This window comes from Pseudoliparis swirei, chromosome 17 (assembly GCF_029220125.1).
Source record: "Pseudoliparis swirei isolate HS2019 ecotype Mariana Trench chromosome 17, NWPU_hadal_v1, whole genome shotgun sequence".
Classification (NCBI taxonomy): Eukaryota; Metazoa; Chordata; class Actinopteri; order Perciformes; family Liparidae; genus Pseudoliparis; species Pseudoliparis swirei.
In genome coordinates, this window is record NC_079404.1 from 22,036,516 (window position 1) to 22,612,122 (window position 575,607).

The 575,607-nt window shown below is 42.1% G+C and overlaps 5 protein-coding genes and 2 long non-coding RNA genes across 17 annotated transcripts in view; 3 read left to right on the forward strand and 4 right to left on the reverse strand.

The window, feature by feature from the left end:
• The first annotated feature begins 132,755 nt into the window (after positions 1 to 132,755).
• LOC130207267 (pro-neuregulin-3, membrane-bound isoform) lies at positions 132,756 to 487,244 on the forward strand. Its single transcript, XM_056435790.1, has 10 exons — positions 132,756 to 133,464; positions 346,578 to 346,707; positions 409,833 to 409,906; positions 411,794 to 411,796; positions 446,274 to 446,297; positions 466,515 to 466,617; positions 469,874 to 470,000; positions 477,266 to 477,375; positions 480,179 to 480,343; positions 484,977 to 487,244. Exons 1-10 carry the CDS (start codon positions 132,756 to 132,758, stop codon positions 485,518 to 485,520), a joined length of 1,989 nt encoding a protein of 662 aa, XP_056291765.1. The 3' UTR covers positions 485,521 to 487,244.
• On the reverse strand, positions 265,090 to 266,014 carry LOC130207270 (uncharacterized). Its single transcript, XR_008834264.1, has 3 exons — positions 265,840 to 266,014; positions 265,353 to 265,514; positions 265,090 to 265,166 (listed from the first exon to the last, which is right to left on the reverse strand). It is a non-coding gene; the product is annotated as an uncharacterized LOC130207270 (long non-coding RNA).
• LOC130207269 (uncharacterized) lies at positions 266,022 to 267,887 on the reverse strand. The gene is made up of 3 exons (XR_008834263.1): positions 267,767 to 267,887; positions 267,222 to 267,258; positions 266,022 to 266,306 (listed from the first exon to the last, which is right to left on the reverse strand). It is a non-coding gene; the product is annotated as an uncharacterized LOC130207269 (long non-coding RNA).
• A 45,403-nt stretch (positions 487,245 to 532,647) lies between the features above and the next one.
• Positions 532,648 to 538,974, reverse strand: cbr1 (carbonyl reductase 1). Its single transcript, XM_056435193.1, has 7 exons — positions 538,869 to 538,974; positions 537,540 to 537,657; positions 536,215 to 536,384; positions 535,755 to 535,862; positions 535,064 to 535,272; positions 533,201 to 533,254; positions 532,648 to 533,102 (listed from the first exon to the last, which is right to left on the reverse strand). Exons 2-7 carry the CDS (start codon positions 537,653 to 537,655, stop codon positions 532,929 to 532,931), a joined length of 831 nt encoding a protein of 276 aa, XP_056291168.1. The 5' UTR covers positions 537,656 to 537,657; positions 538,869 to 538,974; the 3' UTR covers positions 532,648 to 532,928.
• Positions 538,975 to 539,008: 34 nt separating this feature from the next.
• On the forward strand, positions 539,009 to 547,667 carry setd4 (SET domain containing 4). Of its 7 annotated transcripts, none has more exons than XM_056435186.1 (14): positions 539,009 to 539,079; positions 540,560 to 540,624; positions 540,739 to 540,822; positions 540,909 to 541,004; positions 541,699 to 541,736; positions 541,974 to 542,062; positions 543,837 to 544,073; positions 544,326 to 544,385; positions 545,379 to 545,508; positions 545,608 to 545,782; positions 545,901 to 545,979; positions 546,172 to 546,252; positions 547,063 to 547,186; positions 547,261 to 547,667. In XM_056435186.1, the coding sequence occupies exons 2-14, from the start codon at positions 540,600 to 540,602 to the stop codon at positions 547,405 to 547,407; spliced, it is 1,365 nt and encodes a 454-aa protein (XP_056291161.1). In that variant the 5' UTR covers positions 539,009 to 539,079; positions 540,560 to 540,599; the 3' UTR covers positions 547,408 to 547,667. The 7 variants fall into 7 exon arrangements, with proteins under 7 accessions (XP_056291161.1, XP_056291165.1, XP_056291162.1 ...); XM_056435190.1 differs by having other exon boundaries at positions 539,010 to 539,079; positions 540,729 to 540,822; XM_056435187.1 differs by having other exon boundaries at positions 539,035 to 539,079; positions 540,564 to 540,624.
• A 424-nt stretch (positions 547,668 to 548,091) lies between these two features.
• On the reverse strand, positions 548,092 to 555,632 carry cryzl1 (crystallin, zeta (quinone reductase)-like 1). Its single transcript, XM_056435192.1, has 13 exons — positions 555,375 to 555,632; positions 554,237 to 554,314; positions 553,710 to 553,782; positions 553,568 to 553,612; positions 553,194 to 553,229; positions 552,814 to 552,947; positions 551,834 to 551,945; positions 551,694 to 551,714; positions 550,435 to 550,536; positions 550,243 to 550,355; positions 549,694 to 549,799; positions 549,493 to 549,538; positions 548,092 to 548,315 (listed from the first exon to the last, which is right to left on the reverse strand). Exons 1-13 carry the CDS (start codon positions 555,438 to 555,440, stop codon positions 548,219 to 548,221), a joined length of 1,029 nt encoding a protein of 342 aa, XP_056291167.1. The 5' UTR covers positions 555,441 to 555,632; the 3' UTR covers positions 548,092 to 548,218.
• Positions 555,633 to 556,526: 894 nt separating this feature from the next.
• Positions 556,527 to 575,607, forward strand: part of itsn1 (intersectin 1 (SH3 domain protein)) — a 42,755-nt gene continuing 23,674 nt past the window's right edge. For 2 of the 5 annotated variants that reach the window (XM_056435145.1, XM_056435148.1), the window contains exons 1-20: positions 556,528 to 556,699; positions 563,469 to 563,521; positions 564,204 to 564,290; positions 564,513 to 564,576; positions 565,813 to 565,973; positions 566,094 to 566,252; positions 567,047 to 567,122; positions 567,229 to 567,329; positions 569,079 to 569,142; positions 569,230 to 569,367; positions 569,484 to 569,572; positions 570,045 to 570,184; positions 570,306 to 570,428; positions 570,568 to 570,717; positions 570,892 to 571,032; positions 571,140 to 571,227; positions 571,347 to 571,486; positions 574,925 to 575,049; positions 575,155 to 575,468; positions 575,573 to 575,607. The exon at positions 575,573 to 575,607 is cut by the window's right edge and continues 543 nt beyond it. In XM_056435145.1, the coding sequence (XP_056291120.1) occupies positions 563,494 to 563,521; positions 564,204 to 564,290; positions 564,513 to 564,576; positions 565,813 to 565,973; positions 566,094 to 566,252; positions 567,047 to 567,122; positions 567,229 to 567,329; positions 569,079 to 569,142; positions 569,230 to 569,367; positions 569,484 to 569,572; positions 570,045 to 570,184; positions 570,306 to 570,428; positions 570,568 to 570,717; positions 570,892 to 571,032; positions 571,140 to 571,227; positions 571,347 to 571,486; positions 574,925 to 575,049; positions 575,155 to 575,468; positions 575,573 to 575,607 (2,223 nt within the window). In that variant the 5' untranslated portion in view covers positions 556,528 to 556,699; positions 563,469 to 563,493. Of the gene's footprint in view, positions 556,700 to 563,468; positions 563,522 to 564,203; positions 564,291 to 564,512; positions 564,577 to 565,812; positions 565,974 to 566,093; positions 566,253 to 567,046; positions 567,123 to 567,228; positions 567,330 to 569,078; positions 569,143 to 569,229; positions 569,368 to 569,483; positions 569,573 to 570,044; positions 570,185 to 570,305; positions 570,429 to 570,567; positions 570,718 to 570,891; positions 571,033 to 571,139; positions 571,228 to 571,346; positions 571,487 to 573,132; positions 573,217 to 574,924; positions 575,050 to 575,154; positions 575,469 to 575,572 lie in introns of all 5 variants that reach the window. The other 3 variants (XM_056435142.1, XM_056435144.1, XM_056435143.1) reach the window with 3 other exon arrangements.

The window sequence follows — 575,607 nt, forward strand, 5'->3', positions numbered from 1 at the left end:
CCTTCTGACCACGTGGTGCGGAGTCAACAACCTCCTGCTCAACAACAGCAAGACCAAGGAGATCGTTGTTGACTTCCGGAAAGGCCACACCCATCACCCACCACTGACCGTCAACGGTGCGGACATTGAGCAGGTCAGCAGCACCAAATTCCTGGGGGTGGACATCAGTGAGGACCTCTCGTGGACAGCCAACACTACATCGCTGGCAACGAAAGCACAGAGGCGCCTCTACTTCCTCTGGAAACTGAGGAAAGCAGGGAGCCCCCCATCCATCATGTGCACCTTCTACCGCGGCACCATCGAGAGCATCCTGACCAACTGCATCACTGTGTGGGGCGGAAGCTGCACATACCACAGCAGGAAGCCCTGCAGCGCATAGTGAAGGCAGCTGGAAGGATCATGGGTGCCTCACTCCCCCCCCTCCCATCCCTGCAGGACATATACAACACCCGCCTCACCCGCAAAGCGACCTCGATTGTGAGTGACCCCTGCCACCCCTCACACGGTCTCTTCAGCCTCCTGCCCTCTGGGAGGAGATACCGGAGCCTCCGGGCTCACACCGCCAGGCTGTCCAACAGCTTCATCCACCAGGCTGTCAGGAAGCTGAACTCTCTCCCCATCCTCCCACTCCGTCCTCTTTCAGACTCACATGTCTGAATGCTGCTAGTTCAATTTATGTTGTCGATATGTTTACATGTTCTTTTACTATTTTTGCACTTTATGTTGTCTATATGTTGCACAATTCACTTTATGTTGCACAATTCAATTCACTTTATGTTGGACAGAAGAGAAACGTAATTTCAATCTTCTGTATGTTTGCACATATGAAAAAGTGACAAATAAAACTGACTTTGACTTTGACTTAAAGATCTGTTCAGTAATTGTTTGCCTATAAAGTAGGAAACTATAGCTGTGCTTTTATTTACCTATTTTTTTCTGTGCAAAACAAATCAATTTGATAAAACTACCTAAATCGGTGAAATTGAAACCTCTATGTCTTATACTAACTTTCTTCATGTTCTGCCTCAAGATGAAGTGTAATCACTTCATAAATCATCCACGGTCGTGCGCACGCTAGAGATGAGCTGCGTGATAATCCCCTTTTTTTTGTTTTTACTCTACTCTGCACGGTGGTGTAGTGGCTAGCACTGTCGCCTCACAGCAAGAGGGCCGTGGGTTCAATTCCCGGTCGAGGCGGTCCTTCTGTGTGGAGTTTGCCTGTTCTCCCCGTGGCAGCGTGGGTTCCCTCCGGGTTCTCCGGCTTCCTCCCACAGTCCAAAGACATGCCGTCAGGTTAATTGATCTCTAAATTGCCCATAGGTGTGAATGTGAGAGTGAATGGTTGTATGTCTCTATATGTGCCCTCGATGGACTGGCGGCCTGTCCAGGGTGTCCCCTGCCTTCGCCCTATGTCAGCTGGGATCGGCTCCAGCGCCCCCGCGACCCTAATGAGGATAAGCGGTATTGATAATGGATGGATGGATGGATGGTTATGTTTATGGCCTCAGGCAGAAAGGTCTGGACCACGGAGCTGAAGTCGGTCCTTCAGGTGCCAAAACTAATATAACGAAGGTAGAATATATATACTCTCATACAGGAGGGACACGGCTGAACTGGAAAACAAGTAACCTTTGTATCTTTTAGTTATTACATTAGAGGTTCTGCTCCGATCAGTCCCTATAAATATAAGGACGGGGCATCGTTTCGCTATGTGCGGCTAACGGGAATTTAAACTTTAAACGAGTATAAATATTTATATTAGAAACGTTTCAAAACTTTTAAGCTCTGTTCATGTTAGATGAAAATTAAAAAAGTAATGTGTTACATAACAGTGCTATTATAAACACCATTTAAACCAGCAGGTCACCACGGAACTTATTTAGAAACGCAGTGCAGCAAAAATTACGTTAGCCGTGTAATTGGGGAAGATAAAAATAAATAAAAATTCATATTATATTTGTTGGATGCGTACTAAAAAAGTAATCTGCGATAATGAGAGGGAGCTTTAACACTCGGGCATATTGGAATACTACATTTGGCCATAATTACTTGCTGAAAACAACAAAGAGGTTTTTAAACTAAGGGTCATTGTAAGCGAAGCAGGTCAGGCAACGGCCTGTAAAGGAAATACAAATAAAATTGGTTTGCTTTTGATTTGGACCAACTCTGGTTCTCATTAATTTAAGATGTTTTTTGTAAAGGCGCAGAGAACAATAAGTTTGGACCCATGAAGCACGACTCGGAGTTGGGTAAAAAAACGTGGTCACGTGCAATCAAAAAAAAGGGCACGTCTCAAGTTAAGCTAACGAAACAAAAAGGCAGAAAATCTATGGCAGAGGAATAGCCATTTCCATTGAGTGGTTGTTATACTGCAGGGCCCGAAATGGGAAACGAGTGAGGATTAAAAGAAGATCCAGGATAGAAATGCCTCTCAGGTGTTGGAGGGAGTGGCTGGCTCGGAGAAAAATAGTACCAACCATAGAAATAATGCTCTTAGTGGGCTATAGGATTGTGATCCTTTTGATTCATGGACATATTTGTGCTTATGCTCACTGAATAATAGAATAAAACTAAAATCAACCTCAGTTGTCCCCACTGGAATGAATGTGTATTACAACAAACGTCGTAGTAGAAACTTCGAGAAAACAGAAGTACAGAAGTCACGCAATAATGGAAAAACCCCAAACCGGATCTCATCCACCCGTATTCCGTAGATCATCATCTCGACATTTTCCAATGTCTTCAGCTTCTCTACTAGGAAATCCTCCTCACACACTCACACATCTATTCATAACCGACAACGCTTTTTTTCCAGCGCAAACGCCATTTCCGAACTATAGTGTTGCCTCTCCTGATTGCACACGTCCATTGCTGTCTTGTTTCCCTGAACTGCGCCCGCTCGTCCTCACTTCACTACACACACTCTCGGTTGTTCTTCATCCCTTGGGCTAAATACACAGCATCTGACAAGAGCTTCAACAAAGAGACAGCGCAACGTAATATATAATATAATGGACGCTGACAAGGTTGCTATGCCTTTGGAGAGGTGTGAGAATTCTCCCATAGATGATTTGATACCTTTCCTCACTGTAAATTAACATTTCTGTTTTGATACCGTCAAGAGACATTTCTGCGGTATTGCCCGTTCAAGCCTTTTTTCGTTCACGACATCGGTTTGACTCTGGTAACCTTTTTCGACCGTAAATCACCTGAATCCGAAAACTCATTCCACAATCGGACGATAAATACGCCGAGCGACGAACGTGGCGGTCCGCCCGGGCGTCTCTTTGAAATGCAACATCTTCACCTTTTGGCTCAGCTGGTCTGATTTGGGTTGAGTTTCCCTTCAGGGCAAACGGGGTAAGAAGAAGGAAGGTGAGATAAACGACGTGTGTATTTCACCGCTTTTCGTCCGCCATGTCAAGACGGCCGCCATCCGTCACTTTGCCACAATGACAATTTAAATTGGTTACGTCAAATTAACCTGATATATCATGGCCCCCATGCAGGGGGGGTTTCAAATTGGTTTTGTGGCCCGCTATGAGCAATGGTGTAGGCATTCATCAAGGATGGCTTTTACTTGTCGCCAGGCAGGTTCTGGCACTTTCTTCTTTGTCACCCCCCCCCCCCCCCCCCCCCCCCCCGACCTGTGAGGTGCTACAGGCTTGAACCATCATGACTATATCAAGCCGAGTCTCGTAAATTAAGACACTCGGCGGATGCATGCGGGTTGACTTTGATAGTTGGGAGTCACGGGAATGTCGACGCCGAGATTTATAGACGGCATTCAGGCAAACGTTTCTCTATCACCCTTTTGGCAACCAAATACACAGCACCATGGCGTTCGGTACTGTACATGCCGTGGGAGAACCATAGCCATGACCCTTTTGTACTGCGCTGACACGTTTCCTGTCAATATCGTAACGTTACACCAAAGCCTTCAACCCATCTTCAGATTAAAGGCCATTCGTGGCAAGACAACTACATGTACATCGTAATGGGATGGAACAAAAACCAAAAAACTGCCTGCCTTTTGCCACCATAGGAACATCATTTTATGAAAATGCCAAAAATTAACTACAATGGGCATATTCAATTCAGTTTATTTGTATAGCCCAATTTCACAAATTACAAATGTGTCTCTGAGTGCTTTACAATCTGTACACATAGACATCCCTGCCCCAAAACCTCACATCGGATCAGGAAAAACTCCCAAATAACCCTTCAGGGGGAAAAAAGGGAAGACACCTTCAGGAGAGCAACAGAGGAGGATCCCTCTCCAGGATGGACAGGACAATAGATGTCATGTGACAATATGAACAATAGATGTCATGTGACCAGAAGGACAGATTTAGCGTTAAAACACATTCAATGAATATGACAGAGCGTATGAATAGTTCATATCTGTGCGATGCAGCCTTTCTACTTGGAACAACCCCAAAAGGACAAGGTCATTTATAGTCGTGATGGAAATTAACCTTTTCAATGTCCCTTAGAGAAAACAAGTGTAATGTGGAAATATTTGGACCTGTTTTTGGGGCCCTTAGCTCAGAGCTATCGGTCCAAAACTCTAGGGTATTCATATTCAGATGCCCTTCTTTGAATCTGAAAAAAATCCAGATCTTTAAGTTGATTGAAAGTATGAAACATTTACTAAGACTGGATTTAAGGATCGTACAAGGGTTATTGGCACGGTGACAATTTTCTCTTGTGAAATTTTTGGAGGGGATTCCCCTCATGACCTCAAAGTCTTATATTTAGGTAAATATAATATATTAAATATAAAGCAGTCGGGATATATCTGAGAGACAATTGGGAGGTCAAGGGTCAGTCTGCAGAGTATGTGTGTGTGTGCATGTGTATTTGTGTGTGTGATTCTGCCTGTGTTTGTATGTATGTGAGTGTCTGAGTGTGTGTCTGTGTGTGTGTGCGTGTATGTCATTCTGTGTGTCTGTGTGTGAGTGTGTGTCTGTCTGTGTGTGTATTTGTAATTATAATACGTCAAATACAAACGTAATCTGGAGAGAAATACGTTTCAGTCAAACGTAACTGCAAATTGCATTTTAGGTCTGGGGGAACGTATTTTTTGTGATACAGGGTTGCGCACTGAGGACGTCACAACGAGACGCACACACACACTCATGCTGCGTGAACGCTGACCAGAAGTGACACGGCTCAATGAACCCCATCCACACCTCTACTTATGTGAAAGCTGCAGCCACAATGTGTGTGTGTGTGTGTTAACACATTTAAACAGTTCTTGGCACTCGGTGCAGATAGGTTTCTCCATGACGGTACAACTGGGGAATAGCAGGACGCATCGCGACTGCTCAGCTGGAGACGGTTGTCAGACTGCATTAAATAGCAGTCCAGTTTTTCAGATCAATCATGTCAGTGTCACATTTCTTTGTTTTTTATTCCCACTTTATTTTTCCTGAAGAGCACTGGTGCTTCAAACGCAGTTTAAAAACAACGTTGAACAATGAATATCATTTAATTCTTTGATAAATACAAAAAATATGTGAAAAATGTCAAAAGGACGGAGAGCAAAGACAAACTCAGGAGGTAAAAACATAAATATATATTAAATTTATTAAACAAAATAAATACAAGAAGGGAAGCAAACCATTGTTCATCTGCACTTACGACACAGTTTGCAATAGAATTAAGCAAATGTTCCTTTTTTCTTAATTACAGAGTCAATTGGTGGATAATTAACAGAAAGCCAAATCCTCTCCTGGAGTCTGTTTTCTCTCCACTCATATAATAATTATATATATATTTATATATATATATATACACATATATTTATATTTACACATACATATATATATATACATAAGTATGTACATATACATTTATATATATATATATATAATACGGGTAGATAAAATCAAGCATTCTGATTGGTTGAGAGTGAGGTGTACTTTATTCAGCCATCATGTCCGACGGCTGTTTACATTTATCTGAGCGTTCCACATCAGTGCGAACTCAAAATAACAAACGGTAGATTTTGTACGACCGTTAGTTGTTAGTTTAAGCTTGACAGTTACCAAACATGTACTTACTATTCATAATGTACTCAAGGCAGTCCTGTATCGTCAATAATGTCCTGTTCAAGGTTTTGCAACACCCTTGAAGCGGTCATTATTGATGATACAGTACTGCCTCGAGTACCTTATTGCTTAAATATATCTATCCAATAGATAAAGGGTGAAGCCCCTCCGTGGGAAAGAGCTTGTTGACAGCAAGGTGACTCCCAACATTCAGTAAGGTCTGTATGAGTCGATAATGACACGGTAATATCGGCACGTGTTACTTTTGCAATTATATTCATGCTGACGGCTTTTGTGGGGACATTTAAAAGTCTTAAAATCCTGGTGACAAACAAGCCAGGTGGTGGAAAACGATGCATAAAGCCGTCAACGTTCATCAATGTTCCGGAGCTGCGTGGAGCGCAGCGTAATCACCGTGATGTCAACAGTTCAGTCTGTTTGTCTGGCACGCCATTTTCGTTTTTATTCATCCAATTTTTCCAGGAAGTACTCCATCATGATGCACTGTAATTGCGATAACCAAGAAAGCAAGAAACGGGGATATGACTCGCCAATGTGGAGGCATTAGTGTCCAAAAAATAAGATTTTTTTTGATGAAGCACTCTGCTAAAGCGTCCTTCATTTTGAAGACAGTTCCTCAGTCAGTGATCTTTATTCTCAGGCTGCTCATTGCACTAATAGTCTTAAAGTCACCAGTGGATGTATTTTATTTTGAAGGGAAAAAAAACTCACAAGGGCCTATTAACCTGCTTGATTTTACAGCAATTACTTCAGACGAGAGCCCTCTGCCCCTGGAGAAATTAACCCAAATCCCCGAAAAAAGGTATTAATAGCAAACTCTGTGTATATTTTTTCCTGAGCCGTTTTTTCGTTGTTTTTGTTTAGCAATGTGAATAATTTATTGCTCCCATCATGTCGGTAAAGGAAATACTCTGTTGTTGTATTTCACTTGCTGTCAAATCTGAAATGATCTCGTAGGAAAGCTTTGACATCGGAACATATTATAAAAGGATATTTTGGGTGTCATGGAACAGATTTTATTTGTCACCGTAAAATTCAACATCATTAGCTTTTAGTTTATTAACTGGATCCTCGTTAGCTGACGCCTTAGCGTCCGCTAATCTTCCTGGGGTCCACATCGAGGACGACTTGTAACACCGTCTTCGCTCTGTGACACATGCACAAGGCCTCGTCTCGCTCTCCGTCCCTCACGTCCGTCTAGAAATGGGAAAAAGAGGTTTCCGGTTTAGGTTAATTTGCTGCAGACTGATCTGGGTCTCCGGGAACCGGTGTTTTTAAAAGTAGATTTAAAGAGTTGGAGGAAGGTTCATCTGGTTGTAGATGTAGAGGTGTGTGCTCCTGTGTGAACTGGGTTATGATGACTTGGTTTTGGTTTTTCTTCATGATGTGATTAGCTTTCTTTTTTTTAATACTGTTTGTCACAGTTTCATGTTGTATTGTCTGAAACTTTGTGTAATGAACTACTGCCGCTGTCTGGGCCAGGACTCTCTTGTAAAGGAGATTTGTAATCTCAATGAGGCATTTCCTGGTTAAATACATAATAAAATTAAAAAAAATGAATTAAATAAATAAATAAATACATACAATAAATAAAATAAATGAAGTAAAAAATGAAATAAAAATAAAATAAATGAATACAATTAAAATAAATTTAAAAATGTAAAAAACGCATACACACATGCAAAACATGACGTGAAACAAACAGCACAACAATAGTGCAAACAGAATAATAAAAAATAAATAAAGTGCAGTTGAGGACTAGGATGAATATATTGTGCAGGACATCAGTAATTCATACAAAGAATGACCAGATGGATACAAAAGAGACATGTCAAGGAGTTAATATCAAGTGGTTATTAAACACAATTAGGTTTGAGACATATTAGATTTGAGCTAAGAACTAAATACAATTGAACTCATTATGTGACCCGTATCAATACCACAACCAGTGAGTTTTAAATAAGTACGTGTCGCTTTGAGGAATTAAAAAGTCTGCTTGCGGGCGACTAACACGCCCCACAAACTTTTCAGAGAAACTTCCCAGGCAGAGACTCATTAACGGAGGCTTAAATGAGGACGGATACACGCTATCGGCTTCAACTGTCAATATGTGTTGATGTAGAAGAGGAAGAGGAAGAGGGTTCGACGAAAAACTGGAAAACGGAGACAGGCGGAAGATAACATCACACACACACACACAAGGGAAGTACAGGAGAACTTGAGTTATCAAAATGCTAATGCAATACAATAGACAACTCTGGCTATGTTTATTAATATACACACACACTACCTTAGTTGTGGTGTGTGTGTGTGTGTATTTGTTCAAGACTAGAGGCATGGGAGTCGAGGGGGTTGGGGGAATTGAGCGATAATGCACTCGGCTGACCTTTTCTCTCTCTGGCTGACGAGCAGCAGCAGTCTGTCAGGAGGAATTGAGTCAAAAGGATCAGCCTAATGATGACATCATCCGGTAGAAAAGACCGGCACAGAAGACGACGCTCTGTGTGTGTCTGTGTGTGTGTGTCGATGACAGATTGGTGAATTGTGATCAAACGTACTGATTTGTGAGCGTGACGTGATTTTCCCGTGCGACTGTACACAGACACACACACACGTTATCGTCCGCCTCCAGCTCCGGCCGGTCCTCCTCCATCATGCAAAGTACCGGCTTGAGCCCTTTAGGGGGTGGCACGCGGCGTCTGTCATTGTCTCGCATCTTTGGCCACGAGAGAAAAGCAAAGCCCCCCCGAGCCGCCGCCACCCTTGCGTTGACTCGTCGAGGTGTTTTAGAAACAGCCTCTTCAATCTCTCCGGGAGGAGAGGATAATAAAAAATGACGAAAAAAACCATTAACAAACCGTCTACGTTCCTTTCCCAACGGTCCGTTTATGGAAAGATAATGTTGTGTGTGCTCTCCTTTTGTTAAGGTGATACCAGGGTCTGTTCTTTCACCTGCTGTGACCAATTAGGGAGGCATGAACACACTTGAGATGTAGTTTTGAGTTTGAGATGTTGGAGCTGGATTTCTGTTTAAAGAATATTTTTTTTACTTGCAGGTACATTTTTATTTATTTTTTTCGGTATTTTTTTATTCCAAAATATTGACAGGTACACAACACAGTTAACATGTACTTTAACTGATATTCCCATTGTTTTTCATATTTTATTTTACATATACAGAGAACAAACCCAACCCCACCCATAATAAAATTATTAAGATTAATTAACTCATCAATAAGATGAGTGGTGTCATGTTTGGCTTTTTAAAGATTGTTCCATCTCTATTTTTACAATTTTTGTTGCAATCAGAGCACAAAGTGATGACACGTCATAAAATTCCTCGCTCCAAAAATAGTGACACACACACATATATATATATATACATACAATATATATATATATAGTGTGTATATATATATATTGTGTGTGGATATATATATATAGTGTATATATTGTATATAAATATTGTGTGTATATATATACAATATATATATACAATATATATATTGTGTATGTATATATATATATATATATACATAGTGTATATATACAATATATATATATATTGTGTGTATATATATATATACAATATATATATATTGTGTATGTATATATATATAGTGAGTTCATCCTGGTATTATGGTATTAACAGGCCCAGTGTGAATGGATCAGGCTCGTGTCTCTCTGAGAACAAGCTGTTATAAATGTATCTGTGGTGGAAATGCAATGAAAACAAATTGATATGTCGTCAAGGCCCCCCCGCTCATCTGCTTGGGACCTGTTTGCTCTTCTCTGCCGACTGGTATCTGATGTATTTTTTTGTGTGCAATTGAATTCATGTTTTTGCAAAGAAAATCAATACATTTAAGTGCATTGTTGGTGTCTCTCTCTTCATGTGCCACACGAAGCTTTCAGCCAGTCCTGGTAGTTTGAAGAAGGGAAGATCGTATTTAAAAAAAGGGACAATGTCACAAAGCAGCTGTTACATTTATGTCTGCCAAGGCTTGACACGCATGTGAACTGCGTATTAAATGCATTGCATAGATGTTTGCAGCTTTGATTAAAAATGTATGCGCGTTAAAGCAAGCCTAAGACCTCTTGGAAATTTGGCCGGGGTCCGGCAGAGAGCAGGTTAGGTAAGATACATCTTTAAACCTTCATTGATCCCAAGAGCCACAGGACAGATAGACATAAATAGAAAAAGTAAAATAAATACAGAATAAAATGGAAATGAAAAGCTAAGAATGCAATACAAAAAGGGGATATATATATATATATGCAATAAAAAATGTTTTTTATCGAATTCTTGGCTTACATTCTTCATATACATCTTATTATGTATTTATTTAACTTTATTTAGGTCTATCTAAATTTAGCTTTATCTAAATACCTATATATATATATATATATAAGGAGGACGTTTATTGTGATATATATATGTATATATATAGGTCTATTTAGATAGACCTAAAACATTTTTTAATGAATACATAATAATAATAAACACATTCAAGAAAAACATTTTGTTTGCATATACAGGACTGTCTCAGAAAATTAGAATATTGTGATAAAGTTCTTTATTTTCTGTAATGCAATTAAAAAAACAAATGTCATGCATTCTGGATTCATTACAAATCAACTGAAATATTGCAAGCCTTTTATTCTTTTAATATTGCTGATTATGGCTTACAGCTTAAGAAAACTCTAAAATCCTATCTCATAAAATTTTAATATTTCCTCAGACCAAGTAAAAAAAAAGATTTATAACAGCTGAGTGTTTGTCAAGGCTCAGGAAACCCTTGCAGGTGTTTCGAGTTAATTAGACAATTCAAGTGATTTGTTTAATACCCTACTAGTATACTTTTTCATGATATTCTAATATTTAGAAATAGGATATTTGAGTTTTCTTAAGCTGTAAGCCATAATCAGCAATATTAAAAGAATAAAAGGCTTGCAATATTTCAGTTGATTTGTAATGAATCCAGAATGCATGACATTTTTGTTTTTTTAATTGCATTACAGAAAATAAAGAACTTCATCACAATATTCTAATTTTCTGAGACAGTCCTGTATATATATATATTTATATAAACTTCCTCTTTATACATATATACATATTTATATATAAATATTTAGGGTAATATATATATATATTACCCTAAATATATATATATATATATATATATTGGTGCATTGCACCTGGAACCGAGTTGAGTTAAAACACTACAGACCACTAATTGTCACTAGTCATCACTTCCGTGTCACGGAACATCCCGCTGCCCTTTGCATTGGGATACCAATGCATGGAGGCTCCATATGAGACACGCCAAGCGTTTAACCCGCAGCCTTATTATAGTATAATTATATAGAGTATAAAAGAGCAGCCGCTTCCTCCAGAGAGCGATGTAAAGGTGTTGCCATGTCACAGCGGCCATGTCAGATGTTAGTCAGGTGAGTTATTACTGTCTCTTACGATACGCCAGTGAGTCGCTTCTCATTCGAGTCGAGTCAGTCGAGATAACATCAACCACACTCCCTTTTTCCTAAATCGAATTATGCGGTTACATTACCTCAATCCAACCTCCTGTGAAGGAGGATGTTTATTGTGATAAGAAATGAGGCGTGTAACACCCGTCTCCGCCGCGTTAAAAATGTACACATTATGGTAGCCTTTAGTGCACAACCACCGTGCTCTGAACCATAGTTTGACCTCGTGAACTCATATCTGCAGGAGGAAATGCAACACAAACGTAGTAACATTTGCAATCCGGCTAATGGAGAGACAATAGTGATATAAGGAATATGAGAAATAATATAATAGCTGGTCCTTTTAGCTCTTTAAATCGGCATTTATACTCAAATAGATTGGATTTTCCAATGATTTCACCGAAATTTCTTTCTTCAGACGTCCATATTGCAGCTGAATATTAACAGCAGTGAGTATTCCCAGCACACGAGCCACGTATGACCCTTCATTGACAGTTGAGCTGCCCCGTAGCCAGAGAACTAATTCTCCAGTTCACCATTCTTATTACCATAACAGTGTATTCAGCGTTATCTCTCCGCTGGTGCAGAGACAGAGAATTAAAAAAAGGAGTGCTACATAAACGATTTCACCCCACAGTTCAAGCCATTTAGGAATAAATTGAGTAAATTCCAGATAAAAGCGGTCATGTTTAAATTTCAATTGTGCAATTCGATCGATACAAAATTATGTTTTGGTTTATTATTAAATCTATTTATTTTCTAAGCCTTGAAGGCAAAGAATGTTATATAGAAAGCATTGGATCAATAGCGTGTGCTTCTGTAGAGAAGTGCATGCTCTGCTCATTGGCAGCCACCAAACGACATTGACCAGTTGCCAGATAATAATATGAAGAAAATTGCGACATGGATCATTTATTCAATGTGCATATTGACCTGTTGTCAGCTTACAGTTCTCCTCCATTTTTAGCAGCTTCTGTCAAACATTGAAAAGAAATATTCATAACCTGAGCATTTCTTTGGGTTCCGTCTAGTTTCAATGTAGAACAAAACAAATGTAATTGTCATTTTTCATTTGCACACACCCCATGAAGCTTTATCTGCAGTATGAAGTAATTTCTTCGTTCCCATTTTTATCATTTTAGTGAACGGTGACAGACCACATAATTTCTACTCATAAAACCATAATACAACATTTGGTTTTAGACATTTATTTTCATGTATCTAGTCTTATATTCATATATTTCACTATTTTTATGAACTTGGGATCTTTGATAAACCAATTTCAAACACCAAAACAGTTCGTCCACATGAGTAAAGATGTGGTTTCACAAGAGATATGAAAAAAAAAAAAAAAATCTAGCTTCAATTTCTTAGCTTTGGCCCAATTTTCTCTTTCCACTTGTGCCTGAGGACAATTGTGCCTCATTATATAGAGAGCTGAGATTGCTCTGAAATTTTTTATGAAAAACATATGGGTATGTGTCATATGCAAGGGCCTTAAAAGGTGAATTTAAGAAATTGTGTAAAATGGGGGAAATCACTCCAGAGGGTTAAAAGCATTTTTTAGATGCTACTGGCTCTCTGGATATGAAGGTTTTTACTCACACGCTGGCCGTTCAGTAGCTGTGGTGGTTTCTGTGTATCTGTGAACTTGACTATTAAATAATGCAGCTCCTCACAAAAAAGTGTAAATGGCACATAAAAAAACACTCTATGCTTTTACAGGTCCCCTGCTGCATTTATTACACCAACTGGGAAGGCAACTGCAGGTCCGTCTTTCAGTCGGGGGGGTTGGCGGTTCAATCCTCGCCCTAGTTGATGTGTCCTTGAGCAAGACACTTAACCCTGACTTGCTCCCTGTAGCTGTGTCTACGATGTATGAATGTAACGTGATTGTAAGCCACCTTTTTGGAGAGTTGCCAGGTAAAGAATATACCTTATATTCTGCTGGTATTGAACTCTGATTTATGGATGGGTAAATAACTCAATCCCACTAAAAACTGATTGAATTGTTATTAATGACATTGGTGATGAGGTACAAACTATAGTTATTAGGATTTTTGGGGTTTCTGACCACTTTTGGGTGATTCAACATTAACCGGGTGAAATTGACCCGGGAACATCACGGCTGTACGTAAGAAACGAACATAACAGGAGGGTTAAAAAGACACGAGAACATAATGTTATGTAGTTTACCTCAAATATCCCTCAAAACGGCTAAAGAAAGAAACTATTCATTGTAATGGCGCATGTACAAACACCCACAGCCAGATGCCCCGCATGCCGCTGACAGATTGCTTCTTGTGAGGCATTTAATGAACGCGTTGTTCTATGAGACGCGATGTAATAACTTCCACGATGTCTTTAGAAGCAATGTCTTACGAAGAAATACAGTCGGTGTGAGAGACAAGATGGAGGGTGATGGATGTGACAGTGAGTGTTGGAGATATAAAACATGTTTTTTTTTTTCGAGCGTTGATAACTCAGAAGCACAAACACAAGCTCGTGGACCATTGTTTCCGGGAGTCGGCGTTTTTTTGCCCTCTTGTTCCGACAGATGCGTGGCACGCCCACATGCTCGACACCGTGAACGCAAAAGAGAACTAGCTAGGCAAACAAGTTAACCTTGGGGTGGAATGACGTCTGGTAAGTGGGCAGAATGTGGGAAGAAATATACAGAAGAATGAGAGAAATGAAAACAGAAATGATGAACGGATATAGAACGTGTGGCTAACGGGTGAATAATACCGAAGCTTAGTAAATATGACTATTTACTAGGGCTGTCAGCGTTAACGCGTTAATCTATGCGATTAATTTGGCCACGTTAACGCACTAAAATATTTTAACGCAATTAACGCAAGTTTTTTTTTTTTTACCGCAGCAGTACGGTTTGACACTGTTTCCGTTTTTAAAACAATCATTTCTCCGCGAAAATAAGGAGCAGAAATCAGTTTAAACTCGTGGATGAATCAGTCGGGTTTCCTCCTGCTCCTCCTTCCTCCCGTCTCCCCCTCTGATACACAGAGGAACGGAGGGCGACGTGTCGGGACACGCGGCGCGGAAAGAACTCGTCACACGAAACCTTCACCGTGATTGGTCAATCCGTTTGTCTGTCAACATTTCGGGGGAAAAAAAACCAATGAACACTCAGTAAATCACAAAGGCCCTCCCACCTCACAGGTTAGGCTCATTTAGCAGCCTTTCAGTCAGAGAACCAGAGAACACGGCGCGAGGACAATGAGGCTCATTTCAGAGCTGAGATTGTTCTGGAATGTTTGATGTATAACACGTGGGGATGTGTCACATGCAATAGACTTTAAACGGTGAATTTAATTTATTTTGTAAAATGTATAAAATGCCCCCAGCCTCCAGAGGGTGAACAGGACATATGTGAATGTCATATTAAATACCTCGCTGGCACTGTATATGTAAGCCTCTTTGTGTTTAAAAGAAAAGAAACACTTTAACCCCTTGTTGCCTTGGGTCATTTTTGACATTAAATATTTAACCCCGTCTTTGGGTCATTTTTTTTTTTGACATTCATCTCAGAAAAGAAACACTTTTAACCCTGTTTTGTCTTTTTTTTTTTTTTTAAATTAATTAACTCCTCTCTTGGGTCATTTCATTTTTCAATCCTCCTGTTACAATTTGACGCCAGTAATTAAAACCTCAGAAAATTATTAGAATTAATATTGTTTTCCAAGTTTAAGTGTGAGGCACTTTGTTTTGTTTGTGACTACCCGAAAGAACACCACATTAAACATTGAATGGGGTCAAATTAACCCGAAGGCGGCAGGAGGGTGTAATATTGATTGTGAAAATGACCCAATAAAGCGGTTAATTTTGTTTGTTTGTAAAATGTATAAAATGAGCCCAGCCTCCAGAGGGTGAACAGGACATATGTGAATGTCAGTCAGTTTCCAAGGCCACTGGTTCTGCTGTGTTCAATGTTAAAGATGACAGGACCAATGGGGTCTCAATATACTTTTTTTTTTTTTACTAATCTGATGTTTCACTGAAGAAACAATTTATCATCCACGATATTAAATACCTCGCTGGCACTGTATATGTAGGAGCCCCTTTGAAAACACAGCTCTGTGTGAAGTTTTGTCTTTAAAAAGAATGAACTTTTAACTTTTAACTTGTAATTGCGATTAATCGCGATTAATCGCGATTAATCGCGATTAATTAATCGCAATTTCAAACTGTGCGATTAATTAGTTAATTTTTTTTAATCGATTGACAGCCCTACTATTTACACATAAATGTGCTCTGAATATATTAAAACGTGCTTTTATATGTTAATTGACAGGATGAGGCGCTTCTGTTGGAATAAGATAAACACTTGAGTTATCAACTTAATTTATGCCCATGTTTTTCAAACCATTTTTAGATATTTATGTAAAATACTCATTTTAATAATTGAGTTTAAAAAAGTGTTTTTTCGGAGGTCACATTGAAGTTTACGTTAGACAAGCTAATTTCAATCAGTTCACCCTTGAGTTGCAACATTTTAGGGAAATTCTGAGATGGACTGGATGGATGGATATCATCCCCCCCCCCCCCCCCCCCACAGCTGTAGCCTTCATGTACTAACAGCAACATGCAATTTCCAAAATATATATATATTTTGAAATGAACCAACATAATACGATGTCTTACTTGAAATGAGGCATTTTAATAGCTAAACTAATCAGGGAAATCTCAGTTAACATGTACGTTGTCAATCTGAAGATATTACAATTTGGTGCTGGCAAGAAAAATTGTCAGAGGTGTGACATTTGAACACTGATAGATAATAAACACTTCAATGCTGTAGATGAGTGTAGATCACATGAGACCCTGAGAGGTTTTCGCATTGATTGAACAAAGGATGGTCAATCACTTGCTTACTACCAATTGCGTTGTCCTGGCAACTGCACATGAAGTGTTCGGAAAAAATATGGAATTTCCCATATTATGTGCATTTACAACCTGCAGAGGATTCAGATTGCATCCTTATAACACAGGTCTATAAGAAAAATAATGAATCCAACATTTCTATAATTTGAAAGTAAGTTATGCATCATGTAAATTTTTTAATGCATTTGATAAGTCGCATGTGACTCGACTTATGGCCAATGCAATTATCATGAGTTATATAACCTCCGTAGTGTATCAGCAATGCAGATAATATTTAAAGTGCCACGAAAGTCAGACAGGAGTTTGAGTGTTTGGACATTTTAAGATCACATCAACATCCATAAGTAAGCAAAGGGGGTAAAAAGAAATCCCTTATCTAACACCACACCTCTACTGTGACACATTGTGATGGCGGCATTAAACCGTTTTCAGCAGGAGGGAATGGGGAATTTGTAAAAGGCTGAGGAATGTTATTGCCATTGAGGAGAACCTGCTTCAAGTGCGAAACAAGAACAATTAGAGTGATTTCAGTTGGACAGTAGCCTGACGGCGCGAGCCAAATCGATAAAATTGCTTCAACGGGAAACTAAAAGTCAACTGCCCAGACTTTAAAACCATTAGAAATCTGTGGAATACCTGTCGAGACGTTCCCAGACCAATTTCAGTCAGCAAGACTGAGAAAAAGGTAGAAATCTGAATTGTACTGTGGAGACTTTACCACCGGGAAGGATGCAGGTGAATTTATAAAGGTGCATTTTTAAAAGGACCCCAAAAAAGATCCTCTAAGCGGGTTACAATCATGGTTTTGTAGAGTTGTAAAAGGTTATTTTGATTTATATATATATTTAAACCATACACTGCCAATTAACCCAGACCAATCATCCCGAGGTGAGTCTGTGTAACACCAAATGTGTATCCTAACTATTTACCTAATCCGACTAAACCGCAAACTATTCATACCAATCTACCATCACATGTGTCCATCCTATTAATAACTTAAACAGCAACACACATCCTTACTTCCCCCCCTACCCGCTTTCTCCCGTTGGTCTATCCCGGAACTATACCTGGGTGTTTCGGGTCCCGGAGAAGTCTTTTGCCCGAACACCCTAGGGAGGAGGAAACAGGTAGAGGTAAGTTGCTCACTATATAGATACACCCACAATATTCTTGTAACGGCGACGCGTCGTTGCATACATAAAAGAAGTCTTATGTTTTAAATTAATACATATAGAAAGACATGATAATTAAGAGGGAATATAATGAAGGATATTAAGATAAATGTGTTGTAAAGCATAAGAGGAAGACACTGTTTTTATTATAACCGTATGTAATTACAAATGTAACAATTATCTGTATGATGCACGGGAATGAATGTTAGTTTTTTTAATTGTTTCATATTGTTGAGTTGATGGATGAAATGGAATGCCGGTTGAAATCCGAGACGTTACCTTTATTCTGAAGGCAACATAATAATTTTTATTCTGAAGGAACTTCCTGTCTAAATGACCGGAAGTGTGACGTTTTACCTTTTTGAGAATAGGCCTTAAGCCAATCAAAGTATTGCATTGTTTAAACCAGCGAATGACTAACTTTTTGAGGTGTTAGAGGAGTGACCGCCTACTAAATAAAGAGGTGTTATGGGGACAGACAAATCGTTCTTTTTCAGATTGAGCTGGCTAGAGAGGAACTATTAAACACAAAGCTTTATTTAGACCGTGGACGTTGGTCTTATTCCGGACCCACGATCGTGAACGATAATTGTCTATAAACCTTTGCCATTTAAATCATCGAATCCTGAGTTTCCTTGAGCCCGAGAAGTTCCGGTAGACGAATCTTTCCAGTTTCTTGTGTTCTACACAGCAGACACATGCCGCCTCCGCCAGCATGAGGGTGACAAAATAAGACAATTCCCCAAATGTGAGCTGCAAAAGGCTCAAGCTACACATGTTCTCGTTCCAAATCAAGTTCTCAGGTAAGTCAAGCATATTGACGAGCACACGTTTTTCCATTTTCTTTCCATTCGCGTTGCGAGATCAGATGGCAGCTGTCACTTGTAACCACGGGGACACGTCACGAGAGCAGCTTTGATGTCGAAATGCAAGCAACGATTATTTAAATCAAAAGTTCTGGCTGTCGACAGATGGATGTGGAGAAGAAAAACAAACAGTTTAGATTTCTTTAGAATAGATTTTATTCAGTGGGTTTTTGAGTTTCTGACGGGACATTTCCAACAGGATGAGATCAATCCATAGTTCCTAGAGTACAATGTTCCGGTTTCCCCCACCATCATAAAGACATGCACCGCAGCCTCACCCCGGTTCGTATGGATGTGAATGAATGTTGGTGGTGGTCGGAGGGGCCGGAGGCGCTGATTGGCTGCCACGCTTCCGTCAGTCTGCCCCAGGGCAGCTGTGGCTACTGATGTAGCTTACCACCACCGGTATGACTGTGTGTGTGTATGACTACTGCACTCTGTAAAAGTGACTTCGGGTGACTTGAGAAGCGCTATAAAAAATAAATGATTATTATTATTATTAATGTACAAAGCCAATAGGTGCTAGCTAAATAAAACCTATAGGTACTAGCTAAATAAAGCCTATAGGTACTAGCTAAATAAAGCCTATAGGTACTAGCTAAATAAAGCCTATAGGTACTAGCTAAATAAAACCTATATGTGCTAGCTAAATAAAGCCTATAGGTGCTAGCTAGATAAAGCCTATGGGTACTAGTTAAATAAAACCTATTGGTACTAGCTAGATAAAGCCTCTAGGTGCTAGCTATATAAAGCCTATGGGTACTAGCTAAATAAAACCTATATGTGCTAGCTAAATAAAGCCTATAGGTACAAGCTAAATAAAACTGACATGAAAGACAAAGCATTATTTTTTGATATTTCTTCATCAGAGCACTTTAGTAATTCCTCGACATCAGCCGTGGAGAGATATAATCAGCTGTTTATGCAAGTTTGCAACTGGGGCTATAATCGTGACTCCTACAAAAGAACCCTCTAATATAGTCATACTCATTTCACAACACAAACTGTGGGGCTTCCAGTATTCATATGCCGACATTTTTGGACACCACAAAGTAATTATTCAGTCGCCATCATACAGAGAGCACTATTGAAATATATGGGGCTAAACAGTTATTGACAGATCACTATTACAGATTTACAGAATTTTATGGCGACTAATAAAGTGCAGACAGATTATGAGCGATAAATGTGTTTTTATTGGGCCCGTTGCGCGTTTATAGTCCCAATGCTATTTGGAAACTGTCTATTGCGGCGGGTTGGGACACAAACAGATTGAGCAACACTGGTTTAGTCAATAAAATGGGACAAAAGAAAATGCTTGGCACGGTTTCCGAGAACCCGATACCGGCGTCATCAAATAGCTTGTCTCTTAAAACTTAAAAAAAATTACATTTCCATCGAAATAAAACAGGTTGAGAGGCTGTCTTCGACAACTCTGACAGCGAGGAGTTGGCCTTGCTGAGATAACACACGGTGAAAAGGAAGAAAAATAGACAGCCAGAATAGAAAGGCCATGTTTTACACCGAGTATGAATAGAGCACCCAACAGGAAAATGTTGAATCAAGAGAATCACCTTGTTTCTGAATAGCAGGGGGAATCGCATTCAGCAGGGTTACAAGGAAGTGGAGACAACTATACAGAGGAGAGGGAGGACAAATGAACAGGTAAGTAAAGATGGATGGAGAGAGAGCCAGGACCCAATACCCCTATCGCTCTTTCAACATCTGTCTCCTTGCTCCTAAAACCAGGCAAGCAGCTGTGACTAGTCTGTTGATTACGGCTGTAATCAATCATTCATCACATTGTGTGTATCTGTGTGCGAGCAGTAGACGTGCAGTTAGAGCGGAAATCAGGTTGGGTTTGTTTCCCCCCACAGTGGAAGGGTTAGCCAACCCACTCTTGACATATGGTGCTAACGTGCTAACGGAAGTGCGCGCGGTCACAAACTACATGCTGGTTCGTCTGCAGCCCTTTTCCCTACAAAGTTACGTTCCCACGCAACTTAATTGTGGTCTCATTGCTTTAAGAGGGGAACGTATTCGCTCCCCGATTGCGGTTTGAAACGCACGGTTCACGTTGTACGTGTGGACCAAACAACAAAAAGGCTATCAAACTTATTTGTTAGGTTTAGGCAACAAAAATACGTAATGAAGTTTGGAAAAATAATTTTAAACCCATTTTTTTTTACTTGATACGTCGATGGTAAATGGAATCCACGACCAAATGCGCTCCCCTCAAAATGTAATTCACGATGTAGTTCCCTTTTAGACATGATTTACTCTGATATACCAAATAAAAATCGTCTCAACAAATTGCGGAGCATACGTCCTCGGTGAGACCTTTTACTTTCATGAAAAGCTAATGAAGCTCTCTTTACATGGTGATAAATACATTGCCCATTGCTCTAACTTCTCCACAATGGGAGCATTGAGACAGAAATATTTCAATGTGAACAGTGGAAAGGTTCGGATTACTCCGCAAGTCACAAGCGGATATGTTTGCATCATCAGCGAGTCTCAATTTCACTTTTGACAAGTCTGAATGAAAAAAAAACACATCTCTCACTGCAGGCACGTGCACAGATAGAGCCCGAGTGGTGCTCAAGCACCAGCCCTTATGTTTAGAGAATAGAGAGAGGGAGAGAGAGAGAAGAGAGAGAGTGCATTCTTATTCCGTTCTATTTAACAGGGGCTAGTCTCGGATTTGCGTGGCCAGACTAAAAAAAAAGCATCAGGCCTCTGGTATTCAGAGGTATGTCTGTTGATGTCTATCAATATCGCTCATTTTAAAAATGACGTAAGAGGGCAATACGGATCCGTATCAGACCAGCGAGGAGGGCAATACGTGGCTGGCATGACGACCCATTAGCCAATCAGAACGCTTGTACTGTTGTTGCTATATAATAATTCATCTTTATTCATAAAGAAAATGTAAGCTAGTGGTCTGATGCTGCCAGAGGAAATGCAGGTCGAGGATGTATTGCATCATCAGTGTATTGCTGCTTATGCTTCAACTCTGTCAGAATTTTTTTTTGGCATTGGGTGCCCTTTTTTTTGGTTTGAGCACCTGCCCCCCAAAATGTCTGTGCACGTGCCTGTCTCACTGCATAGCATGCATCTCATCACGAGCACAAAGCCCTCGCTGCTACCAAACATCACTGACAGTTTGTTCGCCTCACGTGGCAAAGCTCGGGATTCAGTCGATCGAAATTGCATCCATCGTTATTACATTTTTTTTTCACGACGGCACAGCTTTTCTCTTATTTCATTAGTAAATTCACAGATGCTTGAAGTCTAATCTGACACTGGCCAAGCAATTTTTTTTCTCATTTCATTCTCATCACAGTAAAGTGGGGGAAGACGCTTCCCAGACGTGTTTACAAAAGAACATCGGAACGCCTCCCATACGAGCATTTCAAGAGATTTCTTCTTCATGCGTGAAAAAAGAAAATTATCTCCTTTGATTGAGCCTTTCAGTCAAATCCCTGCACTTGACGTCACATTATCTCCAAATAAACTGCTCTGGAAAAGAGGTCTGCTCTGAATTCAGGAACAGTTATTGGGACATAATGTGTTTACAGTAGTACGAGTAACTCATGCATTATAGGTTTGTGTTTTTTAGTGAGATTATTTAGGTTGACAATGATGTCTAGTGAATTTGTTCTCATGGTGGACCATGTTGAAATACTTTTTGGAAAATGTTAAACGCAGCTCTTGTTTTTAGTTTCATTTGACCACATTTAATTAATATTCTTTGAGAATAAATGACATACGAATACATGATTGCACCTTGTGCAACTCCAGAAACTAGCTGGTACACAGTGCCACATGTCAACATCTCTTTTGTTGTGTCAGGGAATTTAAAAATAGGACATAGCACAATCTCAACAGGAGATTAGCAACATAACCTCGCATCTGCGTCACCAAAACAACACCTTGGGTTTAACTTGTTTGCCAAAGCATTTCTGAATGAATCCAATTGCTTTAAAATAACTTTCACGAGACAAAGATTGGAAAATCTTCTCAACCAACCGCAGCAACGTATAGATTAGCATAACACATTCGAATATGATCATATAAGTAAATATGCTCTGTATTTGAGATGTTTTTGTCCGTTCACTCCAAACAGTTTCACACATCTAGTCACTTATCTTCCTTAAAGTACCTTGTATACCTTTATATGTATTTAAATTATACAATGATACGTTATTCACTTAGAATTAGCAGCAATACCATTTCATAATACTTTCAAACATGCTAGCTACATCTTGTTACAGCTTGTAAAGCCGTCTGAGATGCAATTGATGATATTGGGCTATATAAAATAAATTTAATTTAATTGAAAATCGAGGGGATTACAGCCTGTGCCTTTGTGAGTAGCAGTTGTATAATCACAATATGGAGACGCAGAATGGTAATATTGCATGGTGTTTCTTTAGAGATGTAGCGGGTTCATTTTAATTTCAGAAAGTCCATTTTCCTTCTGTGTCCCCGTCACCGTTGCCCTGGTTTTCACCGTTAGCAAGGTTAGCGCCTTTAGCCTCTAGCTGCTGACTCAGCTGCCGCCATGTTGAGAGTCGTGTGGAGTCGACACACGAGCTCTGAATTCTAAAATGCGTGGCCTGAAATGATTTGATTTCCTTTTTGTTTGAAGTAGAGTTTATGCATATTAACACACTTTGTCACCCCGAGTTTTATATTATTAAAACTGTCATTCAGCAAACAGAGGAAAAGGCACCGGAGCATGACCCCCGCTGTAAAGTGTGAGTGTAATCGAGTTCTCTTGAACAAACACTGTATATAAGTGGAAAGATTACAAAAAGCTACTGAATCAGCCCAAAAACAAATGGATGATGTCTGTTTCGATGGGTGTTGCATTGTCAGCTTTAATGCCCCATTTAACTGCTTGTTCACACGACGGAGGCATTTAAATACAACGTTTTTTTATTATAAAAGTGCAGTTGAAATCGTGTGAATGCCGAGCTGAATATTTCAAAGCAAATCTTGAAGTATTCTCCACGGAAGAGATGAACAAGATGAAGGAAGGTCACACTTCCTGAAGATTGAGCTACTAAAATTTGACGTTTACGGCTGCCAGAAGTTTTCTGTATGACTTGTGTGTGTGTGTGTGTGGACTCATGTAGGTGCATCACGTGTAGATGTGTGTGCGTGAGTGTTCACGTCCTGCTTTGTAATCCCTTGCCCAATGAGACGAACAAACAGCTCACACTGTGCCCACATGGTAACCAGGGAACAGTAAAAATAATTATAACAATGAAGAAAGAAAAAAGCCGATAGAGACAGGAAGCTGAGATGCAAACAGATGCTCAGGGATGAAGGAAGAAAGGGAGCGAGAAAACAAGGCCACATACGCTTGTCGATTTAGATTTCGACGCATCCAGTGAATAGCTCGAGCTCCATAATGTCCCCTCGCATGTCTACAACAGGAAGCCCAACCCACGAGACTTTTATTAGTTTAACACGGGGAAAATCCTGCAAAATAACACCTCTATATTTCAACATGGAAAATGATCTTCGGTGTATTTAAATTGTGACATCGATGTTTTTTTTACCACCAGCAGTAGTATTCTTGGGACATATTTGACATCCCTTTTAATTCAGTTTATTTTATATCGCACAATATCACAAATTATAAATGTGCCTCAGAGGGCTTTACAGTCTGTACACATACAATATCCCTGACCTTTGACCTCACATCGGATCAGGATACACTCATTAAATAGAAAAAAACCTCCTTTAGAACAGAGGAGGATCCTTCTCCAAGATGGACAGAAGAATAAATGTCATGTGACCAGATGAACAATAGATGTCATGTGACTAGAAGGAACCATAACAGTTACATAAACACATTCAATGAATATGACAAAGTGTATGAATAGTTGGAAGTAGGCATGGACCACGATCCAGACCTCCACAATCCATCAGGCAGATGGAGGTAGAGGGGCGTAGGCACCAGAACCAGTCGGGTCCAATGGACTCTATGAGATGTGAATTCACAAAGCAGAGTTAGTACTGTGTGTTGAAGAGATGAAAAGTCATCCATAAGTAGAGGGAGAAGAAGAGATAGGTGCTCAGTGTATCCTAAAACGTCCTTAAGGAGAGAGGAGAGGAGTGTATCCTAAATCGTCCTTAAGGAGAGAGAGAAGAGGAGATAGGTGCTCAGTGTATCCTAAAACGTCCTTAAGGAGAGAGGAGAGGAGATAGGTGCTCAGTGTATCCTAAAATGTCCTTAAGGAGAGAGAGAAGAGGAGATAGGTGCTCAGTGTATCCTAAATCGTCCTTAAGGAGAGAGAGAAGAGGAGATAGGTGCTCAGTGTATCCTAAAACGTCCTTAAGGAGAGAGGAGAGGAGTGTATCCTAAAACATCCTTAAGGAGAGAGAGAAGAGGAGATAGGTGCTCAGTGTGTCCTAAAACGTCCTTAAGGAGAGAGAGAAGAGGAGATAGGTGCTCAGTGTATCCTAAAACGTCCTTAAGGAGAGAGGAGAGGAGAGAGGTGCTCAGTGTGTCCTAAAACATCCCCCAGCAGCCTATAAGCCTATAGCAGCGTCTCTAGAGGCTCCCTTGACATGGTCAACATCATTAAAAAAAAAGCATGTTTGGCCTTTTTGAGTCCGTTGTTTTGATCTTTTGATCATTTCTAGCTATTAAATTACGACTTGAACATATCAAGAATGTTTCTCTGGACTTGGTGGACAAAGCTCTATGAACGCAGCTTAAATGTGAGGCGTCATTAATGCAGAACAAGTTTTATCGTCTTCTTTAGTTCCCTTAAACACGACACATGAGGAGTTAGTTCAGCGTCCCGGAAAAGTTACAGCTATTAATATTGCATCGTTGTTTTTCAGCAGAGTGTTCCAGACAGCCATCTGTCCTGTCTGTCTGACTCTGTACTGCAGCTGTGCCATTCACTCCCGAGGCCTCACATGTGTGTGTGCGTTGGAAAAGTCGTGTTCCAAAATTCACGATGTTTAATTGGTTGTCGTGACGAGCCTTTAATCCGGCGTCGTCCTTTTGATTCTGGCGCCTAATGACGGCGTTGTCTCACAGAAACGCGCTCAAACCAACCACCACACCGCTGGGTCGAGTCCACCTCTATTTAAACGCCACCGTTACAAACTACCGAGCACGCACACACACACATACACACACAGTGCATTACTGACATTAGGAAGACGATCCACTGAGTTTATACAACAGACAAATCCAGAACCACATGGCCGTGGTCATATCGATTTTAGCTCTGCACTTAAAGATGTTTAAGTTAACTTCACTCGTATCTTTTAAGTTGTCTGAACTGACATTTTATGAGATGACTTAGCTAATGTTTACTCCAATTACATCCGTTGCCGAAACTCCTTTTTTGTTTGTTTTAAGAACTTTAAATGATTGAGCTACTTTCTTAGAAATGTTGAGGCAATCGGTTTCCTCACCTTTTTTAAGTAAAGTCAACTTATTACATTTTACAGTGTGCGTTATAATACAAAAATACTTTTGCGTCCACTTTTGCAACAACAACATATTACACAAGAGCGATCCGGATGCAAAACCTGAATCCATTGTTGCTGCAATACAAAGGGAGATCAACTGTGGTGCACATCCCTACATTACATAACTGTTATAACCTGTAGTGTGATGTAAACAATGCTCTTCTGTTTACATTATTGTTGTCAAGGCTGAGACTTTATTTATAACTTCCCTGAGCTGTATAATTATTATCATACTATCTGGGGCTATTTTGGCATCTGATAAACAATTAATAATAATAATTATCCTCCAAATCAAACCACCATTGGCTACTTTTTTAATTAAGAACTTAGAAGAGAAAAACTATAAATTCAGAATTACGTTATTAGAAACTGGATTTTTTGAAGATTGTGAATTTAGATGTGACATTGGAATATAAACCATGTGTTTATAGTACACTGTAAGGTTCTGTGTGTACTCTGTCTTCTCTGTCTACTGTGTCTTCTCTGTGTCTCCTTGATTGTGTCATTCCCTGCACCTGCCCTCAGCCACTCTCGTCTCGTTAAGGTCTCATGTCATACACCTGTTTCCCTGTCGTACACCTGTTTTCCCCCCTATATATTGTGCCACTCTTTCCCTTGTCTTTTGCTGGATTGTTGTCTTTTTTCTGTCGTCCTGTGTTTACCTGATCCTGCCTGTTTCGACCCTGCCTGCCTGCCCTGACCCTGGACTCCTTTGCCTGCCCCTTTTTGGACTTTGTTGGTTTTCATGTGGGAGTTTTTGCCTCATTAAAGAGCGCCTTTTGTTAAATCTACACGGACTCCTCAAATTCCTCTGCGCATGAGCTCCTGCACCTCGCTACCTGTGACGTAGCCGTGACATACACGTGTTTCCTCGTACAACTACATGGCTATCTGTGTGTTCTACGAACTGGGGATTGCGTCACATTCTATATGTTAGAGAGCATTTCAGCTTTTTGATTGGTTTGTACAGTCACGTGTGCATTCATGCTCATTACCTTCGCATTGAAAATGCGGAAGGTTATGTTTTGATCGCCGTGTATTTATTTATTTGTATGCGTGTTACTCGCATAACTAAAAAAGTATTAAACCGAATCGCATGCAATTTGGTGGGATGATTGGTTATTATCCTGGGACCATTTGATTAGATTTTTGGATCGATCGGATCAAAGGTCAAGGTCATGGAAAGGTCAACATCTTCTTTTTATCCAATTGGCATGCAACTAATGCCAAAATGTTCATAATTCAATGCCCAATCTTGTGATATGCGAAGGTATGCCCTCTACCGAGTGCCCGTTCTAGTTACTTAAGTCTTTATACTGGTCGTAGTTAGAATTTAAATGTAATTGAATGCATTGATAATTCATTATCTTTAATGATAAAAGCACTTTGCTTAGTGAGGGGATTGATCGTCTGTGGAAAAGATGAACGTTACTGAGCATTTCTATTTCATTTATTGACTTGTACACAGACACAAGTACCATAAATAGCCGCCAGCAGGTGTGTGTGTGTGGTCAGTGGCCATCCTCCAGTCAGCTCAGGCACAGAACACAACGCACATAAAGGAAAACGTACATATTCAGCTCATGATATAAGTTTATACATCTCATTATTAGTGTTTCTGTAGCATCTTGTAATCACTCCGGCTCATATCATAATGTATAAGAGTGCAGTGTTTACAGACTCGTCTCGTATCTGTATCCACGGAAATAGATTGACTGTAAATACATAAATATCCGACACAATTATTTATTTATTATTTAAGATCGTTAGAAGTGACAAAGGCCGGCGGTCAGCGTGGGATCAGAAACACTGAACTTCCACCCACGAGGCGGCTAGTCGCATCCCTCGAAAAAAACAAAAAGTCGACATTGATTTATTTTTTCCATAATTTCTGTACTTCCTGGCATTGACTTATTTGCCCGCTAGCTTTCGTCCCGAAGTTATTTGAACCCAAACAAGTTGTTCTCTTGACCTCGAGGAAGAAAGTTTATCGACGCGTAAAAGATATGAACCAATCACCTCGTGTTCAGAAGAATCCTCCTATCATAAATTATGATATTTTATGACAAGATTATAATGTGAAGGAAAAAAAAATCTTCAACACCTTTAATGCAAGATAAAATAATCCTTTATAAATCCCTCAGTGGGGAAATTGCAGGATTACAGCAGCAGGTGCACAGAAGTGAGAGAAATAATAAAAAGGATTTAAAATACAATAGCAAAATTCAAAATAGAGATGGAATAAAAGTAGATACAGATAATAATTAAGTGTATTTGCATTGGAGAAAGATTCAATAAATTAAAGTGATAAAGTGAGTTTTAGTGTTAACCCAACATAAATAAGGAGCTATGTTAGCGTCACCTTAGGGTTTACACAACACACACACACACACACACACACACAGACACAGAGGTAAAGAAAGGTCCGGGGTGACTCAGACTTCAGGATCCCGGCTCCAGCTCATGTCTGGCATAATGTTCCTCTCAATCATGTCCTCTTTTCCTCCTCTTCCCTGTCACTCTGCTCTCCTCCACAGTTGCTGCACACACACACAAACGCACACCGTTCACTCTTTCCCCCCCCCCCTCCTTTCTAATTTCCCTTTTCTTAAAAAAAAAACGCAAAGAAAACGTGGATCCAAATATGACCGTTTTGTTCCACACACACACGTCTTATGCATCTTCAACCTGAGCTGTGCGTGTGTGTGTGTGTGTGTAGAGAAAGGGCAGAAAATGCTTTCATGTGTGTGTGTGTGTGCCTCTAGAGAGAGGGAATGAGTTGTAATTCTTTGCCTCTTATCATAGTTTTAGTTGTGCAAAGTGTCCTGAGTGTTTAGAAACGGAGGTGAAATGCACCGAGAGCTCTTTCTTTTGATGTTATTTGACGATAAGAATGGGAACCGTTGTTTTCCGTCTTCATTACGGGGAAAAATGCCCCGAGACGTAATGAAATTCTCCTCTCATTACCTCCCGCTATCTCGCTTTTATCAAGTCACTGGCAGTGTTTTATGTTCACTCCTTTGGCTGCCATTGCCCATATCTGCACTCAGAATCAGATCTGCATGAGGGGGGGGGGGGGGATATTAAAAGAGCCAGTTTATTACATTAAAAAAAAAAAATCCTGCTTTTATTGGACTGCTCGTGGAAAACAGCCTGCTATAGGAGGGTTAAAAATGTTTTAATAAAAATAGGTTACAGAAGCTGACATGACATTTTAAAAATCTTTTTGGGGGTTTATTCTGAGGTAGACGCACGCCGCAGTTGCTTATATTCAGAGTGGGAATTAAATTGTATGAGGTAAAAGCCCAAAAATAGTCTCCGAGATGTCCTCGGGGGTTGTTTATTGCCGCCTCACGCTGCGCTAATCCTCGGATCGGAAGTTATGCGCATTCACCGTAATCGCGTGGAAATGGCATTTTGGCCTTGAACTTGCGCGCTAAAACTTTATCGGTGTCTAATAATCCTGATATCTGAGCAGGCAGCTATCAAAATATGTACAAGAGCAAACAACGAGACATCGAAACAACATGTTCGCGTCAAGCTATTACTTTTATAGGAGAGTATTCACAGAGTAACCGTTATTAAGTCATTAGTAGCTTGAACTATCGTCAGTAATGATACCCGCGTTAGCTATTTTACACGACTAGCCTTTATGGGCCGATATGGATGCAATCGATTTAGAGTCCACCATTTATTGGATTACAATCCTTAAATGTTATTTATTGCTTTCATTTTATGTTAATTTTAGTTACTTTTATAGATTTTAGGATGTTTTGATAATGTGATGCACCTTGAAAAGCGCTTTATAAATTGAATGCATTATTATTATTAAAGTTAAAAGAGAAAAAAATCAACGATTTCTTTCCACACGTTAAAACACGTTATAAGAGGAGTGATAGCACTCCCACTTCTGTCAGGTAAATATGAAGGTAGCATGAGCAGTTGGTTAGCTTAGCATAACTAAACCCTTGGTAAGAGTAAAAAGTCCAACATAAATTTCAGTGAAAATAAAAATCGAAGAATTCACTGCAGGGATGACTTTAAATATTGTGACATTGATATTGGACTCCTATAATTATATCTATGTCACTGAATCCACTGTTTTTTTGTCGTCTTCTATTCAATTAACTGCATTATTTCAGAGTTATAATCTTATTTCCTCCAGATAAAAACGACTGTTAGATCTGCCTCTTCTTAAAACAGAATCCCGGCACTCAGAAAACACAGAAATATTGTCTCCGCTGTTTATTTTTCTTCCATTTCCTCCCGAGTAATAAGGTTTCGGGGGGAGTTTACCTCGTTTTCCCAGAGATTAGCCTGCTTTTAAATCCACTGGGGTTGAGATATTATATGTGATCCTGAACTGGTTTGACTAGAAACGCTTGAGTTTATGGATCAACACAAGTAACAGAGCAGAACAATCTTCAGATTTCAAGAGTTTCCAGACCTCCATGGAAGGCAAGACCTCTACAGACGATGGCAATGGAGGCCGTGGTTAACTCCAGTCTCTGCTGTTTGCGAAATTATGCATTTCATGTTATCCAGTGAAACTTCGTAAAGGTCTCGAGTCACATAAATCGGTCATATTTTCTTCACCTCGATGGAACAAAGACGTGCAGATCCCGTTTATCCTGAGCGCTAAAGTCACATTAAAGGTGACTGTGACTTGGTGTCAGATTGGTTCAGTTATAAAGAATTCACTGTGATGAGCGTCTCGACTGGATGCTTCATCGAGCAAATAGGTTTCACATTGACGACGTGAAGTGGGCTCAGCTGAAAATAAAACAACACAAATTAGGGTTCCTTGTTATTTCTGAGACTCTTGATCTTTAATATGTCTTTTGTCTTCTCGGAGAGAGCGAATGCATTGTTCCTGAACTGGAATCGCCCAATTCTTCACTTTGATTGGTTTTCAATGCTCCGATAAGTGCACTCTGAAAGCTGATTGGTTAGTTTCCGTCCTACGAACACATTAAGTCTCATCTTCTGTTTTTATTTGCATGCCAATGTCATGTGATCGGATGCGCATGGTTAATGAAGGTGATCACAGATGTAATCGAAGAGCAAAGATTACAAAAGGGCAGTGAGTAACAGTGAGGGGATAATGAGTACAATCATGAAAGCTTCACCAAAATTATTTATTTGTGTTTGCTATGCATTTTGAAGCGCAAAGCCAACACACAGTAAAAATATGGATATCATGCTAGATTATGCAAATTGACACTTAAATACAGAGCCTGGCACGGATGATATTTCAGATGTCGGCATTAAGAATAATTCCCCACAACTATACCTTGCTGAAAATCACATTTTGAGCGTAAATAATGCAATATACTGTCATAGATCGCACTGGCTGTGACATCACCCATTGGTTTGTGGACTACGGTTCAGAAGACTCGAATTTGGCATTTTGGTGGTTGCCGTATTGGTTGCCGTCGAACCACAAGTGGGTCGCACAATCGACGGCTGAAGAAAACATGACAAATGTTATGATGACCTTGCATGACCCTAAAACTGTGTGGTAGCAAACTATCAATAACAAGGTAACCACGCCCTAAATGTTACCCGGCTTTATTGTTAGTTTTAATCTAATTGGAATCAAAAATGAACCTTTAATGTGGTATTGAGGAGGATTTTAAAACTACAACTAGACACGAATCAGACCAGTCGCTCCCTGATGGCAGTTTGAAAGAATGCAAGTTTAAGTTTCTTCCATCGGGTTGACTTTACAGGCAAAAGGTGGTCAGACGTTTTCCTTTACGATTACTAATTACTATTAAACTAGTACGTTTGCTTGTGTTGGTTGCAAGTGACATAACCAAATTAAAAGCTGCTCGCAATATTCTGGCATAATAGTGTGGAAAGTGTCTGGAATATACGCCAACAAGTGAATTATGCAAATCTTTTTTGACTCCTATTTTGCTGTTATTTTACCAGGACTCTGGACATTAGACTTTCAAAATTGCTTCAAGTTTCTGTTGTAACTGCTGTCAAAGCTCCTCCATATAGAAGCGAGTAATATACTTATAAAACCCACAGTTCCATAATCAAAACACTGAAACTAGAGAAGACGCCTTGGAATCAGATCTGGGATTTATTAACATCGAACATGCACACGAGACTAAAAGGAATCAGATCTGGGATTTATTAACATCAAACATGCACACGAGACTAAATTAAATCATAAGCTAAGTCGAACCAGAAGTCCCAACATCTGCTGCTGGCACAGGAGCACTTCCTTTCCAATTCAGGTGCGCCTTGTTTTAGCAATGCGGTCCACCTGGGCCGAGCTCAAAGACAACCACACAGGGAACAGATACTGTACATCCGTAAACTGTGGACGACTCATTTTAAAAGGTTTTCAGTGCCTTTGCAGACCAGCATGCACAATCTAAAAAAAAAAGAAGAACGCTGACAATAATACTTCAGCTCCCCGGAGAACACGGTTGGTTCGAGGAAAAAGTCATCAGAGAACGACCCACGGATGTTCATTAGCCGCTCGAGCGCGACTGTCTAATGGGCAAGAATGGACATCTCATGACCATTACCTGAAATTAGATAAGAACTCGATTGATCCCGAACCCTCTTCACTTTGAAAATCGACACCATAATCGCCCCTCGGCCATATTTGATCACGCGAAACGAGCATAAATATGCATTACCACCACAGCCAAATGCATTGTTACACACACACACACACAAACACAAACACACACTCTTTAAAGCTTGTGTCTTATAATCCAATACATTTATACATATTTTTATTCTCCTTTACCTTTTGATTTCATGTCATCCGTCCACTTCCTGTGATTCTATCCTACGAATAACTCCAGACTCTCCTCTCACCTTTTTGAGATGTAAAGTCGTGGGTAGGTGTAGTCGACAGCGTCTTATTCGGATGAAAAAAATGCAGACAAGAAATGGCGGAGCAGGAGCAGACGGCATCCTTGATTCTGGCCACATCTCCGTTTTAAAAAGCCGGTGTGAAGACGAGGGAGACACGGTGTCATGACTAGCTGGTTTACCTTGAGGTTAGGTGCAGTCCACTATAAATCCAAAAGCCCGCTCTCACCTTGGCCAGGTGCTACAAAGCTACTCCTAAAAGTGGTGGCAGGCAATCGTTCATCTCGTGAAATGTTTGTGGGAGCCGAGTTCGAGTTTCGCCGAGTGGCTCGCCGTGAGTTATTACGGCGGTATTGTAGCCTATAAGTGTTTCTCGTGTATCTCGTGTCTCGGTGGTTGTTTAGAAAAGACAAACGGGGTTACACGGAACTGCCAGAGAAATGCACAAAAAAACATCCAAACATCTACTAATATATATATACATATATATGAATATGTATATATGTATATATACAGTATGTGTATATATATATATATATAGGACTGTCTTCGACATTGACTTCTCGATGACTTCTCACTGAAGACAACAATTTGATGACAACATTTTATCCATAAAACTTTTATTTCAGACTCAAGGTCAATAGAATAAAACACCTAGGCTTATGAATGCCTTTATAAATAGACAGCTGTACCAATGTCTCCAAGGCTGGGACTGGTGGTCGCGTAGAACTCGATCTGTTTGATAAAACCATAATTATTTCATTTTCCGAGTCAATAACCCGGCAGATAAATTTATATACATAAGATTTCTCAAAACGGCTTGGAAAGTATTAACTCCTGCAGCCACAAACATTTCTCTGGCACTACTCCATCTCGGGTCTCTTCGGTAATATTTTCATGACATCACAATAAAGCTACTTGAAGTCTCTGTAAGTTTGCTTTATTGTAATAAGAGAGGTGTGCAATATCAAGGTGTTAGTTAGACTTTTAAGAACACATGCTGCTGACTAGATGGACACATGGGATACATTTCTATCCTCAGACTGTGGGGTCGCAGTGAGGAAAGCTACCAGCCTTTTTTTCTTGGCGGCAGCGTGGTGATTATCGCGCCGCCGGGTAATCGATTCACGAACGGCGAGCCAAGAAGCCGTTACTCTGGACCGAGAGGTCCCGTCCATACTTAATCGTCTCATACCACCTTGAGGATTTGGAAATAAAGTCATCAATTCCGCTGCAAAAGGTGGAAGAAGTGGAGAGTTATGTGGTCTGGATCCACGTTGTGCGATCATAAAAAGGATCTGCTTGTAGTCGGGATGCTGAGCGTCTAATAGAAGAAAAAAGAAAGAGAAACGGAGACGTGCAATATAAGCAGTAGTTCAATGAGCAAGTATTTTAAGTCGCGTTTTTCTCTTAAAAATCAAGCAAATAACAATAACAGTAAAAGAAGACATTGTGTTAGCATCCCTGATCTCCGTCTTGCAGATCAATCCACAACTTAGGGCCCGACATCCAATCACTGATCTCCATACAACGGAAATTTGGAGGTAGCTTACCTAAGAACTGTCATTAATGTCAGAGAAAATATTTAATTATGTATCATCGGCATATAATTGGGGATCGATAATGTGTTTGACCCCGTGGTAGCATGTAAACTGAATAGCAAGGGCTCAATGACTGATCCCTGTGGAACTCCATGTGTTGGTGGTACTGAAGCTAATAATTCCTAATTATTAAAACATCCTAAAATCAAACCGGAGACGCCGATGCAATTGTTAAGAAGCTTCATTCTGATGCAATAATCACAGTAAAAGTCAGCAGACAGTGAGCTACTGTGAGAGCTTTTTAATGATTTCCTTAGCTATACATTTCCCTAAAACTTCACTGTAATCTCACAGACCATTCCCATGAATTCTAATGTTATGTTTCAGCACTTCCATCACTTGGCTAAAAACAAGGGAAACATCTTGGCCTGGAATAACAGAATTAAAAAAATTAAAAAAGTCTCCAGTGCCTCAAGATATAACTTTTCCGCTTCCATAAATGCAGCAAATAATTCACGGCATAAAAGAGCAAAAACAAACCGGCGGTATGCAAAACCTAATTTGCATGTGATGAAAAGAACGAGTTGCCCAGTTGCTCATCGGCGTACCTGAATCCGTCTGATTAGGAGAGGAAGTGTTGGTTGAGAATCTATATGACGAATAAATATATTCATAACAAGGCAAATGATCCACTTTGAGTCCCCCGACAGAAATACCGCTAATTTCCCATCTGCCAGCCGGCGCCTTGACACGCTGCCTTTTTTTATTTAACTTCTCTTTTATTTAAAAGGGCTTTTTACAGATAAACCCCCCCGAACCCTTCAGGTCGAGGCTGCGCTGCGTTGACAGACGGACGCTCTTTTAAAGGAAGCGAGGAGAACGGCATTTTGCGCATTAATTAGTTGAGATGGCATAATGCCTAATGCAGAAAGATATGTCAGCGCGCTTCTACCGCACTTCACACTGAAGCAAAAAGATACACAAACCACACACACACCCACGTGTTCACACATGACCGAGCGCTCTTGAACCCTGCAGGTGGCGAACCCTCTCAAAGACTTTTAATAACTACGTCCTCGAGGCAACATGGATATTTAAATATTTACATTCTTAAGACTCTTTTTCCTCATTCATCCAAATTTGACAATGAATATTGCTAATTTGACTGAATCCTTCTTTTTGGTCCTTTAAAAATCATTTCACTCTATAGAATATGGGGGGGGTGGGCAGTCAACGTAAAAGAGCGTAGTAATAATAACATTTGTCTGTGGTTGTTGGAAATATAAAGTGAGTTTCTTTTGCTGTTTATTTATTGAGTGAAACATAGTCTGAGTATTTGTTCTTATTATTTAATTTTTGACATCACACGCTCTGTAATCTTTTTTTTTTATGGTCATATATCTTTATTTAAAAGGGACCATTTACATTTAAAACAGAAATGTCACCATTTGATGCATCAATGTGCATCTGACAACAAAACATAAAACAGTAGCAAACAGTAACAGGATAAGACACAAGACAACATTATATGTGGTATTGTATGAGAAGACCACAAAATACACAAAATGTGAAGCTACAGCACATTAACAGTAAGCCATTAAAACCATTAAAAGTAAGTTATGAAAAACGTTAAAAGTAAGTAATTAAAAACATTAAAAGTAAGTAATAAAAACCATGTTGTCCTCACATATTTGCTGTTGATACTCAACTGAGCTTTGTTACTTCGCTCAACCAAAAACAAAATTAATTCACAAATTCTTACACTTTTTACAGGATACATCTAATAGGAGTTCGTACATGTGCCGGTCTGAAAATGCAACACAACACCAGAACATTGAGCTTCTATAACCAGAGCTGTTTTAATATAGCCTACTCGTCTTTCTATGAATTATGGTCACGTTGAACCAGTCTGCAGCTTTCTCCTACAAAATTACATTGACATTTAATTAAACTGCCCTCTCATTATGAATCGAATTATGAACATATTTTTTACTCATATTAAAGGTTGTGATTTTAAACAATACGGTAGCTGATGCTACCAAACTACTTCATTGGTTTGAGGTAACGGAACTATTTGATTAGGTTTAGTATAATATCCGATATCTGCTTAATTAAAACAACACAAAAAAATGAAAAACGTGCGAACACGATTGTGTTCGGAGCGACTCGTGCAGACTCATTTGAAAATGATTTGTGAGACGTCAAAAGCCAAACGTAATCCACAACAAAATGCGTTTGCCTCGAGGCATAATTCACAACGCTGTTTTTGTTGTGCGGTATTGTCATTTTTGTGGGAGCCGCTGCAGCACATGATTTAAAACCCCAGTGCCAACCCGGAGTGCTGTTGTGCAAAATATAGTCTTTGTGCTTTTGACGAGGTGAAACGTGAAAAGGTGGAGGTGATGGATGGATGTCTCCGACTTTCATCTGAGGCTGGATTTCGTGTCCCGTCGCTTTCATCTTATCACGATCGTGACGTCTTCCTGACCTAATTCAATAATAATATGCAAAATATACGTATGTACATACTTTATTTTGAATAAAAATACATTGTGAGCCGCAATTTAAACAATTCATTGATACTGAACGTCTCAGTTTGTCAGGTTTGAGTCGCCTTCACAGCAAAAACGTGAGACTGGATTTCGTGTCCCGTTGTTTTTCTTTTTATCACGTGACCGAATTCAATCATAATATACAAAATGTACGTAATTACATATATTACTTTGAAAAAAAATACATTGTGAGCAGCAATTTAAACAATTTACTGATAATGCACGTCTCAGTTTGTCAGGTTTGAGGTGCCTTCACAGCAAAAACGTGATACTTTTTTATTCAAGTATTTTCCAATTTATTGTCGGTATATATTATTTTATATATATTTATTTTAAACAAGAATATGTCTCCTCAGCCACAAGACAAGGTCAGCACCGGGATGTTCAGTAGGTAGTGCTGTTGTGCAAAGTATGTTTTTATACTTTTGCGGGTCTGACTTTCATCCGAGACTGGATTTCGTGTTCCGTTGTTTTTCTTTTCATCACGTGACCTAATTCAATCATAATATACTAAATATGTATTGGTATATATTTTTACTTTTAATAAAAATACATTGACAGGAGCAATTTAAACAATTTACTTATACTGCACGTCTCAGTTTGTCAGGTTTGAGTTGCCTTCACAGCAAAAAAATTATACCTTTTTTCCACTTTATTGTCGCGATATATACATTTTTATAACAGATATAGTCTATATTGTCTCCGTGAGGCTGTATGGTCGGCACGGTGGGGCTGAACTAAAGGCTGAGGTCAGCACCTGGATGTTCAGTAGGTATACTGTTGCTCATGTTCATCATCTCTTTATCATTTGCTAATAAGCACCGAACGCAAAAGAAACGGCTCGAGCTTATGGATTTCATTATTTGCAGCTTTCAACTACAAACAAAAGTAATTAGGATTCAGCGTGCGGACGGGTATCTGCTCCACATGGCAATCTATCCAAAGGTCGTCGAGGTCAAAGCAGGGAACTTGGGATTTGAATCTCCGTCGAGGTGAAATTATACGACAAGTGATTTACTGTATGTCGCTTCATTTCCGAGGCACAGATTGATGAAATATGGGTTTCGCCGTTGCCCTTTTTTCACGTGGATTCTAATAACTTTGAGCTTGACATTGTTGGAGTGTATTACCTTTTTTTTATGCGTTGAAAAGTAATTTAATTGCAGGAAAAGTGGAGTGATGCGCATTCCGTGTCACGTATCTTGTAAAATTCCAAAACTCCCAACAGGGAAGGTCGCTGGCTGCTGCCTGCAGAGTGAACATGAATGATGGGATTGACGAGGTGGGTCAGGGTCCTCTGAGGGCGCACACACACACACATACACAACCAACCACAGACCAACACAAGCAGACAAGCAGGGAGACGACGTTAGAATTGTAATTAGCACCAAAAAAAACACATCTAAAGAGTCCAAAAAGCCTCTGAGGCATTCAAAGCGGAAGAAGAACGTCCGCCGATTCGGTTGAACGCTGGACTCTGGGGCTACAAAACAAACACCGGGCATCATTAACAACTTCCACACACGTGGTTACGGAGGATGGGAATGGACGCCAGCAAAGCCTGCAGCTGAGACCCGTCAGAATGTGATTTGAATTATCACTTTCCAAATGAATATTTCTTCTTTAATTCTTCTCTCGGAATGAGGTCCATTTAACAAGCTGAAAGCTTTTTAAAAGTTTTCGGTCAGTGGACCTTGGGGTAAGAATTTTAGTATGTCCAAAAGTCTATAATTAACCTTCACTTTGCATTAGCGAGCCTCAACGCTACATGTAATAATTTGGTTAAAAAAAAGAATGATTTTCCTATTCCAGGCATATTTTCATAGATGTTATATGTGTGTGTGCATGCTATTTTCAAGCCAGCATCAGAAATACACGAGAACAAAGGGCAAAACTGCCCCTAACAAATATAATTTTGCCTCTGATATCACGAGGAGAGGGGCAACAAATGCCCCCATAATTTCCTCTAATAATTATAATGTAATAGTGTTTGTTATCTGTATTGCCTGTACTATAGACAAAAAAAATAAAAAATCTATAATTAAAAAAAGTTATAATTGTTAATAGTTGTTTAAAAAATGTAATAACAAGAAATAACCACAAAGAAATGAGAATGATATTGAATATGATTGTCTGATTTCTGTTTGTTTTTTTGTTCAAAAAATCTAAGAAAACACTTTGAATCTGCCCAATAGTCTTATTATTGCCATTTTTATGACAATTGATAATATACTGTAAGCAGATTCAAAATTTAACAAGTTTCAAAAAGCGTCCCCAATTTGTTTTTAAATGGAGAAAAAAAATGTCCCCCTCATAAAGATGTGCATTTCCTACCCCGTTTTAAGCAGAGATGTGCGAACTGAAAGCGTCAACGTGAAGCTTTTCTAATGCAGCTCGACCACGTCGTGCAATCGGGAAGTAATATAACTTTAATTAGTAATCATTAGTCAAATTCATCTGGGAAAAAAACACCTCCAGCTGAAGGTAAAGACTCCGAGAGTTGACTTGAATTAGTGAGGAGTGAGGATTAATGGTTTCTGTCAAAGGAAAATCCTCCTGGGTGCTGGAAATGTGTTTCCTAGAGGTCACTAGGTGTGATCGGTGAGATGGAGGGAAGGGGCAACTAGATAAGTGCTGAGTTAAGTAAAACTGATTTTACGTTATTCTCCTATTTGTCAAAAAAAAAAGATGGACTTCCCGCCCATATGTGGTCATTTTCAGCACCTAGGACAATGGCCGCCGCAGTAATCTTCTCCACAGGAATCACGTTTCCCTTCCTATTATTCGATTTTTGTCCTCTACCCACTGCCTTGCTCCACCTCATACCCACTGACATGTTGGCGTGCTCATGCTCGGTGCCCCGGTGCTCTGCAGGTAGGTCTATTAAAAGCTGGCAGGAAGGACCATTAGTGCCACGCTTCATTTACTACCGCCGGGCCTCCAAGTCAACTGACAGACACATCCAGCCATTAGACAGACTCCCAGTGCCAGCCATTAGACAGGTCTACAGCCTGTTCACTCCAAACCCTTCTATCCTTTTCTTAAATTAGTCCCTTCTGTTTTCTTTGCATGGGTTGTTTCATCCAACCCGGCTCCTAGCACTCTTCCAAAGTGAACTTCCAACGTAGGGTTTGCTTCGGTTCTAACTCGACTCGCGTAATATAAAAGTATTTGATTGGGTTTAAGAAAAGGTTGTGGTTTGGGGTTAAGTTAAGTATGTATATATTACGTAAAATAACTAATATCTGCCTTGCGTCAAATAAATCTGTACTTCTTGTCTTGAGTGCTGAACATTATGTTAAAAAAATGTGGTTGATTGACACTTATTTCTGCATGTTGGGCATGACGGGTGATAATTGTCAGGAGGACTCAAAAAAATCATTTAACATGTGTGAAATACAGCATTCGTACACTCATGGAAAACCTGAAAAAGTAATGGAATTCTAAAATGGTTATTTCCAAGCATGGAAAAGTTCTCAAAAAAAAAAATCCCAAAGGTTTTGTAAAAGTCATAGAAACGTGTTATATTCGTACGTTAATTAACGCTGAGTTTAAAAGAATACGCGTTTGTTCTTTTAATCAAACTATTGTCTCATTAATTTGTGTCATTCAAGGTTATATACTGTATGCTTTGGAATTCTCATTGTTAGTTTAAATACGACATTTTCTCACTTTTACATGTATACACTGAGATTTCACATGTTTGGTCATGGAAATTTGGTTTAAAGTCCTGGAACCCCATTGGTCAAAATGTATATGAACCCTTGAAATAAGTTTGACCAGAAAAGTCAATAATTGCATCATTTTAGACCGGATTAACTGACATGTTAATAAGATCACAACTTAACAAGAAATTAAGAAAAATTGCAACTAAAACTGGGCAGAAACGTTTTGAGCTGTCATGGATAACAAAGACTAATCGAAGCTAGCGGCAAACAATGGACAGTTTCACAAGGGACAGTAACGCAGATCTCCTGAGTGAAAGTCGCAACACAGAAATCACATTTTACACACCAAGCATTCAGCAAGTCGACTCTCTTACGCCCTCAGTCACCACCGTGGCACAACATGTTGTATCGGAGGTATTTACCTTCGCATTGAAAATGCGGAAGGTTATGTTTTGATCGCCGTGTATTTATTTATATATTTATTTATTTGTATGCGTGTTCCTCGCATAACACAACAAGTTTTAAACCGAATCGCATGAAATTTGGTGGGATGATTGGTTATTATCCGGGGACCATTTGATTAGATTTTGGGATCAATCGGGTCAAAGGTCAAGGTCATGGAAAGGTAAAAATCTTATTTTTACCATAGCACGGTCAATTTGTATCCAATTGGCATGCAACTAATGCCAACATGTTCATAATTCAATGCCCAATATTGTGATATGCGAAGGTATGCGCTATACCGAGTGCCCATTCTCGTTGTTTTATGTTTTACTGGTGAACAAAATGCACGTTAGTGTTTTATTCAGTGGAAATAAAGCCGACCTCGGCTCTTTTCTGACGACTCGAACACCCTTCAGGACAGAGGACGGCCATCTGTCTCCGCAGCTGACACCAGATCAGCCCCTCCCACACACACACACACATGTAAGGAGCATCGCAGCTGCGACTGCAGATGAACGATCAATACGGGTGACATTTCGTTGTGACTTTTTTTTTTCACGTGACATTTGATACTTCCGTAGGTTGCGCATGATGCGACTCGCTCGGTGTTGCCCGTAAAGGAGGACGGTGGCTCAGCTGTGGCTATCGACTGGGAGCCGCCCGGGGTGGTGGGGGGGGGGGCACGCACGCCGACGTCTCAGGGACTCCTCTGGCTCGTGATATAAAAATGTCATGAAAAATATTGGTATTTTTTGGGGGGATAGGAGTCGAGTCTCAACTGAAACTAAAAAAATGTGACTCAATTTTCCTCAAAATACAAAAAAAAGTAATTGCACGGACTGTAGCGGACCCCAGCCGGACCAGAGTGAAGCGTACTGATGTTTCCAGAATTCCCTTTATTGATGTTCAACCATGAGCCTTGTTGACAAATGACGAACATATATATATATTATATAAGAGTTTCTTTTCCTGGTTTATTCTAGCTTTACTTCTGACCTTATTTCTGTCTAGCTATCGTGGCTTTAAATACTAAAATACCTGTCCTCATGGGGAGCATGCTCTATAAATGCCCCATGCTGCAGGAATGACATCCATTTGTAGACCAACTCAGACCTTATTTAAGGCATTTTATCGAAATATATATTTTTTAAATAAACAATTGACTTCAGAACGATGGAACCGGAAGTGAAAGAAACGCAAACTCATTTTGGGATTCCAGGACTACTTTCCTGCAGCTCTCTTTCGGTGAAGATCTCAGCCAAAGGTGTGACAGCTGGAGCAAATGTATAATTTATAATGTTTCATCGTGGCATTTCGAAGCGGCACACTGCACCGTGGTTAGCAGAAGTCTGAATTGTAAGCTGCCGGATGATTATATAAATCTTAAAATCTCACTGCTATACAACGGAAAAGTGAAGCTCGGATATTTCTTTCATATAGGCTTCCTTTTTAGGGGACTTTTTTTTTATTGGAACAGGCTTGTACCGCTTGACTTCCTTATCTTCCCATACAATTGGCCCTATATTGTGCCAGTGATTCAGGAGAATTTACTCTTTCAAGCTCTGCTCACTGTGCGATATCTATAATATCTACAATGCAATGTATAAATGACACCTCCCTTGCAAATTCGATTAAAATAAACAGCGACTTGTGAATTAATATCATGAAAAGACGGCCTCAACTGTGTTTTGTCGTACGCTGTAGTGGATTTTATATGTAAATATGTTTTAAATTAATACATAAGAAAGATAAGATAATTAATAAGGGATATTATGAATATTGTAATGAGAATAACATATGGGAAAAGTGTGATCACTTATTATTGTAACTGTAATGTTGATTGTCAGATGTTTCATGTTATCCTCATAATAAGATGATTCAGGTATTAATGAGATGTATTGATTCTGGGATGTAATTGGTTTCTCTTAAGAGATTGTAAAAAAAACAGCTGTTTCCATGCAGAAGAAGCTTTTATTTTGAAGCCGACGTCTTATTTTGAAGAGTTCGGAATTGAGAATGGTTCCGATTAAAACTCTTCGGTCTCTTGTGCTGCGTTCACACCAAAAGCGTTGCGAATTTTTCGTGTGAGTAAATCCCAGAAGCAAAGTCAACGCACAGACGCGAATGGTTGCGATGTTCGGCGGGAAAATTTGCCCGAAGCCGAATTGCGAAAGCCAATCAGCATTGAGATGCTCCGCCGTTGGTGAATCTAACTGGCTGCTGCTACTCTAATATATATATATATAATATTAATGATATGAACCCAGACACGAGGGCATTAGATGTTCCGATGTTTGTGGGATGTCCTCAACAAGTATGAAGCAGAACTAGTGTTTAGTTCTTCCGTGGTGGATGATGGAAATGATAACTGTTTCCACGGAGTAAAGCCACAGAGATAAGCCCCGCCCCCTCTCAGGCGCAAGTGTAGCGAAAAGCCACAAACAGTCAAGCGAGTAAACTCAGTCGAGTAAAGCGTTGCGAATATTCTTCGTTAAATTAAATACTGGTTATTATATATCTCTGGCTCCGGGACTTCTTCCTCCAAGCACCAAGCCGCTCGAGATTCGTACGAACTTTTACGATGTCCGAATCTCTAAAGCTATCTTTCAGGAAGCTGCCCTCGTTAGAAGCTCGAGGTTCGACTGCGATAATGTTCCGTGCGGAAAAAGAAACGTGGTTCTATTGGGTATTATTAGCCATAATGGTAGGTATTTGGTTTCCATGGTTGCCTTTCAGCATGCTGGTGTGTTTGTGAGTCATTTGACCTTGAAAAAAAGAAAGTCTCACACAAAAGGTGAGTGGGCTACATTACGGTAACGCTGGCTCGCTGTTCCTTGATGAGCCTTCACTGGAACAGGTTTGCCGATGAGAGGCGAGGAAGAAGGGTCAAGGGAAGGAAAGGAGTGCGGCGGAGGAGGCCAGCCGCAAATGGAAATGCATCGTGCCAGTAGAGTAATTTGATTTCTAGATGACAATTAGAGATTCGTACAGATTCCATCAGTGTTTATGAGCGTCTGCGGGTTGCAGCTGGAGTCAGTGAGTGTAAGAGAGTACATATGACAGATGGAGGAGAGGAGACTCTTAGCCTTCATTATCATTTCACTCAGCGGCCGATGCGGCTCTTCACCCAGGCAGGTGAGTGACACAGATGCAGAGAAGAGGGGGGGGTGCGCAGCAAAAATATTGTATCAGAGGCTGGGTTGTCACGACGACGGACACTTCGGAACCTCACAGGTTTTATAGAGCGAGACGAGACGTCTCTGCAGTGCATCATGTAAATTACTCCCGGTGAATGAGCCTAAACAACCCGGTTTCACCAGCGAGAAAAGGCCGCTTTATTTTGCCTGATAATTATACTTTGGACTATTATTACTGAATAATCACGCCGCTTTGTCCGGGCCGGTGTTTGAATTAAAACATGCATAATTTAACAGTCGTTGACATCTGCCATTTTGCACACATGAATATTAACGTGACACATAATTGTTTGCAATTACAAATTTGGACTGCCACACACATCACGTCAGTATACGAGGCGTGAGTCAAAAGCAATGTATAATTTTCTCTCTTCTCTTTAGACTACAGTGACCCGAATCTGTGTCATTTAATTATTAGCTTGCTAGCTATCGTGCTAACACAATATATCATGCTAATGCTACTCTGAGATTCTTGGATGAAGAGTGCCTTACAAATGGAATCTATTATTATTCTTATTATTATTATTATCCTGCTAACGCTAGCTATGCTATTAATGCTAGCTTCCTAAAAGTAGTTTAATGCTTCAAACTGCACACGGCCATCTCCCCTACAGAAAGCTTTTTGCCATGTCATTTGAAACGTTTTAAATGGCGGGACTTGAACGTACAGCCCGCATGGATATCTGGATACCAAAGAAATAAATCTAGGACTAAACCATCTCTGTTCAGAATGCCCAATACTCTACGACATCTTTACATAGCACATAGTTCAAGATCTAACATGTTGAACCTTCATTTTGTATTCATATTCAGATTGTAAAGCACTCCGAGACAATTTTGTGAAATTGGGCTATACAAATAAACTGAATTGAAAAATTGAATTGAGAATGATTTTTTTTTCCAGTCCCAAGAAAGTCAATTAAGTAGATAAGTAGGGATGATCTGGATTTCAGGCCACTCGCCAAGCCAGGATACCGTAAAGGTGAACTGTGAATGCTGTGTCCTGCCCACAGCCCCATGGTTGTGGAAATTCAGCCCCCATTCGTGATCTGATTATAAATGCACAATGCATATCATTCAGCATTTTTTTGAAATGCTAACAAGGCAATGATCAGTCGTCTGCATTCACATTAAAACCACTTGAATGCTAACTATATACAAATTACAACCTCATGAGCTCAATTTAAAGGCAGCATGTGTCTGAAGTCACACGATGATTCTCCTCAGAGCTAAGAAGGCATAAATTAAGACTTTTTTTTACACATCTGAGTCATTATGTTGTTACGTCAGCCTACTTTTTACCCGTTCATTGTAATTAAATCACATTATATTTATGTGGGGTTCATACAGCTTGCTAGATATTGGGAATGCAGCTCGGTGCAGCCTCAGGATGATGTTATGAACGGGATTTTTGGCACTTCCACAACATGTAAAAAGCAGTAATATTGCTTATTCCAGCCACGATTGATGAAACACACGCAACAAGAATTGCTTTCCATTCGGTGTGAAGACGGCATAAGGAAGGAGCATAAGTACTCTACTGGACTGTGTTTACATCACTAATGCTTGGTGCTCAAACATGGTCACTGATGTGTACTATTTTATGTTAGGATGTCTGCCAAATTGCCCAGAGAATTGTTTTGCTGCTGCTGTTTGCATTCCTCCTGATGTAAGTACAAAATAAATGTCCATCGGGAATGCTCCACTGCTTTGTATTGACTGGCATGTCATTCTTGACTTCTTCGTTTTCTTGCGCAACCCCGTGTTGCATAACGACGACGATCCCCCTCGAATACTTGACCTGGCGAGCAACAACAATGCATCATTAAATTTTCTGGTTAACTTGCATTGTTCTAGATGTGAATAGGCCTGTCGCGCCTGATTCATTGAACTATGCAGGATCCTATTATAAGCCCATCAGGACAACATTTCACACGCAGCAGTCAAGATGACAAATGTCCGGTCAACGTAAAGCCTACAAATGATGACGAATGGCCATTCGATGACTGGGAGAGTTAGAGCAGTTTGAAAAGGTTTCTGTCTTCTCTGCCTCAAGAACAAGCCTTTTCAGGTCCTTTTATGGTGGATTGCATAGGTCACCTTGATTATAAATTTGAATACCAATGCTTTCCAATGTTGGCATCGCTTTTAAAAACCCCTCTTCAGCCTTTCAGCGGTATAATGGATAGCAACAGCCCGTGGGAGAAGAAGCTATTATCGAGGGTGAGGTAAAGCAGTGGCGTGCGGCACGTTTGGTGAAGTGTGCGATGGGTTTCTCAGAATATGTTTGGTTGAAACATGGATGGAAATTTAGAAGCAAAACTGAACTATACCAACATGTTTGTGGAAATAAGAAGCTAAGATGCCTTTCAGAGCTGTAGAGTTGGACAGTATTAAGCGTGATCATAATACTCGTGCTCGGTGGAAATGAGGATCAGGGCAATAAAAAGAGCCGAAATAGCATGACCCCGCGACCAACATTACTTCCGGTCAGTTCTGTGAAAAAGGCCCTTTCACAATAAAAGTCCCACATGTTACTTTCCGGATTCAAGCAACGTTACGGACTTCAACCGGCTCCGAATTAATGCGACAACATTGAAACAATAAACTAACTTTCATTCTCATGCGGCCTACATATAAACACGACTTCTGCCATTTACATTAATCATCTAAGTCAACACAGTGTCCTTCTCCTACGCTTCATAATACATTCATAATACATATTAATATCCTCCCTTATATTTCCTAGTTATAATATCTTGCTATATGTATTAATTTAAAGCATAAACTTTCCCTATGTACTGTACATGTGCAAAGTTAAAATAACTTATTGCAACCTAACAACAGTAATTATTGTTGGCAATAAATACTATTCTGATTCTGATAGCTTTTTCACTGTGAACCACCATTTTCCGCTATATTTAACCATCTCATTCATTGTTAATGCTAAAATATTGATAAGTTGGGTATTAACCTTCAATCAACACAAACACACATACACACAGATACAACGTTGATCCATTGCCAGAGGACATTAGGCTGAACTCGTCCTTCCAATGTAACTAAAGGGTCAAAGAGGACAGGAAACACTCTGTGTTTGCATCCGTTAGGAAGGAAATCCACCGGACACTGAGGGCTGACTAATTATCTCTGAGTCAGAAATGAGAGGAAGCGCTGTGAGCTCCAAGAGAAAGTGAATCACAGTGTGCGCCACAACACATCCATGCGTATCTTTGTTCGGGAGCATGTGATGTGTGTAAAGAGCCCGCGGCTGGTAGGGTGGAAAAAAAGAGGTGTGCATGTGTTCTGATGATTTATAAAAAAAGAATAGCCACAGTGTCACACATGAGGAGATGTCCATGCTGGTCAGTGGTCATTCATTTGGGATGCATCTTTATCCTCAAAAGCCTGCTTTTTTTTTCAGCTGTATACCGGGCCACATTTACAACAGTACTGTTCGCTTCTATGAAATCCTGGGCCCCATTGCTTTAAAGAAGAATCCCAAATGATTTATAATATAAAGTATTCAACAATAAGAGATCAAGGATCATAAGCATGTATGTTCTCGGCCGAGGGCGTCCCCTGGTTTCAATCGCCATAGCCTCCGAGCTAACGGGTACTGTCTCACTGAAGCAACGAGAGAACGATTCGCCCTGCACTCAAAAAAACGATTCAAGCCCTTCTTAGAGGTGACACATTTAAATATTGTTTGATACATTTAAATAAATCAATTACAAAAATAGATATTTATATTTAATGGGTAACACAAAATGTATGAATACTTTCATTTATTAGATTTATTTAGGTTAGATGGTGTGCATATCAACTCAAAATAAATGTGTTTCATTGAGGACTACCCTTTGCGTATGCGCCTTCTGAAAATCAGTTGTTTGCATGAGGTGAAGACATTTACATGGCTGTACGGAGGTGTAGTGGCTAGCACTGTCGCCTCACAGCCACAGGGTCGGGGGTTCAATTCCCAGTAGGGGTGATCCTTCTGTGTGGAGTTTGCATTGTTAGTTAGTTTATATTTTGAGTTGGACAAACACAAATTAATTTAATTTAATGAATATCGTTATTTTATTTTAGATGTATTTGATACAAATGAATTGGACTAACTTAATTACATTGTATTGCACTGATGTGCTATATTTGAGTTGGAGTTGCATATAATTATTGGATGGAAAACCTGCCAACAATTTAATTGAGTTCATCCAATGAGTCATTTCTTTGAGTGTGTACAAATGTCCCACTTTGGTTAAATATTCCCTTCCGATTGACTTAAGGCCAATCCCAGTGGTTTAGTATAGGCAACATGCAAATACCTTTCAATGACACAGCATGCTATTAGCTAACCGCTACGAGGGGGTGATGCTCCTCCGAAAAAGGTCACCGGCTGTTTCTCGCTTCCCGTTTTCGGAACTCTTCAAACTCGGATGGCTTCAAAATAAAAGCTTTTTCCTGGAAACAGTTGTTTTTATGATCTCTTCAAGGAAACCCACGTCCCAAAATCAATACATTTATTGTGAGTCATCCCATCGTTAGGATAACCATAAAACATCCTCAAATCAGTCTTACAGTGACAAGAATAATACTCATACAAGGATCCTAATACATTCTCCATAATATCTCTTATTAATTATCAGTATTCATTTAAAACAGACTTTCTTATTTCCATGTGCAAGTATATATAAAGGAACCATTACAACTCTCGAGTACACTAACTTTTTATGTTATATAGGACGGATCTCTTCCTTTGCGACTGTAAATTTATAACCGCTGCTGAACAGCACAACTGGGATCATTTGTGACATCACCCTTCTATTATTTTATTATCTTTTTTTCACTCTTTTTAAAAAATACATTGTCCCCAGCACAACGTCCAATCGGGTGCCAGGGCTGCAGGAAGTCTGACCGACACTAACCGCCAGAGAAGCTATCGACTGTCCTGCCTTCTGTAAAATCAATCCCATTAGGAGCTTGTGGGGTGAACCAGGTGAATGGCAAACGTTTCAAATTGAGACGCTTGTGTTACGCCCCAAGGCGTCTGGACGAGACGCCCAGGGCTTTCAAGGAAACCCACGCCTTGATCTTTGTGTACATGTGTGTATCTACTGTATGTGTCACTGTGTGTGTGATCATGTGAGACTACATACTGTAGTAATTTGATCTAAATCAAGCAACTGACTGTGATGGTTTTTATACATACTTGCACATGTACATGAGAGTCTACAGGACTGTCTCAGAAAATTAGAATATTGTGATGAAGTTCATTATTTTCTGAAATGCAATTAAAAAAACAAAAATGTCATGCATTCTGGATTCATTACAAATCAACTGAAATATTGCAAGCCTTTTATTCTTTTAATATTGCTGATTATGGCTTACAGTTTAAGAAAACTCAAATATCCTATCTCTAAATATTAGAATATCATGAAAAAGTATACTAGTAGGGTATTAAACAAATCACTTGAATTGTCTAATTAACTCGAAACACCTGCAAGGGTTTCCTGAGCCTTGACAAACACTCAGCTGTTATAAATCTTTTTTTTACTTGGTCTGAGGAAATATTAAAATTTTATGAGATAGGATTTTAGAGTTTTCTTAAGCTGTAAGCCATAATCAGCAATATTAAAAGAATAAAAGGCTTGCAATATTTCAGTTGATTTGTAATGAATCCAGAATGCATGACATTTTTGTTTTTTTAATTGCATTACAGAAAATAAAGAACTTCATCACAATATTCTAATTTTCTGAGACAGTCCTGTATGTCTTAAATCAGTGGTCACCAACCTTTTTGAGCCCAAGATCCCCGACCTCCGCCTTCATGACCGGCAAGATCTACCTATTGAGGCGTTGAGAGAAAACGACTGTCCAGACTGGACTTATGACTTTTTATTTGGCCTAATTGTCATTTTGGTCCAGCGTTCAAATTGATCTGACCAGGAACACAGAATTTAAGTGTAATATAACAAGTAAGATATTTGTTAACCGCACACAATATGAACAAGAAAAAACACATTTGCAATGAGCAGCTGGATGAACTACCAATATAAATGTTGTATTTATTTACATGTTGTTGCCTCTGTACCTGTACTCTAGCAATGACAATAAATTGAATCCAATCCAATTACAACACAACACTGACAACATGATCAGTCAGTGGAACTCATGTAAATTCAGCTCTCATCACAATGCCATCAAGCCATGTGACTCCAGTCAGTGCATGGCTGTGACTGAACTCTGAGCTTGTAGTTAGTTCATAATCACAGACAGCCAGTCTGAGGCAGTATGTGAGCTGTCTGTCAGTCATCCAGCTCCTGGTCTTTGATTTGGTGATTTTCTCAACTCCACTGACGAGTTTTTCGGGGCCAAATTTTTCTCATCTGGGATTGGTTCTGAACTCAGACTGTTGGTGATTACGTTCACATCAGCTCTACAGACATCCTCAGATTTAAATAATTTCCATAATAATAAATATGAGAATCACCATTTGTGACTCCTGCATCTGTCCCTTTTCAAATAATAGAATAAATACAATTGCAATCACTTTCAAGTAAACCAGATTGCTCTATCAGACAAGAAAAAAAAGCTCAATATTGAGCTTTTGTTTTGAAGGACAACAGAAAAGCCCAACTCACGGAGGTAAGACCTGGCAAGTCGCCAAGAATCTCGGCTGTCGCGCATGCGCAGGCGTAACCTATTAATGCCGCAACGTAAACATGTACACGAAGGTACAGGCATTTCAACATTTATTTATTGATGACTTAGTTTTATGTCGGTGTACTTTGAGCTTGTGTAATATGTGAAGTTATCAATAAAGGTATTTCTGCATTTCCCCCTGCGCCCCACCTGTAGTGGTACGTTCCCCTCTTTCGGGGCGCACAGCTGACAACACGGCTGTGTAAGCGAACCCATTTTCAGGCGTTCATGAATCAGGCAGAGATCTTTTCTGACGTCAATCTTCCAGTCAGAAAGAAAACATTTCAGAAGACACTTCAGAAATTGTTCGAAAACAAGGAACAATGTGTTTCTGAATTTATTTTCATTTTATTTTGGAGATCGACAGGGAACGTCTCCGAGATCGACCGGTCGATCGCGATCGACGGGTTGGCGACCACTGTCTTAAATGAATACATAAGAATGATTATCATTAATAAGGGATATTCTGAAGAATGTATTAGAAAAACAGGAGAATGATCACTAGCTAGGTATTATTATTGCAACTGTTATGCTGATTGTAAGGTGTTTTATTGGGTAGTATAGCTGTAGGATGACTCAGGTATGAATGAAATGTATTGATTATGGGAGACATAGAGGTTTCCCTTAAGAGATCAGAAAAAGGAAGACACTTTTATTTTGAAGCCATCTTATTTTGAAAAAGCCGTCAAGTAGTTTTACGAAAGCCAGGAGTTGGAGAAGCTAGCAGTCATTTGCGGAAGCCTCTCGACCTTGTAGCCGGTTAGCGAATAGCATGATGTCATTGAAAGCTATCTGCACACTGCCTAAACTAACCAATTGGAGTCTAGATCAGTAGCTAGTGATGGACTCCTTTTTGTTATATAATTAAATATGGTTTAATATAGATATCTCTGGATTTGGGAGTTCTTCTTTCAAGCATGGCTAGCTAGCGAGGGGAAAACCGTTAGATGGGACCGTCCCATTGCAGCCTGGACTCACTCCCCGGGCTTCAAGTACCGATGCTTAAGGCGGTATTTAATAGTGAGGACTCGGGGAACTGGAACGTGTGTCCCGTTTGATACCAAACGTCGAGTGATTTCTACTGATGTCACGTCACATGGCGCTGCGGCCTGAAACCCACGATGTCTTCACCAACCGTCTCAAAGTGTCCGCAGCATTAACCTCACGCAAAAAGCCATCGGCGTCCAAGTCACATTCATTAAAGTGGAGCTTCTGCCCAAGAGATGAAATGCAACGAGTAGGGTTGAGATTATGTTCCATCTTCTTCACCGAGTCATAAATAGCTCTTATACCCGTTGCTTCCCATGACGCAGTATCTTATGCGGTAGGATTCATTTAACAGGCAATCAAGCGAGGTGCAAAAAAAGTCTAAAGTGATAACGCTAATCTATTTATAACTTCACAAATCACCATAGTCACACACGTGTGGTTCTGAAATGAGACGTGTCGTGGCTGCGCTGTAAGATGACTTCGGCTGTATCGCAAAAAACAAAGACGTTTGATTAAAATTGTGTTCCAATATTCCAAAACGATCCGAAAATAAACAATGCAAATGCAAAAATGTGCACACACACATCCAATTTCACTCCCTGGCTCCCAAATGCCAGAAACTCTTGCGTCTCTAAGTGACTGTCAGCAGCACTTTGAGCGACATAATTAGATGAGATTTCATTCATGCTTTCAAAAATTTATATATTTAAACTAAGTTTCGACTACAGGTGACCTCACAGGTACGTAGCAGGAGGAATATTTATTAGGGTTTGGATGGTGATAATTAATTCAACCTCGCGGGTTCTTGATTGATGCCAATAAATTGTTCTTTTCAGAGGAGATTTACATTGAGAGAGATCACATTTGCGCCGTTGACAAGAAGCACAAATTACAATGATTACAACTATGAATATGAATAGAACTCCTTAATGATGCCCCACCCCCCCCCCCCCCACCCCCAGAAGAAAACGTTTGTTAAATTAGCAGCACATTTGCCGTATTTCACAATGATTAAACATGGACTTACCTGAAAGTGATGCACGGGCATCATCTCGTAGTTTCTTTCGTTTCCTTTTGTCTGCCCCTGACTCCATTTTCGAAAAGTTGAAGCTTACTGTCAAAGTTCGTCAGGCCACTGAGATAGGAAAGGGTACCCACGGCGAGCTTGGGAAGTTGAATGTATTTGTGGGGGGTTGGGCACCATCGTAACTTTTTTTTAGTGTTAATAAAATGTGTCTAAAATGCTTACATTTTGCTTATGGTTGCAATAAGGTGTTCACACATTGTAGGTGTGAAAAGAGGGCCTCTTCTGAGAAAGAAGGACGTGAAAGGAAAGAGGGCCTCTTCTGAGAAAGAAGGAAGAAGGACGTAAGTGTCTGACAGGTCCATACATGGAGAGTACATCCTCTTCTGAGGAAGACGGACGTAAGTGTCTGACAGGTCCATACATGGAGAGTACATCCTCTTCTGAGAAAGAAGGAAGACGGACGTAAGTGTCTGACAGGTCCATACATGGAGAGTACATAGGGGCTAAGATCTGACAGGTCCATATATGGAAAGTACCGAGGGGCTAGTTGAGTAAGATAAGGGTGCATTCTCTGCATTAGAGGAACATCAGCCAGAAAAGGGGAACAATAATGTAACCTCATAGTTCCTGATTATCAGCTGCATGATACGAACTAGCCCTAACGGTAGCTATCGCTTGCGCGTGTAAAGAATATATATTCTAGTTTAGCATAGCCTAGTATTGTTTGCATAAATGTTATGTGGAAAAACACTGGACGAGAGTTAGAAACATCAGCAGGGCATTCCGGCGCCTGAACTGATCAAAGAAGATAACAGTGACACACGAAAGAACTTTATGCACCAACGCTCACCCTAGATTTGAATAGAACAAAGCAACACTCATGCTCACATGAACAGGAGAGCCACAGAGACAACTACTGAGCGCAGATAAGATAAGGAAAGGTCCAGCTTTGACAATTAATATCCGGATTCAACCACAGCCCTCTCTCACACACACACACACACACACACACACACACACACACACACACACACACACACCTACACCTACACTGGCCCTTTGTAAATATCCTGGGAACGACCTTCTCGCCACAGCGCATCCCACCTAGGAAGAGATAAGACTATCTTAGAAAACTCCCCAGCTCAGTCAAGGAAGCTACATGTGAATTCCATTTTCTTCCCACACTCTTTTACACAACATATGCACTCATTGGCTGGCCACAAGAACCAATGAAGGAGCGACAACGGCGGAAGCAGAGGACCAAGGGCCAATGAGAAAACCCCACCCCTTATCTCCTGACCAATCAAAACTGGTCCGATCGGTTATTTAAAATGGCCGAACACTCCGAACCGGCATCCTTTCTCCAGCGCTGAAGCCATTGGTGACAGGTCTGGTGTTGGGTCCATGTACATGATTGTCTATTTTGTATCTTGATTTTGAATAAACGCTTTATAGAGTTAAAGTAAAAGTCTACCGCTATTTCTTCCAGTGAGTACCGTCCAGGTGGTGTGATCCTGTCCAACTCCAACAAATGGTAGCAGAGGATGGTTGTGAAAACCGGTCCAGAGACCTGAGGAGGACAGCCCCCGAGACCCCCGGACGGACCACTGCTTTCAAAGCCCGCTCCAAGAAACTGATCAAACCTGCAGGTGTCGAAATAAGGTAAGACTGAACCAGTTTATTTCAAATCAGTCAAATTGAACACTCTAAATTTGATCAGGAGTATTGGAAGTGAGTATTGAAACTGCAAAATTTTTGACTTGATTTAAATAATAAAATAAAGCGTAAAAAGGGAAATCACGATACAGTTTGACAGAAAGACGAGTCGGAGCTCGCACGTATAAGACCTCGCAGGAGGCCGGTTCGGAACCGAAGACGAGTCGGAGCTCGCACGTATAAGACCTCGCAGGAGGCCGGTTCGGAACCGAAGACGAGTCGGAGCTCGCACGTATAAGACTCCAGAGGGAGCCGGTTCGGAACCGAAGACGAGTCGGAGCTCGCACGTATAAGACTCCAGAGGGAGCCGGTTCGGAACCAAAGACGAGTCGGAGCTCGCACGTAGAAGACTCTACAGAGAGCCGGTTAGGAACCGAAGCCGGGCGGACCCGCATCAGAACACGTGTATGCATAAACTGTGAATGAATGTTGAATACCGGTGGTGAATAAAAGTTGTCAAAGTGGAATCAACAGAGGAGAGTCGAAACCTCACGGTGTCAACGCAAGCTCTGGTCTGTTGAATTGCACGAGTGATAAATGAGGATTTATTGTTCTGAAAGGCACGCTGCCGAGTAAAGAACACATTGTATGGCGATTATGTACTATGTTTAAAAGCAGTTACGAGTTTGAGATTGAGGAGGATACTGAGAAACAAAGAGGTAACTCCGCTTAACATGCAAAAATACAAGAGCAGGAAGGAGGGGGGACAAGCAGAAAGCTGCTGCGCGTCCCCGCGGAGGGCACGCGCCTTTCACACAACAGAGCAGCCCCTCCCCTACCCACTTAGCTGCGCGCGCCGTTCTCCACTGCAGGCACCCAGAGCGAGCCAAGATGAGAGCAGAACAGAGCAAGAACAGTGATGGAAGAATTCCTTTTGAAGATAACTATTAATTAGTAAAGTGTGCGACCATCTTTTACTTTTTGGAATGATGTTTTAAAGAAATGCATTGTTTTGCCACATTTTTTATTTTTCTTTAAATTAACTGATCAATTGCCTGGCTAGCTCAGTCGGTAGAGAATGAGACTTCTAATTCAAAGGTTGTAGGTTATTCAGTTTTAAATTGATCCCCTTTATTATTTTATATAGTCATCTATTTTATATTTTTATTATAATTTCTCCTCAGTCTCTCTTAAAGATTTGACCCCTTTCAAGCATAACTGCAGTTTTTTCAGCCACAAGGCACCTCTCTTAGCAGTTAAGATAAAATATAAAAGAACACAACAACAACAATTAGCCCCCTTCCTCCTTTCTACCCTCCTCAACCCACATGGTCCCCACAGATGATTCCCCAGCTGTTGAATAACGGGTGGTACGGACAGACTGATGACACACGACACCATGACGACTCCAACTATATACCTGGTAGAGGAGACAGGACAACAGGCCCATACAATTGTTTCATATGTGAGGAGCCAGGGCACTTTGCCAGAGACTGTAAGAGGCCTAGAGGTAACTATTACGGAAGAGGTGGCAGAGGAAGAGGAAGAAGAGGAAGATACAGAGGAGGAAGTTATGGAGGACCTGGAGGTTATAATGGACCCCAGGGAAACCCTGTTCAACAACAGCAGCAGACTTCCCCACAAGAGCCCCCCCCTCTGCAGCAGCCACAGCAGACAGCAGCACAACCTGGACCTTAAGTCCCGTATCCAGCTCCTCCTCCAAATCCATAAGCACTGATCTATCAACAGCCACAGCAAGCCACGTTTGCACCGCTTCAAGCTTAGTTCCCTCAAACCTTATGTCCCGCAACAGGTGGGTCAGCAGCCCATAAATGGGGCCCAACAACAGAGAGATAATATGCATAAAAGAAGCCTGTTCAGGAGTAAGAGGAGTAACAACTGGGGCAACGGAGGCTTTAGACGATTATTAATACATTTTTAATTATAGTCAGACTGGACATTGGGCTAATTTTTGTCCTTATCCACCACAGGGTTAGCAGTCTCAGTCAGGACCGCTTCAGTAGTCCCATAATGTCTAAACCCCGCCATAACAAGCACCCAACACATAGCCACAGCCACAAGGCAACAGTGATCCACGGCACCAGGCCCGGACAAGAGACACACAATTAGGCGTGCCCAGATCCAACAGCTGACAGCGAACTGTACTCACTGAACAAATGTGCCACGCCCACTAGTCACCCAATGATTCAACTGGAGACTAAAGAGACACTGAACAGGAAGCAAAGGGTCCGGTGGAACAGAGTAGATGATGATGACATCACACCTCTGCATGACAACATCCAGCAGTGGAGACTTTGGTTCAAAGTCCTGCATCCCTACTCGCCACCAGGGGACCAAAGACATTGTGCCCTTAACTCCTCCTTGATACAAGATGAGATCTGAATTCCTGAGGGACTGCCTGCAACACGAGATTGAGGTTCGTGAAGACCCAGCTGAGGAGGCTTGGAGATCGATGCAGAGAAGCAAGGAGTAGCAGCGGCTCGTGAATGAACACCAGAGTTGCAGATTGTATGCAGTCGTTGACACCGCAGCTCCACATCACAGTGTTGGTCCAGAGTGGAGGCACATAGAAGAACAATGGTGAAAGCAGAGGTTGAGGCTACGGACTGGGTGCAGACACAAGATTAACACTTGCATTGCTCCACATTTGAGAACATGTAAAGAACTGCACACTGTTCAGAGAGACGACGTACGTGAACCGAATTCTGTCGCCTCGGGTGAGAGACGGAAAGAAAGGGCACGCAGCAGTCTTCTCTGTGTAGGGAAACCGGGGAGGAGGAGAGGGGGGAGGGAAACGGGAACGAGACGGGAGAGGAGAGATGGAGAGGAGGGGGGGAAAGGTTTGAGGTGCGAGCCGGCTCACACCGGGTACTTTATTGAGGGGAAATAATCGTGCTCTAATGACAGACCTGTAGATAACTGTCGTAAGAGCCCGTCGGCGGCGCCCAGGCGCGACACACCGCTGGACTAACCTGTCGCACTGGAGAGGACACGGGTCCACACGGGTCACGATGCCCTGTCCCTCTCTTCTGACGAACGGCCCCGGTCACGGTCTCCGCGCCTTCGCCGAGGGGAGAGGGAAACTCGAGGGGAAGACCGAGTTAAGGGAGAGGAGGCGGAGATCAGTAACTCCTCTATATGATTCCGCGATCGTTCGGCCTGATGAATGACGCGCGTGCACATAGACAGTGGTAGCTGTTATTCTCGGCACGCGGCACCCCGGATGATGTCAGATCGATCTCCGCGGAGAGAAATGCTGGGTATTCAATTATCTAGTCTCCTCCCAAACACGCTCGAGGTTACAAGGCTCTTAGAGCGGCTGGCGGGACACTTATTAATATTCTTATTCTTAGGACAAACTCCGCGACGAGGACTCGGTGTTACGAGTCTCTCTCTTGGTCTTCTCGAACCAACCACGGCTCGGAAGAGAGACGGAGGTCTACCGGCTGCAGCGATATCTCTCTTTAGTATAAAATGTCAGTTACCAGTGTGTGAGGAATCAGTATGTGTCCTGGGTGACAGAGATCAGTGGGTGTAGCCGTGCAGATGTCGCTCAGACTCACCTCGGGGGCGGCGGGGGGGGTTCCGCTCTCGGGTCCTTTGGTCTTCTCGGGTGGGTCGACAGGTGAAGAAATAGGACTCACAAAAAAGTAGGTCCACGAACCGAATGTAAAGTTTAAGACTGCAAGGCAGCCAAGTATTTTATTCAAAAAAGGAAGAAAGAAATCAACAAAGTATAATTATAAGTCAGTTCCCTCTCAGGAGCCTGACGAAAGTCACAAGAAGTCAAAAAACTCTTTTTCTTCAACCTTTCAGAAAAGGAAGAAGAAAATAGATTAACGCAGTAAAATGCCCGTGAGTTCTTCACGGACGCCTGACGCAAACCACAACCTATGAAAAAACCTCTTTTCTTTTCAAAACCTCATTTTCCAAAAAAGCCTCCCTTGTTTCCTCTGTTCGTCACCTTTATACCCTCGGCTCCTCCCACTTTTACCGGATATCCGTCCCCCTCTTTTGGGTGTTGATGGGGTTTCATCCCCCCCCCCCCCTCTCTTCCTGAGAGGTTCTGGGGAGACTCTCTGTCCCACATCAAAGAGGGGGACTGTTGTCTTAGCTGGTTTAGATGAGCTCGGTCACCTCCGTGTCTCCTCTCTCTCAGGCATTTAGGGTCAGACCTGGTGAGACTTCCCGATGCCAGTGACATCAAACACACTCTAACCGGGGGTTAGGATACCGAACATATTGGGAGACATATATCACATTATCATATCAATGACCATTGATCTACAGGCAGGTTAACACACATGAATCCAGGCTTGTGTTTATCCACTCGTAGTAACATCCTCTCTGGCCCATTTGGTCAGGATTTGGGCTCCTGAACACACAATCAACCAGGTCTTCATCTGAATATCACAAGAGGTGCCATGGTCCTGTCGTGTCGAGCCGGTTGTAAACGCCTCCGCTGACCTCTCAGGACCCCTGTTCTGTCACACCTGGCCCTCTGCTTTTCGTCCCAGCGATGGCCTCGATGCTTTCATCTGATTTTACAGCCACTCTCCTTGTCGGCCGGCATGATGGATTCCTTGTTGCTTTCCTATTGTCGTAGTCTAATGGAACTGGGGTCCCCTTTGATCTGGTTTATTACCCACATTCCGCATTTACTTTTCCCGGCCTGGTCTATTCTCGCTAATCCCAGAAAAATTCGCATTTATTTGTCCCACTTCTAACAACACACATCGGAGGTCCAGTTAATATTAGAGACACATGCTGAGACACATGCTTAGACACACACATAGTAGAGAGAACACTGATCATGGGGACACTGACAACATGCTTAACTTATTCCAGACACTTTTAGGACTGAAGGGTGAACTGATGTGTGACTGATTCCGATAGCTCCCGTAGAGATAGAGTTAAAACCGCGTACGATTCCAATTTAATCGTCACCAGCATCCCTTAAGGATGGAACAGACTGTAGATATATTTTTTAAATCATAGAATGGTTGTTATAGGCAGGTGTACTGGAGAGGACGAGGGCGCCCTGGAATACATTAATTAATTAATTTCCTAAACCTGGAAAATGGACCTTGATTTGGGGCCAATAAATAAATTTGTAATCCGCTCTTTAATAATTATGCCGACTTATTATGACATTCCTTACCCAAGCACAATGATGACGCTGTGAGTTCAGACAAGACATGGTTCTCCTGCATTGATTTGACAGACGCATGCATTTTTTATTTTATTTCTCTCTTTTCTTCGAGAGGTTGACTGTTTATTAAGATTATTATTATTGAAAAGGACGGATTTAGGAATTCCATCCTATTTCAAAAGAGGGATAGAAGCACACAACAATCTATGTTGAGGACAGACTATTAAGAGGAGGGCCAGAACAAGTACAGACTAATAGATCAGATATCAGTAGGTTTAGAATCAGTGACCCCAGAGAACCATAAAAATAATTTTTGAAATCATAATATGCTTGATAAATGAAAAGATGTAATCTTATTTGTGTTCCTTCCATAGTTGTGGTGATAGTAGATGGGGTTCAACGTCGACGGATTCGAAGAAGAGCCGCCACTCCTGTACACATAACTTGCGAGTGTTTGATCACATCCCATATAGTGCACACAGGCACACACTTAAGGTATAGAGTTACAAGACGCATCAGGTCCGACAACGGAACACATTATAACAACAAACTGCTGGGGAAAGTTGATATGCACTGGGCATAACCTACAAGTTTGGGCCTGTATATCACCCTCAGTCTCAAGGATTGGTCGAGAGAGCCAATCAACTTATTAAAAGGATAATGTGCGAAGGCGCTCCCACAGGTACTGATGACCACGAGATCATTACCAGGGGGGAAGACATCACCAAGTGAGTAGTTAACAGGAAGAAGTATGTCAGAGCCACCCAGAGATGGAGGTCATATGCCACCTCTGGATGTCTGTAAAATTGAAATGTCAGAATACATAAAAGCTCTAATTTCTCTCACCAAAGCTCTCTCAAACCAGGTTGTTCGAGCCCAGACGATCGATCAGGAGGCAGCAGAGCAACCAAAGTAAAAGTTGGTGACTGGGTCAGGGTCAGGGTTCACAAGAGGAAGTGGACTGAGCCTAGGTGGACTGGTCTGTACGAAGTGAAGGAGGTTACTTCACACATGGTCCAGGTCAAGGGTAAGGCAGAGGCACCTTGACACCACCTGACACATTGTGCCCCAGCTACCTGTCCAACAAGGACATTGACAGAAACACAATCAGATCGAAAAATGTTGATGCCACAGAGGTCGTTCCGTAGGTGTTTCGGGGAGCCTGATAGCCCAGCTAGAAGGTCCCCCCGCAAACCACTATAGGAATAGTTGTGAATGAGCCAAAATGTTCTAATAGTCATGGGACGAACCCTTGCCATTATCGTAGGATTAGTCATGTGAGGTTTAGAGAAGAACCGGCCAAAAATACACCTAATCCATTAGCTTTCGGGACTGGAAATCTCTTTTAGTCCTGGGGGACTGACAATAGGAGAGAGGAGAGACGGCATTCATCCCACGTTGGACGGAGCGCGTCTCATTTCTGCGAATATGACCAAGTTGATCACCGGACTTAATCTATGACAACCCAGGGTTCAGATCAGGAACCGGGAGCAGAGTTGTAGTTTAACACCCTTCTCTGCTCTTCCATTCGAGCAGTTACCCACCCTTGACTTTAGAGTAGAGACTGTGTCTGTCCCACGGCCACTTCAATTAAATAAATCAAAAGTAAGCAGAAGAGGAGTCGTACACAATAACCTTATACAAGTTAACACAATTATTTCAGCAGTGCAACAAAATAGGTCTATTAAATGTGGTCTCCTAAATATTCGATCTCTGTCATCTAAAGCTGTGTTACTGAATGATTTAATATCAGATAATCACATTGATTTATGTTGCCTAACTGAAACCTGGCTGAGCCATGAAGAATATGTCTGCCTGAATGAATCGACTCCTCCAAGTCATATTAATACTCACATTCCTCGAGGCACCGGTCGAGGAGGTGGAGTAGCAGCCATCTTTGAATCGAGCCTATTAATTAATCCTCAACCAAAATTACACTACACCTCATTTGAAAGCCTTGTTCTTAGTCTTTCACATCCAACCTGGAAAACACTACAGCCAATTCGATTTGTGATTCTGTACCGGCCACCAGGTCCATATTCAGAGTTTATATCTGAATTCTCAGAATTTATATCAAGTTTGGTTCTTAAAACCGATAAAGTTATTATTGTTGGAGATTTTAATATCCATGTGGATGTTGATAATGATTGCCTTAGTGCTGCATTCATCTCCTTGTTGGACTCGATTGGCTTCTGTCAGAGAGTACAGAAACCCACTCACAGCTTTGGCCACACGATTGATCTTGTTCTTACTTATGGCGTTGACATTGAGCATTTGAACGTCTTCCCACAGAATCCTCTTCTGTCAGACCACAACCTCATAACTTTTGAATTTATACTAGCGGAGTGTACTCCGTTAGTCAAAAGTTTCTACACTAGATGTCTAACTGATAGTGCTGTAGCTAAATTTAAAGAAGCGATTCCTTCTGTATTTGATTCGATACCACGTCTCAATATAACAGAGGACTCCTGGTCTAACTTTAGTCCGTCCCAGATTGATCATCTTGTTGACAGTGCCATAGGCTCTCTGAGAATGACACTGGACTCGATAGCCCTCTGAAGAAGAAGACAGTGAGGAAGAGGAGGCTTGCCCACTGGTATAACCCTCAGACCCGCAAACTGAAGCTAACGTCACGAAAGCTTGAACGCATATGGCGTTCAACTAATCTCGAAGAATCCCGCTTAGTTTGGCGAGATAGTCTTAAAACATATAAGAAGGCCCTCCGTAATGCCAGAGCAGCCTATTACTCATCAATAATAGAAAAATAAACACAACCCCAGGTTTCTCTTCAGCACTGTAGCCAGGCTGACAGAGAGTCACAGCTCTGTGGAGCCGAGCATTCCTATAAACCTTAGTGGTAATGACTTTATGAACTTCTTTAATGAAAAGATTTTAACTATTAGGACAAGATTAATAATCTCTTGCCCATAACCAGTGCCAATCTGTTCTCAAGTGGAATGGCCTTGGAAACCGCTGTATGCCCTGGTGTATATTTGGAGGATTTTCTCCTATCAACCGTGACCAATTATTTTCAACGGTTTCTACTTGAACACGTCTACCTGTCTCTTGGACCCCATCCCGACGAGGCTGCTTAAAGACGTTTTGCCTTTAATTGGCGGCTCTCTATTAGATATTATCAATGTGTCTCTGCTAACAGGCCACGTACCACACTCCTTCAAGGTGGCTGTTATTAAACCTCTCCTGAAGAAGCCCACTCTGGATCCAGAGGTATTGGCTAACTACAGACCAATCTCTAACCTCCCCTTCCTCTCCAAGATCCTTGAGAAAGTGGTCGCAAATCAGTTGTGCGACTTTCTACATCATAATAGTTTATTTGAGAAATTTCAATCAGGATTTAGAAAACACCACAGCACCGAGACGGCACTGGTGAAAATTACAAATGACCTCTTAATGGCAGCAGATAAAGGACTCCTCTCTGTCCTGGTCTTGTTAGACCTTAGTGCTGCATTCGACACCATTGACCATGACATCCTGTTACAGAGACTGGAGCAGTCGATTGGCATTTCAGGCACGGCACTAATTTGGTTTAAATCCTATTTATCAGATCGATCTCAGTTTGTATTTGTAAACGATGACGCCGATAACCACCAACGTTAATCACGGAGTTCCACAAGGTTCTGTGCTTGGACCAATTTTATTTACCTTATACATGCTTCCTTTGGGCAATATTATCAGGAAACACTCCATAAACTTTCATTGTTATGCAGATGACACTCAACTATATTTATCGATAAAACCAGAGGAGAGCAACCAACTCTGTAAAATTCAAGCATGTCTTAAAGACATAAAACATGGATGACCTGCAACTTCTTGATGTTAAACTCAGACAAAACCAAGTAATTTTAATCGCCTGAGCACCTCAGAGATCAATTATCTGGTGATGTGGATTCTGTAGACGGCATTGCCCTGGCATCCAACACCACTGTAAAGAATCTTGGCGTTATCTTTGATCGGGACTTGTCCTTTAACTCCCACGTAAAGCAAATCTCAAGGACTGCATTCTTTCATCTACGTAATATTTCAAAAATCAGGCACATCTTGTCTCAAAAGATGCAGAAAATTGGTTCACGTTTGTTACTTCGAGACTGGATTACTGCAACTCCTTATTAGCAGGCTGCTCTAATAAATCTCTTAGGTCCCTCCAGTTGATCCAGAATGCTGCAGCTCGTGTTCTCACTAAAACTAAGAAAAGAGATCACATCACTCCTGCACTAGCTGCTCTGCACTGGCTCCCAGTAAAATCAAGAATCACTTTTAAAATTCTTCTCTTAACCTACAAAGCCTTGATTGGTGATGCTCCATCATATCTTAAGGAGCTTGTCGTACCATATTGCCCCACTAGAGAGCTACGCTCACTAAATGCGGACTACTTGTAGTTCCTAGAGTCTTAAAAAGTAGAATGGGAGCCAGAGCCTTTAGTTATCAAGCTCCTCTTTATGGAACCAGCTTCCAATTTCAGTCCGGGAGGCAGACACAGTCACCTCGTTTAAGAGTAGACTTAAGACCTTCCTCTTTGACAGAGCTTATAGTTAGGGCTGAATCAGGTTTGCCCTGGTCCAGCCCCTTGATATGCTGCTATAGGCTTATAGCTGCGGGGACGTTTAGGATGCACTGAGTACCTATCTCCTCTTTTTCTCTCTTAAGGATGAATTTTCATCTCTCAATCACACGTTACTAACTCTGCTTTCTCCCGAAGTCCTTTTGACTTTCGTCTCATGGGGTCATCGGACCCTATGAGACGGCATAGATCCTATCTGCCTGATGGATCGTCTGGGTGGAATTCCTGCTCATGACTACGCCACTGTCCTGTTGAGACTCCGCCCACTCCTCCTCCCCACCGCCATCTGCCTGATGGATCGTGGAGGTCTCCATCGTGGAATATGCCTACTATGAACTATTCATACACTCTGTCATATTCATTGAATGTATTTTAACTCTAAATCTGTCCTTCTGTACACATTACATCTATTGCATCTGTCCATCCTAGGAGAGGGATCCTCCTCTGTTGCTCTCCTGCAGGTTTCTTCCTTTTTCCCTGAAGGGTTATTTGGGAGTTTTTCCTGGTCCGATGTGAGGTTTTGGGGCAGGGATGTCTATGTGTACAGATTGTAAAGCACTCCGAGACAAATTTGTAATTTGTGAAATTGGGCTATACAAATAAACTGAATTGAATTGAATTGAATTGAATAGATAAACCAAAACCGTCCGATTAATAGTTCATTTTGATAACATCTGCGGAGGTCTTGTGTTAATAATTAATACAGATAGAAAGACATTATAATAGAAAAGATTAGGGAGAATATTGTTTTTAATGTATGTTGCATGAGAGCGACTGTATGTTAATATTATAGATTGAAGCCAGTTGAATTACGTGAAGTGACTTAGAATAGGAAAGACAGGAAAAGAAAGTAGGAAAGACAGGAAAAGAAAGGTTGGAAAGACAGGCAAAGAAAGGAGACAAGAAGGAGACAGAGAGAGAGCCAAATGAGAGAAGAACTAGACAGAAAAGAGAGAGAAATCGCAAGAAAAGAAGACTCTTATTTTGAAAATACTTGGTCAGCAACTTGACCAGAAGTGACGTTTTGACCGTGGGTTAGTGACATTTGACCCCTCCATTGTTCTAGCAGAACTTTGAACTAATCACTAGGTGTTAAAGGCTGGACTCACCTTTGAGTGAGGATTGGCAGATTTTGAGTCTAAGACTCTGGGGATTAGAGATAGCGGGGTCTCATCAACAGATATCTCGATGCTGGAAGGCTGAGGAAGCATTGGAGCCGGGAGCCAATGAAGAGCACGATCTACCACCCACGATGCTGCCCATGGGAGTCATGTCGAATCCAGGGCCCATGCGACACCAGTGGAAGAAGAACAACAAGCCTGGCCAGGACGATCCAGACGAAATCAAGTTCAAGACCACCGGATAAAGACCCCATCGACAGCCGGAGGAGACGCTGACGCGGACCAGAAGGACCAGAAGGACCAGAAGGACCAGAAGGACTTCCAGGACCCAGACCAGGATGAAGCAGATGACGCAGACCAGACAGGATGAAGCAGATGGATTGCAGCGGGGACCGGATCGTCAACTGGTTATCAGGATGCCAACCTGCTACTCACCAGCCGCTAGGATGCAAGACCCCTCCCCCCTGCCTAACCACTCTCAATTTCACCGCTTTCCTTTTACACCTGCACATTACAGACTTAACGCACACACACCTACTGACTTCCCTAGGATGGAAGATCTAAGAGGGTGGATCGGGGTACCACATGACAGAAACCACGCCCCTATTCCCATCCCTAACAGAGAGAGATTCTCTCCCCGAGAAATAGGTATCTGCCTAAAGCCACCGTTCATAGCAAGGCATAAAAGTTTTCACTACGAGTTTACAGGTCTTATGGGACCTTAATCTAGGCAACGAGAGATCATATTTCAGGAGACGCATTCACGTCAAGTGGCAGAGCTAAGACAGGACGAGGAGACAAGGACACATAACCACTTAGGGAGGCCAGGCCATGACAAGATCTGGCATAAAGAGGGAAATAAATATTCCCGGAGTAAGGGTTCACATCCAGCGGATGTGAAAAGAGGGATTTGTAAAGAATATATATTCTAGCTTAGCATAGCCTAGTATTGTTTGCATAAATGTTATGTGGAAAAACACTGGACGAGAGTTAGAAACATCAGCAGGGCATTCCGGCGCCTGAACTGATCAAAGAAGATAACAGTGACACACGAAAGAACTTTATGCACCAACGCTCACCCTAGATTTGAATAGAACAAAGCAACACTCATGCTCACATGAACAGGAGAGCCACAGAGACAACTACTGAGCGCAGATAAGATAAGGAAAGGTCCAGCTTTGACAATTAATATCCGGATTCAACCACAGCCCTCTCTCACACACACACAGACACACACAGACACACACACACACACACACACACACACACACACACACACACACACACACACACACACACACCTACACCTACACTGGCCCTTTGTAAATATCCTGGGAACGACCTTCTCGCCACAGCGCATCCCACCTAGGAAGAGATAAGACTATCTTAGAAAACTCCCCAGCTCAGTCAAGGAAGCTACATGTGAATTCCATTTTCTTCCCACACTCTTTTACACAACATATGCACTCATTGGCTGGCCACAAGAACCAATGAAGGAGCGACAACGGCGGAAGCAGAGGACCAAGGGCCAATGAGAAAACCCCACCCCTTATCTCCTGACCAATCAAAACTGGTCCGATCGGTTATTTAAAATGGCCGAACACTCCGAACCGGCATCCTTTCTCCAGCGCTGAAGCCATTGGTGACAGGTCTGGTGTTGGGTCCATGTACATGATTGTTTATTTTGTATCTTGATTTTGAATAAACGCTTTATAGAGTTAAAGTAAAAGTCTACCGCTATTTCTTCCAGTGAGTACCGTCCAGGTGGTGTGATCCTGTCCAACTCCAACACGCGCACATATCGCCCACGCTGAAGGACGGACGAGAGGAGGATCCCGTGAACCATAAGAGGGAAGGACTTCCGAGTGCTCCAATGAGGCTCGCACAAAGTCTAAACCTTTTCGGCTCCGACTCCCTAAGAGTACCGAGCGTTGAGGTCCAAGCATGATCAGCTTGTAATAGCTTGTTTTACTATATTCTGTTTGCTGTTGAATACACGTAGTGTGTTTAAACTTAGAAGCTCCTCTCATCGTCTGATTCTGCCGTACTCCTGGGTGAATCCTTGACCTCGACATTAGCAATTAAATATATCTCTTGTTCTGCCTGTTTCTATACTGAAATAATATCGGCATTATAATTATTATAACTATGCTGATTTTTTAGTTGCCTATTTTTTGGTGCCCCCTCAGGACTCGGTGCCCTACGCTCAGCGCGTAGTGGGCGTTATGGGAGCGGCGGCGCTGGTTACAACGGACACAGGTTACACACACACGCTTAAGGGCGCAGACGATCCCCTCAACACCCATATCTGACCGTGCGGCTGTTTGTTGTCGGAGTAAACAAACACTGGATGAAACCCATATAAACTTCACGTACCAAAAAATGTCACATTAATTTAAAAAAACCCGGAGAGTGAAAAAATGAGCTTGTGAAAAATGTGATTACTGTTCAAAGGCTTTGAATGTTGTCACGGTGAGCTGTTGAAAATAGCTTTAGACTACGTATTTTAAATTGCTAAGAGACGGTGTTCTCGATTAGTCTTTAATATACATGAAAACAATGTTGTTGGTTATTTGTGTACTGCAACTGAGGAAAGTGTAGAGACGTAAAAATAACAGCTAACGGCAGCAGACCGAAGCGTTTCACCATCCGAGCTGTCACTGCAGCCAAATAACCATCAATGCTTCCTTTTAAAAATACAGTTATAAGACAATAATATACAGAAAACTATATTTCTATTGAGAAATTAATCCCTTACCTTTCTTGTCACGGCAGCTCGATTCTCGCAGTGTAACGAGAAGATACCCCATTTTTCGGAATCACGTATACCGTGAAAATTGGTTTCATCAGGCTTCAACTTTATTTATGCGTCACCTTTTAAAATGAATTCAAGCCAACAAGAAACACAATCAAACAGTGAAGATGTAATAATAAGCCACCTGGTAAAAGCAGAGAGATTTAAAAGAGGATACTGAATTAGAATTACCACCTTTAGGGACCAGTCGGGATTTTGGGAGTGTTATAAAGTCCTCGCCAAAAGATGTCGGGCAGCGGTCCGGCTCGTAAGGAATCGGCAGATCACGGATATCGGAAGAAGCCAAGTTGTTCAAGGCTTTAAAAGCAAGAGCATTAACATCTTGAAATCAATTCGAAGACTCGCAGGTGACCAGTGAAGGGCTGCCAGGGTAAATTGGTGCGATGTGCTCGCCTGGCAGCAGCGTGCGGTGTCAATTGTAGTCTTTAAATGTTACGCCTGCTGATACCAGAATAAAATGAATGACGGTAGTCGAGTTTAAAGGAGAGAAAAAAGCAGGATTACTCTCTCCAGGTCTGTAGGCGATGACCTGATTTTGCGAAGCGGTCTCCATTGAGCGAAGCGGATCTGGATCTGCTCCACTTTTGGTCACCTGAGCATCAAGAGTCAAAAATAACACCTGGGTTGCCGGGCTATATGCCGAATATTATTAGATATAGTGCTTCAGGAGAGATTAATGCTGCTCTAGTGCCGGGGCCAGAAGGATAACTATGACTACTTCAGATTAGGAGTCAGTTCCAGGAAATGTGATCTTAAAAAGGGACGTACAAATAGGTGTCATCTGCGTGGCGATGTAAATCCGTATTATGTTGATGTATGATGTCCTCGTGGTCACGTGTATATGGAAAACAGGATGGCAGCCTGGAGATGGGTGTAACAATACTTCAAACCGAGGGATGTAAACAGTAGTTTACCAGTAGAGGAGAGAAGACCAGTTGACATAAAATATCTAAAATACAGCTTTTAAAAAACAAGTTTGAATGCAAATGACTTTGAAAGAGCAACAACAGTGCTTTCCAAGAATAAAAGGGGAGTTTTGCGGAAGTTAAACAAAATTTAGCTAATGTGTCAACGTCAGGCTCAACAAGTTTGAAAATGCAGCCGAATTTCATGGATTTTTATTTTTAAAAGGAATTTGAAAACATCTCGTATCTCTATGACGTTGAATTAACTGGTTAGCTAACGTATTTGTGTCCGCTAGTTCAATTCAATTCAATATATTTTGTAAAGCACAATATCACAAATTACAAATTTGCCTCAGAGGGCTTTAGCCAGCGCACGGACCAATCAGCTTCCAGCGAGGAGCTACGGGCGTGGCTAATGTGTGTGAGATGGTGTAGATCAGTGGGTGTCAAACTCATTTTCACCGTGGGCCACATCAGCATCATGGCCACCTCTTAAAGGGCCGGTGTAACTGAAGCACTGTATAAACTACTCCCGAACATATTGTTAAATAACTCTCTTTGCATTTGATTATTGTTTATTCGAGAGTAGAAATATTGTACACAAGAATATTTCTTTATTATAACACAAATCTATTTAATTTGTAACCTTACTTGAATGCGCGGGATATATAGGTGATCATGTGTCTTTCAAGCCGTCAGGGGCCGCATAAAACTACATGGTGTGCCGCATTCGGCCCGCGGGCCTTGTGTTTGACACCTGTGGTGTAGATGGTGCAACGGCATCCATTGTACCGGAGACGGACGAGAATATCGTGTCGCTAGTGGTTCATCCAATCACCTGCCAAGTATATTTTTTTCTCCAAACACATCCTAATGACGGCTTCTCAAATAATTCGATGTAACAAACCACCTGTCAGGTTATTAAGTCGATCCCATCCCATTTCTCAAATTGGAGGGAACATCGGAGCCATGCAATTCTTTCCGTGTCGACCTCAGATTGAAGTTGCGAACTTGGAAGCGAACGCGTCTCGCTCCGTTCCACAAAGACATGAATGGGAAGTGACTTGGAGCAGGTATCAAACTGATTAGGCTTTAAGTCTGAAGTAGTCCTGTCATTAGAGAAACGTGATGAATCCTATTAGTGAGTGCATTTCGCTAAAGGCATCCAATTTCAAATGAATTCCATTTTACTGAAAAAATGGGAAATTCACAAGAGACGAAATACAACCCTCTTATTAGTTATAATTGGACAGCCTACAGTGACTTTTTTTCCCCTCTTCTGGCCCAGATACCAGACTCCATGGATTTGTTCACCTAGTCAAGTGTGAAGGTCTCAGACGGCTCACTGGGAGTTGCAGGTAGCAGATCCCCACTGAGTCTCTCTGTTAGTCAAATATGCAGGAAGAGTCGGACGGAGAGGAGAAATGCCTTTTCACCTCAAGTCAAATTGTCTTTTAGATTTAGATTTCTTTTTTTGTAAAGATAGAAATCTCATGGTTCCGCTCAGGGGAGACACTACGGTATCTTTTACTTAGAGATGTCATCATGAAACTTGCCTAATTTATGGATTACATTAAAGCAATATTTCTTAGCTTTTTTGTTTTAAATATGCAATGAGGCAATATTTTAGTAAATATTAATATGCATACATTTTAAGACTTAAAGCCAGGTTAAAATGCATTTATATATTTTATATTTTGATATATACAGAGAGATAACATGTCTTTGTATCACTCCATGAATCAGAAAACACTGTCAAGAACCATAAATAAGTGTTTTTAAGAATACAATGTTCCATAAATCACAAACCCCTCTGTAAAATCTTTCAGAATGTAAATAAGAAGTAAACCGTGAAGTTCAGTAAGCAGAAGATTTCTGGCTCAGAGCCTGAGAAAAAAAGTCCTTTTGAGAATACAGACTTTAAAGATATGTATATTTTCCACTGCAGGTGAAGAGGGTACAAACAAAATGCAAAATAGGCGTTTAATGGTATTTTATTGTGAATAAATCTCAAATAAACACCCACATCTGTCTGTTTTAGTTTCACTTATATTATGGAAGCAAAAAAAATATTGCTTCAGATCCATGAGCATGAGAAAAAAAGTACTGGACGTAATAAGCCCTATTAAGAATCCTGGCGTCCCTTTTCCTCAAATCGATTCATACATTATGCAGAGTAATGGTGTTGGGGCATGTGTATGCAGAAAACACATTTTAAAAAATGTGTTTGCGCATGTGTAAGTACACCCCCTCCCCCCCCCTGTGTGCATGTTTTATATCGCTTGTAATGGTACAGATATTTTTGATGCCTCCTCTCCTCGGCCCCGGCTGGATGTTTCAGTCAGCAGGTTCGGAGGAGGAGGGAATATTAGCGTCCGTGGAGGGAGGACCGAGCCGACCTCTTCCTGTGCACCGTCTTGCACAATCCTTATCTGCTCGGTGCAGGGTCTGATCCGTGGAACGGAGCCCTCCAAACTATGCTAATGCCACCAGGCCGGGTGTTCTTTGGGTATATTGTTACCGCCTGTGTGTTCGGGGACCAAGACTCAAATGGACTTAATTGATGATATCGCCATCCAACTGTTGGTCTGTCTCTGTGTAAATGAGCCCCCATGGACACACACACACACACACACACACACGCATGTGCTTTACAGAAGGCCATTTCTTGCTAAAACATCTTTATCTCTCTTAATCCCTCACTCAAATTCAAAACTCATTTATGAGCACGCCGTGTTATATATCTGAGCAGGGCTTCCTCCTTAAAAGTACAATCAATACAACAAAACTGCATTGTGAGTTTGGAGTGGAAACATCTTTTGTGGTCGATTACATTTGCTTTTCATGCATCACAAAAATGTCTTTGTGGAATTCAGGGTGTTGAATGAGGAGACGAGGCGTCCGCTCAGGAGACCGCCGTTTGTGGACCAAGTAAGTTTGTATGCCTTAAAACATAAAAAGAGCATTTGTTGGGTGTTTTTTGTTTTGTTTAAAACTGAAACTGTAATCTGAAAGAAAATATGTTTCCTTTGAAAATAGTTGAGAATGCAGTTTAGATATATAGGAATAACATATTGAAAAAGGGTTATGTTGAAATAAATCGAACAAAGTAAAAACATTCTGGAATGTGGGGGGAAAGAAACTATTAGAGAAAAATAAAACAATATTTTATGCATGAGATCTATTTAGGTTTTTTTTTTAAATAAATAATTAAGTAGATCTCATGTATAAAATACTATTTTATTTTTCTCTAATAATTTATTTTTTAATAATATATAGACAATTAAATACATCTTTGGAATATATCAGTGTTTTTTTAAATAAATAATGTATATATTCCAAAGATGTAATTAATTGTCTATGTATATATGAGTAAATTGCACAGCTTGTGATAATAATTCAGTGTGCAATCAGACTAGTTAGTTACAATCTATAGAACAGCCCACATAAGTAGGCATGATAATCATGACTTGTCTAGTTTAATCAGGAGAGACAAGTCCGATGAAGAGAAGATAACTTTATTATTAATGGATGACATATGATGATAAAGTCTTTACAGAGTCAGCAGCAGGATGATCAGCTAACGATGTGATTGTGTCAAGAATATAATCTCCATGACTAATTTAATGCATTAGCATCATGTGCCATACATACAGTTGTGCTTGCGTATTTATATTCACTGCCGACACCCTTCACACTGGAGCAGGTTGATGAGCCTCCAGCTACTAATGCGTAGGCGTCACTCCAGAAACAGAGAAAGATCGTATAGCTGTTGACGTTTGACTTTCGTGAGTTAAAGCACAATTCAAAGCAGAGGGCACGTCCACTTGTAAAAAATAAATAAAAAATATTACCCGGCTAAATGCAGCTTCACAAAGTCTTTTGAAGGTTTAGCAGCAAATCAACCTTCGCACCTGCGACATCCAGCCATGATCCGAACGCACGTCGTCGCGCTACTTCAATCGTACCCGTCGGGCTACACCTGCGCCGTGCGTCCATTTAACATCATTAAATACTGTTCAGGGTCTCATCACAGTGTAATCCCGCGGCGTCACGCTGTCAAGAGAGTCGGGGATACACGGAATCTGGCAAACTCACTTTAAAACGCGAGACATGTGCAGAGGCCGATTACGGCACCGATTCAAGAAGATTCCCGCTGATCAAATTGCAATTAGCAGGATTCACAAGCTGTTCCTGCCTGTTTGTCAGGAAGCACTTTGTTGTGTTGCTCCGGTGGCTGCGATGTTTCTGCAAACCAAATCCTCCTCCGTCATGTGTGACCGCAGCTGGCTTGCTATTTTTCCTTTCTGGTGCAGTTAAAAAAAAGGTGCAAAATTCCGAGGACTAGTGTAGTCACGAAGAAACTACTCGGTATGTAAAAGTGAATCGGAATTGAAAGATTAGAAAATCGTGTTTTCACATACAAGGGACAACAAACATGATTGAGAAATAATTATGTAAAATACTCAATAGAATATGCCAAATAACGTAAGTGTTTAAATATGTCTGTCTGTATTTGTTGTAAATTGAGCTTCTCCTTACTTTACAGTGCATGCGAGCCTACCTTGCGTTAGCTTGCGTCTGACACGCCGTCAGCAGTTTTGCGGTTGTTAGCGCTGTTAGCTTCGTCAGCTGGAAGCCAGAAGCTGATGCCAAGTCCAATATTTCTCTCTTCAGGGGTCCTCATTAGTCAGAGAAAGAATGATATATCTGGTCCAAACTGACGCAGCATAGACCAACATATCCTGTTGTTTGTTAGAACATGCTGAATCCTTCGAAGGAGTCTCGTGTTTGACCCTTTCTCCGCCCGGTAAACATAACGCATCCAGATTCACTTTTAAAAGCCAAAAATCACACACGACATCTGGCATTTCTGGCTTTTCACCGATAGAAGAACACAACACTGAACTGAAATCAGCAGAGTGCCCCTTTTTAAACTTTTAGGCTCAAGAAAAACAAATCTGCATTAATTCCTCAAATTAAAGCAGCTTCTTTCACACCGTTGTTAAAAATCCCTTTTCTGTTTAATTTACCTATAAATTGGACGTAAGCTGTTTTTTTGGTTTGCTTTCAGCTCAGGTTTACAGAAAAATACAAATAAAAAAAAGATACTCGTTCGGGATTCATGAAAAAATGTGAAGCACGGGGCCGAGGAAGACCACATTTTAGAATTGGTATCGCGGTATATGACACACTAATTATTTGTTCCCTTTTAATAACATTGCAAGACAGGGCATGGCTTTAGAGGAGGTCTCATTTTCTGTGGAACTTGTGAAATTGAAGCAGGGCAGCTCAACATGCGACAGACATGGATGTGTGAAGTGAGACGGCCGCCGACGACAGCGAGCGAGAAGAGAGTACAGAGTGACTAACAATGTGTCTCTTCGCCCTGCGTGATGGAGGCTTTCTTTGTTTCTTTGGTTACCGAAAAACCGGGACGGAGAGCCTGCAAAGGGTCCGTCGCATCCGCCGAACGGCGTCGAGAAAGACTTCCAGGAAACGAGAACGCTGCCTCCGGAGCAGCTGCCGAATTTGATTTCTCTCATTTTTGGTTTCCACATCTGCCGTTTTTTTATTTAATTAATTTGCGGTTCACCCAGCACAGCTTGCTGCTGATTTCAACTCACCCCGACAATTAGAACCAGAGTTCGACTGAGAGAGAGATTCTTCTCCCTCAGACCAATTATGCGAACTGCTGTAATTTAGTAGATTTGACAGCCTGTTTCCATGTCTTCAACATTACACTTTCTTTGACTTCTGCATCCATCTTTTTAAATCTTAACAATACTATTGCAGGGAAAAGACAAATTAAAAATTAATAGAGTTCTCAGTTCACACGACGAGGCTAATTGACCTCTGGAGACGTTTCTCTCCTCAATCTGTTGGATTTTCCCAGCTGCCTGCTCCTGATCATCATCTTCTCACTCGGTAAAGGTTGTTGGCTGCTCAGCTAGCGAGCATGACTTCTTCTTCTCCTCCCCTCCCTCTTGCTCAGTGTGTCTCATGTATAGTTATCCCCTGCTCCTTTGATGCATAACGATACATGCAACAAGTGCGTTTATTTGCTATTGTTTGCAGGGAGGTCTATTAGTTAGATGGCCCGCTATCGAGCTCGAGGCAGCTATAGGTATTAGCCCGCCTCCGCCGTCTCCGTGTCTGAGCTACAGTCACATTAGCTCTGCCGTGCCTAACAGCAGCGGACGATTTGCCGGACGTTTGGTTAACTTTATGTAAGTCTCGTAAGAAGCTACAGAGCCACCTGTCACGCTTCGCCGAACCAGTTTTCCAGTCAGCCTCACACCCGCTGAGGAACACACCCCGGTTATCGGGAGCCTATAGTCAGGAACGTAGAAAAGAGCGGCCACGGACCAGAGTCGGTGCCTCAGCGTGAGCGGGGCGGGGGCGGGGCTTGCCGAGGCTTGCTGGCTGAGGATAAGCGGAGAGAATACAGTGGATTAATACACGCCGGTGGTAGTGTGACGCGCGGTAAACGCGCCTCGGAACAATTAAAATGGAATATGCCAAGACGCTGCTGGAATCCCATGGCAAGGCCCTGGTCTCGATTTGTAGATGAGACCTCCCAAATTTGCAGACAGGCAGATTGTATAGCCGTATGTCGGTGTGGTCGGTTCATGCTGTCTACGTGGGCTGGAAGACTCCCGGGGGAAAACGAAACCGTGAGGAGAGAGGGAAGACTTCCCATGATCTGAGGGAGCGCTGATTCATTTCCATTCATCCGCGTTGATCACCACGATAAATACCAAGCAAACCCAGGGACTTAATCTACTGACAATAGATGACAACAGATCAAACACCAGAACAGGGGAGCAAGTTGACCTTTACTCTCTCAACACCCTCTTCCACCAACATGTCTTGACTTTAGACCCATGTTAACACAATCCCACGGCCTTCAATTAAATAAATCAAAAGTAAGCATCAAGGAGTTAAGACAACATTTCACATAATAACCTTATACAAGTTATTTCAATTATTTCAGCAATGCAACTAAATAGGTACCTTAAATGGTTGTTCACGATTTTCCGTCATGTCGTCTAAAGAAGCGATTTAGTGAGCAGCCATAATATCCAGCCTGCACTATGACTTAAAACCCTGCACCCATTAGAATCGAGCCACCTGGGAAATGGCCTCACCCAGCAAGTGTCACTAACACTCACCTCGTCCACAGGCACCGCCTTAGGTCGACCTCCATCCCCATGCTTGAATTTCAATTTGAATTTCTATTAATTTTACCTCACGCAAACACATTCCACACTCATCTGAAAGCACTGTTCCTGGTCTCACACAGTATTGAATTGATTCTGTGCCAATTCATTTTGTGATTCTGGCCGTTCACCAGGTTATATCTCGTTTGAATCTCTGAATTCTCAAATTTTATCAAGGACTTTTCTAAAAGATATAAAGTTTTTGTGTGTTGGAACATTTGAATCATCCTTCTTGTTGCAGCCATCATTTTGTTGAGTGTCAATTCATCTCCAGAGAGTCATCGATTGGCAGAGTACAGAGAGTACAGATCTTTTGGCTCCACTTGAGACGCCACCGCTTGATCAGCCGAGACAGAGGCCAGGTTGTTGTTGAGAATCACCAGCTGTTCCCACCGGAATCACCGGTCCGTCAGACCACAACCTCACTTCAGTTTGAACATATACTAGTTTGTGCGTGCCGTTGCAAACCGGCTCCGCACTGAATGAATTAACTGATGAATTCCTCCGCCTAACAAAATTCCAAAGAAGTCCCGGTCTCTGGTCTCCTAAGTCCGACACAGCCAATTCATCTCCTGAATGACTTGTTGATTCTTCGGACCAGATTAGTTCTCTAGACCCTCTGAAGAAGAGCTCTCTGAGAATGACACTTCACCCGTGAAGAGATCAGAGAAAGAAGACCCATCAATTGTCAAGGAAGCTTCCCTGCGATCACCAAATTGGCAGGAAGCGCCAGTAGTCTTAAAATAGGCGAGCGACATTCGGCCCACTGGCTAGGTCCCAGAGCGTCATCAGGTCATCAAAAAAAAAAAAAATTGTTCCCCCCGTGCCTCACCAACCCTGTACTCTCACATAATAGAAACCTGCGCATCGCGAGAGGTTTCTCCAATAAACTTTAGGCGACTTCTTTAAGAAAGACGAAAAGATTTTAACTATTAGCGACATGTATACCGACCTCAACCCCTTGCAGTGCAAATTCTTTAATGAAAGATCGACCTTCAACCGATGGGAATTAATTGTATGATTTTCTGCCAGAGCTGGAGTGTCTGACAACAGTGAACGGCCTTAATTCTGCTTCATGCCCTGGTGTATATTTGGAGGACGTTCTCTATCAACCATTCACAGTATTTGATGGTAATTGCCTTGGGACCACGTCTACTGTCTCCCAACACGTCAGCGACACCACTAATAAAGACGTACCATGGCATTAACCTCATAAAAACGCCCACTGACTCTGATGAGGCTCTGCTAACTAACAGAAAACCCTAACCTCCTTCCTGACTCTCGTTCCGAGGAAGGTCCTGCAAAAGCCCACGCTGGATTAGACATCATAATAGTTATATTGATCATCTCTATTCAATATTCTCAAAACAAACAAATCAGTGACGCGCACTGAGTTGCGACAATCACTCGTTAAATAAGGCAGTATTTGAAATTTCAATCAAATCTTTCGTGGCCTTAGTACACGAGCCTGCTTTAACAAGGTCCGTACAATGACATCCTGTTACAGACTGACCAGAGGTTGTCGCATCAAGATAGTGGGCATGGCATTTCCTCTGCAATCTCACATTCTCATTGCGATACCCACATTACGAGAGACTGGTTCTCATAACACCAATCACGGACGCAGCTCACCCTCCGCCACTAAAGCCCAGGTCGATCTACAACCCCTTTTATAGCCCACCTTCCCAGAGGCTGCAACGTTAATCACACAATGAGCCATCAAGGTTCTGTGCTATGACCAATTTTATTTACCTTATACATCAGTTCTGTGGGCAGCAAAACAGTTCAAAAATAAGCTTTCACCTGTACATAGATGAAACTCCCTTGACTTTATCGACGAAACCAAAGGAGAGCAAAAAACTATGATGGCCCAATGTACTGAGCACCTCAGAATCACATGGATTCTTCGCAACCCGGAGCCCTAGAATCCACAGCCCTGTGAGGTCTCGGCCCTGAGCATTTGAAGAATGTCCTTCTGATGGACGTGGATTCTAACTTCACCATTTGCCTGTCAAAATCCCACTCTCCAATCTTGAATGGCGAATGTTTTTCAAAGGACTTTAAAATTATGAGACACGTGAACCAATTCCAAAGGACCCTCATCTTACATCTCTGTGAATTGTTGCAACTCTGCAACTCTTGTCTCAAAAGGCTGAGAGATGGGTTCAGCGTTAACCCTTTGAGACAAGATGCTGCAGAAACCTTGTTGTGAGCATTGAAAATAATCCCTGCACTGGCATCCCAGTTCATCCAGAATGCTGCAGACGATGTTCTCACTAAATGACATCTCAGGCAGATATGGGAGCAGGAGAATAGTACTCTCTCCCAAAGTTCCACAGAGGGATACTAACACTCCATCTCACCCATGGGATCCACTTGGACTTCAGAGCGTTCTCTCAACAAAAGGAGGATAGGAGAGGAATGTACTTTATCAAGAGCTCGGCTCACTAAATGCGGACTACTATGAGAGCCTAGGTCTTAAAAAGTACCTTGAAGACAGAAGTTTTAGTTACTTCCATCTCTTTTATGAGTAGCCCACGCAGAATCAGTCCGGGAGGAGCGAACACAGATAGAGATGTTTGATTAGTACTGGCTAATACCTGCCTACTGAAGAGAGTACCTGACAAGGCTTGATAAAGGTTTTGACTCACTCCAGCCTTGATAACTCAGCTTGCCCCATCAGCCATTCTCCCGAGAGCTTTCACTGAGTACTCTTTATGGGTCACTCTCTCTGTAAAAGTAATTTGTCTAGGGGAACCTTACAGTACTAACGAGATGCTCTCCCGAGTGCTGTCCTGTCATGTCTCAATAAAAACCTTACCTCAGCCCCTCATGAATCTATCCGCCTTTAGCCTCGTGACCAAGAAGGTGGAGATAACAAATAGATTCTCAGATAAAATCTGATTCATTTCCGTGCATCAAGCTGTCTATACAGAGGTCACAAATTGGTAGAGGGTCTGGAAAAATCTGTATTCAATTCGGACTTAAAGAGATTTATTTGTATGGCCAATTTCAAAAAAGTTGGATTGAAAAGGTGAGTTGAGGGGAACACACAGGACTATCCCTCCTAAATCTTTTACATGGACAATGAAATAATGTGTATATTATTAGGGGAAAAAGGAAAAGTCCTGAGATTGACAATAGGGGAGTCTCCTAGGATGGACGATCAAAGATAGAAGTATGATTCGAGAGAGACGAATTGGGATTAAAGGCGAGAGAATATGAGAGTGACAGACTCTGAACTATCAAAGCGATGGGCATGGCAGCGATGGAAAATTCAGGCGGATCAGGCAGGCCAGATAACATCAGGAGGATGGAGGTGCCGTGAGGCCAGGACAAGACCCGTGGTCATTTAATAAATTGAGCGAGGTTCTGGTTTCCATGAAGCAGATGGAATTTTGTGTCTCTCATATAAAAAAAAAACCCAGCAGGGTGTAAAGTCATTGCCTTCCTCGGCAACCAGAGTTAGTGTCAGACAACTGTCAAACAAAGTTTCACAGAACTTTCTGGGCAGAGAATGGAAAGCAGAGGCAAGGTAACAGCCGCGTGGGAGCATCACCAATCATATGACTGTGATTAACGGTGGAGCCGTATGTGGATATTTATGCCGCGGGAAGCTGAACAGGTCTTAAACAGGATCTTAAGGTCAATGTCTGTCTGTGGCCGGCCGGAGAGTTTGGCTGGTGAGATAACAAGGAAGCATGGTGCTCTGAACTGGTGCAGCAGTAATTTGAGGGAAAAGAAGGTTTGGCTTGTGGGCCTTTCTAAATCCTGAAAGTACAAAGTGAAATTTTGACTGCGGATGTAGTGGTCAGACGGGTTGATTGTGAGGTACTTGGCGCGATCGTCGCTGCAGAGTAAGGGGAAACGAAGATCGCAGCTGAGGTTGCGGCTGGTCAAAGAGTGGAGTTCAGGAGAGTCCAGACGGTGTGAAAGGTGTCTGTGAGTGATGTCACTGCATGTCATCAGAATCTTTATCTAAGTCTTTACAATGAGGGCGGATAAATTCAGTCTGAAAACCTCAATCTGGTGCTCTGGTCGAACATTTGAAATGTTTTTTCTGAGGTTCCAGACAGCCTTTGCAGACCGTCATGCGTTGGTGTGTTGGGTGTGGTCGACCAAATATACACCGAGATATAGGTGTCTGACTGTGAGGTTCTGTGCCCAAGAAAGGTAAACAAGGGTTATGTGTGTCAGGCGAATTAATCTTGTCCCAGAGGCGTCTGGGTTACAAGATTAACTCAATCGATCCCTAAGGTAGCAAACGGTAATATAGTGCTGCCTGGAAGTCGATCAATCAACAGAGAGTAAAGTAATTCTGGTGCATGGTCAAAGAGCTCCATCGGCCCGCCGTTCTCGTTTTATTGATGAGTGTCTGCTGCCTCTAACAGCACTACGTATTTGTTTCATGCAGGCTGCTGCCAACTACTCAAACTTCTCTTATTAGTTCGCACAACCATAAGGCCATTCGTCTTGAAGAAAGATTAGATGAAGATATCGATGCCGTGTTTTTTCGGATGAGTTGCCTTCGGGGGGGGCTCTGCGGCCAGGCGGCCCAGCGGGGACTCAGTGTCTGGAGCGTGAGCCCATGGCAGGCCGTGGTGGAGCTGTCATGGGCAGCGGGATGATGCCGTTGGTAGCAGGCAACAGTCTGTTATTAACGGTTCGAGGACAATGAATGAATGGATTGACTGATTCTTTAAATTGTTGTTCTGGTTAAGATCTTATCGTTATCTATTGTGACAGTCGTTAAGATGATGGTTGTGGAGGCTCACGGGGTCTGAAAAGTTGTGAGGATTTTGCTGAGTATGGAGGTTTCGGTGGAACAGCGGAGGACTTGTCTGAAAATTGGTTGGGCTCATGAGTCAAGCCGCAAAACCAGAACTGTGCGGGGGAGTCTGACCTCTGTGAGAGTGTCTTCGTGGTTCAACTAGGAGAATCGAGTCCACAAGCCTCTTCCAAAGGTTCTTCGTATGGGGTATCGGGGGCCATTAATAATAAGCCTGAATCAGCTAAGGTGATCAGTGATCGTTTTGAAACAGGTTCTGGTCTATCGCAGCAAGGATTTGTCAATTCAAGCCTGAAGGGCAAATGCGGTCGGCAGTGGGCAGACAATTCAATTGTCAATGTGAAGGCACAGGCTGGCGATGAGCTCGTGTCTAATGGAAGTGTTATGAAGGTGACTGTGCTGACGCGACTAGTTCTAAATGTCAGGTCGGGGACTCTGCGCCTCGAGGTTAAACTATTATCATTCTGCCTGGAGGAAAAATAGCATTACTACAGAACCTGCGCGCTGGGCAGTCGCGAAGAAAATATAAATGCTATGAATCATCGGTATTAAATCATTCTCTGGAGTCGGCTTTATCGGGTATAAAAAGATTCAGATGTCTTAGAGACCACACTTATCGAAAAGGCTTTCAGGCACGGTTGAATGAGTTGTGTTATGTATATGTTTACTACAATGGGAGATTGTCGGTCTAAGGGAGGCTCATTCGTTTAATTACAACTTTGGTGACACAAGGACAGTCTGGGAAGACTAATCAATGCTCACGTAAAGTTCACTTAACGAGCTCCTATCGGGCATTGGGCACAACTGACCTGACCGCTGGTTGTGACTGACCAGCATATTCATTGTCATGCACTCCTCTTCTGCTGCTGTACACATTACTGAAATTGGGACCACATGGTTCAGGTGACCTCTCCGATGAAGTTTCCCTAGATGCTGAAAAGGTATGAGTGTATATTAATATATTTTTGTAAACTAAACTAACATTTTGGACCAAACTATTGGCATTTGTTACAGAAACAAGTTGTTTTCTTTAATTCACAGTATTAAATATGTTTTTTTTAACTGTAACTGTGTGTTCATGTGTTAGCCTTTACTTTAACTAGGTAACATATACTACCGTTCAAAAGTTTGGGGTCATCCAGACAATTTCGTGTCTTCCATGAAAACTCACTTTTATTTATCAAATGAATTGAAAATTGAATAGAAAATATAGTCAAGACATTGACAAGGTTAGAAATAATGATTAATATTTGAAATTAATTTTGTTCTTCAAACTTCAAGCTCAAAGGAAGGCCAGTTGTATAGCTTATATCACCAGCATAACTGTTTTCAGCTGTGCTAACATAATTGCACAAGGGTTTTCGAATCAGATATTAGTCTTCTAGAATAGAATAGAATATACACTTTTATTTATCCCCAAGGGGAAATTAGTTCTCTCTCTAACCCCATCATAGTTATTAAGGTTATGATGGAGGCTGCGATGATGCCAGTTCAGTGGGGGTGGGGTTGCCTTGCCTTGCTCAAGGACACTTAACAGGGATAATGGGGAGGCGGGATCGACCCCAAACCTGCAGGGTTGCAGACAGCCTCTTACCCCCACTGAGCGCCTAAGGCGATTAGCAAACACAATGTACCATTAGAACACTGGAGTGATAGTTGATGGAAATGGGCCTCTATACACCTATGGAGATATTTCATTAGAAACCAGACGTTTCCACCTAGAATAGTCATTTACCACATTAACAATGTAGTGTGTATTTTTGATTAATGTTATCTTTATTGAAAAAACAGTGCTTTTCTTTGAAAAATAAAGACATTTCTAAGTGACCCCAAACTTTTGAACGGTAGTGTAGGTACCTATCTTAATTCATACAACAACCCAACTCCGATGTGTTCCGAAACCTGACATAAATGATGATACAACCAAGTAGTTTTGATATAGGAGACTATTTCATATGCCATGAGGTCCGTCAACAGAATTGAGCCGAATCGATTATTCCAGTTACGATATAAAGATTTATATAAAAAGTACAGCTTACACAATTACAGAATTTAATCACACTAATAATTACACAAAATAAACCCATTGGAACAGAGAGCCAGAGACCGGCGTGGATCGGTTATCTACCCGGCAGTCGGCACAAAGAGCTCTCTCTCTTTACACCATGTCCACCTTGTAAGCTTAAAGTCCAATCCCCCTTCATCCTCTTCCAGTCCATCGATTGGACAAGAGTCACAAGACCTTCGTTCTGTTGTTCCTTATCACGTTCTCCGTGTTAGGTGTCGGTCAACCCCCCTGCTTCCTCTCCTCCGCCTCACTCTCCAGGCTGTGTCCTTGATTTATTCACATGCATTAACTTATTTGGTGAGGGCTTGGATGTTCTCTGGATTCCTCCGACAATCTCCTAATAGATCCCATTCTGATTGACACATTTGCATCTTACATACAGTGTCCAATATTATTTATTTGTCTTGACCCTCCAACATGTAAACTCATTATAATACACAATCGCTAGGAGCGCTATCAATTCAGTTTATTTGTATAGCCCATTTTCACAAATTACAAATTTGTCTCATAGTGTTTTCCAATCTGTACACATAGACATCCCTGACCTTTGACCTCACATCAGATCAGGAACAACTCCCAAACAACCCTTCACAGGGAAGAAAAGGGACGAAACCTTCAGGAGAGCAAGGACAGAACAATAGATGTAATGTGACCAGAAGGAATCATTACACACACATTAAAACACAGTAACAACACAATCAATGAATATGACAGAGTGTATGTATATTTGGTAGTAGGCATATTCCACGATCCATCAGGCAGATGGAGGTAGAGAGGAGTGGGCGGAGTCTCAACAGGGCCATGGCATATTTGGTAGTAGGCATATTCCACGATCCATCAGGCAGATGGAGGTAGAGAGGAGTGGGCGGGGCATCAACAGGGCCATGGCATAGTTGGTTGTAGGCATATTCCACGATCCAGACCTCGATGATCCATCAGGCAGATGGAGGTAGAGAGGAGGAGTGGGCGGAGTCTCAACAGGGACAAGACGTTCACCGTGATCATCTGGTAGACTGTGGAAACGGTGGAAATAAAAGAATTACAAAGAGCTTATGAATGACTCTACTTTGTTGAGAGCATGCTTGGATGGTTCCTAACACCTCATTTAACCGCGACTCCATGAACAAGCACTCAGTCGTGATTTCCAGGAGCCACTGTCTTTATTACAATATGATAATTCACTGGGATGACTTGATCCAGGATCTAAAAAAACAATCATCAAACTGCTTTTTAAAGACCTAAATTAAGTAGAAGAGGATAATGAAGCTCCATTTAAAGAGGAGAGAGGCGGGTAATCACTGTTGGGGAATGACAGGGTTCTGCTGCTGAAGGGGCAGGACCGTGACGTCACGGCAGATGAGATCCATGAGTCATTTTTTATAACACTCCCATGGCTCCTTCTAAAAAATGAATTCACATCCTTAAATAGCTACTCCCATTTGAAAATGATGCTATACAGATATGAAAAATGGAATGAGTAAACTCTAATGTTCTTTGTAAAAAAAAAAATCGGCTTTCAGAAGTGATTTTCCAATCATATGCTCTCCAGGAAGGGAATTTCAAAAAATAGCCAATTGGAATATTTGAACATCCACTTCAAGAGCAACAGGGGAACATATTTCAAACACGGTATTCTATCATCCTACATATTTACGTAATCAACATAGTGCATCCGGAAATATATATGTCTGCAGACTCGAGAAAGGGAGAAAGGAATAAAGAGAATGTGAGAGTGGCAGAGAGACAAGAAAGTGTCAAAAAGAATTGGTTTTGGGATGCTCCATCTCGCAGCGTTTTTTTATTCCAACAACACAAACGTAATGAAATACACGAGCCACCGGTGACAGAGCACTGACACAATAGATTCAAGCAGAACAACCATTCCAGAAGCAGAAACCACGAGCCAGTCTGTAAACATTGTGCGGGCGATGTTACTCGGAAGTGTAGTTTACGGTGGTGCGATGGCGATATACGCCTCCTTCGAAATGTGTCCACACGTCAGGGCGATAAAGACGCTACGGGACGGTGATTGAAAACGTAACTCTGAAGACCTCTTGAGTTCAGCGATGCACATCCAACAAAGACGTCTGTTCTGTAGCGCGGGCAGGGGGAACAGTCAGCGCTTTCTACTTCCCAAGGTTCCCAACGCCTCGTCACGATCGCTCGGCGTCCTTTCAGGGTTCGTACGGTCATGGAAAACCTGGAAAAGTCATGGAATTTTAAAATGGTAATTTCCAGGCCTGGAAAAGTCCTGGAAAAAACTTAAATGACAAAAGTTTTGGAAAAGTCCTGGAAATTTGTTATATTCACATGTTTATTTAGGCCGAGTTTGAAATGATGAATATGTTTTAGAACGAAAGACGCTCACAATTTAAGCCGGCATACGCGCTCACACTGGCGGCGCAATTCTTTTTTTCCGCGTTGCAAGTGAACGCACCTGAACTGGAAAGTTCGCTGGTCATCTGTTTCATTTAATGTATGCGATACGCTTTGGAATTCACATTGTTTAAATAATAAATGTTCTCACTGTTTCATGTATAAACAGAGATTTCAGTTTGGTCATGGAAATTTGGTTTAAAGTCCTGGAAAAGTCCTGGAAATCCCCTCGAGTGTCTGAGGAAGGCAAAGGAAAAACATGTAACACACACACAAAATGTCACGCCCGACGTCACGGGTAGCGGGGTGCAGGAGCTCATGCGCAGAGAAACAGGCAGGGCTCAATGTGAGTAACAAAAGGCGCTCTTTAATGAGGCAAAAGTAATAAAAAAAAAATGTAAAAAATGTCCAAAAAGGGGCAGGCAGAGAATGAGGGTTCAGGGCAGGCAGACAGGGTCGAAACAGGCAGGATCAGGAATACGCACGAAAGACAGGACGACGGAAAAAAGACAACAATCAACAGACACGGGAAAGAGTGGCACAAAATATAGGGGAGAAAACAGGTGTACGACATGGAAACAGGTGCACGACATGGAAACAGGTGCACGACATGGAAACAGGTGCACGACATGGAAACAGGTGCACGACATGGAAACAGGTGCACGACATGGAAACAGGTGTACGACATGAGACAGTAAGGAGACGAGAGTGGCTGAGGACAGGTGCAGGGAATGAAACAATCAAGGATACAGAGAAGACACAGAGGAGACACAGAACAGGACCGTACACATGGCGTGTTCTTCACATGCCGTCTACATGCCTCTCAACCCGCCAGGCAAAATATGGGAAGAGATAAATAAATAAATATATATATCTTCCCATATTTTGCCCATACATATATATATGTGTATGTGTGTATATATTTATATATATATATATGTGTGTATGTATATATACATATTTATATATATGTATGTATATATATGTATATATATGTGTACATATGTATATATGTTTATGTATATATTTATATGTATATATATGTATGTATATATGTATATATATGTATATATGTATATATATGTATATATATACGAAAGAATGTGAGAGTGAAAACTGAATTAAAGACGACGGTAAATACGAGATATAAAAAACCCGGTACGTTTCAGTTGTCCAGAGGGCGAAGAAAACAGGAAGTGAAAAGACTAGGCACAGTTAGTTTCTGCATCATTGAATAGGTCTGCTCATTCACAGAACTATTTCATATATACAGGACTGTCTCAGAAAATTAGAATATTGTGATAAAGTTCTTTATTTTCTGTAATGCAATTAAAAAATTATTAAATATTAAAAGAATAAAAGGCTTGCAATATTTCAGTTGATTTGTAATGAATCCAGAATGCATGACATTTTTGTTTTTTTAATTGCATTACAGAAAATAAAGAACTTTATCACAATATTCTAATTTTCTGAGACAGTCCTGTATATAGATATATAAATATACTGTATACATTTTTGAAATTATATTGTATCTAATTACACTCGAACATTTTCGGACCAACGCTAAACAACCAATTAGGGAAAACAGCTTTGAATTCTGGCACAGTAAAAACATTTATGGTGCTAATTTGTTGATAATGCATTTGGCAATGGTAGCAATGCTGTTATATATAATATGAATATTATATATTATTATCCCTAGCCGCACACGGCTTCTTCAGGAACTGCGTCTGGATGACCCTATGTTATTAACCTTTTGTTAACCAAGCTTTTTTTAGGCCTCTGCTCCGAAAAGTTCATCCCCAAACTAAAAAGCCTGTATCTCTGCAACCACTAGGGCTACTTTAATCATTTTTTTATTTTTAGCTTTTTTTCTTTTGTTCAGATGTGTACATATCAGTCTATATGTTACTGAGTAAGAGTAAATGAAGATGGCACACAGAAAAAATATTAAAATGTCAGGTCCGAATTGAAAAAAAGCACTTCCAGGATGATTACATGTTTGGAATGAGGCAGTTGAAATGTTTAAAACTCTCACAAATCATATTAAAATATTTTAACAATCTCTCTGCAAAGTTTGACTTTGAAAAAAGTGAAGCAGAACAAAGTTCGAGGTTTTAGTAAAAAAAAAAAAGGGTCAAAGCGGCCATTTTGTCGGCCATTTTGGCAAATTTGTATTTTAATTTTCTCATCTAACAAACCATATATTTTCACTCCTACGTTACTCATGATGTTCGATATTTCCAAATACAGCATTTTACAAAACTTCTGAAAAAAAGTGTTGTTGATCCTATATGTGCTTTGTGGTAGCTGTAAACCTCGTCACAGACTTCCCATTTCAAAAGCTTTGGACTTTTCATTATTATGAAGCAGGAGAAAAAGAGACAAAAAAACCAGCAAGAAAGAACAAACATTCCAAGTCCCCCCAACCCCCCCACCCCCACCCCCGTACAGACAGCTTTAACTTTTTTGACAGGACCATTTGAGGTCATCTCTGATTCATGGGTCTGAGGACAGGCGACGCGTCCATCCATCTTCACAGGGCTGCGCTCGGTGGGTGTTCATTTCGGATGCTACGATAGCCGTGTCAATCTTTTCACTGCTACCAGTGTCGAGTTGTGTGTGTGTGTGTGTGTGTGTGAAGCAGAAGCTGGTAGGAAAGACCTGTCCTGAATGGTCCTGAGGGAAGTGTGTGATTTTTGAGTATGTGTGTTTGTCTTTCTTTTTGTGTCTTTTTCCTTTTTAATAATGACGGCGGTGTGTATTCATAAAAAAAAATACAAATTTGGAGTAAGAGTGTCACATTGAATGTGTCGCTGAATATGTCGGCACTGCTGCTGCTGTGTGTGTGTGTGTGTGTGTGTGTGTGTGTGTCACCAGTATGCTTAATCAGCAGTCCTGCTGCTATCCCATTAACTCTGCTGCAGCAAGGTGTGCTGGTGAGGACCCACAGGAGCCCCGGTAACAGCGGGGCCCCGCGAGGTCATTTTCTTCCATTCAAACGCCTCGCTCCACCTGGCCCTCCCTGTGTGTGTGTGTGTGTGTGTGCGTGTGTGTGCGTGTGTGTGCGTGTGTGTGAGTAAGAGAGAGAGGGCGATTGGATGGACATTGCTAATAAACTGAGCAATAAAAACACACAAATCGCAGCGTTACAGAATTCTGAATATACATTCAGAATCAGCCATATACATCATTGATTGATTGATTGATTATTAAGGAAAGCAAAGGCAATGCTGACCTCCAAAAAAGTGAAATATATCAATGATATCACTGTTGCATCTGGACATATATTCTCTTGCCTTATGTGACCAGATTGGAAGAAAAAATAATATTTTTATATATTTTGTATATATATATTTTTTAAATATTATATTTTTTGATATTTTAGAGCAATTCTGTGTCCTTGTTGAAGAAAGTACAATTTATATTCACAATGTGTGTTTGATTTTATGAAAATATGCATGCCTTTACACATGATCTATTTCTTAATGTTACTGTCTCCATCTCTCTGATTGACTTGTTTTTTAATGTATTTAATCCGGTTAACCTGCCTTTCTTTTATGTATTTGTAAGCATTTATGCAAATGAGGAGTATTATTAACATGCATAGAGTACGTCTCCAGAGTACAGTAATGCATTCAAAACCTTTTGCACATATTCATGAGGAAAATAAAGGTTGATTTAAGCCACATGAGAGTAAATATGGAGAGAAGTTCTACATACAGAACACACACACACACACACACACACTGTAGCCAGAGTACAAAAATATCATGTTCATTATTAAAAGGCAGTGGGGGTCTGCACACTACACACCTCATGGGTTCCTTTGGGACTCAACTTTCTCGAGAGCAACTTTAAAGGCAAGCTGATCGAATCATTAATTAGATTAATTTGCGCCAAATTGGTCCACGTGAGAACACGTTGGCAAGAGGCTCCATTTCCTGAGATACACACTCCTGAACATGTTGCAGTCGTATTCCATCCATCCATGATCCAAACCGCTTATCCTTCTTCAGGGTGCACTCGTATTCCCTTTTTATTTCAAGAATAATGTCTACGGTGGAGAATTTCGCAAGTGAAAATGAAATTGTATTCTTTTAATGCAAAGAGAGGGAACCTTTCCTTGAGGACCAGCGGCCCACTCACTGGTGTGAAGGATGAAGGATTACATAATAATGACAAGAACCATTTCCTTTAAGAGTTCTTCAAAAAACCTATAATGGTATATCAAAGAACCTCTAAAAAATTGTTCTTTAAGGCACCATTTCGGGCTCCACAAAGAACCTTTTCAAATCAGGGTTCTTTAAAGAAGCATTTCCTTTGAGAGTTATTGAAAGAACCTATAAAGGTGTCTCAAACTAAAAAAAAGGTTCTTCAGTAGGTGATGGTTCTCCATAGAACCACAAAGCCTTTAAAGAACCATTTAAGACCCCTTATTGTTCTGTGTTAGAACTCTAAGCGGACGCATCAGTGAGGGTTCTGTTGATAATAAACTTACACATCAGTGAGGGTTCTGTTGATAATAAACTTACACATCAGTGAGGGTTCTGTTGATAATAAACTTAAACATCAGCCTAATCGGCCTCAGCTGTCCGGCTCGAGTATTTCATTTTATCTTCACTCTGTTTTGAACTTTTTAATAACGTTTTCTGAACTTCGACATCTCTGTTTTCTGATATCCTCACTTTCCTTCTGAAGTGGCACTTTCTTTCGTTCTTTGTTTTCCTCTTTGGTTGTCGTGGTCGTCGGCTTATTGCACACCGGTGTGCGATAGCGTCGGCTCTCGGCTCCACGAGACGGCCTTGTCTGATCTGGTTGTCAGGCCAGGTCTGCTGCAGGACCTTTTTATTCAGACCCGCTGTCGTGATGCTGTCTGATAATGGAAGCCTCAGCGCTCCAAGGTAATCTAAAGTCTTCCAGGCGACATCTCTGTAGCCGTCTTTCATGCCTCAAGGTAATAACAGCTGGCCTTTCTTTTTGCTTCTTTTTTTCTTTCCTGTAATGAGATGACATTTGTCATTTTGCATTTCTTGAATCCTGCTGGGAATTCCGGCAAAGACTGAACATTTGATTTCCAGGTGGATTTGTAGCTCTCATCAAGCATCAGTCGATATACCGATGAGAAGTTACGCGGCGTTATTCAAAGATATTCCACAGATCTTTCTTTGTTTGTTATCCACGTAATCTTGACCCAAAGATGTATGAAGGCTGCTAAAATCAGACAGGAGGTGCATGTTCCCCACGTGAAACATATACAGTATACATACATACACACATATATACACACATGTATATATGTATGTTTCTCGTGGGGAACATATATATATATATATATGTTCCCCACGTGAAACATATATACAGGACTGTCTCAGAAAATTAGAATATTGTGATGAAGTTCTTTATTTTCTGCAATGCAATTAAAAAAACAAAAATGTCATGCATTCTGGATTCATTACAAATCAACTGAAATATTGCAAGCCTTTTATTCTTTTAATATTGCTGATTATGGCTTACAGCTTAAGAAAACTCAAATATCCTATCTCTAAATATTAGAATATCATGAAAAAGTATACTAGTAGGGTATTAAACAAATCACTTGAATTGTCTAATTAACTCGAAACACCTGCAAGGGTTTCCTGAGCCTTGACAAACACTCAGCTGTTATAAATCTTTTTTTAACTTGGTCTGAGGAAATATTAAAATTTTATGAGATAGGATTTTAGAGTAGAGTTTTCTTAAGCTGTAATCAGCAATATTAAAAGAATAAAAGGCTTGCAATATTTCAGTTGATTTGTAATGAATCCAGAATGCATGACATTTTTGTTTTTTTAATTGCATTACAGAAAATAAAGAACTTCATCACAATATTCTAATTTTCTGAGACAGTCCTGTATATACACACACATATATATGCACAGATACACACATGTATACATATATGTATGTTTCTTGTGGGGAACATATATATATATATACACACACATATATATATACACATATATATATAAAAATATATGTATATTTATATATATACATATGTTCCGCACGTGAAACATATATAATACATGCACATACATATACACACATATATATACATATATCTATATATATATACATATCTATATATATTTCCCACATGACACATATGTATATATGTGTATATATACATAAGTAAATATGTATGTATATACGTATACAGTACATATATATATATACATATATATGTATATATACTGTATTTTGTAAAATAAAGTGGAGATATATACATACATATGTGTATATGTATGTATATATATATATATAAATACATATATACAGGACTGTCTCAGAAAATTAGAATATTGTGATGAAGTTCTTTATTTTCTGTCATGCATTCTGGATTCATTACAAATCAACTGAAATATTGCAAGCCTTTTATTCTTTTAATATTGCTGATTATGGCTTACAGCTTAAGAAAACTCTAAAATCCTATCTCATAAAATTTTAATATTTCCTCAGACCAAGTAAAAAAGATTTATAACAGCTGAGTGTTTGTCAAGGCTCAGGAAACCCTTGCAGGTGTTTCGAGTTAATTAGACAATTCAAGTGATTTGTTTAATACCCTACTAGTATACTTTTTCATGATATTCTAATATTTAGAGATAGGATATTTGAGTTTTCTTAAGCTGTAAGCCATAATCAGCAATATTAAAAGAATAAAAGACTTGCAATATTTCAGTTGATTTGTAATGAATCCAGAATGCATGACATTTTTGTTTTTTTAATTGCATTGCAGAAAATAAAGAACTTCATCACAATATTCTAATTTTCTGAGACAGTCCTGTATGTGTGTCTTTGTTAGGGATATGGTCTTGACTAAAAAATAATTAAACTCTGAGGATTACTTAATTGAATTCCCTATTGTGGGATTAAACTAATGTTCTCATTGATAATCTCATTCAGTCATCATTGTGGTATAATAATACTCATAATTTACTGATGACGGGTGGTGCTGGTTGCCCAGCAGCAGGTCGAGCTTTAAATCATCATAATCTCTCATTACAGCTTCATTTATCTCTCTCCTTCACAACAGTTTGCTGTAATTGGGTCAGACCTAATAGCTCGACCGTCCTTTGGCTCAGGTTAAAATGGATGCAATTAGCCCGGGGTCACTTTCAGAATGAGTCTTTTATTAGTTTATGTACACCAGATGCGGTGATTCGGAGGCACGGGTCCACCTCGGAGCGGTCCAAACCCGGGACCTTTGTTTAGAGACACCGAATGTGTCACCATCATCATCCTGCAATTCAAAGACAGTTCTCTCATTTATCGAGCACCCATTTACTTGCATTCGTCATATGGGGGGGTCATGTGACATGGATGATTACAGGACAGAACACCTATAATTTGATCAACACGGCATTCAAGCACCGGCGTGCCCAATGCTCACTGATCACATTGGATTATTATTATTATTATTATTATGATGTGAAGTGATTGGGAAAAATGTCAGACTCCCGTTTTAAGATTTTTAAAACTAGTGCGTGATGTCTGAGAATAACTTTGAGGTCAATTAGGAAATAACTGTCATTCAGATAATTTTAGTAATGGTTAAGAAAATCAAAAATGGAGGTTGCACCACCATGTTCAGTTCAGCAAATGTTTAAATATACATGCTCCTTCCCTGCTTAATGAACTTTTCAACAGTCTGCAGTTATTGATTTGAATACATTTACATGATTTTTCACTGTTTTTTAAATTTTTCACCACAACTGTCAAAATCATGCATTTCAATCAGAAGTATCTTTGCCTGAATCATTTTTTTTCTCTTTTTGTTGTCGACATTATGCAACAAAGGGAAACATCAGGTTTAGGAACACACACAACAACAAAAAACACTCGGATGCACTGAAAATAAGTAAGTAAATTGTAGGTTGAGGCAACAAAGGCACTTAGTGAGCTCTGGGACAAACTGCCACCAACAGCATCACAACAACACTTTCCCGTGGTTGAAAGTAATATATTTATTGGACCTATCTACCCACCCACCCGCCCACCATAAGTGGTCTCTCTCAATATTTCGCTTCCTCGCACCATCATGTGGATGCGTTTAACTTGCTCTCAGGCTTTCTTTGTATGTTTTTGTAAATGGATTAATTTTTTTAGCGGTTATTTTTCTGATGTATTTACTTATCTTCTCTCCTTTTCTAATACCTAAGTGGCACGTTGGGTAATTTTAGATGTCAAAACCAAAATGGCCTGCTGAGAAAATAACTGAGTAGCATCATGACGGTAAAAAATTGGATTTGGACATCTAAAAGGACTTGATCAAGGTTAGAGAAAGATTGCTGTCACATTTAAAAGATAAAAAACAAAACATTATAGGAGACTGATGGTGAATCATAGCTTTCATGTCAAAGCCACAGGCTTGTATGTCAACAATCAACATCCTCAAGATACTTGGCAGAATTATAACATTACATTATATGGTATTAAAACAGGGCTGGTAATAGCGCCAATGTAATTCTATTGATTGGCTCACTAGAAGTCACCGTACAAAAGAGGACAAAAACACCAAGCTAAAAACAATAATTTATTTTGAAGGCCATCCATTACACCGAGTTTTTAATTAACTCCGAAGTTCATTCAGTGAGCAACTTAGGATGCCTCGGTGTTCTATTGAAAGACTGAAAAGGTCTTTAGTGAGACTCAGGATGCCTCGGTATTCTACTGAACGACTGAAAGGGTCTTTAGTGAGACTTAGGATGCCTCTGTGTTCTACTGAGCGACTGAAACGGTCTTTAGTGAGACTTAGGATGCCTCTGTGTTCTACTGAACGACTGAAAAGGTCTTTAGTGAGACTTAGGATGCCTCGGTGTTCTACTGAACGACTAAGAAGGTCTTTAGCGAGACTTAGGATGCCTCAGTGTTCCACTGAGCGACTCAAAAGGTCTTTCGTGAGACTCAGGATGCCTCGGTGTTCCACTGAACGACTGAAAAGCTCTTTAGTGAGACTTAGGATGCCTCGGTGTACCTTAGGATGTCTCGGCGTTCTACTGAACAACTTAGAAGGTCTTATATTCAAGCAGTGTTTTTCTAAATGAACAGCTTTAGTTTTTTTTTGATTTATCATCTTTCAGATGCTCACTTTTCATGGGGCATCTTCTGGTTTAGTTTGTTCCTTGACTTTTGTTTCTTGTCTGTTTTCTATTTTTTGTCTGTATGACTGGGAATTTACAATTTTTTTGTAATCTACACGTGTTGCCTTTTTCTTTTGTTGTTATAGTCATACATCGCATGTCAGTAGCAAAGTCAAGGGAGTCATTTAAAAAGCCGTGCTCCCCGGTCTTCGTCCTTTCTCTCTAAAACGCTCGCCGTGACGTCAACACCGAAACCAATTCTTTTGGGTTCAGGGCCATGTTTTAAATCCATTCGAAGCTGTGATTGATTTTAAAAAATGAAAAAGATGAAATGTCTTGCAGTTTGTGAGAGTAGCTGCCGGCCAAGATAAAAGCATGTCCCCGTTTCTTCAACGGCGGTATCGGAGAAGTCTTCAGGGGGAAAAGGTTATCGACAAATCCTCCCACAGCAATGGAAGATGAAGTCTAATGTTCCTATTTATAACCAGCTAATACCTGATAATACCCCATCCTTTTTAAAAAAATAGGGACTGGTATTGGAAGTACTTCAGGGTGTTTCTTTATTGAAACACAATGCTGGATGAAGCAGTCAAAGTGAATGCAAAAGCCTCTAAAGACATCTAAAATGGAGTTCATACATATATATTTAAATAAACTAACCCTTGAGGTTGGGATTACTTCCAGATGACAAATAATCTCTTTAAAAAAAACACCATGAACAGTAAGTAATGACCTTAAAATTATTCTCTGGTTTATAATGTTGTCCTTCAAAGTGTTTCCACTTTTTTATTTGACAGCTGGGGGAAAAGAAAGAAGAAAAGGAAAGGTCAGGAAGAAGATAAAAGCAGATCAGGGTAGTGCACAAAGAGAAACAAACCCTTTCAGGAGAGACAGGAAGCATTTATGACAGGATGCCAAGAAGAAGAAAACTATTACGTGTTCGGAAATGTAATCGGCTACAGCAGCTAACATAAAAAAAAAGATTACATACCATTAGTTAATTTGCCATAATCACGTCAGTTAATTATATTTTATAGACTGCAAAAAGTCAGCTCTCAGGAACAAGAGAAAAAAAGCAATAAAATCTGGAAATATTACTTAAATTGGGGAACATTTCTATCAACAGAATAGGACATTTTAACTTTAAAAAAAAATACATTTCTGATCTCAAAATAACTGACAGATGTCTTAAAGCAAGTACATTTTCTACAACCTTTTTCTTGCATGCATACATTTGTACTTGCACAGTTTTAGTGTAGCTATAACATATAATTCCTAAACATATACCTTGATTTTAAAACAATAATATTGAGCAAACAGATCTGAAATCGTCTCTAGTATGTACATGTTCTTGTTTTTAAATGATCAAACATTCTTAATGAGCTTGGAGGGACTTACATGGTCCATCCTCGGCCCTGATTGGTCGGTTGTAGCAGAACTTGAACCCACCAGCGAGACTGAAGATGGTGCCGGTTAGATAAGAAAGCTGGGAGATAATGACAGACAAGTACTCCGGGACAAAAAAAACTAAAAAATGTGCCACACACACACATTACTTAGGGTTTCTTGACATGTCAACTCAAAAAGACCAGAGGCCAATCCCATCCCTGAAGAGTTATGTCATGTCGGATAGCAGATCAGTCAAAGGTCACAAGTCTACAGGCAGCCGGTGACACGAGGCACCGTGACTGAATTTAAAAAAGGCCAGGCCTTTGTTACGACCCGGTTCTAACCTTTCTCCGTTCTGTCAGACCTTCAATTTGTATTTCACTTCGGTTTCACTGCTGCATCGGGTTGAACCGAGGGACATGACAAATTAAATTTACGGTATATTAATTGAATACGATTAAAGTGCACGAGAGCAGGTGTGTGTGCGAGGACCTAGGTCAGCGATGGTGTCGCCGCTTGATAATCGCATCATTGGATATTTGGTTCTCATCACTGACACCAGACCAGCCTGGTGGCTTAGTAGGTGACAGCGGGAAATATTGCCCGATGATGGTCTAGTATTACACAAAGCTCCTTTCCCCAGTGATGTTTGGAAACTCAACTTTTTAAACCACCGCTGCATATAAAATGGCCTTAATATTGCATGAAACAGGAACAAAACTGTACAACAGTATAGTTGTTTATATAGGAAGTAAACTAACCAAAAATTGCCTTTTTATTGTTGTTTTGTCCGAGGCTAAAATAATGTCTTCTCAGGAAACATGTTGTCCAAAGTTATATTAAAAAGTGTTTTTGTTCGTCCAACTGACTGGTTGTAGTCCTCCGTCATCTACTCACCTTTCCAGTGATGAAAATGGAGACTATTGTCTTGCATCTGTTCTGACGCCATTTTCATTTTTCACACTTTTTGGGGGGATTTCCTACACAGATGGAAGAGATATACAGAAATGAAAAAAAAGTACAAATAACAACGACTAAAGAAATAATAAAAAAAAGAGGTCTGGTTTGCTCTGTCCTCTCAAAAGTCTGATAAATCCTGAGAAACATTCAACAGGTTCTTATCTCGTGTTATCGTTGACGTGTATTTTGTGTTTCAATCTCGATTGTGGATGCACAATGTCAGCCGTGTCGTTGTATCTGTGTACGAGTATGATGTGTGTACATGTGCATTTGTTTTTCGATTTTATTTTTTGCATCTCAATGTCTCCACATCCCGTTAGCTTAATTGGTAACTCCCAAGAAGAGGGTTGCGGACTGTCAGTCAGCCGTCAGTCACAGTTAGAACGAGAGAGGAAGATGCTCCGGAATAAGAAATAAAAAGAGATTGATCCAAAGATGGTTGGTTTTCCTATTGGGGGCAAACAAGGGTCAGGAAGACGGGTAAGGTTGTTGGAAAAAAAGGATTAATAAAAAGCAATTATGTTGTCTTTATCAACAAAGGAATGGGTCTGAAACACTTTTAATTGTCATTTCTCATAGAAAATAATATTATTTGTAAAATGAATGCACAGGTTAAGAGCCAATGAAGCTCCATGAGAGAGACCAGAGGATCAATGAATGAATACATTCAGGGGAATTAATTTGGAGTTTGTTTTTACACCATTATCTTATACAAATGAAAGAAGCCGACTTGTATTGGAGAGATGGCTTGGTTGGATTGATGGGTGGCGTCTGCCGCAGACTTCCCTTTGAAGGACACTGTGACATTAATTGATAGATTGGAGTAATGGAGAGAGAGAAAAAAGGAGGAGGGTGCAGTGGAATGAATTGAGTTGAAAGAATAAAGTGTATCTTCGCCATTTAAATTTTCACCTTCTGGCTCCAGGCGTTCAATAACACACAGGTTCAGAATCTGGTGGTGGTTGTGGTGGGTGGGGGGGGAGGGGGGATTATGACACGTTGGAGAAATTAAGGTGTTAAAGAGGTGACGAAAAGAAAAAACACTATGATAAAAGAACAATGAAAGTAGCCAGATGGCATTTGTAAAAGTTCAAAGGTGCCCCCTCGAACTGGGGTTCCATAGGTCAGTGGTTCTCAAATGGGGCTATGTGTAACCCTGGGGCTACATGAAGTCACTGCGTACATGAGATTTGTAAAAAAAAGATATAAAATTAGCATCTATTTCAGAAATAATTAAAAAATAGAATATAAGTGTACATTTGTGAACAGAAATGTATATTTTTTATATTAAATCAAGCACTGTGTATTTAACCAAAAATAAATACGGGGTACTGTGGGTCAGTGGTTAGCAGGTCTGTCTTCCAATCAGGGGGTTGATGGTTCAATTGCCCTAGTCAATCTGTCCTTGAGCAAGACACCCTGAATTGCTCCCAGTAGCTGTGTAAGAATGAAAAGTGTCTTTGAGTATCTTCAAAAGCACGATATATATATTAAGTGTATTATTATTACTTGGCTGAAACAATATTTCACAGGGGGTTAGATCCCTGAAAAAAGGTTGAGAACCACTGCCATAGGATGAAGAGTTAACGGTGACCGTAGATTTTGTAAATAGCAGATGTTCCTGACGAAAGGAGGTCCAGGCAAGTCTTTTTTTTGGGAAGAGAGGTCGGTCGGCATCACTCGCGCATTGTTGAAATCTTCTTTTCTGGAGTCATCGTTTGACACGAGTGGTAGGAAACATCGACAGCCGCTCCACGCCAACAAAGCCCGTATGCATATTCACCCCATTTAAAAAATAAATTGGATGCCGATGCTGCTGAATCCATTCCGCCTACGATGTTCACACCTTGAAGAACCTTCTTGAAGCATTTAGGCGTTAGCTGTGATCAATGCGAGGCGTCGACATCGCTTTTGGGGATTAATGTCTTTTAAAACCCGTCTCGCCAAACCCGATGTGCGTCCCCCCCGTGGAATGGTTGCACCGTGGTAGGTTCGCCCTCTGATGTCAACGGCGTCGACGTCTACGGGTAATCCTTAGAAACTGTCGACATCATTCCATCCAGTGTTTTCTCCAACTGTCGAGCTAAACCTCGGCTGCAGATTAACTGAAGCATTTTGGGACTGACTCATAGAGTTAGACTCTTTTTTTATGGCTGTCTTAGAAGCTCTGCTACTTTATTCCAGTTATTAATTCAGAGAAGGTTACGAGCTGTTTAACCTTTTAAAAACCAACTTTTTTTTTTTAGGTTTCTGCTCGAAATAACATACCCAAACTAAAAAGAGTGTATTTTTTACGGTTTGCCTAGGGAAAAAAAGCACTTTCAGGATGATTTTGAGGCAAATCTGCATTTCATAGAATGCTCGCTTATTGTTATCGCTTTATATAAGAGTATTAACGGGAAAAGTTAAGTGCACAAGAAAAAGTAAAATACAGTCAAAATGAACAGATGTTTGTTGTTTTTTAATCTATTGGTAAAAACACTATTCGTCTTTCTAACTTGACAAGTTCATTTTTTGTTTATAACTCTGTGTGCTTGTGTTAGTCTGCAATGGGGGAGAGAGTGGGAAGAAGAAGGCTTTTGTATTTGTGTGTGTGTGTTGTTGTTAAAGATGCGTGTGATCCTTCTGGCTGTGACTACGTGTCTCTCCATTGTTTTCCAGTATCCTCAACAAATTGATCCTCCTGAATGTTTGCGGTGCTCAACGTCGTCTTTCCCCCTGAGGAGAGCTGACAATGTTCTCATTCTTCTCCTCTTCATCAGTCTTAACTCTCGCCTGCGGGACTCCCCGTGGACCAAAACAAATAAGAAAGAGAAAATGGTGGATATGCGCGTGTCGAGATTGGCATCGTGACATTTGCTGTTGCGTTTGTCAGCCGTCATATGAACTGAATATTGACAAGGAGGACCAAGGATGAACTCACACAATCAGCAACTGGTGTGGAAACCTCTTCCACTCCATAAAATCCACGTTAACCTCGCAGACAACTGTCCCTGAAGACACCCTTGAAAATATGTTCTATTATTGCTAGATGAATGAAACAATGTTTTTCTTATTTTCTTTTAAACCTTGTAGTTGTGTGCTGATCCCAAAATAATTGATGTAATGTGTCAATTAATAAGCGTTTGTGGTGCTAGTAGAGATATTTCTTTGAAGAAATTACTGACATTGAAGTCATCGTTGACTTGTTTTGTCACTGTTTTCCATTACAAACATTAATCAGATCCTTCAGTCATACTCAACAAGAGCTACAGAGGAAAGACGATCATCAACATCCAAAAAACAAAGATGGCGTAAACGTTTGCTGAATATATGCGACACACGGTAACTAACCATCTTCTGTTTACTTCGTCTTTTATTGTTTTCCATTACAAACTTTAATCAGGTCCTTCAGTCATACTCAACAAGAGCTACAGAGGAAAGACGATCATCAACATCCAAAAAACAAAGATGGCGTAAACGTTAGCCGATAAAATGCGACACTCGGTAACTTACCGTCTTCTGTTGACTCTTACTCTGATGTGACTCAGCCTCACCTCCTAACATAAAGTTAACAGACTTATTTGATTCCATGCACATGGAAAGAGAAACATGATTCTTGGCCTTGCGTATAGAATTCAGGTTCTGATGTGCTGTCACCAAAATAATGTATTTCAAGATATCTGCTGGACAGAGATGATAAGTGATCCGGCCATGCTGACACAGGGCGCTTTTAGGCACCATTAATTACGTTGCTTGCCATTGTGGTCGGGTTCATTATTTTTCTTTCGGAGCTCTCTTACCTTCTGATCCAGTTTCCATTATTATAACAAAACACAGAAGGCCTCCGACTCGTATTTTTCGCTTGTCATCTCTTGAATCTACTCCTTTGCGTCTCTCCATGGGATGGATTCAAACGTGAGCTTAAAAGTGATGAAACCTCCGAGTCAAACTCAAGAGATGATAGAGGTAAAATAGAGGTGAGTACATTTGTACTCACATAGCCTAAAGGTTTTATATTCTACACAAATACTGCATGCGTCTGTTTCAGTTTGACAAAAAACAATGGCTTTGAAAAGCGAAAAAAAAGAAGGTTTTTAGCCTTCACCTTTGTAGTTTTTGTCAGGAAGACACTGAATATAAGTTTTGGACCAAACCAAAACAATTCCACACCACTTTAAAATATTTCCTGAGATCTATAGATGTACTTCAGGAGTGTTTTCAGTTTGCAATGGAGTTGTGAGGGAAGGCTGTAAAACAATGCCACTCTGCCTGAAGTTAAGTCCATACCTTCATTCTACCTATAGACACGACTGCATTAGTTTCATTAGAACTGGCCCCCATATCCTCCATATTTTGTCTGATAAAAAGAAAAAGATTTTAAAAAGGATTTCATGATGCCACCATTTAAATCACTTATTAAAATGTGAAGTGACTGAAAGTAAAAGAAGAAGTCTTTCTTATCTCATGACAGCCTTCCGAGAAACTGATGACATTTCCATGCAAGCTGCTTTTGTATCGTTAAAGTAGCGAGGCCGTTGAATTGGATTAACCATTTAATATGAGGAGGACAATCCCTTTGAAGTTTCGGTGAGATTGGGCATATGTCTTTGTTCTTGTCTGGGTGAAATATCGATGCAGGTTCATCTCAGTAGGTGTAAATTATTCTTGTCATATTATGATAATTTGCCGGTAAGAGTGTTGGATAATGCTACTTGGGCTAAATTGTGTCGAGGGAAAACTGACTCCCGAGTCGACATGCCCACTTTAAACTAATGCAGTCGTTTGAATGCAGTACAGATGTGTTATTTTTCATGTTTTAAAAAAAACCAAATGGTGACTTTCAATATTACTGCATTTATGTTCCCGATACATTCTTGCATAAATTGGATAGGATTCAATTTTAAGATTAGACAACGTCTTATGAGCCCTCGGACAATGCCGCAAGGGTAAAGAGCAAGCGGTTCCCCCGACCCAGGGCGGAATCCGGATCTGAGGTTCAACATCAGGTCGGAGGCTTACTAGCACCCTGGAATGAGCTTTCCACGGGGAGGCTGAGCACCCCTGATAATTGTAGCTACACCCTAGTGTCCTATTTTCGTAAATAGGGACCACCACCTCCACAGACACGGTCCCAAACCTCCACAAGACACTGTGTCACGCCAACACAGCCCGACAATGTCTAAAGCTTTAGGCGAATCTCATCCCACCCTTGTCGCCATGTCGTAGAGAAGCTTTTTGATTACGTCAGCAACTTCCGCCAGGGTTATGGATAGGACTTCCTCTTAAGACTTCAAACTCTCCCTCATCCGCGGAAAATGTCTTGGTTGAGTTTCGGGACTTCCTCGAGGTACTCTATCCACCACTCGGAAATACTGTATATGCCCACTCCCTCTGCCAACCGAGTTTATTCATTATTGAGAGTGGGAGAAGAAGTACTGACCTCAGAAACCACTTTGACATCATCAACGAGCTAAGCCACTTCCCTCCAGTGGGCAATTGTCAGACTCTTTAATCCTTCTGCCCTGTGATAACTGATCAAAATCCCCCACTCCTTACGACTGGCTATTAACTGCCTTGCAGCATGATGGGATGGGGGGGGTGGGGGGGAAGAGAGATAGATAGAAATAAATACTTTAACCATTATGAAATAAAATAAAGTGTGTTGGAGTCAGTAGTGATAGAGCAACTGGTCCAGTGAGGTTCAGTGTATTTTAAAAGAGAGGGAAGAAGACGAATTGCATTTATTAGGGCACGGGGTTCAAATATATTTTAAAATGAAGCAGTAACAACTCGAGAGATCTTCCAGTTTGTTTGTGTCAGCAAATCAAACCAAAGAAGGAGATTTCTTTTTTCCGACATTGTTTAATTTGAAGTTCTTTTACAGAGGGGAAGGGGTAACAGTACCCATTATTTTACAAGATAAAATGCCAAAAATAGAGCACAGCAAGGACCATATTTTCCATCACAGCCTTTTATCGTCTTGCGATTCCTTTGGATTTGTCTTGAAGCCTCTGACCTCGGCTTTTCCCTGCGATAAACTTTCATTTGCAGTCAAGATTGTTTGATGCTTTCATGAAAGTAACATAAAGTATTGTATTATTTGATGTTTTTTGGTGTATCTCCACTGAAGTTTGTGAAGCCATCAGCTGTATGTGTATAATATAATTTGTTTTAAGCAATTAATCATTTTTTTTCTTCTTTTGCGCCTGCATGAAAACCCTTTGACCTTGCAGCGGTTATGACTACTTTTACAAATTAAACATTACACTCGTTTGCACACATTTTGGGTCACCGCCTCCTTCCGGAGGAAAATAAATCAAAATAATGAATCTCAATATCTTAATAGCAAGTTCTGAGTTCATTGATCTTTAGTTTCTTGCTTTGAAATAATATGAGCGATATGAGTAATTTATTTATCATAAAATGAAATGAAAGAATAAATTAAACAAGGATACCAATTAATGCATAAGATCATTTTTTCAAATTGCAAATGAGAATGATTTTGGATAGCGAAGAAAGGATATGATTTCCTTAAGGATACCGACACTACTCTAACCTAAAAATGTAAATATTAATATTTCAGAGTGCTATCCATCACCAACTTTTGATCATATTAGAAGACGTAAGTTTCCTACTGTGTGCATCGTAGTTCTAGATGACCTCGCAATGAACTCAAGGCTCTCCAGTGGATGAAGCGATGGCTGCTGCTTGAAGGAGTCAGGAAAAGGAAACAGTGGTCCTCAAGTGGCTTCAGATGCCCATCAAGTGGAAAGTGGTGATGGGCACGATATCTGTGTGAGCTTCAGGTCTTGATGGCCGTGGTCGAAGAGGCGTTGAGATGGATTTGAAAAATAATCGTGTTTATTTGGACAACACGACTCAAAGTTGATATAACACAAGGTTCACAGAAATGCAAACTGGAAATGAGTAAGACAGAAATGCAGACTAAAAATGAGTACGGCTTGCCTCAAAGGGAGTATATTAATACTGTATATTAATTTTGTTATGCTTTTTATCCAAAGCGACATACAAATTAGCTCTTTGCATTTAACCCATCCTTAGTAATTCAGGATCATTGGGCTATTGTGAGGTTCTTTCATCATAACTACTTACTCTCCTTCAGTATTAGAAGACAATATCTTCCAAAAGAAGAATAAATAAAATTGGAGTGTGCATGTGTAAAATAAATGGAACTTCGGGGTTATCATCGTCTCGCGATTTATTTCTAAACCACTATTCAAATATTGACGAACTCCTGCTTTATGAATTTAATTAACTTGCGTTCATAAGTCACAAACATTCTACCACGACCAGCAACCTTACACAAGCATACATTTGAATACATAGTATTTATCGAACTATTATTATTTCTAATACAACAGTTTTAAGAATATAGAGAGCGAACCATTGATGGTCGCTGGGTGGGAATGTGGCTACATTGTTGTCTCTTAAAGGGACAGTCACACATTTTGTCCAGTTCTCCTCTCACAAACTAAGGAAACAGATCTACTCCTTTGGAGTCATCTTTTAGGTAACTTTAGTGTGCTTATTAAATAATTAACAGTTATTCATCCAGCGTCTTCACGTCCTGCTGTAAACTTTGTTATCTTGTTTTGAGATATTTCTCCTCGGGCCAGGTAACCTTAAAGGTGTGACCTTTACTGGCTTTAAGTATGACAGTGCTGTCTGGTCTATGGGAAGAGAAAGTCTCTGAGGACGTTTATTAAAGAAAAATATATAGATATATACACTACCGTTCAAAAGTTTGGGGTCACTTATAAATGTCTTTATTTTTCAAAGAAAAGCACTGTTTTTTCAATAAAGATAACATTAATGAAAAATACACACTATACATTGTTAATGTGGTAAATGACTATTCTAGGTGGAAACGTCTGGTTTCTAATGAAATATCTCCATAGGTGTATAGAGGCCCATTTCCATCAACTATCACTCCAGTATTCTAATGGTACATTGTGTTTGCTAATCGCCTTAGAAGACTAATATCTGATTAGAAAACCCTTGTGCAATTATGTTAGCACAGCTGAAAACAGTTATGCTGGTGATATAAGCTATACAACTGGCCTTCCTTTGAGCTTGAAGTTTGAAGAACAAAATTAATACTTCAGATATTAATCATTATTTCTAACCTTGTCAATGTCTTGACTATATTTTCTATTCAATTTTCAATTCATTTGAGAAATAAAAGTGAGTCTTCATGGAAGACACGAAATTGTCTGGATGACCCCAAACTTTTGAACGGTAGTGTATGTGTTGCCATGATGAAGGGATAGTTATGAGACCAGAATGGTCTCTGCAGCACTCAAAGGGTTAACACCCAGTCGGGTCGCTTTGATCTCGCATCTCACAAACATATCGTGTGTGTAATGACAAGCAATTACGGTAAATTGCAGCTAAATATTTCAATGAGGCTTGGGAACGGTTAAATGTTGAAAACTATAGTAATGAAAAAAGATACCGCGCAGCTGTATAATGATCCTCAAGTGTGTCAATACATCCACGTTGTTTAGGTTAGAACACAACTGTGCGTGAAGAGAAGCCACTTCCTCCTCCCACTCGGTGACAATAAACAGATTTACTTCGACAAAAGAAAATCTTTCCACAGAAACTCCCCTCACGTTCACCCGGCAGTCGTCTGGAAATGAGTGTGATTCATTTACTCGCCGAAAATGTCAATTTGTTTTGAAAAGGTTGTGTTTACTCTCGAGCTGATTATATCACGTGTGTGTGTGTGTGTGTGAGTACTAGTTGAATGAGTTTCGTTAACATGCAGCATCATATGAGCATCATGAATGGTGGAAGCTGGAGACGAGACGCAGTCTGAGAAGCAGGTGCGTGAAGATCACGTCGTAATCACCGTCTATTTAGAGGAAAATGTCATATTTAATATACAAAATAGGCCAATTTGTTTTGAGACAGGAGGTCTTAAAAATATTCACTTGAATATTAAATATTAATATTAAATATTTTGCAGTCAAATTACTTTTATTCTTTATAATGTACAGTACATTAGTAATACTCAACATCTTTCTTTACAGGGCTTGTATGAAGACAATATAAATAGTCCATGATTAGGACATATATATATACATATATATATACTGTATATGTATACATGTATGTATTTATATATATATATGTATATATATATGTATTTATATGTATATATATGTAATTTGATATATATATATGTATATATATGTATTTATATATATATGTATATTTGTATTTATGTATTTATATGTATATATATTTATATATATAAATACATATATATATACAGTATATTTATATATATAAATATATAAGTTGCTTTATGGATGTTTACAGTCCATATACGGGCATATCTCTGGACCTTTACCTTATTACTTGTAGTGCAACTTTTACACCTCATTATTTACCGCCGTTACTAAGACAATCTTCAGCTCCAATAATGATTGTCAACAGAAGGGATGCTACAGTAGCTGAATCCAGACTTTCGAATTGTGAATTCACGGTTTAACGAACAAAGAGTCTTAAGACCTATGACAGCATAATGTCCAATCCCTTTGGAAAGTTCTTTACCCAGTGGTAATGTAATCAGTTTTTAAAATGGGGGTCATAACTAAAAGTATGGTGCAAAGTCGGAGGTAATTCTCGTCTTTTTTTTTACCCTTTCAGTTCAGATTTGGAATATATTAGGTCATTAGCATGACTTTAGATTCATGCAAGAAATGTAGGTAACCTGTTGTGTGCTCCTAACACAAAGTTAGAGCGTGTGCATCATGTTCATATATTGAACATGACATACAAAGCCATTTCCTTTCATCGGTTCAATTAAAGAGGTTGTATCACGTCAACGCAGGTGTCAAAAATAACAGTAATGTTCTTGTTATCGCAAAGTACGTATACAACCTCCACGAAGCGGCGACACGCCGACCGGTTACCGGGGGAATGGATCCATCTGCCCGCCATCTGCCGCTGATCAGGTAATTTGTCCACTCACACACTGGTTGGTGGCGCCGGGTATGAAATGCGCTGCGGGGAGAAATAATGTCAACGAATGCATCGAGAGCGTGTGAAACAGTGATCGCTGGATATGGATGAGCGATCTGTATCTGGAGAGTCAAAGATTGATCCAATACTTGCAGGTTGACGATATGTTTTGGTGAAAGGAAGTTTTATTTTTCGTCTCAGATTTGTAATTAAGCAGAAAATAGACGCCGTTGTTTAAGTTACAAAGAACACGTATCAAGTATTACCGCACATATACATATATATTTACTAGGGCTGTCAATCGATTAAAAAAAATTAACGAATTAATCGCACATTTTGAAATTCATTAATCGCGATTAATTAAAAGTTAAAAGTTCATTCCTTTTAAAGACCAAACTTCACACAGATCTGTGTTTTCAAAGAGGCTCCTACCTATAAAGTGCCAGCGAGGTATTTAATATTGTGGATGATAAATTGTTTCTTCAGTGAAACATCAGATTAGTAAAAAAAAAGAAGTATATTGAGACCCCATTGGTCCTGTCATCTTTACCACTGAACAACAGCAATTCACCTTTTAAAGGCGTTTTCATATGACACATACCCACGTGTTATACATCAAACATTCCAGAACAATCTCAGCTCTATTCAATGAGGCTCAGTTGTCCTGTTGCCGTGTTCTCTGCTCTCTGACTGACAGGCTGCTATAGAGCCTCACCTGTGAGGTGGGAGGTCCTTTGTGATTTACTGAGTGTTCATTGGTTGTTTTTTCGCAAAATGTTGACAGACAAACGGATTGACCAATCACGGTGAAGGTTTCGTGTGTCGCGTTCTTTCCGCGCCGCGTCACCCGACACGTCCCCTCCGTTCCTCTGTGTATCAGAGGGGGAGACGGGAGGAAGGAGGAGCAGGAGGAAACCCGACTGATTCATCCACGAGTTTAAACTGATTTCTGCTCCTTATTTTCGCGGAGAAATAATTGTTTTAAAAACGGAAACAGTGTTAAACCGTACTGCCGCGGTTTGACACTCGGTTTGAGTGTAAAAACTTCAACGAACACCGGAAGTAAACAAAGTTGCGTTAATTGTGTTGAAATATTTTAGTGTGTTAACGCGGCCAAATTAATCGCATAGATTAACGCGTTAACGCTGACAGCCCTAATATATACATACACATATACACATACATACATATACTGTATATATATATACAAATATATACATACATATACACACATATTTATATATATACATACACATATATATACATACATACACATATATACACATGTATTCATACATATACGCACATATTTATATACATACACATATATATACATACATATATATACACATATATTCATACATATATACACATACATATACAGGACTGTCTCAGAAAATTAGAATATTGTGATGAAGTTCTTTATTTTCTGTAATGCAATTAAAAAAACAAAAATGTCATGCATTCTGGATTCATTACAAATCAACTGAAATATTGCAAGCCTTTTATTCTGATTTATTGCTGATTATGGCTTACAGCTTAAGAAAACTCAAATATCCTATCTCTAAATATTAGAATATCATGAAAAAGTATACTAGTAGGGTATTAAACAAATCACTTGAATTGTCTAATTAACTCGAAACACCTGCAAGGGTTTCCTGAGCCTTGACAAACACTCAGCTGTTATAAATCTTTTTTACTTGGTCTGAGGAAATATAAAAATTTTATGAGATAGGATTTTAGAGTTTTCTTAAGCTGTAAGCCATAATCAGCAATATTAAAAGAATAAAAGGCTTGCAATATTTCAGTTGATTTGTAATGAATCCAGAATGCATGACATTTTTGTTTTTTTAATTGCATTACAGAAAATAAAGAACTTTATCACAATATTCTAATTTTCTGAGACAGTCCTGTATATGTATATATATACATATATATGAATATATCATCGCACCCCTCTAACCTTCTCTCAACGAGTCCTTCAACACTCGTTCCTTCCCCCCTATACCCTTCCTTCCTTTACCCTGCATCCCTTGACCCCCATCTCTTGCTCCCTTAACCCCTTTCCGCCTCCTTGATCTAACCTTCTTATCAGTCTTGCAATGAACCTTTTGCAGGACTACCTTGCACCCTTGAGTCAATGCCACATAAATAGCTCCAGAACTAGGATGTCGAGCACATACCATCGAATTGGCAATTTGGTGTGAACACCACACGCTTAACAGGATGCAACCCACTTACATAAAAAAAAAATGAATCAACACCTATGGATGTGTTAATTTCTAACGTCCTCGCACACATCCGGGAGCAGCCGCATGCAAAGCCCCCGTACGTATGGAAAGAGAACTCGCGGCCACGTAAACTGGACGGATGATGGTGATTTGAAAAGAAAAAGAATGATGAGGGATCATCGGGGATCCACTTATGCAAAAAAAAGCGGCACAGCAGAAAATAACGAAACTATTTGTAAGACTCGGCACGGAAATCAACACAGATGTGCAAAATCCGAATTGCTGTTGCGAGAGAGGGAGCCGATGTAGAGCTTAACTGCATATGGGATCCGATTGTTTGGGCCCTACTGAGAGCCTTTCATGCAAAACAACAGCAGTGTGGACGTGTTGCACAACAACACATGTAGGGAGTGAAGATATTTATTGGAAATCACACTCCAATACAAATCCATAGGTGTAATTAAAGTCAATTACTTTAAGGCTATTGTCCCTCGTGATGATAAAGTATGAAAAAGTATCATTTCCGATCTGTTTTTTTGGCCCGATCGCTTATTTCCCTCCGCAAATAAAATATGGTCTGCGTTGTCCTCCTCTCGCAATGCATCATCCGATTGACTTTAACTGTGCTCGCATTGCAAAACAAGAGAAAACCTATTAAATTTGTATCGCCGTTATCAGAACCAATTCAGCTCGGCGACGGCTTTCATGAGCTTCCTGCGAACATCTGATGGGTATCGCAAAACACGGCTAAACTGCAATTTAGAAGGAATGCGAAACGGAAAAGGTAATTCATCACGGTGCTACGGGACATTCCACACAAACAGTTATTTTTCCCCCAAAACACACATTTTGAGTTTTATTTACAGTGGATTAAAGATAGGGGAGAAAATGACTACAATTTGTTTTTATTCTCTTCTATTAAGGAAAGGAAGGAAGATATCCAGCACCGTTTAAACGAGTCCACTGAAAATCATGAAGTACGATGAAATAGAGATTACCTGTTTAATGTAGAAGTGCACCGCACTCAAACAGGGACAGCAAATGTACTCGGACTGTCGTATAATAATGAATATGCTGAACACCGAGAAAAAGCCGTCTGCATTTGTCTGAAGCTCTTCATCTTCTTCATCGCCAAACCTCCGCCTAAAGTAACCAGCAACATCAACTCCTACAGCTACTTTAGTAAGACGGAGCATGTTATTAAGAATCCATGAACTCAGTTATCAGATAAACATGTTGTAATTACGAGATGTCAAGTCATAATCATGAGTTTTAAGGGTATGCGTTTCCTCTTCTTGGAAGTCAGTGTTCTCCTGGCGTTGTCGGATTATCAGTTGAATTATTTACGTGACTATCGAGGTAATTTATCAAGTTTCAAAATCAACTGTGAATCTTTAGAAGCCACAAAGCGGCTCAACTTATTAACCTGGGTTGCTTTCTTTCAGTTTATTTTTCAATCGACTGTTCCAGTCTCTGTAATAGGATGTCATGGTCAATGGTGTCGAAAGCACCACTAAGGTCTAACAAGACCAGTACAGAGATGAGTCCTTTATCAGCACTACGGTCTAACAAGACCAGTACAGAGATGAGTCCTTTATCAGCACTACGGTCTAACAAGACCAGTACAGAGATGAGTCCTCTATCAGCACTACGGTCTAATATGACCAGTACAGAAATGAGTCCGTTATCAGCACTAAGGTCTAACAAGACCAGTACAAAGATGAGTCCTATATCTGCACTAAGGTCTAACAAGACCAGTACAAAGATGAGTCCTATATCTGCACTAAGGTCTAACAAGACCAGTACAGAGATGAGTCCTTTATCAGCACTACGGTCTAACAAGACCAGTTCAGAGATGAGTCCTTTATCTGATGCCATTAAGAGGTCATTAGTAATTTTCACCAGTGCTGTCTCGGTGCTGTGGTGTTTTCTAAATCCTGACTGAAACTCCTCAAATAAACTATTATGATGTAGAAAGTCACACAACTGGTTTGCGACCACTTTCTCAAGGATCTTGGAGAGGAAGGGGAGGTTAGAGATCGGTCTGTAGTTAGCCAACACCTCTGGATCCAGAGTGGGCTTCTTCAGGAGAGGTTTAATGACAGCTACTTTGAAGGAGTGTGGTACGTGGCCTGTTAACAAAGACACATTGATAATATCTAATAGAGAGCTGCCAATTAAAGGCAGAACGTCTTTAAGCAGCCTCGTCGGGATGGAGTCCAGGAGACGCTTTAGAAGTAGAAACCGTTGAAGACAGTTGGTCAAGGTTGATGGAGAAAAGCCATCCAACTATACTCCAGGGTATACAGCGGTTTCCAAGGCCATTCCACTTGAGAACCGATGGGCACTGGCTGAAGGTAAGAGAACATCAATCTTGCCTCTAAGAGCTAGAATCTTTTCATTGAAGAGGTTCATGAAGTCATTACCACTGAGGTCTATAGGAATACTCGGCTCCACCGAGCTGTGACTCTCTGTCAGCCTGGCTACAGTGCTAAAGAGAAACTTCTTTGGGATTGCCCAACACGTTCACAATCAATCACTTTGTCGGTATGCTTGGCGTCACACACAGTAGCCCTAACATTTTGCATCAAGCACAAGCCTTTGGACGCCACTCTTCTGGTCCAACGTCTTGTGTTTGTTTGACGCCCCCACCGCCCTCTGTGTGTTTTTTTGTTTTGTTCATCAAACTACGTCAACACACCCCTGGAGCATTTTCCCTGAGCTGTCTAATAATGGTGTGGATGGGATGGCATTGCAGTGCTTTGAGAGCCCATTATGTTTGCTTACGGATGCTAGGGAGTGCTTTGTGCTGCGGTATCGGGCGCCGAGGGGCGTGACAAAGTGCCGGTATTTTCGACGCCCTGGGAGTGAGAAAGCTGGATGCATGGGTGCATGGGAAAGATCAGAAGCTCGACCCCCCCCCCCCCTTCATTACCACCACTGAAATGCCCTTGAGCAAATACCGCTCGCAACGGCTTAATGACATATTGCTCCTAGAAAGGACGAATCGTGGCGAGAACCAGTTGGCGATAAAAAAAGAAGAAAAAACCCATGCACCTTCTTTATGATGCGTTCGTGGACCTGCATATATGCAGTTGCAATGTGCACCATCCTTTCATGTTCGATGCCTTTTTTCAGTTTTTTTCGTTCCTGTTTTTTTTAAAAGCAAGGATTGGCCGACGGGATGTTAAAAGCAGCTGAGCTTTTCAAACACTGCAGATGAATGGGCTGAAGGTGGGGGGCACTTAGCCACACATTAATACATGAAAAGAATCTCTTCATCTTCCGGCAAACAACCAGGAGGAGAAGGCGGAGATAACTGTCCAGCGAAGAGCACAAAGGCATCGAGCTAGGATGACACGGAATTGTAAACGCACTGCGTATTTGTATCGGAACTATCTTTTGCAAAAGCGAGGCCGCACTCTCTCTTCTCTTGTGCTTTAAAAAAAAAAGAAGGAGATTTCCATCCTGAACAGCACTCACTCGTGTTCGTTTGAGCAGGGGAAGGCATTGAAAAGAAAAGACGCAAACGGAGCAAGACGATTTCAAGCCATCGAGAAAAAGAAGGAAATAAACCAGGAAGAATGAATAAATGTGAATTAATTCACAAAACACAAAGCATTGAGATAAAGGCAGTGGCAAAACCAAGCCAGAACTGTTGTTGTAGTCATGGACTTGGACCTGAATCTCGACAGCCACATTAAGACGCCTCCAAAGTCTTCCCAATATCGGCGTAAGAATACACCGAGGATTACAGGATTTATGTCTCCTGGAGGATTTTGGAAAAACGTGTATTTATTTTCAGCAGACTCGACTCCCGCAACGATGTCTGAACCTGAGTCTCCATGATGAGATTTCTAATCTCCCGCTACAGCATGAACCATACAGACCTCCCAGGTGGTAAAGGATTGCTTTTTGCTCCTCGTCATTTTATGATTAATATATTCGGAAAACAAAAATCTCAGATAACCGAGCGGCAGGACCAAAGACTTTTTATTAAAAACAAATTTAAACTAACTTTTATTTTTGTGTTATACTTGTCTAAGTGTATTTTTGGCTTTTTTCTCTACCTTTTGTCTTTTGGCCTCGGATGTTTCATGTGAAACGCTTCGGATCGCCTCGTTTCTGAAACATCCACTAAACCGTCCTGAATCGGAACTTTTAGTAAAAGGCGACGTTTCCGATTGTGGGAAATCAATGTCAGCCCAGAAACAGCATATTTAAGTGTACACAGAGATTACTGGTAGGTAACTGGTAAATAACAACAAGAGGCTTTTTGAGGCGTTTGGGGCGACGCGATGTGGGCGGCGTGTTTCCAGCGGCGCAATTTTCGCCCCGAGTTGAAATATTTCAACTTTGACGCGGTCATCTCGCAACTCGGGCCAATCGCTCTCGTAGCGCTGGAAGCGGAAGTCTTCCAGACGTAACAGTAACTTCATCGGTGAAAGTGACCGAGCTGAGTGAGCCTACGGGTGATGTCATGAACCCAAACACGAGGGCGTTAGTGTGTGGGATATCCTCAACAACTATAAAGCAGAACTAGTGGTTAGTTATTCTGGTGGATGAAGGAGATGATAACGGTCTTTACGGAGACGAGACACGGAGATAAGCCCCGCCCCTCGCGGAGCGTCTCGACGCTCATGGCCTGAACACGGTGAACGGTCGAGCGAGTAAACTCACGCGTTTTGGGCGACGCGAAAAATAGTTTCGCTTTTGGTGTGAACGCACCTTAAGTGGTTACAGATAAAGAATAGATGGGTAGATGGATGTAAATAATGTAACATGAAAACACAAAGATCTCTTTAAAATAACTCAACAACACATCGGTGCATGAATACTTTCATCTCCACCTCCATTCGTCATAATTAATTTTTCTTATGACGAGCATTTTTCTCCGGGCGTCTTATAATGAGTGGAATGGATTACACTGTCGTTACTTGACAGCGCTGCGCGTCCCCCACAGCGTCATACACGGGTTGGCATTCGATGCCCCGAGAATAATAACCGGCTGGGATATAGAGTTAAATCACACAAATGCCTTTTCCTATGATTACGTTTGCAGCCGAGCAAACCCACTTGCCTTTTTTTCTTCTTCAAACATTACACCTCAGGAGCGACAAGCCCGACGGCCGTATCCCCATATTACCACAGACTGTGCAGGTGAATGTGTCCCTTTCAATTCTGTCGCCACCTTTAAAACACAATGTTCGAAGGGCCCGAAAGTGTGGACAGGCTATTTCCAGCACCCGTATTGCAGCGCTGCCCTGTTTCCAATTTGATTGACAGCTCAGTTTGAGAGGTGAAATAAAGGCTTTACATCGCCTCTGGATGATCTGCCAATCACAACTGGACCAACTGCTGTTGTTAAGCGGTGAGCGTGTGTGTGCGTGTGTGCGTGTGTGTGTGTGCACAGACTTCTGAGGCTACAGCGGCTAGAGTCACGATTGTCGTGGGTGGTGATGTTTAGAAGACGGGTGGGAAGCTCGTCCGCTTTGTGTTGTTTTCATTTTGTGGAGTGCACTTGTCAAACATAATTGCCACAACTTCATTAGCAATATTATTTTTGGTTTCGTTGTTTTGAATCCATTATATTAAATGATATTGTGTTATTTGAAATAGAAGGTAAGGGAGGTCGGGCCGCAGTGTCTTGCGCCCATTGCCGCAGGCTTATGGGATTTTAGAAGTTATTTGAGGTGAGGATAGGGACGTTTGTGGTCTTCCCAGTGCAAACTTTTTTAAAGCAATTTGCAAGCTTTTTGAGTTTTACAGTGTTCGTACGGTCATGGAAATCCTGGAAAAGTCGTGGAATTTCCAGGACTGGAAAAATTCTTGAAAAAAATTTAATCTCAAAAGTTTTGGAAAAGTCATGGAAATATGTTCATTTACGCAGTTTGATTAAAAGAATAAACATTTATAGAAAAATTTATTCTTTAAATCAAACTATTGTCTCATTTAAGGTGTACTCGTGTATACACAGAGATTTCACAAAATGTTCGGTCGTGGAAATTTGGTTTGAAGTCCTGGAAAAGTCCTGGAAATCCAGTGGTCAACATGTATATGAACCCTGCTTTTAGTTTCCCCGGATAAAGCTCGAGAGTTGATTTTGAGTTTTATTTTGTCTGACTTGTTTTACTGTCTATGGTGTATTGTTTATTCTTCTTTTTCCCCTTTTATTTATCTAACTTAGTGAACCAGTAACATTTCATTTTCTCTGCTGACAGATTCGATGTTCCATCACAACCCAAACAGAGTTTCAATCTGTTACTTGTGCTTAACAGTCATGTCCTGTCCATGGAGAACACACCAGATGGTACCCATGTGCCCTGTGACGACTATCTGAGCTTCCCCTCCACAAACAGTCTTGAAGAGATTCCCCACAGCAAGTATTTAATGAATAATATCTTCTAATTATATGTTTTATTTCCTCCTTGTCTACCGATTATTAAAAAGAGGTCATTGTAGTTTAATTGTATTCACACTAATTGCATGTTTTTTTTAATGTTGCCCCTCTGAGATGAATTGCATCTCTAACAACAAGTTCCACTGTCTGATAGATTAAACAAATAGATTTCATATATTAATTTTTGTTTTTTTACGTTTTCTTATCATTCACAATAATTGAATTTAAAAGTGGGTATACAAACCAAAACTGCTGCATTTAATTATTCATGGGAGACTTCCAAAAGGATAACGTTCACAAGCACAGTCTATACTGTGACCCAATACCTCAGACCACACATGTTTATAAAGTGAATGACCATACTCCTAAAAAATACACATCACAAGAAGAAAAATATAGAAATCAGCCCGAAAACACGACAACGAATGTAAATGCTGTTTTTTCTCCCTCCATTTTGCCTGTTTTAATGCCTCCATGTTGCATGGTATGGCTGTTATTTATTTGGATTATTTGGGCCCTCGCACCGACGTAGATGAGTCCTTGAAAACTTTCAGTTCACTTTTTCCGACACACGTCTCTGTCCAAATATCGGTAAGGAATCTTTGCGCCATAACAATTCCACGCCACATATAAGGACCGTTCAGCTCATATTTCCCGTTGTGGCGTTGCTGGTTTTCTTTTCGTGTCCCCTCGAAGGGCCCTGCCACAGTCGGTGCCATTACATTTTCACGAGGTGCAACATCTACGGATAAATGCTCGATATCTCTTTCACTGCATAACGGTCATAAGGCATGGAGTGTGGTCATAACACTTTATGCAAGTGTAAATGTCATAATTGCAAAGCAGTGTTACCCATTGTATATGAAAGGTCATGAATTGTTTAGAACATTATACTGCTCTCTGTCACTAGACGGGGTCTATGATTTATGTTAAGTCCTAAATAAAAGCTTATCTGCTTCGTTTTATCGGTTCTCCGGAATGTTATTATTTTATTAGACCATTTATATAAGAATTTTCTTTTTTATATTTCTTCGGGCTGAGCAGAAAATACATACTCAAGTTTTAAATCTGCTTTGGGTCTGTTGCAAAACAATGTTCAACTTTAGTTTTACACTGAAACCTCCAGAATATGCCTTCCCAATGAATCTGGCAACGCATAATCTCTGAGAAGGATATCGCTGATCTCTGTGTCCATATTACGGATTTCTCTCGTTGACAGAACCGATGTCGTAGAGACGTGAGGAATGATTCGTTGACGTACACCCAAAGCTAACACTCTTCCAATATTCTCAAACCATATCCAGTATGTTTGGGGACCCCAAGAGGTTAATCTAAAAAAGAACAACAATATGACAGAGTATGCCGAGTAATTCTATATGATTTCCATCTCAGTGTGGGAGTTCAAGAGCTAATTTGCAGAAGAACAACATCTAAGAGACTTGAAGCGTGTGATATGAACGGCACCTTTGTTTTTAATTGTCTTTAATGGATTGCGCAAGTGAATAGTCACTAGCACATATTTCAGGAACAATTAATTAAAACCACGTCAACTCGACTATGCACAGAAATATGAAATACACGTCCTCCTTATCGCTTAGATATATCTATCCTATCTGGAAATGTACTTGTTTTTTATGTAGAAGAGGACACGCTACATTTAATTTACAGATCACATCAGTATGCCGTCGCAGAAAAAACATGGACTTTAATTTAATATTCTCGCTTGCCCCCAGGTTTCCAAATCACTAGGTGGCATAGGGCCAAAATAAGTATTTGATATGCTGAAAGAATATGAAACCAGAAGGCCCCTCAAATCTTCAAGAGCTGACAGCTAGCCGTTACCCGTGGACTGGAAAACCAACACAGTGATGCTGCATTAAGATGGAACCAAGTTCCTGATGATATTAAATATGTATTGACTTAAGCATTCTTATTTAAAACTCACAGTGCTAACTTTTTACTACTTTGTCAGAACTGTTGTCTTAAACAGCGTTATTCTTTGTCTTAGTTTGGAGGTGTGTGTACTTCTGCTAATGCATGATAGTGTATGCTTATTGTTTACCATGCAGCCTTGTTAAGTATAAAAAATTTAAAAAACACGTTCTTTAAAGCTGCATAGCTGCTCGAGTGTGTTTTACAGCCGTGACGTCATACTTGAAGAAATCTGTACGTCTTGTCTCAGTCAAATAAAGGAAAAGCTCAAACGTGAAGATGTCATTCTTATCTCTGAGTTGCATATTTATGCATCCAATCGGAACTGGGCTAAAAATATATCGGCTCAAGAGAACAGCGGGACAATGACATGAAAAGTCAAAATGTAGGAGTGGGGTGTATGTTGTATCAAATCAAATATCTTTACGGGTACCGTCAATATTCTTTCAATCTAGATACTATTTTACCGTTGTTTATTTGTGTCTAATATCCACTAAAAGTATTCAGTCAACATAATGGAAAAATCAACCAATTTAAAAAGGCATTGCAGAAATTCATTTAGGGAATGCAATTCATCTTGACACTGTTTTTAGGGAGTATTTCCGACAGGACTCGTTCAACCTGAGGGGGCAGCAGAGCTCTCCCTTTTCCGTCATCTGTGGTCCTCTTCTTGAAGCCTCTCTTTGGCCTCATTCCCACTAGAATGAAATCAAAGGTGTCACTTAACAACTTCAAATTGGCCACAATGGAGGAAAAACAACAAACATTTGTTTATATTAACAGTATGCTATCATGCAAGGTTGGTTTAATGCAGAGTGCCCATGCAGAATGTCTCAGGACAGGTGACAGGCTCCCTCCTCCTGTGCAGTTCACATTTTGGCCCATCTCCGACTGTCCCTTCATGTTACTGCCAACACTTTCTAGAGAGGGCACCTCATTAAAGATTTACACTGCTCACCGCTTAATGAACCAGAGGGAGACAGCCGGGAGAGGAGATGAAGGAGAGAGGCCAGCGGGAGGGGAGACGATGGAGGTGTGGAAAAGGTGTCCCGGGTCTGAGGGTTCAGAGAACGAAGAAAAAATGAAATAATGTAGAAAGTAATGTCCACAGTTGTTCCATGTTGCGCAGTAAACTCCTGTTGTTAATCTTCTCTGAATACATCCTCGCCATCTTGGCTTCACTCACTCACACACACACACACACACACACACACACCCCAGACACAGCCCCACTATATATTACTCTGCTTCCAAAAGCTGTCAGGAAGATCAAAGTGGGTGAATGTGTCTGATGGAACACTCCACTTTCTTCATTTACCACACGGGCGGGGCTCGGACTTGAAAGAGTTCTCATCGAAATGAACTTGATTCTCTCGACTCTCACCGACAGGAAGCGGATGCTGGCCGGTGGTAAAAGATGGCCGAACGGTGTGTTCAGAGCTCATGCGTCACATGTATGTAGCAATCCGGGACGAGACTCGTGGGTCAGCGGCTAGCAGGTCCGTCTTTCAATCAGGGGGTTGGTGGTTTAATCCCCACCCTAGTCAATGCGTCCTTGAGCAAGACACTGAACCCTGGAGTGCTCCCTGTAGCTGTGACTGAAAGTAACATGATAGACCATGAAAGACCATTTTAAAATTCCAAGACTTTTGCAGGTTTTCCATGGCCGTACGAACCCTGATAGATAAACTTCTACATTGTAAAGAAACATCTCTATTCTACTGGAACATCAAGAGGCAACACAGTCTTGTTGAGGTGCAGTGAATGTGATCAGTGAGGCATCAGGTTGCTTTTGCTTTCTTTCCGTTGACTTTTTTTTCTTTCCTCATACGTATAGACATTTTCTCTTATTCCGTTTTCTTTCATTCACACCTCCTTCTATTGCCTTTTATCTTCTTCCCCCACCTCTACTAACATCCCATCTCGTCGTCTTCCCTCCCTTCATGCCTGGGAACACATCTCCACCGCCTCCTCCTCCTCCTCCTCCTCAGTTTGCTAACCACCATCTCCTTGTTTAACCTTTTTATTTATTTAAGAAAGCCCGTTTGGTCATCCCTGAGGGTAATTAAGTAGGCGGGCTCCCCGTGTCGATGAACAAACCCCGACTGTTCCTTCCCTGCATTAGTAAAACCGTGACATGAGACGAAACCATGGTAACCACCACAGAACATCCACGGCGGCTGTGTGACATGAGCGAGAAAAGAGAAGGATCCCCAGTGTTCGACGTCTGTGTGTGTGTGTACATCTGTAAGTGTGTGTGTGTGTGTGTGTGTGTGTGAGGGCGGTTATCTCCTGTTAATCAGCCCACACATCGTATACCGTCGTATAGATCATCAGCTTTGATGGCTGTTAATAGGGAGTCAGGAGTCTCAGTGCTTTATTGTTAAGCTAATTGGGAAAAGAGGACAAATGGAATATTGTAGACGTACGTATAGTTCATTTAATCGTAATGAGCGATGAAGAGAGTGAGAGTCTCAAAAACCTCGACACACCTGTGACAGTCCTGGACCGTCGTGGTGTGTCCGTTAATAGTCATGAAAACTTGTGTTTAAATTCAAAAGTTGCTAAAAATCCTAAATGTACTAAGAGGCCAAATAGTGGATGTAAATGTGAAAATGAGATAACGTTAACAAGACTTGAACTTCTGACGCAACTTATGCTACGTTCACACCGAAAGCGACGCGATTTGTCACGCGGAGCAACTCAAAAGCTGATTGGCCCGAGTTGCGAAATTATCGCCTCAAAGTTTAAATATTTTAACGAGAAGTGAAAATCGTGCCGTTCAAACCGTGCTGTCGCAAACGCGACGCCCTAAACGCGACGCCCTAAACGCGCTGCCCGGAATTTTTGCGTTTATCGCAACCACACAGTTCTGTACGTTGACTTTGCATGTGATCTCGTTACGTGGAAAAATCTCGTCGCTTTCGGTGTGAACACGGCATTACAGTTGAAAATCGATGCTAATTTTTTTACATGAACGACTTGGTTTAGAATTGGTTTTGCTTCTATGAATGTCTCGTTGCCTTCGTTGGCTTTCCTCCTATTGGATGATGGTCGGGTTACATTACAGACTTCAACTTCCCAACCCACTTTAAAAATATTATTTTCTACCCTTAAAGAACCTTTACATATCTTCAGTTCAAGGCCATAACCCTCAGTGGAAGTTTGCCATTATCCATTGTCCCAGATTATTACCCCAACGCTCCAGAGCTGCAATGTTTGAGGATGCCACAGTTTTTTAACATTTTTTTTACAATGGATTTTGGATTATTGCAGAAAATAATCTCTTTGGCCAACATGTATAATGCTTGTGTTTTGTCAGGCTAAAAATTACACCGTGGTCGCACAAAGAGACTGTAAAAGCGGGAGTGCAGCTCATTTCTGCAGCAGTTGAACTTGTAAACCGCCTCCAGTGTTCAAAGCTCTGATTTATTTTTAAATTGTAATATATCTACCAATTAAAACAAATAAAACAACTTATCAGCAGTTTGAGAAGTTACTTTTCTCATAGCCTGCTACCTTTGAAGTACCTTTTGCGGTACATTGTACTTGGCCATGAAATACACCCGATTGCAGCCGCTGCTTTCTGAAGAGGGCAAATATTCAATTCAGTTTATTTGTAAAGCCCATTTCCACAAATTACAAATTTGTCTCAGAGTGCTTTACAATCTGTACGTTAAAATACATTCAATGAATATGAAAGACTGTATGAATAGTTTGCCCCACCTCTCAGGACCACAGGGGCTTATTTATCGGTTAATGGCTCTGTTGAGCAATGTTGAATGGCAGCTATGTGTTATTGGTGGATAACCAGCAGTGGCCACTGTAGAAGTGATTCACAGCTTTTGCTAGACTACATGTCAAGACCATGTTTTACTTCATTTAAGTGCACGTTAAAGCATTGCTTAAAAATAGGTAATTGTCCATCTTGCATCATGTGATTTTGGTCTTTAAAGACAAAATTCATTGTGAGTTTAGTGAAGCTTACGAAGGACTCAAAATGAGAAGAATTTTTGTATTTAATGTTTTTATTTTAAAGCAAGTTAACATGTCTTACTAGAAAATCAAAACACCTGAAAATTAGCATGATGTGTCCCCTAAAAGACTTAATAGGTATTTTTTACTTGACATTTCTATCACAGTTGCAAATTGAAGGAAATATTACAGTTCTGGTTAAATATTTTAAAAAGCAAACATGACCTGCATTGTGTCACTGTTGACTTTGTCAATATTTAACCAAAACCACCATCCTGGCCCAATCTTAACCTTGTCATTTCCTTACAACCGTTGCAAACTCTGCATGACCTGGTTCTTTTCATCTCCACCCACACCCCTGCAGCTTTTTGCCCTCCCCTTAATGCAACCGTGTCATTTCAATCATGCTATATTGTCTGAGTTTGACGTTGGAGCCACAGCGGTGAATGACGTAGTTATGATTGACACACTGGATTCACACACGTGCATATGTTCATATTCCAGTTCTGTATCGTCGTCGTGGATACAGCTTCTTACAGCGTCGTTAAAGGGTTATTATGAAAATCAGTCCAAAATAGTTCGATGCCGTCGCAGTTAGTGATGACTCACCAGCCCAACCTAGAGAGGACAACTGGATGAACAGCTTTTAGTTGCAAATAGTTTCATTCAGTTAAGAACAAAAATCTATATTTACAATCTATATGTGATTTGGACAAATTCTTATAGAAAAAAGAAAAAAAATACGCCGACAACAAGGACCCCCCCAGACCTCATTTACTTTTTTAATAGAATCCTTAATCAGAGATAACAAGAATAATGGAGGCTTCAGGCAGTTGGAGTATTTGGAGGGCTTAATGATATAACAGAGGATCTATGCACAAACAACAGCAATTTTCAGAGGAGAGGAAACAACTGAGATGGAGAGCAAAAACAAACAAATAAAATGAGGGCAAGGGAAATTCATTCAGCGGTTGATTTGTTTGCATAATCAACAATAAGCCAGCTTTCAGGATGCATGTTGGCCCTGACACGTTCTGAATTCAGAAATGTATTTATGAATCATCCCCTATATGTAGATTAGTCTTAACCCTTTCCCTTGAGATGGAAGTAACCTAACACACCTACCATATGAGAAGAAAAATTTGCATTTGTATCCTACGTTATCTTGAATGCTTGAAGAAAATGGTTTTCTTTGAATGCGTCGACGGTGGCTATTTTCTTAAATGGCCAAAGGTTGTCGGGAAAATTCACGCGTTTGAGAAGTTGTGAGCGTACGACTAAATAAATGAGACGAGGGTGGTGTGACAGTTTGCAAACGGACGTTTTGGTTTTCTTGAAAGTCGTCATTTAAGATTTCTCTCCGTTTCTTAGGTCACACGAAGGCCGCATTCCAACATGCGTTACTCCACCGCCACTAAAACGTCTTAATCACATTAATTACTTGCAAAACACTATGAAAATTACCAACACATCAAAAAAACAAAAAGCTGCTCTATGGGGTAATATCAATCTAATAGTACATCTGTCTGACCTAAACATTATCAGCCAGTTGAGGGTTTATTTTTAGTTATTCGGTCTTTCAGCTCATTAATTGGTTTTACAACCTGAAACTTTACCGTATGTTTAAGCTTCACGGCTGTCATCAAGCGGCACATTTTCACATTTCCAGCGTTACTTGGCAAAACAAGCAAAGTGATGAAAACAGTTGCACTAAAGTGACAGATATTCTCCAAAATAACTGAAGTGCGGAGGGAATGTTGGACTTACACTAGTAAATTGGCCAGAAAACACAACTCAAAATACTGTGTCTTCCAAACTAGCAAAAACGTAATATTTGTACGCAGCTTTATTTCCTTAAAATAACAAGAAGAAGAAGAAGAAGATTATACATTTGTTTATGTGTTTGTTCAGAGACTGAGCTCAGAATTAAACATTTTGTCTTTTTGGAACATATCCTGAGCATTGTGATCTTCACATCTGAGAGAGGGAGTGACGCATCGCCCGATGCAACATGAAGAGATTACATTGAACCCCCCCCTGTTTGAGCTTCATCTGAGGAGACTGTTTCCCAGTCAGTTAAGTGGGATGTCCAGAGGCATTTGTCCTTTGGCGGACGGCCACAGTGACAGTCGGCTCCTTCGATCGCTCACACTACAACACTGCCGGGGCAGAAAAAAAACCGATTGAACATGTTTTTGATAATGATCAGGACCTCGCAGACACACTGCTAAAACCACTGGAGGGCAATTAAGCCGACTTTACAAGAACACAGGGAAGTCAAGACAATCACGCCCCGCTGATGTCTCAGAGCTGTCTCCTTCTAATTGGCCAGAGTCCTCGGCTCACTTCCTAATGCCAGGACGGGCCAGCGCTCGGTCACCCAGGTGGTTTAAGTCGCAGCACCACTTTGTTTGATCCTTCATTTATCTTTGGTTTACTGGTGTAAAGTCACAGACTGATGTATTTGGATGTATTGAACACCATAAGTAATATACAAGTGAAATATATGGTTTGGTAGATAAGAAAGTCAAATGGCCCAAATGCACATTTTGGAGACCTAACTCTTTTTGGGACATTTTTTCAAAGTCAAACTTTGCAGAGAGACTGGTCACATATTATGCTATTATCTGAGTTAGTTTAGACTTTTTATGTGCATCCTTCCAAAAGATAATCATCCTGAAAGGGCTGTTTTTGTCTAGGCGAACCTGAAACTTCTATTTTTGCTGTGTTTCATCGTTATTTATTCTCAACCAGTAGCATATTTACTCATATTTACACATCTCAACAAAAGCTCACATGTGTTGCCTTTATTATAACACCAACATTATTCAAATAACTTCTGTTGTTGCAGAGATACACCCTTTTTTGTTTGGGTATGTTATTTCGAGCGGAAACCTAAGAAATAGGTCGTTTTTTAAAAGGTAAAGGTGCTTAAAATATTTTGGAGCAGCAAGAAACATCAATCACACAAACTCCGACTTGTTTGTCCCACTTACCTCCTTTCCCTCTCTGACTGTTTTTTTTTCATTCTTCATACTACATCTTCACTCCCAGCAGTATTTTCTCTGAGTTACTGATAATGACGGCAATAGCGGCTCATGCACGCCGCTAAAAAAGGGGGCATGACAAAGCACCTGCATTTTGTCACCGAGGGAATGAGAATGGACTCCATGTCCAGACCTTGAAAAGCTCTACCTTGGTCAAAACAAATCAGCAGATATGTCTGGAGATCCGCTGACCTGTGTATCAATGATCGCTAATACTGCGATTGGGCGGGAGGGTTGCACCTCATCATTCAAGTGTTCATTGATTTCATGCGTGACATCCGACCGCTGCGACTGGATTTTGAATAGAAATGTTTTAAACTCAGCTCTCCTTTCCAAGAGATGCGTTTCTTTGGTCTCCCAGGCAAATTTTCCAACGCAATCTCACTCCCAACTCGTCAAAACGATACCAACGGCATTGGAAACCCCTTCCCTGTTATGAGAATTTATGAACAACGGATTTGGTGTAAACTGTACGATATCAGATGTCTAGTCAATGGTGCAGTCACGGGACTCAATGGTGTTGTCGCGAGACTCAATGGTGCAGTCACGGGACTCAATGGTGCAGTCACGTGACCCAATGGTGTAGTCACGAGACTCAATGGTGCAGTCACGGGACTCAATGGTGCAGTCACGTGACTCAATGGTGCAGTCACGTGACTCAATGGTGTAGTTCCATTCGTATGGTCAGGAAAAGGGTTATTTCCAGGCCTGGAAAAGTCCCTGAAAAAAATTAAATTCCAAAACTCATGGAAATTTGTTATATTCATATGTTTATTTACACAGTTTTAAAAAAATACACATTTATATAAATATATATATTATTTTATCAAACTATTGTCTCTCATTCATTTCGGTCATTAAAGGTATTTACTCATGTATACACCAATATTTCACATAATGTTTGGTTATGGAAATGTAGTTTAAAGTCATGGAAAAGTCATGGAAATCCACTGGTCAACATGTGTATGAACCCTCACAAGGCACAAACGCACGGCTAAGTGGTCGAGTGAGATGTAGTGACCTCTGACCCTACAGTGGTCCCTCTTGGAATCAATCCATGAGTCACCGTGACTCGTTAGTCACTCGGTCACGGGAGTCAGTCGAGGGACCGTTGACCTCTTTCTTATAACGGATTGTCACACTGAACCATCTACTATGGCCATCCATGGTTTGGTAGTTATTGATATAAGAGACAACACGCTTAGGGCAAAAAGACACAAACTGTTAGGCAAGTTAGACAAATTTGTAACGATTAATCGGTCAATGGTCGAGATGTAGTGACCTCTGACCCTACAGTTGTCCATCTTGGAATCAATATGCGTAAGCCGCCCTTGGTGGCTCATCATTAGGTCTCCAGCATGTGAGCTCAAGACAAAACCACTGGGGCTGCATTTGCATCGATTCAGCAGAAATTCCCAGTTGGTAATATCGGGAAAACTGCCGTCTCCAGTAGTTTTAAGTGGGGGGAAAAGGGGAAACATTGCTTTTGTAATTATAAACCTGTCATACCACCAGTGAATATTTACAGTTGCTCGCAGACATAATTTTCTCGATCTACCACATTTGTTTCGTTGGGTGAGAAATGCGTCACTCGAAGCCGATTTGTTGTAAATGAAGAGGAAGATACCCGAATCTCTACATTTTGTCAGCATACTAACAGTAAACAATGTTTCTGCATTATGGATGGAGACAGACTGCAGCTCGAGGGGAGCGGTGAGTATAAATCCACGTCATGCAAGACATCAACGTGAAATATCCGAGTGCAGGTGTGTGAATGTGACCAACAGGTCACCTGCCCCGGGGCCGGCCTTACCCAGCAGACACCACGGCCATTGCAACGTAAGATGGACGACATTCAGACGTTGGATTAGCCCATATAAAAGATATACTCTTTTTAGTTTGGGTATGCAGTTTTTAAGCTAACGTCATATTAAGAACCCCAGAATGTGATTCTTCATCGGATCCCATTGACCTCCACTAGAACAGAAGCTACTCTTTCAGTGGCCCTTGATTAAAACACGGATTACCTAATCTGGACATTGATCAAAACAAATTGGAAAAAGATAAACATAAGGAATATGAAGAACAGCAACAATTAGGATTGGGTCTGAACGGGTTTATTGCATCACGGCCACGATGTCCAAGGATTCTACCAATTTCAGCCATTTTGAGAGAACAATTCTTGTTCTTGTAGATATTACCACCTTCTATAAAGGGTTTTCTTTTATATTTTTTATTTTTTAATAGTGTTATCACTAAACTGCTCAGAGAGCCCTACACTAGATTTCCAATGGGTCTGGATCGTTGGTCAAGGCACAACTGGCAAATAAAACCGTGACACTTTGAAACCTTGAATGAATGGCAGCTAGCTTCGGCAAATAATACCGGTTATCGATTGGCTTTCTTATCATTACGTTTGCGATCGAACAATTATTCTGCCGCTCTTCCTTCACACTATTCCCTGAGACAAATTACTACTGTACGGCTTTGACCTTTTTGGAACGGGACTGATTTGCTGTTTGTTGTAGTCTTGTGATTGGAAGACAATACACTTGTCTGCCCTTTAATTAAAGAGCAGGTTGCGGCGTGGGAGGCTAGATGATGGCGACATGCAAGATAATCAGAACAAATATCATCAAAAGCTGTGCAGGCATCAGCAGACTTTGCTTTTCTCCATGCATATATATATGTATATATATATATACATATATATTACAAATATATATGTATATATATGAAATACATGTACATTTATATATATATATATATATATAAATAAATATATACATATATAATTATATATATATAAATATATTTATATAATTATATATATATAAATATATATAGATATATAGATTTATAAATGTAATACATGTAAATATATATACATATATATTACAAATATATATTTATACATATGAAATACATGTAAATATATATATATATAAATAAATATATACATATATTATGATATATATATATAAATATATTTATATAATTATATAAATATATATAGATATATATATTTATAAATATAATACATGTCAATATATATATAAATAAATATATATACATATATATAAATAAATATGTGAACATATATATATACACATATATATTACAAATATGTATATATATGAAATACATGTAAATATATATATATATATATAAATATATACATATATAATGGTTAAATATTGAAGCTGCAACCTTCTCCAAATTGAGTGATTTACTGCTGCCAAATAGAGTGGCGTCATGAAAATATGCACGCTTGCCTAAAAAGAAGGGGGAAAAAAAGATGAGTAACATTAGTGGACCAGCAGGTGATGAGAGGGCGCCCCAACACTCGCAGTAAGACGCATTGCTTCCTCGGTGATGGCTGCTCACATGCAATGGCATGTGGCATCTGTTTTTTTTCATTTTTCATACCATGGTTAGCAATATGCTCGACAAAGCACTTGATATGCTCTATAAACACAAGAGCTATTTGATGGTATATAATAGGATTATATTGCTTGATGGTAAACAACAGATGGCGTGGGGATGTAGCGACCATCAGAACCGAGAGTAAGTATTTACTGCAATGAGTCACAGGCCTACAAATAAAACAGTCTAAATATTTTAAAAGCAAATTGTATCAGACGGTTCGCGCTCCCAGGGGGATTATCAATCAAATGGGAAACATAATCATACATGTTGAGAATGTTACAAAAGAAGAAAAGGAAACAAAAGCTTCATTGTTAAACCTTCTCTGGTTTCATTTTCATATTTCCTCTGTGCTATTTGACTTTTAATGGAATATCTTTGAGTTTTTTCCGGCTGTCGGTTGAACAACAAAGAACATTTGACACATTGATGTCACATTGGGCTCTGATTTCGATTGGATTTTTCAAACTCGTTGGCGGATTGCTTGGCTCCAGACGTGCAGCTGGGAAGTGAAGAAGAGTTTCGGTTCTGGCGTTGGTATCTCCAGCAGCCCATGAACTCTGGGCTGTGACCCCCCCACCCCCCCTGACACCCTGAAGCTCCGCCCCCTCTAGCCTCTTTTGCTAAATCATAAATGAGTTGCTGTCTTTTTTAAATTCACACACACTATGTTTGATAATTTATCATCGCACTTTTATTCTACAGTTTGCTCCATGTAATCAATGGGTGAAAACTGCTATACTACACACACATATAAACACACACACACACACACACACACACAGATCTTCTTCACCACAATAACAACAATTACCTTTTTTCTTTGTTGGGGCTCCACAGAGACTGAAATCAGAAGTGAGTTGGCGTCTTGTTTAAATTCACACACACTATAATTAATAAATCATCTCACTTTTATTTAACAGTTTGCTCGATGTAATCAATGGGTGAAAACTGACACACACACACACACAGATCTTCTCCACCACATGACTCCACTGTGCAGACACTTCTCTCACTGTAGGTAGACATGTGTAGTTCTAATAATCCAGCACAGGCCACATGATATATTCTAATTAAGCTCAGTTAAATTTCGGCTCGTCAGCAGATTTTTTCTTCTTCTCTCTCGTCGATTTCAAATTGTTTTACTTGAGAGGTAAAGCAGTTTATTTTGCAACTCCAAGTGTCTGAAAAAGACCTTTTTTCAATACTTAGACATAATAATACACAGGCCTGTTTTAAAAATCCACGTTTGACTGGATATTATCTGTCTGATTAAAATGAAACAAAAGACTTTCAATGTGATCATTGATGATCGTTCACAGCGCCGCAGAGCGCCGCGACGGCTACTTATTTTTAACAAACTTGTGCTGCTAGATAATTGAATGCCAGGAGACAGCAAGAGGTGTTAAAACCCACAAGGACACGCCGTGAGTACCCCCCCCCCCCCCCTCCACCCCCCACGGGACCAGTTGAAGGATTCTCCTACAGGCAGATGGCTATCTGCATGACTTTATGTGTGTGTGTGTGTGTGTGGCTTGTGACGCTATCACATCCCAGGAGACACACTTTCATGCACACAGAGATAAAGTCACAGCGCTTGTACAACAAACCGTCTTTTTAAGGTTGCTTAACGGACCCGGGATGGATTTAGTGAGGCTCATAAAGAGACTCGGAAAATATATATATATATATATATTTATTATTAGTCTACCCTATTTCTTATTGATTTATGGGTATTTCTATGTTTTAGTATTATTATTATAGTTAATTTTTTTTATTTTATTTGACCCTCGCTTCACCACGATCACTTAATGCATTAATCTGCCTTTTTTAATTTATGATTAGAGCGTAGAATATGAGATGAATATACGAGGGGTGAAAGGCGGATGCAATATCCACTGGAGAGCTTAAATAAAAGATCCTCGCTGGCTGCAGCAGACGTACATGTAAAATACACAGATTTATTTACAAGGTATCTCGCAAAATAAATAAATAAATAACCATCCCACTGAATACAATAAATGAGTGGGATTGTCGACACACACCAATTACTGAGCTCCGGACCGAGATAAAGCTTCTTGGTGGTATTTTTAAAATTGTTTCTCTACGAGTTAAGTGTGCTCGCAACGGGGTTCACACACTTTGGAGAAAAAAAAAATCACAGGGGAGGATTTCACACAACGTGTTGTCGGAAAATAAATAAAAATCACATTATATACGAAGTCTGAGGGATAAAAAAATGCTCTAATTCCCCACATGAAAAGAAGTAAAAACACATAGATCCAACACATCCCTGAACCACAGGCATACTGATGTACAGTATACATGAGTCAACTGAACGTATTCATACATCCAGAGCTTTCGTTTTAAACACTCCTTCAGGTTTCAACGCCGCTTTTTAAAAAAACGACACCGTTTTATTTGATCCATCTCCGCATCCACATTGATACAAAAATCGCGACATTAAACACGTTAAAGTGTCTTTTCTTCGTTTCACAATCCATCTTTTTTTCTACGTGTCACGGTCTCTCGTCTGATGCTGTGCAGTGGGCGGGGCTCGAGGAGAGGGGGGGGGGGGGGTGACGGCTCCTGCATTATGCCGGTGCTCTGATCCCTCTGGGACTCTGGCGTGCTGTGTCTGCCGCTGCAGAGCTCTCCACCCCTCCACCCCTCCCACTCTCACTATCTTAATCTGTACACACACCTCCAATCCCTCTTCTTTCTCTTTTCCCCCCTCCCTCTCTCTCTCTCTCTCTCTCTCTCTAGTTTTCTGTATGCATTCTGCATCTTTACCCGCTCCCTCTCCTGCTAACGGAGGTGGGCACGCTTCCCAGTGCTGGTGCATCTAGCAGGTGCAGACTCTTTCCCTCCCTCCTCCGCCTCCCTCCCTGTCTCTCTCTCTCTCTCCCTCTCTCTTCCGTCGCTCTACCAGTGTGCACACTCCACTCTGTCGGTGCCTGCATTTTCTCTCTCTCTCTCTCTTCATCTCATTCGTTCCCCCGTCTCTCTCGGCAGCGGCGGCAGCTCGGGGGAGGCAGCTGCGTTGTGCGCGTTCTGAACAAACCAAACCGAAAAAATTCAATCGCCTCCAGGTGAAGACGGGCCGCGTTATCGGATGTTGCCGACAGCCTCCGGGGCGGCGAGGGAGCCTTCGCTGCTGATGCCGCGGCCGCAAGTTCTCATCGGAGCGCGAGGACCACATTTCTAATCCTCTCCCTGAGAAGAAGCATCCTGCAAGGGGGGGGAGGAAGAGGAGGAGGAGGAGGGAGGGCGAGAGCATCCCAGCAACCCCGACCAACAAATCACGAGCTGACTCGGAGGAGATTGAAGAAGAAAAAGAAGAACGCCACTCAGTGGGATATTTTTGACCTCCTGTTTTGCTGTACTTGCTCTTCTCTCCATCTCTTCTTTTTTTGGTCACTATTCTCATCCCTCCCTCCATCCCACTGTGGCGGAATGTTCTCCGCAAATTAGATGAGGAGAGGCTCTCGGAGCGCCGGGCAGCACTGCAGTGTTAGCGGGAGACGGCAGGGCGCCGAGCGGACGGCCGGGGGGGGGGGGGGGAATCAGACCCGCCGCCAGCCGGCCGGGGGAAGGAGCGGGATCACGCGTTGCAGCTTCGTCCGCCCGGTGATACCACCCCGCGCGCGACTACACCCCTAATTCTTCTTTTTTTGTCCCCCCCCCCTTCACACTCTCTTTCTGTCCTCCGTCTAAAGAGTGGCTTTTTTTGAATGGAGCAGGAGCATAAATTGGATTCGTATCGCTTTATGTATTAGAGCTCCCATAAAGGAAGCAAAGCGATACAGAAGAAGAAGAAGGAAACAGGCGGATTGAGAAGCGACAGATATAGAGAATAATCCGAGGAGAGACGAGCGACCGACGGATCCCGACGGTCTCTTTCCGATCTCGTGGAGCTGAGGGACGCCGACTCTGCTGAAGCTGCATTGGACAACGTCTTTCTTTTTTCTCCGGTGTGTGGTTGGGGAGGGAGGGGGGTAAGAGACTCTGCACGGGGTGGGGAGGCGACAAGACCCACCCTCTGCAAGTTTCACTCCCTTCCTGTAGACGACACCGTCCCGTCGCGGGTCGCGCTCGGCGAGGATCGCGGTCTGCTCGTCGACAAGAGATCGCCGTGGATGTGTGGTTTTTTATTTTTCTACTGCAGTGACATCTGAACATTGGTGCCACGGATGTAAGGCTGTTCTTTTCTCCTCCCTCCTCGAGGAATCACTCCTTCTCGGTTTACCCTGCTGTGAACATTCTTGAAGTTCACCCTTGGACATCGGGAGTTGGGGCAGGACTAAACGCGGACTAACCGGGCGATCATCATTCGACGTCAAGCCCTCCCGATCCTCTCCGGTGTCTCCTGAGTGTGAGTGTGCGTGCTTGTGTGTTTTCGTGAAAGTGTGGCTGCATGTACCTCCCGCACCCCTCCCTTTCAATTCATCCTCGGATTACATATTTTTCGACGCGTTAAAGAAGAGTCCGATTCCCCGCCAGGTCCTATTTGGTGTCCGTTCGGTCGTCTTTTCTGGGGGACCTTTTTTTTCTTCTTCTTCTTCTTCCTCGCCATGTGCTGCCGACGCTCATCACAGGGTTAATTAACCCCTCCGATGAGCCATAAAGGACGGCAGGGGAGGATGAGCGAGTGTTCCGGGGCGGCGGTTTCCGGGGCGGTGATCCTGGAGGAGCCGGAGGCTTCGGGGGCTTCTGGGGGTCGCGCAGAGGACCAGGCCCAGGATCAGGGGCCCCTTCGCTGTCCCGTCTGGCCCCGCCAGCAGACGTGGCTGTGTGTGGTCCCGTTGCTTATCGGATTCATCGGCCTGGGATTGAGCCTGATGCTGCTGAAGTGGATCGTCGTCGGCACCGTGCGGGATTACGTACCGACGGACCTGGTGGATGTGAACCGGATAGGCCAGGATCCGATCTTCCTCTCCAAGCCCAGCGGGGTTCCCAAAAGTCCCGATACCACGACCACAACGACTACCCCTGCAGTTGATGGCGGGAACCCCACACCGAGAACCGTAGCCATTGCGAAGGGCAGAACCCGCGCCACCACCACGACTCTAAACCCTCGAGGCGGCGGCGCCTCGGGGAGCCAAGTCACCCCGCGGAATCCTGCCAATCGGAACGGACGCGGACCGTCTGGGTTTACGACGACCGCCGCGGCGCCGCAGACGACCTTCGGAATTGGAACGTCGACGTCGAACCCGTCGCCGTCGAACCCGACCGTGCTCCACGACTCCACGCAGACGTGGAGCCCGGAGCACACGACCACCGAGGCGGCCGCCACCACGCGGACGCACGGACACCGCAAAACACGTGAGTCGCTTGCGTTGGTAGAAAGGCTCGCCACTTCCTGTTTTACGTTCAGAGCATTGGTAAAAGGCTTGCCACTTCCTGTTTTACGTTCAGAGCATTGGTAAAAGACTTGTCACTTCCTGTTTTACATTCAGAGCATTGGTAAAAAGGCTCGCCACTTCCTGTCGTATGTTCAGACTATCGCTAAAAGACTTGCCACTTCCTGTTTTATGTTTAGAGCATTGGTAAAAGACTTGCCACTTCCTGTTGTACGTTCAGAGCATTGTTAAAAAGGCTTGCCACTTCCTGTCGTATGTTCAGACTATCGCTAAAAGGCTTGCCACTTCCTGTTGTATGTTCAGACTATCGCTAAAAAGCTTGCCAGTTCCTGTTATACATTCAGAGCATTGGTAAAAAAGCTTGCCACTTCCTGTTATACATTCAGAACATTGGTAAAAAGGCTTGCCACTTCCTGTTGTATGTTCAAACTATCGCTAAAAGGCTTGCCACTTCCTGTTATACATTCAGACCATGAGTGGGCGGACGGTCTTTTGGATTGAGTTGGCTTGAGTTCTTCGTGGTTGAATGGATTGCCGGACAAACTCACAAATGGCATCCCAGTTGTGTGTGTGTGTCTGTGTGTGCATGTGTGTGGGTCATATCTTCGGCCATTGGTTGGCTCTTTATGGTCAAAACAGATATTTGAACTTACAGTTTCCGTTGAGGCTTTTTGGGCTTGCAATTCAGATCGGACCACCATCCTGTCTGTGATGACGTGTTGGTGCGATGACACGATCAGAACTGAAGCTGCTGACGTTGGGGTGTGTTGTTGTGTTGGTCACGTGACCCAAATGAGCCGTCGGAGGCCCAGATGAGATGATTACTGCACCTGCAATGATCTCCTGCTAATGCACGCCGATGATCTTCTGCCTTCTCGCTCCGTCTCTCCGTCCTTGACTCGAGTCATGGCAACGCATAGAACGCTATCGATTGCTGCTGCTGCGGGGATTTTCTCGCAACGATCAATGAGACACACACACACACACACACACACACACACACACACACACACACACACACACACACACAGCTTTCTCCATGATAAATATGTCTGCTCTCAAAATGGTGTCACATTATGTGCTGGACTTCCCCTCTGCTTGTGATGTTGGTGGCAGCCGGCTTGGCCCACGCTCCGTCCCGTATCTTTAAAAAAAAAATGCTTTTCTTTTAAACTTTGTGCGTCGTCGAGCATTCTGACGCAAACAGCTGGTGCGGGCGCCCGGCGACCTCCTCGTTGATTTTCATTCGACATACAGTTACATTCACGCTCAACGTCGGCGTCTGGACCGATTCGATCACATGCATGCATTCGCTCGTGTGTTATGAAATATGCATGTGCTGTATCGCCGCTGACCTAAATGGCTCCGTCGCGGGACGATGACCCGAGTATTGTTGCATCACATCGAGGGGTTTTCGCAAAAAAAATGTCCCGCCACTTGTAATCGCTGATAAACTACAAAGAGCCCATTCCACCTGCTGTCTGCTTCTTTGGTGTTCTTAATGTGAGTGCCCCCCCCACCCCCACCCCGATTACAGCAGAGACCCGGGAACGTTGATTTTTGTTTTAATTTAGATCACCAAACAATACAACCACCATTAATTCCAAAAAAAAGAAGAAAGTTACATGTGGCTGACCCAAAGGTTTAAGGCTGAAGCTATCTAGCTTATAAGTGCCCTAACCTATGATTGCTTAACCCTCCTGTTACCCTAGGGTCAATTTGACCCCATTCAATGTTTAACCCTCCTGTTACCTTTATATTTACTGACATATTTTACCCTCGGGGTCAATTTGACCCCAGCAATTAAAACCTCCAGAACATTATTAGAATTAATATTGTTTTCCAAGTTTAAGTGTGAGGTACTTTATGTTTGTTTGTTGACTACCTAAATAGCCCTTTAAATATATAAAAAAGTTGATATTTCTTATATGTTTGACACAGTGAAAAACAGCCTGGGGTCAAATTGACCCCAAAAACACCGACATTAAACATTGAATGGGGTCAAATTGACCCTAAGGTAACAGGAGGGTTAAAAAACGTCTCCCAAAGAACCTTATAGATATTTTACAAAATTACAAATCAAGCATTTGTACCCATAATCCGTTACTTCTTATGCTTTATCAATATCTACACTTCTCCAGAGTCATGTTTTGAAACTTTTTTTTCAACTGCACCAGATTCGTACGTTCTCTGATGTCATCACTTAAGTCCTTCCACCGCTTCGCCCCACAGACAGACGTGCTCACGCTTCTCAGAGTTGTAGAGCGATCGGTTATTTCCCATCTCCCTCTGACAGCACACTCCCCTTCTCTACCTCTAAACACCTGATAATTAGGAAACACATGGGGGAGAGTTGCGTATCATTTCATAACCACGATGGGGAAATGGGCGGCCGTCCATCATCATCCATTCGTTTATTAATTAACCGTGGAAAAAAGAATGTAATATCTCCCAGCAGCGAAAACCATTAAGCTGATAGATCTCCGATGGGGGAATGTCACTCTCCCAAAAGTTCCGTTACTACAGAGAAGCCGACTCGTTCGATAATCCTAAACCCCCCCCCCCTCTCTTATTATACCACCCCTTGCTGCTTTTATTCTGAAAACTCCATCGTTTTCCACACAAAAAGAACACACTCTCCATTCGGTGTGAATGTGTTCGGGTTCGCCTGCGTTGGCTCGCGTTCACAAAAAACAGGGAGAACATTTGTATGAATGTAAGTACGGCGGGCCATCTGCGAGCCCTTTCTTTGTGGATCGCCAAACAGAGATGGGCACAGATTTTTTATTTCGCTCTTACTGTCGAAAAGCTGGTTCCATAATGTCTCGTTTTTCGTGTGAAAATAATACATATTCCTCAACAGTGCGATGACACAACCTCTCCGCAGACATCGGAGCTTTTTTTCGGCTGCGCTGGTTATTCAAGTCTGGTATTCTGGATGAAGACGGTGAACGCCACTCCCCCACCCCCCCCACCCCCAAGTGCCGCTGGTATTTGGTGACATTCCAGTTCGTCTCGCTGTCAAAATAAAAGTCAGGATACAGGAAGAGATCTCCGTGGAGACGTCGTCACTCCTGGATCATGACATATCTAAATCATTCAGACTCCAGTCAGCTATGACCTGCGAGGTGAAAAAAGGGGAGGAGCTGTGGGAGCGTTGATAGCATCATCAGCAGCCGGGTGACCTCTGCTAGGGGTCATGTGATGACTCAGCGATAACTCCGGATGCATCAAGGGAAATCGAAAATATGACGGCGGCCCTTATTCTTCACTCCATTTTTGAAAGATTGCAGGTTATGATGGGTTACGCACACATTTAAACTTGAAATGGGATTAAAAAATATATATAAATATAATTACGAGACATTGAATAAGAGGACTAACTACCGGAATAACTTATTTTAAATCCTATACTAGTGTTTTATAGAGAGAATATGAACGACACAGCATGTTCACACAATGGGATGGACTCTTAAAAATTAAAACTGGTAATGAAATAGGTCATAAACGTGCAGAGGCGTCATAAAAAGAGGCGTATTAAATGTTAGTAAACCAGACCAGATGAGTCCTACACGGCTTATTCCGGCATAAAAAGGCAGTGGGACTGGTTGTTGTGCATGTCCCCAATAGAAATACAAAAATCTGATGAACTGATATTGTCATTGTGCGATTGTAGAGTATTATGATCACGACTCAGACGTCGCTCCGGAGGTCTGGAGGTCTTTGTCTCCATCCTGAGCCACTCAGTGGGATTAGGTTTCAGTCAGACAGTGGCCCTGAAACCTAAATCCAGATTAACAGCCCATCACTGTGACGGCGGAAGCAACAGAATCACATTAGCCCACCCATCAGTCACACACACACACACACACACACACTCTACATGGCGCTCACGAGCTGGAGGATGAGTTTGATAGGATCCTTCAAACAAACTTTACATTAACATTATAAATAAACATAACTAAAGTTTACTTTCAATACAGATCCTCATGACTAATTTGTCTATTTCTTGGGAGTTTTTCCTGATCCGATGTGAGGTCAAAGGTCAGGGGTGTCGTATGTGCACAGATAAAAAATTCGTAACTTTTGATATTGAGCTGTATAAAATGAACTGAATTGCCTAGAGGAGAGATTACAGGTTAAATAAGATCGTAGAGTTCCCGTTCTCTGCACTTGGATTATAGTTCTCTGTGAGCTGTTTAACAGGTTCCCAATGGGGTGTGTGTGTGTGACGGTGCAATGTGCCCATGCTTACACACACACACACACACACACCACAGCAGCATGTGCCTCCGGTTGACCTCCTTGTGTGAAGGAGAACTGAAATGGTCCCAGTCCGCCCAGTCCCATTGCTTCCTTCAAACTCAAAGATATTTTTAGGATGCAATTAGAGCTTTTTTTGTGGGGGGGGGCAATGTGTGAAAGGAAGGGGGGCGGGGTGGAATATCACACATTTTAATAATACCCTTAGTGTGAATAATGTTTTATATGTAGCCTGTATACATGTGTGGTATTTCTTGAAGATTGGTTATGGGATTGTGTCTCTGTAGGGAGGAGGGGGGGTGGGGGCACTGAACCAGAGGAAAGTATTTAACTCCATGGTTATTCCATGCACATTAACCCTGATCGTACACACTGGGGTCCCAGCTGAACCCCGAGGCGAAGGCTTTGTCACATCTCACAGGTGCGTTGGTTGTTAATCAGCTGATTGGTCTTTGCAGTAGCTGGAGGGGCCAAGATCCCCGTGGGCCCTAAATGTCAGAGCCATCTGTTGGTCATTTTGTTTTTGCAAATGACCCGACAACAAGTACAGGATCACTCAAGGTGGATCCTGCATTATTATCCAACAGTAAAGCCATATTATTAAATATATATATATATATATACATACATATATTTAAATATTTAAAAACAAATATATAAATATATATCTTTTTTATATATGTATAAATATATATATATATATTAAAAACAAATATATATATATATATAAATCCAAAAATCTTTTTATATATATATATATACACACATATAATTTTTGATATATTTATAGATATATATTAAAAATATATATACATTTTATTTTTATAAAACGAAATATATAAATATAAAAAAGTTATGAAAAGATATATATATATATGATTTTATTTGTATATATATATAAATATATTTTTTATTTTTATAAAACGAAAAATGTAAAATAAACTGTCACTCCTTCCTGATGAGAATGTACATTTCCGTGAGATTGCCGTGAAAATAAAGCTTTACGTCACTTTGATTCATTCTGATGAAATGGCTTGCGGCGGGAAGAGGGATGAAATAGTAATGACGCAAAAGAGAAACATGTTCAATATGTAGTGGAAAAGTATAAATAATTGAGATGGGGCTCCTTTGACAAATTATCCCACGCTGAGCAATTCCTCCCGTCGCTCCACGCTGTACTTCACTGAAGGAGGTGTTCAGGGAGGAAAGAAAAGTCCCCAAAAAGGTGTAATCATCTTAAAGAGTCTCCTCTCTCCCCGCCGAGCGTCTCCTCTGAGGTGTTTGTTTCTGGTGGCTCATGGGAAATGAAGTTCTTGATGAGAGAGACGATAAAGGCCGCTTTTGGCTAAACGTTCGGACCTTTTTATTAGAAAATAATAGGAGAAGCATGAAAAAATCTGATGGCTTTTATTACAATAGGATAATTTTGCCTTGTTTTATTATTATTTTTTGTTATGTTTATGTCTGAATTTTTAAAATTTGTTTTCATGTCAATATATCTAAACGAATACAAAAAAGAAAAGAAAACATAGGAGAAAGAAAACAGGGTCAACCCCCCCCCCCCACCCCCCTCCCCATGCCCGACTCATGATGTCAACAACGGGTTATATTTACGACAAACCTTTAATGTCTGCCCCCCGCCCCTCCCCCGGTCATAACCTTTGAACAGATGTTCATCATTTCACGGGGTGAAAAGAGGTTTTATGAATAAAGCAGTCAAACTTCATACATTGCCAACATGCTATGACATTTTTCATTTTTTTCATTTTACACAACAACAAAAACTCAACGTATCCACAAATGTATTATTATTATTTGTTGTTCTTGCATCTTCCCTCCGTAACACAGGATGTAGACGGTTGTTTCCGAATGTAATGATACATCCCGGAGCGTATAAATATATATATATATAAGAAACACATATTGATTTCTGCCGGGTTATTAAATAAAAAAGGAGGCAATAATCCGCCCAGCCCTCTCATTGGAGCTGTCAGCTGGCCGACGGCAGCAAACCGTTTAACGCGAGTAAGCAAATAAACATCAGGCTCCTCTGAGATCAGGCGCTTGTGTTGCAGCTCGCTTCGCCGCCGCCGTTTCAGAGGAGTGGCGGGCCGTGACTAATATGGGGGGGGGTTGCTGACCTGTGGTTGCACCCGAAAGAAAGGGTCATTTAACCAAGTGCCTAAAATGACACACGTTTACCTTTTCTGAGGCGCAGCGTTCAATGTCGAGGGAAATTGCGAAAGGTAGTAAGTTTATGACGATGAAACCGGAGATGTATGTGATACCGCAATATTTGATATGTATCTATATATACCGAGGGGGGGGGGGGGGGGGTTGGGGGGCAGAATTGCTGGTACAGATTCTTTTAATAATTAATAGCAGCTTGTTCATTTCCTTTATCACCTGCATATTAAGCTTTTTTAAAAGGGCAATTAACAATGTTCTTTTGAATTTGAGATAAACTTAGCACAAACCACCCTGAACCACCATTAATAACTTACAAAATATCTCCAAAAAGTACAACAGAACTTAATTTGCAAAGTTCTTCTGAAATCTGAATGTAAAAATAGTTATAGGAGAGACAAACGGACACTGACCCTAACCATAACCCTATTTTTGGTGGATTTAATCTTCAAAAACAAGATGCATGTATCTGCAGTAGTGATGCTCCGTAGTGATGTATCTGGAGTAGTGATGCTCCGTAGTAATGTATCTGTAGTAGTGATGCTCCGTAATAATGTATCTGTAGTAGTGATGCTCCGTAATAATGTATCTGTAGTAGTGATGCTCCGTAATAATGTATCTGGAGTAGTGATGCTCCGTAATAATGTATCTGGAGTAGTGATGCTCCGTAGTGATGTATCCATAGTAGTGATGCTCCGTAATAATGTATCTGTAGTAGTGATGCTCCGTAATAATGTATCTGTAGTAGTGATGCTCCGTAATAATGTATCTGGAGTAGTGATGCTCCGTAGTGATGTATCCATAGTAGTGATGCTCCGTAATAATGTATCTGGAGTAGTGATGCTCCGTAGTGATGTATCCATAGTAGTGATGCTCCGTAATAATGTATCTGTAGTAGTGATGCTCCGTAATAATGTATCTGTAGTAGTGATGCTCCGTAGTAATGTATCTGTAGTAGTGATGCTCCGTAATAATGTATCTGTAGTAGTGATGCTCCGTAATAATGTATCTGGAGTAGTGATGCTCCGTAATAATGTATCCATAGTAGTGATGCTCCGTAATAATGTATCTGGAGTAGTGATGCTCCGTAGTGATGTATCTGTAGTAGTGATGTACCTGTAGTAGTGATGTATCGGTAGTGATGTATCGGTAGGAGTGATGTATCTGTAGTAGTGATGCTCCGGCATAGATCCGCCTACCCCTAATTTCCGCCTCCAAGTAAGCTTAGCCTACACCTCCCAGAACTGGCCGTTATTCCGTGTCTGATAGTTACCGTACTTCATCGTGTTTCGTTTAAAAATCCCTCGTATGCCTTTTTTTGATGCGCTACAGAAACCCCGACAGCTTTCACAATACGTTGCGATATGTCAGCCTTCTGCTTGTTGTGCTGCCGGCACCGGGCAGTAAACTATGCCGTTAGCCGAGAAGAAGAAAAATGCTTAGACAGCGATTGTTTAACCTCCGTGGACACGGAAGCCCGACCATATCTTAGATTTTACCACCGCCATCTCTCACACACATCATGTCTCTCTAGGTCAGGTGCTCTGACTCATATTAAACTCGGCGCTTCGGCTGCTGACCGGACCGGACCGTCATCAAGACGGGTCGGGAACTCTTAAAGATGTTTTATCAATTAAAGTAATGAATAAAAAAAGGTTCAAATGAACAATCCCAACTGCCATTTTTTAAGTTGGAATACAGGTGGAAGGTTAGTACACTGAAGTACTTCATTCATATCAATAAATCCTATGTGTGTGACGTCAGAAGGACCTCTACTCATTTAAACCTCACAGATGTTTTTCAATTCTACATCCTTTAAAAACATTATGATGAGCTTATGAGTTGTTAAACATTTTTACTCCATCAGAACCAGGTAGAGAAACATAATGTGGTTAATTTAAATAATGATAATAATAACCCAACACTCTGAAAAGGATTTAATTACACACACAATTACTTTCAAGCTATAATACTATAAAAATATTACCTGGTTGATTTGTTAACATAGATGGTTGCTGGTGGTTATGGCAGGTGTAAATCAATAATGCAGGGGACCCGAGTTTTATTTAAAATTACCACTGGTGCCGTATTTATAATATAATGTTAAAGGTTCTTTATATGCGTTCTTGAGGCAATAGAGAAGCTCTGAATTTTTAATTCTGCACCTTTTTTTAAAGTAAAGGATTTTTAAATCTTCTCCACTATTGTTTCTGTAAATTATTTGTTTTAAATAAATCGACAGCAAACCTCCCAGCTAATCTAACACCTATCAGACTTTTATTTTGAAGGAGAGATCCTCCCTCTCGCCAACTCAATAAGTTCCATGCATTTCGTGATCCTCCGCCCTCCTCCGCCACCCTCCGCCCTGCAGGAGATGTACGACTCGCCGACTCCAACGTGATTGTGTCCCCGGGTCGTTTTATATATATTTTTTAAGCCACTCAGCAGTTTAGCGGGGCCGAGGCGTTCGGAGGCGTAGAGGGAAGGTTTCCGATTATCCCGAGCTCGCCGCATTTTTTTTTGTTGCCGCGTGGCTATTTTTAGCTTCAAATGAAGGAACGGTCGCCAGCTTGCTCTCCGGGAGGCGGCGTGGAGCCGGCTGTTCGGGTGGAGGCCTCGCGGCTGACGGAGCTGGGGGTTTATTTTTGGGAGTAGGACAGTTTGGGAGGATATTTTTATGTTAAGCTCAGTGAAGAAATGGTTTCCCCGTGGTGTGTTTGGTTTGGAGACGCTGCATCTCATTATATGTTGTTACGTAACAGCAGACGGAGGCCGATAATGAGTGAGGGTGAAAGATGAAGGGAATCTTTCTCTCCAGGAAAATCAAAGAGTTGTTTAAACCGCACGTCGCTTATTATGTTACCACACGGGGAGGTTTTCCTTCCAGGAGGTCACTTTCACCTTGGTTGAAAACACACACACACACACACACACACACAGCTCCGTCCTTGGGGCAGATGGTTACATCACGTCTCTCGTTGTGTCGGTGTGAGTTTGTCTAGACGGGGTCAACTAGATGATTATCAAACTGTCGATTCATCTTTAGTTCTAAAATATATATATATATTATTTGAAAAATATATATAAACTGTATATATATAATTAAAATATATATATATTGTATATATATATATATTATTAAAGAAAATATATATATATATACTGTATATATTTTATATATAATTTTTTAAAAATATATATTGTATATATATTATATATATATGTTGCTAAAGAAAATATATATATACTGTATATAATTTATAAAAAAAATATATATAAATATTGTATATATAATATTAAAATATATATATTATTCAAATGAAAAAGTTCACAAATCACCTCTAGGGAGGTATTAAAGTAACACATTTTCGTATTTGACGTGTGTACTGACAGTTAATTGTCCAAGTGAAACACTTGATACCACACACAGAACCATGAAGGTGACATCTGGAACCGAACATGGTTCTTCAGAGTGATGCCATAGAAGAACCATTTCTGGTTCCACAAAGAACCTCTTAAACCAGGGTTCTTTGGAGAACCATTTCCTTAAATAGTTCTTCAAAGAACCTATGAAGGTGCCTCAAACGAAAAAAATGGTTCTCCAGAAGGTGATGGTTTCACGCTCTAGTAACTCGTCTTGTTGACGTCACAACAGCTACCTCAACAGGAAGTAGTCAAGATACCACGAGTCTCTCTCTCTCTCTCTCTTCAGAGGCACTCAATGGAGATGAAAGAAAGAGAGACAAATAAAAAGCAATTGTACGATCCGCCCTGAAAGCGCGAGGCGTAGAGACGCAGACGAACTGCAAAATGCGAAGAGGGAAATGAGCGGCCACACAAACAGAGGAGGAAGAGGAGGAAGAGGAGGAGGGATAAGCGCATCGAGGGGGAAATGAGAAGACATTTTTTTCTTCTTACCACGGGGCGAGATGAAGGCGAGAGGAAGCGAGCATCTCTCATCCATCTCCCACTGCCTCTCTCCCTTCGCTCGTCTCCTTCCTTCCCGCCCACTCGCTTCATTTACATTTACATTACGCCCAACTGGAGTTGATTTGGCGGTGGGTGATGGATGGCGAGGGTTCTAATGCCGTTTGTAGAATTGGGCTCAGGGGGTTGGCGCTGTCAGCGCTTTATTTTATTTTGAAGGTGGCAGTTCTCAGAGCCGCTTGTTAGCGACTGAACTGGCGGGGGCATTTATGTCATAAATAGTCGGCCGTTTGTGTAGAAGAAGAATTAAATGAAGGAGAACGAGGTCCTCTTATCTTTATAATAACCACTCGAATGCCATTCAAATGAAATAATTCCCAAAATGACCCACTCTGTTTATTCGCTCAGTTTCGTCTGTGAAAGCGAGAGGAAGGATTAGTTTTCACACACACACACACACACACACATGACCCCGCCTACCCCCGGTGAAAGCGATGCTGTCAGAACAGGGCTTTGTGTGTAAGCCAGATGGCCGTTCATGCTTTAAAATATAAAAATAAATAAAAAATAAAAATACAGAAAACCTCCGTGATCTCCCCGAAAGGTCAGCGCTGCACACGGTTACTGGACATGGCTACTTTCCTGCTCGGCCAATCAGAACGTTTTCTGCTTTTTTGCCTCCAAAATATGAAAGCTGCTCTGTGCACCTGGCTGAATGTGATTGGACGTCGCCAGTCAGCTGACGACACACACACACACACACACACACACACACACACACAGACTTAATGCAAAACTCTATCTTCTATTTTGTGGGTGTTGTCGTGTGAAGATGTTAGTTTTAGTTTTTTTTCCGGAGGCGCCCGGTTCAGACGTCACTTCAACCCCGACAGGAGATGAACACGTCAGAGTCGTGAGCTGTCAACACTCCAAGCCGCCACTTGTCGGCAGTGACTGATGGTCCACACACACACACACACACACACACACACACACACACACACACACACACAGACAGACAGCCTCTCCCGGGCTCGGCCGCCCCCAGAGGGCCGCTGATGGATGCCGCTGAAGGACGCCGAGTCACCGCTTCACACTTCCTTTTAAAAAATGTTTTATAACGAACCGACGTGCGAAGCGTCAAGTCGGCTGCGATGAGATCCGATGGTAATTATCGGAGCGAGTCACTCGTCCCCGTCGGGGAGATGAGGAGAGGAAGAGGAAGAGAGAGAGAGAGATGGTTGGAGGAAGTGTTTAGTCTCCGCCTACTTTCCCACTGTTTCTCTCCTCCTTTGTTATTGTATACAAAAAAATGTAAAAAAATCCAGCGGTGGGTTGAAAATGAAGCGTTTTATTTTTGTGGGATCATCAAAAATAACTTGCGGTTTTAACCTAAAAACACGAATTAAGTACATTTTTCAGTTGATTGTCAAAACGCAGACGTGTGAAGAAGCATCGGGATATAATAACGATAAAGTTTATAACACAACCGTCTCTTCATCGAGCCACTGTGTTTCCCTTTGTGCCTTTTGCCTCTTTCATTTTTAATTGGTCCTCTTTTTTATATACAAGGCGACAAAAATGTTGCGGCCGGTTTCATAAATTCACTTTTTTTTTTTCAACACAACTAAACCCACGGCCACGCCCCCTTTCCAGGTTATGAACATGCAATGAATAAAGCGCATCACTTCAGTTCACATCCGTCGCTCCGTCTCCTTTAAGTGCACGAGGAGGCGTGGCCTCTGAAGCGTGACCCACCCCACCCCACCCCACCCCCCCGTTGTGAGGCGTTTGTGTAACACACATCAGATAGAAGCACTTTTTTTGCAATGTACATATTTCCGTATTTTTGTCTCTTCAGAGGCGGTTGGAAAGGAAACTTCCAAAATACACATTTAGGTGATGAGTTTACTACTTAATTTAAACTTAAATACTTAAATGCGTGTATTTTGATTTGTTCCTTAATCGACCAAAAATTATCACCAGAAAACGTCTCAATTCCATATTTAAAACACAGAGTTGCTGAATTTTTTGGGCGGGATTTTATTTTATTGTATTTTAATGTTTTGCTGCTGCTTCAAGAAATGTCCTCCTGGGGATGAATAAAGTAAATTATAATCTAATCTTATCTAATATTCACTCATTCACCTGTAGTGTCTCGTATGGAAAGTCCGAAATCTCACCTGCTCTCGTCACATTTTCCAGTTTAAAGTTTTCTCGAGTTTTTATAATCCATACCTCATTCACAGCCTGATTCATGTCACGCGTTGTTCCTGAATCCTCTAAAGCACCGGTGTCAAACACAAGGCCCGCGGACCGAATCCGGCCCGCCACGTCATGTCACGTGGCCCCCCGACGGCTTGAAAGACACATGATCCCCTCTTCTTCAAGAAATTTAAGAAAAATATCCCGTGCTTTTATTTTGAAGGTTTCAAATTAAATGGATTCATGTTATTATATTCGAGGCATTTTTTCATGTACAATATTTCTACACTCAAATAAACAATAAATAAATGACAAGAGAGTTATTTAACGATACGTTGGGGAGTTTATGCGTTTATATACTTCTATTACAACCGCCCCTTTAAGAGGCGGCCATTTTGCGGATTTGGCCCACGGTGAACATGAGTTTGACGCCCCTGCTCTAAAGTACCGGAGTATTGTCTGATTTCAGTTGTCATTCTCTCTGCCCTCTTGAATTCAAGTTCAGAAAATGCAAAACGTGGATAAACCCGAGATATGACGCTGAAATTTCCATGTCTATCCACGTTTTCTCTCCCGCGGTGTCGGAGAACCGAATTCGACGCAGTGGCGATGTGAGGGATTGCGGCCATTTGACATTCCGTCCTGAATAATCGTGACGCGTAAAACTAAACGTCATCCGGTCGGATCCGCCGTTAACTTCTGATCTCGGAACGCCGGCTCACGTTTACCGACGTCAGCGTGCAGAGCGACCATTAAACTCTTCACTGGGATTAATGCGGCTTCACTTCTGACCCTTTCTGCCTCTCCCTCCCTCATCCCTCCATCCCTCCATCCCTCATTTCCTCAGTTACAACAACACAAGTGAGTCCTCCAGCGAGAGAAGAGAGGGCAAGCTAGGAGTTGAGGGAAGAGAACGTCTGCAGCCAATCGGTGAGCGGTGTCCTGAGATATCGACCGATGATACAAAAAATGGACCTCCGCCATGAACTAGCTTTCCGTTACCCGGTACATTATCTGAGCATCTCCCGTGTGTTGACCCCCGGTGAGCTGGCTGTGGAGGAGGGTATCTGTGTTCGATGATAAGTATATGGTATCGATTCTGAACCTTCTCAGTGAAACGTCAGAGGTACAGCGTGGTGCGTTGCTCGTGTTGCGTTCAGGACCTCTTTGTCTATGAGAGATGTCAAATGTGAAACCGGACTTGGAAATGTTCTGCTTGTTTTTTTTCACTCCCTCTTGCCTGCTCATGGTGTGTAGTGTGTGGTTTCTTTAGGAGCTCTCGTAAAGAACAGTGCTTCCTGTGAGGCGTTCAGTGTTCCAGGACGGCAATGTGTTAATGCTGAAGACAATGACGAATCAATGAGAGGCAGTATACATAAATATATAATATAAATATATAATATATATATATATATATATAATATAAATATATATATAATATAAATATATCATACAAATATAGAATATATATATATATAACATGTTATATATATATATAAATATATATATATATATAAATATATATATATATATATATATATATATATATATATGAATATATAAATATATAATTTATAAATATATGTATAATATGTATAATATATAAATATATATAATACGTACGGCTGCCAAAAAAAACCGTAAATTTAGCTGCACGCAGTGCATGTCTTAGCACTTCCCGAAAACATGTGATGAATCAAAAAAAAGAGAAAAAGTGATTCACAACAATGGGCACGCTCAGATGAAACAAAAAAAGAAGCTGCACGAAGTGACCGCTGCACTAATTTGCAGCGCTTTTCTGTACCGTGTTGTGTCGTCTTTTTTTGCATTTTTTTTTCAGGGCTACCGTGAACTCAAAAAGAAAGGGAGAAAAGGCACCTTTGGCACGGTTAAAGCCTCGTCTCTTGATAAAAAAACAAGCTTTACACTGCTCAGGGTCAATGCTGTGTGCAGTACGGTTTCGAAAACAAAAAGCTAACGTTACCTGAAGCTAGTTTACTTTTAGCTAACCAAAGTCTTTTCTTTCTCCGTGACATCCCACAGTTAAAATACATGCATATGTAAATACTCAGGTAATAATGCAGGGGTCAACAGCAGACACTAGCAGACCTGCCTCCCGCCTGCCCCGCCGGCCTTCCTGCGGCTTCCCAAAACAGGACAAATTTCAAAATCGGTTCTCCCAAATATTTGTAAAAGTTTTAGTGCCATTCCCTGCATAATAACAAATGAGGACTGATGACGGCAATTGAGATGGAGCGATCAACAAAATCACCACCAAAATGCCAACTGTGCAAACAAACAATGTCATTTTCCCGAACTGTCCATTGCGGACCCATTTCCCCTTTTCTGTCTTTTATTCTTCTGCTAGCAAATCCAGCAGAGATCCAAGTTGTTGGCCAAGTAGTTCCACCAAGCCATAATTGGCTGAGTATAACTTCGGGATCTCTGCCATTTTTAAAAAAATGAAAAGGCTGATTTAACCCGTAAATACCATACATTTTTTGGGCACATTCAGACTACTTGAGCTCTGCGTCCCAATTCCCCGGCTAAATGCAGTCTTTGGCTGAACTCATGCCAAATGCCCATGCACTGCAGCACTGCAGCAGCACATTTCTTTCTTAGGGCTAAACTCCCTCTTTCACCGTGGATGGTTACTGTCTTTTGCCGGCTAAGGGCCAAAAGCAGCACAAACAATGGCAGGAATCGGGGCCTCCGTCGTGGGCAATACAACCATAAATACCGACCACCTAACCCAAATACCACAATTCTCCCAGAGAATGAGTCGCCTTCAGTGTGGGGGATGTCGACAGTAGCGCCTCCTGGAGCTACCCGGTTTGCTGCCAAATGTTGACGGGATCTTTGAGCGTTGTCAAAAAAAGGTCTTCTCCCATTGTGGGTACACGGAACGGGAACCGGGTCTCTCACCTCTGTAATTGTCTCCAGCAGAATTTAGAGGAACTGGAACAAAAATATAAAAAAGTTAAAAAAAAAGTTAAAAAAAATATTAAATTTAAGAGATTTAAATATAAATTTTACAGTGTATATATATTATAAATGAACATACATAATATATATATTATATATGAACATATATAATATATATAACATATATATATACATATATAATATATATATATATTTATGAATCAAATAAATACCTCAAAAGCTGTATGAAAATCTCCCCGTCTTTCTTTCTCTGTCCATCCATCGCCATTCCTTCATTTCCAACGGGCCTCCTTCTCTCCTCCAGCATTATAAAAAAGGGCAAATGCCTTCTTGCCTTTGGAACTTCTCTCTCACACTCATTAGTGCCCGATGTCCTCTGGCAACCAACATCCAAACACACATTAACCTTTACAGAAAGGATTTTTTCCCCCTCCTCCTCCTCCTCCGCTCATTCTCCTCTTGCTGAGACTTTAATTTGCTAGATTCCCCTCCCCCCCTCCCCCCCTCCATCCCTCCTCCACACCAGAGAGGATCATTCGGTGTATTTGTGGTATTTACCGCTCCTTCTGCGACCAAAGAGCGATGCGTTGCAGCCGAGGCCTCTCGCGGCTCGGCGTGAATAAACAGCGGCGGCGATGCGCAGGGTCTCTTTTCTGTGAGGGGGAATTAACGGAGGGGGAAATTAAAGAGGCAATCTGTGCATCCCCACTGCGTGGTGTTCTCATATTTGTTCTCTCCGTCTCCGTCCTTACTGTTTTTTTTGGGGGGGGGGGGGCACACAGATTGCGGAGGCCGTGTGGAGAGGCACAGCTCATATTTGTTTTTCATCCCCGCGGGATGCGCCGGAACCTTATTGGTTGTTAGTTTTAGCCGTTTCGACAAGTCCGAAAAAACACTGCAGCTCGGTTTTTTTGCGTCCAAAGTTGCGCAGGCGGTTGCGCTCGACGCAAATTGCGCGGCGCGAAGAATTTGCCTCAAATTGAAATATTTAAACTTTGGCGAAAAATTCTCCCGACGTCGAGTTTGAAAGGGTTCTTTGTGGAACCAGAAATAATGCCTTAAAGAACCATTTTTTAAGGTTCTGTGAGACACCTTAATAGGTTCTTTAAACAACTCTTTTAAGAAATGGATCTTTAAGGATCCCTGGTTTGAAAGGTTCTCTGTGGAACCAGAAATGGTTCTTCCATGGCATCGCTCTGAAGAACCATTTTGGGTTCCAGATGGAACCTTCATGGTTCTGTGTGCATGCTGCGTTGGTCCAATGACTCATTTCCATATGAAGGTAGTTATGATCTTTTGTGTTTTACGTCCTGGCGTTGCACCGACAACCTCCCACACGCTCTGTGTTCTCGAGATGAAGCGGTCGCTCTCACGACATCAAATCCACAACTAAACCCACGGCCACGCCCCCTTTCCAGGTTATGAACATGCAATGAATAAAGCGCATCACTTCAGTTCACATCCGTCGCTCCGTCTCCTTTAAGTGCACGAGGAGGCGTGGCCTCTGAAGCGTGACCCACCCCACCCCACCCCACCCCCCCGTTGTGAGGCGTTTGTGTAACACACATCAGATAGAAGCACTTTTTTTGCAATGTACATATTTCCGTATTTTTGTCTCTTCAGAGGCGGTTGGAAAGGAAACTTCCAAAATACACATTTAGGTGATGAGTTTACTACTTAATTTAAACTTAAATACTTAAATGCGTGTATTTTGATTTGTTCCTTAATCGACCAAAAATTATCACCAGAAAACGTCTCAATTCCATATTTAAAACACAGAGTTGCTGAATTTTTTGGGCGGGATTTTATTTTATTGTATTTTAATGTTTTGCTGCTGCTTCAAGAAATGTCCTCCTGGGGATGAATAAAGTAAATTATAATCTAATCTTATCTAATATTCACTCATTCACCTGTAGTGTCTCGTATGGAAAGTCCGAAATCTCACCTGCTCTCGTCACATTTTCCAGTTTAAAGTTTTCTCGAGTTTTTATAATCCATACCTCATTCACAGCCTGATTCATGTCACGCGTTGTTCCTGAATCCTCTAAAGCACCGGTGTCAAACACAAGGCCCGCGGACCGAATCCGGCCCGCCACGTCATGTCACGTGGCCCCCCGACGGCTTGAAAGACACATGATCCCCTCTTCTTCAAGAAATTTAAGAAAAATATCCCGTGCTTTTATTTTGAAGGTTTCAAATTAAATGGATTCATGTTATTATATTCGAGGCATTTTTTCATGTACAATATTTCTACACTCAAATAAACAATAAATAAATGACAAGAGAGTTATTTAACGATACGTTGGGGAGTTTATGCGTTTATATACTTCTATTACAACCGCCCCTTTAAGAGGCGGCCATTTTGCGGATTTGGCCCACGGTGAACATGAGTTTGACGCCCCTGCTCTAAAGTACCGGAGTATAGACTGGTCCCTCTCCCTCTCTCCCTCTTCTCATCCCTCCATCCCCCTGTCTGCTCCACTTGGGCGTGGCAGGCTGCTGTGTCCATCCCGGCCGGCCTCGTTGGCGAGTGTTTCAGTGGAGTGGCAGCGGGGGAAGGGGGGGGGGGGGGGGTGATGGATTGCCGCTCCTCCGGCTCTCTCCCTCTCTCTCTCTCTCTCTCCTTTCCACTCCAGGACTGCTCTCTCCTCTCATTGCCTTCCCGGGGCTCGGCTTTTTTTGCCGGTAATGTCTTGAAACACGATACCCCGGTTGTTTGCCGAGGGAGACGGAAAGGAGTCCCCCCCCGAGAGAGAGAGAGAGAGAGAGCTGATTCACAATGTGGACGACAAGGACAGAGGGGGAGGGAGGGAGGGGGGGGGGGGGTAGACACTGCACCAAGAATCTTTCAGACGGAGAAGGATGACAACAAGGGAGGGGAAACTGAGTAAGTCACTGTCTTCCCCGCATTATTATTTTTTTTAGGTTTTTATTATTCTTAAAAGAAGATTAAAAAAAGGTGATAAATATTTGTACACAGCAATCCGGCGTTTACGTGTTCTTCTGCGTTTCCCCGACAAAGCGCCCGCAGAAAGAAGCCTTTAGTCTGGAGACGTGATCCACGGTCGTGAACGCCGGCCGCGTGGAGGAGATGTGTAACGTTTCAGTCGAGCGAAGTCGCCACGCCGTACGACGTTAGGAATGTGAGGAATGTTTGGAATGTTCCCCGTCGCGCTCCAGCTGCCAGAGGCTGCAGGGGAAAAAACTAAAGCAGCCAGACGACCTCCAGAAGCCAGAGGACGTGTCACATCTCCAGGGTTTCTTCCTGAAGGGATCCAATAATCTTGTGGGAAAACATCCATTTCCGGGGGCGGGGAGGGGGGGTGTCCAGACCGGGCTCGATGGACATCTTCCTCAGTCTCGTTCCTTTCGTGACCTCAGAATAGACTTCTCCTTCTCCCTGAGCCGACGTCTCGATAGCAACACAGAGATCAGGGTGTAAAACATCTGGAGATACATGAAGAGGTACAGGAAATGTGCCAGATTTAAACGTGTTATTTAAACGTGTTATTTAAACGTATTATTTAAACGTGTTAATCAAACGTGTTATTTCACGTATTATTTAAACCTGTTATTTAAACGTGTTATTTAAACGTGTTATTTAACGTATTATTTAAACGTGTTATTTAAACGTGTTATTTAATGTATTATTTAAATGTGTTATTTAACGTATTATTTAAATGTGTCATTTAACGTATTATTTAAACGTGTTATTTAACGTGTTATTTAACGTATAATTTAAACGTGTTATTTAACGCATTATTTAAACGTGTTATTTAACGTGTTATTTAACGTATTATTTAAACGTGTTATTTTACGTATTATTTAAACGTGTTATTTAACGTATTATTTTACATATTATTTAAACGTGTTATTTAAACGTGTTATTTAAACGTGTTATTTAACGGTAGCAGGAGCAGTGGTGTTTCTCAACTCGGTAACGTTTTGCAATTATTGATTAAGACAACACCGTGAGCTTTTGTAAAATTTGTGATTGGCACTATTTTCTCGTGGCGGCGACCTCCTCTGACCAGCAGGGGGCGACGCCTTCGGGTTGCAAAAAGAAGTCCGTGACAAAATGACTCTAATCTATATCTGTAAACATCGTACACATGAGTTAATGGTCTGTAAAAAAAGCAAAATGGCCGAACTCAAGGCTTCAGATCGGAAGTCCGCATGTGATGTCACGATGCCGACGCCCACTTCGTGCGTCTAGCCCGTGATTTGTCGACTCCTCAGACAAACAGAATTGATAACGATCGTCCTCCGACGCGTGCGCTCCTCCTCGTTATTCGTCACATTGTCGGGTCGGAAGACGCGCGGCTGGCGGCGGCGCCGACCGCCCGCCGTGCGCGGGGATACACAGACGGGTGAATGGTTTGTTAAGAAGAGCGGGGAGTACGAGTGTCCCTGAAGGGGGCTCAGCTGGAGTGTCTGTATGAACAATACCACGCTGACAAAGAGAAGTAAATTGGCGACTGAAAAGCCTTGAATCAAACACACCGACTTTTCCCTCGCGCCGGGAACTCGCGTTAGCTTGTCTGAGTGTGTGTGTGTGTGTGTGTGTGTAACTCACCTAGTGTACGAGTGACCGGAAGAGCATCAATTTATTGGATTACGGTCAGCAAATATTCACAATCAATTGCAGGAACCAGTTTTAAGACTCAATATTCTCCAACCCATTTTTTTCTACAAGTTACACATTACCAGACAACAACAAATAAATAAAAAATGACATAACATCATAACAACCAACTATGAGAACAATCAGACAAGGACAGAAAAACACTCCAACTCATTTTGATAAACCTTATTAAACATGTATTTATTTTTTCAAACGTTTTCAGGCGGTCGCCTACATCGCACATCCCACGGACACATTAGTGTCTTTTGGAAAACAATTTTTTGCTGATGAAATATAACGGTCCGGTTATGTAACGACATGATCTTACAGTTGGAGAGCAGCAGCTCCGACGCCTTGAATTAGACACGGCTTACATAACCGCCACGTCTCCGTCTCCGTTCGCTCTCCGGCTGATAATCCATATTAAAAACACACAGCGGCTGATGCATCGCAACCGATCACCTCTGTTTGCAGGATAGTGCGTTGACGTACAGTTACGAACAGTCACGATCATTCACGTACAGTCACGAACATTCACGTACAGTCACGAACAATCACGTACAGTCACGATCATTCACGTACAATCACGAACATTCACGTACAATCACAAACAGTCATGAAAAGTCACGTAAAGTCACGTACAGTCACGAACAGTCACGTAAGTACACGTAAAGTCACGTACAGTCACGTAAGTACACGTAAAGTCACGAACAGTCACAAACAATCACGTACAGTCACGATCATTCACGTACAGTCACGAACATTCACGTACAATCATGTACAATCACAAACAGTCACGAAAAGTCACGTAAAGTCACGTACAGTCACGAACAGTCACGAACAATCACCGACAGTCACGATCATTCACGTAAAGTCACGAACAGTCACGAACAATCACGTACAGTCACGATCATTCACGTACAGTCACGAACATTCACGTACAATCACGAACATTCACGTACAATCACAAACAGTCATGAAAAGTCACGTAAAGTCACGTACAGTCACGAATAGTCACGAACAATCACATACAGTCACGATCATTCACGTACAGTCACGAACATTCACGTACAATCACGTATAATCACAAACAGTCATGAAAAGTCACGTAAAGTCACGTACAGTCACGAACAGTCACGAACAATCACCGACAGTCACGATCATTCACGTACAGTCATGATCATTCACGTACAGTCACGAACATTCACGTACAATCACGAACATTCACGTACAATCACAAACAGTCATGAAAAGTCACGTAAAGTCACGTACAGTCGCGAATAGTCACGAACAATCACGTACAGTCACGTACAGTCACGAACATTCACGTACAATCACGTACAATCACAAACAGTCATGAAAAGTCATGTAAAGTCACGTACAGTCACGAACAGTCACGAACAATCACCGACAGTCACGATCATTCACGTACAGTCACGATCATTCACGTACAGTCACGTACAGTCACGAACATTCACGTACAATCACGTACAATCACAAACAGTCATGAAAAGTCATGTAAAGTCACGTACAGTCACGAACAGTCACGAACAATCACCGACAGTCACGATCATTCACGTACAGTCACGATCATTCACGTACAGTCACGTACAGTCACGAACATTCACGTACAATCACGTATAATCACAAACAGTCATGAAAAGTCATGTAAAGTCACGTACAGTCACGAACAGTCACGAACAATCACCGACAGTCACGATCATTCACGTACAGTCGCGAACATTCACGTACAATCACGAACATTCACGTACAATCACAAACAGTCATGAAAAGTCACGAAAAGTCACGTACAGTCACGTACACATAAAGTCACGTACAGTCACGTACAGTTTACGTATATTTCTGAACAGTCACGTACGTTCACGGCCTGGGATGCAAAAAAATATGACGAAAAAATATAAAACATGCACATGCATTACTTAACCGGTGGCCATTTTCCATTGCGTCATTGCTTCAGCGGGCATGTACAGCTCAGTAGATCCTGATGCACACACACACACATCCACACACACACACGCACATCTCTGTGTGACACGGGGCAGAAGCTCTCGGCCCGGGGTCATGTGAATCGGCACTAAGAGGCTTAACACGAGCGCCACTTCCCTCAGCGGGCTCCGATCAGTCTGAGCGGAGGAGGAGGGCCCCACATCTGTTCTCACTCCCCCCCCCCCCCTCCCCACCACACACAGCTGTACTGTGGTACTCTGGGGCGGCCGACACACACACACACACACATATATACGTTCATGTCCCGTATGCACCGGAGAAGAAAATAACTCGGTCACACATTGATTGCATGTTCTAAAACCTCCGCTTGTGGATGGTGGTCACGGCTAACCCATATATGGTCATATATTTATCATATGTGGTTATATATCATATGTGGTCATATATTTATCATATGTGGTCATATATGTATCATATGTGGTCATATATGAATCATATGTGGTCATATATTTATCATATGTGGTTATATATGTATCATATGTGGTCATATATAATCATATGTGATCATATATTTATCATATGTGGTAATATATTTATCATATGTGGTCATATATGTATCATATGTGGTCATATATTTATCATATGTGGCAATATATTTATCATATGTGGCAATATATTTATCATATGTGGTAATATATTTATCATATGTGGTCATATATTTATCATATGTGGTCATATATTTATTTATCATATGTGGTCATATATTTATCATATGTGGTCATATATTTATCATATGTGGCAATATATTTATCATATGTGGCAATATATTTATCATATGTGGTAATATATTTATCATATGTGGTCATATATTTATCATAAGTGGTCATATATTTATTTATCATATGTGGTAATATATTTATCATATGTGGTCATATATTTATCATTGTGGTCATATATTTATCATACGTGGTAATATATGTATCATACGTGGTAATATATGTATCATACGTGGTAATATATTTATCATATGTGGTCATATATTTATCATTGTGGTCATATGACACACTGTGGTTAACAGATGGCACGTTTAAAGTCGGCATTACCCACAATTCACTGCGGTCACGCATGCGATCACCCATCACTTAGAGCAGGGGCGTCACACTCATCTTCACCGAGGGCCGCATCAGCATCATGGCCGCCTCTTAAAGGGCCGGTGTCACTGAAACTACTCCCGAACATATTGTTAAATAACTCTCTTTGAATTTGATTATTGTTCATTCAGGTGTAGAGATATTGTACGCGAGGACATTTCTCTAATATCATAAACACAAATCCATTTCATTTGAAACCTTCAAAATAAAAGCACAGGATATAAAACGCGATCGCGTGTCTTTCAAGCCGTCAGGGGCCGCATAAAATGACGCGGCGGGCCGCATTCGGCCCACGGGCCTCGTGCTTGACGCCAAATGACGCTCCACATGTGCGTCTCCACAGAACACAGCGTGTGTTTTACGGCGTGGGTGAGCGGACTCTCTAAACACAGACTAAATGTAGTTTTTTCCCGTCTCACTTAAGACTTTTCCGTGCGGCCGCTGACGTCTCAACGACTCTCGGCCGTGGAGATTGATCGTAATCTGGACGAGTGAGCGGCGGCGGCGGCGGCGGCGGCGGCGGCAGCTGTGGGTTCATCCGTCACGAGAGTGTTGAGAGACGCGTCTCGTCAGCCAAATGGCTGCTTCTGTTGACGAAGCCAGACGAGCGGCTCGGTTTCATCAGTCACACCGGAGCGCGTCAATCAGAAGCAGCTCCGCCAGCGGGAGAGTGACGGAACCTAGAGTCCTACGCAGAACAATAAAGGGTCTCAAACGGTTCTTTAGAAGGCTTCGTGGTTCTATGAAGAACCGTCACCTGCTGGAGAAACTTTTTTTTTCATTTGAGCCATCATTACAGGATCTTTGAGGAACTCTTTAAGGAAATGGATCTTTAAAGAACCCTGGTTTGAAAGGTTTTTTGTGGAACCAGAAATGGTGCCTTAAATAACCATATTTTGAAGGTTCTTTGAGATACCTTCATAGGTTCTTTGAAGAACTATTTCCAGAAATGGTTCTTTAAAGAACCCTGGTTTGAAAGGTTTTATGTGGAACCGGAAATGGCGCCTTAAAGAACCGTATTTTTAAGGTTCTTTGAGACACCTTCATAGGTTCTTTGAAGAACTCTTTAGGGAAATGGTTCTTTAAGGAACCCTGGTTTGAAAAGTTCTCTGTGGAACCAGAATGTAAGCCTTAAAGAACCATTTGTTTAAAGTTCTTTGAGACACCTTTTATAGGTTCTTTGAAGAACTATTTCCGGAAATGGTTCTTTAAAGAACCCTGGTTTGAAAGGTTTTTTGTGGAACCAGAAATGGTGCCTTAAAGAACCGTATTTTGAAGGTTCTTTGAGACAACTTTCTTGAAAGAACTATTTAAGGAAATGGTTCTTTAAGGAACCCTGGTTTGAAAGGTTCTTTGTGGAACCAGAAATGGTGCCTTAAGGAACCATTTTAAGGTTTCTTTGGATACTATTATGAGTTCTTTGAGGAACTATTTCCGGAAATGGTTCTTTAAAGAACCCTGGTTTTAAAGGTTCTCTGTGGAACCAGAAATGGTGCCTTAAAGAACCATATTTTGATGGTTCTTTGAGACACCTTAATAGGTTCTTTGAAGAACTCTTTAAGGAAATTTTAAAGGTTATTTATGTAACCAGAAATTGTGCCTTAAAGAACCATTTTTGAAAGTTCTTTTAAATAGTAGTATAGGTTCTTTGAAGAACTATTCAAGGGAAAGGTTCTTTATGGAACCAAAAATGGTGCCTTAAGGAACCATTTTTTAAAGGTTCTTTGAGACAACATTATAGGTTCTTTGAAGAACTCTTTAAGGAAATGGTTCTTTAATGAACCCTGGTTTGAAATGTCCATTCTAGAACCAGAAATAGTTCTTCTCTGGCATCACTCTGAAGAACCTTTTTCGGTTCCAGATAGCACCTTCATTTTTTCTTTGTGTACATAGCCGAGTGTGTGTGTGTGTGTGTGTTGGGGTTAATATCGGTCTGTATGCACGTGACCCTGGAGCCTTGTGATGTATTTGGACACGGCTCGTTCTCGCGGGACCATCCATCACGTCTCCTGGCTCCAGAGTGAGGAAACACACAAATCTCCCCCACGCACGCCTGCAGGACGCAGCACTGGGCAAACTGCCCGCGGCTCAGGATTTATGGGGTGGAACAACATCTCGTGGGCGCATCCCTTCGGCCAGTAAGGAAGGTAGAGGCACTTGAGAAAGTGGCATTTCTAAAGTGTTTCTGGAAGTGGGATTTGAACCCGAGACACTGTTCATAACCGTAGAAGTCCGGGACGTAACGGCAACAGAGAAACCCTCAGGGGGGAGGAGACACTCGGTGGAGTCCATTTCTCCCAAGAGTCACGTTCCCGGAGCGACGGGTTGAGAATGTGTTCAGGCGGTTTTTGAGCACGACGGTCGTGAGCTGCAGAGAGGACTGTGGAGCTGATTTTGCGCGAGGTTTTGCTGGATTTGGAAGTTTCTGGTGCGGCTTAGTTGGTCAGACAGGAAGAGAGTTAAACAGGTGGTCACAGTCGACCCAGAAGTTTGACTTTTACTCTTCAGTCAGGATGGCTGGAGTAGAGGAAGATAGTGATAGCATGGAGCTAAGTGGTAGAGAGGCAAGAGGCAGGAGGGAGAATGAGTGGGAAAAGACAAGGAAGAAGAAAAAGAGGGGGAAAGAGAATTTGGGTGAAACCGAGAGTGAAGAAGAGGAAGTTGGAGAACCAAAGGCAGAACTACTGAATGTAGTGATACGATTTGAAGGAGAAGGAAGAGTTAAGAAAATTGATCCATTAAAGCTGACCAAAGTAATTAGAGCACAATTGGGAGAAGTGAAGTATGCAAGGGTCTTGGGAGATGGCAATCTCTTAATTGGGTGCAACAGTAAGGAACAAGTTGATAAGGCAAAAACACTTGCCATGGTTGGACAGATAAAAGTGCTTAAAGTGGTGAAAGTGGGAGAACAGAGGCCAAATGACGCTAGGGGAGTGATATCTGGAGTACCCTTGAGTATGAATATGAAAGATCTGGTGGCGAGTTTAATAGTACGTTGCGGAGCAGTTAAGAGTGCGAAAAGAATGACAAGAGGAATAGAGAAAAAGGAAACGGAAACCATTTTGGTAGAGTTTGATGGAAAAGACATTCCTGCGGAACTGTATTGTGGATTTGTGAAATACAGAGTAAGGGAGTTTACACCAAAACCAGTGAGGTGTTTCAAATGTCAGGAACTTGGGCATGTGGCAAAAGTGTGCAGAGGAAAGATAAGGTGTGCCAGGTGTGCCAGGTGTGGAGGAGAACATGAATATGGAAAGTGTGGAGAAGGAGTTCAGCCAAAGTGCTGCAACTGCGGTGGGAGACATAGTGTTGCGTATTGGGGATGTGAAGCAATGAAGCGAGAGGTGGAAGTCCAACAAAAAAGAAGGAAAGGAAATGTAACTTATGCAGAAGCAGTTAAGTTGGTGAGGCAGGAGAAGAAGCCAGAGGAGGGTATCAATAAAGTCCAAATGGCAGTGGAAGCAGAAAGAAATGATAAAGTCAGGGTACGGGCAGAGAAGGAGAAGCTGGTGACTTTCATAGCAGGGGTGATAAATGCAACTGCTGAGATTAAGTCAAAAACTGAAAGGATTCAAATAATTGTTAAAGCAGCAGTTCATCATCTTGATATGATAGGTTTAAAATGGGAGGAAGTGAGAGACCGTCTTAGTGTACAGGCAAGCCAGCATGCATGTATTGGGTGATAATCATGTTAATACTTCAATGGAATGCAAGAAGTTTAATTTCCAATGGGCAGGAGCTTAAGAAATTTATAGATAGCAGAAGGGAGAAACCAGATGTCCTGTGCATACAAGAATCGTGGCTAAAGCCAAGATTGGACTTTGTAATAAAAGGGTATGTATCAATTCGAAGAGATAGGAAAGAAGGGCAAGGAGGAGGCTGTGTTACTTTTATAAAAGAAGGGATTCCCCATAGGGTACTGGGTGTAGGGCAAGAAAGGGAGTATGTGGTAGTTGAAGTTTGGAGTGATAGGAAGAAATTTGTGGTAGTGAATTATTATAATCCATGTGTAAAACTAGAATTGGAAGAAATAGAAGGACAAGATCGGACAAGTATAGTATGGTGTGGGGACTTCAACGCACATAACACATTATGGGGGAGTGGAAGTACGGATGGCAATGGACAAACTATAGAAGAACTATTAGATGTTAGGAATTTAGTCTGCATAAATGATGGGAGTAAAACCAGGATTAATGTCAGCACAGGAAAGGAGTCTGTGCTGGACCTAACACTAGTGTCAAGTAACATTGCGGCAGTGTGTGATTGGAAAGCATATCATGAGGGAACTATAGGCAGTGATCACTACCCGATATTTTGTAAAATAAATATTCGTATGTCAGTAGTGGAAGAAGCCAGGGGTGAAAAATGGGTCTTTGGGAAGGCCAACTGGAAGAGATTTAAGGAAAAGAGTGATGGGCATCTGAGTAAGATTGATGGTGATATGCCTATAGAAAGCCTAAATGATATGATAGTAGAAGGCATTAGGGCAGCTGCTCTAGAGTCCATCCCAAAAAGTAAAGGAAAAGCAAGTAGAAAAGCAGTACCATGGTGGACCAATACTTGTAAAGAGGCGGTTAGAAATAGAAACAGGGCATTCAAGTTAATGAAAAGAACCCATAACTATCAGTATATGATACAGTTCAAGAAAGCTCAGGCATTAGTGAGAAAGACAATAAGGCAGGCAAAGAGGACATACTGGAGGAAGTTTTGTGAGACAGTTGGAAATACAACACCAGTAGGAGAAATATGGGGAATGATTAGAAAGATGGGAGGGGACAGAAGAGAGTGGAGTTATCCTGTACTAAAAGCTGGAGAAGAGGTCGCAGTGAAAGCTGTTATGTTGGCTAGTACATTTGTAAAGATACACAGCAATAACAATCTGTCTGAGGAAGGGAAGCGAACTAGAGAGGAAACAAGATGTACACATAGGGAGGCCTTGAGGAAGAAGGAGGATACTGAAGACGAACTAAGTGTACCATTTACAATAGGGGAGCTAACAAGAGCAGTTGCTAAAGCTGGAATGACTGCCCCAGGAAATGATGACATATGTTACATTATGGTAAAACAATTAAGTGGAGATGGGCTGAATAAACTGTTAACATTGTATAATAAAGTGTGGGAGGAAGGTAGCATACCAGCAAGGTGGAAGGAGGCTGTGATTGTCCCTATAAGGAAGCCAGGGAAAGATGCCAGTAACCCATCAAATTATAGGCCAATTGCGCTAACGTCGAATATATGCAAACTTATGGAACGGATGGTAAATGAGAGATTAATGTACTATGTAGAGAAGCATCGGATACTAGTAGGGTGCCAGAGTGGATTTAGGAAAGGTAGGGGAACCTTGGATTCAATCCTATGTTTAGAAGACGAGGTAAAAAAGGCACAGGCAGCAGTGTTCTTTGATGTAGAAAAGGCGTATGATATGCTATGGAGGGGAGGGCTATTGATTAAAATGCATTCCATAGGAATTAGGGGGAAACTGTTTAATTGGGTTAGGGAATTTCTAGATAAAAGAAGTATCCAGGTAAAAGTAGGGACTGAAAGGTCAAGAACATTTGAGGTAGAAAATGGGACACCACAAGGGCGTGTGGTAAGTCCTATTTTATTTTCCATTGCAATAAATGACATCTTTGGAAAGGTCTCACCAGATGTGGGAAGGTCACTATTTGCAGATGATGGGGCTCTATGGAAAAAAGGTAGAAACTTGGAACATATTGTTAAAAAATTGCAAGAAGGGATGCAAGAGAGATAAAGATGAAAGGAACAATGGGATTCAGATTTTCAGCAGAAAACAATCAGAAAGAAACGAAAGTAATGCTATTTACAAGACGGAGAACCAGGGGAAACTGTCAGCTGAAGCTGTATGGGAGCAATTTAGAAATAGTAGAGACGTTTCGTTTCTTAGGAGTACACTTTGACAGCAGATTAACATGGAATACCACATTAAAAACGTTAGCGATAAGTGTAAAAAAGTAATTAATGTATTGAGATGTCTGGTAGGGTTGGACTGGGGAGCAGAGGTTGCATCTCTACTGCACATGTACAAAGCTTTAATTAAATCCAGATTAGATTATGGTTGTGTAGCATATGGGTCAGCTTCAGAAACCTCACTTTAGCAGCTAGATGTTATCCAGGCCAGGGCCCTGAGAATCTGTATAGGGGCAGTAAGAACATCACCTGTGTGCGCCATCCAAGTAGAGACCGGGGAAATGCCACTGGGTCTTCGCAGAAAGCAACTGCTGGTTAATTATTGGGTAAATTTGAGAGGTCATGAGGGTAGTCATCTAACTAAAAAAGTACTGCAGGCATGTTGGGAAAGGCACAAAGTGCCAAAGACGAGTTTTGGCTGGATAGGAGAAGCAGCAGCAAGAAGCCTAGGAGTCTCTGAGATAGAGCTTATCCCTACTGTCATTTGGCCAATAACTCCTGTGTGGTTGCTGAAGGAACCAGAGGTAGACATGGAGTTGCTGCAGATCAAGGTAAAACAAAAGAATCCTGATCTAGTGAGTGAGTTCTATGAGTACACAGCTGGAAAATACGTAGAGCATGTGCAGGTTTTCACTGATGGATCTAAAGATCCAGTTGCAGGCAGTACAGGGTCTGCTGTTTCAGTCCCGAGCAAAAATTACGAAATATACAAGCGCACTTCGGATTTTCTGGCTGTGTATTCAGTTGAATTGTATGCACTTGTCTTGGCATTAGAGTGGATTGAGAAACAAAGACCAGGCAAAGTCCTTGTGTGCAGTGACTCCATGTCGGCACTCGCCAGTCTGAAGTCGGGTCTGTCCAAAACACGACAAGATCTACTGTTTAAAATATTGACAATGAGCTCAAGAGCAGTGGAGCAAGGCATTGAAGTAGTATTTTTATGGGTGCCGGCTCATGTAGGTATCAGAGGGAATGAGAAAGTGGACAAGCTAGCCAAACAAGCACTAAAGGAAAACAGAGTACAAGTAGATGTTAAGTTATCTAAAGCAGATGGAAAGGGCATCATCAAGGAAAATATCAACAGGGTGTGGCAACGTCAATGGGACCAGGAGACGAGGGGGAGACACTTGTACTCAATTCAGAGTAAAGTGAGGGGGGTAAAAGTCAGGGGAGGAAATAGGAGGGAAGAAGTCACAATGGCAAGGTTGAGGATTGGGCACAGCTATTTATGCAGCACATTATTTGTGATGGGGAAACACCCAACTGGACTTTGTGAGCACTGCCAGGCACCAGAAACGGTACAACATGTTGTTACCACATGCAATAAATACAGGTCAGAAAGGAAGGTCATGTTGGAAGAAATGGAGAGACTAGGGATGAAGGGAAGAGAGATAGGGAGTATATTGGAGTGGGGGTCGAGTGGTGTGGGAAGAGGGTGTTTCATGCAATTTTTGCGAGCAACAGGACTGATGGGGAAAGTATAGTAGCTAGGAACCGGAAGATGGCAGTAGTGCAACTAAAAGGATGCAAGCTGCCGTAAAACACCATAGAAGAAGAAGAAGAAGAAGTCACGTTCCCATTCCACTGAACTGTGTTGTGAAAACGAGGCGTCACAAACACGTCTCCACTGATGGTCCACAGAAGTCAGAGTACAGACAGGAAGTCAGGTAGGCTACAGACAGGAAGTCAGGTAGGCTAAAGACAGGAAGTCAGGTATGTTGCGTAAACCCTGATTGTGTCTCAATTTATATATATTATACTATTTAAAAATAAGAAGTAAGTGCCTACCCTGGTGGTCTCTCTCGTGACGCTTGATGTTCTCTTCTTCTTCTTCTTCTCTTTTAACTTACTAATCCGTCAGTTGACGCTTTACCCCCAAAACAAACAAAACAAAAACAATATTTATAAAATAATTAAATAAATAATAAAAAAATATATATATATAATTATAATAAAAATTAACCCTCATCCCTACATTTCAACTATACCCTAAAATAAACCTGTGTCCTTTATCCTGGTTTTCTCTTGGTTGTCTCACTTCAATAGAAGCAGGTCAGGTACGTCGAATCAGCCAAAGTGGAAACACCTGTGTAGGGGTAGCACAGGTGTGGGCGGGGCTTCAATCAAGCTCATCCCGAGGAAACCTGACAGTTCTGTGTCAACGGCTGATGGATGACTCTGAGTGCCTGTTTGTTTATCTCAATGCGCACACACACACACACACACACACACACACACACTACTCCACAGTGAAGAGAACACCGTGTAATCACTATAATCATCTGGCATGCGGTTTCACAGAATGGAAAGCGTACTCTTCCACTAGGAAAACAAACAGGTACGTTTCACCCTCCCTTCCTGAAAGTACTCCAATTTTTGTCTGTTTTTTATCCTCCTGGTTATAGTCTAAACCCATGAAATAGCCAAATTAAAAATAAAATTGCATTTGTTCCACAACGCTCAGATGTTTTGGGTTATATTTTTTCCATCTCCAGCAACGTGTCCTCATATAGCGGCTTTTTTTTGGATGTCTTACGGAGAGTTATTTATCATTTTTATTGCACACTCTCCAACAAACCTCCAGCAACACTTGCATGCATGCAGTCTTTTCAAAAATAATAATGTCTTTTACAGGAAACACACATATTTGGTGAGGTTTTTGGAAAACATTGTAGTTTGGATTTAAATAATTATAGAAGTGGTGTTACTGCAGAGCCGAATTTAATGGATAAACCAACGTTGGTCCTGGTTTCACACGGGACACTAAGGGTGGTCTCCTGGGGGAAAGTCTGCTGTATTTGAACTGTGTTATGGCTTTATATATATATATATATAGTAAATGCCTCCAGAGACTTCCCAGACCTTTTTTCTGGAAGGTAGCCTGAAGTGTGTTGGAATGTGGAGATAGGACTCTCCATCTGTTTACATTGCCTCCTATAGAGACTCCATGACAGTCAAAAAAACTAAAGAAATCCCAAAGGAAGAAAAAGGATGAAATGCGTGTTGCGGGGTTATAGAAAAAAAACTTGAGGAAAGGAAGTTTATTATTTCCAAGTCGGCCTCTGTGGAGCGGAGGAAACACATAAAGATGGAGGAAACAGATAAAGATGGAGGAAAGAGACAAATATGGAGGAAACACACAAAGATGGAGGAAACAGATAAAGATGGAGGAAACACACAAATATGGAGGAAATACACAAAGATGGAGGAAACAGATACAGATGGAGGAAAGAAAAAAGATGGCGTAAACACACAAAGATGGAGGAAACACACAAAGATGGAGGAAACACTCAAAGATGAAGGAAACAGACAAAGAGGCTCCTAGACTCGCCTATAGATCCATCCCTCCATCCCTCCATCACTTCCCCTTGTATCTGGAGCACAGCGCCGTGTTTATTGATCGTGTTTTCAGCCTCGGGAAAACTGAGCAACAAAAGAACAGCAGCTTCAGAAATTATGAAATCAAATTCAATCAGAGCAGAAAAAACACTGTGAGCTCACGACGGGGAGGAGAGAGTGTGTGTGACGGGGAGAGTGTGTGTGACGGGGAGAGTGTGTGTGACGGGGAGAGTGTGTGTGTGATGGGGAGAGTGTGTGTGACGGGGAGTGTGTGTGACGGGGAGAGTGTATGTGTGACGGGGAGAGTGTGTGTGACGGGGAGAGTGTGTGTGTGATGGGGAGAGTGTGTGTGACGGGGAGTGTGTGTGTGACGTGGAGTGTGTGTGTGACGGGGAGTGTGTGTGTGACGTGGAGTGTGTGTGTGACGGGGAGTGTGTGTGACGTGGAGTGTGTGTGTGACGGGGAGAGTGTGTGTGACGGGGAGAGTGTGTGTGTGATGGGGAGAGTGTGTGTGACGGGGAGTGTGTGTGTGACGTGGAGAGTGTGTGTGTGACGGGTTTGTTTCATCGTGTTGTTTTTAAAGCGTGAAGCTTTTGCGTGCGATGCTTTAGTCGATGTCGTTGTGACGTGAAGTGACACTTCAAATCTCTAAAAGTATTTTTCACCTCATTTTAAACCCTAAAAACTGTAAAGCTACCTTAAAGCTTCCTTAAAAAAGAAATATTCCGCCATTAGGACGCAGAAGACGACAGCACCTTCAAAACATGACGAACACGCGGACGGAATTAGAATAAAAAACAAAGATTGTGTCTCACTATCCAATTCGATTGTCTTTTTATGTGTTTTTTTTAAAGGAAATTATGCAGAAATAGAAGACATTTAGACTTAATCGGGTTTTCTTCGTCTTTTTTTGGGGTCATTTTTGTATTTTAATGGACAAAATGGTCTTAAGATAAAAAGGAAGAGGAAGAGGGGTGGGTGGGGGGGGGGGATGTGAACAAAAAGCTCACGGCTGATGGAACCAGGGATGTTGTGGCTCTATTGTACCAATAAAAAAGGATATGTAAGTAGAATGTATTCTTTATCGTGTTCCGGGGTCATTTCCCTGGATTATTTTGCTATCAGATCAACAACATGAGCGCCTCCGCCCTCCTGTGCTCGTGACGTAGCCTCGGGCACACAGCTGTTCACATTTTTTCGTCCGACCCCTGCACAAAAGCCAGTAGCTGAATGGAAGTGATTATGATTGGATGCTTTCATGGCGGAGCATGTTTTGACAGCACATTACCGTCTAGATACCTTCGATGCTTCTAGGATTTGAAACAATTTGCCGTGATGGATTTCCCCCAAAACGACAAACCCTGTTGTCACCTCTAGACTCGAATAAAGAGAACCGTCCAAAAGAATCTGGAGATTTCAGTGAGGAACCGGCCTGCAGGAGGGAAAGAGCAGAGAGGGAGGGAACAGTGGAGACCAATGCCAGACCAATACTGTCGTTTCAGATACTTGATATATAGATAGATATATATCTATCTATATATCTCAAAATAAAAGGTGTGAAAAGGTGTATTCGGTTAGGTTTAGTAAGAAAAAATGTTTTAGTTGATATATATATATTCTATATATTTTTTATATATATAATAATTAAAATAATCATTGTAGTCTAAGATATTGATATATATATATATATATATATATAAATAAAAGGTGTATTCGGTTAGGTTTAGAAGAAAAAACTCAATTGTACTTGAAACGACTTTTTTATTTGAATTATTGTATTTATATATATATATAATATATAACTATCTATAAATATTGTAAATAATATATATTTATTTATACATATTGTATAATATATATTTATATATGTATCTGTTATATATCATATATATTTATAGATATAAATGTATATATATATTTATATGTAATTAAAATAATCATTTCAAGTACAGTTGTGATTTTCTTTCCTTTTTCTAAGCCCAACCGAATACACCTTATTTTCATATTGCCAAACGAGTCACGTGACTCGCTACTCATGTGACTCAAGACACATGACAACAAGTCAACGTGAGCTCAACGTTAGCTCAACGTTAGCTCAATGTTAGCCCTGTGTGTGTGGAGGTTTAACCTCCGTTGAGGAAAATGTGCCGTGACACATTTATGGATCGCTGCAGAAACACAGCTTTGATCATATGATGAATGTGAGATGATGATCCCTCGTTTTTCCCACGCTCCAATTTATTGTGTTTGTTTTGTTGTTGTTGTTGTTGTTGTTCTCAGAGCAAGATTTGAAGCTGCGGTAAAATGTTTTACCGGCGTTTTAAAATTGTTTGCCTTAATTTCTGATTATCCACGAAAAAGTATACTTGGTGGATGCTTCACTGATTATTGGGACTTATGATGTGGCCTATGATAGGAACTAAACAAATATTAAACATAACTTTATACATTTATAATATTTATAGATAAAAATAATAGGCATCTATTAAATAGTCGGAAAGAAACAAACACAAAACCATTTGGGAGAAGAAGGAAAAAAAAGAAGTCTGAAAGCTTATAAATGAGACTCCAAAAAGGTTTGAGGACATTTTGATGGATTCCGTGTCCGCGGAACTATCCTCGAGGCGGGTTCTCCCTTCCCTCTCGCCGCAGAGCCTTTTACTCAACACAAAAACTTCCACGGTAAATAATGAAGAGACACCAAAAAAGTCTTTGATGAAAAACAGCCTCCGCTCAGACTAAAGCAATCGACCGACGAGTTTCATCCGCCGACTCAACAAACTGTAACCTTGTTCACCGCCGTCTAATTGAAGGGAAAATATGAGTGAAGGAGGAAGCTATTAGGAGAAGTGGAGCAGGTCGAGGTAAATGTCATGTCGTTGGGAGCAGAGAGAAGTGGAAGATGGAGAGATGGAGGGATGGAGGGTCTTATTCTCTACTTGTTTACCGCATGTTTCTCTGGAGGATCATTGATTTGTTTTTTTAAAGTATTTTTTTCTTTTGAGAAATATTGACAGGTACATAACGCAGTACACATGTACTTTACCTGATATTTCCATTGTTTTTCATCTTTTTGTGAACAAACAGACAACAGACACCCCCCCCCCCCCCACCACCTCCTCATTTGGAGGATCTTTTCTAAGTCTTCTTTCAAAAAGTACTGAAATGTAGGCACTGATAATTAATAAAAAAAAGACATCCGATGAAGAGCATAGTGTTCACACAATGGAACAGACAGAGCAGTCCCCCCCCCCCCTCTCTCTGAGCCAAGTGTGGCACATGGAGGTTAATCCAGTGATTATGTAATTTCTCACATTGTTTACTCAGTGGGGCATAATTATGCAACGCTGCTGTGTGTGTGTGTGTTACATCTTTATATTGGAGATATGGCTATATGGTTACAGTCTGACATCCTTCAACACCTGAAATCCATTCGTCCGCCAAAAACTCACCAAGAAAGTAAAAAAATACAAATGCCGACAGCTTTCCAGACAAAGTTACAAAGAATAATTAGTCAACGTGTTTTTATGACAAAATTGGATTTCAGAGAAATATCCATGGCGTTTCATTACTCCTAAAAAAACCTGTTACTTTGTCCAAATTGGTTTCGCGAAACCAATCAAACTTTATTTTGTGAATACATCTCCAAATCCCAAATGAATCTGAAGTCTGTATTTAATCTCAGTAATATACATTTCTAATGAGAGTCCCATCTCGTACAAATGAATCCATCTGTATGTTTTTGCATCACATTTGAGATCTTTATTTAAATAGGGAGGGATATCCGAACATCCCCGTCCATTACAGTGAGATTGCTTCTCATACTGCTTTTACAAGTGTTATTTACACTCACCATGTACTTGTAATCGTACATGCTGAACAACTCTTGGCATGCGGTCAATTATAATTACAAGTCTTGTCCCGGGAGACGCTGATCTCACACAGAAACTTGTGTTCTTTAAAAGGCGACAGTATGTGCTCAGGCTATCACTTTTTCCCCGTACCCAGAACGTTAAAGAGAACTGGAACGGAACGTGTTACTGGAACATCTCCAATCTCACTCACGGGCCAGATGAAGAGCGATGAGTACGAAGATACCAACTTCTAGAAGGGTGAGATTGCCACAGAGCTGCTGGGTGTGTGGATAAGCCCACCAGGGGCAGCGTTGTCTAGAGGGGTGAGCGGGGGAGGGGCGCTTCTTTCAATGGACGGTTTACCTCGTCCACTCGGCCTCTCCAGCCTCCTTAAGGAGTCCTCTCACCACCCGAGTCTCCTCCGACTAACATGGTCGGGTCCCCTCCTCCTCCCCAACTTTACTCACTTCCCACCTCGCTCTGAGAGGCTGAAGCTCATCATGGGGTCTCCACCCATTCTGTCATTTTCATTCTTTTTCAGTTGTGAAATTGGGTCTTTTCTCGCCGCCTGCACATTTGAGAGCTTTCAGGATTTCGTTTGGCTTTTTTTATTATTTTTAGATTTCGACAAATTTTTTTTCCGAGAATCTTGTCAGCTGACCGCTGATCCCGAATTCAGAGCGAGACTTTGGTGCAAATACGGTGTCATTTGCTTGGCTGGCGGTATCACCCGACCGCACGATCAAAATGTCCCACGAACAAAGATGTTGTCGGAATTAGCAGATTAGCATCGAAAAGACTCGATACCCCCGGGAATTAATACCTCGTTTCAAATTGCACCACCTCTAGGTAAAAATCTACAATGTGAAAATATCATCTCATCCATTTAGCTAACGCATTTATCCAAAGCGACTTACAACCGTTACTTTCATACACCGTAGACGCTGCTACAGGGAGCAGCTCAGGGTTAAGTGTCTTGCTCAAGGACACATCGACGAGGGCGGGGATTAACGGGGATTGAACCGCCAACCCCCTGATTAAAAGACGGACCTCAAAGTCATCTTTATTGTCAATTTTCCAATGTTGAACATACAGAAAATCTAAAGTATGTTTCTCTCCTTTTTTATCCAACATAAAGTGAATAATAGTAATAAAAAAGTGATAAGGTGATGAGGTAATAAAGGGCTAACTACTGACCCACAGTTGCCCAAGGCATATTGCTGAGATGTTACGGTGCTCCCAATCTTACGTAAAGAACCGTCCATTGAGAAGGAACTAATAAAACATTATGCACGACACCGCAAAACCGCCATATTCTGAAAAAGCCAGCATGCTTATTGTACTATTGTGTCTCATGATGACACACCACGGGTCAGTCGGCTCTTCTTTAAGGTGCAAACCCAGTAAAGTGTCTAATAAGGTGCAAACCCAGTAAAGTGTCTAATCCGTGCTCCTGCGTTGTTGCGTATTCACGGAACTACCGCTGTTTTCCGGTCGCCGGTAATTCGTGAGGGGGACAGATGTGGTGCTCTACCATCTAGGTAGAGCACCATATCTGTGTTAAACGCCACTGCAGCTGTCCAGTGTGTGACCAGTCCAACCCGAGGCAGCGCTCCTTGGCCTTTCTGATGAAATACGCTGCGTGATGTGATGTCAGGGAGCCGAACTTTAGCTCTTCCAGTGCGTGTAAAAGTATAAAAGCAGCATTTGGAGGATCAGAGCTGTGAAAACATTTTTACCCCAACTATCTGAGGCATTAAATATTTTTTTTTTTTTTGCATTCATTTTTTATTACCTTTTTGTGCGAATATTTATACATTCGATGTATGTCTTCCCATAGCCATCTGCCTTCCAAGCATTTCTTTTGAAATTGGATCATACCTTCTTTTTTTTCTGCCTCTTTTGGTCGTCCATGGATAGTTTTTCTCATTATCAGAGATGAACGTCTTTAAAAACTAGCCCAATGAGATACCAGACACATACAAGGATGTGACACATAATGTGATTAACAATAATTTTAATACCACGATTAATTACTGATGGCATTGGCTTCTTTCTGTCACATCACATTATCGTGAAATGTTTCCTATTAATTGCTTCAAGAAATGTATTTCAAATGGGAGCGCATTAATTTACTCGCATGGCGTCCAATCCCTCATAAACTAGTCTGTATTTTCCAGAAATCAATGAAAAAACAGAAATACCACGTAAATAAAAAAAGTCTCTCGACAATTGGTTCAAAACAATTAGGAGAAATCTATATTCACTTCTACTATAATGCCTGCTGGTCCTAATGTGTTACAAATATGTCAAAAGGGATGAAATTAATAATCTGAGTTGTATTAGCTGCTGGATTGTGCTTTACCTGTTTCACTTTCTACAACCATTTAATATGTAATTTTACCACTTTGACTCTGAATATTTAAGATTGTCCTTCAGGGTCATGAATCCTTAACAACCTAAATTATGTCAAAATCTACACGGAGCTAAAATGACCCATTGTGATGAATTGAGTAGTTAGACGCCCACAGACTATTCTTCTTTAAGTACGTGTTTAATCAACCATCGTGTAAGATTTCATGAATATTTTATCCTCTTTGATGAATATTGCTTCTAACCCCACAATGTAGCCAATGAACCTTGATTATTTTAGAAATGTCAAGCAAATTATTGAATTTTGATGTCTCACACTTTCTATTACCGTTTTCTGTCAAATGTTTTAGACAAACTTAAACGCCCAACAATCTGACGCCTTGACATGCTCGTGGTTTCTGAATGTGCCTGACTGTGTGCACGTTAGCTTTCATGAGCATGTGTAGATCTAGTAATGTGCATGCTGTGTGCCCCGTGTCTTATAGCTCTGTAACGAAGAAGGTTTGTACTGCTAGCATGTAAACTTACATCAAAAGCCACGCCCCCTCACCCCATCCATTCGTTCGCCAAAAACTCACCAAGAAAGTAAAAAAATACAAATGCCGACAGCTTTCCAGACAAAGTTCAATTCAATTCAGTTTATTTGTATAGCCCAATTTCACAAATTACAAATTTGTCTCGGAGTGCTTTACAATCTGTACACATAGACATCCCTGCCCCAAAACCTCACATCGGACCAGGAAAAACTCCCAAATAACCCTTCAGGGGGAAAAAAAGGAAGAAACCTGGAGGAGAGCAACAGAGGAGGATCCCTCTCCTAGGATGGACAGATGCAATAGATGTAATGTGTACAGAAGGACAGATTTAGAGTTAAAATACATTCAATGAATATGACAGAGTGTATGAATAGTTCATAGTAGGCATATTCCACGATGGAGACCTCCACGATCCATCAGGCAGATGGCGGTGGGGAGGAGGAGTGGGCGGAGTCTCAACAGGACAGTGGCGTAGTCATGAGCAGGAATTCCACGACCCAGACGATCCATCAGGCAGATAGGATCTATGCCGTCTCATAGGGTCCGATGACCCCATGAGACGAAAGTCAAAAAGGACTTCCGGGAGAAAGCAGAGTTAGTAACGTGTGATTGAGAGATGAAAATTCATCCTTAAGGAGAAAAAAAGAGGAGATAGGTACTCAGTGCATCCTAAAACGTCCCCGGCAGCTATAAGCCTATAGCAGCATATCAAGGGGCTGGACCAGGGCAAACCTGATTCAGCCCTAACTATAAGCTCTGTCAAAGAGGAAGGTCTTAAGTCTACTCTTAAACGAGGTGACTGTGTCTGCCTCCGGACTGAAATTGGAAGCTGGTTCCATAAAAGAGGAGCTTGATAACCAAAGGCTCTGGCTCCCATTCTACTTTTAAGACTCTAGGAACTACAAGTAGTCCCGCATTTAGTGAGCGTAGCTCTAGTGGGGCAATATGGTACGACAAGCTCCTTAAGATATGATGGAGCATCACCAATCAAGGCTTTGTAGGTTAAGAGAAGAATTTTAAAAGTGATTCTTGATTTTACTGGGAGCCAGTGCAGAGCAGCTAGTGCAGGAGTGATGTGATCTCTTTCTTAGTTTTAGTGAGAACACGAGCTGCAGCATTCTGGATCAACTGGAGGGACCTAAGAGATTTATTAGAGCAGCCTGCTAATAAGGAGTTGCAGTAATCCAGTCTCAAGTAACGAACGCGTGAACCAATTTTTCTGCATCTTTTGAGACAAGATGTGCCTGATTTTGAAATATTACGTAGATGAAAGAATGCAGTCCTTGAGATTTGCTTTACGTGGGAGTTAAAGGACAAGTCCCGATCAAAGATAACGCCAAGATTCTTTACAGTGGTGTTGGATGCCAGGGCAATGCCGTCTACAGAATCCACATCACCAGATAATTGATCTCTGAGGTGCTCAGGGCCGATTAAAATTACTTCGGTTTTGTCTGAGTTTAACATCAAGAAGTTGCAGGTCATCCATGTTTTTATGTCTTTAAGACATGCTTGAATTTTACAGAGTTGGTTGCTCTCCTCTGGTTTTATCGATAAATATAGTTGAGTGTCATCTGCATAACAATGAAAGTTTATGGAGTGTTTCCTGATAATATTGCCCAAAGGAAGCATGTATAAGGTAAATAAAATTGGTCCAAGCACAGAACCTTGTGGAACTCCGTGATTAACGTTGGTGGTTATCGAGGCTCATCGTTTACAAATACAAACTGAGATCGATCTGATAAATAGGATTTAAACCAAATTAGTGCCGTGCCTGAAATGCCAATCGACTGCTCCAGTCTCTGTAACAGGATGTCATGGTCAATGGTGTCGAATGCAGCACTAAGGTCTAACAAGACCAGGACAGAGAGGAGTCCTTTATCTGCTGCCATTAAGAGGTCATTTGTAATTTTCACCAGTGCCGTCTGGTGCTGTGGTGTTTTCTAAATCCTGATTGAAATTTCTCAAATAAACTATTATGATGTAGAAAGTCGCACAACTGATTTGCGACCACTTTCTCAAGGATCTTGGAGAGGAAGGAGGTTAGAGATCGGTCTGTAGTTAGCCAATACCTCTGGATCCAGAGTGGGCTTCTTCAGGAGAGGTTTAATAACAGCCACCTTGAAGGAGTGTGGTACGTGGCCTGTTAGCAGAGACACATTGATAATATCTAATAGAGAGCCGCCAATTAAAGGCAAAACGTCTTTAAGCAGCCTCGTCGGGATGGGGTCCAAGAGACAGGTAGGCGTGTTCAAGTAGAAACCGTTGAAAATAATTGGTCACGGTTGATAGGAGAAAATCCTCCAAATATACACCAGGGCATACAGCGGTTTCCAAGGCCATTCCACTTGAGAACAGATTGGCACTGGTTATGGGCAAGAGATTATTAATCTTGTCCCTAATAGTTAAAATCTTTTCATTAAAGAAGTTCATAAAGTCATTACCACTAAGGTTTATAGGAATGCTCGGCTCCACAGAGCTGTGACTCTCTGTCAGCCTGGCTACAGTGCTGAAGAGAAACCTGGGGTTGTTTTATTTTTCTATTATTGATGAGTAATAGGCTGCTCTGGCATTACGGAGGGCCTTCTTATATGTTTTAAGACTATCTCGCCAAACTAAGCGGGATTCTTCGAGATTAGTTGAACGCCATATGCGTTCAAGCTTTCGTGACGTTTGCTTCAGTTTGCGGGTCTGAGGGTTATACCAGGGAGCAAACCTCCTCTTCCTCACTGTCTTCTTCTTCAGAGGGGCTATCGAGTCCAGTGTCATTCTCAGAGAGCCTATGGCACTGTCAACAAGATGATCAATCTGGGACGGACTAAAGTTAGAATAATTAGTCAACGTGTTTTTATTACAAAATTGGATTTCAGAGAAATATCCATGGCGTTTCATTACTCCTAAAAAAACCTGTTACTTTGTCCAAATTGGTTTAGCGAAACCAATCAAACTTTATTTTGTGAATACATCTCCAAATCCCAAATGAATCTGAAGTCTGTATTTAATCTCAGTAATATACATTTCTAATGAGAGTCCCATCTCGTACAAATGAATCCATCTGTATGTTTTTGCATCACATTTGAGATCTTTATTTAAATAGGGAGGGATATCCGAACATCCCCGTCCATTACAGTGAGATTGCTTCTCATACTGCTTTTACAAGTGTTATTTACACTCACCATGTACTTGTAATCGTACATGCTGAACAACTCTTGGCATGCGGTCAATTATAATTACAAGTCTTGTCCCGGGAGACGCTGATCTCACACAGAAACTTGTGTTCTTTAAAAGGCGACAGTATGTGCTCAGGCTATCACTTCTTCCCCGTTCCCAGAACGTTAAAGAGAACTGGAACTGAACGTGTTACTGGAACATCTCCAATCTCACTCACGGGCCAGATGAAGAGCGATGAGTACGAAGATACCAACTTCTAGAAGGGTGAGATTGCCACAGAGCTGCTGGGTGTGTGGATAAGCCCACCAGGGGCAGCGTTGTCTAGAGGGGTGAGCGGGGGAGGGGCGCTTCTTTCAATGGACGGTTTACCTCGTCCACTCGGCCTCTCCAGCCTCCTTAAGGAGTCCTCTCACCACCCGAGTCTCCTCCGACTAACATGGTCGGGTCCCCTCCTCCTCCCCAACTTTACTCACTTCCCACCTCGCTCTGAGAGGCTGAAGCTCATCATGGGGTCTCCACCCATTCTGTCATTTTCATTCTTTTCAGTTGTGAAATTGGGTCTTTTCTACCGCCTGCACATTTGAGAGCTTTCAGGATTTCGTTTGGCTTTTTTTATTATTTTTAGATTTCGACAAATTTTTTTTCCGAGAATCTTGTCAGCTGACCGCTGATCCCGAATTCAGAGCGAGACTTTGGTGCAAATACGGTGTCATTTGCTTGGCTGGCGGTATCACCCGACCGCACGATCAAAATGTCCCACGAACAAAGATGTTGTCGGAATTAGCAGATTAGCATCGAAAAGACTCGATACCCCCGGGAATTAATACCTCGTTTCAAATTGCACCACCTCTAGGTAAAAATCTACAATGTGAAAATATCATCTCATCCATTTAGCTAACGCATTTATCCAAAGCGACTTACAACCGTTACTTTCATACACCGTAGACGCTGCTACAGGGAGCAGCTCAGGGTTAAGTGTCTTGCTCAAGGACACATCGACGAGGGCGGGGATTAACGGGGATTGAACCGCCAACCCCCTGATTAAAAGACGGACCTCAAAGTCATCTTTATTGTCAATTTTCCAATGTTGAACATACAGAAAATCTAAAGTATGTTTCTCTCCTTTTTTATCCAACATAAAGTGAATAATAGTAATAAAAAAGTGATAAGGTGATGAGGTAATAAAGGGCTAACTACTGACCCACAGTTGCCCAAGGCATATTGCTGAGATGTTACGGTGCTCCCAATCTTACGTAAAGAACCGTCCATTGAGAAGGAACTAATAAAACATTATGCACGACACCGCAAAACCGCCATATTCTGAAAAGCCAGCATGCTTATTGTACTATTGTGTCTCATGATGACACACCACGGGTCAGTCGGCTCTTCTTTAAGGTGCAAACCCAGTAAAGTGTCTAATAAGGTGCAAACCCAGTAAAGTGTCTAATCCGTGCTCCTGCGTTGTTGCGTATTCACGGAACTACCGCTGTTTTCCGGTCGCCGGTAATTCGTGAGGGGGACAGATGTGGTGCTCTACCATCTAGGTAGAGCACCATATCTGTGTTAAACGCCACTGCAGCTGTCCAGTGTGTGACTAGTCCAACCCGAGGCAGCGCTCCTTGGCCTTTCTGATGAAATACGCTGCGTGATGTGATGTCAGGGAGCCGAACTTTAGCTCTTCCAGTGCGTGTAAAAGTATAAAAGCAGCATTTGGAGGATCAGAGCTGTGAAAACATTTTTACCCCAACTATCTGAGGCATTAAATTTTTTTTTTTTTTTTGCATTCATTTTTTATTACCTTTTTGTGCGAATATTTATACATTCGATGTATGTCTTCCCATAGCCGTCTGCCTTCCAAGCATTTCTTTTGAAATTGGATCATACCTTCTTTTTTTTCTGCCTCTTTTGGTCGTCCATGGATAGTTTTTCTCATTATCAGAGATGAACGTCTTTAAAAACTAGCCCAATGAGATACCAGACACATACAAGGATGTGACACATAATGTGATTAACAATAATTTTAATACCACGATTAATTACTGATGGCATTGGCTTCTTTCTGTCACATCACATTATCGTGAAATGTTTCCTATTAATTGCTTCAAGAAATGTATTTCAAATGGGAGCGCATTAATTTACTCGCATGGCGTCCAATCCCTCATAAACTAGTCTGTATTTTCCAGAAATCAATGAAAAAACAGAAATACCACGTAAATAAAAAAAGTCTCTCGACAATTGGTTCAAAACAATTAGGAGAAATCTATATTCACTTCTACTATAATGCCTGCTGGTCCTAATGTGTTACAAATATGTCAAAAGGGATGAAATTAATAATCTGAGTTGTATTAGCTGCTGGATTGTGCTTTACCTGTTTCACTTTCTACAACCATTTAATATGTAATTTTACCACTTTGACTCTGAATATTTAAGATTGTCCTTCAGGGTCATGAATCCTTAACAACCTAAATTATGTCAAAATCTACACGGAGCTAAAATGACCCATTGTGATGAATTGAGTAGTTAGACGCCCACAGACTATTCTTCTTTAAGTACGTGTTTAATCAACCATCGTGTAAGATTTCATGAATATTTTATCCTCTTTGATGAATATTGCTTCTAACCCCACAATGTAGCCAATGAACCTTGATTATTTTAGAAATGTCAAGCAAATTATTGAATTTTGATGTCTCACACTTTCTATTACCGTTTTCTGTCAAATGTTTTAGACAAACTTAAACGCCCAACAATCTGACGCACTTGACATGCTCGTGGTTTCTGAATGTGCCTGACTGTGTGCACGTTAGCTTTCATGAGCATGTGTAGATCTAGTAATGTGCATGCTGTGTGCCCCGTGTCTTATAGCTCTGTAACGAAGAAGGTTTGTACTGCTAGCATGTAAACTTACATCAAAAGCCACGCCCCCCCCCCCCCCCCCCTCACCCCCATCCAGCTCAGTCCATTCAATAATTTGACTTGATGAAAGGCCTCTCGCCTCTTCAATAACACCTGCCACGCCCCCCTCAGCATAAGTGTGACCAATCAGAGAGGATTGACGCTTTCATCCTCCATCCCTACGAGACAAGCCATCGTACATACAGCTGAGGCTCACCGATGCTGAGCGAGAGAGAGAGAGAGTGATGGGTTTCCATCCCAGTCTAACCAGTACATTTGTATTGTCCTGCTCGGTTGCCCGTGCCGAGAGCCTGGCTTCGTCTCGGGCAGCAAAACGACTGTTTAATTTGTTCAGCGTTGCAGGTAATGTCTCCCGTTCACCTCGGGCCCCAAAGAGGCTGCAGGGGAATCGATGAAGATTAAGAGCATGAAGGAGACCCTGGAAGCAAGTTTAGGTTGAGATTTTGTGCAGCCGGCATTTTTCAGTCTGGTTCACAACATGAAGGTCTAGGTGTTGAGATATGAGGCATGTGGAGCTCAGAGGACCGGTCCATGGTGAGTCACGGGGTGGGGAGGGGGGGGGGCTAAACTAGAGCCATAACCAACGATGGAGCGTCTCCAACCAACGATGGATCGTCTCCAACCAACGACGGTCCGTCCCCAACCAAACAGCTGCATTGAGTAAAAATACTGATGCAACTGCCGCCTGAGTGCCGTCTACCCTCGTGGTTGGCTTTACCCACCCCCCCTCCTCCTCCTGTGAGAGCCAAGGCGGAAGAGAGAGAGGCTGCTGCTGAGCCTTTGACATGCCCGTGAATTATTGATGATGTTGCAAAGTGGTATTTCGCTAATAGCCATCCTTTAGTATTTGCTAGCATTCCCCCCCCCCCCCCTCTATTCTTATTGGCTGTTTTCTCTTTTTCTCCCTCCATCATCCATTTTTTCTCCTCCCGTCTCTGAACAACTCTCGTGCAGTCATTACCCCCTCATCCCCCGACAGCTGTTCTGTTCCCATTTGTCTGAGGACCGGGTCAGAAGCAAAAATCTGCGTTATTGTGATGAGTTAAGTAAAAGGGAAAGTGGAAAGATGTGAAGTATATTCATATATTGACTTATAATCTAATTTGCCAAAAACATTCTCGATGAAACATGATTCTGCCTGGATAATGGAAGTTTACTGGCAACCGTTTCCCAGTCCAAGAAGTGGGAGTCCTTATAATGCACATAAATTCACTTCCTGCTTCCCACAGAGAGTTGGATTCAGTTCCAGGTCCGGCTAAGAATATTGTAAACACTCTATTTGAACTAAATAAGAGTTATAATTCTACTTTAGGGGGTTTCAATGAGGGTTTTGTTCATGGGTCTGATGGTAGATGCCTAAAAAGCGGTCGGTGGAGTTGAAGAGATTTTACCATTTGGTAAAAAAAATTAAAAAAGTCAGATGAATCTTCATCTGTGGAGATTATTTGGCTGAATGCAGCCTCAAACGTGAGATTATTTTCTTCATGTATTTAAAATCTGATGGAAAAAGCTCATTGGCTTTGGAACCCAGTGGGATGCTAACTTCCAGGGGGGGGGGGGGGTGCCTACAGCACTATTATTACCCTTTGTTTTGGTTAAATATTGACAAAGTCTACTGCAAGTAAGTAATTTTATGATGGATTCTTATTTTGTATTAGGAGGCAGGGTTGGTGCATGTTGTAGTGCCCAAGCAAGAGAAGGAGGTGAGGCCTTGGGACAGATTAGGCACATGTGTGATATTGGGCCATATAACATAAACTGAATTGACATTCTCTAATATAATGCATATCGTTCTTGTATTTAACACAACGTATAACCTCGTGACAATTCAAGACGGCGCTGGAGACCCCGCCGACCCACCGTCGGCAGTTCGGTCAAACCCAGTTTTGAACAGAAACAATTACTTTATAGGGGGAAATGAGTGTGATTACAAGCTGCCCTGTGAGACTCGACAGGCAATTACAAATCGGTAAATAATAATTACTCCGGCTCGGCCCGAGGAGCCGTGTGTGTGTGTTGCGGTCGAGACGAAAGAGACCGCAGGAAACGTAGAATTACACACACGGGCGGCGAAGCATTTTCATTAACGGCGTGAAGAACATCGTCGACTCTGAAACATGCACACACGGACAAAACTGAGAAATTGGTTTGTTTTTACGCGTGTCTGGAGTCAGTCGGCATCATCATCAAGAGTCTTCGCCTCACGGAACCCCTGCAAGGGTCTAGCAGCGTTATTAAGATTACATCACTCTAAGAAATATGTGTTTGCTTTCCGAGTAGCGTGCAATTGTACTGGTGTAAAGCCAAAGACCGCTGTATTTGGATGTATTGAACACCATAATAATTTTTACAAGTCGAATATGTGGTTTAGTACGTTAGAAAATTCAAATCGCACGGATGGTGCTCAAATTTACCCAAATTGCCATTTATGGACTTCGCCTGAATTCTCTTTACTAAAAGCTCTCTAACTCTTTTCTGCTTTACTTGTTCAAAGTCAAACTTCACAGAGAGACTTTTCACATATTGTGCTATGATCTGGGTTAGTTAAACCTTTTCGATGCATTTTTTCAAGAGATATTCATCCTGAACGTTCTTTTTATTTTCATAGACAAACCTGAAACTTCTATTTTTGCTGTGTTTCGACTTTATTTTCTATTAACCAGTAATATATATACAAATATTTAAACATCTGAGCAAAAGCTCACATGTGTTGCCTTTATTATAACGCCAACATAAGTCAAAAAGCTTTTGTGGTTGCAGAGATACACCCTTTTTAGTTTGGGTATGTTATTTCGAGCAGAAACCTCACAAATAGGTCGATTTTTAAAAGGTTGAATTCCATCACAAGTATACTGTACACATGCCACCGTAGTCATTTCCTTGAGTACCTCTTCATACTGTCACGTCACTTTGCTCTGGATGATGTTTTTATGTTCCGGCTGTAATCGTGTAAGTCATATAAACTCTCCATCTCCTCGTGGATTATTATGTTAAAGGTGCTCAGTGTGTGGCCTCACGTCACCGACGACCACAACAACCAGTCAAACACAAAAAAACGGATTTGGTCTCGCGGTCTTGCCACAATCCTCGGGACGGGGCGTAGATTACACGGATCTGTTGGCGATTGACCCACAGAGCCGTGTAAATCGCACACAGTGTAATCATTGGTGTCAACGGTTTAGAGCCGGCAAGGTCCACAGACTGGAAGTTAGTTTTTCTATGTGGCGTACCGTTGTATTGTCGAACACATAACTCTTGCATTCTTTCACCTGCGATTATGATTTTCTTTTCTTTCAACTGAAAACAACTGGAGCATGATGGTTCCCTGAGCGCCACTGTCACAGTTGGTTAACAACAATATGAGAAAACAAAGCCTTGATTAATTTATCTTGGTTCCACTTATGTTTATATATAGTTCTGGTCTGCTGGTAACCAAGACAACAACGTTGGGACTCGTTTTAACTGGATGTTCTGTCTGTTGTTGACGGGTTTAGGGTTTAAATCAGAGCCTTGACCCACGGGTCGCCCGAGGGATTTAAAAAGGTTAAAAGTTCAAATAACGTATCACTCTACACTTTCAGTTCTTGAATTTTCCCCGATGAAAATTTATCGTACATTCGGTTGTTGAATCTTAACCATTCAACTCAGTTCATTTTATATAACGCCTCAGAGAGCTTTACAATCTGTACACATACAGGACCTCACATTGGATCAGGAAAAACTCCCAAAAAATAGAAAAATACCTTTCACAGGGAAGGTTAAAAGGTCTACCGAAGATTACGTTCGTAAATTTGTTCCAATACAACATTTAATATGCTAACATTAAGACCTAGCAGTTGGTCATTTGAGTAAACTGCAGAAAAAAACATCAGCAATCTTTTCATTTTCATGAAATCTCAACGTTTCTGTCGTAAAATGTTTGTGACGCCACATCCAAAGTTAAACACGAACATGGCGTGTTTTGGCGCTAAAATGGCGAGAAGAAGAAAAGCCCCGCCCTCCAGATTACCTCTGAGATATAACTCCTTTCAAATTGTTCACGCAACCTTTTAAAAAGAGGAGATAAGCAGAATCCGTTCTCACAAGGTGCTCAAACCGGGTCTCCTAATTGGCTAAATGATTCATGTCAATCGGGGGGGGAGAAAAAGACCATAATGTAAAGGCGGGTGACATCGCTCATAAACCCTAACTACTGTATCTTTATAGGTTTCGGTAAATCACCAAAGGAGGTCCGCGGCACCATATATATATATCACGTTTACGGAGGATTTGATGGCGTGCCTCCACCGCCGTAAGGAAACGCCGCTAATGGCCGACATATCGTCACAGGGGTCGATCCGAAGAGGGAAGAGCTAAAGCCTCGGCTTTCATTAAGTCACACGCGTCCTGATTGGAGGCTACGACCTTTTGACCTTCATCGAGGTCGAACACACGTGTGACGTAGGGAATAAAAGATTAAAGTATTAGCGGCGGAAGATGTCTGTGCGTCGGACGGACCTTCCATTGCAACGGGTAACGTTTACAATGCAAGTGAAGAGGAGAGGAAGTAGAAAGGTCATCGTAAAGGGCATATAGTTATAAATTGATGGGGGCTGTAAAAAAAAGAAGAAGAAAAAGTGCATGTCAGAAAGAGCCAGAAGAGCAGAAGGTTAGAGGGTAAGAAGCTCATCGGAGCCACGTTTAAAAATCGGACACAATCCATTATTATTACATGAAGGAAGTCGGAGGAAGGCGGAGTTTAAAGTTTGAAAAAGGCCTTTGATGATAATTCAGCTTGAAGTGTGTATGTGCATGTGTGTGTATCTTAATAAGTCATGACAGGGAGGGTCGTATTGCTGCTTCGGTATTAAGCCACACACACACATTCTCTTATTCTCTTCATATTTGATCATCTTTCATCCCTTTCTTTCGCTCCCTCCACCTTTTATTTCCTGGTTTCCCTCCTGAGGCGTGAGCGGGCAGGTCCTGGTGTGTGTCACAGGTCCAGGTGTGTGTCACCGCGCACCACACCGGTGTTTCATTAGGTTCTGAGACCACGCTGGTGTTCACTTCTACTCATCTGGAGGGTGGAGGAGGAGGAGGAGGAGGAAGTGGAGAGGGCAGCGGAGGAGAACGGCAATGACGACCGTGAGGAGGAGGTGAGGCAACATGACGGAAAACACGAGGAGGTAAATATAGAGGAGGAGGAGGAGAGGAATATGTCGTGCAAGATGTGTTTATCTAGGTCATCGATATCTTCACCTTCACTGGCCTCCTCCCCCTCCTCCTCCTCCATCTCCCCGTGGTGAAGCCGGTGCAGCATGCCGGCTCCAGTGGGCTCGGATTGCCGATGGCCGGCCGTGAAACTTTTATATTAATACAAGAATTTAATGATGACCTCTCGGCAGATGGAATTTATTAAAAATTCTAAATGGACGCAGAGCAAATACACACGTGAGATGCCGCCATGTGTGTGTGTTGCGGTCCATGCGGAGTGTGTTGACCGTGCACCGTACGCACAACGTCATCCAGGCCCTCCCGGTTCTGTGGGAAAATAATTAGAAAGTGCATTGTGGGAGCTTTCCACACTAGATTACAGTCTCTCTCTCTCTCTCTGCAATCAGTTTTCCCCACAATCCCTGTCCACATTTAAGAAGAATGCACTGTAGCAGCTATATGAAAAAGATAATTGCATATTATGAATGTAATGCGGTCCCAGGAGCAGGGGGGAACCCGGTGTGAATTGCGCTCATTTTGCGTCCCGCTGGCTCCATTTGTCCTCATGTTTCACTCGGGGATCGAAAGCAAGAAACTCACGGTTGTGTGTGTGTTTGTGTGTGTTTGTGTGTGTGCGGCCACATCTAAGAATACACCTCAAAGGAGCTCACGCTCCGCAGATCTCTAAGCCGAGGGAAAGTAGACCCCGGTCTGCTGCGCTGCCCGTCTCTCTCTCGGTACCCGTCTGGGGCGTGAAGCGGCCCGAGGGTTCCCGTCTTAATTACTGACGAGGGAAGCGGAGCCGGAACACCTGGCCTTACCTCTCAGCGCCAGATCCACTCCGGGGATCGCTCCTCGCCGGAGAGTCACGGCGAACAGCACTCCAATGCAGTCTGGTGTGTGTGTGTGTGTGTGTGTGTGTCGTCGTATAAAAAAGAAAGATGACTCCATTGTGACTCCTCATTTAACGTATGCGTGGTCACATTTACTCACCACGAGCTTCTACTTTGAAAGACTGTATTTTTTATTTATTTGAGTGATTGAGCACATTTAGACGTAACGTAACCGGCGGGTCCTTCAAAAAAATCTGAAATCGCTTTTCCTAAGAATAAGGCCTTAAAAAGTCTTTAAAAAATACAAATTTAGACCAATACAATCTGAATTTAAGATAATTTGTGACGTCAATGTGAATACGAGGCAATCTGTTCTGCCAGGTCTCATATTTAGTTCCGGTCGGTGCGGTGCGTTGTCTCTGGTTGTGTCACCAGGGCCACGCCCCTTCTCTTAAAGGGGCCCGCGTATTCGGTCCTATGGATCCCCTACAACACGGATGTCAAACACAAGGCCCGTGGGCCAAATTCGGCCCGCCACATAATTTCATGTGGCCCCTGACGGCTTGAAAGACACGTGATCCCCTTTTCGAAAAGAAACTGAAGAAAACATTTCCGTGCTTTTATTTTGAAGGTTTCAAATTAAATGCATTAATGTTGTAATATTAGAGACACTTTCTTATGTACAATATTTTCACACTTAAATAAACAATAATCAAATGCAAAGAGAGTTATATAACAATATGTTCGAGGAGTTTATAAAGTGTTTCCGGCCCTTTAAGAGGGCGGCCATGATGCTGATGAGGCCCGTGGTGAAAATGATTTTGACGCCGCTGCCCGACAACGTTAAGCATCGGCTATTGAAGAATGTTATTTCATATATTCTTTTGTTCAAAAGGAACAGTATTTAAAAAAAATATTTACTTGATTTTATAAGCATTTGTTCATGGGACCTAAATGTTCTGAAAATATTGTATATATAAATATAATTTAGAACAGCAAGGACATTTTTGAATTGTCCTTTCGCATTCCAGAACATCAGTGTGTTTACTTTTCATTAATACATTTGGATTAATGTATATTTCCATCGTAAGTCGGACTTCAATTTTATTTAGAATTGTTATAAAAAAAATCTTAAAGTCTTAAATTGAAGTTGTTTATTCCTTTGGACACCCTGTGTATCAACACTAGACGTGTGTGTGTGTGTGTGTGTTATGCTGTACACTAGATGATCCGAGACGGCGGTGAACGTCGCCGTGACGATGCCCGTCGCAAACCCGTCGATCTGAGACGTGACGACAAGCTCGTCGCGTCGCGTCGACACGATCTCGCCTTTTTGATTTTGACGGCAGCAGATGTTCAGATGTCAAATCAAAGCTTCCCAAAAAAAAACGGTTAGACTGCTGAAGATTTAGCTAATGAGGTCCCAGAAGGAGGCGGTCATGTTGATTTGTGTCTGGTCACGTTGTCGTGGCGACTGCTTGGCTTTCACTTTCATGTCGGGCCCCCCTCCGTCTCTCCGGCTGCCTCTCCTCTGATCACCCTCCTCTTCCTCTCGTATCCGCTTCATACCCTCTGATCACCCTCCTCTTCCTCTCGTATCCGCCACATACCCTCTGATCACCCTCCTCTTCCTCTCGTATCCGCCTCATATCCTCTGATCACCCTCCTCTTCCTCTCACGTATCCGCCTCATACCCTCTGATCACCCTCCTCTTCCTCTCTCGTATCCGCCTCATACCCTCTGATCACCCTCCTCTTCCTCTCGTATCCGCCTCATATCCTCTGATCACCCTCCTCTTCCTCTCACGTATCCGCCTTATACCCTCTGATCACCCTCCTCTTCCTCTCGTATCCGCTTCATACCCTCTGATCACCCTCCTCTTCCTCTCGTATCCGCCACATACCCTCTGATCACCCTCCTCTTCCTCTCATATCCCCCTCATACCCTCTGATCACCCTCCTCTTCCTCTCTCGTATCCGCCTCATACCCTCTGATCACCCTCCTCTTCCTCTCTCGTATCCGCCTCATACCCTCTGATCACCCTCCTCCTCGGTCACGCCCGCTCTCACTGCTAATCCTTGGGTAGAGAACGAGAAGGAGGGTTAGGTGTGTGTTCTCCTCGTGTTCTCCTCGTGGCGTGACCCACTTTTTCCTTCAGCTTCCCAAATACCTCAAAATATAACGAGCTCCAAAGCGTCGCGTTTGCCTTTCGGGCAAAGTCTCAGGGGCGTGTAGCCTTCGTCACGCGGGCGTGGGCGTGACCCCGTGTGTGCGTGTCCCGGTGTTTGTGTGTGTGTGTGTGTGTGTGTGTGGCTGTTATGGATGGGACCCCTGTGCTGCACCACTGGGGCCATCAGTCAGCCAGAGAGCAGGGGCCGGCCACTCGGGTACCACGCTGGAGGTTGAAGGCCAGGACAGACACTTACCACTGTGTGTGTGTGTGTGTGTGTGTGTGTGTGAGAGTGTGTGTGTAACCTTGTGTTTATTCAAAAGATCCAAAGGCGGAGCATGTTTCTGTGTAACATTAATGGGGCCTGACGTTTGCCCGTCCCTCTGAGGCCGACGTCGTGCATCATCCTCGCCTCAGCGGGGTGGAGAGGTGCGTCACACGGGCAGCGGAGCGTCGATCAGAGAACACGTCGGGCTTTTAATTTGAAGCAATTTGTTTTCACTAAATTCACTAAAATGGAACAAGATGGTTGCAGAAACTAGACAGATGCAAAGTCATGCCTACAAAACTTATTAGTACAGTTTTCTTATTCAGATTTGATTTCATTAGTTTTTCTGTAAAGCTAAAACTGGAATAAACAAGTTAGATTTAAGGCTTTTTAAGACTTTTTAATACCACGTCTAAATAAAATTTAAGACCCAACTTACGATGGAAATACAAAACAAATATATGGAAATATACATGAATCTAAATTAATTAAATAAAAATAAACACAATGTTGTGGTGTAATGCAAAAGGATAACACACAAATGTCCTTGCTGTTCTAAATTATATTTTCTAATACAATATTTGCAGAACATTTAGGTCCCATGAACAAATGCTTATAAAAATAAATAAATAAGTAAAAAATAAAAGTAAATCTAAAAAAAAAAAATACAGTTCCTTTGGAACCAAAATAAATATATAATAACATTCTAAAGTTGCCAGTGCTTAACTTTTTAGGGGATTGATAGGACCGAATACGCGGGGCCCCTTTAAGAGAAGGGGCGTGGCCCTGGTGACACACCAGAGACAACGCAGCGCACCGACCGGAACTAAATATCGACCTGGCAGAACAGATTGCCTCGTATTCATAGTGACACGGGGGAAAAAAGAAAAATGTAAGACAATTTAAGATTTTTTTACGGCCTTATTTTTTAGAAAAAGCGATTTAAGACTTAAGGACTAGCGGCCACCCTGTAAAACATCATTATTTTTATTTTTGTCCATATATACTGTAAGTTTAATAGAAACCCACGACTCTGCCAGATTAGTAAAATGTGACTATTCTGTCAGGATTCAACATCTACAGCTCCCAGAAAGCTTTGCTAAATACATCCAGATTATTGTATTTATTCATGAACCACAGACTTTCAATACAACACTAGATTTGAGGAGGGCTTGAAGAGTCAGGCGCTGACATGGGGGGGCTATGCCAGAGGTTGTTTCTGTAGGCTCTCACACACACACACATACACACAGTTAGAAGCATTAGAAGCATAGGACCACACACACACACACTCCATCACATGGACACACATGGCTACACACACTGTCAGTTGGGCTTCCTGGTTGAGCGATCGCCTTCCGTCGGTGGCGGACGTTGCACCTCAAAGTGTTTCCGCGTTAGCTGACAAAATATGGAAACTGGGCCATTTAATGGGACATAAATGAATACACATTTAGCTTAATATAACCGAGGTTTATAAAAATGTATTTACTTATAAGTTCTTTTTTTTCCATTTCTAAAGCGATGACATTTACATCTGTCCATAAACATTACATTTAACCGATTTGGGACGTAAATTGTACTCCGATGTATATCAATCGTTGTGGAAATTGCCATTTGTATGTTATAGAATAACATATGCATGGTTGTGTGATCATAAGCCATTATAATAATGTTCCATTTTGGAAAAATAAGTATTTTTTTAATAAATAGGACACTTATGCAATCTGAACACTTAACACGTCCTGCAGTCACGCCAGAGCCAGGTTATTTTTTAGCTCCGTCATCGGGCCGTCGCTTTAACCGAACACAGGTAGCCAAGAACAGAGTGTAAAGCAATAAAGAGTGGAAGAAATAAAAAAAAATTTTAAAGGCCTTATTTTTTGCCATGTTTTGTTGTCGCAGTGGGGCACTTGTTTCCAAAAGAGCATTTCAGACCAACCTACAGCATTTGATTTGCTGTATGATCCCCCTCCCCCCCCCCCTGCGGAGCTAGAAATCAGATTCCTGCATGTCCCAAATCTAAAAGCCTTAAATATGTATGACTTGTCTTAATGAGGTAGTGTAGCTTGAAGATATTTTCTTCAACAATATTCCTAACAAATTACAAAACATAAATTACCTCTCTCTCACACACATAACTAGATGCAGGAACACCGGCCGGTGTGGACGGGCTGCCATTCAAAGTGCTTTTGACATGAACTCTTCAATAAAACTTTGTTCTTCTTCTTTTGCGATATTTATTATTCAAATGCACGGTTAAAGTGAAAATACGCTGTTTTCTTCCGCCGGCTTCCCGCACCTGCTTTGCACACGCCCCCTCTCTTAAAGAGACAGCGCCCCTCTCTTAAAGAGACAGCGGCCCCTCTCTTAAAGAGACAGCGGCCCCTTCTTAAAGAGACAGCGCCCCCTTCTTAAAGACACAGCGCCCCCTTCTTAAAGAAACAGTGCCCCCTTCTTAAAGACACAGCGCCCCCTTCTTAAAGACACAGTGCCCCCTTCTTAAAGACACAGCGCCCCCTTCTTAAAGAGACAGCGGCCCCTTCTTAAAGAGGCTTTTCAAACAGACGCTTTAAAAACAAAACATGAATTACCGTAAACACAAATAATAAGAAAATGGACACATATGGAACTACATATTAAATACCATTTCAGGGCGCTACACTTTCATATTCTCCAAACACACACACACCTCCCCAGGATGTAGGAGGATATCTCCTGACTCTCTCTGGATTGCGGTGGTGAGGAATGGTCACGCAACAATGAGCCGGTGAAACACACCGACGGAGAGAGAGGCAAAACAAAGAGATCCAACGCTAAGCCGCTTTAAGACAACGTGGAGGCTCATCTGCTGCTGCTGCTACCCCTTATCGCTGCTCCACTTACTGCCCCCCCCCCCCCCCCCGCACACAACATGGATATGCACTCAAACGTATGCGTGTCAAACGAACACACCGCGACACCCATCCGCCTACACCATGCGCTCCTATCGCCGCTGCACATGAGTAACCAAGATGTGCTTCCCACGTAAATCTCCTCTCTACAGCAACCCAACCCCCAACACACACACAACAATGGATATAGAAAACAAGGAGGCAGATTTACACTGTAAGCATACCTGCAAACTCATAAGCGGTGAAAAAGGTGAACCGGGTCTTTTGATTGTTCTGACACATTCAAAACTGCGAGTCGATTCCATGCCAAGGCAACGCAGAGACGCGAACGGAGACAATTTTTCGGCGAGTCGCGAAAGCCAATCGGCGTTGAGACGCTCCGCCCTTCATCTCCGACGTCGTGGACGAATCTCAGATTCACTGTCACTCAGACGTAGCCGGTGAAAGTCACCGAGCTCTGTGAGTCTGTGAGTTAAGCCACGCCCCCTCTCTGGCGAATGAAACGAATGAACCACGAAAAGTCGATCGAGTAAAACGCGAGTAAACTTCACCTTCATGCTGATTGGCCAAGACTAGACAACGTTGTTTTATCGCGAAGATCACGACATCACTTTTTTTTCCTCGTCTCACTCCAATCTCAGAAACGCTGGATTATTAACTAAAACTCACAATGTGATATGGACAATAAACAGTTTTTTGAACCTGTATTTTTCCAGTTGTAAAAAGCACGGCGACTGTTTTACTCCACCGTACGCTCAATGGAATAGTGAAGCTGATACCCAGAGATCTTATCCAGAATCAAATAGATCACTTTTCCGGGTGAAAAATCAACTCTATTATCCCCATTCAGCACTTAATTCGGTGAGTTTCATGCTGAATGGACTCCTGCGGGCTAATTAGTTGGAACGCCTAAGCCATACGTGTCAAACTCAAGGCCCGCGGGCCAAATGTGGCCCGCCATGTCATTGATGTTTGATGTGCATGAAATAAAATATATGCGATTTTTCTTTTCTTAAAAAAAAAAAAATCTTGTTTTTTTATTTTTTTTTTTTTTTTTTTTTTTGGACTGCTCTTCACTCTCTCTGCTCTGAGCTCACGCCGGAGAAGAGAGCGAACCCGTTGCTTTACTAAATGTACTGCTTTGGTGAGTCTGTCGGACTGGCGAGGGGCGTGTTATCGTGGCATAACAGATCGTTACCACCGTCCACCACAGAACTTTGTTCTGTTGAGAAAGTCCCACACGTCGGACCATCAAGCCCTCGAGTCTGGGTTAATAATATTATATAATATTACATATTATATTATCCGTAGTCGCGCGCAGCTTCTCCAGGAGCTGCGTCTGGATGATGAGCTTCAGACGATCAATATATATCCGTAGGTCTGATTCAATGGTATGACGTCGACGATCATGATGAGCATATTTCAACAGCCTCACTTTTTTTTTTTTACCGAGTTTAAAAAATCAACCAGTGAGGCGCATTTTTCGCGATCATCATCGCGCCGCGGGGGGGACATCCAGCGTGCGTGCGTGCGTGTGTGTGTGCGTGACTTTTGTGACTTTAACATTCCCCCCATCCCTTATTAGAATTCCTCCATCAGTCATGTCAGTGGTCACTAAGGTTGAAGTGAGTGCTGCTTTGTGTTTTCAGTATTTATAATATAGTCAGAAGAAAAGTTAATGTTGAATATGTGAATCTTTTTTAATTACCCTTGTTTAATTTATTTATAGTTTGTGTATAAAAGCTGCTCCTCAAGACTCTGACTTGTAGAGCAGCTTTATGTGCCATAGGTTCAGTGAGTGAGACATGAATTACATCTTTTGAGGCTTTTTAAAACCAGACTTTTTTATTTCATGTTTATGCATGAAAGCACTGTTTAGAAATGTTTTAAAGTCTGAAGTTACTGAGTAGTAATGTATGTTGTATTACCTTGTGTCCTTAAGATTCACTTGTTGGTTCATAATTGACTGAAAAGGGAATATTACTAAATAGTTTTGTTGTGCATACTGTGATATTCTGAACTCTCAGGTTCAAACTGCACCATCTTTTCATTAAATACATTTGAGAAGTTAAAAATGTCCCTCGATTTAGGTCATAGCTTGTCATTCAGGGGGTGATAGCCAAAGCCAGACCAGTGGAGAACCACTACCCAGACCAGTAGAGAACCACTACCCAGACCAGTGGAGAACCACTGCCCCAGACCAGTGGAGAACCACCTGTCTCAACTGTGACAAAGCTTTTAACAAAGTTAATGTAATAATGTTTGTTTGATCTTTGATACAGTAATGTGGGTTAAAATAAATATAATGAAATTAAATAGATTTATTTTATAATATTACATACATATATAGTTATACATTTATATAAGTACACCTAAATGAACAATAAACAAATGCAAAGACAGTTATTTAACAATATGTTCTGAAGTAGTTAGAATTATACCGTGTTAGTGACAACCGGCCCTTTGAGGGCAGCCATGAGGCGGATGTGGCCCACGGTGAAAATGAGTTTGACACCCCTGGCCTAAGCGGTCCGACTTTTGTTCTTCACTTCTTTATTCTGCTTCTTCCGTACGTATTTTGGACCTTATCTAGTCCTCCATATTTTCAGCTATAGAAACCGTTCAGTTATTAAAATATTCAGCTCCTATAGGACACGTGCGATATGACCTTTCTTATTTCTAACTTTCCAAACTTTATTATAAATCTTTTATGGTGTATTATTTTGAATGGGATCACAATGGAGAAAGTCTTCAACTTTAAAAGCATATAAGATCGGCATTCTTAAAGCTATAGACACTATTTCAACTTTTACATGTTGACATTTTCCAATAATTAATGACTTTATGGATTAAAAACATTTCAAACACTTTAGTAGAAATAAATGTATGACACGAACTAAAACGACAGACTAAAACGGAATATATATACAACCATTTTCAACTTCAAAAGCTTACAAGGTCGGCATACTTTCAGCTGAAGACACCATTTAACCTTATAGTATGCATTTATATATCAAATAACAGTTGGACACTGACGCTGTTTTTCCACCTGATCCACGGACTTAACAGGGTCGTGGCAAATATGTTACGTTAGCATGAAAACCAGGTGGTAAAGGCACGATATTTTAAACTTACCAAGCTTCCGTAGCCACGTCTCGAGGAGCTTTCCTCGGGAGTTTCGCGGCTGCGTTGCGAATTTCTGCAACTCAGGTGCTGGTGGTTCCAAGAGTCACTCCACCGCCTCCTTTCCTCAAGACACAGAACCGAGTGCTAACCCCCACCTGAACAATCAATGTTTCATTGACACGCACTGCCACTTGGATACGCCTTATGAAAAGATTGGCTTCAGCAGGACCTTGAAAAGCTTCCGTAGCCACGTCTCGAGAAGCTTTCCTCAGGAGTTTAGCGGATGCGTGGCAAATTTCTGTAGCCCATGGCTCATGGTGAGGGCCCTGTGGGAAGATGTGCTGGCTGTGGGCAGTATTTGGGTGTCACCCCCACTTCGTTTTTTCCCCACGTTGACATTTAAAAACAATTTTATTTTAAGATGTATTAACTTTTAATAATGGTTGGTTATTCTTCAACATTTGATGTGATATTAAATGGAGGTCCTAAAATGTTACAGCTTTTCTAGCTATCACAACTGAGACCAATTAGAGTTCAAACCAATCTTTTATTTACATTCCAGTTGTGTGGCTTCATACCGTTATATGCGGACATTAACATGCTTGCTAACAGTTAGCGTGAAAACGCCTCGTGGTCAAGGCCCTTTAATTTAACCGAGCTAGCCTTGAGGCTGCCACATAATTAGCTTTCTCCCATTTTTTTTGGGAGATGGTAGCCACACATATGAATATACTTATATACAGTATATTATTAATGAAATAATTACAAAGTAAAAAGTTTGACCTCACCAATTATCTATCACAACTGAGACCAATTTCAGTTTTGTTCACACCTACATTTTGTTGGGAACATAAGAGCCCTATTTTTCTTCTTTTATACTAGATACATGAGGGTGATTTAAGATGAATTAGATACACCAATATTGGAATAAATGTACGTTTTTCCTATATTTAAGTTTCCTTTTTTCGTCTTAAATACTGTAAAAACAAACACAAAAAGGCAAGTTGGCATGTAGTTGGTTTTCCATTTAAAAAAACGTGTACACGGAACTCTCGTCCTGGCTTGTAGGAATTTGCCCATGCGGGTTGGGAATAGTTATGCATGAAACAGTCTTTCAGAGATCGATTCACTATTGCAATGGTTAAAAGAATAAAGAGGCAATCAAACCGTTGTATTCTCAGTGTTACGTTCCCCGACTGAAGCCTCGTGGAGGCGGGGAGTAACAATGGATGTGGTGTTAACCTACGAACAACAAGGCAACAAAGGTGCTTTTAATTAACCAGAGGCAAAACAATAACTACTTGCTCAAAGTGAATAAGCGATAATACTCACAATATCAATTTACAGGACTGTCTCAGAAAATTAGAATATTGTGATAAAGTTCTTTATTTTCTGTAATGCAATTAAAAAAACAAAAATGTCATGCATTCTGGATTCATTACAAATCAACTGAAATATTGCAAGCCTTTTATTCTTTTAATATTGCTGATTATGGCTTACAGCTTAAGAAAACCCTAAAATCCTATCTCATAAAATTTTAATATTTCCTCAGACCAAGTAAAAAAAAAGATTTATAACAGCTGAGTGTTTGTCAAGGCTCAGGAAACCCTTGCAGGTGTTTCGAGTTAATTAGACAATTCAAGTGATTTGTTTAATACCCTACTAGTATACTTTTTCATGATATTCTAATATTTAGAGATAGGATATTTGAGTTTTCTTAAGCTGTAAGCCATAATCAGCAATATTAAAAGAATAAAAGGCTTGCAATATTTCAGTTGATTTGTAATGAATCCAGAATGCATGACATTTTTGTTTTTTTAATTGCATTACAGAAAATAAAGAACTTCATCACAATATTCTAATTTTCTGAGACAGTCCTATGGCAGAAGCGATATTTACCACAAGCTGAACCGTACAACATCAGCTCAGTATCGACCACAGCGCCAACACACCGCTCTCTGCTAGGGTACCCATGTGTCATCTGGCTGGCTTCCCCAGCCTCTTATCCACCTGTAGGCGGGGTGGGGCATCACATGCATGGATCCTGGGGGTGGAGCCATTGACGGAAAGCAGTAACGACACACGTAACTTACCTAAAAAAATACAGCTATTGCTTTTAATACTAACTTGCTATCACTTTATTTTTCGTCATTCGCGCTATAGAGGGGAAACTGTTATTTCCACCATGGAAGAAATAACCACATTTTCTGCTTTATACTTGTTGTGGACATCCCACAAACGTCGGCACATCTTGACGCCCTCGTGTTAGCCGCGCCACGGTAATGAATCAAGGCAGTTTCTCACACAGATTCTCATTTATAATACGTACTGGGGTCAGCGCTGCGGAGGAGAGATAGAGAAGTGTGTGTGTGTGTCTCTGTGTTGCCAATTAAAGCTGTACAACATCACACAAAATGATGTCACAGGTTTAAATGCGTTAATGTATGTACTGTACCAACGTTTTAATTGCATTGTCAGGAAACACAAAGGCTTTTCATGTCGGGCGTCCCGCGGAATGACCCGTTGTCTGCCTAATTAAGTAAAAGTGAATATTGCCAAATGATTTTATGATTCCGACTGAGAATTTATTGTAAGGTATGACAACTTTACTGCTTTTTTAAAGGGAAAAAAATAGATGCAAAGCATAAATGACAAATTGGCCATGGGCGCTGTACGCTAGCTTGCGTATTGTGCAGCAGGTGTTGGGTATCTGAGCCTCTGCTTTGGTTCTGAGCTCTGCGGCGCTCTCTTCAGGGAACTCCTCAGCTGGGTAGGCGCTGATGGACAGCCCGAGGCAGGCAGCCAGATGTCCCCCCTGCAGGTGATTCTTCAGCTCAGTTTTCATCTTCAATAAAGTAGATCATTCTCAACTCATGCTGACTGGAACACCGAGGTGAATTTAAGGAGAGGATGTTGAAACACGCTCCCTGTGGTGGTGAGCTCATGTGAAGCAAAAGTAAAGGTTACCGCCGCATGAAATGAAAGCACATTTGTCATCGTCTGACTGCCCTCGAAGCTCGGATAGACGGAGAACTTTTTGGCTTCATTTGTTGAAATTGCCCAAAATCTATAATTAAAATGCTCCTCCGACGAAAAAAGAAGAAAGAAATCCAGCATATGGCTGACACAGGACTGTAATGAGCCTGTGGACTGTAATGACGGGATCTCAAAGAAATTCCTGACATGGTAACAACCTCTTAACATGACGCCATAGAGGAAACCATTAAAGTTAATGTTCAAGCAACATATCTGACATTAGGTCTGGGTAAATCAGGAAAAGTACATCCTGGTTGAGCAAGAAATGAAATATGTAAACTACGTTAAACAGGTAAAAGTATCAAAAGCATGACTCCTAAATATCTAACTTAGACCTGAAAAGACGGCCGGTAAGCGATGTAGACTTTACGACTTTCTCACTAGATTTATCTGGTGCATGTAGCTACTTTCATTGGAAAAAAACATTTTTTTTAATCTACATATACATATATATATATATATATATATATCAAGGTTACTCTTTATGGTTTCTCCAGATTGCTAACCCCAGCTTTAGTGCATGAACAGCAAAGTGCCTAAATGCCATTTTCAAGAGTGTGAAGTCAGTCCATATACATTGTATTCTTGGGTTTATTACAGCATTACTTTAAAAATAAAGGGTATTACTAAACTAATCTACAAGGCATATAGAGTAGCTATAATCTAGAACCATCCATCACATTTTTAAAAGCTGACTTCCTGATGTATGTGTCCATTTGCACACGAATAAGAAACTAAATCATTCATTCCCAATGTTTCATGGAGAAATAAGAATACAATACTCCTAAGATTGAGTAGAAGTACAAGTAGTCCTGATAAACCGTTAGCATGCTCTTAGGCTTGGCAGCATCACGGTGAATTTAAAGCATTTAAAAAAACACTTTATGAAAAGCCTGAAGTGATTCGCACCCCCGTCACATCGCTGCTAACTTTTGACACGATCTTTGAAAGTTATGTGCCGCCGAGTTTTTGCATCCGTGGCTCAGCTTCACGCTCGACTGACACGTCGGTGAGCGCTCGGCAGTGTGGCTTCAGAAGCACCGCACAGTGGGCAGCTAACGCAACTCTCTGAGTCGTGTTCCGTTTCAGCACAAGGAGAGAATTCTCTTGTGTGTGTGTGTGTGTCATCTGAGTGCTATGTAGTATATGTGTGTGTTTAGGTGCCTGTGCCTGCACTGTGGAGACCCGTATTAATATTGCGTACATGTCCCGCTCCCAAAGAAACTCCAGTGTGCGTGACTTGCCTGAGAGCTCGGCTCTCCTAACAGATTCACTTTTAATTCATTTAATTTAGACCCGCGCCATTTGATATGCAGCCTGTGGTTGGATGGGTTTAATTAATTAGCCGTCAAACAAAGTTATGCATTTTCAAAAATATTGGTTTGATACTGACATGGAATCCTTATCAATGTGGAAGAGTGTGTGTGTGTGTGTGTGTGTGTGTGTGCGTATTCACGAGACAATAACTGATCATAATGCGAGATGTCTGAATTGCAAATGCGCCGCAATACCACAAATAAGCCACCAGGGACTTTATGAATAATTGAAAGATATTGCTAATGGTTCATACCTGTGGTTTGTCTTTTTATTATTTCTGTATGCGTCCGCGACAGAAAGCATTATTTTTAAATTGGTCGAAGTTGAATGTAAATCTTTCATTTTTAAATGTAAATACTTTGCATCCATTGAAAAAATATGTTTGCTATAAATATGGCGAGAAAGCAAAAAAGTAAATACAACATGAATGCAATAAGTGGAGATGCTTGGATTGTGATAAATAGAGAAAAGTACGCCCCCACACACACTGAAAAAGCCATTTCGATGAAGAGATATGTGTAGCTGCAGGCCATTACTCCCACAGAGGCAAGAGGCAGCTTGACTGGGAGCTAATGGATAGAACCATTACAGCTGAGAACAGCCAATGTTTCACCAATAGATAAGGAATCAATTATATGTTTATATGTTGCTTTCTGCCTATGACTCCCTTATCCTCGGCCTGCAGCTCACACCTCCAGCTCTTATTATGAATACAGCGGAAAGGAGAAGTCCGACAGTCATGCTCGGATAGTTCCGGTCTTTCCTTTAGACCCATCTCATCTCCACACACACACACACACTGCAAACACGGCGCTCTAGTGCTTTGAGTCGGTAAAATGATCAGTAAACGAGTCAAATGAAGTAGGTTTAAAAAATAAAAATAAAATGCAACATGACATTCTGTGCTGTGTCGACTCGTGAGACCTTCTTTATTTTTTTATTTATTCTTTTATATTTAACAGGGCATTAACATCCACACAGTGCCAGATGGTGAATTCCCACAGAGACAGGACGCACCTACACGAGTTGGATTGAAGGGTAGAGTTATAGAGGGAGCCAGAGAGAGAGAGAGAGAGAGAGAAATTATCATCTTGTATCTGTGTCTCTTCTCTCTACTTGGTGCCTGCTGTGTTTCTCCCAGAGGTCTGCAGAACAGGGAGGCAAAGAGACACAAAAAACAACAACTGGGGACATATACACACACACACACACACACATACACACACAAACACATTTTACAAAAGCGCATATGGTACGGTCTGACACCTTCACTGCACAAATATCCTATTTCCTGCAGAGGAGAAGCTTTCAAACGACAAGTGGGTGCAAGCTAATAAGAGCAAATACCCACAAATGTACATTTTAGGACCTGTTGTTTAACTTCTTTTTTTTAAGTCATCAAAAGTCTTGCAGTCGGTACAGTAATATCGATAGACTCACTTTAGGGCATGGGTTTGAACCCGTAACCATAGAAACAACATCTGTCCTGGTTATTTTTTACATTACTGAGAAAATTAGCATTTGTTTTTTTCAGTACTCAAGCATCTAAAAGAGGATATTATCAGTAAAAGTAATGCAACTAAAAGCTTCCTGCAGTTATGTATCGCTTAATCTGGCCTTACATGGTGGCATAATGCCTTTTTTAGCCATTGGGATGCTTTCTATGTGAAATATTAATACGCCTAAAAGGGTTAATTAACGAACGCTTAACACTAAAGAAAAGAACGGCAAGGTAAAAGTGACGGCGGAACAATCGGCCGATTTCTGTTTTAAAAGTTTGGAGCGGCTGCTTGGTGAGACGGACATGACTCAGCGGTTTCACTGGTGGAATTAGTCCTATGGAAACAACTTTGGATTTTGCAAACAGCAAAATAAAATAAGGGTGTGGATAATAAAAAATAAGAAAGGCGAAATATGATAACCTATGTGCGTCTTCTGGTGCAAATAAAGTCCTGTTTCTCTGAAGGAAATACAGAGTTTGAGAACGCATGCCACGCCTAAGTTTAGATATATATAAATAGCAATATGTATGCGTTTTATGTGTTATGATATATTTCTGCCCTCTCACAGATGGGCTCGAGCTACTCCACGAGCTGTAACGAGCACAAGGTCGCATCAAGGTCGCACGAAGGTCGAGCCAGGATGAGGAATTGATTTCCGAAGGGTCGCGGTGCATATAGGGTTACGTTACCCGGTCACATGCAGACATTAGCATGCGCAAACACACGAGCGTGAACTCTCCGGCCCCCGGACATATTTCTTTTCATGGAGCTGTTCCCTGCACACAGATGCAATAAAAGCTGAACGTTATTAGAGTTTGCAGGTTGCTGAAAGGACTCCGGCTGCAGCGGTTTCTCTGATAAATTTCTTATTTAACAATCTCCCCGGACATCCTAATTGTGGCGTTGGCTCGTGTTTCCAGTGCACTGAACTGGAAAACCTTGGCATCTGCGCTACTCTCTTTCCTCCTCCTCCTCTCTCCTCTACTACTACCTTTTTTCTTCTTGTTTCCAAATTCCCAACATCCATATTCCGCCAAAGACATCTTTATTTTGCGACCAATTAGCGTGCAAAAATAATTATCCCAATTACAACTTCGATCCGGTAAGAATATATATATATATATTTTTTTTTTTCCTTTGGTTTATTTGATATGGGACAATGCACATTAATAAAAAACAATTTTGTAAATATGCCAGAGTGAGAGCTAAGAGACTGATTTTCTTCTGTAGTCCCGAGAGGCACACAAAAAACCTAAAAACATAAGGTTGCATATACAAGGTTTATACAATATTTACGCTTTTCAATGGGTGCCAAAACAATTAATAGTGAGAATAGTGAGTATCCTCATTTAGAAAACTCAAAAACTACTAACAAGATATGCAACTCTAAGGCTCTATTTGTCTTAGACATGCAACTCTAAGGCTCTTTTCATCTTAGACATGCAACTCTAAGGCTCTATTCATCTTAGACATGCAACTCTAAGGCTCTTTTCATCTTAGACATGCAACTCTAAGGCTCTTTTCGTCTTAGACATGCAACTCTAAGGCTCTTTTCATCTTAGACATGCAACTCTAAGGCTCTTTTTGTCTTAAACATGCAACTCTAAGGCTCTTTTCGTTTTAGACATGCAACTCTAAGGCTCTTTTCGTTTTAGACATGCAACTCTAAGGCTCTTTTCGTCTTAGACATGCAACTCTAAGGCTCTATTCGTCTTAGACATGCAACTCTAAGGCTCTATTCGTCTTCGAAACTGGAACCCTGAGCATTTAATAGTTCGGAAAAGCTGAGTATCTTCAGTGTGAGTCTAGATTTAACGCTTAAGGTTTTGTCCGAACACAAAACGAACAAAATACAGCACGGCTGGTTTAAAAATCTAGACGTACACTTCCGGAATCCAGTATTTTTTTTGGAGAAAAATCACAGTCGGGGAAGTTCCTTGATGTATTCAATTATTTACGCTTTAGGAAACGCTTACATCGACCTATTCTCGGTCCCGCCCAGTGGAGGAGCCCAGACCGCCAGCAGCCAGAAGCCATTTATATGAGCACTAAATGGCGTCCAGTGCATTCACCCCTGTGAATAAAAGAGGCGCTAGTCCCGTCTCTGTGCAACACACCATTACTCCCCCATTGTTTGCCAAAGCACTTTGTCGAGAAATAATTTACACAAGAGTCTCCCTGCTTCCAGTCTGTTCAACACAAGGTCACGTCCGACAGAAATGGCCCTGTAGTGTCACGCTATACCAAGCAATATGAATGGAGCCCTTCCACAGCTGACCTATGAAACGTGTTTGTGCGAGCAATGTGGAATTGATTAATCTGGCATATTATAATAGACCACTTATGCAATATATATATATATATACATATTTACCATGCCAGTGGACCAAGAAATTACAAGAAGCATATTGAGCTTTTTCTTCTTGGTACAGGGTACTTTTCCTTCTGTGAGCTGGATTCTGGAACTAATAATAGCCGAACAACATTAAACAATGAACAGTAGATTTGGTTCTATGAACATGTTATGTAAGTATAGACGCTAGATTCTGTAAAGTATACTCTAGCGTCCTAAGAATGCAAAGTAAGCTGTGCACTAAAATGTGCTGAAAAAGCAGTAAACTAAAAAACAAAGGATGTTAAAGTTCAAACGAATCTCAGAGCTGGAAGAAGAAGTGTTGAAGCCAGATATATACTGTATATATAATAAACAGTATTTAATTTAACAAACATAATCATCAGCACATACATACATGGTGGATCGGCCAGGAGATACCAACTTCACGTCTTACGAAGAGTTTTATTCGGAAAATCCAGTCGCCGAGCGTAAAGCTCCGAAGTTAGTGGAAGTCACACGCAACTACCTTTCAATGACGCAGCATGCGATTGGCTAACCCGATAAAAAGAGGCAAGGTTTCTCGAAGAGATCGCCATCTGTTTCTCACTTCCGGTTTCTCGTAAGACTCTTCAAAATAAGACGGCTTCAAAATAAAAGCTTCTTCTGCCTGCTGGTTTTTTTTACAATCTCCTCAGGGAAACATTCTACATCCCAGAATCAATACATTTCATTCATACCGGAGTCATCCTATAGTTGGGATAACCATAAAACATCTTATAATCAACATTACAGTGCAAGTATATATTAAAAAAACATTACAACTCCATAGATACGTATTCCTTTCAGAACAATACAGTTAATTGACCTGGACCTGAGTGTGCATCCCTTGGAGGAAGTGGCCTGACCCGAGACGTCCTCCAGAGAGAGAGAGGCCGCCGTTGGGGCAATTTTTTCCAGAAAATGTATGAAGCTACTTTTTTTGTACCAGTACTTTTCAGTGTTGACTATGCAGTTGCTGCTGATACAAGATGAAGACTCTGACCCCAAAATACAGAATGTATTCTCTGTATATTGTTAAATAATTTGGGATTGTTTTTGCAGCCTGCAACCAATTCACCAGAGGTTATTGTCTTGTACACTCCTGCCAACCATGGGATGCAATTTGATTAATATGTTTCCTATCAGCCCCATACCACGCTTGCAGGAATGCAAAATGACATGTTAACGTCGTGAAATTTCAAGATTTCAAGGTTTTTATTTGACATTTGTGCACAGAGCAACAGTCCAGAAACGTGGGAATTATTGGGCAGGGTTCTCCGAGTCAACAGAGGTAAAAACACTATATAATAAGAAAAAAATAAAAACACACGATACATAAGGAGGTAGTATGTACATTATTAAATACAGTTTTAAAAGCAGGTTCTCAACATTACATTACATTACATGTCATTTAGCAGACGCTTTTATCCAAAGCGACTTACAATAAGTGTATTCAACCAAAATAATACAGAAGTAACATTTCTTCAAGATAGTCAAACTACAAAAGTACCATAAATAAGAGCCACTGAAGTGCTAATCTGGGTTTTTATCCAGATATAGTTGGAAAAGATGTGTTTTTAGATAAAAAGGAGAGGGTGAATGTTAATTAATAGGCTAGTCCTGAATGCTGGTTAAAAGGTTAGAAGAAAAAAAATCATGTTTGCTGATAAAATAACATAAGGTAACAAATGTGTAACGAAACAACTGCCATTAGCGGATTTTCTTACGCAACACTTCGTACAACACTACGTAAAAAGCATAAAGTCAGTGTCTGCGTCTGTGACTTGCTGTGTGCTGCTCGCGCTTCTCCGCTGGTAGCTCGCGGTACTACATCATCTGCTACGTGTGACCCAATGCAAAAACGTCCTCATCCGACGTAGCCGTGGTTTGCATGAACGTACATTGCTAGAATTTCCTCCAGGCGACTGGGCAATAAGATAAAAATCATTGTGCATTTCGACTGACGGATGAGGTTTATACACGAGAGACATGTACACAAATCCGTAAAGGTTCTGGAATAAAGGTTGTATTTGAAAGGAGTTGCCCCCGGCATGGCGCTCTCGTCTGCAGAGCCACTCAAAGACACACTGTGGAGAAATACAACTGTGTATAGGGCATAAACAAATTGAAATATGACAACGACGCAATGCAAATTTCCGTCATACATTACATTGCCGGACCAGACGACCATACGAGGAAGTGTACATACTTTCATTTGGGAATGCTCTCTCTCACTGGACGGGGTCCATTTCTAAAGACATTCATGCATCTCATGAATATGAATCAAGTGGTATATGGAGTCCCCGAGTTGGGAGGTAAACCTGCAGGACTGTTCTTCACCAACCAGGACGACGCTAGAAACCACCGACCAAGAGGCTCATTGCGGCCCATACGAGGGCTCTAAAGGGGCCTTTGCAAATCTCCGGTGATCAATCACGCCTTTTAACCCCTTGGAGAGGAGGAACAGAGTTTTACAATTGTCCATAAGGGGACACAAAATGCACAACTCGGATGGTCGAGGAGAGATGAGTGCTTGTGGTTGCATTACATGTATATTAAATCAATTAGTTGGTGCTGCGCATGTCAGTAAACCTCTTTGACCTTTGCTAAAAGCTGATGGGTGCCTTTAAATATGCTGCTCCATCACCCATTGTCTTCATCCTGACTGAGTACCAAAAAGATGTGAGGAGGTGTTATGTCATGTTCCAGTTTGTTGACCGTTAGAAGATTCCAGCCAGACGGTGAGCTTTGAAATCCAGATATCTCCAACGCCTGGTGAAGAATTTATTTCGACTTGAGTCGAGAGCTGCTCGCCTCTGTGTTGTTCAGGCTTCAGCTATGGTCACACATCGTATATAATATATATATCAAAGAAGAGGAGAACAATGGTTGTGTGTGCTGTGAATTCCACAATGCCGCTCATCCTCAACCCCCCATCGTCTCCTCCTCCGTTGGTTTGCAGAGACCTGGAAACAAAGAGGTGAACTTCACACACTTTCTGATAAAAGTCAGTCTTCAAACGAAGCAACAGCGTCGAACTCCAACCGCTACGAAGGTAAGACGTGTTTACGAGTGCCGAGCGGACTCGCTCAGCCAGAAGCTTCTCGTCAAAGCATCGATCCCGCAGTCGGCTGGAGGTGTTATTGGGCATATGAATGAAGGACAGGATATTGATTTCTGTCTGCTTTACTGTCCAGTTTTCTGCACGTAAAACAGACAATGACCTGGTAAAATTGCTCACGGTGCGTTCTTTTCATTCAATCATCCGAATAGTCTCGTTTAATATTGTGATCTTGGCACTTTTATCTGATCAATATTTTCATTCAGTACAATCGACTGTGATTTGAAGAAGAAAAGACCGATCCCAAGATGTGAAAGGCAACGCTGTTATTCCCCCTGCATGAATCTATTAGATTTTAATTTCCTTGGATTTTAGTCTGCGGCAAATCCAGATAATGTGTAACCTATCTTGGCCACAGGCAATCACATGGATCATGTCAGTAGAAGCCGATTATGAAAACCCTCTGTGCATTTTGTTTTACGGGGACAATTATCTTTAGCTATTTGTCTGAGGGGGGGCCGACCGCCTACGTGTGTTCACTATCCAATTCATAGTCAAACACACACACACACACACAGATGTGGGACTGAAGATCTTCATTGGGGAGACGGCAACCGTGCCATGTTAATGCATCGGGTTGTGTATTTCTTGAGAGTACAAACTACTTTGTTCATCTCTTAAGGCTTCTCATCTTACCTCACTATGACTCTCAATACATCCAATGTTCTAAAGAAAAGTGAATAGTTTGTATTCGTTTTACGTGAGCCGGGATTTTAAACTTTTCGCGAGTCATGTAATGCCCCCTTCTCATCCCGAACTTTAACTTTTTAAGCATCAAGTTTTTTTTTTAGGCCTCTGCTCCGAAAATAGCATCCCCAAACTAAAAAGGCTGTATCTCTGCAACCACTAGGGGTATTTTAATTATTTTTTAAATGTGTACCTTTTCAAAAATATATATCTATTTTGTTCAGATGTGTACATATCAGTCGATATGTTACTAGGTAATTATGATAATCATATCTTTATGAATATCCCCGCGACCCAACCCCGGAATAAGCGGTTGAAAATGGATGGATGGATATCTTTATGAATATTTGATTTTTCTGTTTTCTTTTTACACAGCTAAATAAGTGTTGTAGCCCAGGGTCTGTTGTTTAATTTGATGTGCAACATTAATATATGTGCTTGTTTCTGAGAGCAATAAAGACCCCAGACGCCCTATAGGGGGTCTACGGTTTCCAAAAGCTTAAACCTTGGCGTTAAGATTGCAACTCAAACCAAACTGCGTATGTTTAGGCATCAAAACTACTTCTGGTTTATATATTGTGGTTTGGGTTAAAGTCATGACGTTTTTTACGTTAAATAGTCACGTAAATAATCGAAATCGACTTTGGACATGAACAGCGGTCTCCTGGGTGAAGGTCGTGTGTTTGTTACTACGAAGTGTGGATTTGGCAGAATTTACGCGTCGCTCACAAAACATCGCAGTGCCGAATTTCCGACAATTGTTGCGAACGTGAACACAACGTCCGAACAGAAAGGTTGATAACTGGTCGATTGTTCCCGTCTGCAGATCTTCTGTTGACATCAACAACAGCATATACTCGCGTGTTCACGTCCACATTCAGTTGACGGCCTCGCTCACTTCCCGGTGAGATGAACCGTGGCAGAATCAAGGGATGGGAAGCTGCCGTCATGTGATCCCAAAGGACCTTCATGCACTTTTCTGATTGGTAGCAGCTTCCGTTGACTAGCCAAGCCCCCTTGATGGATTCTCTTATTTAACAAGAATGTTTGTTTTATCTTCGCCACGCCGTCTTTCCTCTGTGAACCCTCGTTTCCTTTCCTTTCCCACGAGAGATGAACATAGATTAGGATTCCAGTTGAAACGCAGAATAAATGTCGTCTCATTTATGTGGCTTAATAGGGGCTGAAGGTAAAGTCCTAAACCTCAGCTGAAATGTTGGTTCTACAGCCACTCATGTCCACTTGTCTCCCACGAGACCGCCCACGGAATAATGAAAGGCAATTATCACGAAGATAGTTTATTATTTTCCCTTCTTTCTTGCCAATATTGTGGTTCACGGCTCTGCTGCGTCGACTAAAATGAACATCTCCGCGCATAAATCAAAAGTGAACAATTTTGACAATGTTTTCTCGCTTCCCCCTGGAAGTAACCACATTTATTTTTTTGGTGGGTGAAAAAGTGACAGTTCATTTATGCAAGAGCAACAGCAAAGTCAAACCCATTTCCCAGAGGAGGGGAATGTTTATTTGTACATGCTGTTTTCTTTATTTTCTATGAAGGCAAAGAGATGAAATGATAAACGGTCTGAGGGTCGGCTCCGTGATTGCCGGCTGCCGGAGCTGGATTTCTTCATTGTTACCAGATCACGTCTTGTTTTCTGTTTCGTCAATCCATCCCCTGCCCGTTATCTCTCCTTCCAGCTTTCCTCCGTCATCCCCCCTTACATAAGGGCTAGCAGGGCAGTTTCTGAGTCGGAGTACAGATGCCTGATGGATAGGTGGGGGGAGGGGTTGACTTGATTTTCAGCCGTAATTCAAATCCTAGCTTTTAAAAAAATATTTTCTCTTGAAAATGCGCAAACAACACACATATTACGGCTGTGATTATTTCACTCGGGGTCACGGGTTACATTTTATTTTGCTGCTAACAGCCTCCAGTCCACGAGGTGAGCCAGGGTGAGAGCATTCATATAGGTGACATGGTCCGCATTAGGAGCGTAATCCTGGACCTGATTTAGTGTTCAGAGAGAGAAAGCTGATGCATGAGTCATAACCACGTCCACGTCACACAGCCTGCTCAGTCCGCAACGACCTGCCGGAGGGGATAAGGCTCGCAGAATCAGTGACTTCTTTTAAATAACTTCTTAAAACCCATTTTTATAGAACGGCTTTTAAGTGAAGTCGTCCTTTTATGTAGATCTTTGGTTAATTTTTAAATTTTATTTAATATTTTGTAATTTTATATTTGTGTCTTACTATTCTATTTGTTTTGCCTTGACTCTCTGTAGAGCACTTTGTAAACTTTGTTTTTTAAAGGTGCTATATTAATAATATATTATATATATATTATTATTATTATTATTATTCATAACGACTGCATTATGCTCAGACACAATGAATCCCATATGCACGAAAGTCAAAACATTTTTGCAGCCGACATTAAAAACAAAGCGTATAAAGTTGTTGAAAAACCAGTGTTTATTGTCTTTACGTGCAGTTGTCGTATTTTTGTGCGACCGTATGGAGTCGTTTTCCTTATTTCACCGAATTCCTTGATGGAGTAAAATAAAGCAGCTTTACAATATTATAAAATCTATTTTTTCCGCCGCTATTGTCTGCTAAATTGAAAATCCCACTGGATTTGGAAGTCAAATTACCGGTTCTGGTTTACGTGATCATCTGGAGAACTGGATCGCTTACTTCTACGTTCAGATTCATCGCGGTACAGAATGAATACATTTAGAAGACGCTTTTGTTCCTGTCCCTCAGTGCTGTGCGGCTCTCAAGAGGATCCACAACTGTAAAGATAAAAATGAAACTAACGGGCAAATGTTTTCAACAAAAGAGCTAGAGAAATTACAATTAGTCCAAATCTACACTCCTACAGTAGAATCTTATTTTCCAATACTTTTTTAAATGTGTGAAACCAAAAGTTGAGGGGTTAATACTGACAACGTGACGTCAAGAGAAACTACGCCACTGGCTCACGTGATTACACATGTCGCTAACTTTACGTTAGCCGCATACTTATTAAAAGCCAACTCATGCTAACGGAGTGGTAACGTGGTCGAGATCATGTTGGACTCGTCAATTCTACAATATTCCGTGCTTCAGTGTGCCTGCCGTAATGGATTCTGCTGCCGTGTGCATCTGGTATGGCGGTAGCATTTCACAGAGAGAGAGATAGAGAGAGAGAGAGAGAGAGGCTCGCCGCCGCCGCGCTGCTCGACTGACTGCCGCTGTCACAGAGGCTTGTCTCCGTCAGCGAGATAAACGACATCCGAGCTACCCCGCTATCTACTTGATACCTGAGAGACGGAGACACTGGTGATGCCCTTCAAACGCTACACACTATCAACTGTCTATTGTCAGGAGAGCAGCGTGTGTGCGTGCATGTGTGTGTGTCTGCACATGTCATGGCAATTGCAGCATGCAGATTATGCTGGCGGAGTGTGTGTCCTCATGCATTCAGCGACCTACCTCTTCGATTAACAGTTTGTGAGAAAAGAAACGATCCGTGACCGCAGCATGACATTCTTAAAAAAGAACAATCTGGAGGTTACATGACAAATATTTTATATATATATATTACAAAAATGGTGCCATGTGTTGAAAGAGTGTAATACCCTCAAAAAAGATCTGAATGGAGACAACTGACCCTCTAATATATACAAATTTCTATTAATATTGTCCTTTTCTTGAATTAACATATCTTGCTATTATATATATATTTATATATATACATATATATATTTGTATATATATTTATATATATATATTTGTATATATATATTTATATATATATATTTATATATATTTCTAATAACCGCACTGTTTGCCAGTTGTTCAAACATATATGGCCAGATGTCATATTTTTATTTATTGAGATTTCAAGTTTTTATAGGCGTCGTCATAAAGTGTCAATCAATAGTCTAGAGGACGATTCATAACAAATTGAAGTGCGTATTGATTTTTTAAAAATCAATAGAGCTACCTCTGGATTTGAGAGTTTAGACTTTTAGTTAAAACAGCAGCAACGTGGTGAATGTGCGGCTCGGATGAGTGGACTCTTCTTTTCCCGACGCAAGAAAATCCATGCGAGCATATGCTTTATGGATCATATCCCGGCTGTAATGGGGATATATAACTAGTCGGAGGTCCTCTGGCGCCGCGCAGTCCATCAAATCCTTGTTAAAAGCAGCAGCGAGCGGTGATTACCAGACAAACATTCGCTCCGGCGTTAATCTCAACGCCGAACGCCACCTTTTATTTATTTAGTTGGCCCCTTGGCGAGTGCCCACCGCTTCCTGAGCGCCCGACACTCAAGAGATCACGACGCCCCGCTATCGGGGGCTGCCAACTCTCAGCGGTGATCGCAGCCACACCGCCGTTCCCCCCCCACCCCCAACGCCCTTCAGGTGGGGGGGCCACGTGACCTTTGTGAGCCGCCAGCTGGAAAATGTCAGCGCGGCTTGAACTGTTAGCGATCACAATCTGCGATGGCATTTTACAAAAAGCCAGACCCTCGGGCGGCCATTTTGGGTCGGGCCACTTTGCATGGGCATCTGGGCAGGTGTGTGTGTGTGTGTGTGTGTGTTTGTCGTCATTCATTCTGAGGAAGAGTCCGCAATCTAATTTTTTCCTCTCGCTAAGTCTTTTTTCTTTATCGTCTACCTCCTGAAACGTGGACGTCCTTTCTACCTCCTTTTGTTGTTGTTGTTTTCACTCTCCAGCGCACGTTGTCTCACCTCTTAAATAAACTCTCACCAATGTGCAGAGTTGTGTTTGCCTCGCAGATTACAAGTCCAAACGGGCTCAGTTTATCCTCCAAATAGACCAAATAAAACAGCAGGACGAAAGAAGAAGAAAAAACAGATTACCCGTCGTCTCAATTAGAATAAGTATGAATCCTTCGGAGGGCTCGAGTGTGACTCAGACGGTCTTGTGAGCCTTTCAGACACACCGCCTCAAAATGGAAGCTTTTCTGTGTACAGTGCGATCATTTAAACCCCCCCCCCCCCCCCTTCGGCTGTTTGGGCCTATTACTGAAATAATGTCTGGCTTTCACTGCAGAATAATGAAGGCAGACTTTAGGGAGCTGGGAGAGGCGACCGATACGATCTTAATGTTGTAAAAATCCACCAAACCAAACGGAGGCGGTATCAGCGGCGTGGATGAACATGGCCGTTACAGAAATGTTATGACCTTGAAGACAGCGTTAATTATAGCTAAATTAAAACCGGGGGGACCGCTCGCTTGTTATACCTACACTGTTGGGTTTGAAGTGAACGGATTCCGCTCCGGACGGATCGGACTCAAAAGAGAGTTTGCGGTGAAGATTTTCGTGCACTCGGAAGTTCTGGAAGGGTCGCTGCTTGTGAGGTATGTGGCATTCAAGCTGCTTCAATGTCTATTTTTGTTTAATCGTTCACACACATCTTTGAACACGGTCTCATTCGGCCTCTTCGGCCAGGAAAAAATGAATAATTTCCCAACTCTCTCCGACGCACCATCCTTTCGCTAGAGGTACTCGCCGTACTGCGTAAACTCTCCCGACCTTCTCACGAAGCACTCGTTTGATCTCCGGCCGTCTTCCTCCAGGGTTCACCTTGTCCTGCCAGTAAAGATGCCACGGCGACAGCTTCCTGAATAATGCTTTTCATTAGGGAGGAGAGCACGGAGGGCGATCCCATCGACCACACAGCGCCGCTTCCCGTTTCAGGGCTTTCCCCGTCGGAATCGGTGCGTCCGAAGATCTCGGGGACTGCGGCACGAGGCCGAATCGGAAAGGCGGTTCAATTTAAAAAAATTTAAGAAAAAATTCTCTCCTGAATAAGTTATGGCTTTCTAATAGCCTTCAGGAAATAGTCATGAATATATAAAGAGGAAGTATGCACTCAGCGAAATCCTTCTTTCTTCCTGGTCACGCAGTCAGAGGCAGAATTGACAGGGAGATTGAGAGGAATGTGTGTGTGTGTGTGTGTGTGAGGGAGGGTTGATAAGGATTTCAGTGTAGCTTGGCTAAAGAGCTGTGGCATGAAACACAAACAGAGCTACATGGATTTTAACTGTTCTATTTAAACGTTGACGAAATTGCCCGAATGCAAAGTGGAAGAGTGGAATGGAACGTCAGGACTTCGTCATCGACGCTGACCGTCTGCAACATAAACTTCATACGAGCCATGAAAGACTCGAAGAAACGAGAGTTTACAATATTTATGGCGAAAACCCCCGTGACTCGGGAGGGTAAATAAGACGAGACGTGAACCGCGACTGCAAAAGAGATGTTTCCGTGAGACGGAATTATGGGCAACTCGCCGGAAGCTTTTAGGGATTCAACCTTTTAACAGGGAAGTGTTGGAGGCAGTGCAGCAACAATTCCACACAGAGAAACCTCACAGGAATCTATTTGTAGGGACGGGGAACACGGTTCAGAAAGCCCAAAGTAGCAGCTGGATTCATATTGATTGAAGCGTTGTCTGTTTTTTTATTGGGGATATTGAAGGTTGACAGGAGCATGAAGTATGTCTTTCAAATATGCAGTTTATTATCATTGCTATCAGTTTCTGAATAAATGTTGATAGATAGATAGTTTTTTGTTATAATCTTTATTTAAAAAAGGATAATATACAGTTAAAACATGAATGTCACCATTTGATGCACCGTACCAGATTGTAGCTACGGCTAATTTGCATCTGTAGTCCCTTTACAGACCAACACAAACATCAAAACAATAGCAAACAGCTCAGGATAAGACAATACAACATTATATTATAGATAAAGACCAACAAACAACAGCAAACTGATGAATCTTATTATATTGGATCAGTGAGGTTGGCTTTTTTGTGTGTCGTTTCTGCCTTTATTCCATTAACTTCTTCAACACAGGCCTGAACACTAAGTGTGACCGAGGATAATCAACGCTTCCGTTTTCCATCTCGCATTTTAATTTAGTATTGTGGAATTAGCATAATTAAGTACGGCAAAGTTAACGACGTGAGTATGATCATTTTCTGACAGATTTTGGAAGGAGTTCATTACAGACGGTGTTGCCAGTGAACTCGTAGTAACTCATTAACGTATTGTTTTGTGCTGGCTGCAGCGTAGCAGGATGTGTTTTTCTCTTTGTTTTTTTACCCAGCGAGTCTCACTCGTGTTTCGTCTGACAGGCTGATTAAGTGATTTGTTAGATTCTGCTGCTGGCGTCTCTGCATGAATATTCCTGGCGTGGAAGCAGCTCCCTTGGAGCTCGGATGCTTTCGGGGGGTCACTGTGACAACTGATGGGATGTACTGCTGACAGATGACTTTGTGAGAGAGGAGAGAGAGAGAGAGAGAGAGAGAGAGAACGAGGGCCACCCACCAGTGGAATTTGACATCTACGGTTTATCTTCATTTCCACCACCACCCTCAGACTCAATCCCACAGCACAGACACAATTGCGTGGAACACTTTTGATGTGAAATATTATTCTCCACACACATCCAGATGTTGCAAAGAGATACTGAGTGAATCCAACATCAACAACAATAACTAAAAGAAAGAAAACTAATTTTTCGTTGTTCTGGTTTCAGTGTGCACTCCATTCAGAGGGAGGGCTGCACTCTGTGATGGATTAGTTTTCACCACGATGGACGAGAAGATAGAGTGCACCAATTAACTCTTAATGCTTTTTTTAAACAAATTAACCGGGATGAGTTCCCGAAGGAATCAAACTGCTGGGATTTTATGATATACAATGTTTATTATGATAGATGTCGGTCTCGAAAAAATCTCCCAGAGAAAAGGGATGAACCGACATTTAATTCTGGATTTTAGTCACAGTTTAAAGGCTGTCGGAGAAACCGAGGATTTGGCCTCTTCTCTGTGATGTTTAATGCAACGGTGACTCAGAGGGAGAGAACCGAGCGAGGACGTCATGGAGCGTCTGTGTGCTCGTTCTATAGTCTCCAACGGGCAGCGCTTCAGTTTCTGTAAAATAAAAACCAAGCTCCGCCAGCCAGCCTGACGTATCCCTTAGATGGTTGTTCATATTCTCGTCTCCTGACTCGAATCACCCGATGCAGGGAAACATTGTTTATTGGCAGTGGGACCCAAATGTCTTCAACATGAGGAGAATGCTAGAAACCCAGTCTGCTCTCCTGACTCCAAGAGCAACGAGTGAACAAAGAAAAGACACCAAAAAAAGGGAGAAAAATATCCTTTTCAACAACAGGATGACAAAGACACTCACAATAAAGCTCTGCTGCTCTTTCCCCGGAGCTGTAGCTCGGCTGCTTGGGCCGAGCTGAACTGGGCAGGACCAAAGAGACTCAAAAAGTACAGCCAACAACATCCTCAACGGGCTGCTCTGACATTTCAGCTGTGGCTTGAGGGCCGTGTGGAGACATTTAATGTGTGTGTGTGTGTGTGTGCCGAGACCTAAATGTATACGTTGCATCCAAGACGTTGTCAGAGCAGTTTCTGGCGAGACGTTGTCCTGAGTGCTGGAAACCCCCAAAAAAAGCTTCTATGGAAGCATCAAGATGCATGAAAGTCATTAGACACCACATTTCACTCTGAGCTCCATCCATAATGAACCAGCCCAGGTTTATGGTACTATATTAATGTTTTAAGATTCATGTGGAGAAGAAAAAACTAAAGCGTGAAGTTAACAGAATAAATGTTTATTATATTCATCAATTTCATTTCATCGTTGGGATCGCACACAACGCCACAAAAGGACTTCTTCACAGCACATTCCGCAACATAACTACGTGGTTAAGCTAAACAATGTGGTGTTTGGTTTTGGTATTGCAACTTATCGGTAAAGTTTAGGAAAGAAAACATCGTGGTTTGGGGGTTTTTTGCGCAAGTTTTTACCTTTCATGCGTGATTAAAAGATACATTTCTTTAAATAAATAAAGAACTTTTGGAAGGTGGCCTAACGAAGCCTACATCTATTAGCCAACGTTAATGTAACTCAACGTTGATGATGATTTTTGAATCCGCATGATGCTTGACATCACTAATTGCCGAAAATAACCAAGCACCAAAAATAAAGCACAGACAAAACAATGATAACCAATAATCTCAGATAAACTATCAAATATTATTGTCAACGTGGCAAAGATCAGTGGCTGAGAGAGAAAATATCACTTTTCATGGATGGGACGGAAGTTATATTTTTGTGTAGAATGGTATAAGGAACCGTTTTTTCCCCTTACTTCAGTGCCGTTTAATGCACCTTTTTTAATGTGCCTATATCCCCCCCCCCCCCTCACCCCTGGGGTTGCAAATTGAACACGAACATGAATGTTCACACACATTCGCACAAAGCTTGGGTAGTTTTTCCCAGTATAATGACCAATTCTTGAGATGCAATTAGACAACATGTCAGTGAAGCATAAAGTCACTGTGGGTGTGTTTGTGTGTGTGTGTGTGTGTCCATGTGGTTGTCATTGTGTGTTTGCCTCTCTTGAGGTGTAATTACCAGTGGTGCTGCCACAGGGGCCCCAGGCTGGAAGCGAGCAGCCATAGACATGTCCGGCGAGGAAGAGGAGCAGTGGCAGTAATTGGGTCTGCAAAGAAACATACGTAATCATAGGAAGAGACACACACAAACACGGAGCGTGAGAGAGAAAGGCGATGTCAGCTTTCCTCTATACCAACGAGAGAGTGAGGACAGAAACGCAGATGTGGAATCGTCTACATCACAGGTGTCAAACACGAGGCCCGCGGGCCGAATGTGGCCCGCCACGTCATTTTATTTGGCGCCTGAGGACTTGAAAGACATACGATCACATTTTCTTCAGGAAATGTAAAAAATAAATAAATAAAAATTTGCTTTTATTTTGAAGGTTTCAAATTAAATGGATTTATATGACAAAATTAGAGACATTTTCTTATGTTCAATATTCCTACACTCGAAAAAACAATAATCAAATGCAAAGAGAGTTATTTAACAATATATTCGTGAGTAGTTATTATTAATATTATTATCTTTATTTAAAAGGAACCAGTTAAAACCTAAATGTCACCATGTGATACTCTGGACCAGATTGTAGCTACATTGTAAACAGTGTTTCAGTTACACCGGCCCTTTAAGAGGCAGCCATGATGCTGTGGCCCACGGTGAAAATGAGTTTGACGCCCCTGGTCTACATGGAGGAACTACAAACTAACACTTTAAAAAACAAATATAGGAAACTGTACTCGCAAGACTAAAGACGTCCCGACCCCTGACCTCTGAGAAAGACTCGATTCAGAACAATCGTGTGGAAGCTGATTTTAAACGCTAATCTCGGAACAGAAATTACGATTGCGGAGCTGCTTGAGTTCTACATTTGTTGTTTCGGGAAGTATCGGACTGATAAAGCTTCATCCTACCGAGTATAGCCACAGGTGTCTAAACTTCCCCGAGACCACAACCATAGAGGAGGCAGATCAGGAAACGCTCATAGGCGTCACTTTTGGAATCTCTTTTATCGTCTTCCCGATGACTTCCAGGGTTCTAATGGGTCTAACGCGTCTGCGTTAAAGCGTGCCCAAAACCATCTCTTCGTGGTCATGTATCCATCAGCGAGCCGTTTGGCTCTATCCCTCACATCGGCCCTTCTGATGCCAGGCCGGGGCCACCCCATAATCCATACTGTCCCCGTCAGCCAAACGCTAATGGTGCTGGAGCCCAGTCCGTCTCAAAGGCCCCTCCCATCTGTCATGCCAACCACCCAACCATTTACACTACCCATAAATTGGATTCCCCCCCCCCTACCACCAAACCATCGGAAACAAATCGATGGTTTGCCGGGCAAAAGGTGGAGTGATCCCTCCAAGAGGAGTGTTCCTCCCCCCCCTCCACACACCTACACTTCGTTTTAGCGGGAATGAAACGGCGTTTTCTTGAGAAGACTGTGTTCCATCTCTAGAAAATCACAGACTTTCAAATGATATAACGTCAGCTGGAGTTTTGGATCGTGCATAGTTAGAGTCGCATTCCCCTACCAGTCAGAGAAGATGATAGTAATGGTCTAGTTTTATGCTAACATCTCAAGAAAATAGGTCTGTTGAATGGGTAAAGCACTGTTAGATCCTTAATTTCAGTAATTGGATTATTTAATGATTGGTCTATTAGTGCGAGATTCGTGAGAGTCTTCCAGTTTTTCCACAGGATAATATTTTATAAACATCTTTCTAATTTTAGCTACTACCGCATTTAGCAAGATCGTTTTGTTATCAAGTGAATCAGATTGGATTACAAAAGATATATAGATATATTTTTTGTATCAGAATTCGACCAAATGCAGCTTGTTTGGTGGCGATGAATCATGTTGGAAGTGCCGCTGTCTCTATTTCTTGTAGATGTGTACACGCACAGCGTGAGCTCCGGCTGTAGCTCGGTCTGTTGCATCCGGTCGCAGATCCACATCACGAAAAAGAGACAATTATTGTCACAGTAAGAACTAAATGCTACATGCAAAATATATTTATCTAGACTCACGACAGTCAATACAGAAAGAGGCGTGCAAAAATAAGGAAAGAGCTGAGCCTCACGCTCATAACTCTGACAAATGGAGGGAATGTGGAGAGAATCACTCGAGGGGAGATGGAGACGGATGGATGAGTGCAGTGAAAGTAAGGAGGGATATTATGAAATGAGGAAATGAAGCACACACACAGTGTGAAGGAATGAGAAGCATCCTGGACGTGTCAGTGTTTTGGAGAATATACACTTGTCATTGGGCATCTTAAGTCCGCAGATAGCTGTCAAGGCAACGGTAAATAACGCAGCACAACCGGCTGCTGACGGAAAGCTTCGCAGATGAAATGCATTGTGGTCCGATAAGAGTCACTGAAACTGGGCACTTCGCAGATGATTGAAATCAGGCTCCGGATGCGCGTGAATTAAGTTTAACTATATTTCATGGCAAGAAGTGTAAACTAACAATCACGATCGTGGGTTTCGCTACAGGGAAAAGCTTGAACGCCCGGGTCGAGACGAAAGAGAACGATCTTTCCCCACGACGGAGTCTTAGTCGCTAATCAGCCAATCACCTACACTTCAAACGTTTAGTTTAGCCTTTAACACCTTCCTGTTGGCTCAAAGTCCCGCTATCAAAATGGAGGGGTCAAAGGTCACGACCCCCGGGTCAAAACATCACTTCCGGTCAAGTCACTAAACAAGTATTTTCACAATAAAAGTTCCGTCTGTTATTGTCTGCAAATAAAGTCACGTCACGGGCTTCAACCGGCTTCGACGATTCTGAAATACTAAACTAACATTCACTCTCCTGCAATATCTATTAATTCTTGCCATTGACATGTGCATAGAGTAAACAGTAGCCCTATGCTTCATAATACATTAATAACAATATTAATATTCTCCCTAATATTTCCGATTATAATATATTTCTATATGTATTAATTTAAAGCTCAAGACTAAAGAATAAAAATAAACTATTACAACCTAACAGTCCTTAATAGTACTTTGATATCTGCCTGCTGTTGTTTTGAGTTGCATCCGGCAATATTGACACAGTATATGTTCTTTGAGCAGCGATTGGAACGTTTCAAGGATCTGGCGGTGGAACAAAAATAATTGTTGGTGTCTTTTACTCAATGTTATTGTTTTTCAATCAGAGGAAACTAATGGAAAAGCATGAATGCCGACTACTCAACTGAGTCGCAGAAGAAACTGTGTTGTATAGATTATGCGCCATGCACGTCATTTTGTTTTTTCTCAAAGCGATCGTTGCTTTGCTCGGTCCTCCCATTGAATGCAAGAAGCTGTGGGAAGCCAGTGAGGGGTGGAAATGAATACCATTCTCTACGAGTACATCGCATTGACAGCAGGACGGTAGCACACGGCTATCGAAAGGCTCCCGAGGCCAACAGTTGCAATCCTGTTTCTCCCTCCCAGCTCATACCGCAGTTCGGACAGCGCCCGCCAGGAACCGGACACCAACGCTCCGGGGCACCGGCGAGGCTTTCCACTGATTCCATCATTGTCAAGTCTGCGTAAGTGGGTGACGGTGGAGGATGGATGGGTCAAACAAACACAGGAAAACAAAATGTTAGAGACACGACGACTTCTTTGACCTCAACTTTTTACATGACTTTTAACTCCAAAGTGACTGTAAGAGGTTTCATGCTGTCACCAGTAGGTTTCCCCCTTAAGCAGCAAAGGATCAGCAACAAGAGGGATATTTAGTAATATCTTTTATTATCCTCAGTCCCTACTGCTCCTTTATGGAGACAGACGCACGAATATACACACAGATTGTCCTCAGCTGGGCTCATTACCAACCAGCCCAGCTGAGGACAATCGGACACCGTTCCCTGAACCACACCCCCGCTCCACCCACTCTGCAGCTGAGCTTGAACACCCCCCGCTGCCACAGTGACTTACAATCACACACCGGGATACATTCACTGTTAAGTGTCTTGCTCAAGGACACATCGACTAGGGCTCAAGAGGATCGAAATCGCCGATCCTCTTGATTGAGAGATGACCTGCTAACCACTGAACCACACCAGTGACGCCAAACTTCATTTTTTTCCTGTTGTTTCATAAGGAAACGTACAATTTAACTTTATCTATGTTGAATAAACTGAACAAGCGGCGAGTCCAAAACTAGCCAGCTACCTAAAGCGTAGGGCCGCTAACCAAGCGCCGGTATTTGACAAATTGGGAGTGACGAGCAGTGGCAAAGTCTGAGGTACGCTGGAAACCGGGCATTCCTAACTGGAAGAAACAAAGTGGACAAGACATTTAAAAGCCAGATAAAGATACTCACAGCGTATTCACGGGGAGCGTTTTCTAAATTTGACACCACTGTGACGACTGGTTCACATCTGACAAGTTAAATTTATTGTAGTCTACAAAAGCAGGAAATGACACCGTGGGACAACAAAAAGGAAAAAGTAACAGCGTGGGATAATCCCTTCTTTATGACTTTTGGGTGTATATAAATAATAAAAATGCAGCCTTGTTGAACCTTTTGATGAATACTCGTGTTGTTACACTTCTTCTGCATGAGTGAATATGTACAGGACAATATTACTCAATAGTAGTAGAGAGAATTCCTTAAAGGGATAATTATATTAGTATGTTTTACCACAATGTGTCACACAAAATTTCAATTTCTCACTTCATCTCTTATAAGTCTGTTTTAAGCAATACCAACAACAATAAATACCCAATGCAATTTGTTTTTATCCCATCAAATCACTGACGAAGAGGGACTCTGGGAGGAGGTTGGGGGTGGGTACCAAATGAAACCAGCAGACTTTCAGCCAGGAGTCTGCAGTTTGTGTGAAACCAGATGTCAACTTTGATTTATATGCAGCGAAACTTCTGTACAACACTTCCAAAGTTATTTAAATCCAAACCCTGATATTTTTACCCAAATGTTTTGTTGCCTTAAACCTCACCAAGTGGAGCCTGCAGACTTCCGTTTATCTTGAACGCACGCCAAATGAGGAGCGCATTTTCCGTAAGGCAGTATAGGTACTGATGTATGAGAATACCTTGCACTTTGAATTGGAATCCACGGTGAAGGCAGATGGAAGAGAAAAAAGGCCAGAAGTACACATTAGCCGGAAAGAGCTTTGTAACGCGATCATTCTGTTCTTGCATAATTAAACATTCGAACAGACACCTTGTCACGATGAAAGCCCGAGATGTTGCAACGTCTACGCTCTGCCCCTGGAAAGCAGGCAAGGTCACTTTTACTTACACACACACACACACACACACACACACCATGTAAAAAGAGACCAGATGGACGCTCTACACCAGCTCGATTGCATACGGCACTCATGTGACCCTGGCCACCTGGGCTCCGGAAGGTGACAGCGTAGTACACACATACACACACACACACACACACACACACACACCTGGAAACACACAATATGCAGAAACCCAACAGCGGCTTGGTACAAAATGTGAGTTCATGCTTTCCTTAAACAAACCCCTTCGTATGAATGATGTAATGATGAATAATGAGCCAACAAAGGCGTCGGTGCATGCAAAGCATATATTATGTGCACTCAAATACAATCAGTCACAGTGTCACAAAATAAGGCAAGCGTGTGAGTCGGCGTGTTGCTAGAACAAACAATTTTAGATAATGCAAAACTTGATTTTTCTTTTTTCAAACTATCCCGGCCTAATGAAGCAGTTAGAGATTCTCATTCATATACTGCTGTGAAATTAGATGCAAAGACACGTTTTAATAGCATTAAAATGAGTGTGACTGCCACTGAGTCCCGCTTGCTAGTTGGCAATAAAGGCCCCGGCGGTAGCCTCCGGCAGATGCGTTCGCTTATTAATAGAATTGGAGACCTAAAAAAATTACGTGACAACTGCCAACGATTTGAGCATATGTACGTTTTTATCATTGATTGTGATGTATTTATAAAGGAAGCCCAGTAGTCGTCTTAGTTTTCGGTCCATTTGCGAAGCAAACTGTCGCACGCTTCATTTCCCGATTCGTACATTATGCTACGTCACATCAATGTCACAGAGACGGAAACAAATGAAGAAACATCATGTATTATTGAAAGCTCCTTATTATGCAAACTGTACAGATATAAAGAGTAAGATGCATTGTTGATGAGGTACAAGAGCTGATGAATCCAAGGTGGACCGCTGCAATATGAATATACTTACGCTGTTGTACTAATTAGATCAGTGCATTAGTGACACTTGCAATTACTGCATAATTAAACACAATTCTAGGGGAATTGTACTTATGATCCACTACTTTTCAGAGAATAATGTTGTACATTTTACTCCACTGGCTTTTTAATTTTAATTTATTTTTTACATCTGTAGTTACTGGTAATATTGGAGATCAGGATTTTACAAACATAAATGTACATGATGCATAATGGAAAAGGTATTAAAAAGCAGAAATGACCTGAAGTACTGCTTATCAAAAGGTAAACTTGGTAAATTTACTTGCAACATTTAAAATCTTCTATTTTGTAATAATGTACTTTAGGCAAAGGTCTTGAAGACTGATTATCTTTTGCTTCAATGCATCGAAGCACATATTGTTTTCTCACCCCAACAGATTGCACCAGTCTTGCAACAGCTTCACATCCTATAACTCAAAGTGCAACTCATTTTGACAGTGTTGAGTTCTCTTTTTTAGTCGTTCCTTCAAACAGCTTCAGCGTGAACGTGTCGGCTATCGTGTGTCACCCACAGCCTCGTGCAGTCAGAAAAAAGGCGAAGTCTGCCACTAGAGGGTAAAAACCGGATTATAAGGAAAGATAAAGATACTTATACATGGATACGCTGGCGTTTGTGCCTCAGGTATCCTGAGAGCCATTTCAGCTCAGAATGAAAACAACGTTTAAACGCCTAACTAATTAAAAAGGCCCGACGTGATTTACGGCCTTTGTTAATGCTTTGAGTGAAGAGGTTAAGAAGTCGTTAATATGTACTGCAACCCGCTGTGTGTTCACTTTAAACGGCCGCTTAGCCGTATCACTGCAGCCATGTTGGATTATGTAATAGCTCGTATTCACTTCTCAGGTGTGTTATCACTGCAGTGGTCTTTGGTGGTGGTCTCTACCAACATACAATGCATCCCATTTTTTAGAGTCTGTAGTGGATGCACCGGTCTTTTTGAACATTGTTGTTGTTGTGTATTTAATTCAGTCAATCATTGCAATACAATACAATATTATTCTATATAATACACAAAACAGCAAGACTGAAAAGGTATAGGTAGAAGCAAAAAATGCTTATATATTCCTATCCTAAATTATTATAATCCAATAAATCAGAAAATTAATATAAAAAAGAAAAATAATGAAGAAAAAATATATATATATATATGTGTGTAAATATATATGTATATATATATATATATATAAATATATATACATACATATACATCTTCCATATACATGGACCCTAACTATGCAAAAGTCATATGGATGATCCCACGTTGGCTCTTGAGAATGTCTCCAAAAAAAATCTCCACGTCACTGAAGAGAATCATTATATACAGTGAGGGCGAATTTCGTGATTATTATTTTTTCCCCCTGTATCTTTACTTTTCTTACTCGCACACGGAATTTAAAGAAATCTCTTCGGCTGAACACTGATGAGACGGAGGATGATAAACTGCTCACAGCTGGGGAGTGAATGCCGAGGAGCAGAGGAGAGGATCGCACGTTATGCCGGGAAAGGATATATGAATTTAGATAAACTAGATGTGCTCTGAATTCATTTATCGGAATACGTGTGAACTCCTTCGGGTAGCACCTGCGGTTTTCTACACAAGGAGGGATACCACGGAAGTAAGAGGGTGGGAGCCGAGAACGGAAGTCTTTTTAAACATGAAAACACGTTATGTCCTATTTTTTGTCACGTTGATTGGCTCGATGTTTGGCATCCCTTTTTTCTTCTTCTTTTTTAAGAAAATGACAAAATCAAGAGAAACTGAGAGAATAATGATCCAAGGATGACACACTCACAGCACTCCGACTGCACTCCTTTCCATCGAGCCTTTTTTCATTGTTTCCATCCGTGGTTAATTGGGGCTCGTTGATTGGCTGCTGCGTTCGGCTGCCGCCACCGTTGTGACTTCAGCAGGCTGCCTCATGGATGTTTGCCACTGAAATGACCCCATCAGAGCTTAAAGTCCAGGAAACAGGACTTGGTTCTAAATGAGAGGGGATGGGGAGGTATTAATAGTGCAGGAGCGTTGTCTTGTCTCGCGAAAAAAAGAATCGGTGCTGCAGCCGGGGGTTGGACATGAAAACGGACCTTTCATCCAAAATTGATGATAGTGAGAACGTGAGTTTTGTGTAGTCGGTACTATTTGTGTGTTAATAAGAAACACAAGTGGGTGCGATAACAGCCCGATACATTACTTAACTTGCACTATTAGCGATACGTATTTTCCTTTTCATGACATGGCACATTGCTGTAATGAATCTTGTCTTTGGTTTTACGGTAAAGGAGAACAGTCTTCTGAACATACACACCTTTCTGAGTGTGTGTGTTTATTACATGTATGTACTATGTTATTCAAATATTCAAATAGGCTTTGGTAAATATATTTCCAGCACCTAAACAGTTCGTCCACATGGGTAAAGGCAGTGGTGTATAAAGTACCCAAAAGTCATACTTGAGTAAAAGTAAAGATACTTGACTGGAAAATTACTCAAGTAAAAGTAAAAGTCACCTCTGAGAATACTACTTGAGTAAAAGTATGAAAGTATCTGATTTTTTTTGTACTTAAGTATTGAAAGTAAAAGTAAATGCTGTTAATAAAAAAAACAAAGGGTCAGAATTTTGAGAATTATGAAGTTTATTTGTTTTGGTGCTGTCATGAACAAGGAGTATGAGCTTGGATGAACTTAGCAATATATGAATACTATGAAATTACTAAAATATAAAAACACGATTAACACAGAAAAAAGCAGAACCAAAATCATCACTTTAAAGTGAAAAATGTATTATTCATCTTCAAAAGTTGATTTTCAAAATGGACAGATTTCAGTGTCGCTCTTCTGGGGCTGAAGACGAGTCCTGCGATGCTGAAGAGCCGTTCACATGGTGCAGGTAGAGTGTGTCTAGCTTCACAGGCCCTGATGCAGGTAGAGTGTGTCTAGCTTCACAGGCCCTGATGATGCAGGTAGAGTGTGTCTAGCTTCACAGGCCCTGATGCAGGTAGAGTGTGTCTAGCTTCACAGACAGCAGCACACAGTTGGGAAGCATTTCAGCAAGTCAACGTGATCCACGTCTCCATCCAGCTGTTTGCTGCTGTCATGTGCTTGAGATGACGAAGAAGAAGTCCTCTTCATCAGATGAACTGGACCTGGTGGCATCACTTAGCTGCAGGGAGGGTTCTTCCATGTGCTGCTTGATGTAGTCCATTCCTGAAATAAAGTGAGAGTATTACAGACATGATAGAATTAATAACACTTCCTAACATGTCATGACCCCAACCTAAAGTTTTGTCCAAAATAGTTTGTTTTAATTTGAGGTTTATACATTTAGTTTCATGCACTGTCCGTGCATCCAGAGTTGATTTGTGAATATGTACTTGTATCTCTGTAGTTCAACACAACAACAGTCCCAAATCAATATCGTCGCCATTACTGGACCGTCCTCTTATAATATTAATACAAATAATGATAACAATAATAATGCTGTAATGATTAGCATTATATTATAGCTAAGACGACTCAAATCAACAAATTCTCACAACTGTCAAGACTTCTTCAGCTCATTAACTCGCTAGAGATCCGTCTACTCCACTCACGCTGATTGTCTCATTTAATTGACGATAGCTAGCGAACGTTAGCCTAACATACAACATGCGTAGGACAATCAGACACCTGCCTCCCCTCTCCTGCCAAAGATATAACTTACTACAATCCTGAGGGCAACACTGCTAGATATCTTAACAGGTTTATGATGACTAAACATTAACGTTGCGGCTCATGGGGTTAATCTTAATTTACCTCAATGTGTTTCCTGAGGTTGGTGAGTTGTTGAAGGCCAATATCTCCGTAGCTTTCGGTCGGCATAAGAGGCACTTCATCCGGTAGGAAGGAACTTTCACTCCGACAAAATAAAAGAGTTCGCCCAAATATGGCCACGGACGTTGATCTTGGTCCCCGTGGTTGAACGAGTAGCTTCCATTGCTGCTCCACATGAAATGAGTCGTATCTGTAGCCGCTCGCTAGCATCCTGGGCATCACTGGGAATAGAAAACACGCGGCAAGGACCACTGACCCCCAACCTGGTGCTCGTGCTGCGTTCAGGTGCGCTGCGGCGTGTTCCACAACAGTCCGCGATGTTTCTCATGATTATTTTTTTCCGTAGTAACGAGTAACGATACTGTTTCAGGGGAAATGTATCGGAGTAAAAGTACAAGTTTTCATTGCAAAATGTAGTGAAGTAAAAGTAAAAGTAAACAGAAATATAAGTAGTAGAATAAAGTACAGATACCCAAAAAAACTACTTAAGTAAAGTAACGAAGTACTTCTACTTCGTTACTATACACCACTGGGTAAAGGTATGTTTACACTAAAGATGTAACCAATGTTAATACATCAGAGGACAGTTCTTTTAGTTTTAGGGCCAAATTACCTCTTTACACCGTGCCTAAAGACAGTGGTGCTTCATAATATAGATAACTTAGATTGTTTTGGAATTTTCTATGCATAACACATAGGTATATGCATCAAATCCAAGGGCCTTTTTAAATAGGTGAATTGGAGAAATTATGTAAAATCGAAAAAAAGACCTTTACGATATTCTCAGGCATATTATGACACATTTGGAATGTATCCAGGAGAGGAAGAGCCAAAGGGCTGTCGGGTTCTCCATGAGGAGGAAATTAATTCAAAGTCACGGTCTGACAACTAGTAAAAAAAAAATATGTCAGTGGGATGGTTCCTTATGTTTTTACGATAGGTATAAAAAGAAGTTGCAAATGTATAGCCTGGACAGTAAGATTTCAGCAGAAATGGAATTGAGCTCCAGATGATGTCTGATCCAGTGTTATTTATAGTTTGTCACTTACATTTTTAATTTGTTTAGTGATATAAACATAAAACAAGTTCAAAAATGTCAAAAAAAATATATATATACACCCATACACACACACACACATACATACATATATATACATATACACACATACATATACACATGCATACATACACACACACATATATACACATACACACACATACCCTACCCCCCCTCCAAAAAAAAAAAATAGACAACAACAAAAAACAAGCCCGGCACCCCCTTAATTATCTTTTACTTTTAAGTGTGTACACACCACCCTCCATCTGTATTTGCAATCCCCCAGTGTTATTGACTTTTAAATGAAAAATAAAGCTTTTTGTTTTCTTAAGAATTGTCAACCACAACATTTCGTTCTTTTTTTGTGCGAAAGGATTTCCTTCACTTGAATGAGCCGCTCTTTCATTCAACTCCATTTTGCTTGCACAGGACTTAAAGCTCTGACAACTTCAACAACCCTTTTTCAAATATTACTAAACACGACACGTCTTGCTCAGACCGCAAAAAATAAATATAGAAGTGTCTCATTCCCCTGTGATCCTGAGCCCACGGCTGTCACAGTCTGACTACCCCGGCAGCCGCGGTAGATTTGCACGCGACTTAAAGCCCCGACAACTTCAACAACCTTTTTTTTGTGCAAATGACATAAACATTGCCGGGCTATTCTCCCGACGAGGCGTCGACACGGAATCCGCTGCCACGTGGTTTGACTTCATTTAGCAGCTCAGCCTCTGTTGTCGAGTCGAACCGAAGCAGTCGGCGGTGATGTTCAAATGCTGTTAAGTATAAGCAACTCCCAGAGAGATCAGAGCAAGCTGTGAGTTGACCTGGATGTTAATAAAAAATCCTGATGAAAAAATAAAGTCTCAAAAGTGCTCTCCGATTTGATGGTGGGAGGAAAATTATACACGAGAGAGCCTCACATAGCGTGTGAGGTGTTGTTACCTTCGCATTGAAAATGCGGAAGGTTCTGTTTTGATCGCCGTGCATTTATTTATTTGTATGCGTGTTACTCGCATAACTCAAAAAGTCTTAAACCGAATCGCATGAAATTTGGTGGGATGATTGGTTATTATCCGGGGACCATTTGATTACATTTGGAATCAATCGGGTCAAAGGTCAAGGTCAAGGTCATGAAAAGGTCAATCTTCTTTTTACCATAGCACGGTACATTTATATCCAATTGGCATGCAACTAATGCCAACATGTTCATAATCCAATGCCCAATCTTGTGATATGCGAAGGTATGCGCTCTACCGAGTGCCCGTTCTAGTTTTAGTTTGTTTTCTTGTGGCAAGTCAAATTATATATACAGTATTTGGGATATTGGTGCTGTTATATATAAAATATCACTATTAATTAGGGCTGTCAATCGATGAAAAAAAATTAACTAATTAATCGCACATTTTGAAATTCATTAATCGCGATTAATGAGTTGTTTCTCAACACCCTAAAAATGAATAAGAATGAGTAATAAGCCATCTGTGCGTTTCAACCTGGATTAATAGGCGCTAACGTGTTTGATGTTTATTAATTTACGTCGGGATTTCAGCAAGTTTAGCATGTTTTTATTCTTCTTTTTTACAATGATAAGCATGCTGTCATTGTTTTCAACTTGTCAATGAAACAGGCAGTACTATGATTACTAAATTATTTTATTTTTTATTTTTCAGCACTTTTTAGTCTCCGTTGATTTAGCCATGGCGGCTGTCACAGCCAATGCAAAGTTAAATAGTTATAATTGTTTGATATTTTTTAATTAATAGCTTGCAGGGATAGTTCAGGTGTTTTTAAAGCGAGGTTGTGTGAGCTCGGAGAAAAAAACAAGAGTTAGCAAAGCAATGTGGACCAGAGCTGAGGCGAAAACGTCTTTTAGACTTCTAAAATAGATCTATATCTGTTTAAATGTACGCTATATTTGGAGTATTTTCACTACTTTATTGTTGTGTCTGACAGCCCTTTCCAACGGGAAACCTTTCTCCGCTTTCTTCAAAGCCATCAGACTCCATTTACAAAAAAACGCTATCATCTTGTTCAGTTGCCCATTGGAATATAATATAAATAAAGCACACACTTGATCTGATATTGATTGATTTCGATGGGCATTTCTTTTCGTGGCTAAGCAAAAGCTTCACTGCTGCCCTCCTCTGCAGCAGTGCTTTGCTTTCCGTAGAATGAGGTCCTTTGCTAACGGTACTTCGACATGTGCCACCTAATTCACACAGATGGACAAAAGTACACGAGCATGCGAACGCACACACACACGATCGCAGCGTCGACGCCCGCTGTCTTTCGGTGCCTGCGGTGCTGTATTTGGATTGGACCATCTGTTCGAGAGTCACCTGACAGGTGTAGGTGCAACTCTCTCTCTCTCTCTCTCTTTGTCCTCTACTCTGTCGATGGATGTGTGGAACGTGCCTCAGACATTAGCATGTATGATCAACTGTTCAGATCTTAATCTCATGCAGATCGCTTTAGGTCACAACAAGAGCCAGTAACTACGTTTTTTCAAAATAATTGTTCACGAGAATTTCATCAGGTTGGAGATGTGATCCAGTTCATGTTTAAATTATTAAATACTCATGCTGTGTTCTCAAAATATAATAAATATCTGAAACTGCTGATAGTTCGTATTACATTGAATTACACTATTTCCTGGAAAACGTAAACATTATTTAAGTTACGTTTTGAAGTTTGAACTTTTGAAGTAAACCCTCAACTGCAATGATTGACGTTATGGGGACCTGCATTTTAGTCCCCACAAGGAAGGCCAGTCCCCGCAATGTGAGTGTGTAAGCAGATGTGTGTCCCCACAAGACATGTGAAACACACCCACATTAGTTCTTATTACATTGAATTACACAATTTTCCTGGAAACTAACCCTAACCCTTATTTTAACTTGAAACCAAGTAGTAAACCCTCAACTGTAATGATTTAAGTTAGAACATTATTTTCATGTTTACAAGTGTGCAAGGTACAAATGTGAAAAGAATAAAGAAATAAAACAGAAATAAACCAGGCTTTAGAGGAGACACTACTTCCCTTGGTAGCCATCGATGACAGAAACCACTTCCTCTGCTGTGGCTCTTGTCACTTAATCCTGACCAGCGCTTGAAGAAGAAGAGCAGATTGCACATACAAAATATATATTTATAATTTTCATACTTCTGTCAGTTCTCAAATGAAACACAGGACTCGTTATCGAGCGATGGAGTCAACAGATGGCGGGAAAAAAGACGAAGATGGGAGAGAAGTCCGTAAGATGGGAGAGAGGATTTCATCGATATTATCCCTGAAAGCCCAAATTATGTTGAGCTGCATTCGTGCAAAGAAGATTATAAATCTGTAAAATGGAGGGGGAAAAAGCAGAAGAAGAAGAAGCAGGGCATGAAACACTCATGCACATAAATTAATATGAAAGTATGATTATTTCTGACTAAATTAACTAGCATTAACCACTAATCACGTGAACCCATACGGTAATTCAACTCCTACTTGTTCAAGTCGTGTTACTTCTCCAAAGAGAAAGAACGCCATGACGTTTAATTGGATTTGTTCCTTATTATTTCGTTCATTAAGGGCGTTTTGCAGACCTTCGCACCGACACCTGTCGTTGGCTGACGTAGTAAATAGAGTCCAGAGGATGGAGGAGACGAGGCAGCGTGGGCTCGTCTTTGGACCAGTCATCTGTTCTGTGGATTAGAAAGAGATGCACGGGGAGCTTTGCATTCATTTAGTAATCCTTGCTGCTGGCACGCCGACTATTAACACACACTCTGATTCTCCAAAGACTGGTTCAGAGATCTTGCATGCTTCATTTTCCGTCAGCATCTTTTTTTGTACTGTTCCTCTGACGACGTCTAAATTCAGAGGCCTTTCCATGGCGCACATGGCTGGCCGACCTCACCAACGTTCTTGGGGTTAAATTGGAGCAACGATGATTTAGAGAGAGAGAGAGAGAGATTTTGAATGCTTTATTTTCCGTTAGCATCTTTTTTCTTACATTTCCTCTGTAGTTTATCTTGACGACGTCTACATTCAGAGGCCTTTTCATGGCTGGCCGACTTCACCAACGTTCTTGGGGTTGAATTGAAGCAACTACCTCCTCCTCCCCTGCCAGTTGGGTTACGACGCTGATGCGAAGCTTTCCCCGGCTTTCAGTGCACATTTGTTTGTATGAATCATATGTGGGAATCGTGTTTAATGCTTAAAAGTATGCATGAGCTAGATGAGCTAGCTCATCCATACTCGATGCCCATGTCGAAGTAGATGGAAGTAGCAAGATGTCGTTCCAAAACCGTGTTATCTTTTAGTCATTTTCTCAGAAATGTGTACGTGTGACCTCAAATGGACCAGAAAACGAGGCCCACACTTGGTTGGAGTAGTTTGATAGTCCTCTGTTGGTCATGTAGGAATGAATGTGTGTGTGTGGGGTGTGTTGCTTACCTTTGGGGACACATTTTATACCGAGGTTAATGGTGGATAGCTGATTCTTGGGTTGTCAGGTCAAGGTTAGGTTGAAGGTGAAGGTGAGGCAAAGTTGGTATGATAAGGTTACGTCTCCAGGAAATGATTATAAGTCATTGTAATGTCACCCGAAGTTACCTAAAGTGTGTGTGTGTGATCTATTTTGTTCCCTCTGGGCAGATGGTGTTGATCCATCATTTCTTATTGTTGAAGTCATGTGACAGCACACCTGTGGCTACTTAAGCAGGTCTTTTTGTGAAGTCAATCAGTCATCTAAACAGCGGTGTGATCAAGCTGTCGTTCGTTAGTTTAATTGTTTTTTGCGCCGGAAGCTTAAAACTTACCTTTTTCTGTCTTTTCAGATAAAGTTAAAGTCTTAAAAAATCCTTATAAATAATTTGTACGAGAAAGACATTAAAAGAAGGGAAGAATACAGATAAGTCACTCTGCCACACACACACACACACACACACACATTTATCCTCATAAACTTTAGAAACCCTTAAAAAATATATGTCTTTTAAAATCAAATAAGTCCTATGAAGTACAAATCGGTGAAAAATGAAAAGTGGAGAAACTGGAATAGAACGAAGGAGAGAATCGGTAAACGAAAAAGAGGAGAGGGAGATGATGTGCAGCGATGACATAACCACTTTAATATTTAAATGGACAGAGGTCCGTCTGGCTGTTCATGCAATGCTGAGACATAAAACATTTAGAGGTTTTGACTGTGTTATTTAACAGTGTCCGAACGGAGTTTCTTTTTTTGGGATTTCTCCTCGATATCTCGCCCGTTGGTTATTGGAGAGAATCTCGTCAACGAGAGAGGAAACCTATTTAATTAAAAAGGCAATAAAATAATATGAAGCATGTCTGAAGGCATCCACACATAGGCATGCCTTTGAGCACTCTTTATTTATTATTCATAGACACACTTGAGCCACAAAGCAGCTGCCACCAGACGGACGCACACTAGCGCCGGATCGCGCTGACTCGGCGAAACACGGCACCGTCTCTTTAATTTAGAGCCGGTCCTTTGGAGAGCAACTTTGTTTTTTTTAACGCTCAATTTAAGTGAGGTGGGTTTTTTTTTTATCGTTATGATTTTTTTATTAAACGTGGCAGCCGCTAAAGAGACAGTCGTGATTAACGGCGTACACGAGCGAGCTAACGGCCGAATCAGTTGTACGCTAATGCGCTACGAAGCTGCCGTTGTAATCGCAGGACGATGTAAACAAGAGTTCATGTTTCTCCGGCACCAAATCACAGGGAAATGTATTTTTTTAACGATGTTTAAAGACATTGTGTAAAAGGAAGAATGGAAGTTTGGGGGCTAGAAAGCGTTACGGGAATGGCGAGAGGAGACGAAGAGAGAATCTCGTTAATATTCCACGTACAATCATCAATCGAGCTCATTGCGTCACATTGTAGAGACGAAGAAAAAAAACAGGAAGTAGAAAAGTCTTCAGCTTGTGTTATCGAGGGATTGCTGCATGAACGAACCCTCGAGTCCAAACTGAAACGTTCTTACTGTCTGGATATGGACTTCTAAAGGTGATAGAGATACCTCATAAAGACCTTCTCAGGCGTTTTAAGAAGACGAGAAGAAAAGACTGACACTTTTCTAGAGTCTTTGAGTACCTTGAAAAGCAATATATAAATTGAATGCATTATTATTAATATTATTTACTTTTAACAATGGATTCCCTCTTGTCCAAACTGAATATTCACACCTTTTATTAACAATAGATTCCTTAATTACAGTCTCTGGATGGATGGAAATACAAATACCAGACACAGTAAAGACGACAGCATATCTCTTAGGTCTGGTGACCGCTGCGTGAACAGAGGACCTTGATTTCAACTTCAAAGCCTAAAATAAGAAAGCGGTTGAAAGCTGAAAGAGAAAGTCGAAGAGAGTTGAAAGGATCTGCACCGGCTTTATTGAGCATTTTAACTAATCTCTACGATGTAACGGCCTTTTTTTATATATACATCATCGGCTCTTCCAGAGAGAAGAAAACTGGGTGATGTTCTTTCATCCACGTCTCGTCTATATTCGCTGTTTTTTTACTCTGGTGCAGTCTCACTCTGAATGTACAAACACCATCAGCAGTCTGCAGGTTTCTCGTGGCTCCAGATGCTATCGGAATGCCAATTTCACAGCGGGTGACGTAGTCGTCGTCGGTTTCATGTACTCGGTTTCATATACTCGGTTTTATATACCCCGATTCTAGTTTTCAAGAGATTCATATTCGATCCGCTCTGAAGAGATTCGGTCTAAACAGATCTAAACGAATCTGAAGTTTTGCATCAAGTTATTTCTAAACTTAGTCCTGAAAGTTAAATTTTGTCCTGAAGTTTTGTGTTTTTTATAGATTTCTTTTAATTTGTATTCAATTTTTATTCCATTTAAGTGAAGAAAACTGAAGAAAAAAGTGGTTAGATTTAGGCAACACAATCATGGGATTAGGTAAAACATCTGGGTTTGGCTGGTGATCTCGGCGAGTCTGTAAGCGTATTTCACAAAATTATTTGCGAATGAGATTTAATTTTTTTTCGAGATTGAGTGACTCGCAGACGCCTTATTCAAAGAGTCAGCTTCCGTGAGCCTTTCACTCCGAACGGAGCGCAGACAGACGCGGCCTTCATCGGTGGCTTCATCCGGCTAGGACTGGCGTTGGTGGGAATACATAATGTAGTAAACAACCACGTCAATATTGCAGTGTCCTTTTTTAAATGACTATCGTAGGTATTATTGCGCAATAGGACTGGAAAAAAGACGCTTAGCTAGCTGAGAAATTAAAAGGGAAGGAAGACGTGACTCCTTAGACATTCATTGGAAAACCAGAAAACCAGAAGACCAGAAAACCATTCATTTGATGGAATGCGCAGTTGTTTAGTTTCTTTTCGCCCAGAAAGATGCATTAATGTAAGGTCAAGGTAAAAAGTGACGTTTCCCCATTTCTAAATGCTTTTAGGGAAGAGGGAGGATTCTATTTTTGTGGGAGTAAGAGAGTTTCGAGCCATCAGACCTTTTTGGAAGACGGGAGGAGAAGGAGAAAAGACAAAGTGTTCATTTGAGTCTTTTTAAATGTTTAAATATACCACCTCTCTTTGTCTCCAGCTCCTTCACTTTCTCCTGTCTTCCCTCTGAGGATTTACGTGACTCGGAAAAGCAATTAAAACGGAATTGCTGCAGCTAGATGTCGAAGGAGGAGGAGGCGGAAGAAAGGGGTTTGAGAGGAAGGAGGGAGGGAGGTGGAGCTGGAGACAGACGTGACGCGGCAAATCTGGAAACAACCGCCTGCATTATCCGGCCCAATAAAGACTCCGACGCTTCGGTATTAAGAGCGCTGTTCCCGGAGTATTTCTGTGGGTGCGTCACGCCACTTGGAGTGCATGCGATCATAATTCGGCATCCTCAATGTGCATCATTCGGCATCCTCAATGTGCATGTTCGGTATGTCTTTTGTTCATGCTCGTTTGTTGGTGTTTGCATATACAAATGAGATATGAATGAAACCCTTTGAATGCGCGCCATGATGTAGTTCCAGCAAGTTTGTGTGTGTGTGTGTGTGTGTGTGTGAGCTCGGCAGCTGCAGCGCGATTATGGCGCCATAAGCCTCCGATGGAGAAATAAAGCCGCGTGCCTCTCAGGGAACACCTCTATGGGATGTGAAGGGTTCATCGTATATCTCTTTTAAAAAGGAACAAAACAGTTAACACCGTGAGCGCCGGGGGCATGTTGTGTGAAAAATGAAATTAAGAAAGAAAGAATTCTTATCAACGTGGATGTCACTCGCACATGCAGAACGTTCTCCCACTTGTTAAGAAAAGACGGTTTTCTCCAAAGTTTCCCCGTCATACATCTCAACTCCCGGTACATCGTAGTCCGTGGTGTGATCAATGGTTTGCGAGAAAAGCCGTCGATTCTCCACAAATCTCAAGTCTTGTGTCTTTGAGAAAGCCTTCTCTTTGTCACCAATTTCCAGTTAAACGATTTGGATATTGAATGATAATTGCATACATTCAGTATTATTTATTTAATATAATTGCATACATTCAGTTTTATTTATTTAATATATTTGCATACATTCAATATTATTTATTTATTATAAGTGCATACATTCACTATTATTTGTTTAATATAATTGCATACATTCAGTATTTATTTATTTAATATAATAGCATACATTCAGTTTTATTTATTTAATATATTTGCATACATTCAATATTATTCATTTATTATGAGTGCATACTATCACAATTATTTGTTTATTATAAGTGCATACATTCACTATTATTTATTTATTATAAGTGCATACATTCACTATTATTTGTTTAATATAATTGCTTACATTCAGTATTTATTTTATATAATTGAATACATTCAGTTTTATTGATTTAATATAATTGCATACATTTATTATGATTTATTCAATATAATTTAATAAAATATAAAGCTTTTATTATCTTAACACTTGCATGAGGGATATGTTGAGCCGCAAATGACGACCAGCAATAGAGTCGAGCATCCTTTCTCCCTCTTTTTCCCTCCCTCCATCTCTCTCTCCTCGCATGTTCACCACCCATCTGGTCTCTCCTCGACACTCGTCTTCTCTTACCCTCTTCGCACTCGTTTCCCATGGGACGACCGGTTCTGCACACGTGTGTGTGTGTCCGTGTGAATTTGTGCGTGTGTGTTGTCTCCCAGGTTTCTGTCTGTGTGATGTGTGATCAAAGGCCCTATCGAATGGGATGAGCAGCCAAATAGTCCAATCTGGTTCTGCGTGTGCGTGTGTGTGTGACGTCAGAGAAGCGTGAGCTCCGTGACATCCTTCCCACGCCGTGACAAGGTCTCGTCTTGGCTTTTAAGAGAGGCACGCTACCCTATCCGTATCTGTGTGTACGCTTCACTAGCTGCAAAACACACACACACACATGCGACAAAAAACGATAATGGATTCACTTAAAACGCCCGCCTCACGGATTCTGGGGACATTTATTTTTCATACCCAACCAGAGCGAGACGTGCGATGTGTATGTGAAGATGTCCCGCGAGCTCGCTGCATGATATTGAACCCGTGTTCTGATTGGCTACGTCGTTTTGTAACGCCACCTTTTTGAATTATTGAACATGGAAAACCTGGAAAAGTTCTGAAATTTGTAAATGGTTATTTCCACGCCTGTAAAAGTCCTGAAGAAAAAAAAATCCCAAAAGTTTTGGAAAAGTCATGGAAATGTGTTATATATGTGCATTTACACTGATTTTTAAAGAATATGCTTTTAAAAGAATGACGCTCAAAATATAAGCTGGCGTAGGCTCTTTCATACTCGCACATTCTTCGCACTGCAAGTGAACGCACCTCAGCTGAAAATACATCAATGTTTTATTCTTTTAATCAAACTATTGTCTCTCATTCATTTCTGTCATTTAAGAACACCAAAGATGGCTTCATGCTCAATGTCATGTTATTGTCCTGTATCCGCGTACGCCGTACTCACTGACGACCTCGTCCTCAATCACTAATTTGTTCATCTATCACAGAGTATAAGCTTGTCTTTGAAATTCACATTTAAAAATGAAAGGTGAGGTAAATAAAATAAAGTCTTTCAACAATAAATGAATATAAACTCATATAAACTGTATGCTTTGGAATTCTCTTTGTTAGTTTAAATACTAAATGTTCTAATTTTTCATGTATGTACCAAGATTTAAAAATAAGATTTGGTTTGGTCCTGGACATTTGGTTTCAAGTTATGGAAAATTCCTGGACACCCATTGGTCAACATGTGTGTGAACCCTGCTTTGCTGTGTTTCTTCTATAGCGGGGGAGGGGGCGGGGCTTCTAATATGTGTTTATACACATTAATATGTGTGGATGATGTCCAGGAAACTACTGGACCAGTCAAAGGGATCAATACGTGTGTCGCTCATGGTAAAAAAAAAAGCAGAATTGCTTCGATTCCGAGATGACGGGTGAGCGGAACGACGTTCGCCATTTATTCTACAATATCTGTTGACGCGGTGCAATTTGTTGGTTGGCTGGCGTTCTCTCATTTTCAAAGGGAGCTGATTGGACCAATCATCTTGAATGACATCACTCGTAGAGATCTGGGAGGTGTGCACATCAGGGAGATTACGCAACATACCATTACCCCGTGACACCTTTCTCTTGGTCTGCGTGTTATCCGATTACTTCCTTTTCAAACGTGAGTGCTAGCACGTTTATCTTTTTACATATAACAAACCTCGCGACTGATGTAAATGTTACCGAGACGTGAACGTCGTTACCCTGAACAGCGTTGATACACACCGAGCTGAAAGTGGCTCAGTTGCTATTAATAATGTCCTTCAAGAAAGCTCAGGCAGCTGGTCGCACACACACACACACACATATTCCTGTACTACGTGTGTTGAGAGGACCCACATTACCATTGTGGATTGCCTGGCCCCCTGTAATCTGAACCGCAATTAAAAGCTGACCCCACCTTCTGGTTCTTAAACGGTTCATTAAAAGGCTTTGTGGTTCTACTGGAGAACCATCACCTACTGGAGAACCCATTTTTTATGGCTGAGGCACCTTTATAGGTTCTTTGAAGAACTCTTTAAGTAAATGGTTCTTTAGAGAACCCTGGTTTGAGAGGTTCTTTGTGGAACCAGAAATGGTTCTTCTATGGCATCACTCTGAAGAACCGTTTTCGGTTCCAGATGCACCTTCATGTTTCTGTGTGTACCCTGACCCTCTATTCAAACCTGAATATTGAAACCAAGTCACAACCCTCTTGACAATTGAAAACCGGCCCAAATGTCCTCATTATTAGGAAATGTACTCCTGTCGGTCCTCACAATGCAGCAAGTACGAGAACACACACCCACACACACAAACAAACCTCTAATTCCCTAAGCACATGTCGGTCTTCAGCGAGAGAGTAAATAAAGTGCTCATTTCATCCCTGTCTCTTAGCTGTATAAGTCTGTTTCCAAGTGTGTGCGTGTGTGTGTGCGTGTGTATGTGTGTGTGTGCAGCTGTAAGAATCTTGTAATTTGTGGATGTTTTCTTTATCTGTATGTGTGAGCGTGCGTGTCAGAGGAATGAACCTGCATACGTCTGCATTCCCTCCCTTTTACCCACCACTGCTGAGAGAGAGAGAGAGAGAGAGAGAGGGAGAGAGAGAGAGATGAGCGAGAACGAGCGAGAGAGAGAACGAGCGAGAGAGAGAACGAGCGAGAGAGAGAGAACGAGCGAGAGAGAGAACAAGCGAGAGAGAGAACGAGCGAGAGAGAACGAGCGAGAGAGAGACGAGCGAGAGAGAACGAGCGAGAGAGAGAGCGAGAGAGAGAGCGATAGAGAGAGAGAGAACGAGAGAGAGAACAAGCGAGAGAGAGAGAGAGAGAGAGAGAGAGAACGAGCGAGAGAGAGAACGAGCGAGAGAGAACGAGAGAGAGAGAACGAGCGAGAGAGAGAGCGAGAGAGCGAACGAGCGAGAGAGAGAGAGAGCGAGAGAGAGGTTGAATCACACAGAAGGCCTCATACAGGTCAGTGACCTTCACAGTCATTGTGGTCATTAGACATGCGTCACATGACCATCGGGACCGGTCAGAGTCGGCTTGACGGATGAAGCTCGAAGCCCAAAACACGCAGTGTGAAATTTGTGTGAGACGATGTGTCCGGACGAGAGCTCCCGCCTCCTCTGGTGTGTGTGTGTGACGCCGTCTCATTGTTACGTAACCCGGTTGCCAAGAGACGGTGTCACCCCCCTGGAATCTGGCCAGGGCATAAACCACACGCAACTCTCCAGGAACACTCTACCTGTTGGACACAATAGCAGCTCTGCAGTCTATTGTTGTTTGTTGTTTGTTGTCCTTTCGAACCATGAATCATATTCAGTGAGAAGGGTCGAAATAATAAAACTGAAACAAGTAGTTTGCCCCGGAAAAAAAATAACAACCGGCAAACCAAAGGAGAAACGATAGAAGAAAATATAACTTCATGACCTCAAATAGTGAAGATGGATTTTATGAAAGAAAAGGACTTCCTATTTAGAAATTCCCTTTTTAAGGTTAATCTGGTCCGGACCATTTGGCCGTATGGAAAATAGGACTCAATGTGCATCATTCGGCATCCTCAATGTGCATCATTGACACAAATCATTATGTGACACGAATCAATTATGTATGAAAAAGAGAAGAAAAAGAGGAACAGACTGCAAAGAGGCCCTTTCATGTGTCAAACTCAACAACACAAAGAATCGGCAATGAGAACAAAATGAGGAATCTGGAGGATAAATGGCGAGGTTAGCGGGGTTTTTTAACTCCGTGGTTTAGGTGCTGTAACTATGTATTCACCAACAGCAACTAGCCATACAAGTGCTTCCCAAGTATTCCTTTAATGTCTTTAATCTCCTCTCAGCCATATTGTTTGGACCCAAATTCACTTTCACATGTTCCGTGTCCGCGGGACTATTTCCGTTGTTCTGCCCCTCCTCCGGTCTCCGTTATCTCCCTTCTTTGTCTTCTCATCAACCCTCTTACTGTTGAGACCAATCAGATGACACGGTCCCACCACATATACTTAGAGGGATAGAACCAGCCCCCCTGGATTATGGGATATCATTGAGAGATGAGTTCTGTGGCCATGTAGAGGATTACTAATGATTAGATTGAAGACTCGATTTATACTAGTGGGCTGAATGGGATTGACAAAAATGGTGGAGACTGAATGTATATATATATATATGTGTGTGTGCATATATACACTACCGTTCAAAAGTTTGGGGTCACTTAGAAATGTCTTTATTTTTCAAAGAAAAGCACTGTTTTTTCAATAAAGATAACATTAATCAAAAATACACACTATATATTGTTTATGTGGTGAATGACTATTATAGGTGGAAATGTCTGGTTTCTAATGAAATATCTCCAGAGGTGTATAGAGGCCCATTTCCATCAACGATCACTCCAGTGTTCTAATGGTACATTGTGTTTGCTAATCGCCTTAGAAGACTAATGTCTGATTAGAAAACCCTTGTGCAATTATGTTAGCACAGCTGAAAACAGTTATGCTGGTGATATAAGCTATACAACTGGCCTTCCTTTGAGCTTGAAGTTTGAAGAACAAAATGAATACTTCAAATATTAATCATTATTTCTAACCTTGTCAATGTCTTGACTATATTTTCTATTCAATTTTCAATTCATTTGATAAATAAAAGTGAGTTTTCATGGAAGACACCAAATTGTCTGGATGACCCCAAACTTTTGCCACAAAAGGTGGCGTATATATATATATATATATATGCTCAGTGGCATCACATCCGCAGGTACCGTGCGTTCCCAAGGGAAACATCCGTGTGATTGGAATTCTGACAGCAATTTAGATCACACACGGTACACGAGCGTCCGTTTAGCAGGTAGACTCGAGAGGAGAGCTTCCTGTCTGATTAGTCTAAATGACACGGAGGAGGAGATACGGGTTCAGGTCAGGGGATGATTTCCAGACTGCTATTTCGCTTTCATTTACACATGCGGGTACATTCAGAATGCAGGACGTGCTGAGAGCCACTGTGTTTGCTTTGCAAGCTGCATTCACACATATTAGGGTTTAGCTCAAGACTGTGTTGGCAGATGATAGCTTTCTCGAGTTTATTATGCCACCCCTAGACTTCTTGCAAAGAAGAGATTATGCAAATACATACTTTCTAAAGTTCCTCATTTCCTGCTTCTGAGTGTGTGTAACTGGGCCTGTCTTTCTGTCTGCAAGTGTGCGGTGGATGTTTGCCATGGCTAGCCCAATATATATATATGTATAATTATGTGTGCGTATGTATGTGTATATATATATTTATATATATATAATTATGTGTGCGTATGTATGTATGTGTATATATATATATTTATATATATTTATATATATATATATATAATTATGTGTGCGTATGTGTGCAGTCTTTGTTTGCACACACTCGCAGTGAAAGAAAAGGAAAAATACTGTTCTCCGTTAGCAAGCGCTCATTTTGCTAACATTAGCGAGTAAAAAGGTTAGCATGCCATTGTAGCTTACGTCACCCGTCTCATCTCATCAGTCTTGACAGGATCACCTGCAGCTCGCTCCCTTAGCTGCTAGCGCTAACCTTAAATCCTACTATCACCCTTATGGTGTCCTTCCTCGCTTGGAGGCTGGAGTGTGTATGTGAACTCGCACACACACACACGAGCGCGGTAAGAATTAACCGAACAACATGATTAGCATGACGCCGACACGCCCGTCAGTTCGGTTCGCACACGCGTCCACGTCTGACGATGGCAACATTACTCTGACGTTTCCATTCAAACCGTAAGTCGTAGGCTCGCACATCAAAACAATTTTCAGGCATTCGCTGCCACATAAAAAGCTTCACAGTCGTCCCTGAGTGCCGTGGTGTCGGTGTTGTGGAAGATCTATTAAATCTCAAGAGGGAGAAAGAACGAGACTGCGGTCCAATCGTGTTGTTCTCCTCTTTCGCAGAAGGTTCCTACGTGAGTGAAATGATCCCGAAGTATTTATGGCGGCCACAAGAAGGGCCGATCGAACCGTCTAAAGGGAATGGAAAGGCGCTTCAATGCTTCCTTTCATATCTCCTTTAACACCGGTGACACAAGGCCTACTTTATAAAAGGAAAGATCATGTTGTCCCCTAAGTCCTCATGAATTTGTTTGTCCATCTTTCTTTGACCTCATGGCGTCTTCCCTCGAGGTCAAGGAAAAATGTGGTTCGGAAATGACACAGGATATTAGTTTTCTTTCCCAGCCCGCAAATTGGATTGCACGTTTTTTCACACGGAGAAGTCGGACAAACGGGGCTCATCTCTGACGGGGTGGATTTTAATGGTTATGCCTCATGATTCAAACTCTGGACCAAAATTGAAGCTCAGATTAACATGAATTAACAAACTGACCAAAACTGAACAAAAGCCAAATAAACAAAACCAACTAAAACTTAAAGCAAGACAATTATCGGTGCAAATATTTTGCAATTAACTCCCCAAAAAAGGTATCAAGAAATTAGCTCTCATGAACGAATCCCCCTACCCCTCCACTTGGTACATCCCGATTGACCACTTCCTGGACTAGAAGCAATGGCTATGAAGCAGCAGGCCATAGTCGATATCCTCTTACGTTTACGATGCAACTGTTATTCAAAAGTGTTCAAAACGTCAAATGTTTTTGCTAACGTTTCTTCTCTCTCTCTTTCTTTCTTCTGCTTTCTGGTCCTGCATCCATCTCACGTTGTACCAAACAGGTAAGTGATGATTTTCTCTCCCATCTATCCATCACTCCACCTCCTACGTGGTCATTGGCCATGGACTAACTTCCCTCCTCTGACTGAGCACACATCTGTGCCCAGTCTTGCAGCGCTGTGTTCAGCCAGTGTGATAATGCTACTGCTGATAATGGTGTTGCTACTCTAGCGTGCGGCGGGGGACGGGTGTGGGGGCAGTACCCATCGATATGCTGCCAAGGCCCGTGTGTTTTACGCTCCGCACTGTCTAAAGGAAGCCTTCGCCTCGCCCTCGCTCCACTTCACCTCGAATACAATCACAACTTCTGAAGCGAGAGGGAGAGAGGGGAATAGATGGTAGAGGGGGCGATGAGGGAAGATGAAGGGAAAAGTGTGTTTTTAATTCTCTGTCTCTCTCTTTGGAGAGAGGGAGAGAGCAGCTGGACCATCAGACATTGCACCGGAAATTAATTACCGTGCACATCCGCTCTGAGCCTAAACATCCCGACTTTCCAAAAAAAAATTCCCCGCCGAGGTTCGAGCGTCAGCAGAGTAGCCGGAGCTGTGCGGCAAAAAGGTTGGGAGTCGCCCTCGAGGAGAATTTGAAGAGTCGGTAATTTATTATATCTAACCTCGGTGACTGGAGGAGGGAGAAGGATGAAGAGAGTGAAAGAGAGCGAGGAGACGGATCCCGAAAAAGGAGGGGCAGATGTGTGAATGGAGGAGGGAAGGACACAGTGAGAGGGTTGATGAGAAGACAAAGAAGGGAGATAACGGAGACCGGAGGAGGGGCAGAACAACGGAAATAGTCCCGCGGACACGGAACATGTGAAAGTGAATTTGGGTCCAAACAATATGGCTGAGAGGAGATTAAAGACATTAAAGGAATACTTGGGAAGCACTTGTATGTCTAGTTTCTGTTGGTGAATACATAGTTACAGCACCTAAACCACGGAGTTAAAAAACCCCGCTAACCTCGCCATTTATCCTCCAGATTCCTCATTTTGTTTTCATTCCTGATTCTTTGTGTTGTTGAGTTTGACACATGAAAGGGCCTTTTTGCAGTCTCTTCCTCTTTTTCATCCATAATTGATTTGTGTCACAGGAATTACACAGGAATTACAAGTTTCTTGGAAGGAAGCGCTGTGCCAACGGCTGCTTGTTTCAGTAGTGGCGTTTTGCTTTTATTTTATTGTCTTTTTTTTGCACTTTTCCTCTCTTTTCTTCTTCTTTTCTTTCACGTTTGTCTTAGTTACGGTCGGACACTGGACCATAACTACTTTTTTCGATACTTCTACTGTGGCTTTTGTTCACTTTGTCGTGAGTATCGGTGAGCCGCAGCATAACAATGACGGGGCCCGTCGTCTACTCGCGCTACCAGCTGATCGCGCTGTGCAGGCCGAAGCTTCTTTTTTTTTTTTTTTTTTTTTTTTTTTTTTCTTTTTTTTTTTTTTTTTTTAATTTTTTTTTTTTTTTTTTTTTTTTTATTTTTTTTTTTTTTTTTTTTTTTTTTTTTTTTTTTTTTAAAAAAAAAAAAAAAAAAAAAAAAAAAAAAAAAAAAAAAAAAAACAAAAAAAAATAAAAAATATAAAAAAAAAAAAAAAAAAAAAAAAAAAAAAAAAAAAAAAAAAAAAAAAACTCTGCCAACCTTCCATCAATACATAGACTGCCCAACAAGGAACAATAAAACTCTGGACTTGCTGTATGCTAATACTAAGGACGCATACAGCGCCACTGCCCTTCCCCTCGGCAGGTCTGATCATGACCTGGTCCGGGTGACACCCAGGTATGTTCCTCTGGTGAAGAGGCTGCGGTGACCACCAGGACTGTGAGGAGGTGGTCTCTGGAGGCTAACGACGCCTACAGGACTGCTTGAGTCAACGGACTGGGATGTGTTGTGTGGACCGCACGGGAGGACATCAACAGTATGACCGACTGCATCACGGAATACATCAAGTTCTGTGAACACACCACCATCCCATCACGGACTGTGCGCTGCTTCCCAACAACAAGCCCTGGATCACCAGGGACCTGAAGGCGCTTCTAACATGGGAAAACTGCTTTCAGGTCTGGAGACAGGGATGAGCTGAGGAAAGCCCAGCGCAACCTGAAGGTGAAGCTCAGGGAGGCAAGGACTCCTACAGGAGGAAGCTGGAGGCCAAACTCCAGCTGAACAACACAAGATTCTTACAGCTGCACACACACACAGACACACACACACATACACATACACACGCACACACACACGCACACACTTGGAAACAGACTTATACAGCTAAGAGACAGGGATGAAATGAGCACTTTATTTACTCTCTCGCTGAAGACCGACATGTGCTTAGGGAATTAGAGGTTTGTTTGTGTGTGTGGGTGTGTGTTCTCGTACTTGCTGCATTGTGAGGACCGACAGGAGTACATTTCCTAATAATGAGGACATTTGGGCCGGTTTTCAATTGTCAAGAGGGTTGTGACTTGGTTTCAATATTCAGGTTTGAATAGAGGGTCAGGGTACACACAGAAACATGAAGGTGCATCTGGAACCGAAAATGGTTCTTCAGAGGGGGCGATGAGGGAAGATGAAGGGAAAAGTGTGTTTTTAATTCTCTGTCTCTCTCTTTGGAGAGAGGGAGAGAGCAGCTGGACCATCAGACATTGCACCGGAAATTAATTACCGTGCACATCCGCCTGAGCCTAAACATCCCGACACTTCCAAAAAATTCCCCGCCGAGGTTCGAAGGCCAGCAGAGTAGCTGAGCTGTGCAAAAGGTTGGGAACATGTGAGTGAATTTGGGTCCGTTAACAATATGGCTGAGAGGAGATTAAAGACATTAAAGGAATACTTGGGAAGCACTTTCCAGGTATGGCTGAATTGCTGTTGGTGAATACATAGTTACAGCACCTAAACCACGGAGTTAAAAACCCCTAACCCTCGCCATTTATCCTCCAGATTCCTCATTTTGTTCTCATTCCCGATTCTTTGTGTTGTTGAGTTTGACACATGAAAGGGCCTCTTTGCAGTCTGTTCCTCTTTTTCTTCTCTTTTTCATCCATAATTGATTCGTGTCACATAATGAGGCAGAAGTTAGTCTGTGGCCAGGCCAGCAGGTCCAATGCGGTTTTAAAATAGCTCCGGCACGAGGGGGGGGGGGGATTTCTTGAGGTTCTTGCCCCTGAGGATCTCTCACAAATCACAGAAGGGGTAAGGAGCTGCGAGACATATATAGGCGTAGCACAGTGGAGTTAGTAATACCCTTCAAAGAGAGCTGTCCTTTTTAGTGGACAGAGGGCCGGAGTCCCTGGGGGGGGGGGGCGCCTAGCGGGGTTTGCACCGCGAGTGGCCAATTTCATTTTCCGGAGAAAGTTTCAGGTGAGAAAACGGGGCCACCGAACCGCTTGATTGACGTCGCTGAGTCTTTAGCTAACGTCTTAAAATCACACGCATGAATGACAAAGGAATAGAAGGGATTGTAATAATTTGACTAGAAAAAGCCCCCACAAGAATCACAATACATCATTTCGAATGCCGCAGCAATACCGGATATTGTGCCATATAGCACAATGAAATACCACGTGCAACACAGCTAGCATAACATGATTATATGTAAAACATCACTTATTAATCCATTTCTTACGGGAATACCTCAGCACTTCAGATCAGATTTTGACTATAACAGACCTCGTCATCCCCGCGGCGGTCGTATCCCCCATCTTCTTGAAACATAGGAGTTAATAAATCACAAGCTACAATAGGAATATACACTATACAACAGCTACACAATAATTAACTATTCAAGAGCATTTAATGACAAAGTTACAAGAAACGTGATGAGTTAATTTGCATGTTAACATAAGGCACAGCTGGGATGTCGGCCTCATGAATTCTTACGCAGATTTATGTTTAGTCACGATGTACATGTGCACAAGCTCACCTGGGAAAAATAATAAATAGGAATGATGATATCTTCCAGGTAGATAGCGCCGAAAGGAAATGGTGTCTTGACTCAGCAAATCAAACGGCATCTTCACACTGAAAAGTCGCCATCGGATAAGGTGGAGCGGAGACGGCAGGTAGACAGATAAGAGAGCACACGCGTGAAGATTCAACGAAATTGTATCGGAGGCCGAGATTTGTCTTGCTGACAAAGCAACGCTGACGCCATTCTCTTGACTCATTTGTTTGTTCGTCCTCATGAAAGGCAAATGCGCCGAGCGCTTCGAGACAGCGCTCTAACCGCGGCCTTTTTCCCCCCAATGGGTTTCATTTGGTCCGTTACCAAATTTTCCTCCTCCCCGACCTTCAGTCTTCATCTTTTACTTCCTCTCTATGGCAGCGGTAGAAGTATTTGATATAGATTCCTTGTCGGCTCCACTGAGACCCAAGTTGTGTGAGCTCCCACCAAGTTGTATTCGGTCTATTCGTGTCCATTAAAGTATCAGGATCCAAAAGAACCACGGCCCATTCATTAAAAAAATGACTTAAAAGACCTAAGATACTTCTGGGGGTAGTGGCAGCGGTGAAAGTATTTAATAAAGGTTCCCTCTCGGCTCCACTCGGACCCGAGTTGTGTGAGCTCCCAAATTGTATTCGGTCTATTCGTGTCCGTTAAGGTATCAGGATCCAAAAGAACCACAGCCCATTGATTAACAAAGGGACTAAAAGGTCCTAAGATACTTCTGGGGGTAGTGGCAGCGGTAGAAGTATTTATAAAAGGTTCCTTCTCGGCTCCACTGGGACCGAAGTTGCGTAAGCTCTCAATTTGTATTTCGTCTATTCGTGTTCAAGCATGTATCAGGATCCAAAAGAACCACGGCACAATGATTAACAAAGGGACTAAAAGGACCTAAGATACTTCTGGGGGGTCTTTTCCTCCTCCCTGACCTTCAGTCTTCATATTTTACTTCCTCTCAATGTGTGGAATGGCAGAGGTGGAAGTATATAATAGTGATTCCTTCTTGGCTCCACTCGGACCCAAGTTGCGTGAGCTCCAAAATTGTATTCGGTCTATTCGTGTCCGTTAAGGTATCAAGATCCAAAAGAACCACGGCCCATTGATTAACAAAGGGACTAAAAGGACCTAAGATACTTCTGGGGGTAGTGGCAGCGGTGGAAGTGAATGGGTCAGTTGTTCCTTCTAATCCACTCGGACCTGCCATGGAGCTCCCAAGTTGTATTCGGTCTATTCATGTCCGGTTGGGTATCAGGATCCAGAAGTACCACAGTCTATTGATTTGACAAAGGGACTAAGAGCACCTAGAATACTTCTGGGGGTCTTGGTTTCTGTCTCCATCGAATCGTCTCAAGCTAAGAGCTAAGTGGCCTTCTATCAGCTCTGATCAGATCATCGTCGTAACGGGAGAACATTTAGTTTGTCTGTGAAAGTTTTAACTTAAGATCTTTACTGAGGTAAAATCTCGTTGTAAGTAATAGTGAATATTATTAGTAAAATGCACTCAAGCAATACAAGAAATGAATGCAGAATGTACCCTTTTCTTATATCGGGACGTATCATTGTTTATCACTTGTACGTGTGAACCAGTGATTTACAATGCACAACTTGAGCTTTACAGAGAATATATGTTTTAATGACTGAAGGACTAAAGTATACGTTTAATCAATCATTTAAAAGAAGTCCACAAACAAGAACGTGAACCATGTGCGGCTCTATCGATTGTGACGATAGGTCAAGACAACCAGAGAGCAGCAGGTGGTCCCCTAACACAATACTGGTTCCAAATCCGTGCGTTTGATTCCAGAACGTGGCCCTCTGAAACATGCTGTGGTTCAAATGCACCCACCCACACCGAAACACACACACACACACACACACACACACATAAGGTCAGTGCCTGTCTTTGCCTTCTCCCCGTGTGGTACAATAGCCAGCATCCCTTATCGCTACAGGCGCTGCAATCTTATCTTGCTTTATTTAAGAGTCCTCTCGGCAGAGGAGAGAGGGAGGGAGAGAGAGAGAGAGAGAGAGGGAGGAAGAGAGGTGTGTACTGTAACCAACCAGATCATCATGACCTCCATGCACCAAAAAACTAAATAAATTTGAGATGAACAGAATTTTCTCTCTCTCTCACACACACACACTCTTTTTTTCACCCCGCAGCTGCAAGTCTGCCGTTCTGCATCCGCTTCGGTCATGAAAAATGTACAATCAGCTGCAGACGGCGCTGCCTCATCCCCCACGCGTTTTTCCACCGCTGCTGGGGTTCACGTCACTTAGCCGCAACACGCGTTTCCCGCGCCCGCAGTGCGCTGGCCCCAGACGCCGCTTTCTCCATACGTTACACAACGTTAACATCTCGCGGGAAACAAACTGGATGTTGTGACCTCGATTTCTATTTTTGCGTTAGTACAGGGGAAAAGGGGGGGGGGGGGGCGTGCATTAATTTAAAGATCAAGGCGAAGCTCACTTCCTGCCCCGAGTCGCTGTTCGTGGTTGGCGGCGGAGGAAGGCCACGCTACGCGGCGCCCGTTCACCCCGGAGAGCCGTGGAATCGTCTCGACAGCCCTTGTGATGTGGCTTTGTTTTTTTGACTCGTCACGGGAACACAAACGCTTTGTTTCCTGCCGTAGGAACCGATCCACTTAATGAATTTTAGGGGGGGGATGTTATTCTCATATTGATTACGGGCGCTTTAATTAATTTTTTTGGGACAGTTTAAGTATATCTTAAATGTTTTTTAAAATGCCGCCCGCTGCCAGAAACCTCCGACGCCTCGTTCGTTATGTATTTTATTCAATCCTGGATTTCACACACGCTGGCTTCTTTACACACACACACACACAGTTACAGAAATTTAGTATTGATTCTTCCCATCCGCATTAGCCGGAGACAAGAAAAAGCAGCATGTAATCTGATGATCGGAATCCGCCAATCAAGCCTGGGGCCAGGACGCAGGCAGTAAACGCCCATTTTAGGGATTGGAACATGTAGGTTGTAATGGTGGAAATGCTCCGCATCTACTTACATTTACAAGGAAAAAGAAGCCTTACCAACGTTAAATTGTTGAGAAATGTCAGTTTTAATTTTCATGTGGCACATGTAATTGTTAGTTGTTTACAGCATCTTTGTAGATGCTATGGAAGTTATTTTGCTCTAAATATGACTATTTATATATAGATGTCTCAGAGAATTAAAAGACAGATGAGTTCTTTATTTTTCGTACGTACTAAAAATAATGTTTATGTATTTCACCACAATCAACTGAATGATTGGCTCTTTTTGTTCTGATGATTGCTGATAGGCTTATGCCAAGAAAACTCAACATCCTATCTCTAAATATTAGAATATCGCGAAAAAAGTATACCAGTAGGGCATAAACAAATCACTTGAATTGTTCAATTAACTCCGGAACACTCTGCAAGGGTTTCCTGAGCCTTGACAAACACTCAGCTGTTATAAATCTTTTTTTTTACTTGGTCTGAGGAATATTAAAATTTTATGAGATAGGATTTTAGAGCTTTTTGGCTGTGTTTCACAATCAGCAATATTAAAAGAATAAAAAGGCTTGCAATATTTGAAGTTGATTTGTACGAATCCAGAATGCATGACATTTTTGTTTTTTTAATTGCATTACAGAAAATAAAGAACTTTATCACAATATTCTAATTTTCTGAGACAGTCCTGTATGTGTACATATAAATATTTAAACATGTTCCTATTATTTTGCATCTCTTGTCAAGTACTTTACCTGTTAAGCTAACAGAGAGAGAGAGAGAGAGAGGGAGGAAGAGAGGTGTGTACTGTAACCAACCAGATCATCATGACCTCTCCATGCACCAAAAAACTAAATAAATTTGGAGATGAACAGAAATTCTCTCTCTCTCTCTCTCTCACACACACACACTCTTTTTTTCACCCCGCAGCTGCAAGTCTGCCGTTCTGCATCCGCTTCGGTCATGAAAAATGTACAATCAGCTGCAGACGGCGCTGCGTTCGATCCCCACGTGTTTTTTCCACCGTTGTTTTCGGGCCCGCGGCCACGAGCGCAACACGCGTTCCTGCGTCCGCAGCAGCGCCGCGGGCCCCGAGGACGCGCCGCGTCGCCTCCATACGTTACACAACGTTAACATCTCGCGGGAAACAAACTGGATGTTGTGACCTCGATTTCTATTTTTGCGTTAGTACAGGGGAAAGGGGGGGGGGGGGGCGTGCATTAATTTAAAGATCAAGGCGAGCTCTCACTTCCTGTCTCGAGTCGTTTGCCCGTGGTTGGCGGCGGAGGAAGGCCACGCTACGCGGCGCCCGTTCACCCCGGAGAGCCGTGGAATCGTCTCGACAGCCCTTGTGATGTGGCTTTGTTTTTTTGACTTCCCGTGTCACGGGGAACACAAACGTCTTGTTTCCTGCCAGTAGGAACCGATCCATTTCACGTAACTTTAGGGGGGGGGATGTTATTCTCATATTGATTACGGGCGCTTTAATTAATTTTTTGGACAGTTTGCGACATCTAAATGTTTTTTAAATGCCGTTCCGCGCTGTGAAAAACCTCCGACGTCCTCGTTCGTTATGTATTTTATTCATCCTGATTTCACACACGCTGGCTTTACACACACACACACACACACAGAAATTTAGTATTGATCCTTCCCATCCGGCATTAGCCGGAGACAATAGTGCGAGCATGTGACCTGATGCTGATCGGAAATCCATTAATCAAGCCTGGGGCTTGTGACGCAGGTAGTAAACGCTCCATTTTAGGATTGGAAATACATGTAGGTTGTAATGGTGGAAATGCTCCGTACCTACTTACATTTACAAGGAAAAAGGAAGCTCTTTACCAACGTTAAATTAAGGAGGAATGTCAGGTTTTAATTTTCATGTGGCAATATGTAATTGTTAAGTTGTTTACAGTATCTTTTGTAGATGCTTATGGAAGTTATTTTGCTCTAAATATGACTTACTTAAGTATACAGGACTGTCTCAGAAAATTAGAATATTGTGATGAAGTTCTTTATTTTCTGTAATGCAATTCAAAAAACAAAAATGTCATGCATTCTGGATTCATTACAAATCAACTGAAATATTGCAAGCCTTTTATTCTGATTTATTGCTGATTATGGCTTACAGCTTAAGAAAACTCAAATATCCTATCTCAAAATATTAGAATATCATGAAAAAGTATACTAGTAGGGTATTAAACAAATCACTTGAATTGTCTAATTAACTCGAAACACCTGCAAATTTTATGAGATAGGATTTAAGCTGTAAATTCAACATAATCAGCAATATTAAAGAATAAAAGGCTTGCAATATTTCAGTTGATTTGTAATGAATCCAGAATGCATGACATTTTGTTTTTTAATTGCACAACAGAAAATAAAGAACTTTCATATTAATCTAATTTTTTGAGAGTCCTGTATGTGTATATATATAATAATATTTATGTTATTATTTTGCATCTCTTGTCAAGTACTTTACCTGTTAAGCTAACGGGTAGTTTACTCGAATCAAATTAAACATGGCAGGCTCGTTTAATGCTGTTAAACGCAGGAAAAATCATATCTTAAAGGTACAGTGTAGCATTTAGGTGAATCTGTTGCCAAAGATGAATACATAACATTCATTCGTAGGTTTTTCTTAAGTGTATAACACCTGGTTACCATAAAAGGATGTGTTCATATCTGCCCAGAAGAGCAGGTCCTCTTCGTGGAGCCGGCTGTAGCTCACGCTACACCCTTAATCTGTCACTGCAATAGCTGGGAACATGTCAGCTTTATGCAGAGTGATGTCAGCCTAGGTGAGCTTGCCTGGAGTAAGTGTCATTGATGCATTGTTATTATTCCCCCTAAAGACCTCCCTCCCCCCGCGTAGGATTCCAGCGCTACAATTGGCCGGGCGTCTGTAGTCGTGCTATCTGGACGCTATACAACTCAAGGTCGTCCTGACTTCAATGTTTTGGCATTTATGAAGTTGTCGTACTCTTTTGGTGAGGAGAGCTTGTTCATTGTTCTGTTCATTGTCAAACTGAAGGCAAATGTTTGTCCTCTTCGAGCCAGGTCAACACTTTCGTGTTTTACGATTGTCCTCCAACATCTCTTGTTTTTTGGATTTCAAGACAAAACCTGCCAGCCTGAAAGAAAGAAGAAGAAAGAAAGGCCAAATGGAATTACTGTTGTCGAGAAATCACAAACAAATGGAGCGATATGAAATAAGATATTTAAAAGTGTGTGTGGAGCTTCTGTCCTCGCTGGTGATCCACTCGTGTGAGTGGAGAGGCGAGCCCTGTGTTAGTGGAGCATTGTTTGGACCTCTACCAATGACACCTGGTTATTACGAGTTGTTTCTTTGTTTTTGTTCACACATTCTATTTCTCCATTATGTATTCATGCCGCGAGAAAACCAATGTTTTACCCCCACAAAGTGTTGTTTTTGTACCAGATCTCAACCATTTGGTTAAAAAAACTCCCATTAATGTCACTTTTTTAAATCCACTGACAGGACCGTTGTTGGGACCACTACACTTTGGTAAATGACGCATGATGATGAGAGTTTTTCCTCTTTTTCTTTCTCATTTCAGACACTATTTGTTCACATGGTCTATTTCTCCATGATGTATTCATGCCGGGAGAAAACCAATGTTTTTTCCCATAACATTAATTTTTGTAACTTTAAACCAGATCTCAACCATTTGGTAATTGTTGTCACTTTTTAAAATCCACTGACAGGAGCGTGACACATGATTACGAGAGGTTTTTTTTCCTTTATTATTTCAGACACTATTTGTTCACACGTTCTATATCTCCATTATATATTCATGCAGCGAGAAATCTATATTCTTCTCCTATAATTTGTGTATCTGGACATATTTGACGTGAGCCAATCACATCGCAACTCAAGCCTGTGAGTGAGTGGATGAATTTTGCATAACTTTTCAAAACCAGATCTCAACCATTTGGTCATAAAACACACATTGTTGTCACTTTTTAAAATCCACACGTTCTATTTCCCCATTACGTATTCATGCTGCGAGAAAACCAATGTTTTTCCCCCACGAAATGTTGTTTTTGGACCAGATCTCAACCATTTGCTCAAAAAAACATCCATTGTTGTCACTTTAAAATCCACTGACAGGACCGTTGTTGGGACCACTACACTTTGGTAAATGACGCATGATAACGAGATTTGTAAAAAAAAATCTCATTTCAGATGCGTCCGATATCTCAATTATATGCATCGAGAAATCAATGTTCTTCTCCCATAAATTGTGAATCTGGACATATTTGACGTGAGCCAATCACATCGCAAAACCAGATCTCAACCATCTGGTCATAAAACACACATTGTTGTCACTTTTTTTAAATTTATCCACTAACAACAAAGATGTATTTGTTGCTTCTGTTGAAGGACTTAAACAGTGACTCAATGTCTATCTCGCCATGTCAGCATTTTAACACGATTGCTGTGAACTCAGACAACGATGCAGACGAATCATAAAAATCAAAATCAGACGGCTTCTTCCTCTCGACTCTGACACCGGATCCCTTTCACATGCAAACACAACAAAGGCCGTCTCAATACTTTTATCTCTGCTGACTGAGCCGTCGCAGAGGACGCCATGTGACTCTGAATGACTTGGAGAAAAGGCTTCTGGGTGTGTGTGTGTGTGTATGTCAGAGAGAGAAAGATAGTGTGTTTTGCTGTATGTTGCCCACACAGTGATTTAATTTAGCTCTCCTCTCTTTCTCCTCCTCCCAGATGTCAGTCACACTGCCACCCACACTTCACACTCGACACACACTCCAACGTCCACGCTCACGAAAGTGAAACGCAGCCAGTGAAATATCTTCATTAGGATAAATGCAGAAGGGCACACGTTGTAATCATAAAGAAAGTTACGCAATCGATCCAGTGGGAATGCTGCATGGTGATGGAATTGATACCCAAAGTTGGATTTTTTTCCCGATTTGTTCACAGGAATCATCAGCTCATCAATTCCTCTCTCTCACACACTCACACACACACACACACACTCACACGTCTATACGCTGCAGACGAGGCGCTAACGAGAAAAAAGATGCACATTTCAAAGTGGAACCATGTTTCAGTGACATTTTTTATTTTTTAATTCTTCAAATGAAGTCACGCTGGTGGACCACCGTACTTGTGTAAAAAATAAATAAAGACTGGTGTTGATATTAGTGAAATCCACCGCTTTGTATATCTGTACCTTGCAATATTAACAAAACACATATTTTGCCCGTTGCCCCCGTGGAGCTCTGGACTAACATGCGTTTTATGATCCTCAAGTGTAGTCATTAATATTTCATATTTTTTCCGCGTTTTTCCCACTGTGAATGTGAACGTGTGTGAAAGCGACCGACCCGGGACGCCCGCCGCCTTCCGCGTGCTTCTTGCCCCAAGGCATGCTGGGAATGAGCTCCATCCCCTGTGACCCTTAAATATGAATAAGTGGTCATTGAAAATAGATGCAAAAGATTTTTATTTATTTTTTACTCTGGTCTCTTTCTTCTCGTCAGAATCAAACGGTTTATTGGATGCATGGATGTTTGATATCTAGCCCGGAGCCTTGGTAATGAGCCATAAAAGAAACTGCATTTGCGGCGTGAGGTTTTTGGTCCTAATGGACCGGAGCCTCCGGCCAGAGGGTGAAAGGCGAGGGGGGGGGGGGGGGGGTCCTGGAGTCCTCCGGGTCGTGAAGCACCTGCATCGTAGCAGATTATTGAAATGCAGACATAGTCCATAGGAAGATGTGAGCAAAGGACCAAGAGGTTCCCATTGGCTCTATAGGAGACATGCATCCAGTGGATGATCCTTACAGTGGACTGAAACTCCATTGAGTGTCGATGTAGAGACACTGGTGAAGAACAGGCCAAGAGAAACTGGACGATGTAGGTTTGAACATCGGTGTGTCTCCATGGCGTCCCGCCCTGCAGCGCTCAAAGACGGCTGATACGATTTAGTCGATATTGCGATCCATTTTTCAGCTGCAGACGCGGCCAATCCCTTTTTTTTCGATTCCAAAACATCGTAACATGTTATTTAGCTGCAGCCTTACTCAGAAAATATCACAGCAGTTTAAAAAAAGAAGTGTGGCTCATTCCCTTTTCAAAGCCTCATCGTGCTCGTCACACAACCGATGACCCCCGTTCCACGGAGCTCCGGGGGGTTCCGGAGACGACGAGGGCCGTTGTGTGTGTGACAGGGCGAGAAAAGACAAAGAAAGAGAGAGAGAGGAAGAGCTGGAGACTCCCATCAGCGACGAGATGGCCAGCGACGGAAACGTCCCCATCGATCCGCTCGCGTTCCCCACAAAAGTCTTGTTTTTCCGCGTTAGCTAAAAGCCCACGCGCGGAAGTCGCGGGGTAAATAAAAAGCCGCGGGGGGACTCGAGTTAAGTGATCTGACGAGACCGCTTGACAAGCAACAAGACGGTGTTTTATCCATTAGCACCAATGCCCCCTCTCCAGCAGGCCGTAACGGCGAGGAAGTAGCCACAAAGCTTTTCTAGCTAATATCGCAATTTCTCCATTTTTGTATTGCTCTTTCTATTTGTTATAGTTCAAGAGAAAAAGCCATAAAGTTTTAACAACCCCATTTATTGTTTTTCCCTTCATGAACCCTGTCGGACAAGGCTGATAAAAACGGACGGTGTCTCTGGGGGTCCGTCTCAAAGGGGATTTACCTCTCACGGGTCATAGGAATGGATCGGCCAATAGAGAGAGAGCGTTGCTTGTAAACCACCTGCTACCAATCTACAATAAAACTCTGAATAAATGTCTGCATGCTGATGTGATCGTTGAGCGAAAGAGAATCGTCGCCAGGCAAAATGCATAGGTATTACATCATAACGTTTTAAAAGCGCTGGAATGAGATCATTTAAAGCCCCGTTCTCTCCGCTTGACAAGCCGGCACTTCGATTATCATTAAAGTGCAATATATGTGAAGCTGGTTGTGGTGAGGGGAGAAAAGAGGCAGAGCTCGGCCTGAGTAAAATACGATTGGTTGACGGCCTTTTCCGCCGGAGGATTTATTGTGTCGCCGCTTGGCATCAAAGTGTCGTCGGGACTGGCGTGAAATCCACGAATCGCAGCGAGCCGTTGGAGGGAAGCAAGAATTTCTTTCCCAAGCAGCTCCTGGTCATGGAATTAGAGCAAACAGAAGCAGGTCGGGGCCCCCGAAGTGCCCGCCTGGAAAGAACATTTCAACATGTCGACATTGCGGCTGTTTTTCTTGTTCGCTGTCGGGTTGCTTACACCAAGGAGGCGACGCTCTGCGATTCGTACATCGCTCGCGGTGTAAGGAGGCGGGGCATCTGGGACACGGGGGACGTCGGTGGACGGGTCACACGGAACGCTTTTCATGGATTTTATCTCGGTTCTTGTCCCGTGTCAAACAAAATAGTCGCGGCTGACTTATTTTAATGCACTTTTTAGATTCTTAAGGTACGTCTCACAGGGTCCATCGGACCTGGCTGTGTCTGATGCCTCCCGCCCCGCCCCCTCCTCTCTACCTCCTTCTGCCCCATGGGTCATGGTCCATGAGTTATCCATACACTCAGTCAGACACATTGAATGTGATTATGTAACTCTGTCATGATTCATTCTGGTCACATGACATCTATTCCTTTAGTCCATCCTGGAGAGGCATCCTCCTCTGTTGCTCTCCTGAAGGGTTCTTCCCTTCTTTCCTCTGTGAAACGGTTGTTTCCTAATCCGATGTGAGGTCAAAGGTCAGGGATGTCGTACGTGGACAGACTGTAAAGCCCACTGGAGGCGAATTCGTTATTTTCTATAGAAAATAAACTGAATTGAGTTCCGAACCAACGCCACTGAAGTAAGTTACGAAAGTTACCTAAGTTACGACAGTTACGTATGTTACGTCAGTTATGTACTTTACGATAGTTACGTATTTAACGTCGGTTACATATGTTATGTCAGTTACGTATGTTACGTCAGTTATGTACGTTACGATAGTTACGTATTTAACGACAGTTACGTATGTTATGTCAGTTACGTATGTTACGTCAGTTATGTACGTTACGATAGTTACGTATGTTTCGATAGTTACGTACGCTACGTCAGTTACGTATGTTACGTACGCTACGTATGTTACGCATGTTACGTCAGTTATGTACGTTACGATAGTTACGTACACTACCGTTCAAAAGTTTGGGATCACTTAGAAATGACTTTTCAATAAAGATAACATTAAATTAATCTTCTAGGTGGAAACGTCTGGTTTCTAATGAAATATCTCCATAGGTGTATATAGGCCCATTTCCATCAACTATCACTCCAGTGTTCTAATGCTACATTGTGTTTGCTAATCGCCTTAGAAGACTAATATCTGATTAGAAAACCCTTGTGCAATTATGTTAGCACAGCTGAAAACAGTTATGATGGTGATATAAGCTATACAACTGGCCTTCCTTTGAGCTTGAAGTTTGAAGAACAAAATTAATACTTCAAATATTAATCATTATTTCTAACCTTGTCACTGTCTTGACTATATTTTCTATTCATTTGATAAATAAAAGTGTGATTTTTCATGGAAGACACGAAATTGTCTGGGTGATCCCAAACGTTTGAACGGTAGTGTATGTTTCGATAGTTACGTACGTTACGTCAGTTACGTACGTTACGATAGTTACGTATGTTATGTCAGTTACATCAGTTATGTACGTTACGATAGTTACGTATGTTTCGATAGTTACGTATGTTTCGATAGTTACGTACGCTACGTCAGTTCCATATGTTACGTACGCTACGTCAGTTACGTATGTTTCGATAGTTACGTACGTTACGTCAGTTACGTATGTTATGTCAGTTACGTATGTTACGTCAGTTATGTACGTTACGATAGTTACGTATGTTTCGATAGTTACGTATGTTTCGATAGTTACGTCAGTTATGTACGTTACGATAGTTACGTACGTTACATCAGTTATGTATGTTACGATAGTTACGTATGTTTAGATAGTTACGTACGTTACGTCAGTTACGTCAGTTTCCTTTTTTCCCTGTGAAAGGTTTTTTTTCTATTTCTTGGGAGTTTTTCCTGATCCGATGTGAGGTCAAAGGTCAGGGATGTCGTTTGTGGAAAATTGTAAAGCCCTCTGGAGGCGAATTTGTTTTTTTTCGATAAAAAATAATCTGAATTGAGTTGAATTTTCCGAACCAACGCCACTGACGTAAGTTACGTTTCTTACGTAACTTACGTAACTTAAATAACTTACGCAGTTGCGTCGCCTCACATATGTAGGTTAGTTATCTAACAAATCACAATATTTTCCTGAACCCAACCGAGTTATGTTGTTGTTGTCGTTGTCGTTGTTTCTGCACTGCAGAGCCTTGTGTTGACATTTGTAGAATGCAGGAAAAAGAATGAATTGCTTTTTATAGCACAGCATCCAACGTGTTTATTGAGATTGGTTTTACAGGGACAGTAAACTTCCTTCTGTACAACAACGACTCTTTACACGCGTGTCCTTGAAGCCTTTTCAAAGCCTTTTTTACGAGTGGCCAAATAGCTTAAAAACATAGAATCCTGTTGTTTTTTCACACCATGTTTCTTGATTTTTTTCTTTCACAATGCTGTTCAGTTTAGGACCATATGCCTCAAATAATATGGAGAAGAGAAATGGAGCCTAAGCACATCTCACTACATGGACTGTGTCCTGGATTCCCTGTGATCACCATATAAAAAGAAAAAAACAGAATATACCTCCTTGAAGGATTACTCTGGTAGAAATAGCATTATGCAAAAAAAAGATTAGTGTTGGAGCACCAACACTTCTGTTTCCCTGAATCTCAAGAATTATATAATCTGTGCTGTGTGGGTATCCAGGATTTTATTCAAAATTCTGGCAGAGGATTTTTTTTAGTTTTTTGTAATGACCAGAAATGATATTTTAAAGTATTTTTTGGACAAGACCCAACCAGAAGATGTGGTGCATATTTAATACAGACATTAAAAATAGACTTTAATTCAGGTGATTAGAAATCTCCTAATTTATATGCAAACCACGGCCACGTTGTAACGTTGGTCATATTTGTGGAAAGACGGATCAATTTATAGTTTTTTTTGTTTATTTGATGCATAACAACTTTAAAACAGTCACCCTGAAGGTCTCAGATGCGTTAAAGCTGCCGTAATTGTTTTATTTAATTTTCTTGATATGCATATAAAAAGAAAGATTTTGCACACTACACACATATAATCATACAAAATAAAATGTAAATTAAATATATTAATAAAAATAAGGGTAAACATGCCAATACCTACACACATATTGATATATATATATATATATATGCACATACAAATATAACCTCATTTAAACATATATACATACATATTATGGATTACCCCCTCACACCCTTGATTGGGACTAGACTCACACACACCTTTAGTGACCGACCCCATCATAGGGCACTCGGTGTTGTAATGAGCTCCCATCAGGCCCGGTACTGTGGACCCAGTGGACTCAGTGGAGACCTATCCGAACCAATTTTACCTGGTGTCTCTGCCCGGGGTCCTGGGCAGAGTCGGATGTGTATGTGAGTTAAGAGTGGGGGTGTGTATGTCATGACAGACGGAAACATCACGTAGAGTACACACACACACACACACACACAGCAGGGTGAAGTGCCTGGCCCACTCCCCGTGTCCAGCAGTAATGGGCCTTCTCAGCCGGCCTGAAACACTCAGTCACACTCTCAGCTGGGAAATTGATTCTCCCGAGGTTCCCAATCCTATTTGTGTGTGTGTGTGTGTGTGAGAGAGAGACGGACCGACTGTCTGTTTTTTTCTCTGTCTGTCCATCTATACATCGACAGTGGAAACGCTCTGCCTAAAAAGTGTTTGTTTGTGAGTGGGGGGGGGGGGGGGGGCGTGATAAAGACATATTTTCCCGTGAAGTTTGTGATGTTTATTTTAAAATGTCAATATCCAAAAAGTCAAAACCCCAACTTTGCGTAAGCTAATTTTTCCGGCCTCGATTCCGATGTTACGTGACAACGGTCAGAAAGCGTCACAGAGGAACTCGTCGCCGACGCCGCGTAGAACGCGCACGCCGTCTCGCCTTTGCGGCTCTTCGAGTTGGCGCCGCCCCCTCGGCACATACACCAGATTGACTGCCGGTGCCTCCGGCGTTGCGTGATACCGCTTTGGCGAAACGCCGCACTCGCCCACGCGGAGCACCTCGGTGATGGAGAGAGCCGGTCGCCTCTATAAATACGGAGCTGTCTGATTCACGCCGCCGACGTGGCCGCTCTCATTCATCATCTTCTGTTCTTCAACTCCCACCAGATACGCCACGGAAAGAGGGTGAATAAAAAAAGGAGAAAGGAGGAGACTGAAATAAGTGAACTTGAGTAGTTTTGTGTGTGTGTGTGTGTGTGTGTGTGTGTGTAATGCTGGCCAGGGTAGGGTGTGTAGTTGCTGTTGATGGTGTCCGAGGTTGTAGAAAATACACCCTACACTCATTGTCTGTGATGCTAAGTTCAAGTATTCTAATTTATTATTATTATTATTATTATTACTATTATAATAAAGGATAATTCACCTTGTTGTCATAATAATAAATATTAATTATTATTATTATTATTAAACCTTTATTTAACAGGGTGAATTATTCTTTATTATAATAATAATAATGTATTGTAATAATAATAATAATTATTATTATTACTATCATTATTATTATTAAACCTTTATTTAAAAAGTTGAATCCCATTGAGATTCAAAATATCTTTTTCAAGGGTGACCTGGACAAAAACACAGAACAAGACATGTTAAAAGAAACTAAAAGTTAAGAGATGCTGACATAACAGAGTTAATTGAAGAAACATCGGTATTTTTGGGAACCTGCCTTATTTCATATTTAAAAGCAGTCAGTGGTATCAGTTCTTTGAGTTTTAAATTATTGTGCAACATGTTCCTCATCTCTTCAACGCCGGGCACAGAGTCGCACCGACCTGCTCGGCCCAGGCGGCGAATCAAAGGAAGCGAGGGGCGGGGCTTCTCTACTTCCTTTCTGTGTCGATGTGGTCCTGTGGTGTATGTTGTCGGGACCGCGAGCTAGTTTTTCTGTCAGACACTGAGGAGGTCCGAGGGAAGAAGGGAATTCATATTTTGTGTGTCTGAGAGTTTTATGTTTGCTAACGTTTTTGAGAACCATGTTTTTTCCGTTAATCACATTTGGATACGCAACCCCCGCGCCAACGCCACTGTTTTGCTTCTCTGAGAGCGTTTTAGAAGCTTAAGTCAGCGATCAGCTTCTTAGACCAAAGGAATAATTTAAAAAACGGGCAGAATTCCCCTTTAGGCTTGTTAAAATGTGTGTGTGTGTTTTTTTTGGTTTTGTTTTTTGAAAGGCCAGAACATCCTTTGAGAACTGAATCAATGTATCCGGTGCACAATACCATCAGCGATCATTTTCGTACCAAGAATTTGAATTAGGAATTCCTCCCAGAATGCATCTGGATAGGTCTGTTTACAAGACTTTACGGAGCTTTTGGATAAATGTGTAGCTCGGTTCCATTTCACAAGATGTCGTCTCATAATCCAACAACCATTTAAATGTTTTGCTCCGAGTTCACAAACATTTCACTTTTTTTTCCCGCGCTCTACTCCATCGAGGGGGGGTCGTCCCCCTGGCCGATGCTCGAGGACGGTTTGCTCGAGAAGCCTCGGAAATACTGAAATCATCCGGCTTTCATCCGTTGTTTCGTGCTCGAGCGAGAGCAAACCGCCCCGTGTGGGTAGATGTACCGCCTCGGGGATCCGCCACTGGGTCAACCCAAGAGCGTAGCCGAGAGGCTCCATGGTTAGCTACACTTGGAAACAAAGAATATACACTATAGTTAAAAAGTTTGGGGTCACATTGAAAAGATTAAACAACTATTTCTGAAAGATAAGCACTGTTTTTTCAATGAAGATACCATTAAATGAATCATAAATACTCTCTCTTCATAATTTGTAACTGACTATTCTCTGGTGTTTAGTGAAGTCTCTACAGAGGTGTGTAGAGGCCCGTCTCCAGTGTTCTAGTGGTACATTGTGTTATCGCCTTAGAAGTCTAGCGGAGGGGTAGAAAACCCTTGAAAACCCTTTTTATGTGAGCGCAACTGAAAACAGTTATGCTGGTGAGAAAAGATATAAAACTGGCCTTCCTTTGAGAGACAAGAAGAACAACATTCATATTTACAATAAAAATCATTATTTCTAACCTCGTCAATGTCTTGACTATATTTTATATTCATTTGATAAATAAAAGTGTGAGTTTTCATGGAAAAAACACCAGAACTTTTGAATGGTAGTGTCTATAGGGGTAACGCTCCAATCAGCCGTAAAGACCCCAGGCCGTATTCCCAGTAGAAGTGTGGCCTTCTTGTTTATGTAGTCCAATGAGGGATCTCGTCTTTGAAAACGCAGCGGCGACTATTACTATCACCTCGTCGATGCACAAGACAACACCAACACAAATAGAATGAATTCAATTCAATTTATTTGTGAAGCCCATTCTAAGAGTGCTTTACAATCTGTACACATAGACATCCCTGACCTTTGACCTCACATCAGATCAGGAACAACTCCCAAACAACCCTTTCACGGGGAAAAAAAGGTGAAGAACCCTTCAGGAGAGCAACAGAGGAGGATGCCTCTCCAGGATGGACAGAACAATAGACGTCATGTGACCAGAAGGAATCATCACAGAGTTACAACACATTCAATGAATATCACAGAGTGGATGAATAGTTGGTAGTCGGCATGGACCACGATCCAGACCTCCACGATCCATCAGGCAGATGGCGGTAGAGAGGAGGAGTGGGCGGGGCATCAGCAGCGCCGTGGCATCAGACCCAGCCATAAAATAAATGTAAAATAAATAATCCCCTTCCATTATTCCCCAACAGTGAATGATCTTTGCCGACAGAGTGCAGCGCGAGCCACAGATCCACCCCTCAGGGGCTTGTTGAGGGTCAGTGCCGATGTGACCTACGCCCCCCCCCTCCCCTCCCCAGGGTGACTGCAATCATCTCGGGGTAAAGGGGGCATGAACCCTGGCACAGTGCTGCTCACAGATATGTCGTAACACATTGCACAACGCCTCATCCTTGTACTCTGGACTCCTGCTCGATGACACGCCTCCTTTACATCCACACGTCTACACACCAGACGACCGGCGCTGTCAGACGTGGCGCCGTTAGCCTCGGCCCCGGGTAAACTCCCGAGTACACCCCGCCGTGACACGGGTAGTTCCATCATAAGGACGATTATTATTGTGACCGCACGTTCCCGTGAGGTTCACATCAATCACGTAGCGGACGCTTGTCCATATCTGCGTGGTCCTCTGAAAAAAAGAGGCATATATACGTATGTTTAACTTATATATCTTCACACGGGAACACTTAGTTGCCTTCTCTTTCTCTCCTCCACCATTTCCAGTCTTCCCCGAAGCCGTCATCTGTCTAGTGACAGCGAATGCAGCAACAATCCTCCCGCTGATGAATCCATAACCACATTACGGAGAAGTAAAAAGACGATATCTCTCGGGGGGGTTTGGTGAGCGACGAGCGCCGACCCAGAAAAGATGGAGCTGAGCGTCGAGCCTTAAACGTCTCAATGCGGGGGACGGCGAACCTTCCCAACGATGGTGTGAAACACTACATCCTTGTCAAAATGGGAAAAGCTCATCACTCAGGACGAGGTTTTGATGAAACGTTAATGAAACATAAAGCCCGGCGGCGAGCCGGTAAGCCGCTCCATCTCACGCCGCAATCGATCCGTCGGCGTCGCCGTGACGTCCGGTGGCCTCTCGTTGTCTGGTGAAGACCAGGTGGTCCTGGCTCCAGCTCCCAGAGGGGGGTCCTCTGCCTGGGAAGTGTGTGTGTGTGGAGGAGGGGGGGGGGGGGGGCAGAAGCAGGAAGTTACGCCTGGATCAGTCGGTTCTCCAGACCGTCTTTAACCAGCATGACTCCTCGCTAGCTACACTGTAAAACCTGATGAGTAAAGTCAACTCAAATCGTTCAAGGAAACCGATTGCCTTGAACCATTTAAGTTAAATAACTCAAATCCTTGTCGTGAAAATAATTGCTTAAATGGAGTATTCCTAACTCAAATATTTATTGTGAGGTATACTTAAATAAACAAGTGACTAGTACTAACTCCATTGTTTGTATTGAACTTAAACCATATTCATTATTGAAACTTATTTGTAACGTTTGTATGAACTCATTAAAATGATGTAAAAGCAAATGTATGATTTATGTCTGTCTTATAGCTTGTGTTACAACAACTCAAAATGGTATAGCAGCTACTCAATTCATTGAAGGAAACCGATTGCCTTGAACCTTTAAAGTTGCATAAACTCAATTCAAATACTCTGTTAGATACAATACATTTATTTGAACAAATATGATTCTTTGACCACAACATTACACATTATGCCATTATTAAACATTATGAAATTACAAAAAATTCAATCATTACAAAAAATACAATCTTTACAAAAAATGAAATCACTGAACAAATACATTTTGCTCACAACAAACTGAAACGTTGAAACGTTTAAAAAAAAAACATATTATCATTTATTTATAATTTTTTTCTCTCCATTCCTGTCTCCTCTCCATGCCGCTCTATTAACAAAATGTTGGGCTTGCTTAAGAACTATCTTAACTTAACTAACTATGCTACCTAATTTAACTAGGTGCGCTCTTTCATTTCCTCTGGAACAGGATGGGACATAACTAATCTCAGCAGCCAACAACAAGCAATTTTAAACCATGACTGCTGGAAGTATTGGTGCAGGACGTCCCCCGTTTACACCAGATGATTTTTTAAGGCCTGCAACTTAGGTTTGAGCTGCTTTCTTGTATCGTCTAGATTTAATAGGACAACCTGAATAAAGTCAAAAAAGCCACTCAGCTGCGCCGCATAGCTCAAATTGAGAGCATAAACCAAGCTGAACAATACCACCAGTGCATCAGTCGAAGATCTGAGAGTCATAACCTGATCCTCCAGGATGACTGAGACATGGAGAGGTTGAAAGGGAATCCCTGCAGCCGTGTCCTCTTCAGCCACCACGGCCAACAGCTCCACTGCACCCTCCTGGAATGCTTCGAATTCCTCCTCCTGAAAAAGGGAGTACACATGAGGTCCAGAACATGTGTGTACCAAACACATCAACTAAGATAGACTAATTAATAAGTTATAAACCTTAGCTGATACTCCTGGGAAACATATGAAATTAATGTTCTTCAAGTATTCACAGGTGTAGCATAAAACAGTTAACAAGCGTATGGTAGAGGGAAGACACTTGATTGCAGAGGTGGGACAAAGTCATCAAGTCTAAGTCTCAAGTCTTTTCATTCAAATCTCAAGTCAAGTCCAGGGAGAATGAGAGATTAACGTTACCTTGCAACTGATGAGTCTTCTTTTAGGTACAGTGGCAGCCCTGCCAGTGCTGCTGTTCTAGTTGCACTGATGTCATTCTTGTCCTTTTACACAGAGAAAGGTTTTTAACCGAAATATTGAATATATGATTTTACAATTTTATTTCATTGATTTTGATGCAACATTTAATTGTATTTAATTGACCTTATAATTTGATAGCCGTTTCATCAATTCAGTCATTATTATTGTAGTTACTTCCAACCTTCAGTCAACATTAATAGCACCCTTACCTGCTCCTCATATGCCATCAGCAGATCTGCCATCTTCTCACCAAAAGCTCCAGTCTTCCTCTCTTTGTAGAGTTTGAGCAGCTGTGTAGTGTTTTTATCGAGCGCAGCGAAGAAGGAATATTGAAGGCTTTGATTTGTGATCCTATGGAATTCGCCATAGAGCTGTACCAAACACAAAAGCATAAAGAGACATCCCATAATGAGCCTAAAATTAAAAAATGTTGGACAACAGTTACAATTCCTAAGCATATCTGTAAAGGGCAAGCAGGTTGCAATGAAGCTGTTATTTTTCAAAGTTTCCCAGAGTAAGATTCGAAGTAATGTATTTTTTACATAAATCATGAGCTGTTTCCCTGATGAAATTATCCTGAGGACAATGTCACAATACATTTTAAAAATCAAATCAAGCAATAATCAATGTTGGTTGTTTGTGTATAAAACATGTCACCTTTGTTTTTTGTGTAGTGTCCCATTATGTTTTACTTACTTAAGCTTCAGAGAAGAGGGCAGGCCATCTGTCTTTCAATTATGCGATGGGAGGAGCTAAGGTCACAATCTCTTCACGGCGGAGTGGAAAGGTGCGCTGCATGTGCTGATGGACGAGAACCATGTCTCTGTCAGCTGGCATCTTTTTGAATTCCTCCAGGATCTCCATCCTTCTGGTCTCCATCCTTCTGGTCTCCAGTGTGTCCTTGTTCTCACCACAGGGATAGTTAGGGAGGAACTAGATTTCCCCTCTTCTGGGTCGTTTAATGCTGGCCCGGGATGGTGTCCCCTCCGGGTTGCTGCGGCTGCGCTTTCCTGCATTCACGGACTGCATTCATTTAATCTGAAACCGGAATGAAATGTTTAGGCGTGAGGATCAGTTTGCTTGACACTTGAAGAATACTGACCAGTCTGTTGTGTAGTAGCTTCTTGGACTTTCTCCAATACATCTGCTTTTTTCAGCAACTCCTGCAGAGATGAGAGAATGGGCACATACATACATGTATGCTGTAAAGACTCAATAAGGTACTCCACAGGCTTAACAAGTGGAAACTTGTTTTCATAATATGACTTCCTCTTCTTAGCAGTTGACAATGGAGCATCAGATGTAATTGATTTGTGCAAAACGTTACTCTCTGAGACTGCTTGGACAATATCACTTACAACTGTGGCAGTTAAAGGGCAGTTATGTTTTTTCAGTACTTTCGTAACAGCTTCTTCGACAAGAGGTTTTGATAGTGAAAACAACTCATCAACATGCTCAATGAGTTCCTGTGTTGCCCTCTCCGATACAAGGAGAATAGTTTGCAGTTTCAAAAAGAAGGCTGCCAAATTATGTTCCAATTGGTCAGCTAAACCATCAGTGCTGCTACCAGCCACTGGGTTGGAATAGATATTGTCTTCATCTGAAAGAGCTGCATCTTGGACAAGTTCAATATCCTGGGAATCATTTGATTCATTTGGCACTACAACAGACACATCGTAATCAGAGTTATTCTGATATTCTCTGCATTTGTGATAATTATAACCTGCAGTCCCTGAATGGACATGGAACAGTTTGCTTCATTTTTAAATGTCCCCTTAGATGAAGAAACATATCCCTCTCAACAAATGGCTGCTTGAAATCACACAGAGGGCAATGAAATGCCAAATTGTCTGCCACACCATGTGAGTCACTGCCTGGCCCTGCTATCCTTCTCTCAGTAAAATTATGTCTGTGTACTCTTGACATGTGTATCTTGAGTGAATTAAAACTGCTAAAAGTGCACATGCAGTTGTAATACAAACATGGTAAGGGAGAAACATTAGAATACTGTCCATGTTGGAGTCTGTAATGTCTCAGTAAGCAGACTTTGATGGGACTAGAAAAAGCACATATCTTACATTTCCACATGACTTTGGTCCATGAGCTCAGCCACACCTGAAATGAAAATGATCTGTTCAATTTATTAAAGTTAGGCTTAAAAGAAAGAAAAAGTGTAGCTAAAATAAGGCAGTAACATTAATTTGATATAGTTGTGTATTAGCTGTATAAGCAACACATATATTGAATGGCTTAAATTAAATCAATCGTGTGATATCATTTTCAGATTAAAAATCTAAATCCCATTGTCCTTACGGCGCAACTGGTGAAAATTGCATGTGAATGAAACACACTGAATTATCTCCCCACGTGGAGCCCAGCACAATCATGCTAACGTTAACAATGTTAAGCGTATTCGGTTACGTTAACTTAAGATAACTCAAAAAAATCATGTGCAGACGTCAAAAACCCTAACGGGTGAAAAGAGACTTGTTTCGTAGGCAAACTAAACGTTAAGAGAAAGGGCACGCTTTCCTCACAGTAATGTCGACGTTAACGTTAGCTTTCACATATCTTGCTAGCAAGCTAATAAAAGAGAGAACATCATTAGAACATCATTACTTACTGGTATAAGGACAGCAAACACCACGGAAAGTTTCTCTCTTCTCTTTCTTGAATTTCTCTCTTCTCTCTTCACTTTCTTAACTGAGCTGCTGAGCTGGGTCAGCGTGCCATGTATCGTTACACCTGGCTAGTTCGACTTCACACAAACAACAGTGAGTGCGCTGCAGTGTTGCCAGATCCGCGGTTTTCCCGCGGAATTGGGCAACTTTTGAAGTGTTGCCGCGGGTTGAATTTTTTTCCGCTGGTTCGGGTAGACCTATTTTGCATGCAAATTACATGAATATCTTTAAATAAAAATCCATATTTTTCATGAAATAATTTATTTATACTCAAATCCTACAAAACTGACTCCAGATCAGCACGTACACACATGGACATGGACTTTAAAAGCAGTGTATATGGTTTGGCACGGGCATATTTTGAGTTCTGATATTGGGCTGGTTTTGGGCTGGTTTTTTTGTCACACAGACCTGGCAACCCTGGTGCGCTGCGTCGATGTTAAATAGATCGCTTGTCTAGATCCCCAAAACGCAGAGTATGGAGTCATTCATCCTGATTTTGCAAACCTGTATCACAAAAATGTAGGATTGTAAACTGCGTTAATGTTAGAAAGTTGGCTGACTGACGCCTTGCAAATCACATCAACCATTATGGCTTGTTACAATAACGATGTTATCGGATAGTACAGTGTCTATTTCTCGGTAACTTTTGAAAAATCTAAGCGAGAAAACGCCAAAAAATGTACATTTACATACAGAAAAGACAGACCCACTGTCTTACGACCTCTCTCCCCTTAGCATCGATGCAGCCTTGAAGCTGCTCTTTGCCACACGTCTGCGCCGGCTCCCTCGGCAACTGGAAATTGTGAACAAAGATGGCGGACCAAACTCCGCTGACAGCCGTGTTTTGTATGTAAATGTACATTTTTCGGCGTTTTCTTGCTTAGATTTTTCAAAAGTTACCGAGAAATAGACACTGTACTATCATATAACACCGTTATTGTAACCAGTAATAATGGTTGATATGATTTGCGAGGCGAACACGTTTTCAGACACAGCCACTGTATGTAATGTCAATTTAGATCAAATGAGTTAATACAACACATTGGAATTGATACACATAACTTGAAAGTCTACCAGAAGTTGATCAAACTCCAAATGACTGAGTCATTATGGCTGCAGTTCAATTATGAGTTCATGTTCGTGTATCACTCAAGTAGCTACAACTTTTTATGCCATTTAAGTTGGGGTAGCTTACTTCTTTTATTAAGATGAGCTGGTAGGTTTTACAGTGTAGAGGACTCTGAACAAATGATGGTCCGTATTGGAGAACACGGACCGCCACCTACTGCAGGGACCGCGGGGTACGTTCTCCAACAGACGGATACAGGAGAACGTTCCTGATGCAGGAGAATGTTCCAGATGCAGGAGAACGTTCCACATGCAGGAGAATGTTCCAGATACAGGAGAACATTCCTCATGCAGGAGAACGTTCCTCATGCAGGAGAACATTCCAGATACAGGAGAACATTCCTCATGCAGGAGAACGTTCATCATGCAGGAGAACATTCCAGAAAAAGGAGAAAGTTCCTCATGCAGGAGAACATTCCTGATACAGGTGAACATTCCTCATGCAGGAGAACGTTCCAGATACAGGAGAACGTTCCAGATACAGGAGAAAATTCCTGTTACAGGAGAATGTTCCAGATACAGGAGAACATTCCACATGCAGGAGAATGTTCCTGATGCAGGAGAACGTTCCTGATACAAGATAACGTTCCACATGCAGGAGAACATTCCAGATACAGGAGAACATTCCTCATGCAGTAGAACATTCCAGAAAAAGGAGAACGTTCCTCATGCAGGAGAACATTCCTGATACAGGTGAACATTCCTCATGCAGGAGAACGTTCCAGATACAGGAGAAAATTCCTGTTACAGGAGAATGTTCCAGATACAGGAGAACATTCCACATGCAGGAGAACGTTCCTCATGCAGGAGAACGTTCCAGATACAGGAGAAAATTCCTGTTACAGGAGAATGTTCCAGATACAGGAGAACATTCCACATGCAGGAGAATGTTCCTGATACAAGATAACATTCGACATGCAGGAGAACGTTCCTGATGCAGGAGAACGTTCCTGATACAAGATAACGTTCCACATGCAGGAGAACGTTCCTGATGCAGGAGAACATTCCTGATACAAGATAACGTTCCACATGCAGGAGAACGTTCCTGATGCAGGAGAACGTTCCTGATACAAGATAACGTTCCACATGCAGGAGAACATTCCTGATGCAGGAGAACGTTCATGATACAAGATAACATTCCACATGCAGGAGAACGTTCCTGATACAAGATAACGTTCCACATGCAGGAGAACGTTCCTGATGCAGGAGAACGTTCCTGATACAAGATAACGTTCCACATGCAGGAGAACATTCCTGATGCAGGAGAACGTTCCTGATACAAGATAACGTTCCACATGCAGGAGAACGTTCCTGATGCAGGAGAACGTTCCTGATACAAGATAACGTTCCACATGCAGGAGAACGTTCCTGATGCAGGAGAACATTCCTGATACAGGAGAACATTCCTCATGCAGGAGAACGTTCCTCATGAAGGAGAACGTTCCTCATGCAGGAGAATGTTCCTCGTGCAGGAGAACGTTCCTCATGCAGGAGAACGTTCCTCGTGCAAGAGAACGTTCCTCGTGCAGGAGAACATTCCTGATGCAGGAGAACGTTCCTCGTGCAAGAGAACGTTCCTCGTGCAGGAGAACGTTCTTGATGCAGGAGAACGTTCCTGATACAAGATAACGTTCCACATGCAGGAGAACGTTCCTGATGCAGGAGAACGTTCCTGATACAAGATAACATTCCACATGCAGGAGAACGTTCCTGATGCAGGAGAACGTTCCTGATACAAGATAACGTTCCACATGCAGGAGAACATTCCTGATGCAGGAGAACGTTCCTGATACAAGATAACGTTCCACATGCAGGAGAACGTTCCTGATGCAGGAGAATGTTCCTGATACAAGATAACGTTCCACATGCAGGAGAACGTTCCTGATGCAGGAGAACATTCCTGATACAGGAGAACATTCCTCATGCAGGAGAACGTTCCTCATGAAGGAGAACGTTCCTCATGCAGGAGAATGTTCCTCGTGCAGGAGAACGTTCCTCATGCAGGAGAACGTTCCTCGTGCAAGAGAACGTTCCTCGTGCAGGAGAACATTCCTGATGCAGGAGAACGTTCCTCGTGCAAGAGAACGTTCCTCGTGCAGGAGAACGTTCTTGATGCAGGAGAACGTTCCTGATACAAGATAACGTTCCACATGCAGGAGAACGTTCCTCATGAAGGAGAACGTTCCTCGTGCAGGAGAACGTTCCTCATGCAGGAGAACGTTCCTCGTGCAAGAGAACGTTCCTCGTGCAGGAGAACATTCCTGATGCAGGAGAACGTTCCTCGTGCAAGAGAACGTTCCTCGTGCAGGAGAACGTTCCACATGCAGGAGAACGTTCCTGATACAAGATAACGTTCCACATGCAGGAGAACGTTCCTGATGCAGGAGAACGTTCCTGATACAAGATAACGTTCCACATGCAGGAGAACGTTCCTGATGCAGGAGAACATTCCTGATACAGGAGAACATTCCTCATGCAGGAGAACGTTCCTCATTAAGGAGAACGTTCCTCATGCAGGAGAACGTTCCTCGTGCAGGAGAACGTTCCTCATGCAGGAGAACGTTCCTCGTGCAAGAGAACGTTCCTCGTGCAGGAGAACATTCCTGATGCAGGAGAACGTTCCTCGTGCAAGAGAACGTTCCTCGTGCAGGAGAACGTTCTTGATGCAGGAGAACGTTCCTGATACAAGATAACGTTCCACATGCAGGAGAACGTTCCTCATGAAGGAGAACGTTCCTCGTGCAGGAGAACGTTCCTCATGCAGGAGAACGTTCCTCGTGCAGGAGAACGTTCCTCGTGCAGGAGAACGTTCCTCATGCAGGAGAACATTCCTCGTGCAGGAGAACGTTCCTCATGCAGGAGAACATTCCTCGTGCAGGAGAATGTTCCTCGTGCAAGAGAACGTTCCTCGTGCAGGAGAACATTCCTCATGCAGGAGAACGTTCCTCGTGCAAGAGAACGTTCCTCGTGCAGGAGAACGTTCCTCATGCAGGAGAACGTTCCTCGTGCAAGAGAACGTTCCTCGTGCAGGAGAACATTCCTCATGCAGGAGAACGTTCCTCGTGCAAGAGAACGTTCCTCGTGCAGGAGAACATTCCTGATGCAGGACAATTTTGGACTGTTTGACCTCAAAGTTCTCGTGGATTTGAACCGTCTGATGCGGCGCTCGTGAGCCTAACCCTAACCCGGACAAACAAACGGAGTCCAGGACTTCAATCAGGGAGAGACGGTCGGATGAAGAAAGAATCACGTTTATCGCGAACAGACGATATGAAATGATGAAGTCTCGGAGTCTTTGGAGATTTATATTTACCTTCGCATTGAAAATGCGGAAGGTTATGTTTTGATCGCCGTGTATTTATTTATTTGTATGAGTGTTACTCGCATAACTCAAAAAGTATCAAACCAAATCGCATGAAATTTAGTGGGATGATTGGTTATTATCCTGTGATTAGATTTTGGGATTGATCGGGTCAAAGGTCAAGGTCATGAAAAGGTCAAAATCTTCTTTTTACCATAACCATTACCGGTCAATTTCTATCCAATTGGCATGCAACTAATGCCAAAATGTTCATAATTCAAAGCCCAATCTTGTGATATGCGAAGGTATGCGCTCTACCGAGTGCCCGTTCTAGTTAACGATGAGTTGATGAAGCGGATTGATCCGCGTGGACCGGGCGGAGATGGAAGGAGGTGGAGGGGCGGAGGAGCGGAGGGGTGGATGGGTGGAGGGGTGCATAACAGCAGCGTGAAGGAAGGTAGATAGACGGCCGCATTTAAATGAGGCAGCAGCGAGATGATTGGTCCTTATGGATCGAGGGGAGCAGCTGATCTACACGGCCGGTGTCACGAACGAGTAAACAATCAGTGAGCGTTTGTGAGAGATGATTGGCGGACGTGCGAGGAATAAATGGCGGGCTTCAGGGGGTTACGGTCTTCCCGTCTGAACTTCCTGCGCTCTAGCTCCATATAATTATGGCCTGAATCGGCTTTGTAAACATGTCCCTTGGAAACGGTTTAATAAGGGAGCAACAGTGCCAAACTATCATTTAAATGGATCATGAATAATGATAGCGCTGTGTATGAACTCCAAACAGCCGGTTTAATTAGAAGAGAAAAGGGACTTCTGAAAACAGAGCGCAATTATTTCAATAGATATGAATATTGGGCATGCGTATCTACAGTGTGAACAGGAACCGTGTTGTGTTGGATTGCAGTTGTGTAGTTTGGGGATGTAGAACATGCTATGTGTGTAGGAGGAGCCGTGGGAACAACCAGTGTTCATATTTGAATAGAAGCATTTAGCCTAAAGCTTTTTTTTGTTCGCGTTTACTCGCCTGAGCGTAATGTGTGTACGTTGCGGCGGCGTCTGAGTCCTCATAAGAGGCTATCGCATCAGAACAGCTGTGTACACAGAGCCCCGCCTCCAATTGACGGGGAACACTTCAGTCAAATCGTTGTGCTCTGAATGCTCCATCAACACTACATCCCCACTTTAAGATTCATTCCTGTTATTGTGTTGATGCTCTACACACGAGTCTGCCTTCTGTAGCATGTAAAGGGTGTGGATGGCGGTAATTACGCATAACATTACTTCAATCTTGCTTTTTATTCGTATTTTCGCAAACAGAATTGACTGAAATCGATGGGAGAGAGTATAAAGGAAGACTGGATTTTAGACTTCACTGCAGTTCCTATAAATTCAATTCAATACAGATTATTTTATACAGTATAGCCCAACATCATGAATTACAAATGTGCCTCAGAGGGCTTTACAGTCTGTACACATACGACATCCCTGACCTTTGACCTCTCGATATGGAAAAACTCCCAAGAAATAGAAAAAAAAATGTCACGGGGAAGAGGGAAATGGGGAAGAAACCTTCAGGAGAGCAAGAGAGGAGGATCCCTGTCTCCAGGATGGACAGAAGAATAGACACCTACCTTCCTACCTTACTACCTATCCACCTAATCTACCTTCCTACCCACCTAACTACCTATCCACCTAATCTACCTTCCTACCCACCTAACTACCTATCCACCTACCTACCTTCCTACCTGTCTACCTACCTACCTTCAGGAGAGCAACAGAGGAGGATCCCTCTCCAGGATGGACAGAACAATAGATGTCATGTGACCAGAAGGAATCATTACAACACATTCAATGAGTCTGACAGATGAATAGTTGGTAGTCGGCATGGAGCACGATCCAGACCTCCACAAGGTTGTGGAGGTCTGGATCTGTGGGTCCTTGATCCATAACCCACAGGCGGGTTATCATCCAGGGTGGGACCTGAAACATATCCGGCATGCGTATAAAGTGTTCCGGGAAGAAAGATGGAAATAGAAACGTTCAACGGCACTAAGGACATTTAGACTATTCACAAAGATTGAAGTGTTGAAGAATACATGCAATGCCTGCCAGTAACAGACGGGACGAAAACTACTTTTACTGCAGTACTTTAGCATCTTTACGCAAAGCAACAGGCTTTTTGAGCCAGCCCCATGAACAGTAGACGTGTCGAGCAACTGACTTAACATAAAGCGCCGTGTCGTCTCAAAATAACGCACATTATTAACAACGGTTGCTTTTTTCGTTACGTTAGCAAGACTGTTGCTTCTTCTCAATATTAGCAAGGAGAACAACAATGGATAGGTGAATGTATGCACGTTATGTTGCGTACCATGTGTGTGTATGTGCAAGTGAGTGTGTATGAGAGGTTGTGTAAGAAGCTGTATAATAGGATTGTGGGCCATCTGCTGCCCACAGAGAGTCCACTGGCCCTAAAGATCCGAGCAGCATTGGCAGCTAGCAAGAGATGGAGACGACATTGCTTCCTTGGAAAGAAGTCGGGAGAGAGTAGGCTGGCATTTAGTTAATTTATTCAAATGTGAATGTATTTTTGCGATCCGATCTAACCATTTCAGCCCAATAGAGTCATATCTGAGGACCTGAGCACCTGGAAATGATACTCCCAGGCCCACTGACCCCGTTGATCTACATACATTTTGTTGCAGTGAATTCCCGCTAGACTCCTGTGGGAGGATCGTGAAGCATCATCCTCGTGAAATCTCGGCTTTATGCTGGTATTCTTACTGAGAAAAGACTCCCCGCTGTCAAGCGGCGTAGCAATTAAGTACATCTCATCTTAATCCGATGGCAAAGTCCACCTGAAAAAAAGATCATTTCACTCCAGGTTTCCAAGACTAAAGAGTGTCATCCTCATTAGCTAGCTCTCCCGACAACGAGTTATACATTTACCAGATGTGTTTTGAAGAAAAAATGGCAGCTCGGGTCATCTTCGGTGCCGTCTGGAGCTCGGTAATTCCTCTTTTGCACACTGAAGGGTGTTGGGCTTATGAATAGTTCCTGATGGGAACCAAGACATCCGCCTGATGATTTGTGTCAGTGCATTTGTTACAGGGGGGAGTTCTCATGGGAGCTGGCAAGGATTCTATGTGACGCTTCAGGTCACATCAGATGCAGTACAAAAGGTTTCCTTGCTTTCAAATTTTTTTTTTTACACATGTTAAATTGTGTATATGACAGCCCTTTATACATAAATAAACTATTATAGAGATTCTGAGTTGCACCATAGGAGATATTACATGGACTTTAATTATTCTTTCACAAGTGTGTTTGCTTCCTAATTCTGAACTATTAAGCCGCCTCTAATCGTCCGCCAAGCTTTAAAACATTGACTCTACGATTACTCTGGGTGATGTAATAATACTGGAGGACTGTTGTAAAAAAAAAAATGAAGTACAGAGAGACGTTGATATGGCGAAGCAACTCACCGCGGGAAGTATTTCAATGAGCACACGGCGACATTCAACAAGTTTAACAAATCCATCTTTCTAGAATATTTAGCACATATTTGTCGTGTTTATTTGGCCCCTCCCATCAGACCTTTTAACCAATCAAATCAATTGTTGGAGAACATGGCACACGATTCACTCCGGTTGGATCAAGTTGACCGTGACCCAATCAAACTAGATAACCAGGGATCGTGGTCCGCTTCCAGGAAACATCTGTTGGATAGCCAAGGAGCATAGCAAGGCACATCCTTGTTTATGCTGGCTAACTCTAAGGAGTTCGACCTCGGTTATATGATTTTCTCCAACAGGTCCAAATGTGAATGGAGTTTAAGAGTTGCATTAAAGTAAATTGAAAAACTCGCAAGGCGGCACAGGTTTAGGCGATTCGTGACTTGAAAAATGTCTCATTGTCACGTCTGACATCACGGGTAGCGAGGTGCAGGAGCTCGTGCGCAGAGGAATCGAGAGGACTCGGTGTGGATTAACAAAAAACTATTTACTGAGACCAAAAGGGTAAAAAAAAAAAACAAGGCCCAAAAGGGGCAGGCAGAGGATCGGCGGTCAGGGCAGGCAGGCAGAATCCACGATAGCAACATGCAACACAGAACGACGGGAAAACCGACAGGGAAAGAGTGGCACAAGAAATAGGGGGGGAACAGGTGTACGACATGAGACAGTAACGAGACGAGAGTGGCTGAGGGCAGGTGCAGGGAATGAAACAATCAAGGATAGAGAGAAGACACAGAGGAGACAGAGTAGACACAGAGGAGACACAGAACAGGACCGTACGCTCATCTTTGTGCTAAGACTTTAAGACTCTACCTCATGAGCGGACATAGAAAAAAAGTCATACTCTATGATAGACTGGAGATTGACTGGAAGAAGAATCAGAGTCTCGACACATCCATGATTGAATCTGGCCGGTACTCTTTGCCCTCATTGGTTGGATTGATTGAGTGAGGCTGGTTCGGGTTTATTGGCCAGACTATTAAGGTAAGCCAACCTCACTTTGTTACAAGAGGCCGAGTAGAGCGAGTCATGCCTTTGCATTGTGAAAAGAAAACATATGTCAGTGTCCTTCTGCAAAATAATGAGCCGTGTGCTTCTATTTGTTATATTTTTGAGCGATGGGTGTTTTTTGGTCCAATCCAACTATTGTGGTTTCAGAACCAAAATGTTCTGTGGGAGCAATGCCATGGTAATACATCTATGGCTTAGGGAACACATTCAAGAGAACATAGGGTTGAGGTTAAGTAACGGCTCAGGGAACACGGACACGCCCCCGCTCCAGCTGTCTGCACAGTGCATACAGTGCTTGTTGGTACAGTCTAAAGGGACTCGATAGTCACACTGCACTCCTTTTAGAGGTCATGTTTGTTTTGCTACGGAGAAGAAACCCGAGCAACGTCGGCTTCAGCAAATTCAACATTAGTTATTGGCTTGCTGGTTAAAGGTTTCTAATTGAATAGCTTATTCAGAGTCTCATATCTTCTTCGAAGATTGAAACTAGACCTCGCTGGTACCCTTTTAGCTTTTCATCAAAGAACTTGACACAGTGTGTTAATGGCAATGCTTATTCACGCCGGTCTGCTTCTTAAAAGCCTTTGGTGCCTGGAAAAAAGAGAAACGCTCCTCCCACTTAACTGCTCTCTAGTCTGCATTAAGAGACCTGAAAGACAAGTTTCTAGAGTTCCACTTTTTCCTCGTGAACACTTGGACTCACCCTGAAGCGGTCTCGACCTTGATTTAACCTCATACAACAGCGAGGGAGGGAATCGTGAAAAAAGAACCGTCAGATCATTAAGAGTTCAGTGAGTCCATTTTGGAGATGTGAAAACTGCACTTCTGTTTTTGCATTTGCAATAAAACTGGACCTGGGGTGATGGATAACACTTTAGGCCCTCTCTTTGCTGCACGGAATCATAATTTAGCAGAGCGGAGCTATTCGTCTGCCCCCAAAATGAGTCCAGCGGTGCCACGAATGCATAATGAGGACCTCACAGAAAGGCGACCACTGAACCAAAATCACCACAACACCGGTTCCTTCCAGATTCGTAGTAGACGACGGTCATAACCGAGTCGTATCTCATCACCGGTTCACGCGGGTTCAAAACCCTCACTCCCGTACAACCGGGCCGAGCTAAGTGGAGCCGGGTGGATGAATCGGTCACATCCAATCAATTGAAGGACGCCATGGGCAGCATGGTGGGGTTAAAGAATGGAGTGAAGGGATGTGGAGGACGGGGATCAGAAACCACCCAGGAGATGAATATCGGGAGGAGTGTTGGACAAAATGAAAGATGTAAAGTCAACCGGCGAGACCGAGAGAACTTCAATCACACCCTCCACTTGAATAAGTCATGTCTTTCTAATAGACTCCGGGAAATAGTCATGAATACATAAAAAGGGAATGTGCATTAATCAGATCCTCGTACCTACTCATCTGCTGAAAATGGTACCTTTTCAGGCACTAATCTGGCAAAGTGACCGAGTCAAAGAGAAATAGAGGGAGACGGGGGAGAGCGCTGGGTACTCCCAAAAAAGAAGAAAAAAAAGCTGCTGGTGATGTGACACGGAATAAAAAATATATTGTATTAATAATCCCAGCACACAAGTGCTTTTATTTTATTTATTTTCCAAACCCAGAAGGCATCTGGGTATGTCATGAGTCCATACAGGGAAACAACATGGAGCAGTGAAAAAGATCAGTCTGAAAGGGAAGCATGATGGCTGCTCCTGGGACCTCTGGCCCCTGGGACCTCTCTCAAGAGGAGAGGAGAGGGACACGAGGAGGTGGGATGGCCGGCTGGGTGGGGTGGACTGCCGGATTAAAGTGCCTTTTCGCGTTGCTCATAGTGAGAGTGTGAGTGTGAGTGTGTGAGAGTGAGTGTGGTGTTGTTGGTTGTCACCTGTATCGCAGTGGGAACTACATTTAGAGGTGACTGTGACAGAACGAGGAGTACTTGGGAGAAAGAAACAAGTAACGGAGGACATGTTAATGGAATGTGTATAAATAGATTGATAGAGAGATATAAAGAGATGGATAGGTATGTAGGTAGGTAGGAAGTGATATATAGATAGATATAAAGAGATGGATAGGTAGGTATGAAGGTAGGAAGGTAGATAGATAGATAGATAGAAAGAGATGGATAGATAGGTAGATAGATAGATAGAAAGAGATAGATGGATAGGTTGGCAGATAGATAGAAAGAGATGGATAGATAGGTAGGTAGATAGATAGAAAGAGATGGATAGATAGGTAGGTAGATAGAAAGAGATGGATAGATAGGTAGATAGATAGATAGATAGAAAGAGATAGATGGATAGGTAGGTAGATAGATAGAAAGAGATGGATAGATAGGAAGGTAGATAGAAAGAGATATATAGATAGATGGAAAGAGATGGATAGATGGATAGGTAGGTAGGTAGGTAGAAACTGTGGATAGGTAGGTAATATATATATACATTATATAGAAAGAAAGATATATAAATAGTTAGTTAAAGATAGATATATAGAGAGATAGATAGACTTAAAGTGTGTTGGCAATGGAGTGTGTAAATGAGACTATGACCAAGATGAAGAGAGGAATCAGACAGCAGGAGGTTGGTGGGAAGCACCAGCTGCCGTCCCCACTCTGCTTTCATTTTTTCATTCGCCTCTCTCTCTCTCTTTCTCTCTCTCTCTCTTTTGCTCCTTCCATCTCTCTGCATTTCAGTCACGATCGAAACGCTGGACTTTGTGGCTCTGCTGCTAGCGCGTGTGTGTGTGTGAGTGAGTGTGTGTGTGTGTGTGTGTGGGATGGTAATCAATACGCTAATGCGCTGTGCTGGCTGTTGGGAGAGCGTCTGCCCTTTTGTTCCAGCTCAGCCCAGATGTGAAGTGAACAGGACTCTTGCAGCATGGCTGAGTCGGGTACATTCAGGCCAGTCACACGCACACACACACACACACACACACACACGTCTGAGTTTCACACAACACACTGGCCTCATTTACTGTTGGCGTCTAACTGATTTCCCTCCGCCGCAGCTGCAGAAGAATGTGATTCCTTTCTTTATTTTTGCCTCATCGGATCTGCCGAGTTCTCCGGGAAGTCACCAGAGGTTTGAAGCTCTGCAGCCACATCTGGATATTTGATGTAGCATCATCTCTTTCACAGTCCTGATGTCTGTACCGTGACACAGACGAGTGCATTCCAGTGTTCACCAAACCCCACCATACGATGCAGGAACATACCAAATGGGCGGAGTTGGGGGTGGGGTTGGGTGGATGGATCCAGCTGTGGTCCAATTCTGTAGTCGTGTCATGTAGAATTTCCTGCGAAGGGAACTCACGCTAGGCCGCCGTGGACACGAGCGGTAACCACGGGAATCCAGGCAAAGGCGACACACGCGTCGAAAGAGAGATTCCACCGATTCCATTTTCCTCGTCGACCCGACTCGTGGATCATGATGATTCACGGCGTGAGTCCGCCCGGCACGTTCAAAAACATTCAACTAAACATCATCTGGTATTCCACGAGGCGGATCTCGGCGATCATCGTCGTCGGTTTCGCGACTTCTCTAATTGCAAAGCTCGGCGAGCCGCGGCGCCCGACCTGGGAGGCTCGCCGCGAGGCGCTCCGGGTTCAGCCCCCGGGCCTAGAGGCACTTTTTAATCGTGACTTATTATTGGTTGTATTTATTATATAATACTCTAAACCAACAATCAGACGATCAGGTTAATGAACATGCTACGATTAGTAAGAGATGTTTTCAGAGGGACTCTAGAGTAAAGTTGAATCCGGCTGTTTCGCTGTCCGTCCCCCATACTTACAAACAGGTCAACGACTTTACGACTTTATTCTGCATGTGACCCCTGTGTCGCTGTGAGGCTGTGCGGCTGATCGCTTGTCATACAGCCATTGTCCTCGCAAACTTTGGTTAAATGAGAACATTTCGATGGCATTGTCCTCTTTGAGCGCTCTGTGTAGCGTCGCATGGTCTCTGAAACGGAGTCGTGCCCAAAACAAACGGTGCCGCTTCATTAAAAACACAAAGCGTGGCGGCGGCTCCGCACAGGGAAGCGTTTTAACAAGGGAGCGGCTTCTTCTTGTTTATTTATTTATTTATTTTCTTGATGATTTGAACATTGAGCGTCCACTGTAGTGGACGTGAGCCTCAGCCTGACAGCGAGAGGGTGAGGAATGTGAGGAATGTGCTCCATTACTGAGGTTCTATTTTCAGCTCTTCTGTTGGTGAAGCTGTCACAATAGCTTCTATACATTTATATATATATAAATGTATAGAAGCCATTATATATATATATTAGGGCTGTCAATCGATTAAAAAAAAGTAACTAATTAATCGCACATTTTGAAAACTTTTAATCGCGATTACAAGTTTTTTTTTCTTCTAAAGACTAAATCTTCTAAATGAACGAGTAATCCCTTCAGACAGCGTGTATTTTAGACACTTGTTTAATTGTATTCTTTTTTAAAGACAAAACTTCACACAGAGCTGTGTTTTCAAAGAGGCTCCGACCTATAAAGTGCCAGCGAGGTATTTAATATCGTGGATGATAAATTGTTTCTTCAGTGAAACATCCAGATTAGTAAACAAAGGTGTATTTGAGACCCCATTGGTCCTGTCATCTTTAACACTGAACAGCAGAACAAGTGAACTTGGTAAACTGACAAATATGTCATGTTAACCCTCTGGAGTCTGGGGGCATTTTCTCGATTTTACAATACAATGTAAATTCACCGTTTAAAGTCTTTTGCATGTGACACATCCCAGTGTTTCCCCCACCATTCTATCAGGGTGAGGCCCCGCCCCCCTGTCATGTTTTCTATCGCGCCAGATTACAGCAGAAGTAATGTACGGTTATTTCCTTAAAGACGTCTTTGTTCTTGTATTAAACTAAACGTCTGTTGTTGGTCGTCTCTCCAGCAGCATGTCATTCTGTCTCGACGTGTCGGTCACTCTTCTCGGCTCTCCGTCTCGCCGCAGAGCTCCATGCCGGCGTGTCTGCGCGCGCATCGAGCGGAGCAACAACAAAAAAGTCCCCTTTACCTTCCGCCCCGCGTCACCGACACGTCGCCCTCTGCTTCTCTGTGAATATGGAGGAGCAGACGGGAGGAAGGAGGCGGACTGCCGCGGCTTGACACTCAGAGGAGTGCAACAACTTCAACGACACCGGAAGTAAACAAAGTTGCGTTAATTGCGTTAAAATATTTTAGTGCGTTAATCGCTGCCAAATTAATCCCATACATTAACGCGTTAACGCTGACAGCCCTAGTATTTATATATAAATATATACTGTATACATATATATATATATACATATATATGCAATGTGTATATATATATATATATACAGCCTAAACTCCTGGGGGATGCCAGGAGGGTTTTGCATTATAGTTAAATGAGCTATGATCTTCCATCCACTCTGACTTTGTTGGAGTGATTTCTGGGATCTCTTCTCATGTCGACTGAAACGTCCTCATCTGTCTGGACGATTATTTGGGAGTAACAATCATTCTCCCCAACGCCTAGAGTTAAAAAGCTGTGGTCCTCTCCCCATGGAGCCGATGATGTCGGTGAACAGAACACCAGGGAGTCACGTGACTCCAAAGAGCTTCTCATTGTTCAATCATCTTTACATATATTTATAATAATAATACCTTCATTGATATAGCACTTTTACAAAGTGCTCTACAGATAATCAAGGCACAAAATAAGTCACTGATTCTTTGAGCCTCATCCCCTCCGGTACAGATACCGAGAGCAGCCTCACAGGTCAGAGGTCATACACCGGTCAATGGACGCATCTGCCTTGAAGTAGTAAACGAAGAAGGCTCTACCTCATTAACACAGCGTGAAATACTACAGGTGTGTGTGTGTGTGTGCATATAATCACACGTGTATGCAAACCCTTTCCCGACATACTTCCATGCTTGATGAACTTATCAGATCAAGGACCGTTTCCAGGCTTCCATCGATAGCCCCCCCCCCCTTTTCTCACTAATGAGCCGACCCATTCGGCGGCTTGATGTCGATCACGAGTCGTCTTTTCCCCTCAGCCCACAAAGTAATACTTTTTTTTTTTTTAAACACACACACACACACACAGCGGGGGAGCTGATGCCTGGAGAAAGAGAGAGAGACGGATGAAGGCGAGTTCACCCCTATGGTGACTAATTAACCTTTCAGGGTTTTTTTTTTAGGTCCCCATCATCACCGCACGACTAGAGTGTGTGTGTGTGTGTGTATCCTACTGAGGCCACGTGTTTGCCTCAGACATATCCTCTGGACCGCAGGTGACTGCTTGAAAGACATGTGATCACCTTTATCTTAAAGAAATATCAGAAAATGATCCTGTGCTTTTATTTTGAAGGTTTCAAATGACATGGATTTATGTTTATAATAGAGAAATGTTGTAATGTGCACTCAAATAAACACTAATCAAAAGCAAAGACAGTTATTTAACAATATGTGCGGGAGTAGTTTATCACTGCTATTGTTGAGCATCTTTTTAATAAACAACCTTTTTTTTAAATCAATTTTGATTCCGTTATCAAAGTTTGAGCTTCTGGCTTCAGAAGGAAACAGATTATTAATATATCATTTCACGTGCCCTATAGCTGGGGTATCTGTGTGGTGGTGGGATGGATACCGTTGATGAGGTCAGAGCTGGAAGATGAGATAAGGCTCGTTGATCCCATTGGGGGTTTTGTACCGTCTCTCTTTTTACACTTAACGATCGACCGTATTTGTTCTAAAGAAAAACAAAAACTGTGAAGCCACGTCAAAAAGATGATGAAGTGAACTATATTTATAATTACACGACCATTCAAAAGTTTGGGGTCACCTAGACAGTCAAGACATTGAGGTTAGAACTAATGATTTGTATTTGAAATATTAATGTTGTTGTTCTTGTGGCTCAAAGGAAGGCCAGTTTTATAGCTTCTCTCAGCAGCATAACTGTTTTCAGCTGCGCTCACATAAAAAGGTTTTTTAAGGGTTTTCTACCCTTCAGTTAGTCTTCTAAGGCGATAACACAATGAACCATTAGAACACTGGAGATGGGCCTCTACACACCTCTGTAGAGACTTCACTAAACACCAGAGAATAGTCATTTACACATTAACTATGTAGAGAGAGTATTTATGATTATCTTCATTGAAAAAAAGTTGCTTCTCTTTGAAAAATAAGGACATTTCTAAGTGGCCCCAAGCGTTTGAACAGTATATATAAATTAATAAATAAATGTATATATATATGTGTATATATACATGTTGAAAAGCTTTGAATGTGTTCTGTGAACCCAGTTGGAGACATTTTTAATCCTCCGGCCAGAAAACAAAAGAATCCCAAAAGCAGAGAAGACGGAGACGTGATCAGTGGATGGCGCCCCCCCCCCCCCCCCTCCCCCTCACCATCTCCACCCCCCGGGCTTTCAATCCGTCAAGTCCTCCCTCCAGACGTCTCTCCGCCGTCGTTCGTCCGTCTCTCTTCACGACCCTCCGGGGTTTTTTCCTCCCGCCACGCCGTTGATCTTTATCTCACGTCCCCCGGAGAGAAATGAAAGCGTGGGAGGGAGCGAGGGATGAGAGAGAGAGAGAGAGAACTCCAGGGATAGAAGCACCCATATCTCCTCCAGTGTCTCAGATCTGGTGGTGGAAAAAAAAAGTGGCTTCCCTTTCTGAGGGAGGAAGAACAGAAATCCATCCGTCAGACGTTTTCAACGTGATCATGACGGGGTTCATGATTTACACGTGTCGTCACGGCGACGTCGGTTAGGAGGAAGTAGGAGAAGGAAAGTACCTTTTTCCAGTTGATGCGTAGTATTATTCAGGATATTTAGATAGAACACTAGAAGTTATTGTTTTGAAGCTAGATGCGTATTATTCATACTAACATTCGTGATACACTGTGGACATTGTTACTGATAATGCAGGTGACTGGTAATGTCACACAAATATAAATAAATATATATATAAATATACATATATATATATGTATATATACTTTAGAGATATACATTCTGTATATACTTTAAAAAATATATATATATATACTTTAAATCTAGATATACTGTATCCTTAAAACATATATGTATACTTTAAATATATATATATATACATATATATTTGTATATATATGTGTATATATATATATACTTTGAATATATATATATATATATTTTAAACAGAGATATACTTTATATACTTAAAAAATATATGTATACTTTCAATATATATGTATATATATAAATGTATATTTATATATATGTGTATATACTGTATATATATACTGTATATATGGCAGCGCCATCGCGCCAAACCGACTCAAAGGCGAACATCAGAAGGAACTCTAAATATTTCTTTGATTGCTGTGTTGGTGATTTTTATTCATCTTTCTCCCGGTCGGTCTTCAGAAGCTCGTTGCGTCTCAGGGTGAATATTTTGTTTTTGTTTACGCAGCAAAATGGAAATATTCCGATATTTGAAGAACATTGCATGGATTTTGAGCAGCAACAGGCTCTTGTCTCCGTTTGATGGATCTTCACGCTCCGTTTTGATTGGATTGGCCAAATAGTCCCGCTACCCCACCTCTCCATCCCCCTCCCCCCTCAGTGTCGAGCCAACGGCCATATTGCTGGAATAATGAAATTAATGTTTTATGGCCCATTACAGGGCTCAGATAAAATGACTAGGAAGAGGAACAGGAAGTCTATCCAGACGGAGGTAAAGAAGAACAGCATACTTGGTAGATGCAGTACGGAGAACCGCCACCGTGGTGCTGATCTTCTTGTGGGTTCGTCCGGTACATTCTAGTCATTTTTTCAAAATAGGCCATCAGCGCGGGAGGGCCAAAGGTGATGGAAATGGGAGTAAACAAGTCCTCTTCTCTTTTTACAAACGCACAGAAGCGACCGCCATCTCGTCCCGAGAGACGAGTCAAATACTTCTCCGGCATTTCGTGGATTTACAGCTCTGTTGAAAATCTCTGTTGAAAACGTCTCTTGACTCTTGAGAAATAAGCAGTACTTTTATTATTAGTTTTTGGAGAAAAATAATTAACAACAACTTATATATATACACAAAGAAATATATATATATATATATTTATTTTATAATAAATACATATATATGTATTTATTTTAAAATAAATATATATAATATATTTATATATACACATATATATGTATATAAAATAAATATATGTATCTTTATTTTATAATATATTTATTATATATATATACAGACATATATATATGTGTATATATACATATATACATATATATATATATACTGTATCTCATGATGTTTAGCTCACCTGCAGGTTTTAAAATAATAGATATTATTTTAAAATCTGCAAGTGACCCAAACATCTTCATTTGGCTTTATCCACGTATACTTGTAACGTCACTTAAACAAAAAGACATGAAGTTACTCCGCTTCTCATGAGAAATCATTTGACTTTTTTATTGCACAGAGCACCAGAACACAGGTCTCCTGGGTTAAAGTCCTGTGTGTGTTTGAACCCTCCTGATGTGGGTTCGGGTTCATTTTGGCTATAGTTGTGCGTCTCATACAGGTGCAACAGAGGTTTTTGTGTGTGTATATCTTCTTTCAGAAAGTAAGCATCCTACTTGTGTGATTTTACCAAGTTCTACGAGTCCAGGACAGAAAGGACATCGCGTAACGATTGGTAGTTTCTTATTTGCCTTTCAGATAAGCTCGTCTCCCTCTCCCACGCCGCGGGGCAGATTTGACACATGGAGATGTGATGTGCATTTCAAACTCGCTTCGATCAATTCAATCATTTTAACATGAATATTTTTTTTCAAAAGCAGACAGAATTGGTTGTTTTCGAAGAGGACAGTCGACTGACGTCCGAGACGTAACGCCGAGCGAACGCCGATAATTAAAACGTCCATATCTGGGCTTTTTATTTTGCAGTTGAAAAAGCAATCAGCCGCGCCGTCGGCACATATCATTTTACTTTTCTTGTTTCTCGATATCGATCTCCTGTATTTTTAATAACAAGCTCGACTTGTTTTTCACTCTGGGAGAAATTGATATGATATCCGACGCCTGTAACTTAACCGCGTTGTTCTGTTATTTATTAGAAGACACGAGGGGATCGAATTGTTTCCGTCGTAATGAAAGGAGGCGCTATCTTTATGGTTTTGCATCGTTAGCTGACGAGTCCGGCCCGCAGTCAAATGCTATATTTCTTTATCCAGAATATCCAGATAGAATCATATTTTCTTTTTTTTGCTAAATTTCTCCATATTTCCACGTAAACAAAAACGGCGTAATGGCAAATTCAGGTGTCTGATTTAAATTGAGACGTTTGAACGCATCGCTTAAAGACCTGGAATGTCTCGTGTGATCATAAAACACAGCATGTTGCTTTTCTTGTCCTCGATTTTTAGATTTTTAAATGTTTTTCATTCACAGATGTGTTTCCTGAGGAAAATAAACACGGAAAGAAAGTTATGGAAATGTTTCGCTGAAAAGAAATGTATTAAAAAAAAACAATGGAGACTTCGAAGACAATAGCAAATTAACAAATACAATCGTCTGATTATTTACATGTAATCAAAATATATAGACCTTTTAAATTTAGAGTAAAGAAATGAGCGGAGCAATAACACAGAAGTGGGATTGACAATCTGTTTTAAAATAATGTGTTAATCAGTGTGCAAAAATAGCAAAATGTAAATCTCCAACAGTCCTGTAATTTTATTCCATCCAGGCGGTGTGTAAAAAATGATAATTTCCTCCCATCATAAGGACATTGTAATTATTTTTGAGAAAGCTTCAACCCTTACTAAAAAAAAAAAAACATCCAAATCTGCGTCGGAGTAATTAACCCGATCCCAACATGCAGCCAATCAGGAGCAATAAAAACTCTGCGAATTAGGCCGATTGAAGGTTGCGCAACAGCCAATGGCTGAAGAGCAGATGCGTTGGCGTCCTGAAAAAAAAGACTAATTCACTGAAAACACTGAATATACACATGAATGTGTGTGTGGGGGGGGGGGGGGGGGATACAAATGTGCACCATGGGATGAGTAGAAGGGAATGACGTGTCTCTACTGAAAGAGAGATGACATAAAACAAAGCCATCACTTTGAAGCAAGTGGCCCGCCCCCTTTGCTTTTCATTTGCAGAGAGTAGAGACCTGCATATGAAAAAGGTAATGCCAGCTCTCCAGGAAATCAGCATACACAATGAACGGCTGCTTAAACAATCGCACGCCGCTTCAATAATTCACACGTTGAGGCGATTATTTCATTTCAGTAGTCCTTCCCCAAATGTTTTATTTTATAGGAGCCACCTTCTGTGAATCGCGGACGGAAAAAAGAACGTCTTAAATTATTCATTCCCGAAGAATTCCGCTCTGACTGTTTCCCTCTTTTTTTCCTCCCCCTCTTCCGCTCCACCGGGCCTCGATTGGACGGCGTTCCTCTCGCCACACGCCGGATTTCTACCCAACAGGTAAGTTTGTTTCGATCGCATCATATTTTACAGATCCCCATTATTTCGTGCTGTGGACTCCGAGCTACCTGGCGTTACCGCGGCTTATGGACCCGCCCCCAAAACAGGAGGAACGGGGTCAGAACATCTTCTGGTTTCACAGCGTTTTATTCTCACAGCTTTTAACACAAGTGGCTTTTCGGGATCGGCGGGTTGTGAGCGATACGATTTTTTTTTGCCGAAGCATCCGCGGCAAAAGTTACAGACTTGAGCATCTACGCCTTTACTCGAAGCTTTAATCTGAGCAGAATGAAGTACATTTGAAGCATTTAGTTGTTTCGTGAAGTGCAACAGTCGGGCGGCGTAATCTGAGGAGTGCGGGGGGAAAAAAATACACCAAATTAGAAATCAAAGGTAGATGTGACGCAACCTTTCGGGGCGTACGATGAGATCACATCGGAGGTATGAAGCAGGCGAGAGATAAACGTTTTCAAATAAGTCGTGTTCTTTTCATGTTGACCCTTCAGATCGGTGCGTGTCATCATCAGTGGATTCCTGCGAATGATGACGGAAATTGCGATTCAGCCATCGTCGAAATGTGATGCGCCCACTGATGCGTCTCGCGAATTCCAATCTGCTCATATTTCCCCTGCCTTTGGGTTAAAGGAACAACGACTACAAAAAGGAGGAAATATGAGCACATGGTTGCCCTTTTCTGTGCACATCAATGCGATGTGTCAGGAAGAAAGTTGCAATTTTGAGGTCTGTAATTATTAAAATATGATGGATTATCGTCACACAGGCTCTTGGCGGGGTTGACGGCATGTAGAGCAAATAAAAGTCTTTCATTCTATGGTGTTTACAACTAAAAAAGGCTAACTTGAGAAAACCTTTCAACCGAACTGTCGTTTCCCAATGCACTTAAATTCAATCAAACCTTTCTCTGTATCTATTTAAGAGGAACCGGGTCGTAAACTTTAGTTCCTGCCTCGCCGAACCTCTTCCTGGGGTAGCGCTGTCTGATGACATGATTCAGCTGATAGGTCAGAGGTCAAACACAAGCCACAGTGTTCAATTCAGAAGCACGGGAATGATGTCTGGGGAAGTCTTGTGCACAATAACATATATTTTCATTCTGGTGCATAACGTTAATTAACCCTCCTGTTACCTTAGGGTCAATTTGACCCCATTCAATGTTTAGCCCTCCTGTTACCTTTATATTTACTGACATATTTTACCCTCGGGGTCAATTTGACCCCAGCAATTAAAACCTCCAGAAAATTATTAGAATTAATATTGTTTCCCAAGTTTAAGTGTGAGGTACTTTATGTTTGTTTGTTGACTACCTAAATAGCCCTTTAAATATATAAAAAAGCTGATATTTCTTCTATGTTTGACACAGTGAAAAACAGCCTGGGGTCAAATTGACCCGAAAGAACACCGACATTAAACATTGAATGGGGTCAAATTGACCCTAAGGTAACAGGAGGGTTAAACAAATGTCTGCCAATTGGCAAACTCCCCATTGACATGCATTGGGAGAAGTGAAGCATTTCAAATCCCATTTAAATCATTCATCTATTCTAAGATGACGTCCCTTAGTGTTTGAAGCCTGTTTATTGCTCACTAGGTCTCATTTGACCTCATCCTTGTGGGGTCCGTCTAATGACTTTCGGGAGGTTCCTTTGATGGGACTCCTTAGTTCCAGCCATGTGTGAAAGGGTGTGAGGTGATGTCCAGGACGGGATCGTAGTTGTACATATACCTGAAACGGTGTCGTCAAGCACACTGAAGACAACAGAAGACCTTTTGAGACGTCTGAGACGGGATGTTGTTTCATTGAGACAACAAATGTAGGACGGTGAACACTCGGCCACCATTTGGATGGTTGTGCAGTGCAACTTGACTTTCTGTGCGGTCGCTCTCTTCACTGCACCGGCTGTTATCACGGTAGCGTTGCTTCTTCGGAGTAGCGTTGGTTTCGTGTGCCTTCCCGGTCATTCTTATTCCCTTGGTGGTTGATTTTTGGCTCTTTGCGTCACCACTCCAGTTATTTTGCATCGATTCGTCATCATTTTGTGTCTCTCTACGGCTGTTTTGTGTGTCTTTGTAGTAATTTTGTCTCTTTGTGGTAATTTTGTGTGTCTTTGTAGTAATTTGGGATCTCTTTGGTATTTTTGTGTGTCTTTGTAGTAATTTTGTGTCTCTTTGTGGTAATTTGGAGTCTCTTTGGTAATATTGTTTCTCTTTGTGGGAATTTTGTGTCTTTATCGTAATTTTGTGTCTCTTTGTAGTAATTTTGTGTCTCTTTTTTTCCATCAACATCTCCACCGATTCGAATGGCTGAATCGGACACGGATAAACATTCAGACAATGACTCTGGTAAAGCAGTGTTTGAATATGGAACAGTTGCGTCCCTAATCCAAACACTCGCTTCCACTGTCACACTGTCAGATAATTGTCTTCTTCTTCTTTTAGAATAAAGTCCCAGAAAGACTTAACTTTTCATCTCCCTTTACAGTTCTTTTAATCCCCTCCGGGTGCTCTTGAAATCTAAAGCACGAACTTTACTTAAACTGACTCCCGAGATCCCTTTAACAGCGGGCGACACTCTGCATCACCTGCTGCCCGTTGCCCCCGGCAACGTGTTGTTGCCTGCCGCCCGCCCCGCGGAGCCACTTCGATCGGAGGAACCCCCCGAAAAGCGGCCTAATGGCATCCTCCATTCCATCTCCGCGGGGGACATCTTCTTTTTTTATTATTTTTACGAACGACTTCTACTCCTCGCTGCGAGTCGGGGAGTCACGAAGAGCGATGGCCGTCGACGGCGGAAGGGGAATCGAAGACCCGAAGGCGGGGGGGATGAAGAGTCGGTGAAGATGAAGGAAAAAGAAGAAGATGATTTTTTTTTAAAGCGGGATACAAGAAATGGACAAAGCGAGAGATAAAAGAGTTGTTTAGATGCAAAATGAAAAGAGGCATGATGTCGCAATATTGGATTCAAAATCAAGAGACGTTGATGATCAGGATTCTTCGATTCTCTCCCAGTTCTTCCTCCATGTCTGTCGTTTACTGCCGCCGCCCTCCCCTTCTTCCCTCCCCGGCCACCAGACTTCTCTCCTCTACTGCTGATGCTCGCGCCCCATGAGGATTCTTTTGCAAAAGCTCATTAATTAGATGGGGAGGAACAAATTATCAGTTTGAGGGTTCAATTTAGATTATGATTGTATAATTTCCGACCGCTGAAATCCCACACAGTGCTCAAATTCGGTCTCTGTATTCAGCGTCAACAGATGATGTCTTTAATTTTTTTTGTGCACAGTGCTTCCAGTAAATTAAAGTCCATGTCGTTCTACATACAAGACTCACACACACACACACTCACACACACACAGGCATTCCTTTACAGCTTTTCAAGTGTCAATGTGTGAGCGGCCACATAAATGAACATCGGTTCATGGGCAGTGAACCTCGGACCCAAAACAAGTACAGAAAAAGTACTTGTTTCTCATTGGCTGCTGGATAAGTGTATAAATCCTGTAACCAGTTAGAGCCAGTTATGTTGTGACATCGTCAGATAAAAGGTTTAATAAAAAATGTTTATCTTTTGGAAATTTCTCCTCTTCTCCAGACATTCGAGTCATTCTCTTCATACACGTACGCAAAAAAGAATCCACTCGGATTTACGAGTTAACGAGTGTGTCGAGGGAACGCTCGACGAACACCCTCCGAAACCCCATGAATACCAAATGAGAGAAGAGAAAAGAGGAAGAAAGAGCGTTGATTATGAGCCGGAATGGGTTTGATAAGATGGAAATAGCACGGAGAGAAGGAAAAAAGAGAAAGACGGGAGAGCGGTCGGATTCAAGATGATGGGAACGAAGGGGGGAGAGGGGGGGGGGGGCATTTCATTCACGAAAAAGTGTGTGGATACATAATTCATCTGTTCATCAGACATCGCAGTACGCATCTCCTTCGATTTCTGCTGCGTTCTGTTAAGCTGGGTGTGAGGGGAGGGAGAGGGGGAGGGGCTTAGGGAAGAAGTGAGGGAAGCAGTTGAAAGAAGCCCCGCCCCCATACACATGTTGACCAATGAATTTCCATGACTTTTAACCAAATTTCCATTACCAAACATTTTGTGAGATTTAAGTATAAACCTTAAATGATACAAATAAATAGTTTGATTTAAATAATTAATATTTATTTAAATATTTATTCTTTTAATCTAACATATAAATATAACACATTTCCATGACTTTTCCAAAACTTTTGGGATTTCATTTTTTTCCAGACCTGTAAATAACTACTTTAAAAAAAAATCCATGACTTTTCATGAAGTCTGATAAATAGTTTGATTAAAATAATTAATATTTATTTAAATGTTTATTCTTTTCATCAAACATATGAAAATAACACATTTCCATGACTTCCAAAACTTTTGTGATTTATTTTTTTCCCATGACTTTTCCATGCCTGTAAATAACTACTTTTAAAGTTCCTTGACTTTTCCAGGTTTTCCATGACCGTAGGAACCCTGAGTCCTGAAGTCTGATCTACGCACCATGGAGTGGCTGCATTTAGTAAAAGACGTAGCATTAGACGGCGGTGACTCCGTGGCTCAGTTTCCATCTCGAATCTAATCAGAAACTGATTTACAGAACACCTGCCATGTCTCCACAGAGTATTCCCTTCATTCAGCAGACATGGGGGGGGGGGGGGGGGGCTTGTCATAGCCCACTTAAAGCGAGGCCTGCTCTAAGTACATCCATATGGTTCCTTGTCAGAAAGTGAAAACCGTGGGCAGTTCATTCTCCATACATTCATTCTGGTCCCGTTACAGCGGAGCGTGGACACGTCGGCCTTCACTCGACAATATTTGGGACAAGCTCTGACGCGTCGCAATGTCTCTCTCTCTCTCCCGGCGTTACCTCCTCTCGTCTGTCTCCCCTTCGGCCTTCACCGCACGGGGCTCTGAATTATACAGCAGCTCTGTGGCTCTTTGACGGCGGTAAAAGAGGTAAAAGAGGGTTTTTGATGCAACGTGCACACGTTTCGCACACGTTCTCAGAGGTGTGCATGCTGGGATCAGGGTCTGTACTCTTGAGGGTGTGGGGGGCGATGAGAGAGGATGAGAGCGCTACACGGACGGTTATCTTCGGGATTACTGGCGTCGATGGAGTGGCGGATGAATTATAAACGTACGCGCGGGCATCCCAGAAAAAGTACCATTGCGCCGACGTGCCAATTTTCAAGAATGGACATTTCTGCAGTTGCACTAAAAATCTATTTGCTTGATATTTTTTTTCGGAACATAAATGAGACTAAACAAAAAAAAAATTTCATGCCATTTTATTTAGATGTACTTTTATATGTCTCAAAGTGGAAGCAAGGAGACATGGACAGTATTCGTTGGTTATTATTATTCTAATTTGTAATGTATACTCATCCTGTCTGGTAATACATCTCTTATCAGATACATATCAAAAGGTTAATTACAATGTCGACAACTAATAGGAGAGTGCTGGCTCCCTTCTGAAAGTTACTATTACTTCATTAAACAAAGAAATGTCTCAAGTATTTTGTTTTTATGAGTTTTAGGTAGCTGTGTTGGACACAATGACGAATTCTCAACAAGTCTTAGACCTCTCAGCTAAAATAAGCCGTATCGGACTGGTCATAATATTGTTTGTGCCATTGCAATGCAATGTTCACTCTTTATTCTCTCGGCATAGGTAGTAATACAGCTGTGGGGGATGGGCATTATGATGTTAACCTCCATCTATCTTTTATTAACTCATTTATTAAAACCGCGCTCGCCTTCCCCATTTCTTCTCGTTCTTTTTCCAAGATGTAAAGTAGATTTTAATTCCTCATCTCCAGTGGTTTGACTTCTTTGTGGTGGTGGAAGGCTCCGAGATTGATCGGTCCATAAAAAGTTTTTTTTCCTCCCGCCATGTTGTTTCTGACGCTCTGATTGGTTGGCGAGGGCTTTAACATCGACTTTATTATGAGCCGTGTTTGTGTTGAAAAAATAAAACTCAATCATCTGCTAAATCTCCACCATTTTGGGAAATTGCTACCCCCCCGGAGCAATACATCTGAAGGAAATGTGAATTCAAACTTGTCATTTGCTAATCAAAATGAATGTGTGGTGTTAAGATAAAAACGCTGACGAGTAAATCATGACTGTGCTTCTTTCTCATGTGCATTGTTGGTTTCGCGGTTCTGTCTCCCTGCATAATGTCGTCCATTAAGAATGCGTATGCTGACCACGACTTCCATCTCAATTAGTGAGCGGAGTTTCCCGTCCGCATTATGGATGGAGAGGAGTGCTCGCTTGCCTTTGGAATGATAAAAAAAAAGAAAAAGAATGACAGACTCCGATATTCAGCTACGTAATGGATTTGTCATTTGGATTCATTTATTCTTACTTATTGTGAATGTCTCCCGTGAACTGTACGTATAACCCAAAGGGTGTTTGCTCAACTCGGCTGTCTGCAAACATTGGGCCACAATTTGTTCAATAAATGCTCATTGTCCTTGGAAAGCGGCTCGGCACTGTAGTCATTAGCGAACATCCATCAAATGGGAATAGGTAGTGAATTTGTCGCCGACTATTTTACACTGAGAATAATAAACAATTTGGGGCTCACAGTGTTTTTTTAGCTGCCGAAAACAACAGCGCTCGTGTCGTAATGAAGGAAACATTTCACTCAGGGTAGCTCATTGATGAGTTTTTAATAGTTTTTGTTGTATGTTAAACAAGCTCCATGGTGCAGAGGAATACAATCTATCAGGATTTCCCTATGCAGACAATACTATTTCTGGGGATGAAGTTATTCTTGGATTTGGTCTTTTTTGTGCTGTTTTGTTGCAAGTTACGTTAGCCGTATGTTGGCCGCGTGTTTCAAACTGTTTCGGAATGCAACATAAAATACTTCTTCCTTCAAAAGGGAATTTAGATCAAGTTGTTTGATAAAGAAAAGTAGTTTCAGAGCATTTTTTTGCTGTTTTGTTGCAAGTTACATTAGCCGTGCGTTTCAAACTGTTATTGAATGCAACAGAAAATACTTCTTCCTTCAAAGGGGAATTTAGATCAAGTTGTTTGACAAAGAAAAGTAGTTCTGGAGTATTTTTTGTGATCCTTTGTTGCAAGTTACATTAGCCATGGGTTTGAAACTGTTTTGAAATGCAACAGAAAATACTTCTCCATTCAAAAGGGAATTTAAATCAAGTTCTTTGACAAAGGAAAGTAGTTTTGGAGCATTTTTTGTGATGTTTTGTTGCAAATTACGTTAGCCGTATGTTAGCCACTTGTTTCTAACTTTCGAAATGCAACAGAAAATACTTCCCCCTTCAAAAGGGAATTTAGATAAAGTTGTTTGACAACGTCATTTTGTAGTCAGCGCAGATATTTACAGCTCGTGGGCTGAGAAATGCTTATGGAAAACTACAAGATTCTGTCTATCTATAAAATATTACAAATAGTAAAAGCATATATAGTGAATCATTTATCCATATAAATATATAAAAAGTGAAAAGTGAAAAGAAGATATCACAGCTGTGGATTTGATCTTTTCGTGAGATTGAATATCAACTGCCTAATCATTCTTCTTTTTTTCTGTAGTTTTGAATATTAATTAAGTGTTCATTTACATCAGGAAAGTATCCAATGAGGAGCGAGTCTGTTCAGTAGTGTGAACCTGCTATCAATAAAAGCAAGAAATGTTAAAAAATACAGCAACTGAGCACATAATAATGGGAAGCGTCTATGTTTTAATCAAGAACATCAGCGCTACAACATGTACGGGTCAGATTCATCGTGGCCTGAATGAGCTCTCAATGAACCGCACTTACCAAGCTCAGTGGTTAAAGATACTGGCCCATCCCAGGGTCTTTTATTTTAATGTATGTAAGAAAATGGTTAATTATTGCCTCGCACTCGCTGACTGAGTCAGTCTTTCTGAAGAACTTGTGCCCCGAATTCTGGGATTTCTTGAGCAGGAGGTGGTATTTAAATGTGAGCTCAAAGCCGTCTTACAAATGACCTCATCAGAGTGTAATGTGAATTAAAGTTGACATTTCCGCAGCTTTGGAAGTTTACTTCATTCATGCATGGCCTTTGCCAGCAGCGGATTCGGAGAGTGGTTTCTAGATTAACGAGTTAGAAGATAGCAGTTAGAAGATGAAAAACCTACTCGGCAGGTGATTGGATGAAGCAGCTGTCAATCAAACTCTTGAAGAAGCCAGAGGGGCGAATTAAGCTTTTCTACATTATGAAAACCCCTTCAGTTCTGTTGTTTCTTCTTCTTTTGGAGCCACCTTGGTTGTCCACGGAGGACTCTGATTGATCTGAATTACTGAGATTCAGATAGAAACGCATTTCCCCCAACATGACAGAGTTTTTTTTAAACGATCGCGTGATATTTTAAGAAAGAGAGAAACACCTTTTGAAAATCAAATGTGTGATCGGAAGGTGGGAATTATCACCAACGCCTCAAAGTTATTTTAGAATATTTAAGTTAATTGGTTTGGTGACACATTTTCTGCACAGTAAAGGCCCACCAGAGACAGAGAGAAAGAGAGAGGTAGAGAGAGAGAGAGAGAGAGAAATCCATCATGACCATCCTCTGCAGCAGCAAAACATCCTCAGTCACTGGAAATATTACAATAATGTCATATTATCCCCAACACGTGAATTCTCTGAGAGAGAGTGCCAATATTTATCGGGGAATGCAGAAATAACCCTAAAAATAGCCCCCCCCCCCCCCCCGAAAAAAAACTTAGTTCCAAACACATCCGATAGACTGTATGTGAGGAGAGTGGACAGTTGTTTAGAAAGCCGGTGATGTGTGAACCGCAGCCGCAACCTGCTGCAGCGACGTTAGCTGTGCACTCACGGGGAACTGATGGGGGAGGAAAAGAACGACTGCATCCAGAATAAATGGATTTTCTGGAGATAAGGCGTCATTTTATGGTTCAAATCTAAATGACGCCTCTGTGCCAATAACAGTTCGGTGCTCGGTGCTACAGCCACGAGGACTGAATACTGGAACGTATTTCTATTCAAAAGCACCGAGAGGTTCACTCGCGTACGCCGTTACTTACACATCGTCTCCGACATCTCGGCGTCTCGTAAAGCACCTTGGAAACGCTTTAACGGGGTACTGAAAACACAGAGAAAGCTATTACGACGGAGAGCGGCGTTTAACAATGGCAGACAAATACAGAACAAAGAGACAAACAAAAAGATTAAACCAGCATGAATGTGGCATTCGGGCCCACGCGCTAATACAATACACACACACCTGCCGTGCTACCGCGCACAACAACCGTCTCATCTAATCTCTCAGACGTCAGCTTGTTGTGCGTGAGTGCCGTCTTCATTGGGGTGATTGCACGTTCCACGCTGATCTTAAGTTGTGTGTAGTGTTCTTGTGCAGTGTGTCGAAACTGTCTAAACACAGAATTAAACCGCAGTGAAAGAAGACAGAGTCGTAGTCTGTTTCACCATTTACTGTCACTCAATATGCTTTGGTGAAAACTGAAAACAAAGACGATACAAACGCTCAGTCTTCATTCCCGAACATAGAGCGGTAATATGCCTATAACTCATGGCATTGCCTCTAAGATGCCTCCCAGTGGATGTGACGGATTGCATTCTGGAGCGTGTGGTCCTCTGTTGCTTCTCGACAACCACAGATGCTACCGAGAACCGGAACTGCTTGAACCGGACATTATTTATTGGGAACCAGAAGGGGTCCGAGGGGAAGTCGTGTAACCGGATGTGGTTTACCTGGACGTCTTGGCACAACCAGAACAATTATATTGCTCTGAATTATGTCTTGAAATTAATACAATTAAACAAAAACTAAATCGAAAAAAGCTTAAAGGCAACACAACGAGTTTCTCTTAAACGGGGCTTAAAAAGCTTCTTTTCCGATGCCACGAAAGACAAAAATAGGTAAAATAGATAAAAATAGAAAATTCATTAAAAACGACGTGGTATTTAAAACGTATACGTTTTTGCTTGAATGGCGAGCGCAGCATCGTTTCCAACGTGACAAGGACCACCGGAAGACGTAACTGGGGGAGGAGAAGGTCGTGGTGGCGGCTAGGAAATTCTCCGGGGTCCGACCTTTACCCGGACATCTTGGCACAACCAGAACAATTATATTGTTATTAAGTATGTCTTGAAATTTATACAACAATTAAAAGCGAAAAAGAAAAAGTCTTAAAGACAACACACCGAGTGTTTCTTAAACGGGGCTTAAAAAACCTCTTTTCCGATGCCACAAAAGACAAAAATCGGCAGCTGCATCTTCAGAAGTTGAAATAAACAACAACAAAAAACTCTAAAAGAATGATAGAATATGATAATTCGATTGTTTGTGAAAGTATTTAATTGAAAAGCTAAATAAAGCCGTTGACTGAACTTACCCAGTAGGCCTATCTGTATCGTCTCAACCACCACTGCAGAAATGTGTCACGACGCTGGCTGAGAGTAGATAACCGCTCTAGTTCATCTGTCAGTGGAATAGCAGCTGGCAGTTTGGCTCCAGACTCCTGTCAGTTGGTGTGACTCATCCATTCCAGCAGTAGATAGCTTCCTATTGTTTTTTTCTTCTCTCCGTCTTTCACTCCTACTCCCTCTCGGTAATTAAATCTCTGTGTGGAATGGCTTTGCCAAGTTTAAATGAATATGTATTGTTCCTGTGAACTCTCGTATAACAAAGACATAACTTAATGTCTCCAAAACCGTGAGCGCAAACGTCGGGCATTAACATTTGCCCCGGTTTAGGAATATAAATGAACCTGTGCCACGGAGAAAAAAAGGGTTGAGGCCAAATGAAATGTCACGTGACACGATGTTCTTTTGGTCGAGTGACCCTTTCGTCTTTTTTCGGACCGCTGTACTGTACGTGTGTCTCAGTGACATGTTTTCTTGGCAAATTGTCCATTCCGCTTTTGGGCAACTGCAGCAAATGAGGCTGAAACATATGTGGAAGACCAACAAAGAAGGAAAAAAAAGATGAAACACGCTCAGTGTCCCGGAAAACTGGTGGATGCAGAACTGTCGGACCGTTAAGGAAACCAGTTTGTGATTGTTTGGTGAACCTGAAAATGTTCAACGGGCGGAAGTGACTAAAATGCAGCCGCTGGACTTCAGCTAACCTATATGAGGGAAGAGGATGATGAAATGAGTACTTTTGGAATTAGTTAGAACTGTAATTGTAGTTGCATTATCTATGTATATATGTGTATATATATATATATATACACATATATATTTATATATATTTTTTTGTATATATATATATATATTAAAAAATATATATATGTAGATATATATATATATATAATAAATAAATAAATAAATATATATATACATACAGACTTAATTACCATAGTTTTATTATTTTAAACAAATGTTTTGACATCGAGATTGAATCCATGTGCTACTTCAAAGTCTCTTATAATTTACATTCACATACAATGAAACTGCACCGTGAACCACATTTCAAGGGAAGTTTAACATTTTAAGGTGTTCTTGTGGATGAAAAATAGCTTTCAAAAGAGTCCTGGGACGTCCGTGTAGGTCAGGCCGATCGATGCAGGAAAAAAAGAACAAAACAAAAACAAAGGGTTTTCGCCCCGGAGCCTGCTCGTCCCGTGTGACCCACGTTTGTTTTGTGGTGTTTCTTGTTTTTGTTTCAATGTTGCAGTAAATTTAAGCCAAACTATAATGTGTCTGACTGAACCTAACCAAGTAGTTTTATCGGGTAAAAATGCAAGTGTTGTGGCATTCTTTGGGCTGTTTTGTTGCAAGTTACGTTAGCCGTTTGTTAGAAGTTACGTTAGCCGTTTGTTAGCCACGTGTTTCGAAATGCAACAGAAAATAGTTCTCCCTTAAAAGTGAATTTAGATCAAGTTGTTTGACAACCTCATTTTGTAGTCAGCCCAGATATTTACAGCTCATGGGCTGAGAAATGCTTATGGGAAATAACAAGTTGCTGTCTATCTATAAAATATTGCAAATGGTAAAAACATAAATACTGAAACATTTATTTATCTATGTTAATATATAAAAATATAAAAAACTCTTTCCTATCCTCTGCGGAAAATAAAAATGGATCAAAAGGATTGCAAGAGCGTTGAGACAGACTTTTATGTGTTTGAATTTATGTATTTGCTGTAATATTTACTATGATTTATGAAACAATGCTCTTCATCTCTGCTTCAATAGTCAGACGAAATTTCCCTTGACATATATTCAGTTTGTAGTCTGAATTCTGTTTATTTCTTATGCCGCTAAACTAATCCCCACGTTGACTCGCTTTACAGGTAACAAGCAAGAGTTCAAAATAAATAAAATGAAGTCCATGTTTGCGGATCCCGTGAATCAATACTGATGTATGAGCATGTTGGACATGTCAGGATAAAGAGAAACAACTATGAGGCGAGAAGTATTTCTGAAAGTCGCATTAACCAGACATGCTATTAGCTCATATTCGTGTCTTTTTCTTTTTTTTCGCGGCCACGTTTGCCAGCCTGGCTATCATTAGATTTCCCAAAGTTATCAGCTAATCTAAATGGGCATGCTAACAGGCCATTAGCATTTTGTGCAATCAGAGTATTGGCATCCTCCCACTTGGTGTGTGTATAGTCTCTAATCTCAGCTGTGAGGGCCTTGTGTAGCTGTGATGTACCACATGAATATACTTATGCTCTGACCTTTTTCCTTTTAATTTTAAATCCAGCAATTATTAATGGAAAAATCCATCCAATAATTCAGTATGCCGAACACCACCTACGCGCTGACGTCAATGAGGCCATTTGGATTTGGGCAGGGTCTCTATACGGTCATGGAACACCTTGTAAATGGTTATTTCTAGGCCTGGAAAAGTCCTGGGGAAAAAAATTAATCCTAAAAGTTGTGGAAAAGTCCTGGAAATGTGTTATATTCATATGTGCCGTCACGCTGAGTTTTAAATAATGAATATACTTTTAAAATAATGACAATCAAAGTATAAGCTGGTATACGCTCTCATACAAATTTAACTGAAAAGACACAAATGTTTATTCTTTTAATCAAACTATTGTCTCTCATTCATTTGTGTCAATTAAGGTTTTAATGTCTTCTTTGTAATCCTCAGTTAGTTTAAATACGATTTTATCACTTTTTCGTGTTTACACCGAGATTCCACAAAATGTCTGGTCATGGAAATTTGGTTTAAAGTCCTGGGAATCCATCAGTCAAAAACATTGCAGGCACAAATGTCAAACTGCCGGGGAAAATGTGAGATAACTCAACTTTAATCACTCAGAGCGTATTCATAAACAACGGTTCCCCAATGATGGCCTCGTGGCTAAATTTGTTCTACCCTGAGAGGCGAAGACATTTTCTATCTCCTCTGTCTCCCGCCGGAAATCACATGACGGGTGTGAGAAATAAAAAAATGTTCATTTCTTGACTCCCTAAAGGAAGCAAATAACATAATTATTTCTCAAAAAGGCGAAGATGTTTAAAATGTGATTTGGATGATTTTTTAAATCTGTTTTCCTGCATGATTTGAAACAAGTAATGAGAAAACTTCAAATCTACTGACAACAGCATGCATATTACTGCATGTGTTTGTGTTTTATTTAGTTATTTTTTTTAAAGCGAGGATTTACGGCCGGGTTCCTCGGAGTTGACCGTAACCAAAGAGATTGACAGAGTCTCTGGGGAGATGCATGGGGTGCCGTGGCTGTCGTGGTCAAAGAGCATGCAGTAATTACAGGCAGAGAGAAAGCCGAGCCGAGCCCTGGATGTACAGTGTTGCACTGTGAAAAGCCATCTCAGAATATAAAGGCCTCTTTTGTCTTGAGAAAAAAAAACAGCAGCAAACAGTCGTTGAAAGAGATCATCGCTCCACCCGGAGGGGGTGGGGGGTGGGAGGAGGAGGGTGGAGGAAAAATATAGACAGGAAGAGGGTAAGAGGGAGATGAAGGGAGAACAAAGAGCTGCTTTATGTTAGAGACGTGATGGAGAGGAGAGGTCAGAGCTACCTACACTCAAAGAAATGACTCATTGGATGAACTCAATTAAATTGTTGGCAGGTTTTCCATCCAATAATTATATGCAACTCCAACTCAAATTTAGCACATCAGTGCAATAAAATGTAATTAAGTTAGTCCAACTCATTTGTATCAAATACATCTAAAATAAAATAACGATACTCATTAAATTAAATTAATTTGTGTTTGTCCAACTCAAAATATAAACTAACTAACTAACAAAATATGCAGACTCCACACAGAAGGAAAGCCCCAACTGGGAATTGAACCCACAGGCCTCTGGCTTTGAGGCGACAGTGCTAGCCACTATACCACCGTACAGCCCTGAAAGTGTGTTCACCTCAACTGATTTTCAGCTGGCGCATGCGCAAAGGGTAGTCCTCAATGAAACACATTTATTTTGAGTTGATATGCGCACCATCTAACCTAAATAAATCTAATAAATGAAAGTATTCCTACATTTTGTGTAACACCCATTCAATATAAATATCTTCGTTTTGTAATTGATTTATTTAAATGTATCAAACAATATTTAAATGTGTCACCTCTAAGAAGGGCTTGAATCGTTTTTTTGAGTCTATACACACAGGAAAATAATGGTTCTTAAAAGGCTTTGTGGTTCTACGAAGAACCATCACCGAGTGAAGAACCATTCTGTCGTTTGAGGCACCTTTATAGGTTATCTGAAGAACTCTTTAAGGAAACGGTTCTTTAAAGAACCCTGGTTTGAAAGGTTCTTTGTGGAACCAGAAATGGTGGCTTAAATAAAAAAATTGTGAACGTTCTTTGAGATACCTTTATAGGTTCTTTGAATAACTCTTGAAGGAAATTGTTCTTTAAAGAACCCTGTTTTGAAAAGCTATGTGTGGAACCGTAAATGGTGCCTTAATGAACAATTCTTTGAAAGTTCTTTGAGACACCTTTATAGGTTCCTTAAAGAACTATCCCTCCTGTTACCTTTACATTTACTAACATATTTTACCCTCGGGGTCAATTTGACCCCAGCAATTAAAACCTCCAGAAAATTATTAGAATTAATATTGTTTCCCAAGTTTAAGTGTGAGGTACTTTATGTTTGTTTGTTGCCTACCTAAATATCCCTTTAAATATATAAAAAAGTTGATATTTCTTATATGTTTGACACAGTGAAAAACAGCCTGGGGTCAAATTGACCCCAAAGAACTCCGACATTAAACATTGAATGGGGTCAAATTGACCCGAAAGGTAACAGGAGGGTTAATAAGTTCTTCAAAGAACCCTGGTTTGAAAGGTTCTTTGTGGAAGAACCACGCTGAAGAACCATTTTCGGTTCAAGATGTCACCTTCATGTTTCTGTGTGTGGGGTCTCAGAACCCGTGTGTATTTCCTCTTGAACCCTTTCGTCGGTAGGCGTCTTCACGTGTCCATGATGGCTGTTTTTGAGTGCGTACTTTCATTCTATTCTTGGAAAACCCAATTTCTCAAGAACAACTGGAGGGAATTTCTTCCAATTCGATGGCGGACAGCGGTAATTATAGTTGAAGAAAATTGGGGTCAAATGCTGTTGCTATTGACAAGCTCGGCTTTCATGTACCATGAGTGAAGATTCTCTCCAGACGTTCGTTCTCCACCTTGTAGTATAAAAGGGAGAAAAAAAACTACAGTAGCGGCTACCATGCTCAACTTTTGCTGGAGAAAACAACTTCCAATTTGGAACAAATTTAACTAAACTGGTTCACGGGGAGACCAGTTAAAGCATTCCGAGAAATAATACAGTTTCTCACCCACCCCAACAGTATCTGGACTTTATTTTAAAGGCAGAAGTGTTGAAGACTATCTTGTAACCTGTGGCTCAATTTGAATAATTACAACCAAAGTCCACGGACCAGGCACCAAGTTCAGCTACGGAGCTCAATTCTTGTGGGAAAAAACACCAAATAGTTTAGTTTTAAGGGTTTTTACTGATATTTCAACATAAATCAAGTAACACACATATATTTATAATGAAAAATAAGCTTGGTTAAAGTGGGCAGTCATCCATGTTATCAACCTTGTGGGTAGCTCTTCATCTGATACCAAGTGGTGGTCATCTGCGTCTGACCACCTAAAAAACCTGACCGCTGCCTGCAAGGGATATAACATGCAAGGTACGTCAGTCACGTACACCACGCTGTCCGGTACGCCAATCAAAACAGGAAGTGACCTTCCTTGACCCGGATATTTCTAAAGACTCTGGTCCTGGATTGACCGATTCTATTCTGTGCCTCCATGAGCCAATCAGTGGGTTACAATTTACATGTCTGAATACCACGAGAGGTGAGCGAGAACGTTCTAGACCTTTTGGGCACCTCATTCACGAAATAGGGTAAACATTTTTGGGGGGAAATCTAGTTCAAGCTGGCATCTTCAAAACATTTTTTTTTATTCAACCAATTCTGTATTCCAGTAACTTACCTCTTTATTCTTATAACTTTTCTTTTACTTCCACAGGAAAATTTATATTTATTTAGTTACAATAAATAAACAAAAGTCTACCTATATATTGTATTGACCAATACCTCCTGTAACTCTTTGTCTACAGTCAAAATGAATGCACTTTAATGTGGCGCTGTGACGCTCTGGAATGGAAGCTTTGCCTCGAATATTATTATTTTTTTACTGAACTAAAAGCCACTTGCGATGGAGCTCAAGTGCACTTTGGGTGTGAATGTGAAAAGCACTGAGGGGATTGTAGAAAAGAAGAGCTTACACAATACTGTAGGCTGGAAGAAGACAGGAAGTACAGATATGTGAACGGGCGAGTGTGTACGTGACAGGGAATGCAAAAGTGGGTGTGTGTGTGGGTGTAGGGGAGGGGGCATTCGGGCCATTAGTGCAAGACACTAGTGCTTCTGGGAGCTTTATGGTTGTGGTAATATGTTGTTGAGCCATGCTGGAAAATCCCAGTGGATACAATTAACACACACAAACCTAAACACACACAAAAGGTTATCACAACACTAACATTCTTCACGATGAGGATGATACTATGACTAATTGGCCGCATATGCATCCTCGCTCAGCCTCGGCATCGATGCATAATTACACACTTTTCAATCAATAGAAGATCTAATGGGTAGGAAAAAAAAGAAGAAAAGTTACAACATATAATTATCACAGACATAATGCAAGTGTTTACCATGTGGACTGACATCAGAGAAGCTCGAGAAGACTTTTAGCATCTCTATCGTGGCCTTTTTTTCGCTATAGTGCCAGAGCTGATAACTTCTATTTTATTCATACATTTCACTGCTTTAGTGAACCCAAGACCTTTTGTAAAGCAATTTCAAACACCCAAACCGTTAAGAAAAAAGAGTAAATGTATGTTTTTTACAAGAGATATGAAGTTTTTTTTTTAATAGAACTTCGATTTTCAGCTTTAGGTCCATATTATCTCTCTACACTTGTGCCTTAGGACAAGTGTGCTTCATTGTATAGAGAGCTGAGATTGTTCTGCAATTTGTTTAATGTAAAACAAACATGGGTATGTGTCATATGCAAGGGCATTTAAATGGGGAATTTAAAGGTGAATTTGGTGAAATTGTGGGTAAAATCAAGAAAATGTATCCAGGTCCCATAGGGATAGAGGTTACAAGTGTCCAATATGTCATGAAGAAAAAGACTTCAACCTTTTCAGGGTTCGTACCGTCTGTAAAAGTCATGGAATTTTAAAATGTTTATTTTCAGACGTGGAAAAGTCCTTGGAAAAAAATGTAATCACAAAATTTTTGGAAAAGTCATGGAAATTTGTTATATTCACATGTTAATTCACGCTGAATTTGAAATATGTTTTTAAAAGAAAAATATATACATATAAAGGTGACCTACGCTCTTTCATACTCCCAAACTTTTCGTGCTGCAAATGAAGGCACCAAACTTAAAATCAAACTATTGTCTCTCATTCATTTGAGGGTATACTGTATGCTTTGGAAATCTCATTGTTAGTTTAAATACTACATTGACTCACTTTTTCATGTATGCACCGAGATTTCACAAAATGTTTGATCATGGAAATTTGGTTTAAAGTCCTGGAAAAGTCATTGATCTCCATTGGTCCTCATGGGTATGAACCCTGCTTCGGATCACGTATGTAGGAACCTTCTGAGAACTACTGGACTCTAGATTTAGCTGCATCTCCATGCATACATGCGCCTAAATTAGGGTGACCAGACGTCCTGTTTTCCCCCGACATGTCCTGTTTTTGAGACCTAAAAAATGGGTCCGGCAGTGATTCCAAAAACGTCCGGGATTTTCCTTCGTCGGATAGTTGTGTTTCTCTGGGTCTTTCACAAACTAGTTATTACCCCTTACAAGTTTTGGAAATGGTATCTCCCTTACGTTCCACCTTCTTGCGCGAGCTCTGACAGTATAGAGAACAGTCATTGGTCGACCGATCTCAGTGTTGCCAGATACACTATAATTATCGTCCAAATACGACCATTTTGAGCCTTTGGTACGATACTTCACCATCTCCAATCTGGCAACACGGAGCACCTTGCCACCTCCACTAGTTGCATTGTTGTTTGTGCGGCATGCTATAAACTACTACCAGTGCCGCCGCTCTCATAACGCGCACTACGCGCTGTGCGTAGGGCGCCAAGTCCTGAGGGGCAGGCACGTGCACAGATAGAGCCCTAGTGGTGCTCAAGCACCAGCCCCTTTGCCCTGGATGAGAAAATTGCCCTTTTTGCTGGAGAAATTTTTTTTTTATTCATCCGTATTTAAGAATAAAAGTTACTCTCTCCGTCATCAAGTCCCCCCAAATGTGTTTTATGATCCGGCGGGGCATTTATTTGAGTTCTTGTGAGAATTTCGCCCCGACATGCTCCGCGGCGCTCACGAGCCCCCCCTCCTCCCTCCTCCACTTCCTCCTCCGCGCAGGTCTCCTCGCGGCACCAAACGGGTGCACCTCCTTTACCTCTGACCCGCAGCACCAGGCACACAGGTCATGACGCCGGTGTTTGTCCCCTGACGTTGTTTTGTGATCAACTACAACATTAGCGCTGCTGAAAACATGACGTCACAACTGGTCCGACGTTTCCTAAACAATTTTTTTTTTTTACTCTGTGATTTCAAAGCCTCGTCCAGCTGTTTACTGACGTTAGTTATGTTTAGAGAATAGAGAGAGGGAGAGAGAGAAGAGAAAGAAGAGAGAGAGAGAGAGAGGGAAAGAGAGAGAGAGAGAGAGAGAGGAGAGAGAGAAAAGAGAGAATTCTTATTCCGTTCTATTTAATGGGCTAGTCTAGGATTTGCGTGGCCAGACTGAAAAAAAAATCATACAGCCTCTCTTGTTCAGAGGGCCGGGCCAAATGTGGAGGCGGGCCGTATCCGGCCCGCGGGCCGGAGTTTGAGGACCACTGCTCTTGGCTGTTGATGTCTATCAATATCGCTCATTTTGAAAATGACGTCAGAGGGCAATACGGATCTGTATCAGACCAGCGAGGAGGGCAATACGTGGCTGGCATGACGCCCATTAGCCAATCAGAACGCTTGTACTGTTGTTGCTATATAATAATTCATCTTTATTCATAAAGAAAATGTAAGCTAGCGGTCTGATGCTGCCAGAGTAAATGCAGGTCGAGGATGTATTGCATCATCAGTGTATTGCTGCTAATGCTTCAACTCTGTCAGAATTTTTTGTTAGCATTGGGTGCCCTTTTTTTGGGTTTGAGCACCTGCCCCCCAAAATGTCTGTGCACGTGCCTGCTGAGGGGGCTCCACAAAATAGGCAACTAAAAAATCCTCATCGTTATAATAATTATAATGCCGATATTATTTCAGCATAGAAATATTAGGCACCTTTTAGGCATGTATATCACAAAACAGGCAGAACAAGAGAGATGTTTCATCGCTCAGCCCCCCCCCCCCCCCACCCCCCGAGACGAAGTGTCCTCTTTTTCACAAACTCAAATCTGGTCACCCTACCTAAGTACAGTACTATTTTGGTATTTGTCGAGCACGGGGGGGTGTCGGGAGTTCACAGACGAGGCGCTGCTCTCCCGTGATGTCGGATCTGCTCACATCCTTCAAGTCAAAGTGCGCTGAAGGGCCGTTAGACCGAGTCTCTGGACCGTGGGGTGTGATAGATTCTAGGCTCAACGTGCCTCTGCTGCCTCGCCGCGTCTTTCACTTTATTCACCTTTTTGGACTCCACGTTAACCCGGTATACGGCGTTTAACCCTTGTGTTGCCTTCGGGTCAATTTGACCCGATTCAATGTTTAATGTCGGTGTTCTTTCGGGAGTCAACAAACAAACATAAAGTACCTCACACTTAAACTTGGAAAACAATATTAATTCTAATAATTCTCTGGAGATTTTAATAGCTGGGGTCATATTGACTTCAAGGGTAAAATATGTTAGTAAATATAAAGGTAACAGGAGGGTGAAACATTGAATCGGGTCAAATTGACCCGAAGGCAACACAAGGGTTAAGAGCTGTGCCTTAAATACCGTAACACGGGACAGTTCTCTCACCATTGTTTAAACGATCAGAGAGATTACGAGGCACGGAAACCGGAGAGAGATCGTGTCTTCCTTGACGAGCTGCAGACCTTGGTGATCTTGGTTATTTGGAAAATTATTATTCCAAATAAAAATCATTATTTCTAACCTTGTAAATGTCTTGACTATTTTTTTTTCATTTGATAAATAAATGGAACCACAAAATTGTCTGGGTGACCCCAAACTTTTGAACGGTAGTATATCTGTAATTGTCTAATTGATGCCTACTTTCAATTGTTAGCTTTTATTGCAATTTCTATTTCAATATTGTTATTTAACAAATATTCAAAAATATTGAAGTGTAAGTTCATAAACTGGTTTTAATATAAATTATATAAAATTCAGACATGGATTGCAAAAGTAAAATAACTGTTGCGTTGCTACTCATAGCTTTAAAAAATAATCATCTTTCAATTTTCTAATTTGCCTCATCTCGACAAATAGACCGCCAACAGAAGTAGGATAATACTTAAAGGCTGCAAATTATAGTTCCCGTGTTCCGTTCCTGGGACTTATTTGTTCAAAACAAGGCATGTGCTGACAGTTTGAAACAAAACCCTTCACGGATCAATAACAACTTAGGACGCAGTATGGCCCAGATGTGCTGTTGCATTATGGGACAGAGAGATAACACCCAAAATCAATCGTCAGCCGTTTGAAATTAGGCGGGTGGTCCATCAAAAAGGCGCTTTGGAAGAGACGGCGTTGACCACGCGGTGCTTTGTTCAACGAGCAGCAAAAGAAAATCTACTGCATTGATATGATTCAAAAATGAAAACTGGCTTCATAGCAGTCTAGAAATAATATCCCCCTCCCCTTCTCCCCCTCACACATCGATTTTCCCTCCTCCGCTGTAGAATAGCCAGCCAACGCTCAGGTGTAATTGTCGCATTTAGGACAGAGTGATATCGATCGGCGTTACCGAGGCAAAAAAAAAACACACTCCCTGTTGCCCCATGATGTCCGAACGCACACACGAGAAAACGATTGGCCGTTTAAATGTCCGCCGTCTCGCTTTTTCCCCCCTGATGGTCGCCGTCATTTTGTTCTGTTTTCCAAAAGAAGCCCGTCTCTTTCTCTTTCTGCTCTTTGATCCGTTGCATCTGATCGCCGCTATTTGGGTCACGGTGATTAGGATTTGATGACACCGCGCAAAATAGTCCAGTGTGCGAGTGCCGGAAAGGTCGGACGAGTGGTACTCCGGAGGTGAGGAGAAGAGATTTCCGTCAACGGATGTCGCTTTACTTATTGTCAATAATTTAAAACCTGGATTGAATGAGGTGGTTTGAATATCTTCAGAAAGCAAATTATTTTTTTGTGTATGGAAAATACGACCCGGAAGAAGAGATGTGGAAAACAAAATGGAGGAAGCCGCATGGAAATTAATTGGAAAGATGGCGAAGGGCGGAGGGGTGTGGACAGGACGGAAAACTGGCCGAGGAGACGGAGGAAGAGAGAGACGTTGAATATGATGCGTTAGCTAGTCGTGTTGGAGTACATATATGGGTGAAATTAAACGTTCAAAAGCCAGAGTAATCCACGTCGAAAATAAAATATTCATCATGCGGTTTTAGGTGTATGGGAAGGTAATTTTTTTAAACGGGACTGCTCTTTGTCAGGTTTTTTTTAACCCTAACCCTAACCCAAAAAAAAGGATGCATGAAAGAAATTAAAAGTTGATAGAATCAGAATCAGTCAAGTTTTTTCTACCCCGAGTGTCACTGGAGCAATGCTTTGATGACTGCGGTCGCCATATTGTTCATTTGCCGCTACTACGCAAGACGCATTTACTTCCGATGACACGGAAATTAGCGAGCTTGGTACTCCACGCTGAGGTCAGGCTAAAACATTTAGACAACTACATTTATGTTTAATGACAACTAATCTAATTTAGCGCAGACATCCAAAGCCGCTGTGTCGTAGATTTGGTAAGGTCCCGACTTTATTGCCGAATAGCACCCATGGGTGCTGTAGTGTGTCTATAAAATACGTCACGAAGGGACTGAATGCTTTTAACAGGCTCTGTGCTCCACAGTTGAGCTTTTTAAATAAGATTTTTTTTTTTTTTACACACAGCTTTATTTACCCAGAGCACGCAGAATACGCCCGACTCCTCATTAAGCGACACCCCCACCTTGTCCTCCCGCTGATGGCTTTATTTTCTGCCTTTGGGTCAAAATACATCCATTAAAATTACAAACTATTACCACCGTGAAGAGCTTTAGTCTCATACGGGTCCATCAAACTATTACACCTTCTTAAAAATATAAATCCGTAGCCGTACCGTCAAGTTTGAACAAATCTGCGATTCTTTTTTACCTTTTCAAAATAAAGGTCCGATTGATCTATTAGAGAGGAAGTGGCGTAAAGCCTCTATAAATTCTTCAAACAATACAATATCATCATCGACATATGTCCCAATGAGGCAAATACGAAGCAGGCAATCCACCCAAAACAATACAACTTCCAAGGGGTTATTTACACAGTTAAACTAATAAATTCGGTCAAATTCCTTTCATCGCTCGCCATTGGACGGCTCTCGCCGACCATTTTTGTTTCTCTCTCTCCTCTTACTCCACTGATGTCAGACTAATTCCCTAAGCTGCAGGAGAGTCCTCGCTCCCCACGTTTTAAGACCGTGTTAGCCGGCGTGTGTCGTACCCCACCCCACCTGCAGAGGGCCGCACTGAATAATGCATACTTGTTTCGTCCGCAAGAAAGTGCGTAGCTCGTATCGCGTTTTCTTGTTCTTTCTTTTGCTCGGACCAACGAGCAGCATGCATTCATAATGCAGCGAACCCGAAGAGACATCTATAAAACATGTGTCCTAATTACACGGGAGACGCAAAGTGGAAGCACGAAGGCGTCACAACTTCGCAGTGAATTCCTCCGTTGCAAAGCGGAGCGCCTCCTCATGAAAGCCCTCTTCGACCCGTCGGCTCAAATTTTTCGGATGACGAATTAGCCGCGGTATCGCAACGGGGTGGGCGGCCTAATCCGAGGGGACGGCGCCGCCTCGGCGGGAGTCTCTTCAGGTAGAGCGAAGCCAGAAGGTAGATGGAGAGAACAGAATAATCGTGTTATGTAATGCTGTTACTTTTTATTTTTTAGTAAGCAGGTTAAGAAGCACATTAACCTTCGTTTTTTTTGCTTTTCTTTCGTAAGTCGCCTATTCGCTATCCGCCCGCTCCTCCAGTCTTTACCTGCAGCAGGTTGAGCTGAGTGGTCCTGATGTTTTTTTCTCTCCTCCAGCCTGGGAGATCCTGAGGCATCAACAGGCCAGGTCGGGCATGCGGTCCCTCCGGTCTGGTCTGGGTCTATGTCTGCCTCGTCGTCTCCTCTCTCACAGAGGGGTAACCCTGACGCCTAAACCACTCGTCCATTAAGCTCTCTAATGCTGCGTTTACACTAAAAGTGTTGCGAATATTGGGGGGGTGGGGTCAGAAGACTAAATTCCCCCAATCTGCTTCCCGGGGCTGAGAGTCGGCGTTCTTCTCCCCGCTGGCCGGCATGAAGAATGCAATTAAAAAGTCCAGGTAGGCCGAGTCTGTTGTCTGACCTCGAATCTCACTTTCCTCTCATCTGTATTCTGCAGCTCTCGGACGCCCGGCTGTCCTCTGCGGAGAGAGAGAGAGAGGGGTGCGGTCTTATTGTCGGAGGAGAAGTGAATGAATCAGAGGAGGAAGCAGGCAGGAAGAAGATAGAAAAAAGACGAAAAAAAACAGTGGAGCAAATAATCTGGACATTTTAGTTGGATCGAGAGGACAAAGGTGGCAAGGGGGAAGGAAGGGTCTAAGAGAAAAAGGGAGGTTTGGGGGGGAATAATGCAAAGAAGGAAGGTTATGGACATACATGCGAGAGGGGCTGGAAAAGAGAGGAATGAGTCGGAAAGACGGGAATAACAACGCAAAAGAAACATTTTTATCAAGTACTTTTGGTTTGTGTGTGTGTGTGTGTGTTTGTGTTGATAGTGGGAGATTAATGCCATCCGAGGCCAAACAAGTGGAGTGACATGCGAGATCCAGCAATAGACGACGTCCACACACACACACACACATCCAGAAACACGGAGGAGGCGGCGAGCGGCGTCTGAAGTCGGTCCTGAGGGTGACGGTGAAGGGCGGCAGACATGACCCCGGTTACTCAGCCGGGAGGGAGAGAGAGAACTGTAGCCTTTATCAGAGGAGAGATAAGGAGGTAAGCGATTGAGAGACAAAAGACGGAATAGAAAGAGGACGACAATGAGAATACAAGAGGAAATGTGGAAGAAAGATAAGATAAGAAACAAGGGAACACGAGTAGAGGACAGGGGAGAAAATAATTGAGAATAGAACAAAGAGAGGCCCAAAAAAAGATGAACTATTTCTTCTTCTTCTGGGATAAAAGTGCTCAAACTGTTGCCTCCTCTTGGAAATTTCGTGCGACCGTAACCGTCGTTTTTTTCTCGAGAGCGTCTGGCTCAACATGGCCGACAGCCAACATGGCCGACAGCCGTTTTTAGGACGAGAGCGTCCCGGTGATGAGTTCGCTTGCGAGAGAAGAAGAAGAAGAAAAAATGAGACAGTCGTTGAGACATTGTGGAGGAAACAAAGAGGAATACGATCAAAAGTAGGTTTTCGATTTTTCAAAATAAAGTGCGTTGCAAATCTTGGAAAGAACAACTGAAAAAGATGAATGTAAAAGAGGAGGGGGGAGGGGGGGATTGAGGAAATAAAGCAGCATGAAAATATGAGAGACAGAGTGAATTGGACGAGATGTAGATGAGATTACGAAGATAGGAGTGAAGTGGCGTCCGTGAAAAGGAAGGACAAAGAGCACGTTATGAGGAGAGCGGGAGGATTACGCGCTGAGTGGTTGGTTAAGAAGAGGAGCTGAACGGCAGTCAGACTCGTGAGCGTTTAGACGGCCGACAAATGGACTCAGAGAAAACTGTCCATTTGATACGGGTTGGTGGACGAGAGCTCAATGAGCGAGTGATGGGGTAAGTGAATGAGTGACAAAGGGGGTCCGTTAATACGGTTAATAAGTGTTTCTGGGCGCCAGAGAACCTGCAGAGAAGCTCTTTTTTTACTGGGTCCGACAGAGATACTGTTTTTGTTTTTTTAATTAAGAGAGAATTAAAAATACATGAACAAAATTTGTTCTTCTCATAAATACTGAGTTGGTCGAAATAAAGTTAAACATGTCAAATATTTTAGTGATTTTAATATAATAACAGAATTAGATGTGCATGCTACCCTACATGTAACCTCCTGAGCCCAATTGGGGGACTTTTTGGACATTGTGGTTAACTGTCTAAAATATTTTAATAAACAAAAGCAAATATATTGATGTTGTACCTCAAATTAACGAAGACAACTTGGGCTTTAAGAATCAGTAAGCCATTTCAACACACCTCAAACATCAACTGAAAGAATAGTAAAAACATCATAATCATAATTTTGTCAGGAGTCGTCCCACTCAGAACGTTTCTGGAACTAGCGGCACGTAGCTCCGTGCTATCGTAAAAAAACGAGATGTTCGAAAGCAAGAGGTCTTCACTCAGATTCTAAATATCTTTACGCAGCTTTTTAATTTAATTTTGCCTGGTAACCGCAGGGAGCAGCTGCAGTAGCATTATCGCTCGAGGATAAGTCGTCTTGGAGTCAAAACATCGAAACAATACGCGTCAGCATAGTGAGATCTGATTTGTTCGGAGAACAGATCCAGAGATTTTGTGACGATTTTGATGTATTGTCACGGCAGCCGAAAGGTGACTGTGACGAAGGATCATTTGATTCTGTCGGCTTTCACGAGGTTCAGCGAGACGGCAAGGCCAGCAAAATGTTGCAATGCTGCAGTTCACACACACACACACACACACACACACACATACACATGTTGGAGTTGGACAGCATCACACCACCTGGACGGCACTCACTGGAAGAAATACGGTAGACTTTTACTTTAACTCTATAAAGCGTTTATTCAAAATCAGGATACATATAGACAATCATGCGCATGGACCCAACACCAGACCTGTCACCGATGGCCCCAGCTCTGGCAAAAGGATGCCGGATCGGTGCGCGCGGCCATTGAAATATTCAACAGGAACAGTTCTGATTGGTCAGGAGTAAAGAGGGTGGTGTCTTCTCATTGGTTCTTGTTCCTCTGCTTCCGCCGTTGTTGCTCCTTCATTGGTTCTTGTGGCCAGCTAATGAATTCATAGGTTTTGTGAGAAAGCGTGAGAAAGGAAGAGAGCTGTGTTACTTTGTCTCTTTCTTTGAACCTGTCTTTCACTTCTCTTGCGGAGCCTTATCGGTGCAGGAACGAAACTGATATTCTTAGAAGGTCGTTAAACAAAGGCCTTTTCACGTGTGAAAGTGTGTGAAGTGGTCAGTGAGGGGGCATGGATGATTCCTGAGAATAATGGCCCCATCTGGACCTTCCCTTATCTATCTGCCGGTGAGTTTAAGGTCTATAGTTGCTCTTTCTGAACTATGAATATAATGAGCTCTTTGTATGTGACCATTTCTAGAAAATGCGTGATGCGGGGGAAGGGGGGTGCATAAGACTTCCTTTGAGTGTCACTGTTATCGTTATTAGATCAGTCAGGCGCAAGAGTGCCCTGCCGAAGTTTTCAACTCTCATTCAGTGTTTTTCCACCTTACATATAATCTTTATGCACACAATATTTGGGACAAGCCAAGCAAAAGTATATATCCTTTACACATGCATACATACACAAATGCATCAATGCAGCCATCCGTCCAGCAAATGAAATTCCTCTCACCTCCATTGAGAAGCCTCAGCAGCACCTCAAGACAATTAAACCCAAAATACTTGCCGACTCCATTCCACTAGCTGTACACGCTCTTACTGATATGGGTGAAACTACGCTTTTCAAGCAGGAGTCAAATATTTGTTTTACATTGTGTAAAAGATATTTTTTCTTTTCTTTTTCTGGCAGGAACAAAACAATATATATTAGTTTTACACTGTGTAAAAGATTGTTTTTTTCTTCATTTTTCTGACTGGAAGAAGGAGAAAAAAACACAGCAAAATCATATAAAGTGTCACTTTGAACACGGCAATAAGTTCAACTCTTCGTAAATGGAGGCGCAGTTTTCTATTTCTTTTTTTAAGCTCTCACTTCAGAGAAAAATTACAAAAAAATAGATCTGAATCCGATCCTTTATTTATTTCAATTGGGGAAAAGATACAAAAATATATTAGTGCCGCTCACTGTTGCAGCACTTTGTGATTTAGGGTGATACGTTTATTTCTAGAAAGAAAAAAATCACTTTCAGTGTTGTTAGGGTGGGAAACCGGAGGAACCTACATTGACGGATGGGAATGTCATCTTAACAGAAGAAGGGAAAGAAGAAGTGTGAATGAGTGGGAATGAGAAAAGTTCCAAAGAAAAATAAAGTATAGTTTTCAGGGATGAGAAATGAAATCAGAGGGATATAATGACTACAATAAGACGGCATGAGTGGGAGATAGATAAGAGAAGAGAACAACAAGCTGGGAAGGAAAGAAGATAGACGATGGCTTTGGTGGGAGAAAAAAAGAAGAATGATGTCTGTTATCAGCAGGAATGGATAAATGAGCAAAACGTAAATGAGAATGAATGGAGACGAGGATAGACGAAGAAACATGGCGGACAAATAAATTGTCATTTGGGATGAGCGGGAGACGAGGAGTTCGCAAATGTGAAAAATGAAGACGACTCGGGTTTCAATTAGAGTAAACAGCTGATCGGTGTCAAGCTCAAAAAAGCCACAGCAGTGTTCTGACCTTTGTACATCATTCAGTCTTTTATAAAACATGTGTATATTTCTAATATTTAAAAAGATTGTGTTTTCTCAATCTGCTTTTACGCGCCGTGGATCAAGTCAATATACCACGGTCATGGTCGTCATTGACTCATGGCTCCTCCCTCACGTCCAAGACTAAATGACGGAGCGTCGCTAAGATATTGACAATGAATTTTTAACCCTTCTGGATCTTGAGACGCGCCTAGCGTGTTTGTCAATATTTCCATTTTTAAGATGTTAATTTCTCCGCGATAATACGCGACAGAAATACGTTTAAACTTCTAGAGGAATCAGTAGGGTCTCCGCTTCCGTGTCCTTCCTTCCATGAGCTTGTACACAATTCACACGGAGAGATGGGGGCATGGATGTGTCGGGTGATGCGGTGCAGAAAGTACTCGTCACACGAAAGTACTCGTCAAATGAAAGTACTTGTCACACGAAAGTAGTCATCACACGAAAGTAGTCGTCACACGAAAGTAAACGTGAAACGAAAGTACTCGTTACACGAAAGTACTTATCACACGAAAGTACTCTTTACACAAAAGTACTCGTCACGCGAAAGTACGGCATTTCCGTGACTCGACAGGTCGCCTTTCGACGTTGCGGCGTGTGAGCCAACGCGACCCTCCTCCACGGCGTTCACCTCCCAAGTCTTCATCGCATCCGGATCTTTATTCTGACTATTCTGTAAACATTTCCCTTATTTTTCAGAAATCCCAAAGCAGTACTCGCTCATGAAATAAGGCAATTGAGGAACTGTCTTACGCAACACTCCTTTTATACTTCTTAGGAGCAGTATTATAACAACATGGTAAATCTCCCTGGAAGTGTTGAAGCATTTATTTGGTTAGAGTTATTATAAATGCCCATATTACAAATTTAAACTTTTGGATTAAAGCTAAAAGCTATCAAAAGCTTCATAGCTACAAACCAGGCATTACAAGAATCTGCAGACGCTTCTATGGTCCTCCGCCACGGGGGAAAATGTCATCTGAAGCTGTGCTGGAAGCAAAAGCATCCTCATCCTCATTTTTTTCCCGGGTGGTGCAAAAAATCCCGTCTCCTGCCGTGAAGTGTGTTTTTCCCCCCCCCGCTTAGTTCCTGTCTCGCTATTAGAGTGTACCGCATTATCCTCACGGGCACCGGAATGGCCCCGCTGAAAAAGGCGTTTATTTATTCTGAAAACTCTCAGATTGTGAAGATTAAAAATCTGAAATGAAGCTTTATTAAAAAAAAGAACGCCTCTCCAAATGATGAAGGTCACCAACAAATCCATTTAGACATCAAGCTGCATATCGACAGCTTCATTCGTCAATTACTTTGATTTTCTTGTCATTTTAAATGCAATTTGAAGCACTACCTTCGATTGATATACATATATTTATGTTTCCCTACTCTTGCACTAAAGAAGCCCACCACCAGAGACAAACCAAGCATGGGAACTGTTAAGTTGTAAGGTCATTTTGACTTTGCACATGTACATAGGGAAAGTTTATGCTTTAAATTAATACATATAGCAAGATATTATAACTAGGAAATATTAGGGAGGATATTAATATGTATTATGAATGTATTATGAATTGAGGAGAAGGACCCTATTGACTGTATTAGATGATTAATGTAAATGGCAGAAGTCGTGTTTATATGTATGCCGCATGAGAATGAAAGTTAGTTTATTGTTTCAATGTTGTCACATGAATTGGGAGCCGGTTGAAGTCTGTGACTTTGCTTGAATCCGGAAAGTAACATGTGGGACTTTTATTGTGAAAGGGACTTTTTCCCAGAACTGACCGGAAGTAATGTCGGTTGCGGGATCATGACAGCTATTTTACTACCCTGGCCGTAAGCCAACAGAAGTGTAGCACGCTGAACTGACGAATGGAACTAGCTTTTAAGATGAAGATGTGTGGTTGCCGTTACTAATAAATACGGGTGTAAAGGGTGAGTTCGTTCTCTAGACGTTCGGAAGGTTACAAGACAGTTCCCTATCTGCTACTTAGCTTTTAGTCTGTGGCGTAATATTCTGTCCGGCCCGACGATCGTAGCTTCAATTTGTTTGTTAAACTTCTCGCCATTAAATATTCTTTAAACTCATCCATCGCATTCAGATCCTCATTTTCCATCGAGCGCGAGACGTCCAGTTTGAATACCCGAATGGAACCGTAAACATTTACTACAACACACGAATCTGGATCACTGCATCAAAAGCATAAAATTGTACCCTACATATAATATTCTTGAGTTGATTTTGCTCTGCTGTTGCAACATGCTTCGTGGTCCCTCTCTTGTACGAGGACGGCGTGGATGAATAATGCATCAGTGTGTTCTTCCTATCTCCAGAGCTTTAAAGATCTATTTTTTTTTTCAATATATAGAGCACTCAGCCGCAACCAACCAAACGCCTCTGCCCCGTGTGTACAACCATGCAGCACTTTATTAAACACTGTGTATCATCTTTTAGTCATGTGGTTGAATAAGCACACACACACACACACACACACACAGAGGACTTTCAGAGGTGACCTGGAACCTAAATTCATGATACACTGGTTTTAATTGTGGTTGTGGTTTAATTTTGTGCATTAAATCACATGTTTGAAACCGACACAGGACTCTCACCCAGCAGGCCGCTGTCCGGGTCCCATCTGAAACCAAAAGCATTTAATATGTAACAAAGATACTTATTTTAAGCAAAAACACAATGTTATTACGCAACCCAAGTAAGGCACAAGTCGTGGCTGCATTGTTTTAACTCCCCTTTTTAACCTCGTATTTAAAAAGGCTTACTGTACTCTGGGGGGAAATATGTTTCCATCTATACGTAATTGACTGGGACGGTGCAAGGGAGCAGTAAAAACAGGAAATAAATAAAGGTTTAAAAATGATGGGGAATGTTTATTCATTCAAACAAATAAAAAAAGTCCATTACTCAACAAAAAGCGTCCCGGGGGAGAAGAGGGTTCCTGAAACAAAATATTATCGTAGAAAATTCTGTGTGACAAAGTCCTCCCGTTTGTAGTTTGCTTAGGTCGTGCCCTCGTCCTGGATGACCTTTCACCCCTGGCTTGTCCAGCTCCTGTCTCTTATCAAGCTTCCCAGCCCTGCCTCAGTTAGATGCCCTAAGCACCTGCAGCTGAGTGAGTGGTGAGGCAGTCTGGGAGATGTAGTTTTCAGCCCGAGCGTCCATCTTGTAGTGCGGCCGCTGAATGGGAATATAGCGTCCCTCCACAACCTGTCCCCTTGTGATGCCACATGTGCAGGTTTTAGGAACCTGAAAGACACTTGATATGAATTGAATGTGGACTAAAGCAAGTTACGAAAAAAAACCTCCAAAAGCACATTTCTATGTTTACAAGACAACCTCAAATCCAGGTCTGTAGAGTCCCACTCGGCCGGTAGGAAGCCCAGTCTCCATGCTGACGTTGCATATTTCCAGGCTTGTGATGTGACGATTGACGCTTCATGTTCACCCGGAGGCTCACGACCAATCAGGAGCTGTGGAAGCTGGGCTACTTGTGAACGATGTCATAACCAGTAGGATTCAGTTGAAAGGAGACTTCACAAAGCTTTGTTCTTATTTATTTTTGGTCCGATCTTCTCTTCTTTTTCGGCAAAATACTTAGAAAACCCCGTCTCTGCTTCAGGCCCAGCGTGGAATGAATGAACGGACGTCGTTATCGGCTAGAGGAGGAAATCACTCGGAGGTGGAACGGTGCTGACTCCAGCAGGATGAAAATCTCGCACCTGTCAACCCTGGAAGCTTTTCCCCGAATCGTCCATAAACCCCGTCTCCCGTCACAATCAGGCTAATGGAGATTACGTTTCCGACTTTATTAAACAAAGATTTACTGCTCCTGCGTCGTCACACGTGAAATGGACCTTCCCCGTGATTGACCGAGGCCGAACGGGAATACCGAAACGGCAAAATGCGGCGTCCGGGCCTTTCCATCTCGACACCCGACACAGTTTCACGTGCGGCCGTCCAGACCTGATATTTCAAGAAGGGTAATTAACTTTAGATCCATTTCCCCGCGTTTGCCAAAACACCATTGACCGCCCGCTCGAGGGCCTTTGACTTCTGAGAATAGCGCAGCGTGATTCACTCCCACACCTCCATTTACAACCGCTCCTTCCCCTCCCCCACCCTTCAATCCTTTACCCTTTTCTTCTGCTGTCCTGCACATGTCGGCTTCATCAGACACGTATCTGTCTCTCACGCCCCCCCACCCTCCCCCGTCTCTTTATTTAGGTCTTCTGTCGCTCTCTTTTTGCTCTTCCTCTATCGTCATTTTATTTTTATTTTTTATGTTCACATCCAGAAGGGAGCAGATAGAGGGATTCAATCATGGCCGTTCAGGAAGAACTCTGTACTCTGTTGAATCTGCTGGTAACCTTTTGATTATGATAAGTAGAAACTGAAATGAAGGAAACATCAAATGAGCTCTAAACACGACAAGGGCACGTGTCCAAATGTTGAAGGATTTTAAAAAATAGCTTTGAAGATGAATGATGGGAGTTTTTTCTTTTTCTTTTTCTGTCACACAGCTTTCATGTGACATACTGTGTGTGTGTGTGTGTGTGTGTGTGTGTGTGTGTGTGTGTGTGTGTGTGTGTGTTTGTGTGTAGGAGTGAGGACCTGTTTGGGAAGTCAGGATGTGACTTCTCAGTTTGAGGCTTCAGTTTTGGTATTAGCGTTGGTCATGATTAGCACTGAAACAATAATTTCATCAATTAGTCAATTGCCAAGAAATTGCAGTAAATCACTTACAAAACTTAGTTCCTTTAATATTTCTAACCAACAGTCCAAATATTTTTAAATCACAAGGAGGCAATTTTATCTATTTATCTATCTACTATTTTATTGACATTTCATAAGCCAAGACATTCTTCCAGTTGGATTGAGGGTTAATGTTTTGGGATTATAGAATGAAATAAATCCATGAGCATCCTCACAGGTACAGAGGCACACCTACAGGATGTGTGTGTGTGTGTGTGTGTTTGTTGTGGCACCAATTGTGAGAAAGATGATAAATGTGAGATACCAGAAATAGAGCTTCTCAAGTGAAGTGCTGCACACGACCAGCATGGCAGAGAATCTCCAATTATATCAGATATGTTTCCTCTGTGTGTGTGTGTGTGTGTGTGTGTGTGTGTGTGCACTGCACATGGCAGGGTTCGGGCGTGTAAATGTCAATATCTGATCCCAGCTTTTGTTCCCATAAGAGACACTTATTGATAACGTCTCATTGTGACGCACCTGCAAATAAGCTCATTAAAAAGCTATTATTACCGCCCTGTGATGTAGCCGCCTCCGGTCGATTGCACCACCTGTTATGCACGTTCACTTCAGTTCCTCTGTGAATGAATGTGGAATACGATTTGTCTTCCGCAAGTATATGCATTCATCTCAAAAGTGTTTTAATATGAGCCCCGTTACGCTACAAATCATGGGAACTGTCCAGTAAAGACATCTCCAAGGTGAATGTGCAAGATCATTTGGTCGCCGTGGTTACACATAGGCCTTCTTGAGATTTAACAGCAAATGGAATGTGTGTTGCGCGAATGCCGTGCTGTAATTAGAAGGTCCTTCATATTAAATTAATTCTTGATATGTTTTGGTCATTAAAAAAGACATTTGAGGTCATCACTATTTATTTCTTCATAATTAGGGTATATAACACTATGTCAGATATGTAAAAATTATTCAAATAGCCCTAGTGGTTGCAGAGATACAGCCTTTTTAGTTTGGGGATGCAATTTTCGGAGCAGAGGCCTAAAAAAAGCTTGGTGCTGAAAAGGTTAAGAACCCTTTCAGGGTTCCTGGAAGAAAAGAGTTCTGTAAGGATTATTATACCACCAAATGTGATTGTGAAACATGATTGCTGTGGGTTCCCTGCACCACATCAGTCCAGGACCATCACTGGGTTCTTGGTCGAGACCCTTGGCGGGTTTTGGATGAAACCCTTGAGGTGTATAAGGGATCTCGGTAGAAGTCCCTGTGTCGATTCTAGAGGAACCCATGGAATATAAAGGAGTCCTATGTAGAACTCCCTGGGTGGATTCTAGAGGTACCCATGGAATACAAAGGAGTTCTACGTAGAACTCCCTGGTGGGTTTTAGTTAGCACACTTAGTAGATGGAAACCATTACATCATAGAACATGATTTAAGGGGTTCTTGGAGGAATCGCCCATACAGCCCATACAGTTCTATGTATAACTCTTTCCCATCGGTTTTAGGTAGAACCCTCTTAAACTATACATAAAAGGTTCAAACAGGAACCTAAATGGGTTATCCTATGAGGACAAGAACTAAATTAAGTTTTGAAAACCGTGAATCCTTTTTTCTTCTTCATCGATCCGGACCAATTGAACCGTTGTGTGGGAGCGACCTAAACTTCCCGTTGATAGCTTGGCATAGTAGCATCGCCCATAAAGTGTCAGACGCAATACACAAGCGTGTCCTGATCGCGGATCATCATTTATTCACAAACAAATGCAAATCATTATTATTTCTCCTCAGTATGAATAAGTTAATGCTTCATGTGTCTGAGATTCATCCAGCAGCGTGTCCCCGTCTACAAATAATAGCAATCACTGTCTTCATCTCGTATTCATTTTTGGGAGATGGAAGACGCAGACACCCAGCGAGAGGGGGATGGGACGCAAAGCCTCTTCAGAAAGGCATGGAGAGAAAAAATGAGGCATTTGCTCGTGCTATGAAGAGTTATACCTCCATTTCACCGGAGGGAGAAGGAGAAAAAAAGAATCCCCTAAAGAAAAAAGGTAATGGATTGATGGCTGTGTGTTTTTTTTGCCTCTCGATGCGAATTTCAAACAGTGATTTTCCACACCAGCAAACAGTGGCTTCTGAAATTATCCCCTCGTCAACTTTATCAAATACATAATCTTCTGACAGTGACGCTGCTTTTCCGTGGCATGCAAATTAAACGCAGCTTAATGGATTTCATTACGGGTATATCTCCTGCAGAGCCTCTCATCAAGGCTGGACACTATTGCATCAAGGGATTCCCGATATGTACCGTTTTAAATAGAGACGTTTGGCATCGCCATAGAATCATTTGTTTACTTGGAATGAGATTTCTGTGACACAAACGACGTCGAGATGCGTCGCCCGGAGTGTGAGCTTTTTGCTCCAATGCACTTTCACGACAATGGTTTCTGCGATGTCCCTCAGGAAAAGAAAAAAAACACATTCTGAATCTTGTGATAGCAATAAGTTTTGGAGAATATTTATCTCGACCAATTGGCTCACGACACTGTAACTTTCAAAATTCACGAATATAGTCTCTGGAAAAACGACTCATTGGTGTACGTGCCAAAACCATCTGAGAAGCCGTCATTGGAAACTCTTGGGGAAAAGGGCAAGCGCTTTGAAGAAATACTTGGCGAGTGATTGGACGAACCATCTGTCAATCAAAGTCTCGCCGAGGCGAGTCGGTAGAAGAGCGAAAATCGAATTTAGCACAGAGAAAAGCGTGTTCTTTGTTCTTCTGTCAATGAAGAAGTACTCTCCTGCGATGACGTCATGATCTGAGCTCACCTCTTTAGTAACCATTGTTGTTTTTGAACAGTCTAAAACCAACGTCGGTGATACCGTTAGCTCCTCACGGGACGCTGATCGGTCCAGGTCATGGCTGGCTGTACACAAACGCATAACTTGCATCCAAGATGGATTTTTCATGCGATATGTGATCCCGCACAAATCCAGCCGCCATGCAAAGATAAACCTCTTCCCCTCCATGTGTGCTTTGTTTCTGCTGTCTCCATCCTTGGTTTCTCCACATGTGTGCAAATCAATACCAGAGCGCTACGCGGGTAGCGGGTAGAATCACCACTGAACGGGCGATAATGTTCCGTTGAGAAAATCCCGAATCTAATCCGTCCTGCAAGTTCCCCGTCACCGAGCGGACGGGCGTATTTTTCACGCCATCTGCGAGAAGGACAAATCTGTCAGGACATCCAGGACATTGGGATAAGGAAAGTCTCTGAAGCAGCCGTCCCCCGTCCACTTGTTGAATTACCTCATTAACCTTTTCAAAACGAGAGCGGGACAATTAGTTAAAGGTAATCCGTAACGCCACACTGGTGGAAGGGAGAAATGTGTGAGCTCGCCATCCGACATAAAAGACATTCATTTCTTTTCTTTGACATTTTGAAGAAATAACTTTTATATCGAAACGTTCTCTGATTTGTGCGACACAAACACTCGAGAAGTCTTTTCTCAGAACGCCAAAAGAATTTGCGAACAACATGGCTTCCAGGATGACAAGACTTTTCTCCTTGATCGTCTCTGTGTGGCAGAATATTATCAATCTGCTCCGCGTGATCGAACTCCGTTAAAAGCGCCGGGACGAACGGCTGACTGACGAGGTCGTCCACAAAGACGGAGACGGAGGAACACGTGAGGCGTTCTTCTGGCTGCCGCACTCCGCCTCTGTCACCGTGATGGATCTCCTCCACCTGGCACCTCCCTTTGCGGGCTAGGAATAAAGACAAGGCGTATGTGTGTGTGTGTGTGTGTGTACTTGGTATAAAGACAGAGGGAAAGAGGACGAGCGAGAAAGAGGTGGAGAGGGACAGAAGGAGGGCGCATGGGGTGTTTGTTTTGTGGACACTGAACAAGTCCTGCATAAATCATCGGTTCCATCGTGTGGTGTGTGCGTGTTGTGTACAAGGGGAGGACAAGTGAGATATCCAATGGAGAATTTTTTTAGAAGGAGGGGGAGGGAGACAGAGAAATCAGGAGACTGAAAGAAAAAGAGAGATGGAGGGGTACAGAAGAAAAATAGAAGACAGTTTGATAGCTTTTCACATGACTTCAGGCATCATGGTCAGCCGGACTCCGTCTCCAGAGCTCAGATTTCTTCCGCAAGTCTAACCCCAATCGACCAATCACCCAAAATTCGAGAGACAACGTGACTCTGAAGCTCCTCCCACAGACTCCCGAACCTCAGTCATAACAATCTTGAAACTGCGGCGGATATAAAGCAACCGTGTACTTCCTGCTACGGCGTACTTAAAAATGACATCCGTCCATGGTCTGACCACAGTGAGTGATCGCGAGTTATTGCTTTATTGGATTTTTAAAGACGCTATCAGATAATTCATCCGTGCTCCATTCAGAATTTAGAAAATGGAAAAAACACAATCCTGGAAATGAAATAGATTTCCTGAGCCGATGTATTTAAGTCTACTCTGAACCGCTCAAGATCAGAGACGGGCAGAGAGGCAGATGAGTCATTCCACAATCCTTTCCCGCTCTCGTATTGTGCGGTCAACTGCAGCATTTTTTTAAAATTCTCATTACATTCAACATATTGGATTTATAGTAGAGCTCTACAACTCCTGCTGGGAGCTACTATGACTACAGGGTAAAGGTGGCAGGAAAGCCGGGTCTGGGTCTGTCCACGGCAACTTTCACGTGTATTGAAGGGTATAGAAACGGCAAATATTCTCACTGATGGTCATGTTTACTTCTGTAGAACACACACATATATATATATATATATATATATATGCATATATATTAGGGCTGTCAATCGATTTAAAAAAATTAACTAATTAATCGCACATTTTGAAATTCATTAATCGCGATTAATCGCAATTAAAAGTTAAAAGTTCATTCTTTTTAAAGACCAAACTTCACACAGAGCTGTGTTTTCAAAGAGGCTTCTACCTATAAAGTGCCAGCGAGGTATTTAATATTGTGGATGATAAATTGTTTCTTCAGTGAAACATCAGATTAGTAAAAAAAGAAGAAGTATATTGAGACCCCATTGGTCCTGTCATCTTTACCACTGAACAGCAGAACCAGTGGCCTTGATAACTGACTGACATTCAAATATGTCACGTTAACCCTCTGGAGGCTGGGCTCATTTTATACATTTTACAAAAAAAATTAAATTCACCTTTTAAAGGCGTTTGCATATGACACATACCCACGTGTTATACATCAAACATTCCAGAACAATCTCAGCTCTATTCAATGAGGTTCATTGTCCTCGTGCCGTGTTCTCTGCTCTCTGACTGACAGGCTGCTATAGAGCCTCACCTGTGAGGTAGGAGGTCCTTTGTGATTTACTGAGTGTTCATTGGTTGTTTTTTCCCCAAAATGTTGACAGACAAACGGATTGACCAATCACGGTGAAGGTTTCGTGTGTCGCGTTCTTTCCGCGCCGCGTCCCCCGACACGTCGCCCTCCGTTCCTCTGCGTATCAGAGGGGGAGACGGGAGGAAGGAGGAGCAGGAGGAAAGTTCTCTGCATTTAACCCATCCTTAGTTATTAAGGAGCAGTGGGGCTCGGTGAGCGCCCGGGGAACAGCTGGGGTCAGAGTGCTTGCTCAAGGACACTTCGACTTTGCAACTAATGGGAGGCGGGGATCCCACAACCACAACCCGGTTGCAGCAGGGCCCTCCTACCCCCTGAAGCTGTCATGCCACCATCAAGCAACCGCACCCATTCGGGTTCCCTCTCGCCTCCCCGGGCGTGCAAGTGTCGAAGTACAACTTGCGCGCCAGGCACCATCCTGAGCAGCTTCCCTACGGCAAAATAAATTCCATACTGATTCATCCACGAGTTTAAACTGATTTATGCTCCTTATTTTCGCGGAGAAATAATTGTTTTAAAAACGGAAACAGTGTTAAACCGTACTGCCGCGGCTTGACACTTGAGTGTAAAAACTTCAACGAACACCGGAAGTAAACAAAGTTGCGTTAATTGCGCTAAAATATTTTAGTGCGTTAACGCGGCCAAATTAAACGCATAGATTAACGCGTTAACGCTGACAGCCCTAATATATATGCATATATATATACACATATATATATACGCACACACACATATATATACATATATATATACACATATATACATATATATATATTTACACATATATATATACACACACACACATATATATATATACATATATATACATATATATATATATAGATCGTGAGTTTTAGATTGAGACATTAGATTTAAAAGTTCCTCAAACACTAAACTGCTTTGAATGTCTGTGTGTGAGAAGTTCCCTTTTATACCTAAAGGTAGCTTCAATATGTCCATATCATCTACTCACATGGTTGATCACCAATATGCATGCATAATACAAATACAAAGGAGCTTTTGTTACATAGCTAACGGCAAGTTACGAAATGATGTATTCCTCAAGCTATTTGAGTAGTTTCAATGCATGAACCCAAAGCTATCGCTAACGTCTAGATTCTCCTTCACGAAATCTTAAGGGCCTTTTCGTCCGCTCAGGAGCAGACGAATGAAAGCGATAACCGCCGATAATGCCCGTTCACTCGGCTGAAGACGTTCAAGCTCTCTTTTAATTCTATAATCTCTTCATTTTGAGTTCATGATAAGAAAACCAAGGGGAAGCAAATAGTTCAGCTTCATTATCTTTTCATAAGACAAGAAAAAAACCTTCTGGGGGTTGCTAAAAAAAAAACAATTTGTGAAATTTAAAGTGTGTGTGGGGTTTTGGTATTGCTTATATTCAGAATTCCTAAAAGCGACCATCTTGTGCTTCCCCATTAAGAAAACGCACACACACAGAAAGGCCACAATTAAACACAACCAACACTTTGGCCTGCTCCGCTGTTTGATAGCTAACGCTGAGGTTCCCCCAGGACACCGTGGCTCAGGGCTGCGGTCACTGAGAGGCCACCACGACTTTATCACGTCTTCCAGGAATGTTAAGTCATCAGCGGGCTTCAACAGTCGGCTCTCTCGCCCTAATTACCTTCGCATTGAAAATGCGGAAGATTATGTTTTGATCGCCGTATATTTATTTATTTATTCATTATGCGTGTTATTCGCATAACAAAAAAAGTTTGAAACCAAATCGCATGAAATTTGGTGGGATGATTGGTTATTATCCGGGGATCATTTGATTAGATTTTGGGATTGATCGGGTCAAAGGTCAAGGTCATGAAAAAGGTCAACATCTTCTTGAATCGCATGAAATTTGGTGGGATGATTGGTTATTATCCGGGGACCATTTGATTAGACTTTGGGATCGATCGGGTCAAAGGTCAAGGTCAAGGTCATGAAAAGGTCAAACACTTCTTTTTACCATATAGCTCGGTCAATTTATATCCAATTGGCATGCAACTAATGCCAAAATGTTCATAATTCAATGCCCAATCTTGTGATATGCGAAGGTATGCGCTCAACCGAGTGCCCGTTCTAGTTGTTTATGTTAACACGTTCTAACCCCCGTTATTCTAGCACCCATCTCGAGGCACAACGTTTTTTTTGTAATGCCACATCTGCATTGGTTTGGAGCGACTCAACAGTGAGTAAACAGCATTCGTAACATCTGTTGCCCGTGACTTTGTGGTTCCCTCCTGGCCTGGCCTCGGCACAATGCGAGGCAAATGTAAAAAAAAAGGAAAAGGAGAAAGATTAAAAGGCAGAATTCAGAATTATATGAAAAAAACGCTCCACGCCGAGCCTCAAACACAGCATCAGAATGCTGCAGCCAGATAACAGATAGTCGAGCTCATTGAAACCAACGTCTACGCCGGCCGCTCTCTCCTCACGGAGCCTCCACCTGCAGGAGCTGCCGATCTCATCTTCATCTGCTTTTGGTCCTCTCCATCTCTAGCGTATCCTCTTTTTTATTTGTTGTCCGTCTTGTGTCTTCATCTACCCTCTGCTCTCTCCTCCTCTCTCCCCGTCCATCTATCATTCAGCTACTCTCTATATCTACTCTTCTTCCTGGGTCTCTCAAGAAGAAGAAACGGAATTATAAACCAAACAGGAGAGGTGGGCGACGGCGCCCACTCTCTCTCTCTACACATGCTCTCTATGCAAATCAATACAAACAACTTCATCGTCGGCGAAGAAGCGGTGTGATACACGAGCGCGAGCTCGTACGGGAGCACGCAAAGCAAACAGGCAGATATTTACCTCGATTTCTGCAGCTGCAAAAGAGCGACCCTGCCAAACACGCCACAAAGACACCGTCGGGTCTTAATGGACTTGTGCGTTCGGAAGGGCAAGCTTCTTTTTTCTCTCCCCTTAATGGCGAAGCACAGGATGGTTGCTTTTATTTGAGCTTTTAGGAATTTCGGAATGGAAGCAATACCTTAAAATGTCTTCTAAAAAGCGACTGGGAGCCTGTGGAGTAACCACATGCCCTCTCTCTTTCTTTGTGTTGCTGAAGAGTCTTGCAGCACAGTTCTGAACCAGTTAAAAACATCTTTCACTCGGTTGCGTAAGACATTGCGGTAATGTCATCTATCTGAAATAAAAGCTTGAATATAATTTCTTTCAGCAGTTATAAGGTAGGAGCGGCTGGACAATATTTCAAAAGGGATAAATGTCTGTTTTAATCATATGTGTTCAATACAGATCAAACTATATGCATGGGGTGGCGAAACCTCCTCGCTTATTTTGGTTACGTGGGAATAACGTGCGGTCAGCATACTCCAAGTAGAAACACCAACAAAGGCATCAAGACCAAGTTAGGGATCAGCTGGTGAAGAAATGGTGACATCTCGCTGCTATTCATAGAGCCCGGTCTTCTAGTTTAGTGGAGACTAGAACAGAGCTGAACGGAGCCTCAACGCTCGCCCTACATTCGTGAGATGGGAAAAACACACACAGCTTCAAAGGAATGCTAATGTTGCTGCTGCATGTGTACGAATCCAGCTGTTTGTGTACGTTTGTTTGTTTGTTGACTTGTTTTTCTGTATAATATAAAATAATGAAATTACAGCCATAAAAGATGAGACTCGACGTGAGGAAACACATCATTGTGATCGGGTGCTGAATTGTTAAAAAGGCATAGCACTAAATTGTTAAAAAGGCATAGCACTAAATTGTTAAGACATAGCACTTGCTGTTGCATACTAAACATCTTCAAACCAAAATTCAGTCATATAGACAGTCTGACAAACACCATTTTGAGACTCCAAGCCCTACGTATTGTTCATGTCGTTGCATATGTGCCCCTCAAATGTGCTCTGCAGTGCAACATGTGCCACTAATGCAATTCCGTGAACTGATTAAAGGGCATATTAAAGACTCTCCACACGGAGGAGATGAAGTCTGATTTAATTTCAAAGACCACATTCACTATAGGAAATCTTAGAGAGAGGGTTCATATCTCTTTCTCTCTCTCTGATGTTGTTAGAAGCCCAGAGCCAATGGTGCCACAGAGCAAGGACAATAAAGTCCGTCCCAAAAGTAATAGCTTCTTCTCGACTTAATTAGGAAACTCACTCTGCATTCCATGTAAATATGGTGGTGGTGGGGGGGGGGGTACGTACGTGGCAGAGTCTCCACAGATCTGCCTCTTGCCGTCTGTGCATAATGGAATCTGTAATCCATGAAGTCTGTATCGAGTCTGAAGGAGAAAAAAATTACAGCTCAACATGCAAAAATATTCATAGAGCGATGTGTGATGGAGCAGATGTGTGATGGTCTCGGCTTTGGTGGTTCCACATGGGTCACAGGTCTGCGTAAAGAGCTCGAGAAAAAACCAATGAAGTGAAGGATCGTCAGAAGAAAAATGGGATATTCAAAATGATGCTTACTCTGGAACGAAAGAGAGAAAGGGAAAGCCTTGTCTGGAGCCCACGTCTGCATCCCCAGAGACACGCTCACTCGAGGACACGTTAAACATACAAAAGAAATTGTGTAAAACCGGGAATGCTCATGCGAAGGCCGGATAAGAAGTGGGTTTAAATGATTAAAAAAACTCTACTGTAGTTGTTGAAAGAGAATAATATTGCTATAGAAAGTGTTCTCTGAGCTTTGCTGCTCCTGAAGACTCCCAGCCTCAAGCTCCCAGGGTCAAGTTAGCTCACCATTGTTTGAATGCAGCTCCAATTGCACAAATTACAAGTAAAAGAAGTCAGATTCAATAGTCTGCGTTATAAAGCGATTGATTTCTCGATTTATTCCCTCGGTAAACATTAGGTGTTTGTTCTAAATCGCTAGTTTTAAGTCGTCTTCCAAGCAGAATAAAATTCATTTCAAAAATGATGGTCCCATTCAGAGAAAAATCGATGATAAAGCACGGTATGCTTTAGGGCGTGGCTACCGTGTGATTGACAGGTCGACCCATAGCCATCGTCTGTACTGGTTGACCTTTTATTACAGTGTGTTTTCAATTCATGAAAGTTAATTGTGACCTTTTGGTTGACTACAAACACCTGACTCAGCGTTCCTTATAGCTCCGCCCTCTTGTGTCACATTCTGGCTCCAAAATGTCAAACTCCAGGCTGCAAAACTGGATGTAAAAAAAACAATGGTTATCATCATGGTGGATACATCCACTTCTTATACACAGCCACTATGGCTGCACTATATTTACACCCATAGCCCATGCGCTGCACACATAGTAATAAGAAGATCAATATGTTGATTGCCTGTAAATCCTCGTGGAGTCCACTTGGCAGCAATAATCTCTTCATTCTGTCAATGATCATAAAATATTTATATTAAAATCAACTGTTCCAATACAGATGGTCCTAAAACCCAACTTGATTTAATACATATAATAAATATGTTGGCGTCAAGTAAAGTTCCAACCAGGTTTTAGAATAATATTGTAGGTCTCTTTGTTATTTTACTACCACTATGTCATTGGCTTTCAGAAATTGATTAATGGGTTAATTTGATAGTGAGAGGTATCTATCTTGCTGTGGAAGCAAAGGTGAGGTCAATGTTGTCTATGATACATCATTTTAATGAACAGAAATGCCTTTTCTGATCATCTGAAATCCTAGAAATGTACCGTTTGATCTGTTCATTAATCATCGGCCTATTAAGAGACATTAGTACGGTCTATGTGCCAGAAGAGACATAAAATACGTCAATGGTGTTTTAACTACTGCAGCATTTAAACTGACAAATGGAGAAAAACAACAGATGCGTAAGCGACAGGGGTGGTAAAGTCAGTAAGTATTTTACCACCTGGTGCCATTGCCAAAGACTGTGAAATGTGTCTGCATGCTGTAAAGAGTTCACTCAATAAATGTAAAGATTATTGAGATTAAGCTGCCAGATGCAACAGAGGTGGGGACCGTGCCAGCATATATATAGTCTTATTATAGGTACATGCATCTCATGCTGCCGGGGTGACATGACGGAGAGTTATTCCTCTAATGTAACTGAGCACGGTGATCGAGTGCTGGAATTACACACAGCGGGTTTTTGGGAATGCATCGGGTCCTATTTTTAGCTTTTTCTACCAAGAGACTGCGGGCATTTGATTTATTTCAGTAAATACCGCGAGATGCTTTAAGATATCCACGAAAGGAGGAACTATTAAGCGCTCGGGTTGACACGGGAGGTGATGTGATGGCCGGGACCACGAGGGGGGGAAGCAAGAATAAACAGGGATAATTACCGTGGCATCCATTTAAGTCCCCAAATTATTACTGCAGGATGATCATGCCCTGAATGTTATATAGCAAAACTAGCAAAAATGCATTACGCAGCTTTAGTGTCACGGGGGGGGGGGGGGGGGGCATTGCACCGTTTCCATAGCCACGACAACTCCATCCATATCGAGTGCCATCCCCTAACTAATTAGTGGGAAGTGGAAGTGGTTGCCACCCCGCAAATGCAAGTCGTCTCATACAGATGTTTACAACTTAAAAGTGAAGAATGCATTTTATTTGCCACAATAAATTCAAGAAAATGGCAGATGTAATAATTTTTGATTGATGTGTATATTTACAAGGACTCTGGAAGCTGTAATTATACCTTACATCTTCAAGAAGGGTGTTTCATTTAGCTGCGAGCGTGACTGCGAACGACTTCACTGCCTCGTTGAGTGGGAATGGAAGTGGGGAGTGCCCGGTTAAAAGAAGAAGAAGAAAAGGCCCATACATCCCCCGACCTTTTGCAGGAGGAACCTCGACCCTCGGAGGAGATGGATGGCCGACCTTGCCCTCGTTTGTTTCGTGGCACGAAGCTTTTAAAAGCCTTGAGGGCACGGCATCTGCATTCTGAGAAATAAGTCAGAGGATTGTAGGTCGGCAGATCCATAATGAGGTACACAACACATTGCGGTATGACTTTTTTAGTACCTCAATCTGCAGAGTCAAGTAACCGGGAGAGTCACTTGACCTGAATACGATCTCAATGATCCAATCCCGCGTCGGGCTTTTCCGCCTCCACTACGGGTCAGACCCGTCCCGCCGGAACACACTCGGATCGGAAGCTGTGCTCGAGTTTAATTGCATGAATAAAGTAAGTCAATTGATATAGCACGAAAAGTTGTCAGAGATGATGGACCCAAAGAAAATTGACTATTTGTGGCTTATTCGTTTGATATCATTTGCGTCTTAGAGGGGGCGGGGCTTATCTCTGTGGCTTTACTCCGTGGAAACAGTTATCATTCCCGCCATCCACACACTCGGATAAGAAGCTGTGGTCGGGTTTAATTGCATAACTAAAGTAAGTCAATTGATATAGCACGAAATGTTGTCAGAGATGATAGACCCAAAGAAAATTGACACACAGACGACATAGTACCAGTTTATGGACACAAAGTAGATGCTTTCGTAACGCTTTACTCTACTCTGCTTATTCGAGTGATTTGCTTCATTCGTGCCTTAGAGGGGGCGGGGCTTATCTCAGTTGCTTTACTCCGTGGAAAGTTATTATTACTAAAACTACCGTGCATTGACTTTGCTTATGGGATCTACTCTGCTAATAAAAGATTTGCAACACTTGTGATGTGAACGCAGCATTAGAAATACTCAACTCTTATCTACAGTTGTTTAATATAATGTTGAGATGATAAACCTGAAAAAGATTTGACGTTGGACAAAATGTGATGTCATCCGAACCCAAACATCTGGTGTATCCACTGTACTCAAAGTATTAAAAACAGTATTTCACGTGGTGGTCAGAGAGAGAGAGAGAGAATGCCGGAGCTATCACCTAGAGAGTAATGAATTTCTCCACCACTGAGCCAGATGACTAGGGGACATGGACGAAAACCGATACTCTGGCGCTATTTATTTGGCGAGTCGTGGAGGTGCCGATGCGATGCGAGAACAGGAAGCAGGAAGGAGCAGTTTGGTGGGGGTGGGGGTGGGGGGGCTTTATGGGCCAGGCTGTGCCTCCTGACAGACAGATTATCAGTGGTAGCGGGCCTATCTGCGTCTAGCAGGTGTGCTTAAAACGAGCCACTAGAGTGTGTGTGTGTGTGTGTGTGGAGCAGAGGGGGGAATAGGGTGAGGGAAGGGAGGAGGAGGAGGAGGAGGAGGAGGAGACGGGTACAGTATCAGATTTGTAAACGATTAGTCGGCTGTTGACCGCGGAGCCCTCCTGACAGGCTAACATCGTGTCATTCTTTTTGGCTGCGCAGCCAGAGCACGGAGACCTGTGTCACACGTGTGTGTGTGTGTGTGAGAGAGTGTGTGTGAGCCGTGCCACACTGAGCCGGGCCAAGTATCTGCAATGCAGTGGGCTGACATTGCTTAACTCTGCTGCTGCTGCCGCTGTCGCCTCGCCGTGCAACACCCCAGAGTCAACACAGGCAGATTGAAATGCAAACACACACACACACACAGACACACACACACACACACACACACACACACAGACACACACAGCACGCAAACAAAAGCATTGGATTGGATCGCTGCTGCACCTTTACTCAACAGAGGGGATCATTCACGATCTCTCATTTTCTTCCCGTTACCCTCCCTACCCCCATTTGCTTATTTCTCTTTCCCTCTGCTTCAGTTTGGAAACGCCGTCTTATCTGAAGCTAGAGTCGGATTTCTGAAGGTGGACGGTTGTACCCGGACGTCGGCTTCTCTCTCAGACGGTTGCATTTCAATGAGTGAATTAAACGTGCGTCATCGGTATGAATGTAGAAGAGACAATATTGCTAATGCCTCGAGTAATAATGAGAAACTGAGAGAGTCGTAATCAAAGGCGAGTGGTGTTGCTTATGGATTTACCCTCCGCTCCACGCCAATGTGCGATCCGGTAACGGAAACTACGTGACCTCGGAGATCCCTCAAGGGCTCTCCGATGTCGGCAGAAACGCTTTGGCGTTCCCCTCGGAGATGCTAACGCTTCATCACCCGCCGTCTTTTAGGGATTCTCGTATAGCCGCTTCCATTTCCTGTTTACGGTACGCTCGCGTTCCTTCTGTTTCGCTGCTTCTGTTCTTCAATTCAGTTTATTTGCATCGCCCATTTTCACAAATTACAAATTTGTCTCAGAGAGTTCTACAATCTGTACACATAGACATCCCTGTCCCAGAACCTCACATCGGATCAGGAAAAACTCCCAAAAATACTTGTGTTTCATCCCTTGGAAATAAGAAAATTGCTTTAAAAAAAAGTTAAATGAATCAAACGACACGATGACCTAAAAAGGTAGCTTATATCGCGTTGGTATTTCCAGTGAAAGGTGTGCTACGGTTAATACCTCTGACCAGATCTACTGACCCCATGGTCATGAATGATCTCTGCACAGGTTGCAATGCCTTCAGAGGCACGTGCTGTCCCAAGAGATGTGTGCACGTGTGATTCTCTGTTCTCTTGGGAATGAACGGAAGTGGTGCCCTTGCTTTCACGAAGGGAAATTGCCAGTGACCCCGCTGTTGCAACGGTGGGCTGCAGACACGAAGACGTACTATAGCAGTAAGTGTGTGTGTGGGGGGGTAAAGACACACATGAATGGGATGGAAAACAGATGGACCGGCGTCGAAGGAACGAGTGTTCCTTGACCTTTCGTTACTGAGGGATTGTTTGCGTCGGGTGTGTTCGGAAAGTCTTTATTTGGAGGTTTTATTTGGAAGGCTCCAAACTGAGGGGGACTGACCCAGAAGTATCTAACTGGCAGCCATGATAAAGGTTGGTAGACTTCTTTAAATGCTATGAAAAGGCGCTTCGGGGTTTGCGTTACTATCGCTGCTCGCTAAGGAGACGCAGCATCAACCTCCGTGAAATGAAAAGGAAAGGAAAAGGATGTATTCAGAGCCGAGAGAAGAATTCAACATAAGTCAACATTACACCGTATTTTACATAATACACAAAGACCGTGGCTGCGTGTTCTTCATAACCCCCACTGGGTGTTTTCTGGCTTTACCCAACACCTGTGAGAAGTCTGAGAAAGAATGCTTATATTGGTGTGTTTGAGATCTGTAGTGAATTTGGGGCGACATTGTGATGGTCTGTGTTTGTTTTGTTGACCTCACAGCCCTGGTTACTGTACATTAATCGTCTATCGTTCTTCAGATTTTTACTTTATGAGTTGCTTTCACTGAAGGATAACAAAAAAGTGTATTCCACATCTGCCTTCCTTTTATTAAAAAGCACTCTGAGCTGCAGTGACAATAGAGGCACAGTCGGAATAATGCACTTTCGCGAGATTTACTTTACTTTAAACGGCAACACGCACTCGGCCACTTTGCCGAGCGTCATGTCATGCGATGTAGAAGTGCTCGCGTTGCAGGAGGCGGGGTAGAGGCGGGGTAGAGTCGAGGCAGACGACCGATCCGAGCAGCAAATGTGATCAAATTGTTGCCTCTCTGAAGTCCTCGACGCCGGTAAATGGGACGGCGGAGCATCGTCGGCGTCATGAAGCATCGTGAGCAGGCGTGGACAGGAAACAACGGGCGCCGGTGTTCCCGGCTCGTCGGAAAACTTCTGGAACGAAGACGCCGCAGCTTCTCTTGCGTCATCCGGATTGATTATTTTCATAAAAGTCTAAGAGACATTCAATAAATGTGCACACATGTATAAAGTTACATCTTTAAAACCAGGATCAGGTGTATGAGATTTTACCAAGGAACAAGAATAAGCTTTTTTAGCGTTTTAGCTTTTTTAGCGTTTTAGCTTGTTTGGCGTTTTTAGCTTTTTTTAGCGTTTTAGCTTTTTTAGCGTTTTTAGCTTTTTTAGCTTTTTAGATTTCTTTGCGTTTTAGCTTGTTTAGCGTTTTTAGCTTTTTTAGCATTTTTTGCATTTTAGCTTCCAAATTTAAATACATTTAACATGCAGTACTACTTTCATACAGCAACGTCGTTCCTGAGGTCAAATTCAAGTTTAATCTGGCTGTGTGAGATGTGTTCATCCGCTATACCTGCACAGCCAATTCCATGATAACTTTCGTAACCCTCCTATTAACTTCAAATTTACTAACATATTTTACCCTTGGGGTCAATTTGACTCAATTAAACCTCCAGACATTTTTTAGAATTGATATTGTTTCCCAAGTTTAAGTGTCAGGTACTTTTTGTTTGTTTGTTAACTACCTAAATAGCCCTTTAAATAATAAAAATACACAACCAAAACCAATGTGTGTAAAAAGTTGATATTTCTTATATGTTTGACACAGTGAAAAACAGCCTGGGGTCAAATTGACCCCAAAGAACACCGATGCGTACAAGTTGTGTTCAGGACATTGAAAACATATCATCATGTGAATTTTGTGTTCACCCAGTTGTCCCCAATAAATTAGTAAAAGTCATGAAATATGAATTTAAAAAATGATGTCCATAATTTTTTAGAGACATTAAACATTGAATGGGGTCGAATTGACCCCAAAGGTAACAGGAGGGTTAAAGAAAATGAACTGACATATATCATGATGAGGAAGGCAGTGAAGAGAAAGCCTCCTCATATTAATGTGATAACTTAACTGGAAATCTTTGCAATTGAGCTAAAAGGTTGAACTCCAGCTCGTTCATATATGAGAGGTATAGTCTGCAGTGTCTCCGTCTGGTAATATATTTATGATCTCTAGGGAGAGAGATGTCAACGATTCGTAGGATGAAACACATCTGAAGCTTGGTGTATCAGTTTCTCTTTGGGATGGTTTGTCTGACGGCTTACGCTGTGTGCTGCCAATTACGGCACAGCCCCAGCCTTAAATAAATGAAATTATCCAATCAGTTTTAAATGCGGAGCGTGAATATAATCTAAATATCAGCTACACGGTTTCAATCATCCCACAGCAGGCACAGACTGATAGCAGCCGCCAGAGACAATCCAACAATTGGATGTTTTTTTCCGCCGTTTCTTTGCTCTAAAATACGTTACAGTAGCCACGCCCCCTGGATTCCATGTTTTTAGTCTATTAGGACCATTTAGTGCGATCATAGCTGAGACCCAGGAAGACGTGCCAGCTCCAAATAATTTCATATAAATCATTTGTCTCACTCAATTAACTCCATCGAGTTTGCATGACAGGCTCACCCCTCCTGAAATATACGTTCTGGGGGGAGGGGGTGGCCAACCGACACACCGGAGAGCTAATCGCACGGAGCATTTCATTCCATTCGCCACAGCTGATCGCTCATGGTCATGAACAAAATATGCTGGAAGGTGTAACTCAAATGGATAATATTAGAAATGCAAGGACCGTGGCACACCAAAAACGCCATGTTCCCATGATTAATCTGCGCTTCTACACGTTTAGACTGATGTTATATTTTTCAAGAATGCTGTGATATACATTCTGCCCGATTTTGGATTGAATCGGATTAAATCTCTCGGAGGAATTTGTTCTTTTACTCCCAAAAACGTGAAAACGGGCAAATATTGAGGGATTGATTGCAGCGCCCCCTACTGTTTTAATATTATGGAACAATTAGGGTGCGTTCAGGGATGCCATGTGGACAGAGGCTAGCAATTTGGTGAGGATAGGCGATGGGATTTGGAAGTTATGGGTCTTTACATATTAGGCCACACCCCTTAGAAGTTCATTGGCCCATATCCTCTGAACCGAATGAGATATCAACACGTTTTTAAAGGATTTTGATGGGATTGAACATTGAGGGACATAAAAGCACCATTTTGTTTTTATTCTGCTGATTGAGGTTCATTCTGCTGGGCTAAAGACATCGTGTCATGATCCAGAGTTTTTGTCTCTCGTTTCCTGTCTGGACCACACTGAGACTCTGTGGTTTTAAACCTAGATGGCAAAACTTTATTACTGCCTTCAACATTGACAAAGGCAGCACATAATTCATATTTAATTGAAGCCAATAAGATGCTACTAATTAACCCCCTCCACCACCTTAATTAAGTCCAATAAGATACTACTAAGGAACCCCCTCCACCACCTTAATTAAGTCCAATAAGATACTACTAAGGAACCCCCTCCACCACCTTAATTGAAGCCAATAAGATGTTACTAAGGAACCCCCTCCACCACCTGAATTAAGTCCAATAAGATGCTACTAAGGAACCCCCACCACTTTAATTAAAGCCAATTGGATGCTACTAAGGAACCCCCTCCACCACCTTAATTAAGGCCAATTGGATGCTACTAAGGAACCCCCACCACTTTAATTAAAGCCAATAATATGCTACTAAAGAACCCCCTCCACCACCTTAAGTAAGTCCAATAAGATGCTACTAAGGAACCCCCTCCACCACCTTACAGTCAGTTATCCCACCTCCGCCCGGGGTTGGTGGCTCTGGTCTCTGTCTCCGAACTGCCTCCACCCCTCGACACCTCCGCTGACATCTCAAACACCTCCCACTCGATACAGCTAATCAGCCTTCTCTGTCTGCACGTGAAAACACCGTGTCCCCGACACGCCGGCATCCTTTCTTCTCTAGTCCCGGTGCCTTTTTGATCTTGTATTCTCGCTCTCAAGGCCAATCGATAATCAGGGCGGTCCTAACACGGCTGCCTGGCTGGCTAGCAGACCGGCTGGCTGCCGGTCAATCTGCCACTCTGGGGGAATGTCATCCGTGAAGGACGCCATTACAGGAGTTCCCACAGGATTGTCACGCCTTAACCCCCCCCCCCAAAACAAATCATCTGCGGATGGCTTCATTGCTTCATGTGAGGAGGGAGGAGAGAGGACTTGACATATCTGATAACCACAATGCATATGTTCTAACTTTTCTAAATGCATTCAGCCAATGTCGGATATATAACTTTTAGTACCTCTGCAACATATTCGCCCACATTACTGATGATCGTGTTAATCCGTTTTTATTGTTAGCTCTCCGAGTTTCGCTGAAGGTAATTAATTTCGAACAGATTGCGACGCCGGCAATGAAAAGCTTTTCCGTTTCTTTCATGTGGAACAATTTGCAGATGTTCTTCTCAAGCTGTGAACTCAACATGTTGAGCATTTTAACAAAGTCACTGCAATATCGTATTTGCGAGAAGCAAATTCTTTTAAAACTCTTAGCTTGGTCTTTAGTCTTTTTTTAACGCCATTTACTTTCGGTTTATAGATCATATTTAACACTGAACTAACACAATGAAAGGCGTAAGCACACTATAGAGACTTTAGGAGCCATTCGTCAAGTCTGTATTGTATGTTTGAGTGTGGTGTCTATCTCAGGTTGACCACTGGGGGCAGTGTGGAGCAGTGTGGCAGGTAATTGATATATGGGGCACAGGTGCAACTGACACAGGAAATGATGCATGGGTGGCACGGAGATCGCACGTTTTTTAACGCAAACAGAGACTCAGTTGTATTGTGAAATGGAATAAAACAGGAACAGGATCTCCTCCAGCCGAGTGGCCGAGGACATACATCCGTCACGACGGAGACCATTGTCCACTATGACACAGGTAACTGGGAATATAAATGTGCATCCATTAGGTTACCTATGCCATGTCAGAGGTGTGTCCTCTCTACCTTTCACATGGTCTCAAATGTATCGTAGGCAAATGACTGGATGTCAAGGAATTGTTCAAATCCCGCATAAATATTGTCTAAGTGTCTTATTCTCGGATAACTTTAAAGGAACAATATTTGATTTGCTTGACTTGCTCGGGGCCCAATTGTTTGACAAACTTAAGGCTTTTTGGTAAAAAAAAGAAAGAAAGATGGGAGACGGATGTACTCAAACCGCTGGCGGGTGCAGTGAAGCGTCTCGAGAAGGAATCTCACACTCTGACACGTTGGCAGTCGGTTTATTTTTAGAACATTGTCTCGAGCAAACAGTTTGAGGAAATACCGGAGAGTTGAGCGCTTCATTGAATTAACGAAATTAATTAAGATTCGAGATACGGGCTTCGGGGTTAGATGCGACTAGAGTGGTTCTACTGGACCCAAGACCTCGTTACAGTACCGTGACCTTTTTCAAGGTCCCCAAAGGCGCCATCACGACTCGACTATCACCTCGGCCAATCGGCACGACGATCACTCATGGAGTGATGCGTCTAAGATACAGAAATGGTGTCATCGAAAGGCACAGGGTCGTCTCTCGCACATGTAATGCAAGCATATCACACACACACACACACACACACACACACAGAGAGAGAGAGGGCGAGAGAGAGACAGTCGATATCACAGCGTCTGTTTACAGCTTTGTGTTTACTTTGCACATCAGCTGGATTCTCGCCATGTCATGAGATCTGATTATAGCATATTACTCAAAAATCTATCTGGTCGGGCTTCATGAAATGCATTTGTGTCCAGAAGGCGGGCGAACAATTGGCATTCTGTAAGGAGGCTATTGGCAGATAGGGGGGGGGGTAAGTGTTTGTGTTTGTGTGTGTGTGTGTGTGTGAGTGAGATGACCAGGAGGGGCCACTGTTTGTCCTTTACAACTATGCCGGCATGGAAGATCAGTTCTATATCACAGTTGGAGCGTATTTATTTGATTAAAGAGACATTTGTGTTTATTGTCTCTTTTAATTATGCCACAATAAATCATAGCGTCATCTTAGATTGTGCAGCAAGGAGTCGAAAAATATATAGTTATATATAGATTTGTATAAATCTATATATATATATAATTAGATATAAATATTTATATATAAAAATATACATACATATTTATATATATATATATTTTTATATATAAATCTATATATAACTATATATTTTTCACATCAACATAGCCGTGGCGTCTTGACACAAAAGGTGAAAAGCAGCGGATTCTTTTATTCATCCTCATTTTCCTAGAGTAAGTAGAGAGAAAAAGAGAGAGAGAAAGAGAGAGGGGAGGGAGTGAAAAGGATAAAATAAGATATTGAATAGGGGGGTACTGTTATCGGGCGTCCCGATGGTTTATTGATCCTCGCCGTGCCGCCTCCCTCTCTCCAACTTCACAGTAGGGGCGGAGCAAATTGGCCGTTTTTTTTCTTCTTCTTCCGCGGTGATTGACGTCTGCCTTCCAGCGAGCGAAAAGATGCATTTCAGACTCCCGTCGTTCCCTTTTCTTCTTTTTTATTAATGACACACTTCTTTGAGCGTATACCGCGGGTGACGAGTGTTAAGCCTGAACTACCCACAATGCACTTGTCCCCCGGGACTGGCAACACGGCACAAAACCGTGTCTGAAGGGGAAATGCTTTATGTTCATAAACAATATATACATATATATGTACAGTGGGTACGGAAAGTATTCAGACCCCTTTAAAATCTCACTCTTTGTTTCATTGCAGCCATTTGCTAAAATCAAAAAAGTTCATTTTATTTCTCATTAATGTCACTCTGCACCCCATAAAGACAGAAAAAAACAAAAATTAAGAAGAAAGCAGCACGGAAGAGACTGAAGAAATGAGTCGAGAGAAACCAAGAGGGGGAGGAGGGGTGAGAGAGGAGAACAGACATGTGGACGTTTAGAGTACTTAGGACCTTGTGATATTTCAGTTTTTCTTTTTTAATAAATTTGCAAACATTTCTACATTTCTGTTTTTTTCTGTCTTTATGGGGTGTAGAGTGAATATTAATGAGAAATAAAATTAACTTTTTTTTAATTTAACAAATGGCTGCAATGGAACAAAGAGTGGCACATTTAAAGGGGTCTGAATACTTTCCGTACCCACTGTAAATATACATATAGTTCTTAGATAGACGCAGCAGTGTTTTGTAGTTCTGGCCTTTTGTTTGTAGTTCTGGCCTTTTGTTTGTGTGTCTTCCGTCTTCACGACATACATTGCATTGTATGTCACGAGTTCCCTCTCCCTCTCTTCTAAGTGTTCCTCTAGTTCTCCTTCCGGTTGGCAGCCCTCTGAGGAATATTCCTCAAGTCTTGTTCCTTTGATCTCATTGTGTCTCTGGAAAGCTTCACAAAGGGTTAATCGAGGCGCCGGTCGATTACGATTGACGGTATTGTTGGGTGGATCCATGTTGGGGTTGTAGTTTCGTCACCCTGAAGTGACTCTTTGTGATCCCCGAGTAGCGTTAGCGCCGGCGTGCGTTAGCGCTGGTGTGTACGTCACGCGCTCATCGTGGTCGAAGGTAAATCGAATCGGCATCGGTAAGCCGTCGAGTTCACATCTCCACGTCTGATGGTTATGGCCTCGCGACGTTATATTTGAAGTGATTTGTTGATCGGCTTGCGGTGGTCGAGATGAGCCGGTGTTCGAGGTTATTGTTATAAAAGAACAATATGTGTTGTTGCTTTGTGGAAAAGGAGGCAAAACATTTAGATTTGTAAGTTTCACAAAGTCGTTTAAAAAAATTGTAGACACCTGTCACTCATCCCTCTATTGGGCGAGGAACCATATATGGTAACTTCGTTGATGTTGATTTTCTACCTAAAAACTATATATTTTTTGTTCATGTCACAGCATCAAAACTATTGTTATTTCCTGCAATAACACTGTAGTGTTGACATTATGAATTTCAAAGTATTCCAATGAGCCCTATAAAGGGTTATCGTTGTATGGCTTTTCAGAAGAGGGCTTCACCATCGACTCAAGGTCACCGTAACGGGGATCGACTCTCATGTGTACAATTTACACTTTGAATTCTACAATTTACCAACCGTGCAAGTCCCTAAAACATTTTTTTTAAATCTAAAGGAAAATTGAGAGGAAACATGATGAATACCTTCAAAAAAGTGGCTTTTTTTCAGAGTATTTCAAGTATTTTTAGGAGATGGAGGGGGGGGGGCAATCAGTGGGCCTCATTTATTGTTGTTAATTCATTTAGTTGACACCGTCGCTGTACAGTTTATCTGGCCATGCCATGTTAGCATAAATGAAGGCACTACGTTACCGTCGATGGAGAATGTACTTCATCATCAAGTTGTTGCCGGGCGGAGTTTCCCCCGAAGTATCCCGGCTAACGAGCGAGTCCCATGTCTGCACTTCTTAATGTGTTGCGTCGTCAATTATTTATGCTGATATTCGTCAAACACTAAAGACGCTGACACACACACACACACACACACACACACTGATACAGACGAGACGGGCAAGTTTCTCTAATGTCATCAGCCCGGGAAAAAAGGGGCAATTTTACCGTTTCATGGCAGGTCAGACACGACAGAAAGGAAGTCGTGTCGGACCCAAAAACCTCATTAGCCCCACAGGTCTGCTGCTGGCCCCTCACACATTGGTTGTTGGTTAAATTGTGGACTTGATTGATTAATAATTGTTTAAACTACCATTTACAGGCTACAACTTTAATTAAGACCCTCTAGACCCTCACGTCCAACCGGTGGACGTCCTCGTCTCACCACCTTCCTTCCTGACCTCATTTAGCCTCTCACATGGAAACTAATCACCCAGCAGCCAATCACAGAGAGTTATTTAGGGGCCCTATCGGCACATAGCCTCTCATAACACACACACACACACCTGATACTGCTGATCAAGGAATGTAGGGACCTATACGAGAACAGCTGGCCTCTATTCACCCACCCATCACCCCCAAAACTCTGCTTATTATTACTATTAATCTCTCATTATCTCTTGATTGAGAAATCTTCAGTTCATCTTTGTGTTTCGTCCACTCAACCGTTAACGGATAACCCAACATGACCAGTATACTAGTGGTGATAGCAACGTCCTTGAAACACACACTTTTAATCTCTGGAGCATAAAGTTCTGGCTCGTCCCGAGACTTCAAGAAACCACAAAACAAATGTGTTTCTGAGAGCCGTGGGCGGACTCAGATTTCATTGATAAAGCACAAATGAAAGCGTCAGCAGTCTGGTGAGATATTAATAAGAGCATCATCAGCGGCGCAGATCGGCCTGAGCGACTGCTCCGCTGATGGATGACTGCCCGCCAACTGCAATCTCTACGTTTCCATTTATCTTTCACTTGTTTAAAACAAAAACAAAAAGGATCGTCAACAAGCCACTTTTTTATTTTTTTTAGTTTTGTTTTTTTAGCATTTACATATTTTCTCTTAAGCGACTCGGCGCTTCACTTATTAATCCCGGTAATAAGATCATCCATTAAGGCGCACGCCGTCAGAAGCGAGAGTACCGGCCCGCGTTGTGATGAATTCGCCGGGGAGAGAAACCCGGAGCTCTCAATCCGACGAGCGCCGCTGTGACCACAGAGTTATTAATCACGGCCCAGCAGATTATTACCCGTCCTCCATCCATCTCCCCCCCCCCGATGACATCGTAGGGTCTGAACAAACAACGCGCTGGTAACGTGCAACGTTTTATGCACTCTCGTTACGGATCCTTGGGCAAAGTCGGCATATATATACAGTATATACATATTTGTATTTATATATAAATATATATATTTATATTTATATTTGTATTTATATATAAATATCTATATTTGTATATATATATTTGTATTTACATATATATATATTTATATGTATATATAAATATATATATATATATTTAGACATATATTTATTTTTATGTATATATATTTATTTTTATTTATATATTTGTAAATATAGTTATTTAGATATAAATATAAAATCCTTACTTATACACATTTATTCATATATATATTAATTCAGTATATATTATATATATTTATATATATATATATCGACGACTCCCTGCTGCAAAATCGAAGACGATGCCATGATTTATTGTTGCAGTATTAAAAGAGACAATAAACAAGAGCTGGAGAAGTAATCGGCTGCTGGGAGACAGCGAGATGAATGAATGGCCGTCACTGGGCCTGATGGCGGGAGAGCGAATGCATTCGTGAAAAAACAAAAAACACAAACCAATACGGGGAGTTGCCGGTGATGACTAACGGGGAGTTTTCTTTGTCCCGTCCCGCAGCGTCCCCGACGGTGCCGCCGCTGCACTCGGAGCACTTCAAGCCGTGCCACGAGAAGGACCTGGCCTACTGCCTGAACGGCGGCGAGTGCTTTGTCATCGAGACGCTCAGCGGGCCGCACAAGCACTGCAAGTAAGTGACCGGCGACTTCCTGTTTCCTGTTTATTTATTTATATATATATATATATATATAATTATATATTTTTATTAATATATATTTTATTAAATTTTTTATTTATATATATTTTCTGGGATTTCTAAATATATATATGTATTGATATAAATATATTTATTGATATAAATATTTATATATATATACTGTATATATTTATTTATATATTGATATATTTATTGATTGATTGAATATATATCAATATACATATATATATATTTAGCAATTACAAAATATATATATTTATAAATATATATATAAATACAAATAATAATAAATATATATATAGAGAGAGAGAGAGAGAAAGCAAACACTGACCGAGGTGAAGGTGGGCGAGGAGTTAAAGCTTGCCTCTGTTGCTATGAGAACATGATATGTTGGTCAAGTGTACAGAGAGGGAGAGAGAGGAGAGAGAGAGAGAGAGGGAGAGGGACAGAGAGAGGGAGAGGGAGAGAGGGAGAGGGAGAGAGAGAGAGAGAGAATCACTTTCGGGGCGAGTGAAACCTCCAAGACGCCGAGAGGAGAACTCGGCGGCTCTGCAGATGTATAACAGAAGCTGTGGGGGAGGGGCTTCTTTTTGGTGACATCACCGTGTTCCGATTGAATGAACACTCAACGAAGCTCAACGATCTCTCTGCAGACCAATCAGCCTCCAAGAGGAAGGCAGTGCGGACCAATCAGAAATCACCTTTCGGTAACACAATGTACCATCAGAACACTGGAGACGGGCCTCTACACACCTCTGTAGACCACAATAACAGTTTAACAGTTTATTTATTTGATAATGTATTGTAAAGAAATTGTAAAATAACTGAATCTTTTACATCCAGGACTTTTTCCTTGTGTTACCAGTCTTTTAAAAACACATGCGTCTCCACATGCTCCACATATTCAACTCATCCAAACTCTATTTTGTGATCAAATTTAAATAATAAGTCCAGATGAGCTGATTTTGATGATAAAGTAAAGCGATCGTCACGCGATGCGTTCCATTGACGTCGGAAAGTCAAGCGACAATAATAGATTTTTTTGTGGCTTCGTGCTTAAGATAAATGGTGTAATTTTGGTAATTGAAGAAAAAAAATGCCTTTCATACCCGCCGCTGGGTTTTATTTTTTTAGAGATGATAAATTGCTGCCAGCCTCTTTCAGCCCATTGTTAGGGATTCACAACAGATTTACACTGTTGAGGATTATAATAATAACGTATACTTTAAGCCAAAGACGTGATTTTGAGTCTGGATGAATCTGAACTGAGTGGTCACCGACTCGCTTCAGCGTTACAATGTTCTTAATGTGCGATTTCTTCTTAACTTCGTGGATTCTTCTCGAGCCGACTTCCCTGAGGGCTCCAACTTCCTCGACTCGGAGGAGATTTTTATTGACGTCTTTGCTCGATTTCAATTAGCGAGATTTAGCAAGTTTAATTAGCTCACTCAGAGCATCCAATTAAGGCTCTTTCTGCTAAGAACACAATGTGTGTGTGTGTGGTCAATATCCTCATGACAAAGTTATGAATATGCTCTGTATGACATGACATGGAGACATTATGATCCATATGACATGGAGACATTATGATCCATATGACATGGAGACATTATGATCCATATGACATGGAGACATTATGATCCATATGACATGGAGACATTATGATCCATATGACATGGAGACATTATGATCCATATGACATGGAGACATTATGATCCATATGACATGGAGACATTATGATCCACATGACATGGAGACATTATGATCCATATGACATGGAGACATTATGATCCATATGACATGGAGACATTATGATCCATATGACATGGAGACATTATGATCCATATGACATGGAGACATTATGATCCATATGACATGGAGACATTATGATCCATATGACATGGAGACATTATGATCCATATGACATGGAGACATTATGATCCACATGACATGGAGACATTATGATCCACATGACATGGAGACATTATGATCCATATGACATGGAGACATTATGATCCATATGACATGGAGACATTATGATCCACATGACATGGAGACATTATGATCCATATGACATGGAGACATTATGATCCACATGACATGGAGACATTATGATCCATATGACATGGAGACATTATGATCCATATGACATGGAGACATTATGATCCACATGACGTGAAGACATTATGATCCATATGACATGGAGACATTATGATCCATATGACATGACGTGCGCCGCAGGAGACAAACCTCAAGAGCTTTAAATGCGCGTCACACTCCTCACTGTTATGAATTATAGCACTTAGGCTAATTGCTATTATTAATCACGACGTCGTCTCTCTGTGAATAACCCTCGGCGTTAAAATAAAGTCGGATACAACGGACAAAAATTCTTCTGGAAAATATCGAGAGAAGCCTTTCATCTTGCTCCTGCCGTTACTAAGCAACCAAAAGCGACAATGATGATGATGATGATGATGATGATGATGATGTGGCGTTAATTTAGCAGTAATCCTCACGGATTAAACTAAACAAACGGTGACCTGTCAGCCTCTCTAGCTCGGGGTTTGTTTGTTTTTATCACCTAGATCTGACTGATCTGTTTCCTGTGAAGACAGAACTTTATTTTGAAAAGCCTGCATGTATTTTTTGACTCATGAGTCCATTAAGCAACAAGCACAAATACAAAAACAATATATAAAATAAAATATGAGGACACGGGTACAATCACTGCCGTTAAGAAACATACAAATACTTCCAGAAACAAGAGAAATACCTCGTATTGCTCTGTGTTCGCTCAGTCAAGGCTTTTATTTTCTTACATTTGGCTCAGTTAAGGCTTATTTTCTTACATTTGGCTCAGTCAAGGCTTTTATTTTCTTACATTTGGCTCAGTCAAGGCTTTTATTTTCTTACATTTGGCTCAGTCAAGGCTTTTATTTTCTTACATTTGGCTCAGTCAAGGCTTTTATTTTCTTACATGTGGTTCAGTTAAGGCTTTCATCTTCTTACATTTGGCTCAAGGCTTTTATTTTCTTACATTTGACTCAGTTAAGGCTTTTATTTTCTTACATTTGGCTCAAGGCTTTTATTTTCTTACATTTGGCTCAAGGCTTTTATTTTCTTACATTTGGCTCAAGGCTTTTATTTTCTTACATCTGGCACAGTTAAGGCTTTTATTTTCTTACATGTGGCTCAAGGCTTTTATTTTCTTACATTTAGCTCAAGGCTTTTATTTTCTTACATTTAGCTCAAGGCTTTTATTTTCTTACATGTGGCTCAGTTACGGCTATATGTTGACTTTTTAAATAAAAGCTTTTATTCTGAACGAAACATCAAAATGCAAGATTACGGTTTTTTTTGGTAATATTCTAGATATCGAAATCTTTCCCAATTTTTTAACACCTTTCTGTCACACCTGCCATGTAACCAGGAAACCGGCAGCTTAGAGGAGTTTCATATACGTCCAAATATAAAAGAACAAAATGTGATTTCTTAATATTTATATGCAACAATCTTCTTCTGTATTATTTCCAAGATGCTCCTGTCCTAAATTAATGTTTTGCAGTATTTTCCGTGGCAAGCCGACAGTATAAATATTTTCCGTGACATGCCGCCAGATGTTGTGCAGATCGTTCCGCTCCGCCTCTGAGTGACAGCCCGATGCATCCCATAATACATAAATCAGTGATTCAAATCGGCGAACACATTTATATTCCGACACGCGGCTCGTCCTTAGGAGGCTCATCATACTTCCCGGTCTTCACATGTATTTACGTGTACATAACACACACACACACACACACACACACACGTACGCACGTTTGACAGCTCTGGCACACCTTTTCGTCAAAACCTCCGGGAGGCGGAGTCACGAGACGAGAGATCTGGGTTATAGGAAGGTTCACGTCAAACGTGGAGAATAAGCTCTCTGTAATGATGCGAGAAAACATACAAAACACACACACACACACACACATGTGAACTAATACCTGCGCTAGGCAGCTAGGGAGGAGATGAGGATACGAGGCGTGAGGAGGAAGTAGACGTACAGTAATTTGTCCGTGCTCCTAATCAAGGAGTTGCTTTCAACTCGTCGGGTTTGATGTGTTAATAGGATGTAAATATTATGCAAATGAGGCCTCTTTTATTTCCTGAGTGAGTTTGCATCGCCCCCTAGCTGCAGGATGCTGAACAACAACAACAACAACAACAACAACTAGAACGGGCACTCGGTAGAGCGCATACCTTTGCATATCACAAGATTGGGCATTGAATTATGATCATTTTGGCATTAGTTGCATGCCAATTGGATAAAAATATGGTAAAAATAAGATTTTGACCTTTTCATGACCTTGACCGATCATCCCAAAATGTAATCAAATGGTCCCCGGATAATAACCAATCATCCCACCAAATTGCATGCGATTCAAGAAGATGTTGACCTTTTCATGACCATGATCGTGACCTTTTACCCGATCGATCCCAAAATGGAATCAAATGGTCCCTGGATAATAAACAATCATCCCACCAAATTTCATGCGATTCGGTTTAATACTTTTTGAGTTATGCGAGTAACACGCATACAAATAAATAAATAAATACACGGCGATCAAAACATAACCTTCCGCATTTTAAATGCGAAGGTAACAACAACAAAACAGCACAGAGAAGTATCGATAGATACAAATTTTTCTTCTTCTTCTTCTTGTATTTTCTTGTTGTGTAATTTTTATTTATTTATTGGCCACGCCCACATTGGGGGGGGGTGATCTTCTTCCCCTCTGGCCCAGCGGTGCATTTCCCCACGCCGGAGAGGGGAAAGTGAACGCGACGCGGAGCGAAATACATAGATTACAGAAAGGATTGCTGAAAAAACGGGGAACGAGGGACCGATATTAAAAAAGAGAAACAGAGAGGTGGGGGCCGGGGGGGGGGGGGTCTGGAGCCCCAGTGCTACCAGCCCACTGATGTACATTTCCACTGGAGTGCGCTTCACTCGGCGCCCCGAGCCCAGACACGTCCGTCTCCCACTCCGACTAACAAGCAGCAGCCTCCTGTCAGCATGTTTTCACACACACACACACACACACACACACACATTCCTATAGTGAGGGGGCTACACAATCTCCCCCGTGCACCTTCTCCTCCTCCCTGGAACCCTTCATAAATATTAGATGTTTTTTCAACTCTGTTGGCGTTCAGCGTCACGTGTTTCACTCCAGATTATTCCTATGTGGACGTCTTCAACGAGAGAAACTGGAATTCAATCTCACCTGAAATCCCCCAAATAATTGCCCGCTTGAGAAAAAAAAAATCTCTCGTGAGTTTGTTTTCTTTTATTGTTGCGGCGAAATTTTGTTTTCTAACTTTCAAATCTCGTTCGTTGAGACGGATAATGTTCGTCGCTGTTTGTGATGAAGATGATGAAGATGGTGACGTAAAGGGTTAAAGTCTCTGGGGAACGCTCCTCTGACTCAACGTCAAGAAATATAGATCCAAGCTCAAAGAAATTTTAATAACATTAAACAATAAATGCAGGAGTTTGTATTTGAGGCTGAAGTTTAAGTGGAATGAGGTGTATTTGTGATGTTGGGGTGTACTGTCCCTTTAACTCTGCAGCTCACAACCAACAATAAACTTATACAAAAATTATAAATAATGTTGTGCTCACAATGCAGGGAGAAAAATGGAAGGAAGGGATGAAGGGAGTGAGGAAGGGAGGGAAGAAGAGAGGAAGGAAGGGATGGAGGGATGGATAAAGGGAGGGAGGGAATAAGGGAGGGAGGAAGGGGGTAGTGTGGGAGGGATTAAGGGAGGGAGGAAGGGAGATCAGTGTGTGTGGTCGTCTCTCTGTGTGTGTGTGTGTGTGTGTGTTTGCTCACCTATGCACATCTCTTTGAATGTGAGTGGAAGAGAAAATAGAGAGAGAGAGAGAATGCATTGCATTGTTACATTTATTGGAATAAAAATAAATAAACAAGCAGATAGACTCCAGAGTACGAAGGAAGGACACACACACACACACACACACTGGCTGAATGTCATCTCCTTCATACTTTGAGCCTCAGCGTTGTCCTGGATCCACAGACCCGTCCCGACCCTGAAGGTGGAGGCGGTGAGGACGGAGCGCCTCCGTCAGCGGACGTAGTGGAACATTTCATCCGGTTCAACACGTATGACCTTTAAAAAGCTCTTTGCAGAGAAGATGATCTCCACCTTAACGCTCTTACTCTGAAGGCGTCAGATGAACCTCCACCAGCCGGGTGGTGCTTATCATCATCCTACTAAAGCTCAAATCCTTCCTCTACATGAACACGACCAATTATGCTAATTCACTCATCTTCATTCTCGCCATTCGAAGGCAGGAAATATAAAGTGTGAGTACTTCAGTCCGACTCTGGAACTTCTGCTGAGAAAATTCAAAAATCCTTTTTTTTTTGTTATCCATCACCTGTATAATTGCTCTTAATTGAAGCTCCCCTTTCATGTTGCGCATTGAATTAGGACAAAAGTGTCCATCAACTCGGCTTTCAGAGCAGAGTTAGTGCTGACATCTTTGAGGTGCTGATTGTGGGTGAATGCTCTGAAAACTGGAATAATGCGGATATATTTAATACGTAGTTTGGGAGACGGCGGCCCAAAGCACCCTGCTAGGACCGTTTAACCAGAGTGTGTGTGTGTGTGTGTGTGTGTGTGTGTGTGTGTGTGTGTGTGTGTGTGTGTGTGTGTGTGTGTGTGTGTGTGTGTGTGTGTGTGTGTGTGTGTGTGTGTGTGTGTGTGTGTGTGTGTGTGTGTAACCCAAACAACAGCGAGGGTTTGTTGCCATAACCTTTTCAGCACCGAGCTTTCTTTAGGCCTCTGCTCCGAAAAGTGCATCCCCAAACTAAAGAGTCTGTATTTCTGCAACCACTAGGGGGCTATTTTAATCATTTTTACATTTTGACCTTTACATTTTTTTTTCAGATGTGTACATATCAGTTAATATGTTAGTGGGTAAGAGTAAATGAAGATGGCACACAGAAAAAATATTAAAATGTCAGGTCCAAATTTTAAAAAAGCACTTCCAGGATGATTATATGTTTGTAATGAGGCTGTTAAAAAAGTTTAAAACTCTCACAAATCATATTAAAATATGTTAACATTCTCTCTGCAAAGTTTGACTTTGAAAAAAGTGAAGCAGAACAAAGTTAGAGAGGTTTTAGTAAAAAAAAAACTAAAATGTGTCAAAGCGGCCATTTTGGTGGCCATTTTGGCGGCCATTTTGGCAAATTTAGATTTTCATTTTCACATGTAAAAAAAACATATTTTCACTTCTATGTTACTCATGATGTCCAATATATCCAAATACAGCATTTTACAACTTCTGAACCCAACTGAGTAGTTCCCATTGAAGGTGAAGCTTTATTTTGTGTGTATGTTGACACGTGTTGCTGATTTCCATTGCATAAAGCGCAGCAACAATTAATTCATAGGAAGATTTCATCCGAGCCGTTGCACGAGGACACGCTGACCGCCGCCCACGCAGCTATTGTGTAACGGATCCCCGTATATGAATTGGCGTGAAACTTCCTGCTGGTGAAACTTCTTTATTTTCTGTCTTTAGGTAAATAAACATGAAATAAAACTCGACCACCGTAAGAGCGTTAGCCTCATACGGGTCCATTCAAACTATTAAGCTTTAAATAAAATGTGCATCCGTCTATAACATCTGTAACCGTACCGTCAAGTTTGTATTTCAACATAAAATAAAGGTGTGCTTCCTTTTAACCTATCAAAATAAAAGTCTGATTTTACTAGAAAGAGGAAGTAGATTAAAACGTCTATAAATTATTCAAACGATACAACATAAAAAGGCATACATCAAAAGCAATAAGGCACATACAAAAACAGGCAATCAACACAAAACAATAAAGCTTTAAAGGGGTTATTTACATGTTGTGTAGTTTGTTTGTGGCCTTTGAGCTTGTTACTTAAATCAAAGTTTAGTTATTATCGTAAACTTTCTGCAATAATCAGAAATTCAACGGAGAAATCCCACCGGATTTTTATCGGGGGAACCGGAGCGACGCTAACTCGTGGGTTTTGTGTGCAGCGGTAACGACGCCGACGGAAAGCAGCGGCGCCAAAACATAAAAACCACGATAATAACCCACCTTGTCGTCCTTTTAGCCGGAGCCAAAATGACCTTTTTGTTCCTCCAATTAACATAAAAAAGGACTCGGGCTCCTGCCTGTCCTTCCTGTCCTCGACTGAACGGCGGGAGAGAGAGGGAGGGAGAGAGACAACAGAGCGTGACGACGTGGCCTTAATGTGATGTTCTGTTTGCTTTAATCTCTTGCTTTGTGCTCAAAAGTTGGAGGGAAAAAAAGCTTAAAAATCCCAATTTGACTGGTGTTTGTTGTTCTACAGTCCCACACATATTTATTTTAAAAGCAGAAGCGTAAAAAGAAAGAGGCAGAGCGTATGCACGTCTTTATATTTCCCACGTTGGCCTTGCAGAAAAATTTGAGCCGACGCTTTCAGCTCAGTTGAGCGTTATCGTGTTGACGAACAAACGTCCAGCTGTGTGTTACTGTATTTATATGTATTTAAAAGAGAGAGAGAGAGAGAGAGCAAAGAGAAAGAGAGAGAAAGAGGGAGAGAGATGGAGAGAGAGAGGGAGAGCAAAGAGAAAGAGGGAGAGAGAGAGGGAAAGCAGAGAGAGGGGGGGGAGAGAGAGAGAGAGATGGAGAGGGAGAGCAAAGAAAAAGAGAGAGAGGGGGAGAGAGAGAGAGGGGGGGGAGAGATACTGTACTTGTACAGCGCTCTTCTTGTTCTTTTTTTGTGTGTTAAACTGGTTTCCATCGGTCGGAAATGGATGAGAGAGAGATAGAGAAAGAGGGAGAGAAAGAGAGAAAGAGACGCACCTCATCAAACGTTAACCATTAAAATGAAGCGGGAAAAAAAGTTTGAAAAAAATTAACCGGTTTCCCGCCATTTTGGGGAACGAATGCGGTGCCATTCAATGCTATCAATACATTGTTGAGGCTCAGCGGTGGGACTTGCTAATTATTAAAATGTTCCCCAAAAATTTGTAATACTAAGACTTTTTCTATTTCCCAAGTCTAGACGGTTCCCTGCGGTACGCCGTTGATGAACTATTGTATTGTTGAGACACGCATGACTTTTGTTTTTGGCCCTTTTTAAAAAATATAATTATATTCCAGGAAAAGATTATGCAACCTTTTTCAGCAAGGTGTAGTTCCGGTGTAACCCGCTAACCTTACCCCACCTTTTGAATTTTTTTGTTTACATACTAAATGATCTTCTCCTCCTTCGTCCACTCGTGTGGTTTCTCTCCCGCCCCGTCGCACTCTGCATGACGCCGTGACACGAGATTCAAGAGCGGTCCGTGTCGGGTTGTCTGCTTTTTATTTTGAAGGTTTTATTCAGTTCACAAAGTAACTTCATACCTCCTGTGCTAACCGGCTAACGGAGATTCAAAGGCCAGATAACGTTGGACGTAAGTCTGTGGAATTAGCTTTTCGACGTGTTATAAATCAGCTAACGGCGACTGGCGAGCTCTCGAAAAGGCACCGAAAGTTGTTGTTGTTTAGAGAAACTGAAAGAAAGTTTGTAAGCTCATTATTATTGGCTAAGTTTTTTCCGTAATGTCTTGAATTTGATAATTACGGATGCAAACAAAGTTGATCACGGCAATATTTTTACACTTTTCTATATATAGCGTTTTACCGTAGACCGAGATATAAGTCCACAACATCGAAGGGGCATTAAAGGAAATGTTGGCGGAGGTTTCTTTTCGGTACCTTGATCAACAGGAATATGTTCTTATTTTAATATGTTCATTAACTTTTTGTAGTTACCCTGTCCAGCAAAAACAATGGACGAGGCATTTAGAAACTTGCATTATAAAATAGCAATATTCACAATATGTTATATCCAGAATACATACTGCACTATTTTATCCCGATATTCAAGGTATGAACGTTATAAGATGTTTTATTGTGTTTTCAGTGGCCACGGACACAAAGATTAGCGGCTACAGTAGGTTAACTGGCCAATATCCCAAGCTGTCACACAGATAAATAAAAAATAAACTAGATATATTGAGGCCATAATTACTTGATCCTCCCGTTTCTGCTGAAGAACCAGTTCGAGGGCTCAGAAACGTTTCGGTTCACTCGGTCCGGATCGATAAACATCGATCCCCATTGTTCTTTTTAGTTCCGTGCACATGGAGAAATTTGACGGGGGTCGCAAATCGTTGAAATAGAAATGTCTCTCGCGGCTAAATCCGACCTGGGAATCATAAATATGTATTATTATGGGTAAATATGTGGCAGAGAAAGGAGTGAGGTGAGTCTGACATTGAGGGCATGTTGGTAGTGAGTGAGAGAGCGAGCGAGAGAGAGAGAGAGAGATTTTTTTTGATTTTTAGAAGACCTTTATTACCAGGACGCTTATTGAAGGATATTATCTTTCTCTCCAATTGCTGCATATGTATGTAAACATATTTAAAGGTGTATACACAGGGTTTTTCATGTGTGTTTTTTTGTGTATTTGTTTTTTGTGTGTGTTTTTTTGGACTCATGAGACAAAAACAGCTGCTTCCAGCTACTGTGTAGTTTTATTATTATAATACTCAGAGCAGATGTTTGTATATTTTGTATCCATGTTTCGCCACCCTGTGAATTTCAACATCAAACCATACAGGGAGAGCGATTTGGCCGTCGTACCAGCATCAATTATTAGTGCGCTCGGTAACTGCTTTGCGAAGTCGAAGGAAGCCGTTTGCACAAAAATATGCAAAAACATGCAGCAAAGGGAGTTTACGCAACATGAAGCGCATCGCTTGAAGCGATGATCAGAAGCGCAACAGGCTCGTCCGCCCCCTGTGGAAATCGTGTTGCCGGTCCATCAGAGTGAGTCTCGGAGTCAGAAGGCTTTTCTTTCTTCTTTTTCTTCTTCTTCTTGAATGTAGCGCCTTTCTTCACCTCTCTAGAGATGGCGATACAGTCAAAATAATGTGTGAGCCCACTCCGCCTGGAGGAGACGGTGCATGCACTACTTGGCAATGCGCCATCACACTACTCGTGCTTTTTTATTCAATTTAAATCAGAATTTCTTGAGGAGATATGAGCATTGAAGGTGCAAGATTACGGAGTCTTTTTGATTGCCTCTCTAGGCTCTCAACATGGCTACGCTTAAAGCCGGTGACGTTTAACGGTATCGGTGCTAACGGCGCTAAGGGAACAAACCAAAGCAAAAGTGCTGACAGTGCTAACGGCGTCTACCCGAGGGGGGAACCGGAGGGCGGGTGCTCCGGCTATCGGCCGTGTCCGGGCTCAGCTGTCGCTGGGGCTCAGAGGCATAGAGAGTCGATAGAATTTCTCTCAGTCTCATAAATTGCACCTTTTAAAAAGGACGAAATCGTCTCTCCGGAAAATAATTACCCGAGTGAGCCTTGAATCGGCAAAGTGAATTAAGTCATCACCATCCATCACGCTGCACTTCCTGCTGCAAGCACTCGGGCCGGACTCTTGACTTACGGTGGAGCCGAAGCGACGTCGACTCTTAGGTAGGCAAAAAGCAAGAAAAAAAAGTTGGTTTCTTGGTAAATGTTTAGTTTGTTACTTATTGATTGATTGCACATTGATTCACAGTCATTGTGGGGACTCACCTACCTTATGGGGACATTCAGGCGGTCCCCATGAGGTCAGACATGTAAGTTAGGGTTCACACTGCGTTAGGGTAGGGTTTAGAAATATAGGTTACAAAACCAAATAGAGAACACAAACTATGGGTAGTGTCTCCACGATGTGCCTGTTCAGTTGTTGTCAGGTTTAGGTTTAGTTAAGCCCAAACTACTACGACTACTACTACTGTGCCTACTTGACGCATGTTATTGTGGGTCGTTGTGCTTCAACCTTAAGAACCTCTGTGTGTCTGTATGTATAGAAGAAGACTTGAAACTAGAGATTGACACCATTAACTCATGTTAACAATGTTTACTGAGGGAATAAATCAAGAGAGAAGAAGAGTCATTTATATAGTCTTCTATACAACCAGAGGACTCGCCCCCTGGTGGTCAGGAGAGAGAATGCAGCCTTAACACATGAAGCATAGCCTTCTATATAACCAGATAAGTCGGCCCCTGGTGGTCAGTAGAGATAATGCAGCTTTAACATATGAAGCATATCCTTCCATACAACCACAAGAGTCGCCCCCTGGTGTTCAGGAGAGAGAATGCAGCTTTAACACATGAAGCATAGCCTTCTATACAACCAGAGTAGTCGGCCCCTGGTGGTCAGTAGAGAAAATGCAGCTTTAACATATGAAGCATATCCTTCTATACAACCAGAGGAGTCGCCCCCTGGTGGTCAGGAGAGAGAATGCAGCTTTAACACATGAAGCATATACTTCTATACAACCAGAAGAGTCGCCCCCTGGTGGTCAGTAGAGAGAATGCAGCTTTAACATATGAAGCATATCCTTCTATACAACCAGAAGAGTCGCCCCCTGGTGGTTAGTAGAGAGAATGCAGCTTTAAAACATGAAGCATGTACCCTGCGGTTGCCGGGTTCAACACGCGTAGCGAGCTAACACCTAATGTCCATAAGTGTCAAATCACAGCATGTTCACATGCCCTTACCCCCCCGATCGTCACATTCACTGTTTTGTTGTTTGTTTGTTTACATCATGCGAGCGCTACAGGCGTCAAATTGTCTCTAAGCAATGAATGCAAGGCGATACAACGTCCTCACAGGCGACAGACCGAGTGCATGCAGATCACGCTCAGGTGTGCTGTGCCGTGTTCGGCGGTGCGGTGACATTCAGAGCACTTCACTTCCTTTTGTGTACTCTGGCCTTGATGCATGTCACTTCATTAACATGCAAATGTCACAATGTGCCTGATTAGAAAAAGATTTCTCTCTCTTTTCCTTCTTTTTTTCACGTGAAGCAGATGTTTGTGTCGAGTCCAGTTCAATTTGAAAGCAACTTCTGAAGAATTTAATTATGAAAAATAAAAAAAGAGAGAAAATTACCACTGTTTCCAATAATCCAGTGATAAAGAGACACCTGATGTCAAAGAAATGTTCCCACATTAGACAGTTGCAAAATGTTGACAAAAATTAAAAAAAATACTCATGAATCACACGTCACATATTCTTCATCCTCTTCTCTTTTAATTATTTGTATTCTTCTCACCCTTGTTTTTTTGTATTATGGACACATCTGAGGTGAAAGAAAACAGATACTTTTTTTTTCTTCCACAATGCATATTTATAATTGCGCTATTCTGATTGTTCGAAACAAACAAAACAGACTCATCCATTTTCCATTTCACGATTATCACGATCGCCAAACAAACCACGCCAAGAAGAGCGTCTTCCCTTTTTCTACAACTAATCGTTCGTTTGCCGAACTCTCTGCATTTAACTTGACGTAGGAAAACCAGGATTAAGGGGAGCAGGAAGCAGAGACAGCGCTGTCTGAGTTCTCTTTCCACATTATCCTCCATCACAATATAACAGAGGAGACGTACAGCAACAAGGTTAAGTGTCTTTTATATATTGTGATGTCATCAGAGGAAGAGCGCTTAATGGGAGGTACATTCCCTCCCGGTGGTTGCAACAGGGACTACAACCAGCCGGGGTGAAAGACTACAATTCCCACTCAGCAGTGCAGGCGGAAGAAGGCAGCCGCCCAGCTGAAAAGGATGAAGCTGATGAGCCGGCGGGGAACTAAAGAGAGTCCGGGACATTATGTTTGTTGTGTACACCGACGGGTGGTGGAGTTAAGTTTTGCCTTTTGTTTGATTTCAAAGAACCAAATTACAAAGACTTGGATTTAACAAAACCTTCGCCTGGCGTCTTGATTTGTGCACCCACGCCTCACCTCACGATCCCGTCCTCTAAAGACATCACAATATATATACAGGACTGTCTCAGAAAATTAGAATATTGTGATAAAGTTCTTTATTTTCTGTAATGCAATTAAAAAAACAAAAATGTCATGCATTCTGGATTCATTACAAATCAACTGAAATATTGCAAGCCTTTTATTCTTTTAATATTGCTGATTATGGCTTACAGCTTAAGAAAACTCTAAAATCCTATCTCATAAAATTTTAATATTTCCTCAGACCAAGTAAAAAAAAAGATTTATAACAGCTGAGTGTTTGTCAAGGCTCAGGAAACCCTTGCAGGTGTTTCGAGTTAATTAGACAATTCAAGTGATTTGTTTAATACCCTACTAGTATACTTTTTCATGATATTCTAATATTTAGAGATAGGATATTTGAGTTTTCTTAAGCTGTAAGCCATAATCAGCAATAAATCAGAATAAAAGGCTTGCAATATTTCAGTTGATTTGTAATGAATCCAGAATGCATGACATTTTTGTTTTTTTAATTGCATTACAGAAAATAAAGAACTTCATCACAATATTCTAATTTTCTGAGACAGTCCTGTATATATATATATTCTATTTTATTTATATACATATATATACATATATACATACATATATTATATATAGTATATTTTATTTATATACATATATACATATATTTATATATTATATTTTATTTATATACATATATATACATATATATTATTTATATTCTATTTTATATATATATGTATATATATATATATTAGGGCTGGGCAACGATTAAAATGTTTAATCGCGATTAATCGCATGATTTCCCTGATTAATCACGATTAATCGCATTTGTATACGCAAAATCCAATAATTTATTCAAAAGTAGTGTATAGCGCACTTCTATTTTAAATGTTGCTGAGATTAAACATCTCTCTTGTTCTGCCTGTTTTGTGATATACATGCCTAAAAGGTGCCTAATATTTCTAGACTGAAATAATATCGGCATTATAATTATTATAACTATGAGGATTTTTATAGTTGCCTATTATGTGGAGCCCCCTCAGGACTTGGTGTCCTACGCACAGCGCGTAGTGCGCTATGGGAGCGGCGGCGCTGGTAGGAGTGTACAGCATGCCGCACAAACAACAATGGAGGCGGCAAGGTGCTCAGTGTTGCCAGATTGGAGATGGTGAAGTATCGTACCAAAGGCTCAAAATGGTTGTATATGGAGGATAATTATCGTGTATCTGGCAACCCTGAGATCGGTCGACCAATGACTGCTCTCTATACCGTCAGAGCTCACGCAAGAAGGTGGAACGTAAGGAAGATACCATTTCCAAAACTTGTAAGGGGTAAATACTAGTTTATGAAAACCCAGAGAAACACAAATATCCGACGAAGCAAAATCCCAGACGTTTTTGGAATCCCTGCCGGACGCATTTTGTAGGTCTCAAAAGCAGGACATGTCCGGGGAAAACCGGATGTCTGGTCACCCTAACAACCGGCCTGCTGTAGCTCTCCACTTCGCTGTGGCGTTGGTTCGCTTCTCTTGGTTGATCTCCTCCCTGCAGCGTCGTCTGCCGAAGCCTCGCTCCACTGTGTGTTTGGTTGTATGATTTGCTGGCATCAACGGTGTGTTTAGCATTTAAATGATATTTAAGACTGGAAGTACTCCGGTGATAAGACCATTCATCTTGGCAGTGTTACATATGACTTTGTTTCTGTCGACTCCGCCGTCTATAAGAACTTTAAATTGAAAATGGCCATTTAAAATCTCCGTACTCTTCTCCATGTTTGTTAAACCGCAAATGACTTTCTTTTCCGGTTCCGCAGCAATCAGTAGCAGACTTTTACAAAATAAAAGCCTGTGAGCAACACACTTTTACAATAATGAAATAAATAATAAAACCTGCGTTAACGCGCGATAAAATAATTGTCGGCGTTTATTAATTAATGCGTTAACGCAAGATTAACGCGTTAACGTGCCCACCCCTAATATATATATATTCTATTTTATTTATATACATATATATACATATATATATTCTATTTTATTTATATACATATATATATATATGTACATATATTTATATATTCTATTTTATTTATATACATATATATACATATATATTATTTATATTCTATTTTATATATATATATATGGTGACGCGTAGATGCAGACACGGTTCGTGAATGTCTGTTTTTTTTTACATGTTATTACATCATTATTACATTATTATTACATGTCATTTACAACATGTATGAGCAGGTTTTCGTCCATCGACGACACGAGAGAGAGGAAAAAGCTTCTTGTTCGGGAGGAATGAGAGCGAGAGTCAAGGTCAGGGAGTAATTAGGCTTCTTTTTTTTCCCGTGTCAGACCAGGGAAACTGTCGAGCCCTCTGGGATGAAAAGTGATTATATGGGAGTATGACAGTAATTGAATTCTGTTACACAGGAAAGAAGAACACAACAAAAACACATGGACACGATACCAGACATGGCTTCCTGTTGTCTTTACGTTGTCACATGACTCAAAATAAAACGCTGCTTTGCTTTCAGCTCCAACAAACATCATCCCTCCGTAGTCTGTAAAAGAAACTCTCGTATAAGCTCCGTATTAATATTTGGATAATACGGTGTTTAATTTCCATTTTTGACACAATCAGAGATTTTATCTAATTTATATACATTTGAGTTGTTGACAATTGTTGAATATTTGGGAAATGTTTTGACTGCGATGGCACTTTTTTTGTTGTTTAAAAAGAATTTATATTAATTGCAAGACACGTTATAAACAGCAACTTATTAGTCATCTGTGAATATTTAATAGTGATTAATAAACACGTATCGCTGCGTTGTTATGAACCGTTCTCTGAACGAATGGATTTCTGTAAAAATAGCAATATTACATGATTTCTTCACCAATAATAGAGCGATTGGTTCCATAGTGTGAACCATTTATAACCAGAATTTATTTTTTTCTTCAAAAGTTGTAAAATGCTGTATTTGGATATATTGAACATAATGAGTAACATAATAGTGAAAATATATGGTTTGTTACATAAGAACGTTCAAATCTAAAATGTGCCAGAATTTTCATTTTGGCACATTTTATAGAGGTGTTTGTACTAAAACCTCTCCAACTTTGTTCTGCTTCACTTTTTCAAAGTCAAACTTTGCAGGAAGAATGTTAACATATCTTAATATGATTTATGAGAGTTTTAAACCTTTCAACTGCCTCATTGCAAACATATAATCATCCTGGAAGTGCTTCTTTTCAATTCGGACCTGACATTTTTATATTTTGCCATGTTCATTTACTCTGACCCAGTAACATATAGACTGATATGTACACATCTGAACAAAGGATTTTTTTTTTTTTAAAGGTACAAATTTAAAATAGCCCCCCAGTGGTTGCAGAGATACAGCCTTTTTAGTTTGGGGATGCAATTTTCGGAGCAGAGGTCTAAAAAAAGCTTGATTTTTGAAAGGTTAATAGGATGTCGTACTCAATCCGTTATCGCTTTAAAACGTACAGTACATCAATGTAAACGTCATTATAAGAAGGATATCGTAAAAAAAACGGTTAAAGAGACTTCTTTTTTTTACGTTTCCCGGCAACGTCATAAACTGACCTCCCCGATCGGAAAAAGTTATTTGGAAATAATTCAGTAAAAACGCAACGGAATCAACGAATATCAATTAAAAAAAAGATTTAAAAATGAACCTTAATCAAAGTCGACCGAACGGGCCTTGTAGTATTATAATTTCTTGCCGGTTCTGAATATAAAATATTACAATATTGGCTAAGTGGCTCATAAAATGCACCCTTGTTGCATATATCGGGGCCTACAATGCGCTCTTTCTCCTTTTGTTTGTTTTCATAAAGATGGACTTTATCGGGAGGCAAATGTCCCTGGAGGCAGATTTAAGGCGGTATTGCTAAAGGTTTTTATAGGCGAGTTAATCGCAGCTCAATCTAAATGTGTAAATAAGACATTGATCCTCCCCTCAGTGAGGCCCCTTCAATAAATATGACCAATGAATTAGTAATGAGAGGAAATGGGCTTAGAAAAGGAGGAAGACGGGGAGGAGATGAATAGTGAGTGTGTGTGTGTGGGGGGTTAAGAAAGAGAAAGAAGTATTCTAGCACTGCTTCTATTGTTTTGAAATTCTCTCCTTTTGAATCCAATAAATATTTTTCGTTTTCACGCTGCAGGACTCATAAGCAGCGATTGTTGCACCAGCTATGCAAATGCAGCCCCGCCCCCCCTGTGTGCTCCTCCTTCCACCCCGCCGTCCTCTCCCCCTCTCCCCCCTCTCCCCCCGTCAGACTCGCACTCCGTCAGGAATTGAAGCTGATTATATGAGCGTGATTCAATCTCTCCGATATGCACCGCGTCCGTTTCTGCTGCAGTGCAGCGATCGATAGAGCTAAGGCTAATTTAATATGCACTTTATCACCCCCCCCCCGCTCGTGAAACACACTTTATCTTTGTCCTCAATTATGCAATCGCCCTCGCCGTCACTCTCCTCTTATTTAGTCGTGTGAGCCGAGCTGCGTATCGGTGTGACTTGGTGCCACTTGGCTCTGTGTCAGTGCTATTTCATTTCTTTTGGGGGGGGGGGGGGGCTTCCTGGAATGTCCAAAAAATATGGGATTTTAATACAGGGTTCATACACATTGGATTTCCGGGACTTTTCCAGGACTTTAAACCAAATTTCAATGAGCAAACATTTTTTTCAATCTCGCTGTAAACATGAAAAAGTGAGAAAATTTCGTATTTAAACTAACGATGAAAATTCCGAAGCATACAGTATAAAACCTTAAATGAGTCAAATGAATGAGACAATAGTTTAGATTCATAGAATTAAACATTTGTGTCTTTTCAGTTGAGGTGCGTTCACTTGCAGCGCGGAAAATTTGCGAATAAGAAAGAGCGTAGCTCGGCTTTATATTTTGAGAAGTCATTATTTTAAAGGCATATTAAATTATTTAATAAAACTCAGCGTAAATGAAGATGTGAAAATAACACATTTCCAAAACTTCGTGGATTTTTTTTCCATGACTTTTCCAGGCCTGGAAAAAAACCATTTTTCAAATTCCATGACTTCCAGGTTTTCTCTGTATGCAATGGCTCTCCCCCCTCCCCCCCCTCCTTCCTCTGCTGCTTTCCAAATTCAAATCATCTTTATTGGCACGATGGGAACAAGACGTTTAACGTTCATCTTATCCTCAAAGTGTCCTCTCTCCCTCTCTCTCTCTGTATCTTTCTCCACTCGACCCACTCAAACATTTTTTTGGAGATTTCAATCTGACAAACGTCTTTTTCATTTTCATAATTAATTGTTTTCCCTCGTACACTCACTGTGTGAATATTTATACACGGCTATTTAAATTCTCTTTTTTTTCTTATTTCTGCCCGTGAAGGAGCGGGCTGCTAAAAAAAAAAAAAGCGGAAACCATTTGAAAATTGGTAAAATGTGGGTTCTTCTCATGCAAGGATTTGTTTTTGTTTGCCATTTGTGCGTTCAGGGAAATTATTTCATCACAAAACCTTGAAATGAATATATTCCCTTGAGAATTAAAGGTTCCTTGTTCCGAACGATTCCTTTTTCGTACTTTCACGCTTATCTCCGTATCGCGTGTTTCTGAACCCGCAACCAGTAGTTACCGGGCCCGGTGTGTGTCTGTGTGTGTGTGTCAAGAGATGTTATTTCACTCATCACTATTCTGCATTCACAGCTCCAGCTCAAGTATTAAACATCAGGGAGTGGAGGGATTATGTTGCTTACATATTTCCACGTAATGGAGAGCGATAAGGAAAGCGAAAGCTGGCTGAAGGTCACAAGGAGCATTCGATGAACGATACCCGGCACCAGATGCAGCTGAGCTACGAGGTTCTGTGGGCGAAGTCTGGGGGTCTTATTCAACGCAGGCTGTTTTATGTAAAGTATCCGGCAGCCGCGTGATAATTTCAGACACTCATCGATTAAATTACTGTTTACCAAGAGCTGTGGGCGAGTATTCCCCCGGCTGCTCCCATACAAACTGACAACCGACGCATCCGGAAGCCGGAACGACGGCACAAAACCCACCAACTTTGAGAAAGGACCATGTAGCCAACATAAACACAAAAGAAAGTGGAATAAAACGAGCACTATATACGTGTTGTGGGGAGTTTGGGCGTAAGCGTAAACATGTTGATTTCCTGTGGATTTCCATGACCTTTCCAGGACTTTAAACCAAATTTCCATCACCTAACATTTTGTGAAATCTCCGTGTATACATGAGTATATACCTTGAATGACACAAATGAATGAAAGACTATAGTTTGATTAAAAGACATATTTATATAAATGTTATTCTTTTAATGAAACTGCTTTGATGAACATATGAATATAATAAATGTCCAGGACTTTTTTCTAACTTTTTTTTTTCAAGGACTTTTCCAGGCCTGGAAATAACCATTTTAAAATACAATGCCTTTTCCAGGTTTTCCATGACCGTACGAACACTTTAGGTACTTCACTGCGAACCGTGAATATATTGCGATGAAAAAGGTCCTTATTTTCCACAGAAGGTTGATATTGTTTCATAGTTTTTTTTCATTGCGAATAAAGGCGTCAACCAATCACGCATCACCGGATGTATTAAAAATGTTTCAACTTTGACAAATGCAGCGCATACCAGATCTCGCCTTTCACAATAAAAGCCCTCGACATTTGCGGCGCGTCAACCGATCCTCACGCCAGAATCAGAATCGTTTATTGGCCGAGAACGTTGCACATAGAAGGAATTCGAAAGGCGCGTCGAAATAAACGTTAGCATGATAGATACGTAAGGAAAACAGATAACTGTACTTTAGAACAAGCATACTGTATATTATGAAATAAAAGTGGCAAGTGTAGAGTCTGAGGCAGTCGGTGGGGGCCCCGGTCTTTGTCGAACTGCAGCTGGAAGAAAAAAATGTGAGGTTTTGGTCCTCCTGCCTGAAGGAAGCGACTCTAACCGTGTTGTGTCCAGGGTGACAGCGATCGACCACAATCTGACCGCTTCAGGGTCCGGGCAGGCAAACGAGTCTTGGAGGAAGAGCTGAGTGCAAAGTATCACTCGCTCTGCTGAGAGGGTGACTGGCTGCAATCTGCCCTTCCTCCAAGACTTGCTCGCTTCAAGGACCCTGAAGCGGGGCGAGTAAGATGCCCTCGTCCAAACGCTGATGGAGGAGCAGATGAGGGACTCGATGGACCAATGAGTCGATGTGTCCTTTCGAAGATATGCGTCCATCTTCACAGGAAGTGTAGGTTGAGGCAAGAAAACCGCTTAGTTAGGTTTAGGAAAGGATTGTGGTTGACTTTAACCTAACTGACGAGCGACTCTATACCATCGGGAACTATAAAAGTTTGTCTCCAACAGCCAATCCCTGTCCTCAAAGGTTAGTCTATTGCTCTTCAGATCGCCAATGCATTCCGGTTGGCTAAGAATGCATTCCGGTTGGCTAAGCTAATACTACAACAGCATGGAGAGGTTAAACGTCACGTCGCTGCGACGAGGCGTCACTTCCTGTGCGTTAACTAAACAGTATTTTCACAATAAAAGCCTAGTAGATTACCTTCTGGATTCAAGTAATCTCCCGGGTTCCAACCGGCTTCGACATTTCTGAAATACTAAACTAACATTCACTCTCATGCAACATACATTAACTCTTGCCATTTGCATAGACAGTACCCCTTATGCTTCATAACACATTCATAATAACAATATTCTCCCTAATATTTCCTCTTATAATATCTTTCAATATGTATTCATTTAAAGCACAGGACTACAGAATCAAAATAAACTATTACAACCTAACAGAACCCAAATTCACTTTAAACATTTTTTTTTAAACTAACTCACTGTATGAGTTTCCAGTCGCTTAGGCTATAAAACAACGTACGCTACGACGCTTCTGTGGGCCAATAAAATCCAGCTATCGCAAATCTCTTGAAACCTTTTCTCGACAAACTGCTGCAACTGTCGCAACTTCACATCACCGCTGCCACAGATGGTTTTGATGTGGATATTCCTTTAGTTTAAAAGATACAATACTTTTCTTTTAAAAGAGGCATTGATTCACGTACAGCCATAAAAAACGGGAAAACTCCCGGGCACCCAGAGGACCGCATTAAATGCCCAGAGAGCGGCAGATGCTCAAAGAGCATAAACGGAGCTTGATGCTAACCATGTTTGAGATTTATGAAATCTTTTAAAATCGCAGGCTTATGTCTCCGTTGTAGTAATCCAGACATTTCCAAGGTGATCGTGCGCAGCCCCTGAAATGTCAGCAGATTACCGCGGATTTACAATTTCATTTAGAGCCTTTCAAGGTTCTTTGTGAAAACAATGCGCCCCAATAAATTCCACAGAAATCAATCTAAGCTGTTGTGCAACGTGCTTATCTGTACCGACATCTGCTTGTCGATGAAGTATTTGGGTAAATGTGCGCATGCTCTTCACGGTAAGAGCGGTGCAATCAAGTTTGTCGTTTTGCAGCGCCGGTTGCAATTTATATGCTCTATTTCGTCCTTCCTGCTGTAGCCGTTAGCCTCTTTGATAAGCCCAAGCTCCTCAGGAGGCCGATTGAGTTGACCCCAAGCTTTGACACCGATGTCAGAGAGGTCAATGAATCGCATCTCAGCTGTCTGACCTGATGGTGGGGTGAGGGGCTAAGGCATCCCAGTTCAGGGACAAGTCGTCAAGCAAGGAGAATTATAAAAGGGCGTGAGAAAGAGTGACGTCCCACCAGTACAGTCAAATATTGGTGTATAATTACTGTGACGATCTCTCAGCCCACTCCTGATGGTCCGACCTGCCTCCGGAAAGATATACCGAGGAGCGTCATACCTGATGAGTATTGACTTTCATGGACAATGATCTAAGGCCAATCTCTGACAGATGAGCTGGAGTCGCCGTGGGGCGGCTTTATGATCAAGGTCACATTCTTCTTTTTGCTCAAAGTTTTTTGCTAGATTGGCTTCTCCTCGTGTCCTTTTCCTATTTGGGGTTCCAATAATATTGAGGGGGGAAAAAAACAGTGGAGGCAATTTTCTACTCTACTATTTTCTTATTATTGTTAAGACACCTCACTTCTTTCTTTTTTTACCAAGCAAGTCATTCGGATAAACTCAACTATTGTGTCCCTTTGAGATAATCATCCTACTTTTTTACTTAAATGCATGATTTAAAAAACCCTGGATTATTTGAAAATCCATTTCCACAAGGTCGTTTGTTGCTAACGTGTTCACGAAGTGCGTTAGCTAAACATATAGTTGCATGAATTCGGAGATGCGTATTAGCTCACATGAACAGCATACATCACTTGACTATTCACTTACTTTAAGCTGTAGTTTTCATTTTTTTCCAACTCCTGAGAAAAACATATTTAACAGCAACGTTTCCTTTCATTTGGGCGAACTGCTAAATGTATTCTGCTGTTGACCAATATTTACCACCAAAGCAGCCGGGGAATCATTCTTATCAAATTGGGGCAAAACCTAATAAAATGGCTAACTAGAAGGTAAAGTCAGACTGAGTCATCACGGTGGCTTCTCCCGGCAAGCCACGCAGTCACTTATAATTTGCTATGTGAAGTGAGCTTGGACTGATTTATGCAGAACGTGAATGGGGAATAGGTTGTGATTGAGTTTTCATGCAGCTCTGTAAAAGCTATTCGATAAACAACACACACACACACAGACGCAAAGACTAAGAAGCGAAAGGCCATGTAATAGGACTCCTGCTGGCAAGGAGATTGGTCTAGCCTCGACTCTACTGCGCTGCCTCTCGGCCCCAAACCTCCCAAAGGCTCCTGCCCCAGCGTGACTGCTCTGCACCACCTCGCTGATTGACGTGCCGTGTGTTCCCCCCCTGTTTTCCTTCTTCTTATTTCTCGAGCATAATGAATGCAACAATCCCAAATCAATTTAATTCAGATTGACACGGAGACACGGACGAAGGGTCGCCGAGGCTGCTGCTGCCTCTGTTTTGGGGGCGCGGGGTGGGGGCGACCGGTTGATACCATCAGTGAGATAGATGTCTGCCGCGCAAATGTTTTCGAGTGGAAACACTTCATAATTGGTTACGGAGTCCTTGCGGAGAGATTTGAAGATGCTCCGGGAAGGGGGGAGTTGCCGAGAGGATAGATTTATGTAAAGAGATGCAAAGTACCGCTGAATATTCATATCAGTTAATTGATTAGGACTGTGACTACAGCTGATGTCTGCAAAACTTCCTCTTGGCAATGTTTAAGCTTTGACCACATCTGTCCTGACTGTCCAAGCATCCATTCCAGTCCTTTGAAACGGAAAAGGAGACGGTGTAGTGCCTGTCAAGTGTGTTTTCTGGGAATTCCGGGACAGCTGATACGACAAAATTCTTACCCCAAACTTGTCAAATACCAACACTTTGGTCAACGGCCCTCAGGCTGCGCAGGAAGTCAGTTTCAGGCCACAAAACTGGAGTGTTTGGTTGAGGAAAAAGATCCGCGGATGGCATGACTCGACTGCTTAACGAGCCACATTGTCATGTGATTAACCACCGACGTGACACGACAAGTCAACGTTGACTTTTTGGTTTTACGCGGTACCCGAATCGAGGTTTGTTTGACCCACCTGCCACCACTCGGACTATCAGAGACTTTATGGTACAGTCAGTTTCTCTGATATCTAATATGAATGCGGATGGGTTTACGTTGGAGTTGAAGACACTGGGTACCCCTAAGAGGCACTAACCGAGTCACGGTGTTTGACGAGTTGGGAGAGAGACCGGGTCGATTTCGGAACTCGAGACTTTCTTCGGCTAAGCGGTTCGTAGGCGCTAGATCTCAATAAAGCGCTGCTTACCAAGTGTGGGAAATCAAGGACAAAACCAGTTTGAGAAGAATGTTTTCAAAACCTGCTGCGAATAGTTCAACTAGTGGAAGTCAGTTTATGTCATAGGGAGGTTGAGCCGAGGTGTCCCTGTGATTACCATGTTTCTTCATGCATGATGGTTGCTGCTGTTTGACGTGAACTATACGATACAATTTGGGGGAACGTACTATTTTGACTGCTTTTGATTGAATTTTTCTTCAATGCGTCGGACAAAACAATCCTATTACAAGTATCTGCGAAAACATAGTTTTTCATATCAGTTCATTCGTTTCAACCAAATCTGCGCAGGCCGCTCGAACCGCCGACTGAAACGAGTTCGACCCCAAACACATTCCCGGGTGAACGTCAGATCCCTTTTCCATCGGATTGAACTTCATCATTAAATGTGTCGCACTCATGCATCACGTAGGAGCGACGTAGAAGGGAAGAATTGCTGTGATTGGTATTGCCGCATGGTTTCTCTTGTCCCTACGCTCCTATAGTGTCCGCAATATTGAGCTGTGTGTAATGAAACTGGTTTTCGTAGTATATCTCAACCAGTAATCTGTACTTTAAGTTGAGAAGGAACGTGAACACTTTAAATCACAGAGAATGCCATGGCGATGCAAATGATTCTCCATTTGTGGTTTAGATAAATACAATATTTAATTGTCTTATAGCTCTCGTCTAAGTTGAACACACAATGTGTATATGAAAAAAAATCTGCCGAAATATTGGGGCAAATTCTTTAATGATGTGATGAAAAGATGAAATGTTGTCTCTCTTCTCTCTTCGTCCAGTTTTAAACTGGGTTTGTCCCCAAAAAAATGGGGGTGGCCGGTTTCACCTCACTCTCGCAGCAATCTCTCTAACCCTGTCTCTCCATCTCGGCATCCTCCCCTTTCTCAAACCAACCTTCCGGATCTCCTCCTCCACCTGTCTCTTCCATGTCTTCTTCGGTCGTCCACGAAAAGAAAATTGGAATTTGTTAGTTGCTCTGTCGTCACTCGTTGTTGCTGAGCACCGAGGAGACAAAACGTTATTAATGAGAAGACAGAAATGCATTTGCCTTAGAACAAACTATTATCATTTCCATCCTAATACAACTCACTTTGGCAAAGGAAAATACAAAGTATATTCAAAGATTGCTGAGCACATCACCTGTTGTCGACGTTACACGGCGGTCACAAATCATACAGCAGAACACGAGCGCAGCGGAGCACTTATACTTATAGCGCCGTACAGTATGTTTAATCTCAATGTGTTGACTTTGGCCGTGAGGATTTTCTGACACAAGAGAGAGAGCTGAATTAGCATATAGAGACCATGAATCATTAATAAGAAGATTAATTGATGTTTCCATTCATTAATGAGGCGGGGACGACGAACAAGGCGGCCTGACATGTCAGCGTGCCACGGCGTGAAAGTGGATTAGCCTTGTCTTGGAAGCCAGGACGCCATTATTCTGTGTACTAAGTCCCATTTAATACGGGGGGAAACACACAGGCTTAACAGTGTGCGCATGTTTGTGTTTGACTTTGTGGGATTTGTGCATGTGTGTGAGGGTCGGTGGGGTCTTTGGGTGGGCGCGAAGAAGGTTTCTGTCTGTGGTGAATTTAATTTGCAGCAATTTTAAAGTCCCTGACCAGAAGAGGGCATCATGGCAAATCCCCAAAAATATAGAATTATTAAAGGGGGCCTAGAAACCATTCAACAATTAGTTACAAAGTAAGGCTCTTATTACATGACAATTATATGACTATTACTTACCATCATTGCTCCCTGAGTAAAGAAATGCATCATGCTAAAAAAAAAAAAATGAGTGTACGATGTAAGATAACATGACAGTAGATACAGTAGATACAGTCAGCTGTTAGCTGTTCCCAGGTAACCGCGCAGGCGGGATGGTTGGTAAACTGTTCGCGGGTCTCTAAAGTAGTCACATGTGCACCAACCACCACCACTCACGTTTTTTTTTTGCCAGTTTCCACACCCACCACACACAGGAACACACCCTGGTTAGGAGCGGAACGTGAAAATAGCGAAGCCACGGACCAGAGTCGGTGCCTCGGGGGCCAGAGCCGGCGTGGGAGTCTATTTTGGCTTGCTGTGGAGATAAATAAAGAGAGACAGATCAGATTGTATACCGCGGTGGTAATGGCGCGCGAGCCGCCCGCTCTAAAAACTCACTAAATAAATGTGCTTGTGTGTGCTTAGCCCAGGCGCGCCGTTTTTCTCTGGCCTCTCTCCTCTCTCAAAGAAAATTTCAGACAGGAAGAATGTGTGTATTTCAACCGCTGGTCTTTCAACTGTGGGCATGAATGTGCCCGAATAATAATAGACAAGATCTGATGAGGAGAGACGCATTCATCCCCACGTTGACGGAGCGTCTCATTTTCTTCAATATGACCAAGATTGATCACCGGACTCTATGATGACAGACAGATCAGTTCAGAGGAGGAAGAGCAGTTTTAGTTTGTTCTCTGCCTCTCTCTGCTTTTTCCATCGAGTTACCCAATGAATCGACTCCTCAAGTCATATTAATACTCCATTTTCTCGAGGCACACCGAGGGAGGGTGAGTAACACCATCGTCAGAGGTACAAGAACCCACACAGCTTTGGCCCCACATGATCCTTTTGAATTTATACTACGGATGTACTCCGTTAAAAGTTGATTCGATACCACGTCTCAATATAACAGAGACTCTGGTCGGTCTAATTAGTCGTCCCAAGGAAGGGTTTTTGCTCCTGGTAACCCCTCAGACAGACCCATGAACTGAAGCAAGCGTCACGAAAGCGCGCATATGGCGTTCAACTAATCTCGAAGATCGCTTAGTTTGTGAGAGACCCCATCCCGGCGCTGGCTGCTTAAAGTTTTTTGCCTTTAATTGGCTCTCTCTATTTAGATATTATCAGCTGCTAACTGCAGGCCACGCACACACCTCCTTCAAGTGGCTGTTATTAAACTCTCTCCCTCTAGATCCTTGAGAAAGTGGTCGCAAAATCAGTTGTGTCTTTCAACACCACAGCACCGAGGCGGCACTGGTGAAAATTACAAATGACTCTTTAATGGCAGCAAATAAGACTCTCTGTCCTGGTCTTGTTAGACCTTAGTGCTGCATTCGACACCATGACCATGACATAGTCGATTGGCATTCAGGCACACGGCTAATTTTGTTTTTAAATCTATATATCAGATCGATCTCAGTTTTGTTTTGTAAGCGATGACTTCGAACCACCCAAACGTTAACGGAGTTCCACAAGGTTCTCTGTGTTTGGACCAATTTTATTTTATACATACATCTTTCCTTTGGGCAATATTAAATAAAACACTCCATAACTTTTTCATTGTTACGCAATGACATTTCTATATATTTATCGATAAAAAAAGAGGCAATAGACGGCATTGCCCCCATCCAACACTGTAAAGAATCTTGGCGTTTATCTTTGATTTTGATCGTTTTTGCTCTTTAACCCCCAAGCAAATCTCAAGGACTGCATTCTTTCATCTCATTAATATTTCAAAATCAGGCTCAAAAGATGCAGAAAAATTGGTTCTCGTTTCGTTACTTGAGACTGGTGGATGCAACTCCTTATTAGCAGGCTGCTCTGCTCTAATCTTAGGTCCTCAGTTGATCAGAAAATGCTGCAGCTCGTGTTCTCACTAAAAACTAAAAAAAGAGAACACATCACTCCTGCACTCTGCTCTGCTGCTCTCCCAGTAAAATCATCAATTTTTAAAATCTTCTTCTAACTTAACCTACTTGATATCTTAAGGAGCTTGTCGTACCATATTGCCCCCACCAGAGAGCTACGCAAACTAAATGGACTACTTGTAGTTCCTAGAGTCTTAAAGTAGAATGGGCCAAGAGCCTTTGGTTATCAAGCTCCTTTTTGTCTTCAGCTTCCAAATTCAGTCCATTTCAGTCACACAGTCACCTCGTTTAGGAGACTTAAGACCTTGGCTGAATCAGGTTTGCCCTGGTCAGCCCCCTTGATATGCTGCTATAGATAGCTGCCGGGGGGTTTTAGGATGCACTGATACCTATCCTCCTCTTTTTCTCTCTCTTTCATTTTCATCTTTCATCTCTCAATCGTAAACTAACTTTCTCTCTCCTTTCCGTTTTTTCTTTTTGACGTCATATCGGGTCATGGGACCTATGGAGACTGCATAGATGCCATCTCTGATGGGATGGGGTTGGGTCGTTTCCTGCTCATGACCTCGACTGTTTCTTCCTTTTTTTTTCCTGAAGGGTTATTTGTTTTTTTTTTTGGTCCGAGGTGAGGTTTGGGATGTCTATGTGTGTGTACAGATTGTAAAGCACTCCGAGACAAAATATAATGCATATTTAACTCATTTATTATTGGCTTCGAGAACAAACACTAATGCATTTTCCTCCAGTGATACCATGGAGCTCTTAGGTTCTGTAATACTGAAGCAACAAAGAAAATCCAGATCCGTCTTTCTGAACTGTAAAATAATTTGGAGATACTCTCAATAAACGTCCAGCTCCTCAGAAAGTCCCGGGGAAGAAAACCAGAATCCAAAACTCTGGAGTGAAAAGCTTGAGAGTGGGGGGAAAAAAGAAGTAAGAGCTGGAGCGAGGTAGAGGAAGACGAGGCAGATAGAGGTTAGCGACCGAAGCCGGCCAGGAAACGTGACGAGCGTGACCTCGGAGGTCCACATCTTCCATCCTCTTCCTGAACCTTGAAACATCGGAAGAATGCAAGACGACACACAAAGCACCTGGGTCTGCTGGGGGAAGGGGGTTGACCGGCAATGCATGACGACTATTCCCCCAACTAAAAAACCTGCTGCTATCGCCTCCTGCAGCTCATCCCGAGATACGGAAACGGGCTCAGAAGAAGTCTGTTTACCGGTATTGTCGGTATTTACGAGTTTAGCCCGTTATAAGTCGGCCTGGACTACTAAAAGCGTTGGTCATGTGACTGAAATGCAATTATCTTGGCTCATGACTCATTCGAATGCACCCTGATGCATAAATACAAAGCTAACGGAAAAATTAGGTGACGTGTAAAGACATGCACAAAGACCCATATATTTCATTACCGGTCCACTGTTATCGTACGTCAACGTGGGCATCTGTGAGTGGTTTGAGAACAGTAGAGAGAGGGTTTGAGGAATTTATTTCAACCGTGCCAGAGATGCAGACAAGCATTAGGCAGTGTCAACTCCATTTTCTACAAGCTAACGTGAAAAAGGTTTCACCATACGAGGCTACCGATTGGTCAAATGCTTTAAGAATTCTTCCCAGATTTGCTTTGTTGTTTAGCCCGAGCTCACTAAAAGGATTAACGTGCACGCGGGGACTTCATTCATCTTGGAAGCATGTCCTCGATTGACACAGCTGGGTTTCTGCATGAAAGGATTCGGTTGGCATAAAAGCCACTTGAGCGCCCCGTTGCAAGTGTAAATGCACTTTAGTCCGCACCTCACCAGCTAACGGGTCAGCTTTCGTTCGTATTTTTATTTTTCCCCGTTTTCATACAGCTTTTTTAATACTTCAACATGTGCGTTAAAAAAAACAAGACATGAATGGAGACACGGCTACTGTCTGAAGGAGAGCTGTGGTTTCTGGTGTCCAATTCACACCCATCGTTGACTTTGTGCGTGTCTTTGCGTGTCTTATAATTTTTCCGTTAGCTTAGTATTCATGCATCATGGTGCATTCTAATGAGCTGGACATTTATTCATTCATTTTCCGTCCAGGATATTTGCATTTCAGTCACATGACCAACGCTTTTAGTAGTCCAGGCCGACTTATAACGGGTTAAACTCGTAAGGCTCCTACCGAAACTACCGGTTAACGGACTTCTTCTGAGCCCATTTCCGTATCCCGGGGTGAGCTGCAGGTGGCGATGGCAGCATGTTTTAGTCTGTGGATAGTCGTCATGCATTGCCGGTCACCCCCCTTCCCCCAGCAGCCCCAGGTGCTTTGTGTGTCGTCTTGCATTCTTCCGATGTTTCAAGGTTCAGGAAGAGGATGGAAGATGTGGACCTCCGAGGTCACGCTCGTCACGTTTCCTGGCCGGCTTCGGTCTCTAACCTCTATCTACCTCGCTTTTTTCCCTCAACAATGCATCTCTCCTTTCAGACATGCCCGGCTGCATAATTCAAAACAGGAAAGAAACCACTGATCAGACAAAAAAGAAGATCTTTTTATTTTAAAGGGGTGTTGAATATTTAAAGAAGAGGAAAGGGACACTTTCTTTAGCTGTGTACATGGTTCTCATATTTTTCTCCTTCTTTTCCTTCTTCTTCGTTTCCCCATTTCTTTACACGGCACTTAGCATTTTTATTCAACACTAACAGGTCTTTTGAGTTGCAAGGGTTGGTTGGTAGTGCCCCGTAGTACGGCTTTCTTCTCCACATTCACAGGTGGTTCTGGTCTTGTAGCACCACCTGATTGACCGGAGCAACTTTTTGGTGATTTCCATTAAGCCCATGTTGCTTCAGGGCCATGGGGAAAGGTTTTCAGTAGGGGGTATTGCAACGACTCACTCTCAAGCTTTTCACTCCAGAGTTTGGGATTCTTGTTTTCTTCCCCAAGACTTTGTGAGGAGCTGGACGTGAATTGAGAAAGTTTAGATTAGATTAGAAAACTTTATAAATCCCCAGTGGGGAAACTCATTTGCCACCAAAAATTCAAACAGACAACATTAGACACAAAGCACAAGAAACACACTACAAGGAACCAACAAAACCAGAAGATGCCCCATAAAACATGACCATCAGAAAGATGCTAAATCTAAATCTAAATAAAATATACTGCTGCTGGAACAGAAGACCTTCTGAGTGGTTCAGTAGAACACTGAGGCATCCTGAGTCGCTGACTGAATGAACTTTCGAGTCGAGAAAGCATCTTCTTAACTTCAGCCTTCTTCTTGACTTCAGCCTTTGGGTTTCCATGAAGAAGAATGGCGGTCATCATCAGTAGATTTGGTTTTTCCTCGACTCCGCTTGCGACCTTCCCCGTCTAATATCAGCAGCGCCAACGCCGGCGAGCAGGTAGAGGTTGTTTGCGTTGGCGGGTTTTTTAAGCGGCCAGTGATTCCCTTGACAGTACAATCCAATAGATGCAAAAGATGCAACATCTTTTTATGAGAAAAACGTTTACCAGAAAACAGCAGAAGTTATAGTTGACTTCGTAGACACACACATACAGCCATCAAAGCATATTTTATTAACATACCACAAACCATTTAGCATTGATTCATATAATTAAATACAAAATATGTCTATCAAAAAAATGGAAGTATAACAAAAACTAGATTTTTTGTATTTCTTCCCACTCTTTTCATTCATTGTATCATTTTTGCTCTTTTTTTAAAATTCAAAGCTAACTATCCTTGTATTTATATAATAATGTATTTAACATGATTACAATTTATTGATTTGTCTCCATTGCTTCGCTGACTTTGTGACGATCTGTGATGCAGTCTTCTCCTCCCTCCAAAAAGATGCTTTGTGATGTCACTCAGTGTGTTGATATGAAGACTAATACTATATATTAATACCCCTGGGAATATATAAGATCATGTTTAAAATGTACAGTAAACATAACCCGATTAAGAACACTTTTCAGGTTTTTTAGTATTATTATTCTGTACATAAATGTTCTGTACATTAACATCAGCAGAGTGGTAGGACACGAAATTCAATGATGGAAGATGCAATAAAACCAAAAGTCCAGCCACTCTCATTGTGTATGCTAATGTGATTCCTGCAGGCTACCTCCGCATCTCTCGGCACACTAACCAGATTATCACATCCATCGTGTACAAATTTGGGAAATCAGGTTAGTGGGAAACCATGTAAACACTTTAATCCAACAATTACCCAATCTCGTCATTCACAGTAATCCGTCTGTAAATGTCAAACAGGGGGATCTTCACTCACATATTGACAGATTATACTTCTGTCTCTTTGTCATGAATATATATATATATATATATATATATATGCACACCTCCAGAGGGGCTAGACTGCTGACTCCTGATAAATTAGATTAACGGAGATCGGAGGGTCTTGGCATCTGTGACTCGGTGAATCAATACGGTACGTATTAATTTGCACAATAATGAGACGTAAATGAATTACGGCTTTTATATTCATTATAGGACTTTCATAAAGTCAACTGCTGCAATTTAAACAAATTTCCCCCTGGGGATGAATAAAGTGTATACAGTAAATATATATCTATGTCAATCTGTCATGCCAATATCAAATGTGGTTTATCCATTAAATCTGTCTGCTGCAAGTCAGTGATCTACTGAAAGCCGACAGAAACTGGTGTGACAGGCCGTTATACAATAAGGACCTCAGACATCTCCGAGCTCCATCTTTCGCTCCATAGATTCAAACACAGATCTGCAGGTAGAGCTTTCCATGGATTCTGAATTTTAGCAAAACAAGGCTCATAGCATTCAGTGAGACTGTTCTCACCAGAAGAAAAAAACACTTAAAATCAGTCCACTTCGCACAACACCTCTAAACCTCGCCACATCACGCCACTTCAACGTCAGAGACCTTTCACACCGTGTGTTCTCCTAACTGTCCACTAGGGTGTTTTGTTTTAGCTACGCTAAGCTTAGCCATACTGTAACCACAGATCATATGACAGGTGGGGAAGCTGAAGGGTAGAGTGGTCGTCCACTAAGGTCGGTGGTCCGATCTCTGGCCCGTGAAGTCTACCCATGATCCTTGAGGAAGACACTGAACCCCCAAATTGATTCGATAACCTTTGCGAATAGCAACTTGTGTTGTAAAGTGCCTTAAATGGTATCTTTTAGAGCTATATAACGTATGACTATAAGGGCTGAAGTGGGAAGCCCCTGACGAACGTGTTTTGTCGTGATTCATCAAAGAGTTTCCTGACAGCTCGATTCCTGTCCAACTTCCTGTCTGTATGTTGTTATTGTTACAGCCTTTCTAAAAGTGTTGACCAGCCTTAGACACGGGAAAAGCCTACGCTGTAGATTAATTTATTTTCCTTATGAATTATTAATCAACATTGCAAAGACTCGGGTAGGTCAAACCATTTAATAGAAAATGTATACTATGCAAAAATATATATATATGTACTATGCATGTGTCATTATTGACATTTAGGTTCTTAGGAATTCATGGGGGGCTGGGGGGGGCTTTAAGTAGGATAACGCAAATGCACGAGGAATGCAACCTGGTTGATTGGGGCTGGCGCATTCAAGGTGGTTACATAATACTGGATTGACACACTAACTGAGGGGGGAAAATAAAAACAGGCGCTCGTGTGTACAGTGCAGATGAATCTGCGCATGATGTGACCGAAGCCTGGAGGCAAACACAGCGGCTCGGGTATTAATGCGCCAGAAAAAAGGTTCTATTTGCATGCAAATAACCACCTGACACGTACACTTAACCCACCCCAGCCCACCCCCGTGGTTGTATAGTATAATCCTATTTACAGGAGGATTTACAAACACAAGGACGCTCGCACACACAATGAAAGGATTAGCCACTATGTGCATCTTTTTTTTCCGCGGGGGTCACGTGACATCTCCTCGGACCGCCCCCATTGGCTGGCGACGGTGAAGTCCTTTAAATGTTTTTGCATCTGTGTGACGGGATCAGGAGACGAAGCCACCGGCGAACATGCTCCGCCGTGTCGGCGACGTGGGTTTGAACCAACGACGTATATATATGGTTTGTTGTGATTTCCGCTCGCGATGTGATAATAGGGATAAAGCAGATGATATTCAGCTCGGGCGGATATAGGCATTGCTGCATGATACGATAAGGCCGGTGAATCAATCACGCGTTGTGCAGTTTCGGTGTGTGATTGTTTGCTTCAAGGCAACCCAGATTAATCTTTTGGCCAAGAGAGATGCATAAAAGTTTGCAATAAACAACGATAACCACGAGCAAACATATACACCACCGTTCAAAAGTTTGGGGTCATCCAGACAATTTTGTGTCTTCCATGAAAACTCACTTTTATTTATCAAATGAATTGAAAATTTAATAGAAAATGTAGTCAAGACATTGACAAGGTTAGAAATAATGATTAATATTTGAAGTATTAATTTTGTTCTTCAAACTTCAAGCTCAAAGAAGGCCAGTTGTATAGCTTATATCACCAGCATAACTGTTTTCAGCTGTGCTAACATAATTGCACAAGGGTTTTCTAATCATATATTAGTCTTCTAAGGCGATTGGCAAACACAATGAACCATTAGAACACTGGAGTGATAGTTGATGGAAATGGGCCTCTATACACCTATGGAGATATTTCATTAGAAACCAGACGTTTCCACCTAGAATTGTAATTTACCACATTAACAATGTATAGTGGGTATTTTTGATTAATGTTCTCTTTATTGAAAAAACAGTGCTTTTCTTTGAAAAATAAAGACATTTCTAAGTGACCCCAAACTTTTGAACGGTAGTGTACAAATCAAGTTAGAACACAAACAAGGAATCTCATTCCTCTCTGTGGCCGAGGTGCAAATGCATGAAATGGACGACATGCGTTTAATAAAAAAATATTTCAGCTTCTTTATTTGTCTTACAGGATAAATTAACAAACAAAACAACAAAGCATAAACTGCAACATTAATTTAGAATCGAGCCGAACATCAACAATTGACCTTAAAAAGACAAAACGTGGGTTTATCTATAACCCTCCTTTACCTTTGGGGTCAATTTGACCCCATTCAATGTTTAACGTCTCTAAAACAAATTATGGACATCATGTTTTTTGCTTCATATTTCATGACTTTTCCAAATTTATTGGGGACAACTAGGCAAACACAAAATTCACATGATGATATGTTTTCAATGTCCTGAACACAACTTGTATGCATCGGTGTTCTTTGGGGTCAATTTGACCCCAGGCTGTTTTTCACTGTGTAAAATATATAAGAAATATCTACTTTTTACACACATTGGTTTTGGTTGTGTATTTTTTTAATTTAAAGGGCTGTTTAGGTCGTCAACAAACAAACAGTTCAAAAAGTACCTGACACTTAAACTTGGGAAACAATATCAATTCGAATAATTTTCTGGAGGTTTAATGGGATCAAATTGACCCCAAGGATAAAATATGTGATTAAATTTGAAGGTAATAGGAGGGTTGATTATTCTGATAGTTTTGCTTGATTCCTCTTAAGCGCCTTTCTTAGGCTAAACGTTAAAATGCATGTTCCAAGCTAACGGAGAATCACGTGACCACGCTCCACCTGTGTGAGATCCAGAATCCATTTTCCCTTTATAAATATCTCTTTCATCTGCAAGTCAAAAAAAGGGCCTGAAGCTCATTCTTTGATTTCAGCCCCTAAACCTGAAGAGCATAATAATACCCAGAGAGGCACTCCTCGAATATTTGTGCACGTAAATAATATAGCGTCGGGGAATCAGCACAGTTCATCTTAAGGAACACACGGGGGGGGGAAACAAGCTAGTTAGTTATTTTCTCAAATGTATTCACTGTCGATTAATCAACAAGTGAATCCGACAGTTATCTTTTTTTACCAACAGCTTAATAGATAATAATTGATACCTTCATTTACCAGGTGCTTGCTTGCAGGGAAAAGGTCACAGTGTACGCTTCAAGCATCAGCCTGCTGATGAAAAAAGCAATTACAGGATGTTTTTTCTTCTTCTATTAATTTGGTAAATAACTGTTTGTTGCATTCAAATTAAATCCGGGAGAGATTTCCCCGCTCTAGAATGTGCCTTTGGACGTGATTATTTGATCACACTCCAGGTGACATCTGCACTAAACGCCAGCGCGGATCAGAGAAGGCGCGTGACGGGGGGAGGTAAACGTCTGAATGTAAATAGCGTACGCGTTTGAATTATTTATAACGCCCTTTTTATGTCATTACCGCACCTGGAACCGCACAATGCAAATATCACAGTTCTCCACATCTGTCGTTCCGCCAGTGAACAGATTGACAGCAGCAATAAAAGTAGTGAGAGACAATGGGGAGTTGTGGCTCACAACAAAATACATTTCACATAGCGACATTTTAAAATATAGATGGATCCCTCGTCTCTGATGTCGCGGCGCTGGCGGGTGGAAATGCATTCATGTACTCGCGTAGCGGTGGGTAAAGAAAAGGTCTCGGGAGCCTTGAACGCCTCACAAGTGCAGAATTGAATCCCAGCAGAATGTTATGTATGTACATCTCAGAGTCAAGGTTCGTGTTTGTTTTTCATGAAAAGAGACAGAAAGTGGTATTTCATTTGACCCACTCAGTGGAAAAATGCAGACATTCTATTTTTTTACTGCATTAGTTAAATATGCACAAGGCAAATATTAGTATTTCATGCCTGCGCACTTGCAGAGTGAGAAGAAAACATTTTTCAATGTCAAGCTTATTCATTATGAGACCAAAAACACATTTATTGGACTAGTTTTCAGAGTAAACTGATAAATATATATATATATATATATATATATATTTTACATCCACTAAATGCTTCATTTGCATGAAAATAAATGTATTTCTTTGATAAAACAGCTCAAGATCAATTTGAACCCCCCCACAAAAAAATTAATAGTTTGAGCTTACGGTAGAGAGCCACGTGCTTTACTTTTGTGGTGCAGCTCCAGTGTGTGTGTTTGTGTGTTTGTGTTTCTGTGTGTGTGTGTGTGCGTGTGTGTACATACTCTGATAAGGGAAAGACCTCAAGGTGCTAAGACAAGCGACCAATATGTCACGTCTCTAAACACGCCAACACTCTCCCGGTCACATCCCGAACGTCCACGCATACAAAAAACACCGGTTCACGTAGAAAAGTGAGGGGTGGTGTTGATAAGTAAGTAGGTTGCTATGGAAACCGTGTGAAGGTGGCAGATGAGAAGATATCAAGACCTTGACATTTTCCACTTACTGTACACGTTCCAGACGGTGAACGTAGAGAAAAAAGACGAAAACGATGGAGCGCGTGCAAGAATGAAGAAAAAGCACGGATAAATCAGACGGATCTACATGTGCGGTCGTGTTGTAAGAAGAAGAAGAAGAAAAAAACACTGAATTATAAGGGAAGTGATTTATTTCAAGGCCCACTGCCTGATGCTGGAAAAAGGGGGTGAATGGTAAAGCCATTAGAGAAGAAAACACCAAGGAGAGGTTGAATGGACCAATTACGGTGGCGGCGGGGGTTGCATGTGGTGGGGGGGGTTTACTGCCGGCTGCCATCGAATATAACCGTGATGGATGAATAGTCGACTCCGAGATCAATGAAAATGTATCGTCCGACTTGAAGTGTCCAGTTAGGGCGTTTGTGCGCAGCGAGGGACGGAAAGGTTTCGCCTTTTCGCGACACTAAATGAGCTTCCGTGAGAATAACACGCTCGGTTTTTTTTCCGTTGTAAAAGTCCCATTTTTTTTACGGTTAAATGAAATATAACAACCAAAAAAAAAATCCGGAGTTAGAACAAAAGGCCGGCAAAAAAAGAAAATGACACGTCATGTTTAATTTGAGTAGAACTGGTAGCCTTTTATCCTCTTAATGCCTTTCATTTGTGTATTATTATTATATATTATATGCATTTAAATAGCTGCTGATGGCGCTTGGCTCCGGCAAAAGAAACAGACGCTCCTGGAGCAATATTTGGACTGCGAGTTAAATTCTAAAGCGTGTTTTCCTACTCAGGAGCTCCGTTGCTTTGCTCCCTTTTCAAAGTCTCGAGCCGGAGCTCTGCATGCTGATCGTGTTCGCGAGCCTCCCTCCGTGTGGCCGTTTATGCATGCGTGTTTTGTGTGTACCCGTTTGTGCGAGGACTTGGTGTCCAACGCCAAACCTCCCGGCAGCTGGCGACTCGTCCTCGCCGTCCAAATCTCACGGACACACACACACACACAATACACACTAGCTTCCTCTTGATGCGTGATATCCCTCTCATTCTCTCGCTTTCTCTCTCTTGCCTGGACGCCCGCTATATCTTTGGTTCCCAGTTGCCTAATTCAGTTACATGTGTGTGTGTACGTGTGCATCCCTGCCTGTGTGTGTGTGTGTGTGTGTGGGGTAGTGCTATGGAATGGCAGAGGGCCTAAAGCCCCTCGTCTGCCCATTAAGTTGACCAGGGAGTGTAAGCGTGGTTACGGGGGCTGTAATGTGAGGCCCTCTGATCAGCACTGATAAAAAACTGCTTCCCGCCCAGAAGTCTCCGCATCCAAATTCTGGTTCTGGCCACAATCTTTCTTTTTTTCTCTCTTTTCTCGCATCCAAATCTCCATATTTAGAAAAAAATCAACACTCCATCCCCAGTGTTCGCTGTGACCTTCATGCTAAGTAAGATTGCTCTTCGTGGGAATTCTTCTGCTCCTCAGTTGCTCCAGTTAATCGCCCCGGCTTCCATCCAACTTACAGAGAAACATGCAAAACACGCCCCCACCCTGCAAATAGCCCTCCTCCATCACCCGTTCATATTTGCTCTTTTCACACTGCGGAAGACTCTTACATCACATGGGGGTTGGGGGGGGGAGGGTTGAGCTTTTATTTCTCTCAGATTTATGAACATATTTTTCCATGTATCACCAAGTGGTTCGAGTCGAGGGGATATTCCCATTGAGTGAGCGATGTCTCCGTTCCTACCTGACGTTAGTAGATTAATAGAGGCGTCCCCGCTTCTGGCAATTGATGATATTATCGTCACGGGACGATTGGCTTGAGACAAACTCGCCATTTCAGCGACTGAGTGTTATTAATGCGCGTGGAACATGTACGCTAAGGCGTTATTTTGATCATCGAAGATTTTAATGGGTGGCAGAAGAGATCCAGGACAAGCTGATAGACACACCGGGAGGTCTTCATGGATCCATAAGTTATAAGCACACAAAACCAAATTACAGCAAATCAGAGTATGTCCGAGGGTCTGGAAGAGTGTGCGTCTCGAGGGTCTCGAAGCAGACTCGAAGCAGCTCTGATTATGTAATTGGTCCTGATTATTAGGAGATACAAGTGTTTTTCCTCAAGACTTGACAAGTTACCGCTCATTAGTTGGTGAAGTGTCACAAAGCTGCCAGTGTTGGTGTCACATCTCTATTTGGGTATTTTTTGGGCTGAACACATGTCGGGTTGGGCTGAAATATTTGGGTCTGATTGTCCGTTGGTTACTGAAGGAACAGGAACTTGTTGCGGTAAGTTCCGATTGGATCCTCCGAGCCCGGTTCGGCCAAATTACAACCGATCTGAAGTGATTTTTTTTAAATAAACTTGAATATGGTGTGAGCATATTTATAAGAAATGTATTAATTGTTGTTTGTTCATTGCACATCCGAGTTTGAACACTAGACAACATTTTGTGAATATTAAGTGCGTGCTAAGTAATCAATCAGTATCAATACTTCTGATTTAACCCTACATATTTACATACTTACACATAACACCACACAGTTCTATTGTGTTATGCGTAGGTCGTGTACCGTATTAGCTTTTATCAAAAATGTTAATATCATTAACACAACCGTAATGTCAGAGGTCAAACTAGTAGTTATTTTGATAGAATACATTTTATATGGCACATGAGGTTTTGCCCATTGTATTCTAGTGTAACTGTTTAAAAATTATGCATTTTTATATATATATATATTATATATTGAATATTATATATACAGCCATATATATATATACATCCATATATATAGATATATATATCTATAAATATATATGATTACCTCATGAAGTTCTACTGGGATCCATGTTAAGACTCACTTGTTTCCACAACTAGCAGAACCATTATCTTTCATTTGGACTCTGCGAGATGTCCCACGTTATTCCCCAAGTAGTTGCTGGCTAACCTTCTGCCATTTCCTGCTCGGCAGCTGGCTTTCCGCGGCTTTATCACAGCTTGTGTGCAGGAACCGAGGTAAATGAGTGCAGAACTTCCAATTGGACAACCGAAACAAATAGATAAAACAGGCTTAAAGGTTTGCCGAGTTCAATGATAATTATCAGTAGCTCGACGCCTTCCACATTGCAACCTTTTGATTTATTGTTAATATTATAAATATTGTTTGGTGGACCTTTTGAAGTCATTGCAGTTGATAAGTAATATATATTGCAATGTGTATAGCACACATGCAATATGTCCGTCTGGCGTTCATATTGTATGACCTTGGAGTTTGCATCGAGTGGCTTTGCGTAGGTATCGTTGTTTTTTAGTTTTTTTGCTCGTTCTTCATTCTGCTGGATAAGATCTGCTCATTTATTATTCAATTAAAGATCGCGGCAGATCATTAGCAGTGACGGTTATTTTCAAAATGGAGGGAGAGGGAGGGATAGTGGGAGGATAACATGAGAAAAGAAAGACACAAAACATTTGAAGAATTGATAGAACGATTGATTTCTTGTTTCATTGTTTTCTTCAGCTCTTATTTTGAAGTCATTAGAGTACCATGTTGTGTCGCCCGCTGGAACATCCAAACTGGCTTTTTTGTTGTTGATGGCTTTTACTCATTCAACTGGAGACTCGGGGAAAAGATCTATCGGGAATGTATCGGGAGGGGTTTGCAGTGCAGTTTCTGAAGAGGACTTAAGTGATCTCTGATCTGTGAACAGATTGGGAAGTGCTCTCCGAGACCGAAATAATCTCGGCTCAGCAATAACAACAGCGCCAGCACAAATAGTTCTTGTTTCGCATCCAGCAAATAATAAAATAGACTTTCCAGAACTGCAACAGGAACTTTAATAGAACGCAGATCCAAAATGTAATGGCACCGCCGTGAAGTAAACGTCGATGCGACTTTTATTGTGTTGAGGTGCTCCCTTTTGTTTGGAAGTTTCTCGTAAATCGATTGGAAAAACATAATTCTGTCTTTTCTTTAAAAGGTAGCCCGAGAGCTGACAAAATGATCCTCAAATGTTGTTTCCAAAAGGTTTTTAATAAAAAGACGACAGATAAGACAGTGTCTGTTATTTCAACCGACAAGATAATCGTCTTCCTTAATTTTCTTCTTCTTGGAATTCAACCAAAATGAATGTTATGTAAAAAAAAATTGCTTTTGGTTCTGATTCCATACCCCCTTTTTTAGGAGCTATTGGATACACACCTACTGTTTTTTTAGACCACAATATAACCACGGCCTGCTATTTTCTCTTCAGATCATGGTAATTATAGTCAACCCTGCTCTCCACAGGTAGTATCAGGTGAAAGTCCCAAAAGTTATTAAAAAAAACACGAAAGACGTGGTCGCTCCTCTACTCCTGGTGGATTCCTCAGAGCGCTCCTGCAGAAAATACGTGAGGTGGGTAGAACGAAAACAATACACTAAAAACGACATGACAGATAAGACGGTGTCTGTTATTTCAACCGACCAGATAATCTTCATTCTTCTTCTACTTCTTCTTTTTTTTCCGTCGAATTCAATCAAATTAAATGTAATGTAAATGTATTATACTGCTTTTGGTTCTGATTCCATACCCCCTTTTTTTAACGAGTTATTGGATACACGCGTAAGCTACTGTTTAGATTTTTACCACACGATAACCACTATAACCAAGGCCTGCTTTTCTCTTCAGATCATGGTAACTATAGTCAGCCCGGTTCTCCACAGGTAGTATCAGGTGAAAGTCACTTAAGTTAGAAGCAAAAAACACTAAAGACATGGTCGCTTTACGCCTCGAGTGTAGCGCTCCTGCAGAAAATACGTGAGACGGGTAGAGCGAAAACAATAGACGAAAAGCAGTTTCACTGTCATTGAAAACTGTATATAAGTACAAGTATTTTAAAGTATAATCCCACGTAGCAACCAGTGCAAAGAGGTCAAATATTTGCGAATTTGAACATAACGTTTTGGTCCTTCAAAGTTATTTGGTTGTCAATTTAAGTGATATGTGCCCAGGGGAAGGAAAAAAAAGGATTACATAAGAGAGAGATTTAGGATGTTTGTTTTCAGAAAAAGGATTCGACTTTCTGCCCAGATGTTGCTTAAAGCTTCGTTAGCAGTGGCCTGCAAAGAAAAAAGCTATGAATTAAAAAAAGTTGTGTGTTATTGTGCGTCCGCTGAGGTCAGGAGGCAAGCGAAGAGAGAGACTCTGTCTTTAAAAGGAGTGGGACGTGTGTGCGTGGATCGGTTGTTCTCTGGGTAACTAACTTTCACGACGCTCTCACCTTCGCAAACAAGGCGGCGGAGGAAAAAAATTGGTGTGAACATTTTTAATGAAGCTCTTGATTGCGGTCAACTCGTCACCGCAATGTCGCTGTTTTCTCCCTTGAATAATGATTAGCAATTTCTCTTTGACATAGTTGTGCTGTATTTGTTCTTTGCGAAGGAAACACGGCATATTTTCCTTTTGAAGTTGATAGCACGTTAGCTAAAATCCTGATTCAAGTCACATTTTGTTTTATTACTTTAAAAACAAATAACTCGCTCGCACATTTAACATTTATTTGCAATTAAAATGATTATTTTCACAGTTAGCTGAGTGTTGGCATCCGTTTGAGGTGGGAAGCACCTTGACGTGACATCGGCGATGATAAGCAGCCCAATTACCGGCAGCCTACTGTAGGTCAGGAGTCGATTCGCGCTTTAAAGAACTTAGAATGAGCCAATCCCTCCTTGACTCTGTGGCTGGTATCCACAAACAATAATGACTTCCGCCCACTCCTCCTCCCCACCGCCATCTGCCTGATGGATCGTGGAGGTCTCCATCGTGGAATATGCCTACTATGAACTATTCATACACTCTGTCATATTCATTGAATGTATTTTAACTCTAAATCTGTCCTTCTGTACACATTACATCTATTGCATCTGTCCATCCTGGAGAGGGATCCTCCTCTGTTGCTCTCCTCCAGGTTTCTTCCCTTTTTTTCCCCCTGAAGGGTTATTTGGGAGTTTTTCCTGGTCCGATGTGAGGTTTTGGGGCAGGGATGTCTATGTGTACAGATTGTAAAGCACTCCGAGACAAATTTGTAATTTGTGAAATTGGGCTATACAAATAAACTGAATTGAATTGAAACTGAAACTATCAAGTGGAGAAGTAGTGGGTGGAGTTGGGGAGAAGCCTTTCTATTGGCTCCTGACTTTTCATTCAGAAGGTGATACAGAGTCCTCTTGAGTGTGGATGTGTGAGCGGGTGGATCGTCTCACGTGCTGTACGTCTTTGAACATCGCTGTCATTGGCAGGAAGGAGGACCTGGTCAATGCTCTTTACGACCAGTTGAAAAAATTACCTTTTCATAGCACTTGAGAGCAAGTGCATTGACCTTTATATCTAGGGGCAGACCGGCAATCAGGAAGCTCAGACTCACGAAAGACCGATCCCTATCCCACACCCGGTGGTCATGGAGTTTTACTCCATCAGATTCTCTTTAACCCACAACATGTACCAGTGTTAATATGACTGCCGAAAGAGTTTTTTAGTCCTGGGCTGAATTCCAGTCCCAGCATGCCTCCACCACACGCCTGAGTGTATCTCTTTATCTTTACTTCCGTCTTTCCAAGGGGTAGAAAAAAAAAATATATATATATATTTCTGTTGTGGACAGTAAAAACTTGAGCTCCAGCAAAAAGGTCAGCCGAGTGTGGTTTTTCGACTTTGTCTTATCTGTCGGAGACAAAAGGGAAGCAGCCAGCCAGTAGAGGACCCCGTCTGGTTATGGATTCTACTCACAGCCAGACGCTGGTAGTCCTCTGCGGGCTGAGGCTCACATCTGGCTGGTGCTTGTTTACGAGAGCAGTTAACACTGGATCAGAGAGGCTTTATAGCAAAACACATCACACACACACACACACCCACATCAATTCCAGCAACCCACATTATTTGGAGCCGTCTTTATAGCTCCTGCGATCTGTAAGCATCTAATACAGCTTCTCCAGGAGCCTGTCATTATATTTGGGGGGAGATGAATATCACGTCAGCGGTAGAAACATTACGATTATTTATGAATTCACAAACGGTCATCATGTGTGACGTGTTCCAGTGGGAGTCAAATTAAGTCACGGCTTCTTAAAAGTGACCCGTTACTGGCAATTCTTGTGAGCAGCTGCTCTCCAGTTAAAACGAGGAAGTCCAAATGCTTCTGTTACTACTATTTAGCCTGAATTTTATTATAAGTTGACAAAATTCCTTGGGGTAGCTTATTGTCGTGAGACAATTCAAGAAAATGTGGTTGTCGCCTTCCATTACGAAAAAGTGGTTGTAAATATTTTATTATTTTTACGTGTGAAATTAAAATAGCATTGTTTCCATTCATGCACATACTTTAGTGAACTTTTTTTAATGTTGCAAAAAGAGAAATCAAATTGCGGCGCATCTCCATCGACTAGTTTAAAGCTAATTGACTTTGCTGCATAGTTCTGTGAGAAATTTCCAGGATGGGCCACACAACAACAACAACAACAACAAAAAACAGAAGTCTCCTTTAGCGATATCCAAAAGGAAAAATTTGAGGGAGATATTCAGGAATTTATTGAAATTGAGTAGTTTTAATTGTCCTTTCATGTCAGCTAGTATTGGCTGTTGTTATAAATCCAATAAATGTGCTGCAGAAACGGACGAAAAGTCCGACTGAGATGATCTCAATCACTCAAAAATCCACCTCAAGCGAGCATGAAAGCTTCTTTTTTTATATATCTTAATTTAGATTTTACAAATTAACTAGACAGTACTTTAAGGATACAATACAAAAAGGAAAGGAGAAATAAAAAGGGTAAAGAGCAACCAAAAAAACAGACAACATTTTTTTTTATAATGAGAAAAACACCACCAGTCTGACATCAGTACATCTTGGTCCGAGCTTTTCTAATGCCATAATTCAAAATGTAAACAATGTGTGAACGTAGACAAAACTGATGGTGAAGTGAGGAAAGATTTCTTCCAGTTTGGTCATTTATTTAGTTTAGTTGTTGTTGTTGTTGTTGTTGTTGGACCAAGATCCCTAAAAGCATCATTGTGCATCTGTACAGGTCATTTCGTGATTTTGGGTCCAGATAAAAGTTTCTCGAGGAGCACGCTGCAAAAATAAAAGCACTTTAGTCCGCACTCCACCTGCATAGATGAGGACATGTTTGCTGGGGATGCTAAGAAAAAGAAGAAAAAAAACTGTAAACAATTCCAGCCACACACACACACAGAGAGCTACTCATCCTTGACTATACAACTGGGTTGATGTCGGGCAGCCTATCTCCTCTGGCTCACGCCGCGCTGACAGGCTCATTACAGTGGAGTTAGAGTGGAGACCTTGGTGTGACAGAGCCAAAGTCATCCCACAAACACCCTATAGCACACAGCCCCTGTTCATCCACACAGCAGAGCCTCCAGGGACCCGGAGCCAGGGACCAGGAATGGTACTTTAAGGCACCATTTCTGGTTCCAAAAAGAACCTTTCAAACCAGGGTTTTTTAAAGAACTATTTCCTTAACCCTTGTGTTGCCTTCGGGTCATTTTGACCCGATTCAATATTTAACCCTCCTGTCGCCTTCGGGTCAATTTGACCCAATTCAATGTTTAATGTCGGTGTTCTTTCGGGAGTCAACAAACAAACATAAAGTACCTCACACTTAAACTTGGAAAACAATATTAATTCTAATAATTTTCTGGAGATTTTAATAGCTGGGGTCATATTGACCTCAAGGGTAAAATATGTTAGTAAATATAAAGGTAACAGGAGGGTTAAACATTGAATCGGGTCATATTGACCCGAAGGCGACAGGAGGGTGAAACATTGAATCGGGTCAAATTGACCCGAAGGCAACACAAGGGTTAAAGAGTTCTTCAAAGAACCTGTGAAGGTGTCTTAAACGAAAACAATGGTTCTCCAGTAAAGGGTGGTTCTTCGTAGAACCACAAAGCCTTTTAAAGAACCATTTAAGAACCCTTGTTTTTCTGTGTGTGGAATGAGTTGTTGCCTTAAAACTAAACAACAAAACTTTATAACAAAATAAGGATGGGAGAAAAATAGTTTTTTTTTTCATTCTTTTTTTATTGAAAGTAGACGGATGCCTTTCAGACAATTGATATTCCATGTGCAGATTTTTATATGATGCTGATTTTAGTTCTACACGTGTTTAGAGCAAGAAGTGTAAAACATAGGATGAATAACCAAAAAGAGAAGGAATGAAACACAAAGCAGAAAGAAGACACGGTATAACGAGGGAGTGATCTATTCTCTATTGTACATTCATTGATTCATGAAAATAGAATCAGGACTATGCGGTGTAAGTACCTGACGAGTTCTACGTATCATGAACCCGTCAGGGTGATTCGCTGCCTTCAGGGAATTCGTAAATTGCTCACATCAAACGGGTATTATCCTCCATGTGCCTCGTATCACGTCAACCGTTAACCCGGACATGAGAGTTGTTGTTTCTTCTGATGTTTTTGGTAACGAAAGGGTTTTCTGACAGCTCAAACACACACACACAAGGACAGAAAAAACTGGTAGTGTATATCTGGTTGGAGCCTGTTTGTGTAAAACAGGATAAAAACGGTACTGCAGACCAGTAGAATTATCCTTTCACGTGTCAAAGAATTACAATAACGGTTTAATAACGGAGAAGTTAATATCGTATCGTTCTTCTTCTTAGTTCTTATAGATTTTCGCCCCTGGGTCTCGTTTCTTGTGAGGTCCCTGAAGTTTCAGGGACCTCACAATCGTATCTATCTCAGTGTGTGTGTGTGTGTGTCTTTAACTCACCCATCACCCGGCTGTTAGATAACAGGGTGGTGGTCGACTATCACTGCAGGGACTAGCAATATATCCTTTTTCGTGACTACATAACATCTCCCGTCCCTTTAAATCTCTAACCCACATGCTTTCTCTCTCTCTCTCCCTCCCTCCCTCTCTCTCTCTCTCTCTCTCTCTCATTGCCAATGTAACGATGCTGCAGTCCACTCATCTTACCTGCCTCATTAATTTATACTACAGCAGCCACGCTACTCGTCTAACTCTCTCTTTCTCACACACACACACATGAGATCACAGGAGGAGACGCCGGCTTGTGAGTTCCCGTCACGTATGTTCTCCCTCTACCTGCTCCGCCTCGCCTCTCTCCAGCCGCTCCTCTGCAGCGCTGTCATATTGACGCGCTGCACCGAGCCACGCTCGCTGCTCCGGCTCGGATAGAAATGCATTAATATACGCCTGAAAAACTAAATGTAAAATAATAACAAGATTTGCAAGTGTATGAAATTAAATGCTAGAATTTTATGAATCCATATACAACCCAACTTGAGTAAAAAAAATGGACATTCACTCCCAATCAATACCAGTGGGCTAAAAAAAAAAGATTCTTCAAATAATTATTTACTCAAGTTTTTTGCCAAGAAATACTTAATTTTATCTTTAATTATGTCTTGAAAGGAACGTGAATGCATTATGATCTAATTAAAAGCAACTTCAATATTTAGCCCAGTTGGACTGTGTTTTCCACTAGCTGCTAACAGCTATTTTTTGTATGTATAAATATCTATATACATACAGATATATATAAATATATGATAAAATAACTAAAGTTAATGTATCTTCCATTTAGAGAGCTGAAAGACTGATTGCCAACCAGTCAGTACTGATGAGGGAGTGTTTTTTAAAATACTGTCCCCCATATCGCCATAATTTACTTCATAAAACACACGTGTCACTTATTTTGGGCCTCAGTTCATTAAAACTCCTCCTTTTGTAAATCTGATCCTCCCCCCCCCCCCCCAAAAAAACCCCCAAAAACAAAAGATGAATCTAGTCCGGCTGTATTTCCCAGATCTTTTTTTGGGGTCACATGATCCCCTCCAAGTAGCCGGTCCTGTCTAGTAAAACGTCTCCTTCTGTAAAGTGGTAATTATTTCTTCCTCTCACCTCCTCCTTCTCCTCCTCCTCGTAACGAAAAGCTTCTTCTCTCCTCCCGTTTCTTAATGTCCACAACAACCTTTTTCTTTGGAGAGGTTTTTTTTGTTTTTCCTCATCGTAGCTTATTTTCTATTTCCTTCCACTCAACGCCCTCTCCGGTCTGCAACCTGCCGTGAAGTATGACGCATTGTTGTTGGAGATTACAAATCGATGAGGAGAAAGACATCTGTTCTTCTTATTCAATCTTTGTGGTTGATTGCTCCAAACCAAAAGCTTACGCGAGGCCGTCCTCCATTCTAGAACTGAGACGTTTCTTCACTATTTTCTCGAGACTCGTGGACATTTATCACCATTATGTGGCGGCTGTAGCTCAGTGGGGTAAGGGGGTCGTCCTGCAACCCCAAGGTTGTCGGTTCGATCCCCGCTCTCCCCATTAGTTGCAAGTCGAAGTGTCCTTGAGCAATGCACTGAACCCCCAGTTGCTTCCCGGGCGCATCACTGCAGCCCACTGCTCCTTAATAACTAAGGATGGGTAAAATGTAGAGAACACATTTCGTTGCATGTGTACCTGTACTCTGTGCAATGACAATAGATTGAATCCAATCCAATTATATCAAAAATGTGAAATCCGTCCATCACAGATACCTATATCTGAAGGGCAGAATTGGTGCGGAGATATTCCAGTTATTGTGTCATGTGAATGTCAGACCCTGCTGCAGGAAAATGAGGTTTTCTAAGGGAGAGACTACACTACCGCTTTTGTCCACAGGGGCCGCCAAAACGGCAAATAACAATTCAAGATTCAAGATTCAAGATTCAAGATGTTTTATTTGTCACATACACACACAGGGTGTGAAAAAAAAAATGCTCAAGGAAGGAGAAAAAGACAACAACACAACACTACACACTAAACAAAAAAACACAACATTTACAGTAAGTGTGTGTGTGTGCTAAGAGGGCAGTTGTGTGGTCTATGTGGGGTCCTCCTGGTGTCAGGTTCACAGTCCTGATGGCCTGAGAAAAAAAACTCCTCAGTCTCTCTGTTGTTCTTGCGTGACTGAGGGGCGCCGGCCCCTGCAGGCTGCAGCTGAAACAGTCTGTGGTGTTGTGGGTGTCCTTCATGATCCTGCGGGCTCTGCACTCTGCACCTCCTGGTGTACAGTGCCCAAGGGTGTGGAGGTGTGGTTCAGTCAACATGCGCAGCTACTACTCAGAGCCTTCCTCTCCTGCCCGGAGCAGTTGCCAAGGCTGAGTTGCCAAAAAGGCTGTGATCCAGTCTCTCTCTACAGCTCTCAGAGGAGAAGGAGAGAAGGATCCTGGGGGAAATTTCCTCAGCTTTTAATTGCCTGAGGTGGTAGGCGCCTAGAGGCGCTGCCTCTGTGTTTGTTGGTGTGTTCAGTGTTTCGATGATGGACTCCCCAGGTATCCAGACTGGACCTCCACATCCTCCCCCTCACCCTCCCACAGTAGTCCCCAGTGGTCCTCGTGTGTGATTGTGTCCTCCTCCTAATGTCCTCCTCAGCTCCTTGGTTTGATGATGATGAGTGTTGTCCCTGTGTTGTCCTGGCACTCAAGACACTCCTCCAGGTGCAACTTCCTCCAGCCTTTCAGATCAGATCAGGCCATCAACATCCACCCACCCACATTCCATGATGGTGATGAATGGGGCACTGAGTGAACCCACACACAGATGTGTGTACAGGGGTACAGGGGGGGGGGGGGGGGGGAGGGAGTGTTCAGGTGGGAGGTGGGGATTTGGAGGAGGTGTCCTCCACCTGACAACCACCTGTGGCTGTCAGGTGTCAGGATCATCACACACACACACAGGGTCAGCAGTCCCAGCTCAATTGGACTCTGGTGTTCTGGGGGGACTGGAATGGTGGAACAGGAAAAATATGAACAGCAGTCTCCACATAGCCCAGATGAGAGTCAGATGAGAGAAGAGGTGGTGTGTGCAGTGGTGGTGGTGGTGCATCATGCATCATGCAGGTCCAATAAGGAAACTGAATCCAGGTCCATGGAGGGGAGGAGGAAGGAGCAGAGGAAGGCGCCAATGAGGGTCTCCATCAGCATTATCACCACCACGGTGCCACATCGGTGGTCGAGTCATTCATACGCAGGGGAGAAGCATTCTTGGGCAGTGGATCTCTTCTCAGCTTGAGGACCCGGGTGGACCTCAGGAGAGGATTGAATAGGACGGAGAAGGTGAACTGGGGTGCTGGTGCTGGAGTCTTCAGGTGGGTCTCACTCCCCGCCCAGGAGACCCTGCTGACCCCTGGTGTTCACATCAGTGTCTGCCCTCCCTCACACCACCTCTGTGTGTGTGTGGTCGTGGTGATGTGTGTTCCATCCCCTCAGTAGAACTGTTAAAGGGCTGAGCTGCCAGGTGTTGTTGTTTGCTGCGGCGTTGCAAGCGCTTGAGTCAGGTCGTCAATGAGATGTCAAGTCCGTCTCCTGATAGCGGATCCTGGTGTCTGCTCTCTCATAGTCTGGCTCTCTCTGATCTGATTGTGATAGTCCCCTGTGGCCCATCTGCCTGGTGTGTGCATCACCCTCATCTGGTGTTCCTTGCCTCCCTCTACCTCCTCCTTTCCACCTCCGCCCTCCTCAGTCCATAGACCGCTTGCAAGACCCGGGTCCATAGGCAGCTTGATCAGTCGGATCACCTTGATATGGATCCATCAGGCCTTCTTTTGGTTAGGGACATCAACAACTTTTACCGGGGATGAAAGTGGTGTCCGTTATTGTGGGGAGGGCGGCTACTTCCTACTTCCATTGCTGAGCTCACATTCACTGGATGGGATTCCGCTGGCGTCACTGGAACTGGATTGGATCATGTCCCGGCTCAGCCTCTGATTGGTCAGACCACGCCTCAGCCTGGTCATGGTCAGACCAACGTTCGCGATCTTTAGCGGTACGCTGGCGAGAAAAATGGTTTCGGTCTGATTAAAATGCGCGTCCGATTCTTTTTTTCGAGCGGCTCAGAGATGGCGTCTTTCCTCTCTTGAATGGCGTATAGCAGTGTGTGCGGTTCTTTCCCCTGAAATTCTTGCCGGGAGCTTAAACGTGTCCAATAATACAGCATATGACATACGGCATATGACATCACAGTTATGCCACCGGCCCGGTCTTGTGACAGAGATGGGAAACACTACCGCTTTTGTCCACAGGGGCCGCCAAAACAGCAAATAACAATTCCTGCCGGTAGTTTAAACGTGTCTAATAATACAGCATATACGCAATACATGACATCACAGTTATGCAACCAGCCGGTCTCGTGGGTGAACCAGTAGTTTGAAAGTCTTTTATCATGCAATGACAACACCGTTGTTTTGGGGGTTTTCTTTTGCGTCTCATTTTTAAATACCATGCAATGTGCACTGATTGCATTGTAAATGCATATATGTGAATATCCTACACTCAGAGCTTACGTTAAGTATGATAAGAGATGAAAAAATAGTGTTATTATAGGTTTAGTTACATAAGAAATGACAATTTCTAAATTCAAAGTCATCTTTATTGTCATTTCTTCCAATTATGCAAACATACAGAAAATATATGAAAGTATGTTTCTCTCTAGTCCAACATAAAGTGATTTTAGTAATAATAATAATAGTAATAAAGTGCATGTAAATGTAAAACCAAATGCACACAAAAAATTCAATTTGCTCTGTTTTTTTAATCAGTAGATTATCTGTTGACTGTATAACTCGGTATTGCATGAAAAAATTCATGAATTAATTCATTGTAATATCTCTCTCACCCAGTGGCTGGTTCCGTATGTCGGATCAAAGATTAGGGCATGTGTGGCAATAAATGTTGAATTACAAAAAATATATTTAATTTTTTTCCCTAACTCCTACATATATAACACAATGGAGCCACCGGGCTTCATTTTAGATAGGACTCCATGCCGCTCTTTTTGTTGAATACCTGTTTTTGGTTCCCTTCTTCCCGTGAAGGATATTCTCGATACTTTTTTTATCAAACACGTCCGTGTCGCATAAAAGCAATCCCGCTTTGTTTGACAGTTCACTCGACACCAAAGGTCGTCTCTTTTAGGTGTGAATGAATGCAAATCACATCCCCACCCCTCCCCCGCTGATCCGTCATCACCTGTTCTCTTAGATTCTCTCTGATGGAATAAATGTTCCTCTCCTTTGGTATCATCCATAAATCATTTGGCACATTATCTTGCAATATTGTGTGACGTTGTGGTTGTTTACTAAGTCGACTATATGTGGTTATTTTTTATAATAATAACGTATTAAATCATAAAGGTTTCATTTCTGTTCATTCTTGTATGAGTTTGGAGTTTAACTGAAGCCAACAGTCGAAATGAACACGTGTCAAGTGTGATATCTCAGGAACTGGATTGGCTTTTGCCGAGATAATAACTTCTTTTTTTTAAACTAATTTTTATCAAGATGTTGACATCTATCTCTCAGGCTGAGGGAACAGTGTATGCCACATCTTTAATCATCACTGTGGGATAATAATCCTATAAAAAGTGGTCATGCAATGTCACATAATCCCCCTCTGCAGCCCCAGATTGGGTTTTGATTAAACCGAAAGTCTTCCATATAACCTGGAGGTAATGATGGGGGTTGAAATAGGCGCATTAAGACTGTATACATAAGATACAGATATTTATTCATGATTGATTATACGTGGCACAACAGTCTTTCCCCGGGCCAAGTTGCATAAGAACAAAAAGATACAACGAGTTAAAGAAATAACACAAACTGTCAGGATACAAAAAAGACAAACAAATAATGGGCAGTTCCCAGAAGGCGAATTACTAAACCACTGTTAAAATGGATGAATTCTAATTTAAATCTTTATTCACACCTTTTTTGACAGAATCTGTTGTTTTTGCAAAGTAAAACATCACAGCTTCAACATCTGGGAGATGAAGTGGCGGCCAGTTTTTTCCCTTTTGTGAAGTATTATCCGTGCCTTCTCGGCGGTGCCCTCTAACGGGATCAGAGTCGATGCAAGCGACACTTTCACGGCGAGAAGAAAATATTTCCGAAGGGACTACATAATCCGAAAGTAGAAGCCAAAAACGGAGCCAGTTTTAATTATCTGATTACCCTGACAGACTTTCCCCGCCAATTTCTGGGTTTTTTTATATCCAAAAGGTCAAAGCGTTCACAAGACTATTGTTTTCCAACAATCTGCACTCTCTCCTGCATAAATCCTCCTCTGGCATTTTGGGGTACTTGGCTATATTTGCTCAAATTATTTCCTGAGAGATTCACTGAGAGAGCCTTCCACTTCCAGGTCTTCCAACTCAAAGTAATAAGCAGCCTGCACTGGCTTGCTGCTGGTGCATTCTGGGAGTTGAAGTCTTTTATCCAAAGTCAAGTGAGCTGATCTGATGAGGAACTGAAATAATACTTGAACAATGGCAGAATTGGAGAATTCCACCATTGTGTCTCAACAGGCAACAACAGCTGGCTTTAGAAACCGTTTCTAATTCATCACACAGGCGTTGGGATGGTTTGAGGTCATGGCTCTGTGCAGCAAGGCTTTGTGGACAGGGTACTACATATTACAGGGTTGACTCATCCTGGGACTGTTGAATGCCCAAAAGAGTGCCTCTTGTGGGGTCTGGTTGATGGTGGTCTGAGTGGACCCTGGTTCTTCCAGTCAGTGCATCTAGAATCTATATTATTTTTAAAACGAAACAAGAAAACATTTAATGTTATCCCGATGTCCTCCTTAAATGAAAGCATTATTCCGTCCGTCTAGAGACGTAAATACTCCGGTTGCAGTGATCATTTTTACTTGCAGGGTACAAACCTGTTGCCGGCACACTGCTAATTTACGCTATCTAAGTAAGTAGCGCCACCTTTAAACTTTCAGATGCGATGAAGATACGTTTCCCTGAACACACGGTGTAATCAAAAGCGGGTTAGAGGCGGCGAATTATTACGCGTAGATAAGTCGTCCGAGCGATGAAAGTTGTAATATTCATAAGAAGAGAAAGTGAAAGACGGGGGGAGGAACATGAGAAGAGGAGGGCAGGATGAAGAAGAGATAAGGGCTTGGATGTAAGTGTTATCTCACCGTTAATGGTATTTCCAGTCCCTATCAAGATTGCTGCATAAGACGGAGGAAGGTTTTTATAGATAGTCTTCTCCAGTGTAACACGACTTCTACTGAATCTAGAATGCAATGAAATGATTGTAGAGAAAAGATTGTAGAGAAAAAACCTCAAAAATACTCAGGTAGGTTTGAAAAATGACGTGCATAAACAGGCAGGTGACAGGGAAATGTGCAACCAAATAAGTTGTTTAATTGGTGGAATTTGAAGTCTTTAAAACACGAAGCATGAGGATGAAAGTGTATTCTGCAGGTTATTACAGTTAGGCACTAGTTATTTGAGAGGTGAATATAAACTTTTTGATTTAATCCTAACTCAATGTTTTAGCTGCGGCAGCTTTACGCCTATAGAGATAAAGATAAAGAGTTTTTTATACGACGACATTTCGTTTAATGGCCCACAGCCAGCCAGTAGCAGCAAAAACAAACAGAGATAAGTACAAGATCAAATACACATTGATAAACAATGTACAAGATCAAATACACAAGGATAAACAATGTACAAGATCAAATACACAAGGATAAACAATGTACAAGATAGAAATACACTTAGATAAACAATGTACAAGATGAAAATACACAAAGATAAACAATGTACAAGATGAAAATACACAATAATAAACAATGTAAAAGATGAAAATACATAAGGATAAACAATGTACAAGATAGAAATACACAAAGATAAATAATATTCAAGATGAAAATACACAACAATAAACAATGTAAAAGATGAAAATATACGATAAACAATGTACATGATGAAATATTTTCTAGTTGAAATATTTAAACTTTGCTGAAGAATTCGCCTGACGCCAATTGGGAAAGCCAATCGGCGTAGAGACGCTCCGCCGTTGGTGAATCTAACTGCTGCTCTACTGGAACTGGAAGCGTCAGTCATTCAGACGTAGTCGGTGAAAGTCACCTGAGCCCAAACACGAGGACGTTAAGATGTTCCGACATTAGTGGGACGTCCACAACGAGTATAAAGCAGAACTAGCGGTTACTTCTTCCATGGTGGATGAAGGAAATGCTAACAGTTTCCAAGGAGTAAAGCCACAGAGATAAGCCCCGCCCGCCCTCTCTAAGGCGCGAATGAAGCGAATGACGCAAATAAACCACAAATAGTAGGGCGAGTAAACTCACGCGAGTAAAGCGGTAGCCTTTACACCTAACTGGACGCAAGTTGTGATTCCAACTTTTAAGATTGAGGTTATTTTCACGCCTATCACGTATCAGGGTGGAGAACCAGAGAACCTCACAGTGCAGATCCAGTTTGCCCAACTTTGAAATTGATGCGAGGGGAACATGTTCTTCTCCACTTAAAAACGCTACTTTAGTAATTAGAACGCCATCGACGGCTATTTGCCCAAACTAAACTGGAATTGAATCGGACCATAATTAGACTGTGAAACAACAGCATTCTCCAAATATAATCTTCTTGTTTTGCTAGACAGAGAGCTCCGAGAAGTCATTTATTCTTGATAAATGTGATGGGTTCATGGTGACCTAAAAAAGGTCATATACCTGTTGGAAGTTTTCATCTCAGTCCTCGTTTACTAACTGGTAATGAATAGCTGGTTTCACTACCTTTTCCAGGTTTTCCATGACCGTAAGAAAACCCTGTCGCCTCTCTACTGCCGTCCATCTATTAAACTAAATAATAATCAAAAACACATTGTATAGCAGTAATATACAGTCTGGAATACCTTTTTTTCAGTGCTAGTAATTCATACGTCACATTTCTTTGTCGGTTGCCAGGCGGATGACGTTGATCACAGTGTAAATGAGCTCTCATAGGGCAGATCTTGGAGGGTAATCCCACCTTCTTTAGCCTAAGACTGAAACTAAGACCAGTCAAACAGATCCTTTTTCATGTCGGCATGGCTCTCCATCATACTTTGTTTTCTGGTCATTCATGTTTGTGAATAGTTATTGTGGAAGCCCCACCATATATCCACCCTTCTTGTGTTTCTGAATGAGCTGAGTGTTTGGCTTTCGAGAGATCTCGTTGAATGATGTTTCCTTATCGCTCTCACACATGCATGGATATGCATATTCACTGCTTCCAAGGGAGCTCTCGCTCTCCATTGCATTTGTCCAACATGGGAAATGCAATCGTAAAAAGACTTATGGGCATTGCACGGACCGTGAATACACGACGCGTGTGTCGAACCCTACCTCGCCTCTCATGAACGCTCAAGCTGGGGAACATGGCGCCTTTTCAATCGGAAAAAAAGAAACCCAGCGAGGCTAGATTTTCGTTTCCAATTCTCCGTCCTATCAAGACGGGGAGGACCGAATGGAAACGCAAACGCACGAAAAGATACGAAATGTCATCAAAGTAGAGAAGTAATCATTTCGGGCCTCCTTTGAAGTCAGGGCCGTCAATTGTATTTGGTTGTCTGCCGATTTGATTAAAGAAACCTCCGCGCAGCAAGTCCAGAAGACGTATCGGATAACGTTAGCATTTGATACATGAAAGGATATGACTTCTTTGAATATCCACGGTAACAAGCTGTTCTTTTTTTTTTTTTACGTAATACTGTATCTTGGCTTGGATAAAAAAATCCTTTATAATTATCTGTAACACGTGTCCTTTTTTTCCCATTCAACACTTTTTGAAGAATGTCGCAGTGACAGTGTCTTTTTAATAAATCGAGAAACCTTCGTGTACAAATGTACTTTCTCTAGTTTAAGAGGTTAACTGATGTCTCGCTGTGAATGTTCACACCCATCGCCAGAAAGCTTTTGTGAATGCTCACCTTGAGGAGAGCACCTGTTTTACCGGACAATATGTTTCAGGGTATGACATTTTTATTTATTTATCATATGGCATCTGAAAGAAAATGTGATGTGGCGTTTAAAAAAAAGAAAAATGGGTCCACGCTTAAAATATTGATTCTCTCTCCAAGGCAAGCTGAGAACAGTGATTGATTAGCAAGACAAGAGTAAACAAGCGTGATGCAAAAAAATAATAATAGATGGACAGATATGATAGATTCCAAATGAAGATTTGGATGCATGAAGCATTTCTCTTATTCAAAAAGGTCTTGCGGCTGTCGCTGCGACGTCTACCTTCGTGAGCCGGTTAGTTGTTTTATAGGTCAGGCTCCAACCGTGACGGAAACAACACTTTTCCTCGACCACTTCCTGTTATTTGTCGGCCGGTTTACCGACCGTGTGTCGGCCATTCTGCTCGAAAAATGAATTGTCACGCCGAGAAAATGGCCCTACGAATGTGAAGATCATTGAACCGACCTGTCACCGTCTGACCAATGCCCTATTTCTTCTCTTTTAATGGACCATTGAGCCTCTTGCGGCCGTGCGGTCGACACGGTATTAAATTGGTCCAAATGGCACTCCCCTGTCATGGAGAGGGAGAAGCAGTTGTTTGGATCTCTAATATTTCTTTTTTGATGGTTTGACACTGCAAATTGCCTCCTTGTTTTATCTGGATGGCATCTTTAGTATGTGAGAGGGGGTTGGGGTGGGGGGGGGGGATCAGTGTCTTGGACCAGCCTCGCAAAGATCCGCATAACCATTTGGTGACAGAGAAAGAACATTTCACAAATCCATCTTCATTTGTCAGTTTTTAGTCACGGTGGTTTGGACACATTTAGGAAATAACAAGTCCCGTCCATCTGTCGGGACGTTCAGAAACAAAGACAGTGTCAGCCTGACTTTACGTGACCTCGGATTTTGTCGTCCGATTTATGCATCGCGGTCGCTACACAGCACCGTACAGAGCGGAGTATTACCGATGCAGCTACAAGGTGTAATTGCCGAAGCTTGAACAAGGCATTTCACCAAAACCCTCAAACGGCGCTTTTAAAGTTAGAGAGATTGCGGCATGTATGATTTTTCAGCCCGAAGACCGTTCAAAATCTTTCATTTTCAGGATCAATCCCCCGAGGCACCTTGAGCAAAAGCAGTTTTACCTCCAACTGGAGTGATGCTGAGCATGTCTTGTGGAAATTTAAGACATTTACCTCCACTTGAGGAGTCTTTGTAGCTTATTTCCAAAAATCTGGAGTGTGTTGGCAGTTTTGTGTTTATTTACTTGCAGGGAATAACTAATTACATATCAAACATCACGTTCTCCCATATACAGTACATGGAGAGAACGTTTGAACTGCTTAAATGGGGCGTGAACGCTCCCTTTGGTTTTTGCATATGTGTGGGTGTGTCTTTAAACACAAGGGCATGTGTTTTCACACTTCCCTTTGCAGGAATTCATCATCCTCCAGGCGGCATGTTTATATTTATCCCCTTCTAGATGTTGCTTTGTACATTAGTGAGAGATTCACACACACACACACACTCATGCATGCACATGAAGTCTCCTCCTGTTTTCTTTCAATTAATGACTATGGCGCTAATTAGAAGGCATGCAACCCTTCAACACGCCCCAAGACTGTCTTCGTGCACTCTTAAGATCCTCCGAGCTTTATGAAGCAACAAAAAAATAAAAAATGCAATAACTTCCTATACAAGACAGTCTTAGACGCTTATGGCCAGTTTGATCTCTGCTGTGTGCTCATTCTCACTTCCACAGCCTCCCCCGACCCTTAATGAGCACGACTGTGAGACAGTGTCACCATGTTAAGCCTCTATTCTTCTAATTATCTCATGCGCCTTGACTTGGTGTGACAAATAGGTTGCCTCCTGTCAAGGTGTAGTCAGCTTAGGTCACAAGCAGGGATGTGAACCAATTTAGAGCAGAGGAAAAAAGCCCACCTGTGTTTTAAGAGACCTGCTGACATGTCGGACCTTGATCCCGACTTGAAGCATCTGATTCAGGGAGCTGAAGCCTGGACGCCAAGTTTTGTATGTGAGTCGTGTCTTTAAACTGAGGCGGCTGTGTGCGTTGGTGTTTTTTTGTTGTTCTCCTGCTCCCACGCCGACACATATTTAGCATCAGGCGTTGCGACAGTAAAAGCTGAGAACAACAAACTCTGGAGGACGGGCGGCGAAACGAACGAATACTTGCCGAACGATGAGATTGTTGAGGCTTGTTGAGATTATAAGAAACCCCCATACTTAACAGAGTATGCCATCGGGTTACAGTGACAATCCAAAGTTTCTTCATATTTTTAACAGAAATCAATCATTTGGCTTTAAGCTCTTGACTAACGGCAGAATGTCCGCTGACCACTGCATTCTCAATATGCAGAAAGGTTATAAATATGCTCTAGGCCTTTTAACTGGAGGGACACAGAAGAAAATTTGACTTCTTATAATAATAATTATAGTAGATTTAATTTGTATTGCGCTTTAAAAAAGGGACTCAGAGGCACTTTACACGGTGAAGACAGAAACAATAAAAGCATTAACGATAGAAACAAGGCCGATAAATGACATTATAACAGTAAAACTAAAACAAACAAAAACACATGCATAGTATACAGTATACAATATTTTATCGTAACCTGTATGTTTATTGCTTTTTTATTTTGTTACTGTGTTAACCTCTTTCTCCTTTAGTGAAGGCTGTAACATCTGGCCACAGGGACCAAAGCTGAAATTTATCCTTAGCTAACGTTAACACATTTACCCATGGGTTGATAAATGTGTACGGTCCCTGTACAAATAAATAAATAAATGAAAATGAAATGAAATAACTCACATCATCATTTAAATAGTTGAGTTTGAAGGGCAGTTGAGAGAGGAGGGAGATCCAATCAGAAGCAGAGTAGAGACGGATCATGTCTTCGCCATCATAGGGTTTGTGGTGTAGCTCCCAGCGAGCCGATCCTTGGGAGCCAGTCCAGAAGCTCCGCTGTGAAAAAGTCCGACTGATAACGTGAGCCGATGTCTGACGGTTCTGCGGTCCGGAGTACTTTACCCTTTCGGAAAGCAGGAAATGGTTCTGTACGTCTGTACGTCAATGAAGCTTCACGAAACATAAGAAATTATTTTTTTTCTTCCAAAGATGTAACATCTATTGTTTGTTTTTCCAATGTCTTTCTGGATCTGTCAGACCAACCCCGAAGTATTCTAACGTTCTGCAGCTCTGACGAGATCGTTCATCTACTCTGTGATGCAATGTGGGACAATGATGGACAGTGTACGAGAGCACATATACAACAACATTATCATCAATCAATCATACTTTTATTTCAGACTCAAGGTCCATATAGTACAAAACATTAAAATCGAATGAAATACATACAAAATCACAAGTGAAATACATAGAACTACAAATGTTTTAAATAGAAAGATGTACCAATATCTCCACAGACTAGTAGTGTGTATGACTGAACTTTATATTTGATTAAATCATGATTTCATTTTGAGAGTCATCAACCCGGCAGATAAAATTGTAAAACAGCTCTGAAAGTATTAACTCCTGCAGCCACACAAATTCACCCCCACGACTCCATCTCAATCTCTTTGGTAATACTCGCATGGCATCATTATAAGCCAAATGTAGTTTTATACACTCCATTTAATTTCAGAGAGATTCAATTCAATATCGCACCATTTGTCTTTTATTTTTAAAGCTCAGCTTGAGCGTGAACTCCCCATGTTGCGTCCCTTCCCAACAGCGACGATGCCATTCAAGCAAACTGTTGGCACGCACACTCGATTGCATCTTCCACCCGCCTCCCCGCAGCTCATTTAATAATTGAAAAATTGCTCATCGCAGACCAGAGACATAAAAGAGGGTACATTAAAAAAATTATGTCGTACTGCATCCTTTCGTAGGCTTGATCTCTACTTACGGCTACCGGTGTTTCGTCTGGGCGGGGGTGGACCGTAGACGTCTCCGTTGGGTGGCGCTTCAAAAGACCAGAAGCCGCTCTGGGATATGCATATTTTTTGCTCTGCCGTCGGCTTGTCGCATGCAGATGTAGGTTAACTCCAGGAGTGTCAAAAGAAACAAGTCCACAGGAGGGGTGAACGGGAGGAGACGAGAACAATCGGGTCTAATTAAGAGAGTGACCAAATGATAGATTGAAAACATATAGCAGGGGTATATTTTTAGAGAGGTAGCACAAACTGCTTTAAGTGTGGAATTTATATTTTATTTTCACGTATGCAGTTTTCTCAAGAGGGGACAGAAAGAACCGGAATGGCAAGTGAGGTACAAATAGCCAGAGGCAAAGATTGATATCCAAACCAACCGAGACACCCAATTAGGCTTTACACTACATCCTGGCATTTCAGTCTCATTGCTATATCTGCACACGTCTATACACTTCTATGTGTTGATAAGGATGTATTATTGAGCTGAACTTAATTAAAAACACACTCTTTTTCTCTGGGACGTTCTCCGAAGAGAAGCACTGAGAACCTTTCAGACTGCATTAGCTGCGTAATGATCATTGCCTCTCGAGACTGTGCCAATCAAATTCGCAAATTGTGAGTTTGAGGACTATCCAGAAACCACTGGAATGTGTCTTCAATTAACTGAGCACTCTTCATCCGAATTGATTCCTCTTGGTGACTCATAAGGGTTAAGAGCACGAAAAGGAAAAGGAAATATTTTTACAACACACTCATCGGCATTGGCCTTCCACCTTTAAGCAGCTCTTACTCCTTAGGTTTTTTTGGGGGGGGGGGGGGGGTCTACATTTGGCTTTTTTCTGTGATGATTTCCGACAATCAAGCAAGGATCCTCAATCTTCATTCAGCAACACAGAGAAAGGTTATAGGTTCTCAACTAATGCGGATTGGATGCTCATTTTTTCTGCTGCAGCCTCAATTTGTGAATTTTGCTGAAAGGACAGATGTCTTCTTCTTCTTCTTCGAGAAAGTTCTTTCCAACCTGAAAAAAAATCACCTCTGCATTAATTTATTCCTCTCAGCTTGCCTTACTTTACACGTCTACTCACTTCCACGAGGAATGAACTGTATCCGTCTCAAACCACGGGACGGTGCTTTGTATGCACCTTTGGGATCAGTTGTAGTGCGGTGTAGGGGATATCCGGGAATTTCTTTCGTCTGAATTTTCTATCCTTCTCGACCCGGTGTCACTCCCAACTCGCTCGGTCCACTGCAAACCCACCCGCATCATTATTAGATAACAGATGACATAGCAGCGATAGTCCTGCTTGAGGTAGTACACTTGGAGGCAGATGGGGAAGTGAATGGGTCAAACAGAGGACTGTCGTCCAGGACACCGGTTTTGTGTCCTCATTATTCAGAGGTGTCCTGCAATAGTAAAACCATGAGAGTCCAGCACGAGTAGCAAATCTGGGCAACAGTGACATGCAAGTCTTACATGTCCCCGTTCATTACACAGAACCGCTATCCTTTCCTGGATCAGCGTCTGAATAATTATTTAAGAGCATACCGACTTCTGTTGTAGTGGCATATGTACTCCGTTAGATTTACCTGATTCAATGACTGATGGTATCTCTCTCTCTCTCTCTCTCTCTCTCTTTTCTCCACCAGGTGTAGAGAAGGCTACCAAGGAATCCGCTGTGACCAGTTTCTGCCCAAGACAGACTCCATCCTGACTGACCCAAGTAAGTCTCCATATCATTTTTACTTCAATGCACAGTGAACCAACATCCATCATTAAACCAGAACATCAGATCTGATTGATAAAAGTTAACGTTTAGGAAACTGGGGGTGTCGTGTATCTTAGATCATTCTGATGAGGTTCAATTTGAGTTCTTAAGACTTACACCGAGACTGACTGTCCATGCAAACATCCCCAAAAGGCAAAGTGTTAGATATTGATGTTAAGTCTGTGGGGAACAGTTCAAAGGTCTCAAAATCAATCAAAAATAATCACATAGAAAATTAGCTATCATAACCTTACTCGTAGGGTATATTAGATCCAAAAAATGAGGCCCGTATTACATATTACCCTTGAAATATGCATGTGGTATTTCTTCTGAAATATAGCACATCTAAAATCTTGGCTGCGACCCTTTTTGCATATTCCCCTTGAAATGTGCCGATCTCGAAATTTCTAGAGAAATGCAGTTCGCCATTGCAGCAGCAATGCAGTCGTAGATTCTTCTCTCATCACGAATCACACGCAGCACATTAAACTGTTTAAGTGATGCAAAACTAAACGTCCTCTGCACATCTACGGGCTCCTTATGTGGATCGTGTACCAGTGGGTTTTCATGCAGGTCCTTAGAAGCCACATCACTGCTTTGTTTTTTGTTTTTTTTGGGGTGTGGGAGATGTTGAGAAACAATGCAAATGCATGTATACACATGATGAAGCAGGACTGCTGCAGAGTTGAACAAAATAACTACTCCTTAACCAATTCTGAGTGACTTAAAACTGAATTTCTGCATTATATACAGATTAACATAATGAATATGTTGCAAGATTTCCCTGCAAAATACCCCAGCTTCCAGGACCATTTAAAATAACATTTCTAACAACTCCAAACCATCTTCTGTCTTTTATGTTAAAGCAACAATAATTATTGTGTTTACTGCATTTCTAGCTTACCGCTTCCTGGTAATTTGTCCTGATATTACCTCAATTTCTCTCCTCTTCCCTGCTTCTCCCATTTTCTTTATCCTCCAAAGACATGGGCCTCTCAATGTCATATAGCTGAGGGAAGAACACAAATTGCCTTAACTTCTGTCTTTACAGCTCGCTATCTGTGCCATATTAATTTCCCGACTGTTCCTCTCAGCTCATTCCAAAAAAAACATGCGACCTTGTCACTGAGGCACTAACAGTGTGGCAGTACAATAGCTTATCTGTGACTGTTCTACCAACAGGGCTCACGCTGTAATAGCACCATTTACCGTACAAGGACAGTACTCTGCCTCTAGGGATTTATACCTCGTAATTTCCCAATGTAAAAATATATAAATAAATAAATCTCTCCCTGTTAATAATCAGATATTTAAATGTCTCATTATGAGTATGCCCCTACATGATTGCAAAGGATTTACGTGCCATAAATGAGACATGTAGTTCGAATCTGGCAAATGCGACAACACCGTTAGCGCTTGCTCTATGTTAATATCCTTTGCTTTCCAGATCATTAATTGAGTCTCCGTAATGAGGTTTTTAATTTCAAGCAAGTATTTGGGGTAATTGTCCTTGTTAGAACAACGCTGGTGTTCACCGGCGTGACACCCCGTTGCTTTGTTTGCACACCAAACCCACGGACCCGAACACATCGTTAGCTAAGAACTGAGACCGTTTGTCAAAGCGTTTCTACTCTATCTGTTCATCGTGAAACGGATAGTCAATGGAAATTCAAAGAGCGCAGTCAAGCGTAGCCATAATCAATCAAAATGTTTTTCTTACTGATCCGAGTTTAAATCATTTAATAATGGGTTTCTACCAACGACTGTAATTGTTATGACATTTTTGTTGACTGGGGCTATATTAAAACAAATTTAGAAAAGTAATTATGCCTGTCAGCAGAGTAGGTCTGCTTCAAAAAGATAAAATCTGCACAATATTTTCTTTTGATTATTGCCTATTGTGTGACCAACTGTTGTCAACGCTTTATTGAATGGATGAAATTGTGCATTTAGAAGAAAGTATATATATATATTTAGTGCTACTTAAAATGGAGACCGTGTTCAGGTGTGCTTACAGTTCATTTAAAAATTCAGAGCACAGTATAGAAAGTCTTCTGTCAGACTACTTCAGGACAGCTGATACAAGTAGACCAGTACGCATTTCTAAAGATGAATATTGGATTGGCATCAACAAGAAACTGTTCTTGGAAATCAATTAAGATATTTCCCTGTAAACCTCGTTGGAAATTATGATGAAATTACAGATGTGTAAAGCACAGGTGTTAAACACAAGGCCCGCGGACCGAATCCGGCCCGCCGCATCGCTTTATGTGGCCCCTGGCAGCTTTAAAGACACGTGGTCACCTTTTCTTAAAGATAATATCCCGTGCTTTTATTTTGAAGGTTTAAGATTAAATGGATTTATGTTGAGACGTTTTCTTATGTACTATATTTCTACACTCAAATACACAATAATCAAATGCAAAGAGAGTTATTTAACAATATATTCGAGGAGTTTATAAGGTGTTACCGGCCCTTTAAGAGGGCAGCTATGATGCTGATTTGGCCCACGAGGTTTTCCACGTCCAGCACAGAAATTCCTGAAATGACCGTGACCCCTTAACAGCATTACACGTAAACCATGCCAATGTAAAGTCAATGAGTATCATTGGTCGTGATGGACACACAGCCACATGAATTTCCGACGTTCCGAGCCAATGAGGTTTTTGAAACACTGAACGGATCCAACAAACACGTGTTCTCGTCCCAAAGTCTTGTTTTGTGTGTGACATCCGCGAAACGTACTTATTTTAGGGAGCAACGTTGGTTTTGTCTATTTATGTGCCAACGCTACGTAACACGCTGTGAGATGACGTTAGTCCGTACACAGGGACCCATTTCCTCAAAATTAATCTCAAATTTATTGCTACATCTGTGTTTTATGAAAACAACTTCCAGGATCTGTCGCTCATTAAATGAAAGGCTCAACAACTTCCCCGGTGTTGAGTTTCAACAAGAAACCTTAATTACCTCAAATTGGTTTCCTCCATTAATATGATATGGCTGGAACTTACCAACGTATGACTTATTAGTATTCCAGTTTGACCTGCTGACACAAAAACCCTATTATCTGTTTGTCCAGCTTTAGCGCATACAATTTTCCCTAATTAATTTCTGATTATTATTCATCTATTCTTAGCAACGTTCACTAACCCTCTGCACATTCTCTATCCTATTCATTTGGGTGTGATATTAAGAATTGATCGACCGACTTTTAGGTGATTCTTCTCACTGGCTTCCATCCTTCTCTCAACTGCCTTCTTTATTTCTATCAAATTTTGGTTTTCTGTGCTTTAGACAACGTCGAACAGCCGATGGATTTATTTTTTCAGTAACACATTTTTCTCTTCCTCCTTTTTAATATGTGCTGCTTCAAAAAGTTGCAAAGTTGGAAAAGAAGAGAGGCAGATTGTGGCCTCCCTCTTCTTTCCTCACCCCCTCAGATAATCTCGTCACAGCATCGCTCTCCTGGACTCCTCTGCTCGCAGCTCATCAAATCCTAATTTCCGAGGTTACCTTTGTGTCTCGCGCTCGAGCTCACCTCAGTGTTGGCAGCCTTGGTTCCCGTTTCCCCAAATTTCCCTCCAGACTGGCCGCCTCTCCCCCCTCCTCCCATCTGTCTTTTGCTAACCTCCTCTGTGCCACCTTTTCCTCGACGCCCATCTTGTCCGAGCGTCAGAAACCTCATCCCTCTTTTCTCCCTCGCCTACAGTTCTCTGTCCAACATCTATGACAAAGTCAGATGGGCCGAGGCGTGAATCGTGCCAGCTGAAAAGGTTTCAGCAGCAGGGCGGACGAACCGTTCCAAAAGGACCTGTGGCGCGAAGGGCGAGAGTGAGGAGGGTCCAGTGGATAGGAGAGTCCTGACTCCAATGGCAATACCAAGAGATGAGAGTCAGATACAAGGCAGCGAGAGGAAGACATGTTGGTCCTCTGGACAAAACAAGGAGTACTACTCGACCAATTAAAAAACTGCTTTTAAAAGCAACATAATAGTGAATAAAGGGCTTGAATATCAATAATAATAGGAAAGACATGAATAGATGCCAAACAGGGTTTCCATAAAGTAATTATGTCAAAAGGAAGAAAGGAAAAATAGGGCATTGGCGAATTAATTAATTGATTCATCATTTCGACAATAGAATATCAAAAAGCACAAGCTCTGAGATAAAAAACCTTTCTTCAGATTTCTTGTTTTTTTGTCAGACTAAAAAGGTCCGGACTACAAATAATTGAATTTTCCGATAAAGTAAAAAAGAGAAAAGCGTCACATTTTCTTTTTTGTCTTTGCTTGACGAATAAACCTTTCTGAAACCTTGAAGTGTAGGCCGCTTGTAAACTCGTGCCGTGCAGCACAAACACGTTCCGAACCGACAGAAAGTCCTTTCAAGTTGTCGCTCGGATCCCAAAGTTTCCGTAGATACCAAATATGTCGGGGTAAATGTGAAATGAAATGACATTTTGACACTTGATAGAATCTATGAAAGATACTACGTATTGGGTTTAAATATTTAACGTAGTGCCACTATCATATATGTCTATTATAGAGTTGGAACGAGCCGACGCAGAGTGTGTGTGAACTAAACTGATTATGAAAAGCCTTAAAGTTGCAAATGATGGAGGAGAGATAATTGAATGCTATAAGCTTAGTTATGTATAGACTCATGTGAAGTGATTTATAGAATAGTTACAGCTGAGAAATGAAAAGGTGGTATTGATTTTTCTGGCCCAGGTGCAAGACGACTGAAATCTCCAATGAGCAACACACCTGTATCACTTTGAGGTTTCAAGGCAAAGAAGGTGGGTAGTGTGCACATCCAACCCCACTTGGCTGCAGGTGGCGGATAAAAATCGTTATTCAAAGGAAAAAAAAGAAACGGTTGTCTTCAGGCTCAATGCTACAAGCTCCTTAAGTATTTTTATCGCTGCAATGTCTTCACCCACAAGGTCTTCGCTACATAAATGAGGAAGCGTGATGGTCGAAGCATCGCATGAATACAAGTTATTTTGTACAGCTCGGAAGATGTACAGTCCAGTCTCACGGCAGTTTCTCAGGCAATCGGTTTCATGAACAGGGACACAAATTGTCTCTTTCTTTTTGGAGACAATATCATGTTACAAAGCGGAAGTTACTTTGAGGGTGAAGGCAACTAAACCACTGCACCTTGGGACACACGGTGTAGGAACGCTGGTTTAGTGGTTAGAAGAGTTCTGTTGGATGGACCCGCCAACCAAAGGTGATCATTCTCAACATGTAATACTACGTCTCTTTGTCAGACCGTTTTTTTGGTGTCTTTGTGTGTCCACCACGAAAAGGGATCCCGATTGACTTCCCGTGAGCATTATTTCTGGACACGATTTGTTTCCATGTACACAAAACCAATAGGTTGCTTTTTCGTGACGAATTTCCCGAACCGACGCCATCGACGCCCTGAGATTTAACCCGTCACCCTGGTGGTGTCAAATGGGTGTGAGCTAATCGAACCTAAGCGGAGTCATAAAGACTCATGTGTAAAATCTTACTTTCAACCCAGAACACAGAAGTTTAGTTCTCAAAAAGCTCAAAAGGCTCACCGAGTCTGTCACCTCGCTCGGTTGATGGGATGTTTTTTTATCCGTGGGAAGAGCAGCGAATGCATTTCTGTTGCCATCCTGTTTTATACAGCACGTCAAATCTTTTTATTGCAGAATAGTTTGAGCTGCTTTTGTTGTCGAGACTGAATTGCTGATTGGCAGTCCCCATTCTGAGAGAACTTTCACCGAATTATTCAGTATTAACGAGCTTAACATAGACTAGTCTCTAAATGTATTCTCTTTGAATAGTTTTTTTTCCCCCTACCTCTTATACTTTACTACTTTCATCAACTATACAACCTTTCTGCAATCATTGCCTTGGTAAGAAAACATATTCGACCCTTGGAGAAAGCCTTGGAACCGAGACGGAAACGTAACCTATACAGCACAGGACATGTGTCACATGACACCGCATAGTCACTCAGAAAAAGAGAGAGAGAGAGATTTAAATCTGAAGACAAATGTAAGTCACGCTTTCTGAGATCTTTACGAGATCGGATTTTAATGCCTGTGTGCACCGCAAGTCCAATTTCCCTTCCAACACAACCCTGTGTTTCCATGCTTCTGTCCATAAGATATAACAGAAGCATACAATGCACTATCGCCTGAAGCTTCATGCTTTCATCACAGGCCAGCCGTTGAGTCAAGGGCGACGCGAGTCACCTTGGGTCGTGTCATTAAGGTTCTGCTAAGCGAGTCGTACATTTTTGTTTATTCACAACGCGAATGCCCCCTCTCCGTTCCTTTGAAATGATGCTTGCGGTACGATTTGTCAGTTGAGTACAAGCAGATCCGTGATATGAATGAACAGAGCGGGAATTAAGCGTCCTTGGGCGAGACCGGTGTTGACCCCGTGAGCTCCAGGGGTGACGCTCTGTATCTGACGCAGACCGGTAAGACACTTTTCTGAATCTATAAAACCCTCAGACGCACATCTATTCATGTAGCGCTATCTAGAGTTATTTTTGATTATTATTATTTTCATTAAGCAAGGTCATGAGCAAACGGGGCCTCGAGAAACATTGCGTGGGCGTTGGGTATCAAAACCGCCGCGAACTAGACGAGCAAAAGTGCAACGACGTCAATAACGGCTCCGAGTGTTACATCGAGCAGATGCTGTACGCGCGGGGAGGGAGTCCACGTCGACATTCACGCAATCCAAGACAAAAGCCGCCGAGATGCGGATTTCGAGGTTATATAAATACATGTGTGGGATTTAGAGCGTTGAAGTGTCGAGACCACCCTCTGGTCCCCGCAGGTAATCGGCATTCGTAGTGGGAGGCGGTACATATCTGTAGAAGGGAAAGAGAGGTTGCGTACCAAATGGCCTTGGTTTAGTTTTCTGGCACATTTTCTTAAGTGCATGTGTTTGTGCCAAGGTGTGTGTGTTTTTTTGTGTGTACTCCGTCTCCATCCCGACGTTCCCACACAGTGTCGGGGAGGTGAAAAAGCCAAATCTCGGGAGAGACATCTTGTTGCGTTCACACCATCTGAAAGAACGGGAGGAGAGAAGAGACGGATTAACGCCGAGAAGTATTCGACGTCTCTCTGGCATCGAGTCGTGGTTATCGGCTCTCCTTTCTCATCGTGGACTTATTTCTTTAAAAAATCCAACCGACTAAGAGATGGATAAAGAACTGTCAAGACTGAGTCTTCCAATCGCGGCGCCATAGGGGGGTTTAAGATGTGGAAGATGTGTGTGTGTGTCTCTTTTTTAAAACCGAACAATCACCGGGAGCAGATTGAAACCATTAAATCCTGGATCAAGATTTTTGGTATTTTCTACTTCACAATGTGAGAAATGACACAGCTTGCATCGTTATTGGAGCTCCGGCTGCAGAGAGGCACACGGGCTACTTTCAGTTTAATTGGCGGTGAAGGAAATGGCAACATTCACATCTAGACTACCCATTATTAACCACAAAAGATGACGGCAGGTCTCTTTGAATAGAATCCATCTCAGACATTAATAACGGTCGTTGTCTCCTCTCTCGCCCGACGTTGTGCATTTTGTTTGCGAGGCGACGCACGGGGATTACAATAAGACACGTAATCCACGAGCTGCTGTTAAACTGTCGTGAATCAGACTTTAATTACACACAGATTGCAAGTGCGAATTTAAATAAAAGCAAAATGGAAAACTCTTGTATGAAGAGCCAGAGTTAATATAGAGGCGCTGCCGAGTCCTTTTATTACTTGCATTCGAGTAATATCCCTCAATAACTTGATGTGTAAAATATTAAACGAAGGAATTCTGTAAAGCTACAGGACAAATTATTTTATGATCCCATAACTGCGCGACAAGTCTAATCAAGTGGACCTATTGCTGTTGCGAGCAATAACTTCAGTGAGCGTTTGAAAGTTTTGAGTTGCATAACCTCTGGAAGGAGGTGTTACTCCAGTGTCTGAGGGGGCCTTGTGGGGTTCGAGCTTCGTCTTCGTTAGCTGTAATGAGACTCTGAGCTTCGTTTACGTTATCTGCAATGAGACTCTGAGCTTCGTCTTCGTTAGCTGCAATGAGAGTCTGAGCTTCGTCTACGTTAGCTGCAATGAGACCTTGAGCTTCGTTCACGTTAGCTGCAATGAGACTGAGATTCTTCTTCGTTAGCTGCAATGAGCCTCTGAGCTTCGTCTACGTTAGCTGCAATGAGACTCTGAGCTTTGTCTACGTTAGCTGTAATGAGACTCTGAGCTTCGTCTACGTTAGCTGCAATGAGACTCTGAGCTTCGTCTTCGTTAGCTGCAACGATACTCTGAGCTTTGTTCACGTTAGCTGCAATGAGAGTCTGATCTTCGTCTACGTTAGCTGCAATGAGACTGAGCTTCATTCACGTTAGCTGCAATGAGACCTTGAGCTTCGTTCACGTTAGCTGCAATGAGACTTTGAGCTTCGTTCACGTTAGCAGCAACGATACTCTGAGCTTTGTTCACGTTAGCTGCAATGAGACTCTGAGCTTCGTCTTCGTTAGCTGCAACGAGACTCACAGGACAGTCTGTAAGCACTTTGGTCAACTGGAGAGCCTTGGGCCAATCTCCCTTGTTCAGCTGCTAAGAACCGGGAGGAAACAATGAAAGAAACCGGGCCAAGTAGAACCAATCTCAAAGTCCGAAAGGGTGGACTTTCATATTCCGACCCGTGACGTGCAAGAAGTGCTCGTTAGCATACATGTTGTTCCACAAAGGCATGCACGGAGCGCTTTATTGCCCCGCTAACAGATGCCAGCTGATGGGTCACTCACCGTCACTTCTGTCATCCAATCAGGTTCAGGACGCAGTAACCGTGTCCGGTCTGTAGATACGCTCCTGGATCGGATCCGATCAATTCAATTCAATTCAATTCAATTCAATTCAATTCAATTCAATTCAGTTTATTTGTATAGCCCAATTTCACAAATTACAAATTTGTCTCGGAGGCTTTACATCTGTACGGACATAGACATCCCTGCCCCAAAACCTCACATCGGACCAGGAAAACTCCCAAATAACCCTTCAGGGGAAAAGGAAGAAACCTGCAGGAGAGCAACAGAGGAGGATCCTCTCCTAGGATGGACAGATGCAATAGATGTAATGTGTACAGAAGGACAGATTTAGAGTAAAATACATTCAATGAATATGACAGAGTGTATGAATAGTTCATAGTAGGCATATTCCACGATGGAGACCTCCACATCCATCAGGCAGATGGCGGTGGGGAGGAGGGGGGGGAGTCTCAACAGGACAGTGGCGTAGTCATGAGCAGGAATTTATCACCAGACGATCCATCAGGCAGATAGGATCTATGCCCGTCTCATGGGGTCCGATGACCCCATGAGACGAAAGTCAAAAGGACTTCGGGAGAAAGCAGAGTTAGTAACGTGTGATTGAGAGATGAAAATTCATCCTTAAGAGAGAAAAAAAAAGAGGACTCTCACTCAGTGCAAAAACGTCCCCCCCGCTAGCTATATAGCAGCATATCAAGGGGCTGGACCAGGGCAAACCTGATTCAGCCCTAACTATAAGCTCTCAAGAGGAAGGTCTTAAGTCTACTCTTAAACGAGGTGACTGTGTCTGCCTCCCGGACTGAAATTGGAAGCTGGTTCCATAAAGAGAGCTTGATAACTAAAGGCTCACTGAAGCTGGTTCCATAAAAAAGAGAGCTGATAAAAGGCCCCATTCTACTTTAAGACTCTAGGAACTACAAGTAGTCCCGCATTTAGTGAGCGTAGCTCTAGTGGGGGGCAATATCACGACAAGCTCCTTAAGATATGATGGAGCATCACCAATCAAGGCTTTGTAGGTTAAGAAGAATTTTAAAAGTGATTCTTGATTTTACTGGGAGCCAGTGCAGAGCAGCTAGTGCAGGAGTGATGTGATCTCTTTCTTAGTTTTAGTGAGAACACGAGCTGCAGCATTCTGGATCAACTGGAGGGACCTAAGAGATTTATTAGAGCAGCCTGCTAATAAGGAGTTGCAGTAATCCAGTCTCAAGTAACGAACGCGTGAAAAATTTTTCTGCATCTTTTTGAGACAAGATGTGCCTGATTTTTGAAATATTACGTAGATGAAAGAATGCAGTCCTTGAGATTTGCTTTACGTGGGAAAGGACAAGTCCCGATCTAAGATAACCGCAAGATTCTTTACAGTGGTGTTGGATGCCGTCTACAGAATCCACATCACCAGATAATTGATCTCTGAGGTGCTCAGGGCCGATTAAAATTACTTCGGTTTGTCTGAGTTTAACATCAAGTTGCAGGTCATCCATGTTTTATGTCTTTAAGACATGCTTGAATTTTACAGAGTTGGTTGCTCTCCTCTGGTTTTATCGATAAATATAGTTGAGTGTCATCTGCATAACAATGAAAGTTTATGGAGTGTTTCCTGATAATATTGCCCAAAGGAAGCATGTATAAGGTAAATAAAATTGGTCCAAGCACAGAACCTTGTGGAACTCCGTGATTAACGTTGGTGGTTATCGAGGCGTCATCGTTTACAAATACAAACTGTGGCGAGGTGCGCTGAATCGCAATGATTTTTGAATAATCTCAGTGAGGCGTGGGCGGCACATGGGTATGATCCATAAAGCTTCTAATTCAAAGAGTGTCTCTCCCGCCGTCTTCCGTCCACACGGGAGTTCCCCTGTCGAGCGAGAGCAAAGGGTTACTCACCGCTGATGAAAACCCGCTTAACAAATGATATAAATACATCTGTTATAGGAGGTTCAAAATCGAGGACGATGATTTTGGATGATTAATGTTCGATTTATGCCCGTGTCTTTTTGTCCTTGTCTGATTGTTCGTGTCTGATCGAAAGAAAGAAAACCCGCTTCAAAATTAAAGTCTTAACCCTCCTGGTACCTTTACATTTACTGACATATTTTACCCTCGGGGTCAATTTGACCCCAGCAATTAAAACCTCCAGAAAATTATTAGAATTAATATTGTTTCCCAAGTTTAAGTGTGAGGTACTTTATGTTTGTTTGTTGACTACCTAAATAGCCCTTTAAATATTTACAAAAGTTGATATTTCTTATATGTTTGACACATTGAAAAACAGCCTGGGATCAAATTGACTCCAAAGAACACCGACATTAAACATTGAATGGGGTCAAATTGACCCGAAAAGTAACAGGAGAGTTAATATAACAATACGGCTGTGGATGGCAGCGGTAGATTCTCAGGAAAGCTTCCGCCGCCAGCCGGAGCTTCTCCCGAGTGGCGCCCACAGCCCGGTGGTGTCACTCGCCGCATGGCAAACCGACTTCTCCGCAGGCGGACCGGGTGATGTGGGACCGTTGCCGATGGAGATTTCATATTCACAGCGTGTGTTCTTTCCGTTTCCACCTTTTCATTGTGGCTCAAACTTCGAGCTATGACGAAAGGCGCGCGCTGTCTTCGGGCTGCAGAGAAGCAGAGTTATTATTTTGTTTTTCTTCTTTCGGGAAAGGGCCAAAAAGTAGCCGTGTCATTTATACCGGCGGGGCTTCCGACATCCTTCTCCCGCCGGGGAGACGCGTGTATATGCAAGAGGTTAATTAGACGTATCGCCGCTGGTTGAGGCGCTAACACTTAGCACGCCCGCTAGGTGCACATGGGCGGATGCCCCGGGGCGTGTTTCTATAATTTTTTGTTCGACTCGACTCATGGAATCAAATTAAATGACAAAACAATTCAAATATTGGACTGAAGTCTGTAGCTTGAAGGTAATCAAGTGCGTTGTGCTTTCTGGCTAGCATAGCATTAGCGGCGTGAATTTGATAGCTGACTCTCTTTTCTACATATTTCCATTTACAACGACAAAACCCATTCTTATCTCATCTATGTTTAAATGGACAAATATATACATATACATATATATATATATACATGTATATATATACACATATATATGTGTATATATACACATATGTATATATATACACATACATATATACATATATACACATACATAAATATGTATATATATAGATATATATACACATATCTAATTTTTTTTTTATATTGTCCTCTGCAGGTGAAATCAGTGGCAAAATGCTAAATTGACTACAGCAGTGGAGCTTAATGGATGCTGATTGCTGAGGCCAATTTGCCCTCATCCCGTCTATTGCAACAGGCGGGGGGGGGCGGGAGGAGGGAAGGGGCGAACCGAGCGGAAACTCGTATATTGATTGCAGCAATTCATCCGCCGTGCCCCTCCCCCTCCATCATCCGACTTGGCTTTTTTCCCGAAAATATTTACATGGATCGAATGTCAATCGCGATAGCTTCCCTGCGTGTTCCAACACGCCGCGACACATCGGGTTTCTCGTAGTGTCGACTTTCTTTTTCTATGGGGGAGGGGGGGGCCCGTCATGGATCTGGAAGTTCCCAATTTAGAGGGAGGTATTATGGGGGTCCAAGTGAAAAATATGGCAACGGGATGCAGATTACCCCGGAGGAAGCTTGCATCCACCCTCCAGTCGCAGGTCATTAATAACCGGGCGGTGCTCCTGCTTCCTCTGTTCTTCATCTGCAGCTTATTTTCCATTTTTGTTCCTTTTATATTTAATGTGAAGGGACTTCAGGGTTCTGCACTCGTACTGATTAATCCGAGTGCAGCGTGTAAATATATACATTTACTGGTCAGATACCGAATGCACGTGAAGCATTTCTCTTCATTTTAATAATTATTCGCATCAGCGTTTATTGTAAATTGCGTGGCGAATGCATTATTTAAAGAAGCCGGTTTATGATTACAATATTTCGAGCTTTGTGGGAAGGACAAAGTGGAAATTATGTAAATGTTTCTCGCATCAAACTACATTTCTATGCGCGGGGATTCTCAGCCTCAAAATGTGACGATTAAAAAGCGTTTATGAGTGAAAGACAGTCTCTCGTCCGGCGCTCCCTAACGGCATTACTCGTCTCACAGATTGAGAAAACGGTTCGTGAACCCAGAAAACTGCTAAAAGTGAACAAAGAAAGTTAGTTTTATTTGTTCTATATTCAAAAACTAGATGATGAATGTGAAAACAAATTAATTGTCAAGTTGAATTAGTTGTTTTGAGCCTATCAACTTTATAAAACTGCAGCGTTGTTGCTCAGCCAATCAGCAGCAGGATGGTGTACAGGGAGCAAAATGTAAATGCTTATAGTTTAATAACCACCATCAACTTTGGGGAAAGCAAACGTCATGGTTTTTATTTATTTGTATTTAATTTGGTGGGAGGGGGGGGGGTTAAATCAGTCAGTTGAAATCTATAACGGAGGTATTTGCCTACATAACTATACAATGAGTTGAATAATATCTGATATTTTCTTTGATATTTTTTTGTCACACAGATACAAATGATTTATTTTTTTGTCACTTAAATTATATTCGTTTAGTAATATAAACAAGTACAAAAATGTCAGACATAAACATATATATATACACACATATACATACACATACACCCATACACACACACACACACATATATATATATACATATACACACATACATATATATACATATACACACATACATATACAAAACAACAACAATAAAAAACATATATAATCAACATAAAAGACCCTAAAGGCCCCTATTTGAACCCAAAATTTCCCCCGAGAGAAAAGGATGTGATGTCACAGTTCGATGTCATGTGATGAGTAAATATTCGTGTGATGTCAACTTTGCAGGGAAGAGTTATATATGTTAGAATATTTTAATATGATTGGTGAGAGTTTTAAACTTTTTTAACTGCCTCATTAGAAACATATAATCATCCTGGAAGTGCTTCTTTTTCAATTCGGACCTGACATTTTTATATTTCTTCTGTGTGCCATCTTCATTTACTCTTACCCAGTAACATATAGACTGATATGTACACATCTGAACAAAAGACGAACATGTTTAAAAGGTAAACATTTTTAAATGATTAAAGTAGCCTGAGTTGTTGCAGATACAGCCTTTTTAGTTTGGGGATGCACTTTTCGGAGCAGAGGCCTAAAAAAAGCTTGGTGCTGAAAAGGTTAATTCTTTTTTCTTTTAGCCGGCCAACCTCAAAATGCAAGTTTGCCAGAGGTGTCTGACTCTAGATTTAACCTCTTCATAGACGTGTTTTAAAATGCTGCTCAGAAATCTTTGCATCTCACTTTTTGTATTTTTTAAGTACATCAGGATATCATTTAATAAAAATCAGACCGCATGTGTTTACAGCGTCTACTAAAACATTAAAGTTAGCTTTAGTTTCAGCAGCTTAACAACTACAACTACAATCATCATATTACGAAGAATGTTTAGTATTCAAGAGCACGAGATGAAATTAACGTTGATTTAAGCAACATAATAAAAAACTATGGTCACAATGATCACAATCTGAGTCTCCTTTATGGCTCGAAAAAAACACATTATTATAACAACTTCCTGTTGCAAGGTAGGGCAAGAAAATATGGTTGTTGCGTCATTTTATTCTATGTGTTTATTTATCCTGTTGCCGTTTCTTCAGTAGGACTTTTTATTCCGGCGTGTGTGTGTGTGTGTGTGCGCACGCTCTCTCTTAACACAACCGTAGCAATTTAAGCACCTGTCCCGTGTAATGACAGCCCTCCCGGTACCGGCCCTGCTGAGCTGAACGATCATGACAACGTGCCGCGAGCGAAGGTGTAAGACGTGCTAATGGCCGACAGACACGCGTGATGGAGCGGTCGGCTGAGAGGTTGAATGAGAGGTCGGATGAGAGGTTGGATGAGAAGTCGGATGAGCGGTTGGACGAGAGGTCGGATGAGAGGTTGAATGAGAGGTCGGATGAGAGGTTGGATGAGAAGTCGGATGAGCGGTTGGACAAGAGGTCGGATGAGAGGTTGAATGAGAGGTCGGATGAGAGGTTGGATGAGAAGTCGGATGAGCGGTTGGACGAGAGGTCGGATGAGAGGTCGAATGAGAGGTTGGATGAGAAGTCGGTTGAGAGGTTGGCTGAGCGGTTAGACGAGAGGTCGGATGAGAGGTTGGATGAGAAGTCGTATGACCGGTTGGACGAGAGGTCGGATGAGAGGTTGGATGAGAAGTCAGATGAGAGGTTGGATGAGAGGTCGGATGAGAGGTTGGATGAGAAGTCAGATGAGAGGTTGGATGAGAAGTCAGATGAGAGGTTGGATGAGAAGTCGTATGAGACGTTGGACGAGAGGTCGGATGAGAGGTTGGATGAGAAGTCAGATGAGAGGTTGGATGAGAAGTCGGATGAGAGGTTGGACGAGAAGTCGGATGAGAGGTTGGATGAGAGGTCGGACGAGAGGTTAGATGAGAGGTCGGACAGAGGTCGGACGAGAGGTCGGACGAGCGGTCGGACGAGAGGTCGGACGAGAGGTCGGACGAGCGGATGATTGAAGTATTTTTTCCCGTTATGTCATTATGTTTTATATTCATGCAATGGCTTTGACAAGAACAACTTCAAAGAGTAAAAACAATGAATTAATCAGTCCATAAAGTATATATATATATATACTGTATATACGCTGATAACATCACCCAAAAAGTTAGACCATAAAACCATCGCCTCCCCTCTGACCTGTTCTACTTCGGCCCCTCCAGTCGACCTTCCTTCCCTCGTTCCCTCCGTCTCCTTTCCCCTCGATACGGTTGACCTCGTCACACCCGCGTATCCCTCCGCCCCCTCAATGTCCGGCTCCATTAGGACACGCCGCTCTGCCTTTTGCACCCCGCCCGGCCGTGGACTCCGCTCCACGGGGCCCCGCAGTCATCAATCCTCCGCGAACAAGAGGAGCTGATCCGGGGTCAGCGCTCGGGGTTTCTGGAGGAACGAGATGTAAAAATACCTCCGGCTATCCCCCAGATTACCTTTTTAGATCTACTATTCGACGGCTTGGTTTGCGGACGCAACGTAAACACGTACGTCTCGTGATGATGTAACCATGAAGTCGTCGCTGCGGGGCCCCGGTGGTAGTTATTTGTTTTCCTCTCGGCTTATCGTTAGCGACGTACAGTGGAGCCGCGTCGTCGCTTCCGGGCTGCACATCCGTCTGACAGGAGCACGAATCGAGACGCAGAGGAGTCTCGATGTTGAAGTTCCACCGTGCGGCTCGGTGGGTTAACAAGCGACGTCAAACACAGAAAATAGAAAAGAAAATAGATTTTTGGGGATATGAAGGAAAGATATAAACACCGCCACACACTTCTAATCGCTCATACGTGATGCGCAGAATACTTTTAATAGTTTTTGATTCACAACAACTGGTGTACAGATGTTTTGATCTCATCTGCACAAGTAAGTAAGTGAGTAAAGTTGGCGGCTGTGGCTCGGTGGGTATCAGGTTTGTCTTTCAATCAGGGGGTTGGAGGTTCAATCCCCGCCCTAGTCGATGTGTCCTTGAGCAAGGCACTTAACCTTGAATTGCTCCCTTTAGCTGCGTCTACGATGTATGTAACAGGATTGGAATTCGCTTTGGATGAAAGCGTCAGCTAAATGACATGTAATGTAAAAAGTTTATTTTATATTGCACTCATGACTGAAAAAAGTGTCACAAAGTGCATTACAGTAGTCAATTAAAATAATTTCGCAATAACAGGGGACAAAAACATCACAGTTTAAAGAGCAAAGTACAATACCGAGTAAAATATGGTGCAGTAAAATACAGAGAAGATAAAAGCAAGCCAAATAATATTAAAATCCACCTGTGAATGTGCGATGGTTTCAACTGGGAGTCGGCTAAACAACCGTTAGCTCAACAACCGTTAGCTAAACACAGCTTTAAGTCACTGGCAGATTTAGAGACGGGGGAACTGGTTATTTATGTGGCACCTTGACTTTCGTCTTGGTGGCGGTGGTTGGGGGGGGGGGGGCGTCTCAAACTACACGATTTAACAACATGACATGTTTCCCTGCTGAGTCAAGAGTTGCCCTCTGTCTGTCTGCATCCATCCAGCCTCTCTCTCTCTCTCTCTCGTCTCTGGGCCAGTCTTCCTTCAGGCGCCGCTTACTAAAAACTCATCTCATCACTGACCAGAACTACCCAACCTTCATTTTGACATGTCAGAGAGTGAAGGAGAGAGAGAGAGGACATGGAGTCATGTTTATTAATGCCAACTCTTTTCAGCTAAAAGAAAAAAGCCGATTTACCAGAATTTGTTTGCACCAACAACAACAAAAACAGCTTCCATCGGCACTTTCTCCACCTGCTAGTTGCTAACTCTTCCTGTCTGGCGCCATGCTTCTAAAAATACATTTTTAAAAAGCCGTTTTACCAGAATTAGTTTTGCTAAAAAAAAACTACAAAAAACTGCTTCCATCTGCTGCTTTGAAACGAGGCTGACGAGAGGAACCGTGCAGAGCGTGAGTCACCAAACCGAGAAAGAAAAAAAGACTTAAATATTCCAAAATAACTTTGAGAATCACCACCTTCCAATCACACTTTTTGATTTTGCAAAAAAAAAAAATGTTTTCTCTCTCGCCAGAATCCCAACACTCTTGATTCTGTTGCTTTTGGGTACAGTCGAGCTTCCCTACCTCCCCCCTCCAACTCTCATCCTCCTCTCCGTCCCCTTCCTTCCATCCTCCCGGTTTCCGGAAACATCCGTGATTCACAGGCTGACCTTCCTGCTTCATCGGGACTCAATTTATTCTTTACATTTCTGAAATTTGCATCGATTCAGTCCGACGTGTCCCGTCACACTTTCTGTGACGCCCATGTCTGTGATGTATAATAAACATGCTTAATGTGTTGCAATCTGCATGTAGCACAGCATGATTATAGCTCTCATAAATATTCATGGCACACGAAGGATTTAATAATGACTTATAAGGTCAAGTATCGTCAACACTTCATAAATGCCGGTTGCTGGCTGACGATCTGTTTTGCAAGGATCATCACGCTTTAGAATACACGTAGTTGTAATATTTTTAAATGCATTTAATCACTGCCTTAATGGTCATTGTTTGTTTTATAAGTAAAGGGAAAAATAAATCTTTAAATCTATGCAAAAACGCACAAAACATTGCAACATATGTTCACTTGCTAATAATGGCTGAAGAGTCATTTATAATGCATTATTAACAGTGATTGTAATGTATTATAATACTCTATGATCGTTGCTAAAAAAAGTGACCAGCAAGTCCTAAAAAAAAGTTGTGATTATATGTAATTAACTAGTTATACAGTACTTTAAAAAGCAGATTATAACATATTATAAGTATGTTTAAGATGCGTTATATAGCCAGTGTTACTTTCGGCTACTGACTTGATGCTGATTAAGTCCTTAAACTCACAATACATTATCATCACGGCTGTTTTATTGTATTGATTTAACATTATGAAGCTTCCTGCATGCTATGAGGTTGTATTTAAAGCATTATCAGCTTGTAAATTCAGATTTAACAGAGTGTAACGCTGATGAATTACAGAGTGGGGAGCAGCAAAGTACATGGTGACTAAAGGTGCATTCAATATATAAAAGAAATTAATTAATTATTTTCATTCTCCCGTTAGCTGAAAACTTGAATTTCCTTTTGATAATTGAACTCGTGCAAGAGATATTATCAAGACGAGGTCGGTTACACAATCTATATTTAATAAAAGGGGTTGAGCATTAGTTTTTCTTTGATTTACGCTGATTGTTACATAACCCTGCACCCCAACCGAGCCTGGATAACGCTTGGTTGCACATCCAGTGTGTTGAGTCAGAGACGAGTAAAATAATATCAAACTCCTTTGTTGCATTGACTTTCAACACAAATAGAAATGCGTCACTCTTCTTTAACATGAGCTTCAAAGCATCCAGCTCACATTATTTATTTTTTTAAATAAAAGGACCCACGTCGCTGAAAAAAAAATAAACTCTCGCTTTTATTCTATTGCTGGTTACCTGGGGTCCATTAACTCCTTCCAGCTTCATTTATACCGACGGCTCAACGCGGGCGAGCTCACATCTGTTTTTATTGATGTATTTCGAAGCCATTCTGGAAAGAAATTACGCAAAAAGTACACGAGGCCCGGTGAGACCAAAGTGGGTACGATAAATCACACCGAGTCACGGAATTACGCCGGGAACTTACTGAGCGCCGCAAACTGATGATGCGCAACAGTAAAATATGAAGAAAATATAAAAAGGTGAAGAGAAAGCCCTCACGAATGCAGTGTGTGTGTGTGTGTGTGTGTGGGGGGGGGGGGGGGGGGGGGGGTAGCCTGAGGGCCAGAGATGATGGGTTCTCAGCGATGAGACCCTGATGATGATTGACAGCTAGCTACCTGGGGGTGTTCCCACGTTGACTCAGAGGTGTTTCTCCCTGTTTAAACAGCTTAGATTATTACCAGTCTGTGATACTGAGTCCCATCTCCAAATGTCAAAAGAAAACTTGTATCGCCGCCATTATTGTGACATTTAAAATGTTTTCTGTATTGTTGATTTTTTTGACTTTCCCCCCAGCTTTCGTAAAACATATTTATGAATACAATTCAGGCTCAATTAACGTCAAGGCCTCTCGCATGAATAAAAACAACAACATCGGTAATGTAAGATGTGTCCTTGTGCGGCACCAAAAAAAAAGCCTCCCACAATTATTTTGATTTTAAAATGATTTCAACCGGATAACTCAAAAGTCGGTTTTAAAAGTAGTCGCGTACGTCCGTCTCATTTTGTGTCAATTTGCTTAAACAGCGTGTGGCGAGGAGGAAAATAACGCGAGGGAGGTTGCGTCAAATAAAAATGAAGACTTGTTGTCGTTTTCTTTTTCTTCAGTGTTTAAGCCAAAGAAAATGCAGAGCAGGGAATTTGCCCGGGAGTCTAATGGAATGAATCCCACCTGGATCACAGAGGATAGATGGGTCTCTGCATCCACGGATGATCATTTTTAGTGGCGAGCGTGATGGATTAGAGGGCGTGTTCACGCTGGATCTGTAAAGCCGCCATTTTAAAATCGAACTGTAGTTATACCGTGGCTCAATGCGCTGATGAAGTTACGTTACCACGCAAAAGACGGCGAGGAACGTGGAGAATTTAACACAGAAAAACGAGGCGATTGGCGGTGAAAGAGGATATAAGGTGAAAGAGAAAACCTTTTAGAGTGAAAGCAGAAAGGCAATAAAGCTAAAAGCAAAACAGTGTTTCATGGTTATAATACCAACATGGTGGTTCTGCCTAGTTCAGACAGTTGGCTGGTTTAAGAATAATCAATTGTTGATTCATGTTTCTGACGAACAAATTATTCATTTGGAGTCATGATTATGCCCACGTTGTTAATGCCAAGTCTTTTCGGCTTCTCCTTCCAGCTGCCAGTTGCTAACGTTTCCCGTCTGGCACCGGGCTTTTAAAAAAAAAAGACTGTTTTATCGGAATTAGTTTGCTAAAAAACAAAAACAGCCTCTGTGAGTCGTCTTGTCCATTCCCCACTTATTTTGAGTAGGGTTTAAGGTAAAATAGCCCGAAGTAAGATCATCCTGTTGTCTGATGCTCTGCGTCCATAAATCAGAGGATACAGACACCTTGTCGCTATGGCAACTAACGCCGCCACCCCCCCCCCAAAAAAAGAAAGAGTCGGTGAAAAGACACCATTCAAATCCAACAAAGACGACAAACAAGATAGTTTGTGTGTTTTTTTCTCAACAGGTATTTCTTTCAGCTTAGCGTGTGACTGGCAGGAGAGCAATTTGATCAACAACTAAACCACTTTTGGGTCTGAATGCTATTATTTTTCTTAGCTGTTGACAAGTTGTGTGCACAGTTTACTTTCTGTTGGAAAAATGCTTGGAAAACGAAGGAGGTAGAATTTAAATATATTATCCACAGGGAGCAAAGCCTCAAGGCGGCAGGTATTGCAGCGTTGAGGGTCGGATGGGTCTTAAAACATGCAAAGAAAAGAGGGAGGAAGTGGTGTTAAACTATTAATATACTGCTTTCTTTGACAATACCAACAATAATAAGTGTTTGTTGTTACATTTCCGTTGACTTCGAATCCCAAAAATTGTTTGCGGCGTTGAGCCGGAGGGTGAAACTAGGATACTCCCGTTGCGTGACACGATTGCATGACTTATCACATATTGAAATCAGATCAAGGCCAAACCGTGGACAAAAGCCGGGGCGATCGTTTGGTTTCGTTCTACCGCTCCCTCAGAGCCACCATCTGTCAACAAATAAATCTCCATTTTTATTTTCGCCGCTCTCCAAAAAAGGGGAAGTGCCCGGGCCCTGATTGGAAATAGCATGCAGCATATAGTCTTTTGTGTTTCGGGACACTTGGGGAGCCATCAGTCAGGTCTGAGATGTGAACATGATGCAATCGACTCCCCCAAGCCCATCTGTAGAATAATTCCTTTTTAATTTTTTTATCTGACGGAGGGATGTAACAGATGACGCTCGTGTGCGTTTGTATGGCTCAAGAAACCTCCGATATTATCTGTAAGCGCAAAGAAATCGTGTCCAATGCCGAGTCTCTTAAAGGGACAGTGTACATTTCAGACGTAAGGCCACTGAGACGGGGCAACCTGCACTAGTGATATTTTAGTCGTAGTAAGTTCATAGTGAAGTAGTATTTAAATTCTAACATTCTTTTAAAGTTTGATATCACTTTTGCAGACATCGAGCAGTTACCCACCCTTGACTTTAGAGTAGAGACTGTGTCTGTCCCACGGCCACTTCAATTAAATAAATCAAAAGTAAGCAGAAGAGGAGTCGTACACAATAACCTTATACAAGTTAACACAATTATTTCAGCAGTGCAACAAAATAGGTCTATTAAATGTGGTCTCCTAAATATTCGATCTCTGTCATCTAAAGCTGTGTTACTGAATGATTTAATATCAGATAATCACATTGATTTATGTTGCTTAACTGAAACCTGGCTGAGCCATGAAGAATATGTCTGCCTGAATGAATCGACTCCTCCAAGTCATATTAATACTCACATTCCTCGAGGCACCGGTCGAGGAGGTGGAGTAGCAGCCATCTTTGAATCGAGCCTATTAATTAATCCTCAACCAAAATTACACTACACCTCATTTGAAAGCCTTGTTCTTAGTCTTTCACATCCAACCTGGAAAACACTACAGCCAATTCGATTTGTGATTCTGTACGGGCCACCAGGTCCATATTCAGAGTTTATATCTGAATTCTCAGAATTTATATCAAGTTTGGTTCTTAAAACCGATAAAGTTATTATTGTTGGAGATTTTAATATCCATGTGGATGTTGATAATGATTGCCTTAGTGCTGCATTCATCTCCTTGTTGGACTCGATTGGCTTCTGTCAGAGAGTACAGAAACCCACTCACAGCTTTGGCCACACGCTTGATCTTGTTCTTACTTATGGCGTTGACATTGAGCATTTGAACGTCTTCCCACAGAATCTTCTTCTGTCAGACCACAACCTCATAACTTTTGAATTTATACTACCGGAGTGTACTCCGTTAGTCAAAAGTTTCTACACCAGATGTCTAACTGACAGTGCTGTAGCTAAATTTAAAGCGATTCCTTCTGTATTTGATTCGATACCACGACTCAATATAACAGAGGACTCCTGGTCTAACTTTAGTCCGTCCCAGATTGATCATCTTGTTGACAGTGCCATAGGCTCTCTGAGAATGACACTGGACTCGATAGCCCCTCTGAAGAAGAAGACAGTGAGGAAGAGGAGGTTTGCTCCTGGTATAACCCTCAGACCCATGAACTGAAGCAAGCGTCAAAGCTTGAGCATATGGCGTTCAACTAATCTCAAGAATCCCGCTTAGTTTGGCGAGATAGTCTTAAAACATATAAGAAGGCCTCCATAATGCCAGAGCAGCCTATTACTCATCAATAATAGAAAAAATAAAACAACCCCAGGTTTCTCTTCAGCACTGTAGCCAGGCTGACAGAGAGTCACAGCTCTGTGGAGCCGAAAGCATTCCTATAAACCTTAGTGGTAATGACTTTATGAACTTCTTTAATGAAAAGATTTTAACTATTAGGGACAAGATTAATAATCTCTTGCCCATAACCAGTGCCAATCTGTCCTCAAGTGGAATGGCCTTGGAAACCGCTGTATGCCCTAGTGTATATTTGGAGGGATTTTCTCCTATCAACCGTGACCAATTATTTTCAACGGTTTCTACTTGAACACGCTCACCTGTCTCTTGGACCCCATCCCGACGAGGCTGCTTAAAGACGTTTTGCCTTTAATTGGCGGCTCTCTATTAGATATTATCAATGTGTCTCTGCTAACAGGCCACGTACCACACTCCTTCAAGGTGGCTGTTATTAAACCTCTCCTGAAGAAGCCCACTCTGGATCCAGAGGTATTGGCTAACTACAGACCGATCTCTAACCTCCCCTTCCTCTCCAAGATCCTTGAGAAAGTGGTCGCAAATCAGTTGTGCGACTTTCTACATCATAATAGTTTATTTGAGAAATTTCAATCAGGATTTAGAAAACACCACAGCACCGAGGAGGCACTGGTGAAAATTACAAATGACCTCTTAATGGCAGCAGATAAAGGACCTCTCTGTCCTGGTCTTGTTAGACCTTAGTGCTGCATTCACACCATTGACCATGACATCCTGTTACAGAGACTGGAGCAGTCAATTGGCATTTCAGGCACGGCACTAATTTGGTTTAAATCCTATTTATCAGATCGATCTCAGTTTGTATTTGTAACGATGACGCCCTCGATAACCACCAACGTTAATCACGGAGTTCCACAAGGTTCTGTGCTTGGACCAATTTTATTTACCTTATACATGCTTCCTTTGGGCAATATTATCAGGATCATCACGCTTTAGAATACACGAGTTGTAATATTTTAAATGCATTTAATCACTGCCTTAATGGTCATTGTTTGTTTTATAAGTAAAGGAAAATAAATCTTTAAATCTATGCAAAACGCACAAAACATTGCAACATATGTTCACTTGCTAATGGCTGAAGAGTCATTTATAATGCATTATTAACAGTGATTGTAATGTATTATAATACTCTATGATCGTTGCTAAAAAAAGTGACCAGCAAGTCCTAAAAAAAAGTTGTGATTATATGTAATTAACTAGTTATACAGTATTTTAAAAAGCAGATTATAACATATTATAAGTATGTTTAAGATGCGTTATATAGCCAGTGTTACTTTACGCTACTGACTTGATGCTGATTAAGTCCTTAAACTCACAATACATTATCATCACGGCTGTTTTATTGTATTGATTTAACATTATGAAGCTTCCTGCATGCTATGAGGTTGTATTTAAAGCATTATCAGCTTGTAAATTCAGATTTAACAGAGTGTAACGCTGATGAATTACAGAGTGGGAGCAGCAAAGTACATGGTGACTAAAGGGGCATTCAATATATAAAAGAAATTAATTAATTATTTTCATTCTCCTTAGCTGAAAACTTGAATTTCCTTTTGATAATTGAACTGCAAGAGATATTATCAAGACGCAGGTCGGTTACACAATCTATATTTAATAAAAGGGTTGAGCATTAGTTTTTCTTTGATTTACGCCTGATTGTTACATAACCTGCACCCCAACCGAGCCTGGATAACGCTTGGTTGCACATCCAGTGTGTTGAGTCAGAGACGAGTAAAATAATATCAAACTCCTTTGTTGCATTGACTTTCAACACAAATAGAAATGCGTCACTCTTCTTTAACATGAGCTTCAAAGCATCCAGCTCACATTATTTATTTTTTTAAATAAAAGGACCCACGTCGCTGAAAAAAAAATAAACTCTCGCTTTTATTCTATTGCTGGTTACCTGGGGTCCATTAACTCCTTCCAGCTTCATTTATACCGACAGCTCAACGCGGGCGAGCTCACATCTGTTTTATTGATGTATTTCGCCATTCTGGAAAGAAATTACGCAAAAAGTACACGAAGCCCGGTGAGACCAAAGTGGGTACGATAAATCACACCGAGTCACGGAATTACGCCGGGAACTTACTGAGCGCCGCAAACTGATGATGCGCAACAGTAAAATATGAAGAAAATATAAAAAGGTGAAGAGAAAGCCCTCACGAATGCAGTGTGTGTGTGTGTGGGGGGGGGGGGGGGGGGGGTAGCCTGAGGGCCAGAGATGATGGGTTCTCAGCGATGAGACCCTGATGATGATTGACAGCTAGCTACCTGGGGGTGTTCCCACGTTGACTCAGAGGTGTTTCTCCCTGTTTAAACAGCTTAGATTATTACCAGTCTGTGATACTGAGTCCCATCTCCAAATGTCAAAAGAAAACTTGTATCGCCGCCATTATTGTGACATTTAAAATGTTTTCTGTATTGTTGATTTTTTTGACTTTCCCCAGCTGTAGAAACATATTTATGAATACAATTCAGGCTCAATTAACAGGCCTCTCGCATGAATAAAAACAACAACATCGGTAATGTAAGATGTGTCCTTGTGCGGCACCAAAAAAGCCTCCCACAATTATTTTGATTTTAAAATGATTTCAACCGATAACTCAAAAGTCGGTTTTAAAAGTAGTCACAGACGTCCGCCTCATTTTGTGTCAATTTGCTTAAACAGCGGTGGCGAGGAGGAAAATAACGCGAGGAGGTTGCGCCAAATAAAATGAAGACTTGTTGTCGTTTTCTTTTTCTTCAGTGTTTAAGCCAAAGAAAATGCAGAGCAGGGAATTTGCCCGGGAGTCTAATGGAATGAATCCCACCTGGATCACAGAGGATAGATGGGTCTCTGCATCCACGGATGATCATTTTTAGTGGCGAGCGTGATGGATTAGAGGGCGTGTTCACGCTGGATCTGTAAAGCCGCCATTTTAAAATCGAACTGTAGTTATACCGTGGCTCAATGCGCTGATGAAGTTACGTTACCACGCAAAAGACGGCGAGGAACGTGGAGAATTTAACACAGAAAAACGAGGCGATTGGCGGTGAAAGAGGATATAAGGTGAAAGAGAAAACCTTTTAGAGTGAAAGCAGAAAGGCAATAAAGCTAAAAGCAAAACAGTGTTTCATGGTTATAATACCAACATGGTGGTTCTGCCTAGTTCAGACAGTTGGCTGGTTTAAGAATAATCAATTGTTGATTCATGTTTCTGACGAACAAATTATTCATTTGGAGTCATGATTATGCCCACGCTGTTAATGCCAAGTCTTTTTCGGCTTCTCCTTCCAGCTGCCAGTTGTTAACGCTTCCGCCTGGCACCGGCTTTAAAAAAAAGACTGTTTTATCGAATTAGTTTGCTAAAACAAAACAGCCTCTGTGAGTCGTCTTGTCCATTCCCCACCTATTTTGAGTAGGGGTTAAGGTAAATAGCCCGTAAGATCATCCTGTTGTCTGATGCTCTGCGTCCATAAATCAGAGGATACAGACACCTTGTCGCTATGGCAACTAACGCCGCCCCAAAAAAGAAAGAGTCGGTGAAAAGACACCATTCAAATCCAACAAAGACGACAAACAAGATAGTTTGTGTGTTTTTCTCAACAGGTATTTCTTCAGCTTAGCGTGTGACTGGCAGGAGAGCAATTTGATCAACAACTAAACCACTTTTGGGTCTGAATGCTATTATTTTTCTTAGCTGTTGACAAGTTGTGTGTACAGTTTACTTTCTGTTGGAAAAATGCTTGGAAAACGAAGGAGGTAGAATTTAAATATATTATCCACAGGGAGCAAAGCCTCAAGCGGCAGGTATTGCAGCTGAGGGTCGGATGGGTCTTAAAACATGCAAAGAAAAGAGGGAGGAAGTGGTGTTAAACTATTAATATATTGCTTTCTTTGACAATACCAACAATAATAAGTGTTTGTTGTTACATTTCCGCTGACTTCGAATCCCAAAATTGTTTGCGGCGTTGAGCCGGAGGGTGAAACTAGGATACTCCCGCTGCGTGACACGATTGCATGACTTATCACATATTGAAATCAGATCAAGGCCAAACTGTGGACAAAAGCCGGGCGATCGCTTGGTTTCGCTTCTACCGCTCCTCAGAGCCACCATCTGTCAACAACAAATTCCATTTTTATTTTCGCCGCTCTCCAAAAGGGGAAGTGCCCGGGCCCTGATTGGAAATAGCATGCAGCATATAGTCTTCTGTGTTTCGGGACACTTGGGGAGCCATCAGTCAGGTCTGAGATGTGAACATGATGCAATCGACTCCCCCAAGCCCATCTGTAGAATAATTCCTTTTTAATTTTTTTATCTGACGGAGGGATGTAACAGATGACGCTCGTGTGCGTTTGTATGGCTCAAGAAACCTCCGATATTATCTGTAAGCGCAAAGAAATCGTGTCCAATGCCGAGTCTCTTAAAGGGACAGTGTACATTTCAGACGTAAGGCCACTGAGACGGGGCAACCTGCACTAGTGATATTTTAGTCGTAGTAAGTTCATAGTGAAGTAGTATTTAAATTCTAACATTCTTTTAAAGTTTGATATCACTTTTGCAGACATCATCGGTCATAAGTCTTTTTTTAATTTATGGGAAGTACACTTATAAGAGAGATGAGCAGCTCCTAAATCTTTGCACATTGCATTTGGGCACTCCTTCCATCTGGTCGAAGGCTTATTCGTTCTGGGTGGATTATACTTTCTTTCTTTCGATCCAACTGTACGGCATAATGTTTGGAATGGAATGGATTTTTTGTTTGCAATTATTAGTGTTTAATAAACCAATATTGGCTTGGCACTTGTTTTAGGAGATTAGGTGTCGTACATACATGCATCAGGGTTCATACAAATGTTGACCAATGGGTTTCCAGGACTTTAAACCAAATTTCCATGAACAAACGTTTGGTGAAATCTCGGTGTATACATGAAAAAGTGAGAACATGGCGTATTTAAACTACCAATGAGGATTCCAAAGCATACAGTAGGCTATATAAATAATATGTAAATTAACATATGAATATAACACATTTTCATGACTCATCCAAAACTTTTGGGGTTAAATTTTTTTAAATTACTTTTCCAGTCCTGGAAAAAAACATAAAAAAATATTTCATGACTTTTCCAGTTTTTTCCATGACCGTACGAACCCTGTGTGTTCACATGTGTAGAACCTGGAGGCAACTGAACAAGACCAATAATACCAAGGCCTCTAGAGACCAATCAAGTTTAAGGAGGTTTTTAGAGACTAATCAAGTTTAAGGAGGTTTTTAGAGACCAATCATGTTTAATGAGGTTTTTTAACGGTTCACGCGGAAAGCAAAAGAGGCGGAGCTTACAAAATGAAACTTGGCTACTTGTGAAATCCGGTTGCTCGCGTCTTCGTCTCTCCAGTTTCGAGAAGAACCACCCGGCACCCGGGAATATCCGCCCGGCCCAGAAACGAAGCCTCATGAAAAAAAACTAAAATGCCCGAAGCACAGCGACTCAAACAAACATCCCCCGGGAGCCGAGTGCCGAGCCTTGCTGCACGCCACATGTAATTAATCACGGCAAAAAAAGGGAATCTGCAATTAAGGCCGACATTTCTTTTCCTTATCGATGGACGCCGCATTAATCAGAAGAAGTATCGGCGAGTCCCGGAGACGCCGGCCTCGATCCGTCAATTAAAAACGACAATCAATCGCGTTGACGACCGCGGTTCAGCCAGACGGCGTCATCGCTTTCATCGCCGTCTGCATTCATCAGAAGATGATTAGCGAGTCTGAAAGGGTTCATATTTATTTTTTCCTCCGTCTATTCATTAGCCGTCGCGGCTTTCTTTCACGTCTCGCTCTAAGTTCGTAGAATACGGTTTCCATTTGAAATATTTATTTTTCAACACGGTCGCCAAACGGCTTTAACCATGGCCTTTTACCGAGAGAAGAATCGACACCCAGCTGGCGGTGACAGACGCACACACACACACAGTGTTTCCGCCCTGAATAAAAGATCATGTTCGCATGCAACTCTCTTCTTCTTCTCTTTTTTTGCACGTAGGTGTAGTTTGTGTCCTTACCTCAAGGTTATAAATAAAAGAAACTAAACACTACATTTCACAGGTTTGATAACTTTGATGAATACAGTTTATGAAGTTTATGTGACGCATTCAAAGGGTACGCCACCACCGCTAGTTTACTAACTTTATATTATTCGTCACACACACACGCATACAGCCCATCCCAATTCCCATGTGTGGGTCCACGGGGAGGGGAAGTTATAAGACGACACGCTACAGACTTCCTGCCTTCCACATCTGCCTTCACTTCAGGTTGCAGACTCAAATACACACACAAACACACACACACACAAACACAGTATGGGGTAACTTTCATGTAGAATGCCACATTGGATTGCTTAGCCCCTCCATCTGAGAAGGACAAGAGGTTTCAGGGACGTTTAAGTCCTTTTTACGAAAGATTCAATGTCCACAAACGGCAGTTTTAACTGGACTGGAATACATCGTATACATGGTTATACTCCATTTCATCAACAGATTAAGCCATAAGTGAAACATATTCTTGAATAGCTATATCAGTATTGAGAAGGCTTTGGTTGTATTTGAATTAGAAGGCAGTGGAGCCGGAATGCTTGTCCTGAATTAATATGTAACTTATTTTATCCTTCCTATGACCTCCAAAAATATTTTTTTAATGTAATCGCATTTAACTAATAACGCAAATAATTCCCCCGTTCGTGAGAAACGTCCTTCACGTATTTTAAGAAAACATTCATCCGATCTACTTCACACTCGGTGGGTGTACTGCTGGGGATCCAACACATTCAATGAGAGAAGAACACTTTGAATAAACATTGAAAAGCTTATCCGCGCAGCATTGGGGGCGGGGCTTCAGGGCCCTGAAGACTCGAGTGGAGCGTGGCATCCAGAGTGGGCCGTCACAGGCTCATTGGCTGCAGTTCGATGTTGATGCTGGATGTTGGATGTTGGATGACCGCCATCACAACTAAACTCTTCTTCTCTTGCCTCGAGTCACCGATCGATGAACGGCTCAGGATAACGCTGTGGGCGGCAATTCCTAAATCGTCCCTACACGCTCCGAATGGCCACTCCATCCATCCATTCTCATCCGCTTATTCCGGGGTCGGGTCGCGGGGGCAGCAGACCCAGCATGTTGACCCAGACTTCCCTCTCACCCGCAACACTTTCCAGCTCATTCTGGGGGGTCCCGAGGCGTTCCCAGGCCAGCCGGGAGATGTAATCTCTCCAGCGTGTCCTGGGTCTTCCCCGGGGTCTCCTCCCAGTTGGACGTGCCTGGAAAACCTCTAACGGGAGGCGTCCAGGAGGCGTCCGGATCAGATGCCCGAACCACCTCAGCTGACTCCTTTCGATGCAAAGGAGTAGCGGCTCGACTCCAAGCTCCCTCCTGATGTCCGAGCTCCTTACCCTATCTCTAAGGCTGAGCCCGGCCACCCTACGGAGGAAACTCATTTCGGCCGCTTGTATTCGTGACCTCGTTCTTTCGGTCACTACCCAAAGTTCGTGACCATTGAGGATTGGAACGTAGACCGACCAGCTCTCTCTTCACCAAGATAGACCGGTACAGCGCCTGTTTTACTGCTGCAGCTGCACCAATCTGCCTGTCGATCTCCCGCTCCATCTTACCCTCACTCGTGAACAAGACCCCGAGATACTTGAACTCCCTCGCTTGGGGCAGGCACTCTGTCCCCACCTGGAGGGAGCAATCCACCGGTTTCCGGCAGAGCACCATGGCCTCAGATTTGGCGGTGCTGACTCTCATCCCTGCCGCTTCACACTCGGCAGCAAAACGCCCCAGTGAGTGCCGGAGGTCATGGTCTGAGGATGCTAACAGGACCACATCATCTGCAAACAGAAGAGAGGCTATCCAAAGACCCCCAAACCTGACCTGCTCCACCCCCAGGCTGCGCCTAGATATCCTGTCCATGAAAATCACAAACAGGACCGGCGATCGGCTCGCCCAGGCCCCCTGCCCAGCCTGCCGCCCGGTCTACATAGCACCCGACCCCGATGATTGTCCCTGCGGGTGGTGGGTCCACAGGGTTGCTGCTCAATGTTGTTTCTTCGGGCTGAGCCCGACTAGGCCCCATAGGCGAAGGCCCGGCCACCAGATGCTCGCCGACGAGCTCCCCTCCTGGGTGTTCCGGTTTCCCTTGTCCGGGCGAGGTAGCTGAAGCTCGTGTGCTGCTATTCATCAGGGTTTTTGAACCACTCTTAGTCTGGACTCTCACCCGAGACCTGTTTGCCGTGGGAGACCCTACCAGGGGCTAATGCCCCGGACAACATAGCTCCCGGGATCACTGAGCCTCTCAAACTCCTCCACCACGTTAAGGTGGCGATTCACGGAGGAATGGCCACTCATTTATCAATAATAAGAATTTGAAAGAAAGATTTAAATTTGTGAGGGTTATATGTGTGATTGAAATGTGGAAGATGTATGTGGATATATTTATATACAGGACTGTCTCAGAAAATTAGAATATTGTGATAAAGTTCTTTATTTTCTGTGTGCAACAAAAAAACTAAAAAATGTCATTTTATCTGGATTTGCTGCAAATCCTTTGAAATATTTTATGGCCTTTTTATTCTTTTAATATTTATGATTGCGCAGGCTTACAAAAAAATTATATCAATCCTATCTCATAAAATTTTTAATATTCCTCAGACCAAGTAAGATTTATAACAGCTAGTGTTTGTCAGGCTCAGAAGCCCTTGCAGGTGTTTCGAGGTTATAATATTCTAATTCAAGTGATTTGTTTAATACCCTATATTTGGTATGCATTCATGATATTCTAATATTTGAGATAGGATGTTTCAGTGCTGTGACTGTAAGCCATAATCACAAATAAATCGAATAAAGGCTTGCAATATTTTGAGTTGATTTTAAAATAGCTTTATGACATTTCGCTTTAAAATTATTACAGAAAATAAAGTATATGTATATTATTTTTTATTTTCTTTATTATTTTTCTTTATTTTATATTAATTTCCTGATTTAATAATATAATAATATACACTTTTATTAATCCCCAAGGGGAAATTAGTTCTCTGCATTTCACCCATCCTTAGTTATTAAGGAGCAGTGGGCTGCAGTGATGTGCCCGGGAAGCAACTGGGGGTTCAGTGCCTTGCTCAAGGACTCTTCGACTTGCAACTAATGGGGAGAGCGGGGATCGATCCCACAACCTTGCGGTTGCAGGACGGCCCTCTTACCCCATTTAGGATAGGAATACATAAGCATTTTTGCTTCTACTTATACCTTTTCAGTCTTTGTTTTGTATATTATATCGAATATAAAAGAATTTTAAAGAAAGATTAATTTACAAAATGTTCTTGTTCCATTCAGTTGGAGCATATCACATCGAGTCACTCGAAGGGAACAATGGAAACGCTTTCTTATAGCGATTGCGCAATTTCATCGAATGGAAATAATCTTGATTTTTCCCGCATTATTTATCCTTAAAATTCAAATATGTGATACATGATATATTTAGCGTCTTCAGAAACATAAAGATATCCTCAAGATCTGTGGGTCTACTGCTGAGAATTATTCATATTATTATAGTATTTGGGTATTTCTACGGAGTAAAAAGAAACGGATCTGAATACGTCTTCCACCACTGTGAGTGAAACCTCCCTCTTGTATGTATGTGTACATTCAGAATTGAGCCCAGGTTATCCACCTCAACATTATTACTTCACGTTGTCATTTTATGAGCCTGCAAACCGAGCTTCCTCATTTCTTTTTGTGAGAACGTATCTCCCAATTTTGGAAAGTTTCCAGTCTGTTTGTTGTTTGATTTTTCCCAGCGTGGCGTCCCCCCGGTGGTTTCCATCCGCCAAACCCGATGATTCAAAGGCCCATCGGTTTCCACACGGCATATTAAACATATGACACTTGGTGGGCTCCTCCATCTAAAGTGGTTTACAGGAGCAGGAGTGCATACATCTCGGGTACAGGCGGTCCCCAAAGGGAGCTGGAGCTCATATATCCTGACAGTACCGGTGCTGATGTATGTTCTACCCGGCGAGCTACACGGAAAATGAAATCCCTAACCTTGGCTCTACTCATTGAGCTCCATGGGAAATTGAGTTTCTAACCCCTTTGCAGTCCAGCAGCACTTATATAGCTCTATCCACAGGGCTGGAGAAAACTGCACAACTTTCAAAGGAACGATCACGCTGTCATTTCCCTTTTTGGCTCTGCGGAGGTCAACGGGGGTCGCCGAGGCCACAAATACATACGCACGCGTGTCGTTTTTATAAACACCGTACATCAAATGTAGATGAGGGAATAGTGCTTACCACAGCAACTGGGTTTTTGGGGATTTTTTGTGGAATAACTCCAAAGAATCCTTCGAGAAATTACCCTTTTTGGGGCTATTTCCTTTTTTACTTTACATAAAAACAGAACAATTCACTTCAGTTTATTTTGTATAACCCAATATTTGCCTCAAAGGGCTTAACATTAAGGTCATATTTCTCGACAAATTCCACAACGATGAAAGGCAACTTTATCTTATATTTTTTTTACATTTTGCTTTAGTCTTAAATTTTTTGCAAAAGGAACAATGTCAAGGGAAAATGAGCTATAAAATAAATATATATGCTTATAAACTAGTCTGCACATTAGTTATTATTATGTACATACCAAAACAAAAAGGCATGGCATTTCTCTCCATAAAAGAAGAATAATTTTATAATTTTTTCTGACTTATATTCATTGTGGTAGTTTTTAGTCTTCCCTGAAAAGTTACGGTCCTGCTGGTTTAGCTGGTGCATTTTGTGCGACGCTGGATTCATTATTTTTTTTAGGGGACAAATGTTAAGACTTTACAACCACTTCAATAAAGCTCCATAGAAATTATCAGCGGTTGGCATATATTTGTAAAAAATAAAAAAATAAAAATGTGGCTTTTTCCCCTTGTAAAAGCTTTCACTTGAAAGTGGCATTTATCTTGTCCATCGTCCCACATCACAGGTGTATTTGAAGGAAGGAATCAAGGAGGCACGGGGAGATGGAAAGGTCTCCGGGTCATTGGTAAAGTGAAAAATTATCCGCTTACATCCCGGCTAACGTTGCCGGATAAGATCGGGGGCAGATTGGACAGAGCTTTTCCGCATTAGAAGGTCCATCTCGCCCAGTGAGACGTAGGGCACCGACACTCAGGAGATAACGTCACTGTCAGTGCTGTGGAAGCCAGCGGTGACACCACAGACATCAGCACTTCCTCTAGATTATGTTCTCTGTCAGCTATATTTCCTTGTAGTCCTTTTTGGCCGCTAGCGTCTGTGATCCAACGATTATGTTTTAAAAAACGCCAACTGCATTTACAAAGTTTGTTTTCAATGCATGAGTGTAAATATGATTTGAGAGATGTTTGTAAGTTTACTGTACAGAAGGCTAAAAAAGGAATTAAAAGAAGATGTATTTCTATAGTAGGAGTCCAATTATGGAACAACGTTAAAATGGATGTCAGAATGGTCAACTTGTTTTTGGTTTTCAAAAGGATTATTTATTTATTTTTAAATTAGGGTTTTATGTGGGATTGAAACGTATGTATATGTAATATGTATGTGGATATATATATATTATTTTGTTTTCTTTATTATTTTTCTTTATTTTATATTAATTTTCTGATTTATTTGATAAGAATTTACGATTGGAATATAAAAGCATTTTTTGCTTCTACCTATACCTTGTCAGTCGTTCTGTTTCGTAAATATCGAATAATATTGTTTTGTATTACAATGATTGACTGAATAAATTACACAACAAAAAAATACACAACAACGACTGCACTTAAATTAAATTGTTTCATAAGTGATGAAACGATAATTTAAAAATGCTGTCACAAAAATAATATAACCGTAGAAATAAGGCAAATAATAAAACAATGTTTAACATGGTGGGTCTGAGTGAAATCGCACCACGTTGCTCAGTTTGCATCTACGTTCGATGTTTCTTTCAACAGCAGAAACCTAGCAACTACACTTCCACCACTTTAAATGCCTGGCTGCAAAAAGTGCTATAAAAATATAATTATGGCTTAAGTGTCAAAATGCCGAGATGCACTGCAGACCAAAATAACCTTCCGGCCTCTTTGTTCCCCGTTGTATGTTTCACACGGCAGAATGCAAACAAGCTCTCGAAATTATACCGCTCGGTTATCGTGGACACACGGACGGCTTTTAGGCCGTGTGTGTGTATTACTCTTATACTGCTATCTTTGTGGGGACCGAATGTTTGTGTTTGAGGCTTTTAAAAGTGGACTACTAGCAAAACGTAAAGTCACGTTGCATTGTGGGTAAGTACAGGACTGTCTCAGAAAATTAGAATATTGTGATAAAGTTCTTTATTTTCTGTAATGCAATTAAAAAAACAAAAATGTCATGCATTCTGGATTCATTACAAATCAACTGAAATATTGCAAGCCTTTTATTCTTTTAATATTGCTGATTATGGCTTACAGCTTAAGAAAACTCTAAAATCCTATCTCATAAAATTTGAATATTTCCTCAGACCAAGTAAAAAAAAAGATTTATAACAGCAAAACAAAATCAAACATTTGAAAATGTGTTTCCAGGTGTTTCGAGTTAATTAGACGATTCAAGTGATTTGTTTAATACCCTACTAGTATACTTTTTCATGATATTCTAATATTTAAGGATATTTGAGTTTTCTTAAGCTGTAAGCCATAATCAGCAATATTAAAAGAATAAAAGGCTTGCAATATTTCAGTTGATTTGTAATGAATCCAGAATGCATGACATTTTTGTTTTTTTAATTGCATTACAGAAAATAAAGAACTTTATCACAATATTCTAATTTTCTGAGACAGTCCTGTAAGCCCCAGGTTTTGACAATAAAGTAAAAGGTGTTAGAATAAAAAAAGAAGATTTGATTTCTTTACAAATACTAATGGACTCTTTTATTAATTTTTTGACATATGTCAGTTTTATACATTAAGAACGTGTAACTTAACATATCCGCTTTAATGCGACAAACAAAATCCCCAAAATGTCATCAGACTTTAAAGCTGAGTGTACACGTGTTACGGCCTCTTGGTTGTCTAAGGGTGCACCGGCCGCAACATACAAAGAAGGGATACAGCTACCTGAAAGAGGGCTGTCTAAATCACGGGACGCAACAACACGTTTTGCGTTTCAGGTTGTGATGAAATATTATTGCTCGCGGTCCTCACAAATACAGTGGAGCAAGCACACGTGTGTGTGTGTGTGTGTGTGTGTGTCATCTCTTGTAACATTACTAGCATGTGCTCCATGTGACGGCGGATAAAACACCGATACAGCATCTCGCATGAGGGAACAACAGGCCAGTGATGATCTGGCTATTCGCTGTGACACAATGCCAACGCACACTATGTTTAATAATAACTTCCTTTTCTCTCTCTCTCTCTCCTTCTCCTCCTCCTTCTTCCCGCCCGAAACAACAGATCACTTGGGCATCGAGTTTATGGGTAAGGAAGCTTTTTTCTTTTCTTGTCTCGCATCTGCATGAGTCACCACTGTAAACATCACAGGGCTTCATGTTGGCTAAACACCGCGTGATCGCTCGCCGTACGGTACGTGCGTCATTGGCATCGTCGACACGAGCGGCGGCGGCGTACACGTGTACGGATTCACTCGGAGGTCATTGAACTATTTCCCCACCGTCTTCACCTCTCTCCGTGCACATATGTAATTACATGTCATTATTTTCAGCGCCCGACGCAATCTCAATGCTTTCTCTCTCACACTCTCGCTCTCTCTCGCTCTCCTTCACTCTCTTTCCGCCTCACTTTTGCTCATGAAGTGTCTCTCCAGAATTCCAATGTGCTGCACAGTCTCCTTGGAAACGGCGAGAAAAGAGAGGCGGGCGGACGGGGGGGGGGGGGGTACAGTGAGGGAGCTTTTTTTTGGTTGTAATGTTGTTGTCTCTGTATTCCGAACGCACTCAGTGTGTGTGTGTGTGTGTGTGTGCACATGCATGGCACATGTTCAAAAGTGGGTTTCTAAAGTCCTTCGTTTTTGGAGTTTGGGATTCCTCCAGTGATTGTGTGTTGGATGTTTTATTTTTAAATCTTTTTTATTGATTTTGCGAACACAGGAATGAAGAATAAAACCACCTCCAAGAAGTTGGGCGATACAGATGTTTACATTCAGTCGTTTGGGGTTGTGTAACTGTGACACACTGTCACTATATACAAAGATTTCAAACTTACGGTATATTTAAATATAGTAGGAAGTGAGACGTGGAAACATGCATACATAATTAATAAAAAATTTAATTAGGAAGAAGGGGGGGGGGGTGCCTCCTAGTTAACTAGTTATCCTGTTGGATTGCAGCGTTGTTGAAATAGTTAATAAAAAGCTTCCAGGTCGTGTGTTGGGTGTGTTGCGTGCTCGCCGATTGGCCGCCATTGGGCGGAGGCTCGTCGTTATTTGGGCCCTTTTCCTCGCAGACCGTTTGTTCTGCGTTCTCGAAGTCAAATAATACGAATAATAATTCACGGGACCAATCAGTGACGTGCTTCTTCTTCTCTCTTTCTGTATTTTACTTTTTTCTCCCCAGGAAACTTGCTGAAACGATGCAAACTTGGCAGTGACAGATGATCTTTTCCCACAGAGCTATCTTGCAAAGTTTCTTTTGTTTTCCTCCCCATTTTATATTCAGACAGAGTTTTTATAATTTTTTTTAATGCCTCTCCAAAATGGGCTGCCACGTTTCCTTAGTTAACGTCTCCACTCCTGCCAATGCCTTTTCCCCGGCATTGTGTTGAGAGGCGCTCAGATATAGATAAGCACCTCCCACACTCAACCCTGTCTGCCTTTTGGAAAGCCGAGAGAAAAAAATGATAAAAGATTGATGTTGTCAAACTAAATTTCACCGTGGCCCACATCAGCATCATGGCCGCCTCTTAAAGGGCCGGTTGTACCTGAAACTCTGTAGAAACTACTCCCGAACATATTGTGAAATAACTCTTTGCATGTAATTATTGATTATTTCAGTGTAGAAATATTGTACATAAGAACATTTCTCTAATATTATCACATTAATCACATTAATTTGAAAACTTTAAATATAGGATAGGATATTTTTCAGAAATTTCTTCTAAGATAAGGTGATCATATGTCTTTCAAGCCGTCAGGGGCCACATAAAATGACGTGGTGGGCCGGATTCGACCCGCGGGCCTTGTGTTTGACACCTGTGATATAGGGCTTACCTACTAATCCCCGGAAACTATATACAATACAATTAAGTAAATGGAAACTGTAAAAAAATAAATGTTGAATCTTTTCAAGATTCAAGATTCAAGATGTTTTATTTGTCACATACACACACAGGGTGTGCAGTGAAATGAAAGTGGCAATGCTCAGCAGGAATGTGCAAGGGCAACAAGTACACACTATTTACAATAAAAAACAACACAATATTTACAGTACAATATTTACACTAAGTGTGTGTGTGTGTGTGTGTGCCTAAGAGGGGCAGTTGTGTGGGTCTATGTGGGGGTCCTGGTGAGGTCGGAGTTCACAGTCCTGATGGCCTGAGGAAAGAAACTCCGTCTCAGTCTCTCTGTTCTTGCAGCGTGACTACCGAGGCGCCTGCCTGACCGCAGCAGCTGAAACAGTCTGTTGTTGGGGTGGTGAGGATCCTTCATGATCCTGCCGGCTCTGGTTCTGCACCTCCTGGTGTACAAGTCCTGCAGGGTGGGAGTGTGTTCCAATAGTGCGTTCAGCCGAACGCACTACTCTCTGCAGAGCCTTCCTGTCCTGAGCGGAGCAGTTGCCAAACCAGGCTGTGATGCTTCCTGTCAGGACGCTCTCTACAGCTCCAGAGTAGAAGGACTGAAGGATCCTCTGGGAAACTTTAAATTTCCTCAGCTGCCTGAGGTGGTAGAGGCGCTGCCTTGCCTTTCTCACCAGAGTGTCTGTGTTCGTTGACCATGTCAGATCCTCGGTGATGTGGACTCCCAGGTATTTATACCCGCTCACCCTCTCCACAGTAGTCCCGTTAATCCCCAGTGGTGAGTACGTCCTCTGTTGTTGTACCCTCCTAAAGTCCACAATCAGCTCCTTAGTTTTGGTGACATTCATGAGGAGGCTGTTGTCCTGGCACCAGAGTGACAGATCAGCAACTTCCTCCAGGTAGGCCTTCTCGTGGTTGTCGGAGATCAGGCCCACCACCACTGTGTCATCCGCAAACTTGATGATGGTGTTGAGCTGAACCTGGCCACACAGTCATGTGTGTACAGGGAGTACAGTAGGGGCTGAGGACGCAACCCTGGGGATCCTGTGTTCAGGGTGAGGGGTTGAGGTGTCTGCCCACCCTGACCACCTGTGGCCTGGCGGTCAGGAAGTCCAGGATCCAAGCACACAGGGGTGTTCAGTCCCAGCTCAATCAGCTTGCCGGCCAGTCTGGAGGGACTATGGTGTTGAAAGCTGAACTATAATCAATGAACAGCAGTCTCACATAGCCCCCTCTGGCTGTCCAGATGAGAGAGTGTGGTGTGCAGTACCTGGGAGACAGCATCATCCGTGGATCTGTTTGGGCGATAAGCAAACTGCAGCGGGTCCATGGAGGAAGGAAGGAAGGCGCAGATGTAGTCCTTTATCAGCCTCTCAAAGCATTTCATGACCACCGAGGTGAGGGCCACCGGTCGGTAGTCATTCATACATGCTGGAGAAGCATTCTTGGGCACAGGGACAATAGTGGATCTCTTGAAGCAGGCGGGGACCACGGACTCAGCCAGGGAGAGGTTGAATATTGTGGTGAACACTGGAGCTAGCTGGTTAGCACAGGTCTTCAGTACTCGCCCAGATATGCCATCTGGACCTGCAGCTTTCCTGGTGTTCACCCTCAACAGAGCCCTCCTCACACTGTGCTCGGTCACAGAGAGTGTGTGTTCATCCCAGCGGTAGAACTCACCTCGGCTACGCTTAACGGTGTTGTTGTTAGCGGCGAGCAAGCGCTGTTGTTGCTAGCCACAAACCGTGCATAAAATGAGTTCAGGTCGTCCGCTAGGGATGCGCCGGCACTCACCATTGCGCGGGGTCTGCTCTGGTAGTCTGTGATAGTCCGTAGCCCCTGCCATAGGCGCCTGGTGTCGCGCTGCTCCATCTGTGATTCCACTCTGTCTCGGTACCTCCTCTTGGCCTCCTTCACCGCCCTCCTCAGTCCATAGACCGCTGCCTTGTACTCGTCCATGTTGCCGGATACAAGACCGGAGTTATAGGCAGCAATGCAGGCGTTCACAGCTTCACGGATGGATCTATCAACCCACGGCTTTTGGTTAGGAAAGACCCTAACTTTTACCGTGGGGCGATGGTGTCCGCTAGCGTTGCTATGAGGCTCATTGCTACGTCCAAAACTCGCTGACGTCACTGGAACTGGATTGGATCATGTCCCAGTCGGCGACACGCAGAGCGTCCTGTAGCTCAGCCTCTGATTGGTCAGACCACCGCTTCGTCCTCGTCACTACCGCTTCCCGTGCTATCCTTTGTTGGTACTCCGGTAGCAGGAAAATGGCGGCATGGTCCGATTTGCGAACGGAGGAGAGAGACAGCCTTGTAGCCTCTCTTGAATGGCGTATAGCAGTGGTCCAACGTTCTTTCCTCTGGTAGCACACGTAATGTGCTGGTGAAAGTTCGGCATGAATTTTTTAGGTTTGCCTATTAAAGTCCCCAGCCACCACCACAGCCGTCGGGATACTTGTTCTGATGCCGACGCAACACATCATGTAGGTCCGATAGTGCTACGTCGGTGTCCGCTTGTGGTGGTATGTGACGGCTGTGGTGATGACCGAGCTGAACTCCCGGGGAAGGTAGAATGGACGGCATGAGATCGTCAGATGTTCCAGGTTCGGCGAGCAGAAACGAGAAAGAGTCTTAATGTCCTTGGGGTTGCACCACTTGTTGTTAGTCATGAAGCAAACCCCTCCACCCTTAGATTTACCAGACTCTTCCGTTCTGTCTGCACGGAAAACAGAGAAGGACTCGGTTGGGCATATGACTCGATCCGGCACTAGCGGGGTCAGCCATGTTTCCGTCAGACAAAAGATGTTACAGTCCTTCATGTCCCGTTGGAAGCTGATCCTTGCCCTAACATCATCCAGCTTATTTTCCAGAGACTGGACGTTAGCAAGAAGGATGCTGGGCAGAGGTGGACGGTGGGCTTGAACTCTCAGTCTGTTCCGAATTCCGCTCCGTTTCCCTCGATGTTTTTCGTGCCTCCCGTAGTAGCGGCTCCACTGTTGTTGTTGTGGTTCGCTCGTACAATCTCTGCCGGCCACGCTGGATCGATGGAAAAAGTGGACAAAAACCCTTGTTTTGCGCAAAAGTTTATGTCCAAAAGTGTGCTGCGTTCGTATGCTGTTAGTGCCGATGTGTTTGTGGCAAAGAAAATATTAAAAATAAACACAAAAACTAAAAGAGCGCACAATCTCCGCGGAGCTACCACGACGGCGTCTGGACACAGCCGCGCCATCTTGTCCTCCCACAATATAACATTTCTGTGTCGTTTAATTGGTCTTCCAAAGATTTACATTATATCAGTCGGACTCTAATATTATACGGATTTTATCATTACAGTTAGATTTGGCTGCGGTTAGATAAAACTTGGCGTGCTGAGAAGGGAAGCGCTAAAAAAAATGAATATTCAAAAGCTGCAACAAGGATTTCTGTTGGGAGGATGAATCCTCCTTTTTAATAAACATATCGGCAGGAATAAAATCCACCCTCTCCGCTCATATGAGGATTAGTCAGATGGTGGCCAATCAACGGTGAAATGAGCAACTGATGCTTAAGCTGTTGCTGGTGTTCTGCCTAAACCAATGTAGGGCTCCATTTGTTTTGGAAATTGAGCTTTGAAAGGATCATTCTGAACGCAATTTTATTTTAATTTGTTATAGTTTTGGTCACTCTTATCGGTGATACTGTAATAACGTAAATTGGAGGGAAAAGGCAACAGATGACATGGCGCAAAAAAAACTAAAACACCACGATCTAATAAGTTTGTCAAACTTAAAAGTTGCTAACTTTGTCCCGGAGTAGAAAAAGAGACATATCGATAATACTTCAGTTTTTACCTTCAACTAAAGTGCTTCAGTTAAGACCTCTCGTTTTTTTTTTTACCCACTCAGACTTCATTATTACAAGTTCACTGTGTTCAAGACTCCTTAGAAACAATAAGAGATTATGACGAGAACTAGAGAAATAAGTCCCGAGTTGTAATGAGGTGCATTATTAAAAATGTTATTAAAAATGTCGACCACATAAACACCAATCGATTTCATGGAGCGAGCAAAGTACAAAACTCCTGCCGTGAAATTGTATCTTTACGAAGTTTGTAATGTCCCAACTTTTGGAAATATTTCACTTCGGTGACGCGTTTATTAATAAGAGCATCGTTAAAAGGTGTTGTACTGGACGCAATGAAATAGAAGTTATAATTCAGCAATCAAACCTGAAGAAAATGAGTGACTTTTCGTCAGCTATCGTATGAACCGTTGCGTGAGGATACGTTGACGTCACAGAAGTAGATTAATGGCCGACACGTACTTCCGTAGACACGGAGAAACCAAGACATGCCGTGTGTGCACAATCCATTTTAATATTGGGTTTAAACCGAACGCTCAGCCTAACCCCATGGGAGTTGTTTCCCAGAGAACCCGTGGCCCGATGCATGATTTATAGAGTCAGTTTCTGAGGTTAAAATTAGAAAAGTGTCTGAAGGTTAAGATCTCTCCACCCAGGCCATCACCACCCACACGGCTTAATAAAACACAGCTTATATTCAAGAGCTCTTGGATCCTGCCTTCCTCGTTATACATCTTTTATATATTTATTTATAGCTTGGCCAAAAAGGGGGAGGGGAGCATTTCACTGTCTAGTCAGTCTGTCATGTGGCCACCAATATTTATATATATTATATAATATATATATATATGTATGTATGGATATATATATATATGTATGTATGTATATATATATGTATGTACATATATACAGGACTGTCTCAGAAAATTAGAATATTGTGATGAAGTTCTTTATTTTCTGTAATGCAATTAAAAAAACAAAAATGTCATGCATTCTGGATTCATTACAAATCAACTGAAATATTGCAAGCCTTTTATTCTTTTAATATTGCTGATTATGGTTTACAGCTTAAGAAAACTCAAATATCCTATCTCTAAATATTAGAATATCATGAAAAAGTATACTAGTAGGGTATTAAACAAATCACTTGAATTGTCTAATTAACTCGAAACACCTGCAAGGGTTTCCTGAGCCTTGACAAACACTCAGCTGTTATAAATCTTTTTTTTTACTTGGTCTGAGGAAATATTAAAATTGTATGAGATAGGATTTTAGAGTTTTCTTAAGCTGTAAGCCATAATCAGCAATATTAAAAGAATAAAAGGCTTGCAATATTTCAGTTGATTTGTAATGAATCCAGAATGCATGACATTTTTGTTTTTTTAATTGCATTACAGAAAATAAAGAACTTTATCACAATATTCTAATTTTCTGAGAGTCCTGTATATACACACACCTTGGACAGCTGTGATAGCAGTTGACATTGATGTCATTCAGTTGTCTTTTACATGTGGCGAAGGTAGATAAAGTTTCCATTTACACACCTCTCAACTTTTGTTATTATCACTCCCAAACGATATAGATATATATATACATATAGATATATAGGTAGATATTATATATGTGTGTAGATACATTTTCCATTTTCACTCTGCTCAACTTGACAATGTGCCAGCTTAGTGTCTTTTCAAAATAAACCTCCAATTTAGGGTTACTTAGTTTTTATCATGTGGACTTGATTCGATTTAAGAAACAGTATTTAGTTTTGGAAAAGGTTGAAATAAGGATGTGGCGTTAATTAAGAAGGTACGTTTTGAAACAAAACTATTGTGTAATGAGTCGAGGAACGTTTGTGTTTGTTTAACCAAACTGTTAGGACTGAGTGGTGTCTGAACCCAAAATGCAGTACTCCGAAGGCAGGGAATGAGGTAATGCCTAACGAGGCGTTTTAATGTCCAAACAGGCAAATAGATGTATATCTCTATAAATATACCTGAATCCATAAAACTCACAGGCTGTTGTTAAGCATATGTATTCAGGTAGATATATAAGATATAAACGATACTTAGGGGCATTCGGAAGAGTAGTCAGGTCTGGAGTGGAAAAAAGGTGTCAGAAGGAATGCAGCAAAAGTACTGAAAACAGCTCTACAAAGTACGGATAGCAACAATGTAGCTCAAAGCCTCTCCTGGTACTTGCCAGGTGAGTCTATGGGATGATCTGGCGAGGAGCAGGAGTGAAGACCGGGTTCTTGTAGTCTCTGGCGTTGATTTGTAACTGAGAGCAGGTGTGCAGTGCCAACGCCCAGTCAGCTCGTCACCAGGGAGGAAGGCTCAGATGAGCCTGAGTGTTTAAATGGTAACGTGTGGACGGCGCAGTGGATAGCGCACAGGAACTCCAGCAGCAGAACGCAGAGGTGGCGGGTTCGAACCCGTGGCGGGTTCGAAACCGTAACAGGACCCCTCACGGGAGACCCTGGCGACCCTCCAGGTGCATCAGGATGATCCCTGTAGAACTCTCGCAGGAGCTCAGGACTCATGATGAGGCCCGGGAGACCCAACTGCGCTCCTCAGGTCCATACCCTCCCAGTCGACCAGGTATTGGTACCCACGACCACAACGGCGCACTCGCATTAGCCGCCGCGCGTCCACTGAGGATGCCCATCGACCATCTGTGGTGGAGGGGAGCAAGGGTGGAGGTGTCAAGGGACATGAAGAGATGGGTTTTATCTTGGAGACATGGAATACTGGGTGGACCCGCTTCATGGAGGAAGGGAGCTGGAGACGCACAGCAACAGGATTGATGATACGCTCAATCCTGAAAGGTCCCAGGAACCGGGGCGCCAGCTTCCGGGACTCCACTTGTAGTGGCAAGTCAGCTGACGAGAGATACACCTGCTGACCCACCCTGTACTGCGGGGCCTTGGTGCGCCGACGGTTGGCCCCTCGGCAAGCACGGGTGTTTGACCTTAGTAGGGCTGCACGGACAGTCCTCCATATTCTCCGGCATCGTTGTAGGTGGGCTTGCACCGAGGGGACGGCAACCTCCGTCTCCTGGGCCGGAAACAGGGGAGGCTGGTATCCCAGTGAGCACTCAAAGGGTGACATACCAGTGGCCTCACAGACAAGGGTATTCATCGAGTACTCCACCCACGGCAGGTCCTTACTCCAGGATGACGGATGAAGAGCAGAAACGCATCGGAGGGCTGTCTCCATGTTCTGATTTGCCCGCTCCGCCTGTCCATTTGTCTGCGGGTGATACCCGGAGGAGAGACTGATGGTGGCGCCAATGCCCCTACAGAAAGCCTTCCAAACCTGGGAGGTAAACTGGGGGCCACGGTCACTGACGATGTCGGCTGGGAGTCCGTGTAGGCGATATACATGTTCCATGAGCAACTCAGCGGTCTCCTTCGAAGAAGGTAGCTTAGGGAGGGCCACGAGGTGCACAGCCTTGGAAAAACGGTCTACCACCGTGAGGATAACGGTGTTGCCCATGGACGGGAAAGACCGGTGACGAAATCCAAAGAAATCTGTGACCAAGGACGACCCGGGACAGGAAGCGGGCGCAGGAGACCAGCAGGAGACTGATGGGACGCCTTGCTTCGAGCACATACCGTGCAGGCAGAAACGAACCTCCGAACATCCTCCACCACTGTAGGCCACCAGAATCTCCGGCGCACAAATGACAGGGTGCGGTGATCCCTGGATGACAAGCCACCCGGCCGGCATGGCACCATTGGAGAACCTGGGACCGGACCGCATCAGGAACGAACAGTCGGTTGGGGGGGTCCAGTCCCCGGATCAGGTTGAGTGCACTGAGCCCTCCTGACCGCTGCCTCGAGATCCGTGGTGATCTCTCCAATCATCTGAGTGGCAGGGAGTATGGAGTACGGTAACCCAGTGTCTCTCTCCGCTGCGTGCATTCGAGACAGTGCGTCAGCCTTAGAGTTCTTGGAACCCGGACGGTGCGTCAGGGTGAAGTTGAACCTTCCAGAAACAGGGCCCAACGTGCCTGACGGGAGTTCAACCGTCTGGCCGACCTGATGTAGGTGAGGTTCTTGTGGTCGGACAGGACAGTGGTGGGATACTCTGCACCCTCCAACCAGTGCCGCCACTCCTCAAAGCCTCTACAACAGCCAGGAGCTCCCTGTTGCCAATGTCGTAATTCTCCTCAGCTGGAGAGAACCGCGGAGAAGAAAGCACAGGGATGCAGTCTCATCGGAGTCAGATTGTTGTGAGAGAACTGCACCGATGCCAGTGTCAGAGGCATCCGTCTCTACTACGAAGGGCCTTGAGGGGTCAGGGTGGAGCAGGATCGGTGCAGAGGTGAATCGCCTCTTTAGGGTGTCGAAAGCGGTGCTGGCTGCAGGTGTCCAGGAAAATGGACGCAGAGATGAAGTAAGGGCTGTGAGGGGGGCTGCCACCCTACTGTAGTCTCGTATGAAGCAGCGATAAAAGTTTGCAAAGCCCAGAAAGCTCTGTAACTGCTTCCTGTTGGTCGGTTGAGGCCACTCCACCACCCTCTGGATCTTCCGTGAGTCTGGCCGAGTCTGTCCACCCTCAATTATGAATCCCAGAAACTCTACTGAGGGAGCGTGGAAGGTGCACTTCTCGACCTTGATGAAGAGGCGGTTCTCCAGGAGGCGCTGGATGACTTGGCGGACATGTTGGATGTGTTCCCTCTCACTCCTGGAGAACACCAGGATGTCGTCCAGGTAGAGAACTACAAAATGTCCAGCATGTCCTCAACACGTCGTTCATCAATGCCTGAAAGACTGCAGGAGCATTGGTGAGGCCGAAAGGCATGACGAGATATTCATAATGCCCCCGTGGAGTCTTGAACGCTGTCTTAAACTCATCCCCCTCACGAATCCGGACGAGATGGTAGGCGTTCCGAAGATCCAACTTTGTGAAGATGGTCGCGCTCTGCAGAGGCTCAAAGTTGGAACTGATGAGGGGGAGAGGGTACTTGTTCTTGACCGTGATCGTATTAAGTCCCCTGTAGTCAATCCACGGCCTGAGGTCTCCTCCCTTCTTCTTGACAAAGAAGAAACCCGCTGCCATCGGGGACCGAGAAGGACGGATGAGACCCTCGGCCAAGCACTCAGAGATGTACTTGTCCATGGCTGCCTTCTCCGGGAGTGACAAGTTGTACAATCGACTAGCGGGATAGGCTGCGTCCGGGAAGAGATCAATGGCGCAGTCGTACGGACGATGGGGAGGCAGAGAACGCGCTCGGTCCATACTAAAAGCCTCCCCCAGGTCATGGTAAACAGGCGGAACCGTAGACAGGTCCGGAGGGGAGGGAGTGTCAGACGGAGACTGTGAGGTGGAGTAGGTAGCAGCACGGAGACATCGGGCGTAGCAGGCGGTACTCCAACTAAGTATGCGCCCAGTACTGTAGTCAACATGGGGGACATGCAACTCCAACCAGGGTCGGCCTAAGATGAGAGGTGTGCCAGGGGACGGCAACACATAAAAACGAATGTCCTCGACATGATTGCGGACAAAGTCATCCTGAGGAGTGCAGTCTGGTGAGTAATAAGACCGATCTTGTGTCCATCAAGAGCAAAAGCAGGAATGGGCTCAGTCAAGGCAATGAGAGGAATGTTAGCCTGACTGGCCACCTCATGGTCAATGAAACTCCCATCGGCACCGGAGTCAATGAGGGTGTCGACTGTGAGAGCCCCTCCCTGCCAGTCAAGATGGACCTTGAATCCATCAGGGCCGGTGGATGTGGGAGAACGAGAGAGTCGGCTCACCTGGAATCCCCTGGTCTCCGGTGAGCCTAATCTTTTGGCCGACTGGGACAGTCGTCTCTGATGTGACCCCTCTGGCCACAATACATGCAGAGACCCTTGGTCCTCCGGTTCTCCCTCTCGGCAGCAGACAGACGTAGTCGGCCGACCTCCATTGGTTCAGCACCTGAGTCTGAACCGAAAGTCTCAGATGAACCAGAGAGAATGGGAGTCAAACGCGAGGAGCCTTGATGTGAATGTGCCCTGGTCCTCCTGCGCTCACGGAGGCGTTCGTCAACATCACTGGCAAGGCTGATGAGACTATTGAGATCAGCAGGCTTATCTCTAACCAGCTCATCCTTCAGAACCGCCGTGAGGCCCTCTCTAAAGATACAGCGCAGAGTGGAGTCCTGCCATCCCGCGCTGGCCGCGAGTATGCGGAACTCGATTGCATAGGCAGCAACAGTGCGAGAGCCCTGCTTGATGTGGAGTAGCCGGGAGCCTGCATCCTGACCGGCGACGGGGTGATCAAAAACCCTCCTGAACTCCTCCTCGAAGTTGGCATAGTTGTGTCTTGTCCCCGGGTTGAAGCTCAAGAAAGACTGGACCCAACGAAGAGCGTCACCGGTAGTATGAGTGGCAACGTAGGCTACCCTGGCCGCATCGGCGGAAAACATGCTGGGCTGCATCTCAAAAACAAAATTGCACTGCAACATGAATCCCCTAAACTCTGTGAAAGCCCCGTCATAAGGCTTAGGGCTAGCTAAGCTAGGCTCCCGGGCTATAGGACCCGGAGGGGGAAGTGGACCCGGAGCTGTAGTGACAGGAACTTGCGGGGCTGGTGAGGCTGCGGCACCCAGAGCAGTCAACTGGGTGGAAATGGTGTTCAACTGAGTTAGCAGGGCTTGTTGGTCGCTGGCTAATTGCAGTAGTTGTTGAGAGTGGGTCCGCTGCTCCCCAGCAACGCTCTGCATCATACCAGAAGCCTCACGAAGTAGCCGGGCGTGGTCAGCAAGCACCTTGTCTTGGCGTTGAATAGCAGCATGGGCAGAAGAGAGAGGCCCAGGTGGAGGCCTGATCTCCGGAGTTAGCTGAGTTCATCTTGGCCAGATCATCTGTTATGACTGAGTGGTGTCTGAACCCAAAATGCAGTACTGCGAAGGCAGGGAATTAGGTAATGCCTAACGAGGCGTTTAATGTCCAAACAGGCAAATAGATGTATATCTCATATATCTATAAATATACCTGAATCCATAAAACTCACAGGCTGTTGTTAAGCATACGATTCAGGTAGATATATAAGATATAAACGATACTTAGGGGCATTCGGAAGAGTAGCTCAGAGTCCAGGCAGGGGGTCGTGGCACGGCAGGTCTGGAGTGGAAAAAAGGTGTCAGAAGGAATGCAGCAAAAGTACTGAAAACAGCTCTACAAAGTACGGATAGCAACAATGTAGCTCAAAGCCTCTCCTGGTACTTGCCAGGTGAGTCTATGGGATGATCTGGCGAGGAGCAGGAGTGAAGACCGGGTTCTTGTAGTCTCTGGCGTTGATTTGTAACTGAGAGCAGGTGTGCAGTGCCAACGCCCAGTCAGCTCGTCACCAGGGAGGAAGGCTCAGATGAGCCTGAGTGTTTAAATGGTAACGTGTGGACGGCGCAGTGGATAGCGCACAGGAACTCCAGCAGCAGAACGCAGAGGTGGCGGGTTCGAACCCCGTGGCGGGTTCGAAACCGTAACACAAACGCTCTCATCCAGAGACCAAACCACGCCTCGGAGGGTCGGTGTAGCAGGTCTACTGCCACTACCCGTGGGTTTCCCCCACCAGCACCAAGGATCCACCAGGCAGCAAGAGGTTTTGTTCACGGACATATTTATTTGCACACACAATGACACCGAGCAGACCGCAAAACACGCGCCTCTGCTCACCTCTCCCTCTCCACTCTCGAGTGGGAGCTTTTATAAGGGTGGCCTCGGCTGCTGACTGATTGCCAATCACCAGCAGCCGAGGCCAAATCAGACACAGCTGCCACAGTCGGCATCAGACGAGCGTCTGTATTCGCTGAGATGGGAGTGAGATCCGGCTGATTTTGACAATTTAGGGACTGAAACACATCGTGACTACAAAATATTAGGCCCGCTCAAAGTCAAGGGAGAGGAGAAATAAACCACTCTGGTGTCTTCCCAGAGATCACCTTTCAATCACATACCATCGCAATTTCTTTCTTGTTTTTGTTTTTCTGAGATCGACGGCTGCCGTTAGCAAAACATCCACTAGTGTGGTGTATGGAGTAAAATCACTTGTCCAGGGGATTTAAGAACAACTAAGGAAGTTAGTTTTTACCATTTTTGGGGGGTAAATATCAGACTGATGAAAATAATGTGCATAAATGCCATTATCATATTTTTTGGGTAAGGAATTACCGCAGCTCCAATTGTCTCGATTGACAACAGTGCTGTAAAAATGTAAAGGCGAGGTTAAAAATGTGACACAATGGTCACTTGCACAGTCCAGTGGCCATGATGTCATCGGTTTGATGCCCCTCGTGTTTCAGCTTCAGTTGACCTCAGGTCAGCAGAAAGCTGAGGGGGAAGAGAATGTGATAGAAGACAAGAAATGACCTGTCTAAAAACACCCAAAAAGCTCCAGTTACTTAAATACAGTCACTATGGTAATAAGATGAATGAAACCATGTGGGTAAATAAAGGAAAAGGGCCGGGGACCAGCCAAGAAAGCATGCTTACTGTAGCATGACAGACTTTTCACGCGCTGATGGCGGTGAAAACCTGTATTTATGCAGGTCTAACGCTCACGGCTGAGAGGAAACGGTCTCGGTCTGCATCCTCTGATCCTCTCCTCTCCGGTTATGGCACTTTCAGCCGTCCCGTCCGATCCCTGTCGCTCTTAGCGCCGATACGGAGACACGAGGAATGCTTAGTATTGTTCGATGAATAACGCAAAAATAAATAAAGTAGTAATGGGTTACGTGACTGTAAATCATTAAACTTGCTATTTCCCTGGAGGTCAAATATATGACGATGATGCCAGGCCCGGAACATTTGTCTCGCTTTTTTTTTTTTTCTCCGCCGGCGGGCGTTAGTGGCCGTGTACCCCTCAATAACTGATGCGCTGTAATTTGTGGATATCTCATGAAATCAATGCAGGAATAATGAACTAGGATGTATAAAAGACCCCGTACAGGGCAGGCGGGAGGCCGAGGTTGATTGGTCGAATAAAAAAACGATCCGTCACCCGGTAGACCGTTAATTCAATGTGAGAAACACGAAAAGTCAACGTTGATTTATTTGTCACGTAACTTGTTTTAAAAAATTATAAGTGAGAAGTTACCTTTCATAAGGAGGTCTGCAAAAGCTCCGGGTTACTAATTACGAATTTGCTAAATATCGCACATGTAATTATCAGTTCCTAATCTTGTGGTAATGAGCTTTTGCCGCTTCGATATAATGATTGTGTTCTTCTGCACATTTGACATTCATGCCACGGTGCGTTGCGCCTCGCGTTGACTTTATTGATCTGAACTCTTGTCCGCGATTATCGGTTCTAACCATCAATAGCTTACACATGCATCCGTGATTTTAGTTTCGTGTAGCATTCATACAAAAAGCCTTCAGTCCTTTACCATCGTCCATTCAACTTCTGCCACCTTGAACCGCTTCCAATGGGCTGCCACTAAACATTACATTTTACTGCCCTCAAACAAGGCCCGCAGTTTAAATCCTAATTGTACAAATGCAAAACAATTTAACAAACCATAACCTAATATCTGTAACGGACATTTCCAAGTCGGTGCCAGCCATCGGTCCGACTCGTCCATATGTCCAAAAGCGTTAAATAAAAAATCCTGGAATGACTCCAAACATGGCCCTGCATAGAAAAAGAAGAAATAAAAGACGTGACTTATCCTAAAAAATAGTTTTGGAGTGTCTTGCATGTGGAAAAGTTTGATAATGCAACGCTGTTAAAAGAGTGTGAGCGATTTAAGTATTTAAGTGGACTCCGTGACACGTAAACACAAACGGAGGACGACAACAAATGCACGTCTTTTACCATCGCAATATTTTGAAAAAGCTGATAGCGATGGTAAAAGACGTGCATTTGTTGTCGTCCTCCGTTTGTTTTTACGTGTCACGGAGTCCACTTAAACACTAAAGTCCCCGTTCCCCGGGGCTCGGAGGTAAAATGGTACTTCAGCCAGTCGGCAGATTTTAGCTCCGCCGTTGTTTATGTCCACGTGTGCGTATCTGTGTCGGCGCTGTCGCCATCCATTTCTCTGTAAAGCCGCTCTTAAAAGAAAAACACTAACGTGGCTTTTGTCGTCAGAGGCAACGGTATTTATCGGCTACGGCTCGCGACAGACGGCGATGCTAACACCCGGGAGGACGCAGTACTTTCTGCAGCTTTTTAGTTTGTTGAAGTGAATTAATTATCAATAAAAACATTTTTGAATTTAGGAACGTAGAAAACATAGAATATTTTTTTTAAAGCCACCAGACTCGCGGCCGACAAGTTATTTCAATCCTTGCCCTCTGCGGCTAATTTCTGATATCGGGCTGTATAAAATAAACTGAATTTTATTGAACAGGGCGTTATCATCGAAAAACATTTCGTTTAAATGTATTGGAAACATAACATTGTATTTATTTTTTTAAGCCGCCAGACTCTTGTCCAACAAGTGTTATTTCAACCCTTGCCCTCTGCAGCTAATTTCTGATATTGAGTTTAATTGAACTGGGCGTTTTCTTCTAAAAACATTTCATTTAAATGCATTGGAAACAAAAATATAACTCATCAGAAGCGTACGTAGTCTTTCCTCCGATTCATCAAATTGGCAAATCTCGGGTTTGAAAATAAAAGATTTAACACAAAAAATTAAATAACCACTAAAACCGTTAGCGAAGCAAAAAAAAGACTATCTGCGAGTTGCTTTTTGACTACAACCTGGTGGACCTGACCCTTTAACACAGTCGACAGATGGATGACTGGAGCGCTCTTGTCAGAGAGATTTATTTTGCTTGTACGTGGATTAAGGACAGGCCCATGTGTTGTATCAGCACTTCAGCAAGTATTTTTTTGTATGCGTCTGGGTATTCCATCAAGCAGTACGAGTCATAAATATCACACTAAAGGCAATAAACACTTTAATCTTTATCAGCGAGGCGAGTCTATTTCACCGCCAGCTCCATCACTTATTGATTTCTCTCTTTTAAAAGCAGCTCACCTTCGAAACACGGCAGCCGCAAAGACATCCCGAATGCATGGGATCACCAATACGTGCAAAAAAAAGGTCACCGCCAGATACCTTTTGGCGTGAAATATTAATGGCGTTGTCCCGTCATGTTGCTGTGAATAAGCGACCTGACCTAGCAGAACTGTCACGTCTCCGCGGACGCAATGTGGACACGCATGATTTATTCACGTGGCGTCGGTGTGCGTGTGCGTTTGCGCGTCCGAAACGAGGACGTGGGAGGGTTGGTTGACCTTGGCAACGTGTTTATGATTGGCCTCGCGCCAAGCACGCCGCCCGCATAAATGCAACATGAAAGTCGCGGAGGTGACGGACTGAACTCCTCAACTCGTTGACGTGGATGTGAGCCGACGCCGTTGTTGTTGTTGTTGTTTTTTTCCGCGTCAACGCAAGTCAGACGAAGCCAAATGGAATCATCCCAAAGGGGAATTTTTTGTGTTTCTTATTCACCTCGTGTGTGTGTGTGTCTTCAACCGTCTTCCATCGGTCTCACTTCGGTGAAACTGATGGTGTAGCCTTTACTTTGCAAATAAAAACGGCACTTAAAAACATGTGGATGTGAAAACCTTCAGTCATACTTTCTACAATGCGTCGGAAACAAACTCATAATGTGTTATGATGAACACTTTTCTGAAAATACCTTGAATAAAAACAGATTTGCACTTCAGTGATCACTTGAAAGGCTCTTACCTATGGTATTATTGTAGTTAGACTTTCTTAAAGAACTGCTACTTTCTTGATTCTTGCTGTTCTCAGTTTGTATTCCTGGTTGAATGCAATTATTATAAGTAGCTTTGGATAAAAGTGTCTGCTAAATGACATGTAATTACTGCGTAAATATCAATAATGCTCCATGTCAGGAATCATCGCACATTATAAAGCATTTTATAATGTAAGTGGCTTATAAGATCAAGTATAACTTTACTTCATAATTGCAGGTCATTTACCGACATTATACGTGTTTTTATTGCATTGCATTGATTTAACAATATATTTTTTTCAACTCACCTTAAAGCAAACAACCAGCTTCTAATGTATCATCTGACTTTACTTCGGGAATTTCATTATTTCCCTGAAAGCATCCAACGAATCACTCGGAATAATCCCATTATAATGCAACAAGGTACCCACAGTCAGTTTTGGAAGTTTCCGATTAGTCAAGGTACTCTAATTACACAAAGATTATTCTGCCTAACTACACATAAAGAACTCGACACATAACAGTTGTACAGTGAGGGATTAACCCTGGTGATTTGCAAAGTGTGTGTTTTACTAGGCAGGAAGAGTCTAATAATCCTAGAGGTTTTTAGAGCTTGACCCACAAATCCAAATATTAGGCCATCTGCTGAGATGTTGACCTTTTTGACTTATTCTGGCGAGTCCACCAACTATTATCGTGCAATATTCATTTGCCGGCTGCGCTCAGTTTCTCAGTGAGAATAGATTTTACCTATGGGAAGATGCAACATCCAACAACATCCTGCGTCTACATCCCTCGTTCATATTTCATCATCGCCGCCTTCCGTCGGTCTCCGCCGCATTGTGTACCCACAGGACGGCCCCCAGCTCCCAATAATAATCTAATTATGGCCAATAAACCAAAGTGCTGACGGGTGCCGATTAGTGGCATCAAAGCATCGCCGAACATAACTTATGCATAGATGGAGGGAGAGAGAAACGGGACCAAAAGAGGAGAGAGGGAAAAGATGCGCCGACAACACAGTAAAAGACTCGATGACACCGATTATTTTTTGGGGGATTAGGGATGACATACTGCATGTGTGATTGGTTATGCAATATCCGTGTGGGGCATCAGTAGCTCAAAGGCTACAGCGGTAAGCTTGTGCCGAGAGTCTGAATTCCTCAGCCGGGGCTTGAAAATATCGATGTGCCAGTGAATTAGTAACACTCTCCCTCTTGCTGAATGCTGCCAGGATGCCCTTGAGCAAGATGCGGAGTAGTGGCTGCAGCTGTGCCCCCGGCAATGATTTTTCCGAGCCAACGCAACGAGGAAGCAGCCGTGAAGAACTTTTATTTATTTCTTTTTTATGTAATGGCCATTCCGACACCTCCGCAGTAAGAAATCCGTCTCAATCACCTCGATGTAAAAAAACAAACACCTTGCGTCACCTCCGCGCTCCTCCCAAGGTCTGAGCCCCGCTGAATAAAACGTGATCGATCCCCCGTTAATGTATCTGAAGGCGACCGAGATTTACTCGTTCGTAGCAAACGAGACAGCTGCCATTTTTCTCCGCTAATGACGTCCGTCCGCGCCATAACTCTTCCATCGTCTCCGCGTACTCGAGCTCTGTAGCATTCATTTTAAAAAATCTTTTTTTTTTAAAGCGACCGCCGTCTACCGGAGTATTGCTGGATGTCGGTGAAGCCGATGAAATGAGCGGTAACTGAAGGGGAGAAGGTGTTTTTCCGGGTAACGTAAATGGGTTCTGTTGAGTTTTTGCCGTTTTGTTTGCAAATTTTGGTTTTTATTTATCACGCTAAAGTAATTATGCTAATTCGGAGCAGAATCTGCAAAGCAGATACGAAGGAAAAGGCCCCAGAGAGCCGGTGCGTCGCAACCGTCGGATGGTTAGAAACGTCTGCTCGGCTGCCGTGAACAAAACGATGTTAGAAATTAAAAGTCTGCGAGTACAAGTCTCAAAACACGTGTTTCATGCTGAGTTATGGTGATATTTCTGTCTTCAATTAATTTAGGAATAACTCTGCATCCGTGAATTTGGAGTGTGGTCTCTTAGCGTTCTCATTGTGTCCTCATAGTGTATTCAAAGTGTCCTCATAGAGTATTCAAAGTGTCCTCATAGTCTCTTCATAGTATCCTCATAGTCTCCTCAGTGTCGTCAAAGTGTCGTCATCGAGTATTCAAAGTTTCCTCATAGTGGCCAAGTGTCCTCATAGTATCTTTAAAATGTCTTCAAAGTGTCCTCATAGTGTCTTCAAAGTGTCCTCATAGTGTCTTCAAAGTGTCCTCATAGTATCTTCAAAGTGTCCATAGTGTCTTCAAAGTGTCCTCAGTGTCCTCATAGTATCTTCATAGTGTCTTCAAAGTGTCCTCATAGTGTCTTCAAAGTGTCCTTATAGTGTCTTCAAAGTGTCCTCATAGTGTCCTCATAGTGTCTTCAAAGTGTCCTCATAGTGTATTCAAAGTGTCCTCATAGTATCTTCAAAGTGTCCTTATAGTGTCTTCAAAGTGTCCTCATAGTATCTACATAGTGTCCTCATAGTGTCTTCAAAGTGTCCTCATAGTGTCCTCATAGTATCTTCATCGTGTCTTCATAGTGTCTTCAAAGTGTCCTCATAGTGTCTTCAAAGTGTCCTCATAGTGTCTTCAAAGTGTCCTCATAGTGTCCTCATAGTATCTTCATAGTGTCCTCATAGTGTCTTCAAAGTGTCCTCAGTGTCCTCAAAGTGTCTTCATAGTTGTACACAGATTTTTCTTCCTCTTCTCTTTCTCACACACACACAGACACACACACGGTGACAGATATGAACGTGATCTATGACTTTATCGTGTGTTTACTGTCTGTTGTTCCAACATTAATTTGAAACGCCTCCGTCTTGTTTTGTGTCCCCACAGAGAGCAAAGAGGTCTACAAGAGACAGGTGCTGTCAATCACATCCATCGCTATGGCGATCGGCCTCCTGGGGACCCTGTGCATAGCCCTCTACTGCCGCAACAAGTGAGGATAAACACACACCGACATACACACAGATCTGCTCTACTTTTCATTGTTTATAGATGTATATTGTTATAAATGTGTCAGTAAAGCTTGTATTATTCTTCACAACATTGTTTTTATAGAAACTAAGTGCAGCAGTTGGCCTGTGATTTTTGCATTATCGGTCATGCACATGCACAAATAATACGTATGGGATTTTTCTCATGAATAATTTGGCAGGTAAATAAGCTGCAGTGACATGTCATTTCATTCCAACCCCCAGTTGTCCTTTAATTCCATTCCAACTGGAAGTCCCTCCAATGATTTTATTTAACTTTTAAACTTCGATGACAAGATTCATGGCGAAATCTGCCCATACGTCCGAAAGTAAGAATAACGTTGGAGTGATTGGTAATAACCCCAGTTGGGTGCGGGGCAGACAAAAAAATGCCCAAGGAGACATTTTGTTAATTCAATGCAGGACGATGGAACATGCTCGAGGCATCAAACATCCTGAACGAAATCCCAGACTGGGGTATTTGCAACAATTTGTAAATCTCATTATGCGCACACACATATTCATATCCCATTATAACCCAAAGGTCATCTCATGTGGCTCCTGCTCTCTTTCTGTCCTCTCTCAGCATATTTTTCTGCAGTGCATGCCCTGTGTGTGCACAGTAATTGGCATATGAATGGCTGCATGAACTTTGCATAGATATTTTCTCAACAGGATGGATCAAACATCCGGTACAAAACATTCTGTCATTCAGGGTGTGAGAACCGGGGGGGGGGGGGACTGTAATTCTATAGGCTTCCCGTCCGTAATATAATGAAGTGAGTGAGCAGCCTGACAACAAGAAAATGGGATAAAGGCATGATGGACAGGCGCCTACGATGAAGCCGTAATTGAGTCAGGGAACTAGCTCGGTTCAAAGGAGAAGATGCATACAGATTGGGAGGAAGTGTTCAAGCACATCTGAGTGACCTGAATGTGGATTATCCTCAGAGGTTGTCTCACAGTGAGCCAGACAGCACTGTCTAAGGCCTGGCCAGCATTCCACCTCCAAAAAAATCTGAATTTAAAAGTCATAAGGTATGAATGAAATAAAAGGTAAAAATACAAAAGATTTGACCCGGCCAGCGAAACTCCGAAAGACGGTCCAACTCACACGGCCATCTTGTAACGTTCACGTGTGGAGTTGTCCGTTAGCTACCATTGTTTACCGTGCCACTGACTGGGGGTGCTGTACGGTAATTTTTTTAACGTTTGATTATTGACTCCAGGGTGGCGGAGATGAGGGAATATTTCGCACTTTTGTTTCTTTCCTCCGCCAAGAGAGAGGATCGGTGCGGCGGCTTAAATTGCCGGGGCGGGATTAGCCTCCGGCTAACGGCATGACTTCTGTAAAGAGACTTTAAACCCTACGGTTGCCACTTAGGCGCAAAATAATCTGTGAGGACTGAAGAGAAAGACAAGGAAAGAGTGGGAAGAGAAGGTGGGCGACTGTGGGTCAGTGGTTAGCAGATCTGTCCTTTCAATCAGGGGGTTGGCGGTTCAATCCCCGCCCTTGTTGATGTGTCCTTGAGCAAAACACATAATCCTGAATTACTCCCTGTAGCTGTGTGTACGAATGCAACACGATTGTCAGTCGCTTTGGATATAACATCAGCTAAATGAAATGTAATGTAAAGAAGGTGGCAAAGATCCCTACATTGGATTCCTTGTGTGTACTTATAATGAGTAGCGTGCACACTGGTTCCTTACCTACGCCACTAAATTAGCACTCTGAGATTCTTTTTTAATGAAAAATGCATTATTATTATTAACTCAGTTAACGCAATTTCTTGGCGTTTCTGACGAGAACCTCAGTATTTAAGGAATCAGCTAAGTCCAAATTTACATCCAACGGCAAAAACATTTTTATACTCTGGTTTATGCAATAACTGCTGGTCACATAGTGGTTTTGAGATAATACTATGTTTACAGAAAATTAATTTGGGGTAAGGAATGGTAACTCGGTTTGAATTGTTTTAATATATATATATATATATATATGAAAATGAACTAGTAATGTGTGACGAGTAGAGAGCTACATAAGTTATACATAAAAGTTGTGCTCGCTACTCACTAAAATGTGTGATTCAAATAAACAGCCAGATTGGGTGAAGGCTGTGGAGATCACGGTTAAGGCTGTTTGTTAACACTGCAACACGTCATGTTCAAACGCGTGTTAAAAGGGGTACGTGCACACGCAGTGTCAAAATAATATAAGAGCATTGTAAAGAAACACAATCAATAAGAGTTGTCTTTAAGATGAGAGACATCTTCCTCCCTCTTGAGTAACGTCTGCCTCGATGCAAGATTAGGGTCAGACTAAGACGTCTCTCATTCAATGACTTCGGTGTTCTCAACCACTCGTATCAACACATCAGACGTCTGAAGAGCGTAGCCTTAAAACATCTTGTAGGATGTATTATATGGAGTCAATATATAAACTGGATTTTGTGAACACCTTTGGGAGAAAAGGAGGAGAGCTATAGAGATAGAAAGCTCTTCTGTTTGGTCAATAGCTCACTCTTTCCTCCTCTACGGTCCCCGAGGGCACGAGACCGGGAGAAGGCAATTCTCCTTGGCCTCTGACTCATTTTTTTAAAAGTATGCCGGTGGAGGATGAACAATATTCTGCAGAGTTACTGCGGTGTCCTTTTACTACAATGACACCGGATAGTCTGGATATTCAGAAAGCGAAGCAGGACTAGTGGGCCCCATACGTTTGATCGAGTGGAACATCAAAAACAAAGTGAAAAGCTTTATTCTGTAATTTAACCTTTATGCTTGTTTTTTTAGTGTAAGCTGTTATGTTTAAAGTACTTCAAGCGGTAACTCCAAATCGCAGTTGCTGAATATAAAAAAGGATAAAGGCTCCGGTGTTTGTTATATGCAGTAAGCTAAACGCGCATTTGGTTTCGCACGTCCTGATTGGCCGGCTACGCAAATTATCTGTGGACGAGGAGTGTTGCACACACACAACTATATATTAGTTGCCGGTGGGATTTGATGGGATTTCTGATTCCAGAACAAAACTATGACACTTAGGAATGTTCTATCCTCATGTGAAAAAGCCAGTTGCACTGCAAACAACACTTCATGGGCCTTATTGGTTGGGGATGAAAACCAGCAGACCTACACGAGATTCACAGAAGTTGGTCAAACCTCTCTGAAAATAAATTCCACTTTAACACCATCTTTTAATTTTTTCCCGTTTCTCTTTAGGAGGCGCAGAGAGAAGCTCCAGGCCCACCTGAAGGAGAGTCGCAGTTTGAAAAACTACACTGCTAATTCACACAACGCCCTGGACGCCAAGATGAGGCTCCCCAACACCAACCTGCAAATGCACGAGGTGACCACTGGGGCTTTTTGCCCCCCCATCTTGACTTTCTTTTGAATAGTTGCTGCCCGATAGCAAAGGACTCCCATGCATGGAAATAGATACACATGGAGAATGTATAAATGTGTGCAAGTCCGGGTGATCACATTTTAACAGCCTAAGGGTGTGATTACACCAGACGCGGCCCTGCGTGCGCAACCAACCGTAGATTTTGGGTTCACGCTACTTATTTTTTTTTAAAGGAAAGAGTACGGCAAATACCACCATCTATTCCGCGAACTGTGTCTCGATGACGAGCGCTTTCAGTTGCACTTCCGACCGAGCAGGAGTCAGTTGGAATCGTGTTTCGATTTAGAATTCAAGCTCTTCGTAATTAAATACCGCTAATATGAGCGTCTTGTCGGAAAAACAGGAAGGAAAGCCCGCCTCCTGATTGATCCGATTGGCTGCCTTGGGCCTCCTGCTTGATCCGATTGGCCGCCTTGGGCCTCTTGCTTGATCATTGATGAGCGGTGCGCCTCCACTCCTCGCGCTTAAAGTTGAGAATATTTTAACTTTTAAGCGCGCCTAAGAAAACCGCTAGAAAAACGCGCATTTAAAAGGCACGTCCGAAAGGCCGTAGGAAATCAAGGGTTTTGCTAGCGACGCGTTTTTGAGAGTCGGGTCTGGTGTGATCGAGCCCTAGCGTGGATTACATTGAAGTGAGTGGGACTTGATGCGTGTCATTATAAAGAGCATCTTCAGTAGTTTCTAGCAGCATCGATACAGAAACACCAAGAAGAAAAACAACCTCTAAAGCAACCTTTGTAAGACATCTAATACCATTAGATGCCTCAGGTTTAGAGGGTTTTGTGGCTTGGATTGGCAGCGGAAATTCAAAATTAACCCAAATCAGGCGTACAGAGCACGATGATCCATCATGGAGTTCATCACCCCCCCTGTAGTCTTAAGATGCTTATGAAATGGGTCGCATATCAGGCTCACAGGTCTCTGATTGAGCAATCGCTCAGTGGTTTGGGAGCCGCGGCGCCGGCCAAAAAAGTCATTCATCATCTTCCCGGCGCTCTTTGTCACCGCGGCGATCTCTCCGCTGTGCGTTTGAGAGTATAGCGGCCAGGCTTTTAAAAAATAAATAAATTACACTAATTTTTTGTGTCATTCAAATCCACATCTTCCATAACCTTCGGAGGGTTGCGTGTGCATTTGTGTTGATGCTATGTTCATCATATACAGTGAGTTTACTTAGGTAACGCACACAGGTTTGACATGACGCTTCATTGGATGAATGGGATGTTTCCTCCAAGGGCATGATTTTCATTTACAATGAAGCAAAGCCCATGTACTGCACACACACACACACACCGGGGACTCTCAATGCATCATAAACACATTAACATACACTACGTGGATACATCCCTGTGTGGGAGAAACGCATTTGCATCCTGTATTCAAGGCACAGTTGGCATAAAGTGGAGCAATTTAAAATTCATGCTGGCAGTTCATGATACAGCTGACAAGTTATTCCTTGGTCTGAAATGCATGATTTGGCCTCGTTGGTCCCATCAGTACGAAAAGAAAAACTTCTAAAAAAAATCTCGATTATTTGACAAAACATCTTAAAATTAAAGACATTCAATTGTAATTAAAGATTGGCGGAAAGGCAATCTTATTTTATCCAGACTTTGACGTAGTTGTGTTGGTGCTTCCGCTTCACCAGACCTTAAAGCAATAGTTGAATGCTTTGAGAAAGGCTATGCTATGCTAAGATAGCTGGCCTTATATTTACCGGTTACCCACTCATTTGTCTTTAACATATCTTAGATAAGTCTCATCATAGTCTGCACAAATCAGCACAGAGACGAGGTTTATGTGCATGAATGGATCAAACACAGGACTTTCACCCAGGAGACCGGTGGTTTGAGTCTTGTGAAAAACTGTAGAAAGTCATTTTAGCCTAAAACATGATTTTTTTTTTTACGAAATCCAATATTTTTATTGCAGTTTTGCAAAAATCAGAAGCACCATGAGGATTTAAAACATGAGGAAGTTGATATAAACTTACCAAGAAATTCAAATAGAGTGGTATCGATTTTATTTTTCTTACGTTAGGCATATTTCCCAAAATATAGAGGGAATCCAAAATATTTTCAGTAATTTTGTTATGGTAAAGGTTGTTTTGGTGAAGGAGAGAAAAAAAAGGCTTTTAGAAGAAGAATTGAATGTTTCACTCGAATCAACAGGTCAAGGAAGATAAATTGTCGAGCGGAGCCGGGTTGCACGGGGCCTGTCGACTTTCATCCAGAAGGCTTAGGCTTTGAGACACAAGGGCGTTCTCGCCCGGGGATGCAGAGTTTCAGTTCACAAAGGGTTCAAGATAAAGACGTAGCTAACCGAAGCTCGAAAGTAATCTGTAATCTGTTCGTGAGGACGGTGCGCCAGGTGTGTCGCCTCGTATCAGCCTCAAGCCGAGCGCCCCGCCATGGACGAGTGAACCGGCTCCTCGGACCTCCGCGAAGATCAAGGGAATGGCAGCAATCCAACCTTCCACATGGATTAGGATCTGAGAAAGTGCTGCGGCGGCCATTAGAAGTTCAATCATATTACGTTTCAGTTTCAACATAAATGTCCCAGTAATTTAAAAATAAATCAAGTACATGCAATAGATTCATGTATTTTATTTTGGCAAAACCAGGTCTGTTTCACGTGTAACCAATCCCATCAATGTTTTTCCTACTCAATATTATTCTACCTTCATTTATTGACACTCAACCGCAAAATATCAATTTGATATTCTCTTCTTCTGTTGTCATTATGAAGGATCAGACCCGGTGTTCTTTTTTCAGCTCCGGGGCTCCGTTCAACCTTTTCAATGGGTCACTGCACTGCATCACTTTGCTTCAAGCTTTGCGATATCTATTTCACACTTTCTGGAGAAATCACTAGCCGGCCAGGACCGAATAGCAAATCGCAATAGCACTCCTAGCTAACGTGATAACGTTAAGCGTGTGAGTTTGGTCTCTTAAGGGGTTTATAAGTGTCACGTGTCGGCAAACTGATCTCATGGGAAGGCGTGTTAATGGCATGGCATTTTCACACTTGGTTAAAAAAGTCTCTTCTTTCTTTAACCTGTCCACCCCTCTCACTTTTCATATTACGTCCCCTGATCCTAGCGTAGCATATTTTCGGGTATGCTACATTGCAAAAAGCAAGAAATGGCATTGTTATTAAACTTGATAAGGACTTGCATAAGTTGCATCACTCTTATGTGAGACCTGTTTGTATCATACGCGTTTAAAACAGCCACATCTGCGTAAGTGGAAGGAACAACACAGCTAATGACAAAAGTATTCCGTTAGCTCATATTTAGCGAATTGCTCTATTAGCGCTGACTCATGTTATACTGATTATTGTTAACTTGACTCTACAGAATGTATAACAAGAAAAACAACTGCTCTCTTAATGTATACATGTCGCTTTTAAGCCTTTGGGAACTTGCATGTAAATTATTTTACATTTTTATTGTCATTTTAATGAATCGGGTCAAAATGACCCGAAGGCAACACAAGGGTTAATGTTGCGCCGATGCGCTCAGTCACATAGATTGTAACAGTTTAGCTCCACACCATCCTTTTTTTAATGTCACGGTGCTATCAGAGTGGAAACAAAAGCACGACTCAGACAGGAGAAACAAAGATGAATGTCTTTAGTTGAAAACAGGCTGGGTCAAAACCGGGAGATCAGTGCAAGAAACAAACAAGTGTAGAAAGGGGCGGGGCAGAGAATCAGAGGTCAGAACAGGCAGGTCAGGAATATAAACTAATAACGCTGGAGAACTTGACATGAAAACACAAGACAATCTGGCAGAGGACAAGTGGAAGTGAGGGAACCTGAGTAGACAGGGACTAACGAGGGAATGGGCAACAGGTGAGATGGGCATGAAGACCAGGTGAAGGTAATGAGGGACTAACGAGGGAGTGACCAGAGGCAGGTGAAGGGAGTTGGACTGACGAGATGGGAAGCAGGATCTGGAACGACATGATAGTTAGTGAGACAGGATGAAAACAACTAATAAAAAAAGGAAGGTGTGGAGCTAAACTGTTACATAGATTTCTGTCTGCAGGCCATCAATTACCCACATTTCTAAGAACAGAGCAACACGCACACCATGAATGATGATGTCATACATAGCAACCCTTTAATGCACTCTGCCACCAGTAAATCTAGATTTGTTTTTGTAATTGTATACATTAATTTGTTTGTGTATATTTCTGTTGCACTCAAGTGCAAGTACAACAACAATGCCATCATGACCAAGACAGCACGACGATCAGTGAGTGGCCTGTTGGACAAAATGAGCTCTTCTGATTAGCACCACAGGGCCCTCTTTGTTGGAAGTATTTGATTAAGCAGTGAGCTGAGGAGCAGCTCCATCCTTCTCCCTCAATCAAGTTCTACCCCCCCGTCACGTATCCCACAGAGTGCGTCCGTCATCACCGCATAATTGAAACTGCTCATTCTCCATCATGAAAAAGACCATCCTGAGCCTGCTCTGCTAATATGAGACTTGTGTGTGTGTTTATAATGCTGTAACGCTATTATTGATGGCAGCATCTCTCCACAAATCATGAAAATCATCTCCTAGTTCCTTCCGGATGGTCTGTCAAGAGTTTAGAAGGAAGAAAAAAAACTCGGAGCCAGAGGCATATGGTGGATGCGAGTCTCTGTCTCAGATTAAAACATCCATTACGGCACACAGACATATATACATTAATAAATGTCATTACGCGCTCCCCTTTGCACCACAAATGTCCAGATACAACTTGAAGTCGCTGTCAAACTAATGACTTTTGCACCATTGTGAGTGAGTGTGTGTGTGTGTGTGTGTGTGTGTGTTTATTGGCGCTAGAGAGCAGAGTTTCTTTGCCTGCAGTGATGTGAAAAAAAACCTTCCATTTATATTGATGACCTCTATAAACAGTCAGTATTGCTGTATGGCACATGCACGCGGTTTCCACGTGTTCCTTGAGCAGTAAAGCCTCGGATCTATTTTTAAACCGCGAGTAGAGGGACGCTGAGCCACGCAGTGTTTGCATCAACAGATTGGAGTCACTGTTCCCATCTTTTAGGGTTTTATTAAGAATAAGATAAACACAATACTTTTAACTGTAAAACAAAGCATTGTTAAGTCAGCTAACGTCAGTTAAGAAAAAATGGGGGCTGCCATTTCTTCTTAAACATGAATAAATGAACATGCGAACAAACCGATCCTTCCCTGTTTGAATAATTAAAGCCGCTTTCTTATGTCGCACGCATTATGTAAAGACAATTTAATAAATTCTGTTTTATCACATGCAAAGAAAAGAGCAACTGTTTGCTGGAGGCTTCTTTGTATTCCATTAGCAGCTCGAACCACGGCGTCATAATAGCATTATGTAGCATTATACGTCCACCCAATGCTAATCTGAGCCAGATACCCAATAAATAATAACATATTCAGACTTCTGATGTTTCCTAATAGTCAGAGCCAGTCAGCAACGGCAGAAGGATGTCTCAAACCTTCCATCAGCAACTATCTGAATCATTCCACAAAGATATTTTGTCAATCTTTATAATTTGAAAAACTGCCACAGCCCTAAAATATCAATGCAGCCAAAGTCTGTCAGTCGAATTTCTAAGTCAGCGTTGCCAGATTCCACCTGAAGTCTGGATGAAGTAGCGTTTGAACACGAAGCGGCCTTCCCATCGCTAACATGTCTGCTAAAGCGGAGATAAAGTGTGTGTCGTGGTTTTCTAAGTGCTAGTCGGCCTTCAAACATCTAAATGGTCACAAAAACCGAGAGCGCCACTAGCTAACGGGGCTGGCATCCTGAGGGAGGGGCCCTGAGAGGGAGGGGCCCCGAGAGGGAGCCACGTCAGTGACGACCTTGTTATCGTCAGACATCAAACTCAGAAAATGCTCCTAAAAGCATAAATAATAGGAAAAAAATACTTGATGTCACGGAAGATTCTGTCCCCGACGATGCCAAAATAACGGCGAGGAGAGAACGGCGTTCTGCCAGGTAGACGCAAACCACAGATATACGGTTGTTGTGTGGCAGATGAGAAATCAAACCAGTCTCCGTACATCTTTGAGGCGTTTATAAAGTTTTATAAACCTAAAAGACATTCTCGGTGTTCGACGGATCTTTTTTTCCGTGTACCGGGAGTGAGTCGGTTTGGTTTCATTGCATATTTGTCTCGAGAGGGGACATGGGAAGAATCATTGTGGATGCAAAGCAATAAAAGAAAAGAATATACCGCACTATTATAGAAAGAATACCTTTCTATACAAAGTGAAGATTTAATCTTGGCAGAAATCACCGAAGTGACTCATTCCCTACGCCAAGACTCGCCAATGAATCGTTTGAGAGTTACAGAAAAATGTGAACAGACAAAAATACGATTTTATGAGCCAATTGGTTGTTGCGAGAAGGAGGCACTTGTGTAATGTAAAAGAAATGCTCAATTCATTATCTCCGTACATATCTCTGTTCTCCGTTTAATCCGGATCTTTCACTCTTCAAAGCACTGAGGACTTGATTGCATCGATTTACAGATCGACGTTCCCACTGTGATGAATCCGGGCTTTGAAAAGGACTCATCAATGATTAATTACTTGGCATTTCTGCCTTTTTATTTGATGATTTCAGTCCGGGAAGAGTGATGCGCCGTTATGCAAATGATGGGAAAGTTTACGTTGCAATAAAAGGCTGTTACCGTAAAGTCTATTTCAAATGCATTGAAGAGGTTTTGGCCTTATGTTCAGTCTACATATGTTCTATGAACAGATTTCTCCTCTCTTTAATAATTTTGAGAGACCTGGAAGTCTGTAACATAAATATATCCCCAGCGCATCAATCTTTGCCAGGTAGCTAACGTAATAAAACAAAACGGTGCCCGTTTGAGACTCATTCACGTCCGACGTTGCCACCATGGCTTCAAGATGTTATGCCTTAATGCTGCAAACTATTTTTTAGTTTACCTCAATCCCTGGAAAAGTAAGAACAATGTAGAGGAAGCTGGAGAAAAAAATGTCAGAAATAGATGTAGCCGGACACCGTTTATACTCCGGTCTCCCAGAATCAAGGCAGCCGGCACCCCCTGATCCTGATTGGGAACCCTTAGAACAGCATGATGGGGGGGGGGGGGAAGACATCTTAAATATAATTTGTCCAAAGTGTTCCTCAGAAACATGTGAACTGCAACTAAACTTTACTCTTCTTGTTTATTTCCTGCAGTACTGCAAAGGCTCCTCCCAGTCCTCCCAGTCCCGCCAGGGCAACGCTTATGGCTCCAGCTTCGCACACTGCAACATCTCCACCGGCGGCTCGGCAGCCAAACATCAGAGGTAGGACTGAAGTTTTAATTGCACAGACGCGATCGCGTACGTCACACTGGACATGAAAGCGTCCCCCCCCCCCTCCTTCACTGCAGGAAATACTAATAATACCAATAACGCCGACTTCGGTGTCCTTTCCCGTAGACGCAGTGGAGAGAGAAAATTCAATTATCCACGTTGCAGTTCAGGCAAAGTTAATTGCCGATTCACGGTAGAACGCTAGTCGTTCTAATTAAAGCTCTAAACGTTTTAATAAGCATATCTATAAACACCCGTGAAGAACGAGGAGACGGAACGGAGATAAAAACGAAAAGCGCCATGCGGAAGGCGTTTACGTGCCAGCCCGGGCATGTGAATCCCAGTAAGCTTTCTTCTCAAACTGCTCCTCCTCAGCGGTGTGTCAGAGCGCTGCCGGCCTGTTCATCAGCAAGCAACACACACACACACAGACACACACACACTTTTCACCGAGTTGGAATTCACATCCTCGCAGAGGCTGAATTTTCTGTTGCGATAAGAATATTCTCAGAGCCGAGCCAAAAAGCCGCGAGCGTTTCCAAAGCCATCGGTAGTCGTTTTTTCGTGTGTCTTTTATAACCTGTGGGTTTTATGTGTGAGAAATAGAGCGAAAAAACGGATTTGGGAATCAACATGAAACTTTTTTAAATATCGTCCAGCGCGTCGGGGGGATGCACACGTGATGCTTTCCTCGACTTCTCTCTCCACACCCGAGAGCCGCTCGGCCACACCGGTGGGGGGTTCGACCTCGAACCGCTGAGCAGCTGGCGTTTAATCAACTTTTTGTTGAGAGGAGATTATTTTGGTTCTCCCCCCCAAACAAAACTAGAAAAAACACAAACTCCACTTCTCTATTATTTTTTTTGCTAAACTCCTGCAGGACTTTTCTCGCTTCTTTTCTTTTTCCGTTTCCCGCTCTCTAGTTTAAGGGCCGAGTTGATAACCAGATTACTCGGCTGGCGGTCTGGGCCTCTTGACCAGAAAATGACTTTCTTAGTGGGCGAGCACAGTTTTTTTTTTTTTGCAATCATATCGGTTTAAGGCTTGGACACCATTGTCCGGGTGGCATGAGGTCATGATACCGCAGTCCAAAATAGCCAGAAAGGCTAATTCTGGTTTAAATGCCTTAATACAAAAAATTCTGCAAACACTATTAAGAGGACCTGACTATGAGCAGGGCTGCCAGTTGTTATGGATAAGTAATCCATTTATAAAAAGGTAAATCTCTCCTTAAATATGATTGAGGGCCTGGAGAGGATATTTACCACTTCAGGTAAATCAAGTCCAAACGTACTCGCCACAGTTTCTGGCTCCAAAATCTCTTTTGAGAGATTTTTTCTAAAAACCAAAGAGGACATGCGGATAACACTGTGAAGAGACACAAATCAGCCTTTTTTCTTAAAAGATGTGTCACTAACCAGAGGTCATTTTAATAACCTCATCCCAATGACTTTTTTGGTAACTCTGGTTCTATACTCTGCGGCCATCCCTCCTACCTCCCTCATCACCTGCCTTGAAGACATCCGGAGCTGGATGAGCAGGAACTTCCTAAAACTAAACGGCAATAAAACTGAGGCCCTGCTCATCGGCTCCAAATCCATCATCACCAAATCCAAACACACCACAGCTCCACCCATCATCATCGACGGATTCCCTGTACCCTTCTCCCCCCAAGTCAAGAGCCTCGGCGTCATTCTGGACAGCACCCTTTCATTTGCACCCCATATTCAAAACATCACCCGGACTGCATTCTTCCACCTCCGCAACATCTCCAGACTCCGCCCATCACTGACCCAGTCCAGCACCGAAATCCTGGTCCACTCATTTGTCACATCCCGCATCGACTACTGCAATGCCCTCCTCACCGGACTCCCCACCAAACTCATCAACAGACTGCAAATCATTCAGAACTCGGCCGCCCGGATCATCACCTGTACCAAATCATCGGACCACATCACTCCTGTACTCATCCAACTTCACTGGCTCCCTGTACAATACCGCATCGACTTCAAAAACCTTCTCCTCACCTACAAAGCTCTCCATCATCTGGCCCCCACTTACCTCTACGACCTCCTTCAGGAATACACTCCCTCCCGCACCCTCCGCTCATCCTCTTCTGGACTGTTAACCATCCCCACGTCACGCCTCAGCACCATGGGTGCCCGAGCCTTCAGTTGCTCAGCACCCAGGCTCTGGAACTCCCTCCCCCCACACATAAGACAATCAGACTCCATCACATCATTCAAGTCTCAACTCAAAACTCACCTGTTCAAACTGGCATTCTCTCTATAACTGGATCCTGTACACTTCACTTGTTTTTATGTTGAACTTCTGTTTTAATGGTGTTTTTATCTTTCATACTTTTATCCTGTATCCTGTTTGATTTTATTGTAAGGTCACCTTGGGTGACTTGAAAGGCGCCTCCAAATAGAATGTATTATTATTATTATACTCGCATTTTCACATCAGTGTCCCTTTTACAGATTGTGGGTTTATTTTAATCAAATTATCTGTTGGTTAGTTTCCATATAATTCCATTTGTAACAGTGGGAATGTGTTGATACAGACTAGCCGGGGTGATACTTGTTTTAAATGCTCATCAGAGATCCAAAATGTTGGACCCAATCCAAGACAGACGAACGAAAAACTATTAAAATCCTGAGTTTATGAGTTAATACACAAATATATAAGCGGTAATAATCAATCTATGCCATGTGCGTCAGATTTGAAAAAAACTCAGATACTGTGTTGAACAATAACCTCTGAACATTTATTGAATTCTTTCTTTTCACAGCCCGGATCAGAGAACCCGGGAAGCCCATTGGTCAGCTCCACGCAGGACCCCGCCCATACCCAGGGGAAAGCTGAATTCGATTGGAGGATCTAAGTATTCAGGCCACGCCTACCAACACCTTCAAGAAGTGGACTCGTCCGAGCGGGACGCTGAAGCACAAAGAGGGTGAGGAGATTTTAACAATTAGACCCCTTTTTTGAGCACTTCAATGGTCTCCTCTTTTTCAATGCTCATCATTGGCTCATTGGAGAGGAGGAGGCGGGAGGCCGGATGGGGAAGTGGCTGACGGTGTGATTGACCCATTCCAAAGGAATTCCTTTTACTTAATGGAATTTGACCACAGTTACGTTTGCTGTTGGTTTCTCAGTGATTTTCCTAGTCGGCCTAAAGTGCGCCCCCTATGGACGCACTGGCGCCAGTTTCCCGTGAACACGGAGGTTTATTTTCGAAGAGAAGCAGAGCGTCCTAGTGTGAAGCGTCAGGCCACGACGCTCTGGCATATAAAGAGTTGAGCTTAAAGTATTTTCAGACTTCTTTATATCTCCACTTTGCTTCTTCTCTGTATCCTCCGTTTGCTGAGTCATTTCAAAAGTGGAAGAAGAAAAAACGATGGCACGAGTTCAAAGGACTGTTTACGTGATGTCTCAGCAGGTGGACAATTAAATGGCGGCGTTCAGATGCATTGTGCATGTGTCCAGTATGGCGGCGGCGAGAGGAAATGCAGAAACGATTAGCGGGAAATGCATCTCGTGTGAAAGGCGCTGCCCTCTGACACATTTCCTTTGGTGGTTTCATGAGTCAGTGCTTTGCCCACCTGGACTGACGAGCCACACGTCGGGGCGTTCAGATCCCGGCTCAGGATTAAAGCCCCTCATGACCTACATGCATAGTAATAGAGAGAGAGAGAGAGAGAGAGGCTTTCACCCCAGCCATGTCTAACTCTAACATCGCTTGCAATCACCTCGGTTTTATTCAGTTTTAATCTTAAGTGTGCATTTCCTGAAAACGAGTGTTGACCCCGTGGTCTCTGCTCATTCAAAGTCCATCCACGCAACCCAAATCTCGGAAAGGCGTATAAATTGTATGTCATTTCCAACATTTCCTCGTGTAATTATTACTTATTTGAGGTATTTCACGTCTGCCTCGATGTCATTACATTTTACAACATGTCATTGATCTGACACTTTTATCCAAAGCGACTTTCACACACCGTAGACACCGCTACAGGGAGCAACTCAGGGTTAGGCGTCTTGCTCAAGGACACGTCGACAAGGCGGGGATTGAACCGTCAACCGCCCTGATTGACGGACGGACCTGCTAACCGCTGATCCAGTCGCCCCACTATGATGTCCTTGGTTTAATCTGGGTTCTGGTCGGCCAAGGGTCCTACGGTCGGTCTAAATGCCTTCTGGTTGGGCGTGTAATATGTTCTGGTTGGCACAAGCGTCCTCTGGGCTGTGCATAGGTCAAGCGTTGTCCTAAGGCGACGCGTTTTCGGCAAAATGTCGCTTCTGGTGTGTACGTAGCATAAGGCGTCGTAGGATTGCGTGAACCCCGGTTTGATACCATCTAGACTCCAGTTGGCCGCCATGGAAGGGAAAAGGTTACCAAGCAAGTAAATATAGAATGAAACAAAAACAATGATGTCCGTCCGTATCGTAGACCTGCGTAGCGGATCCTTTATGTAATGCTTTTGGTTGGCTGATCCGCTGGTCAGGTGTCAAATGTCACTCAAGTGTCCTCTGATTGGCCCGCTGGTCTCCCGATGACTACGAGTGTCTTTCGGCGCCCAGACGCTGCTCCGCTTTGACTCCGTCACCTCTGCACAGAATGAATGAAAACTCTCCAAAAAAATAACATAATTTTTAAAAAACTGACGCACAGATGCTGCATGAAAATCGGACGAGTCACACAGCAGATGGACGGACGGACTCCCCTCTCCCATGGTGTGGCTGTCTTGAGTTGCCATGGAGACGAACGCGTTGGAGACCAGAGGCAGAAATGGAGAAACAACCGGTCTGAAACGGATGGAAAGCGTTCACAAAATATAGTGAAATAAAAAAGATGTGATAGAGGAGTGTGCAGATAGCAAACGACAGTCGGAAAAAAGGCTTTAAAAGAAAGTTCTAGTCCACACCTTTGCGTTATCTCAACAAAATGGCTGACAGGAAGACAGAATGTCCTGTGTTGTTAGTTCTATTTTAAGATAAAGCTGTCTCCAAAATGGCTGATGGAGATACCGCACACAGTTTTATATACATTGTCCACTATTTGCAGTATTTGATTCGGTAAAATGCTGTTTTTCCCCCCCCATTATAATAAGCAACCTTCAGTTAGAAAGTGACAGCTTCTATGGAACCATTCCCAGTTTTACAATACCGCATCACATTTCATGAAGATTTTGACTTTCAGCAGCAAACAAATGCGAAATATAAATACATGTTAAGTAAATGATCCGCCGGGGAACGGATTAACGGGAAATGACTGTTAACACTTGTGCATGTGGCAAACCCCTCTAACAAAAGATAAAAAGCCCAGTCACTTATCTCACCTCTCTCGCACACAATCTCTCCGTAATTCCCCCTCCAGCTGCTCCCCCTCGTCGCTCCAGGTTCTATATTTGAACTGCGCTTTCCTAGATTTTTTTTTTTTTTTTTGCAATCTGATTGTGTTTCAACACATCAGAAGAAGAGATTTGTCCGTGAATGTTATCTTGGGAATTAGCACACGAGCATCATCCTCTGTTATCGCTCTCGGGATCCCCCCCCCCCCCTTCTCATTTTTCGGTCAGGCTTTCTTTCTTTTTACTTCTCGGAGAGAGAAAAATACACAGCGATAAAAAAAATTTAAAAAAAGGACGATGGGATTTTTTCTTTTGGAGTTTTGAAAAAGCAGCCGTCTCCTCCCCCACCACTGTATTAGCATGCCTTGATGGAGAGCGCCGAGTGTGTGTGTGTGTATGTGTGGTATTACAAGGGAGAGGGACTCCCATGTTACATTTTGGACTTGGCATTAAAAGATAATGACGCGCCGCTGGATCTCGACACGGGGGGGCGGGGCCAGACTTAGAAAGAAGGAAAAAGGAGATTGCGTCTCGGGGGAAGATAACAAGCCACCAGGTGTACGCAGTGAGCTTATTAACAAGATGAGCCTCATCATAGAGGCGCTTTTGGGCAACCGGAGAATCAGAGGTCAGACCAGAAAGGTCACGGACCTTAAACTAATAACGCTGGAGAACTTTGCACGAAGACATAAGAAAATCTGGCAGAGGACAAGGGAGGGGACCTACATCCTGACACACTCAGGGAGGGATGGGCTGCAGGTGAGATGGGCGTGAGAACCAGGTGAACGAGTGACGATCAGGTGTGAAACGACATGAGCGTTCCTTAAATCAGCAAACGGGATGAAAAACATAAGATGGGGACAGGAAGACAGAATGTCCTGTGTTGTCACTTCTATTTCAAGATGAAGCTGTCTCCAAAATGGCTGATGGAGATACCGCACACAGTTTTATATATATATATATATATATATCGTTGACTATTTGCAGTATTTTAATACGGTAAAATGCGGTTTATTTTTCGTGACTATCAGTCCGACCTTTTCACACCCACACAAACTGGGTCAAACTGGCTGGAGACCACAAGAGAGTCTTCTGTCACAGACGTCATATTTTGCCTTTCAACTGTCATATTTGCATCCAGAATGATTCAATCCAAAGTCCGACTGAACTGAAAACACTGATTACATAACAGGTAATTTAGCTGATGTTTTTATCCAAAGCGACTTACAATACTGTTACATTCATACACCGTAGACGCAGCTACAGGGAGCAACTCAGGGTTAAATGTCTTGCTCAAGGACACATCGACTAGGGCGGGGATTGAACCTCCAACCCCCTGATTGAAAGACGGACCCGCTACCCACTGACCCATAGTCGCCCACTCAAATAAAAGAGCTGTAGCCTCTGTAAGTCGTTTTCTGCAGCTAAACATTAAAATTCTGCGATATTTCCCAATTTTTCCCAAGAGAGAGGACTCCGGTTACCGTAGCGCTGGCGTGTAACGGTCGTCTTTAACGAGCCGGATATAAAACGCGGTTTAATGCGTGAAGACGGCGAACAAACAACGAGACAAACGAGGCTGACAGCGCACAACGAGAGGGGCTGGTTGATCTTTGAGAAACAACCTGAAGCAACAAGTGAATATCTGAGAGACGGGAAGACTTTGAGAGAAAAGAAAGAGCGAGGGATCAGAGGAGCGACTCGAGGCCGAGATTTAAAAACTTGTTATCGAGAAAAAAGATTTGCTTCAGTGAAGTCATGCGATTTCTGAGCGATTTTTTTCTCAAACAAAAGCCAACGCTCTTGACCGAAAACTGGAGACAAGAAGGAAAAAGAAGATGAAAAATAAACAACTTAACAATAGACGTAACCACCTCGTGTCCTCGACCACAGCGAACGCCGTGAACTTTTAAAACATTTAAGCCATTAAATCAATAACATAAGAGTGGAATCGCCGTTACCGCCCTCTCTATATCTGGGAGGAGAGGTTTGGGGGATTTTTCTTTTTTTCTTTCGTTCTATTTTTCTTTCCCGTGCAGACTCCGATATAAAGAGAGATGAAAGAAAGATGTCGCGGCTCATCGCCTTCCCTCCCGGCATCCCCGGTGAAGAGACGTCCGCCTGTGTTTCCGTCGGGGTTTGAAAAGCTCGACGACTTCTCTGGGGGAGGTGAAGAAGTGTTTCTCCCTTCAGTAACCTTTGCTTCTTCCTCTTCTTCCTCCTCTTCTTCTTCAGTTGCCATGTGGAGGGCCGACGCGACGACCCCAGACGAGACGCCTTCCTACATATGCAAACTCCCGTTTCCACGGAGACCCCGTCGCCGTGTCCCGGCTCGTCCGCCGAGCGCGGCGATCCGAATCCCGACGGCCGCAGCCTGCGCCGTCCCGTCCGCCGCCGCAGCCGGTCGCCGCCTCCTCTTCCTCCTGCTCCTCCGCCGTTTCGCTCCTGCTCCATCCCCATCATCCCCTCCGTCCAGTGTCACCACGGCAACGAGGCGTCCTGCATGCAGACCGAGGCGTGCGGAACGCCGGCCGCCTGCTGCGAGGGAGCGAGGAGAGAGAAGGCGGGGCACGCCGCCGCGGCGCCGTTCGCCTCCTCTTCTTCTTTCTGCTCGTCCGCCGGCGGATCGACGGCGCCGCCGGCGGAAGCCAGAGAAACTGTTTGCTTCTTGAACCTTAACGGAGGGAGCGCCGGGGCGCTGAGCCGCACCGGACCCACGCAGACTCAGTTGCTCAGCCCCAGCCTATCACACAGAGACCTGGGCCTCAGCAGCCAATGAGAGGACGCGCTTTAGGACACACGGCGTTTGACAGGCGTTCCTGCATCTTTGAGACAAAAAATTAAATACAATTTAAAAAAATAATAACATCATGGAAATTGTAAAAACGTGCCGATGATGGACCGACTGACAGGAAGAAGATTTAGAAAAAAAGAAAAAAAGATATTTACATGCATTTATTTACAAGAGAAAACACTCCTACTTAGGCAAAAAGAAACCAAATAGTCTGTCAAAACTCCATGGTGTTTTTAAAAATTGTAAAAAGAATATATGAATATATATATATATGGATATAAATATATGGAATTTCAAAAAGTGACCAAGTACGACGTTGAAGAAACACAGGAATGATGTAAAGACTTTTTTTTCTTCTTTTTTTCTCTTCTCCCGTTTTTTTGGGTTGGGGGTATTTAAAAACTCGGTCAAATTTTTTTGGGGTTCTGGCTCAATTGTTTCACGAACCAACGAAACGTCGTTAACGAAACGTCGTTAACGAAACGTCGTTAACGTCCCGCCGCGAGCCGGAGTCCGTGGGCGGTGCACAGAGGAGACTCCGCCCCCTCCTCCACCCCCCCCCCCCCCCATCTCCGGCCTTTATCAAAACCTGTCCACCCAGCCAAGAATTAGTACAGTACCAACAACACTCTAAGGATTTACGACAAAAAAACTCCTCTGTGTGTGTGTGTGTGTGTGTGTGCAGAAATGGAGAAGCAGAAAACAACTTCTTCTGCAGTTGGTGAGATTTGTTCAAAGATGGATGCTGACTCCACTGATTTAAACCAATCCACACTATTTTTTCTTTTTGTTACAGATTATATTTTTTTCAAACACGTATGCACAAACACACACACACACACTCACACACTCACCCGAGCGTTACTTTCGGTTGGATGAACGGACCAAAGGAAGGACTAAAATGCAACGCAGGAGCTAATCTGCCTTTTTTTTGTTCCTCCATCTTTTGGGTTATTAATGAACAATGCTGCTTTCCTACAGGGCCGACGGGAGGGAGGACCACGCGGTGATTCGGGGGGATTGAAACAAAATAAATGTCTCTATGTTGTATCCTATGAATGGGAAGCTTTTGAAATCTCTGTATGAACGTACAGCCAAATGTTTCTGGTGACAAAAAGTAAAACAGTGGTTGCAACTCTGGTAAAGATTTTTTTCAAAAATAACCCTGGTCCTGGTTGGTTGATTGCTCAGATGACATTTTGACACCTTAAAAAGCACCCTTACCGAAATGTGCATGCTGGATTACACCAGTCTGGTTTACAGTGAGATACCGTATTTCTCCGTTGGCCTTTTTCTCACACACACACGCACAGCATTCACAAAGTTCCACCATCCAACTAGCTGGTAGTTTCCTCTTTTCACCACGCTGCCTGGAATACAGAAATTAAGGATTAAATAATGATTTTTAAACACGGTTTGATTTCAAAATCCATTTCATCCATTTATGAAAATACATTGATACCCCACATTTTCCGAAACCCAAACATCTCCAACCAGATACAACTTTATGTCGATTGATGTCACGAGTCTTTTGAGACGGATTTTTAAACGTTATTAGTAAGCAGCATCTCTTGGTTTTTATTCAACTCTCGGTTTTTTCCCACGTTTTTTTCCAGCGGTCTCTATTCCAGATGTCATTTTTTAATGAAAATCCTCAAAAAGGGAAAGGGAGAGGAGGTGGCCTTGCTTCTAAGGAATCCTACCAATTGTATTGCTTTATGTTGGTTCTATTAAAAAAAGGGTCTCCTCCAGTGGGAGTAAAAAAAAACAGACACGGAATTTGTTTTTTTTTATCAACGTCGATGTTCTGGTACCCGCTCAAGTGCAACGAAAATGTAAGCATTTAAAAATAATTGGAGTAAAAAGAGGTGCGAATTAGAAAAACAGGCTAACTTTTATTGAAATAGCAAAGCGTGAACAATAAGAAGCAATGATCCTCTGATTGAGGAACGTGACACGTCAGAAAGTAAGCGTGGTGGAGGAACGTGTCACGTAACACGTCAGAAGGTAAGCTTGGTGGGGGAACGTGTCACGTGACACGTCAGAAGGTAAGCTTGGTGGGGGAACGTGTCACGTGACACGTCAGAAGGTAAGCTTGGTGGGGGAACGTGTCACGTGACACGTCAGAAGGTAAGCTTGGTGGGGGAACGTGTCACGTGACACGTCAGAAGGTAAGCCTGGTTGAGGAACGTGTCACACTCATCTCCATACTGGTGTAGTCACGAAACTTTACAGGGGTATTCGCATGGGAAGGCATATCAATCAAAAGCATGACATTTTATGGGCATTCCAAGTGTCATGAAATTACATTTATTTGATCAGGAGAGACATGGTATTTAGAGTTTAACATAATTTATTTACAATTGCATATTGAAATAGTGCAACGTCTTTTTGGCGATTGGACTCCATCCTGAATTAGGATGATCCTGGGGTAGAGACGCTGATATCTGAAAAGGCAGAATGTGCACAATCAGCAGCTAAATCGCCTTCCTCCATATTTTTCTCCGCTTCCCGAGTTCTGCCGGTGTCGCAATGTGTGTGTGTGTGGGGGGCATTGTTAATCACGAGCCCTCGGGATCAGAGCCGCCTCGCGAGTGAGAAGTACGACACACTTTGGGTGCAAGTCAGTCAGACGTGCTGTTAAAATTGATCCGCTCGAAGTTTTCAACTGATTTAAGATTTTTCAAAACATGAAATGATATTAAAATCAAAAAATCTCTGTTTTCCCTCTTTTTCCTGAAACTGGTGATGACTGTCGTCTGTCAGCAAGAGAAGGATACTACAACAAAGTGATGAGTCCTAAGTATGTTCCCTGATGCATTCATGCTCATGTAAGATATGCAACGAAGCGTATGTGTGTGTGTGTGTGTGTGTGTGTGAGTGTGTGTGTGTGCAGTTTACTCTATTCCAAAATCTGACTGCCTGCATTTCAGTTCTCCTCTCTCTCAAACCAAAGCACAGATTTATGGGCTGCACAGCAGTTCAGCTGCTTCAGCTTTTAGTCAGTCAGAAGGCAATAAGCAAGGTTGTTAAGGCCATCACTCCAGTCTGTGTGTGTGTGTGTGTGTGTGTGTGTGATGGCGGGGAATAGAGGTTAGACCATCAGGCCAGAGAGATAAGAGCTACAGCTTGATCCCCCCCCCCCAAAAAAAGCACCAGACTGCCATGCCGGGCGGACCTCACCAGACATTATCTGAATTGCTCACCGGTTCGGTGTCGCCGGGCCGCGAACGTTTGTTTGTGTTTTCCACGCACGCATCAACAAATCTTTCTTTTTGCCGTTCACGCTGTATGCACTCCCGTCTTTGCACAAAAGCCTGCAGCTTGGACGGCAACGCACTGAGATGACACACACACACGCACACGCACACACACAAAAGCTTGAACTGGATCAAGTCTTGAGATAGCCAGAAGGGAATAGAAAGAGAAAGACAGCGAGGTTTAAACAATTCAATTTGGGAAAAAGGCATCTGGAGTGTGAAAGAACAGATAATCTGAGTTACTGGACCTCTGGATTGGTAATTAAACCATCAAATTGTGTGTGTGTGTGTGTGTGTCTCAGTTCACCTGATATTATCCCCCAGACGTAGGGTTTTTATTTTGTATTTCACAGAACATTCCCCATGCAGACTTTATCTCTTGCTTATTTTCAGCAATGAACGAACCGGAAAACTCTCAAATGACCGCGAGTCGTCGCAGTGGAAGGAGTTGTTACGGTAGATCAATAAATCATTAAAAAACACATGGGGTAAAAAAAATAGAACAATAAACAAGTGAACATGTATCCCAAATTTCAGAATAATCGGTCAGTTTTCAAAAAACTCAGCCTTTCTACTGGAATGGGGCGCTATAGAGCTATTTCTTTGTACCCAAATGCGAGGACCTCTAAAATATCAACTTTTTCACCAGTCCTGATGTGCATGTCAAATTAGACAACGTTTGGGATATGATAAAGGCCCCAAAAACACTTTCATTGCAAGACAAGAACGTGAATTATTATAACTCTTAGAAAAACAATAGCTTCCTCTACGACGACGTCATCACGAGGACCCGAATAACCAGACACCCACAAACTTGCACAGGGCGCAAAGATCAGCCCTTCATTCAGGATCGACAGTTCTCCATTTTTTTCTTCTTCTTCAAATTTGCCGGCTGCATTTTGCCGGAGTCGGGATCAGCCAGGAGCGAATGCATTTTGCATCTGCAGAGCTACTAATCTTCACAAGGTTTCAGGAACACAGCAGCCCATAATGAGTGGTTGCAGGGCAGATGGAAGGCGCTTGAATAATGTGTGAGCATGTGTGTGTGTGTGTGTGTGTGGCACTACAATTATGACATCTCCGTACGCAGTGTGTCAAGTGGGTCAGTGTGTTCGGTCTCTTCCCCGTGAACCGGCGTGTGCACGGGATTTTTTTCTTCTTCTTTCCTTCCCCCCCTTTATTTCCTCATTAGTTTGACCCAAATGCATTTTTTTGTATTCATTCGTCATCTGAAAAAAAAATTACAAAATTGCTTCATGCATTAAAACCTTGGCGTGCACAGTAAAAAAAACGTATTTTAATTTTTGCGGGAAAAAATAAATTAAGCGCAGCCCCCGAGCATCGCCGATTCTGTCTGAGAAGCGTCTCGAGCCGACACCGGAGCTGCAGAAACACTCCGAGATCGACTTCTTTATCCCGAAAACACAGTTTCATACGTTCTTAGAAAACATGCTGAAAGCGCTCGTCCAATCAGGTTCTTGAAGAGCAGCTGACAGTGTGACAGACACAAATCAAACTAATTGAAACAAGTACATTTTGCTCGATGCCTCTTGCATTTCACGCCATCTGGCCTTCTTCAGGGTGTTTCATAACACCTTCCGACAGACATCAGTAGATGAGATTTCTCCTTTTCATCTTTCTACCTCATTTGTCAAAACACGATAATTATCCAGTCAATATCTCCTACAACTTTCATTCACAAATTCAGATTATTTTTCCAAAATACAACCCACTGCTTTCTTCACAATTGGGTAAAAACATCTGGTATTGCATTTAAACCCGTCAGGCTACATTCTCTTTGATCAAGAAGACACAATAAATACCATCAATAGCAAAATTAGATTGATAAGTAATAGCGTTATGCTATGTTAAAGATTTTGAAATATATTAACCAGTAATTTGACATCGTCATAACTCTTCAGTTTGGATAATGCCAACATAATTATGAACCGTAATCTAAGTAATTCAAAGTAATGAAATATTAGTGAAAACAAAACCTTGATGAGTTTGGACCACTCAAAAGTTACGTTGAAACTAAAGAACAAATCTGTTCGTACAAATGGTTGTTTCATCCGTTTAAACTCGAGGTAAAGTTCTCACTTTTCTGATCTGATTGTAAACTGAAGTTCATCCGGTCATGTAATTGGGATCAACCTCTTTTTTTACCAAGACAAACCAGACAACAGTAAATAGCAAGAGAAAAGGACCATCCATAGATAGTTTAAAGTGCTGTTTAGGGTCTTTTCCTCATTGGAAGAGGAAGATGAGATGTCCCAAACGAGCTTAGCCGACTCTACGTTCAATGCAGAAGACTTCCGGATGTCTTTACGACGTGAAATGGACTGCACACTCAGCACAAAGCTAGCACTGCACCAGTCAATCTCACGGCCTATTAAGTTCTAACTCAAGATGAACTCCCTCCATTGAGAAAAAAACAACAACTATATCCATTTTATTTTTTTAACAAGCTATAATCATTGACGATCACTTTGTAGACTCGGCGTACCTTTTATGGGCACTGCGAAGGAGGGATGGTGTCATAAGAATCAAACAAGCGTTGTCCTTGTCTAAGCAAATATAAAAGGAAGTGGGATAAACCTCCTTAAGGTCAGCACGATCTGCTACGAAGTGTTTCTTTATCAGTATTCATTAGCCAAATTAATTTTGGTTTATTTCCATATGAAGAGATTCAGATCATCGAATTTCTAGCGGAAGGCGTTACGACACACCGTTTATCAAAAGGTTGTGCTGAACCGAGCTAATTGTGTTTCGTTAGCCGCATGAGAAAAGTCAAATTCCTCTGTTTTTAAGATTAATCTATCTTATTATAACTCTAAAGCAATAGTTTAAATGAGTGTGGCCGCTGTTCCTAACGCTTGCATATCCTGCGAGTCTCAAAAGTAACTAAATAAATGGAGCTTAGCACAAGTTTAATCAGGAGAACCACTTTATTATCGCTCCTGTATTTCTTCCCTCAACGTACACCCCTTGGTTCATTCTCCTGCTTCCCTCTATTAACCTTTTTAGATTTAAAATATAAGAGGCAACTAACTCCCTTTTGGTTCACAACATGCAATCAACTCGCCTTAAAAAGTCCTCCCCTCTTCACCAAAAATGAGAGAAAATTACCAATCAGCATCGGGAAACTCGAATTACATAAAGGGAGAGTGACTTCCTCCTCTGCTCGAGAAGACGTTACTCCACCAGACCTTTACATGCCAAATATTTGCCAAATGTAGCAACGTTAACGCAAAATAATGTGTACAATTTGCATGTATAGTCTTATTGACTTCATGCATTGTTCTCTTTGGAGCTGAGGCTAGAAAGGAGTTGGCACCGACCTGTCACTCAAAGATGGCTATGCCCAGGATTATGCCTAACTTTATGCCTGAATATAATTTAATCCAATGAGTTGAATCCCAAAATTTGCTCTAGGGACCGTAAACATGTTTATTCGTGAAGTGGCCATTCGAAGAACTGCAGTAAAAGGCACCTCTCCCTTTCTCAGCGCCGCAGTTTGCCTCCTAGCTTGAACCCAAACCCGAAAAGTTAACCGTATAATTTTTGTTTTCCTGAAATTTAACGATAGTTTTGCCCAAGTGCGGGTGAAACGGACGAATAATAGCGGACCTTGGATGGGAAGCCTGTGGAGTACCGTGAGTCACAGGGAGAAACTTTTAACATCTTCCACTTTTGTACCGAGGTCCGTCTGAAAGGAAGTCGCCAAACCACCTCAAAGTGCTCGAGTGCAAGATAATATGGGATGTCGGAGTGCGAGTTGATCGACAGCGTCAAACGCCTGTCGGCAAAAAAGAGCCGCCCGACACGTCCCAGTGGACAGAATGACATTCAACGAAATAGGGCGTAGCGTCACCATGTTCTGTTCTAAATCCAGATTGACAGGCTGTCATGGTTACAGGGACTGGAACCCAAAAGCACGACATACACAGGAATGCAGGAGGAGGCTCTTTATTTAGTGATTCAGGCAGGGCCAAAACCGGGTGGTCCATCAAACAAGGCAGCAAATCCAAAAAGGGGCAGGCAAAAATCTTAAATCGGGTTAACAGGCAAACAGTGTCGTTACGGGCGGATCAGAATTAGTATTTAGGAATTCTCTGGTGAGTTTGGCAACGACACACAAGACGATCTGGCAGAGGACAAGTGGAAGTGAGGGAGCTAAATAGTGAGGGACTAATGAGGGGATGGGCTGCAGGCAGTGTTGCCAGGTCCGCGGTTTTCCCGCGGAATTGGGCTACTTTTGAAGTGTTGCCGCGGGTTGAATTTTTTGTCCGCTGGTTCGGGTAGACCTATTTTGCATGCAAATTACATGAATATCTTTAAATAAAAATCCATATTTTAAATGAAATAATTTATTTATACCCAAATCCTACCAAACTGACTCCAGATCAGCACATACACATTTTATTTATGATAATATACTGTATCTAATTACACAAGGCCATTTTAGGACCTAGGTGAAATAACTATTTCGGGAATACTGCTTTTAATGCTGGCATACTAAACATTTGGTGTTACTTTGTAGATATTACAATACATTTGGCAATGATATCAATGCTGTTGGACTTTAAAAGCAGTGTATATGGTTTGGCACGGGCATATTTTGAGTTCTGATATTGGGCTGGTTTTTGGGCTGGTTTTATTGGCCATTGGGCTGGTTTTGGGCTGGTTTTGATTGGCCATTGGGCTGGTTTTGTCACACAGACCTGGCAACCCTGGCTGCAGGTGAGAAGGGCGTGAGGACCAGGTGAAGGGAATGAGACAATCAGGTGAGGATGACAGGATCTGGAATGACACGAGAGTTCATTAAACATGCAAGCAGGATGAATTTAACGATGAAGGTGTGGAAATCGTGACACAGGCACTCGGAACTGAATAATAAGTGAATTATTGACGGGAGATCTGAGAAATCTTTGAGAGGTCGGGGCGTTTGAAAAAAATTAGCCGATAGTTACAGTACGTCCACCTTTCTTTGACGATGGAGGACGAAAGCTGCTTTCAAGACTTTTGGGGACGATGCCAGTATCAATACCGAGGTGGAAGATGTGACTTAAAGGAGAGTCGGTGATTAAAGGAGCGAGACATGTTCGGGAATCAAATGGAACCAACTGTTGCTTTCTTGCATCGATTGTTTTAAGAGCTTTTGCAACTGAAGACGAGGTAAAAAAAAAAAGAAGTTGAAGACCCTGCATCAGATGAGTAAAGCCTGAGCATACTTCTTCAAAGGAGGAGTAAGGCTCATGAAAAGATGAACATATTTGCCTTTACAAGAGATCTCTACAAGTTACGTAAGCCGGGAAATCAAGTGCTATTGTTGTTCTTTGTTGAATTTAATATATTTCCCAAATGTAATCCAGACTCTGATCCAGACTCTTCTCATTGGTGATGTCAACGGACCCCTAACCGTCTGAAGGCAACCTGGGGAAAGGGGTCTAGGACCGAAGCTGAGGTCCTCCAGTGAAGATGGGGAGATGGTCAAGTAGTACAAACCAGGGCCTGGATCTATCCTTTACTCTTCTTTGTTTATTGACTCCTGAATTTACAGATTCAGCATCTTGTATCTCAAGACTGCGATACAGGACATGGATTTAAACATGTATTTCTGTTGAACCTGGCAACGTGTGTCCATCATGACCAAAGTCGTGGTCATTTCTGTGAGATCCGGCTGTATTGACCTCAGGAGGCCCGTCTATAGCTCGCACAGGGGGTGATATGACCTGAAATTAACATTTCAACCTTACGTATCGAGGTTATGCGACCATTGTCGTTAACTAGCCCGAGACCAGCTGATTTGCGTTAGCTTGATGTTTCAATCGGTGAAACAGTTCTGCTTACTCATCAGTACGACGATGCAGAGAAATACATGATTAATATGTACACTTTTCCCCCAAGTGGCCATTGAACCGGCTGGCTTTCTTTCTTCATTATTTTTCTTTCTTTTGTTGGGTCTGGAGAGTTAAAAAGAAAAGTTTTGTTCCGTTATGTTCACAACACTTTGAAAAAATCAGCCCACGGGGAGAAGAAAAAATACCCAGAACCCACTGCAGGAGGATGATGGAGTCAGTGAAAACAACAGGAAGTGATCCGAGCCATTTGAGACCGAGGTCCGTGGTAGTAAATCTCTGTTTCGGGACACGGAGGTGAATTCCACCGTCGACGATGGAAGCGATGCCCTGAGACTCAAATTATAAGAGCAGCAGGGGGAGGAAAAATGTCTCAGCTTAATGTGCAAAAAAACAAGTCTCAAAGTTGTGCTTATTATCAATAAATATACCTGCTGACAGGAGAAACTTGAGATAAATAAGGGAGTTGGAAGCTGTTGTAGCTCCGTGACTGCTGGGGGCAAAATATTTTTAATTTTTCTTCTATTTTTTTCTTTTTCTCTCAGTGAAGATTCGAGATGTTCAAAATAACATGAACCAGAAACCGAGTGACAATTAATGAATGATTACACATACCGGCCATCTGTTCGAGCGATGTGGTTTTTAAGGGGGTTCATTGGAATAACAACCAGAGGGCAGTAAGAGATTTGCACTTTCTAAAGTTTGAGTTCAGAGGAGAAGATTCACAAACAGCAGCATGAATGTCTCGGCTCTCCACCTCTTTCTCGGTTTATTAATTCAAAAGGTTCTTTATTTTTATTGGCAAGCAGAATCTAGATAGCAGAGCTGAAGAGCTGCAGTAAGTCTTCGATCGGTCCGTCCTCCCCCAACATCGAAACGCTCGAGTCAAGCCAATTATTGTCAGCAATGACTGTAAACAACCACCAGGGTCAATACAAATTCAACTGTTCCTTTTATTTCCATGCCTCGTGTATTTATTTCTCGGCCTCCCTCACTCATAATAGTTTGCTGTGCGATTGAGAAGTTATTATTTAGCACGAGACGAGCGTTGTTTTCTATTCGTAACGTTGTAATTATTGTACGACGAGGACAACTTTTACTCATCGAGAGGACGACATAAAAAATCGACATCTAAAGAAATGTAAGATTATATCCAGAAGAAATTTTTTAAAAAAGGTTCATAAAATAAAATTAACCGTATGACTTCATAGTTTTTCACAATTAATTGGACTTTCAAATACTTAACGAGCAACCGTAACTTCGCAAAATTATGTTTTAAACACATGGTTTACTTTGTAAACAAAAAAATCCTAAATTTTTTATTTTTTTATTAAATTGGTTATGTTAAGGCTACAAAACTATTTGTTAAGTCTTGTAAAAACATCCTTTTGGCTTTAAATAAATATGTTTGTTACAAAGTGTAACCCATAACACCAAAAATAAATGAATAAATACAGAAATGTAGAGATATATTTATTTAATGATGTCCTGTTGATTTATAACTTATATTTATTAATACATTTATTTAACCCTTGTGTTGCCTTCGGGTCAATTTGACCCGATTCAATGTTTCACCCTCCTGTCGCCTTCAGGTCAATATGACCCGATTCAATGTTTCACCCTCCTGTTACCTTTATATTTACTAACATATTTTACCCTTGAGGTCAATATGACCCCAGCTATTAAAATCTCCAGAAAATTATTAGAATTAATATTGTTTTCCAAGTTTAAGTGTGAGGTACTTTATGTTTGTTTGTTGACTCCCGAAAGAACACCGACATTAAACATTGAATCGGGTCAAATTGACCCGAAGGCGACAGGAGGGTTAAATATTGAATCGGGTCAAAATGACCCGAAGGCAACACAAGGGTTAAGCATTTATTTATTTATTCCTATATTTAGTCATGCATTTATTTATTTATTTATACTTAAGTCATTTTGAGTCCTCCATAGCTAAACGCCACGGTTTGAAGGCCGCATGAGAGACGTGGAAAAGGTCCCGACGTCCAGACCGGGATCCATCGCTGTGGGATTATATTTGTTAAGTGGTCGTATCATTGACGACCTCGCCGCCCTAATTGTTCTGTCGATTTCTTAATGACGGTCTATTTATAGGCTAATGACATTTAGTGACATTCACTGCGTGTTTGTTGAGATCATTTTCATGCAGGCAAATGAGAGCTGGGCTTCACACACACACACATATATATATATAGTATATATATACTGTATATTTATATGTATAGATACAGTATATATATACATATGTGTGTAAATACATATACATGTGTGTGTATATATGTATATATACAGTATGTATATAACCTATATATATACACATATATATATATATATTTACACACATATATATATATATACACATATATATATACACATATATACATATATAACTGCCATCAGGCAATACGTTAAAACAAATAAGGCAAATACAAAACAGGCAATCAACCCAAAGCAATAAACCTTCCATGGGGTTATTTACAGTAGTAATGTGCTTTATCTCACAGCTAAAGGAAGAAAATAATCCTGTTGAAGTCTGAACTATATTTAGAGTTTACACGCCTCAATGCCTTTGATCAGAATATAACTCTTTAGAAAGTGTTGCACAGAAGCAGAAGAGGATGGAGGAATAACGCGATTACTTTTACTTTCATTAAAACATTCAGTCTATTTGACGCCTACATTCACAGTTCAACGCAATGAAATAAAAAACCTCTTCAGGTTTTGAGTCTTATTTTTTAGCGGGACATTTTCCTAAAGTACCGATACCGTGGTATTGTTATGGACTGGGGAAAAAAACCAGTTGAGGAGCAACTCATTTATTATTAGTTTCCCCTCTCGTGAGGGGGGGGGCTTACTGCAGGCTTGTGGTCCATCACTTCTAGTTGTCTGAGCCAACTGTCGCCTCCTGGCTCACTTCATTTAAAGGACACTAATGTGGCGGGAAACACGCCACAGATGACGGAAAAAAAGTTGTCAAAACATGAGAGCGTCGATGTAAATGAGCTCCGGGCTCTGCTTACACTTCCTGTTCATACAAGAGAAGAAGAAGAAAAAACCATTTCATATCCCTTTCATTTCATGGCAAACCTCTTGAGGCACAACATAGGCTACACACCTCCCCTGTGGTGCGGATGCACAAAGCCCATTTTAATCCATTAGCCGGCAAATTCCCCAATTAAAGAGAGGTGCAATGCAATTTATTTGTGTTGTTGTTGTTGTTGATGATTAAAGAGTACAGGGAGTGTTTGACGGAAAAAGAGTCGAGCATCACTTCTGTATTCTGGTAAAATTAGTAATTTATGAGGAGGCTGTGATTTTAAACATCACCCCCGAATTACTTGATGTCAACAGTTCTCACTCGACAGCTGGAACAAGACATTGTCAATAATGCCCAAAGAAGTCTTTTTAAACCAAACTTCGAAGTTTTTAATCTCCCACGTGTTTAATATATATTTAAAAATTCAAAGTTTGCAAAGAAGCGATTTTCATTTTAATCATTAAATCAAAAGTTCATTATCTCGCGGTGTGCAAAACAAACATTAATCATCAAGGCATAATCTCGACAGGTAATCTTGCCTCTCGCCCCTCGAACTTGTCTGTGAAAAGAGGTAAATAAATATATTTACAGCGTCCGGTGCAAAAATGATGTCCTTAGTGCTGAACGATAGCTCCCACTACCGCTGTTTCCTGTCGGGGGGGAAAACAAACACAACAAACCGGTGCGCTCAAAAGGCCGTAGCTCAAGATCAGAATCAATAATAATATTCTTGGGTGAGTGAGTCTAATGGTCGGAGGACGCCATCACCTCCCGGCCTTCAGTGCGCAACACACAAACATACAGCCGGTGGAAATAACTCGGTGGAGATCATTCATGGGAGAGGATTAGGAATGGATCCGGAGCGCCGAGTGGTTTCAGAGGCGGTTATTTAAATAATCCCAGATGACGGATTAGACTTTCCTGAGTCGAGTCGAGACAGAACGAGTCCTCACCGGCACACAGAAAAGTAATGGTTCTTAAATGGTTCCTTAAAAGGCTTTGTGGTTTTACGAAGAACCGTCACCTACTGAAGAACCATTTTTTCATTTGAGACACCTTTATAGGTTCCTTGAAGAACTCTTTAAGGAAATGGTTCTTTAAAGAACCCTGGTTTGAAAGGTTCTTTGAGGAACCAGAAATGGTGCCTTAAAGAACCATTTCTGGAAGGTTCTTAGAGAAACCTTTATAGGCTCTTTGAAGAACTCTTTAAGGAAATGGTTCTTTAAAGAACCCTGGTTTGAAAGGTTCTTTGAGGAACCAGAAATGGTGCTTTAAAGAACCATTTTTTAAAAGTTCTTTGAGACACCTTTACAGGTTCTTTGAAGAACTCTTATTCTCATTTTCCGACAATCCTCCTCATCTTTTTCTTCTTCCCCCGTTTTCCTTGAAATGATAAAAAAGAAAAACATGCGTTGCTAAAACTTTGACTTTTTTTGCGGTTGAACGTCGAGGGATTATGTTAATCCTAACACTTTTTCCATAATGTGTCTTCAATGTTTAAAACTACTCAAAATCATCATCTATAGTTCATTGGGGACACATCATGTCTGAGTCACTTGCATCGTGTTGATGGATATTGATCCAGCCGATCAGAGAAACAAAAGCTTTCATAGCTAAGAAGTGCAAAGAAAATCCTAAAAGAAGCAGAATATTGATCCAGACAATATTCTATATTCATGATAGATAGATATAGATAGATAGATATATTTATTTGTCGTTTGCCAGAGTACAGGTACAAAAGCATCGAAATTACAAGAAAGGGTGGATGAAAGATTACAGCATAACATGAGGGAAGAAGGCGAGAAAAAACACCAACCCCCCGACTATGCCCCGAGAGGGGTACAGTGTGGGAGCAGGAAAAAAACACCTTAGCACATAAGCACATACATTTTAGACATGACTTGCAACGAGTAGGAAGGGGGGAGGGGGGGGTAATCCAACAACTGGGTGATCTAAGCCCATCCATTGGGGGCAGAATGTAACCAGCACCGACAAGCAGCCAGCCGGTCCGGCGCCAACACAGCAGCGCCAGCACAGCCCCGGCCGGTCACACTGGAGGTAAAAAGCAGGCGAAGGCGTGGGATGGGGGGAGGGGGGTAGTGAATGCGAATCAGTATTATTGAAAGTTCGTGTGTGCGTGTTCTGGTATGTCGTCCTCCCCCAGGCCACAACAGACAGAGTTCTCAGTCCGCAAGATGGTCGTTGCCTAGGAGATAGCCTTGAAAGGTCCTGGGAGAAAAACAACCACAGGTGTCTGTGGATAGGGGGAAGGGAATGAGAGAGATTCTCGTTTCAGTGATCTTCGGGGGAGTTGTTGTTCCAGTAACGGCCTTGGCCAAGGCACGTCCTGTTAAGGGAGCCGAAAGCAGATAAGATTGGGATTGTTTGGTCTTCCAGTAGCTGCATTTTTTGCGCAACCACTATTCCTCCATCTTCCTCCCGTTTGCCAATAGAATTTCAAATCGATCCACTTTCATTTGCAGAGCCGTCAGCTTCTCCACGATGTTATCATTCTGGCGGTTTAATGCCACAGTCTGAGTGCCAACAACTCTACCCAACGCGTCAATCATGTCGGGCAGCCTTAGGGGGCTTTTTACAGCTGTCACCGTTTCCTTAATTTTCCGATAAGCCAGGGCAGCGCCAAATCCAAACAGCAGAAATCCTGTAATCATAGTTCCGAATAGGTAGATGTCTTCTACGTCCTCCACGGAGAGTGGTGCTAGGCACAAGACCCGCCACTTCGCCCACGCGTCCATCGTGTATCCAGCAACATTCGTCCCAGCAGGACAGGCAGGTTCCCCCGAACCCGAGCTTCTCGTCGAGAAGATGGTGTCAATTGCGTTTAAGGACCAGTTGATTACGTCCATGGTTTTTAGTTCGAAGAGCGATGCGTAGAGAGTCTCTCCAGTATAGAGACAAACAAGACATGACAAGAGAAGCCAAGCAGGGAGGGGAAGGTCATGGGGAGGAGAGGGAGAGAAAAAATGCGACCGCCTTCGGAGAGAGCCAGAGAGAGTGTTCATGAAACCTGACGTAGTCACGTGACACGATTACAAAGTCACGTGACACGATAAAAAATGTCTGTTTTTAACCATGCCGGTGCCATGGCTCAGTCATGGTCATCTCGACCCGGACATAAATATATATCAGCAACCATTGGATGAACAACCAGAACCAGAACATGTTGTATGTTCCCCAAACCATGAATCCTAGAGACGTTTCCTCTGGCGCCACCACAGGTTGGCATCAGGTGCCCATGGGCAGCAAGAAGAAGAGCGGGTCGTCCTCTGGCGTCCTTGGGAAAGATTCTAAGCCCCAAAATGCTCCCGAAGCGCTTCGAGTGGTCAAAAGACCAGAAGGTCCACGTACCGTTTGCCCGACATTTACCGTTTCCGGGTAATCTGGCATTTGTGGAGTCTTCGGTGGCCGAGAGCCGTTTGCCGTCGGGAGTTGAGAAACGTTCACAAAGTTGCAAACTTCTTTTTTTTGTCCTTCGGGTCGCTCCGCGCTCTCGAGGGCTGTGTGTTTTTAGAGATTAATCCAATTAAAATGTGGATGCTCAGCCATTCCTTTTTGCAGGAGAAGTTGCAGAGAAATTTACAGTCATGTCGCGTACACCTTTAAAGATTTAATTAATAAAAGGCCCAAAACAAACAGGACAAATATGACCGGCTATAAAAAGGCGTCGAGTCTCGTCAACAGACCTCGACCGCCTCCGTCAGCAGGAAGCTAGTCAGGACTGATGGAGCGTTACGATTACCAAATTTATTCCTCGGGCGTTTTAACAAAGTTTGTTTACATTTTGGAAAATAACTTTATAATAAACCGGTGCATCAAAAGAAAAGGTGATTTCAGTGCTAAGATGCTTTTTGGCCCCTCAAGAAACGGCATTCTTGATTGATTGTGATTTATCTGTTGAATCTTTTTTTTTAAGACATTTAATGATTCAGGAAAAATGTCTCTGTTGAGCGTCCGCTTTTCAAAACTCACGGTTCCACTCGTCCGGAGCGTTTAAATTCCACATCTCCAACCCCCCCCCCCCCTCCATTGTGTTTCCTCTCTTTTTTTGCGCCGCCACACGAAGTCTCTGCCTCCCCGACTGTAACATTGGCAGCCGCCACCAGGGGGAATCATTATGGATTAGCATCGCGACCTCTCGCCTGCGTCTTTGATTCCTCCTTTCCTTTCCTCGGCTTGTCTTTTCTTTCTCCTCGCAGGCCCAGTGATCGCTTTCCTCGTGTCCTCCCCGTCGCCCGTTCTCCTCCCCTCTCCGGATCCTACAGCCATCGCTCTCGTTCCTATTCCCTCGGGTCCTCCATTCACCTCTCTTGCAAATCCCCTCTTCCTCTTCCTCTTCGCATGGCACGGGGCTCAGGGACCAGCGGTGCATGGCGTAAGCAGCCGAGGGGAGGATTCATAAAAACGCAGCGACACCAGGCGAATAACAGTTAGAAGACATTTTTGTTGTGTTCAAGAGAAAGCTGGTAAATCCTAAATCATTTGCACACAAAAAAAGTTACGGTTGATAGCGCATCGGGGAAAGAAAGGGAAAAAAAATCAATGTAATTACAAGGCTGGTTGAAGAGATGCAATTTGCACCAAGAGGTAAAAACATACCTCTGATTAAAAAAAAAAAACTCACTGTTTAGCCGAGCCATGTACTGCAGTTACACGAGAATAAACTCTGCTGCAGGCCAACTTCTGAAAGTTTCACCTTCATCTGTTGGACTGAGTCAATACCACTTCCAGAGCTTTTCTCTCATCATCATTTTATTCCCTTACTTTCTTTTTCCCTTCCCTCTCTCAGACACTCATTTCTCTCAGCAGCTGTGCTACCCGTTTGAAGTTGTGTTTGCTCAACTGTATGTTTCACTCTTTATGAATAAAAATGTTCCCCATGAGAGTAAAGTCTGATAAAACCATATTCCAAAAAATGCTGTTCTACGTAGAAGAACATTAATTATTTGTAAGTTGGGTAAAACTGTATTTAATCACCAGGGATGCAACTTAAAGGGTACCTGTAGTGAAAACGAATATGTAGCCAGATCAAAAGATAATGTGTTTCTAAAGGTTATTCATGCACTGACGGTCCAGTATTCAATAACAATACGTAGTTTAGGCTGTTCAAAGTCCTCAACTCCGACATGCGACATTGCACTGGAGCTTGAATATGTCGCGGGTGGTGTGACGTCACATCGTTGATAGATCGACAGCCAGCCACAGCGGATGTGTTCAGAAACCAATGTAAACAACGTCGGCGCCGCAAACAAATGCTGAGAGATTGATAATATGGACGATGAAAGATTGTCTGATTCAGCAACTGGATACTTGTTTGAACCTTTAAAAGCAGACTATCCCCATTTAGTGAATTGTGACAGCGATGATAGCGATGATTCTGATGAAGTTGATGCCGAAGGACCGCCGGTCCAGATGCTTCACCGTGCGGACCGTGCACGCAAGTCGGCGGACGTTTGTTGCAGTTGTGGGAAATGTGTGCCACAGAAAACAGACATAGAGTGCATTTGTTGTAAAGAGCACGAACTTATGTCCGATGATATAGTGTCATTAGACCTCATCTGCTTCACACAAAAGCGTGAGCTTGATAGCTACATCGCGCATAAGCCAGCGCTGGAGATGTCTTTCATTGATGCAATGATCGGCCGACATGTTCGGGGGTGCTAGTGACTTTTTCTTTGCTCCGTCCGTCCCGATGCGCGCAAACCGGTGTCGGGAGCTCCAGCGCGCGAGACGGCGGGCAGAGGACTGTCAACGCAACACGTAGAGACAGAAATGACGTGCTGCTGCTGTAATGTGGCGCTATAGAGAAAGTGACAGGGGGGCGGGCCAATTTTTTTATGTCATGCGATCTACCAATACTACGCGCGATCGACTGGCAGGTCGCCGCGATCGACGTATTGAGCACCCCTGATATAGATTGTGTAATTCTTGAGGCCACCGATCTATCCCAAGAAGCAACGCGTGTAGAAGTGGCTCCGGATTGGCTGAATTCCTTTCAACGACTCAACGTCATAGTTAGCTTTGACATGAGTAAATAACTAGCAAAATGGCTGCGCCCTGAAGCGTTCACGGACTCGGAATGTTGACAAAGAAATGTAAATCCTCGGGCTATGCGTGACTTGTTGACAATAGCGGCGAGGTAAATATGATTTATTTGATGCGCCGAATGGATGTAGCACGTTGTTGTTTTGCACTACAGGTACCCTTTAATGGGCTTCTGTCTGTTCACAGCCGTCTGGTGGTTCTTCTTCTTCTTCTGTCATCGCGTTCAGCGATTTGTAGATTGTAAACGCTTTAACAGTATTACGAACCGGTCATAACATCAACAAAACTAGAACGGGCACTCGGTAGAGCGCATACCTTCGCATATCACAAGATTGAGCATTGAATTATGAACATTTTGGCATTAGTTGCATGCCAATTGGATAAAAATTGACCGCGCTATGGTAAAAAGAAGATGTTGACCTTTTCATGACCTTGACCTTGACATTTGACCCAATCGATAACAAAATATAAACAAATGCTCCCCGGATAATAACCAATCATCCCACCAAATTTCATGCGATTCGGTTAAATACTTTTTGAGTTATGCGAATAACACGCATACAAATAAATACACGGCGATCAAAACATAACCTTCCGCATTTTCAATGCGAAGGTAAAGAGGGATACACACAACCAAGTAGTTAACAAAGAGGAACTAATAATCTAGCAGTGACGTGTGGAGTGAGTCCTCTCAGCAGTGGAGGCTGGTGCGTGAGTGTAAAGCGTGTCTGTAATGTTGTATGTCGTGTAGAGACGAGTCAGAGTCGATGCCAGAGACCCAAATGAATGTCTGAGGAGGGAGAGACCCACCGACTGGCACAAGGCCCATGTGTTGCCGGTGCTGCTGGTGAACTCGGGTGTTCTGATGACCATCTGCCACGCCCACCTGCAGGGACAACCGCCACAGTAACATCTGTTTTAACGATGTCCCCAGAATTAAGAAGGTTTCTCGTTTCTAATTAGTCATTTTCCACCACCAGCGTGCTTATGAAATTCAAATGATCTCATGTGTTTGATTCCAAATGGTTCAGCGTCAGCGACTTTGGAAACGGTCGTTCGGAGAAGCTAAGTGGTTGCTTGATTGGAGCGATGCTGTACATCGTCTGGGGAAATGGTTTCCCGACTAACTTTCTTTGATTGTATTTGCAAAAATTTTAGTTTGTACGTGAGCTCGCAAAGGAAATAAAGGGGGGGGGGGAATGGTGATCGTATATTGTCCAGGGGCGTCGTTTTAAGATTATTATTGTGATCAGAACCCTGAACACCTTAAAGGTTACATGCAGAGTGGAAGATAGATAGATGGAGAGAGATAGGTAGGGAGATAGAGAGATAAGTAGGTAGACAAATAGAGACAGATATGTATCTAGATATGTAGGAGGTAGATAGAGGCTTATATATAGAGACATACAGTAGATAGGTAGGTAGATACATATATAAATAGGTAGATACATATATAGATAGGCAAATAGAGACATATGTGGGTAGGTAGGAAGATAGATGGATAGATACATAGATAGATAGGTAGATAGAGACATAGATCGATGGGTAGATAGAGACATATCTAGATAGGTAGATAGAGACATAGATAGATCGGAAGATAGAGATATATCTAGATAGGTAGATAGACATATACAGATTGGTAGATAGAGACATAGATAAGTAGGTAGATGGAGGCATAGATAGATGGGTAGATGGATACTGTATTCTAGATACATAGATAATACTGTTCCATTTTAACAAGTTTCCGTGTTAAGTTCCCCCTGGCATCCTCAGGGGGAACTTAACATGGCAACTTGTTAAAATGGAACAGTATAACAAAAACATGAAGTTGGAAATCATATGAAAGTATAACAGGCATGGTCTTTCTTGATATTTAATGATATGTCACAAGCTCTGACCGTTGCATAGTGACGTGGATATGTTTCATTCTTCAATCCCTAAATGACTTCCCATTGGCAATGTGTTTGTTCTGAGCGTGACTATTTAAATCGATAATCACAATTTTCTGCTTTTGTTTTTGTATAATAATTCTCTAAAACACCTCAAAAAAAGTGGAAACCCAAAGCTTGTAGAGAGAAGATCTGCAACAGCATCGTGTTCGACCTCACAGAGAAGCCCTTAAGTAAAGGTACTTTTGTGTACAGAATAACATTCTCCTGAGAAGGAGCGCTGTGAGCCAATAATGGTTGGATGATGAAATGAAACAGAAAAGTTAGATTTTCACTCTCCTCAAAAGACTGGATGCTTTTAGCGGGTAGCGGCTTGTTTTTTGGACCAGCTCGTCGGCTTTGAAGCGTCAATGAACCGATAGATAAAAGACAAGAGACCGCCAGTAACTCGCAGGCTTGAGGACGACGATGCTTTCAAACACATTCGTTATCCACTCACCAGTTCAATTCAATTCAGTTTATTTGTATAGCCCAATTTCACAAATTTGTCTCGGAGTGCTTTACAATCTGTACACATAGACATCCCTGCCCCAAAACCTCGCATCGGATCAGGAAAAACTCCCAAATAACCCTTCAGGGGGGGAAAAAGGGAAGAAACCTTCAGGAGAGCAACAGAGGAGGATCCCTCTCCAGGATGGACAGGTGCAATAGATGTCATGTGTACAGAAGGACAGATTTAGAGTTAAAATTAGGGCTGTCAATCGATTTCAAAAAATTAACTAATTAATCGCACATTTTGAAATTCATTAATCGCGATTAAAAGGTTTTTTTTCTTCTTTTTAAAGACAAAACTTCACACAGAGCTGAGTTTTCAAAGAGGCTCCTACCTATAAAGTGCCAGCGAGGTATTTAATATTGTGGATGATAAATTGTTTCTTCAGTGAAACATCCAGATTAGTAAAACAAATTAAGTATATTGAGAGCCCATTGGTCCTGTCATCTTTACCACTGAACAGCAGAACCAGTGGCCTTGGTGACTGACTGACATTCAAATGTGGCTGGGGGCATTTTCTCCATTTTACAAAAAAAATTAAATTCACCTTTTAAAGGCGTTTGCATATGACACATACCCACGTGTTATACATCAAACATTCCAGAACAATCTCATCTCTATACAATGAGGCACATTTGTCCTCGCGTCGTGTTCTCTGTCTTCTCTGACTGACAGGCTGCTAATGAGCCTCACCTGTGTGGTGGGAGGTCCTTGTGATTTACTGAGTGTTCATTGGTTGTTTTTTTCGCAAAATGTTGACAGACAAACGGATTGACAAATCACGGTGAAGGTTTCGTGTGACGAGATCTTTCCGCGCCGCGTCACCCGACACGTCGCCCCTGTGTCTCTGTGGATCGGAGGAGCAGACGGGAGGAAGGAGCGGAGGAGGAAACCTGACTGATTCATCCACGAGTTTAAACTGATTCATGCTCCTTATTTTCGCGGAGAAATAATTGTTTTAAAAACGGAAACAGTGTTAAACCGTACTGCCGCGTTTTGAAATTCAGGGGAGTGAAAAAACTTCAACGAACACCGGAAGTAAACAAAGTTGCGTTAATTGCGTTAAAATATTTTAGTGCGTTAACGCGGCCAAATTAATCCCATAGATTAACGCGTTAACGCTGACAGCCCTAGTTAAAATACATTCAATGAATGTGACAGAGTGTATGAATAGTTCATAGTAGGCATATTCCACGATGGAGACCTCCACGATCCATCAGGCAGATGGCGGTAGAGAGGCGGAGTGGACGGAGTCTCAACAGTGGGCGGAGTCTCAACAGGACAGTGGCGTCGTCGGTAGCAGGAATTCCACGACCCAGACCTCGACGATCCATCAGGCAGATAGGATCTATGCCGTCTCATAGGGTCCGATGACCCCATGAGACGTGAAGTCACAAGGACTCCGGGGAGAAAGCAGAGTTAGTAACGTGTGATTGAGAGATGAAAATTCATCCCGAAGGAGAGAAAAGAGGAGATAGGTACTCAGTGCATCCTAAAACGTCCCCCGGCAGCTATAAGCCTATAGCAGCATATCAAGGGGCTGGACCAGGTGAACCTGATTCAGCCCTAACTATAAGCTCTGTCAAAGAGGAAAGTCTTAAGTCTACTCTTAAACGAGGTGACTGTCTGCCTCCCGGACTGAAATTGGAAGCTGGTTCCGTAAAAGAGGAGCTTGATAACTAAAGGCTCTGGCTCCCATTCTACTTTTTAAGACTCTAGGAACTACAAGTAGTCCCGCATTTAGTGAGCGTAGCTCTCTGGTGGCGCAATATGGTACTACAAGCTCCTTAAGATATGATGGTGCATCACCAATCAAGGCTTTGTAGGTTAAGAGAATAATTTTAAAAGTGATTCTTGATTTTACGGGGAGCCAGTGCAGAGCAGCTAGTGCAGGAGTGATGTGATCTCTTTTCTTAGTTTTAGTGAGAACACGAGCTGCAGCATTCTGGATCAACTGGAGGGACCGAAGAGATTTATTAGAGCAGCCTGATAATAAGGAGTTGCAGTAATCCAGTCTCGAAGTAACGAACGCGTGAACCAATTTTTCTGCATCTTTTTGAGACAAGATGTGCCTGATTTTTGAAATATTACGTAGATGAAAGAATGCAGTCCTTGAGATTTGCTTTACGTGGGAGTTAAAGGACAAGTCCCGATCAAAGATAACGCCAAGATTCTTTACAGTGGTGTTGGATGCCAGGGCAATGCCGTCTACAGAATCCACATCACCAGATAATTGATCTCTGAGGTGCTCAGGGCCGATTAAAATTACTTCGGTTTTGTCTGAGTTTAACATCAAGAAGTTGCAGGTCATCCATGTTTTTATGTCTTTAAGACATGCTTGAATTTTACCGAGTTGGTTGCTCTCCTCTGGTTTTATTGATAGATATAGTTGAGTATCATCTGCATAACAATGAAAGTTTATGGAGTGTTTCCTGATAATATTGCCCAAAGGAAGCATGTATAAGGTAAATAAAATTGGTCCAAGCACAGAACCTTGTGGAACTCCGTGACTAACGTTGGTGGTTATTGAGGCGTCATCGTTTACAAATACAAATTGAGATCGATCAGTTGCATCTGGAAGAAACACAAAATTGGGAAACTCAAAAGCAGACAAATCATTTAATTGATTTGCGTCTCCAAATGTTGTGTATATATATAATATATATATTAAATATATATATTATATATATATATAAAAAGTAAGTTATTTTATTTCAGTGTAAAGTCTCTCAAGTATATTTATAGATATTAAAATGCTGTGAAACCTCAGTCATATGTAACCTAGTCTTCTAAAATAACTTGCATTTATCTAATGAATTGATCCCAGTTATTTGCTACATCGATATTTACCAAATCAAAACACACTGGGTTTAGTTTTCTGGGATCAGTTTTTTTTCTTTCAGTGCCACCAGACAAACCTCACCTCCTTGGAATTATGACGTTACTAATTGTTTTGACTTATCACATTGTCTAAGAAAACAGCACAGCACGTTATTTTTCAAGAAAAGGGAAGAAGACCTAGAGAGAGAGAGAGGTGGATGGATGGCATTTGAGAAAGGAGATGGTTGGAGTTTTCCATGAAACATTTGAGTCATATTACCTCATGATGATTGTAGTAAAGGTGTTCACTCGGTGGGAATTAGTTGGATTTAAAGAAAATATCAGCGATTCCCTAACCCAGTGTTTTTCAACCTTTTTCGAGCACATTTTTTACAATTAAAAAAAAAAACCTGTGGCTCCCCCCAAAAAACCAAAACAATTTCAAAATGTCAGTTCAGAGTCTGCATTTTTTTGAAATATTTCTCCATCGCCGTTCTTCACCACAGCGTCTCCAGTTCTACTATCTTAAATGTTCAAGTAATTACTGCGCTAACTACCGCAGTGGTTGAAAATCACTGCCCTAACCTACCTCACACACACAACTTGTTCTGTATACGCTGCTAAACTACCCAAGTGAACATCGTGGGGACCCTTTTGCACACGCTCTGTGAGGCGATGCGTCGCAGCATTAAGAGTCATTTGTCATGCAGCCGTGACGCGGCAGGTGGACCGCTCTGTTCTCTGGCGAATGCTAACGAGGTCTGCAGTGGACGTTTATGCCTCCAGTCAGCTGCATCGGAGTCCAATCATCTAACAAAAGTTCAGTAACTGCAATTTGAAATACAAACGTTTTACTGTGTTTTCATGACAAAAACTAAATTAGATAATGGAAAAAATCATCTTGAGAAGCACACTTTCTTCCTCTCTCCCCCCAAGGTATGGCGGTTGGCTCCAGAAGGCCGCCGCCGCCGCACATTAAAACAGAACACCGTCCACAAAAAGGCCGTAGAGATGATTCAGCATCGGGCAATCAATATTTTAAAGCAATAAACATTTTCACTTTTCAGAATGCACCTCCGTAGAAGTTCAGCGGCCGTTAATCTCCGACTCGAGCGGCCTTTGGGGAACGACTGTCAGAGCGGCTCTCTGCCACGGCGCTCTGTATCGATGGCTGCGACGGCTGGAATTTCATTTTGAGAAATATTACAGAAGCGTGACACACATCCGCTGGCAAAAGAGGGAAGGAGATTTGCACAGTGTAGCAGGGGGTCACCTTGAAATGGAGGGGGGGGGGGCTCTGAATGGAGCCATCTCCTTGAGGAAGAAAACGCTCAGAAAACAGAGTTTTCAAACAGATCTTTATTTCAAAAATTACATTATTCACTTAGAAAGACCACAACAATATCGATATGAGTTCTTACTCTCTGCAACCAGTAACGTTGCGTGATACTGATGCATTTGATGTGAGCAAGCATATTTGTTTGGTCCCTGTGTTTCGTGAGTCTGAGGGGGAATCTTATTTCGGTGCTTTTGAACGCATCGCTGCCGCTTTGCGTTGGCCAGAAAACGTGCGGGCTATCCTTCTTCAATGTACGTTGGGAGGTGAAGCTCAGGAAGCATGCTCTTCACTTTCTGTGGAAGATAGCCTTGAGTACGAGAAGGTTAAAGGTGCCGTTCTGCGAGTATAAGAGTTGGTGCCAGAGGCTTACAGACAGCGTTTTCCAAAGTCACGTTGACTTTGCGAGAGATACAAAAAAAGACTTGTTTTGATCGTTGGCGTGTGAGCTCATGATGATGGGAGAATTTGAAAGTAGTGTGCCCGAGCAGACTGTACTTTATTTCAATGAGCAGAAAGGGATCACCCTGCATCGGGCCGCTACTCTGGCGGATGAGTCTGCTCTCAGGCACAAGGACGTCTTTAAAAGACGAGATTCCTCTCATGGTCCCTCTTACCAGAGACCTAGTGGCGCCTATGTGCCGCACGCAGATGATGCTCAGGCTGATCTTAAGGCTGAGAAGCCATGTTTTGATTTTGTGTGTAGGTGGATGCCAATGGTGGGGTTGGGTGTTGATGGGGTGGGGGGGTTGTCGTAGCCAAACGGTGGTTTGGGTCCTATCCATTAGTTGCCTGTGGGTTATTGTCCCAAGGGTAGAGCGCTACACTCGTTGCTCCCCGCCTCCCCTCGACTTCAGTCGGGGAACGTAAGAATTGGACTGCGACCCAAACGTAATAGACATAAATAATGAATAATGAGTCGGAGGCATGGACCACGATCCATGTCAACAGAAGGAGGTATAAAGGAGGGGGCGTCAGCAGGGCCGTGGCAGGAGACCGGGCCCATGCAGGGGGTATCAGATTATATGGCATGACCGGAGAGGACGAGGCTAAACAGGTCCATTGGAGAAGCTCCTCTGGTCGTGACAACCTGAATTCGATCTGAAGGTAAGTTTTCACGATAAGAAAAGCTTCTTACCTCAGACTGTTCATAAAGCCCATCTGGACTCTCTCTATTGTCCCGGACAATAACCAAAGCTTTTGGGAACTCGTCGATGGAGTGGGAAGGTGTGGTGTTTCCGATGATGTCCTCTTCAATGTAATTATGTTTTAACACCAAGGCAGGGACAATAACCAAAGCCTTTGGGAACTGCTGGATGGAGTGGGAAGCTGTGGTGTTTGCAATGTCCTCTTCTATGTAATCCTCTAACACCAGAGCAAGGACAATAACCAAAGCCTTTGGGAACTGCTGGATGGAGTGGGATGCTGTGGCGTTTCCAATGTAATTCTCTAACACCAGAGGGACAACGTTACAGATACTCCATGTGGGTGGGGCTGGCGGTGATGAGAAGTCTTTATGTCCATATGACCGTTCATTCAATGACAAATTGTCATCTAGAACTGGACGGACCTTTCTCAGACTTCTTTTTCTGGACTTTGAGTATTTCCATTGTTCGACTTGAGGAGGCAGTTTGTTGCCTGGGTAACCAAATGTATTGCACGTTTGTGAAACTTAAGAACCGGAGGAAGTCCTTTGATCTGTGACGCTTGTATGACCTCTGACAGAATCGATTGGATCTCGTCATGAGTTATTTAGTTTGCATTGGGTGTCGTGCTGATAGATGCGTCTGCAACAGCCACGTCAAAGAAAGTCTTGCTGACGGAGGTTTTCAAAGACTGCAGGAGGGCGGACATTGGGACATCTTGCCCTAATGGTGCTACTGTCGAATGAATCTCAGTGTCTTGACAATTTCATGTCCGTTATAGAAATATTAACATGATAATACCACACTTATGATGCTTCTCGAAGCAATTATTGCAACAACAACAAAGGCAGCGTTCAACAATGTAATCGAGTACACCTGCATCCAAATCTCTGTCGTGAATACGATTTTATTCCTTTCATCCACGTCACTCTTCCACTGCAATGGCTCTTGGTTTATCCATGTTCCCAAACAACAATGACCAGAAATCAGCGCTGTGAGCTGGTGGTATTTGGTAGCTGCTGGAGATCTGTAGCACTGGGGTGCTCGTCCACGAATGCAGTCTTGCAAAAGACAAATGCAAAACTATTCTTCATGCATCAAACAGAGAAAAATAATAATACTAACAGGAAAGGCTGATTCGCTGGGCTCATTATCTCCCTTCAGGCTCCATTTGTCTTGAAAGTTACCAAGTGAACAACTGTTTTTCGTATAATATATAGACAGGATGTTTTTCGGATAATAATAGCGTGTAAAGGACAACAGAACACCTTCCCAGACACAACTGACATTTTATTTGCTGCGCCGAGTTGAACTGACGGATGTTTGACAAGTATGAGGTTAAAAACAGCTCGAGATTCGGTGAACAAGGTGAAGAAAATGAGAGTTTTTGTCTCTCCCAAAAGGCCCAATGGCTCATAAGTCAGTCTTGTGTGTCGGGAGGTTTCCTGCTTTTACTGCCGGCACTACTGTCAATGTTGACAAATGGTTTTGATTTCTCAGTCCCCTAAAATCTATTACCGAGACTGAAAGAACCCTCAGTGCTCGTCTCTACCAGTGATTCTATGCAGTTAACTACAGCTGCACACACGGCAACATACCGCGGGGATAATCAGCATCTCCATCATCTTTGTTTGGACTGTTCTTTATTATTATTTTCGAACATCGGTGGTTCAAACTACTTCCCAGACAAAAACACTACTACATAGACATAACCACGTCAACAATCTAATAGAACAGTATACTTGATCAACTGATAGTTAAAAAAATATAATTTCAATTTTCTTCATCCACAGTGGTATATAGTCTGGCTCGTCACAGTCATTCCAGATATAAGATAAAATAAGATAATCCTTTATTAGTCCCACAGTGGGGAAATTTGAGGATCACAGCAGCGGGTGCACATTAGAGCATTAATAAAAATAAAAGATGAAAATAAAACACAATAACAATACTAAATACTAATGCTAAAATACTAAATATACAGAGGAAACAAAATATATACACAAGGAAGTGACTAAAGTGAATTTCCAGCAGGTTAAAGTGTCCAGGAAAATAAAGTTTTTCCAGCTGACCTAGACTATGCCTCACAGGGTCAAGCTAGAAATCGAGCTCTCCTAGACCAGGAACCTTTTTGACTGGGAGAGCCATAAAAGCCCAATATTTCTAAATATATTTCATTGAGAGCCATATAGTATTTTTAACATATAATAAATTAAATATGTCTTGCTTTTAATGCGACTTCTGGTGCTGCATGATGCTAGGGGGGGGGGGGTGCAGGTGACTTTTTCTTTGCTCCGCCCCGATGTGCGCCGGCATCGGAGCTCTGCGGCGCGCGAGACGGAGTGCCGAGAAGTGTTAACGCGACACGTAGAGACAGAAATGACATGCTGTTGTGTAGATACGATCAATAACAGACGTTTAGTTTAATAAAAGAACAAAGACGTCTTTAAGAAAAGGACCTTAAATTACTTCTGCTGTAATCTGGCGCGATAGAGAAAATTACAGGGGGGCGGGCGGAGATTTTTTTTTTTTTCAACTCAAAATTGTCTGGGAGCCATATGCAGTCACCGGAAGAGCCTTATATGGCTCGTGAGCCATAGGTTCCCGACGAAGATGACTTGGATGAGATGGAAGAATCGCCTGATGAGTTCTCTGAAGAGGAATCTCAGACCCAGGCCTCAGCTAAACACTTTTTATCATCATTTTCCATGTCCGGATATTTCTTCCGAGTGCACGCAAAGACTTTTGAAGCAAACCGAGAGTATAAACTGAGTGTGCAGGGAAAATGACATGTGCTGCCGCCCAGTTGAAACACTGAGTGCTCAGTAATTGTTGGTGCATCATGTTGTTGCCATGCGGCGGTGTTGGGAGTCCTCTCGCTCTCCGTTTGGATTTGTTCGGATCGACCACATTGTTGGGTCGTGCCTCATTGTCTGATTTCAAACTGCTTTTGGAATGTATTTATTTTTGTTGCCGTTAATTTAGAATATAATTAAGTCAATCTACTTTGCTTGGCAAGGGTTTGCATTCCAAATCCAGAAAAATCCTTTTATTTTCCGTGAAAGCGAATATGGATCTCTTTTGAGAATTGCCGTATTCTGTACGCAAACAGACGAAGAGAAGACTATCAATACGGCGGCACAAGAGCCTTGATCAGACAGCTGTTGAGAATCATGGTGCAAAGAACTAAGTTGTGCTCACGCTGAGTAACACTGTGTCTTGACTGAAAGACAGAAGTTTCACGAGAGCCATCAGAGTTTCATGCGCATTAACGACGAAGACGGAACCGACCGAAGTGCTGAACGTCTTGTTTTTCTAGCCTAATTGGGTAGGTGCGGTACGCTGCTTTGAGAGGGCAATAAAAGAGAGGAGATTGAAAAAAGCAACTCCTACTGTGATTAACAAAGCCTCAAAGCACGGCTGTGTGTGAATTCATCCCCCTAGTGTTCCCATCAGTGTGAAATAACTATAACCACGATTCATTACACCGGGCAATGTGTCCGATCGGAAAGGATTCACACTTCCCCGTTTCTGTTGGGTCACAGAAATTTACCTTGGGGTTAATAAATGCCGTAGTAGATCATTTTCTTCTTCTTTTCTGAAGCTGAACTCAGTTGACCCCTTTCATCACTGAACCATATTCTGCTTTTATTCTTTGTTTCTATGTCCATTGAGACAGAAGAGAGAGTGACGGTGACGAATGCATTGTATGTACTTCCCATGAAACATTGAGACCACCATAATGGATGAAAATGGAAAAACTAAAAGAGAAGAGATGATATTAAAATGGCCTGAAAAGTGAAAGAATGACATTAAATGTGCACATACGAAACAAGGCCTGAAGTTTAATGAACAGCTTTTGAAAAATATTAAATGGACTTATTTACCAAATCTAACAGGGCATAATCAACTGAAAGTTTTTTTTCTTCTGTTTTTCCTAAACCAATGTGAGGTCCTGTGACAGGGATGTCATAAATGTACAGATTCTAAAACAAAAAACATCAAATCTGAATTTAATTGAAATACAAACTGAAAAAGTATTTTACAAAGATCCAAAGCTGTTCAGGAAATGTATAGTGGGGGAAAAAAAGTTTAAATTTGCCATCTAAAGATGGCATTTTTGCACCCTTGAGAAAAATATATATACGGTACCTCTGCAGTATGGAATCGGGACCCCTCTCCTGCACCAGTGCTACCAACGCCTCATCTTTTGTCCTTGTCATTTCCCCCCTTAAATGGAAAAAACAGTACGTTACATGTGATACGGGACTTAATCTAAACATTTAAACCTTGAAACCCCCCAGTCAACTGCAGTCTCAACTAATTGTATTTTTCCCAAATACAGGATAGGTTGTGAACCACAAGTTGGCATTACCTTATGAGGATGGGAGTGGAGGAATGAGTCACTGACTGCACTCTGTCTAACGTTAGCTAGCGTGGAAGCGAACTTTTGTAGCTAACGCACTATCCGAGCCAACTAACGTTAGCTAGCAAAAGCAAACTAAATAATAATAAAATAAGTCTGACTAGTTATCCCTCACCGTGAGCGATGGCGTGAAGAATTCACCTGTGCTAGTATAACAACGGCTTTGACAACTCGTCCACAAATATGACTAGGCTTGCAAAAAAAATGTGGGTCTTTTTTTCCTCGCCGTCTTCCTCCACCCAAAGCCAATCTATTTTCCATTTTACGATGGTGGCTGGGTGTGTTATTGTGTTCTCTCCCGTAAATATACTATTTAGCCTGAATACCCTGGGGAGGAGGAAACAGGTAGAGGTAAGTTGCAAACTATATATATATATATACACATGTCCAATATTCTAGTAATGGCGCTGTGTCGTGACACAGGGGCAACATTATATTTCTTCGGGGCAGTGTTGCCCGTTGCCCTTGTGTATATCCGCCGCCGCACTAACCAGTTGCACGGAAGAGAGTAACAAATCAAAGGCAGTCTTTAGACGTCTTGGCATATTGACAGCTTCCCAGCAGGTTGAGGAGTCAACTCAATAAACCATCTCTGCCCAGTACAGAAATCCATTTGGCTCAGAAGCACCAACCTTTCAATCCATCACCCAAAAAAACGAGAACAAACACAGAGGCGGGGAAGATGCCAAGGAGGCATGAAAATACAACATCTTGACCGAACCTGAGGGGCGAATCAAGAAAAATGTCACTTTGATTTACCAAGAAAATGATCGCACTTATTACTCTACCGGATACCGGAATAGTACTCTGTCTATGTATGATTTTTCAAATATCAAAATTAAATCCATTTATTTGAACACAATTTAAATAATGTTTGAAATCAAATCAAAAGCATTCAGATAAATAAGTGTATATTCATTTAAAAGTGTACATTTATGCAATGAAGGCCGAGCCAGAAGACTTCCGCACCGACAGTTTTGTGTCCCATGAATGTGCCGAAATAAACACAATCGCATATGATCTGCCCTTAAAATAGACACTTCCTGTGCCGGTGTGCGTGTCCCCTTATGGAGCACCCTAGAGTTTCCGGGGTTCGAAGCGGGGTTACGGAGCACGGAGGTGACAGAGGAGGACACCTGCCAGAGGAGCATATGGGCCGACCGGGTTGTGACGAGATGGGATGTGACAGACAAGAGAGATCCCTGGAGATCCACCTGATCCGGGGGTCGAGCTAAAGCTGTGGAGGCATCTGTGGGCAGGAGCAAAGTCCTCCGAGTGAGCTGGTGCTGCAGGAAGAGTTTCACATATTCAGGTATTTGACTTCAACCGAGCCTCACGGAGAACAAAGCTATATATAATACCGGGTAACGTTAAACTCATTCTGAGCAGAGATGGGAAGACTCTTCCTTGTGAGAGTCATATTTAACCAAATACAGTATTATTTATTGAGAAGTTAATTTAGTACAACCGCCGTAAAAATACAATTTTCTTTCCTTCAAAAGACCCCCAACGCAGCTTCTACCCTAATTAAAAGCTGACCTTCGATCGAAAATGTACAATGTGTAGTGTTTTGCACGACTGCCTGGCGTATTAGTAAATGTATCTGTGGTTTAGAGGGACAGTGGGTCGTCCTCTAATCAGAAGATTGGCAGTTTAGGTCCTCCGGGAACGTCCTCGGCCGAGATACTCAACCTCAAAAACTGTCCGTGTGTTTGTGTGTATTCGTTTAGCTTTTAATGAACGGGATTTAAAAACACAAAAATCATAATTCAACCATTTAAAAACCAAACAGAAGAGATGAATGTGAGATTGTTCATTTTAATCTGTGCAAAATGAACTTTGAGCTTGGCTCTTGAGACAACACTGACAATATTTTTGGCCTTAATATGAAAATAGAACATTTTACATGCAAGGTGTATTTTTCAAAATGTAAAACTGTAGGTTTAGTCAACAATTCACCCTTTTAGTCAGGGTTTAGGGAAAGTGCGCGTGTACCGTTAACATGGTGTGTTGACGGTTTGTTGCGTGTCCGGTCCGCTGCACACCAAATTAATGAGGGCATCCTGGATTATGAGGACATTCTGGATTACGAGGACATTTTCGCTGATCGAAGGTTTAAGCCTTGGTTTTATGGCTACATTAAGAACAAGGTGCAGTTCATGGTCCTTGGGGCTGGGGGTTATTTACCTGGGTTGGGCTACTGGCACTTAGCGCTTCTCTTTACACAACAAACAATGTTGTTGTCTCGCTCGGAGGCTCTAGCTTTGACTCCAATTATTAAAATCTACTGCAGATGCTCAATAAAGCAAACACACTCCAACAGCTGAGCTTTGCCACTTCATTTGTCTGTTTTCTCATCGATCGATCTTACTTGGCGTGTTCTGCTGTTCTGCTGAATGCAGGCCTCTGGCCAAAAGATCCCTCCATTTAATAACCAGTGGATACTATGCTAACGCAACCATGTATCTGTATTCCTCTCAGCCCTACCACCTGTGCTCCTCTGCGCAGAGACGACTGACGCTGCTGGAAGAGTTGAACTTTACCCTCTTTCTCTTCCGGCATAGGCTTAGGATGAATCATGTAGCATTTAAAGACTTTACTGCACTGTCTCCAAAGCATAACCCTGTAGAGTAAGTGCATTGTTCATAAGAGCCAGTGTCAGAAATACACAAGGGCAAAGGGCAAAACTGCCCCTAAGAAGTATAATTGTGCCCCTGATATCACGAGGTGAGGGGCAAAAAATGCCCCCATAATTTCCTCTGATAATTTTATCACGTTTTTAGTTTTTGTTCTTTGTTTTGTGTGTCCTATATCTGTACTGCCTGTACTAGGTTGGTACAAACTAAAACATCAATAAATATAATATTGAATTATAAAAAAACTAATACATAAGTTATAATTGTTTTTTTCATTTTTCAAAGGAACAATAAATACACACAAGGAAATAAGTGTACAATTGAATATGATTGTCTTATTATTGCCCTTTTATGAAAATTGCTCATCCTGTATGCCTAAATAAGTATAGTAATTATTTTTAAACAAAGGCTAAATGTTATTTCACAAGTTTCAAAAAGTGCCTCCAATTTATTTTTCAGTGCCTTTTGATTTCAGTCAGTGGGGGCAAAAATTGCCCCCTAAATTCTTTTTTACATTTCCTACCCTGATAAGAGCGCTGATCTAAGAGCAGCCGGATCTGCATTCACAGTCTGTTTGATATGCAATGAAAAGACCTCCTGCCCCCACACAGGTCACACATCTCAGGTCTCAGGTCGACACTTTTGTTGATTTTCTTATTCGTTCGGGCTCCTCTGTGACGATGAAAGTGAAGCATGAAGAGCGAGGGGCGACCGTGAGTACACAGGGATTTTTATTTTGTAATGGTTTTACAAGGCTGACTATGTGTGTTTGTGCTGCAGGAACTGAAACCTAGAATTGCTGAGTGATGCCTGGATGTCGCTGCCTGCTGATTCAATTACTGTTGAGTTTTTGTTGTTGTTTAATCCTCTTTTTCCATTAACTGAGTGGGCGAAGACGTACGCTTGCGATTTGTATATTTTCATTTTTATACCTCTCAAAAGAAAAATTAGAAATAACATCTTTCAACTTGGACCTGTAAAATGGACAATTTTTTGTTTTCATTGTCTGAAACATAACTTTAGACACAACTTTATACAGTAAAAACACAGTATGTATGTGTTTATAATTGAGAAACTAGACATATACAACATGCATTAAACAATAATGGTTAACCTTTTTTTTATCAAGAATCATATGTAAAGATAACAGCCTAGCGAGCCATAATTTGTATTTATACATTTAGTCTAATAATCAATCCTGCATAAAAAAGCCCCGGGTTTAAAATTGCATTTGCTCTGAATCTTTCTGAGAAATGAGGTCTTATGAGTATTATCTGAGCTCTCAACGGCATCTCGTGGTCGTCATCAGCTCGTGGAGCTGGTTTAGTTCTCGTCGAGCGTGGAACTTGGATTTGCGCCGCTGTAGAACCGATGAGGTCGTGGGTTCTCTCTCCTCATCTTGGGTCTCTGTGGTTTCACCCATGTTGCATCGTGAAGTTCCAAAAAAACTACTAAATTGCCCTGTGAATTGAGACTAGTCCTGCATACTGATATCATGTCACAGAGAAATTGAACCGCTGCATTAGCGAGTCTCATCTCCCGCACTGACTGCTTAGAATCCGTTTTCAATAATCTAAATAGTTGATGGGGTGAAAACACCTGATTAATCCTCTGGAGTTTCAATGGGAATACATTCAGATCATAGTCTTAGGGTGAGATATTGAGTGGTGAGGGTGAAGATTCGGGTTAGTGGCTGAGGGAATTAATGGAATCAATAAGGGTCCCGACAAGACGTGGCAGACGCATGTGTGCCTGCAGGTATGAATATAAATCGGTTTGCTATTGATTCCGGGCGTCAGGATTCAGAGCGCCGCTGGTTTTCTTTCCAGTGATCTAATCGAGGATTTTACACCTGGTATGTCAGGTGAACTTGAGGATCGATAGATGAAAGAGCACGAGACACAGAGGAAGCAAATGCATTCAGTCAGCGACGTGTGCACAAACAACGGACTCTTATTTTTTTTGCCTTTCAACTATAGAGACTCATAATAAATTCTGACGGCTAACCCAGCAGCACAAATATTAACCCTGTGGCACAAAGAAATGGAGAACAATGGCTAACCACGAGCACAAGCCACACCCACTGAGCCAAAGAAAACATTTTAAACTGAAATCGGAACGTGTATTTCCACGACGCCCATTTTGCTCGTGTTTATATGATGGTGGTATTTAGCGGTGCCCATTCAAAACAGGGGGAAACAGCCCTTGATGGCATGTAGTTCTGCCTCTTCACACCAAAAGCGTTGCTAATATTCGTGGTTTTTCGCTACATTCGCGCCTTTGAGGGGGCGGGGCTTATCTCTGTGGCATTACTCCGTGGAAACAGTTATCATTTCCACCTTCCACCACGGAAGAACTAACCACTAGTTCTGCTTTATAGTTGTTGAGGACATCCCACACACCTCTGAACATCTAACGCCCTTGCTTTTGGGTTCATAACATTAATATCATGTATATTCATATATATTTATACATGACATCACCCGTAGGCTCACACAGCTCGGTGACTTTCACCGACTGAATGACTTCTGCTTCCAGCTCCATTAGAGCAGCAGATAGATTCACCAACGGCGGAGCGTCTCAACGCCGATTGGCTTTCGCAACTCGACGTTTTTGCAAAAGTTGAAATACTTCAACTACTTGACCAATTTGCGTCAAACACTCGTGCCCAAAATTTGCATAAATCGAAACCATTCCCGTCCGTAAGTTGAATTAATTAAGTTGCATGGGATCTACTCGTGCGAACAATTCGTATCGCGACTTTAACGTGTCCCCAGAACAGTTTGGTCAGGATTGTCAGGTGTTGCCGTAGAGAGAGAGGACCCAAATGCCGACATAACTTCCAAACCAATATTTAATTCTGATTTACAACTAGACAGGTAACACAGGACGACAAACACGATCCAAACAGTACGACTCCACACTGGGAATGAGACGAACAGGGTTTACATACACAGGCAGGCGGAGGTGATTGGATAACGGGGAACGAGACACAGGTGGACACAATGAGGGCGGGGCCAGCAATCACACAGGAGGAAACAATCAGGACCAGGGCAGACAATCACAGGGAGACAGACGACACAAGGACTTCAAAATAAGACACAAAACAAGACAGAAACTCTGGGTCGTGACACATATAACTCGTGTGTGTGTGTTCCTTCACCTATGTATGCTGTTCGTACACAGTCTATAGGGCCTTCATGAGAGGAAGAGAACGGTTTCTTTGTCTGGGTGTGGGTGTCGGAGAGAATCACAACTTCCTGTCTCCCTGCACGAGCCGCCAAGCTGCAGGTTTTTCGATGCATCGACTACGCCGTCACACCTCCTCCCTCAGAACCTGGGGAAGCGAGACACCGTGACTCTTCACACCCACTGGTGCTGGCTTTTGTCTTCAGTTGGAAAGGTTTTAATCTGCATTCATCCCAGGGACAAAAAACTCAGCCGAGGGTATTTAATCGGCTCCAGATGGACACTCGTTTGTTACGTTTATTATTTATTTATAACGAGGACAATTTGTTAAATTACACAATTACTCTGGTCTCCTCAAAGCCACCGGACTCGTTTTAATTTCACCGATCATCAGTTACACTTTTCATCCAAAATCTCCCCAAAATAAACCCTTAATTTACGGAGTTAGATGTGAAAAGCAACAGTCTTGCTGATCATTGTAAAAACACGCTTGATTGGTGCTGACGTTTCGTCGAGGGACGAAAGTCATGAGGGAACTACTAAAGCACGTTGTTCTATAAATATATGATCCACAAGATCGCGAGACCCCCGTAGGAGAGGTCATCGGCAGTCAGAGGTTCCTCTCACTAATGCTCCTTGATTGTCATTGGCCTCCTTCCACCGTAATGAGAGCCGACAGTCGGGTCGGGGGGGCTTTTCCTTTTACACAGAGGATTCTAGATCTGACAACGATCTGAAGACTTCAGTACGCATTTCCTCACATTCCGCAGACGCAATCGTGCAGTTGTACCCAAGCCATAATTTTCTCATTTAAATCTCGTATTTTTTATATTCTTTTTCCGACAGGGAGGCCCGTCAGAAAGCTTTCAGAGGACTTCGAACGAAGCAATTTTTCGAAAAGCTTGAAACTTGCTCACAGATATTCTTGTTTCGAAGGTGTGTGTGTGTGTGTGTGTGTGTGTGTGTGTGTGTGTGTGTGTCACAACTGCAGGCTACTGGGAGCTTCACATAAAAGAAGCTGTACACATCTCCATCTTCCCTTCCGACATTTGGCTCTTCAAATTGGAAATAGTTGGTTATTATGCCCATCAGCGTCCCGCACAAGAGACGCCTGCCTGACTAATCGACGATAGACTTCCGTCACGCACGCGCCACACTGCAAAGTGCATCAGATACCCGGGAACTCAAGAAGAGGGTATTGGATTTAGGGAAATAGTGGCGAGGTTGTGAATGTGAGAGGCCTTCTTAAGCGCCTGTGTTTGGGCGACGACGCCCATATCTTATACAGCCTTACGTATGTTGCCTCTGCCTTGTTACCCAGGATGCACAGCTCCTCTGAGACCGATGTAAAATATCCCAGTGGCTCTTAATGGGTTTTCCGGCGTATTATCCAGCTCTGTAATGAGATGGGTTTTAAGAAACTACCATGCATTACATGCATTTTGAATGCAAATGGCCGATGAAAGACGTTTGGAATAAATTGTCCGAAACTTCTTAAATGTACATTGATTGCCGCAGTCGAGGTGCGGGGGTTTGTTCGTGGAGCGTCATCTCATCTTCCCGCTCACTCTATAACCTCAATCAGCCGATTCATCCCACCTGTCCAGGTGCAACCCTCATATATTATCCTTCTAAACGTCAGAATGATGGTATGATTTTTATTTGAGCTATTGGTTCCTTGGATTCCTGTTTTTCGATGGAAATGTACACGTATTTGTCAATGTCATAGTAGATGGGGAACAAGTGGTGATCAGAGGATCTTTTTATGGCATTTCCTTACAAAAGATCTTAGATCTCTGGTCAAAGCTTGAAATAAGGTTTTCAACGCTATTCTAAAATCACTAAGCCCGATGCAAATCCTATGGAACCTGATTAATTGTGATTTTATTGGACCTGCAAAAGTGTGTTTTGGGTGGAAACTAGTCTCAGTGTTTCCTCTACCATTATAACAGGGCGGCGGTCCGCCCCAATGAAATCACCGCCCGCCCCCCTGTAATTTTATCCATAGCGCCAGATTACAACAGAAGTAATTTAAGGTTCTCCACCTTCTTCTTTTATTAAACTAAACATATGTAATTGATCGTATCTACTCAATATGTCATTTCTGTCTCTACGTGGTCGCGTTAACACTTCTGCTGGCTCTCCTCCTGCCATGGACCTGCTGGTTCTCTACCTCCATCTGCCTGATGGATGTTGGAGGTCTGGATCGTGGTCCATGCCGACTACCAACTATTCATACACTCTGTCAGACTCATTGAATGTGTTTATGTAACTCTGTAATGATTCCTTCTGGTCACATGACATCTATTCTTCTGTCCATCCTGGAGAGGCATCCTCCTCTGTTGCTCTCCTGAAGGTTTATAAGTGCAACTCTTCGTAAATGGAGGCGCAGTTTTCTATTTCTTTTTTGAAGCTCTCACTTCAGACCAAAATGACAACAAAAAATAGGTCGGAATCTGATTTTTTATTTGTTCCAATTGGGGAAAAGTTAAAAAATATATTAGTGCCGCTCACTGTTGCAGCACTTTGTGATTAAGGGTGATACGTTTATTTCTAGAAAGAAAAAAATCACTTTCAGTTTAGTTCGGGAAAAGCAGAGAGATAAATTACACCGGAGGAACCTACATTGACGGATGGGAATGTCATCTTAACAGAAGAAGGGAAAGAAGAAGTTTGAATGAAACAGAAACCAGAGGGATATAATGACTACAATATGATGGCATAAGGTGAGTGGGAGATAGATGAGAGAAGAGAACAACAAGTTGGGAAGGAAAGAAGGAAAGAAGATAGACGACGGCTTTGGTGGGAGAAAAGAAGAAGAATGATGTCTGTTATCAGCAGGAATGGATAAATGAGCAAAACGTAAATGAGAATGAATGGAGACGAGGATAGACGAAGAAACATGGCGGACAAATAAATTCTTCCCTTTTTTTCCCTGTGAAAGGTTTTTTTCTATTTCTTGGGAGTTTTTCTTGATCCGATGTGAGAGGTCAAAGGTCAGGGTTGTTGTATGTGTACAGACTGTAAAGCTCTTTGAGGCACATTTGTAATTTGTGATATCGGGCTATACAAAGTAAACTGAATTGAATTCAATTGAAGATCCCATAGTGGGGAACAAGATAACTTATTGATCTTCCAAAACATGACGCCATGCATGGCGTGCCGATGTTTTCTCTGGATGTTTCCCGACAGTAAGACACACGTCGGCGTCGTGTTGCGATGCGGAGACGCGACTCGGCACAATCCTCAAACCGCAGGATTTCACCGACTGTCGGAGCTCCGCCACAGTCGGAGCAAAATCATCAGTGTTCACTGAAGCGTAAATAAAGGAAAAGAAGAAGAAAGAGGAAGAAAAAAAGTCCCAGCGCCAGTGTTTATAACCTCCCTCCATCAGAGTTAATTTAGGAGCCTCGGGGGCATAGCAGCTATTGGAGGGAACAAACAACCGTCTAATCAGCACTTGTCAACACCAAATAATAAGTCGCTGAAAGACTCGGAACTTATTATCCCTGGAGAATTGGCTGTGTAGTTTTTGACAAGATGGCCGCGGCAGCTGTGGCATTTCCGTATCTCGAAACACACTCTTTCTTCAAAAGAGTAATTACACTCTGGTGCGAGTTTTCCCGCTTAAAGCAAAACGCATTTAATCGTGCAACGACAGCGGCGAACGTCAAGGGTGTCCTGACACCGCAACGCGTATCAACACAATAGTCGTAACGGATATTGTTTTAAGTCTTTAATTACCCTTTCTTTATTTTTCTCAAATTACCCTGATTTATTTTTATCACTCCTCTGATTCTCAAACGTTCACATAATGGTTCCTCGGGCAGTAGAGGAGGGTAGGTGCGTAAACTTTCATGGATTTATGAACTGTTAGATGTACAGTACGAATAAAAATAGGAAGACTGTCTTCATGTCGATGTTTTGATGTCATGGGTGGAGCAGTCAAGATTTTTTTGGGGGTAAAATAACTTTATTTTTAACAACTTTTCACTCTGTCAGTTCATTTTTTAAACTTATTAATTGATTTATTAGTTTTCTGCACATTCCTCAGAGTCCCCAGGTTACTCCGGAGGAATGTAGGTCGAGTCTTTTATCCTTTTCAGTGCTAATCATTTTAGCATTTTATTTTCACACGCATGATTATTCATTTGTTGCACTCGTTCTTGAATGATATTTTTTTTAAAGCCTCTGATCTCTCGTCACATTTCCCCTCCAGCAGTCGTATCGCCTCTTTCTAAAAGCACAAGCTGATATTTGAACAGAATCCGCCAACCGGAAGGTGATCTTCAGGTGTAAAAAAACAGCGGGAACCGAAGCGGTTCGCCGCCGCTCCCCGTCGCGGTGGAGGGGAGTCGCCGATCCAACATCCGATGACACCCAACGGCGTATCGTTTGACAGCGTATGTCACGCGGGAGAAAAAAAGGTGTTCCGTATCAGTTAAATATATATACACCTTTGGGTGGGATTGAAGATCTCAGCAGGAGACGCACTTTAAGATGTTCCCGAGGACTCGGAAATAGACTCGTCACCAGATTAAAGTGTCTGCCTTGAGTTCGTACTCTCAATAGATTCAACAGTCCCAGGAGAAGGTTTTCCAGGGTATTAGGGTTTGTGTGTGTGTGTGTGTGTGTATTCAAATGGCATCATGGTGTTTTAAATATACAACCTTAAAACTCCACATCTGTCACAAGGCGTTACTTTTAAGGCACATCTGTTACCTTGTCGTTACTGAACATATTATCTGTACTTTACACCGTGAACATTTGCACTAAATGTTTTTTGCCGATTCCTGCACAGCTTTTGACATTTTATTTCATGTTTTTTTGTCATTTTTCTCTTCGTTTTATTGTCTATTGCATTTGTTTCCCGAGTGTTATCAGTGTGATTATTGTTATGCATGAAAGCTCTATTTTTAAATGATTGCATGTTAAAACCCACTTTACGCAGACGACGTGCTGGACTCTGAAGCTCCGCCCACACGGCTGCCACAAGAGCGCCTGGTTGCTTGTTTATTAAAAGTGTATTAATACTGAACGTGTTGCGACAATGCACATCATCGGGTCCCACGCAATACACCCACCGGGTGTAAAGTGGATCATGTGAAACGGTTCTAGAGCTCTGCGAAGGACACACACACGCACACACACACACAAACACACACACACACACACACACACACACGCAGATTCTTTGATTTACAACAACCTGCTCTGAACATGTGCAGCAGCAGCTTCTTTGATATGTGATAATTGGAGATCTAAAGAATGATGATTCATACTAATCTCTGCAACTACACGATGTATTTAACCTCTAATCTTAACGGTAGTGTCCATTTCGTCCACTTGGGGGCAGCAAAAACAAACTGCGAACTGAACATTCCCGCCTTTTTAAAGCGTTTAACGTGGAGCGGACAGCTGCTTATTTACACATTCAGCAGACATGCAGCAACATCTGCATTCATCTGGAGTCGTGTTTTCACCTGATGAAAGGAAGTAAAACTTCTTTAGTCCTTTTTAATCTCTGGTTGGCTCTCCACAAACTCTTGAGGCGGAAAAACAACAAAACAGTGAATTTGAAAGAGGCTTCATAATTCAGTGAGTTATTGTCAAGTGCCTTTTTAATATGCGTATTGTTAATCAAAAAATAATTGGTTATAGCCCCGCTGTGTTTCTACCCTAAAGCCTCATCAAGAGTTGTTCTTTGTTGTTGTTGTTGTTGTTGTTGTTGTTGTAGTTGTTGTTGTTCCACTTGTAAGTGAGATGGTAACAAACACGTCCTTGTCTGTTCGGTAATAACCTCAAGGACGTTTTTGGAGTATTAACTGATGACGATGATGATGACACAAGTATTATAAGTATAAAGATAATCCCATTATGTTGCACATGCAACTGAAACAAGAAGCACCAGTTTAATATTTTAATTCCAATACTTGCTGTCTCTTCACATGATCCACTAATATTCTATTTTGATAAGACGAACTCGGTGTAATTCCTCCCTGTGTCCACTAGGTGGTGGTATAGGGAGAGATACAGGAGAACATTCCTGCCGACGGCTATGAGGCTCTACAACAGTTCACCTCTTGCCAGATCACCCTAACCCTTCTTATATTTGTGTTTTTTATTTTTATTTTTATTCTTGTGTGTTGCTGCTATTGGCTCGACAAATTTCCCCTTGGGGATTAATAAAGTATATATCTATCTATCTATCTATCTATTTCCCCCCACAGCTTCAGCCATGTGCAAACAACCTCTGCTTCAAACCCCTCCTCCCCGCCGTGTGTTTCTCTGAAGTGTCTCCCACCCCCCTGCTGATGTTGTACTTTTAGTTTTTTCCACATTTCGGAGCTCAACAGACGCTCGTCTCTCTCTGATGTCGGCGTGATGTCCTTTCAAAGCAGAGAATCCTGTAAGGACAGGTCTCTGGAGGGGACACGCCTTCCTGTTTGAGCTGACGGATCATTTCGGTTCAACATCCCCCCCTCCTCCACATCCCCCATGTACTGACTTTGATGTTAAGCTTTAAATCCCTGCAAGTAGAAAAGAAAAGAAAAAATACACATATAACCGACTCTGTGGGCATATTTGTTGAGGAGGAGGAACAAAGTGGCACAATGGGCAATATTTTAACTTCGTTGTCTCGCATTTCATGGGCTGGTATTTCCTCCCTGACATATCGCCGTGACATTTAATCTGACATTTAATCACTCACCTTTGAGCCTCAACCCGACATGAGCTAAATTCAAACAAGAGCCGACAAGATTCATCATACCTGTGAAAACGACACTTTAAAGGGTAGCGTTGGTCTTTTTCAACCTGGACCGTATTTACCAATGTGTTTGTGTCTAAGTGACTGATGGGGTGCAGCAATGAAGGGGGGGGGGCAACTCTAGACCCACATTCTAGCCTCTAGCAGCCGGATTATGTTGTCAGACACCCTACGCCTATTTGTCAATAAAGCGTCCCCTGCTTTATGGTCTGTGTGACTCTAAATGACCATAAAGTATAAATGATGACATCATGCTGTATAGAAGAAGACTTGAAACTAGAGACTGAGACATGAACTCATGTTTACAATGTTTACTGAGGGAATACATCAAGAGAGAAGTAGAGTCACTATATAGACTTCTATACAACCAGAGGAGTCGCCCCCTGGTGGTCAGGAGAGAGAATGCAGCTTTAACACATGAAGTATAGACTTCTATACAACCAGAGGAGTCGCCCCCTGGTGCGAGGCGACTCCTCTCGTGCAATGCAAGTTTTAAAACAACAAGACATGTACTTTACTACACACAGGAGATACCTGGCTTTATTTGTATCCATCCAGCATCCCGACATCCTTCTTTTGCAGACCTCTGCAGACTCATATGAAACGCAACTGATTCCATCAAAAGCAAACGTAACCCATGACATTTCCCCCGAATACACACAATACAGTTGGGTTTCATAGGAATATATATATATATATGTATTAGGAGGCAGGGCACACACACAACATAATAAAATAGATTCCTGGATGAAAAATACCAAAACACAATTCCCATGTTCCTCCCGGTGAGGACGGGTAATTACCGTAGAGGTGATTCAATGACACACGCGCGTATCACCGGCCGCATAACGTCTCTTCGTTTTATCTCTCAAAGACTTGACGAACAGAGGGAGACCGAACGGAGGAAGGAGGAAGATCCTGTGGTGACACCAGATGCGGCAGCGTTGAAAAGCTGTGAGAAGCGTTCCTTGAGCTCCTCTGAGGACTCATGTGCTGCTCTGCTGACACCTAGTGGTGACCTGCGGTACTGCACCCCGTCAGCCTCCCAGACCCCCAGAAGTGAAACAGTTCTCTTATCTCTCAGGTGCTTTATTCCGATCGTTACAATTTTTGACTTCACGTCTTTGATTTCTGTTTTCTGATTTAATTTTGTATTCTTTGATAATCATTTTAAATACCGATGTAGTCAAAAGCGTCCAATGCAGTTTAAATTTTTTTTATTGCCAAACAGGAATAGATGGATCAAATGTTTTCCATAAATTTAAGAATCAAAAACATGATTTCCTCAGTTCTATTTTGGTTTTACTCAATATGAAAACAATAAAGACTCAAAATTCTGTTTTTCTCTTCTTCAGATGACATTAAATACATAAATAATAACATATGTAGACATATATATGTGTATATATGTCTACATATCTATGTAGACATATATGTATATATATATATATATATATACATCAGTAACTGGATGTGTGTGTGTGTGTGTGTGAGCCCTCTGATGGACATTGTTTCCCTCACAATCCTTTTCTCTGCCAATTGTAATTGTCTAATTATTCATGGGTGGAGAGTTGTGTGTTTTTTTCCCACCACATCCCTCCAGTTATTAGCATCGAATCAAAAATCGTATCGACTCATCCGGCAGACTTATTGCCCCCTTTTAATAAAAAAATATCAATATAACAAGTCCCTCATTTTCTTTGGGGGGGGGGGGGGATCAATGGTTCTGCAACAAGATAGAAGCGACACACACACATCCAATTACACACCGTGACAGACGGCTTTGCTCTGGCCGGCGTGCACAAGGTCGTCTAGAGGTCGGCGCCAAAAGAAAACGCCTTCATTTCAGGAGCGTTTACAGTTGAGAGTGAACTAACTTATTTTTGTTTTTAGAGGACTTTGACTGCCCTGCTCTCTACTGGATCACCGGTAACGCCAACTACAAGAGTTTATTCCTCCACAATAAACAGAATTACGATTCAACTATTTAGCCTTTTACTTTCCTGCCTTTTCTTCTTTTTATTTTTAATTCAAAGCGCCCACATCGCCCACGTGGCTCAACATTTACTCTCACGTCCGGCTGATCTTATGACAGTTTGAGAAGCTTTTTACTTTAAATATATATTATTAGTGTGCGTGGCTGTGTCCTCACACGCTGGAGGGATTATCAGAGAAATTGGTGCAATTATTAATTATTAGGTGGAGTCACTGACACTGGCCTCTGATAAGACATTCATGGGGTGTGAGTGTGTGTGTGTGTGTGGCATCGGGGTCTGAGGGAATTCCCTCACCGCAGGATCAATGAAGTAATTATCGTGCTCATGCAGCAATTACAACCAGCGAGGATCATGGTCACGATGATTATCAAAGAGTGTGTGTGAGTGTGTGTGTGTCGGGGGGGGGGGGGGTCCCTTGGCAGAGAGCAGGGATGCAGGGATTAGTGGGTTATCATCGCTCTCTCGCTCCGTGGATTAGTTTCCCTTTATCTGCGGGGTCATCGGGGCTAGTGTCGCCTGACAGGACTACAAGTCCCAGGGTCAGCGGCGTCATGGCAACGTTGCTCGGCCTTCAGACTTCAAAAGGAGAGAGAGAGAGAAGCAACAATCTGGATTTACATTCCCTGACAATATGAATTATTAAAGGGTGTTTACTGTGTTTCTTAGTTACCCGTCGTAGGGTCTCTCCTTGGACAGACCTGAGGACACACACACACAGTGGCGTGCCGTGGGCCTGGGGCCTGGGCCTTCAGTGAGGTCCTACACAGTCCCACCTGAATTAATCCACCTCTTATTACTATCATTATGATGCCATGGCTCTAGACCAGGGCTGCTCAATACGTCGATCGCGGCGTAGTATTGGTAGATCGCATGACATTAAAAAAAATTGGCCCGCCCCCTTCATTTTCTCTATAGCACGTCTTTGTTCATTTATTAAACTAAACAGCCGTCTGATGTTGATCGTATCTACACAACAGCATGTCATTTCTCTCGGCTCTCCGTCTCGCGCTGCAGAATGCATCGGGACGGAGAAAAAGAAGAAGAAAAAAGTCACTTGCACTAGTTTGTTCACTAAACAGGGCATTGTCGCACCCAAAGCAGTTTCACCGTGATGATAAAGACATAACTATTCACTGAAAATAAAAGAAAGAAAACAAATAATTTGCAACATAGGCTATTTGCCATTTTATTTTGTGCCAAACATACAGACACATTGAATAACAAATAGAATGCATTGTATGCCTACTCACCAAAGACTGATTATTTGAACACAAAATCCATCCTTCTTTCTTTCCTCAAGAAGACTTCAATGACTCTGTTGTACAGTCTATCAAATTCAGTTTCCTAGTTCTGAGGTTCTGCATTTACCTGCCCATAGGCCCCGCCTCTCAATATTGGTAATCCAATCAAAAGACGTGCAGCACTCTGCCTGCTAGCTGGCTCCTGTGCCGGTTCCGGGGCCTTCTAGAAGGCCTAGAGGAGCCAACTCTAAAGCTGATTGGTTGACACAACATTGTCATTCCCATTCACTTGAAGCTACCAGCGCCCGCAATGTTGATTCTGAAGGCCTAAGGGCAGATTTTAGCCCCCTGGCAACACACGATGGCTGAATATGATTGGATAAAAGATCTAACGTAAAGACCAGCCCTCCAAATCTCAAGAGGAACGCTATGAAATTAAGAGAATAACTCTTACTCTGGGAAATAATTGAATCCATATTTGTGGGGAAATATATTTAGAAATATATATATTTTCTAGTGATGTTTAGGCCAGCAGAGAAGGCCTTGCTGGCCCTGACGGCCCGCCACTGCACACATACATACACACACATACACACATACTTATACACATGCACATACATACATACATACATACACACACATACACACACAGCTCATTTCAGACATTTAATCTCGAAGTTTGAGCCGTTTTGTTCGGCTTTTCCTCCACGTGGGACAGAAGAGTTGGAGGGAGAGAGAGAAGAGCTATACTTATATATTCATACTTTTATAGTTTATACATTTGAATAATTTTGCGATGCATCCTTATAAATGTGACAAATTGTCCCGTTTTCACATTGTTTATTAACGTTTAGTCAAGGACGTTTGAGAATTTTTTTATATTGTTTTATTTTTTCAATTTTAATAAATTTCACAGAAAAGCATTTTATTTTCATTTATAGCACAATATTTTAGCTTCATCCAGTTCAGGCTTTACTTCACACAAACATAAAACATTAATAATGTTTATACTATAGCGAAGGCAAAGTGATGTAATGGATATTAAAACAATAATAAGCCATCGGACTCGTGAGTTATGTATTTCAGGTCCTTATTTTCTTTCATTGCGTGACGATTGCGTCAGATTATTGTGTTAAGCCCCACCCCCTTTTCACCACGGCTGAACTTCTTTATCGGAGACGAACTTCCCGTGTGGCGCCGTGGCGCCGGGCGGCAGCAGCGCCAGGTACACGGGCGTCACGGCGCCCTCCTCCGGGGACTTGGGGGCTTTGTCGCCCGCCATGTCGGTGCGGACCCAACCGGGACAGCAGGCGTTCACCAACACCTGGAGGTCATGAGGGGTCAGGCAGGTGTTCCTCTATGTGATGATGTCATCGTTACAGAACTTTAGGGGCATTGAAGGATTTTATGTTTCTTAGTTACCCCGTCGTTTGGTCTCTCCTTGGACAGACGGCGAGCATGGATCATAGACAGGACCTGAGGACACACACACACACACACATACACACACATACACATACACAAACATACATATACACACACATACATATACACACACACACATCCACACACAAACATACATATACACACACACACACATCCACACAAACATACACACACATACACACACACATACACAAACATACATATACACACATCCACACACAAACATACATATACACACAGACATATACACACACACACGCAGATACACACACACAAACATACATATACACACACACACACATCCACACAAACATACACACACACAAATATACATATACACACACACATACATATACACACACATTCATATACACACACATACATATACACATATATATACACATATATATACACATATATATACACATATACACATACATATACACACACATTCATATACACACACATACATATACACACACGCAGATACACACACACACATATACACACACCCACGCAGATACACACACAAACATACATATACACACACACACACATATACACACACACGCAGATACACACACATACATATACACACACACGCAGATACACACACACACAAACATACATATACACACACGCAGATACACACACACAAACATACATATACACGCAGATACACACACACATACACGCAGATACACACACACATACATATACACGCAGATACACACACACACAAACATATATATACACACACACACATACACACACACGCAGATACACACACACACAAACATATACACGCAGATACACACACACATACATATACACACATACACGCAGATACACACACACATACGCAGATACACAAACATACATATACACACACATACACACATACACGCAGATACACACACACACAAGCATACATATACACGCAGATACACACACACATACATATACACACATACACACACACAAACATACATATACACACACACACATACATATACACACACGCAGATACACACACACACACACGCAAATACACACACACACAAACATACATATACACGCAGATACACACATACAAACATACATATACACATACACGCAGATACACACACACAAACATACATATACACGCAGATACACACACACATACATATACACACATACACGCAGATACACACACACAAACATACATATACACACACACACAGATACACAAACATACATATACACACACACACGCAGATACACACACACAAGCATACATATACACACACACAAACATACATATACACACAAACATACATATACACGCAGATACACACACATACATATACACACATACACGCAGACACACACACACACAAACATACATATACACACACACACATGCAGATACACACACACACAAACATACATATACACACACACACACATATACACACACACACACATACACGCAGATACACACAAACATACATATACACACACACGCATACACACACACACATATACACACACACACGCACGTACATTCAGACACACATACACACACACACATATACACACAGACACACACATGTGTACATATGTGTGTATGTATACACGCATATATACACACATATGTACACATTTATAACACACATGCATACACACACATATACAAACATATAAATATACAGACACACACACACATGAATAATTAGTCTCTCTGAAAGGGAATCTGGTATTTCTGTATTTCTCTCTCTCTCTCTCAGTGTCTCTCTCTCTCTCTCTGTGTCTCTCTCTGTGTCTCTCTCTCTCTCTCTCTCTCTCTCTCGGTACCGTGAGTCCGGTCTTGGACGTCCCGTAGGCCGTGTCGGGCCAGCCTCCCTTGGCGTGCTCGCCCCTCTTGGCCTGCTCCACAAACTGCTCCATCAGCCCCACCAGCTCCTCCTCCGTGATGTCGTCGCTACGGAAACGCTGCTGCAGGGCCGGAGAGCACTTGTTCAACGCCCGGACCCCCACGAAGCTGGAGACGTTCACCACGCGGCCTACACACACGCGTATACACACACACACACACACACGTTAATAGAAACACATACACGTAAATACACACACACACGCGTATACACACACACGTTAATACATACACATACACGCGTATACACACACGTTAATACATACACATACACACACACGTAAATACACACATTCACTCGTAAATACACGCACACACACACGGGCGTAAATACACACACACACATATATATATTTATACACACACATACATACGTACACAGACATATATATACAAATATACACACACACACACATATATATATTTATACACACACACACATTTATACAAACACAGATTATTTTTTTAAATATTCAAATTCACATTTGAACCATTTTCCCTTCATCAGTGAACAATGTGAATTATTTCTTAGTTTAAGAAACAAAGCACCGAGCTGCAGACCCGGCCCGGTTCCGTGTCCTCGTCCCCGGCCCGGTTCCGTGTCCCCGTTACCTTTGGCTTTGACGAGCGGCAGGAAGTGGGTCAGCATGTCTCTGGTGGCGAAGAAGTTGGTCTTCAGGGTCACCTCGGCCTGCACGGCGAATGGAGACGTGTCTGCATCTGAAGGGGCGGCAACAAGAGGTGATGTCATCAACGCCGCCTCCTCATTGGACGTCGCGGCGATAAAATAATTTTATGCATTTAGGGGATTAAAACTTTTAAAATGTCCGAATTAAATGCACTTAATGTGTTATTATTTGTTTGCGATCAATTATTTGTTATACATACATATACAAAATAATATAGATATATATATATATTATAGACTGTACAAACACACAGTATGATTTGAATACTTGATGCTTCGGCTTCTCTTTTCACACCAGTATTCTGTATTATTTGTCTAGAGTATTCGTGAGTTAATATTAGTAATAATATATATATATATTTTAACGTAATGGCGAGCCCCTACCTTTGAATGCTATCCCAGCATTGTTCACCAGGACGTCCACCCCTCCGTACTTCTCTTTGAAGTAAGCGGCGGCGGCGGTGATGCTCTGCAGGTCGTTGATGTCCAGCTGGTGGAACTTGGGCTTCAGCCCGTCGGCGACCAGAGACGCCGTCGTCGCCTCGCCGCGGCCGCTGCAAGAAGCGGAGCAAGTTTGAATTAATTTTCACTTTCAACGGGACTAATGCGTCATAAAAACCTCCTTTCCATAAGATAAGTTCCCCAGAACATAAACACAAATGTAATTGATGTCAAAAAGAGAAAAAGATTATGAATTATATATATATATATCTATCTTTCTATATATATACATATGGAAACAAATCTATATTATCTATATATATACACATGTATGTATGTAAAATCTCTATAGATATTTTTCTCATATATATATATACACCTGGTGAACAAAATGGAAGAAAAGTATATATACAGGACTGTCTCAGAAAATTAGAATATTGTGATGAAGTTCTTTATTTTCTGTAATGCAATTAAAAAAACAAAAATGTAATGCATTCTGGATTCATTACAAATCAACTGAAATATTGCAAGCCTTTTATTCTGATTTATTGCTGATTATGGCTTACAGCTTAAGAAAACTCAAATATCCTATCTCTAAATATTAGAATATCATGAAAAAGTATACTAGTAGGGTATTAAACAAATCACTTGAATTGTCTAATTAACTCGAAACACCTGCAAGGGTTTCCTGAGCCTTGACAAACACTCAGCTGTTATAAATCTTTTTTTTTACTTGGTCTGAGGAAATATTAAAATTTTATGAGATAGGATTTTAGAGTTTTCTTAAGCTGTAAGCCATAATCAGCAATATTAAAAGAATAAAAGGCTTGCAATATTTCAGTTGATTTGTAATGAATCCAGAATGCATTACATTTTTGTTTTTTTAATTGCATTACAGAAAATAAAGAACTTTATCACAATATTCTAATTTTCTGAGACAGTCCTGTATATATATATGTATAGATTTATATATCGATTTTTAAAATATATATATATAGATTTTTTCCCTTTTGTATTTATTGTATTAGTATTATTATATATTATTGTTTTTTGTATAATTTAAAAAAATAGTTCATTATTGTCTGACAACCCTAACTTGTGTATCTGTGTATAATATTATGTGGATATATCTAAATTAATAAAAATGTAAGTGACAAAAAAAAAAGGCTTATATTGTGTGTGTGTGTGTGTGTGTGTGTGTGTGTGTGTTTCTCCACATGCTACAACAAATAGTTATTCAGGTGTGTGTTGCCGGGCGAGATACCCACACGTCTCTGGCGGTGATGTAAACGTCTCCGTCGTACTGCTTGCAGAGCGCCCGGATGATGGCCAGGCCGATGCCCTTGTTGCTCCCCGTAACCACGGCGACCTTGGTAGTGGACATGTCTGTTCAACGGGGAGACGTCATGGGATAAGCGGGAAAAGAAAACGCAAGTATTAAAATGTAAAAGAATTAATAAAAATGTTACAGGCATGTGGGAAAAGATTTGAAAAAAAAGATTTTGCTGATTTACGGGTGACAATGACGTCTTTATGATGACGTAATAAATCTAGCCCAACGAGCTTAACGTTAAACACACACATCTGTCAGTCACGAAAGGGGCGGGGCCTATATGAACTCCACCTGAAATACACAAAGGGATAAGATTCAAAAGGGATACGATTTGCTGAGTCATGGTGACAACTTCAGAAAAGACGGAGGGGGGGGGGGGGGGTGCAGCACATTGTTTTAAAAAAAAGTTTTCTACAATCTGATGCAGCTGGAAATAAGAAAGACTGATTTGGGAGCATTTGATTACACATTTGATTTACTCTGATATAGAAATAAAGAAACTTTTATTGATCCCGTTGAGGACATTCTTCTCTGAATTTGACCCCTTCTTTGTTATTAAGAATCAGTGGGCTGCAGTGAAAACATTACATTTAACAAACAAACAATAATATTTAATTTAATATAAGTCATTCCAAGTGGGAGCCTATCCTGTGAACTTCTGCATATTCACTGATCAATATTTTAAAATTAATTGATAGTATTTTTTTCCTTTTTATGTATTTCTGTTTTTAGTTTTTGTTATGCCCAAAAAGACAAAATATGTAAAAACACTCTTGGTAATACATCTGATAATATAAATAAAATAAATAAATATAAATAAAACGTTTAAATTGTAACAAAAGGAGGTGAGACAGCAACAGCTTCAGCTTCTTCTTCTTTTTCTTTTATATAAAAAAAGATTAAATAAATAAATCCCCAAATAACGCTGAAGTGAATTAAGGAGTGAAACCTGCGTCGTAACGAACTTCTGTGACCTTTCGTCCAGATACACACCTTGAACGTTGCACCGTTTTTACAAAGATTAATGCAACACAGGTGTGCAGCAGCAACGTTACATAACTCGTAATTTAATGCATTAAGTACAATAAAAAGTGCAATTGCCTGTTTTTGTATTTGAGCTTTTGGACTTTTTTCCAAATAGCGTTGCGTAACAAAGACGTTTCAGTTCGTAGACCGAGACGTTTTTAAAACAATAGCAGACACTAAATACACATTTGCGTTTGCAGCACGTGTCTAACTCGTCGGTAGTCTGGAGGTTTCTTACTTTGAGCTGTTGGCGTCGCGGTGTTGAAGCTGCAGAGAGAAGCGAAGCGTCCAGGGAACTCACATGACACCAAAAAGGGGGACGGAAGTTGGCGGTTTGCGGCGCAGCGCTACTGCGCATACCCGGAAACAAAACAAGTGGACCACGTGAGGTTGACCCGAGGAGCAGCCGGAGAGGATCGGGACTTCACAGAAATGAGAATAATACCTCGGTATTGTGCTTTGTGCTTGTTTATTACCACCTTATTATTAAATATTGTACTATTATGTGCGCCCTTGCTCATTGTGTCCTGCAGAGGGCAATGTTGTCTACAGTGCGTCCAGGACGTGACGTCACTGACCCTATATCCTGACTCCATGTGACTAAAATTAATTATGAAACCGGAGCAGAAGGCAGCAGTATTCGCGCATCTGTCATGCCACGAACGGAGGTAAATAAACTATGCCTATTGAAAGGCTAAAGAAAGCCTTCTACTCTTCTAAGTTCTGTTAAATCTCCACCGCAAACGCACGAAGCTTAACACTTATAACCGTTATTAGGCGCGTAATAACACATGTAATACTTCAAATTACGGTTTTTATGTTTGCGTTGTAATTATTTAGTTTTTGAATGGGTTAGCATAAGTACACTGAATACATTAATATATATAAATATATATATATCAGAGCTACCAACTCTCACGGTTTCGCCGTGTGACACACGCTTTTGCATGTTTTCACGCTCTCACGCCACGCAACCAATTTCTCACTGCAAAAGAAATTCTGATTTTGGGCCGAGGCGTGTTGGTTTCTTTTCAAACTCCGCGACGATAGATGGCGCTAAGGAGCGCATCTAAAAACATATTCGCTGCATAGACATCCTATTTACCCCAAAGAGTCCTGAAGTTAGCAACAGAAGAAGATTTTCAAACAGACACAACGAGCAGAGACTACGGTGTGTTAATGCAGGGCTCTCAAGTGTCACGCATTGAGCGTGACAGTCACGCATTTCTGTCTTACGTCACGCACTCCCGCCACACATCGTATTTCTGAAAAAACTCTCGGCTATTTAATGTTTTAATGTGCCGCAGCGCGCCAACATGAGCCGCGCTGCCCTCACCGTGGAGGAATCAAGCGCTCCCCTGGAGTTCTGCTGTGAGGAGCCACTTATCAGCCAATCAAAAAAAAGAAATGGGCTACACAATAGCCAATCAGAAAAAAACGTATCTGTTGTATCCGGGTAAGATTTCATCCAGCAATCAATGAAAATAAAGCATCCTGGATAGATATGTCACTCTTGCCTGTCTTCAAAACTTAAGAGCCCTGTTAATGACATGTGGTTCAATTAAGTTCTCACTCTCTTAAACTTTAAATCTTGAAATAATTCGTTGTGTTTGTGCGTGTGATTTTGTGTGGTGATGTAAACTCAGCTGTCATAACAAGCAGCAGGAGAGCACCTTGTTAACCTCTTGGTATCCTGCATGCTCAACACATCAGAGCATTGTTTGTTAAGGCTGCCCAAAGACACTTATCACTTTATTTGCAGGCCTAGGAAAAGGACCCTCTCAAATTTTTTTCAAACAGCACTTTGAACAAGTAGCCTAAGATGTATTATAAAGAATTTAACATAAAGACAGGACATTTGTGCAATAGAATTAGGCATGTTTTTGTAAATGAGAGTAGAGTTATTAATTTGTTTTAAAATTCTTTAAGGTAGCAAAGATGCCTCGTAAAAGACCTTTGCCAGGCCAGAATGCAGGGTACAACATGGGTACAACGTGGGTACAACGCCACATTAATTCAAATTTCCTGATGACCAAATGTTGTAGAAAGAGTTGTGAAATACTGTGTGTTTGTGTCAATGTGTGTGTTTGTGGTCCAGGTGGGGCCAGGTGGGCTCATGAGGGGTCGTGGCCATCGGGCTGGACGGGCGGCGAGGAAGAGGAGGCAGAAACGAGAAGGCGTCGTCCAGTCGGGTATGAGCCAATCCAACGGCTCCGTTTCCTTCCTCTGTGCCGGAGGCCGCTCCTGCACCGACGGGTGTGTGTCTCTCTCTCCTCAGTGTCTCTGGGTCATCAGCTGCAGTACGTGAGGCTGATGAAGTTTCTTCGCCAGCGGGGGTTCACCTCCACGCTGCTGCAGCCGGCGCTCTTCACAGGTACGACTCTGGAGTCCTACTGGGATCCACTGGAGTAGCCAATCAGCTTCTCTTTCACTGCACTCCACCTGTGTGTCATAATCTGATCGATGGATCGAACGACTCTACCAATAAAATAAATACAAAAGGGAAAAAATAATATCTCTCTCTCTTTCTATTTTATATATATATATATATACAAATGTATTTAAAAAACAATAATATATAATATTACGAATAATATAAATACAAAAGGGAAAAAATAATCAAATATATATTACTCTCTTTCTTTATTGATATATATATAGAGTCATGTATTTAAAAAACACTAATATATAATAATAATAAAATAAATACAAAAGGAAAAAAATTACATATACTGTACATGAAATCAAAACAAATATATGAATATATATCTTTCTATATATTTATATACAGAAATATATATATTTATAAATATAATTTGTATTATTATTTTTATTTTTTCCCCTACATATAAATATATATATATATATGTGATAAAATAATAATAATAATAAAAATCTATATATATCTGACAACCCTAACTTGTGTATCTGTGTATAATATAATGTGGATATATCATATCTAAATTAATGAAAATGTAAGTGACAAAAAAAGAAACGGCTTATATTTAACGTTTAGGGGTGTGTGTGTGTGTGTACGTCTATGTTTGCTGCATCTTTCGCATTCACAGAAACGGGGAGAGGACTTCAAGCCCTCCAGAGCATAAAGGTGAGTCTGAGTGAACACAGTGTTTACCTCCGTCCTAGAAAAGACAATCACAGATTGTTCTCCTTTTATTGACGCGGCTTTATGACGCCTCGAGGCAAATACGGAAAACTGGACATCCAATCAGACTCCTCAATTTAATCAGTTGTGTAATATTTCCGTTGACCTTTCAGTTTGATTTTGTTTCTGTCATTCATTAATTTATTATATGTATATATATATTTATATATTTATATATAGCCGGGCCAGCTGATCATTTCTCTGCCAGAGTCGTGTCTCCTCACCACCTCCACTGTCCTGGACAGCTACCTGGGACCGTACATCACCAGGTAAACTGGGGACGCATTCAGGGACACGTGAAAAACCTCCGTCTTTATCAGCATTTTTCATCTATTTTGCATTTTCAGAAAAAAAGGAGCAATCTTCGATATTTAAATAAATAAACACAACAGAACAATACATCAGTATCCGTCGTCGAGTCCACAGCGAGTACTCATGCCGACCTCCACATACATGTACACACACACACACACACAACCATCTATATCCACATACATGAACATCTACACCAACGAATGCCCAGACACACACACAAACACATACACACACCCAGTGAAAACCCCCGCCCACACACACACACACACACACAGTCTGTATCGACATAAATGAACATTTACGGCAACAAATGCCCACACACACACACACACGCACACAAACACACACACAATGAGGAGGGGGGGATGGACTGATATATGGACATATATATATATATTTATTTTTATATATATATATATGTATATAGATATATACATATATATATATATAGATTTATAAATATATATATCTATATATATAGAGAGAGAGAGAAATTCATATAAAGACACACACATACACACATGTAGATATATATATACACTACCGTTCAAAAGTTTGGGGTCATCCAGACAATTTCGTGTCTTCCATGAAAACTCACTTTTATTTCTCAAATGAATTGAAAATTGAATATAAAATATAGTCAAGACATTGTCAAGGTTATAAATAATGATTAATATTTGAAGTATTAATTTTGTTCTTCAAACTTCAAGCTCAAAGGAAGGCCAGTTGTATAGCTTATATCACCAGCATAACTGTTTTCAGCTGTGCTAACATAATTGCACAAGGGTTTTCAAATCAGACATTAGTCTTCTAAGGCGATTAGCAAACACAATGTACCATTAGAACACTGGAGTGATAGTTGATGGAAATGGGCCTCTCTACACCTCTGGAGATATTTCATTAGAAACCAGACATTTCCACCTAGAATAGTCATTTACCACATTAACAATGTATAGTGTGTATTTCTGATTAATGTTATCTTTATTGAAAAAACAGTGCTTTTCTTTGAAAAATAAAGACATTTCTAAGTGACCCCAAACTTTTGAACAGTAGTGTATATGTGTATACAGGACTGTCTCAGAAAATTAGAATATTGTGATAAAGTTCTTTATTTTCTGTAATGCAATTAAAAAAACAAAAATGTCATGCATTCTGGATTCATTACAAATCAACTGAAATATTGCAAGCCTTTTATTCTTTTAATATTGCTGATTATGGCTTACAGCTTAAGAAAACTCTAAAATCCTATCTCAATACATTTTAATATTTCCTCAGACCAAGTAAAAAAAAAGATTTATAACAGCTGAGTGTTTGTCAAGGCTCAGGAAACCCTTGCAGGTGTTTCGAGTTAATTAGACAATTCAAGTGATTTGTTTAATACCCTACTAGTATACTTTTTCATGATATTCTAATATTTAGAGATAGGATATTTGAGTTTTCTTAAGCTGTAAGCCATAATCAGCAATATTAAAAGAATAAAAGGCTTGCAATATTTCAGTTGATTTGTAATGAATCCAGAATGCATGACATTTTTGTTTATTTAATTGCATTACAGAAAATAAAGAACTTCATCACAATATTCTAATTTTCTGAGACAGTCCTGTATATATATGCTTGTATATGTGTATATATATATATACACATATACACGCACGTATATACTCACTTATCCTCAGATAAATATTTAGGCGTCACACATTTTAATTGTCACTGTTTTTCGTCCCCCAGCTGGAAGCCCCGCCTCTCTCCCCTGTTGGCGCTCTGCGTCTTCCTGGTGTGCGAGCGCCACCTGGGGGAGGCCGCCGATTGGTTCCCCTACGTCGCCGCGCTGCCCGCCGCTTACACCTGCCCCGCCTACTTCGCCGGCGACGTCGTGGCGCTGCTGCCGAGCGGCCTGCGGCGGCGGGCCTCGGAACAGAGGGGGGCGGTGCGAGAGATCCACTCGTCCAATCAGGAGTTCTTCAGGTGGGACGTGAGAGGAGGAGCCAGATTAGAACCAGCAGGGCGGAGTTTAAGACGTATTGCGCAACCTTACTTCATTTTAGCTTCATAGTGCAGATGGATAAAATCTCAAATGAGGTCATTTCTCCACATTTCTTTTATTTGTATTTCTATATTATTTCTGCTTTGAATTCATCCCGGTACACATACACTTCTTCAGAAAGACGTCGATAGAAAGAAGTCGTTCCTCTTCCTGAACAATGTGTCTTCATCCAGATCGCTGCAGCCAATCCTGAGCCAGCCCGCGGGCCAGGTGATGACTTATGAAGCGTTGAGGTATGCACACACACACACACATACACACACACACACGCACACAAACACACACACGCGCACACACACGCACACACACCTAAAAGTATAAGGTGTTTGTGGATAATATAAGTCTTCTTTTTTTTGTCACTTACATTTATATGAATTTAGATATATCGACATTATATTATATACACATACACAAGTTTAAGTGTTTGTATATTATATATATATACAGGACTGTCTCAGAAAATTAGAATATTGTGATGAAGTTCTTTATTTTCTGTAATGCAATTAAAAAAACAAAAATGTCATGCATTCTGGATTCATTACAAATCAACTGAAATATTGCAAGCCTTTCATTCTTTTAATATTGCTGATTATGGCTTACAGCTTAAGAAAACTCAAATATCCTATCTCCAAATATTAGAATATCATGAAAAAGTATACTAGTAGGGTATTAAACAAATCACTTGAATTGTCTAATTAACTCGAAACACCTGCAAGGGTTTCCTGAGCCTTGACAAACACTCAGCTGTTATAAATCTTTTTTTTAACTTGGTCTGAGGAAATATTAAAATTTTATGAGATAGGATTTTAGAGTTTTCTTAAGCTGTAAGCCATAATCAGCAATATTAAAAGAATAAAAGGCTTGCAATATTTCAGTTGATTTGTAATGAATCCAGAATGCATGACATTTTTGTTTTTTTAATTGCATTACAGAAAATAAAGAACTTTATCACAATATTCTAATTTTCTGAGACAGTCCTGTATGTATATATACTGTATATATTATGTGTACATATATTATATGTGTATATGTGTGTGTTTATATATATATGTGTATGTATATATATATGTGTATATATATATTATATATGTATATGTGTGTATATATATATATATATATGTGTGTATGTATATGTATATGTGTGTATATACATCTATATATATGTGTATATATATATATATATGTGTGTGTGTGTGTACATATATTGTTATGACCCCCCCCCCCAGGTGGGCGTGGTGTAGTGTCAACACGCGCTCCGTCTTCATGTCCCACCCTCCCAACGACTCTCTCTCCGGGCCCGATGTTTACGCCTTGGCTCCCTTCCTCGACCTCCTCAACCACCGGCCTGACGTGCAAGTCAGGACCTCTTCTGATTGGACCGTTGGAAAGATGCACGAGCCAATCATAAGTTGACTCCATTCTCTCTCTCTTTCTCTTTCTTACTTTTCCTCTCAGGTAAAAGCAAGTTTCAACGGCGTGACCCGGTGTTATGAGATCCGCAGCGTGTCCGGGACGCTCCGCTACCAGCAGGCCTTCATCAACTACGGTTCCCATGACAACCAGCGCCTGATGCTGGAGTACGGATTCGTCGCCCCCGGCAACCCCGACAGGGTGGTCTACGTGGACGCAGGTGAACCACGGCCATCATCACCTTGAAGGCGTCCCCGGTTCATGTCTGGTTGCCTTTGTGAATGTTGTTGTTGTTGTTGTTGTTGAATGAATGAGTGTGTTTCACTGCGGTCCCTCAGATCTCCTCTGTGACGTCTTACGAGGCGACGAGGGTCTGGATCAGAAGATCAAGTTCCTCAAACAGAACAAGTTTCTTCAGTAAGACATTCTACGTGGTGATAAGCTTGTTATAATCTGGTTATAAGGTTAGCTTGTATTTTATTTTGAAGGAACCAGGAAGTGGATGTTAAAGGAAGTCCTCGACAGGTTTTGTGTCCAGCGGCAGAGTAACGTTGTGTCCGGTCTTTGTGCTAAGATCTTAAACCCTTTGATGTTCCCCTCCTTCCTCAGTGACCTCACCGTGACCTCCGACGGGCCGAGCTGGAGGCTGACGACGGCGCTGAGACTGCTGGCCCTCCCTCAGACACTTTAGTAAGAACACACACACACACTCATTCATAGACACACACATATAGATACACACACATACATATATAGATATACATATTCACGTGCATACATACAGACACACACATACATGTAAACATAAACATATACACACATACACTCAATCATATACACACACACGTAAACATACATACACACACATGTTCAGACATACACACATACACAAATACATACACACATAAATAAACACACACATATACACACGCGCACACACACATACACTCATTCACAAACACACACATACACGTAAACATTCACACACATATACATACACACACACATATACACACATACACACACATATTCACAGACATACACATAGATACACACACTCACACGTAAACATTCACACACATACAGTATACATACACACATACATATACACACGCGCACACACACATACACGTATTTACACATACACACACATATTCACAGACATACACATACACACATTCACATACACAAATACATACACACATAAATAAACACACACATATACACGCACACACATACTCATTCACATACACACACATACACGTAAACACACATACACGTAAACATTCACACACATACACACATACACACACATATTCACAGACATACACATAGATACACACTCACTCACACACATACGTAAACATTCACACACATATACATACACACATACATATACACACGCGCACACACACATACACGTAAACATTCACACACATATACATACACACACATATACACACACACACAGTCCTCAGTAGCCGTGTGGGGTTTCCGTAGCCACCTCTGGAAGGCCGTGTTGCTCGGCCAGGTGCCGTGTGAGGAGAGAGAGGAGTGGAGCGTCCAGACAGCCAAGACGCTCTGTCAGCGACTCCTCCAAGACGCGCACGCCGCTCTGGATAAGGTGTGTGTACACACACACACACACACACACACACCAAGCTGCAACTGGACCAGATGTTATTCTGAACGTCTCAGATCTGCCAGCTCCTCCTGCGGTGCGAGCAGCCGGTCAGGGAGCAGCTCCACGTGGTCAAGTCCCTCCGACAGGAGGAGAGGTGCATTCTGGGAAGCTGCCTCGAGGCACTGGAAGGCCCGGCGAGACACGACAACACTCCGACCTGACGCCGACGCCCGATTGGCTGAGCTCGTTTCTCGGCCTCCTCCGGCTGAAGACCCGGAAATCCATCCCGGCGCTCCTTCTTCTCCGCTCAATTACCCAAGATGCATCAGGAGGCTTTCTATCCCTGCTTTTTCCGCTCGTACCTTCCTTGGAGAAACAGTACAGTTTCAAGTGACATCACAATTTAAAGTGACAGTACAGTTTAAAGCAGGGGTCAGGAACCTTTTTGACTGGGAGAGCCATAAAAGCCAAATATATTTCATTGAGAGCCATATCGTATTTTTAACGTATAATAAATGAAATATGTCTTGCTTTTAATGCGACTTCTGGTGCTGCATGACGCTACAGGGGGAGCGAGACGGCGAGCGGAGAAGTGTTAACGCGGCACGTAGAGACGACCAACAGACGTTTAGTTTAATAGAAGAACAAAGACGTCTTTAAGAAAAATTACTTCTGCTGTAATCTGGCGCGATAGAGAAAATTACAGGGGGGCGGCAGGAGATTTATTTATTTTTCAACTCAAAATTGTCTGGGAGCCATATGCCGTCACCGAAAGAGCCTTATATGGCTCGCGAGCCATAGGTTCCCGACCCCTGGTTTAAAGTGACAGTACAATTTAAAGTGAAAGTACAGTTCCCGATCATTTTAGTTTGAGACTCGAGTAATTATGACACACAGAAGACAACTGCACAAAGTATTTTTTTAATGACAAGTTTGTTTACTCTAGTAATTTGGATAACTTAAAAAAAACAGGGAGTGTATGTTAATTTTTTATATTCATGATAAAATGTTATTATAGTGAAATGAAGCGGTTCAGAGTTGAACGACGGCCTTTTTCTTCTGGCGACGCTGGACGGTCTCCATGGCAACCGTGGCCTCGTAGAGCGGGACGGCCTCCTCGGGCTGAGGTCTGTGGGGGGGGGAGTACATTGGATTTTTGAGTTCTACTGCGAGTGGGCCGTGAGTCCTCGGCGTGGTCTTCAATCTGTAAACTCTACTTTCGAAGCATGAAACTTTTTAACATTTTAAGAAATGGAATTATCCGCCGCCACATGAAGCGAGGGCACTAGCGTTCCCTTTAGCCCCGCCTCCCTGGGCTCATTCACATGAACAGATGAGGGAGAATAAATTACATTTATTATATTGGGGTGAGGTTGATTTACCTCAAAGAACATCCAGTAATCCGCCTTTTTTGTGTTGTACTTAGTGTGTATTAATTGTTGTTTTTAGACATTTCCTCCTGTGTTTGTCCTCCTGTGCTGCTGCCTCTTGGTCATCATTGTAAATGAGAATTGGTTCTCAATTGATTTTACCTGGTTAAATAAAAAAGGTCAAAAGTTTGGGGTCACCCAGACAGTAAGGTGTTTCCCATGAAAACTCACTTTTATTTATCAAATTAATTGCAAAATGAATATAAAATAGTCAAGACGTTGACAAGGTTATAAATAATGATTTTAATTGTAAATATTAATGTAGTTCTTCTTGTGTCTCAAAGGAAGGCCAGTTTTATAGCTTCTCTCAGCAGCATAACTGCTTTCAGCTGCGCTGACATGAAAAGGGTTTTCTACCCCTCCGCTAGTCTTCTCAGGCAATAACACAATGTACCATCAGAACACTGGAGATGGGCCTCTACACACCTCTGTAGAGACTTCATTAAACACCAGAGAATAGTCATTTACCACATTAACTATGTAGAGTGTATTTATGATTAATTTAATGTTATCTTCATTGAAAAAAAACAGTGCTTTACTTTGAAAATTACGGTAATTTAAAAGTGACCGCAAACTTTTGAACGGTAGTGTAAAAAGGAAATGTCTTATAACGCAGCTTTAAAAAGGGGAAATGTATTTCTGGGCCGCATGTCATCACATGACCCTGAAGCTTCACCACTGAACAAATAAACCAAAGAGGCGAGAACAAATAACTTATTCTATTAACTTGAGATGATGTTTTCCCTCGATTGTTCTCTGTAGAAAACTCAATTAATTCCCGTAAATGATGTGATTCCTGAGCATTTTTGCAGAGAATTACAACATTTTAAATCAATATTTCATCCGTGGACACTTGACTGAGTCGTGTGTTCATACCTGAGGACTCCGGCAGACATCTTCTCCACGATGTCCTTCAGGATGTCTGACACGAGTCGGTCAAGGAGGGACTCTGTGGACCTGGTGATGTGCAGAGGTTAGGATGCAGTGAGAGGAAACGGGATAGTTCAGAGGTTAGGACGCAGTGAGAGGAAACGGGATAGGTCAGAGGTTAGGACGCAGTGAGAGGAAACAGGATACGCAGGTATCGTCCCTGCTGCGCCGTCGACGCCGTCCACACTTCGTGGTTGAGGAACGACATGGAGGCGGATTTCAAGTACAGCAATCTGCAATCTGGAGGATCCAACTGTACAAAAAAAAAAAAAAAACGTTGTACTGAATAAAATGATAAAAAATACTTTTACATTACCTTATTTTTCAAAGTAAAACACCGTTTTTGTCAATGAAGATAACATTAGATTAATCATAAATCCTCTCTCTACATAGTTAATGTGTAGATGACTATTCTCTGGTGTTTAATGGAGTCTCTACAGAGCTGTGTCGAGGACCATCTCCAGTGTTCTAATGGTACATTGTGTTATCGCCTTAGAAGACTAACGGAGGGATAGAAAACCCTTTAAAACCCTTTTTATGTGAGCGCAGCTGAAAACAGTTATGCTGCAGAGAGAAGCTATAAAACTGGCCTTCCTTTGAGCGACTAGTTTGAAAAACAACATTAATATATCAAATAAAAATCATTATTTCTAATCTTGTCTTGACTATATTTTTTGTGACGCAGTGCCGACTCACCTGCAGGTCTTTGTGGGATGTGACCCAGTGCCCCCCCACTCCCAGCACACTGATGATGTCATGTTTGTGGGGGAGGAGCTTCGACGCCTCCGACTCTTCCTCTTGCAGACGCACACACACACACACACACACACGTTCTGGTGTCATGACGTTGCATCGTTCACGCGGGGTTCACAGAATCGTGCGTTTCACCTCCAGAGTCGATGACGATGTCGACTCCCAGTCCTCCCGTCTCCTCCAGAACCACAGGGGGCAGCAGGGCCGACGGGTCCGTAAACACCGGGATGACTTTGGCTTCGCACACAGAAACATCGTCTCTCAATCACAACCGGGTTCGACCAGCGTCGAAAATACACGAAGGCCATTTTAAAAAAAAATGTAATAACAATAAATAACAACACTAAAATAAGAATAAAATTGAATATGATCGTCTGATTTATGTTTTATTTATTTGTTTTGTTCAAAAAAAATCTAAGAAAACACTTTTAATCTGTAAACTACTGCCCAGTAGTCTTATTGCCATTTTTATGACAATTGCTCATATACTGTAAGCCTAAATAAGTGTATTTATTATTTTTGAACAGAGGTTAAATGTTATTTCACAAGTTTAAAAAATTGCCCGCAATTTATTTTTAAATGACCCTGGATTTCAGTCAGTGGGGGTAAACATTGCCCCCTTAAAAAAAGTGTAGATTTCCTCCCCTGGGTTCACCGATATGCTGACTGACTTGATGCCGGTTGTAGTTTGAATGTTTCCCCACTAGGTGGCAGCAGATTTTAATTTACTTGGACCTTTTGCATTACATGTCATTTAGCAGAACTAAAGCCACTTAACCATAACACCGTACACACAGCTACAGGGAGCAATTCAGGGTTAAGTGCCTTGCTCAAGGGCACATCGACTAGGGCGGGGATTGAACCACCAACCCCCTGATTGAAAGACGTTAACCACTGACCCACAGTGGCCCCCACCTTGGAGGAGCATACATTAATTTAATACTAACTCAATGACAATCTAATAAAAAAATATGTGTTATATTTAGTTCATGTTCTATGTGTACATCCCTTATTAAAATTGCAAACGTTTCACATTTAAATAATTTTCTTACACATTCAAAATCAGCAAATCAAAACTATAGAACTTGACCTTAAACATGTGTAAATTAAAGATTAAAACACGTCAAAAAATTTAATATATATAAAAATGAAACAGAAAGTAATATTATAAATATATGTATACATATAAACATACATATACACACACACATATATATATTTTTTTTAATGTAAAAATAAAAAAACAAAGTAATATTATATATATTTTTTTTTAAATAAACACGTCCGATATACTAAATGTGATGGTTTGATACTGGATTCAGACACCTACAGCACACATTGATAACTCAGACCGCTAAGAGAAGATCAGCTAGGAAGCAAAGAACAGATCTCACCCACTAAAGGATCCTGAACGCCTGAGGGAGCGTACGAATGGAAGGAGAGGAAAGAGCAGAAGGAGACAGAAAAAATGATGCAACGATGTAAACGTGTGAAAGAGGAGCGCGAGGACGAAGAGCGCGGCGCCCGTACGTACCGACGCTCGGCCGAAGCTGCTCCAGGAACGCGTGTTGGCGCGGCGAGTGCGACGTGGTGAAAACCTTCACGCCGTGGAAACACGCCAGCTGGATGCACATGAGGCCGAAAGACTGAGGAGACGGGGAGCATTACCAATAGTGTCGTCTTCGTTATACACACTACCGTTCAAAGGTTTGGGCTCACTTAGAAATGTCCTTATTTTCAGAGTAAAGCACATTAAACTAGAACGGGCACTCGGTGGAGCGCATACCTTCGCATATCACAAGATTGGGCATTGAATTATGAACATTTTGGCATTAGTTGCATGCCAATTGGATAAAAATTGACAGTGCTATGGTAAAAAGAAGATGTTGACCTTTTCATGATCTTGACCTTTGACCCGATTGATCCCAAAATCTAATCAAATGGTCCCCGGATAATAACCAATCATCCCACCAAATTTCATGCGATTCGGTTTAATACTTTTTGTGTTATGCGAATAACACGCATACAAATAAATAAATGGCGATCAAAACATTACCTTCCGCATTTTCAATGCGAAGGTAATTAATCATAAATATTCTCTCTACATGATGTGTAGATGACTGTTCTCTGGTGTCTAATGAAGTCTCTACAGAGGTGTGTCGAGGCCCATCTCCAGTGTTCTGATGGTACATTGTGTTATCGCCTTAGAAGACTAGCGGAGGGGTAGAAAACCCATGAAAACCCTTTTTATGTGAGCGCAGCTGAAAACAGTTATGCTGGTGAGAGAAGCTATAAAACTGGCCTTCCTTTAAGCCACAAGAAGAACAACATAAATATTTACAATAACAATCATTATTTATAACCTCATCAACATCTTGACTAGATTTTATATTCATTTTGAATTCATTTAATGAATAAAAGTGTGAGTTTTCATGGAAAACACCAAATTGTCCGGGTGACCCCAAACCTTTGTATACGGGAGGGGAAAGCTCTTTGATTATTTATTTTACGTACGCTGGCTCCGTCCATGACGAGGAGTGTGTGTCCCGCCGCCACGCGAGCGAGTGTGTGTAGAGCGGTGTAGGCGGCGAGGCCGTCGCGCACGGCGCCGGCAGCGCACACCGAGCTCAGCTTCCCCGGCTTCTGGACTGCGGAACAGAAGAAGACCGAGAAAAGAAAAAAATGTTAACTTCTTTTTATTTATTTATCGTGAGCTCACCTGTCACACAGACGACGTACGAGAGTTTTGTAAAATTCAAGATGATCGTGGAGGAAAGAAAGAAAGCGACACATATTAATCGACTGCGTTTGGTGATAGTGGAAGCTCTGTGTGTGTGTGTGTGTGTGTGTGTGTGTGGTACCTAAATAGTGTTCATCTATGTCAATGGCCTCACAGAGTCCAGAGCACGGAGAGTCCAGAGGGAGAATACCTGCAGCGAGAAGAGAAAGAAGAAAACCGTTAATCTGTTAAACTCGTATCGTACAGAATCAAAAGCTTTTATTTTGTTATTTTACTTGAATTAAGAGGCAACACTGTTGCATATGTCAGACGCGACGGCTGAGAATCACAATATTTGAAAGTGTAGAAATAGAAACAAGTATCTTAATTCCATTTAAAACACAATAAAACAGGCGACACGTGCTAAAAATGAATTACCACCCAGTTCTAGTGAATTCTTGGATATCACAAACATATCCACACATCACATTCTCTCACATCGTTCACTAACAACTACCAGACACAAACATAAACACATAAACGTCCTACCGACAACCTCGTCCTGCGGCTGGAAGAAGGACACCTTGTCGCCCACTGCGGGGGGGAAACGCAACGAACAAATACTCATTTAAGTTCCGTATTCGGTGTGTTCGACAATCACGAGTGAAGAGCGTGTTAGCGTGTGAACGACCTCGCAGCACGACCCCGGCCACCTCTCTGCCGACGGGGATCAGGTCTCTCGGGACGCCCACGTCGTCGAGCAGCTGGAGGGAGGAGAGGGGAGGAGCCATCGGTCATCGATGGGTACGACGGGGAGGAGGGCGACATTATGTAACAGACTGATTTTGATCTAATTAGGTGACCTTTACTGGCGAGAAGGTAAGGAAACAAAACGGCAGACTACAGGAAAACATGAATATTTATAAAAATGTATTTACAACGTTTATTTAATCACCCAACAGCTGCATTTGGTCATCTTGCTTTAAAAAAAATAGTATTCAAGTTCTCATTATATGCTGTTATCTTATATTTAATTTGTTGTGGTTGTTTTGTTTTATTTTAAATGATTTGGAGATAGCTTCCTCATCTTTTTATATTTGTTTTGTAAATATTGTAGTTGCACTATGTTCTATATGTTTTAACCTGCGTGCAGAGAGCACATCTGAGAGAAAACAACAGTTTATTAAGGGACTTAAATATTTTTTTAAAGAAGGGTACCTTGAGGTCCAGCGGGCTGAGTCCACATGCCTTCACCTGGACTCGGACCAGGTGGCTGTCTAAGACCTCCGGGAGACTCTGGAGGGAAACACATGAGACACCAAATAGTTAAGACAGGCTTTTTTTAAATTTAAGATACAAATGTAATTTAAGTAAAAGAGACACAAAACAGCCACACAATTATTAAAACGGCTTTTCTAATATGAGAAAAATTTAATTTAAATGAAGACAAAGAAAACAGCCACACATATTAAAATAAGGCTTTTTTTATACAGGATAAAAAATATAATTTTAATAAAGATACATGAAACAGCCACAGAAATATTTTTTACATAAGAATAAAATAAAATAAAGACATACAAAACAGCCACACTGATATTAAATTCGTTTGTTTATATAAGGGAACATATAATTTAAATGAAGACCCACAAAACAACCACACAGATATTAAAAATGCTTTTTTTATATAAGAAAAATATATAATTTAAATAAAGACTCACAAAACTGCCACAGACATAAAAAAGGCTTTTTTTAAATATAAGATGAAAATATAATTTAAATAAAGACACACAAAACAGCCACAGAGATATTAAAAAGCCTTTCTTTCTTTAAGATAACAATATAATTTAAATAAAGACACCGCAAACAGCCACACAAAAATAAAAAAAGCTTATTTTTGTTTTACACAAGATTAAAATCTAATTTAAATAAAGACTCACAAAACAGCCACACAGATATTTAAAAAAGCTTCTTTTTTTACACAAGAGAAAAATCTAATTAAAATAAAGACACACAAACTAGCCACACAGATATTTTAAAAAGCTTTTCTTTTTTTTTACACAAGAGAAAAATAGAATTAAAATAAAGACACACAAAACAGCCACACAAATATTTTAAAAAGCTTCTTTTTTGTTTATAAGAGAAAAATATACATTTAAATAAAGACACTCAACAGTCACACGTATTTAAAAAAGCCTTTTTTTAAGAGAAAAATATAAATTAAGACACAGATTGTCAGGGAGGGATGTATGTATTGTGTGTCTGCAGGTGGAGCGACAGGCTCACACGTGCAGGTGAGTTTTCCTTGTTCCTTTCTTGACATTATGCTCTTAATGATGCACGAAACACCCAAACTCACCGTTTCCCGAATGAGGAACTTGGGCTCGGCGTCCGTCGCAGCGGCTCGGCAGTACAAACCTTTCATACTTTCCCCCTTTAATTCATGCAACTGTCACAAAATAATAAAAACTCCTTGATAATAAAAAGCGCTAAACGTTTATCTAGCTAGCTAAATGAACTCCTGATATTGCTCCTGTCCATTTCCTGCTTGAGTCAGCTGACCTCTTCTTCTTCTTCTTCTTTGTTGTTTACATTTTTTTTGGTCGCCGTATTTAAAACCACCACTACAGCGGCCCCTCGCGGATGTTTCCACATCTGTAATAACACCCTCAGAGGACCATACAACTATACTAACACAAAGAAAAACCTGCCCGTTATAACGTAATTTAAAGTCATCTCCCAGAATTAATATGTATTAACATTTCTTTCATACACATTTAGGAATCCTGCCTCTTCAGCTTTGTATTTGTAAACAATCTAGGAATAAAGTCCATAAAAGACTTGCTTAATAATATAATTTATTTGTGAGCTTCATCTGTTTCTTCTATTCTCCCTAAACCATAATGTATGGGTTTGTTTTTTATGAACAGATTTATATTTAGAATATTTACTAATGTTGGTCCAGAAGGACGCGTTACATATTTCTATCTTTAAATTTACATGATTTATGTGTTAATTGTAATTCAGCACATTCTGTCTCTGTCTCCTCAGTGCCATATGGCTGCTGTTTTTATGTGACTAAAATGTAATATTTGCTACGATGGATACCTACCTATTTTCTGTAATGTGTCAATCCCGATGATCCTTATTCAGATGGAGATTATTCCCAAAATATTAATATATATATAAAACAATCTTTCTTTTGAGAGCAAACAGCATCCATTTGGTCGTTTTATTGTATTTAACTTAATTTTTTATCATTCTGGTTGACATATTATTCTTATTTATATCTTTGTTGGTTTTGGATGTATTTATTTTTAATTTTTAGGAAGAACACAAACAAAACAGCAGCCGGGCCGGCAGGAGCGCCACTAATCCTTTTAACAACAGCGTCCCCCCCTTTTGAGTTTCTTCGCCAATTCTCGCGAGATTACACCGACATCATTCCAGTTACCTCCACATATCGCGAGACGTCAGAAGCGTTACCCCATTTTCCAGCTGTCCCTCAAGCGGTCGAGATTTTCGGAACCACGGGAGAGAGGGAGGGAGCTTCATCTTTTTTTTTTTATTGGTTTAGTTGGATACGGCTCATCTCGGGACGGATATCCACCGTCGCGGGGTCACGAAACACACCGCGACGAGCCGCCAGACTCCCGTGTTTCACGATGGCGGCTGAACTATGAGGTGAGGGCAGCGCCGACTGAGCGAGCCGTGGGGAGGCGCTGACGTTAGCTCGCGAGCTAGCTGCGGCGAAACGGACCTGAGCGCGAACGAGCGTGTCTTTGTGTGTGTGTGTGTGTGTGTGTTTGTGTGTTTTTACCCCCCCTCCCGCCGAGGAGGTGGCCGGAACACTGTGTGTTTGCGGGTGCGAGAAAAACAAAATTAGAGGACGATGCCACCCAAGAGGAGCTCACGTTAAATCACTGCATCGGCACTGGCTCGCGCGCGTGCGTTTGACCTATTATTATTATTATTATTATTAGATATGGTTTTTTTAGAATAGATGCATGTGCTCCGGTTGTTGAGCAAGGCACTGTGTCACGGGCAATTAACTAATGCAGGAAGTGGGGAGCAGCTGACACACGGACCTTTCCTGGATATAAAAAAAAGCAGCTGTTTCCAGGTGTTCAGCATTTTTTTATTTAGAGCTTACAGGACTCCTCTTAAATGTGTGTGTGTGGAGGGCAACTAAACACACACACACACACACATCACGTCAAGTGAGTGTTACATTTCTACCATCTTGATTTTAATGTTACATAGTTCTTTGATGCAGCACCAGCCTGTTCTTCCCACCTGTGTTGTTGTCTTGTTGTTGTTGTGGTTTTTTTTAACACTCTGAAAACTCCCAGGTGCAAGGACACATTGTCGGTGTGTGTCACGAGCAAACACTCACACCCGGCAGGTGTTTGACCCTCTGTCCTGCGAAGGGTCCAGTCGCTTTAAATGATCCATGATTAGTCACGTGGACAATGGGCGGGAAATTAATTAGCAAGTTTTGAGAAGCAATTAATTAGTGCTGTTTTTTTAAATCAAGAAACTTCTGTGATTGGAGGATCTCAAATGTTCATATGTTTATGTATACATGTATGTGTGTGTTGTATGTGTATACATATATATGTACATACATGTATGTGCGTTGTATGTGTGTGTACACATATATATGTACATACATGCATGTGTGTGTGTATACATATATATGTACATACATGTGTGTGTGTATACATATATATGTGCATACATACATGTATATGTGTGTGTATACATATATAAGTACATACATGTGTGTGTGTATACATATATATGTACATACATGTATGTGTGTGTGTGTGTATACATATATATGGACATACATGTGTGTGTGTGTATACATATACAGGACTGTCTCAGAAAATTAGAATATTGTGATAAAGTTCTTTATTTTCTGTAATGCAATTAAAAAATTATTAAATATTAAAAGAATAAAAGGCTTGCAATATTTCAGTTGATTTGTAATGAATCCAGAATGCATGACATTTTTGTTTTTTTAATTGCATTACAGAAAATAAAGAACTTTATCACAATATTCTAATTTTCTGAGACAGTCCTGTATATGTACATACATGTGTGTGTGTGTGTGTGTGTGTGTATACATATATATGGACATACATGTGTGTGTGTGTGTATACATATATATGTACATACATGTGTGTGTGTGTGTATACATATATATGGACATACATGTGTGTGTGTGTGTATACATATATATGGACATACATGTGTGTGTGTGTGTATACATATATATGTACATACATGTATGTGTGTGTGTGTGTATACATATATATGGACATACATGTGTGTGTGTGTATACATATATATGTACATACATGTATGTGTGTGTGTGTGTGTATACATATATATGGACATACATGTGTGTGTGTGTGTTAGAGATGCACCGATCAGGTTTGTGGTGCCGATCACCGATCACTGAAATCAGTATCTGCCGATCACCGATAATACCGATCACCGATCACGGTGTCGATTGAAGCATTCTATTTATTGTGTCGCATTATTGCTATGAGGACTATGAGGAAATACATATATAAAGCAACTCAAACATTAAAGAAATTACAGATTTCTTGAAACATGTAGGACTTTTACTTTGAAAAATGTCCTAATTGATACATAAAAATTGTTTGATTGCTATTGTAGGGGATTTCAGATATGTATGGAACACATCTGCATCATTCATTTCCTGGAACTCTTGGGGAAATCCATTTACAGGACTTTTTTTAACATACAAGTCTGACTTATTTTTATAAACTCTTCCTTGGTACTGTAAACATGTTTTAATGTTAGCATAATTTAAGCTAAATCTCATAAACGATCTATAAAGATACAACATCAGTTCATTGTTTACTTGTATATGTTCGTGTATGATTTGTCGACATCTTATTTTGAAAAACGGATGTTTCACGTGGTTCTTTCCGCTAACTTTGCAAAACCGGATGTTGTCACTTAAATCCTTCCGCTAACTTTATCAAACCCCTCGCGCGCTCCTGATCGCATGTGTTTACCGTGAGCATCAGTCTATAGAGGCAGACATGTGAGAGTCGGCTGAGTCGACCCAGAGATTCGACTCGGGGGACGGGGACGCCGCTCGGTGGTGAGGATCCCCTCTGACCTCTCACTCTGCGGCCCTCGCCGGGCGCATCGTCTCCGTTGCGCCGCGATTGAAACGTCTGATAGTTCTCGTACATGTTACGTCATCTGATCGGCCGTTTTGAGAACGCCGATCAAAACCGATAATGGGAATATCGGCCGATATGGATCGGCGCCGATCAGATCGGTGCATCCCTAGTGTGTGTGTATACATATATATGTACATACATACATGTGTGTGTATCAATCTACTCAAACCATCGTAAGAGTTGTGTAGGTGGATCATTCTCCATCTGAATGTTCCCTCTGAACTTTGCAACTTAGGTGTGTTTGTGTGTGTGTGTGTGTGTGTGTGTGTGTGAGACTAATCCCATGCATACCACGATAGTTGAGATGAATCCTCTTGTTGTGTCGGACGTGTTGCTCCATCCAGGAGAACAACGTGGGGCTGTGGAGCTTTTACAATTCGGTTTTACGTCTGCAAGATTTTGCTGTGAAATGCAGATTATGAAACCAACTCTGTCACCTCCTGGTTTATTTTAGATAGTTCAAAAGTTCACCCGGGGGTTTCCGGAGGGTGTCTGTGTCCTCGCTTCAAGCGGCCTATAAATCAGGAGCGCGTGATTCGATCAGCTCCGTGAAACACGTCCAACGGTTGATAATATGAGTAAGTCACATGACCAACGTGACCTTAGAGCGCCTCCACGCGGCCACGTGTTCTCACTTGTTTTGCTATCAGAAAAGCAACTCCCTGTTAACCACAGTGGGGGGGGGGGGGTGATACGGTGATACAGGGGGAGCTGTGTGAGTGTCCCGTCTTCTCCCCCCTTGACATTGGCGTGATAAGAATGTGTGTTTTGAGAGAGACTCGGCTCAGGGCCGGTGTTTTCTTTAGTGTGTGTGTGAGAATGAGGGAGACTGCAGAGAGTGTGTGTGTGTGTGGCTGTGTGTTAAATGTGTGTGTGTGTTTTGAGTTTGTAGAGTGGGAGAATGCTAACGCAAGTACACCGCAGTCATGTTAAAGCGACGTCGTCATCGAAACAACCCACGCGAGACGCAGTCATCAAATTGTTGATAAATCGATTAAATATTTTATTATACATTTTTTAACAAAAAAATAATAATGATTCATTATTATTATTATTAATAATTTATAACATTTTTAAGAATCTACCACATTAATTATTATTATTATTAATTAATAATTTATAACATATTTTTAAGAATCTACCACATTCATTATTATTATTATTATTAATTAATAATTTATAACATTTTTAAGAATTTACCACATTTATTATTATTATTAATTAATAATTTATAACATTTTTTAAACAATCTACCACATTAAATATTATTAATTAATAATTTATAACATATTTTTAAGAATCTACCACATTAATTATTATTATTAATTAATAATTTATAACATATTTTTAAGAATTTACCACATTAATTATTATTATTATTATTAATTAATAATTTATTACATATTTTTAAGAATCTACCACATTCTCGAGGTACTTTTTTTTTTTTATCGTCACATTTTCTTCAACGTTTATTTCAAAGTGATATTAAAGGAAAACCACCGAGAGGAATATGAACGATCCTCCAGGAGTGATCTGTGTCCGCCAATCAGACTCATTGATTACCCGTCTCGTCCTCAGACTAAAACAACGGCCGACGAGGCGCACTGGGATCGAGGGTGCTGGTGTCGTCTTCTACTCCTCTGGGCCAATCAGCTGCCGCGATGCCATGTTGTGGGCGTGGCCAATAAGTCAGAATATTTATAAGAATGGAGGTTTTCTCTTTTCTCCCAGTCTCTCATGTTTTACTTCAGCCGTGTTGAATTTTTAATCCGCTTATCTCCGACTCATTTGTGACTCAGCGGGATATGAATCGATTACTTGGAGAATCTTTGATGCATTTAATTCCTTTATTACCTTCGCATTGAAAATGCAGAAGATTATGTTTTGATCGCCGTGTATTTATTTATTTATTTGTCTGCGTGTTACTCGCATAACTCAAAAAGTATTAAACCGAATCGCATGAAATTTGGTGGGATGATTGGTTATTATCCGGGGACCATTTCATTAGATTGTGGGATCGACCGGTTCAAAGGTCAAGGTCATGAAAAGGTCAACATCTTCTTTTTACCATAGCGCGGTCAATTTCTATCCAATTGGCATGCAACTAATGCCAACATGTTCATAATTCAATGCCCAATCTTGTGATATGCGAAGGTATGCGCTCTGCCGAGTGCCCGTTCTAGTTTCTTTATGTCTCAGCTTCTTTTTTAAATGTAAATCCGATGAAAAGTCAGGCAGATTATCTCAGTATCGTCTCGTGCTCGATGCTCATCTCTTTGGCCTCAACGCGTTGTATTTATATTAAGATTTTATACTTTCGTTGTTGTATAATTAGCTTTTTTTTCCTTTTCAATGAAAAAGTGTTATTTGTAAATCTATAAATAAGTAGATTTAAATGCTGAATCAATAATTTTTCTTACTGAGAATTTTTTTTTCTTCCAAAAGTGTGATTTTAAACAGTCCAAATAAGTCATTTTATAATAATAAGAAGAATAATAATAAACATTTTATTTATAAGGCGCCTTTCAAGGCACTCATGGTCACCGTACGACACTTTAAAACAGTTACAGTTAAGACAATTTTACACACACACACACACACACACACACAGAGAAAGAGGAAAACCACAAAGTGAAAACTGGCGATGCCAAAAAAACATAAATTGCAAAATAGTCCAAGCTTATAATGGAGTAATAATAATTGCTTTAACCCTATTTATGAGAGAAGGGAAGGGGGGGGGGGCGAAGAGAGAAGGGAGTCTGAACCCTAGTGTGTGTGTGTGTGTGTGTTTGAGGGGCTTAAACAGGCATCTGCCACATGCCTTGATAACGGACCAACACACCAGTCACATCAACGCTCTGATTACACGCCCTAATCCCACGAGTACGATGGCGGACAGAGGATGAAACCGTCTCCGGCTCGCCGACCACGACGAAGAGGCACCGACAAAGTCGCAAGGCTTTGAATTAAAAGTTTTTAAATCGGGGTCTGCAGCCGGATTCATAAATGTGATATTTGACAATTTTCGTTAGATTAAATTCAGGCGCCGGTCAATTCCGGTCGGTGGTCTCAGCGTCGCCCGAGGGTCAGCGCCTCGCCGCCTGAGCGCGAGCGGCGTGGATGATGGCGTCCGCACTTCGGGGGATCGTCTTTCAGCTCCGCTCTCGCCGACTGCGCTCGATGACGGAAAAGAGCCGACGGTGCGCTTTGTTGTGACGGAGGAAACGCTCCAGAGTTTAAATAATGACAAGAGAAAACAAAAGTTTGATGACTCCCGCCCGGCCAGAAATCAACTGCTTTAGTGTGTGTGTGTGTGTGTGTGTGTGTTTATGTGTGTGTCTCTGTGTGTGTGTGTGTGTGTCTCTGTGTGTGTGTTTATGTGTGTGTCTATGTGAGTGTGTCTGTCTGTCTGTGTGTGTGTGTGTCTCTGTGTGTGTGTGTGTGTCTGTGTGTGTGTGTGTCTATGTGTGTGTCAGTGTGTGTGTTTGTGTGTCTATGTGAGTGTGTGTGTTTATGTGTGTCTATGTGAGTGTCTGTCTGTGTGTGTGTGTGTGTCTCTGTGTGTGTGTGTGTGAGTGTGAGTGTGTGTGTGTGTGTGTGTAGGGTGGTCTTTGTTCGTCTGACCTAGTTAAGATGGTTACTTTGTTCTCCCACTCTGATCATAATGGGACACACACACAGACACACACACACACAGACACACACACACACACACACACACAGACACACACACTGGACCGTTTTCTACAGAGGAAATGAAAAGGTCTGAGTAACGGTGTGTGAACACACTCCGCCCTCCTCCATTCATATTTATATTCTCTCGGAGACGGATTTCTCATAATCTTATCAAATTGACCTTTAACTGGGTTTTGAAGCCTCGGTAAGAAAACCAGATTTTCATCACACTGACTTTCACACTCACACACACAAAGACACACACAAAGACACACAAAGACACACACAATGACACACACAAAGACCACTCTCACACACAGTCACTCTCTCCCTCCTCGAGTCCTTGTCTGTTGCAATGTGTGTCAGATTATTGTGTGTGTGTGTGTCGTCTTTTTTTATTGCCGTGGTTTTGCCGACTTCCTTTAAAAGCATTTAAAATGTATTTATTTGCATCACCGGCACAAAAAAAACCGAATGTTCTGGAAGTAATTAAATATTCGATGATGACACGGAGTTCCCGTAAACTGTGTCTGCTCCTCCTCCTCCAGGTGGCTGAAGAAGACCGAGTGAGCCATGGCACAGTTCCCCACCTCCTTCACAGGTCAGTGCGTGTGTGTGAGACATGGCAGACAGACAGGCAGACATGGCAGACAGACAGGCAGACAGTGTTTAGTTGTCATCAGGTTTCTCGCGGTTGGTAACGGTTGTTTAGTTGAGAGAAGCTCGAGGTTATTGATCCTGTGATTTTACAGTATCAGACAGGTCGAGGTTTATTTATTTAGTCTTACTGTGTCCACAGCATCTGGATACAGAGACTTGGCAAAGGATCTTTCTGCATGTCCAACATTGTGCGTGGAGAATAATCTCTCTGTCCAGCTGATATGATGATTACATAAAGTCATCATGATGAAGATTTACTTACGTTTGAAATGACCAGTAAGCGGTTCAGGATGTCGCTGTGGACTCATCACGGTCACATGGTACCAGAGGAAAGGTCTCTGACTCACTCATCCACTCATCCACTCATCTCCTCTCCTCCTCCGACTCTCTTTAATTTCGTAGGAAATCTTCACTTCCTTTTTATCGGGACTGAAACTGGTGACTAAGACATTCCTCTCGTGCCGGTCTTCTCTCCCTCCTCCGTTTGTGTCCGGCTTTGTTTTTGGCCTTTTGTGTTTGATGTGTAATGTGTGTGTGTGTGTGTGTGTGTGTGTGTGTGTGTGTGTGTGTGTGTGTGTGTGTGTGTGTGTGTGTGTGTGTGTGTGTGTGTGTGTGTTTCCCAGATGTGTTCCTGATCTCCGCGGATGAGAGAGCCAAACATGATCAGCAGTTTCTCAGCCTCTCTCCCACTGCCGGGGGTTACATCACAGGTAACAGTCTCTCTCTCGCTCTCTCTCTCACACACACACTTGCAGTTGAAGGTGAGGCGATGACACGGCGTCCTTTACTTTATTGTATCGGGTGTCTTCGGACCTGAGCGTCACACACACAGATACTTGTGTGTTTTTTATCGGGCTCTTCGGCTGAAGCGTCCTTTCTTTATTTTTTCCCGTCCCGTGATGTCACTTCCTGTTTCTGCTCCGTCTGCGCAGGCGACCAAGCCAGGAACTTCTTCCTCCAGTCCGGTCTGCCGCCTCCCATCCTGGCCCAAATCTGGTGAGTCACCCCTCGGGGCGCAGGAAGTCTCTCTCTCTGTATCTCTTTCTCCCTCTCTCTCCATCTCTTTGTCTCACTCTCCCTCCCTCTCTCCCTCCCTCCTTCTCTCCCTCTCTCTCCCTCACTTGCTGTCTCTCCCCCTCTCTCTCTCCCTCCCTCCTTCTCTCCCTCTCTTTCTGTCTCTTCCCCCTCGCTATCTCACTCTCTCCCTCTCTCTCCCTTTCTCGCTCTCTTTCTGTCTCTCCCTCTCTCTCTCTCTCCCTCCCTCCTTCTCTCCCTCTCTTTCTGTCTCTTCCCCCTCGCTCTCTCCCTCTCTCTCCCTTTCTCGCTCTCTTTCTGTCTCTCCCTCTCTCTCTCTCTCCCTCTCTTTCTGTCTCTTCCCCCTCTCCCTCCCTCTCGCTCTCTTTCTGTCTCTCCCTCCCTCTCTCTCTCTCCCTCCCTCCTTCTCTCCCTCTCTTTCTGTCTCTTCCCCCTCTCCCTCCCTTTCTCGCTCTCTTTCTGTCTCTCCCTCTCTCTCTCTCCCTCCCTCCTTCTCTCCCTCTCTTTCTGTCTCTTCCCCCTCTCCCTCCCTCTCTCTCCCTTTCTCACTCTCTTTCTGTCTCTCCTTCTCTCCCTCTCTTTCTGTCTCTTCCCCCTCGCTCTCTCACTCTCTCCCTCCCTCTCTCTCCCTTTCTCACTCTCTTTCTGTCTCTCCCTCCCTCTTCCTCTCTCTCTCTCCCTCCCTCTCTGTCTCTCCATCTCCTCTTATCTCGTATGTCTCTTACCTCTCTATTTCCCTCTCTGTATCCCTCTCTCTCCCTCTTCCTCTTCCTCTCCCTCTCTCTCTCCCTCCCTCTCTGTCTCTCCGTCTCCTCTTATCTCTTATCTCTCTTACCTCTCTATTTCCATCTCTGTATCCCTCTCTCTCCCTCCCTCTTCCTCTCCCTCTCTGTCTCTCCATCTCCTCTTATCTCTTATCTCTCTTACCTCTCTATTTCCCTCTCTGTATCCCTCTCTCTCTCTCTCCCTCCCTCCTCTATGCTTTATAATTCTCGTTGTTAGTTTAAGTCCGACACGTTCTCCCTCTCTCGTGTCTCCACGGAGACGTCACATAACGTGTGTTCCTGGTCATGTGATGTAAAGTCCTGAACACTTTGAATCATTTCATTAGTAAAGAAAAGAAGAAGAAGAAGAAGAAGCAGAAGAAGAAGCAGAAGAAGAAGAAAGGATGAATATGCGTCGTTCTTTTTGCTCCAGGGCTCTGGCGGACATGAACAGCGATGGCCGAATGGACATCCACGAGTTCTCCATCGCCATGAAGCTCATCAAGCTGAAGCTGCAGGGTCACCCTCTGCCGGCCGCGCTGCCGCCCGGCATGAAGCCGGCCGCGCTCACGCTGCCCCCGCAGGCCGCCTTCGGTAAGACGCCCGGAGAGGACGCCGCCGCTCTCCTCTGTGACAAAGGTCGTCTATGGAAATGCTCTCTCTCTCTCTCTTTTCTGTTTTTCACTCCCCCTGTTCTCTCGTTTCCCCTCCCAGGCATGTCCCCCCTGCCCCCCCTCTCGGCCCCTCTGTCGGGCTTGCCTCCGCTGCCGCCGCTCCCTGTCGGGGTATCCCCGCCCCCCCTGCCGCCGCCCATCTCCAACGGAGCCCCGCCCACCGGCCTGATGCAGCCCATCTCGGGCTTCTCCCACCCAGGTAACGGACTCGCGCAGGTAGAGGTCACCTGGAGCTTTAAATGTAAATGTTTTCTTTTGATGACGAGGTAGAGATATACAATCCCCAAAGTCATGACATGTGTTTATATTCATATGAGTTTTAAATAATTAATATGCTTTTAAAAGAATGACGCTCATAATATAAGCCGGCGTTACGCTCTTTCATACTCGCATATTTTTCGCGCTGCAAGTGAACGCACTCTGTCTCCCCCACTCCCTCTTTTTTTTAATTGGGTTTATTTAATAAGGGACAGAGCACATTAATAAAAACATTTCAGTAAATGTGCCAGAGTTAGCCAAGAGGCTATGTTTCATCTGTAGTCTCCCTCCCTCTCCCTCTCTCTCGCTCACTCCCTTTCTCTCTGTCTCCCTCCCAGACTCCCTCTCTCTCCCTCACTCCCTCTTGCTCTCTCCCTCTCTGTCTCTCACCCTTTCCCTCCATCCCTCTCTCTCCCTCCCTCTTCCTCCATCCCTCTCTCTCCCTCCCTCTTCCATCCCTCTCTCCCTCATCCCTCTCTCTGTCTCTCCCTCTCTCTCCCTCCCTCTTCCTCCATCCCTCTCCCTCCATCCCTCTCTCTCTCTGTATCTCCCTCTCTCCTCTATGCTTTATAATTCTCATTGTTAGTTTAAATACATGTTCTCATGTAGACACGGAGATGTCACTAAATGTCTGTTCCTGGTCATGTGGTGTAATCCTGGCCACCGATTGGTCGACGTGTGTGTGAACCCTGCTCAGTCCTCAGACTAAAGTTCCTTTGTTCCTTTGGTTCTCAGCTCCCTCCGCCAAGTCCTCGTCGTTTAACCGCTCCAGCGCCAAGTTGCAGAAGGGCACGTCCGTGGACGCCACGAGGTAAAGCCACGTTGAACAGGAATGTATAAGTGTATAAATGTATAGTGACATCATCAAATCTGTGGTTAGAAGAAGAAAGAAGCAACCTGTTGTTTCCTCGTCACAGCGCCCTGCCGCCCTGTGATTGGGCCGTTCCTCAGTCCTCCAGGCTCAAGTACAGACAGCTTTTTAACTCCCATGACAAGATGATGAGTGGACACCTCACAGGTACACACACACACACACACACACACACACATACACACACACACACCTCACAGGTACACACACACACACACACACACACACAGGTACACACACACACATACACAGAGAGACACACACAGACACACACACAGAGACACACACACATACACAGGTACACACACAGAGACACACACACACACATACACAGGTACACACACACACAGAGACACACACATACACAGGTACATACACATACACAGGTACACACACACAGAGACACACACACACATACACAGGTACATACACATACACAGGTACATACACATACACAGGTACACACACACACACAGAGACACACACACACATACACAGGTACACACACACACAGGTACACACACACACAGAGATACACACACACACAGGTACACACACACACACACACACACAGAGACACACACACACACACCCTGTCAATATCTGTGATGATATTTCTCTTAACGTTTGCCCTAACGTTTGCTCTGTCTCTCTCGCTCTCTCTTTCTTTCTCCCTTCCTTCCTTTCTCCCTCCATTCCTCTTCCTCCCCCTCTATCTCTCCCTTCTCCCTCCCTCTCCCTCTTCCTACCTCTCCCTTTCTCTCTCTCCCTCATCTTCTCTCTCTCTCTCTCTCCCTCCCACCCCCTCCCTCTCACCCAACCCCCTTCCTCTCTATCCCTCTCTCTCTCCCTTCCTCCCTCCCTCTCCCTCTTCCGACCTCTCCCTTTCGCTCTCTCCCACACCTTCTCTATCTCCCCCCCCTCTCTCTCTCCCCCCCCTCTCTCTCTCCCTTTCTCTCTCTCTCCCCCCCTCTCCCCCCCTCTCTCCCCTGCCCTCTCTCCCCTCTCTCTCTCTCCCCTCTCTCTCTCTCTCTCCCCCCCTCTCTATCTCTCTCCCTTTCCCTCCCTCTCCCCCCCTCTCTCCCCCACCTCTCTCCCCTGCCCTCTCTCTCTCCCTCCCTCCCTCTCTCTCCCCGCCTCCCCTCTCTCCCCCATCTATCTATCTATCTCCTCCCTCTCCCCCTCTCTCTCCCCCCCCTCTCTCTCTCTCTCCCTCTCTCTCCTCCCTCTCTCCCCTCTCTCCTCACTCTCCCCACTCTCCCCGCCTCTCTCTCTCTCTCTCTCTCCCGCCCGCCTCCCTCTCTCCCTCTCCTCTCTCCCCCTCTATCTCTCTCCCCCTCTCTCCCCGCCCTCTCTCTCTCCTCTTCTCTCCCCAACCCCTTCCTCTTTCTCTCTCTCCCCTCTCTCCCTCTCCCTCTTCTCTCCCAACCCCCTTCCTCTCCCCCACCTCTCTCCCCCCCCTCTCTCCTCTCTCTCCTCTCTCTCTCCCTCCCCTCTCTCTCTCCCCCCTCTCTATCTCTCTCCCTTCCTCCTCTCCCCTCTCTCCCCACCTCTCCCCTGCCCTCTCTCCCCTGCCCTCTCTCTCCCCCTCCTCTCTCTCCCGCCCTCCCCTCTCTCCCCCATCTATCTATCTATCTCTCCCCCTCCCCTCTCTCTCCCCCGCCCTCTCTCTCTCTCTCCCCTCTCTCCCTCCTCTCTCCCCTCCCTCTCCCTCCCCCTCTCTCCCCCCTCTCTCTCTCTCTCCTCTCTCCTCTCCCCCCCCCCTCTATCTCCCCCCCCTCTCTCTCCCCCGCCCTCTCTCTCTCCCTCTCTCTCCCTCTCCCTCTCTCTCTCTCCCTCTTCTCTCTCCCAACCCCCTTCCTCTTTCTCTCTCCCCCCCCCCCCTCTCCCTCTCAGGTCCTCAGGCCCGTACCATCCTGATGCAGTCCAGTCTCCCTCAGGGCCAGCTGGCCACCATCTGGTCCGTTCAGGAACTCAAGCCGTGTAACCGAATGAGACGGCGAGGTCGTCCTCTTTCTAATCTTTCTGAACGCGTTCCTCCCTCCAGGAGCCTCTCCGACATCGACCAGGACGGGAAGCTGACCGCGGAGGAGTTCATCTTGGCCATGCACCTCATCGACATGGCGATGTCGGGGTTACCGCTGCCGCCCGTCCTCCCGCCCGATTACCTCCCGCCCACGTTCAGGTGACTCCTGTCACACACGCTTATAAACATGTCATACACGCTGAACACCAAATATATCGGGAACTTCACAGTCTGTGTCTTTCTGTGTGTGTGTGTGTGTGTGTGTGTTTTTGAAGGCGTGTGCGCAGTGACAGTGTTCAGTCGGACCAGAAGAGCGTCCAGGAGGAAGAGGAGGAGGAGGCGGAGAGCAACCTGAAGCTACCAGGTGACGTTTGCTCCAAGGCACTACTTTGATTATTTATTTATTCTTTATTTTTAAGAAGCAAACTGTTGAACACAGGAACTGTTTATCATCATCATAATCATCATCATCATCACCATTATCATGGTTTTTTGTAATTTATTTTTTATCGTTGTACATTTTCTTTTTTTTCTTTTTTTTCCTCCATTTTATATTATTTTAATTATTCTTCTTCATTTTTTTATTTTTATTCTGGCTTTGTGATTCTACTATACACTCTGATACTTGATACTTTCATATTTTGTGTTATATCTCACTGGTATAAGAAAATTCTAATGGATACATTAATCACACAATGATAATAATAACAATTATATTTAATTAAAAATAAAGCCAAATAGTGAATGTTTACTTCTTGGTGCCACATGTTGCATCTTTAGAAAGGATAGATCGTGGCTCACACTCGACCCCCCCCCCCCCCTCTGTGTCTCCCTAGTGACCTTTGAGGATAAGAAAAGGGAGAACTTTGAGCGCGGGAACCTGGAGCTGGAGAAGCGACGCCACGCTCTGCAGGATCTGCAGAGGAAGGAGCAGGAGAGGCTGGCGACGCTGGAGAGGGAGGAGCTGGAGAGGAAGGTGAGACCCCGTTGGCTCCGGCGGACGGCTCGTGGACGGAGCGAGGAGGAAGTGGAAACGCGCGGGGCTGAATAATGGAGTGGTTTGTGTTTGTCCGTGTTTGTTCGTGTTTGTTTCTCAGGAGCGCGAGCGTCTGGAGCAGGAGAGGAGACGGCAGCACGAGCTGGAACGACAACTGGAGAGACAGCGAGACGTGGAGAGGCACCGAGAGGAGGAGAGACGCAAAGAGATCGAGAGGAGAGAGGTAGGGAGCGGGAAACACTGACCACCGGCTTTCTGACTGCGGAGTTACTTCCAGACCGCTCTCTGCCCGCTCCAATCGTATTGCGATATAGTTCTCTGTGCTGTAATGTCCTTTGGTGTATGTGTGTGTGTGTGTCCAGACTGCTAAGCACGAGCTGGAGCGTCAGCGCCAGCTGGAGTGGGAGCGTCAGCGCCGCCAGGAGCTTCTGACTCAGAGGAACCGAGAGCAGGAGAGCATCGTGCTGCTCAAAGCCAGGAAGAAGACCCTGGAGTTTGAGCTGGAGGCTCTGGTGAGCACACACACACACACACACACACACACACACAACGCCAACAGGAAGGAACAGGACGACTAATTATGTCCGTCACCTAATACACTGCACACCAGCAGAAACATAATGTTCTGTTCCCCTGTGTCTCTCTCTCTCTCTCTCTCTCTCCCCCTACCTCCCCCGTTCCTCCAGAACGATAAGAAGAACCAGTTGGAGGGCAAACTGAAGGACGTCCGGTTCCGTCTGACCGCCCAGCGGCGAGAGGTGGAGCAGACCAATCTGTCCAGAGAAACACGCATCGCCGAAATCACCCTGCTGCAGCAGCAGCTGCAGGTACGCCACAAACAACATGTCCGCTGCCATCCGTCTGACGAAGAGGAGGAGGAAGAAGAGGAAGAAGGGGGAACTGGGTCTTGATGTGACTCCATGTTTGTATGCAGGACTCCCAGCAGTGGTTGGGGAGGCTGATTCCTGATAAACAGTGCCTCAACGACCAGCTGAAACACACTCAACAGGGCAGTCTGCATCGTGAGTACCACACACACACTCCATTTGACCCTTTTGTTGGAGGATGAGTGTAATAAAAACACACTTCTCTTTACCACCTCGGTCCGTCTCCTTCACTTCCTCGCCCCCTTCCTCTTCAGGCGACAGCCTGTCGTCCCTGCAGAGGGCCGTGGAGCAGAAGGAGAGCAGCAGGCAGCTGCTCCGGGAACAGCTGGACACCGTGGAGCGAGAGACGAGGGCCAAGCTGCTGGAGATAGACGCGTTCAACACGCAGCTGAAGGTACGGACACTGAGGACGCGGCACGCCGGACAGGCTGCCAGCGGTCACACGGTCATGGAAAACCTGGAAAAAACCTGGAAATTTACAAATGGTTATTTCCCGGCCTGGAAAAGTCCTTTTGATTTCCAAAAAAGTTTTGGAAAAGTCATCGAAAATGTGTTATATTTATTTGTTTATCTACGTTGTTTGATTAAAAGAATAAACATTTCTATAAATATTTATTCTTTTAGTCAAATTATTGTCACTCGTTCATTTGTGTCATTTAAGATTTATACTCGTGTATACACTGACATTTCACAAAATGTTTGGTCATCAAAATTTGGTTTAAAGTAATTGAAAAGTCATGGAACAGTCAAAAACAAGTCGTTGAAAAGTCATAGAAAAGTCGTAGAAAAGTAAAAGAAAAGTCGTTGAAATGTCGTAGAAAAGTCATGGAAAAGTCATAGAAAAGTCGTTAAAAATTCGGAGAAAAGTCATTGAAAAGTCGTAGAAAAGTAAAAAAAAGTCGTTGAAATGTCGTCAAAGTCATTGAAAAGTCGTTAAAAAGTCGTAGAAAAGTCGTTGAAAAGTCGTTGAAAAGTCGTTAAAAAGTCGTAGAAAAGTCAAAGAAAAGTCTCATCTCACTGAATCTCTAATTGTCCTCTAATTGAGGGCCGCATTCCACAAAATCTATTGGAGGGCATTGACCCACAAATGTTTTGAACTGGCTCCTAAAAGTGAAGAAAATTCTGTGAAAAACATTCCACCATCGTCTCGATTCAGATTTTATCGTAAAAGAACGACGTGTCATTTGTTAACTGGTTTAATAATAGCATATCTGCCGTTAAGTTTGACGCATATCTGTCGTGCTTTAGGAACTCAAATTAATTGACTTTGAATTAAACGGCCGGATTAATTGTCTCGCTCAGCCGGTGATGATCTTTACTGAATAATAACACGACCCGATGTAAAAGCTTTAGTTCGTTGTGACTGTCGCTTTAAATCGCGTCTCGTCCCCTAATCGCGACGTTAGTGTTTTACTCCTTCTGCCGCTTTTTGATTTAACCCCGGTTAGTAAACGCTCTGAGGAGACGGCTCGGCCTTATTTTGACCAGCTGGCACAGCTTCTGTATACTTAGTTTAATGCGTGTCCCTGATGTGAGATGGCGGTTGGCTTTATTTCTTTAGACTTTATGGACCTCGTAAGAGAGGCGAAATGTGCTGACTCATGATTTTCTTGGAGCGTGTCGGACAGATATATTTTTTTCAGGGGGCAAGCACAGCGTCCACCCAATGTCCCCGGGGGGGGGGGGGAGGGGAGGAAACCCAGGCCACAGGAAACAGATTTTCTAATGGCTAATCTAATGTCGTGGGTTCTTGGTCTTCTTCAGTATCGTCGACGTGACACCGCGGGTTTGAGAAAGTGGCAAAAAGGCCCAAAACCATGTGAATAGAGGCCTTTCCTAAATCTACTCGCCCTCCTCCTCCTCCTCCTTCTTCTCCTCCTCCTCTCGCTTCTCGTTTTCTCCCTCATCACCATCGTATTCCTTTGTTTAATCTACATGATAAACCCTTCTTCCTATATAATTTGTTCTCACTTCTTTCATCCATCTTCTTCTACACTGGCCTTTGTTTCTCTCCCCCCCCCCCTCCCCACGCCACGCCAGTCTCTGTGTGAGTTCTATGGCGACCACTGTGCCAGGATAGAGGCCCTGGGACGCCAGCTTCAGGAGGAGCAGAGAGGGAGACAGGTAGAGCACACTGCCGCTGCTGGCCCGGGGTGGTACTGCACCTGGGATGTACTCTACCGCGAAGTGACGAACACACACCGCCTCTAGTGGCGGACATGGAGCGGACAGATGGTGGTTTCTTCTTTGCATTTGGAGATTTGGTGATCAGACAAGTATTTAAGTAATTTATAAAGGGCTTTTGCCATGTTTAACGCCTTCAAAACCAGACTTTTAAAAAGCCTGGAGTGTCCAGATCAAATAAATGCACTGAGTAAATGTTGTGACGGTAATATATTAATCATAATCCTGTATTTTGTACATGTTTAACTCATTATTGTGGATTACAGTAACTAGTGTCGACCTCATTACGGACAACGCCTACAAACACTAACTAAACTCCTATCTGCTGGCCGTCAGTGATGCACACTAATCGGGCTTCTTGCACACGGCCCTACATTTCATGGCGACACATCGGCTCCTCCTGACAGTTGCAACGGCACATTCCTCAAGCCAGTGAGTCACGAGGGCCTCTCCCCGAGTCGAGGTCCCATCCTGCCCTCTCTCTCTTTGTTTGTTTTGTTCTCCGCTGAGAGGAAGTCGCCCCGATGTGTCGGGGATTCAAACACATTTATTTCAGTCATTGAGACTGAAGCAAATATCACATTTCCACAAAATAATGCGCAAGACGACACAAACTGCTGACGGCTGAGACACCTGAAAGAAGAACTCCTTTAATTGGACATAATGTGTGATTATGGTCTGAAACACTCACTTTTAGCGTGTGTGTGAGTCTCGACAGAATGATTGATCCTGTGTGTGTGTGTGTGTGTGTGTTTCAGTGTCAGCCGTCAGGGTGTGTCTGGCTCGGCTAGACTATGTCATAAAGGTTCCCCCCCCCCCCATCAACCCAAGGCCCCTCCTTCCTGTCCACTCCCATCCCCTTTTTGCTTAATCTTCTTACTTGAGTCTCTCCGTCTCTCTCTCTCTGCCTCGTCTTGTGTTCCTTTCTTTCACATCTTCATCGTCACCGTCATCCTCCCCCTCTGCCCCCCTCCTCTTCTCTGCCGCACTGCTGTTAGCTCCCAACGAGTAGAAGCTAGTAGACATTTTTTTACGAGTCTCGTACGCAGATGAACTAGAATCTGTGAGCGTGGTGAGCTGGTGGAGTGTGTGTGTCTAGTGTGTGTGTGTGTGTGTGTCTAGTGTGTGTGTGTGTGGGGCATGGCCTCTTGTCCTCCACTTCCTGTTTCCGAGTGAGTCGCGGTCGGTTTGCTTTGTCACCGAAGGTTTCTTCACGCCGCGTGTTGCCGTAGTAACGGAGGGTTTTTAATGGCACAGCTGGTTGTCATGATAGTTGCATCCTCCTTTCCTACCCAAAACTAATCTGCAAAATATTCTGGCCGCGTTTCTCTCCGATATATCACTAATGCATCTCGGGACAGATGTGCAGGACCTTTAGAGCGGTGAATGGGCCAAAACAATTAACAGTCAATTAATTGCCATGGTTACCACACTTTCCTCGCCCCAGTGACGCAGTAGAAGGGGCGGAGCTTGCCTTGACCACATGACCAATGCATACATAGATGCACACATAGATACTTGCTACACGCTGCCCGCTGTTGTCGTTGTTCGTCGTCGGTGGTAACCCGTAGCAACCAGCCCTCTGACCCCGCCTCCTCCTCACCGCCGTACCTTTTCCTGTATCCCATCGTTACCGTTTTTTTTGCAGGAGCTGAGGGAGATCCACAGCCGGCAGCAGAGGCAGAAGCAGAGGGATCTGGACGGAGACGTGCACACGCACGCCCACATGCACACGCCGGTCGACAGGAAGTCCGCCGAGCTGCAGGACGGCAGGTGACGGCGAATGGACGCGTTAATTTTTTTTTCCTTCGGGTTTTTGTACGCCGTCGTCCGGGATTCCAAAATAATCGGTTGGTTGTTTCATACGGCTCTCACCAGGCTGTCGGCGGAGGACGCCCTGTCCTGGAGGGACGACTCTGCAAGCCCCGCCCCCAACGCCCCGAGCCCCCCCTCCGTCTCCGCGCCCCACGCCTGGCTGACCCGAGTGGCCCAGGAGGAGGAGGAGAGGAAGAGGAGGGGGATGGTAATGGAGATGGAGATGGAGGAGGAGGAAGAGGAGGAGGAGGAAGAAGAGCTGGGGGGCCAGAAGGGAGCGGCATCCGCAGAAGAGCTGGAGGACGAAGGCAAGAAGGACATGCAGGAGAAACTGAGCAAGCTCTTCGACCGGCCGACCGACCCCTGGGCTTCAACAGGTGCGTCAAAAACACGAGAAAAAGTATAAAATCGCATGAAAAGAGAAAAATACTCAAGTGGAGTACAGGTGAGGTATTAAACGTGCTTCTGTGTTGGTCCCTAGTAGAAAAGGCTCTGCCTCCTAGCCAGTTTGACCAG

Bases quoted from the DNA above. Each gene is read 5' to 3' on its own strand.
- LOC130207267 (XM_056435790.1), top strand. From the start codon at position 132,756: ATGAGCCATAAAGGACGGCAGGGGAGGATGAGCGAGTGTTCCGGGGCG. The intron at 346,708-409,832 runs GTAAGTGACCGG...TTTCTCCACCAG, and splicing joins GGGCCGCACAAGCACTGCAA to GTGTAGAGAAGGCTACCAAG. The intron at 466,618-469,873 runs GTGAGGATAAAC...GTTTCTCTTTAG, and splicing joins GCCCTCTACTGCCGCAACAA to GAGGCGCAGAGAGAAGCTCC.
- cbr1 (XM_056435193.1), bottom strand. From the start codon at position 537,655: ATGTCCACTACCAAGGTCGCCGTGGTTACGGGGAGCAACAAGGGCATC. The intron at 535,863-536,214 runs GTAGGGGCTCGC...CCGCCCCTTCAG, and splicing joins TGCTGGGATAGCATTCAAAG to ATGCAGACACGTCTCCATTC. The intron at 535,273-535,754 runs GTAACGGGGACA...GCGTGTGTGTAG, and splicing joins GCCGCTCGTCAAAGCCAAAG to GCCGCGTGGTGAACGTCTCC.
- setd4 (XM_056435186.1), top strand. From the start codon at position 540,600: ATGCAGGGTACAACATGGGTACAAC. The intron at 544,074-544,325 runs GTGGGACGTGAG...GTCTTCATCCAG, and splicing joins TCCAATCAGGAGTTCTTCAG to ATCGCTGCAGCCAATCCTGA. The intron at 545,980-546,171 runs GTAAGACATTCT...CTCCTTCCTCAG, and splicing joins AAACAGAACAAGTTTCTTCA to TGACCTCACCGTGACCTCCG.
- cryzl1 (XM_056435192.1), bottom strand. From the start codon at position 555,440: ATGAAAGGTTTGTACTGCCGAGCCGCTGCGACGGACGCCGAGCCCAAG. The intron at 551,715-551,833 runs GTACGTACGGGC...ACGCTCCCTCAG, and splicing joins GCAGCTTCGGCCGAGCGTCG to GCGTTCAGGATCCTTTAGTG. The intron at 550,356-550,434 runs GTGAAACGCACG...TGTGTGTGTGTG, and splicing joins CATCGTCATCGACTCTGGAG to TGCGTCTGCAAGAGGAAGAG.